Source organism: Panthera onca, chromosome C2 (genome assembly GCF_046562875.1).
Source record: "Panthera onca isolate mPanOnc1 chromosome C2, mPanOnc1 haplotype 2, whole genome shotgun sequence".
Taxonomy (NCBI): Eukaryota; Metazoa; Chordata; class Mammalia; order Carnivora; family Felidae; genus Panthera; species Panthera onca.
The window spans coordinates 128,288,784-128,860,432 of record NC_138347.1 but is presented as its reverse complement, the minus strand read 5'-3'; the positions used below and the strand labels follow the sequence as shown (position 1 = coordinate 128,860,432).

At 44.0% G+C, this 571,649-nt stretch overlaps 5 protein-coding genes, 4 long non-coding RNA genes and 1 pseudogene across 19 annotated transcripts; 2 read left to right on the top strand and 8 right to left on the bottom strand.

The window, feature by feature from the left end:
• Nucleotides 1-26,198: 26,198 nt before the first annotated feature.
• On the bottom strand, nucleotides 26,199-30,354 carry LOC132682704 (uncharacterized). The gene is made up of 3 exons (XR_009611820.2): nucleotides 30,109-30,354; nucleotides 28,027-28,137; nucleotides 26,199-26,335 (listed from the first exon to the last, which is right to left on the bottom strand). It is a non-coding gene; the product is annotated as an uncharacterized LOC132682704 (long non-coding RNA).
• Nucleotides 30,355-60,618: 30,264 nt separating this feature from the next.
• On the bottom strand, nucleotides 60,619-66,992 carry LOC132683107 (uncharacterized). The gene is made up of 3 exons (XR_009612047.2): nucleotides 66,906-66,992; nucleotides 65,668-65,790; nucleotides 60,619-60,700 (listed from the first exon to the last, which is right to left on the bottom strand). It is a non-coding gene; the product is annotated as an uncharacterized LOC132683107 (long non-coding RNA).
• A 32,423-nt stretch (nucleotides 66,993-99,415) lies between these two features.
• On the bottom strand, nucleotides 99,416-202,644 carry RYK (receptor like tyrosine kinase). Of its 3 annotated transcripts, none has more exons than XM_078432331.2 (15): nucleotides 202,201-202,643; nucleotides 167,062-167,183; nucleotides 153,359-153,458; nucleotides 151,067-151,201; nucleotides 148,847-148,900; nucleotides 143,401-143,545; nucleotides 139,335-139,435; nucleotides 134,998-135,132; nucleotides 133,326-133,412; nucleotides 127,091-127,160; nucleotides 121,091-121,223; nucleotides 119,726-119,835; nucleotides 119,412-119,571; nucleotides 100,774-100,910; nucleotides 99,416-99,851 (listed from the first exon to the last, which is right to left on the bottom strand). In XM_078432331.2, exons 1-15 carry the CDS (start codon nucleotides 202,427-202,429, stop codon nucleotides 99,740-99,742), a joined length of 1,830 nt encoding a protein of 609 aa, XP_078288457.1. In that variant the 5' UTR covers nucleotides 202,430-202,643; the 3' UTR covers nucleotides 99,416-99,739. The 3 variants fall into 3 exon arrangements, with proteins under 3 accessions (XP_078288457.1, XP_060494696.1, XP_078288458.1); XM_060638713.3 differs by having other exon boundaries at nucleotides 134,998-135,123; XM_078432332.2 differs by lacking the exons at nucleotides 148,847-148,900; nucleotides 151,067-151,201 and having other exon boundaries at nucleotides 202,201-202,644.
• Nucleotides 202,645-291,605: 88,961 nt separating this feature from the next.
• AMOTL2 (angiomotin like 2) lies at nucleotides 291,606-570,177 on the bottom strand. Of its 3 annotated transcripts, none has more exons than XM_078432330.2 (10): nucleotides 570,172-570,177; nucleotides 305,793-306,578; nucleotides 302,764-303,070; nucleotides 301,613-301,757; nucleotides 301,123-301,215; nucleotides 296,907-297,202; nucleotides 295,825-296,132; nucleotides 294,828-295,045; nucleotides 294,081-294,254; nucleotides 291,606-293,075 (listed from the first exon to the last, which is right to left on the bottom strand). In XM_078432330.2, the coding sequence occupies exons 2-10, from the start codon at nucleotides 306,524-306,526 to the stop codon at nucleotides 293,017-293,019; spliced, it is 2,334 nt and encodes a 777-aa protein (XP_078288456.2). In that variant the 5' UTR covers nucleotides 306,527-306,578; nucleotides 570,172-570,177; the 3' UTR covers nucleotides 291,606-293,016. The 3 variants fall into 3 exon arrangements, with proteins under 3 accessions (XP_078288456.2, XP_060494699.3, XP_060494700.3); XM_060638716.3 differs by lacking the exon at nucleotides 570,172-570,177 and adding an exon at nucleotides 308,533-308,931; XM_060638717.3 differs by lacking the exon at nucleotides 570,172-570,177 and adding an exon at nucleotides 308,533-308,931 and having other exon boundaries at nucleotides 294,081-294,251.
• LOC132683115 (uncharacterized) lies at nucleotides 309,699-326,066 on the top strand. The gene is made up of 3 exons (XR_009612049.2): nucleotides 309,699-310,123; nucleotides 311,854-311,938; nucleotides 323,301-326,066. It is a non-coding gene; the product is annotated as an uncharacterized LOC132683115 (long non-coding RNA).
• Nucleotides 370,984-371,771, bottom strand: LOC132683113 (large ribosomal subunit protein eL8 pseudogene; annotated as a pseudogene).
• ANAPC13 (anaphase promoting complex subunit 13) lies at nucleotides 390,765-398,299 on the bottom strand. Its single transcript, XM_060638719.3, has 3 exons — nucleotides 398,188-398,299; nucleotides 395,602-395,727; nucleotides 390,765-391,155 (listed from the first exon to the last, which is right to left on the bottom strand). The coding sequence occupies exons 2-3, from the start codon at nucleotides 395,698-395,700 to the stop codon at nucleotides 391,030-391,032; spliced, it is 225 nt and encodes a 74-aa protein (XP_060494702.1). The 5' UTR covers nucleotides 395,701-395,727; nucleotides 398,188-398,299; the 3' UTR covers nucleotides 390,765-391,029.
• On the top strand, nucleotides 398,175-461,083 carry CEP63 (centrosomal protein 63). 7 transcript variants are annotated; one of them, XM_078432324.2, is made up of 16 exons: nucleotides 398,621-398,725; nucleotides 400,939-400,976; nucleotides 407,710-407,778; nucleotides 408,702-408,879; nucleotides 419,754-419,849; nucleotides 420,815-420,937; nucleotides 425,045-425,158; nucleotides 439,404-439,637; nucleotides 440,076-440,215; nucleotides 441,035-441,172; nucleotides 442,925-443,039; nucleotides 443,902-444,099; nucleotides 452,944-453,030; nucleotides 457,240-457,445; nucleotides 458,212-458,491; nucleotides 460,692-461,083. In XM_078432324.2, the coding sequence occupies exons 2-16, from the start codon at nucleotides 400,948-400,950 to the stop codon at nucleotides 460,848-460,850; spliced, it is 2,166 nt and encodes a 721-aa protein (XP_078288450.2). In that variant the 5' UTR covers nucleotides 398,621-398,725; nucleotides 400,939-400,947; the 3' UTR covers nucleotides 460,851-461,083. The 7 variants fall into 7 exon arrangements, with proteins under 7 accessions (XP_078288452.2, XP_078288451.2, XP_078288449.2 ...); XM_078432326.2 differs by lacking the exons at nucleotides 398,621-398,725; nucleotides 400,939-400,976 and adding an exon at nucleotides 398,175-398,280; XM_078432325.2 differs by lacking the exons at nucleotides 398,621-398,725; nucleotides 400,939-400,976 and adding an exon at nucleotides 398,319-398,427.
• LOC144612785 (uncharacterized) lies at nucleotides 473,044-481,919 on the bottom strand. The gene is made up of 3 exons (XR_013549852.2): nucleotides 481,422-481,919; nucleotides 475,213-475,323; nucleotides 473,044-473,305 (listed from the first exon to the last, which is right to left on the bottom strand). It is a non-coding gene; the product is annotated as an uncharacterized LOC144612785 (long non-coding RNA).
• KY (kyphoscoliosis peptidase) lies at nucleotides 486,224-530,889 on the bottom strand. The gene is made up of 11 exons (XM_060638718.3): nucleotides 530,245-530,889; nucleotides 527,137-527,199; nucleotides 523,240-523,302; nucleotides 513,151-513,225; nucleotides 510,268-510,330; nucleotides 507,235-507,317; nucleotides 502,937-503,045; nucleotides 501,301-501,418; nucleotides 492,545-492,733; nucleotides 491,117-491,307; nucleotides 486,224-487,395 (listed from the first exon to the last, which is right to left on the bottom strand). The coding sequence occupies exons 1-11, from the start codon at nucleotides 530,378-530,380 to the stop codon at nucleotides 486,500-486,502; spliced, it is 1,986 nt and encodes a 661-aa protein (XP_060494701.2). The 5' UTR covers nucleotides 530,381-530,889; the 3' UTR covers nucleotides 486,224-486,499.
• Nucleotides 570,178-571,649: the final 1,472 nt, after the last annotated feature.

Below are 571,649 nucleotides of genomic sequence, written 5' to 3'. Positions count from 1 at the left end.
GGAGATTTACGGAGCGGGTCTCTGCTTGTTTGCACTTGCCGAAAACCTGGGCTCTCAGTTCCGGTGATGGCTCTGAGACTCGCTGAGGCTGTTTGTGTCGAGGACTGATTTATATTTAAACTGCTCTTTGCGCTGGAGAGGGGGCCGCCCGGGCAGGGCCCGAACTCTCTGGACCTGAGCCAAGGTAAACTGCGGGCGCTGTCAAGTGTCAGCATGGCTGGGTCTGGCCTGAAGTACTTCGGGCCAAGAGAGAGGACCCCCCGTGGACATACAGGACGCACCCCACTGGCCTCCTTCTCAGGGCTGGAATAGAACAGCAGCTTTATTTTTCCCCCAAGACTTTTTCCACTAGAATTCCTACTGCAGAGAAGAGAAAGAAGGTGAGACTTTTCAAGAGAAGGATAAGAAAGTTATGCCAAAAGCAGCTGCAGTAAGGAATCCAATTCTGGAAGTATTTTTCCAGCTCCCTAATCCCTGTAGTCTCCTGATGAGCCAACCTCTGGAAGCCCACCCTGTCTCCTGGAAAAGCATAAACCCACCTTCAATGCCCAGGAAACTTTGGCTAAGACAAAGACCCACAGGATGATGCCTTTCTGGGCCTGGTCTGGGCTTGTCCTCTGTCTGTGGGCTTCCCCTATGCACCTGTGGTCCAAGAACCCTGGACACAACAGCAGGCAGTGCCGGAAGAAAAGCCATTGGACAGTGGACCGCCTCTGCCCACTTCATTCACCCACAGAGTAAAGGGTATCTAGAGAGGCTTTCCAGAGCCCTGCAGCAGCCTCAGACCCCAGAACAGGCAGGAAACTCCAAGTCACTAGTCTGCCCTCTTAGAGAACTTGGAGCACAATGATGGCTGCCACCGAGAGCACCCAATGTATGCTGCAGTACTCACAGTGTATTGTGCCAGGCATTATGTTGGGTAGCCACACGCGTGATTCCATAGAACCCCAGGGTTAGCAACAATTATAGGTACGTATTACTATCTGGATTTTATAGATGATGATGCTAGAGAGGCCAACTAAAAAAAAAAAAAAAAAAGAGTGAAAGACAAACAGCTAGTAAGTGATAGAGCTGGAACCCAAGTCCAGCTTTGCCTGATTCCAAAGCCCAGACTTGAAGCACTATGCCCATTGAAAAGTTACCTATTCCAGCACACTCATTCCACAAGTAAACCAAGCAGAGAGCAGAGAAGGTCCAGGCCACAGGCACATTGCACCTGCGATAGCTAGAGTTTCTTCCTCAAACCCTGAGTGAGGCCTTGTCATGGTCCTCTGATAGAAACCCAGGGAGAGTCAGCTTCTCCAACCCTCATTTTATCCTCCTCCATGAACCTTACCCTCTTCTGGGTAAGGTTGTCAGGACCAGCATCATCTCCAAAGGAAAGGCATATTCAGAAATGCTCCCAGATGGTTATCTCTGCCTTTATCTGCTCTTACGAGGGGGGGTTAGCTAACTGTAATGGAGACCTAACCAAAGTGGCTTCAATGAGATTAATTTGCCTCTCATAATAAAAGCCTGCTAGTAGGCAGTCCAGGGGTCATGACCTAGGCCCGTAAGGATTCTTTAATGTGTGGCTGGCTCATTGTCACAAGATAGCTGCTTCACCTCCAGCCTCTTCTCTTAATTCCAAGAAGGAAGTGGAAGACAGGAAACAGGAAGGGGTTGTGCTCACATCAGGGAAGCAAATCTCTTCCATGCACGCTTAGCTACCAAGACTAGGTCACATGGCTACCCTCTGCAAAGGGGACTAAGAAATGTAGTTTACGCTCTTGCTACCTCCTGAACAAAATTGGGGTTCTATTAGGGAAGAGGGGAGAAAGGATATCGTGTATTAAACTTACAGTGTCTGCACAAAGAGTAACTGATTTCCTAAAAGCACCCCCAGGGTCTGTTTCCAAGACCCTTCCCAAATCCTTTGATTTCAGCAAATATTTCTTAACACTGTAGAAAAAATAAAGCACAAGGACAGTTCCTGACTTCAAAGACTCCATGGTCTCAGGGTGGGGAGCAAGAAAAGAAAGCATTATGCGTTGTAGAAAGAGAACATAGCTCTCTGTTGTGCACAGACGCTATGGGGGCACAGAAGGGGGCCCTAATTCATTTTGGGGCAGGAGGAAGGTTTCCTGGAGGAGGAAGGGATCCTCAAGCTGAGACCCAGGGACTAGAAAGTTTGGGACAATTAGGGTAAGATTCATCTAAATCTGCTCCATGATTTCAGTCTGGCTGGAGACCCAGGGACAATGGGAATGTGATGAAGAGGCTGGAACATTGAGTGGCATGCTAGGAAGTGTGGGCCTTATCCCAAACACAATAGGGAGCCAGTCTGACAGCTGGGTAGGAGAGCATTGGGGCTATCCGTGGAAGGAACCCCAGGAGCTATGATGAGGATGTATTCTGCAGCAGTTGGGGAGGGTGGTAGGGGAGAGAGAAAGATGTGAGAGACATTGGTAGGAGATGGCACCCAGGTGTTAGTGAGGGAGATGTTAGGGACAACTCCCAGGATCTGATTGTATTAGTGATGCCAACCCCTAGCAAATAGAACCCAGAAAGAGCAGCAGCTACTGGGGAGGGGGCATATGCAGGGAACCCCCCCCCCCGCCCCCCGCCGGGCTCATTTTGAGTTCAAACTACCTGGAAGTACATGCAGGTCTAGATGCCCAGCAGGGAGGTATAGGGGTTCAGTGCTCAGGGTGGGCACTGGACTAGAGATTGGGTCTTGGACATCCCACATGGAGGTAAGCCTCGGGAACAGATGGGTCTCCCAATAAGAATGTGTTGACAAGAAGTAGGTCCAGGACCGGCCATAGCAGTATTCAGAGGTGGCACAGATTATGGAGCCAGCAAAGCAGAGAGGAGAGCCCAGCAGGCAGGAAAGTAAACCAATAGAGAAGCGGTGCTTCAAAGAGAAGGTCAGGAAACACATCCAGGTTGTGGAGGAGGGAAGATAAGACCTAAGAATGGCCATTGGGCTGGCCACAGGCTGGCATTGAGGACCTTGGCAAGAGTGTTTCCAGTGGGCAGAGATCAGAGTATGGGAGTTGAGGAGGAACTGCAAAGGAGCTATCAGCAACTTTCCCAGAGTTGCAGAGGGAAGAAAGGGAGGGAAGAGCTTTGGGCTCTCCTCTCTGCCTGAATCTCCTGCTTTCTCAGGTTTCGTGCTGGACCAGCTGAAGGTTCACACCTCCCAGCTTTTGCTCATGCTGTTCCCCCTGCCTGCACTGCTTGCCTCATAGTACGTATTTGGCTTCTACCCTTCAAGAGCAGCTCCTGTTACTACCTGTTCTGGGCTTCTGTAACAAGAGTAGAAACATGCCTTGCATGGTGCAGACCTGTCACATACATTATCCCTGCTTTCTCAGAAAACTAGATGTCATTATCCTCATTTTACAGATGAATAAACTGTAAAGGCTCAGGGTTCTTCCCTAGTGCATACAACGTGTCTCTGCCTTTTTTATCACAGGTGACAGTGGAGACAATACATATGGTGGTTAAGGGCGCAGACCTTATAGTCAGACATAGATGCCGACCACCCTTCTCTTCAGCTGTGTTTGTTACCTTAGAGGGCCTGTTTAACCTTCCAGATACCCAGTGCCTTCTCTTTAAGATGGAGATATTAATGTGCACCTTCCGGGGCTGTTATAGTGTATAATGAGGTGTCAGTGCTGGTATCTGCTCTTGCTGTGATGGTTGGCAGTGTTGATGGTAATAAGTGTGCTCTATATCTCTTTTTCTTTTTTTTTTTTTTAATTTTCCTTTTAAAGTTTATTTATTTTTGAGAGAGAGAGAGAGACAGAGTACAAGCAGGGGAGGAGGGGCAGAGAGAGAGGGAGACACAGAATCTGAAGCAGGTTCCAGGCTCTGAGCTGTCAGCACAGAGCTTGATGTGGGCCTCAAACTCACAGACTGTGAGATCATGACCTGAGCCAAAGTTGGATGCTCAACCAAGTGAGCCACCCAGGCACCCCTATATCTCTTTTTTCTAACTCAGCTGTGAGCTCCTTGAGAGCTTCTCTGTTAATTCTCTTTGTGTCCCTTATTTGGCCCAGCATATCTTGTTGCTTAAAAATGTTTATTAAATGGAATTGAGCTTAACTGAACTCCAAAAAGACCCAGTGACTGGGAAAGGTTTCATTGTCCTGAGGCCTCCAAGCCACTGTCTCTGTCAAACCCCCATTGCCTGAAGCCATCCCTTCTGCCCACACCTCACCCCCAGGCTTCTTATTGTCAACCTTGTCCTCATTGATGGCTGGCATGGGTCCCTTGGTAAGTTAATCAGTACACAGGCCACACCCCCTACTCCTGCAGCAGCTGGTGAGGGTCTCCTGGCGATTTGGATACTCAAGTGTGATCATGAATTAACTCTGGCCACCTGGCTCCTTGCACATATACAGGCATGGAGGAGGATGTCCCCAGTGACTGTCCCCCCTGCCCCTGTGACAGGTAGAGGGCACATCTGCAGCCAACTGCTCTACCACTTTGTCACTGTCACCGGTGGGGCAGCCTGCTTCCCTTGTGGGCCACCTGGCCACTAGTTTATATTTTTAATTAACAAACACACAGTGTTGACTGTCCATGCCTGAGACCAATACAGTGTTGATTCATCTAATCCTTAAAACAACCCGATGAGAGGGATTACTTTTATTAGTGCCACTTTATATGTGGAGTGAAGTAAAATAACTTGCTTGGGGACACATAGCTAGTAAGTGGCAGAGCCAGGATCCAGACACTGGCAGCCCAGTGCAAAGCCCCAGCTCCTGGGGGTTCTTATTCACAGAGACTGAGTCATAGCAGGCAGGCAGGCCAAGTCCAACCCCCCACCCATATGATGGTCTTTTAGGGGTCTGAAGCCCATTTTGGTGTCTTGCCCATACTTGCCCCCTCAGAACCTCTGCTGCCAGCATCACTGGCCTGGAATGCTTTCCTCAAGTGAGGTCTGAACACAGGCTGGGGCCGCTGGGGCCCTCCTAGATCCTGCTCCAAGATGCCACTCCATTCTGCTCTTCCCCACTATGCACATCCCATTTCTGCAGCACGTACTGCGTGCCATTCTCTCTTCCATAGGGCCCACCCTGTACTCCTTCAGCCCCACATGTCCCTTTCAGGACCTGAGGCCAACCTTGCCCTCCCCTTCCTTGAGAAAATGCAGTGAGATGAGAGAAGGGCACTGCAGTGCCAGGATGTTCTGCCTCCTAGGACCCCAGCTTCTCAGCATATTACCTGGGGTATAGCAATCCTTGGCACAGGCAGGGGAACCGCAGTGGGTGGATTTCCATTTGCTTCCAGGAAAGACTTCTCAAGGCCTGGCTGTGCTCTTTCCTCTGAGTCTCACTCCGTGGAGGTCACTCTCTGCTTTGGCAGGAGGCACGGTAGGGGCAGGAAAAGGAGAAACCTAAATAGACCTCACCCTGCATCCCTCCCATGTCTGTTCCCTGTGCGTGAGGAGCCCAGCCTGGCCCAAGCCTCTGCACCCCACCCACCCCCATTCGGGTCATACCAGAGGGATACTTATCACAGTCTGTCATCCTGTGCTGGCTCATCACCATGCCTGTGTGATAATGAGCCATTCCTGGAGAGCTCAGACTTCACCTCTGCCTCTTGATCCTGCTGGGGTCCCACATAACACAGTCGGTGAACACCTACATCATCCTTGGCCCTGTTGCAGCCCAGAACTCAGTGGATCCTGTCATATGAATGTTACCAAGTAAACAGAAAACCAGGGCCTGGTCTCTGCCATGATGCTTGTTTTTTTTTTTTTTTTTAAACTTTGTTCATCTTTATACTTTTTCAAAAATAATTTAACTGCATCTTAACTCTACTAGGAGAGAGAAAAGATGTTTCATTCACCCATCATTCCATACTGCTATTTAAACTTTGCTGAATTTTCTATTTTTTCTAATTCTTCACAATGAGTATGTTTTTACTTAGAAAACTCACAGAATACCATTTGTGTCCTACTTTTTAACAATAAGTATTGTTCTGTGTTGAGAAGGGCTCATCATTCTTTAAATGGTAAGGAGGAGTTATTTATTTTATTTTTTTAAATTAAATTTTAATTAACATACAGTGCAATATTGGTTTCAGGAGTAGAATTCAGTGATTCATGACTTGCATACAACACCCAGTGCTCATCCCAACGAGTGCCCTCCTTAATGCCCATCACCCTTTTAGCCCATCCCCCACCCACCTCTCTCCATCAACCCACAGTTTGTTCTCTATCATTAAGAGTAATGAGGACTTATTTAAACCCTGCACTGGTGTTGAATGTTGGGGATGTCTCTAATTTTCATCTTTTACAAATAACAACTTGCATAACTTTTTGCAAAAAAAAAAAAAAAAGTTTGCCTTGGGACTGATTGCAAGCAGTGTAATTTGAACACATTTAGATATTTTCCTCTTCAATGTTCAAAATCAGTCCTCATGCTGCATTTCTACTACTTAGGTCCCTTCTTCCTCCCCAGTGATACCCCTCTCAGCCCCTGTAGAGGAAGACCAGCACCACTCTCTTCCAGCTGGAGAGTCTACCTAGGCACTGGGGACCCCAGGGTCTTCCTTATCCCCAGCAGCCCAGACAAAGGCCTGGAGCTCAAAGAGCCAACTCAGAAGCTGATCCAAGGGTGCTATGAGGTGTGGCTGCCTTGATCCAAAATCCTGTTCCCTACCCCTAGTTCTGTAAAAGGAACTCAGCACCCAGGACTATAGGTCAGAGGCCTTGTATGAGAACCTTCCTGGGGACTGCTGGATCCCTCATCTGTATAATCAGGGTATTGGACTTCATGGTCAAAAGGGGGGTTATCCTCTTATGCTTTCCTTGCTCTGTCAACTTGCTAGCTATGTGACCTATGGCAAGTCACTTAACCTCTCTCGGAGGCACTTGCCACTTAGAGGTGTGTGAAGAGTGAACCGGACTCACAAGCCCTCAGTAATGATCACTGTTATAATGTTGTTTTGTCCTAACTCAGCAGTGCTTCCCTCATGGGTCCCTGTTCCTGCTCAGCTGTCCCCCACTTTTCTCCTTAGGAGGGCCTACTTTCTGCATAACAACATCTTCCCAAAGGCTTCTGCTCAGTAGAACCTGGGAGACAATCCAACCCCCTAAGTGAGCTTGTCTGGAGCCCTGTTCTCACCTAACAGTGGGTCCAGGAAGAGACGCCAGGATTAGGTCTCCTCCCAGGCCCTGCTGTCTTCTCTCCTCCCCGAGACTTCTCCTCTGCATTCACATGGGAGAGTCTGGGAGTCCCAGTCCCAGCCCTGGCTTCCATGCCTCTTCCCTGGGAGCCCAAGTCCTGGGCTCTGTTGTGGCTGCAGTGTGGACAGACACACACACACACACACACACACACACACACACACACCCTCACACCCTCATGGACAGGCCTCCTTAAAGCCTTCTTGGCATTTCCTGGTTGGAGGCGCCCCTCCCTTCCTCACCTCTCCCTCACCTTGTCCACAGCAGGGGCAGTCCATGGAAGCGTTTGTGAGGGAAGTTCGTGAGGGAAGCATCTTTTCCATTCTGTAAATTTCCCGCACAGCCAGTAGGTAGTACTTTGGTAATCACTCTGGGCCACCTGTATCCGGCCCTGTGCCCTCTCCCTGGTTCTGAATCTAGGTCTGGGCACATGTTCCCACCTGACCCACCCTCGCTTCTGACGCTTCTGGAAGGAATCTTCTCCTTTTCCCTTTGTCTTGCTTCTTGTCCCTCCCCTTCTCCCTTTCCTTTATTTGTACAGGTCTGCAGCCTCTTCACTTACAGGAAAGGTCTCTGCTCTATTTCCTTCCCTTATGCACCTCTGCATGCCCTCCCTGCCTTCCCAGGTCCTGTTTCTCTCACTCGGGGAAAGGGAACAGGTGACCTGCCTTGCCAGGCCACACCCTCCCTACACTGTTTGGACTGACCCTATATCAGTGGATTGTGAGCCTTCGGGGCAGGGACCAAGTTCAAACACAAGTACAGATAGCAGGATGCCACACGCTGGAGACAGAGCAGGGACGACAGTCAGAAGAGCTTGCCTCTCCCCTCTCAGGCAGAAGGGACTGGTGGGGACATGCTTGTCACACACTTTATTTCCCAGTTGAACAATGCTTGGGATGAGGGTGGGTGCTGGCAGCCAATGACTGCTCTGATGATGACCTATTCTGCTGCTCTGTCCTTGCCCTTTGTCCCACTCCTAGCCTGGCTCTCCTAGGCAGCATCAACTGGTTTCTCAGCTGTAAAGTTCAGTGCCTGTAAAGTTCTGTGTGGCCCTGCACCTGGGCCTGGGGTCCCTAACACACCCTGGGCCTTGTTCGCTGTGCACTGAGTCACCTGATGAGGTCACTGGAAGTCAGGTCTCCTCCCTGGTCATGGGTCACAGGGAGGGAACACATTGCTGGGGATTCGGGAAGAGAATATTCATGGCTGCCTGTGCAGCCAGCAGGAGAGGAGGCTAAGGAGGGTGACTAGGGTGGGTTCTGATGTGAAGATGGGGAGACCACAGCTCTTTCACACTGGTGTTCAGGAACTAACCTTTGCAGGGGCTCCTGGCCTCACCTGCTCCAAGAACTTCCCTCTGGCCACAGTAGTAGGATGATGGCCAAGGAATGGACATCTGGTGTTGGCCCCTTCCAGAAAGTGTTCTGCTCCTGGTGGAAGCACTTGACATTCCTTTGGTAATGAGGCCTGGTGGGCTCTCAGCAGGGTGGGAGGGCATGGGGGCCAGGCCCAGACATTCTGGTCCTGTGTTGGACAGTCCCTCAGTCAGGACAGCATGCCCTCTCTCAAGGCTGCCAGAAGTAGGGGCATCTCCCTCAGTGTTGGGGTCTGGGGCACTCTAGGGAAGAGGAGTGAATGTGGGATGGAGGTCACTGAGGCCTGTAACCAAGTCCGTCATACTCTGGGTCCCACCAGGCCTCTGTATCTAGACTTTGCAGTTCTGTGAGCCAATAGATTCTCCTTATGGTTTAAGTTGTGCTGAGTTGGATTTCCTATTGCTGGCATCTGAAGTTTCTGATAAATCCAATAAGCCAAGGTTTGGACAATACCAGGCAATTCACAGAGTGACCTCAGGGCCAGGACCTTGCAGCTGCCATGTGAGATGGATCCAGTGGTTATTATCCTCATTTCAGAGAAGAGGAAGTAAGGCTTGGAGGTCAAGAGCTTGCTGATCCCTGTGAGAGGTCAGTGTGGCCTGGGTTCCAGGTCTTCTGCTGGGATCTTGTCCTTGTCCTTCTGCTGGGTCTCATGTAGGGGGAGCCACTTATGCTCTGCTGGAGTCAGGCCCTGGAGGCTGAGGATGCAAGGGCAGAGGAGACACCCTGGGGAGACAGCTGAGCTGCAAAGGGTTCTAAAAACATGTGGAGAAAAAGTGAACATGGCCACTGAGAACATGCTTATGAAGAACAGTGAGGAAAAAGCTTATGTCCTGATGGCAAAGAAAAAATAGGGAAAATCTATAGATTATACACACATACATTATATAAAATACTTTCAATTTATGTTTTTCAAAAAGCTGGTGCATGGAATTTTTTTAAGACTAAAAGAAAATAACGCAAAATGTTAATAGAGATGATCTTTCCACAGTGGGAATGTGAGGGTTTTTAAAAAATTTTGTTTTTTTTCTACGTCTTTCTGATTTTAATGATGAATATTACTTTATAAGAAAGTAAATAAGCTTTATAAAAAAACAAAAGAAGAGAAGAATCGCTTGGCCACAAAATAGTTTTCCACAAGCACCACTTTCAGAATTGAAACTAAATCTCCATCAACCCCTTGTCTAGATGCGTGTCAGGGAAGATACCTCGGTCTAGCCCTGCTTTGGCCTTGTGGTCTTAGGGGAGGGAGATTCACTGCTCCTCACTGTGTCTGCACAATGGGAGGGTATGTGGGTGGCTTCAAGGTGCTCCCAATGTTAATGTTCCACTCACTGACCTCTGTCAAAATTCACAGTCACACACCCTCATAGGAGAGCTCAACTGCTTTGAGCACTCACAGCAGACGAAAGTGCCCCCTCATCCTGACCCCAGACCCTGTGCTGCATGTTCCACCCTCACAACAGCCTGCAGGGGAGCTCTGGTCACTTGTGCCCCTTTCACTGGGGAAAACACTGAGATTCAGGGAGCCCAAGAACCTGCCCTTGGTGACAGGGCTAGTGAGGGACACAGCTGGAACTTGAACTGCAGCTCATCTGATTTCAAGCCACTGGCTGTGCTGTGATGCCACCTCTATTCCCAAACATTCCTGGGTGACTTGTTTATTTGCCCATTTCACACATATTTACCAAGCACCTGCTATGCAGATGACACTATTCTTGTTCACAAAGGAGACATGGAGGAAATATAAGACACCAGCATATCGCTCCGGCTCATAACACAGGTCTGTGATCTCAAAGGGGAGTGTATTGGGGGCATAGGACCATCCCAAGTGTAGTGGACAGAATATATCACAACTATTTATAGCTATTTCTGTCTCATAATTTTTAATTTCTATTTTTATGATTGATAATATGCATGATATCCTGATATAGTAACATCCACACAAACGTATGTGATAAATCTTTAGTTAGGGTGCAATCAGCGAAGATTCACCAATTGTATTTCTAAGTCTATAGCCGTGCAACTATAAAATAACCATTCAAGGTTATTTGAGGATTAAAATGAGTAAATAAAATGAGTTATTTGATTAAAATGAATGTGGTATGAGCTCAGAGGCCAAGGATGATTGGGACAGGCTTGTAGAGAAAGTAGGAGCTGCATTAGGGTTGGTAGGTTCTATCCAGGCAGAGAGAGAGGAAGGAGGGCATCAAAGCCAATAAGAGAACATCACCAACCGCAGCTGGATTTGGGAATGTGCCCAACATAACTCAGGGAATGTGATCACTGCCCCTCTGCCCCTGCCTCATCCCTCAGACTCAGAGCCTGAAGAACATCAGTCAGCTCTGGGCCTACCCAGGCCAGCAGGAAAGCCCCTGCCCTGGCATGGGGCATGGCGAAACCCTCAAGACCTTCAGATCTTGATCCTTTGCCTTCTCCATCCCCAGTCCCCCCTATGCTTCCTCCCAGACCTAACTGCTCCCACTGCCCTGCCCTTCTAGCTCCTCCCACCCCACCTTGAGCCCTGGATCCATGTTCTCCATCCCCCACCTCCTTAGCCTCTGCCCCACTCTGCTCCCTTTTCCTGCCTTTGGCTGGAACTGGCTTCCCACAAGAGCCTACTTGTGCTCTCCTGAGTGGAGCTGCCCGTTCTCCAACACCCAGAGCCACATGAGTGGCCGGAGGCTTTCTCCTGGGTCCCTGAGGCCACCTTTGTTTCTTGGGCCCTGCCTACCATGAGGTTCACATATCCAACCCAGCCCCCATCAGCCCCCTTCTTGTTTCTGTCATCCATTCCCCTGCAGGTCCCTCTCTTCAATCCTCAAGAGCTTTTCCTCTGGTTTCCATTCATACCACATGACCACCCTCCTGTCCCCACATCCTCCGTGCCTGACCTTCTCCAGGAGAGGGTGGCCTCTCCCTCTCAGCCACATCAGTCACCCGTGTCTGTCCACACCTGGGGGTTGCCTCCACCAGGAGTTGATCCACCTCTGGAACATCCACTTCTACTCTGGCCACATCTCAACCATAGCTGGCCTTGACTTCACAGAGACGCACAGTGCTTTAATGGCCTCAATCTCCCTTCTGTCTGTCCCCACCTATTTCCACTTCCTTCCAGCCCACAGCCTGGACAATTCCATGGAAGGGCTGTCCCTCTTCTTGACTGAGTGGCCAACCCCTTGGGCTGTGCTCTGGGTCCATTCCCTTCAGCTTTCTCAGGCAGATAAATTGTTCCTTCAATTTTCCTCCCTCTCCCTGCATCTTCCCCTGCACTCTTGCTCTCTTCTCTCTCTTCAGGAAATTTATTTATGCTCTCATGTTTCTCCACATTAATAACAGAACAACTCCTTGGCTTCCCCTTGCCACTGTCCTGTTTTTTGTTCTCCTTTATGGTCAGGCTTCCTGACATTGTCTCTATTTTTCTCACTTACCATTCACGGCTCAAACCCATACTAGCTGGCTTGGAGATTTCACCATCACAGTGGAGTCACCCTTGACAAGTTCAACAGGGGCTAGGCTCTGCTGTTGGTGGGCTCTCGGCAGCCTCGACCACTCTTTCCCTGCGTAGCCTACCCACTCTGCCCCTGCTGCCTTTCCCACCCTGACCCTATTTCTCAGGCTCCTCCACAGCACCCTCATGGTGCGCACACCTCTCACATGCCAGCACTCCAGTGCTCTGATCCTCTCCCCACTGTGATCCCCGTGACCTCAGCTGCCACCTGCTGCTGTTAGTCACTCACACCAGCGTTCTGTAACCTGGATCCTCTCCAACTTCCAAATCACCGGTGGTCCCTGCCTGCTCGTCTGGATAGCCCACAGATGTCTGGAACTCAGGTGAGTGCATCCATCTTTCCCCAAAACCTCCTTATCATCCTGCTCACCTGTTTCCCACCAACTCCAAGGCAGAAATCTCTGAGTCTTGCTAGACTTCTCTCTCACTCCTGATGGCCAAACAGTTATAATAGCAGCAAATAGGAAGGCTAAGGGTCATGGTATTGTGCATCCCAGACGGAGATAAATCACTTTCTGGAACCAGGCTAAAGTGCCAAGGGTATGGAGTCTCGGCACCCAGACAGTGAAGATGTCCCCACCATGCACATTATGTGACCACATGGGCTCCCTGCTCTGTACCTCATGCCACCCTCAATCACTCCCCTCCCTCGTTCTGTCTTTTAGAACTATTTCTATCTCCCTAAAGTTTCCATTTTCCTTCAGAAGTTAGCAACTTCCATGTTTTCATGCCCTTGTAAACTTCCACAGACTCTGCTGTGGGACGTGAGTCTTGGCCATTTTGTACAAAAAGCTTCCCTATGGTGGAGGGGGGGGAGTCATTTAGACTCACAGTGATGGTAGAGGGTGGAAAACTATAAGAATGTCCTCCACTCCAGCTGCAACTTGCTTCTCCCCACTTTGGTATGTCTGGAGACCTAAAACATTCAATGTAGCTCATGTGCCAAAGTTCATCCTTTGCTACTAATGTGAGACTCATTCCCTTAGCTAGCCTAACTGCTCTTGCTATGCAAGCAGGCCATCTGTCCCTTACGTAACCTCGGGTTACCTTGCAAAACACTTCTTCCACCTGTCTCTGAGAGAGTGTCACAGGCCATATGAAAGCATGGCCCATATGGTCTCTATGATAGCACATTTTGGGTTCCATTCACCTCTGATGCTCTGTCTTCCCCACCATTGAGGGCCTGTTGTGGAAGTTGAAGAGAGAAACCAGTGACAGCAGCAGGACACTGGGGAGTCCAGACCCTTGGGCCACTCAATGAGCAGTGGGATCTGGTGTTCTCACCTGTAGGTTAGGTGCCACAATACTTACCTGGCCTATGCAGATGTAAAGAAGATGAATGGAGGTGTTCCATGTAAAGCAGTGAGATTCTCATATTTGAGGGTGTATCAGAGACACAGATCACTGGGCCCTACCCTTGGAGCTTCCGATGCAATGGATCTGGGGTGGGGCCTGAGAACTGGCATTTCTAACAAGTTCCCAGGTAATTCTGCTGTAAGTGCAGCAACCTTATCCTGAATCCCTCATCAATACAGCAGGCTCATACAAATGCAGGCCACTCCCACCCAAACTGGAGGGATGGTCTGGCCCTGCACTTTGGCTCAGCTGACAGTCGTGCATCCCTTGACATCAGCTTGGTTCTGTGCCTGGACTCACTCTTGGCTCATTTCCTAACTTCCTCTGTGTCATTTTACTCTGTCTGGAGAGCAGAAAGAGGAATCAATCGCTGTTAATGGTGTGCCAGCCATAGGTAGGTGGTAGTGATGGCCATCAGAGGGTGCTCTGCCTGTTTTCAGGTTAGATTCAGATATTCCTTTCTAACTGTTGTGTTTTCTCTGTGCCCCAACCATGGGAGTTTTAAAAGGACACAAAGGGGGCGCCTGGGTGGCTTGGTCGGTTGAATGTCTGACTTCGGCTCAGGTCATGATCTCACAGTCCGTGGGTTCGAGCCCCGCTTCGGGCTCTGTGCTGACAGCTCAGAGCCTGGAGCCTGTTTCAGATTCTGTGTCTCCCTCTCTCTCTGCCCCTCCCCTGTTCATGCTCTGTCTCTCTCTGTCTCAAAAATAAATAAACGTTAAAAAAAAAATTAAAAAAATAAAAAATAAAAAAATAAAAGGACACAAAGCCATGCCTCTGCAAAGGTAGACAAATGTTATCAATTACATTTAGAATACTCTCTGTTTCCTCTGGCACTCTGAACTCCCTGACCAGTACCCACAGAAGGACTTTACACACAGGGCAGATGCCAGCCCTGGAAAGGAAATGGAATGAACACATTTGCTGAGGTCAGAGCATGAGCATAGCCTCAACCCAGGCCAGCACTGATCCCCAGGGGCAAAGCCTCAGAGTCTCCCCGGCTCCTTCCTCTCTGCCCTCTGTCTGCAGGAGGGACTACATAAACAGCTTTTACCTTGAGCCCCCAGCCAAATGTCTCCCCTGTTTCCCTCAGCCAGCAAGGGCTGATCATATCTGCACAGGAAGAAGGGGGCTCATTCTCAGAGGGCTGAGGTGTATGTGCTCAAGAACATACGAAGCTGCTGAGGCAGGGGTTGAGTTTCTCTGGATGAAGCCTCAAAGTATTTGATATTTTTTTTGGCAAATGCTATAATAAAACAGTACTCACTTCCTTACCAAGACCCAGATCTGATTTAAAACAGCCATGTTTTAATAACGCCGGTGGAGCAGTGCCTGGATCACTGCCTGCTGCTCAAAAGATGCTCAATAAATATTTGTTGAATGAATGAACGCATTTATTCCAGGATAATCTGTCCATTCTTGAAGATTTGACACGGTCCTGGCTACTCTCCTCTATAACTGAGTTTTTCCTGTTTCTTTTAATCCTTTCTTTCTTAAAGTTCTCAGATGGGGCATAAAACAAATCCTCTTCCATCCTGCAGCTGGCTGCTTGGGAACAATGGATTGGTCACTCAGCAGCTCACAAATGAAAGTCCCCTGGCCACAGGCTCCCTGTCCACCTGGCCAGCTTGGCTCTCCCCTCCATGGGTCCCACCCCAGAAGAAACCCTCAACTACCTTCTGATGGCCCCCCTACTGGAAGCAGCATCCATGGCTGCCTCCCATTCTCTGGAGATAAAAGATCCAGGAATCCACAAGGGCAGGGTGTCCTCTGATTGCTGTGAGGGCATCCCTTCCCTTGTAGATTCCTCATCAACTGATGCTCCCAATTCCCAGGCCTCAGATTTGGGACCTTGAAAGAGGACTAAAGAACAAAGAAGGGCCAGGGATGGGGCCAAGGGTCAATAAAAGGCAGAGGAAAGATTTTTTTAAAGAGTTGATTTGGTCACCAAATGTAAACAAACCTGTCTTGCCCAGAGCTGAGAGTTGGGAAGATCTGCTCACAGCTCGGCTTCTTTTCGTGCCTGGCTCACTTTGTTGAATGGACTCTCAGCCCAAACAAATTCAGGCATAGGTCTTCCCTTAGAGAAGTCAGTCTTGCTGGACAAAGCCACCTTACTGAACAAACTGAGGATTGATGGGGGGTGGGAGGGAGAGGAGGGTGGGTGATGGGTATTGAGGAGGGCACCTTTTGGGATGAGCACTGGGTGTTGTATGGAAACCAATTGGACAATAAATTTCATATATTGAAAAAAAAACAAAGCCACCTTACTTAAAATGGCTAAATAACGTGATGATGTGGCATAAGTTAAAGAAGTCAGCCTAGGGCACACCAGGGTATAATAAAATGATTACTGACTTTGATGTTTAGATTGAAATAATTCATAGCCATTTACAAAAATGCTAAAGTTTATGTACCGAACATCATTTCAAGCACCCCCATGGAATATGCTCCTTTCTTGGGCAGTGTTGCCCAGGCTCCTGGTCGGGGGAGAATCCCTTGCTCCAGTGGATGACTGTTGTCTCCCAGTCCAGCCAGGCAGGGCACAGCTCATGCTGGATTGGGGGTGGACAGCGTGGCCCATCTGGGTCACGTGATCCAAAGTCACAGCCCCAGGTTTCCTTCTCTGGGTTCAGAGGCCAAAATGACTTTTAGGAGCTCCTAAAAGCAGAGTGAGCAGGAAGCCTGCTCCTCAAGTCTACCAAGGCTGGGGTCTGCCTGCTGCCCCCCAGCTCGGCCCCTAGCCTGCACACACCAAAAGCCATGCAACTCCCCTCTTGTCTTGCTAATTCTTTCAACACTAGGTCCAGCTCGTGACCTGGCATCTGTAGGGAAACCACGATGAGAAGAAATATGAGGTTCTAGCAGGTTTTTGCCTCAACCTGCCAGTTATTTTAGCCAAGGCTGATGTAGAGGGTAACGTGGCTGCTGACCCGCCTAAATCTGGGGGCTGGGCAGGAGCCCAATCCATGACTCCCTCCCAAGGCCAACAGAGGTGTCAACACATCCCCAAAACACTGTGCAGGGAGGCGAAGCAGAGCACGCTCCAGACGTTGTGTTTAGGAGCAGTGTTCGTCCCAAAGCATTTCACAAGCATATGAGTAAACAAATTAGTCTAAAATGTGACACTTTACAGGATAAATGAACAAGACTGATCTGTTTTCAAATATCAAATATTTTGCAATAAATATTGATTTTGCTGGCATATCTCCAATCCACAAGTATTATTAATAGGGCTTGCAAGTGTTGTAGATGTCTAAGAATAAAGAAATCTTATTATTTATTTTACAAATGCATACAATGGTGTCGTTAACCTGGACAGTGTCATAGCAAATACCAGCTCTGCTCTTACGTGGGAATCACTCACAAAAATGTTCACTGCGTCATCCTCACCCAAGTGCAATGTCGAGGTGGGTGTCTTCGATCGGGCTTGCCTTTCTTCCTTTCTGAAAGCGTGTTTATGAGTGGACCTACGGGACATTACGTTAAGTGAAATGAGTCAGACAGAGAAAGACAAATATCATATAATTTCACTCATATGTGGAATCTAAAAACCAAAACAAATGAACAAACAAAACAACAAAAACAGACTCATAAGTAACAGAGAACAAACGGGTGGCAGCCAGAGGGGAAGGATGTGTGTGAGCATGTGGGGGGTGAAATAGGTGAAGGGGATTAGGAGATACAAACTTCCAGTCATAAAATAAATAAGCCAGGGGTGCCTGGATGGCTCAGTCAGTTAAGCGTCCAACTTTGGCTCAGGTCATGATCTTGCAGTTCATGGGTTCAAGCCCTGCGTCGGGTTCTGTGCTGACAGCTCAGAACCTGAAGCCTGCTTTGGATTCTGTGTCTCCCTCTCTCTCTGTCTCTCCCCCACTCATGCTCTGTGTGTGTGTCTCTGTCTCAAAAAATGAATAAACATTAAAAAAATTTAAAAAAATAAGCTACTCCCAAGTAAAGTACAGCATAGGGAATATAGTCCATAATATTGTGGTAACTTTGGTGAAAGATGGCTAACTAGACTTACATAATGCATATAAATGTCAAAACACTATGTTTTCTGTACACCTGGAGCTAACATTATAGTGTATGTCAACTACACCTCAATTTAAAGTGTATTTATTTATTTTGAGAAAGAGAGAGACACAAGGCATGAGCAGGGGAGGGACAAGAGAGAGAGGGAGAAAGAAAGAGAATCCCAAGCAGGTTCTGCACTGTCAGTGCAGAACCCAATGTGGGGCTTGAACCCACAAACGGTGAGATCATGATCTGAGCTGAAGTCAAGAGCTGGACACTTAACTGACTGAGCCACCCAGGTACTCCCAACTATACCTCAATTTTTTTTTAAGTATTCATGTGTATCTTAGTCCTTTGGGGCTGTTATGACAGAATAGCCTGGTTTAGAAACAACAGAAATTTATTTCTCACAGTTCTGAAGGCTGGAAGCCCAAGGCTGAAGCACTGGCAAATTCTGTATCTGGTGAGAACCTACTTCCTGGTTCACAGATAGCTGTCTATTCACTGTGTCCTCACAAAGTGGAAGGGGTGAGGGAGCTCTCTAGGGTCCCTTTTATAAGGACACTGATCCTGTTCTTGAAGGCTCCCCCTTCAGAACTTAATCTCTTTCCAAAGGTCTTACCTCCAAACACCATCATGGTGAGGATTAGGTCACAACATATGAGTTTTGGGGGGACACAAACAGTGTCTTTAGAATGGGAAAAGAAAGAAAACCCAAAGAGACCATTGAAGTATAAGCTCAGAGCACTGTGCAGATGGTAACTGCTATACAAGCTAATGCACTGATATGACTTCTGTGGGGCTAGGGACTGGGCATCAGTAAGACTGGCGAAAGGCTGCATGCACTTTGTGGGACCTGAGAAAGGGGCATGATGCCAGAGGAGGACAGAATCTGCCCTCATGTGTGGATCTTTGACAAACCTCAGTTCTTTACTACTAGTTACAAGTTCCTTGCAGAGTCTGATGTGGACAGCACACACCAGTGGATATAAGCACCAGGTCAGGGTTATCAGATAAAATGCTGGATGCCCAGTTCAATGTGAATTTCTGATTAAAAAAAAGATTGCATGGAACATACTTATACCAAAAAATTTGTAATTTATTGAAAATTCACATTGAAGTAGGCGCTTATATTTTTACTTGATAAATCTAGCAACGCTACACTAGGTGGCTGAGGGCCATTAGGGACTAAGTCCAGGGTGCTGGTGACAAGCATCCAGCCTGGCCAGGCCTCTCCAGACTATACAAGCTAATGCAGGTTGGAGGTGCCCACTGGTCAGGTGGCAGCAAAGCCACGTTTGAGTGACCTCCCAGAGAACAGGTTCATTTAATCCATTCTATAAGCATGTGTCCTTGTACTAGCATTTCATCTCAGACACACGAAGCATTTCAGTGAGATAAAAATAAGCAACAGCCACATTTAATGCGAAGATTGAGGGTGACAAACTGAATCTAGATACTTCATATGAAATGTGTTATTGTTTCTTTGTTTGAGGTCACAGATGTCAAAAGCTTAATGGGAGAAGGACTTAAAAGAGATCATTCTCACTGTTGACTTGCTCTGTGAGTTGGGAAAAGACTGTCATTATTTTATCTGAAATGCAGAACTGTGTATTCCTGAGGAATGTCAAGCATCCACCAAGACACATACAACACAGGTGGAGCCCCTGGCGGCAGGGGGGGGGGGGGGTGGGCAACAGGTGAAGGGACCAGGAGAGTAAGCCTCAGGCATAACTGGACCAGTTTACAGGGGCCATGAAAGGGAAGCAGGGCCAGCTGTGGGCAGACAAGCAGTGTGCTAACCGGGAAAGATGTTCCTAAGGATGCACGGTGTCTGGTCATGTGTGTGCATGTGCGTTGTTGCTGTTGGGGGCACTCTGGAGAATAGGGGCCCACAGTGGCTGTCCAGCAGAGCCCCAGGGCCTGGGAGGGCAATGGTCAAGGGCAAAGCAGGCATGACCCATGTGGGAGGGGACATGGGAAGCTGGGGGTTGGTAATCCAGAGAGAAAGCTAGGCCTGGTCATGGCCAGTCCCATGGGAGAGACCTGCTTGAAGAATAGGAGACTCAGGCTCAGAAGTCTTGGGGGGGACCCCAGGGTCTCTGGGGTGAGTGAGGCCTGAGTCGGAGTAGTCAGGGCCTGCCTGGCCTGCCACCAGATTGGGTAGGAGGAGACAGTGAGGGCCAGTCACCCCTTGTGACTTGGTGGCTTGGGTGGACAGAGGTATTGGAAGCCATGCTGTCTGGCACAGACTGTTAGGACGTGGGTCAGGAGTTTTGCTCCCGCCTTTCCTTGCTGTTGGCCAGTCAACCAGCAGTGCTCCACCAATCCTAGACCTGACAGCGGGTTCTCTGGTCCCAACTCTGGCACCAGTGCCTGCTTCTCTGTGGGCAACCACGCCTCCTCTCAGGAGCTGTTTTCTTAGCAGTACAAATAAGGAGGCCCAGACAGCTACAGTGGGTGTGCTCTGGGGGGTCACAGCACCTCTCTTCAGGTGGGCTGGGCTGGCGGATCGTGGCTCCTGAGCCCCAGTCTCTGTGCAGGATGGCCGTCTTGGCCAGGGCCTCTCATGAAGGCGCCTGAGCCGGCACACGTCATGTCATTGCTTCCCCACCTTTCTTGGTGTTTAATCAAGGGGATCTGAAAGTGAAAACAACTGGAAGAAAGTGAAACCTGACCTTTCCCCTTCTCTGGGGGAGACACCAGCCCAAGTGGTGGAGACAAAGGTCACTCTGTGCCTCTTGAAATGAAATGAAAACCCAGAGAAGCCTGTGGGATTTCCTCATTCCTCGTCCTCTGTCAGCAGGTCCCGGGACACAGCAGGCCCCATAAAAGCTGTCATTACAGTCCTGTCAGCCAGGTGGCCAGGCAGCCTGCCCCGCCCCATCCTGCACTAGGGCCAGCAGGGCTGCTGAAGACAGAAGGCGATTTCCTCACACACCCACCATGCAGAGAATCTCACACACACTTGGGCATGCACGGCCATTGTCCATACACAAAGCGCACTGTGACCCCGCACTCACCCGTACACGGGGCCACCCTCACACCTGAGCACGTCACCCATCCTCAGGTACACACACTCAGGACACCCCACCATAGTGCTCCCCAGGTACGAGACTGCAAACACATACCCCTCCCTGCAGCCCGCCTTCACACACATCCACCCCGGCAAACAGATGCATCAGTGGACATGGGACACGCTGCACTCTTGTCTATCCACCCATCCCTGTCCACACATACACCCACTTCACACACACATACCCTGGTGCATGGCCTCGTTGCTGAGGGACATCAAGCCCCTGGACAGACCTGGGACATCCTCTTCCTCCCTCCACACCAGTCTTGAAATGACCTTCACCACCTCTCCTCCATGAGCTAGGCTGTGCCCCATAACTGCATGTCATTGTGCACTGACCCAAAGGGCACTCAACACTTAGCCCTTTAAAGGCCAAGCCACCCCCCACAATCTGCGTTCCCCACATGTATAACCTGGAGTTACTGGATGAACTGGGCATCCTGGCCATCTGAGCTCTGGCGTATCGATACAGTTCTTATTTTCACATTAGAGAAGTTCTTCTAAGCTGCAAAAAACACAGACATGCTCAAGTTAGTGGGAGTGGTGGCTGTTTGCTGGAAAGGAAGAAACAGGACAGACAGAGAGATACTTGGGCTGGGCTCCAGCACCGTCTTATAGTCAGGACTCATGGTTTAGTATTAAGACAGCCTTAATAATGATGATAGTGAGCATTTACTGAGCACTTGGCCCACCTGGGTCCCAGACACAACACTAGATGCACCCATTATCATGTGATTCTCACAATAGCCTTGTAGAGTCCCATTACTGCCATTTGAGATGGATGTTAAGGCTTAGAGAGATTTCTGACTTGTCCAGAGTCCTACAGCTGGCATGTGCACGGCTGGGATGCAAACCCAAGCTGTCAGGATCCCAGCAATGTAGCACAGGAGAACCACTCTGCCAAGGTGACCCCCTGTCTTGATGCTCTCCTGCCCTGGTGGGTCTGCTATTCTCTCAAGATGACTTCCCCACACCTCTGCCTCTCTCCTTTCTCTCTTTCTCAATCTCTCTCTCCTCCTGAAAATCTTCCCCTGCTTCTTCTCTGCATGTCCTGACTCAAAGCTTCCGGAGAGAGGATCTTCAGGGTCAGCTGGGGTCCAGTCAGTGTGGAACCACTCTGAAAGCAAAGCACTTGCCGGGCCGGACCCACGCGCCAGACTCCTTTCCTTCTCACCAGGGAGCAGCTGCCTTCGGGTGGGAGACAGTCAGCTGTGGTCAGGGCAGCTGCTTATGGTCAGTCCACATCAGAACCCTGTGGGTGGAGTAGACACTCTACCAACCACAGATTGTCCACTGTGGCTTATTGGAAATCTTTACTGAACATATTTCTCATTTCCTGACTTTGTAAGATTCATCTAGTAGGCATAATTGAACTTTTAAAACAATTAGGGTTTTATGATTCCTGAGACATTATTCTGAATTCCAACTGGATCAGCCTGCAGAAGTAGGAGGTAGACAGCGCTCATGTATGGTGACAGCCAGGAAACTCCCTAAACATCTTTTAAAAATGCATTCCTGTTTGGTTATTTGCTTTCACCTCAATGTGGAGGCAACAATGGGAAGGAAATTCCCTGGCAGTGGGTTCCTGTGAAATCAGGCATCATGGTCTTAGCTGCAAATGCAGGCAGGCCCCGGGGGATGCAGCTTCCTCCTATGGATCTTCCAGCTCAGGCTGTTGAGGGGCCTCAGGGACTCCTCAGACATGTGGGGACCTGAGCCATCTCCTCAGTCATCTCCCTTCCCAGGAGCCTCCTCTGCTGACAGGACAGAGGTGGGGCTCTTGGGTCACTCTGGCCTCATAACACCCACAAGCACAGGCTGCTAATCCAGTCCTGGAACTGTCAAGAAAAGCCCATTTTAGTTTGATCCTTTGCACAAAGAGATTAGAGGCCACAGACCTTGACATCTGTGTGTTGTTGGCTTCTGTAAGAAAACATCCATATTTCTGGGGAAGCATGAAGGATGGAGCAAAAGTCCAAAACTCATCATTGAAAATACTTGAGGGGCGGCTGTGTGGCTCAGTCCGTTGAGCGTCTGACTTCCACTCAGGTCATAATCTCGTGGTTTGTGAGTTCGAGCCTCCATTGGGCTCTGTGCTGACAGCTTTGAGCCTGGAGCCTGCTTCAGGTTTTGTGTTTCCCTCTCTCTCTGCCCCTCCCCCACTGGAGCGCGCCCTCTCTCTCTCTCTCTCTCTCTCAAATAAAAACATTAAAACTAAAAAATACTTGATAGGGACTGAATATTCACACCCAAAGCTGCAGTGTGAATTCTGAACTCATCCAACGTCAGACAGGATTTCCCTGTGGATCTGAAACCCCGTATGCCAGCAGCTACCGTGGAGCCAATGCTTCTGCAGGACAGTCTGTTCCTTTGGGGCTTGACCCCCTGGCTGACCAAGGAGAGCTGAACTTGACTTTTCAACTCAGAGGCTACTGGGAGCAAGGCCTCAGGGCTGGAATTCAGAGCTTTCTCCCTGGAGGCCCCGGGGTGCGTCAGCCAGGGAGGGGCTGGGAGCTCCCATTTTCCTAAGCCAGGAGCCAGTCAAACGAGGAAATTGCCTCAGAGCACTTGCTGCAGTGCGACAGTTACATGACAACAGAGCAGCACTCACAGCTACACCAGGCGGGCCTAGATTTAAGGGGAGTGTGTGTGGGTGGCCCTGTGTTGCCGAGAAAACCCATGTTTTGTTTATTTTTTCCTGTTACTCTGCAGAAGAAATGAGACTTTCTACCAAGGTTTTAACAGGATTTCTACCCCAGCACCTGACTTGGAAACCCTTCCAAGAGGGTCAGTATTCACGGCACTGATATGTGGGTCTCATTCCTTTGACCTTTAGCCTGACTGTTGACCAAAGCAGTTGAAAGGGGATGCCTGGTCTGAAAGGGGGACAGGGTTAGGTGATTCTGGGGAAGGCCAGTGGATTATATCTCATGACTCAATAAGTCTAGTGCAGGACAGGAGAGGACAGGAGAGGAAAGGAGGGGAGAGGAGAGGAGAGGGTCATCTGACAGCAGCTTCCTGGAGCCCTGCTTTCTCATTGGGAGGATCGGAGACACCACAGCTCAGAGGCAACCATTTGACAAAAACAGATCTCCCAAACCTGGCAGCCCAGAATGGCCAGACAGGACCTCCGGAGCATGTGGAGGGACGAGGGGCTTTGGGCACAGGGCCCTGGATTTTCGCCCAGCCCTTTCCAGAGAACAGACTTTTCTCTCTTCTGCTAACAGGAAAAAGGAGAGAAGCTGCATTTTCCATTTCAGTCGATGGGACCAACACCCTTCCAGAAACCCCTCCTCGTGGAACCTCAACAGGGTACGTTCCTGAGGGTCTCCACCCAGAGATGGCCCCCATGGTACTGTCAGGACTCCTCTTGAGCTACTCTTCTGGGACCCAGGGAGGCAGGGGGTGGACCAAGGGGCCCTTGGGGGATTAAGGTTTGGGGCCAGTGTGTGTGTGTGTGTGTGTGTGTGTGTGTGTAGGAGAGGAACAGAGCAGCACCATTCTCTGGGCTTGCTAGCATTCAATGAATCCCACCCAGGCCCACTCTATTGGTTTCCCGGGGCTGTGTAACAAAGTAACACAGGCTGGGTGGCTGAAGCAGCACACATCTATTGTCTCACAGCTCTGGAGGCTAGAAGTCCAAGATCAAGGTGTCAGCAGGCTTGGTTTCTTCAGAGGCTTCTCTCCTTGGTTTTTAGATGGTCATCTTCTCTCTGTGTCTTCACATCATCTTCCCTCTGTGTGTGTCCATGTCCAAAATGCCTCTGCTTATAAGGCACCGGCCACATAGGATTAGAGCCCACCCTAATGACCTCACTTTAATTTAATTATTTCTTTAAAGACCCCCATCTCCAAATATCACATTCTGTGATATCCTGGGGGTGAGGACTTCAGCATATTAATTTGGGAGGGCACCATCCAGCCCATAACACCTTCTGGAAGCAGCAAGCACCTTATCCCATATGGGCAGTTATGCACCACACTCATAAAGGCAATCCTGCATTGCCCACAAAGCATGTTCACACATGATTTCTCCTTCAATCCCTTTACTTCCCCCCAAAGTCAGCAGAGAAGGCAATTTTGTCTTATTTAAAACTTTTTTTTAATGTTTATTTATTTTTGAGAGAGACAGAGTACTGTCAGAATCTGAAGGGGCCAGAATCTGAAGCAGGCTCCAGGCTCTGAGCTGTCAGCACAGAGCCCGACACGGGCCTCAAACTCATGAGCTATGAGATCATGACCTGAGCCCAAGTCGGAGGGACGCTTAACTAACTGAGCCACCCAGGTGCCTCATCTTGTCTTATTTTTATAAACGAGACACCTGAGAGGTGAAGCCAGGGGCCCTGAGTGCTTCTGCCAGCAAGTGAGTGAGCAGGGCTGAGTTCTCCTAGCTCACTGTCTGGGGCCAGAACACTTCCTGCCAAGGAGGGAAGAAAATATTTCCTCTGAGAAGAGTCTCACGCCCCAATCAAGTTCATGGGTGCTCACTCTACTTGTCCTATTCAATTTGCCAGAGCTTCATCTCATAACATTTATTTGTCACTTCTCCCTGCAGTTGGCTCTCTCACTCTGCTGGGCAACTCACGTGTATTACATCTCAAAATAAATCATAAGAAGATAAAAGTAAGCAGCTAGTCAGTGCTGGAGGAGTGCTCTGAACTCAGATAAAGGTAATTCAGAAGCCTATGCTGTTTACAGGATTGTGACCTTCAAAAAAATTTGTGTATTTATTAAGGGCCCACTTTATCCCAGGCACTGTTCAACGTGCTGTTCAGGATTCTTGGGATTCATCACAACACACACTCATCTCTGGCCGTATGGAGCTTACAGTCACCCAGAGGGAGACAAACAATAAATACAATGAGTAAGTAAATCATGTCATCCATTAGAAAGTGATAAGCTGTGGAAAAAAGAAAAGATGCAGGGTCAGGTGATCAGGAATGCTGGGGGTGGGGAGAGGGCAAGTTGCAGTATTAAATAGGTTGGTTTGGGAAAGCCTCATGGAGAGGGCGATGTTTAAACAAAGACTCTGAAGGAATGAATGAATTAAACGATGTGGATGTCTGGAGAAGAGTATTCCAAGCAGAGAGAACAAGTGCAAAGGTCCTGGGGCAGGAGTGTGTCTGATGTACTGCAGGAACAGAAAGGAGGCTGGGTGGCTGTGGAGAGGAAGAGAGTGCAAGAGATGAAATCAGTTGAGAATAGTGACCAGCTGTTGTAGAGCTCACAGACCACTGCCATGACTTGGGCTTTACTCTCAGAAATGGGACCACTGGAGGGTTCTGAGCAGAGGTGGGGCAGGGTGTGGTCCAACTTACCTTTCAGTAAGATCACTGCAGCTGCTGTGCTGAGAACTGACTGCAAGGGAACAAAAAGGAAGTAGAGACATCAGTTAAGACGCTTTTGAAATAGTCCAGACAGTGGCTTGGACAAGGTGGGCCTGGTGTGGAAAGTGACAGACTCTGCTGCCATTTGCTGCTGTTTCTCCTCCTCCTTCTTTCTGGAAAGTCTGTGGAATGGGGCCAACTGCATTCTAGCCCCGCTGGTGTGGGGATTTATTGGTGGTCCCAATAAGCAGTTCTGAGGCCAAAAAAGCTGTTTCAGTTCTCTGGATATCAGTTTTCTTGTTTAGAAAACAGGGCAAAGCAGGGTTAACAATGCCAACCTCACAAGGCTACTTGAGAATTACCTCTGACGATGGGTGTGAAGTGCTGAGTAACAGGTGCTCAGTTACAGATGGCTCTCTGCAGGCCCTCCAGACTCCAGGTCCTGAATCCTGTCTCAGATTAGGGCTCCAAGCCCTTGCCTTCCTGCTCCCCAAATGGAAGGAGGGACGGATCATTCTCTGAATCCTCCAGAATGGAAGGACTTCAGGGCACATGCCACTATGCAATCTTTCCCTCCTTTGGGGGGTAGTGCTCACAAATGGGTGCAACCCCCTGTGAGGCCCCAGAGGCAGAGCCCGAGGTCACAGGGGGAAGCAGCTTAGGGAGGCCCAGGGAACCACAGATGAACTTCATGTCTTCTGACTCTCAGGGGAGAGTCTGCAATGAGCACTAGATTAGGAGTCCAGCAACTTGCATCTCTCTTTTTGAGATATGGTTGATATATACCATTATATTAGTTTCAGGTGTGAACACAATGATTTGATATTTGTATATACTGTGAAATAATCACCACAAGAAGTCTAGTTAACAGCACCCTGTATTTCTATAACAACTCTGCCAGTTTCTAGTTCCGTATACTTGAAAAATGACTTTTCTCTGGGCCTCAGTTTCCCCATGCGACAAATGCAGATGTTGGCAAAATTTCTGTGCTTCTCTCCAGCTTTCTGGTGGTTTTCTGGGCTTGAAGAGGAGCCCAGGCAGTTGTGGAGTCATGGATTTACTCACTTCCTTGTTTTCCTACATGACTTGGCCCTATTCCCTGGCATCCACTTCTCCCCAGCTAAGCTCTTAACTTGGTCTGAGCCAATTCTACATGGAGGACGGGTGATCTGACGTGGGGTCAGAGAGTCCTGGGACAAACCTGGACCACACAGCCTTACTCTCTCCCCTCAAGGTGTGAGATGCTTCTAAGAGATGAGGGGGATGGTCACAGTGGCAGGAGGTTACATGGTCCAGCTGGAAGGTCCCTCAGAGACCCTCCTTTTACAGGTGGGAAAGCTGAGGCTATGAGAGGGAAGGGACTTGTCCAGGACTCACAGAGGTCACTGGAAACATCTGTTTTTTTTTTTTAAAAATAAACAACACGTTTATTAAGGTATAATAGGCATGCATTGAACTGCACATGAAGTGTACAATTTGGTGTGTTTTGACACTAAACTATCACCTCCAGAAACTTCCTTATCTCCCTCCCTCTGTCATCTCCCTCACCTCGCACTCCAGGCAACCACATTCTGCTTTCTATCACTGTCAATTAGTTTTTGCTCTACTTGAAGGCAGAGCTCCCAGGACTGGTTGGCAGATTGGGGGTGGGCTGTGGGAGAAAGAGAGGGTGACCAAGATTTTGGCCTCAGGACTAGAAGGCTGTAGTTGCCATAATTTGAGGTAAGGGTGGAGCAAAGCTGGAAAGAGCTTCCAGAGCTCAGCTTTGGACATGTGTTCGAGCTGTCGAGTGGTCCCCGGGTGGGAAAGGGTTGGTGGTGGTTGGCCATCCAAGTCTGGGGTTCCAGAGCATCTGGGCTGAGATACACAGAGAAGGACTGACAGCCAGGGACTGGACAGTTCCCCCAAGGAGTGTAGGTAACAACAAGGCCTTGGCTCTCGTACACTAACAGGTCATTAGGGCTCTCTAGAAAATGTACCCTGGCTCCCAAGTCTGCCCCTCATTCAGGGGTCAGGCCTCCCTTAGCCCTAGAGAGGGAGACTTTTGAGGGCAGAGCTATGTCATTCCATCTGAGTTTTCGCCTGGTGCCTGCACAGTGCCTGGTCCTTTATAAGAGCCTGGTACATGTTTGTTGAACAATGGGGCTGGGAAGGGCAAGAAAAACTCTCCCCACCTCTCCAAATTTGCAGGAATCCACTTCTGCTTTTTTCTCAGAGCCATGAATCACAGGAGCAGGACCGCTTCCAATAGACCTTCCCCTAACCCTCACCTCTGGCCCGTGATTCTGCAGACAAAGAAAAAGCAAAATGACGTTCAATTCACCTTTCCCTCAACTGACCTCCCAAGAATCCCATCGGCTAGGTCTTCTCATCCCACTCTACAGATGAGGAGAGTGGGGCTCCAGAGAGAGGGTGGGGAGATGTGAATGCATGGTCTCTGAATCCACTGCTGACCCCCCTCCCCCCACCCCACAAGGAGGAAGTTCTCTTGTAAGGTGGAGGGGCCCTTGGTGACATTGCATGAAGGCTTGACAGAATCTGCCTTTGGCTGTCCCCCACTGGGCACTGCCCCTTCCATAGGTCTTTCCTTCCTCTGTAAACCAGTGATAAGACAAGCCACTCCCCCTCAATCTTCTTGCCCAGCACCACCCTTTGGCACCCTATCCTCACCTGTGCTCTCCGTATGAGACCCGTAATGCCCCTTACTCTGTCCTAAAGAACCTTCTCTGGGCCATGCCTGCCTCCTCCCACTTCAGGTGTGTGCAGGCCCACGTGGCAGTACATTCTGATGCCCCCAATCCTGCTCAAACATTCACTTTGCCCAATAAACACAGCTGGGGTGCTCCCATTTTATCTGGTCTGGCACACAAGTGACAGGCACTATCTTAGCCCTCCTGTGGCTGGTGAGGGGAAGTCAAGGGCTCAATTTCAGGTCATTAACCATGACCATAAGGAGCACTCTGGAGGAAAAGTTCAGGTTATGGGATAGAGAGACCAGCCATCCCAGGGTCCATGAAGGTATCTGAAGATGTGAGGGGAAAAATGGAGCTGGTGGATGAGCATAAGTCAGCAAGGGGAAGACATGAGGAGAGAACATTCCTGGTGGGGGAGAAAGTGGGACAGAGCTGTGAGGGGCAGAGAAGGCCTGTGTGCCTCAAGAGGAGACCAGGTAGGGGACTTAGAAAGTCTGGAGAAGGGCTCCTGGGTGGCTCAGTAGGTTAAGCGTCCGACTTTGGCTCGGGTCATGATCTCACAGTTTGTGAGTTCAAGCCCTGCATCAGGCTCTGTGCTGACAGCTCAGAGCCTGGAGCCTGCTTCAGATTCTGTGTCTCCCTCTCTGTCTGCCTCTCCCCCACTTGTGCTCTCTCTCTCTCTCTCTCTCTCTCTCTCAAAAATAAATAAAATTCAAAAAGAAAAAGAAAAAGAAAGTCTGGAGAGAAAGTTAGGACTAGAATTGGTATGTCTTGTCTACCAGCAAAGAAATAGGCCCTTTCCTTAGCTGGATGAATGGCTGGGACCCAGCCATTGTGACCAGGCAGTGGTCCGGGATCCTGAACTACCCTTGGAAGGAAGGTTCCCAGGTCAGTCCTCACTCAGCAGAGACTAGCAGCTCCAAGATCTCTGCTGGCAGCGAAGAGGTTTCTAGTCCCCACACCCCGTGCATTGCAGGTTTCCAGTACAGCCTGGGAGGAGGCCCAGGCCTTCTGTGTGCCGGAGCTTTCTAAGGAGGAAAGGTGGAGCCCTGGAATGTGCTGACCTCTGCCTCCTGCAAGCCCCAGGGTTGAGACCCATTCTTTCCAGCACCAGAGCTCTGCTGTAGCCAAGGGTGGGTGCGGTCCAGTGCTAGCCAGGGCCACACAGGAGCATCCACTTCCCTTAGGATAGTTCCCAGAAGGGCTTTGGCTTCTCCCAAACCTCTGTCCTCCTCCCCAGCATCCTTCCCTAATGAGGAGAGGAAGGCCCCTGAGGCCAGGGTTAGCACAAGTACACAGCCCGGGGAAGTGCTGGCTCAATGCTTCCTGGGCAGGGCCTCCCGGCACCCTTGAAGCCAGTGGCCCCATAGCACTTTTCAGGAAACTTCACAGTTGGTTTTGGAAGCAGAGCACACATGGCCTTTGTCCAGAGGGAAGTCACAAGTGGCTGGAAGGGGTGGGGGCTCTGAGGAACCTACAGGGCAGGGCCCGGGTATGGGAAGGGCACCAACTTTGAAGGCCCTTAGAAGGCCACTCACCCTCTCCAAGCCTCAATGACCTCACCTATAAATGGAAACCATGGTTGCTCTGCTTAATGCCCCCAAAGAGGTTTGAGGTCGTAGTAAGGTGCTTCCCAAATGTGAGGTGAGACTCATCAGTGTCCAGTCACCCTGTGGAGAGATACTGAGGTAAACAAGTGACATCCCTCATGTGGAACACAGAAGTTGCCAAGCTTCCAAGAGCACAGCAGGACCCACAGAATGGGAGGTTAGGCGAAGTCTGAAGACTTTCTTTGCATCCTTGATTTTGAAGTACAGTGCCCTGAGGTGCTTTACCCCAGATAAACTGAGTTCTGCACTCCCCTGTCATACCGAGACTTGGGCAAGCATGGGGGCCAGTGGTTCTTCACTGGAGGCCTCTGAGAATCTGCCACGGGGGTGGGGGGATGCACACGTGAATATTCTAGAGGCTCAGAGAATTCCCAGGGCAGGGGATACATAAGAATCCTGGCTGCAGGACCCCTGGAGGTGGGTGTGTAGGAGTCAGGATTAGGCAGGGAACTGAGAACAAGGCAGGAGCCCACACAGCACTCTGAACTGCATTTTGTGTCTGCCCCCTTACCCCCGTAAGTCTTCCCTGTGGTCAGTGAGTTCTCAAGGATGTGGACTTCATCCTCCTAGAAGCCACAATGCGTGCCACTGAGCAGGGCCTCTGTAAGTTTGCTGGGAAAGGAGCAGAACAAACTTGGTAAACTCTCAACTCAAGCCTCCTGCATACAGCTGGTGCTCAATAAATGTCTGGCAGCTATTTATTTTCCAAATAAACCTGCCCCATGCTCAATATGCACCATTCGGCCTTTCCCGAACATGCCTCTTGTTTGCAGCACTATTCTTTCTGTGGGCTCTCTTTACCAGCTGACGTCGTGAGCATCCTTCATGGACCTCGTTTCTTGGGACACCTTCTCTGACCTGCCTGAGCTCAATTCAGCTCCGCCCCAGCAAAAAACCTCTAAGGACTCTCCTCAGTCCCACACAGACTGCCTGACTCCCAATGCCCACCCACACACCCCAGCCCCCAGCCCTTACCCTGATCCCAACCCTTAACGCAGTGTCCAGACAGACAGCAGTCAGCAACTTACAAACGTGTGTAGACATGTACATTCACTCCCTCAGTGGTGCTAGGAATACACACTGGTAAGTGTGCACACGTACATGTGCTCATTCCCACTCCCACTGTCTCTCAGGAGACACCAGGTTGGCTGAAAAAGCTGAGAGGATCTGGACAAGTCACTTTCCCCCATCAAAAAGCACTGAGCTGATGGTCAGGATGTCTGGGTGGGAGACCTTGGAAAAGTCACCCTGCTGAGCCTCAGATTCCCTGTCTGGGAAGTGAGGAGCTGGACCATGTCATCTCTCAGGTCTCTCTGTCAGCACCAAAATTCAAACATGTTGAAAGTGGTCAATCATATCACAAGAACAAAATTCCCCAAAGTGAAGGGTGCCCTGACTGGTGCCTCTGCACTCCAGGCTCCAGTGGGCTTGTCCTGGCAGCTGGGTCAGCCCCCTCTAAGAACACCACCAGAAATTGAGGACACAGCCGACGGGGTGGCTGTCGGTCCCCAGGCCAGGCCTTTGCCACATTTTGCCCTTCCTATTATCAATTCCCACAAGGGTGCCCTGTAGTCAGCTGTCCCACTTCATTTGAGGCAAATTTCTAAGGAGCGAGCCCTGAAATTGGCTTCTAATTTGGGAGGAGGGAGAAAAAGCAGATTCCAGTGAAGGACTATTTTTGCCGGAACATTAAAGCCAGCTGTTGTTCCTGCAGCCTGTGGGCCCCTACTGCGTCATCCCCAGGGTGGCTGGTGCCCTCATCCCTGGGAGCTGGGAGAGATGCTGTCCCCCAGCCTTTCATCTTACCACCGCCGCCTGCTCAGTTCCATCCAGCAGCACTTCTGCTTGGGTTTTCCACCTTGGACTTGCTCCTGAGAACTTGTGGAAGCATCGAGTTGTGGAAACAGATTGTTTTCATCATGATTATTCTGGGTTTAACCTCCTGGCCCTGCGTCACCAAATATATGGGGCTCTTTCTTAGAACTGTGGGAGGCCTCACCCCCTGAATCAGTCTTCATTTTTCTTCTCTTCAACTCTGGATTCTCTTTGGAGAGGCCCCCAGGCCCCTGCAAACCCTTTCTGCCTCCTCCAGGCATTGTCTGATAAGGTCTTGGGATCTCTGGGGCAGCAGAGGGGCATCATGACCCTGCCCTCCTGCTCAGTCATCAGATTCTGGCCTCTCCACAGCTGCTTCCTAATGTGAATCCAGCATCTCTGAACCTGCTCCCAAAGGGCTCAAGGGATGTGCCAACATTTGGTCTGAATGCTTTCATATGAAGATTTTCCTATTCTTCAAAACTGTAATAAAAACAACACACCCACACAAATGTGTTACATACAGATGTTAGTATATTGAAAACTACCAACACATTAACTTGGGCTGCTGCATTAACTTTTTGTTGTTGTTGTTGTAGAGACCTTAGAATAAAACTTCTATTTAATTAAATGTAGACAGCTGATTTTAAAAAAACCAAAAACACTCTTACCAAATATAAGTACTTCTCCATGTGAACAGGATTTTTTTGATATTACACAAACAGATGGCAGTGGTTCTCAAATGGGGTGATTTTGCCCCCCTGAGGGACACCTGACAATATCTGGAGACCCTTTTGGTTGTCACTACTGAGGGGAACATTACTACTTGCATCTACTAGGTGGAGGCTAGGCCTGGTGTTAAACATCCTACAATGCACAGGACAGGCCCCCACAATGAAATATCTAGTCAGAAATGTCAATAGTGCTGAGGTTGAGAAACCCTGATATGTCAGAAGGTGCTGGATGCCTAGGTTGGCATGATTCTGATTGATTTCTAGAACCCTGGATTTCAAGTGGTTATGTTGATCAAATTGCCTGATTGTTCTCAACAATAGACTTGATAAGTACACACAACAAATAGGAAAGCAATAAATAAAGTTATGCTTAGTAAAACACTGTTTACGTGGGGTTCCAGGTAAGATTCTTTAAAAAGAAATCTGTACCTAAGAAAGTCTGCAACCAGTTGGCCTGATTGCTGGTCATGATGCTTCTGACAGCCTGACTTTATATCTCTAGTCCATGCCACTTGGCCACCCTCTTGGCTTCAGGAGAGGCACAGACCCCTCCGAGAGAGCCTTCTCAATGTATGGGAAAGAGGGTTTATCATCCCAGTGGAGTGTGGGCTCCATAGGAGAAGAGGTTTTGGTCTGCTTTGTGCCTGGCACAAGGTAGGGGCTCATTAAATAATCACTGAATGAAAGCGAGACTTATTCCCAATGTCTTCAAGGGACTGAAGGTTCTTTCTGACACCTCTGAAGGGAAGGCAGGTATGCTGTCCTGGGAGCCCCTGCCCTGTGCTTCCATGCTGCTCTTGGCCTGGCTGGTTATTTCCCACCCGAGGAAGTCCTGGACATCCATTCACAGGAGACTGACTCCGTCAAAAGAGCCTCTGGACATCCCAGGCACACCTTCCTGGTCCAAATCCTCTGGTCAGGGAGTGACAATCTTGACCTGGCATGAAACGGTCCTCTACTCTTCCCATCCACCTTTGAAGCCTTCGCCCAGCCTCCCACACACTCCACAAAGAGCCTCACTCAGGCCGACTTGGGGCTGGTGCTCAGTGGCACACTCATCAATAGCTTCTAAGGCTAAAGAATATTTTCAAAGCACCATCCCTTCCTAGGGCACAGGATTGGACCCCGAGAAGTCATCAACTGAATCCACCTGCACCTTCTGGAGTCTCACCTGGGCAACCCAGGTGCCAGGGCTGCTGTGCTGATGGTGCAGCAGCCCCAGTCTTCAGTGATTCACTCTTTGTTCACTGGAGCCTTGCCAGGCATCTACAATGTGCCAAGCCCCATGATAGACCCACGAGCACAACAGACACTGGGCTCATGGTTCACCCCCACTGAAGTTCACCATTAACTATTGTAAGGAAGAGTGTTCTAATGTCTAAGCCCCCAAACACCAGTATCTCAGCTCAGTAACACCAGAAGAACAGGATTCTTTACTCTTGCCCATGAAGGGAACATTTTAAAACAATGACTGGGCCAGAGGCACTGGTCAGGGTGCTGGGCTTAGCTCAAGGTCTTTGCTCTACAAAGCCATGAGTTCCCTGAGGGCAGGAACTTTGTCTCATTCATTCTTGAACTCTCAAAGCAGGCTTGCATGTGTTTGCAAGGCCCTTACCTGTGGTGACTGGTGATGTCCCACCCACCATGAACTGGCACTCTCCGGCTCTGACCAAGAGCAGCCACCACCATGAAGGCTCTTGAATTGGGACATGTGGGCTTCCACTCTGGCCCCACCCCTCCCAGACTATATGATCCAGGCACCTTGCCTAATTTTGCCAAGCCTAGATTTCCCCAACTGTAAGATGGTAACAATAATATCACCCACCTCATTTGGCAATTGTGAGGGTCAGATGGTATAATCCATATCAAGTGCTTAGAACAGCGTCAGGGATAGAGTAAGCCCTCAATAAATGTTAGCCACCACCATCATTGTATTTCTGCAGTGTCCAGAAGCCTGCAGACTAGAATTGGCTGGAGGACACCTATTTGCCTCCTGGTTCATAGGCCAGAGCCCTGACATGGCTTCTTAAAGGAGGAACATGGAAGTGCCCCCACCATGCAGTGGACAGCCTTTTGGGAGGCACTGCTAAGTGGCCAGAACAAAGCCTCAAGCAACGATGTCCAGAAACTCAGACACTTGAGGATCTGCCCACTCCCCAAACTTACAGACCCAGAAAGACCCTCCCACATCTCACTGAAAGCCAGAGTCCTGCCTGGGAAGAACACAGGAACTCTAGGCTCAACCTTGACCTCAGATTTCGGAAGGGGAGTCTCCTTGTAGAAATTATTCAACTTGCAGAGACCCTGGTGGAGGGGAGAAGGGATGTCCCAATAGGAATATCCAATGGGAAAGGTGCTGTTTACATTTCAGCAGCCTCTATTGTTTCAAAAGACACAGAGAGGGCATTTCCCACAACAATGGTGGGATAGGGTCAGAATTCCTCATGTCTTATGGTTGAGGACTGCCTGGCTGGGCTATTTGCTTACAACAAAAGTCATCATTTAACCAAAGTAGCCATCTAGCAGAGTCTAGAAACTATCTTCTAGTATTGAATTAGAGGATTTGGTCCTGAATATGGCAAGTGAGTTTACCTGCTGCCTATGGTCTTCCTACAAAGACTGGGACAGGCTTCATCAGGCCGTTGGAGTGAAAGGAGCAGCCCCTGGACGCCCTACCTGCCAGAAGCCTTACGTAAGAGCTGCACTGCACGGTGGGCTCCAGAAGGGGAACAAGACTGGGTTTTCCTCAAGCCTACGTCCCTAACCACCAAGTATTAAGAAGAAATTGAAACCTGTTGTGGCAAAGGTTTGTGTTGCTGGGTCAGATGGTGACATTGAGAGGGTTTCTTAGGGTCTGTCCCTGTCAAGGGCATCTCAGCACCTGCCCTTCCCGTAGCTTTACCCACCCCACCTTCCAAGTGCTCAAGACAAAACCCCTGGGGTTCTATCAGTGCCTCTCTCACTCTCACGCTGCCCCCCACCCCCATCTCATCCATCACTGCTAGCTCTTCCTTCAGTTATCTGTCCAGACCAGAGCACCTCCCACTACCTCCACGGCTATCACCAGGCCCAAGCACCATCTTCTGCTTGGGTTACTGCCATGGCCTCCTTGCTAGTCTCCCTGCTTCTGCCTTCACCCCTCTATAATCTGTTCTCTCCACAGATGCAGCATGATCTTTTAAAATGTAAGGCTGATGTTGTCACTTTTCTAGAACATTCCAGAGCCCAGGGAACACTTCTGAGCTCGCTGGAGCAAAATTTAAAGTCCCTTCTGTGGCCTGTACAATCTGTTCCCTTATTTGTCTCAAGCTCCATCTTTCTCAGGAGTTTAAAGAAAAGAATAGGCAGGAGTTACCCAATGAGAGTTCCCAGCTGCAGAGACAATGGCTCACGTTTGAAGGAGGGCAGGTCCACAGATGAGACCCGAGGCTGTTGGGAACCCTCTGGTTCCAGGTGCCAATGGGAGCCTTCATGCCCTAGTGAAGTACTGTTCCACATGTATATTATGTTGCTGGTGTGAATGTTAGCATTGGGACTGCAGTAAAGGGTGAGGTTATTGTGTATGAGTGTTAGGGTTTGGGGAAATCCTTTGTGAGACTGAGGGATGCCTTCAGTGGCCTTTGGCTGGCCCAGCTGGTCAGGGAAAGTATTCCAGAGAAGGGTAACCAGGATGAGTGCTCACAACCTCAACAGGTGATGATAATGAACTCAGGAGGCTATTCCAGGTAGAAGAAATGAAATAGACCAAGAAACACAAAAGTTTCCCTGAGCAAGGACTGGGAAGCTGGAAAACAATGGCCCATCTTAGCTAAAGTATAGGAGTTAGCTGAGGGACCAGGAGGAGACAAGCAGATGTCTCTCAGGTACCCCTGGTGTACCAGGCCCTGTGCTTAGTGCTAGAAGACAAAAAAGGGCTGATTTTCCCCCACCCCATCGCACCCTGCACAAGGCAGTGGGCATTAGAAAGACACACGTAGCCAGCATCACACACACACATGCACACATACTCTCACACACACAAGGAGAAGATACACTGGGATGAGATAGCTCAATGGCCTTTGTCAAAAGTTTCTCCCAACAGAAAACAGGCAGTGGTGCTAAAAGATCCACAGGGCAACCTCGGCTGCACCCAGCTCCTGTCTAGTGGTCCCTGGAGCCAACCTCCAACTTTAAAACAAATCCGTTGGGTAGGTCCTCTTCCTTCCAACAAAGCACGCAGTTACTTCCTCCCATCAGAAATATTGAGACTCAGGGTGCCTAGCCAACTCTTGATTTTGGCTCAGGGCATGATCTTACACTCTGTGCTGACAGTACAGAGCCTGCTTGAAGTTCACTCTCTCCCTCTCTCTCTGACCCTCCCTGCTTGCACGCACTCTCTCTCTCACAACTAAGAAAGAAAGAAAGAAAGAAAGAAAGAAAGAAAGAAAGAAAGAAAGAAAGAAAAGGAAATGCTGAAACTCTAAGATATGCTGTTAGTGGAGAAAAGCAGGATATGGGACAGTATATAAATAGGTGGACTCTATCTGTGATGTTAAAAGTCACCATAGTAAAGGACGCTATGTTAGCTCTGGAAAGAAACAAAGACACTGGCAGGATGGGGTGGGGGGCAGGAGTGGGATAGGGACTTAGTTTTTATTGTGTTTTATTACACATTTTGAATTTTGTAACAGGCTTATGTATTAATCAAAATAAGGAATTAATTTAAAAAATTGTTTTTAATTCCAAGGCTCTAAGGAGCCAGATTGTTTCACAAGCAAGTCCCCAGGCATGGTGGCTCATAGGCCTTCCTCACCATCAGGTACCACCTAAGTGCTGTGGCCCCAGGCACACCACAGGCTCCAGCCTGTACACAGAGCACCCAGGCAGAAAGACACATGGGAGCCTGTAGAGGCTGGGGGCCTGGAAAGCCAGGTTGTGTCTGAGCCACTCCCAGAGCTGCAGCCCAAGTGGGTTCAAGTCCAGATGTGCACTCAGCCCTCACATAGCTCTGTTGGAGAGTCAAGGTCCCTAGAGAGGCAGTCCCCTTGACCAGTCCTTGGTCTGGTGCTCACCCTCGGCTACATCAGGGTGATAATGGGAAGAGCCTGGCACAGCCCACAGCGGGGAAGCTTAATTCACTTTACTGGGTGCTGCTAGGTGCCAGGCCACCACAACTGGCTGAACATTTCCTACAGGGATGATGGAACACGGTGCACTTGAAACTACAGGGTAAAAAAATGGTATGGTGAATGGTCAGATCAAAGGAAGCATCTGAGTAACTGCCATAGGAGATGGCATGCATTTCCTATTAACAGAAAGGAATCCTGGGTCTTGAAGAAGTGTGAAGCTATTCTGGACAAAAGTTACACTTTCAGAGGCAATTAACGGGATTTGGTTGCATGAGTCATGTTATACACCCGTTAGGGCTAAAGCCTCAGAGTGTCTGTAGTGCCACACCCTGAGGCTGTTCCTTGGCCCTTCGCAAGGACCAGAGAGCTCCCTGGGAAGCTTAGCAGTCCTAGAATGTCCGAGGTGGGCTGGCAGATACCAGCACATTCCTGGACTTTCTGGCTGAGTGGCCTACTTCTTGGTAATCTTGGGGCACCCTGAAATCTATGGAAGGACATTTTTCTTTCATGAAAATGTTGAAATAATTGGAGCTGAGTGACACAAATCTGGCATGAAAATTCCTGCCGTGAGTCCTGAAGCTCAGGCTGCCAAATACCAGTGTTCTTACTCGCTTGGGTCAGTATTCAACAATGACTTATTCCAGTGAATAGACAAGACTAAATATAGCTTCATAGGATTTCTTTTCATTACATTAAAATTCATACTTCAGAAAAGCTAATAGGCTAACTACACACCTCACTACTGTTATCAATAAAATATTAACTTCAACCATTCTGAGATAGGCAAGGGGGTTTTCAGTTACGGTTGATACCAAAAGGTCAAAGGCCTTACAAAAAACTATTCCCAGCCACAGACTAAGAGAAAGGAGCTGGGTACCCCTGATTTCCCCTGGTGGTTCAGCCTTTCGAGATGAGGTCCCCACTTTAACCTCAAAACAGATCTGGTTCCTTCTGTGAGTAGCTGGTTTTGTTCTGCCATGGGACTGAGAACAGAGGGGTGGAGCTGTCTCTCCCCTCTGGCGGAGGCCCCAGGGCCCCTCAATCCAGGCCTGTCTCCTCAAGAGGGTGACCAACTGTTCCAGTTTGCCCAAGACTGACGGAGTTCCCAGAGCATGGGACGGTCAAAGCTAAAACCAGAAAAGTCCAGGGCAAACTGGGACAAGTTGCTCAACTGACTCCCTGCCCATTCAGTCCTTTCACAGCTGCCCCCTCAAGGCAGATCCACAAGGAGAGGGAGGGGGAGTGTGGTCTTGGCAAGGACAGTTCAACTAATAATAATTTCTCCCACATGGTCATCCACCTACCCCAGGCACTGTGCCAAGGGCTTTTCATGCACTATCTCATCCCACGCTTTCCATAAATGTTTTCCCCACGAGTCCCAGACAGGTTAAGTGACTTGTGCAGGGTCACCCAGTCAATAGATGGAGAGGCAGGAATGGGGACATATGCCTCCTGTCAAAGGTACACTGAATACAACATGAATATAAACCAAGCAATCATTCTTCAGTTTACCATCTAGTCATTTAAAACTTTTCCTTAAGAAACCTTAAAATGTTTTGAAACACTGTACTCTCTCAAAATTTAACTCTATCTTATCATAAGTCTAAATTGCTCTAAATAATGCTGTAAATAATGTCTGATATACTGTAAGTTTTAAACAAAAATGCCACATCCTTCTTTAAAGTGTATGCAATGATGGGAATGCAAAATAGCACAAATCTTGTGGAGGGGAACTTAGTAATAACTAGTAAAATTATATAACTGTTTCCTCTTTACTCAGCAATCCTACTTCTAGAAATCTATCCCAAAGACACACTAGCAAAAACAAAATGACATTATTGTAGGACTATTCACTGAAGTACTGTTTATAACAGTAAAAGACTGGAGGGGCACCTGGCTTGTTCAGTTTGTAGAGCATGTGACTCTAAATCTCAGGGTTGTGAGTTCAAGCCTATACTGAGTGTAGAAATTACTTTAAAAAATATGTATGTATTTATGTATGCATGTGTGCATGTATGTGTATATATACATACATATATATACACACACATATATACATATCCGTATATGTATATGTACATATACATATATATTATAGATATTATATAATATTATAATATTATATATATATCTATAATACACACACACACACACACACACACACACACACATATATAACACCGAAAGACTGGAAATCCACATTTCTAGCTATCAGGGACTAGTTTAACAAGCCACACCATGTCAACACAATGGAGTTCTATGCAGGTATTAAAAAGGAAGAAGGAGAATTTCTGAATTTTTGGTAAAATCCATAGGGCATATATTGTTATATGAAAAAGCCAAGGTGTAGAATCATATGTATAATATACTACTTTTATGTGGACTTGGGGAATATAAATAAATAAAAACAAATAAATAAATTCATATTTGTCTACATTTCAAGACAAAGGCAACAACAGTTGGAGAGGAAATGAGCTTCCCACATGAGGAATGTAAAGGAGTTAGGGAAAGACAATAAAAGCTGAACTTCTCTGAATTTACCTTACTTTATAGTTTTGACTTTGGAATCATATAGATGCTTTAACTAAATAATTAAGTAAAATTAAAAATTCTTTAAAAATGAAAATATGAAGAATAATTGAAGAAAATTAGAACAAAAGAAGATATACATAAAAACTTAGAACAAAATAAAACAAATGAACCTAACTGGATATCAAATTGGTGGCTTACCAGAATTATTTTTCTTTATTTTTTTTAGATTTATTTTTTTTATTTTTAGAGAGAGAGAGTGAGCGTGCAAATGGGGGAGAGGGACAGAGGGATGGAGGGGGAGACAGAGGGAGAGAGAGGGGGAAGGAAGGGGGGTTAGAGAGAGAGAGAGAGAGAGAGAGAGAGAGAGAGGGAGAGAGAATATCCCAAGTAGGATCCACACTTAGCACGGATGCTGACATGGGGCTCAATCCCACAACCCTGGGGTTATGACTTGAGTCAAAATCAAGAGTTGGATACTCAACTGGCAGAGCCACCCAGATGCCCGCCCCCCCAGAATTATTAAAGTGACCTTAAAATACAGTATTTTGGCTGAACATTCCAAATAAGGCATATGCTAAATAAACTGCAAAGACATCTTAAATTGATTAGTTTCAGTAATCATTTTGTGGTCATAATATTAGTAAAGTTATTTTGAAAGTATTATATACAATATCATATCAGTAATTATGTATTAATAGGAATCAAAATTTTTGGTGTAAGAGAAATGAGATACAAATACAGAATTTTAAATTTAAATCAAATTCTGTAACCTTAAAGTTTAATCTTAAATAATATTGACTCATAATTTATTTTTATATTTTAAAACAAACATCTATTTGCTAGCTCTGTTCTCTGCAAAGACCTAGAAGCAGTGATCCATTCAGTAGCAATGAGCATGTCTAGCACTCAGATTATGGTCTCTAAATATGATCTCCCAATAAAGAGCTTCTTGGAGAAATGTCTGAAGGTCTGAAGCAGGAAACTTATAAGGTGAGCCTGCACTGCTTTGTCAAACTAGAAAGCAAGGATGCTACCCAAGAGAACTAGGGTCATGCCAAAAGATCACAGGAGTCAAGTACCACTGGCCAGAGATGGGACAATTTAAGCATCAAAAAGAATAATGACTGCAATGCAATGAAATAATCAAATATATTAAAAATAACTGAGAGGCTCCCGGGTGGCTCAGCTCCTAAGCATCTGACTTCAGCTCAGGTCGTGATCTCACAATTTGTGAGTTTGAGCCCCGTGTGGGGATCTGTGCTGACAGCTCAGAGCCTGGAGCCTGCTTCAGATTCTGTGTCTCCTTCTCTCTCTCTCTGTCCCTCCTACCCCCTCTCAAGAATAAACATTAAACAAATTAAAAAGACATAACTAAGTCTGTACATAATAATACAAAAACAAAAACACTGTCAGACACAGGCCATGGGCCCTGAACATCCCTGCATGATCTTGCTGGATAGGCAAAGAACACAAGTCCCTGATCATTCCATATCCAGGCCATTTTTCAGGGTTATATCAGCAGCAAGTAACCTCAGAAGGAAGAGTAATCGTCCCTGCAGGACAAAGTTGACTCCTTACTGTGATGCAACCCCAACTGCATGTACAGCATCAACATGGGTCACTCCATATCGTCCCATAGGACTTCGGAAAAGGGAACTACAGTAAACATGAAGTTCATGTTGCTTGCTGTGCCATGAGTAATAAAGTCCTTTGTCTCTGCTCCAGAGGTTACAGTCTTCAGCTGATATCCATGAGACTGCGGTGAGCTAACTTGGTGAGTTTTCATGAGATAAGATCCTAGACACCTATCTCACTGGTCACCTTTGGCAGTTATTAGGACACCAGCTCATTATTTTGAAAATGGGTGGAAAGCAAGTGTAATTCCTGCATAAGCCATATTCCAGGGTAAATAGTTGTTCTAGGGAAGTTCTTTATCAGAGAGTTTTAGCTGATAAATTCAGAAGAGGTGGCTAGAATTTGAAAAACGCTATTTTTCATGTCCTAATGTAATAATGAATTTAAGCAATGTAATGTTCATCAATGGCTGCCTTTTATTTATTTTTTAATTTTTAGGCAAGTTTCATTTATTTATTTTGAGAGAGCACATGTCGGGGAGGGGCAGAGAGAGAGGGAGAGAGAAAATCCCAAGCAGGCTCCACACTGTCAGCACGGAGAACCCGATGCAAAGCTCAATCTCATGAACCGAACCAAACTGTGAGATCATGACCTGAGCTGAAATCGAGTCGGATGCCAACTGACTGAGACACCCAGGGGATCCTAATGGCTGCCTTTTAAAACCACTAGCTAGAATGTTGATAGAAAACTCTACAGTGCATTGCTCTATAATGAATATCTCACAAAAACAGATAACAGACATCATGTGATTCCTGCTGTGATAAAGAAAGAAATTATACCACTTATGAAATGTTCTTATAGAAAATTGCCCATGAATCTGATTAAATCTTTGGACCTGGGGCACCTGGGTGGCTCAATTAGTGAAGCACAGAGCCTGCTTGGAATTCTCTCTCTGCCCCTTCGCTGCTCTCTCTCTCTCTCTCTCTCTCTCTCAAAATAAATAAATAAATAAACTTTAAAAAATTTGTATACAAAAAAATCTCCAGACCTAAATACCATTCACAAGAAATACAGGGAACAAAGAAACATGTTAATGATACCAAGAGAGTACAAACAACAAAGTTTAGAATATGGGAAACTCTATAGAACAGATTCCTTGGTTTCTCCAATAAATAAATGACTAGAAAAATAAAAAGAGAGATAGAACTGCTAGATATTGCAGGACTTTAGAGAAATGTCAACCAAATGCAATCAATGTGTGAATTTTGGGTGCTGATTTAAACAAACCATCTGTAAAAAGCCATTCAGGAGACAACTGGGGAATTAAAGAAGATGGGATATTTGAGGATATTATGTAATCGTTGTTAACTTCTAGGTGTTAGGAGTCCTTCTTAGATACTGAAGTATTCACAAATGAAATAATATGAGTCTGGAATTTACTTTAAAATAATCCAGTGGCCAGAGGCAGGGGAAAGAGGAGTAGGGGTTGGAGATGAAACAAGATTCCTCCTATGTTCATTATTAAAGCAGGTTACAGGTACATGAATTTGTTTTATTATTTTCTTTAGTTTTGTGACTGAAAATTTCCATAGAAAAAAAGTATTGTTAAGCAAAATGGTACTATTCCTGGGCTTCTTAAATAATGCAACTAATGAAATCCAGATACATAATAATTATGTATTTGACAGAATTAGGACAGTACATTGAATCTGAGAAGAAGGCATTAATCCTATTAAAACAAAGCTGCTTTTCTAAAAGTTGTGAGCACTCCATCCTCAACAGCATTCAGGAACATATTGTCCCAAGCCCACACTTAAGTAGGCAGTCTGGTTTAAATTTATTTTCTGGAAATTCTTAGGATAAAGAGAAAGTAAAAATACTGTCAATCATGTGAAAGACATCAGACTTTGGATATCAAAAGGGGGTCTATATACTTGGAAAGCTTGGAATCTACTGGAATGGGAATAGGCAGGAATATACCCTCTCAGATGTTCCAGCTTTCTCCACCCCAGCTTCCCATCCCAACCCTGAATCCACTAGGTACCCTTACTCTGCCTCTCAGGCTATGGCCTAAACCTGCCACTGGTCCCTCCTGGGCTCAGCTTGCTTGGGTTGGTCCTTCCCCATTCTCTGTTTGCCTATCTCTCTCCAGCTCCTGTGTCCAGACCTGCAGTCGTGGGCATGTGACATAGTATAGGAAGGGGGCAGGCCCCTGGCTCTAATGTAAATCTGCAAGAAGGCAGTCTTAGTCCTCCCAGAACACAGGGAAGGGCTGTGATCTTTGTCTCCCTCCTCCCCATGGATCCTCCCTTCCATCCTCACGCTTCTCCTCCTTTGAGCCCCCAGAAAGACCTTCCTTCAGCACCCCTATCCAAAAAGGCAGCCTCCTCTGTGTTCCTGAGGGCCCAGCAGCAAACCCACAATAGCTCCTATGACATGCTGGCCTCCTAAGGAAGTTGGCCAAGCTGAACCGCTGGAGCCTTTCCAGTCCTTTGCAGATTATGCTCTTGATGAAAAGAGAACAAAGACTTGCACAAGGAATGGGAAGAGACAGAGAGGAGGGTCAGCACAAAAGAACATGTGGTAGAAGGAGAATGATGGGCTTAAATGCCTTCTAGGAGGGCGTAGTCTGCAAGTACTCAAAGTAAAAGGTGAGTCCAGAAGACAATGAACAGATGGTCAGCAGGCCCTCACTCAGAGACTGTTACTGTGATAGAGCAGGGGTGGGGGGGGGGGCAGGGAGGTGGGGATCCTGGACTAATGAGGAGGAGAGACAACTTGGGGGAAGAGAGCCAGTCAACTACTAATTCATTATTCAGAAAGTGGATGTTGTGAGAGACACTGGCTGAGCTTCAGTGCCTAAGACATAGTCCTACAGCTAAAGCCTCCATATTTAAAATTTTATTTTTAACATTTATTTATTTTTGAGAGACAGAGAGAAACAGTGTATGAGCAGGGGAGGGGCAGAGAGAGGGAGACACAGAACTCGAAGTGGGCTCCAGGCTCTGAGCTGTCAGCACAGAGCCCAACGCAGGGCTCAAACTCACAAACTGTGAGATCATGACCTGAGTCAAAGTCAGATGCTTAGCTGACTGAGCCACCCAGGAACTCCTAAAGCCTCTGTATTTAGAAGATGTTACAGAGCTTGATGCCAGAGGGACCCTCATCAGGGCTCAGGGTGCGGGACCCAAATCAGAGGTCAGAGCTCCTCAGGGTTGGCCCCAAGAGCTCCATGGCTTGTAGGAAGGTACCTTTCGTGTTTTAGGGTTTCCAAACCTTGATAACAGGGCCATAGACCCCTCTCTGAGCACTCAAGCTTCTGTCCAGGAAAGCCTGGCTGGTAGTATAGTGATATCAGGCCAGGTGAGAAGAAATAAAGGACCTTCTCAGGAATCTTGCCTGTAGCAAACAGCTGGGCCAGTGTGCTCCCTCAGAGAGGAGGAGCCATCAAATAGGAAATCCCCCCAGGTGAGGGACTGATGAAAAAGTTGGCAGAGCTCCGCCCTGGAGAGGCTCTGATACTCTGACCCTCTCACACCCACCTCCAAAGTGGCAACACTCCCAAAGTGGTAATATAGTCAGGGAGGAGGAGACCTGGAGGAGCACGAGGTCCCAAAGAAAGAGCCCCTGTGAGTCCTGCTACCCCAACACATCTCGCTCAGGGACACTTAGAACTGCACATGAACTCCTAGTGTAACTCTGGCTCTCTCCTTACCTTCCACTCCTGGTTTCTCTAGGGCAGAGTGGGAACGTAGGGGATGAGTCAGATCCAAGAATGGGCTGGCCAAAAGCAGGAACATTTGGTCAGCCTGGCAAATGTGCACACCTGCCCCACCCTGGCCCTGCCACACCTGCCTCCTCCCACCTGCCCCACTGCATCCTGCACACACTCTCATGGCCACTCAGTGGTCTGTCACTCATGAGGGTGTGTCACTTTCGTCACTTTCCCCATCAGTTCCTTGACTCAGCAGCAGCGCCAGGTCTGTCACAGAGGCATGCATGACAGAAGTTGAATGACTAGAGGAAGAAGGGAACGGATAACGCTTGTTGCCTTTGGAGCCCTTGGGAAGTGCCCTGCTCATTTGGCCCTTGGCTTCATTACTGCAAAAGGAGACAGCTCTCAGCTAAGCCCAGAAGCCTGCAAAGCCAGACTTCTAAGGAAAAAAGTTCAAAGCATCAAAACTCCTCCATCCTATCAGGAGAGCTTAGCTAGGGACTGGGATCGGCTTTCCCAGGATATGCTGTCAGTCCTGATGTGTAAAGAGCAAGGGCCTCTGGTCTGCTTGGCTCTCCAGATGGCCCAGCAAGCCAGAGTGGGTACTAGAAGCCCACTTAGCAGAGGCCCCATGGCTCAGGCCCTTACATCACCACTAGATTCCAGTTTGGAACCTCCTGCTTGGGCAGGTAAGCCTGAGCTAGAGGGCAGATGGCAGCAGGAATTTGCACCATCCAAAGCAAGGAGCCTTACCCTAGGCTACAAATCAGGATAAGCTGAGGCAGGGGAGACTTTTAAACATAGTAATATTCTGGTCCCACCACAGACCAAGTGAATCAGAATCTCTGGGGTGGGACTCGGGTCAGGGGATCACAACATGAAGCTAGGACAGAGAACCCCAGGCTCAGTTATAATTGTCCCCAATTTCTGACACATAGTGTGAAGGTGGGTCTGGGAGGTGAACCTCTAGTCACAAGACATTTTGATGACCTAACTCTATGGTCATCTCTCCTGAACAATGCATTAATGTCCTGGTAACTGGTCCTTGTCTCCAAGATATAACACAGACTCTTTAGCCTGGCAGATGACAGAGTGTCCACTGTCCAGAGAAAAACCCTGAGTGGTACAGCATTTGTTCTGGGAGCACTGCTAGGTCTCCTGCTCCTAATGATGTAAGGGAAAGAGGATGGGCACAGTGTAGACTGCCCAGGTAAGAACACAGACTTTGGATCAGTTTGGTTTCAAATCAGATACTGACCTTGAAAAAAATAACTTAACCTCTCTGCCCCCTGTAAACTGCTGGTTCCATAAAATGGTGAAGTTTGGGAGAAGTTACAGAACCCACTGAGTCATAGCCCTGGCTTCTACAACACTTCCAATGCCTAGAACCTATGAGGGAGACACCATAAATGTGTCTTTCCTTGCTTGGGACTGTCAGAGGGCATGAGGTAAATCCTGAGTTCTGTGGGAACGACTCACACTTGTCTGTCTGCAAATCCAGACTTGGTCTCAGCTGCATGGCTGAGAAAAACTGAACCCCTCTGAGCCTCAGTTTGTTCATCTCTAAAATGGAAATAATGATACTGACCTCACAGGGCAGTGCTGCAAACAAGGGACTATGCACACAAAGTACCCAGCACAGCGTGGGGCATACGGTAGACGCTCATCAACCCATCAGGACCCCCTTCTATTCTCTTCTCCTGGGGATGAGACAATTACAACTCTGGACCAGTCTTCCAGCCAAGGATGCTGACTCACATAGGATGGCTGGTGACGTTGATACAGGTGTGGTAAGAAATGGGTGACCGTGCTTGCCATATCAGAACTGTTAGAAATAAAATCCTCTGAGTCTCCATTCCTAAAGAAATCAGTGGAGACTGGTACAACTTTTATTCCTGAGAAATTGGGTTGTGGCCTTCCCTGGAAGCCTTCCCTGACTGCCTGCCAGGCCCCCCAGGGTTATGTGGATATCCCTCCTCACAGTTCCTGCAGCTCCAGCGCTTGCCCCACCGGCAATTTGCATGTATGTCTCCCCTGCAGATGATAAGCGCTGTGAGGGCAGGGCTGGGTCTCATTATCACTGAATCACTGGCACCCAGCACAAGGGTCCCTCCATTGCTGCCTCTGGGCTCTAAACAAGAGTGAGAACATCCAAACATCAGGCTGGACCCTGTCCTCCAGATGGCACAGAGAGATATCCTTCCCTCTCAGAAGCCAAGAGACTGCAGCTAGACTACTCTGACTTCAAAACTGTCTAGACATGATACATGGCTCATTAAGAAATCAGCTAACTTGGGTAGCTGATCTTGCTGGGTCTCCCCAGCCTATCCAGCTCATTGGTCTAGGTTTTAAGATTGGCTTATGTGCAGTGGCAAGTCCCTGTTATCTCAGGGAGGAAACAGGAGTTGGGGCTGGGCAAGAACACACTTCCTGGAGGGCAGGGCAACCCCACAATGGGAGTGGGCAGCTACCCTTACCTGTTCCTAACAACTCATGCAACTTCCGGCTGAGCTACTATACTTCCCGTAGTCCACTCCCTAAAGAGGGGAGTGTCTGAACAGTGAGATGTGAGGTTTCCTTAAGCCTCCTCAGCCTGGACTAGCAGGCTATTGTAAGGTCTTTGACTTTGACTTTTACTCTGAATGAAATGGGACCCACTAGAGGGTTTTGAACTAGAGAGTGATATGCTCTGAATTATCTTTTAACAGGATCCATTTGGCTTCTATGTTGAAAACAGCCTGAAGAGGGGCCAGAGCTGAAAGTGTGAGATCACTTATGGAGCTACTTGATACTGACATTCAGTGTGCACTTCCCATGAACCAAGGCTTAAGCCTTATACAAAGAAACAAAGCAAAACAACAACAACAACAAACCAAACTATGAAGTAGGTATACTTATAATCATGCTGTTTAATCAAAAGTCTCCCAACAAATAAGAGTCCAGGACCAAAAGGCTTCCCTGGGGAATTCTACTAGACATTAAAATGTTTAAAAAATCTTTATTTATTTTGAGAGAGAGACAGAGTGTGAGCAGGGGAGGAGCTGAGAGAGAGGGTGACACAGAATCGGAAGCAGGCTCCAGGCCCTGAGCTGTCAGCACAGAGCCCGATGCGGGGCTCAAACTCACGAAACGTGAGATCATGACCTGAGCCAAAGTTGGACGCCTAACCCACTGAGCCACGCAGGTGCCACATTACCAAACATTTAAAGCAGAGATAAATATCTATCCTTCTCAAGTGGTTCCAAAAAATAGAAAGGGAAGGAAAACTTCCAGACTCATTCTATGAAGCCAGCATTACTCTGATTCCCAAACCAGACAGAGACCCAGCAAAAAAAGAGAACTACAGGCCAATATCCCCGATGAATATGGATGCAAAAATTCTCAACAAGATACTAGCAAATCAAATTCAACAGCATATAAAAAGAATTATTCACCATGATCAAGTGGGATTCATTCCTGGGCTGCACGGCTGGTTCAACATTTGCAAATCAATCAGTGTGATACATCACATTAATAAAAGAAAAGATAAGAACAATATGATCCTGTCCATCAATGCAGAGAAAGCATTTGACAAAATACAGCATCCTTTCTTAATAAAGACCCTTGAGAAAGTCGGGATAGAAGGAATATATTTAAACATCATAAAAGCCATTTATGAAAAGCACACAGCAAATATCATCCTAAATGGGGGAAAACTGAGAGCTTTACCCCTGAGATCAGGAATACGACAGGGATGTCCACTCTCACCGCTGTTGTTTAACATAGTGTTGGAAGTGCTAGCATCAGCAGACAACAAAAGGAAATCAAAAGCATCAAAATTGGCAAAGATGAAGTCAAGCTTTCACTTTTTGCAGATGACATGATACTATACATGGAAAACCCGACAGACTCCACCAAAAGTCTGCTAGAACTGATACATGAATTCAGCAAAGCCACAGGATACAAACTTAATGTACCGAAATCAGTTGCATTTTTATACACCAATAATGAAGTAACAGAAAGACAAATAAAGAAACTGATCCCATTCACAACTGCACCAAGAATCATAAAATACCTAGGAATAAACCTAACCAAAGATGTCAAAGATCTGTATGCTGAAAACTATAGAAAGCTTATGAAGGAAATTGAAGAAGATACAAAGAAATGGAAAAACATTCCATGCACATGGATTGGAAGAATAAACATTGTTAAAATGTCAATACTACCCAAAGCATCTACACAATGAATGCAATCCCAATCAAAATTGCACCAGCATTCTTCTCGAAGCTAGAACAAGCAATCCTAAAATTTGTATGGAACCACAAAAGACCCAGAATAGCCAAAGTAATATCGAAGAAGAAAACCAAAGCAGGAGGCATCACAACCCCAGACTTTAGCCTCTACTACAAAGCTGTAATCATCAAGACAGTATGGTATTGGCACAAAAATAGACACATAGACCAATGGAATAGAAGAGAGACTCCAGAATTGGACCCACAAATGTATGGCCAACTAATCTTTGACAAAGCAGGAAAGAATATCCAATGGAAAAAAGACAGTCCCTTTAACAAATGGTTCTGAGATAACTGGACAGCAACATGCAGAAGAAGAAACTAGACCACTTTCTTACACCATTACAAAAATAAACTCAAAATGGATGAAGGACCTGAGTGTGAGACAGGAAACCATCAAAACCCTAGAGGACAAAGCAGGAAAAAACCTCTCTGACCTCAGCCACAGCAATTTCTTACTCGACACATTTCCAAAGGCAAGGGAATTAAAAGCAAAAACAAACTATTGGAACCTCATCAAGATAAAAAGCTTCTGCACTGCAAAGGAAACAATCAACAAAACTAAAAGGTAACCAACGGAATGGGAAAAAGATATTTGCAAATAACATATTGGATAAAGGACTAGTATCCAAAATCTATAAAGAACTCACCAAACTCCACACCTGAAAAAAAAAAAAAATCCAGTGAAGAAATGGGCAGAAGACATGAATAGACACTTTTCTAAAGAAGACATCCAGATGGCCAACAGGCACATGAAAAGATGCTCAACATTACTCCTCACAAGGGAAATACAAATCAAAACCACACTGACGCTAGTCAGAGTGGCTAAAATGAACAAATTAGGAGACTCTAGATGCTGGAGAGGATGTGGAAAAACGGGAACCCTCTTGCTCTGTTAGTGGAAATGCTAACTGGTACAGCCACTCTGGAAAACAGTGTGGAGGTTCCTCAAAAAATTAAAAATAGTTCCTCAAAAAACTAGAAATAGAACTACCCTACGACCCAGCAATTGCACTACTAGACATTTATCCACGGGATACATGTGTGCTGTTTTGAAGGGACACATGCACCCCCATGTTTATAGAAGCACTATCAACAATAGCCAAAGTATGGAAAGAGCCCAAATGTCCATCGATAGATGAATGGATAAAGAAGATGTGGTATATATATACAATGGAATATTACTCGGCAATCAAAAGAATGAAATCTTGCCATTTGCAACTACATGGATGGAACTGGAGGGTATTATGTTAAGTGAAATTAGTCAATCAGAGAAAGACAAAAATCATATGACTTCACTCACATGAGGACTTTAAGAGACAAAACAGATGAACATAAGGGACGGGAAACAAAAATAATATAAAAACAGGGAGGGGGACAAAACAGAAGAGACTCATAAATATGGAGAACAAACTGAGGGTTACTGGAGGGGTTGTGGGAGGGGGGATGGGCTAAATGGGTAAGGGACACTAAGGAATCTACTCCTGAAATCATTGTTGCACTATATGCTAACTAATTTGGATGTAAATTTAAAAAAATAAAAAATAAAACAAGTTAATAAAAATTTAAAAAAATTAAAAATAGATCTACCTTATGACCCAGCAACAGTACTGCTAGGAATTTACCTAAGGGAAACAGGAGTGCTGATGCATAGGGGCACCTATACCCCAATATTTATAGCAGCATTTTAAACAATAGCTAAATTATGGAAAGAGCCTAAATGTCCATCAACTGATGAATGGATAAAGAAGACGTAGTTTATATATACAATGGAATACTACTTGGCAATGAGAAAGAATGAAATCTGGCCATTTGTAGCAATGTGGATGGAACTGGAGAGTATTATGCTAAGTAAAATAAGTCAGGCAGAGAAAGGCAGATACCATATGTTTTCACTCATACGTGGATCCTGAGAAACTTAACAGAAGACTAGGGGGGAGGGGAAGGGGGAAGTCACAGATAGGGAAGGAGGCAAACCACAAGAGACTCTTAAATACTGAGAACAAACTGAGGGTTGATGGAGGATGGGGGAGAGGGGAAAGTGGGTGATGGGCATTGAGGAGGGTACCTTTTGGGATGAGCACTGAGTGTTGTATGGAAACCAATTTGACAATAAATTATAAATATAAATATAAATAATCATGCTCTTTATATAAATCAGAAAACTGAAACAAAGAGGTTAAGTGACTGCCCAAATACACACAGCAAGTAGCTGGTAAAGTCGAGATTTGAATGTGGGCATTCTGGCTGTAGAGTCCACACATTTAACTAGCTCACTGTATAGAATATGTAAAAGGTCATCTGATTCTGGAAGTATTTCAAAGAAAGAATCATAAGATCTAACAATGGAATGATGTAGGAAATGAAGAAAGAAACCAAGAATGATCCTAAGATGTATTTCTTACCACTTCTATTCACCATAATATTGGAGGTACCAGCCTAGTCAATAAGGCAAGAAAAAGAAATAAAAGGATAAGGATTGTAAAGGAAGCAGTAAAAACTGTCTTTCTTTTGTAGACAACATGTTCATATATGTTAAAAATCTTAAGGAATTTACCAAAAGAAGTTACTAGAAGAAATAAGAGAATTTAGAAAGGTTGCAGGACACAAGATCAAAATACAAAAATCAATCTTATATACCAGCAACAAATTTAAAATGAAACTATAAAAAATACCAGTTATAATGGTATCAAAAATATGAAATACTTAGAGACAATTTTCACAAAGTATTAATATGTCTTGTTCACTAAAAATTACAAAATGTTATTAAGAGAAACTAAAGAAAACCTTAAAAAAACAAAGACACATACCATGTTCATGGGTTGGAAGACCCTACATTTTTAAGATGTCAATTCTTCCCCAATTTGAACTATAGACTCAATACTGTTCCAGTCAAAATTCTAGCAGTTGTTCTTACAGAAATAGAGAAACTGATATTACAATTTATATGGAAATACTAAGGATGTAAAATAGCCAAAGGAATCTTAAAGGAGATGAAAAACATTGGAGAACTTATACTATACTTGATTTTCAAATATATTAGAAAGCTACAGTAATCAAGAAAGTGTGGTATAGGTGTAAGATCAATGGAGCAGGTTAGACAGTCCAGAAATAAACTCATACATATATGGTCAATTGGTATGCCACAAAGGATATCATCTTTTAAACTAATGATGTTGGAACAACTGAAAATTTGTAAAGGAAAACAAACATCTCAATTCTTACATCATACAGAAAAATTAATTTGAACTCAAACATAGACCTAAATGTAAAAGCCAAACCTATAAATTTCTAGAATAAAACATAGGATTAAATCTTTGTGACCTATGGGCAGGCAAAGTTTCTTAAACAGGATACATAAAGCACTAACCATAAAAAAAAAAAAAGTGATCACTTAGAGTTCATCAAAATTAAAAACTGCTCCTCAACAGATACTACTGACAAAATGAAAAGACAAGCTAAAAACAAAGAGAAAACATTCATAATACATATATTAGAAAAAGGATTTGTATCTAGAATATATAAAGAACTCTTACAACTCAATAATCAGATGACACTATTTGCAGACGACATGATACTCTATATAGAAAACCCGGAAGACTCCACCAACAAAAATGTTAGAATACATGAATTCAGCAAAGTTGCAGGATATAGAAACAACATACAGAAATCTGTTGCATTTCTATACACCAATAATGAATCAGCAGAAAAAGAAATCAAAGAATCAATCCCATTTACAGTTGCACCAAAAACAATTAGGTACCTAGGAATAAACCAGAGGTAAGAAGATCTGTACACTGAAAACTATAGAACATTTATGAAAGAAACTGAGGAAGACAAAGAAATGGAAACGCATTCCATACTCATGGATTGGAAGAACAAACATTATTGTTTTTTTTTAACATTTATTTATTTTTGAGACAGAGAGAGACAGAGCATGAACGGGGGAGGGTCAGAGAGAGAGGGAGACACAGAATCTGAAAAAGGCTCCAGTCTCTGAGCTGTCAGCACAGAGCCTGATGCAGGGCTTGAACTCATGGACCGCGAGATCATGACCTGAGCCAAAGTCGGATGCTTAACCAACTGAGCCACCCAGGCACCCCAAACAAACATTGTTAAAATGTCTATCCTACCCAAAGCAATCAAAGCAATCTACACATTTCATACAATCTCCATCAAAATACCACCAGCATTTTTCACAGAGCTAGAACAAACAATCCTAAAATTTGTACGGAAATCACAAAGACCTTGAATATCCAAAGCAATCCTGAAAAACAAAAACAAAACAAAACTGGAGGCATCATAATTCTGGATTTCAAGGTATGTTATAAAGCCATAGTCAACAAGACAGTATGATACTGGCATAAAAACAGACACATAGATCAATGAAACAGAATAGAAAACCCAGAAATGGACCCACAACTATATGGTCAACTAATCTTTGACAAAGCAGGAAAGAATATCTAATGGGAAAAAGATAGACTTTTCAACAAATGGTATTGGAAAAACTGGACAGCAACGTGCAGAAGAATGAAACCAGACCATTTTCTTATACTATACACCAAAATAAATTCAAAATGGATGAAAGACCTACATGTGAGACAGGAAACCATCAAAATCCTAGAGGAGAACACAGGAAGTGACCTCTTTGACCTTGGCCATAGCAAATTCTTACTAGATACGTCACTAGAGGCAAGGGAAACAAAAGCAAAAATGAACTATTGGGACCTCATCAAGATAAAAAGCTTCTGTACAGCAAAGGAAACAATCCATAAAATTAAAAGGCAGCCTACAAAATTGGAGAAGACATTTGCAAATGACATAACTGATAAAAGGGTAGTATCCCAAATCTATAAAGAATTTATCAAACTCAACACCCAAAAAAACAAATAATCCAGTGAATAAATTGGCATAAGACTTGAATACTTTTCCAAAGAAGACCTCCAGATGGCTAAAAGATCCATGAAAAGATGCTCACCATCACTCATCATCAGGGAAATACAAATCAAAATCACAATGAGATACCACCTCACACCTGTTAGGATGGCTAAAATTAACAACACAAGAAACAACAAGTGTTGGCAAGGATGTGGAGAAAGAGGAACCCTCTTGCATTGCTGGTGGGAATGCAAACTTGTGCAGCTAAACTTTGGAGAACAGTATGGAGGTTCCTCAAATAAGTTAAAAATAGAACTACCCCATGATCCAACAATTGCACTACTAGGTATTTACCCAAAGTATACAAAACTACAGATTTGAAGGGATACATGCACCCTGATGTTTATAGCAGTATTATCAACAACAGTCAAACAATGGAGAGAGCACAAGTGTCCACCAATTGATGAATGGATAAAGAAGACATGGTATACACACACACATACACATATATATATGATGTGTATATATTATATGTGTGTGTGTGTGTGTGTGTGTGTGTATATATATATAATGAAATCTTACTCAGCCAACAAAAAGAATAAAATCTTGTCATTTGCAATGACGTGGATAGAGCTAGAGTGTATTATGATAAGCGAAATAAGTCAGTGAAGGACAAATACCATATGATTTCACTCATGTGGAATTTAAGAAACAAAACAGATAAACATATGGGAAGTAGGGCGGGGGAAGAAAAGAGAGGGAAACAAACCACAAGAGACTCTTAACAATAGAAAGCAAACTGTGGGTTGATGGAGGGAGGTGGTGGGGGATGGGCTAGATGGGTGATGGGTACTAAGGAGGCCATTGGTGTGATGAGCACTGGGTCCTATATGTAAGTGATGAATCACTGAATTCTATTCCTGAAAACAATATTGCACTGCATGTTAGCTAACTAGAATTTAAAAATTTGAAAAGAAAAAAAAAATTAGATGACAAACAACCTTAATTTTTTTAATGGGTAAAAGATTTAAACAGATACTTTATAAAAGAAAACTTATGAGTGACCAATAAACACATGAAAGGATGCTCAAGTCATTAGTAATCAGTGAATAATGGATTAAAACCACAATGAGAAACCACTATATATGCAATGATCCAAAAGAATGGTTAAAATCTAAAAACTGACAACACGAAATGCTGGTGAGAACGTGGAGCAACCAAGACTCTCACACATTGCTCATACATGCTGGGAATGTAAAATGGTAAAAACAGCTTTACAGTTTCTTATAAAGTAAAACACATACTTGCCATATGACCTAGCAACTTAGGTCAAAACCTTCCACTCCTAGGTTTTAAGAGAAATAAAAACATCTGTCCACAAAAAAATTTGTACACAAATTTCAGTGATGGCTGTATTATAGGCCCCAAACTGAAAACAACCCAGATATCCTCAACAGATAAATAGGTAAACAAATTGTAGTATATGCGCACCATGGGGTTTTACTCAGCAATAAAAATGGACCAAATCTCTAAAACATTATGCTGAACAAAAGAAGCTAGGCATAGAAGCATATATACTATACGATTTCATTATATGAAACCTTAGAAAAGGCAAAACTAATCTGTAATGACAGAAGGCAGATTCGTACTTGCCTGGGACTGGCTTGCAAAGGGACCGAAAGGAACTTTCTGGGGTCAATGCACATGTTCTACATGTTGATCTGGGTTGTGGTACCCAGGAGTAACCATCTGTGCATACACTTAGAAAGGGTACATTTTACTCTGTATAAATCTACAGTATCTAAAAAATACCCTAATAAAATTTATTTTTAAAAATTGAGAGAATAAGAGAACCAGAGACAGCAGAGTAGGGGGGAGTTTTCTGTGACTCACGCAAAGCCTATTGTATTGGTATACAATAAATTGTCAAGAATTCTTTTATTTAGAAAAAAAACAACAACCTTTTAATGTTTATTTTTGAGAGCGAGAGACACAGAGCATGAGTGGGAGAGGGTCAGAGAGAGGGAGACACAGAATCCAAAGCAGGCTCCAGGCTCTGAGCTGTCAGCACAGAGCCTGATATGGGGCTCAAACCCATGAACTGAGAGATCATGCCCTGAGATGAAGTCGGACACTTAACCAACTGAGCCACCCAGGCACCCCTCAAGAATTATTTTAATAAATTAAGAGGGGATGGAGAAGGAAAGTGTAGCAGGAAAGGATGAAGGGAAGAGAGAGGTTGCCCAGTGACACTGCCCAGGAAGGCCAGGTGGTAGTGCTGCTTCTCCAATAGCCCTTGGTTGGAGGCCCTCTTACCCTCACTAGCTCTCCTCTCTTCTCAAACCAATCTATGAAAGAGAGAATGCTGATAGGCTGACTTCAGGGGCTGAGATGAAGCTTGGGTGAGATCATTCATAGCAAGGCCTGAACACATCCCGGGCATCAATAATATTAGATGTTATACTTCCAACAGAGAAGCCCCACATAGCTCTGCTGGGCCCCCTCTCTGCTCTGGACATGACCTAGGGAGCACACACATGTCTCTGGCTTCTCTGCCTTCCTGCCCCGCTCTTTCTGACATTCTTGGGCCTCAGAAAGTGAGGGCAGTTATTAGTCCCCAAGTGAGGGTTTCCTAGCTGTCTCTCTGTGGCTGCCGAGGGGACAGGCATGGGAGATGTCTGTGTCTGGTGGGGCCTGAGGACAGGCTCCTGATGCAATCTCTGCTGCTATTCTTTTCAGAGAATGTCTGAGATTCTTTAGATGGGATTAAGTAACAAAGGGGACTTCCTCTTTGGATTATACTGTTTGTCCCTACATCAGAAGCCTCTTTGGACACAGGAGCTCCAGACCTCTGTCCCTTACTCTGTAAAACCACAATGATGATTTATTGGTCCACAGAGATAACAGCAGGGCAAAGAATAATGACTGTGAGGGTGTGCTCCCTGTCTAGGCCATGTTCCTGGAAAGGAGGAAGAGACAGAGGTCAGGGAAGCATGGAGCTGGGAGGAGCCATAGGATCTAGCCCTGCATTTTCCAAGTGTGATAGGATCATTGTACATAGTCTAGGACACACAGTTGTTCTAAATGTATGTATTAATTTTTATGGACACTTCCTATTTATGTTAGGTTTTCCATTCATCATGCCTTAGGTATGTAGGCATACCTGAAGTTGCCTTTTAAAATAACTGCACTTCAGGGGGCGCCTGGGTGGCGCAGTCGGTTAAGCGTCCGACTTCAGCCGGGTCACGATCTCGCGGTACATGAGTTCGAGCCCCGCGTCGGGCTCTGGGCTGATGGCTCGGAGCCGGGAGCCTGTTTCCGATTCTGTGTCTCCCTCTCTCTCTGCCCCTCCCCCGTTCATGCTCTGTCTCTCTCTGTCCCAAAAATAAATAAAAAACGTTGAAAAAAAAATTTAAAATAACTGCACTTCAGTTTTTTTTTTAAATAGGTCTTTTTAAAGAATAACGTTAAGCAAATAATGGAACAGATTCTATGCAAATATAGCCAAAAATACAGACAGTATGCAAATAAATGAAATTTAGAGAACACTAGTACCAACACTTGATCTGTCAGGTTAGGAAATAGTGACCTTCGGGGGTCACACAAAAGCTTTAATAGCAAGATTCTTAGTAGCAAAAACAGAGGCACCTAGGAACCCTGATCCATGGAGAAAGTAGGTAAAGAGGGCAAGAGAAGCAGTGCTGAGCTGGTCAAGCATCATAGGAGGGGCCCCAGACTCAGTCAGGTGCTGCCAACTTCAGAGATCCCTCCAAGACCCCCAGTGCATTTTCCAGGGCTATCCCTTGGCACCCCCCAGCTGTTCTCTAGTAAACATGCATTAGCCACAAAAGAAAAAGGTCTAACCCTCATGCTTCTGTCATTAGTTGCCAAACCTGGCATTGCTTAGTTAAACCTAGGCTGGCAGGAGCAAGGAGAGGAGCTGTTTGCCCTGTGCACCAAAAACCCACCGCTCACCTGGTATCAGGGCCCATGTGTTATTGTGTCAAAACCAGCAGGAGACCAGCAGTGCCCCCAGCTCTAGGCCAGGCCCCTACAGACACTTGCTCATTGGGTCCTCCTGACACCCCATGTGAGGTAGGCCCCATAACCATCCCTCTTCAGAGAGGAGGAAATCAAGTCTCAGAATCTTCAGAACTTGTACGAAGTGTGAGTACAGCCAGTAGGTGGCAGAGTAGGGAGCTGAACCCTGTGCTGTCTGAGGTTAAGGGCTGCCCTTCTCCAACCTCTTCTCACTGCATCTTGGAGCCCTGAGTTCCGCATAACCAGGGCCATTCCCTGTGAGATGCCAGCCACCCTCCTCAGCCTCTCACTGTTTTTCTTTAAGGGAGAAATGACCCAGCTTGCTGCACCTGCTCATCCAAGGGCTAGGAATTATACTTTCCTTTGACAAATAAAGAAACTGAAATTCAGAATGATGAAGGGATTAGCATATTTGGTGGGACCTGAGATTCAAAGTCAATATAGAAAGCTCTCACCCAATTTCCAGAGTCCCTAGGAGGAGGGGGACTCTTACTCAGAGTGGATCACAGACTGATGAGAGAAAGCAGTGCCCCCTTTGAGGTACCCACTCTCTGCTTCCAGAGTTTCTGAGACCTAGCACCATGGGGGACCGCTCCAGGTCAACCCCACTTTTTTGGACTTACCTTCTAAAGGATCTCAAGTCCTGAAAAAAAAAAAGCATCCCCAGGCAGAGGGCCTATGAAGATAGTAAGACCTCTTAAACTACTGCATGGTCCACCCAGAAAGTTGTTTCCATGAGACAATAAAAGGACTTGGGGTCACCCTGGCCTGGGTTTGAATTCCAGCTGAGACATTTGCCCACTGTGTGTCTGTAGCCATGTTAATTGATCTCTCTTTGCCAATATACCTACCAATGATACTGGGTTAATAACACCAACTTCGGAGGGTGGTTTCAAAATATGTAACACCTCTTTCCATACGTCCTGGTACACAGTAACTGCTCAATAAATCAAAAGTAATGGCAGTCATTGCAGTAATTGTACAAGGGTTAGTCATTCAACTTTTTTGCCTTCATAGCCTCCTGATCCTATACCCTCATTCGGTCCCTAACTGGTATCCTAATTGTCTCTGAACAATCATTTTTTCCCTATATATCTTTGTTTATGCTTTATCTTTTCCTGAAACACCACCCCCTTTTCTTTCTATGGGTCTACATTTTATCCATCCTTCATGGCAGAGCTCCTTGGGAAGAAACTGAGCTGAAATTAAGCAGTCATTAGTCAGGCAAGGTATGAGGAACCAAGAACCAGGGCCTCAAGCTCCAGAAGAATCTAAGACCTGGGGATAAATGTATGCACTCAATTACCTTCAACTTATCACTCACCCATCTGCCTACACCTACCCACCCAGCCATATATATCATACTCAATCATCTGCCTACTTATCCACCTATATTATTCAGGATAGGGTATCTGCTCTAAGAGTGCCAAATCTCAACTGCCCTTTGTTCTCTTTTCTCTCATTTTGGCCTACTTTTGGATCAATTTAGAATGTTTATCTCCTTCTCCTTTGTTGGGTTAGAAGCAATAACTATGATGTTTTAGTGGTTGCTTTAGAGTTTATAGCATACATATATAATATCCAATACTTGTCACAGTCTACTTTCAAATGATGCCATACCGTATCAAGATATTTTCACGAGGTAAAAAATTCTAGGGTGACAATTCTTATCTTTTAGTACTTTAAAGAGGTTATTAGATTATTTCTGGTTTACATTTATTGTAACAATACACGTCTTTTTTTCCCTCTAGCTACTTTTAAGATTTTTTATTTCCTGTTTTAAGCAATCTATGGAGTACCTTAGTGTAGTTTTCTTCACTTTTCTTCTGCATGGGGTTCACTGAGTTTCTTGAATATCTGGGTTCATTGTTTTTATCTAGTTTGGAAAATATATGGCCATCAATTTTTCAAACATTGCCAAAAAAAGCAGAGCTACCATATGATCCAGCAATCCCACTTCTGAGTACTTATTCACACACAATGGAGTATTATTCAGCCATGAGAAAGAAGGAAATCTTACCATTTGCAACAACATGGATGGACTTGAAGGCATTATGCTAAGTGAAATAAGTCAGGTAGAGAAAGACAAATACTGTATGATATGATCTTTCATAAGTGGCATCTAAAAAAGCCACAGTGGTGGTTACCAGAGGCTGTGGGTGAGGAAATGGGGAGATGTTGGTTGAAGGGTAGAAACTTATAGTTTTAAGACCTAGGGATCTAATGTACAGCATAGTGATTACAGTTGAAAATACTGTATTATATACTTGAAAGTTACTGAGAGAGTAGATCTTAAATGTTCTCACTACAAAAAAAGAAACGGTAATCATGTGATGTGATGGAGGTGTTAACCTATGGTGGTAATCATTTTGCAATAAATAAGTGTATGAAAAGAACACATTATAAATAACACATTAAAAGTATATAATGTTATATGTCAATTGTATTTCAATAAAGTTGGAAAAAATTTTTTTTCACCTCTTCTCTACCCTCTACTGTCCTCCAGGGACTCCAGTTACATGTGTATTAGGATGTTTCACATTGTCCCACAGTCCACTGATTCTTTGTCTGGAATATTTCTCCTCTTTGTGTTTCATTTTGGATTGTTTCAATTGCTGTTTTCAAACTCACTAATCTTCTCTTCCTGAATATTTGCCTTGTGCAACACCCAGTGTATTTTTTACATCTCAGGCATTGTAGTTTTCACAGCTGTTAAGTTCAATTTGGGTATTCTTTGTATCTTCCATGACTACTTAACACATTCAATCTTTCATGTCTTCCTGAACATATGGATCGTAGTTCTAATACCTGTGTCAAGATCCAACCTACTGATTGTATCATCTGTGTAATTCCTGGGTTAGTTTCTGTTGATTGATTTTTCTCTTCATTATGGATATCTTTCTGCTGCTTTGCAGACTGAGTAATCTTTGAGTGTATGCCAAACATTTTGAATTTTACCCTGTTGGGTGCTAGGTGTTTTTATATTCTTATAAGTTTTTTTGAGTCTTGTTACGGCATAATTAAGTTACTTGGAACCAGTTTAATTCTTTTAGGTCTTGCTTTCAGGCTTTGTTAGATGGGACCAGAGTAGTTTAGTCCAGGGCTACCTATTCCTACTACTGAGGCAAACTCTTGGGTATATTCCGTCTGATGCCTTGTGAATTATGAAATATTCCTCTCTGGGTGGTGGGAACAGGCATTATGTCTGTTCCTGTGTGAGCTACAGGGGTTTTCCTTCTGACCCTTTTTGGGTGATACTTTCCCTACCTTCTGAAATGTCCTCATACACGTACATGGCCAATACTCAGCTGAACACTCCAGGGACCTTCCGCAGGTTTCTAGAGTTCTCTGTGCAACGCTCCTTTCTGATGATCTGCCCTGTAAAGTCAAGCCACTTTGGCCTCCCAGCTCCCTCATCTTAACTTGAGACTGCTAAACTCTCCTTGGGTCTGCCCCTCCAGGCATTAGGCTGGGGCCATCATAGGGTACATCTCATTTGCTTTTTATCTTTCAGAGATCACCAGTCTTCATTGCCTGATATCCAATCACTTAATGACATTGTTTTATATACTTGTGTAATTATTTAGTTGTTTTGGGTGGAAGTAAATATGGTCTAGTAATCCACTTTGGTCAGAATCATAAGTTGCAAATATTTGCCTTTTGATATTGTAAATCTGAAATGTCTGTTAGTCATCTAACTTGTTCAGTCTGTTGTGTCCATTTCTTTGGAACCTGCAAATGGCTTTGGCTGCTGACAGATATGAGAAGATCCCAGGATGTTTGGTGTCTGGAGGAGGAACATGGGGTCCAGGCTTGCCTCCCACTGGACCACCACTGCTACTCTGACAATTGTTTAAGTCTTGAACAGTCAAAACTGGTTTTGGTCCAGGCCTGCTATAGTTTACAAAATTTAATTTCTCTAAACACTTACTGGGTTGCTAATCTTTATTTGCTTTCAATTCCATGTATTAATCATAACCTCGGTTCTTTCCTGGTCCTAGCACTCAAATCTCAAAGTGCTTTCTCACTCCCTCCCTTGCCTCTCTCTCAATGTAAAGGCAGCTACCAGCCTACAGGCTTGGACAAAAAGGCCAAAATTAAAATATTTGCCCTGAGTGCTTTATTCTACTAAGTTTCACTGAGCTTTTATTGGTCAAATCTTTTGAAAATCTTACTTCTTCCTATTTGGAGCTTCAAAATACTGGGCTTTCCCTTCCTTTAAGATGCCAAATTTCTGGAACTTCTCAAGTTTCCTTTCATTTCTACTTTTATACCAGCTGACCCTTTCCTGCACACACATCAGTTTTGCAATACTATGTCATCACAGCCAGTAACATCCACACAAACCAAGACTCTGCTCCCCATCCTTTGCTCTGGTACTGAGGAGTCATTAGGTATATGGTCTTCCTCTCACATTTCAAAAAGCCATCATTTTATCAAGTGGTTTTTCTCTAACAGTGTGGATCTCTATTTCTCCAGTGCTCAGTATAGCTTCCTCACTGTTTACCACCTACTCTAAGACAATGCCACAAACTGTAGGATTTTATTTCAGCAATACTCCACTTCCTTTCCCAATGTCCATATCTGTCAGGATGGACCAATAGCTTCAACAAACCTAATCTTGGTGGCTTAATAAAACAAAGGCTTCCCCTCCCCACACAAACATAAAAAAAAAGTGAATGTTCCTGGTTGCTGGTCCTTCCATCTTGTGGCTCCCTCCTCCCTGTGCAGGTCTCTGCTGGGTCTTCTGCATTCAGATGAGGCAGACAGATCTGCTTCATCGATAAGGAGAGCAGGTGAGGAGTTCACGAGAGATCCTAGGAGCTGGGCCAAAGAAGCGACATTCCATTGGCCAGAACTAACACACAGCCCCATCCAAAAGCAGGGAGCACAGGAAAATGCAGTCTTCCTGTGTGCTTATGAGGAAAACTAAATGTCTTGCTGCCTTCTCAACATTCCAAGTGCCTTTATACCCACTATCTACCTGCTTTCCCCTTCCCTACAACTATCTATTCACCCACTGGGTAGTGACCACCTCAAAGGATGGGATAGGGTGGTGGCCAGGTGTGCCCCAGGACTCTGACAAGGGTGGCTGTCCACCTTGGGAAAGGGAGCTTTCCTCTCCAAGGCTCTAGCTCTTTATGGTCCCCTCTCTCCTACCACTTGTACCACACATTCCTGCCCTGTGTTCCTCGTTCCTATGTATGTGCTTTTTCCCCACTTTACAGAAGAAAAATGAGGCTCACAGAAGGTGTGGCTTCTGAGTCACAAGTGGGGAGGTGTTTAGCTGAAGCAGGACCAAGCCTTTCAACCCCAGTTCTGTCTCTCAGGGCTAGACTTGGTCTGTTGCCAGGCCAGAGCACAGAGGAAGGCACAGAAGAGGGAAGTTGTTTAGACCCTGAGGGCAAAGAGGGAAGAGCCTTTGACTTTGGCCTCCCAGGTACCCACTCTAGTCTGAAACTGAGCTTCCCCTCCTCTGTGTAGAAGTCCATAGCCAGGCTTTTCCACGCAAGCAGGCCTCTGCCCACTGCATCCAGGGCAGCCCTGACTAGAACACTCTTGGACTTCTCTAGTTGTCACATTCACACTATTCTGAGAACTGACTGCCCTATTCCAGGCCTTCTGCTTCCTCACTTCATCCAGTACCAGTCAACAACATGCCAAGCCCTCCATCAGCACAGCATCTTGGGGGCTGCTACAGTCAGCTTCACGGTGCTTCTCCATCCTGCCAGGGCAATGTCAGCACTGTGGCACAGTCCTGTGGCTGACAACTTCTGTGTCCATCTCACTCTCCAGACTCTGAGACCCTTGGGGGCAGGGACAGGCCTTATTGTCTCTTTACCTCCAGCACCTAGCAGAGGGTCTGGCACAGGGTGCATGCTCAATAAATGAATGTTGATTGAAAAAACGGGTGACTCAATCAATGAATGAGGACACCCACACAGACAGGGCCTCAATTCCTTATCTGTGGAAGTTGCCTGTCTCCAACACTTAAAAGTTTGGAGAGAGCAGACATGTCTGAGTGATAGGAGACAATGTGGAAAAGGAAGGCGGCCCCCTAAGGCCAGGTCACGTGAGGCCGTGTATGAAGTGGGGGGTTTCAGCTGCCATTGAGAAAAGCCTCATGGGCCCTGCCCAAGCAGAAAGATCTGGAGGCAGAACTGCCTCTAATTAATACTTTTTCCCTTTGTGCTCTGGCATTTAGCTTTCTCTTAACCAGCAATTCCTTAACTACTAAACCGCTGTCAAATTTATCGAGCACCTACTGCATGCCAGGCACTTTGCTGGGCGCAGAGGATTCAACACAATCTGCACAGGCCCTACCCTCAATGGAACTTCCAGCTAATTGGCCAACAAGTAATTAACTGTCTACGTGTGGTAACCTGCACAGCCCTCTGTCCCAAGAATGCTTCATCTTCACCTTTATCTTGAGTGATGATGCAGAATTTTTAATGACAGGCAGGGCAAGGCTTTCCAGTTTCCTTTTCATTCCCTTCCTTGGGCAGGGGTCATACCTACTGGGACTCTGTCCAATGTAAACTAGGCTAATGAGATGATAGGAGGTATTCTTTTTTTTTTTTTTTTTTTTTTTTCAACGTTTTTTATTTATTTTTGGGACAGAGAGAGACAGAGCATGAACGGGGGAGGGTCAGAGAGAGAGGGAGACACAGAATCGGAAACAGGCTCCAGGCTCCGAGCCATCAGCCCAGAGCCTGACGCGGGGCTCGAACTCACGGACCGCGAGATCGTGACCTGGCTGAAGTCGGACGCTCAACCGACTGCGCCACCCAGGCGCCCCAGGAGGTATTCTTAAGGTAGGATAAAGGGAACAACAAAACATACCTGCTATTAATCAGTCTTGCTTGTCATCTCTTGTGTCATGTGGTTCATCGCCAGAGCTGCACCATGAGGGTGTCCCTCTCAGCAGGGGACAGAGTGGGGACCAGTTCAGGAGGAAGAATGCACCTGGGGGGTGCAGTGTGAAGATGAAACCTTGTTGTCTTATGGATGCATCTCTATGAAACTGGCCTAGGAAGGGATGGGCCCTTCATCTCCCCCTTCCATGTGCAAGACTATACCCCTCCCCAGTCCATCCCTTCATGAGCTCCATCAGGGGGAGGACCTGAAGGATCTGGTGGCCTGATGACTGGAGCAAATAGGAAATGAGAATAGCTGGGCCTGAGGGAAGCACAGAGGGGACTGTGGGAATGGTGAGAACACAGAGGGTATCAGAAATGCATCTTACACCCATCCATGATGAGCCTGGTGTAGGCTAACAGGCAACTCAGGAAAGATGAAAATTGTGTGGCATCATACTCTAGACTCCAAGTGTGTACTTATCATCCTGTACAGATGCCCAACAGAAATGCATTCTTCTCTAAGTTTTCCAATGTTAAGGGTACAGCCAAGGAGTCATCAGAGTAATTCTCTAGCGTTTGACCTGTAAGTCCCTCAGTACCACAATTAGATCGATCTGGAAACTTTTCACTGCTTGGGATATGTACAAGATGCCAAGAGCTCACAAGAACCACTTGAGGGCAAACTTCTTCAACTTAGGGGCCACCATCACAGGGATAGCTAATGCTCCCATCTTTCCTCTGGACTTGGAGCTATGGCTCTGGCGTGCTTGATCTAACAGATTTCCCCAGTAATACCCATGTGGTGTGGATGGTGATGGTGGAGGTGAAACTGATTTCAACACGATTCAGAGGGAGAAGGGGCTTTTGTAAGATAGATAAACCTTTGAACTTTGGGGTCTCCCTGAGAGGAGAATTTTATTACAGCTTTACTACCCTGATATGGTGGACACAAGTCAAAATCTCTTCAAGTTTCATGAGATGGCCTGGATTCTGGTTTCTGTCCCTTACATGGCACCCAAGCCCTGACCAAGGTCTTGAACAAGAGAAAAGAGTTGTCTTTGAAAAAGCTCCCCCCACCCCCACCCTGGGGTTTGGTGGGACTGTCCTCAGACTGAGGCCCAGGGTTACTTCTGGAGAAGCAGGTGGCAGCAGGGAGGCTGTCCATCCCTCTCACCCCTGGGACTATGGCCCTCTCCCCACAACCAGTGCTCCCCTACCCACCTCTGGCCTCTCAGCCTATTTCATTCTGGTGCAAGAATCAGTTGCTGCCCTCGAAGGCCTGCTTCAAAGTCTGATGCCCCTGAAAACACACATCTTCCTGCACACAAAGAGGAGATGATTGACTGTCTTAGCCTGCTGAGAAAAGATCCCCATGGGCAACCTGAGCTTAAAAAAAAAAAAGGCAAAACAAACCCAAACAAAAACAGGTCAGCATGCAGCAAAACCCAAAGGTCTTCCAAGGTAGTGCATTCTGCATTTTAATGTGCAGACAAATCACCTGAGGCTCTTGTTAAAACTCAGATTCTGAGCCTGAGTGGCTCAGTCAGCTTCGTCTGACTTCAGCTCAGGTCATGAGCTCATGGCTGGTGAGTTGGAGCCCTGTGTCGGGCTCTGTGCTGACAACTCAGAGCCTGGAGCCTGCTTCAGATTCTGTCTCCTCTCTCTGCCCCTCCCCCACTTATGCGCTCTCAAGCTCTCTCTCTCTTTCTCTCTCTCAAATACAAATAAACACAAAAATTTTTTTAAAATTCAGATTCTGATTCAGGAACTCTCAGGTCATGCTGATGCTGCCAAACTACAAATCACACTTTGAGTAACAAGCCTAAGAGATAGCAAAGCAGGCAGCTGGGAGCACAGCATGGCCTCCCTCCAAAGACAGGACTGCACAGGGCCTTCCCTGAGTTTAGCCAAATGCCACCGGTGGCCAACAGGGCCACAGCCAGGACAAAGAGGCCAAGGGTTCCCATTGCTAGAGGTGTTCTCTGGGGGGGGGGGGTGGCCCTGGTGCTTACAGAACCCAGATCTCTACTGATACCCACCCCTAAGCCTCTCTGGTCCAACTTCCCTTCTCTTAACATATTTTATTTTATTTTAAGTAGGTTCCGCATCCAACGTGGGGCTTGAACTCACGACCCCAAGATCAAGAGTCACACGTGCCACCTACTGAGCCAGCCAGGTGTCATCCCCTCAATCTCCCTTCTCTTAAATTCTGGTTGGGGAACTTTTCTGTTTTTATTTTAATCCTCTGCTTCCCCTTTGTAATTATTAGCTCCTCAAAAAGAGAGAAAGACTTATCATCCTGATTGGTTAGAACCCAGACTATTCATTGGCCTTCAAGGTCAGCTTTGGCTGAACTTACCCACTCCATTCCCTCATGCAAACCTGGGCACTTCTTCCTCTCAGGTGGGTCTGGCAACAACTTGCTTTCTGTTTCGCCTCTTCTACTCCTGTAGTAGGCTAGGGAGTTACCCGGGTCTGCTTTGCATGCCCAGACATCTTAGATTCACTTAGACCTTAAGGCCTAAGCCTCCTTCTCCATACAGTTATTCTCAAAATGCCTTGTACTAGAGGGTATCAGGTATTTGTCCAGAGGTTCCTCAGGGCTCTTTAGTAGTAAGGGACAAAAACAAAGGGAAAAAAACTGACTCATGGGGCTTAAATAATCCAAAGGACTTTATTATAAAACCACCCAAAATGTCAAGGGGCAGGACTGGCTCTAGAACTAGGGCAGAGCACTAAGACAGGGGGGAGGAGCATGGAAAGGAGGATGGAGATTGGGTGAAGAGTACACTTGGAATCTCTCTGAACATGCCTAATGACAGAGACCAACAGAGTGCACAGCGTATGGAAGGCACACAGGCCAAGGGAAAACTGACAGACACCCAGGCCTCCAGCACCAGTTGTAGCTCACCAGCTTGGTGACCTCAGTCTCTCTTTGCCTTGCCTCCCACCATTGCCTGTAAGCACCTGGATCCACCTCTGTTCCATCCCCCTTTGCCTAAAAACCTTCCTGCCCATCCCCCTTTTCTCCTGTGACATTATATCACCCTTTAAGGTACCACTCATAGTCTGCCTAAATCACTGACGGAGGGACTTGGGCTCAGTCAGCCTGCCCACACTCTTACCCTCCAACACCATCACCTAACTCTTGGCATCACCTGCCCTCTGTGTTAACCCTGATTGTTGCTGTAGACCTTTGACAGTCTGCCTCCTGGCTCCTCCAGACAGCCAGTTTGCTCAATTTATCTCTGAATACTAAGGCTTGGGACATAACCAGGCACACAGTAGGCATGCATAGTGAATGGACAAGGCGTGCATCCAGTCACAACAATTCTCTAATCAAAAAATTGATACAATGATATTTCCCTACTTCGCAGGGTTGTTTCAATAAGCAAGAGACAGTATTTGTGAGTACACAGTGTAGAAGGAAGGCATTTCTAATGATGACCGGATATGGGTGGGAGAGCTTAGTAAAGCCACTCCACATTGGTTTCCAGTCCAAGGCCCAGTCTCATCTCCCCCAAGGCCCCAAACTCTTTTTTTCATCCTGACTCTTGATTACCTAATAAAGGATGTTCCAAAGATCACAAGTCAAAGTGCTGGCTCTGTAACACATGAGATCTACAGCTGTAGAAGTAAAAGAAGATAGGAAAGAAAGTACAAATGGTACTGTTTTGATCCTAATTACACAGATTAATCAATCCAAGCATAAGAGTATGATGAAACCCATCTTGTTACAGGATCATCAACTAGCAAAAACAATCACAATAGGTGACGGCACTTATGACCATTCTTTATTTTCGCATTAGCAAAACTCTTGAAGTAGCTTTGCTCAACCCCCAGCCCCAGGCTCAGCGAGCAGTCATTGTTCTGGCCAGTAAATCTGGCTGAACTAAACATGGTAGAGTCAAGTCAAGTCAACTGTGTGTGTGTGTGTGTGTGTGTGTGTGTGTGTACCAGAGACTGAGAGACTGAGAGACACAGAGACAGAAACAGAGTTATGCAGGTAGAGACAAAGAAACTGAAACAGAGATCCAAGGTACTCAGGTAGCAAGACATACTTGGAGAATAGCGAGACAGCATGATTTGGGACAGAGACAGAAATAGGGACAGAGATCACACAGAAAGATACACACACACACACAGCACTTTACTAGGTTGATGTGAACCACCACCAGGAACATATTGCTAGTTGAACAAAGTTACTGGTCTCTTGCAACAAGAAGACCACACATGATAGGGGACTTGGAAGCACTGGCCTTACTGCAACAAGTACCAAAAAACACAACTTTGATCACAGAAGTGTTTTTGTTGCCGTTTGGCTGGTAGGAATCAATAACTGTGATAAGTTATCAATAATCATGATAAATCTAACAGGGATAAATTCACCTACTTTAAAAAGCCTCTCAGGTTATATTTTAAAAAAAAAGAAAACACACTCTTTAAAAAAATATAGCATACCAAAACAACGCAGGAAGTAGAATCAAGGGAAAAAATGTATCATGTAAATGCTAATAAAAAAAAAAGTACGTATACAGTATTAGTATTAGTATCAGTATTAGTCAAAACAGAATTCAAAGTAAAAATCACGAACTGGGACAGAGAAGGATATTTGATAAGAGGTATGATATGAGGCTTATATATCTTATTAAAGAAAAACCATGGCGGGGGGTGCCTGGGTGGCTCAATCAGTTAAGCATCCAACTTTGGCTCAAGGTATGATCTCATGGTTGGTGAGTTCAAGCCCTGCACTGGGCTCTCTATTGTCAGCGCAGAGCCTGCTTCAGATCCTCTGTCCACCCCCCCCACCTCTGTCCCTCTGCTACTCGCTCGCTCTCTCTCAAAAATAAACATCAAAAAAAAAAAAAAAAAAAAGAAAACATGGCAGTCATGAACTAAACTGTAAGCACTAAACAACATGTTTTGCAAAATATGAAATAAAACTGGTTGATATAAAAGGCCCAGAAATATTGGTTTCTCTCAAATTGGCAGATCATGTGGTTTAAAATAAAAAGCAATGACATAGATCAGAAAGAAAACAGAGAACTAGAAACACTCTACAGACCAATTAGACCTAACAGACATACACAGAACACTCCACCCAATAACAGAAAACATACACTCTTCTCAAATGCACACGGAACATGCTCCACAACAGACCACATATTAGGCCACAAAACAAGTCTTAAAAAATTTAAGATTGAAATTATACAAATATCTTTTCCAATCACAAACAGAATGAAACTAAAAATCAAGAGCACAAGGGAAACAGAAAACTTCAAAAATATGTGGAAATTAACACAGTTTTTAAACTTCCAAGGAGTAAGCCATAAGAGAAATTAGAAAATACCCTGAAATAAATAAAAATGCAAACACAACATAACAAAATGTAGAGGGTGCAGTGAAGGCAGTGCTAAGGGGGAAGTTTATAGTTGTAAATGTTAAATGTGTACATTAAAAAAGATCTCAATTCAACAACATAAATTTACACATGAAGAAAGTCAAAAAACAAAACTTCCCACAACTAAACCCAAAGCTGGCAGAAGCAAGGAAATAATACAGATTAGAGAAGAGATAAATGAAATAGAGAATAGAAAAATAATAGAAAAAAATCAGTGAAATTAAGAGTTGGTTTTTGAAAGATCAACAAAATTGGCAAAGTCTTAGCTGGATTAACTAAGAAAAAAAGAGAGAAGACTATATAACAAAAACAAGAAATGAAAAAGGGTATTACAAATGATGCCACATAAAAAGGATTATAAAAGTTCTATGAACAATCATATATCAAAGAATTGGATAATTTAGAAGAAATAGATTAATTCCTAGAAATATACAGCATACCATCTGAATCATGAAGAAACAGAAAATCTGAGCAGACCAGTAACAACTAAGGTTAAATCACTAATCAAAAACCTTTCCCAAAAGAAAAGCCAAGCACCAAATAGCTCACTGGAGAATTCTGCCAAATATTTATGGAAAACTTAACACCAATTCCCCTGAAACTCTTCCAAACAACTGAATAGGAGGGAATGCTTCCAAGTTCATTCTATGAAGCCAGCATTACCCTGAAACCAAAGCCAGACAAACACTTATAAGAAAAGTACACACCAATATCCCTGCTCAACAAAATACTAGCAAACTGAATTCAATAGCACATTAAGAGCATTATATACCACAACCAAATAGGACTTACGCCGTAAATGCAAGGATGGTTCAACATACAAAAATCAATCAATGTAATACACTGACAAAGTGAAGGACAAAAACAATGTGATATCTCAACTGATGCAGAAAAAAACATCTGACAAACTTCAATACCTTTTCATGATAAAAATATATATATACAACAAACTAGGAATAGAAAGAAAGTACTGCCACATAACAAAGGCCACTTATTATAAGCCTACAGCAAACACCATACTCAGCAGTGAAAAACTGAAAGCTTTTCCTCTAAGATCAGGAACAAAGCAAGCATGCCCATTCTCACCACATCTGTTCAACAAAGTATTGGAAGTCTTAGCCAGAGCGATTAGTCAAGAAAAAGAAATAAAAGGCATCCAAATTGGAAAGAAAGAAGTAAAATTATCTCTGTCCCCAGGAAATATATATGCTTTTATATGTAGAAACTCTAAACATTCCACACACCCCCAAAAGTTAGAATAAACAAATTCAGCAAAGCTGCAGAATATAAACCAACACACAAAAATCAGTTGCATTTCTATATACTAACAATGAGCAATCCCAAAAGATATTTAAAAAAAATTCCTTTTACAGTAGCACCAAAAAGAACAAAACACCTAGCAATAAACTTAACCAAGAAGGTGAAAGACTTGTACACTGTAAACTACAAAACGCTGCTGAAAAAATTAAAGATGGCATAAAAAAATGAAAACACATCTCATGTTCATGAATTAGAAAACTTAATATTCTTAAGATGTTCATATTACTCAAAGCAATCTACAAATTCAGTGTAATCCCTACCTACCAAAATACCAGCAGAATTTTTGGAGAAATAGAAAAATACACCCTAAAATTCATATACAGTCTCAACAGACCATGAATAGCCTAAAAATTCTGAAAAATAAAAACAAAGTTGGAGATCTCACACTTCCTGGTTTCAAAATATATTACAAAGCTACAGTAATCAAAACAGTGTGATGCTAGCGAGCATAAAGGCAGACCCATAAATCAATTAATAGAGATCCCAGAAATTAATGCTCATATATATGGTCAAATGATCTTAGACAGGGTGCCAAGACCACTCATGTGGGGAAAGGATGGTCTGTTCAACAAATGGTGGTGGAAAAATTGAGTATCCACATGCAAAAAAATAAAGTTGAACCTTTAACTTAGAGATACAAAAATTAACTAAAAATGGATTAAAGACCTCAATGTAAGACCTAAAACTATTAAAATCCTAGAAGGAAACATTAGGGAAACTTTCATGACATTGGATTTGGCAATGATTTCTTTTTTTTTTTTTTTTTTTTTTTTTTAATGTTTATTTACTTCTGAGACAGACAGAGACAGAGCATGAGTGGGGGAGGGGCAGAGAAGCAGGCTTCAGGCTCTGAACTGTTAGCACAGAGCCCGACAAAGGGCTTGAACCCACAAACCGTGAGACCATGACCCGAGCCAAAGTTGGTCGCTCAACCAACTGAGCCACCCTGGCACCCCAGCAATGATTTCTTAAACATGGCATCAAAAGAATAGGCAACAAAAGGAAAAACAGACACATGGGATTATCTCCAAGTTCAAAACTTTTGTGCATCAAAGGACATAATCAACAGAGTGAAGAGACAACCTAAAAAATAGAAGAAAATACTTGCAAGTCACATTATCTGATAAGGGTCTAGTTTCCAGAATACATAAAGAACTCCTATAATTCAACATGAAAAGAATCAAGGGGTGCCTGAGTGGCTCAGTCAGTTGAGTGTCTGACTTTGACTGTGGCCCAGGTCATGATCTCACAGTTTGTGGGTTCCAGCCCCATGTTGGGCTGTGTGTTGGCAATGCAGGGCCTGCTTGGGATTCTCTCTCTCTCCCTCTCTGTCCCTTCACTGCTTGCATGCTCTCTCTCAAAAATATATAAATAAACTTAAAAATTTTTTTAAAAATCAAATAACCCAATTAAAAAATGGGCAAAGCACTAAAACAGATATTTCTCCAAAGATGAAGCACAATGGCCAATAAGCATATGAAAAAATGTTCAACATCATGAATTATCAGAGAAATGCATTTCTTTTTTTTTTTTTTTTTTTTTTTTTCAATGTTTATTTATTTTTGGGACAGAGAGAGACAGAGCATGAACGGGGGAGGGACAGAGAGAGAGGGAGACACAGAATCGGAAACAGGCTCCAGGCTCTGAGCCATCAGCCCAGAGCCTGACGTGGGGCTCGAACTCACGGACCGTGAGATCGTGACCTGGCTGAAGTCGGACGCTTAACCGACTGCGCCACCCAGGCGCCCCGAGAAATGCATTTCAAAACCATAGTGAGATATCACCTCACAGTCATTAAAATGATGATTATCAAAAAAATAAAAAAGAACCCAGAAAATAACAAGTTATTGGTGAGGATGTGGGATAAAGAACCCCTACAACCCAACACCCCAAAAACAAATAATCCAATTAAAAATTAGGCAGAAGGCATGAATAGACATTTCTCCAAGTAAGACATACAGATGGCCAACAGTCACATGAAAAGATGCTCAACATCACTCATCAACAGGGTAATGCATATCAAAACCACAATGAGATATCACCTCACACCTGTCAAAATGGCTAAAATAAAAAATGTAAGTGTTGGCAAGGATGTGGAAAAAAAGGAACCCTCATGAACAGTTAGAAATGCAAACTGGTACAGCCACTATGGAAAACAGTATGAAAGTTCCTCAAAAAATTAAAAAGAGAATTACCATATGATCTGGTAAATACTGGTTATTTACCCAAAGAATATGAAAACACTAATTCAAAAAAGAGTAGGTACCCTGTGTTTATTGCAACATTATTTATAGTAGCCAAATTATGGAAACAGCCCAAGTGTCCAGTAATAGAGGAATAAAGAAGATATGGTGTGTGTGTGTGTGCGCGCGCGCGTGCGCGCGCGCGCGCGCACACACACACACACACACACACACACACACACACAATGGAATAGTATTCAGCCATAAAAAAGTACAAAATCTTGTCATTTGCAACAGCATGGACAGACCTAGAGAGTATAATGCTAAGCAAAATAAGCCAGAGAAAGAAAAATACCATATGATTTCACTCATATGTGGAATTTGAGAAGCAAAACAAATAAAAAAAAGACACAAACCAAAAAAAAACCCAAAACCCAACAGACTCTTAACTATAGAGAACAAAACTGACGGTTACCAAAGGGGAGGTTGGTGGGGGGATGGGTGAAATAGTTGAAGGAGATTAAGAGTACACTTATCATGATGAGCACTGAGTAATGTATAGAATTGACGAATCACTATATTGTACACCCGAAACTAATATTAATACTGTATGTTAACTATATTAGAATTAAAATTTTTTAAAATAAATAAAAATTAAAAAAATTAAGTAATGGCAAAAAAAAAAGACAATAACAAGGATGTGAAGAAACTGGAACCCTCACATATTGCTAGTGGGAATATAACATCATGGAGCCACTTCAGAAATCGTTTGAAAGTTTTCCAAAATGCTGAGCAAAGAGTTACTACATGACTCAGCAAGCCTACTCATTGGGTATACACCCAAGAGAAATAAAATGTCCACACAAAAACTTGTATACAAATGCTTGTAGTAACATAATTTATAATATCTAAAAGTGTAAATAACCCAATGTCCACCAAATGATGACTGTATAAATAAAATGTGGTATATCCATACAATGAAATATTATTCAGCTATAAAAAGGAAGGAAATACTGATACATAATACATGATACATCATGTATGAACCTTGAAAACATGTTGTTATGGAAGCCAGTCACAAAAGACCACATGTTGTATAATCTCATTTAGATAAATCTGTAGAGACAAAAGTTAATCAGTGGTTGCTTATGTGGGGGAAAGGGAGAATAGGAAATGACTCTTAAGGGTTCAAGGTTTCTTTTTGGGACTATGAACATGATCTAAAATTAGATTATGATAATGGCTGCAGAACCCTGTAAATACACAAAAATCACTGAACTGTTAGAATGTTGATTAAACAGATGAACATTATGTCATACAAATTCTCAGTAAAGTTGTTAAAAATCAGTATCTCCATATACCTGCAATAGTTACAAAATTAAATCTTAAGAGAAGATACATTTACAATAATATGAATACATATCAAGAACCTAGGAGTAAATCTAACAGAGTATTTGCAAGACCTCTCTACAGAAAATGATCAAACTTTGTTAAGAGAATATCAAAAGACCTAAAAAGAAATGTCATGATCACTGGCTAAAAACTTCTATTGGAAGGATGGACTTCCAGTTTCTGGTTTGGTGTGCAGAGAGTCTAGAAGTCATCATCCCTATTTCACACAAGAAAAATGTTGAACAAGCTGAAAATCAACAACTGTTCTTAGATCCACAGAGAACTGAGGTCATACAGTAAACTGCTGCCCTGAAAAACGAAGTGAATGCAGAATCAGAGCTTACCAGAAGAATCCTAGGAGCAAAAGTCTACAGCAGGAGCCAGCACTGGTAGGAACACCTAAAATATAATTGACAAATTTCTGTAAGCCCTGAACAGACAAGCTGGAGAGCTAAGAACTCTTGAGGGGGCAGTCTTGGGATCGCCAAACTTTTAGGAGTTTTACCTCCAGAAGCCCATCAGGTTCTCACTATGAAGACTGGAGAAGGGTCCCCTTTGTGCTTCTGGCAGTGGGGAAGGGGAAAAGTAACCATTCTGGAATATGCCCAGAGTCCTCTGTTCTCCTTAACATGGCTTGCCATCAAGGGAAACTATTTTACAAGAGCCTAATGACTTGAGTTTTGCCAAAGCCTAACAGACTTGGGGAAAGGGAAGTACCCAACACCAGTCCCACTACCTTTCCCGTCTCACTTAAGGTGTTAGGGAGCTATGATATACTTGTGAAGCCCAGGATCACAGACCCACTAAAAGACTGAGACCTAACCACGAGACTACAAAGTGTTTCCCCCCTTCCCCACACCTTACCACCACATCAACAGAACTCCTATACAATAAGGGGATTACAGCTAAAAGACTGCAAGCCTCAAATCCTCTTGAAGGAGTCTCTGGGGAAATCTAAAATCAACAGGGGAGACAAGAACACTAGAGGAAATTTTAGCCTCTGACACCACAGCTACAGCAAGCAGTAAATACAGCCAAACTCCTGGCCAGATAAATGAAACACCTCATACTAATGCCCTATCAGTTCCTTTTACACAATGCATCATGTCTGGCTTTCAACAAAAGATTCCAAGTCATGCTAAAAGGCAAAAAACAGTCTGAAAAGAAAGAAAACATCAGAACCAGCCTCAGATATGGCAGAGATTTTGATATTATCAGACTAGACATTTAAAATAATGATTAATATGCTGAGGGCTCTAATGGAAAAAAAAGGACATGTAGGAACAGATGGGTAATGTAAACAGAGAGATGGAAACTCTAAGATAGAATCAAAAGGAAATGAGAAATCAAATACACACTAACCGAAATGAAGAATGCCTTTGATGGGTTCATCAGTAGACTGGATATGACCAAGCAAAGAATCAGTGAGCATGAAAATAATTAATAGAAAGTTTCTAAACTGAAAATCAAAAAATAAAAAGAATGAAAAAAAGCAGTTTACAATATCCAAGAATTTTGGGACAATTACAAATTTCTTGGTAGAACTTGACAAACGAATTCTAAAATATACAGAGAAATACAAAGTTCTAAGAGCCAAGATCTCTTAAAGTAGAAAAGCTTGCCCTATCATAATTTAAAAAAAATTTTTTTTAATGTTTACTTATTTTTGAAGGAGAGAGAGACAAAGCGTGAGTGGGGGAGGAGCAGAGAGAGAGGAAGACACAGAATCTGAAGCAGGATCCAGGCTCCGAGCTGGCAGCACAGAGCCGCCTGTGGGGCTCCAACTCAAGAGCTGTGAGATCATGACCTGAGCCAAAATCGGAGGCTTAACTGACTGGACCACCCAGGCACCCCTTGTCCTATCAGAATTTAAGACACTGCAAAGCAATTTTAGCACAGACAGTGTATATACAGAGTCCATTAACGCATATAAGACAATGGTAGTCCTACAGAACAATGAAGAATGAATGTCCTTTTGATTAATTATTCTGGAACTATAAAATGCCCGTATGAAATACAAAAGAAACTGAACTCCTCTATCAAACCACGCACAAAAATCACTTTCAGGTGGATTATGAACCTAAATGTTGAACCTGAAACAATGAAGATTTTAGATTATATAGAAGAGTATCTTTTAACTGCAGGATAAAGATTTTTTTTTTTTTTAAGTAAGGCATACAAACCACTATCACAAAGGCAAAGATTGATAAATCTGACATTACGGAAAAGAATTTGTTCATCAAAAGATGCCGTCAAGCAGTGAAGAGGCAAGCACAGAGTATGAGAAACTATTTGTAAAATATATAACTGACAAAGGGCTATATATGTGATAGAGACATCACTATACTCCTCCCATCTGAATGGTTGAAATGTAAAAGTTTCACAAGATCAGTGAGATAGAAAGATCACCAGTGCACAACAGATTATGAAAAGCTGCAGAATGGAATACATACTAAACAAATAAACAGTGGTAACCGATGATGGGAAATATGAAGGCCATGCCGGAATAACTCATTGGCTTACAGCCAGTCTGCCTGCCTAACAACTGTAGAGAGCCAGTTATCCCACGTGAATGCAAATTCAGATGTAAACAGCACTTCAAGGAACTGGCCTAGTTCTTGGAAACAACATCTGAAGGCTAAGGTGGAAAGCTTGAAATTCCCTCCCATTGATTCAGCCCCATGAAGACTGTAGAAAGTTCCCCTGACATGGGCACCAGAGTTTTCTTCCTTTGCCCCAGGCAGTGAGATGGGCCTTTCACAGGGGAAGGTAGACAGGACAAGGTAGCCTTTTATTAGCTGTGAAAACCAGTTTATTTTCTGGGAAAGACTCCTGCTTGGTATGTGTGATGAATTAATGATTCTTGCTAAATGAAATATAAGAGAAAGGCTGGTTATGGTTCCTTTAGTTACACCAAGGCAATTTGTAAAGAAACCAATGGAACCAGTTGTTTTGCCTTTTAATCCAATCAAATAAGCGACGTGTCTTACATTTGGAACATTCTTATCTCTTCCTACAAGTTGGGGGAAACAAATACTCTGAGAGAGGTTTCCTACTTTTGAAAGCAAGGGACAAATATGGGCTTCCTGTCAGGGATTTAGACCATTAGAAGACACAGAAGTCTAGAATAGGTAAGAGGACAGAGAAATCCCAACTGAGGCATTGGTTAGAAAGGGCTTCCCACAGCATAGGATGTAATGAGCACTGAGTGGATGGTAGTGATAATGATGGTGGTGAGGGTGGTGAGGGTGGTGGTTGTGATGGTGCCAATGGCCCTGAGGATGGGGGTGGTGTGGTGGCTAGTGGTAGGAGAACTCATAATGGTGGTGCTTACCAGTGCTGGTGGGAGAGACAATGTTGATGACAAAGATGAAGAGTAGAGCAGGTTAGGAGAGTGCAGGCCAGTGAAAGTAGATGGTTGGTGATGGTGGTGGTAGTAGCACTGATGGTGATGAAAAGTCCTTGATCCTCCGGGGAAGGAATGCAGCTGGGTCCATCAAGGCTATGACAGCTAGCACAAACAGGCCCAGAAAGACCTACACCACCCTGCCAGAGCCAGGGAGCTGAGCGCAGGATGGAAAGTTTGGTTCCAAGTAAAGGCGCAAGTTGTACGCTGCAAAGTTAATTATTCTGATCAGGTCTTAAAAGAACATGAAAGTGGGAATAATGTGCAGTGTCCTCATGATTACTATGAAAACCCTCTAGGCAAGAGTGGATGGGCAAGAGAGGTTTCCCAACACTCACCCTCTTTCCTCCCTCATCCAATCCACCCCACATCCTGCAGATGCTCCCTCCTCAGGCCTTCCCTGTCTCACTTCAGGCTCCATCTCTGCTCACACTGGCATCTGGCTCCCTGTGGCATCCCATGGTCCAGTGCCTTCCAATTTGCAGTTTTCCACAGCTGGAAACCCAAATCTCTCAGCCAGGAGGCTTAAAGATCTAGAGAGGGAAAGGAAGTTTTTGCACTGACGTCATAAGGCACTTGCCTGGAGAGAAGAAACACGAATACCTCATACCTCCTCGATGTCCCACCATGAGTCACAGACCTCATAGCCCAAAGGGTCTGGGAGGAGCCAGGTAGAGATTCTAGGGTCTGACTGGGCCCTGCCCCACAAGGCCATTACCCCTCTGGGCAAGGATACCTTGTGCTAACTCAAATCAGCCTCCATGCACAGTTCCCAGGAATCTAGCTCAGACCTCCTAGGCCACAGAGCCAGCCTGCACCTCTCACATGAGCACACCACTGTAGCTGAAAGGAGCAGCCTGGGTTTGGTCCCAGGGCTTGATGACTGGGCAGATGTGACAACATTCCCATCACCAGCAAGTGGGACTGCCAGGTTGTTCTGCAGGCCCAGCACACGGAGGTGCCTCTGGGAGGGCTGGGAATCCTGGGTGGGCAGAAAAGATCTGCCCCATCCCTAAGGTCTGGCCATACCTCTCCAGGAAGCCTGATTCATCCATCTGGGCACCTGTTCCACTTTCTCAGAGAAGACCTGGTAAGTGTCTCACTCTCACATGTTCTCTCTTCTGGGTTGTATCAATAAACCAGTCAGCAACAGACATCTGGGGTTTCACGGCTTACCAAGGCTCTCCCATCACTCTGCCTCCTAGACTGAGCTGCCCACATCCCAGGATCCTGTGCCCCTTCCCCATCTGTGCTTAGGGAATTCTGACATGAATTTCTGCTCAAAGATTTGAGATGGGGCTAAGTTAAGTAATAAAACTTTTAAAAAATGTTAAGCACAGATGAAACATAAAGCAAAAGCAAGCTTCCTCGAATTTAGAGCAAAGACTGAGAATTCTCATGCTTGCTAGAGACCCTTAGGAGCATGCTTCCAGACACCCAGGGTTCACTCCACTGGGTGCCTAGGTGCTCCCCATGGAAGAGTGTGAGAGTATTGTTAGACGTCATCACATTGAACCTCGACTATGAGCCCCACTATACCCACTCTCCTGGGGCAGACACTTGGGGTGGTCATGGGATTTGCCCAAGGTCCCAGAGCTATCAGAAAACATGAGTGTGTGGCTCCCAGCACAGTGTCTTTCCAGCAGAGCAGATCCCAGGGCTACCCATGGTCAGGTCCCACATCTAGCTCATGAGCTGGCACATCCGCTCTTCTGGCACCTCCTCTCCAGGCCACGGATGGGCCATGGCAGTGCCAAAGGTATATAGAAGGCCTCAAGTTCCTCACCTCCACAAACCACCCCAATCCACTGCAACAGAGATAATCACATGAAATTGGAGGTTTTCTCAGGATTTTGTAAGGTATGAATCCAAAGGCCTTTAGAAAACTTGGCTATTTTGTGGACCTCTGAGATCACAGGAAGAAACGAGCACCTGCTATATGAACCTAGCTTCATGACAAGTGTCCCAGTTCCCTCTACCCAGAACACTGCCCCTAGACATTCTGGCACTGACATGGGTGGGGTCATTTCATTTTTTGTCCTCAGAGCACTGCACCCTTTTCAGTGGAATATATTACCCACTGTAATTAATTTCTCCTTTACTTTTAACAAGTGAGACTACAGAGAATTTAAGCAGGATTCACCTTATTCCTGCCCCTCCACGAAGCCTCCAACAGGACCCATGACTTTCTGACCACTCTTGAAAAACAGAAAGCTTTTAGTCTCAAGAATCTTGTAATTAATATGACCAATCTACTGAAGTAATCAAATTCTCTTTACTGTCAGCTTCTCCTGCATGGCCAGGCAAACAGTGCTCATGAAATGGATTCTCTGACCCTAAAACAGAGGTATTTCATGCTGTACTGCTTGTCTCACAGCAGTTGAGGTGTAAAGTGAGGACAGAGGCTCACAGTTTGTCACTTCCTGAATGTATGGTCCTGTAGTGTATCTCTAAACTCTGCATACAATGATCTCTCTGGCCTGACAACTTCCAAATCCCCTTCCCCTGACCAACTCTATTCTTCCTCAAAACTTAGCTTTTGGGAAGCCCTCTTGGCACCTTCATGCTGAATTTGGGGCCCATCCTTCCTGCTGCCCTCTCTTGGAGCTTGACCACACTGTGCTTGTGTGTTCTTATCATCTCCTGAGATCCACCATCACATTCTGCAGTGCTGTTAGTTGGAAAAAAAGAAAGAAAGGGAGGAATGTAATTGTCTTTATAAATGGCCATGAGAATTAGCAATGTGAGGTTGGCATTACCTGCAGTAAGTGAGAAAGGGGAGAGGCAAGGAATGCAAGCGTAAAATGGAAGAGGCAGGGTGGGAGAGAAAGGGACAGTGGAGATCCAGAAACAGAATGGTTTTATGGAGGACAGAAGGTGAAGGGCAAGTTCCCCAGATCCACAACCTTCCCATAAGAGGGTGCAAAGTGGCTGGGGGTCAGCTGCTTCCTGGGCCTCCTACTGACCAACAGGAGGAAAGAAGAGGGAATAGGGTTGGAGGGCTGGTCAGTTCCTCTTTTTCTCTGCTCCTCACTCTCCCTCTTGGGTACTGTGGCCCCAGCCCTTTTGGGGCTGGCCTGTAGACAAGTGAGAATAAGACTATCTCCAAAGAAACTCTCTCAAATGCTTGCTTGCTTGCTCTTCCCTCATATTCTTGAAATGGAACACTCCTTGGACATTTTCTTTATAAACTCCGCATGTGGTAGTCTGTCTTAGACTTGCTAGCAATCTGTGATTTCTCAGATTCGCTCAAGAATGAGACAAGTGTCTGATTACATTAGTTAAAAAATGGCAAAAGGAAATAAAAATTACAGCATTAAGCATGGAAGAGGGGGGCCACCAGTGGAGCTTGAAGAAAATCAGATGGAACTATCCTGACTGGCAAAGCAGAGCAGAGGAGGTGGCCATGGAGTCAGGTGCCTAGGAGGCGAGAACCACTGCTCTTGGGGGACCTGGGAAGACTGTGGTCAGAAAGTACAGATAGAGAGGGCAAGAGATGGTAGGGAGAAGAAATCAAGGTGAGCCCTAGGTGTAGAAAGAGTTGTGTCCAAGAGTACATCCACCATATGTCTTGTGTAGACAGAACAATAGGCCAAGATGGTATCTACCCCAGGCTGAACCAGAGGGTACCCTCTAAAAGACATTAGACAGGATCTCTGGGAAGGCTGGGGCTCCTAGGTCCTATGCTGGAATCACAAGAAAAGGCTTTCTCATTTACTGGGGCGGGGGGGTGGGGAGGGGAGGGGACGGGTGGATGGTGTCCCAACCATGGCCCTTAAATGGCATCCTGCTGGTTGACATACCTAAGGCTCCCACTTAGAGGAGAGGGTTGTCGAAGAAACAGATCCACAAGATGGTACAGAAGACCAGCACCAACCACCTGTGTTACACTACAAATCCTTCATCCACAGATATTAATGGATAGCCATGATTCTGAGATCTTTGAGTAAAACAGCTCACAAAGGAACCAAGGTAAGCAGAACAATAAATTCAGGAGAAATGGAGATAGTTTGGAGAGTAGGAAATAACTTAAAAAAATCTACTTAGTACTCTCCATGAGATTCTAGGAGATTTTTCTTCCATAGACAAAGAAGAAAAAAAGTAACTGGAAAAAAGAAAATAGAAAATTTTCTTGGAAATTAAAACATGTAACTCAAACTAAAAAATGCAAATATATGAAAAATACCTGAGAACTGTGACTCTCAAAATATGATCCCCACTAGCAGCATTAGTATCACCTGGGAACTTTTTTTTTTACGTTTACTTATTTATTATTGAGAGAGTAAGAGCATGAATGGGGAAGGGGCAGAGAGAGAGAGAGAGAGAGAGAGAGAGAGAGAGAGAGAGGGAGAGAGAATCCCAAGCAGGCAGTACAGAGCCTGATGTAGGGGTCGAACTCATGAACCAGGAGATCATGATCTGAGCTGAAATCAAGAGACACTTAACTGACTGAGCCAACCAGGTGCCCCACCTGGGAACTTTTTAAAATGAAAATTTGTGGGTTCCAGCCTGAACTTACTAAACCTTAAACTGGGGTGAAGGGGTAGCAATCTGTTTTTTCACAGCCTTTAAGAAGACTGGGATGCACCTCAAGAATGAGAATCACTGCCTAAAACATAAAACAGAAAGACAAAGAGGTGAGAAACCTGAGAGAAAACTGTAAAGACCTAGAGAATCAGCCAAGGAAGAGTTATGGAAAGGGAAGACAGAGACTTATGGGGAGTAAACTACCAAATACATAATTTCAGAAAATGTCCTTCAACTTAAGATACAAATCATTAGATTTAAGAGTCTTGAGTTTTATGCCCTCAGAATTGCTGGGAAGATTAGACCTAATGGATGTAAATAATCTATAACCTCTCACAGCACAAAGCAAGCACTCAGTAACTGTTATTACCCTTGTCTGTGTGTTTGGCATGTATCCTTCTGGACCTTTCTCTACACCTGTATAAATACAGTCTTGTCGTTTTTTTTTTTTTTTTATCAAGTTCATCTTACTGTACATAGTGTTTTGCAACTTAGTTTTTGTATTTAAGAGGAAGGTCCCCCTCCCACCATCATTTCTTCCAAATTTACTTTAATTACTACACAGTATCCATACTTTACCTGTCTTTTGTTGATGGGTTTGTTGTTTGGGGTTTTTTTACAATTATAAATAATGCCGTACTAAATTTCAGTCCTACCAAGTGTGTGAAGCTACCAATTTCCCTCATCAACACTTGATATTATGACTTTAATTCTTGATAAATGTTAGTAAAAATAAAAGATCCTTTTAGATGCATTTCACTGTATCTCTCTGACTTCGGCCTCTGTGTTTATTGACCATTTATATGTTCTCTTCTATAAGTTTTCTCTTCATATCCATGGGCATTTTGGTTATTATTAGCTTATTGGAAGGCTGGTGATTTTAGTAAGGTATTCTGTAGTAGGCCTCTTTCCTTTGTTTTTTGCTTATTTTTGCTTTTTTATTAATTCTAAGTTTGTCTACAAGTTTTATTAATTCTGATTGTCACTGAATCTCTTGTACTTTCTAGGTACATTATGAAATCATCTGTAAATAACTGTAATCTTGCTCCTCCAATATTATTTCTTGTTCATGTCTTACTATCCCATGGGATTTTGACAAAGAAGGCCAGGCAGAACATGAGGTCACAACCCAAACTTATGGACCACATGAGAAGAGAAGAAACAATAAATGAGGGCCAGAAAAAGCACTACCAGCTTTAGACTACCAAGAACTTCAAGAAATGGAGCTACCATTGACTGATGAATGGATTAAGATATGGTGCGTGTGTGTGTGTGTATATATATATATATATATATATATATATATATATATATATACATACAATGGAATATACTCAGTGATCAAAAAGAATGAAATCTTGCCATTTGCAAAATGTGGATGGAACTAGAGTGTATTATGCTAAGAGAAATAAATCAGTCAGAGAAAGACAAATATATGATTTCGCTCATAGGTGGAATTTAAGAAACAAAACAGATGAACATAGGGAAAGGGAAGGAAAAATAAGATAAAAACATAGAGGGAGGCAAACCATAAGAGACTCTTAAATACAGAGAACTGAGGGTTGCTGGAGGGGAGTTGGGTGGGGGGAGACGGGCTAAATGGGTGATGGGTATTAATGAGGGCACTTGTTGAGATGAGCGAGCACTGGGTGTCACATATAAGTGATGAATCACTGGGTTCTACTCTTGAAACCAATACTACACTGTATGTTAACTAACTTGAATTTAAATAAAAACTTAGAAGAAAAAAAAAAAGTTACCTTAAAAAAAAAAAAAAGTGGATCCAGACTTTTAAAAAGGCATGTGCACAATGGTTAAAGAAACAAAAGATACAATAATAAATATAAGGTACTACTTAGGTAAAAAGAGATATATTTTTATAAGAAAAAAGAAAGATTTTAGAAAAAAAATACATCCATTGAAATTTAAAACCCAAATCCATTAAGCAGTAGCACCACAACTAAAAAAACAGAATTAGTGAATCAGAAGGGAGGTTACAAAAAGTACCCAGAATATAGAGTACAGAAAGTTAAAATAAGGAAAAAAAGTAAAGTGAGATTAAGAGACATGGAAGATGGAACAAGGAGAGGCAACATTAGCCCTCAAAAAAGACTTTTTTTCTCCCTCTTATTTTAGGGTTTAATCAATACAACAAACTCTAGTCCTATGTCCATCACTGGGCATTTTCTCTCTGAAAACAGGAAGCTAATCAAATGCTTACTATATAGCAAGTACACTTGTTATAAAAATATATTTTCCTTAGATATGCAAAAACAATTTCGAGGCCACCTACTAGTATCCTGTGCCTAGATGAGAAAGTATACTTGTAACAAATTACTGTGCGCTTTCTAATTCTACTGCATAAAAATTAAAAAACAAAATATACAAAGGAACTGAATTCCTGGGGCAGGAAGGAGTAAGGGAAGGCCATTTGTCATGAAGTCACCATGGCAGTTGCCAGTGCCTCCCTTTCATGGTAGGTCAGCCAACAGTGTCAACTCTTCAGAATGAGATTCTAGGTGATGTTTGTGCTGGTGAATTAGAGCAAGGAGTTGGTGATGTCTAGGTAACGGGTCATTTCCTTAGTGGCTCATAGCACAGGCTGCAGCCCAACCCCAGTAGGCGCCCTGTGGTCTCATGTCTGGGTCTAGAGGTCAGGTCCATTGGGCCAAAGTTGTTACCACTGCTAAAAGCAACTCCAAGGACTTTAGCTGGATCATGCACATGCATAAATGTAGGTTGGGTGAATATACGAACATATGAGCTAGACAGGAAGCAACACCAAGGGGACATAGCTGTGGGAAAAGTACCCCATCAGTGAGGTTCATGTAGAAACTCCCTACACATAGCCATCTATCTTCCCCTAAGATCAACATTAACAATTAAGTCAGTCTCTCTGTGTTTCTTTCAGGAATGTGTGTCTTAGAAAGTAACCTTGTCTTTGGTCTCTGGTCTAGACCTTTTTGACCTTTAGACCAGATAAAGGCGTACCTTTATCAAGCCTTTTGGATACATTTAGGTTTTTTCTGCCAATAGGAACTCTTGGAATAATGATTTCCCTATGTGTATATTTCTCAGTGTGATGGAAGCCTTACCTTTATGTGGTTGGTAAAATTACTCTTTGTGCCAAGATATCATTATATTTAATAAACCCTAAATGCTAGAAGTTGCAGAAGAGGGAGTGGATTGGCCCTTCTTTGCTTGGGGGGCTTACAATGTAACAGATCAAAAAATATACATCTTTCATATTCACATGAAAGAAAACATTCCTCTTAACAATTTTTTGATGTTTGCAATAAATGCTTGAGTGATTTTCAAAAAAGAAAGAAGAAAGTATCTCTGGCAGCCAGGGTATCACTGGGAAGAAAATGGGGGCAGGAAGCCCAAACAGGATGTTACTGCCAAAGTCTGAGGGAGTGGGTAGAGGGGACAGGAGAGGCTGGCCCACCTACCCTGCAGACACAAGAGGATGGGGTGGTGGGGGGCGACTAGAGAAGCCTTGTCAGAAGCCTTCCCCTAGATAATCCCATAAGGATCACAACAGGAGGAGTGAAGGTGGCTCCCTGGGGAGGCCCTGGTAGAAGCTGAGAAGGGTGAGGATGAGTTTTGTGTCGGTTGTGTTGGAGATGAGATGGCTATGTGACATGCTGGTGGGGATATCCAGAAAGAGATATTCAAAAAGGTCTAGACCAGAGACCTATGTGTGTGGATGCTGGGCATAGAGCAGTTACCTCAGCATAGATGGAATCACTGAAGGGCAAGATGGAGAAAGAAGACTGGGATAGGAACCTCAAGAATGGGAGAGAGGTGGAAGCCTGTGTAGAAGGTAAGAGGAAGAAAAGGCCCAGGAGAGAAGTGTTGATAGAAGAGGCTTTCAAGGAGGGTGATAGGGTTGGGAGGGTCAGGAGAATGAGGACTCAGAAAAGACCACTGAATCTGGCAGGTCTGGGACTCTTAGGACCTGCAGAGGGAGCAGCCCCAGAAAGTAAATACACAAAGTACAGAAAGAACACTAATCCGAGGCTGGGAGGTACTGACACCCCAGGTAAGCCAAGAGATGGACCAGGGGTGGTTGAGTCATCAGCTTTTCCAGGCAGTGTGATAGCACCAGGCAGGTGAGAGACTGAATGGAGAGAGGAGGGAAGTCATGGTTCAGTACACAGACAGAGGAGGAAGCCACTAAAGATGGGAAAATCAGAGGCAATCAAAGGGCTGGGAGGATTCTCTGTCACAGGATGGTTCAGACAACTGTGAGAATGGACTGGGGAAGCTAGAGGGCAGCCCCATTAGGAAGAGGTCATGACAGTCCAGGAGGAGTGATGGAAGCCTAGACCAGAGGGGTGGTGATAGAGGAAAGAGCAGTGGGGAGTGCAGAGACACATTTAGAAGTAGTGGGTTGAGTGTGGGGGTGAGAGGAACAGAGGAACCAAAACTGGCCTCATACCGAGCAGCACTGAATGTTGTCATCTGAACAGCAGACTTCCAATTATACCATTTTCCTGAGAGTGGGTGGAGGGTGGGCAGGGCCTCTAGATGGGAGCATGGTAAGAGCACTTCTCATGGCTAGCATCTGCAGGGACTTCCCTCAAAGATGCAGGGCCAAAGTCTCTGAGCGAGCTCTGGGGAGGCAGTGGGAGGTCCAGCCTGGTAGGACCACCTCAGATCTGACCCCCAACCTCTCTAGGTCCTAGCCTGGATACAGTCATGGAAATCTAGGCCCAGAGGTCTGGTCAGACTCCTCTCACAATCCTGAGAACAGGAATCACCCTTTATGTAAAACGATATATGCTAACTAACTTAATAATATACATACATATACATATATACATATATATATACATACATATATATCTATATAACAATATAACATAAAATAAAAATAACATAACATAAAAAATAAAATGATGTAGCTTTCCACAAGATGGGCATTTTTAGTTTTTACCTCTGGGAAATGGAGTATTTGTTTTCTAAGAAACAGATTCTTGGGTAGAAAGAAGGTGTGTAGGGGAAGGACAGCCAGGGGCCAGATGATGAAGGGTACTGTGTGCTAAGATGGGGAGTCTGACCACTGTGCAGAGGACACCAAATATACTCTGTGATCACCTCAGTTCTAGAAACCTCCATCTCACCCCGGCTCTACCACAGGTCCTGTCATCTTCCAGAACGAAGCCACCTCTAGATCCAAACCCAGATCCCATTCTAATCAGACCATGAACTCCTTTTCCAAGCACTCTCTCCTTTAGTCTCGCCATCTATTCTACTACCTCCTAGACTCAAGGATTCCAGGCCCCCAATATCCTGGCTTACCTACCTTGCCCAGCTAGAACTCAAATGACCACCTGACCCACATCTTATCAACATCCTAAAGCTTCCCTCACTGCTGTTCCCCTTCCTGTTCAGAAAAACTCCAGTTCCCCTATCAACCTCACAGTCAGCCTTCTCTTCTGCTGCAGACTGCTATCTGGCCCCCTAAATATGTTCTCTTCTTCAACAATAACAGAGTTTTAGTTGGGCACTTGGCTGCCTAGCTAGACAGATCCATTTCCCAGACTTCCTTGCAGTGAGTGCCTAAGTTCTCACCCATAGAACGCTGAGCACAAGCAATGTGCCCAACTTCCCTCTCTCTTACCTAAAAAGAAATTATTGCTTTCCACTTCTGCTCTTAGCCCTTTTCAGGAGCTGGAAGTGGCAGAGACCCAGCTTTGGCGATGCAGCCATATTGGCACAGTCTACAGAATAAAGGAACAACACAGAGGGGATCTAGAACCCTGAGTGGTTCTAGGAAATGAGCCAGTCCACCAGCCTGGGCCACTTTCCTCTCTTTGGATTGTAATGTGAGATAGAAATAAATATTTATTTAATCCACTCCTTGTTACAGCAGGTTCTACTATAGTCAAGTATGTGGAGAAAAATGCCACCACCAATCGAGGCAGTACCACCATAAATACCTTGTGTCCAACCTCAGCTGAGTTCCACTTTCACTTGATGTTGGTCAGCTCCTTTGCAAATTCACCCACCCAGTAAAGGCTACAAAGTCTCAAGATATACTTATCAGGTCTCTGTCCAACCTCTTACTTTCAATCAAGAATGCTGTCTCTTATGACACTACAAATGCTGAAAGCATCAAACAAGGTCTCCCACTATGTCCCAGCCACCCCTACAATCCTCTCCTCTTATCCCAATGGTATAGATGTCCTTCCCTCTGTGCTCTGGTCAGACTCCCCGGATTACAATTACAGGAGTGTAATTGCAATTACAGCTCAACTAACTATATGTGCAAGCTAGCTCAGTCTCCCTTTCCTCAGCAGTAAAATGGAGATGATGACAATACTACTTGACAGGATTGTGAGAAGTAAAAGAAATAATGCATGTAAAGGAACTAGCACAATGCCTAGTATACAGTAAGCAATGGCTAGCTGCTACTAATATTGCTAAAACAAAGGTGACCACGTCACTACCTCATGGAAGCCCTTCATGGAATCTCCATCACCTATACGGCAAAATCCAAACCTCTCAGTGTTAGGCCCTTCATGCAACATCAGCCATCTACTCCTTGAATCTTCTCTCTTCCCCTCTCTGTCTTGAACAGTATGCTCCAATAATACCAAACTAACTACAGATCTAAAAAATCAATTCAATGTTTACTCATTTGACGTATACACATTAAAATGCCCACCTATGCAGTATTAACAATTACCCTAATAAATGAATTCCCCTTTCTGGAAAAGAATACCTACCTCCCTAAAAATCACCAATATGAGAAAGAGTCTATTTTCATCTTGAGTCTGGGAAATGATACTGAATTCAATTTGTTTCCTTCCTTGTAAAAATAATATAGTTAGGTTACCCTCTTTTTAGCTCTAAAATGTGATACTATCCTAAATGGCTGTGGGAAAAAAGCAATCTTTATATCTATTTTTAAACCTTATTATATTGTTTAAATGCACTTGAAATGTTGCATCCTGTGGAAAGGGAATGAGGCTCTTTTAAGAGGGACAGATGAAACATGAGCCAGATGGTGAGGCTGGTAACAAAGGGATGCTGAAAGTGGGAAGAGGTCCAATGTAGCCAGAAAGAAGAGTGGAGACAGAGGAAGGTCCTCAGGGAGGAGCCAGTCCCAGGTCCTGGCAGCACCAGGCTGCAGCCTCCTGTCTCTTCCTTTTCCTGCCTTCCCAGAAGAGGCAAGAAGAACCCTAGGGAGCCCTTATCACAAGACAAGAGTCTGCTTAGCTGACAAGAATGCCTGTCAGGTCAAATAAAGCTGCCCTTCTTTTGGCTAAGTCATCTGTGGGTATTTCTGGGGGAACAAAAAGAGCAAAGGCCAGAGGGACACTGCCTAGAGATTCCAACACAAAACTTAAAACACAAGTTTGTCAAGACATTGCATTTCCTGGTGAAGAGATTATGGTCAAGTCAAACCCATTCTCAGCAAAGTCAGAGTTAAAGGAACTTTATTCAAAATACTAACTCTGGTGGGGCTTCTGGGGGGCTCAGTCGGTTGAGTGTCCGACTTCGGCTCAGGTCATGATCTCATGGTCCGTGAGTTCGAGTTCCGCGTTGGGCTCTGTGCTGATAGCTCAGAGCCTGGAGCCTGCTTTGGATTCTGTGTACCCCCACCCCCGACCCTGTCACTCCCCAACTTGTGCTCTGTCCCTCAAAAAAAAATGAATGTTAAAAATAAAAATTAAGGGGCGCCTGGGTGGCTCGGTCGGTTAAGTGTCTGACTTCGGCTCAGGTCATGATCTCGCGGTCTGTGAGTTCGAGCCCCGCGTCGGGCTCTGTGCTGACAGCTCAGAGCCTGGAGCCTGTTTCGGATTCTCTGTCTCCCTCTCTCTCTGCCCCTCCCCTGTTCACACTCTGTCTCTCTCTGTCTCAAAAATAAATAAACGTTAAAAAAAAAAAATTAAAATAAATAAATAAATAAATAAAAATTTTAAAAAAATGCTAACTCTGGTGCTTTTCTGGAGCCAGGACCTATGTCCAATTCCTCCTCAAGTCCCCCAAAGTATCCAGAGTATCCTGTTCCCTGCGTTATACCGACAACTTCTAGGGCATTCTTTAGATGTATACTAAGTAACGGAGTGGGCAAACAGTTTAACTTCAAAAATTAACAAACCTTATATGGATGCAAATAGTCTAAATAAAGGCATATAAAATATAGTTCAATAAATTCATGTCATATAGCATTAAATAAATGTTTAAGCTCTTTAAAAAATTTTTCTTTAACGTTTATTCATTTTTGAGAGACAGAGACAGACCATGAGCAGGGAAGGGGCAGAGACAGAGGGAGACACAGAATCCAAAGCAGGCTCCAGTCTCTGAGCTGTCAGCACAGAGCCCGACGCAGGGCTCGAACTCACAAACTGCAAGATCATGACCTGAGCCGGAGTTGGACGCTCAACCAACTGAGCCACCCGGGTGACCCTGTTTAAGCTCTTTTAATAAGAATTTTTATGGAGACATATAGCCAATCTTTGACTTACTTCCAAAGGCACTAGGTAATTAGACCATGAAGCTAGAGGAAAGGCACTCAGTAGGAGATACTTCAGGGCAAATACTGAGGAGAAATAAATATCCTTGCAAGCTCAAGTCTATAAAGTGGTGGCAGAATCATAGCCCAGTGGAAAATAGGGCTAGAGACCAAAGTAACAGCAATCACAAGGGAACAGCAGATTTTGGGGACACAGACTTAGAGGCTGAAAGTTTAGGTAACAGTAATCCCTGCTGGCTTTCTCCTCAAATATGGCAGTATTCACGAACCTTAAAACAAGCCAACTGGGCATTCCCTCCATTCATTGAAACTTCACAATCACTGTACTTCCTCTCATACCTGACAGAACTTCTGAAGCATTAAATATATTGCTACAGGAGACCAGATTCTAGTCCATTACTCCATTTCTGCACAGAGACAGGCATTGCTAGCTTCCCGCCAGCAGCTACATGGTATTTCCTTACTAATACAAACCCAGTTTTGTTCAGGGTAAGAATGTGCTCAACTAAAAACACAATTTCCTCAAACAGGTATAAACTGATGAGTGAATAGTATATATCCGTATGATGATGAAGTGTATGTGTATGAGTGTATGTGCACACATACATACACCCATATGTATTCATACAATGGAATATTATTTGGCAATAAAAAAGAAATGAATTACTGATACATGCTTCAACATGAACCTCAAAAACATTATGCTAAGTAAAAGAAGCACATGGGGTGCCTGAGTGGCTCAGGTGATTAAGCATCTGACTCTTGATCTCAGCTCAGGTCTTGATTTGAGGGTGGTGAACTTAAGCCCTGCGTTTGGCTCCAGGCTGGGCATGGAGCCTACTTTAAAAAAAAAAAAAAAAGGAGCTACATGCAAAAGGCCATATATTTTATGATTCCATTTATATAAGAGGTTCAGAATAGGCAAATATAGAGACAAAGTAGATTAGTAGTTGCCTAGGGCTGGGAGTGGGAAATGCTGGTGGGTATGGGACTTCTTTTGAGAATGGTAAAAATGAATTTGATTGTGGTGATGGTTACACAACTATGTGAATATAGTGAAAATCATTAACTTGTACACTTTAAATGAGTGATATGTGAATTATATCTCAATAAAGCTATCGAAAAAAAGCCCCATAAATTCTAATTTCCCATAATGCATAAGAGCTAGGGGTGCCCATAGGCTACAGTTCTGGCCACTCTAAGATGCTGGTGGAAATATACTACGGGAAAGTTAACAGTCTCCTCATAAAAAGGACTCTGCTAACGCATGCCTTTTGCCTTTCATCCTTTCCCCATCTTCCCAGGTCTAGGCCCTTGGGGGTCCCTAAGAGCAAAAGCATGCTAAAGACGTCAGAGCAGCAAAAATGGAGGATACCAGGTAATAGATGATATCCTGGAATCACTACACCAGCCCTGGTTTACCTCTCTCTGGATTTGTTATGGGAGAGAAATAAACCTGTATTTAGTTAAGTGATTATAGATAGGTTTCTTTTTCTTTTATTTTTGAGAAAGAGAGCAGGGGGGCGTAGAGAGAGAGGGGGACAGAGGATCTGAAGCGGGCTCCTTGCTCTTAGCACAGAGCCTGATGAGTCACGAACTGTGAGATCATGACCTAAGCCGAAGTCAGACGCTCAATCGACTGAGCCGCCCATGTGTCCCTACAGTTAGATTTCTATCACTTGTAGTCAAATGCTATCTCTCATGATGCATGCCTATCTAACATCAGCCTATGCTTATTCTTGAAGCCAAGAAGACAAAAGGCAAAAAAGTAGACTCAGAAAGATACAAAAAAGTTGATTCCAAATGTAACATTCAGGCATCATGAAGTCAGCTTTGATTTCTCTCTCTTTTTTTTAAGGGTAAATAGTTATTTTATTTTCAAACTATACATGTTTTCTCCAATCTTGATATATCCCCATGGGAGTGCTTATCCCTCTCTAAAAATAAATCACTAAGAAATGCTTTAGTTTTGAAATATGGGATAAACCAAGTATGAACAAATGCCATATTATTATTTGCTCAAACAAATATCAATTCCCATTTCTTTTTTTTTTTTAAATAAGTTTCTAACATCTTAGAGAGCAGCACTCAGAGAGCAAACAGAGGCCTGCAGATTCAGTCTACTTATATATAAAAGTTATATATATAAAACACTTATAAGTGCACTCAATACACTTATGTAGGATGTTCATGTGTCCCAAAGAATGAAGTTCAATGTTATTCTAAAATATTAAGCACAAAAATAAAAGTAGAAATAAAATTAACTTAATAAGCAACTGTATTTTTCCTTTCTAGACCCATAAATTATATCACCTCCTTTTTATTATATGAGGTGGGGATGAGGGGTAGACCAGGAAAACAATCTATCACTAATGCCAATGAATTACTTCATTTGGGGTAATTATTTTCATGTGTAATGACAAAGTTGACTTTGTAAATGTGAAACAATCTGCCATTGGGCTAATTATTCCTGTGACCAGGGAATAATGAAGTGAAAAAGTCGCCAAGGGATTTGGGGGAGGGGGTGGTTTAAGCCACCACTGGGGTGGGATATAGTCTTCCCTACCAATCTGTCTCTTCTTATTTCATGCCATATTGGTTTATATTACATAAATCTTAAACTCTTCAAATTTGAATATAAATATCACACTGATAATAGAACACAGTATTTTAAATATGAGATAATGATTTTAAAAAATCAGCAGACTTTTTTTTAAGCCTAATTGCCCTCGTGCAAATAGATATTTTTACTCAATTCGTTAAATATTCAATCCTACCATGTGTCAAGCACTAATTAAGCAAATGAGATTCAGACGTGAGTGACATACAAATTCCTATCCTCAAGGGATGCACAGCCAAGTGGTAAAAATAAGCCCACATCTTACCTTTGTCACAGTGCAAACCCAGGAACAAGGCTGAAAAGCAACTACAAAGCCTGGAGGAGCAGGGTAAGGTGTCAGAGCAGTCTCCTGCACACCTGAGTGATCTGGAGTGGAGTGTGGCACTCTAAGAGGAGCAGCACATGCAAAGGAAAGGACACATGAAATGACACAATGCATGCAGGCAAGAGTAGTGAGCTGGAGAAGCAGTAGGTAAAACTGCAGGGTTCAGTGGAGACTGCGCACTTGGGAGTCCATAACCCTATCCTGAAGGCTTTGGGAAAGTGGTGAAGGGCTTAAGCAGGGACAGCAGCTCTGTTTTAGGAAGCATTACTCTGCCAGAGTTTGGGTGGGTGGGTTAAGGGTCAAGGCCAGTAGGAAGTTATGGAGGCAATGGAGCAAAAGATGATGGTGGTGAGCAAGACAACCATGTTGGGTCTGAAGTCCTAAGGAAGTGAACTCAACAGAGCCTGATTTTCATATAACAGAAAGTTATAAAGTTCTGTGGACCACCTCCCCTCCCCTTCACATTTTTTCCCCAATTAAAACATCACCTTTACCACAACCAAAGAGACTGGGGGCAGGAGTCGAGAGTCTTTCATGCTTATAGACCAAATGACATGAAAAAAGGTGTCCCATACCCTAAAGGGACTTCTTCCCCTTACTGGATCATTCCCATTAGCCTCTGGAACATTTTGTGGTACTGTATCTTCATCTGGAAAACAAACATGCTCTCCTCCCAGTCCCCCTGCCTGCACCCCCAAATACTTCTTTGATCTCCTGTAGTTAAATGCTCCATTCCCCTTCATAAGAAGAACTCTTCAACAGTGCTGACTACAGCAGCATCTCCGCCTACCCACTTCAGTCATACTTCAGCTTGCTCCAATCCCTCCTGCTTTTGTCAATAACCTCCATAATGCCAAATTCCATAGAGGCTTCTTTCCCCATGTTGAAATACTTACTTTACTGGGCTCCCATGACAACTCATTTTCTTGTTTCTGTTGTTGCTTTTTCCCATGAGAGTGGCTTCTTTTCAGTCCTCTTTTGCCATCTCTTCTTCCTTCACTAAAGTGTTAAATGTTGAGAGAGCATAGGACTCAGTCCTAAAACCTCTTTCCATCTAAACTCTCTCCAGAGGTAAGTTTATCCAATACCATGACTCTAAATATAGTCTATACGTTATATTCCTACATTAACATGTTCAATGAGACCTCTTCCCTGAGTTGCAGACTCTCATCTATCTACATAGATAACCAACTGGCATCTCAAACACGGCCTACAACAAATTACGGATTCCCTTCGCCAAAGCAAAATTCTATTCCTTTTCAAGTTTTTTTTTTCCATCTCAATATATAGTTTGGCCATACAACCAGATGCTCAAGCCCCAAACCAACTAGTCATCCTTGATTACTCTTTCATTCTCCACCCAACCTTCCAACATGCAAAAGATGTAGATGCTGTTACCTTCAAAACTTGTCTCTAATCTGCCCCTTCCAATCTCTCATACTACCCAAATTGGTCCCAAACCACTGTCCTTTATTTCCTAAACTATGCAACATTTCTTAATGAGTCTTATTACTTTCCCTCTTGCCTCCCTACAATTCAATCTTTACAAAAGACCTGGCATAGTATTTTTTAAATGGCAAATCAGATCATGTCACTGCCTTATTTAAAAAAAAAAAAATGCTTGAATGAAAAATTCCATTTTATTTAGAATAAAATATGTGCCCCATGGCTTACAAGGCCTTGCTGTTATCTGTTCTGTGTCTTTCAGACCTCATCTGGTACCCTCTTATCCCTAACTATATTACAGCCATGCTGGTCTGTGTCCTCATCTTCCAGCAGCAGCAGCTGGAAGATAAGCAGAAAAGGCCACGTCCAGAGGACAGTTTGTTCTGTTTTGAGGCCTCTGCAATTATGTCCCTTCAGCCTGGATCTTCTCATAGCTGGCCTGTCATTCAGATGTCAGTTCAAATGCCACCTGCTCACAGAAACCTGGCTAAATATTACACCTAAAGTTTTTCTCTATGATACCACTTTTTTTTTTCCACAGCACTTACCAAAATCTTACTTATGTCCATTATCTGCTTTTCCCAACCAGAATGTAAGACTTAGAAAGAGAGGAGCCCCATCTGTCCTATTCCCTGCCTATCTTGAGAGCCAGACATACAATGGACACTCAATAAATATACATGTATTGAATGAATAACCTAACCCTCCTTGCTTCTACAAATAAAATTTTCTTACAATGGGGGTGTTATAAGAAAGGACAGACTGTAATAGAGCGCTAGGTCTTTGGAGCCAACTTATAAAACCGTATCAGTGCTTTGTTAATTTGCTTCTTCCCTATAAAAAGTACCTTTTCTGCAAAATCTCTTCAGTAATATTCACACCCTACAACAAAACAATTAGAAGAAGACCAGCCATGGAAATCTTATAACTGCTCTTTTCATTGAAGTCAATGACTCCAAGTAGCTCAGCAAGAAAAATCTATTTAAACTCTTAAACCACCTACTGAAACAAAAACACATATATAACATAAAACAGCTTACAAACACAAAAAGATAAGGTTAAAGGCATCACACATCCCAGCAAACTGAGAGCACCTCCAAGAGCAACTGCTAACTTGGGATAGTAAGTCACATGTCAGCACTTTTTCTTTTAAACTGATCTTGTACATAATAGAACTGTGATTTCTAAACAATATATTTCTAAACAATAACCTGAACACAAAACAGAATGAAGTGAATGTTGGAAGGGATGCTAGAGTTGAACCATTCTATGTACATAATGCATATAAAGAACTAAATAAATATTTGTTGACTGAATGCCAAGATTACAGGTTGTGAACAAAATCATTTGTAACTTACAAACAGTTCAAAGAGCTTTTAAAAAACTGGGCATTCAGGGGGCTAAGTATTTCATAAAACCAAAGAACCACTGTTATTAAATAAATGGTACTCAGAAAAATCATACTCTTGGTCTGCTTTTGGAAGAGCATGTGCTGGGTGAGCTACTTTTCCAGATGTGCTGACTCATAAAACTTCTTTAAGAATGGCACAAGCCTCCAACTGCTACACATTCTCCCTAATAACCTGTAAGGATGGGAATAGAGGCAGGCACCTGCAGGCCTAGCTATTTAGGCAGCCCATTCAACTCTGCCTTAGGCCAACTACAACCAAGCATCAATACATAAATACCCCTCATTTAATGGCTCTGGATAAAAGTTTCAATGTTGTAATACTTCCTTGTAATAATAACCCCAACATCTTATTAGACTTTGGATGTTGAGTAGAGTCAGCTGTAACTGTGTTAGGGCTTCAGAGCCTGATTACACGGATGTCTAGCTGGTTGCTACATGTTCAAAGACTTATCAAACACAACCAATTGTTCATTATGAACAATATGTTCAATACTGTTGTAATATAAAACAAATCCTTTAATTTTTCAAGTGTTTTAAGAAATAACTTTATACTTAAGCCAGTCTTGAAGATTAGCACAAAATTTACCAGTTTACTTTCTTTTTTCTTCACTACCCAGAACAACTCAAGCACCCATTCTGTGCATAGCACTACCCTAGGTGCAATAAAAGGGATTCTTAATCTTAGAAACATGATTTCACTTTCTGGAACTGTATTATCTCTTTTCTCAGAGAGTAAAATAAATAAAATCGCCATCATTTACTACTGACCTGCCCCAAATCTACTTCCAGCTCACAGAAACACTAATTCCTGCCCAACTGAAGATGTTTCAATGAACTCAGCTTCTACTTTCCCCAAAATAAGAAAGCAGAAATAATTTCCATTAAAAAATTAAAAAAAGAACAGTTTCCCACAAAAGGACTTCTATTTCTAAATTTTTTTTCATTTTTTTCCCCGTAGCTTTCCCACAGTTTTCTTCCTCTAATATTGCCTTTTCCTGTACAAGGCAAACCAGACATCTTTTTATGCTGTTTTTCTTTTCCTAAGGAAAAAGTAATGTATCTTGAAGACAAACCATTCCCAAGACTAGTGATAAATATTAAAAAACAAAAAAAAACAAAAAAAAAATTTTAAAGGTGAATCACCTATATTACCTTGACGAAGTAAAAAAATAAAAAGCAGTTGGCACTAAGATAGCTATTTCAAATATCTGTGTTTAAACAATTTTTAAAACTGTTTATTTATTTTGTAAGAATGTACCCCTAGTCCAAAGTAACTATGTTTTAAAAAATTTGGGGCCAAAAAATTTACAAAAGGCTTTTCAGTTCAACCTAATAAAAATGATATCTAGAAAATATTCCACATTATTACGTCTGTCTTTAAAAGTTCAGATTCTAAAGCATTCCTAAGGCACGGTGTTCCGGAAGACATGTGCTTCTGCTGGTGTTGTATGATGTACGAAGCATCTATGACTGGTTCCAAGTGAGCCCCGACAGGCACAGTGCTCCTGATGCTGTGGGACTGTGAGAAGCGAGTCAGACATAAGCCCCCAGGGCTGCATGGAACTCCGTGAGACACTGTACCAGCTGCTGGAACTTGGGCCTCTCCTCTGGGTCTAAGGCCCAGCAACAGGCCATCACAGCAAATCTGCAGAGTGACACAAATGGAAAATTGGGTTAATGATAATACAGTACTCCTAATCTTCTGGTCAATTTGATGCCAGTTATGTTTTTTGTCTAAAGGTGGGCATGGAAAAAATGATATTAAAAACCAATGAATATTACTATATGTTGGCAGTTCTAAAATGAAAAGAAACTAAAACAAGTTACCTGGATTTTATGTGTGGATTTCCATTCTTCATGATGTCATATCAAAATACATCAGCAAATACAGAGATTTCATATAAATACCTAAAACCCATGTTTTCTGAGAGAAAGAACTTGAAGGAAGTAGAAAGTTTATCTAAGCTCTAAGCACCCTACATCTACAGTGAAATCAGTGCAAAAGCTGCCACCTCACCTTGGTGTATAAAGCTTCGGGGGATTCAGGAACTGAGACCAGAGTCACGTGTGCACCCAATCACCCCTGAATAGCCTCCTGCCCCCCTCAATCCCATAATTTATATGGGAAGTTACACGATGAAAGCAGGAAACAGGAACTATCTCAGTCACTAGCCTGGAGCAGTTTCCTTACATATCAGTTGACGCCAATTGACAAGGTAAGATGACAGTGAGAAAGGCTTTTTATAACTAAGGCTGTATAAATAAAAGTCAGATACTCACTCTACATAGAATAACTGACACAGTATTCAGTACTGTCTTACTATGTACATTATTAGTCTCTCAGATTAGACTTACAAATAGAAGAACAATAAAATGTTCTAATGACAAATGTATTAAAGAGTGAATGAGTCTGGTTTACTTTGCGATTCTCTATGAGTCTAATTCAAATCCAAAGAGTCATTATTCTCTAAAGGAAAGTCTCTGTATGAATACAGACACCGGCTCTTCTTTTATCCCAGTATCATAAATGGAGTGAAACCCATGTCTTCAAATTCAGAAACACTTACAGCTCATCAGGACAGTTGATTGGTTGGGCTATTCGGTAGCCATCTTTCAAGTACGCAGCCATCTCAAAGGGATCAATGTCCACATACGGTGTCTGTCCCAGAGTCATGAGCTCCCACAGTGTCACTCCAAAGGCCCACTAAGGAGAGGAGGAGAAACACGATGAGGCAACATTTACAACATGGGCAGACTGCTGCTGCCCATGACCAGGGATGAACCGAAAATAGCACCCAATCTTAAAGGAAGCAAAACATCTACCAAAAGAAGTCTATGATAGCTACTTAGTTTCTCTGAGACAGAAAAGAGCATTTTGGGGCGCCTGGGTGGCTCAGTTGGTTGAGCGTCCAACTTCAGCTCAGGTCATGATCTCACAGTTAGTGAATTTGAGCTCCGTGTCGGGTTCTGTGCTGACAGCTCGGAGCCTGGAACCTGCTTCGGATTCTGTGTCTCCCTCTCTCTCTGCCCCTAGCCTGCTTACACTCTCTTTTTCTCTCTCAAAAATAAACATTAAAAAAGAAAGAAAGAAAAAAGAAAAGAGCATTTTAATGAATGCACCCTTTAATGTGAATATCATTATTATATATTCTAAGGTAATTAGATCCCTTGGAATGAACTGTTTTTACTGTTGATTACAAGACTCACCACCCTAGGGGCGTCTGGGTGGCTCAGTCAGTTAAGCATCTGACTTCAGCTCAGGTCATGATCTTGCAGTTTGTGAGTTCAAGCCCCGCATCAGGCTCTGTGCTGACCACTCAGAACCTGGAGCCTGCTCTGGATTCTGTATCTTCCTCTCTCTCTACCCCTCCCCTGTTCACACTTTCTCTCTCTCAAAATAAATAAACATAAAAAAAAAAAAAAAAAAAAGACCCACCACCCACCACCATTAATTATATCTAAGATTTTCCTAAAATGAAAAATCTGTTACATTATATAACTATAGTTAGTGTCCACAACTGAAAAGTGGAAAATGAATAAAACTTAAGCCTAACTGCAGGAAGGGCATTCTGAATACATGAAATATGTAAACTATTTAAATATAAGATGTCATGGATTTTTACTATATTCAAATAATTTAAATTAATAAATGAAAGTATCTTGAAAAAACATCTTTGGACCTTGCTTGAGTAAAAGATCAGATTTATTTAAAATCAACATGTGAACTGTCAGTAAGAACAGAAATCATAAGCAGTGGCAACAGTGTTTATTCATGGTCCAAGCAGGACTCCCCATTTTGGCCCTGGCTCACAGGGATTGCTATCCTGGCTCACAGGGATTGTGCAGCAGGCAGGCAACACGTCTACACAGAGTTATTGCCATGTGGTCAGAAAGGGCTCAGAGCAGGAACTCCCACTGATCCACTGCCACTTGTGAACCCTGAGGTCAGAACAGCTGAAGCTGGATGAAGAGGAAGATATCTGTGTACCATGGTATCGTGTCTATGAGTCCCTTCTGTTCTAGACATTTTGAATCCTTTACGTTATCTAATTCTCACAAAAAACCTGTGAGAAGCACTGGTAGCCCAATTTTACAGGTAAGAAAAACTGAGGCCAGAGAAATAACTGGCCCCAAAAACCAAATTTTTTAAGTGAAGGAGAAAAAAAATTAAGAAAAAGAAAAACACACGAGTCAAAAATGAGTCTGTGTACAAAATCTGAGCATGGTGCATTAAATTTTAAGTAATTATTTTTCAATAACAAAATCGAGAAATACTCCCTAAAGTATACAAATTTAAAAAAACCCTTATATTAGTGAACAATAGCTTTATTTCTTATTATAATCTATGCAAAAAAAAAAAAAAAAGCAGTGGAAAGATATCTTTTAGGATATTTAAAAAACTATCAATGGAGAATTCTATACCAAGCCAAAATATACTTCAAAAATGAAGGCAAAAATACAGCATTTTTTAGACAAACAGAAGCTGAGATGGAAATTAGGATCTACACAAAAAAATGAATAATACTAAAAACATGAGTAACAACTAGATTTTTTTTATTTTAAAGTTTCTTTAATAGATTGTTTAAAGCAAAAACAGTAACAGTGTATTGTGGGGCTTATAATGTATATAGTAGTAAAATGTATGTCCACAGTAGCATAAAGGATGGAAGGAGATACTAAGTGGAAATATTATAAATGCTCTACCATTAAACATGAGTGGTAGAATATTATTTGAAAGTCGAAGGTGTACGCTGTAAACTCTAGGAGAGGGTTCTCAACCTCAGCACTATGTATATTGTGGGCTGCATAATTCTTTGCTGTGAGAGGCTATCCTGTATCTTGTGGGATCCTTAGCAATATCCTTGGCCTCTACCCACTAGATGCCCCAAGTGTGGTAACTGAAATTACCTCCAGATCTTACTCAATATCCCCTGGTGGGGAGGGTAAAAATGCCCCTAGCTGAAGGTGAAAACCACTAAGTTAGACTAATCAAAGAAAAGAAAGGACACACACTACTGATGCCAGGAATGAAAGAGCATCATTACATCAAAAAATATGAACTCAACTTTATGACAATAAATTCAATTAACTTAGATGAAATGAACAAATTCCTCAAAAGATGTCAATTATCAAAGTAGACATAAGAATAAACAGAAAATGTATGTAGCTTATATCTATTACAGAAATTGAATGCATAGTTAAAAATGTTTCCACAAAGAAAACTGCATCCAGTTTCACTGGGTGAATTCTACCAAATTTGAAAGAGAAAAAGACAAACCTTTATTAGTTTCCTAGGGCTGCCATAATGAAGTACCACAAACTGGGTGGCTTACACAACAGTATGTATTATCTCACAGTTCTAGAGTCTAGAAGCTTATTCTCAGCTTCTGGTGGCAGCCAGAAATCCTTGGTGTTCCTAGGCTTACAGCCGTGGCAACTCACTCTGCCTGTTTTCACTGACATTCTCCCTTCCCATGTCTGTGTCTCTTCTTATAAGGACACTAGTCATACTGGATTAAAGTACACCCTAATTGAGTATGACCTCATCTTAACACTATGTCTGCAATGACCCTATTTCCAATTAACGTCACATTCTAAGGTACTGTGGTTTAGGACCTCAACCTAGTTTTTAGGGGGGCACAATTCAACCTATAACACAATCCCATACAAATTCTTCTCAGAAAATGGAGGAAGGGAATATTTCCCAACTCATTTTGAGGCTAGCATACCCTTAAATACCAAAACCAAAGAGTTAATAAGCCTTTGGAACTCAGTATCCTTTTCATTAACAGATCATTAGGGTGGAGCAATGCCCATCCCTGAGGTCTAGGTTTTTGAAGGGGGATGGAGTGCAGGGGAGAGTGGAGCGAAAGGGACGACAGGTGGATGGAGTGCAGGGGAGAGTGGAGAGAAAGGGAGGACAGGTGGGGAGGGATGTATAATTTTAAAATCTCCATAGAGACAGCCTACTGGAATTTTCCTTAAAACTGCTGGTTTAAAAATGGAAAAATGATTTCAAATTAATAAAATTTAAAGGAAGGTGCCTGCATACATCTAGGTATTTATCTATCTTAAAGGCTCACTCTAGGTGAACTTTTAATAATGATAATAATTAGTAGTACATAATTTTAAAAATCATGTCCAATTTCCATATGGAAGGCAGTTCACCACCCTGATGCAATAGAGCCCAAAGAAGTAAAACTGGTTGGGTGTTCTCACCCTTTCTTCATGAGATGAGATGGGCCTGTTCTTACTCACTGGATTGTGGCAGCAGCTGTGGAAAAGGAATAATCCAAACTAGATTTTGGAGGAATAAACAATGGGAATTAGTAACAAGTGGATACTGCCATTTTGTACACAAGGAATAACCCCACCCACTGACAATGGAGGTACATTCTATCAATTTCTGACTGTAAGGGACTTTCACAGTAATGCTGCTGGTATCTGAGATCTGGACATACACGGGTATGAAAATAGTATAATGTGCATAAGCTGACTGTAAAAAAATTACTTCTTTTGCATTGTTCTGTTCACATTATTTTCACTAAGCTTCCACCTAAGGTTCTCATATTACATATTGCAACACTAATAAACACCAAAAAAAAAAAAAAAAAAGAACAATAAAGCCAAAGGGTACACTGCAGTTTCATTTCCTTAAAAGCCAACAAAAGTGATTAATTACATGTTGGCTCACCAACCTTTAAAAAAAAAAAAAAAAAAATCAAGACCAAACAGCACAAGGATGATTTGTGGAAAAATTGCTCTCTAAAGTCTTCCGATAACTAAGCCATTTAAAATTTAGACAGACTTATTCTATAATTTCCTTTTGTTTGACGTCGTTGGAAAGGGGGCAATAAGAAGGTCAAGCTGTTTTTTCCAGAGTTTTATGAAAGGCTATTGCTATATCCGTTTAAAGAACATTTAGAGAATAACAAGTGTTCTTTTATTCGTCATATTCTCTTCCCCCAACTTGTGTTATTTTATAGCTTAATATATAGGACATGAAACTTTTTTTTCACTAACAACATATACTGATGTGAGCTGTCAAAAGGTATACAAATAAGATTTTTTTTTTTTTTTTTTTTGCTTTTTAAATGTAATATTAACTAATGCTGGGTCTATTCAGAGATTTCCATTCTGTTACTTCAGGAATTTATAAGGCAAGGCTGACCTCAGTGTACTATATACTGTTGAGAAAAGAATTTTGTCCATTTCTAAAGGGTCTCAATAAAAGCAGGACAATCAGGTATTTTATGGCTGGCCTTTCTGTTAGTACTAGAAACCTAACAACCCCTTCTCACGTATGAAAATGGATTCAGATGACCAAAGTGCAATTAATTTAATCTGGGTCAAGTGTTTTCTAAGCTTGACTAATGAGAAGAATCATCTAGGGTGTCTGTGACAAGTACACATTCCCCAGTCCTATCCTAATCATTTTGAAGTCCGGAACTCACTCTTTCTCTCCATCCATTCATTTATTCATTTTAGAGAGAGAAAGAGAGAGAGAACAAGAACAGGGGAGAAGGGCAGAGGGGGGCAGAAAGAGAGAATCTTAAGCAAGATCCATGCTCAGTGCAGAGCCCCACATGGGGCTCAATCCCACAATCCTGCAATCATGACTTAAGCCAAAACCAAGAGTCAGACACTCAATGACGGAGCCACCCAGGCACCCTGGAACTCAGTATTATAAACAAGAGTCCTTGTTCAGTCTTAAGATCCAGCAAACTTAGGAATTAATTTTAAATGTGTTAGCAAATGGTGGTCAGGTAACAAAGATAGTTTTTATTTTTATTTTTATTGTAGTTTGGCTGACACTGAATAAACTGCACACGAAGTGCTCAATTTGGTAAGCTGATACATGTATATATTCCTGCAACCATTGCCACAATCAAGATAATGAACATATCCATCACCTCCAAAAGATTCTTTCTATTCTAATCCTTTCCCCCTGCCCCTCCCCACCACTACCCCTACCATCCCCAAGTAATCATTAATCTGCTTTCTGTCACTGGTTTGCATTTTCTAGAATTTTCTATAAATGGAATCATTCAAAGAGTACACTTTTTTGCCTAGCTTCTTTCACTTAGAGTAATGATTCTGGCACTCATCTAGGACACAGCATGTACTGACAGTTCATCCCTTTCATTGTTGAATAGTAGTCCATTATATGAATACAGCAGCTTGTTCATCCATTTACCTGTTGATGGACATTTGGATTATTTTCTGGTTTAGTTACTGAAAGCTGTTATAAACATCTGTGTACAAGTACTGGCAAGGATACATGCTTTCATCTATCTAGGGGCAAAATGACTGGATATGGTAGATACGTTTAACTTTTTAAGAAACTGCAAACTGTTTTCCAAAGCGAACGTACCATTATGTATTAGATTCCCACCAGTAGCAGAAGAACACTACACTTCTTCCATGTTCTTGTAAACACTTGTCTTTTCAATTTTAGTCATACAAATGGGTGTGTAATGCTATCTCGCTGTGGTTTTAACTTGCATTCTCCTAATAACTAATGAACTTGATATTTTCATGTGCTTATTTGCCATGCATCTTCATTGGTAAAGTGTCTCTTCAAATATTTTGCCTATTTTTGTTACTGAGGGTTTTTTTTTTGTTTATTTTTGAGAGAGAGACAGACAGAACGTGAGCAGGGGAGGGGCAGAGAGAGAGAGGGAGACACCGAATCCTAAGCAGGTTCCAGGCTCTGAGCTGTCAGCACATGGCCTGACATGGGGCTCGAACTCACGAACCACGAAATCATGACTTGAGCTGAAATCAGATGCCTGACTGAGCCACCCAGGTGCCCGTTACTGAGTTTTAAGAGTTCTTTATATATTCTGCATGTATTTCCTGTATCAGACATATGATTTGCAAATATTTTCTGAGTGTGACTTGCCTTTTCATTCTCCTAATACTTAGTGCCAGCATTACCTGGTCTTGATTACTGTAATTTGAAATCAGACTTCTAACTTTTTTTTTTTCAAAGCTCTTTTGGCTACTCTAGGTCCTCCACATTTCCATATCAATTTTAGAATCAATCTGTCAATTTCTACCAAAAAAATTAAAAGCCTGCAAAATTTTTGTTTGGGACTATGTTGAATCTATAGATAACTTGGAGAAAACATCTTAATATTGAGTCTTCTGATCAATAAACAAGGTATAACTCTCTGTTTATACAGGTCTTTAATTTCTATTAACAACGTTTTATAGCTTTCATTGTGTAGATATTTCATATTTTAGTTACATGTATTCCTAAGAATTTCGTGTTTTTTAATGCTTATATGTTTTTTAAAAACCTAGGTAGAGAAAACAATATGGAGGTTCCTCAAAAAATTAAAAATAGATCTGGATACAATCCAGTAACTCCACTTCTAGGTACAGCCAAAGGAAATGAAAACAGTATTTTCAACAGATAAATGCACCCCCATGTTTACTGTAGCATTATTCACAATAGCCAAGATATGGAAACAACCTAAATGCCCATCAACAGATGAATGCGTAACAAAGAGGTGGTATATATACAATGGAATATTAGCCATAAGAAAGGATACCCCGCCATTTATAACAGTATGGATGGACTTTGAATATATTATGCTAAGTGAGATAAGTCAGAGAAAGGTAAGTAATATACACTATCACTTATATGTGGAATCCAAAAAAGTCAAACTCATAAAAAATAGAGAGTAAAATGGTGGTTACCAGAGGATGACGGGTGAAGGATAAAACTGATGTTGTTTAAGGATACAAACTTGCAATGAGTGGTAAATAAGCCATAGTGATCTAATGCATAGTATAACAAGTATAGACTATAATACTGTAATTATATGATAAATATCACTGTAACAGCAATATTACAATATATAAATGTATCAAAGTAACATGTTATAACCTTACATTTACAATGTTATGTCAAATATATGCAATAAAATAAGAATGACCAAAACAACTTTTAATTCTGATTTTTCATTATTTGTATATAGAAATACAACTGATTTTTACACATTGATCTTGTATCCTAACATTTTTTAAACTTGATTATTAGTTCTAGTAACTATTTCGTATATCACACTGGATTTTCTTCATAGATGATCATGTTGTCCACAAATAATCACTTTTTCCTATCCAATCTTTCCTTGTGTTTTATTTCCTTTTCTTGCCTTAGTGCACTGGCTAGAACCTCAAGTACAACACTGAAGAGAAGTGATGGAGAGTAGGCATCCTTGTCTTGTTCCTGTTATTAGGTAAAAACAATTCAGTCTTTCAGCATTAAGTATTATGTTAGTTATAGGTGTTTTTGTTTTGGTAGATGTCCTTTATCAGATTGAGGAAGTTCTCTTCTATTCCTAGACTGTTGAGAATTTTTATTAGGAATGAATTGAGGATTTTTTTCCGTAATACTTCTTCTGCATCTATTGAGATGATCATATAGTTTTTCTTTTTTAGTATATTAATACAGTAAATTGCACTGCTTGATTTTCAAACGGTAAACAAACTTGTATACTCAGGCTAAAGCCAATGTGGTCATAAAGTGATTTTTTAAATATATTTTGGATTCTAGTTGCTAAATAAACTTTTGTTTAGAATTTTAACATCTATGATCATGAGAAATAATAATCTAGTATCTTTTCTTCTGATCTTTGGTGATGTTTCAAAGTAGTGCTGACCCTGTAGAATGAATTAGAAAGTATTCTCTCCTCAATTTTCTTGAAGAGAATGTATAGAATTTGTATTATTTCTTTCTTAAATGTCTAGAATACCAGTGCCCTAGAGTTCACTCTGGACCCAGAGTCTTCTCTTTCAGGAAGGTTTTTAACTAAACAATTTCTTTATAGGGCTACTCAGATCATCTACTTTTTGAGTGAGCTCTGAAAGTTATTTTCCAAAGTATTTGTCCACTTCACCTAAGTGTGTGAATTTACTGGGAAAAAGTTGTTCATAATATTCTTACTACTTAATACTTGCAAAGAACCTGTAATGCTGTCACCTTCCTCTATCATTATATTGTTAATGGGCAACTTATTTCTTTTTTCTTGATTAGTCTGGTGAGAGATTTATCATAAACGATATTCTCACAATTTCACAGTGAAAATCAATTTCACTAATTTTCTCTATTATTTTTCTATTTCATATTTCACTGACTTCTGTCTATAATATTATCTTTTTTCATCTACCTACTTGGGGTTTAAGTTGCTCTTTTTCTAGTTTGTTAAGATGAAAACTAAGATCACTAATTTGAGACTTTTCTTATCTAATATTGATGTTTAGTAGTGTATATATTCCTCCTTGAGTAGCATCCCTCAAGCTTTGAAATATATTTTTTCATTCAATTCTAAATATTTCATAATTTCCTTCTTTTAATAGTTTATTTGAGAGAGAACACACACACATATGCGAGTCAGGAAGGGGTAGAGAGGGAGAGAGAAACTCCCAATCAGGCTCTGGGCTGTCAGTGCAGAGCCCAACATGGGGCTTAATCTCAGAAACTGAGCCAAAATCAAGAGTCGGACGCTTAACTGACTGAGTCACCTAAGTGCCCCAAAATTTCTCTTTTGATTTCTTCTCTGACACATGGGTTATTTGGAATGTATTATTTAGTTTCTATATGTTTGGGAATTTTCTAGAGTCCTATTTTTGATTTCTAATTCAATTCCACTGTGTTCACAAAACTCTACTTTGCATAAATTCAATCTTTTTATATTTATTGATTTCTTTTATGGACTGGAATATGGTCTATCTCAGCAAATATTCCATGTACACTTGAAAAGAATATGGATTCTGCTGTTGTTGGGTAGAGTGTTTTGTAGTTGTCAATGAGATCCACGTTGGTGGACACTGTCATTCAAATCTATATCCTTACCAATTTTCTATTTTATCAATGAGAGAGGAACACTGAAATGTGTTCAATTATGTTTTAAAGAGAGTCAAATAGTAAGAAAAAATTTACATATTTATGCATATAGTTACCATTTCTGGTGCTCTCTGGTTCCTTTGTAAATTTTTTTTTAATGTTTATTTGTTCTTGAGAGACAGACAGAGAGAGCGTGAGCAGGGGAGGGGCAGAGAGAGAGGGAGACACAGAATCTGAAGCAGGCTCCAGGATCTGAGCTGTCAGCACAGAGCCAGACACAGAGCTCGAACTCACAAACCACAAGATCATGACCTGAGCCAAAGTCAGATGCTTAACTGACTGAGCCACCCAGGCGCCCCTCTGTCTCTGATTCCTTTGTATAAATCCATATTTCCATCTGGTATCATTGGTTCCTAAAGGGCTTCTTTTAATATTTTTTGTAATGTGGGTTTGCTCATGACAATTATTTCAGCTTTGGTATTTCTAAAAAGTCTTTCTTTCCCCTTCATTTTTGAAAGATATGTTCACTGGGTATAGAATTCTATATTCATAGGATTTTTTTCTTACAGTACTTTAAAAACATTGTTTAACTGTCTTCTCCCTTGCATTGCTTCTAGTAAGAAATTTGTTGCCATCCTTTTCCTATTTCCTTTGTATATTAATGTTTTTCTTCTGGCTGCTTTTAAGACTTTCTCTTTGCTACTAGTTCTGAGAACTTTGATTATAATGTACTGTGGTTTCATTTCTTCTTGCTTCTTGGGTTTGGGGTTTGCTCAGTTCTTAGATCTGTGGGTCTACAGTTTTCACCAAATTTGGAAACATTTGTCTTTATTTCTCATTCTTTCTGTCCCTCTCCTTCAATCTGTGGACACCAATTACACATATATTCAGCAACCTGAAGCTGTCCCACAGCTCAATGAGAGATCTTTCTTCAAGAACTTCCTGTATCTTCTCTCTCCTTCTACTTCTCACTTTACTCCCATCTCAGAAGAAAGGTATTCCTCCTCCCATGCCAAGACTACACCTTCACCTGGCCTCCTGGGCCCATTTCACCTATCATCTCTTGGGCTGCCCCTCCAAAAACCACACGTCAATCTCTTTATTTTCATGTTTCCCTGGCCTAAAAACCAAACCAAACAAACCCAATAAAAAACAAAACAAAAAAGTAACAAAACCTCTCTTAATTCTGCCATCCCATCAAGCTAAGATCACTTCATTCCTCTTAACAGCTGTACTTCTTCCAAGTGTAATCTACTTATTGCCACCCCCCCCCTCATCTCCCACAGACCCCACAACAATCACATATATCTTTAATGATTTACTAAACCCACTCGTTCAAATGTCCTCAATGATTTCCTAATCCTCTCTGACCACTGCAGGTATGTTTATAGACTAAAGTCTCCTTGAAACTATTTCCTTCCTTGGCTTCTGTGATGCAACATTCAATTTAATTCTTTATTCATCTTTCTTTTTTCACTAACTGATACTACATATTCCCTATATTCTTCCCTTGGTTTTCTTTTCTCTCTATTCACTACCTCTGGGATCAAATGCTCCTGTTCATTCAATCCTCACTTTAATGAAGCTTATGTCCAATTTCTAATATCTTGCTTCTGTGTTGTTCCAGAACTCCAGACCCACATTTGATCCATTAGTATCTTGAACTCAACATGCCCCATATATCAAATCAGTCATGTTTTCCCCCAAACCAGATATTCTACCTGTTGTCTTCAATTGTGTTATATCTTCACACTGACTTAAGATTTACCTCAACAGCAGAACTAAATAGTACAGAGCAAAGATTTCACTGAAGTTTTTGGAAATATGGGCCCCAAGTAGAAAGGCAGAATAAACATCTATGCAATAGATCTAATGGTTAAGAAGGAAGCCTCAGTGACAAAAGTCAATTAATAAATTTACTCATAAATAACAACTGTAGTCAAAACAGATGGAATCTCTGAAGTAAGGTCTGTGGGAGTAAGACAAGAAGAAATGTGAGATTCAGCATGGAAATAGAGAGGATAAGAGGTCAGTGTGAGCCATTCAGGATTCTTTTACACATTCAAGTACACAGCTCTCTTAAGGATAAGATTAACACAGTTGGCTGTGAATGTTCTTAAAATAATTGACCCAAAAAGGCATATCTATATATGTCAACTTCAATTCTGTAACTATGGAACATCTGCTAAAGGAAAGTAAGTAAAGCAGAGTTTCTACTACCCATTCTGGAAAGAATGACTTATGCATAAAAATATAATGCAGCATGTGGTAGGTGCCGTTAGACAGGTACAAGACTTTCTGGATATCCAAAGAAGACCAAATTAAAGAGCATAAAAGTACCTTGTGTATTTGGACTCAGCAGGAATTCAAGATTGGATGAAATGCGGACTATAAGGAAATGTACAACGGAAAATATAAAGCTAAAAATGGAAGATGAGGTAAGAAACAGAAGGGTCTGAAAACTAGGGGAAGGATCATGGATTTTTCTTTACCAACTCCCTGTGATCAAGAGTTCACTTTGAAGATCAAAATATCATGGAGGAATATTCCTAGCAGTGAAAGAAAGCTAGTGTTCACTTAACTTACTAACATTAATTGATTTTCACAAGTTTTCAAAACTGATATCCACTGTGCACAAGGTACAGATGTTATTATTATATACTCCTTCCTAAATATCCAATTTCTAAAGCTTTTATTATTCTATGAATTTTAGTTTTCAGACACATAGTTTCTAGGTCTTTTTCAATAACTGATATATATGTACAGGAGTAAATTACTTTTAAAAAGCTTAAATATTTAAAATTTAAGATATAACAAATTTATACAAGTCACCCTTAAAATGGACCTTTCAACAATTCTTCAAGGTTAATGGTCTACCTAAAAATCTTGACACTCTTCCAGATTTATCATTGTGGCAAGTATTTTTTTTATCCCAGCTAAACAAACCCAGATACACAATGACTGTATACAAAATGCACTGACTGCATCAGATATCAAATTTAGTACATGCTGCTAACTCAACTTCAAAAACTGGCAATCTTTAGGCACAGAGTGTCATACATGATTGAAAAGACATGACTTCTACTATGAAACTGCCCTAGGATCTGTGATTAAGAAAGACAGCAGAGCCAATATTGGATGCCTATCATGCCATTACACATATCTGCTATTTATGACACTTTACAGTACCAGCTGCTTAGACATTGCCCCATCAAAACACAGGCTATTTGAAGGGAATGTTAAATACAATGATAAGGACAAGGAAGGGAAAGGAAAGGGAAAGGGATGTTCACGAGACCTCCTGAAAAAAATAGCTATTCTTAGGGAAAGCCTAATACAGAAAATGTATCAAGGGCAATACTTGATCACAAGACAGCAACCAGTCACCTCTGAAAATAATAACTGTTCCTAAAGTAAATCCATTTATTCCTCTTTCCCAGGAAATACTACTAGGACTATTAAAATAATACTATTAAATACAACTAAGCAATATTTTAATATTAATAATATTAAGCTTTAAATCTTTATTTCCTAATGTCTGAATGATCCTTTCACCTCTCCAGTTTTTTCTTAATATCTTTATATCAATTCCTCTTAATGCTAATTTTTATTTAGTTATATTTATTGAAGTACAGTTGACACAAAATATCAAATTAGTTTCAGGTGTACAACATAGTGATTTGACAAGTCTATACGTTATGCTATGCTCACAAGTGTTAGCTACAATCTGTCACCATTCAATGCAACTCTATTCCTCTTAAAATGTGAATTTTATGTTTAAATCATGAGTCTAAGATTGTTGATGTGTAAAATCTGCAACTATAATGGAAATGAATAAATACTGGGAATCTACACATTATTCTAAAATTAGTAAGAAACAATATAAAATAGAAAGTTTTCCATACTTTTAAAAACATTAGGTATTATCCCAGTGAAGAAATAGGCAAAAGACATGAATAGACACTTCTCCAAAGAAGACATCCAGATGGCCAACCAACACATGAAAAAATGCTCAACATCACTCATCATCAGGGAAATACAAATCAAAACCACAATGAGATACCACCTCACACCTGTCAGAATGGCTAACCTTAACCACTCAGGAAACAACAGATGTTGGCAAGGATGCAGAGAAAGAGGATCTCTTTTTCACTGCTGGTGGGAATGCAAACTGGTGCAGCCACTCTGGAAAGCAGTATGGAGGTTCCTCAAAAAATTAAAAATAGAACTGCCCTATGACCCAGCAATTGCATTACTAGGTATTTATCCAAGGGATACAGGTGTGCTGTTTCGAAGGGACACATGCACCCCCATGTTTATAGCAGCACTATCAACATTAGACAAAGTATGGAAAGAGCCCAAATGTCCATTGATGAATGAATGGATAAAGAAGATGTGGTATATATATACAATGGAGTATTACTCAGCAATCAAAAAGAATGAAATCTTGCCATTTGCAACTACGTGCATGGAACTAGAGGATATAATGCTAAGCGAAATTAATCAGAAAAAGACAAATATCATATGACTCCATTCATATGAGGAATTTAAGAGACAAACAGATGAACATAAGGGAAGAGAAGCAAAAAAAAAAAAAAAAAACAGGGAGGGGGACAAAACATAAGAGACTCTTAAATATAGAGAACCATCAGAGGGTTGCTGGAGGGGTTGTGGGAGGGGGGATGGGCTAAACGGGAAAGGGGCATTAAGCAAATCTACTCCTGAAATCATTGTTGCACTATATGCTAACCTGGATATAAATTTAAAAATAAATTATAAAACTTTCAAATAAATAAAACAAAAACAAAAAACGTAGAAGCTATAGTTCTCAAACCCCTCCTCCCCCAAATACTACATATTCTCTGAAAACCGTACCTTTCTCTTTGATACCACAGTAGTTCAGAAGACCACTCTTCATGAGTGTATTACCAATGTGAATTTCTTCTGCTTAAGGCATGGGCAATGACTTTCCGTGACACTGGGCAAATGAGCAGTAAGAAGCACTCTGCTATAGATATAGTTATCTAGATACCTAGATCTAGATAACTAAATTTCCCTCCTTCTTCTAGGTCATCTTTAATGTTCACAAAATAAATACTGTAAAGGCACAAGAAACACATTTTAATTTACTCTGTACCCTAAAACTGTTCAAATACCTTAGAGTCTCCTCATTACAGTAAGTCATACTGATAAGATTAGCATGGAAATCATTTCCTTGACTTGTTTTTGCCAAGAAAATGTTTTTTAAAAACAATGTAATACTATAAAGACAAAAAAGTACTAAGAAAGAAACTCTTAATTGTGCATTCCTGATTGCATTTAGTCTCTTAATAGAAGGTAGTCTCTTAATAGCAGAATTATGTTAGCTACTATAATTACCTAAATAATTGAAAGAAGATATAAATCAAGAAATCTATTTTCAAATAAAGGAAAAGAAAGTCACACACAAAAATCCATGGTGGTATCTATATCTGATGAAAACAGAATAAAAACAATATCCAGAAATTCTTAAGAATGCCTAAGATGATGTCATATCTTGGAATAATAAAACAGATTTATAACCAGTCAAATCTAGTTGTGCATATTTCCTAAGTTCAACAGTTAAAAGCTGATATTAACATTATAAGAATATTGACATACTGAAATATTGAATCTTTTCAGTAAAAATTATGGAAACACAATCAAGAGATGCAATGTATTATTTTTAAGATAGAAAACATTAATGTATTTCCAAACAAATCACACAGAATTTTCAACTATAAAAAAAAAAGCAAAAATGTTAAGGCTCTTTTAAAGGACAAAGAAAATGCCCCCTCCAAGGCAGTTATATCATTTGTTAGGTGCTACATTTACACCTGAAATGTGTATTTTACATGTGTAGGACTCTGTTGGGAGTGGAGTTACGTTACTTATCTTGCATATGACTACACACAAAGCTTTTCAGCCCCAAACCAGCATTTCAAATGGAGCTTTTGAACCCCCAACTCCATCCATAATGGAAAAGTGGGAACAGAGAACAATGATTATGCATAAAGATTTTCAATACAAGTGTTAACAAGCAATCTTTAACATTTGTGTTTTAATGTAAGAATTCAAAAAGTATTTAATCCCACAAAACTGAATACACTAATAGTGAGTGTGACATCACAGTCCTAGGACACAGAAAAGTGTTCCTATTCCTTTTAATCTTAACTATCCAAGACAAAAGATATTTAAAGGGAAAATATATACACACACATATATTTTAAAAGAAATGAATTTCTAAGAATCTAAAGAAGAAAAATCTGAACATTTTAGGAGCTAACCATATTAAATGTAAATCCATGGGTTTTCTCACTATCACATTCTAAGTACAGCCAGAAGAATTTGGGGCACACAGAGATTTCAAGTAAGTTTATGCCAAGATACACTAAAAGTAATTATGATTTTAAAGTAAGTCTGCTGTTAAGTTGCTCACCATTAAGTTCGTGGAGATTTTTTAAAAATAAAGCTGTCAAGTGATCAAGCAGCAAGCAACAAGGTTATCTAGTACAACTACATTCTGATAGAAGACAGATTCTTACATAAAATATATGAACTCTTGCAAAATTTATAAAATACCATAACCATAAAAGTAACTAATTCTAAATATAATTTTGAAATGTTTGCTCAAGTAAACCATGTATCCTCAACTTGGGACTTGACCAGCTAATACAGGACAGTGTACTCGGCTGAAGAGATGTAGATCACATTGCTCAGGGATGTATTATTATTTTTTTAATGTTTATTTTTGAAGGTAAGAGATACAAAGCGGGAGCAGAGGAGGGACAAAGAAAGAGGGAGACACAGAATCCAAGCGGGCTGCAGACTATGAGTGGTCCACACAGAGCCCGACACGGGGCTTGAACCCATGAACCATGAGATCATGACCTGAGCCGAAGTCGGATGCTTAACCGACTGAGCCACCCAGGCACCCCACTTAGGGATGTATTATTAACTATAGTTTCATTGGTTGAAAGTGTATTATCTAATTTAACTTTCACTCAGGAGTTCCTGTGAAATATTTAATCATAAATGTTATAAAAAATAATTCCATTACTACTCAAACTTAGAGTGGAATACCTACGCAGCTAAATACATTAAATTAAGCAGTGCATTTTCTAGGGGCTTCCACTGTAAGAGCAAACAGCACTATTGGCCATCTTGTATATTCCCTTGAAATAGAAACTATCACTACTCCTTTTACTGAGAGATTAATCAAACAATCCCCAATCTCTTGAAGTTACATGGCATACTTGTTATTTAAGAAACATCTTCCATTTCCTGCCCATTAGACTAGTTTTGGGTTCACCCCAACTGCCCCTTCATTTCTGCTAAGGCAATTATGCTATATTTCAATGAGTAACAAAATCACAAATTTTAAAAATCAACCATGGAAAAAAATAGTAATATCCCAAAGAGATGAGTGACTTAATCTTTTAAATCAACAATAGAGTAAGAATTTTAAAAAGCTATATTGAACAAAGTTACTTTTCTTCACTCAAAAATGTTCAGATGTAGGCTTTTCTATTAAAGGGGTAGATCTGAAAACCATATAGTTCTAGTTTAACTGATATTATGTTTTAAGCTATGTGCTAAAAACGTTAAACTCATTTGCACTCCCATGAAAACAGCTTTGCTTAATGTAGAAGCTGGCAAAGAATTCCAGCTACAATTCAGAACTTCTAAATAAAGATCTGGCAACCTCCAAAACATATCAATAAGAGCATAATTTGTCCTTACTGATATTCATACAGGAGCTGTGTGCTAGACTAAAATCAAACTCTGCTTTCCCATTTTATATTATTTGAGAAAAATCGGTATCAAAACTGAAAATACAACCTTTCCCTCCCCCCCCCCCCAAAAAAAAAGCTTATCCTGGATTATATAGGTGGGTCCTAAATGCAATCATAAATATCTTTATAAGAGACAGGCAGAAGGAGTTTTAAGAGACAGACACACACAGAAGAGAAGGTGATAGGAACATGCAGCAGAGAGATGCAGCCATGAGCCAAGAAATCCCAACAGCCATCAGCAGCTGGAAAAAACAAGGAAAGTTTCCCCCTTAGGGGCTCTGGAGGGAGCATGGCCCTGCCTACACCTTCATATCAGACATCTGACCTCCAGAATTCAATTGTGAGAATAAACCTCTCTTGTTTTACCACCAAGGTTGCATAGTTTGTTACAGCATCCAGAGGACACTAATACAACTAAGGAAATGAGGGCATTAGAAGAGTAATCCTTAAAGCACACAAACTTAGAAGTAAAAGGGTAACCCTATATTATAAATAAAATCTATTGATGTAAACACAAGATACAAGGATATAGTAAGCCCAATTTTTACAGTTGAAACTTCAAAGCAAACAATTCTATAAGATTTTATATTTATTTATTTTTAAAAATTTATGTCAAGTTAGCCAATATATAGTGTATACAGTGTGCTCTTGGCTTTGGGGGTAGATTCCTGTGACTCATCGTTTACATACAATACCCAGTGCTCATCCCAACAAGTGCCCTCCTCAATGCCCATCACCCATTTCTCCCCTTCCCCAACCCCCATCAACCCTCAGTTTGCTCTCTGCATTCAAGTCTCTTATGGTTTTATATTTAATACTAATGTATCATTGAGTGGTCACAGAGGGCGAACCTATAAGCAAAAGTTTTACCTAATCTCTATTCAGCTACAGTAACAAACTGTACTGAGATAGAAAAATAAATCCATCTTTCAAATCAGACTAAAAAGTGAGAAATTAAAAGCAATTTAAAATGTCTACAAAATACCCACAAGTAAACGTGGCTACTGAAACTATTCATCACTAAGTATAAAGGATCCCACTATATGATCTTCTCTGGTGGGCAGAACTACTCAGAAACAGACAAAAGGGAAGAGAGTGGCATCTGGGGAATTACAAATAACACAGTTCATAATGTTAGAAGAGGATGTTTGAAAGGAACAATAAATCTTTATGATCTGGCAATCACTTGGTTCTTCTGAGACTTACATAAGAAAAAAAAAACCCAAATACTGAAATCTCTCTAAGCCTTAGTATCTACCTTTAAAACTGGGATATTCGTGTCTAGCTACTTCATAGTGTTAACAGCCCCCTCACAGGGTTACTCTGAGGATGAAACGTGATTACACACATTGATGGCCCATGGTCTGAGTCACAGCATCTTTCCATGAACTGGCTGACTGGAGCTAACTACACTTGCTTTCTCAATGAAACATTTCAGGGAACAGTTACTAAATTTAAAAAAATATATAGAAAAAAAATTAAAACATAAAGCCTCTTCACCATTCTATTGATATACAAGATTCCCAGCACTTACCACATCACTAGCACTGGAGAACTCATTATTGACGAGACTTTCCAGAGCCATCCACCGAACTGGCCTGTTTTCATTGTCCCCCAGACAGTGATAGTCCATGGGGAACAAGTCTCTGGAGAGGGCATTGTCTGTGATCTTAACTTGAAGTGTGTCATCAATCCTGAAAAGTAAAGACATGAGCATCAAATGCAATCAGACTGCTTAAAACATATGAATCAGGGTTACTCTTACAATTCCCACAGTAACTCCTGGAGAGAGCCCAAATCCAGGGAAAACTAAACATCAAAGGACAGTGACAAGCTCATGGCACCTACACACAGTTCCTAGCAGCCAGGTCTTTGTGGATGACTTCCCTTCTGGCCAGATAGCTCATTCCACAGGCAATCTGAATGGCCATGTGTACGAGGTCTTGTTGAGAAATTGCCTGTGGTTAAAAAAAAAAAAAAAAAAAAAGACACTGCTTGTAGTTAGCACAAAAATTATGATGGCAGCTACTTATTTTATTCCACAATCCTACTCCATCCCAAAATACTTCTTTACACCTACACTTGACTTTTAAAAAGCTACTTCTTGACCAAGAATATGTTCCCATTGCTCCCTAATATTTGTATCTACTAGTACTTATCATTCTGTAATGTAACTTACCATTTATTTCACACTGTCTCTCTCATCTGTTAGGTAGATCTCCCCAACAACTAGGACTTACAATAGGTGCCCAATAAATATCTGTTCCATGAATGCCGAATTCTCAAGATAATATTTCAAATGTTTATTATTTGATAACCTGTTCTTTAAAATCAAAAGTTTTTATTAGGAGATTATCTCTGGAGACCATTTTCAAACTAATATAAGTCATAGCTCTCACTACTGATATGCTCCTCTAGAGCCAGTATGCTAGTACTGTGGGCTAAGGAGTGAAATTCTTCCTCAGGTAATGTTGATGGGCCGCAGCCTCCAACAATTTTTGGGGAACCCTGGCTTTAATCCTGTCAATTTACAAAGCATATTGACTTATAGGTCACTCGATGCAGCATTTGAATCCACTTTCTCTGGGCAACTGTAGTAAGTACATCATTATAAACTCTAAAACAAACAATACAGCTACAAGTTACAGTAGGCAACAAAATACCAGCTAGGCTTTACTACCACTACCATCATAATGTGTCTGGAATATAACCAAATGCTTCACAGCCATGTGCACAAGCAGCAAAGAGAAGGAAACTCCTAAGTGATCGATATCTTATAGCCAAGCATATTAAAAACAGATCCATTATCCCCATAATCTAGACCTCCAGTCACGACCAGCTTTTGGTATAATATGGACCAAATGACTCTGTCAAGTGTGTTTCCATTCCTACAAGGGAGATCTAGTACCAGTGCCTTCAAAGAGTTATCACGAAAATGGCTGAGATGGTGTTAGAGAGGGTCTGAGGTGATTATAAATAAACACACAATGGATAAAAGGCAAAAGTTCAGCCATCAGTAGAGTGCAACCTTTAAGACAGGAATCATAAACCATCTTACTCTAAATCAACAGGGTATAAATATCTTCTAGTTCATTTTGAGTTTCTTTTTATAGGTTTTTAAACAGTTTATATATAGGAAGGTTAACATCTATTTTCAAAGATAATATCAGAAGTTCCCGGCAAATAATTAGTATTGGGGCAAATTTTTCTCACCTGAGGATTATTGGCCTCTACTAATTTGCACTGCCGTAAAAACAACTTAAGATTCCCCCAATTCATGTAAGGCAGTATCACCATGGGCTTTTCTCCTTCTTCTATACACACATGCGTAATAGGAAGAAGATTTCTACAAAATAATGAAATCAGGAGAAAGACAAGTGAAATCTAAAACCTCAAGGGCTTATTTTTAATAAAAAGCAATAAAGGTAACCTAAAACAAAACCAGAAAATCTCAAGCATACTTAAAAACATGATAACCATTAAAAATGTAATAATGTTATAAATGCCCCTTAAAACTAGACATCAGTGTTTCCCACATATACACTTGGTGGATAGATAGGGAAAAGCTGTAAACTCAAAGTTGTTTCCTGTGGACTGGATTCTCTGAAGACACTCTCTAGTCACACTAAAACTTTACTCTTATGGGGTAATCAGAGACATCTAAAAAATGACTTGATGTGTTTCTATAACATCCTCTTTAGTCCATCAACACATTAAAGAAAAGCAGACCCCATGCAGACTATGGACCAGAATATGCTATCAAGAAGGCCTCAGAGAGGCTGCAACTGCCACAAAAGCCAAGATGCCCTTAGCTGGTCCCATGGGACTTAGAATCTGATTTCCAAATCCTAAATTTACCATGTACTGTTTGTGCAACCATCTCTCCTGGCCTTAGTTTCCATACCTCTAACATGGCATCATACCAACCATAAAATGTTGTTATGATGTACAAGATAAAGCCAACCATGTAGTAAACAGTATTGTTTCTCTAAATTTCCATGGCACACATAAATACTTTCATCCTATTTCCTGACGACACCTCTTTCCATTGATACCTGGAAATAATTTAATTTTCTTCAAGGTTTGTAACTTTTTACATAATTATCTCATTTTCCCAACTATGCCAAAAAGGGAAAAAACATGAATTCTTATTTTTATGCCCAATGCTTTGTATTCTGTGCTATAGAAAATAAGCATTTAATAAATATTTGATAAATAACACAAGTATCACAGCCTTAAAAACGATCCTACTCCTTAACTTAGTAAATTCTGCCTCTAAGGATATTTAATAAAGAAATAATATCAAACATTAAAAAGCTACATGAACAAGGATAGTTAATGAAATATTAATAGCAAAAAGTTACAAACAACTAACAGCACACCCAAATAGCAGGATAGTACATAACAATTAAATGGTCACAAAGAGATGTTAAGAAGAGTAAAAGTTTATCTTATATGAAAGCAAGATACAAAATTTACATATGTGTGCAGGATAATTTCAAAGATGGGAGAATAATAAAACTCTGCACAGAAATATGACAAGAATTAAAAGTTGTTGTCTTTGAGTTGTGGGGCTTTAGATCATTTCTATCTTGCTTTTTCTGTTTTGTTTTTTTCTAAATTGTTTCAATTGAGCATGTGTCTCTCTTAAAACCACAGCCACACAACTCTGACCCAACGGCGCACAAGTGAAAGCTGCGGACTCCTCTACTGCTATGTAGGACTTACTAATAGGGAAAGCACTGACCCCTAAGCAGCAGAAAATGAGGACTCAAGAGATTAGTAGACCTGCACAAAAAAACCTCCTAGTACAGCTTCTGCTTGCCATTACAGCCTAAGAGTGGCAGTGATGATTAGTCCCACTCAGTTGAGTGAAGAAACCCATGCAAAGAGAGGTTAGGTTATCTGCCAAGCACAAACAACAAGTGCATGGAGAAGAAAATTCAAAACTTCATCCAGTTCCAAAACCCTTTGCTTTTCCCTGGCTCACTGGATATTCCCTCCCGGGAGAGCAAGAAGGAATGCATGGGAAGTAACACTGCCTCTTTTCTTACCAAGTCCCATGCACACTAAAATGAGTACAACAGGTTTGCATTCAGGTTTAACTGAGCACACAATGATTTTAGGTGTAATGTGAAGAGTTACCTGATCTAACATCCCCAAAATTATTTCTCTGCTCCTCTCCTCAGGTCTGAAATTCACTGAGCAGAGTTAAAGGTATTTTATCCAGGCACAGTAAGTTTGCTGTTTGAGATCAAATCATTTGCTCTATCACCAGGGGATTAAAAGCCCTCTAGGAGAGGTAACAAGTTGCATGAACATGTTTTTTTTTAATTTTTTAAATATTTTATTTATTTTTGAAAGACAGAGACAGAGCGCAAGCAGGGGAGGGGCAGAGACAGAGGGAGACACAGAATCTGAAGCAGGCTCCAGGCTCTGAGCTGTCAGCACAGAGCCCCACGTGGAGCGCGAACCCACGAACCGTGAGGCCACAATCTGAGCCAAAGTCAGACACTTAACCAACTAAACCACCTGGGCACCCCTGCATGAACATGTTTTAAAGTACAAATGGCTGGCCTTCATTCTATCCATTTTATAAAGAAAAGGAGAATAAAAAGGAAGATCCGGGACCTAGATGAAGAGCGGATGAGAGTAGATACTGGTGCTGTAGGCAAGAACAAGGTAGAAACAGGGAAGGTTCTGTGGGGACATGAGACAACTGCACGCAGTTCTCAGTCTTGCCAAGCGTGCCTGCAGAGTGAGGGCCGGGAGGCACTCAGTGTGAGGTCACCACCAGGCAACTTCAGGCCAATGGAGAGCCAAACTGCACACAGAAATAACTCAACAGTACTTTAATATGAAGCACTTCGGATGTAATTAAAATAAATTGGTATCTTTTTATTTATACAGGTATTTCAATTTACAGTAAATATTATTCTCATAAATTCCAGTAGAAAAAGGAATAAAAAGAATTTCAAAATACTTAAAATATATCAACACTTTACAATTCTTACTCTTGGAATGTTAAAACATGAAGTAAACATGCTTTGCATGTGGAATTGCGTGCCACAACCAGTTTTAAAAAGTTAAATTCTGAAATGAGGTGTCATTTCTTACTAAGTGTATTTTGTTGGCTTGATAAGTTGTACAATATGAACACTGAAGATCATTAGTTCATTTTTGTCCCTCAGGCCTAGCAGAGTTCCAAGTACAAAACTGGTGCTAAATGAATTAGAATAAGAGAATGAACAAATAAATGCACAGACGCACCCATGATACTCATTAAAAACTAGGAGTCCTGGTATTACTCTACAGCCAGGAAGAACAATTAGCCATGACCAAACTAGACAATCTGCCTTTAGAAGACTTTCCCCAACCGCTGAATGTCCAGTATGAGCCCTATTCAGCATGTGGCATTCCATCACCTAAGGTGTCCTGGGCTGCTAATTCATCCTGATAGGATGCTGGAAAACCGTACAGGCTAAAGCCACATGAGAAATGCTGCAAATACTTGCTCTGAACGTTATTCAGCCAAAGCACCTAGGCTACAGTGGATATAAAACTGCTTCTTGGGAAAATCTTGGCTTTGTCTACATTTATCCCTGTTTCCCACTTCTGTGAAGTGTACAGACCTTTTATCAGGGTAAGAATACTAGGTAGGTACCTAAATACTAGGTTACATTACATACTAGTATTAAACACTTTTGGCTCTTCCTCTCAGAGTCAGCAGAATAGAACATCAAGCACTTCCAGTCTGGTCAAGAAGGACATTTCTAAATGACCATTATCCAGTTCTTGTTTTGTTACTCAAAGGAAACAAAATGTATTTTTTATAAAATATAATCTCAGGAATGTTATCCATGCATTCCTCTGTAAATACGTTCTATACTTGGACTGAATCAGACCAATGGAAGGTAACATTCTTCAATCACTTGACTTTAACCCTTCAATGGGACATCCTCAGTCCGACCATTACTGTATGTTCAATTTTTTCAGACACCCTGGGCTTTTTTATGCTCAATGAAACTAAAAAGTGTATCTGTTCATTATATTAATCAATGCCCCAAGTATGATAAGCCTAATGTGACATCTACTTGAGAATTTGAAACTAGGAAAACTTTTTTCCTCCCCCAAAGAACATTTGTTTCTTTCCCTTCTAATACTGAGATTCATCAACTTTTAATGTTTCCCCAGAAACTAAAAGATGTTTTATGTTCAATCACAGCAAAAATATTTGTATCCTTATTGTTGGGTTATTTGTTTTCTCCTCCACCATCACAAAGCCATAAAACTCGACTTTCATTACCATTTTATTGCTCTCACTACTGCTGCCTTCTTTTTAGCTTCTCAAATTCTTTCAAATAGGAACCAAAGTATAAATGAAACTCAAAAATAAAACTCTGCATAGTCATCTTATTTTTTGGCAGAACTAAAGTAACTGCTCAAAGTACAAAGAAATTAAAATGCATGATGCCTTTTGCATGCATCACTTGTGTGTGTGTGTGTGTGTGTGTGTGTGTGTGTTTCCCCAGAAGTCCATAAATATCTTCCAACAGGGATGGTCACTGACCCATTTTTTTAAACATATGCAACCAAATCTGCAATAGGCATACAAATTAAGCTGACTCTATGTAGTTTTTTTTCTTTTTAAAAACCTTGCCCCAATACTGATACTGCAGCATGTTGAGATACGATATTTAAGTCCTTTTTGTTTCAGAAGATAGAGCTTTTGTTATAGCTCTGTAAGAGGACTGATATGAGTTTGTTTTTTTTTTTTAAAGTTCTTCATACAGAACTACAAGTATTTCTTAAAAACCATACTATGACCTAATGACAAGATCCTGGTCAACCATTCAATGAACTGCTCCAAATCTTTTTTAAATGTAGATATGAATTCATAGTTACTTATATAAAAAGTTAGATACATTGCTCTGTTATATTAAGAAGCCTGTTAACCTTGTTAAAGATAATAATGGTATTATGATTATATGAAAACATCTTCGGAGCACCTGGGTGGTTCAGTCATTAAGCATTTGACTCTTGATTTTCAGCTTGGGTCATCTCACGGTTCGTGAGGTTCAGCCCCACATTGGGTTCTGCGCTGACAGCGCAGAGCCTGCTTGGATTCTCCCTCCCTCTCTCTCTGCCCCTCCCCAACTTGTTCCCTCTCTCTCAATAAATAAATATTTTAAAAAAAAATCTTCATGGGGGGAGGGGAATTGCAGGCTGGAAATGAATTTAAGTGCTGAGATGTCTAGTTTACTTTAAAATATTTCTACACTCCTAAATATCTATGTATCACCTAGGTAGATAATAGACATTTATATACACCAAACAAAAGTGATAAAATGTTAACTTTCACTAAATTTAGGAGATGGGATTACTGGTGTTTATTATTCTTATCTCTGGTATTCTATGTTAAAGAATTTCATAGCAGGTATTTTTTAAATATTTTTTTAATATTTTTTTTCAAGTTTTTATTTATTTATTTTGAGAGACAGAGAATGAGCAAGAGAGGGAGAGAATCCCAAGCAGGTTCCGTACTGTCAGCTTGAAGCCCAATGTAGGGGCTTGAACTCACAAACTGTGAGAACCCATGAGGCAAAACCAATAGTTGGATGCTTGACCGACTGAGCCACCTAGGCACCCCTCATAGCAGATATTTAAAAAAAAATTTTTTTTAATGTTTATTTATTTTTGACAGAGAAAGAGACAGAGCATGAATGGAGGAGGGGAAGAGAGAGAGGGAGACACAGAATCTGAAGGAGGCTCCAGGCTTCGAGCTGTCATCACAGAGCTAGAAACAGGGCTCGAACTCACAGACCACGAGATCATGACCTGAGCCAAAGTTGTATGCTTAACCGACTGAGCCACCCTGGCGCCTTTTTTTTTTTAATTTTTTTAAATGTTTATTTATTTTTGACAGAGAGTATAGCAGATATATATCACTATCCTATTTTTTAAAGAATAATATGCACACAAATATGTAAAAACTCCCTTTCTCAAAAGTTTAGCTATGTTTTATCCAGCTATGTTTTCTTTTCTTCCTTAGAATCTATTGCATTTTTTAATTTTTTTCACTGATATTCTATTTAAAAAATAAGGGCATTCCAAAAAGCTTTCAATTCAGAACATATCACAACTTTCTTAAATATAAATGTAGCATACAATGTTACCATGCTTAACACTTAAATGCTGGGTAGTTTTCCTCACCTGTGATGAAGACCTCGTAGCTTACAACTTTCAGTGAGCATCATTGTCACCTGAATTTCAGAAGCTTGATCTATATAAAGAAAAGGACATTGTCGTGGATGTTAACACTATATATGTGACAAGACCTATTCTGCTATTAGCAAAAATTTATCTCAAACTATAGGATGAATTTTCATTATAAGATACAGGTAAATCTACATAGGTCTAGCCTATTTCTATTATCAAATTACAAAATATTACAAAATTCTATTGCAACAGGCAGTGTTTCATTTAATAGATGAACATTAACAGAAGCCATGAAGAATAAATTTGAGTATGTAAAAATTAGAAATTAAGTAAGGTTCCATAAAAAAAGTAATGAAAGTAGTAGCAGGCTGGAAAAATATACATAAAGGACTAATTTCATTTTTTCCCCTTCTTTAAAGAACTCCTACAAACCAATAAGAAAAAAATTTAAAGAGTCAAAAGATAAAAGCATACACTTTACTGAAAAAAAGCAACACAAATGACCAAAAAAATTACAAAATGACTTTTAGCCTCACCCTTCTGTAAAGACAAACAAACTAAATTAAGAGGTATCATTTTCTTGGTCAGAGTGGGACAAAAACAATCAGCTACCTGCCAGTTTGGGCAGGAGTGTGATGAAACAGGTTCATCAATAGCATCTTGGGAAAGTGAGGGAAGCAATACCCAGCAAAGTGCAAAAATACATATACTCTACATCATCAGCCCACTATTAAGAGCATAATCTACAGATATAGTCACAAAAGTTCATCTACATATAATGTAACAAGAATATTGTTCACTTGTAATAGCAAAAAATTCAAAACAACCCAAAGTGCCCATCAAAAGAGAATCAGTTAAATTAGCACACTGGGATACTATGCAATTACTTTTAAAAAATAAGATTTAAGTCTCTATGTATGACAGAAGATCTCCAAGATATATTAAATTTTAAAACCAAGGTGACAAATTGTTTGAGTGACCAGTTATGTTTTAAAAACAAATTATTTGAAAAATTAGATACATCTGGACACATTTTTTTTCTTACTCATGAAGAGAATAATAATAAATTGTTAATGATGGTTAGGTTTAGAGATGGGAGAATTTAAATTTTGCACCTTTCTCTTCAATTTACATGTTCAAACCTTAGAAACATAAAACTATAAAAAAAAAATGACCACAGGGGTTCTGAAGGGAGATTGTGGCCCTTTTATTTTCTTCTTACCTGTCTGAGTTAAAAGCTAGCGAACAAAAAGAACTGATATTAAATTAATAGAAAAAAATGTAATTATCATATAATACCCAAAACTAGTATGATTATTCCATTTTATTTTTAGCATCTGAACTTATGGTTTTTGGTCCAAAGTAACAGAACTATAATTGGCTTTTAGTTCAATGTTTTTGAAACACAAAACACAATAATGCAATTTACTAGTATCTTTAGTTTGTGCCTCCAAAGGAATTTTAAGTCAGCAAATATCTGCACAAATCTATAAGCATTCTTCATCTTACAGGGGCCACTACTTTAATAATGAGGATTTTCTCCACTATTTAAAAAGAACATTTCCATTAAGTGAATGGCATATTTTCATTATAAAATTGGAAATGAGTTTCAGTTTTTTAAAAACCAGCCTGAAGATGGGAATGCAAGCTGGTGCAGCCACTCTGGAAAACAGTATGGAGGTTCCTCAAAAAACTAAAAACAGAACTACCCTACAACCCAGCAATTGCACTACTAGGTATTTATCCAAGGGATACAGGTATGCCACTTCAAAGGGACACATGCACCCCCACGTTTATAGCAGCACTAGCGACAATAGCCAAAGTATGGAAAGAGCCGAAATGTCCACCCATGGATGAATGGATAAAGATGTGTTGTATATATACAACGGAATATTACTCAGCAATCAAAAGTGAAATCTTGCCATTTGCAACTACATGGATGGAACTGGAGGGTATTATGTTAAGCGAAATTAGTCAGAGAAAGACAAAAATCGTATGACTTCACCCATATGAGGACTTTAAGAGACAAAACAGATGAACATAAGGGAAGGGAAATAAAAATAATATAAAAACAGGGAGGGGGACAAAACAGAAGAGACTCATAAATATGGAGAACAAACTGAGGGTTACAGGAGGGGTTGTGGGAGAGGGGATGGGTTAAATGGGTAAGGGGCACTAAGGAATCTACTCCTGAAATCATTGTTGCACTATATGCTAACTAATTTGGATGTAAATTTTAAAAAATAAAAAATAAAATTAAAAAAAAACTGGCCTGTAGATATAAAAAAAAAATTATGAGTATAGTGTACCTTTTATTTACTTATTTATTTATTTATTTTTAATGTTTTTATTTTTGAGAGAGAGACAGAGCGAGTGGAAGAGGGGCAGAGACAGAGAAGGAGACACAGAATCCGAAGCAGGGTCCAGGCTCTGAGCTGTCAGAGCCCAACACGGGACTTGAACTCAAGAGCCATGAGATCATGACCTGAGCCAAAGTCGGACACTCAACCTACTGAGCCACCCAGGCACCTGGAGTATAGTGTATCTTTAAAAACACTCTCAAGGGCACCTGGGTGGCTTAATCGGTTGAGTGTCCAACTCTTGATTTCAGCTCAGGTCATGATCCCAGGGTCGTAGGATCGAGCCCTGCGTCAGGCTCCGTGCTGACCATGGAGCCTGCTTAGGATTCCCTCTCTCTTTCTGCATCTGCCCCTCTCCCCTGCTAGCACTCTCTAAAAATAATAACAACAACAACACTGATTTCAAAGAAACCAATAACTAATTTGTATGTCAAGAGTAAAAATAGTAGTAACTTGAAAAGCTTCTGATCAATGCAACAAGAGGGAGAAAAAGATACAAAGACTGGCAAAGCCAAGATTCACATCCCAGCCCTACATAGTAAAATGCCAAACCAAGAGTAAAATCCAGATCACTGAAGTCAAGTACTATGAGTGTGTGTCACATTTACTCCTTAAAAGTGCAACTGTCAAAGCTAAGCAATCACAAACTTCATTTTCTTCCAAGACTAACTAGTGGAATCACTCCCTCTTCAACAACTTGCTAGTAGTGTCCACTTTTCCAGACAGCTTCACTTAGTTTAAACCTTTGTAGGAATGTAAAATGGGCGGACGAAAAGCCAAGGGCTTGAAACACTTGGTACTTCTTTGGAAAACGTGCATCACACTGATGTCTGCCAGAATAAACTCTAGTTGTCTAAAAACTGCTCAAAATTTAGGATCATCTAGGAATGGCAGAATGTGCCTTTATTTCTTTTTCTGTAATCTAAATAAATTTTAATCAAATTACGACCAGGACGATTTGGGGACTGTCAGGGTCTTTTTCAGATTGAAATCTAGTAATATCTGGAAATCGGCACCCAGTTAATAAGTGGTGACCTTCCTGTCAACTGGCATGAAGATCCAAATAAAAGTCAATTTCAGGACATGTTATTTTATGCCTAATTTTCTTCAAATTATTAACTTTAATAAGCATACTCTATTAAGCAAGGGACACTTGAACTAGATGATGATCTAAGAACAGTTGGAGAAAAAATAATTTTATCCATTTAGTAAGAAAAAACCATTTTCCTGGATTCCCTTCCCAGTCTAGTCTAAGTCTTTTAGTTGTAAATACTGAAAGATCTATTTTAAGATGTGCACATTTGAAAAGAATACTGTAAAATATTTACAAGTTACAAGAAGAACAAATGCTTAAAAAAAACCACTTATTTCCAAATTGCAAAGTAGTAGCAACTATAAAACAAAATAAGAACCCAACACCAATAACCTCAAATTAATTAATTTACTTCATGGAATTCAATTTCACAATATTCACTGTATGAGATTCAGATTCTTTTTTTTTTTTCGTTTTTTATTTATTTTTGGGACAGAGAGAGACAGAGCATGAACGGGGGAGGGGCAGAGAGAGAGAGGGAGACACAGAATCGGAAACAGGCTCCAGGCTCCGAGCCATCAGCCCAGAGCCTGACGCGGGGCTCGAACTCACGGACCGCGAGATCGTGACCTGGCTGAAGTCGGACGCTTAACCGACTGCGCCACCCAGGCGCCCCAAGATTCAGATTCTTAATTTCAATCTCTGGAAATTTATCTCTTATACATTATACACACACACACACACACACACAACTTATGTTTTATATGTAATATACATATATAATAACATTATTGTTATTTTTAAGATTAGTACAACTTTTTAGAAACAACATAAATAATAGACTGGAATGTCTATTAAGTCTCTGTGCAAATTTACAAATTTTTTATGAAGCCAAATTCCAATTTCTTGCTTATGTCTAAAGGTAAAGGTCAATAATCTTTTAAAAAATTATTTTTTACATTTTAAGCTACATTTCTAATTGTGTGGCAAGTAACAAAGCATACAGATTTGTGAAAGAAATATGCCAGATTTTCATAGCTTCAATTAAAAAAAAATTCCAAAAAAATAAATCTCGAGATACCCAATCATATGGAGTTATCTAACAATTCTGCGCCAACGACTGTGGTCAATGCACTTCCTCTTTGTTTCTCATGTAAACCGTAACTATATCTTGGCTAAGGACTCACTGTGCTTTCTCTTGTTTCCATCTAGCTCAGAAGGAACATTACAATCACAGTGGTTAAGGCGTAGAAACAACCAATTGACTACAATTTCAAGCGTATCCGGAAGGAGAAATCTTATCTTGTGAAACAGTCCCAGAATCTGCATTGTGTTTTCTTATCACTATTATTTCCTTTTTTTCTCCTTTCCAACCCTAAGTCAACCCAATTATACATAGAAAGTTCTTTTGCTAATTCAAGATTCATTCAGAAGAAATTAGTGACAGCCTAGTTGTAAACTAACCGCAGATTTATAAACTCCAGAAGAAATATTAAAATCACAGAGAAATGTTTCCTTAAAAATGGGGGAAAATGTAACAAAAGTCAACAGTATTAAACTAAGGGTTCAAATTCTATATTTATAAACGGTAATATGTAAAATATCTTTCAAACCTAGTCAGAAAACCTAACGGACCAAACTTAAATATTAACCTTTAAAAATGCTTTGGGGCTAGGAGAGGTAGGTAGATAAAATATATACTGAACAGTATAATAAGTTAAACCGTTTAGAAAACAATGCGTGAATGGCAAGTGTGTGTTAAGCAAGCAATTTTGCTAAATTAAAAGAAATCAAATTACCCTTATTTTTAAGGTTAGTACAACTTTTTAGAAACAACATAAATCCTTCATACTTTTCCATCAATTCATTTAAGTAGATTTAGAAACATAAGTTCTTATAAATTAACTTTGAAAACTTCATAAAATGTCACCTCTTACATATAAAATGGAATTTAATTTTTTCCTCAATTTCTGCATCAAAATGCTATTATTTGTTTTTTCAAAATTAACATCTTGTCATCTCAGTCCATATCAGACACTGTCAGACATTAAACACCCTATAAATTACATTTTTCTTTTTCTTAAAATGATCAAATTTAACTAAGATTTAAGCTTTTACAAATATCAATTATAAAGTGAAAAATTAGGCATCATATTGCTCCAAAAGAATATGTGAAAATAGATATTCTGTTCATGATAACATTAACTAGTGTGATATACCCTTTAGAAAACAATCTGACAACATCTATCTAAATTTTAAATGCAAATACCTGTTGGGGCAACAATGTCAACTATGGCTATACCTATAAAACTAAGGATACATAAACACATGGATATTTTTTGCAGCATTACATATAACAGCAAAAAAAAAAAAAAGGCAGGGAAGTGGGAGGAAGATAAACAAGCCTATTCATGTAAGGTACTATGAGTCTGGGGTGGAGGAGGGGGGACAGGGTGTGTGTTTTTTATTCTTTGTAGACAGCAGTATTGGGAGTGGGGAGGAGGAAAAATAAGTAACAGTGTTTTTAAGAGGAAAGAAACAACTTTTACCTAAGAAAAACACAGTATTACATACAGCAACAATGAAGTCAAATTGATGTAATTTAACTACAAGCTCAAGTAATACCTAGTAAGTGTTTAACATCTTAAATTATTAGACCTTTTTTTCTATATCTTATGAAAACAAGCCAAATATCCTCAAAAGTTAGCCTCATATGAGCTAAACTCACATGAACTGACTTAAAGGTCTGGTGCAGACTCAGAATCGGAGACAGAATCTCACTGGCATGATCTACCTTAGGAAAACATTTTGGTAACAGTATGGAAAAAAACCCTACCTTTAACTGTTTTTACAAATGCTTGTTTTTCTTTATTTGGATCTTTTTCATCTACTAAAATCCCATGGAAAATACGCCCAAAAGTACCTAGAAGGAAAAATAATAATTAATGAGATTAACCTTCATAAAACTATAAGCACAAAACTTCCTGGCACAATATAACTTAAACATAACAAGGACATATGTGATCAGCAACATTATTCTCACCTAAATCTTTGGTTTTTTAATGACTATTAGAAATTCTTTGTAACTATGAAATATTTTAACTTGCTTTTGTTTTTTTTTAAGTTTATTTATTTTTTGAGAAAGAACGTGCGCACGCACACACACACACACACACACACACACACACACACACACACACATACAAGCAGGGAGGGACAGAGAGACAGGGAGAGAGAAAATCCCAAGCAGGCTCCGCACTGAGAGCACAGGGCTCTATCTCACAAACCATGAGATTATGACCTGAGCAGAAACCAAAAGTCAGACACTTAATCGAGTCACCCAGGCACCCTTTAACTTGCTTTTAGAAATACCATATTTAAACCAAGTATATGAGAATCCTTTCTGAATCATCCTAAATAAACTAATGATATAGCCAGGAACACTGGAACTCAGTAATGGGGTATCCATTAGAGGCATTTATGAGTTTCTAAGCTTAGCTTCAGAACAATAACAAAAGAGAACAATGGACGCCCCTCATACATTCAAAAACAGACCAAAAATTTTTGCTTCTTTTAATTACTACTTGTCACTGGGGACAGTTCAAACCTCTCTCTTAGCTGTGATTGACCTATAAGCATCTCAACCAAGAGATGAATTCAGAATGACTCATATGCATTCAAAACATTACAAACTGGATTGTGGAAGGGGGAAAAAGGTAATTCTCTCTTTAACAACTTGAGGCACTCAACTCAATGAAGTACTTTATTATTAATTTTGGTCCTCATTCAGCATCTCCTCAATCAATACCCTAAAATTCAAGAAAGAAAACAAGGACCAACAGGTGGGAAAGGGAAGGGTACTAAAATCTACCAAACATCTATTATGCGTAAGTTCATTTAATGTACATCATTTCATCTAATCTTCACTACTAGTCCAAGTGCAGACAATGCAGTGCAAATTTATAGAAAAGGAAACTGGACGTGGAAGACATTAAATGAGTTCTCCAAGGTCACACAGGTGACAAATCATGGGACTCCAAAGCCCATGCTTGTTCCATCTGCTCCATCCCCATACTATCTGTCACAGAGAAAATTACTTAGAATATTTGAAACAGGCTTGCTAGGTAGTGATGATCTTTAAACAAGAACAGAAAATATATTTAAAGGTAGTATTTAAATGCTAATATATACAAATACATATATTTCTATACATATTTAATACATAAGTACATTATGTCTTAATACATAATACATTTAATACATAAGTACATTAGTAAGTACATTAATGCTTTAATATACCGAAAAATCAAGAATTACACCAAAGCTGTATTACGGCAAATTAAAGATCTAAAGAAAGAGAAAATAAAAATCAGTTTTAGAAAGGAAATAAATTGTATACTTCTATCCTTAGACACAAAGACATGAAATTCTTACAATCTGAAATTAAAAAAATTTTATAGTGTTAACATTAAATCTTGCTTGAGAAACGATTTTAAGAAAATAAATACCTTCTTGGAGTACATCTTTTAAAGTTATCCTCTCCCTGGATATTGCTATATCCTTCACCTTAGCTTTGGCCTCCAAAAGAGTGACACTTCTCAGGTCGTTCTTCTCTATCCGCAAGGTAGGATAACCTGAGGAGCCAACAAAGCCAGACCAAGAAATATAAATACCCTTATTGTGCCATCAAGGTCAACTAATACAGTTCAAACCTCAGGACTCAAGTCACAGGAATGAATAAATGTAAGAATCACAAAATGGGGGTCGCCTGGGTGGCTAAGTCAGTTAAGCGTCCGACTTTGGCTCAGATCATGATCTCACGGTCCGTGAGTTCGAGCCCTGCATCAGGCTCTGTGCTGACGGCTCAGAGCCTGGAGCCTGTTTGAGATTCTGTGTCTCCCTTTCTCTCTCTGACCCTCCCCCATTCATGCTCTGTCTCAAAAAATAAATAAGCGTTAAAAAAAAAAAGGAGAAAGGCACACACATGAACAGGGAGAATTACTTATGAAGGTCACACAAAATTATTCTTCAATGTTTATATATTTTTGAGAAAGAAAGTGTGCGTGCGCGCACACAAAAGGGGGAGAGGCAGAGAGACAAGGAGACACAGAATCTGAAGCAGGCTCCAGGCTCTGAGTTGCCAGCACAGGGCCCGACGTGGGGCTTGAACCCATGAACTGTGAAATCACAGTGAGACACTCAACCAACTGAGCCACCCAGGTGCCGCAAGGCCACACAAAATTTTAAAGAAACACTTTCTACCTATCCCAAATCCTTAAAATGCATAATTAAGACAAGAAACACTAAAATGAGTATTACCATTATCACCACTTCAACTGCCTTTCACCCAAATGAAATAAGCTTTGACTAACAGAATGTTTATTTGTTTGTTTATAGTGTGCAGGGGAGGGGGAGAGGCACAGAAAGGAGAGAGAATCCCAAGCGGGCTTGTGCTGTCAGTGCACAGCCCATTGTGGGGCTCGATCTCACAAACCCTGAGATCATGACCTGAACCAAGATTTAGAGTTGGACATTTAACAGAGGCACCCTAGGCACCCCTTTTTTTATTTGTTTATTTTTATTTATTTCATTTGAGAGAGAAAGAGAGAGAGAGGGAGAGCGAGCACAAGTGGTAGAGAGGGGCAGAAGGAGAGAGAAAATCTTAAGCAGAATCTATGCTCGGCACGAATGTGGGGCTTGACGTGGGGCTTGATCTCACAACCCTAGGATCATGACCTGAGCCAAAATAAGAGTTGGATGCTCAACTGACTGATCCACCCAGGCACCCTTGACTCACAGAATTTAACTTATTCCCCTTTATGGACTGTTTTTTTCCCCAAAAGATTTTCTAATATAATCTCCTAACAAAACAACTTTTCAAATGAAAAGACTATCTTTTCGAATAAAACATCTGGTTGATTTAATCAATCTCATGCTTATACAGCCTAGTTGTATCATTGTGAGATACATCTGTTGTTCAGCTCCACTATTTTCCCACTCATTCTTACTGACAGCAAAAATAAAATTTCTAGCTATAACTTAAAATTTTCATTCCAAGAAAAAATGTTAGAATAGAAGGAAGATTCAGTGTTAGCAAGTAGAAACTGGAATGGCTTCTCTAAGATTTATGCGCTTTGGTAAACACATGGTAAGAAAACTCCCGGGAGAGATAAAAGACCTAGACAATGGTCATCAATGGTTGCTACAAGATCTAGACGAAAGGCTTGGGAGTTCTGTAACCAAAGGATTAGGCTGACAACACCTGATTCTACTGATCAGCAATTTGAACAGGATACACACAGGTGTGTGAGTATCTGTATTTGTATACGTTTAATCGTACCTGGAGTTCTCAGAGTTTCTTAGATCTATGGTCTGTTGTTTTGTTATTTTGGAAAATTCTTGGCCGTTGTGTCTTCAAATATTTTTTTTACTCCTCTCTTTGTCTTTCTTTTATTTATATACAAGTGGATTTCCACTGAATTTTTAAAAAAATGTTTGTTTTTGCCCTACATAATAAATGAATCATCTATCTCAAGATAATGTCCACAAAAATAAGTACATTTCTTATCAACAGTAACTAAAAATTTTTTTTTTTTTTAATTTTTTTTTTCAACGTTTTTTATTTATTTTTGGGACAGAGAGAGACAGAGCATGAACGGGGGAGGGTCAGAGAGAGAGGGAGACACAGAATCGGAAACAGGCTCCAGGCTCCGAGCCATCAGCCCAGAGCCTGACGCGGGGCTCGAACTCACGGACCGCGAGATCGTGACCTGGCTGAAGTCGGACGCTTAACCGACTGCGCCACCCAGGCGCCCCTAAAAATATTTTTAATAAGTAATTTCAAGTGACTTTTTTTTTAATGTTTTTATTTATTTTTGAGACAGAGAGAGACAGAGCATGAGCAGGGAAGGGTCAGAGAGAGAGGGAGACACAGAATCTGAAGCAAGCTCCAGGCTCTGAGCTGTCAGCACAGAGCCTGATGTGGGGCTCGAACTCACAGACCGTGAGATCATGACCTGAGCTGAAGTCGGACACTTAAACAACTGAGCCACCCAGGCGCCCCTCAAGTGACTTTTAAAAAGCATTTTGCTTTTAGCATATAATAATTGAATCTCTATCTCTTTAAGGTTATAGCCACAATCAAGAATTGACTCTACTGAGCAAATCTTAACATTTAAACATTAAAATCAATGTGTTTCTTCTGAATAGTCTGGACTACTTTCCTATCTATCATTGTGTTTTCTGAAGAGCATATAATTCTTTCATTGGTGGTGATGGTAACTACTGATGATTTCTTTAAAATTTCATTTAATCTTGAGCATTCCCTCTTTCCCCCTTTTCTTTTTCTTGCCACTCTTATTAAAGAAACCAGTTCTGTTATCCTGAAGAATGTTCAGCATCTGCTTCTTCAAGTATCATTTAACTTGTTCTTCGATCCCTGTATTTCTTGTAAACTGCCAATCAGTTCCACAGCCATAATTAGGTGCAAGTTACCTCTTAGGAGTGGGGAGGGGAGACAAAAAATACTCCATGGGTGGTATATCACATGTGGGAGTACAAAATATCTAGTTGTCCTACTTTCAGTGATGCAAAGTTTCATTAGAGGAGTCACACCATGACAGTCTGCTCCCTCAAATGATCCCATTTCCCTTTGTTCACAGGGTTTTAACACTGATGGTCTTTTTCTGAATCAATTATTTTAACAGAGGTTGTAATTATGATTTTCTAATTCTATCATTCCTTCCACATTTATTAGCTAGGATTCTTCTGTAAAGAAGCATTTTCCCTCATCAACCAGCACTATGTGCTTACTCTGAAATACAGTTCATATAGCCAGTCATCAGAAAGAGGGATTTTTGGTGCCTTACTTCTCATAATGATTAACTTCTTCAATAACTATCATCACAAACTCAAGGATTTTTACACATTCTGTTTCCATCCACTGCAGTCATTCTTTTTGATGCTCAAATGTCCCATTTCAACCTGCCCCAGGTTTATCTTGCCCATTCCTGACCTAGTCCTGAAATCCTCCATTTCCCCAAAGAATCCTGGTTCTTTTTAATGGGAAACAGTACTGGAAGACCACAACAGGGCACTGGATGAAGAACAGATAGTAAATGCCAGTCCAAGGAAGATACCAGCTAACTGCCTGTAAGACCTAATTAATCGATAGCACTACTGAGTTGAGCCCTGATTTATGGTCCACTGTTTATCCTGAGGACTATGTTGTTTTCTATTTGTGTGGAGACTCATTCCTCATTGTGTCTAAATTATATTCTAAGAATGATTATTTTCCCCCAACATCAACATGTTACAGTGTAAAAACTTTTATCAAAATCCTGTTAAAAAAAGGGGGGGGGGAATCAGATTTCATGTTCTCAATTCTAATGGCAGCTATTCTATAGGATAGGAAGTTATTCAATCATGATTAAAAAACAATGTAAAGTCCCTACCACTGCCCTTCAGATTATCACACAATTCATTAAAATCTAAGACTCATCTTCATACAGCTCAATGGCTTATTCTATCTAACTACCTGAAAATATTTCTTCTGAATTTCTACAGAAGTGATTCAGTATCCCTTTTAATGTAATTAACCTATGGAAATCTCCACAAAATTAATTCTAGCAACTGAAATTATATTTTTAGTATTCCAATTTTAGAATGTTTCACTCAATGCTCTAGAAAGCAGAAGTTGAAGATCAAGCCCAATTCTGCGCATGTTAGATACTATGTACACAGGATGGTACACATGCCCCACAAATAACCAAGCACACAGGAACCACTGGCAGACAGACCACAGACAGCAATAGTAAATCATCTTTAGAATTAAATTAACTCTTACTGGTGATAGGAGTTGCATTGTTGGGTGTGTCAGCTCTCAGATATTGAGTCGTCTGGGTAGATGGCTGAGACAGCCCTTGGGAACTACTGCTGGCACTGATGCTGCAAACAAGTTTTAAAAGAGAAATATTTGGTAAGTCAGCTTCAGTGAAAACCCTCCTTTTTCTATGTATGCAAAAACACATCCAACCCATATAACCAGCTTAAAATCCTGATGGCAATCACAATAATGCATGGATCTCCATCACAAACATGCCATATTGAAATTTTAATCTCATAATATAGAGCCACTTCTTCTTTCCTTTCTATCCTCACAATCATTAAGCACGTTCATCTTATCAATCATTCAGAAATGCAGGTATTAGTCCTTAGACACCATAGACAGCAGTCCTTAACCTCACACAGAGATATGATATGTTAGGGATCTATGGGTCATCTCTTAGAAAAAGAACCCATGTCATCCAATTAGATTGCTTTAAAAAAAAAAAAAAAAGAAAAAGAGGAGTAGAATGACAGGCCTCTTTTACTAGTGGTCCAAAATCAAATGGCCTAATAAAGAATATAAAAGCAAATCAAATATGCCAATATGCCCAAGGCTTTTTAAGGGGTATCATCTCTGGTTCAAATCAATCCCCCCTTTTTAGAATTTCTGGAACTTATTACAATTTTCTAGTATTTGAAGCATTCCATTATACCATATCCTTTAAATAATATAAGAGACCCAGAAAAGGACAGGCTCAAGTAACTGTTAACCCTATACTCACGATTTTACAAATTAATACCTCATTAAGTATGTGCTTTTGTCTTTTCTGTGGGTAAAAACCTTACCCCAGGTTACCCTTGGGCACATTTCAGTTTCACTACCTCAGCCCTTGAATTCTGTAGTAGACGGGTGAGGGATAGAAATTTAACATGAAAAGTGAACTCAGATGGCAGGAAGTCATACCAAACTGTCAGGATAGGCTTTTCATGCCTTCCTTAGCTATAGGATCAGCAGGGTCCAGAGGCTCCCAATTTTCCTAAATATGCAATATCTTTGAACTGACCAGGCCCCACACAATAGCTCTGTATTTTCAAAACCTGGTGATTGAAAAAAATAATGACAAAAAGTTGCTACTCAATCAGGGTGCCTGGGCGGCTCACTCGGTTAAGCATTCGACTTCAGCTCAGGTCATGATCTCACGGTCTGTGAGTTCAAGCCCTGCGTCGGGCTCTGTGCTGACAGCTCAGAGCCTGGAGCCTGCTTTGGATTCTGTGTCTCCCTCTCTCTCTCTGCCCCTACCCTGCTTCTGCTCTCTGTCTCAAAAATAAATAAAAATATTAAAAAATTTTTTTTAAAAAGTTGCTACTCAAGAACTGATCTCTATGAGTCTACACATGTAGTGGATATGGGGCAGTACAGTGAAGAGATGAAGACCATAAACCTTGGGTATGGGGGCAGTACAGTGAACATAAACCTTAAAATCAAAACTGCCAGCACCATTTACGAGCTGTATGATCTCAGGCAAACAAATGGTTCTGTAGCCTCGAATTCCTCATGTTTAGAATGAGTCTGATTCTACCTCCTGACAAGGTTGCTAAAAGGATTATATGAAAAATAAAGAAAGAAAGCTTTTAGGAGAGTGCCTTGTCCTCAAACATACACTTACAAATTATTAGAAATTATTATTATTACTAATATTATTAGTAATATTAGAATGATAAGGAACCACAGGACACCTGTTTTTGGAGTTCTGGGTACTACTCAAAGATCAGACTAAAAATCAGTGTTGTTGAAAGTCCAGGGGAGGGAATAGAAATGTTACCATCCCCAAAGAGTGGAAAATAAAGGACTTCAATTTACTTACCCATAAAATAGGATTAAGAAAACCTACCTCCCAGGAGTTTTTTGAGGCCCCAGTTGTATAATATATGTGAAACTATTACCTAACTATTACCTGCAACCAACATAGTTAAATAAGTGGCCAAACTCCAAATTATTTACTGGTCATTTGTTTCTCTCCAGTAACTGAACAGTAGGTGGCACTCTTGTACCACTTCAGAATTCTTGAAAAGCCTACAAAGAGTACATTACTAGCCATCAAGCTAGTAAGTAGAACAGCGAGAATTCAGAGATGCTTTGTTTGGCTCTTAACCACTAGGTTATGCTCTGAAAATAAGTGATAATATAAGTTGCTTTTATTCAGGCAATGTCTGGAAACCTTTGCCCAAAAATGGAAAGAACCAGAACACCTAACACATGAGTGTAACTGATTATTTTAGCAAGCTGAGGTATATGCTCCATTGAATCTGTAAGTTTTTGCACAATTTTGGCTTATGTGTGTTCACAGCCCTAGCACGCACATAAGCATTCAAGGAAAATGTGTGTATCAAGACTTTTAAATGCCAGGTTCCTCAGTGACTCCTTTAACTGTGCGTGTGTCCTCTCAAAGTCCTATCTAAATGTCCCTGTTACCTTACTTCCCACTCAGAGGCTTCCAAATGTCATTTCTTCCTCTATAAACCCCAATTCTAACTTTAACACCACCATATACACAAAACCTATTCTGAAACACATCTCCCATGTATTTCCCTTCCTATTCTTACCTTCTTCCTCTTCCTTCTCTACTCAGATAAACCAAGTAAAACAGAGGGGACAGAGAGTGCTTAGGGGCAGATACTGAATCCAACCAAGTTGTGTTGGTTGTTTATGCCACACATATGCTTACCCACTGTGTGTATAACACTGTGTAGGCCTGAGGATTCAGTAATCAATAAGACATATTGCTCCCTAGTTGGAAAAAGCTTATAGTCTAGCAGCAGAGACAAGTACACAAAAATGATTACTGGAGAAAAAAGTAGAATAAATGCCACCAAAGACAGAGAGACAGAGAGGGAGAAGCAGAAAGCAGGAGAGACAGAGGAGGGAGAAATGGGCAGTTGGGAAGCTTAGAAAAGACTTCATGTAAGAGATGGCAATGGAGTTGGAATCTGAAGAAAGAACAAGGTTTAGGAACCCTGTGGGCAAAAGGAAAGCATGAATTAAAGTCCTAAAGGGCAAATATAGGGCAAAACTGTGGAACAAGTAATCATCTGACTACAGCATAAGTAAGGGTACAGTAAGGGAAAAAGAGAAAGGTTCAACAAGTTTGGAAAATACCTCTCCACCGAAAGAAAGGCTTTGAAAGGCAAGTCATGAAGTTGGAAGTCTTTCAGTCAGCAAGTGGGAATCACTGAGGAGAAAAACAAGAATTGTGTACTGGGAAAATAAACCTAACATTCCATCTTTACCTCTTACCCTATCCTACCTATAAAGTCCTCCCTGTCATCTCTGACCCACCTAGGCTGGGACAAGTACCTTTTCTATTCTCACACTATACTACACATATCATAATCACCAGATTTATAAACTTCTATAATTATAGGTTGTCAAAGTAAATAAATACTTGAAGCTCCAAGGTATATCATTATTTTTTTTAATATTCCCAGCACTTAGCATATCTAACCCTGTGTATCTCCAAGGCTACACTTTAGAATCATCCAGGAAGCTTTAAGAAAAATACTGATCCCCTAACACCACCCCAAACCAATTACATCAGAATTTCTGGAAGGTAGGACCCATGTTTTATAAGCTTACCCATGACTATAATGTACAACCAGGTTGAGAACCAACGGTTTAAAGCACACACAGCAGGTTTTCAATAAATTTACTGGATGGATGGATGGAAGGATGGATAGATGGATGGAGATAATGACAATGATGGAGGGATGAACTAGGTAGAAGAAACAGGGCTATTTTAAAAAGGTACTAGGAGTGGAATAGAGTCATGTCAAAGGGGAAGGGAATAAAAGTGTGATCCCCACTTCTTACCCATAAACTAATAAACTATAATTTGTCTTCAAAATATCTTTTAAATAAAACCAGAGAAACATAAATACAATAATCACAAAGACAACAGTTGTTCTTTTGGCAAGACCTGATCACCCTCCCTCCTTTCCCTGTGCACCACTGTGCATGCTGTGTGGGCTCCCATGAAAATGCGGATAACCGCTTTAATTTTTTTCCTTTCCCAAAATAGGTATAATACCTGTCATCCAGTTCAATTCTTTTCATACTATGAAGGTGCAAAACAGCTAATATTATTGCTACAAGAAATATTACTGCACAGCAAACCCCCACGCTGATATAAAACACACGTGTAGAAGTGGTTGGAGCTGCATGTACAGGATCATCTGAAATAAAAATGAAAAAGCACATTAAGCTTCCTAAACAAATATTATCAATTGCTTTGTGACACAATGAGTATCCTGTTCTTTGTGAGAAAGATTTTCATTTCATGTGTCCATTCTTTGATAAGATCAGTCACCAATGGTGTGTTGATAGAAGTTCTCAAATTTTTTTAATGTTATTCAAGGAATTTTCAAAAATGGTTTTAAACAAAACTTTTCATGAATGAATATAAAAGTCACAAGTGCTAGACATATGATAAACCATCTGTAGCAGTGCTGTCCAACAGAACTTTCTGCAGTGATGGAAATGTTCTCTAGTGTGTTATCCAATACAGTAGCCACTGGCTGCCTGTGGCTATTAAGCCGTTGAAATGTAGCTAGTACTACTGAGGAACTGAAGTTTTCATTTTATTTCATTTAAATTAATTTCAAGTTTGGGGTGCCTGGGTGGCTCAGTCGGTTAAGCGTCCTACTTTGGCTCAGGTCATGATCTCGTGCATCATGAGTTCAAGCCTGCTTCGGATTCTGTGTCTCCCTCTCTCTCTGCCCATCTCCCATTGACACTCTATCTCTCAAAAATAAATACTAAAACATTTTTTTTTCCAATTAATTTCAAGTTAAATAGCCACATGTAGCTAGTGGTTACCATAGTGGACAACACACATGTACAGATCATTCATATTTGTTCAACAATGATATCTAGAGTGGAAAAGATCAGACATCTTTGTTACCAACCACTGATTCACAGAAGGAATATACAACACAGTGACCCCACACATTTTAAAAAAACAAACTTTTAGTCTTCTCTTATGAGAGTAACAGATTATTTTGCTTATTTTTTATTTTTTTATTTTTTTAAATTTACATCCAAATTAGTAAGCATATAGTGAAACAATGATTTCAGAAGTAGATTCGTCAATGCACCTTACCCATTTAGCCCATCCCCCTCCCACAACCCTTCCTGTAACCCTCAGTTTGTTCTCCATATTTATGAGTCTCTTCTGTTTTGCCCCCCCCAACCTGTTTTTATATTATTTTTGTTTCCCTTCCCTTATGTTCATCTGTTTTGTCTCTTAAAGTCTTCATATGAGTGAAGTCATAAGACTTTTGTCTTTCTCTGACTAATTTCACTTAGCATAATACCCTCCAGGTCCATCCACGTAGTTGCAAATGGCAAGATTTCATTCTTTTTGATTGCCGAGTACTACTCCATTGTATATACATACCACATCTTCTTTATCCATTCATCCATGGGTGGACATTTGGGCTCTTTCCATACTTTGGCTATTGTTGACAGTGCTGCTATAAACATGGGGGTGCACATGTCCCTTCAAAACAGCACACTTGTATCCCATGGATAGATGCCTAGTAGTGCAACTGCTGGGTCATAGGATAGTTCTATTTTTAGTTTTTTGAGGAATCTCCATACTGTTTTCCAGAGTGGCTGCACCAGCTTGCATTCCCACCAACAATGCAAAAGAGATTCTCTTTCTCCACATCCTCGCCAACATCTGTTGTTGCCTGAGTTGTTAATGTTAACCATTCTGACAGGTGTGAGGTGGTATCTCATTGTGGTTTTGATGTATTTCCCTGATGATGAGTGATGTGGAGCATTTTTTCATGTGTCGGTTGGCCATCTGGATGTCTTCTCTGGAGAAGTGTCTATTCATGTTTTTTGCCCATTTCTCCACTGGATTATTTGGTTTTTGGCTGTTGAGTTTGATAAATCCTTTATAGATTTTGGATACTAACCCTTTATCTGATATGTCGTTCACAAATATCTTCTCCCATTCAGTCGGTTGCTTTTTAGTTTTCCTGATTGTTTCCTTCGCTGTGCATAAGCTTTTTATTTTGATGAGGTCCCAATAGTTCATTTTTTATTTTGTTTCCCTTGCCTCTGGAGACGTGTTGAGTAAGAAGTTGCTGTGGCCAAGATCAAAGAGGTTTCTGCCTGCTTTCTCCTCGAGGATTTTGATGGCTTCCTGTCTTAACATTTAGTTCTTTCATCCATTTTGAGTTTATTTTTGTGTATGGTGTAACAAAGTGGTCCAGGTTCATTCTTCTGCATGTCGCTGTCCAGTTTTCCCAGCACCACTTGCTGAAGAGACTATCTTTATTTCATTGGATATTCTTTCCTGCTTTGTCAAAGATTAGTTGGCCATACGTTTGTGGGTCCATTTCTGGGTTCTGTATTCTGTTCCATTGATCTGAGTGTCTGTTCTTGTGCCATGCTTCTTTATTTTTAAAAATAAGAGCAGGATAACAAGACCCCACTCAGTAAACAGTATTCAATTTTCCATTATTCAAAACAGAGGGAAAGAGAAAGCAAGCCTTGGCGCTGGAGGAAGTAACTCAAAGACAGGCAGACAGACCGACACACACACACACACACACACACACACACACACACACACACCCTTACACACAGGCAAACTGAGGAAGAGATGCACGGAGACAGAGATACATACGTTCTAAGCGAGGACAGGTGAAGACAGAGAAATAGAAGCAGAACTGGTGTAACTGAAGCATCAAGTAAGTTTTGATAATGAGCACTCACATTATAATTCTACTGAATAAAACCTGAGAAATTTGGGTTCTATCCTAAATAAGACACGAAATCATTACTAAGCAAAGGAATGATATACACTATGACAGCTGAAAAAAAACAAAGCCAACTTCATGCTGTGCAAAGAATGCTATGAGTGTTGAGCAACAACAGGGAAAGGGAAGAAGTTAGAAGGTTACTGCAGTAGTCTAAAAAAGAGACAGCAGTGGTGTGGGCAAGAGTGTTATGGAAGATAAATTAATGGACCGGCGTATAGTTAACAGACCTTGCTTATGAATGATACTGGGGTAAAAAGAAAGAGAAGAATCAAAACTTTGGCTTAAAGAATTAGGTGGATGATGGTAACTTTACAAAGATTAAAAAAAAAGGCAAATTGAGGGAAAAGAGAAAAAATCAATAGTTTTGTTGTGACTAAGAGTACCCAGTACACATCTACATGGACATGTCAAGCTGACAAGAAATACAAGTGGAGTTCTGGGGATAGGTAAGGACAAAAGATAAAAGCTATAGCTTTGAAAAACTTGGGAATCAGGCTGCTTTCTAAAATTTAAACTTTGCTTTGAATCAACAAACAATAAATCAGAACAGATTAAAGCAAAGAAACCAAATGGCTTCTAGAGCAGCTACACTTTACTACAGACTGAACGAAGGCCTGACTTTCCTGAAGAATGCCACAGGCTAGTCAATCCTGGGAGGGGCAGAAAAGGAAGGTCGCCAAGGCTGGTGTTGGCAGTACCCATCCAAGCACACACCAGGGCAGAGAAGAGGAAAGACACTGCTCTGCCGGGCAGGTCCCCTGAATGTATCCCACTTGTTCACCCCCCAAATTCCAGGCTTGTGTATGCACTGCTCCTATTCCTTCACTTTGACATTTCACTTGCCACCACCTGGTCACCCTTCAAGTCTCAGATGAGATGCCACTTTCTCAGGAAGCTGTCCCTCACTCCGTCAGAGATGACATGCCCCTCCTCAGGGTTCCCAAAGCACCATAGCTTGCCACACTCTTGTTATTATCACTGCCTTATTGCCTTGTCCATCTCATCCTCTACATCATAAGCCCTTGAGGGCACGGACTGTTTTGCTCAGTTTGATCCTCTGCCTCCAATCATACCACCTGGCGTACCACACATCCTCAAAAAATGCTGGATAGATGGATAGAAAGGGAGGGAAGGAGAGAGGTATCAAGAAAAAGAGCCAGAGACCAAGAATATGCAATATTCTATTCTCTTTGTTAGAAATAACATCCTATTAACATAAAAGAAATGGGTAAAGTCACCAGAATTTTCAAAGTAAATTTGAGAAGCGGTGATATTTTTAAAATGGTTTTGTTTCTTCTCAGAGATAAATCCAATGAAATATTCTAAAAAAGTAGACAACATCTCATATTATTTTATCTTCAAAAAAGGCGTATGTTGGGATATCCAGATATTCTTTGCCTCCTGAGGTGAGAAAAAGATAAAACAGGAAGCACATACTACTATCTATGAACTACTCTTGCCAAGAGTTGGCCCTAAATCTAATCAAGTACAAAATCTAATACCAGTTTATAGGAGAAAGAAAAATATGTTAAATAATGCCACAAGGATGCAGAAGTGAGAAATTCTATGTGATAAATGATTCCATTTTGTCAACAAAAAAGTGATACGGGGGAGAGGGGTGATCTCTGATTAATATAAAATATTTGTCAACAAAACAGTGTGTGGGCTTCATTTGATCCCAATGTGGAAGACAAAGTATAAGATATTTTTGAGACAATCAGGTTAATGAGAACATGAACTAGCCACATAATTTATTAAGGAACTATTGTTAATTTTGTTAATTTTGTGATAAATCAAATATAAGTGAATAGGTGCTGGGTGTTTGTGGGTTGTTTTTTTAATTGCCTTTTTAAAAAGAAATCCATACTGGAATATTTATACATGAAATGATGCCTGGATCGTGCTTTAAAATACCCCAACACTCCCCACCCACTTACTCATCCAGGAAAGGAGGAGGAAATCAATGGAACAATACTGGCAAAACATTGATCATTACTGAAGGAGGGTAATGGTCACACAAATGAACAAAGGTTCATCAGTGCATTCTCTCAGCTTTTGCGTATTTGAAACTCTTCCCTTCCACAATTTTTTTTTAAAGTTTACTTTTATGAAGAGAATCTAGTATCCTTTTAAGATAGTGCTATTAAAACTCTCTCAGGAAGAATAGGACTCAATGTGTCCACATCAGAAAACTAAAAAAGAAGTCTAAGTTATACCATTTAAACACAACCATTACCAAAATAAAAATCTACTTTGAGTTTCTGCTCTGCAGGTTTAAGTAAGTATCTTTAAGTATCCTTAAGCTGCATTTTCACCTGGATGAAATTAGCTGAGGGTTAACCGGTCCAGGCCACAAATCAGATTTTCTAACCTTCTGCTATTGAGATGAGGATCTTACATACGTTTTCATGTTCATACTTTAATTATTACCATTTGAAATGATGTGATATAAATTCTTGCCTATAAAAAGTTTTTAGATCATTTGTTATAAAATATGTATGAATTTTACTTTACAAGTATTTCAATATTCTAACAGTTTCATCTGACTATATACCAATCAGTGAAATAAACAGCAAGGCCTCATGTATCTTTTGGCAAACTGGACACTACTAGGCCTCCAAGCCTCATACAATCATGTACATTTACAATCAGGCAGTTTTTATTCCTCATGATGGAGAAAGGTAATACATTAACACTTACAAATAGTTCTGCTAGTGTTTTTGTCCAGGGCTGAAGTTTTTACTTCTTCAAGTTCTGAATTTAAAAAAGATAAAAGATGCTTTTAGAAATTCCTTCTTTTCCATGAAAATCCTTAAATACTTTAAATACACTTTCTGAATTTTTCTCTAACATAGTTTTAGTTCTATTAGAACATTGCCTGAACTAATTAACAAGGTATTTGTTGCAAGATAATAAATCCTACATTACTATTCTGATCATCATCACTCTAATCACCAATCATTAGTCTATGGGTGTTGTTTATAGATGCTCAATGAAAAAGGATTTCTGTGGTCAAGAAGTTTGGGGAAAGCCAAGTATTATATCATCTGTGGGGATTCACAATTCACATTAGCAGAGTATAAAGGCTCTAAGGAATGCTTAAGTAATGAAACTTATCTGAGCCAGCAGTCCCCACTCTCACATAAAAAAGGAACATTTTCTTGCCAGTAACACCCATTAGCATTTGATATAGTACAGATATGTTTTCTGTTGCAGTTTTTTAAATGTAGTAGGTGGAAAACCACACAAACACATTAGGATCACATATTAAAGTAAGAGTCATAAATTGGATAACTGGGGTAGCCAGAAGTATGACAACAAAATGAAAAGGGTGGCACTATCTTAAACTTAAAACAGAATAGAAAATTATGCTGTTAATGTTAATTTTCATGTACACATTAAAGAAAATGGAGAAAGTATGAGATCATTCTGAATGTCATCTAACCATTAACCTCAGTGGATACTAACAGTGGTGGGCTCCACTGATCACACCATGTTTGGCCATCATTTTGCCTTTAGATATTAAGAGACGAAGCACCATGGTACAGTCAGAACACCCTCCCCCTAAGCATCAGGAACCAGGCTTCTACACTCCTGACTGGCTGTGCAAACTTAGGTGGCCTCTCCAGGGACAAGTCTCCTCACATCAATTATATAATGACTAGGTTGAACTAGTCTCTAAAGTCCTCTTTGGCTTTAAAATTGTGTGAAAGTACATACATAACTGAATATACTAGAACTATAAAATATATCAAAACAGTGAAAATAAAAGGTGCCTGCTAACTTTCCATTTAAAAAATGTCCACTCTAAGGCGGTACAGCTCTTTTATTGGCATCTATCTGGACATTAGCCATGATAACTCACTTGCTGGCCCCAAGTATTTTCCTAACCCTTAGCACTAACTTCAATTAGGAAATGTGTTAAGACAGAATTTAACAACAGAGCTAAGAGCACGAGTTTGCATGCAGCTGCACCTCTTAGCTGTCTGACCTTGGCAAGTTGGTCAGATTCTCTGAGCCTCAGTTTCCTCTTCAGAAAATGGAGATAATGGAGCAGCAGAAACTGCTGCTTAGAATTGTCGCAAGGACTAAATAGGTTCAATGCATGTAAAAGCACTTGTAACATAGTACAAATGCACAGTACGAGGCACTCAATTTTAGAGGGCTTTATTTTAGTTCCCTCCCCCCTACCCTACATCTTAGATAGTAACCATCTGTACATTAAGTGAAAGAAAGTGCAAATTCAGGTCACTTTACCTCTGTGCAACTTAAATTGAATGGATTGGACAATCTTTCAGGAAAACTCTCAAATTCTTTCATCTATTGCCCATGGGAATTCTCATAGCCACTGTCATTTCTTGAGTAACAGATTATTCAAACCCAAAGCTATTAACATTTATTAAGTACCCATACACAGTATTCTAAGATTTAGGTTTGATTCAATTAACCAAAAAGAAAATAAATAAGAACAACTTCTGAAACAGGTTATCACGCCCATTTTACAACTGAAAAAACTGAGACCTAGGTTAAACAACTTGTCCAAATATCCTGCCAAGTCTATCCAGCCCCAGGACAACTGAGCCATAGTATTGTTATAAGACAAACACAGTTAACACTGAGTTACTCAGGGGCCCCTATCAGAATTACTTGACTTCTTTACCTCTTTAATACTATTTCACATTCTTAATGGAATTAGCAATTCTGATAAAAGATTTTGAGAAAGCAGGGCCTGAGTGAGATTCCTGGCAACAAGGTAGCTATCAGGCGATTTTCTCAGAATTTCATTTGTTAGTGCTTTTTCTTTTCTCATTTGCTACGATAATCAAGATTTGGTCACAAATCTAGAAAAAGATGACAAAATGTATTTTTGACCTTATCACATCTATATAAAACACATACTTTGGTGAACAAATTCCTTACTTTTGTAGCACATTTTCCTTCGTTTAAAATTTAAGACTGTAAAGTTTTTTGAAGAATTTACTGTCAAGTTGAGCTGCATTAGTATCATAACCTCAGAATCTACTTTGCCAGTACAGGAAAGCTCGACCCGAAACACTGTTTAAAAAACAAAAAAGAAAAAATATTTTAATTTTCTAAAAAATCAACATTAATACCTAGTATTTTACAGTTCTTTATTTTTGTTGCATAAAACTAAAAGAATATGTACATAATACTAAAATTTTCAGAGAACTTATCTTCAGACTACATACCTTTAGACATCATTTATTATAGATATAAAAGTTAAGCATTAAAGAACAAGCCAAGACATAAAAGAAGAGATTATTATCTTCAACTTTTTCTCATGATTTTTAATAGATTACTTTGTCTCATAAGTCCTCTCATTATAATATAGTAAAGCTACTGAATAAGGCAAACCATGCTACCTTACCAGTCACATCAGCAACGATAACAAAAATTACTTGACAAAAAGGAAACACAATTTATCACCAAAATGCAATTATGTATTGCTCTTAACGAAGATTAAATATAAACCCATAAACTGATAACCTGATAAATCAGTCAACTGTGAATTTAAAAAATACAAAGCTTTCAAAACAAAACCTTTCTTTTTTTAATGTGTTATGTTTTTTTTTTTTAATTTATTTCTGAGAGTAAGAGAGACAGAGCACGAGCAGGGAAGGGGCAGAGAGAGAGAGGGAGACACAGAATCTGAAATAGGCTCCAGCCTCTGAGCTGTCAGCACAGAGTCCCACACGGGGCTCGAACTCACAGACCACGAGATCATGACCCAAGCCGAAGTCTGATGCTTAACCGTCTGAGCCACCCAAGCACCCCCCAAAAAACCTTTCTAAACAGAAACTGACTTTAATCAATTATTGTAGCAATGAGGTAACAGACTTCGGTGCACACCATTTTTTTCCAATCTTTCAGTTTAAGATTCTTTTCCTATAAATTTAGAGTATCATTCTTTTCTTCTTTTCAGAGAGAGAGAGGGAGAAAGCACACACTAAGCAGGGTAGAAGAAGAGGAAGAGAGAGAAAGGGAGAATCTCAAGCAGGCTCCACATTCAGCATGGAGCCCAATGCAGGGCTCAATCCCATGACCCTGGGATCATGACAGGAGCTGAAATCAAGAGTTGAATGCTCAACTGACTGAGCCACCTAGGTGCCCCTACAATATCATTCTATCTGTATAAGCATATGAAAAATATGGGCATTTCTGAACTTCTTTACTGACCCATAAAAATGAGTAAGCCTCCCTATGCTTTCCTAAAGCTTAATGCACGTCACCAATAACAATGAGTGACTGCCAGAAAAAGTTCCACAATATTGTGGAAAGTACATGGCTTACCCTTTCAAATTTTAAGAAGTTCACTGTTCTTAAAATCTCATATCTTTAGGAGCTTTTCTCAAAAGGCTGACTCAATAGTAGTTAAACTGGTATATATATGACACTTAAATCATTTAGTCAGATTATGTGACTATCCTGTGCAGATGCTGTGCCAGGCACCAATGCTAGATGGCTGAAAAAGAGAGCTCCTGTCCTCAGGTTAACCACAGGCCAGCAGGGAGAGACAAGCACAAAGAATTACAAGATAATGTAATCAGTTCAAAAACATTTAAATTACAAGATCCTGCAGGGTAGGAAGAACAAGATCCTGCAGGGTAGTATGAGTAGGAGTATATAAGCAGAAAAGAGGAAAAGGCAGTTCCAAATATACTGACGAGCATGTGCAAAGGCAAGGATGTCAAAACCGCATGTAGTATGGCACCACTGGAATGCTGGGGCAAATGCAGCAACACAGCTAGACAGGCAGGTAAGGGGACAGGATAAACATACAACACACTGGCTGGAGAGTCTGCAGTGGACTCAGCTGATGGGAGTAAGGGGCCCTGATGGGCTTGATGTCATTTGGTCAGATAGGAGTGTTCAGTGATCATCCAGGCCATGGTGTGGGAATTTGTCAAAAACGAACAAGACCAGACACAGAGATCCATGTGGAGGCCAGTGCCAGCAATGCAGAAAAAGGAGATAAGGAAGTGCTGAGTATAGACAGTTCTGGAAAGGATGGAAAAGAGGGAATGGTTTAAAACACAGTGCAAATAATCAGTATTTTCAAAAATTACTTTTCAAAGTACTTATACACCTATGCCTACCAAGTAGAATACACTATATGTCAATTGTTAAGCTGTTCTTTTTGGGATATGGGGGACACAATTGAAAACAGTATGTTCACTCTTTCAGACTCACCTGATAAAGTGCGTGGAACTTCCCCCTGAGCAGAAATGTTGACCTGGGGCATGTCCATAGCCACAAAATTGTCTACTTGGAATCCCAGCTTATATTCAACCTGTAAAATGTAGAAATAAAGAAACTGAATCTGTGGTAACAGAAAGGACACTAACAATTTGGCTTTACTGATTAACTCATTAACTAATAAATGCATGAGCATTTATTATTATGTACAAATCTAGCTCTAACAAAATCCAAATTGTCAGAAACAGTCCTAGGAGTTTTCAACTGGATAAAAACTCAACCCAGTAAAGCCACCCCTCTATTTCATGTCCAGAACAGTACCACCACTCTCCTATAAAATCTGCCAACTAGGATTCAGAAATCTTGCTGAAGACTACACTACCACTGACCGAAGAGCCCTGGAGAGACAGATACGAAAAGCCAAGTTGTTGAGATGTGTAATTTACAGACCACTGACTAGTCACCAATGTCTTCTCTAATTAATAAGTGCCAGGCTCTAAGGCTTTCCATGTAGCTGGTGGATGAAGGTCTACGCTATAGACCCACTCACTACACAAGATTACAAAGCACAGATTTCTCACAGAATATCTCTAGTCCAGCTTTCACCATGAAGAAAGTTTATGTTTGGACACCCATCTAATCTCTGAATCTATTTTTCAAGTGAGTCGGTATCCAGAAAGGAAAAGAGGTGACTATGAAGGCATCACTGGAACACCAATATTAACTATCGATACCTGGCCCACTTGGGGGCTTAACATAACCAGCCAGCCCCAATAATACAGCCCTACTGCTAGATTGATAGTCATGAAAGAAACAACTCAAACTGCAAAACAATAGCTGAAATTCAGAATAGCTGCCACCTTCAAGACCTTCAATGAGGCCTTATATTTCACATTACTCTTTGAACAGCCCACTGGGGTCTTGATGAGAACAGGTACTCCTCTCCCATTCACTGGTCACATGGGTAGTTTTGGTGGAGAGATAGAATTGGCAGAAGGCAAGGGACAGTGGATTGGGAAAAGAGTGATAGGAAAGAGGTTTATGAAACCATTCTTTAAGAAATTTAACTAGGAAAAATGGAACAAGGTTGGGAGTGGTGTGAGAAAGAGGTGACAGATTCTAAAGCTTTTCTTTCTTTTTTCAATGGGCAGTATTAAAATGTGTTCATATGCTAATGAAAAAAGCCAACGAAATGGGACATAATAAAGATGAAAGGAAATAGGAAGAGAGTACCATCCTAGCTTATAAGGAAAGGGGTGGACCTGGACATTGGCTGGGGCAAAGGGTGTTTATCAAAGGATAAGAAGGGTTCAAGCCAATGGATTTAACTCTCACTGTGGGTGTCTTTTCACACTTTCATACTTGAATGTCCCTAAACACTGTAGGGGTATAAATCATATTATTACCTTACAGTTAAGATACACAGACAAACAACTGTTAAAGGCTGTATTTGGGAAGTGCCATGTTCACAACAAAGAAAATGGTCTTGCTGCTGCCTGTCACTGACTTTGTGGTACCTCAGGCTAGTCAGTATTCACTCTTACCCTAGCACACCACATTTCTGTCACTGCCACCAGGGGGTGCTAGAGAGCTAGCTACACCGTTGTGTTTGGGCCAAGAAGGAGCAGACTTTCCAGCAACACTCGCTAACTATAACACTACAGAATGCATTGACTATATTCCTGTATCTATGCTGTCTTTGAATAGGACAATACATGAAGTGCAAGTGCACAAAAGAAATTAAGCATAATCAGTAAGAATTGGATAGGAACCATGAGACTGTGTGACCTTTAGGTATATTAACTTTCCTGAGTTTCAGTTTTTGTAAAATGAGGCTAACACATTATGAGGATCAAAGAGGATAATTAAGACAACACACCTGTCAGCTTGGCACAGGTCCCCTGACAAATGCATACCGCAGTGGCATCAGCTGTCATTCCAGAGTAGCTACCCCACTGCCCCATTGTGCTTCCCCTATAGGCACCAGCCTACTACTAACCCCAGAGATTGACAAAAGTAAGCCTTCCAGTGCTCTGCCAAGAACTTGCTGCAGTCCTTCTGTTTTGTCCTCCATCTTGGGACCCCCACTATTCTAAACAGCCCCCTACACTCTCAGCCTTTTCATAAATGTCTTCTCCACCTTCTCCTACAACCTGGCTTTCCTCAGATCTCTTCTCCCTGCCTATCATTCAGTTCTTACAACACCTAACCCTTAGGGTCTAGACAATAGGGTCTGCATTCTTTTAGGGTCATTAGGTCCTTTCTAGACATGCTTCCCTCATGAGAAATCCCCTATACCCTGAAGCTCACAAATTCTACTCAAGATGGCTATTTCTCATGCCATAAACATCAACAACAGACAAAAACTTTGCAGAGGCCTTGGCCCTTGGCTCACTTTGTCTCCTGTCACCTTCCCGGGTGGGCTTCAATATTACAGTATTCAGTAAACCTACATGACAAAGAATTACTCCAGAACCAAAACAAACACAAAAATCCCACCCTATCAAAGACCCCATCACTACCTCTGATTCCTATAAAACCAGTTTCTTTGTCTCCATCACTGATTCAGCCAACACTTATGAAACACATGTGTAAGCCAATGGCGGTGTACAGAACTGGGCTACAGTGGACAATTCAGCTATTTCCCTTCTCTCTGATCCAGCCAGTGGCCTGGTTTCACTTTCCTACAGACTATGCCCCGAAGACTACAAGGTTACTGACATGATAACTGGTTCATTCCCCTCCATACTCTTAGAGGGCCGCACCAGCACCCTAACCACCTCTCACTCATGTTGCCCAGCACAGATGGAGGAAATCCATTCCTGGAGAAAAGGGTGCTGCTACACAAGAATGACCCCTAAGCTCAAGACAGACCCATAATCCTATCAGCAAGCCCTTCATCACAGCCTCTTCTCTCTCCCTAGTCTACTCACTCCAAATGTCACAGGACCTCACCACTTCACTACCTGCTGCCCTCCCCACTTCCTCACTCTCAATGTTCTTATCTCCTTTAGCTAGCACACAAGGACCCCCCCCCCTTCTTTATTTCTTTTCAGCACCAGAGAGATCTGTTAGAGTACTCAACCTCTGCCCTCCAGCCTCAAGGAAAGACATATTCTCCTCTCCAAATAATAAACACTCCTCTCCTAGTATATTAGGTTCTAACCCGTTTCATCACTGATGGGATCTTGTATCATCCACTGGTCTCTCACTCTCCTATAACTTCAACCTCTCCCATAGGTGCAATTACCTACTAGACATATATGTCTAATAATCTTATAGGTCTCAAATCTAACAGATTCAAAGCCAAATGTATGTTTCCCCACATTTGCTATCTCTTTTATTCTAGGTCTCAGTTATCGTAAGCAGAGACACAGCTAACCAGAGACCAGAACTTCTAAGAAAGCAGAGAGCAGCAAATGGGGTCACAGGCCCTAACGGCAATGTGGAGGGTAGGGGGCAAGACTAACACCTAAGTATCTCAAGGAAGTAAGAGGGAAGGGAAATGAGCTTGTGAGTGGAGCTAGGGAGAGGTGGCAAAGGGACTGGGTAGCAAGTTTAAGAAGGCTGACCTCTGGCCAGAACAGCAGCCTGGAGGAACAAGGAGTATGAGAGCACAGAAGCCTGCCGTTTGCTGGCCCCCTTTCTGAGGGACTATCTACATATGTGAGGCATTCACAGGGCGGTTCTCTTCTCCCTCTGAAATCCTTAGGATATTAATTTTTAAACTGCAGTTTCTGGGGTCAGAGAACTGTAAATTTTCTCTACTTTGCCATGTATCGATCTACATGGAATCTCACTTTCCAGTGATCCTTGAAGAAACAGATCCATTCTAAAGCTAACACTCATAAACTAGTGGAACAAAGAAAATGTGAACAGCAGTTGTTTATCAGAAAAAAGAGGGAGCCAAAATATTTCAGAAAAGAAGCTAGAGAAAATATAAATATTTGAATAAGCTAAAAAATAAACATTTTTGGTAATCTTCCCTTACTTGGAAACAAACGGCAATTGCCAATAGGCAGCTGATGAGTAAAGCCATTTCTTTCTGGAACACAGTACAGATTTAAAGTGAATACATTTGCCTACAGCTGGATAGCCTTTTAATTTCTCTGAATTGACCAGAAGTGCTCCTTTTTCATAGAAATCCCACTCTGCAGGGGATACTGCTGGCTCTCCCTTGGGCTGCTGCAGGAACTCTGGACAAGTTCCCTACAAAACCTCCTGACAATGATGAAGAATTCCTGAAACCTGAGAAGAGATACAGAGTGGATGTGAGTTGGAGGAATATTCTGCTACATTTTGGTATATTTTTGCCTTCCAACTCTCTAAAATACCTACAGACACTTAATAGATGCAATGGAATGCTTTTTTTCCCCTAGATATCAGAGAATGTTCCAGAATACAGAAGAACCTAATTATTTGTTAAAACCACCTAGTAATCTTTGCATTCTTTTTTGATGACCACGTGGCCTTGTGAAAGAGAAGAAATTACCAGTGTTTTTATCCCACCTGGAATTGCAATTAACCAATGGTATTTAACAACCACTCACTAAAGCAATCTGACACAGATGTCAAGAATAAGATAAGCTTTAGCCTCTGAGAAGACCATAGTCTGTTTTGCAAGACAAAAGCCAAGTAAACACTGAAGAACAACACTATTAGCAAAAGCTCTGATGTGTGAAAACTAACGTTAAAGTATCTATGGTGTGAACGGACATATCAAGGAGAACCTTGAGATTTTTGGAAGTGAATATTTTACCTCCTGGCTCATCTTAAAAAGCAAGAACTGAGAAATTCTGATAAAGGGTTAGAGTGTAGGATCCACAGCCTTCCTCCAGAAAGTTCACGATCGCATCTCAGAGCCAACAAGATTAGGTGAAGAACCCTCTGTATCTCCCCAGGTGAAGAAGTCATGTCTCTCTTGCTCCCTTGTATGACTTTCCCACTTGAAGTCATCTCTACTTCCTGTGTCTTCTGCTTCCAATACTACCTTAAGCAAGTCTCCTTCCAAATCTAGGTCTTATTTTTTTTTTCATAGTAAGTGATCAATAAACCAAAGTGCAACCATTTAATGTATTTTTTTAGTGATTTGAAGGAAAAAAGTTCAAGTCTATATGCAGGGACAGAGAACCTTTATCAGAATATGTTGTTCAGTGCTCTGCAAACTGCAGAAAGTACGCAGTGTATAACTTGTTAAAAAAAAAAAATATATATATATATATATACATATTCACACACACACATACATATACACTTGTGCTTATCCATGCACAGACTATCCTTAGAATAGAAGACAGGAATCAGGTAACAGTGGTTGCCAATGGAAGGGAAACTCAGTGGCTGGATTGTTTGGGGATGGTACTAGGAAGGTGTAGAGGACTTAATTTTCACTGTTTACCCCTTCCCTTATGCCTTTTGAATTCTGTACCATATACATAAATTGAATACTCAAAAGACCAAATTTTAAAATAAGCAAAGTTAAATTAATTACCAAAGAGATTATAACCTAAAACTGGAATTAGGAGTTGCATTGGTGGCCAAAGCCTGAAACTGAATACAAATATATTCCTTAGTTTTTTATTATAAAACGTTATAAGATAGAAGATGATTACTTTCCCCTAAATTCTAAACCCTGTTACACATGAACTTGTGAAATTAGTTTTGCTATATATTCAATCTTTGAATTTCATCTATTCCTCCAAATTTACAACTTTATTCACAGTGAAATATGTGAAAAGTCCCAGATGGACAACTAGTGTCAAGTATACCCAGCTATGTTTCACACTTCTAGAAACAGGAAATTCACCACTCCGAAAGCAGTACATTCCAACTTTAAAAAGCTCTAAGTGCTCAGAAGATCCCCATTTGTTGAGCTGTGCCCTGTGGCTTCTATCTATGCATCTCTTCTGTAGTCAGTAAAAGAGGACCTGTAACCAAGCGTAAGTACCAAGTGCTATACACGGAACACAGAGAAAGACGAAAAGGAGTTCCTCACTTTGAAGTGTTTTGCATCTAGGAGGGAGACAGAAAAGAAAATCAACTACCACAACACTGTTAGATTATGCTAAGGGTTATGAGGGAGGAAAGAGAAAGGTGCCGTGGGTACAGAAAGCACCTGACACGGTTGAAGGAAAGGTGACACCAGTTCTGAGATTTATGAGACGAACAGGAGTTAGTGAGGTAAATAAAGAATGGAGAAAGGGAATTTCTTGCGATATAAACAGCAGCAACGTAACAGAGTCCAGGCCATTCAAAAAATTGCCAAACAAAATGGCACTAAATAACTAGCTGGAGAGGAAGGAGAAAAGAAAGGCAGGGACAAGATCATAAAGGCTTCCTAAAAAATCAGAACTTTATTCTGGTGGCAACTGGGAGCCCTAGAGTTGCTTCTGAGGGTGGGAGTAGGGGGTGAGGGTGGGGCAGGAGTGCAGCAACAAGTCAGTCCAGAGGCAAGGAAACTAGTCAGAAAACTATTTCCCATCTAGTTAAGAAACAAAAAAGGCCCAAACTACAGATGAGGCATTAAGTCCAGAGAGAGGTAGGAGATGAATTTAAGGTATAATTAATTATGAAAGACAATCAACTGGACCTGGCAGGTGCAGGAGAAGAAGTACTGGACCCCTTCTAGGCTTCTGTCCTAGATGTGTAAATAGGTGGCAATGCCCTCCAACAAGTCAGGGAACTTCTGCCCTCCCAGGAATATCATATCAGCAACAGTAGCCCAAATGTGCACTAATGATGGTATTTAAAACCTGCCACAGAAGTAGTTTAGAATTTATGAGTGAAGAATATGGAAGTACCATAAGAGCTATGCCAAGGCTCCTCCTGACCCAACATGTGCCCAGGCCAGTACTGTTTCAAATATATATATTCATCTGAACCCATACCTCTATCTACTCTCTTCCACTCCAACTTCCTTCTGCGACAGGCTTTAAAAGTCCTCAGACATCCACTATTAGCAATGTCAGATCCCTGAAACTCACTCCAGATAAAAAACATCTAATGTATGTGTATTTTTTAAAAAGAATGATTAAGAGAGTTTAATTCTCTTCACTTCTAACTGCCACATGGCACACTGCCAATTTTTATTTACAAGTCACTAACCATATACTTGCCCAGGTTAGATCATTATTTTTTCCTAAGTAGGCCCAGGAATAATCATACCCTATTCAACGGCAGTGGAGTACTAGAATAGATTCTCTACTATTTCATTCGATTTTTCGCTACTTTAAAATATATGTATTATTTGCTTTTATATTTACCAACATTAAAGGTAGGAAAAGTAACAAAGGATTTATTATCAATTTTTTGGAGAATATAAAAAGATTCTCTGCCTAAAAGATGTTCACAGAAACACTGGATCTCAGAGTTGCAAGGGAACTTAAAATTCAAGACCCACTGCTCCACAAATCCTTGAATTCCCTCTACAACACTCCCACGAAATAGTTACCCAGTATAGATCTGACCTCTTCCAGTGAGAGGAAACTTACTACTCATCAATAGCAATGGCTAAAAAGTGAAACCTAGTTCTAAACACAGATGCAAATACTAGTAGTTTAAAGGGTGATGAGGAATGGAATTTTTTAAATATAATTTCACAAAATCTCCCCACAATTACTTACTCATCCCAAAGGAGAACACTTTGGTAGAGAAACCTAGTGAACTGAGTGATCAGAGATCACCAGTAATAGGACAAGATGACATCATGTGTCTGTGAAGGACAGCATTTTTGTGGTGTTACTAGCAAAGACACGTTCCTGAATCTAATCATGAGGAAACCTCAGACAACTCAAATTGAAGGACATTCTACAAAATACTTGGCCTATTTATTTCAAAATCATCAAGGTCAAAGCACACAAAGAAAGGCCAAAGAAATGTTCCAGGTTAATAGAGGATTAAAGGTACCTTAATCAACTGCATGGATGATCCTGAATCAGGTGAAAAAAAGAGCTATAAAGAACATCATCATGATAATTGGTGAAATGTGAGTACTACAGATTAGATACTGGATAACAGTATTATATCCACATTTAGTTTCCTGATTTTGATCATTGTACTTAGGCTTTATAAAGAATGCCTTTATTCTCAGGCTCTTGGGTGGCTCAGTTGGTTGAGTGTCCAACTTCAGCTCAGGTCGTGCTCTCATGGATTATGAGTTCAAGCCCTGCATCAGGCTCTCTGCCGTCAGTGCAGAACCTGCTTCAGTTCCTCTGTCCCCCTCTCTCTCTCTGCACCTTACCCACTCTTTACAAAAAAAAAAAAAAAAAAAGAATGCCCTTATTCTTAGAAAATATACATTGATGTATTCAAGGCTAAATGGGCAGGATGCTTGCAATTCACTTTCATATAGTTCAAGAAGAAAGGGTGTGTGCATGAGAGTGGAAGGAAAGAAACAATGAATGATAAAGTAAGCAAACCAGTAATAATCAGTGAATGTGGGTAAAGGATATATGAGAATTATTTGTACTGTTCTTATAATTTTCCTTTATGTTTGAAATCATATCATAATTAAAAGTTACCCCCACCTCTAAATAATAAGGTCACATAATGTTATGTAAGAATACTGGAAAATGTGTTAGTCCAGTTTCCTTGAAGAGTCCAGATGCTTACTCCTTGAAAATGACACAGATCATATTAAAATATCTCAGGGTGGGGCACCTGGGTGGCTCAGCTGGTTAGGTGTCCAACTTCAGCTCAGGTCATGATCCCACAGTTCATGAGTTTGAGTCCTGTGTCGGGTTCTGTGCTGACAGAAGTCTGCTTTGGATTCTGTGTCTCCCTGCTTTGGACTCCATGTCTCCCTCTTTCTCTGCCCCTTCCCCACTTGTGCTCTGTCTCTCTCTCTCTCTCTTTCAAAAATAAATAAACATTAAAAAAATTTTAATGTCTCAGGTGAACCTTTTCTGAATTATCTGTACCATTTATTTTGGCAGTTCAGCATATCCAGGTTACCATTTACTACATGTTCTTAATTGTTTCGCATGACTTCTCTCTCTTGACCTGTTTTTGCAGTTTTCACCCTAAAGAGACCTATCTACTGCTAAAAAAGCAGCCCATGTTTGGATACCCCAAGGCAACAGTGTTGGACAGTTGAGGTGCTCCAACAAGGCACATATGTTTTACCCAGAATCCAAGCTAAGTCAACTTTAATCACATTACTGCAGTTTATATTTTAATGCCTGTATGTATATGTGTATATAATGTTTCTGTAACATGCTTGAGTATATATACAGCTGATCCTTGAACAATATGTGTTTGAACTGCACAAGCCCACTTATGTGGATTTTTTTTTTTTTTTTTAGGAGAGCACAAGTAGGGGAGAGGGGCAGAGAGAGAGACAGAATCCCCAAGCAGGCTCCACACTCAGCATGGAGCCCAATGTAGGGCTTAATCCCATGACTCGGGGATCATGACCTGAGACAAAATCAAGAGTGGGATATTCAAATGAATGAGCCACCCAGGCGTCCCACACAGATTTTTTTTTTATAGTATAGTACTATAAATGGATTTTCTCTTCCTTATGATTATTTTTAACATTTTCTTTCTCTAGCTTACTTTTTGTAAGAATTACAGTATATAATATCTATAACATATGGGGCACCTGGATGGCTCAGTCAGTTAAGCAACCAATTTCGGCTCAGGTCATGATCTTGTGGTCTGTGGGTTCAAGCCCCACATCAGGCTCTATGCTGGCAGCTCAGACCCTGGAGCCTGTTTCATATTCTCTCTCTCTCTCTCTCTCTCTCTCTCTCTCTCTCTCTCTGCCCCTCCCCCACTCATGCTATGTCTCTCTCAAAAATAAACATTTAAAAAAATTTTTTTAAATATCTATAACATTCAAAATATGTGACCATTAGTAGTTAAGTTTTGAAGCAATCAAAAGTTCTATGTGGATTTTCAACTGCAGGGGGAGCACATCAGTACCCTGTAACCCCCACGTTATTCAAGGGTCAACTGTAATAATAATAGGAATATATGGATAGTTATATAATCATTTTTACTCACTGATTAGCAAACAACTATACTTAAAATATTTAGTGTTAAGGAGTGAACTGAAGAAATAAATAAACACCCCTATTCATTTGGTAACGAACATTGGTTCATTGGTACCATCTTGGGAGAGGGAAGGAGAAATAATTTGGCAATGTTAATCAAAACTTTAAACACTCTGACCCTGCCATTTCACTACTTGGTGATAATTTACTATTCAAAAATTATGCCACAAGTGCACAAAATTTTTTGAACAAAGATGTTCTCAATGTATGCATGCACACACACACACACACACATATATATACACCCAAGTACACATTCACACACTTATTTTTTCTATGTTTCTATATTCAACAATAACAAAGGTAGAAACAGTAACAAAAGATGAACTACCAATTGTTTTCACTATCTCTGTACTATGGATTTTGCCTGACAGATGAAGGGAAGGAAACTATCTCTAACACAGAAAGTAAGCATTGTTTGAAACAGTGAAATGCTATTAAAAATACACGTGTCAATGAGGCACTTAAGAAATAATCATAGGGGCGCCTGGGTGGCTCAGTCGGTTGGGCGTCCGACTTCAGCTCAGGTCATGATCTTGCAGTCCGTGAGTTCGAGCCCCGCGTCGGGCTCTGTGCTGAGAGCTCAGAGCCTGGAGCCTGTTTCAGATTCTGTGTCTCCCTCTCTCTCTGACCCTCCCCCGTTCATGTTCTGTCTCTCTCTGTCTCAAAAATAAATAAACGTTAAAAAAAAAATTTTTTTTTTAAAAAAAAAGAAATAATCATACATTCAGGTGCCTGGGTGGCTCAGTTGGTTAAACATCTGACTCTTGATTTCAGCTCAGGTCATGATCTCACAGTCATGAAATCGAGTCCCACATCAGGCTCTGTGCTGAGTGTGGAGCCTGCTTAAGATTCTCACTGTCTCAGGACCACCATGAGATACTACTTCATGCCCACTATGATGGATATAATCAAAAACCCAGAAAATAACAAGTGTTGGTGAGGATGTAGAGAAATTGGAACCCTTGTACTTTGATGATGAGAATGTAAAATAGTGCAGCCATTTTGGAAGAAATGGCAGTTTCTTAAGAAATTAAACACAATTTTACTACACAACCCAGCAATTTCCAACCTTGGTAAATACCCAAGAGAAATGAAAACATAAGCCTACACAAAGACTTGTATACAAATGATCACAGCAGCATCATTCATAACTAGTCAAAAAGTAGACCCCCCCCCCAAAAAAAAACAGTAGAACAACCCAGATGTTCCTCAACTGGTGAATGGATAAACAAATTATGGTCTATCCATTAAAAAGAAATACTACTCGGGGCACCTGGGTGGCTCAGTCGGTTGAGCGTCCGACTTCGGCTCAGGAAATGATCTCGTGATCTGTGGGTTCGAGCCCCACGTCAGGCTCTGTGCTGACAGCTCAGGGCCTGGAGCCTGCTTCGGATTCTGTGTCTCCCTCTCTCTCTCTGCCCCTCCCCCGCTCATGCTCTGTCTCTGTCAAAAATAAGCATTAAAAAAATTTTTTTTAAAGAAATACTACTCAGTAATAAAAAGGAATGAAGTATTGATATCATGCTATAACGTGGACAAATTTTAGAAACATTTGCTAAGTGAAAGAAAACAGTCACAAAAGACCACACTTTCTATGACTCCAGTTATATGAAATGTCCAGAACAGGCAAATGCATAAGGACAGAGGTAGATGAGTAGTTGCCTGTGGTTGGGGGTAGGACTGAAGAGTGACTGCTAACAGGCACAAGGGACCCTATTGGAGTGATGGAAATGTTCAAAAATTGGATTGTGGTGATGGCTGCACAACTCTGGAAAACTCTGCACAAACTCAAAAAAATCACTGGACTATGTACTCAAAATGAGTGAATTTTATTGTACGTAAATCACACCTCAGTAAAGCTGTTAAAAGTAACTAGAATCTGACCATATTATGTTCTTTGCCACTATATCCAGTGTATAGATAATTGTCAAAGTTGTCTTTTACCTTTTCCTTTTTTGTACGTTGTTTTCCATTTTAGTGTTGAACAGCATTGTCACCAGAAATAAATAAGGAAAAGGAGATGAAAAATTTTTAAAATTTAAAAATATTCTCACTCAAAAATAAAAATAAACTAAAAAGAAATAATCATGCATCCATACAATATCATATTATAATAAGCCGTTATACAGAATGAGTTAAATCTGTAAGTAGTGAAATGGAAAGATGCCAAAAGACAGTATTAGGTAAGGGGGAAAATACTGTACAACATAGGTGTCATAAATCCCCTTTTTGTTTAAAAAGGTAAAAAAAAAAAGTGAGTTTGGCAGTGTGGGGGTGGCTCAGTGGGTTAAGCATCTGACTCTTGATTGGGCTCAGGTCATGATCTCACGGTTCATGGATTCGAACGCTACACTGGGTTCTGCACTGACAGCATGAGCCTGCTTAGGATTCTTTGTCTCCCTCTCTGTCTGCCCTTCCCCTGCTCACGTTCTCTTTCTCTCTCTCTTTCTCATTCTCTCTCTCAAAAATAAATAAACATTTTTAAAAAATGAGCTTGAAGTATACAAAACTATAAACAACAATAATTTCTGGGTATAGATCTACAAAGTCTTGATAGTTTTTTAAATAATTCTATTAATACTTGGTTTTCCTAGTACTCATTATTGTTTTCTAAGTAGATAAAAAGATCTATATTAAAGTCACCAAATTTAAATGACTTGCAACAAATATCAGGACAAATATCACTTTGTAATACTTAAAAAAAAAAACTCTGCTAGAGATTTTAGTAGCAAAACTATTTTTATTTCCCAAATAAAATCCTACTCAGTTCATATATAATGCTAATAAAGGAAATTAAAGTTGGTTGGAGGAGGTGGGCTCTTCCCTCAGCTTCCCACTTTTGACGTATGAAAAACCTTTTCATGTTCGTGGAGCTCAGTCAGTCAGAGAAAATGTGAAGAATTCAGCTACAAGTAAGCCAGGCAAGAGGTTCATTACAGTTAAAGGAGCTTGGCCACAGCACACGTGGGTGCCTGCATCTGCTGTACCCTACTTTTACCATTTCTCCATAAATGGCAGAACTATATCCATCACATCAAACACGCCTAAAACAACTTCCCCATCCTCCATTCCTATTGTTTCACAATAACAGCACAGTCAAGGGGAGCCTGGGTGGCTCAGTCGGTTAAGCAACTGACTTTGGCTCAGGTCATGATCTCACAGTTCATGGGTTCAAGCCCCACATCAGTCTCTGTGCTGACAGCTCAGAGCCTGAGCCTGCTTCAGATTCTGTGTCTCCCTCTCTGTTCCTCCCCTGCTTGTTCTCTGTCTCTGTCTCTCAAAAACAAATAAACACTTAAAAAAATTAAAAAATAAAAAGATAACAGAACATCAGCAAGTTCAACTGTTCCCTCTTCACATTAGATCTGCATCCCTGCTTGAAAAGCCTGAAAGGACATAAATGTTCTGTCATAAGCCTGACATAAATGGTGGCTACCTTCATTTTATAGGACTTGAGAAAGTCTAAAGGAATAGGCTAAAGACTTAAAATATAAATCTGAAAAGACTCAGTACTGCTACAGCCCACCACCTACTAGCCCTTTTGTATAGATGGCAGTCCATCCCTCAGATATAGGCCTTGCATTGGCATCTGGGCCCGAGTGGTCCTGTCTTGACATCTTTGGTTGACTACTCTCTTACCTTGGACTTTGCATGCCAAGTGAAGTGCAGGAAATTTGTCTCACTGGGTACTAACAGGTTAAAGGATAAGGCGTAGTGACTAATAAGGTCATTTCTCACATAATAAAGTTCTGCATCAAGACCTAGAAAAAAAAACAGAGAAAAAAGAATTAAACACCTAAAATTACAGTCAAAATCATTAACCATTAGGATTTCAAATACTAATAAGAATGAAAATAATATGGATATACAAGTGTATATCATGAATGTCTCTCACATATGCTGTCTAATGAAGCAGGTAGGACAATGAGTTTCATCATCATCAATAAAGATAAAGATGGGACTAAAAACAATTAGGTAGCTATCCAGCTAAACACAGGTGTGTTAGATCCAGAACTCCGGAAGCGAGGACCAATGTGACACTCCTTTTGGACCCGATCCTTCTCAGAGTAATGCCTACACACAAGAGCTTCTTCTCTCCGCAAAACTGATGTGGATTTAGGAAAAGAGATTCAAAATGGAAAAGAGAAAGGTACGTAGGTGAAAACATTAGTTTGAGCCAAAGCCTCAAGACCCCAGCCAGAGATGGCCTCCACTTCCTCATCCGCACAACGTCCTGGCCGCTCTGACAGCATTTACCATCATACACTCACATTAGCTGCCACATCAACACATGTCCTCTCCCATACCTAGACTACAAGGTGAACACCGTATTTCTCCTCCTATTCTCAGAACAGTTCTCTGAACAAAGCAGATGCTCAGTAAATACTTGTTAAACAAGTTAGTTCTGCAGATAAAGCAGAAATAACCAAGATGCCTGAGAAATGCTGGAGAAGCAACTCCCAAATCTCACTCACTCCCATATTACCTTTTCCATCAGGGCCACATCTAACCTCCCAACATATACCACATTCTCCAATTAGCATTTTTCTTTGAAATTGATTCAATTTTTTAAAACAAAAATTTTAAAGGAAAATTTAATCACTATCTTGAATGGAAAATTAGTAATTATTGTGAAAAAATACAAGGTAACAAAAAGAAATCACTGAAAAGGAAAACAAAACGGTATTACTAAATTCTAGCTAAATACTGGTGCCTAACGAGGCAGTGAGTGAGCTTAAGTCCAGTTCACTATTTACAAAAAAGTAAGGAGGGAGGTTATCAGCAAGTGTTTGACAAAAGTAAAGAATCAAACAGATGCTTTCTCTCATGATAACCCAAAAGAACTGAATGAATAAAAGCAGGGTAACTCAATTGATTTATGGTTATTTAAATTTCATCTAGGTGTCCCTCTAGTACTGCATGACATATATATTCCATATGCTAGAAGGAAAGGGTACAGGAGAGACCAATCAAAATGTAAATCTCATTTTTACTAAGTCTATACTGTGGGCCTAAAACCTTGATGCAGAGGTCAATATGGAGATCTCCACACCTTCTATGATATAGATACAGAAACCAATAACTCTGCTACAGGTATGTCTCCTGTAAAATTAGTTTTCTCATTTCTGAACTGAATCTAAAACAATCATTAATCCAGAAATGAGATTTGAAGCTTACATAGGGGAAAGGAGCACTGTCTGGGTAACACTGCTTTATTCAGTTATTCTGTAGAGATACCAAATGCAATGGGACAAAATTAGAGGTTTTCTGCAAAAGACCCTCACTGCTGGCAGGACAGGAACTGCCAGCAAACACTGGGAGGAGGAACTGGTGGTATTAGAGAAGGGGAAAAAGGAAGGTAAGAAGGTGAGAGAAAGGTTAAGGGGAAAATGCAACAAGAAAGCTGGGTACAAAGAAAACATCAGCAATCACAATAATTGTAAACGGCTTAAATGTGCTTGTTGTTTTTTGTTTTTTGTTTTTTAAAAAGGGGGGGATCGAGCCCCGTGTCGGGTTCTGTGCTAACAGCTCAGGGTCTGGAGCCTGCTTCGGATTCTGTGTCTCGCTCCTTCTCTGCTCCTCCCCTGTTCACACTCTGTCTCTCTCTCAAAAATAAATAAAGATTAAAAAAAAAATTTTTTTTTAAAGTCTATGTCTTATTCTAGTCTAGACTGATGCTGTTTACAAGAGGCACACCTGGAACGAAACTTTTAAAAATTAGAAAAACAGGGCACCTGGGTGGCTCAGTCAGTTAAGCATCCAACTTCAGCTCAGGTCATGATCTCAGGGTCTATGAGTTTGAGACCCACGTCCGACTCTGTGCTGACAGCTCAGAGCCTGGATGGAGCCTGCTTTGGAATCTGTGTCTCCCTCTCTCTCTGCTCCTTCCCCACTCACACTCTGTCTCTCCCTCTCTCTCAAAAATAAATAAACATTAAAAAAAATTTAGGGGTGCCTGGGTGGCTCAGTCAGTTAAGTGTCTTTGGCTCAGGTCATGATCTTGCAGTTCATGGGTTCGAGTCCTGCATTGGGCTCTGTGCTGCCAGCCCAAAGCCTGGAGCCTGCTTTGGATTCTGTATCTCCCTCTCTCTCTCTGCCCCTCCCCCGCTCTGCCCACATGCACTCTCTCTCTCTCTCTCAAAAATATTTTAAAAAATTGAAAGAAAAACAAAGTAGATGAGCAATATTGACATGAGACAAACTAGAACAAGGTAAAAAGATTTTATATTAGTAAGAAAAATTTCATACTAATAAAAGACATAGGAGCTAAGATAATGTAACTAATAAAAGCTTCAAAGAGCTTTCGGTAAAGCAAAAACGGATAGAAAAACATTAATAACAAAAAGACAAATCTACAATCACAGTTGGAGACTAATATTATTTCAGAAAACAAAAGATCAAAACATAAAAATTTAATGTGGATATTCTGTTAACCAGCTAGACTTCAACAACTAACCTTTTACTGCCCACCTGCATGTACCCACCAACCTTTGTTCCACCCTTTTTAAGCTCTTCTTCCCAGCTTACCTTTCAACTCAGGCAAAGAACCCCATGGGCACAGACAGCATCCCATAATGGAAACCAAAACTACCCCTCAAACAAAAAGGACTGCCCACACAAACCTCTGGTGGCTCCAGACCACCCAATTTGAGCTCAAATCCCAACTCACAACTGCATAGATGCCCCATGGGGTGAGTTACTTTTACTTGATTATAACACTAAAATCTTTGCCCCAGGAAGAGCATAAGCCTCATTAACATACAATGTATGTACAGACATGTTTCCTCAAGGTGCATGCATAACGTTATGCCTACCTCTACATACAATGACAAAGCCCCCTTTCTGAATATTCATCCTAACCCTAAATAATAGCAACCCATTCACCCTTGCATGACCTTATTTGCTGCAAATAGTTTCCTTTGTGTGACAACTCCACCTGGAGTAGTCTCTACCGGTAATTCACCAAGGTGGGAACTCCATGTTAGTTCATTACTTAAACAATGTATTTATGGGACAAGAAACAAGGGAGTTGTAGATGCTGCTTTTAGGCAACAGGCTTGAGCAATGGAAACTTGAGTAAGGCAAAAGGGCCCATAGGGACCACAGGGCTGAATGCAACCAGACTCATTAAGCAACCCACTTCAAAACAGCCATAGGTTCTAACTGACCAATTACAAACAGGCACAGTTCCTACGATTGCCAAAAAAGATAAAATTCCATATGTCCCATACTCCCTCACTCTGCCCTATAACTGTGGCCCCTCACCACCGACTGCCTTGTTGCAGACAGTGTCTCTTTTGCTGTCCTGCCCACCATTCCTTTACAGTAGATCCAATAAATCATATCTCTTCTGTTCTGCCTTGAATGAATTCTTTCACTGCCTGTGCTGCCAGCCTCCATCCAAGTGGGACCCCCCACAGTTGGTAGCTCCCCCATCCAACTGGAGTACCCCAGAGGGGTATTAATCATGAGTTAGACCATACACATTTTAAAAAATGGATTCTAACTAGAAATAATACAGGCTACCTTCTCGATCAAATGTTGTAATAAAGAAATTAACGGGGGTGCCTGAGTGGCTCAGTCAGTTGAGCATCCAACTTCCGCTCCAGTCACGATCTCACACTGTGTGAGTCCTGCGTCAGGCTTTGTGCCGACAGCTCAGAGCCTAAAGACTGCTTCGGATTTGGTGTCTCCCTCTCTCTTTGCCCCTTCCCCCACTCATGCTGTCTCTCTCTCTCCCTCTCCCTCTCTCTCTCTCAAAAATAAACAAATATTAAAAAAAAAAAAAAAAAAGAGGGGCGCCTGGGTGGCTCAGTGGGTTAAGCGTCCGACTTCGACTCAGGTCATGATCTCACAGTTCGTGAGTTCGAGCCCCGTGTCGGGCTCTGTGCTGACAGCTCAGAGCCTGGAGCCTGCTTCACATTCTGTGTCTCCCTCTCTCTCTCTGCCTCTTCCCTGCTCATACTGTGTGTCTCTCTCCCTCAAAAATAAATAAACATTTAAAAAAAAAAAAAAGAAATTAACTATAAGATAAAGATAAAGTCAAAAGATGATTATTTGACCAGATTAATGAAAGTTAAACTCTTTGCAAGATTAAGAAAAAAAAAGAGAAAACACTAATTATGAATATTAAGAATGAAGGGGGTTGGTGACTGAGTGGCTCAGTTGGTTGAGTATCTGACTCTCAGTTTCAGCTCGGGACATGATCTCAAGGTTCTAGAGATCGAGCTCCGTGACAGGCTCTGTGCTGACAGCAGGGAGCCTGCTTGGGATTCTCTCTCCCCCCCCCCCCTCTCTGCCACTCCCCCACTTGTTCAAGCTCTCTCGCAAAATAAATAAACATTAAAAAAAAAAAAAAGAATGAAGAGGGAACATTGCTACAAATCCTACAGATACTAAAAAGAATGTTAGTATGAACAACTTTATGACAATAAATTCAATAACAGATAAAATACAAAAACCCTTGAAAAACACAATTTACCAAAACTGACAAGAATAAGTTAAAAATCCAAATAATAAAAATTTCCCCCAAAGCTCTGGGTCCAGATGAATTCTATCAAATACTTAAGGAAGATATAATATCAATCTTGCATAAACTTTCAGGAAATAGTTAAAAAAAAAAAAAGGTTCCTAACTCACTGTATAAAGCCAGCATCACACTGATATTAAAACCTGACAAAAATATGAGAGGAAAAATACAGACTGATGTACCTCTTGAATAGAGACATAAAGTTCTCCCTAAAACATTAGCAAATGGAATTCAGCAATATACAAAAAGAATAATTACAGCATGATTAAGTGTATATGAGAGGCTAACCTTTAAAAATTACTAATTCATGAGGTGCCTGGGTGGCTCAGTTAAGTGTCTAACTCTTGATTTCAGCTCAGGTCATGATCTCATGGTTTGTGAGACTGAGCCCTGTGTCACCAGCATGGAGCCTGCTTGGGATTCTCTCTCTCCTTTCTCTCTCTGCCCCTCCCCTGCTCATGTGCTCTCTCTCTCTCAAAATTACCAAACATTTTTAAAAATTACTAACTCACTACTTTAATGAAATAGAAGATAATAACACAGATCATCTCAATAGATGCAGAAAAAGCACTTGGCAAAATTCAAAGCCTATTTTTAATGATAAAAACTGTCTACAAAGTAGGAATAGACATAAACTTTCTCAGTCTGGTAAAGAGCATCTATTAAAAACCCTAGGGCTAACATCATTCTCAATAGTGAATTATTAAATTCTTATTTCTAAGATCAGAAAAAAGGCAAGGACAAGACCACAACACATGGTCTACTTCCACCACTTCTTTTCAACCTTGAACTGGAGGTCCTAACCAATATGTGAAGACAAGAAAAAAAGGCTGGAGAGGATGAACTAAAATTCCCAGATGATAGGATTATGTGTTTAAAAAGGACTATGAGCTCTACTAAAATACTACTCAAACCAATTCATGAATTTAGCAAAGTCTCAGAACATAAAACTCCAATATAAAATAATCAATTGTAGGGACGCCTGGGAGGTTCAATCAGTTTAACATCCAACTTTGGCTCATGTCAGGATCTCACGGTTTGTGAATTCAAGCCCCATGTCAGACTCTGTGCTGACAGCTCAGAGCCTGGAACCTGCTTGGGATCTTGTGTCTCCCCTTCCCTCTGCTCCTTCTTTCTCTCTCTTTCTCTCTCTCTCTCTCTCTCTCTCTCTCTCTCTCTCTCTCAGGATTCTGTGTCTCCCTTTCTCTCTGCCCCTTCCCCACTCGTGTGCACGCTCTCTCTCAAAAACAAACATTAAAGGGGCGCCTGGGTGGCTCAGTTGGTTGAGCGTCCGACTTCAGCTCAGGTCATGATCTCACGGTCTGTGAGTTCGAGCCCCACGTCAGGCTCTGTGCTGACAGCTCAGAGCCTGGAGCCTGTTTCAGATTCTGTGTCTCCCTCTTTCTCTGACCCTCCCCAGTTCATGTTCTGTCTCTCTCTGTCTCAAAAATAAATAAACGTTAAGAGAAAAAAAAAATTTTTTTTAAATAAATAAATATTAAAAAAAGGGAAAAAAATTTTAATCATTTGTATTTCTATATATTTGCAACAACTGTAAAACAAAATTTAAAAATCAATACTGTAACATTAAAAAAAATACCAATAAGTAGAAATAAATCTAAGTAAAGATATGCAAGACCTCTACACTAACATCATTCTCAATAGTGAATTATTGAAAATAATAACTAAGAAAAATACAACTAAGAAAAATTAAAGATGACTTGGGGTGCCTGGGTGGCTCAGTTGGTTGAGCGTCCAACTTCGGCTCAGGTCATGATCTCACGGTTCATGGGTTCAAGCCCCGCATCAGGCTCTGTGCTGACAGCTCAGAGCCTGGAGCCTGCTTCAGATTCTGTGTCTCCCTCTCTCTCTGCCCCTCCCCCACTCACGCTGTGTCTCCCTCTGTCTCAAAAATAAACATTAAAAAAAAATTGTTTTTAAGAAAAATTAAAGATGACCTAAATAAGTGGAGAGACACCATTCTCTTAGATAAGCCTCAATATTTTTAAGATGCCAAGTTTCTTTTTTTAAATATTTATTTATTTTTGAGAGAGAGAGAGAGAGAGAGAGAGAGCGCGCGCATGTGCACAAGCAGGGTAGTGGTAGAGAAAGAGTGAGACAGAATCCGAAGCAGGCTCCTCAATGTCAGCATGGAAACCGACATGGGGCTCAACTCACCAACTGTGAGATCATGACCTGAGCCAAAGTAAGATGCTTAACCAAATGAGCCACCCAGGTGCCCCAGATGTCAAGTTTCTCAAACTGATCTACAGATATAAAGTAATCCTAGTCAAAATCCCAACAGATTTTTTTAAGAAACAAATTAATTCTAAAATGAAATTTAAATGCCAAAACAATCTTGAAAAAGAAATAATGCTGCAAGACTCCCTTTATCTGATTTTACAACATGATTAAGAATTATAGTAATCAAGACAGTGTGGTATTGACATAAAGACAGGCATACTAATGGAACAGAACAGAATCCAAAAAAAAACTTTCAAATACAGGGCCAATGGAATTTCAACAAAGGCACCAAGGCAACTGAGTTAAGGTGATGCTAATGCAACTGGATAAAAGTACAGGGGGAAAAGTCTTGACCACTATCTTATATATCAGACAAAAACTGATTTGGGATCAATTATAGACCTAAATGTAAAAGCTAAAACTATAAAGCTTCTCAAAGAAAATATAGGTGAGTATCTTCACAACCTAGCGTAAATAAAGATTTCTTGGAATCGTCACCCAAAACATGAATCAAAAGAGAAAAAAACATATGAACTGGTCATCATCAAAATTAAAAACTTCTGCTCCTCGAAAAACATTGTTAAGAAAATGACATTCAAGTCACAAACTGGGAGAAAATATTCACAACACATCTTTCTAAAAAAAAACAAAAACTTGGGGCACCTGAGTGACTCAGATGGTTGAATGTCGGAATTCAGCTCAGGTCATGATCTCATGGTTCATTAGTTCGAGCCCCCATGTTGGGCTTGCTGTTGTCAGCCTGTTAGCGTGGAGCCCACATCAGATCCTCTGTCCCTCTCTTTCTCTGCCCCTCCCCTGCTCATGTTCTCTCTCTCAGAAAATAAATAAAAACATTTTAAATAAATAAATAAGTAAATAAGTAAAAGACTTGCTTCTAGGATATACAAAGATCTCCTACAAACCAAAATATAGTCCCATTAAATAAACTGGATAAAAGATGTGAACATATATCCTTTAAGAAAATATATGAAAATGGACAATAAGTACATGAAAAGGTGCTACACATCATCAGTCATCAGAGAACTACAAATTAAAACAATGAGATGCCATTTCTAGCTATAAGAATTATGAAATGTTGGCAAGCATGTTGGAGCAACTGCATCTCTCCTACATCGCTGGGAGTATAAAAATGTTAAATTACTTCAGAAAACTGGCAGTTTTGTATAAAGTTAATATACATACTCTATGACCCAGTAATTCTACTCATAGGTAATTACCCGAAAGAAATGAAAACATATGTCCACAAAAAAATTTGTATGTGAATGTGGATAGCACTTTTTTCAGAAGAACCCAAACTGGAAATAACACAAATGTACACCAACATGATGAATAACCAACTGTGGTATATTCATAGGATAGAATACTACTCAGCAATGAAAATAAACTGTTGAGACTTTGTAACAAAAGGGATGAATCTCACAAACTACACAGAAGAAGCTACACAGACTACATACTATATAATTTCATTTATAGAAAATTCTAGAACAGGCGGAACTCATTTATGGTGACAGAAATCAGATCAGTGTGGTTGCCTGGGAAAGGGGGTGGGCGAGAAATTGGTGAACTGATTGCAATGGGGCACCAGGGAACTTCCTAGGGTAATAAAAATATTCTATATCTAATTGGAGTAGTGTTTATACAGCTATATGCATTTTTCAAAACTCAATCAACTGTACATTTAAAATTTGCACATTCATTATATGAAACATTTCCCTAAAATTTTCAAAAGAGGAAGAAAAAAGTCAATAGGTTTTATTTACCTCTCTTTTCTAATCTCAGAAAGCTTGCATACCATAGAATGCCACTAGCACTAACATACAAGTTGTAGAAAAAAATAATTAATCTTAAGTGATCAACAACTTCTGAATTTAAACTTAAAACATCTTTCATAGGGAGGGGCATCTGGGTGGCTCAGTTGGTCGAGCAACCGACTTCGGCTCAAGTCATGGTCTGGTGGTTTGTGGGTTCAAGCCCCGTGTCAGGCTCTCTGCTGCGTACAGCTGGCTTTGGATCCTCTGACCCTCCCCTGCTCATGTGCGTGAGGTTCTCACACTCTCTCTCTCAAAGATAAATAAACATTTGGCACAAAAACAGACACTCAGATCAGTGGAACAGAACAGAGAATCCAGAAATGGACCCACAAACATATGGCCAACTAATCTTTGACAGAGCAGGAAAGAATATCCGATGGCATAAAGACAGTCTCTTTAGCAAGTGGTGCTGGGAAAACTGGACAGCGACATGCAGAAAAACCTGAACCACTTTCTTATACCATACACAAAAATAAACTCAAAATGGATGAAAGACCCAAATGTAAGACAGGAAGCCATCAAAATCCTCGTGGAGAAAGCAGGCAAAAACCTCTTTAACCTTGGCCACAGCAGCATCTTACTCAACGCATCCCTGGAGGCAAGGAAAACAAAAGCCAAAATGAACTATTGGGACCTCATCAAAATAAAAAGCTTCTGCACAGTGAAGGAAACAGCAAAACTAAAAGGCAACCAAGGGAATGGGAGAAGATATCTGCAAACAACATATCAGATAAAGGGTTAGTATCCAAAATCTATAAAGAACTTACCTATCAAACTCAACACCCAAAAAACAAAAAATCCAGTGAGGAAATGAGCAAAAGACATGAATAGACACTTCTCCAAAACAGACACTTCTCCAAAGACCATCCAGATGGCCAACATCACTCATCATCAGGGAAATACAAATCAAAACCACAATGAGAAAACCCTCACATCTGTCAGAATGGCTAACATTAACTCAGGCAACAAGAGATGTTGGCGAGGATGCAGAGAAAGAGGATCTCTTGCACTCCTGGTGGGAATGCAAACTGGTGCAGCCACTCTGGAAAACAGTATGGAGGTTCCTCAAAAAATTAAAAATAGAACTACCCTACGACCCAGCAACTACACTACTAGGTATTTATCCAAGGGATACACGTGTGCTGTTTCGAAGGGACACATGCACCCCAATGTTTATAGCAGCACTATCAACAACAGCCAAAGTAAAGAGTCCAAATGTCCATCGATGGATGAATGGATAAAGATGTGGTAGAAGCGCCTGGGTGGCTCAGTCAGTTAAGCATCCGACTTCAGCTCAGGTCATGATCTCACAGTTTGTGAGTTCGAGCCCTGTGTCTGGCTCTGTGCTGACAGCACGGAGCCTGGAGCCTGCTTCAGATTCTGTGTCTCCCTCTCACTCTGCCCCTCCCCTGCTCATGCTCTGTCTCTCTGTCTCAAAAATAAATAAAACATTAAAAAAAATTATTTTAAAAAGATGTGGTATATATATGTGTGTGTGTGTGTGTGTGTGTATATATATATGTATATATGTGTGTGTGTGTGTGTGTGTGTGTGTGTGTGTGTGTGTGTGTGATGTAATATTAGCAATCAAAAAGAATGAAATCTTGCAACTTGCAACTACGTGGTTGGAACTAGAGGGTATTATGCTAAGTGAAATTAGTCAGAGAAAGACAAATATCATATGACTTCACTCATTCGAGGACTTTAAGATACAAAACAGATAAACATAAAGGAAGGGAAGCAAAAATAATATAAAAACAGGGAGGGGGACAAAACATAAGAGACTCTTAAATATAAAGAAAAAACAGGGTTATTGGAGGGGTTGTGGGTGGGGGTATGGGCTAAATGAGCATTAAGGAATCTATTCCTGAAATCATTGTTATACTATATGCTAACTGACTTGGATGTAAATTAAAAAAATAAATTAAATTTAATAAGATAAATAAACATTAAAAATTTAAAAAGAAATCCTTCATAGGGACATAAAGAACTCTGTTCCTAATAAATAACAGCTATAATGCTATTACTGGTAATAATAACAATAATGTATAAATGCTTACATTTTCTAGGTATAGTTCAAAGTATCAAAAACATCTAGGGGTTCCGTAAATTCAACTCCCTATAAAACCAGATGAAAAAGGGCTATAAAAGAAGAAAAGAAAGAATAAAAAAGCAAACACATCCGAGCCATGCATGCAGTCTTTAATAATTTGTGGTTTTAGTCCTATTAAAAATTCTGAGTTCTTACCTCTCATAAGATGAGACTGAGGGATATAGCCAATTCTCTTTCTAATATCCTAGCGGCATCTGTCCTCTCTCCAAATTGCTCAAGGTCTCTCCAGTTCTACCAATTCAAACTCTAGACAGAAACCAAGGTTCCTAACTAGAAAACGCCCTCTTTGAAAACACGAGAGCAATTTCTCCACAACATTCCAACAAAGGTTGAGCCAAGATTGGCCTCTGCTAACTTTATCAAGGTTCTAAAACCCATTTGGACCTCAATTTATGCTAGCATGATTACCCTGTTCATCCATCCATGACCCTCTCTCTTCAAGGACTCTTCTCTATACCCTAATACCACTGTGACTTCCACCAACCCACTCCCCTTGAAGCATACATAGCTGGCCCTGTAGACCTTGAAGGAACCATTCTCCCACCCTCAGTGGGCACTGCCCTGAATCTCTATAACCACTTCAGATGATTACTTGAAGTATCCTTATCAAAAGTCCTGTTTCCTTTTAGATATATACCATCACATCATAATTTTCCCAGTATCATAATTACCTCATTCATTGAGGACTCTGAAACCAATTTATATAATTTCTATACATCCTTATTCTGTAATTGTTATGGCAGGTTCCCAATGTCCTTGAGACCACTGTTCTCTCAATCTGTCCTTCAATGTTCCTTTTGTTCCTCAACTCCAACAATAACCTTCACATATACCAAAGCAACCCATTTCTATAGGCAGCAGCAATATATAAATTGCTCTACCTCCAAAATCTTGAACTGTAATATCTCAATAGCTAGTAGCTCTCCAGCTCTGTCCCCATTATTGTTACAATAGCTGTTTTTGGGGCTCATTCGATCTCTAGTGTCCAAAATTCTTGTTTCTTCCATTTTATACCAATCATTTCCTCATTTTCTTCTTGCTGGCTTTGACCCCAATTACTTCAGTTACTTTACTAGTACGCTCAACTTTCTCCCACCAGCCTAATTTGGACATGCTTACCCAACCCCAAAACAGCCAATCTTGAGCTGACTTGATTCCCCTACTCTCTGCCTTCTCTGGTGCTATAACTTAATGCTGCATATTCTTGGATGAAGCCATTCCCCAAAATGAGAGTCACTACAAAACCATGACTTCTATTCTCAACAAATAAATTAATATTTATAAGCTGCTGATAGTTTGGATCCCTGTGATCCATATCTATAAACACTTAATGGCCACCAAAATAAATTGGAAATTTGAAATTTACTACTCTAGATCAAGGTGTTTAAATTCTAATACAATTATTAAACAGAGTTGATGTTTTCTGACTACAGATTTTGAAAATATTTGTTTTGAAATAGACATTCTTTATGAACTAAGGTAATTATACCTAGTTTGAAAGGGTTTCAAATTTTCTGAAGAAACCATTAAAATGAGATTCAAATTGGGGCACCTAGGTGGCTCAGTTGGTTAAGCATCTGACTTTGGCTCAGGTCATGATGTCATGGTTCGTGAGTTCGAGTCCTGCATGGGGTTCTACACTAACAGTGAGGAACCTGTCTGGGATTTTCTCTTTCTCCCTCTCTGCCCCTCCTCCACTCATGCTTTCTCTCTCTCAAAATAAATACACTTTTTAAAAAATGAGATTCAAATTTTCACCTATCAAATAAGCAATAACAGTCTGTTTTGTCACAAGACAGTTTCCCATAACACCAATTAATTTATAAGTGGTTAGTAAATAAAATAACAATGCCAGTATAACACAGAAATTATGACTTACATTTGAATTTTCCCAGCCAAGGGGAACTGAAATAGGAGGTAAAGAATTGTAACTTTCTGTGGGAAAGGAAAAGACCCTCACTCAGGCTCAGCTACTGTCAGGCAGGAACCCTCTCTGCCCTATTTTTTTTTAATTAATTTATTTATTCTTGAGATAGATATAGAAAGAGAGAGAGAGAGAAGGAGGGAGGGAGAGGGAGAAAGAGAAAGAGAGAAGGACAGAAAGAATGAGTGAGGGAGGGGCAGGGAGGGAGAGAAAATCCCAAGCAGGCTCCACACTGTCAGTCAGCATGGAGCCCAACATGGGGCTGGAACCCACAAACCATGAAATCGTGACCTGAGCTGAAATAAAGAGTCCAATCTTAACTGACTGAGCCACCCAGGCACCCCCCTCTCTGCCCTATTTTAAGAAAACTAAAAATGAGCACCTGCAACCAGGGCTTCCTGCTCAGAGGAGCACCGCCAGCCTACACACGGTTCCTGGAACACAGCAAGCTGTACTTCCTCATATGCCCTCCTCTATGGCAGCTCCACTGGGTTAGAAATCTACTTACGTCTGTGCTATCTCAAGATCATGCAGGCCAGCGATTTCCATCTTATTACATTTTAATATCTTTAACTATCCTCTGAGGCAGCCTCAGCTGTGCTAAGTGGTTTGACTGGGCTGTCCAAGTTATCTCATAAGGTACCAATTATGCTTTTGTTAGTACTTGGTTTGAAAATTGCAGAGGTCTTGAGTGGTTTGCCCTTAACCTTATTTTTCCCATAAGTCCTATTATTTTTAGGGAACAGGCAATCTTGGAATGTTTTTTTTTAGGAATGCATTTGATGTTGCAACAGAAACGTTTATATTCTTTAAATATAATACTGAATGTTAGAGTATAGCAAGCAAACAACTTGTGAATATATATCAAAGTTTTACAAATATTTATACTCTTTGACTCCCTTCATTCCACTTCTAAAAATCCACCCTAAGGAAACCAAATATAGATACAAATTTATGTGTATAAGGATTTTAATCAAAATTATTTAAAATTGAAGACAAGAAACAAGATAAATGACCAGCAACAAAGCAGTAACCAATAAACCATAATACTGTACATCCATAACAGAGAACAATAGGTTTCAAGAATTTCTCTTTCTTTAGAGGACAGAGGTGGTATCCCAAGCCATTATACCCCTTCAATCAAATCTCTCCCTGTTCATCTATGTGATAGATTGAGGTTCACCTTTGAGGACAGGTTTTAATGATCAAAATGAACTTAAAAAGACTATGAAATCATGAACAGGAAGAACTCTTACAAATAAATTTAATAAATTGGGTTTTGCTTAGACTATAACATAAAAGCAGACAAGATACAAACCATATACAGTAAATTTTAACAATGTCTGACACCTAGAATACATCATGAATATAACAGGTGTTCAATAAATGTCCAGTGGACTAAAGTTAAATGTGTATGTATATGCATGATGTGTGCTCCATTTCTCAGAAAAGAAGGGAAATATTAAATATTAATAGTGGCTGTTTATAAATGGTGGATTACGGATTATTTTTTATTGCATGCTTTTATTCTTTTTCTTCTCTTAAATTTCCTACAAAAATTAACTGGAAAAAATTCATTTTCAAAAACATGTTTAAGGAAATATGCATAAAAGCTTCAGCAATTCACTAAATAAAAATCCAGTTACTGACTAAAGTAATCCACGAAGGCCTGTAAGAGCTAGAAAGAATGCCCTCAAGTAATGAAATTCAATAAAAATCACATTGGTAAAGATAGTATCTTTGATATACCAATATTAACACCAGTAATGATAACTTATTAGTGACTAAAACACCTTCCTCTAACCTTCCCTTAAAATACCCAGGTATACCAAAAAAGGTAAAATCTGGCAAAACACTAAGAACTGAAAAGACAACATCAAAGAATTTCCTCATGCCACATGCCACACTGACACTGGGGCTAAATGAGAAGAAAATTCTTGGACTATCCATGCTCACCATCTGAATGACAATAACACAGGAAACCCTGAAGATGACAGGGAATGCAATAAAGTGGTATTTTTCAGGGGAATAGCAAGCAGGCCAGGAATTGTATTCCCAAACTCATCATATGTAAAAACAATAGATTCTCAGGTCTCAGAAAATATACCAATTATGCATTCTTCCCCCAAAAAGTTACTTCAAAACATTCTGCGACATCAATAACACTTTTATTTTTAACAGAAGAAACCATTTTATACTGAAAAAAAGTATACTTCATGATGGAAGTATAATAATCTTCAATCTTGACAGCTCTAAATCAAAATGTAAAAAGTCCAAAAACCCCCAAATATTAGAAATACAAAGAGAACCCCATGGAAATACAATTTTCCCCAAATATTAGAAATATGGAGAGAACCCAATGTAAGTTATATAATCATGATACAAAACTATCAGTCTATGATTAATGCTAGCATGTAGAGGATATAATTTATATATATACATAGCCATAATTAATATGGTAGATAATCACACATCAAGATAGCATTCTATAAGAAAGTTAACTCTTTGAAAGCATCTATAAGAGATTTATCAAAAAGTGATCAGCCATTAGAAAAGCATAATCAGTTTCTTAAAGTAGAAAATGTACAGGCCACAATTTCACCACAGGGCAGTGGGAAGGAGGTGGGGAGGGAGGGAAAACTTAACACTACAGATTTTGAAGTATGATCTACCTCAAAAGTTACCTATTCATAAGAGTGCAACTACCTTAAAAAAAAAAAAAGTGAGAACATGGAAAAAATATTGGAAAGATATTTGCCAAAAATTATAAATGCATGATTAAATAATGTATTTTTTCTTCTTTATGGTCTTATACACTTTCCAAATAACCTAAAATAAGCATGTTTTTACCTTGATAATCAGAAAATAAAATAAAAAGAATTTTCAACAAGCTGATATTTTGAAAAAGATGAAATCTGTGGAAATATCATACTTTAGTTTTGAATATAATCTTTCTCTTCCCTTCCCCAACATATGCTCACAAAACAAAGATTTAAAGAAAAAGTAAAAGACAAATGAAGATGGGATCTAAATAATTTATTCTTTTCTAATTGCTACTAATTATTAGTGTTTCAAATATGACAATAGCAATTAAATGCAGCCTCAAAGCAAGGGTAGTAGATGGAAGGAGTGTTACCACTCCAAATCAGGTAGGCTCCAAAGAGGTGAAGTGGGCAATGAGGAATGGTTAGACAGGCAATAAGGGAGACAATCTATTCAGTAATGCTTTACTGAGCCACTCTGCAGCAAGCCAGGAAATAGGTAACTCTTTAGGAGACCAGGAAACAGAGACTGGTTTTGGTAGAGGACAGTGACTGAGAAAAAAGATTGGGGTGCCCTGGTGAGAAAAAGGAAGTTCCAAGGGCTAAGAAGAAGACCAAGTCTAAGTGGCCATTTCAATAAGTGCCTTATTTGGAAAAGAGACCTGGGAACTCGAACACCAGCATGATCAAAGGAGGGATTAAGGGAGGGAAATAATAAAAGCAAGTCAGGGTATGAAGTTGTGGAGGATCATCTTATAAAGGTCAGGTGATTACAACAACCCCAATAAGTCAAAGATAATGTAAGTAAATATCACAGATGTCAAAAGAGAAGAAGATGCTAAGTCACTGTCTTGGGGAAAAACAATCAAAATAGGAAAGGAAGGATGTCATGCATGATAAAAACTGGTCCCTTAATAACAATCCAAAAAGGAAATTAAGAAAACAATTCCATTTATGATAGCATCCAAAAGAATAAAGTACCTTACAATAAATTTAAACAAGGAAATTGAAGACTTAACAGTGAAAACTATAAAACATTGCTGAAAGAAAGTAAATTAGACTTATATAAGCGTTAAGTTATCCTATCTTCATGGATTGGAAGACTTACTATTGTTAAGGTGGCATTACTACCCAGAGGGATCTACCAGTACAAACTCTATCAAAATTCTAACTACTTTTTTTTTTTTTTTTAGATAAATGGAAAAGCAGATTCTCAAATTAGTATGGAATTGCAAAGAGTCCCCAATAGCCAAAACAACCTTGAAAAATAACACAGTTGAAGAATTCACAATTCCTAATTTCAAAACTCACCACAAAACTCACCACAGGAACCAAAACAGTGTGGTACCAATATAACAACAGACATGTAAACCCATGGACTAGAACTGAGAATCCAGAAACAAACCTATATATTTCTAGCCAACTGATTTCTGACAAGGATGCCAAAACCATTTAATGAGGAAAGAACAGCCTCTTCAACAAATTATGCTGGGACAACTAGATAACCACAAACAAAAGATTGAAATTAGACCCCTAGCTCATACCATATAAAAACAATTCAAAATAGATCAGCAACCTAAATATAAGACCCAAAACTATAAAACTCTTAAAAAAAAAAAAAGAATAAATCATTATGACCCTGGATTTATCAATGGATTCTTAGATATGTAACTAAAAGCATGAGCAATGGAAGTAGATAAACCAGACTTCATAAAAATTTAAAACTTCTGTGCATCAAAAGACATTATCAAGAAGCTGAAGATAACCTACAGAATGGAGGAAAATATTGCAAATTACGTGTCTGATAAAGGTCTTGTATCCATAATATATTAAGGACTCTTACAACTCAACAATGAAAAGACAAATCAGTTAAAAAATGGGTGTTGAGTAGACATTTCTTCAAAGAAGATACACAAATGGCCAAGAAACATAAAAAGATACTCAACATCATTAGTCATGAGATACAAATCAAAACCACTATGAGGTATCACTTCACACTCACTAGGATAGCTCTAAGCAAAAAAAAAAACAGAAATAGGAAATGTTAGCAAAGATGTGGAGAAATGGAATTTTTATACATTACTGGTGCAAAATGCAAAATGGTTCGGCCACTGTGAAAAACAGTTTGGTGGTTCCTCAAAAAGTTAAATATTGGGGCTCACGGTTGGTTCAGTCAGTAAAGTATGCAACTCTTGATCTCAGAGTTGTGGGTTCAAGCCCCACATTAGGCACAGAGCTTACTTAAAAAAAAAAAAAAAAGTTAACTACAAAATTACCCACAATACCATTTCTAGGTATACATCCAAAATTGAAGACACTCAGTCAAGCACATTTATCCGTGTTCACAGCATCATTATTCACAGTAGTAAAAACGTGAAAACAGCCCAGATGTCCATCAACAGATAAATGGATTAAAAAAAACTGATATATACATAGAATAGAATATTATTCAGCCATAGAAAGGAATGAAGTACTGATACATGCTATAATGTGGATGAACTTCCAAAACATTATGCTAAATAAAAGAAGCCAGACACAAAAGTCTCATATTATATGATTCCATTTATATGAAATATCCAGAATAAATAAATCCATAGGGATGGAATGCAAATTAGTGGCTGCCAGAGACTGCGGGGAGGGGGAGAAGAGTGTTTAATGGGTAAGGAGTTTTACTTTGGAGTAACAGAAATGTTTTTGGAATAAGAAGTGGTGGCTGCACATCATACACAACTAAATGTCGCTGAATTGCTCACTTTAAATAGTTTTATATTACATGAATTTCACCTCAACAAATTATTTTTAAGAAAGACGAGTGCCTGGGTGGCTCAGCTGGTTAAGCGCAGACCTTTGCTCAGGTCATGATCTCACGGTGCATCAGGCTCTGTGTGGACAGCTCAGAGCCTGGAGCCTGCTTCAGATTCTGTGTCTTCCTCTCTCTGTGCTCCCCCTCCCCCGGTCTCAAAAATAACATAAACATTAAACATTAAAAAAAAAAAAAGAAAGAAAAAGCTGGCCTCTGCCCTGTAAATGGGAAGGGACTGTAATAAAATTGGCTTTCAGTGACTAGAAAGAATTATGAGGAAATTATCACTTACAAGAGAAATCAAGTCTCAATTAAGCTAAAGAGATAAAGAGATTATGAAAACAGTCAAACAGTCAAGAGACCTCAAGACCGAACTGGAACTGGAATCCTGCAAGATAATGTGAAAAGGTCAGCAAAAAAGAGCACAGAGCAGGCAAAGCAGAGTGGGTAGAGGGGTTCTGCTGGAAGGTGGACAGGACCAAGAGTGGACAGCCACAGAGTGAAAAAAGGCAGCATTTTGTTATTCAAATGAGTATAATTTTCCTATTCTAACAAAGGATGTAAAACATTTCAGTTGTTCGACTACAAAAACCAGACTTAAATTCTTCACTGCCAATTCCAGCAAAGTAGGAATGTTGTTCTTATTAGAAAATATGACATTTGCTCATAATTTTATTTTTAAACAACCCAAATTCAAAGCTGAAAAACCAAAGTTGTTCCCCAAAACTCTCAACTCCCATCAAGAAAATTTCATTTTTCGCTATACAATCTTAAGTTGAAACTTTAATTCAAGGTCCGTGTCCTACATGTTTTGGCCTGTTTAGCTCAAGTTCAAATAATTCAATAGTTCAAAAATTTTTCCAGATGACTTTAAAAGTTAACTATTGGTTTCCCAAGGCCACAACAATGGTTGAACAGTGCCAATGAGCAAACCATCTCCCGTTATAAAAAGAGCCACCTTTATAGCACTTAAAACACATTCCAGGAAGCTGTTCACATGTCTGTCTTCCCCACCACAACGTACACCTCACAGCAGGGCTAGGGTCTTAGAATATTTGTAGCTATTCAAATGTTAGATGCATGAATGGCAGCCTGTTGGAAAAATCAACTACATCAAAGATGAATCTAAAGGGAAATGGTATTTTAAAGAAAGTGTCAGGAATCAGTTAAGGCAGAAAAACAAAAGTGATGTTGTGGAAACAGAACTAAAGCAGAGTTTTTGCTAATAAGTAACTGAGTGAACTTTGGCAATCAATTTTTTAACCATTTTCTCAAGGCATCAATTTTCTCAACTAATAAAACAAGAGAGTTAAACCAGATGATGTTAATGTCCTTCCCCAGCCACAAATTTCTACTAATTCTATGATATCATCTATGATTTCCAAATGTCAGCCAAACCTCTATTATATTCTATGATATCATCCAGAGTTTCTAAATGCTAGTCAAAACTTAAGTAAAAAATTTATTTAGTCAAGATAATCTTCCAGTTTCTTAGTACAGTGTAGTACATGAGCCAGGAGAAAAAAAAAGCCAACATCACTTATTATGTATAAAACCACAAATACTCCGTATTTTAATCCACACTGAAAATAAATAAATAAATAAATAAGAAGATCTTATTTCAAATATCCAAGTTTATGGAAACTAATAAGCTGAAATAGATACAATAAAATAATTTGTCCAGCAGGGGTCCTGGCTGGCTTAGTTGGTAGTGTGTGCAACTCTTAATTTCAGGGTTGTGAGTTTGAGCCCCACAATGGGTACAGAGATTGTTTAAAAGTAAAATATTAAAATAATAATAATAAGTCCATCAGAATCTAATAAATCTAGCTGTAGTCAAATTACAACTAGAAAATTAGCTGAGACCTGTTTAACTGCATTGTAAGACAAAGAATTTACAAATATTAGACTGTAGGAAAGAGGCATTCTTTCCTCATGATTAAAAAAGAAAAAGCACATAAATCTTCAATTCCTATAACTGTTCAAACAATAATCTTACAGAGTAAGTAAGATTTTTCATATAATCCTCTACCAATTCACCATTTTCCTCCAATCTTTCTCCTATAACCTTAAGCGTCTCCACAGAACTTAGCTGAGAGCATATACATGTATGCACAGAGAGTATAAAAAGAATAAAAGTGAGCTTTTAAGAGAAAAATGATATGCCTAATGGACAACAGAAGACAATATAAATATGCCCCTCTCCCTCCACCCCCTTCCTGGCCAGGCCGCCTCATCTCCTGCCCAAGACTGGCCTCTTCCAAGGAAAGGCAAGCGGGCCCACCTCAGAGGTCGCTAAGGAGTCAACTTCAAGGAAGGGAATCTCCTGATCCCCCTGAGGAAAAGCCAGGCATCTGTAATCACAAAGCACCTTTCCCCACTTTGCCACTTTAGGAAGAAAACAGGATAATATGGTCAAAATCAATAGTTCACTTAAAAACAATCCACTTGGGGCACCTGGTAGCTCAGTCAGTTAAGTGTCTGACTCTTGCTCTTAGCTCAGGTCAAGATCTCATGGTTTGAGAATTCAAGCCCCAAGTCAAGCAGAGAGAAGTCTGCTTGGGATTCTCTCTCTCCTTCTCTGCTCCTTCTCTGCTCACACCCACGCATGCTCTCTCTCTCTCTCAAAATAAGTAAACTTTTAAAAACTAAAAAGTAAAAAATAAAAAAAATCCATAAAAGAATTCTCCCAAAGATGTGACTTATGCCACATCTGCAGAGACAATAAAGGTACTTCACAAATCCTATCCAAGTATTAGTAAGTAACAAAAACAACCCATAATCTCCAGCATTATAACATAACATATGAAGCATGCCCTGCCATTGTGCTAGAATGTTCCAGTATCTGGCAAAAGATACTCTGGAAAATAACTTGTCATTGGTACCTGCCCTAGTTAAATAAGAAAACAATCTGACCAGTTCAAACATGGATTGCAGGTACATCTCTGTAATAGAGATGGAGTAAGTTACTGTTTGATTTGGTCACCATTTAACTTCTTCCATAGCCAACTCCCAATAGGAGTATGATCTCTGATCTCAGTCAGCCATGGAGGCCGTTAGTAACTTAGAGCTGACTGTTATGTCCAGTGGCTCAAAGCACAATGGAGAACTCACAAACATCCCTTTCCCTGCCAGCAACTTGCATTGCAAAGTGCTAACTTGAAATCCAGTTCCAAAACTATGTGAATTCTCTTCTTAGGCAAGTCATTCAGCTCTCTGCTAAAAGTCCCATGAAGGCAGGGATATTTATGTTTTACTCACCAAAATATATTAAGCCCCTAAAATAAGGCCTAGTAAACAATGAATAAATAACTGTTTGGAGAGTTGAAAGTGTTGCTACTAAAGGCAATCAATCAACCAGATGATATCTAAGTGACCTCTTTTCCAAACATTCTATCATTTTGGTTTTCCTTCCAAAACATGCAAATCCCTCACCAACAACTAAACTAAACAGTTTTGAGGATTATATAGCATTTTCATATACATTATAGTAACTGTGGTAACAGACATCCTGTTGTAGTTGAAAAGTATCTCATCTTATATATGAAAACCAACACTCAGAAACAGGAATTAAACACCTGTATCTTAAGATGGAATTTAAACTTAAATATGAAGATTTCAAATTTAGAATTGTCCCACACATTATCTACTATATTCCCACATGTGCTTGGGTTTTTGTTTTCAAATTTTTATTTAAATTCTAGTTAGTTAACATATAGTGTAATATTGGTTTCTAGAGTAGAATTTAGTGATTCATCACTTACATATAACACTCAGTGCTCATCATAACAAGTGGCCTCCTTAATGCCCATCACCTATTTAGCCCATCCCCCACCCCAGCCCTCCATCAACCCTCAGTTTGTTCTCTATTGTTAAGAATCTCATGGTTTACTTCCCTCTCTTTTTTTTCCTTCCCATATGTTCACCTGTTTTGTTTATTAATTTCCACATGAGTGAAATCATATGGTATTTGTCTTTCTCTGACTTATTTCGTTTAGCATAATACACTCTAGTTCCATTCATGTTGTTGCAAACAGCAAGGTTTCATTCTTTTCGATGGATGAGTAACATTCCATTGTATATATACACCACATCTTCTTTATTCATTCATCAGTCAATGGACACTTTGGCTCTTCCCAATGTTTAGCTATTGTTGATAATGCTGCTATAAACATCAGGGTTCATGTACCCCTTCAAATCTGTATTTTTGCATCCTTTGGGTAAATACCTAGTAGTGCAATTGCTAGGTCTGTAGGGTAGTTCTGTTTTTAGCTTTTTGAGGAACCTCCATATTGTTTATTCCCAAATTTGCGTACATGTGCATGCACACATATACAAACCTTAAAATATTTTCCTTTAAGTTGGACTAAATTCTCTCCTTTGACAAATAGTTTAAGTTAGAAAAGATGCAAAAAATAATAATCCTTGGCGAGGCACCTGGTTGGCTCAGTTGATTAAACGACCAATTCTTGATTTCGGCTCAGGTCACGATCTCCACAGTTCGTGAGATCTAGCCCCGCGTCAGACTCTGCACTGACTGTGGAGCCTGCTTGAGATTCTCTCTCTCCCTCTCCCCTGCTCTGTCTCCAATAAACTAAAAAATAATCATCATCATCCTTGGCTATTTCCACTTCTAGACAAGATAGAATAATAGGACCAGACTAACTCTCTTGTCTGAGATAGCCAAGAACCATACAAAATATGAGAGTTCAGAAAGACAAGGACAGCTAGAGCATGCAGGATGAAATAACAGAGAGGAGAAAGTTACACGGAAAACTTCCAAAATCTGCAGAGGGCTGCCCTCCAGTCTTCAGTTAAGTACTGATCAGAGGATGCATAAGGAAGTTGCATGAGAACAGAGAAAGGATAAAATGTACAATCTTACTTACATAGTAACTGGAATATCACCTACACCCACCAGCCAGACTGGAAAGCCTCATGATTCACACAGGTCACTGGAGAAAGTACACAAAAGAGTCTTTAACTCAGTAGTGGGGAATAATTAGCCTATACTGAGCACTGCTCCTGTCCTATCTAACAAGTCCTAAAAGCAAGATGTGGAGGATCAAACTGTTTCCAAGTACTTAACTGAGTCCAGAACAAAACCCAAGAATATTTATAGGAATACAAAAATATTCAGCACCCACCAGAGTAAAATTCCCAATGCCTCCCATCCAATCAAAAACTACTTGGCATGCAAAAACAAAACAAAAGCAAAATAAATAATTAAATAGATAGATGTTAGATAAACTAACTGAAACCAACCCAGAACCAGCAGAGATGTTAGAATTAGTAGAAAAAACATTTAAACAATTATTATAGCTGTACTTCATTGGTCAAAAGTTAAGAAATATGGAAGACATAAAAAAACCCAAATCAAATTTCTAGAAATAAAAACTACAATGCATGTGATTAAAAAATACACTGGACAGAATTAATAGAAGCTTAAGCATTTCAGAAGAAAAGATGAGAAATCGTATTTCCCAGTTTTTAACAACTGGAAAAGGCTTCTGCCAGAATCTCTTTCGAATACTTCACATCCTTCAACTGTAGTGCAGACCAACAGTCTGCGGAGAGACTGCCACATGTCAAGCCATGGGGTGGCCTTAGTGCAGTATATGGGAAAGACAGAATGTGATGGGTACAGTGATACTGATTTGTTTGTACAGAATGTAGAGCTATGGAAGCCAAGATGGGATATACTTAACCCAGAGAGTAGGGTACAAGGAACAGAAACTTGAGAAAATTAGGCAACCTCAAAGAAAATAAAGTATTAATAACCAATTTATTTAAACTCCCATCCATAAACATAAGTCCAGTCCAACTCCCTTTTTGGATAATAACTCAGCAGGCAATGGGAAATGATAAAGAGAATGATGACTCCCATAAGGCATAAGATGGTGAATCTCCTCTAAAAAGAAATCTGGTTTATTCATTCATTGAACTTTTACTGAACATCTACTACATGCCAGCTATTGTTTTAGGTGCTGGGGACATAGAGTGGAATGATATAAAAGGTCTTTAACCAAACAGAATTAACTTTTCTATAGAGGGAGACAAAAACGAGTATTAGATGCTTAAAATAGAACAGGATGATAAGAACAGAGTGGTACTTGGGGTCAAACGTAGGAAAGCAAGGCTGAGGCAGTGACTTTTTTTTTCTTGAGACACAGCTCACAAGCAGGGTACAGGCACAGAGGGAGAGAGAGAATCTGAAGCTTAGCGTGGAGCCCCAATGATTCCACGACCCTGGGATCATGACCTGAGCCTAAATCAAGAGTCAGGTGCTTAACTGAATGAGCCACCCAGGTGCCCCATAGGCAGTGACATTTTAAGTTGAGATCTGGAAGGCTCCAGCCTTGTGAAGATCTGGGGAAAGTATGTGAGGCAAAGCAACCATAAAAGGCAGACCCTAAGGTGAGAAAGAGCTTAGCACCAGAGGAACTAAGAACTAAACACATGGGGGGAGAGGGGATAAGAGAGGAAAGAAGTGGCAAGCAAGAGTCTTAATATAAACATTGACCTATAAATCAGAAAGATCTGAACAGCCTAGATGCTTGATATTTATGAATTGTTAATTTCTTGGGTGTGATAATGGTTATTATAAATTTTTAGGTTCCCTATCTTTTAGAGATACATATTAAAATTTTTTTTATAAAATTATGTTTGAGGGGTGCCTGGGTCAGTTAAGTGTCTGACTCTTGGTTTCAGCTCAGGTCATGATCTCACAGTTCATGGGTTCAAGCCTTATATCTTGGGATTCTCTCTCACTCCCACTCTCTCTACTCCTCCCTTGCTTGCTCGCTCTCTCAAAATAAAAAAATAAACTTAAAAAAAAATAATGTTTGAGTTTCCTTCAAATAATCCAAGTGGGGAATCAGGGAAGTAAGAGCAAAGGAGTAGACTGGGGAGTGGAGTGGTATATACCCAAAAAAACTGGCCATGAGTTGATAACTGTTGAAGCTGGATGATGGGTACACAGAGGTTTGTTATACTAGTGTACTTCTGAATGTCTAAACTTTTCCATAATAAATACATTTTTAAAAGCAAATTGATTTAAAATAAATTGGAATTTTGGGGGTGATAAAACTATTCTATACAATACTTTGGTGGATACATGATACTATGCATTTGTCAAAACCCATATAACTACAATAAAGTGAACTTTAACGCATGCAAATTAAAAAAAAAAAAAAATCATGTAGGAGGTCAAGGAATACCAGGGTCAAATACGACCCTTTCCAGAACCAGCTTTTGTGGGACCCAAATGCATCGATAAGCTTTCATCTATAAAGTACAAAGCCCCAAGGTCTAAGTCAGCACAGTATGCAAAATTTAATATGGGTGAGTATCCATCCCTTTGTCTAGGGAAAGGGCTGAAGACTTTCACAAAATAAGGCTGAGAATCCCTGATATTTCTTTTGCCAGCAACTTCTACGTGAAAACTGAATTACTATTGCTTGTAAACTTAATGGTAATATCTCACTGTCGTTTGCTTTCCTTGCAAGGAGATTACTACACAGCCATTACCATAAGCAAATAATAAATACCACCAGTAAATTTTACAACTCTGAAAGAAAGTTGGGACAGGTATCCCTCCTCCCCCCAAAAAAGGAAAGAAAGGTGGTCACCGTTTTACAATACCATATTTCATTTCATGTAAAGTGTACCATTATTTTTTTGTGGCACTAAGAAAGAAATAGAACTGTCAATTAACTGAATACTTACCATTGAGTATAAAATGGTTCCAATTTCAGAGATGTCCAAACATGGGAAAACTGTACATCATATAATGAATGAAACATGGCATTCAAAAAGTTCATGAGTTGGGCCCCATCTCAGATCTCCTAAACAAATTGCTCAGGATAGGTCTAGGAATTCATATTTTGTTTGAGTTTCTCAGATGATTCTGGTTAGATAAACACTAAGTAAACTGCTAGCCTTCAGAGGCAGCACAGAAAGAAAGCATGCACTCTGGAGTCACATAGCCCCAGACATCTCTGTGACCTCCAGCAAATTCTGTAATTTCCCAGAGCCTCAGCTTTATCTATTTAAAAAAAATGTCAATGCCACCACCTACTTTGTATGACTGACTAAAGGAGAACACATGTGAAGTACTTGGTTCACATGTGAACAAGAGGTATACTAAGAGGTATACTTGGTTCACATGTGAACAAGAGGTATAGCAAGAGGTATACTAAAACACACATATTTATAGAAGAATATATTTATTTATAAACAAGACATAACATTTATTTTATGAACAAACATGGGACCTAGAAACTACTTTTAAGAAATATTCTTGGGAATGCAAGCTGATGCAGCCACTCTGGAAAACAGTATGGAGGTTCCTCAAAAAACTAAAAATAGAACTACCCTACGACCCAGCAATTGAAGTACTAGGCATTTATCCACGGGATACAGGTGTGCTGTTTCAAAGGGACATGTGCACCCCCATGTTTATAGCAGCACTATCAACAATAGCCAAAGTATGGAAAGAGCCTAAATGTCCATCGATGGATGAATGGATAAAGAAAATGTGGTATATATATACAATGGAGTATTACTCGGCAATCAAAAAGAATGAAATCTTGCCATTTGCAACTACATGGATGGAACTGGAGGGTATTATGCTAAGTGAAATTAGTCAGTCAGAGAAAGACAAAAATCATAGGACTTCACTCATATGAGGACTTTAAGCGACAAAAGGGATGAACATAAGGGAAGGGAAACAAAAATAATATAAAAACAGGGAAGGGGACAAAACAGAAGAGACTCATAAATAAGGAGAACAAACTCTGGGTTACTGGAGGGGTTGTGGAAGGGGGGGATGGGCTAAATGGGTAAGGGGCATTAAGGAACCTACTCCTGAAATCATTGTTTCACTATATGCTAACTATTTTGGATATAAATTTTTAAAAATAAAAAATAAAATAAAAAAAAAGAAGAAGAAATATTCTACCACTCAGCAGTATCACTTGCTGGGCACAATACAAAGAATCATTCACTAAGTATATATTATGTAACTCAGCAATATACACACACATTTGTTTTGGCACATCACATTTTAAGGGGTCCCACAATAAATCAAAGTTGTTTAATAACATTTTGATCAGAAAATATTGTACTTGATTTGCATCAACAAGGGTAACACAAAAAAAGCATACGTTTTTAAGTGTAATACAATTTCAGAGTAGCCAAAGGCTCTGTTTCATGTCCAAGTTTTTGTTTTGTTTTGTTTTAGTATGTATAACTGGCAAGTTTTGTCACAACACTGGCATAAGTGCATTAAAACCACAAAAGTAATGCTATGGAATTTCTCAATTCAGGGTGCTCAAAGAAATACCCATGTTTCATTTGTTTCTAATGTGACCCTTAAAATCCAAACAGTATTTTAGGCAGCACCTCCAAAATTGAGTAGTCAACTCAGGATGTGACTCACAGGGGACAGGTTTAGCCATAATTGGATAGAGTTCTCCCACATGTGTAGCATGAAGAAGGGGGGGAAAAACTCAAAACCCACAATTGCACAATGTCTCAGCCTAACTCTCCCAATGAAGAACACAGGGACTCAAATTAATGCTGCATCGATGCCACCAACCACACCCAAAACACCCAGGTCTAAGAGTTTGCTTCAGGGTGCTAACTCAACTCCAATAACAATCACCCACACCTCCTCAGGTCATGCCAGACCCATCGGTAGGGAGGACACCCTCACTGCCCTCCCCGACCAAGCACTTGGCCTAAGGTTTAAGAGGAAAGAGAGGTGCTGGGAGGAGTGGAACACATGGCTCATCTCATTTTTCTTTCCATCAACCACCTCCCAAAAGAGAAGAGTCCCTCAGTTCAGCAGCCCAAATCTGAAACCTTAGCGTCCTCTGTGACTCCTCTCTTCTCTTTAGCCCTCAGGTCTCTCCCCACTACGTGGTTTTCCAAACTCCCTGCAAATTCCTCACCAATCTATCCCACTCCTTCAACTGCCCTAGTTGATCCCTCTTATCACCACAGGGCTGACTCTGTCCCATTTCCCAGATCCAGCTTATCTGTCTCGAAGCCCCTTTTCACCGGAGCCAGTCATCTTTTCTGTAACCCAGTCCTGTTTGTGCACTCTCCTTTCCTAAATTCAGCAGCTCCTCATTACCTACAAGATAAAATTCCTAATCCAATTTTAACCTAATTCCCAGCTTTATATTCTCCCTGGCTTTGCCAATTTTTCTCATTTTAGCCATATTAGATTTTTCCTACTTCCCGATTTCACACCCCTCTGCTTCTATACATCTATAGCTTTTTCAAGCTATCTTCTCTACCCGGCATGAACTGCTCCTCTTTTCTGCCTATAAAACCCATCCTGAAGATGAATTTCAAATGCCTCAGTTCCTGGAACACTTTCCCTAAAATCTCTAAGCCTCTCTCCTCTTCCCCTTCTAAAGTCAAAAGTAATCACTCCTACAATAAAAGTACCCACTCCTCCAATAAAAGTAATCACTTCTTACTTATGTCAATCAGCAGTATAACTCTTACCTCAGTGTTATAGTTATCAATATAATAGTCTCCCCAACAAAATTCCCAATTCTTCAAGAAAAGGAATTTAATAATTCTGAATCGCTATTTTCTCCCTCAATATATGGTACTTGGTTGAGCTTCAAAAATTCTGACTGGACTGATTTGGAGAGCACTGATCTCATCTTGTATTAAACTGATTTTAAATAAGATATGAACAATGCTTAATTCTTTCAGAGGGTATTTATTTAAAAGAAAAGCAAGTTACCCAAACTGAATTTCTAATTGGTGAAAGGCAGAATCTATTCTTAGAAGACCCCTGACCCTTACAAATCCCTATCACTACCATGACTGCTGCCATAACCAGTTTATACCATACTGCTTACCCCTCAGTATTTTATTCCCAAACCCTTAGCACTGCCCCAGTCACATGCCAGTTTCACAAGTCCTGGATTTCCAGGGAACTGAGTACTATTAGAATTATCAATTAGAGAACATGGGAGGATGCAGATAATAGTCAAGACCACAAACATGTGGCAGCGGGCTTTCAGATTCTACTTCTTGGGTATTTTTGGTTAATCACTGCTCCTCCAGAGCTCACAAGGAGGCAAGATGGATTCTGGATTCAGGCATGACGAAGTCAAGACCTGACCCTCTACCAAAGGGTCCCAAATCAAAGTCCTCAACAGTAAAAATGGGGAAATGGACATGGCAGCCTGTTAAGAGTAAATGAGAGCAATGAAACTAGGCCTGAGGAAACAGGGATGCCACCACATGGAGAGTAAAACCTCCTGAGGCTTTTGGAGTCTCTGTACACGTAGACCTCCATCAGGACTATACGCCTTACAATCAAGGAAGTGGGTTAGTTACATACTTCTGCCAAGCCTGTTTCCTCATCTATAAAATGGAAATAACAATATATATTTAAAACAGGAATTACCTTTGTGCCTGACAGAGGGAAAAGATTGCTACATGTCAGCAGCAATCTAAAAAGTGTCAACTACTAGTCTTCTAAATATTATTCCAAAAAAAAAAAAAGAAAAAGAAAGAAAGAAAAAAAAAAACAACCCTGTTATACATCAACAGCTCTTCAATAGTCAAAGCCCAATCCTGGGGCACCTGGGTGGCTTAGTTGGTTAAGCGTCCGACTTTGGCTCAGGTCATGATCTCGCGGCCCGTGAGTTCAAGCCCCGCGTTGGGCTCTGTGCTGACGGCTCAGAGCCTGGAGCCTGTTTCAGATTCTGTGTCTCCCTCTCTCTCTGACCCTCCCCCATTCATGCTCTGTCTCCCCCTGTCTCAAAAATGAATAAACGTTAGAAAAAAACATTAAAAAAAAAAAGCCCAATCCTGCCATTTACATATTGTGAAATGACCACTCACCTTTATCCCCATTTCTTCCCCAACTCCCTGAAAGGAAACTAATGAAATCACAAAGACATTAAACCACAAAGACAAACACAAAGGGGAAAAAGACAACAACACATCATAAATTTCAACAAACTTTTTCAGGAGGGGAGCCAGGTGAAGAAGTGGTCACTGCTCCTCAGGACCCCTCAGGCACCAAAGGCCAGCCTGAGGCTCAGGCTTGACAAAGAGGAGCTTCTATAAGGGGTGGGCTCCCAGATCCAGCAGGAGACCTTAAGTTTTTTCTGAAGAAACTGAACCACAGAGGCAGAAGAACAATAAAGAGAAGTCCAAATCTATACCGAAAATGGTGGCACCCTCCATCCCTCCTTAACCAGATAACCCAAACCCGGACAATCAGTGTATTGCCAAACACACCAGAGGCAGGCTACTGGAGATACCTTCTCTGCAGACACTAGTCCCAAGGAGGATGTGAAGGTACTGTTATGTGAGGTAGATGCCCCATAAAAAGTCTACCTGTACTCCAAGGGAAGTCGTGAGACCACCAGCACACACACTCTCCTGATCAACTTTCCAGCATCTCACTCTTAATTGTAGACAGCCAAGGACCACCAGATGTTCGTGATGTCAACAAACATAAAAAGAAATGAATAAGCACACTGGAGGAAGCAGAAGAAATATTAAAAACATATTAAACATATAGAAAAAATGAAAATCAAATAGACACATACCTCAAAGATAAAATATCCATAAAATAAGAATAAAATGGAAACAGAAAATGAAATTAAATGGAAATGAAACCAGAGAACAAAAACCTTCTGAAATTTAAAAACACCACCATTAAAATTTTTTAAATAAAAGCCTATAAAATTGAGAAGATCCCCTTGCTACTTTCCACATCCAAATACAAAGATATAAGTAACAGACAACATAAGTTAAGAGTATCTGAAGATCAATTCCAGGATATTCAATAATCAAACCAACACGTGTCTCAAAAAGAAAAAACAAAAAATAAAGGGTAGGAAATTATCAAAGTAATAGACATTCTCGAAAACTGAAAAAATATGAGTCTATAGGCCAAAGGGCCTATAAAATAAAATAGACAACAGGTGAGAAGAAGGACCCACACAAAAACTTACAAAATTTCAGAATGCTGGAGAAAAAGATGCTTACCTTCAATTAAAAAAAAAAAAAAAAAAGGAAAGAAAAGAAAAGAAAACAAAGAAAAATAAAAGGAATCAGATGGCTCTGGATTTTTCATCAGAAACCGTTAAAGCCAGGGGCACCTGGGTGGCTCAGCTGGTCCACTTCGGCTCAGGTCGTGAGTTCAAGCCTCACATCGGGCTCCACACTGACAGTGACAGCCTGCTTGGGATTCTCTTTCCCTCTCTCTCTGCCCCTTTGCTGCTCGCTCTTGCTCTCGCTCCCTCAAAATAAATAATAAACTTAAAAAAAAAAAAAAAAAAACCTTTATAAAGCCAGAAACTGTGAAAATGTCATCAAAATTATGGAAAAAAATATTTTCAGCCTACTATTCTAAATTTAGCCTAATCATCTATAAAGCATCTATAAATCATCTAGAAAGTATCTAGCGTAGACACCTTCAGACATGCAAGGCCTCAAATAATTTACCTACCATGGAAGCCACTGAGGGTACCCTTTAGCAAATGAGGCAAACCAAGAAAAAGAAAACAAGTGATCCAGGAAACAGGCTCCAAGGCAGAAGAGAAGGGAACAGAAATCACAGAAAAAAACAATACTACTGTCCAGACTGGAGCAAGAGAATGGAAGGCTCCTGAGCAAGGGAGTCTCTAAGAGGAAACCAAGTGGAACTGAGGGATGATTTGTGCTACCTGGAAAAAATATCAAAAGGCACTGAACATATTTCTTGGAGTGTTTGAGGAATGTAGCCATAGATACACAAAAAACTAATCAAAAACTTGAAGGCAATTATTTGCTCCAGGGAAAACAAAAAAAACAGAGAAAAACCCCCACATAATCTGGCATCACTATTTAACTCAGAAGTGAGCAATAAATTTTTACACAATAATGTAATTTCTGATGGTTGGTTTTACTAAAAATTGTTATGTAGCTATATTGAGGGACAGAGAGAGAACAGGGCAAGTGATCAATTATGATACTAGAAAGTCAAGTCCCTATTCTACATTAATTTCAAAATATGAAAGTAAAAACCAGGAAAATAAATGAACAGAACTATAACTGGTATGAGATGGTGGCTTCCAGTGTAAAATAGGACGTGGAGGATAAAGAGGCTAAGGGTAGAACACTGTTGTTTTATGTTAAGCCTTTTAGCACTATTTGATTTTTTAACTGTGTGCATATATTAATTGGATTAAAACAACAACCTATTCTCATATCAAGGGCAATTAGTTCAATTTATAAAGCTGTCATTATCAACTTCACTTACAAGTTTTTTATTTGGAATTCCAAACTCACTGTCTTAGATATATTACAAAATGATGGTTAGTTTCCCAAGTCAGCGTTCAGAGGCATTTAACCCATCATGATACAAAAATATGGTACAAACTATTATTTCAAGTAGTCTTAAACACCGTAAGAGTTTCTGTGAGAAACTGCAGTCTGAGAACTCAATATGCCTCGTACAGATCTGAACCCTACCCACTTGTTCTTCTGCCCTCAGGGGCAGCCAAGGAATACTTTAAAGGTAGAATGGATGAGGGAGATGGACATGGATCTGGCAAGAAGGAGAGTCAGACTCGCAGTTAACAGGTCCACTCTATTTGCATTAAAGAAAATACTACTGGAGGTCCCTCTTGCCCCAGAGGTTGGTCAGTGAGGCGATCTTCCCTCCCCTCCTCCCCACAGCCCATTCCTGGGCAGAACCTGGATGCTCATCAGTCGGGTGACAAATACATACACATCATTTCAAGTATTAATTAGCAATGATTTCTTTTCCACCATGCCATAATAAAACCTCTATACAAACAATATCTTCATTACACTTAATAAAACTTTGTGGCCTATGTCAACATTATGTTTAATTTTTTTTAATGATTATAAATTGTGTGACCTTGAAAAAGTTACTTAAAGCCTCACTTTTCTCAACTCTAAAATGGAAATAATGGTGTCTACTTAACTGGGTCATAAAAAAATTAGAGGAAATGATGTGTACAAAACATAAAGGGGCAGGTAAATGGCAGGCACTCAATCAATGTTAGCCTCTGGTTGTTCCCTGTCCTTCATCCCCAACCTGGCTGGTTTCTAACACGTATTCTTACATATAAACAAAGCCACAAATCATATGCAGTACATGCTTTTACCAAAAACAAAAACAAAAACCTTTAAAACCCATGCATAATGCATTAATTTTTAAAAATAATTATGTGATACGAGTCGATTTATAAGTATTTTTCCTAAATCTTAGTTTTATGTTCCAAGTACTAACCTAATTTGCAGTTTTAATTCATCTCAACTAAATTTAGCTTATTCAACTAGACTAAAAAGAGGATTAAGAAGGGCAGGACATTACAGAAACTCAGCATTCTTCTTTGATTAAAGACTACAAACCCATGTATGTAACAACGTGTAAACAGACTGCTGCAAGCAATACCATTTCAACTTTGAGTTGACTTCAAGAAAGTCTTATAAACTTAAAAAAAAAAAAAAGAATAAAACTGGCAGATAATGGATGATAAAAAAAAAAATCCTCCCCCCCCCCCCCCCCATCACACAGACACACCACAAACTCGAGATTAAACGAAGAGGGGGGAAATGTTATTCTGTGCTGCAACACACAAAAGAAAGTCTAACACACAAAGAAATGTCTAGGTATCTGCAACAACCAAAGACTTCCCATTCGGGGCCATTTCTCTCAGACCTTCCTCTAAGGCTCATTTCCAGAATCCACAGTCTCAGCACAAGAACACCATTATTTTTCAAATCAATTCCCCAAACGACAAAGCTAATTACGTACAACAGAACAACCAACTGGCCCAAAGCTAAGTTCTCCTTTCCCTACAAGGTATTCAAAGGAGAGAGGCCCTGAACAAACAGTCCACAGTCCAACACATCCAAGACAAGAACCAAAAAGATACTGGAGAAGTTAGCAGGTCTGCTACCGGAAGATTCGTTCACCATTTAAAATTATGCTTTTCGGTCACAAGATTTGGAGACTGCCACTAACGTGTAGTGCCCTTTCTCCCTTCCCCCCCTCCCGCCTCATTTAAAAAAAAAAAAAGTATGGGAACAAGAAAGTAAGAGCACAGTATTGTGGTCATCAAAACCACAGGCAAGAATTTGCAGGTTTGGTCTAAATAAACGTGGACTTGAGGTATCCAAAATCCAGGGCCCTAGAATGACACGCATCAGGAATGGTCAAAGAAACTTGGTGCGGCAGGGAAGAAAAGTTAGGGCGCTTGACTGCGGAATAGGGCCAAAGGCTGAAGGGGCTGTGAGGAGGAGGGAACGGGGTGGATCCCAGGTCTTTCGCGGCGGGGCAGCGAGGGCGAAGGGGGTAGGCCGGAAGGCTGACCTGGGGCGGGGGCCGGGCAGGGACCACACCTCCCGGCCAGCGAGGCAGGCAAAGGCCAAGGCCCGGGGACGACCCCGAGTACTGGGACGTGACCTGCTCGCGGTTCCCGGCCCGCGGACTGGGCCGCAGGCAGCCGGAAGCAGCCGGGGTCGGGCCCGACCTGCCCACCCCGGAGCAGGCGCCCCTACTCACCAATGAGCCGGCGCACCTCGTCCTCGCTCAGGTAGAGGCTCACGCTGGGCCCCGCGGCCGCCGGCGACAGCGCAGGAGGCCGCGGGGCCGGGGCGGCGGCGGCGCCGGGAGCGGGTAGCAGCGGCAGGACCGCGAACAGGAGCAGCAGCGGCGGCGGCGGGGCCCTCAGGCCGCGGGTCCCGGGGAGGCGGCCCCGGCCCCGCGGCCCCGATCGCGCCGTCCCGCGCATGGCCGCCGCCGCCGCCGCGGAGGAGCTTTGGCTTCCCGCCGCGCCGCCACCACCCACCCCCGGCTCCGAGCCCCTCACAGCCCCGAGCCGGGGGCGGTCGCCCAGCTCATCGCGCCGCCGGCCCGTGGCAGCCGGACGCCGCTTCAGACCGCCAGAGCGCGCCGCCGCCGCCGCCTCCTCGGCAGCATCGTCCACTGTGGAGGGCTGGCCGCGGAGGCGCGCCCGTGCGCGCCGCCGCCGCCCCCCGAGAGCGCGTACGCACGCACAGTCCGCTCTGTGCTGGCCGCGGCCGGGCTGGGAGCGCTTTGATTTTCAAGTGCAGCCGCGGGCTCGGGGCATTCTGGGCACCCTCTGAAAGGGAGCCTATCCCCACCTTATGTTGTCACCAGCCTGAGGTTTCCTTGCCTGTTGCCTGTAACACCCCCGCTTCCCCCTTCCGCCCCGACACAGAGTCCAGACAGGCAGGCAGGCAGGCCCCGGCCTCGTCTGCGGCTGAGTGGGGTCCCAACTCCAGGGAAATGCTTGATGCGGTCGCTCAGGTTTGCATAAGAGAAACCTGCTTTTTCTTAGAAAATGGAGAAAAATGGAAAGCACCTTTTATCCTACCATCGGAGGTAACATCAACATTTCTGTGTCAGTTTCCATGTATAAATATTATATGCTTTTATTCTCCAAAAAGATCCTGCTCAGCAAACTTTAGTAACCTTATTCTTAGACCTTACGAAGTTTTATTTTTCATGATCGTTGTGCGCCCCCGTTATCAACCCTATCTGGGGTTGTTAACCTGTGGTGCGCAGTAGTGTGTGTCTGTTTTTCTCTGAGTGTGCTTGAGCACACACAGAGAAGTGCTCTGTACGTTTCATCGTTTGTTCTAGCGAGACCCTGTCGCCCATAGAGGTTAAGAATCGGGAATACGCCTCTGCTTTTCGAAAGGCAGCCTAAGCAACCTGTGCTCGGACCTCCAGGTCTCGGGGTGCATTTATGTGAGCACCTACCATCGTGCTCAAACATGCTCCAAGCGCCCCCTCTCTCGGCTGAGAGTTCCAAGCGTCCTAGCCCGGCCGGGTCACCTCGCCCCTGCGGGCAGGTCCAAGCCCCGACCCGCGCCAGCTGCTCGAGGGGCAGGCGGGGTTTCTGAGCGCAGTTGCTGCTCCTGAAGAGAGGCCCTGGGAGGCGGCTATTTTTATCCTCTTGAGGGAAGCGGCGGGGGGGGGGGGGGGGGGGGTTGATGAGGCGGGAAGTCCTGGAACTTCATTTCTCTCGTTCTGTAGGGAGAGCCGTGGATTCCATTTAGAGATAAGCCAGCCTCGATTTGTCAAGCTTCAGCCCCCTGAGTTGTGCCTGTCATCCTACAGGACTGTCATCCTACAGGACGAGGCAGAGAAGAGGGTGAGAGTTGAAGAAACGTGCTCCACCAGACAAGCATAAAAAACACAAAGGTCAGCAAAAATCCTTAGGTTGGAGCAGCCACTGCTACCTATTAGAGCATCAGGGCTCTGTCAAGAAGAGCTTGAGGCTGGAGATGTGCTGTGTGAACAGGGCTCTCAATTCAGAAAGGAGTCATTTTTTTTTTTAAAGATGGCATATGCCCTGCATTTTTAAAAATAGTTCACAGTCCCCAAGTGAGGAAGCTCCTGTCTTCAAGGCAATCTCCTCTTAATCAGTGACTTCTTGAAGTAGTCTGTGCTGTAAACAGAGCAGGGCTTGTCAGTCAGGCCTGGCCCTGCTCTGGTTAATGGTGTAACCTCGGGAACATTAAACTCCCCAAGCTTCGGTTTCCTCATTCATAAAACAGGGGTGATAATGCCAGATTCACAGGGCTTTCACAGGATTTAATTGGAGATGTTGAGTAAAACACTGAGACCAACACTGGACTGGGTAAGTGTCACACCCATTATTACTGTTGTTATAATGAATCCCTTCCCTGTAATGACCATTTCCTGAAGAGTTTAATCACCAGTTACCTCCAAACCCTTCAAACCAGAGATCCTCAAAAACTTCATTCAATGCAGCACCATGCCTAGCCCAGAGCTGAGTTCAGTGCATTTGTGCCAGACATCATGCTTGGTCTTGAGACACAGGGGTAAGCAAGGTGCTTCCTTGAGAACATATGATAAACACATGTTCGTTGCACATTTTCATCAGTGCTGTGAAGAAAAAGTTGGTGGTTCTCAAAGTATGGTTCCCCAGACCAGCAGTACTATCTCACCTAGCAACTTGTAGAAATGTAAATTCCCTGGCCTTACCCCAGACTAATAAGTATCAACTTTGGAGGGAAGGAACACATAGAGAAGTGGTATAAACATGTCATTGTTTGCTCTAGAGTCCCTGTCCCCCAAAGAGCATCACAGGCCCTCCAGGTGATGCTGACCATTCTGTCAAGAAAACCTCAGCTCTACTACCTCTCCTTTGGACTGTTGTACTTGCTGCCTCACTGGCCTCCATGCTTTCTTTCCCCTTCCTCCTTTACCCCTTTAAGTCTGTTCTTAAAGCAGCAGCCAAAACTATCCTATTATATGCAACCAGATCTTGTTGCTACTTGATTCTTAGACAGCTAATGGCTCCCTAATTCATCTGGAATAAAAGACAAAGTCCTTAGAAGCTATCAAGACAGTTCTCACTCCACCTTCCTCCTTCCCCTTCTGATATTATGTCCTTCTACTCTCCCTTCCCACCCCCACTCACTTAGCTCCAGCCCAATGGCTTCTTTGTTGTGCTTCCAATACACCAGACACAATCCTACCTTAGGGCCTTTGCACTGCTCTTCCCTGTACCTAGAATGCTCTTCTTTCTGATATTCACGTGGCTTCATCTCTTACCTCTTCAAATTTACACTCAAATTTTTTTTAATTTTTTTTAATGTTTATTTTAAAGACAGAGTGCGAGGAGGGGAGGGGCAGAGAGAGAGGGAGACAGAATCTGAAACAGGCTCCAGGCTCTGAACCGTCGGCACAGAGCCCGAAGTGGGGCTCAAACCCACAAACTGCAATATCATGACCTGAGCTGAAGTCGAACACTTAACCAACTGAACCACCCAAGCACCCCTATACTCAAATGTTGACCTCTAAATAAAATTAAAATTGTGACCTTCCCAACACTTTAACTCCTCAGAGAACAAACAAATTCCCACATAACGATCCTCCCAAAAGCCCCATCCTATCCCTAGAGAAGGAATCATCCACCCCTCACCCTCACAATCCTCCACCAAGGTGTGGGTAAACTTTTGAATTTTCCCAATAAGTCTCAGAGTGAAAATGCTGGGAATCCCTGACCTCAGCTTCCTGAGGTTTCTCTGTCTGGAGGAAATGAAAGCCGAAATCATCACCATACTCTACACACTGCCCTCTTTCTTGGTTTTGCTTGTCACCGTGGTTGACCTTACCCTGCTGCTCCAGGAGACAAATTTCAGAAAGCCTGGAAAATACTATCATCAGGGCTTGTTTTGCTGTTCCTAAAAAAGGCCAGCCATGGGCTTGAGATGCAGCAGGGTGGGTGGATGGGAGCCCTGGGCCAGCAGGAACTGGGCACTGCTGGGTGGGGCCTCCCAGAAAATGGAAATGGCTGGGTGTTCATGTATGAGTCTGATGCTCCACTCGAGGATACATGCCTACACACAGAGCCTTGGAAACAACTCCTCACCCTGGCCTTGAGTTCACCCAGCTAGGGAAGGGCTCTAGAAAAGGGTGGCTCTAAGTTTTGGAAACGTCCACTTTATTTGCAAGGAGCAGTTGGGAATGCTGCTCTGTGTACTATAGAGCAGTTTGTTTGTTTGTTTGTTTAAATGTTTGTTTCTGAGAGAGAGAGAAGGAGGGACAGAGAGAGGGAGACAGAGGATCCGAAGCAGGTTCTGTGCTGTCAGCACGGAGCCTGATGTAGGGCTCGAACTCACGAGCCACAAGATCATGACCTGAGCCAAAGTCAGATGCAACTGTCCCTGAACCACCCAGCCACCCTGGGCCTGATTTGCTTTTTAAACGTTCTCCTTCCACAAGTAATATATTAACCCATTGTGTTGTGAAAGACTTGAGCAGCACAAAAGTTCAGAGAGTAAAATATGAACATCTTTCCTGATACAAACCATCATCCCTCTCCCCCTGTTCCCGGTTTGGTGTATGTTCTTATATATAAGCCCTTTCTCTCAATATTTACACACGCATACATGTATATGTGTATGTATTTAGACACACAATTGTGTGTTTATGCATGTTTTCAGTTTTATAGAAATGAAATTGTACAAAAGGTAATGGTCACATGATTTGATATTTTCACTGATCAAAATAAGTTGAGGTCTTGAGGATGCTTGCATGACAGAGCATGCAGAGGCATATCCATGGTGTTCTTTTGGTTGGAATGGACCATGATAGATTTCGTGGTTCTGATAGACCACACATCCTTGCACATGTATCTTCGTGCATATTGTATATATTTGGTAGGGTAGATTGTTAGAAGTGGAATTGCTGAATCAAAAGGAGTTACAAATGTTGATGGAATTGACCTCCTAAAAACTTTACCAGCATACACTTCCTCAGCTGGTCTTAGTTCTTTACCTGGTGGGGGTGACCAAATCTTCTTTCTTAAAGGGTCTGGCCATCACTAATCCTACCTGGACTGAATTGTCATAGTTTGCCATTAACCTTAATCACAGGGCATGATAAACTAAAAGACCCCCTAACAGATCTCATGTATTCCAGACATATTCTTCTGTCTTCTGGTTTTCATTATTTCCATTGGAAATTTAGTTGTAATTCTAAGTGCCACTTTGACACATTATCTGTCTATTCTCTATAGCTGTTTTAAGATTTTTTTTATGGTACTGTGCAGTTTCATTGGGATATATATGAGTGTGGATATCTTTCCATTTACTTTGCTTGAAATTTATTGAGAGTCCTGGATCTGATGTCTTTTAAAAATTCCAAGACATGAGGCACCTGAATGGCTCAGTCAGTTAAGCATCTGACTTCGGCTCAGGTCATGATCTCACGGCTCGTGAGGTTGAGCCCCACCTGGGGCTCTGTGCTGTCAGCTCAGAACCTGGAGCCTGCTTCGGATTCTGTGTGTGTGTGTCTCTCTCTCTGCCCCTCCCCTGCTCATGCCCTATCTTTCTCTCTCTCTCTTTCTCTCTCTCAAAAATAAATAAAAACATTAAAATTAATAATAATAATAATAATAAAAATTCCAAGACATTCTCAGGTAGGTAGGTAGATAGACAGACAGACAGATATGCATTTTTTTCTGAACCATTTGAGAATAGGTCAGAGACATTATACTCTGTTTCCCCCAAATACTTCCCAGTGCATTTCCTAAGAGCAAGGATTTTCTCTTTCATAACCGCAGTTCAATTTTCAAAATACAGACATTTAAAATTGATAAAAAAAAAAAACTGTTTTCTAATCCACAGTCCATATTTAAATTTCATCAGTTGTCTCAATAAAGTCTTTTATAACTGTTTTTTCCTAGTCCAGCATCCAATCCAGAATCACACATTGCATTTATTTCTCATGTCTTTTTAGGTCTTTTTTCCATCTCTTTTAAAAGTTCCTCAACCTTTCTTTTGCCTAAAGTTCTTGACCTTAACTAGTTTTTGTAAAATGTCCCTCAGTTGGTGTTGCTTGACATTTCCTCATGATTAGATTCAGGTTATGCAATTTTGACAGGAAAGCACTGAAGTGATGTCTTCTCAGTAGATTATGTCAAAAGGCACATGATGTCAGCCTGGCCTATTACTGGTGCTGTTATCTTTGACCAGTTGGTTAATGTGTTGTCTTATACATTTCCCTGCTATAAAGTTACTATTTTTTTTTTTTGTGATTAATAAGAAATCTGAGGGGGAGATACTTTGAAATGATGTGAATTTCTGGTTCCTCCTCAAACTTTTATCCACAAATTTGATCACCCACTGATGATTTTCTTACTACTATTCCTTTCATATTTAGTTGGATTCAACCATAGGGAGACTTTTTCCTTTTCTCCTATTTACTTTTTTCATTTATTTTTATCTGTGTAGATTCATGAATTCTTATTGTATTCAATGGATTACAATCTATTACTATCATTCATATGTTCATCCTCAAAATGTATTTGGAGGTATTTGAGATTTGGCCAGTGGGAGCTCCTTCCGCTGGTTCCTGTGTTCTTTTGATATGTCTCTAGCATTCATTGAGCATTTTCTTACTTTATGAAACAACAATATTCCTGTCTTCTCTTGTACATTTCTGTTGCAGCCTACAATCAGCCCTTTTTCTTAGGAACCCCTGTTCCTTTTAGTGGAGAATGGTATTTAGAAACCAAGATTTGGGAGCTAGTTGTGTTTATTGCTACTGTGATGTAATCGATTCTAGGCCCTCTCAGGAGACAGAGTAAGGAAATAAACATATTTATGTATGTATATGTCTGTGTACTTATGTGTGTGCAAATACACATACATTTGTAAAATCTATGAGTTCATATCAATACCTCTGATTCCAATCCCACACCATTCCTTCCTCATTACCTATTTGTAAATCCATTCCCTGACAGTAAGAAACCTAACTCCCATTATCCTGAATGCATCTGCTTATTTGCTCAGTCTTTCCATTGTTAAGCCAGCTCTTGGCCCTGCTTGCTGAAAGCTCAGCTCTAGACACACCAATCTCTACCCTAAATCCCCATTTTCAGCCATGCCAGCCAAAACTCTGCCTCCACACATGGTGAAGTGCAGTGAAGTTGAGGGCAGAATAGGAGGGGGTCTGGAGCAGCACAGAACAGTCCAGAGCTTGAGAGAATGTATTAGTCACCTCTGATCTTTACATGACAGCCCTACCCCACCACAGCCTAATTCTCTCCAGCCACCTGCTGAGATAGTGAGCTAGAATCTCCCCACCCCCAAGGCTTTCCTCAACTTTCTTTCCCTTCTAGATCCCTTCCAAACCTTTAATTCCAGTTTGTTTCCTCTGCAGAGGAGTTAAGCTATCTCTTTATTATATATTCTCAACTGTTCATCTTCTGCAGCCAAGTATGCAGGTATTTTACCAAACAGAGAGCCCTGTGCTCAGGAGGAATGCATGCTTTAGGGGGAGACGCAGCTGCAATCTGTTATGGTTTTAAATATTAGCTTTCCTCCTCAGACATGCATGTTAGATGTATCATTTTGGTGAAGATTTAGAGGATGGACTGGAGGAAAAAGGGCAAGACCTGGGAAACCAGGCAGCATGACTTTTCAGTACCTAAGTGAGAGAAGATTGAGACTGAACAGGAAGGGCAGGGCAGTGAGGATGGGAACAGGGAAACTAATATGAGAGATATTTATGGGATAGGATCAGTAGGCTTGATGATAGATTAAATATGGTTGGCTGACAGGCAGGGAGGTGGTGGTATGGGTGGGGAGGCAGGGGACTGGGATGGATCCCAAGTGTTTGGACTGGGAGCAGGTAGAAGTGGTGTCTAATGTTCCTCACCATCCTCCTTCTCCTTCTGCTACTACTAAAGATGGGGCCATTTGTTGAGCATGGACAGTATGTCAGACACTCTGGTGAATGCTGGACATACGTCATCAGACATAATGAGACCATTTAATCCTATAGGGAATGTATTATTATCCAGTTTTCCAGATGAGGATGTAGTAACTTCCCCAAGATTTCACAGATAGCAAAAGGTACTGTGTGCAAGTTTTGGTTCTGAAACAGTGATTTTAGCTTGGGGCACACTGAGTTTGAGGTTCCTGTGTAATATCCTGGCAGACATGTCCTGCCAGCAGGTGAAAATGCAGGTGCAAGCTCTGCAGAAAAACTGGAGTAGACATACATCCATCCACAATGAGGTGGCAAGAGACACCAGGTGGTTAGTGTGGGAGGAATGGGGGAAGCTTATGGAGAAGGAGAGGAAAGGAGGGCTGAGATGGAACGCTGGGCACATCAACATTAAAGGACAGGAAAGGAAGAGAAGCTCCAGAAGAGGAATGGCCAGAGAGTGGGGAGAACCAGATAAGTAGTGTAGTCCAAGGAAAGTGGTATGTCAGGAAGGTGGTGACCCGGCATGTTAAATACTGCTGAGTCAACCAAGCACGGAGGCATACCCAACACATCTGTCCACCAAAGTTGCATCAGTGAGGGAGAGCAGCAGGCAGAAGACTGAGTGCACAGGTCAAAGCAGTAAGGAGAGGCAAGGAAGTGGAGATAATGAGTACCAATGCCTTTGAGAAGCCTGGTGAAAGAGTAAGGAGAGAGAGAGAGAACATAATATCTAAAAGGGGATTGCATAGAATTTTTTTAAAGTGGAAAAATATAAGTTGCTTCTAACCTGAAAGGAATGTGCCAAAACAAGCGGGAGAGGTCAAAGATGCAAAGACTAGGAGGAGTTAAGTCTAAACGAGGCAGGAAGAGCTGGTTCTGAAAGCCACAGTGTGGTCAACACGGTGAGAGGGGCACCTCTGGCACCTTCAGAAGCAGAGCCTGCTACTGAGCGTGGAAAAGGGGGCCTGGGTGGGTTCAGACACAGATAACTTCATGGGGTAGACAAATAGGGGAAGGAAGTTGAGAAAATCCACATTTGGTTGCTTCTATTTTTTTTTTTTTTTAATCTGGAGGAGAGTCATTTCTGGATTAGAGCACCAAGAACTAGTGTAGAACTGGAGGTTTGATAAAAGGGTTGAATGTATGCAGTTGCTGGCGAGGTGGGTGGAAGATGGTATTGACCAGGGGTCTTTAAGTTCTTCTGAGCATTGTTGAGACTGAGGCTGAAACTGAGAAGTAAAGTGTCTGAGGTCATACTGATCTGTGTAGCGAGCACTCTGTTTGCAAGAGGAAAGAGGATGGCCTGTGGAATAATTCATATTTGGATGCAGATCCAGAGCAGTGGAAGGAAAAAGGAACAAAGTTGTAGAGGATATTTAAAGTGCTACATCATGGCATCTAGCTTGTATGGTTCCAAGTGAAACCAGAAAGAGCTAAAGTAGAATGAGACACTTCTGCTTGAAGATGGCAGATTGAACACCATTTTTATCTCTTTAGCCTCCCAAACCCTACTAACATGGCAGGAAAGGGATTTCTTTCTTAAGGGTATAAACCCAAATAACAAAGGGAAATGGCAGTAGAGACCACGGTAACTACATTTTGGAAGCTGAAAGCAGATGATCAGTGGCAATTGACTTAGCTAAAACCTAAGTCAGGAGTTGAGGCACCAGGTAGCTCTGAATGGGGGAATGCAGGATGGGCTAAGAATAGGAGGATTGATTGAGAAGCATTTAGATCCTGGGGTCTTCTCCCCAATATGAGCACAAAAGGAAACATTTATACAGAGGTCTTTGGACTGGAAGACATCAGGTACTGATGAGAGCTGCGATGCCATACTAAAAATAGGAACATAAAGTCAGATTCTGTATACTGATCAGAGTTTCGTCTCTAGTTCCCTTCCTACATTCAGCTCCCAGGATGCTGGGAACCCAGTGGGAGATTGGAGATTTTTCTGCAGGGAATCTGAGCAGCCCAGAAGAAACTATCAAAAGATACTGATAGAAAACACAAAAGACATTTGGTGCTCACTCCACCTTTATTACTCTAGGACAAGGTCACCAACCAACAATCAGATTTTTAGCCCTGTGCTCCTAAATAATAAAGGCAAAGCAAGGATCACTAGACATTTGTTCTACTTTCTAGGGTATTTCTTTGGCTTTTTATTTTAACTTTTATATTGGCTTATAATTTTTTTGTTGTCATAGTTTATTTTCAGAGTGCTCTTTGCTTTTTGACTTTTTTTTTTTAATTTTTTTTTTTAATGTTTATTTTTGAGACAGAGCATGAACGGGGCGGGGGGGGGGGGATGTGTAGAGAAAGGGAGACACAGAATCCGAAGCAGGCTCCAGGCTCCGAGCCATCAGCCCAGAGCCCGACGCGGGGCTCGAACTCACAGACCGTGAGATCGTGACCTGAGTTGAAGTCGGACTCTTAACCGACTGAGCCACCCAGGCGCCCCTTGACTTTTCTTTTTTAAAGTAACCCATTCTTATCTCACAGATTCTATGTTATTGTCTCTATTGATACAGATTCCTTTTTTTTTTTTTTTTTTCCCTGTTCATTTTGGTCTTTGCCTTTCAGGTTGAAGGGCTGCCTAGTGAGCTGCCAGAAGGTTAGGTAGAAGGGTCTGGGAGCAAAGTCCCCAAGGAGAGGACAGGAATTTAGACAGAAGGACACAGAGGAAGAGGCCACTTATTAGCTCCAGGGAAAACTAAAAGTTGTTTGAGAAAGGAAAGGCAATTAATTAAACTGTTTCATAGGGCTCACTGGTGACTAGCATTTACAGCATCAAAACAAAGTAAACCCGAAGTATTGATGGAGGGAGGGTAAGTTAAATATGTGTGGGAGTCTTTAACAGGTGTGATACATTCACCTCCCTCCTTGGAAATCCACAAATAATGCCTGTAAGTCAAGAAGTGGCAATGTGATCCCAATGTGAGCAATATAGAGGCAAATATCAGAAGAGACAGCTCAGGGACTAACATGAGAATGGAATGAAGGACAGCGGAGGAACCCAGGAGACTGCTGCTTTTCTAAAGTTCTAGAGAATTATATTTGACTTTTAAAATTATGTGTGTAACTTGTAAAAATTAAATTAAAAGAGTGGAATGGGAATTAGAAGGGCCAATGGGAGCATGATGAAGGGGGTTCTGCCCACTCCGTGAATTAAGCAGCCTAGTAGACCTCTTTGTGACTACATTAACCTGGTAAAAAGCCATGTCACTCAAGAGACAGGATACAACATGAAGTATTAATTTGTGGCAGACTGATAGCTGAGACATCAAATAGCATATTCACTCCTCTCAGCCACCACAAAAAAAAAAAAAAACAAAACAAAACCTGCGAACAGGGTTAGACTGTTAGCAGACTCCCTAGCATGTCATTTCAAAGAACTTCTGGTCTCTGGTGGATGGGAGACAAAACAGTCTGGAAAGTATGCGCAAACTCGAACTGCTTTTACTGTGTGTGTGTGTCTGTGTGTGTCTGTGTTTGCACACAAGCATAAGTCCTTTCCACCTATATATATATATATATTTTTTTTTTCCAAATGTCTATTTATTTTTGACTGGGGGGAGCGTGAGAGGGGGAGGGGCAGAGAGAGAGGGGAACAGAGGATCCGAAGCAGATTCCGTACTGACAGCAGTGAGGATCTGAAGTAGGGTCTGTGCTGACAGCAGTGAGCCTGATGCAAGGCTTGAACTCAGGAACCCTGAGATCATGACCTGAGCCAAAGTTGGACGCTTAACCGACTGAACCACCTAGGTGCCCCCCCTTCCACGTATGTGAAAGGAGATTTGTGCTGTGGAGAACAGAGATGGAGGGGCAGAACTAGAGAGGAAGAACCAGAGTAGTAAGTGGTCGGACATTCCTCTCAGCATGAGTTCTCTGGAGAGGAGAAAGGGAGAGGGAAGAAGGAGCAGTGCCCTTGAGGGAGAGGGATTGTAACAGGAAGGAGGACGTATGGGTTCAGTTTTCCCGCTGCAGTTGCTCAATTGGGTCTTGCCCCTTCTGATAATAGGAAGCAAGAGGGGTAATGGCATAGTCCATGTGGACACGAGTGGGCCCCAGTTCTTCACAAGACCAAGTATGGCTTGGAGAGCTTCTATGAGCTTGTACTGAGCCACAAGTTAGCTTAGAGTGCATGACAAGCTAGGCTGGCAGGGTGTGGGGAGTGAACTCGGCTCGTCCCAGGAGGTAAGAGGGACGGGCCTGATCCATGGGATGGAATTGAACGTGCCACCTCTGTCAGCGTTGTCATCTCTGAGAGAGCATCACAACCACACGATGTCAGTGTTGACAAAAGCATGGATCCCAGAATCATAGAGACCCAAAAAGGGACCCAGTTGTCCCTCTGCTTGGTGACTAGGCTGATGAGTTCTCAGATTATGCTGGAACAGGGAGGAATGCAGAGGAAGTTAAAATGGAGCTCTGAGCTCCAGTGTGGTAATTATCCCAAATGTGGTCAAGAAATCTTAGGATGGGACTGGCTGCACCAGGATCAGATTGTCCTCTGGAGGCTAGGACAGAGCCACAGCGTCAGAAATTCAAGCCAGGTCAAGAAATGAGTGAGGTTCCAATTTGCACACTTGAGTTTTGTTTTTTTTTAATTATTTTTAATGTTTATTTTTGAGAGAGAGACAGAACACGAGCGGGGAGGGGCAGAGAGAGGGAGACACAGAATCTGAAGCAGGCTCCAGGCTTTGAGCTGTCAGCACAGAGCCTGACGCGGGACTCGAAATCATGATCTGTGAGATCATGACCTGAGTGCAGTCGGTTGCCCAACCGAGCCACCCAGGCGCCCTGCACACTTGAGTTTTATTAACAGCCATAACTGGCTATTATTTCTGCTATACCTGTTAGTATCTTTTTATGTGAGAAGGCACAGAGGCCTGAAAACCTAGTTGTCCTAATAGTTGAAGAGCTGTTGTTTATTGAGTGCAGTGCTAAGGGCCAAGTGCTTTATACCCAGAACCTCATTAAATCGTCATACACCCAGGGATGTAGCCCCATTATAATCTCCATTTTACAGGTAAAGGAGCTGGGATTTAAATAGATAAAGTAATTTGAAACTACTATCAAAGTAGGTAGTAAATGGCAGAGCCAGAATTCAGACTCAGTCTGGACTAATTCCAAAACCTGTGCTGACACTGAAGAATAACATGTTTAAACGGCACTCAGCCACAGAGCCTGGTTTTCTAGAAAGGAGATAGTGTCTGGACATCAGTGAGTGAGTGCACACATTCACTTTCTGGGGGTCTGTTAGCACTCCAGGAAGGTATGGTTGATGATGTGGAATGGCTGCCAGGGGAAAGCCCTGATGTGCAGCTAGGTGCTCTAACCTGGTAACTGTAGCAGAGGCAAGTATTGAACAAGAACCCTGAAAGTCTTCAAGCCTCAGGCATGCTTTTTCCAAAAGTGATTTTGAAACAGTTGAGGAATTTCTTAAATTTGGAATGTGTTCAATAAATGTCTGTTAAGTGAGGCATTCAGTTCAAGTTCTTTAAACCTGTGCCAAAGAGCCATCAACTTAGATCACAAAAGATCATAACATTGAAAGCTCTCTGTTCTGGCAAGCTTCATCAAGCCCGTGCATTTCCCTAGTAAATGCTTCCACATCTGTCCTCTCTTTCTCAGGTCCCGGCACTGCCTTGTGCCTTTATCACATCCAACCTATGCCACTGCAATAGCTTCATCCGTTCAGCAGGTGTGGCTTGAACACTACTCTGGGTCAGGCAGCAGGTGCAGTGCTGAGGACCAGAGATGAGGAAAATGTGGTTCCTGCCCTCAAGAAGCTCCTAGACTCAGAGGAGGATGAGCATCTGTGGCACGGGCTGCCACTGCCCACCCTGAATCCCCTTCTTCCTTAATGATAGCACTACTATTCCATATGGCTGCCCAGCTGCACCATACTTCCCCAGCCCCCCTTGGGCTTAGGTGAGGTCATGTGACCAAGTTCTTGACAAAGACATGTGAAGAAAGTGATACATGCCACTTCTAGGTTGGGAATGTCAGGCCTGCCTCCTCTACCTCTCTTCCTTCTCCCAGACTTGCTGGAGCCTGAATTTGCAGGTGACCAAGTTTCTATCATGCAAGTTAGTGACATAGGGGAGAACAGAGCAATGACTTTGAAGGACCCGTGTCCTTGAATGACCATGAGGGGCAGACCTCCTCTGAAAACTGCTAACACGAGCAAGAAAAAGAAATATCCACATGATTTAAGCCACTGTATTTTGGGAACTCTTTGTTATAGACACTTACCTTTAGCCTAATCATAACAGGAGTATTAAAAAAAAGAGTCCAAAGAATTCCTGGTGCTATGACAAAAGTAGAAAAATCAGTTCAAGTAAGGCAGAAGGTAGGAAAATGGGAGAAAGCATAGGAGGTTTCCTGGGAGACAGCACCCTTGCCCTGAATCTTGAAAGGTGAGTGTTTTCAGCAAATCTACTCACATTTCCCATTTACCCTTCTTTCTTTTGATTTGCCATTTTGGTCCACATTACTTCTTTCAGATATATATTCTCTTTTATCCCTACTCTCCACCTGTTAAAAGCCTACACAGGATTCAAGACTCAGGTTAAATCTCATTTTCTCCAGGGAAGGCTTCCTTGATCAGCTCCCCACAAGTGATATCTTCCTCTTCCAAAATCCTGTAGCACTTAGTCTTTATTATTTATTGATCACACATTTTATATCTTCTCTACCAATATCTGACACTTTTCGGTAGCCCTCCCAGCATTTGTCACACTGCCTAGACTTGTTCTGGGTTCCCCAAGGGTATAGATATACCCTAAATTTCTATGGTTTTGTAACAAACCTACCTCTAAACTTAGTGGATTAAAACAACTATTTTTATTGCTTGCACTGCTTTAAGAGTTGGCTGGTCTCAGTTGAACGGTTCTCACTTATGGCCTTGAATCCTGTTGCATTCAGATAACAGCTGGGGTTGGAGTTAGCTGAAGGCCTGACTGGGCTAGATGTTCAGGATGGCTCACTCCTGTGGCTTGCAGCTGATGCTACCTGGGAACTCAGCAGGTCCTATTAACCAGAGCGCCTACATTTGGCTTCTCCACATGACACGGGCTTACATAATTATAGCTGGATTCCCAGAGAGTCATCAATTAAAAAGCTTGTGACTTAGCCACAAGAGACCTAGAATATCACTCTCATCACATTGTATTGGTAAAAGCAAGTCACTAAGGCTAGCCCAGGCAGGGGAATTAGACTCTACCTCTTGATGTGAGAAGCAGTAGGTACATTCAAGGAGATAGGGAATTAATGACAGTCATCTTCAGAGACTATCTTACCAAACCATGTAAACATGGAATCTGGAGTGATGGTCACTCCCACATCAAAACAAGTTGCCATCCTGCATTTCCTCATCTACAAACCAGAGCCCCAGGGTGACAGTGCTTCCCCTTCTCCGAGTCAGCCACTAGAATTCATTGTTAGTCTGGCATTAACCTGGGATGGGTGAGACATTCAAATGCCAAGATGTCCACCAAAATCTGGATGGCTCAGTGTTTGTGAGCCAAGAGGTTTCCAGGAGAGGATGGAAGAGGTCATGGAGAGAAAATGTCTCTGGATTAGAGATAAAATGTTTGTTTATTTGTGTTTCTTCTGAAAATCATTTGCCACCCATCTTTGCCCAACCACCCCTAATGTGGGGGTAAAGGACAAGGATTACAGCAGAGCTAAACTTGAGAAAGGGTTGCACGATGCTTACCTTGGAGAAAGACTTTTAGCTAAGCCCTTAGCCACCCACTTGAGTTGAATTTAGGGCCCAGCACAACCGCTTTCTTGTATAGCCTCTGGCTACAGGAGGAGGAGACCATTCTCTCACAAGCTACCACCAGCCACACTAGCCTTTGAACTTTGTGGTAGACAAACAATGGCCTCCCAAAAGTATCCATGTCCTTAATCCCCAGAAACTGTGAATATGTTATATTATATGGCAAAGGGGAAATAAATTTGCAGAGGGCAGATGCTCATCAGCTGACTTGAAGAGAGGAAGAATATCCTGGATGATCAGGGCAGGGCCAGTGTATTTAAAAGTCTCCTTAAATGTGGAAGAGAGAGGCAGCAGAACAGCCAGAGCCATATAAGGAGATACAGCAATGAAAGCAGAAGTTGGAGTGATGTGCTCACTGGCTCTGAAGGTGGCAGAGGGCCAAGAACCAAGGAATGTGGCAGCCTCTAGAAGCTAGAAAAGGCAAAAGCCAGATTCTCTTCTAGACCCTCTAGAAAGGGACACAGCCTTGCTGACACTCTGAGACCCATTTGGGACTTACGAACTACAGAAGTGAAGATAGTAAATTTGCGTTGTCATAAGCCACAAAGTTTGTGGTAAGTTGTTATAGCAACAATAGGAAACTAATACAAACTCAAAGGGCCTCAGTGATTAAAATGGGAGTCCTGTCACAGGGGACAGTGGGCCCATACACCACTTTGACTGATAATATTCAAGAGCAGCAAATCTCTGGTCAGGACCAGTCAGGACTGCTAGGATGAGGGGTGGAGAGGAAGGTGGCCAAAGCTGATAGCAGGCCTTCCTGAGAAAGTGAGGAAGAAGAGGGGGCAGTGAGGGTCCAGTGGCCAGAGGAGGCCATTTTATGAAAGAGACCACTTCTCTTCCCAAGAGGAGGGACTGGGAGAGATTGCTGTGTTGGGTGGCATAATTTCCCCTTCACTGCCCCTTTTGGAAGGACATTCAGTAAAAGCTGTCTCACCCTACAAGCTTTTGGAGATGGATTTGATTTGTGTGTGTTCTGGATGTACCTCTGAGTGAAGTGTGGTCACAGAGCAGCCGAAGTTGCTCATTAAATGAATATTGCATTTCCTTGTCTAAAGTACAGAAATTTATGCCAATCCGAGCAGTCCTTGCCCATAGTCTGAGAAGGAAACTTTTAAAGAGCCATCAGGGTACAACAAGCAGGAGCCAGAGAGGTGGTCATATTTTATAGTTCAGTTCTCTTGAAATGGGGAGCAAACTTCTCTCTAATCCTTCACCATCAAGAAGAACATACTATATAGTGTCTTGGGTTTGGAATTCAAAACTCAAAATAAGTTTCTTTACCTTTCAGGTCAGGCAGTTTCTCCCTCTAAGGTTAGTTAAAAATAAATAGATAAGATGGGAGTCTCTGTCTCTCTCTCTCTCTCTCTCAAAATAAATAAAAATAAACATTTAAAAAAATAAATGGATAAGAAAGATGAGGTCTGTGGCTTTTTAATAGGCGTTTATTGTCCCCTCCTCTCTGCACCTACCTTCACTGGAAAACAGGGATGGGCGGGGGAGATGCCACCTCTGCTGCTTCTGTTGGTGAGGGAAGCAGCCCCCCATGGGTGATTGGAGCTATCAGGGACAGTTCTGGCTTTACCCTTGTGAGAAGGTGAGGGGACAACGGTTGCACTGCTCATAAATTCTGAGGAGGAAAGTGCTGCTCAGGTTGCTCCATCTCAAGGCTGCTCTAAGGGTTTGTCCACTCAGGGCACTCACTGTGTGGGTGGTGGTAGCAAGATCCCCAGTGTCAGCTGGCAGATGTGCCCAGGGGAGGGTCTCAATTCCCCTCACCCCTCACAGTCCCTGAGATCCCTGCCTTAAGAAATGACTCTTGGGGCACCTGGGTGGCTCAGTTCGTTGAGCATCTGACTCATTTGACTCATTTGACTCTGAGCATTTGGCTCAAGTCATGATTCCAGGGTCATGGAATCAGGCCATGGAGCCCACTTAAGATTCTCTCTCTCCCTCAAAAAAAAAAAAAAAAAAAAGATTCTCTCTCTCCCTCTTACCCGTCTCTCCCGCTCTCACTTTCTCTCTTCAAAAACAAAGATTCTTGGCTTAAAAACTCAGCCCCTGATTTAGACTTAACATTTTTTGCTAATGTCCTCCTCTGCCGTTGTCACAGCTGGTTAAAAGATAATATATAAAAATACATGCAAAATGTAGAACAAATTACTTCCTTTTTACAGTCTTCTCACAAAATAATGAAATCAATCTCCACAGCTTCCTGAACCAGAGCTGTACTTAATACAAAATACCATAGGTAGATAGCAGAGCTGAGGGTTGTGGATTATGCCCCAACTTGATTCTTCCAAGCCTCTCTATTCTCCATCCTTCAAGAATTGCTCAAATGCATTATCAGATTCACTGTCTTCATTTCCTTGCCTCCCTCTCAAGCTCATTTGCCAATTCATTCCAATCTGGCTTTGGTCTCCCTACTCAATGGAAACTGCCCTCGTCTTGGTTGCCCATTACCACACCCAATGGGTTAGTTTTCTCAGTTTACTTCACTTGCCGGCAGCATTTCACACAGTTCTTCCTTAGGAAATGCTTTCTCTGCTTTCTTCCTACCTCACTAATGGCTACTTCTCAGGTTCATTTGCTGGCTCTCCCTTCTTACCTGACCTTTAAGTGTTGGTGGCCCCAAGAGCTCATATCTATGCCCACTCCAGTTTTCTTTTTACACAGTTTTCGTAAGTGATCTCATCCAAATTTGTATCTCTTGCTCATCTCTTTCCACCTGAGGTCCAGATTTATCTTTGTGAGTACCTTTTTCAGCTCTATTTGTGTCTTTAATATGCAGCTCACACTTAATATTGTTCAAAGCCAGACTTGGTTTCCCTTGAATGCTGTTCCTCCCCACTATTGTTCACCTCAGTTAAAGGTACCCTTGTTTACCGTTACTGAAGCTGAATCTGATCTCCTGCATTTCACTCCACACCTCTTTCAAAGCCGTTAGCAAGTCCCATCTTTTCCTTCTTGAAACATATCCTGAATTCCCTCTACTCTCCAGTTTCAGCAACTCCTTGGAAAGCTCCCTGACTCCCCACCCTGCTTCAACCATTTACCACTATCCACAAGCTCATACACACACACACTTTCTCCCGATCTCTCTCTCCTCACTCCCTAGTGATTCTCTACCACCCTTACCTTTATAGCGTTCATCCCATTCTGCTATTGCATTGCTTACCTCTTGACTGCTTTGTTTACATTCAGTCTGCCTCAGGGCCAGGACTAGTATGAACTGAGTGAGGGAGGCACTTGCCTTGGATCCAAAATTTAAGGAAAACTCCATAATCAAGATAAGTAATATTTTAATGCAATATTTTAGAAAATCAGAATGCAAAAGATTCATGAAGAGCAAAGCGAATCCCAGCATCACATAGTTTATAATTCCTTAATATCCTTTCATATCTGGTTCATGTTCCCTTTTCCTTGTTTGCCTTACAATGTCTTTTACAGATAGCTTGTTTGAATTGATTTCCAAATAGGGTTCATGTGATGGTTAATGTTGTGTATCAACTTGTTTGGGTTAGGGGATGCCCAGATGGCTGGTAAACATTATTTTTGGCTGCATCTGTGAGGTTGTCTCCAGAAGACATTAGCATTTAAATCAGTAGACTAAGAAGGTCACCACCCTCACCAATTCAGGGTGGGCATCATCCAATCCACTGAGGACTTGCATAGAACAAAAAGATAGAGGAGGGGCAAATTTGCTCTCTCTGCTTAGTCTGAGACTTCTGTCTTACCCTGCCCTCAGACAGTGTTGCTTATGGCTCTAGGGCATTCAGACTTTTACTGCAACTTACACCATTGGCCCCTCCCAATTCTCAGGCCTTTGGGCTCAGACTGAATTACATCACCAGTTTTCCTGGGTCTCCAAATGTCAGGCACAGATCATGGAACTTGTCAGTCTCCATAACCCTGTGAACCAGTGCCTATAATAAAACGTCTCTTATGTATATCCTATTGGTTCTGTTTCTCTGGAGAACGCTAATAGAGTCCACACATCTGTGGGGTTGATGTATCTCCTAATTTTATTTTTCCACTCCTTCAAACCATTTGTGTTTTGAAGAAATCAAGTCACCTATATGTAGAGTTTCCTACATATCCTCTGTATTTCCTGTAAACTTGTAGTTGGGACTTAATTTCAAGTTCAGGTCTTTTTCTTTTCCTTTTTTTTTTTTTTTTTTTGTTATTGTTGTTTTAGCAATAATAGTGTATAGACAATGTTGGAGATTTCTAATTGCATCACATCAAAAGACATGTAATGCCTCTCTTTTTGTGATGTTAAGATTAATCAGTGGATGGAAGCACCTGCCTAGCTCAGTCAGTGGAGCATGTGACTCTCGATCTCAGTTGTGAGTTCAAGCCTAGTGCTGGGTGTAGAGATTACTCAAAAATAAAAATCTTTAAAAAAAAAAAAGATCGAGGGGCGCCTGGGTGGCTCAGTCGGCTAAGCGTCCAACTTCAGCTCAGGTCACGATCTCACAGTCCGTGGGTTCGAGCCCCGCATCAGGCTCTGTGTGGACAGCTCAGAGCCTGGAGCCTGTTTCAGATTCTGTGGCTCCCTCTCTCTCTGACCCTCCCCGTTCATGCTCTATCTCTCTCTGTCTCAAAAATAAAATAAAAACGTTAAAAAAAAAAAAAAAAAAAAAAGATCGATCAGTGGATGAAATGTTGTGGTGTATGGGATTTACTTCAAAGTACCCAGTATGGTGATGGAGTGAAGGGACTTGGGTGCTGTTATGAATGAAACAGGATTGGCCATGAGCTGGTAATTGTTAATGACTGAGTGATGGGCATATGGAATTCAGTCTATTATTCTCTATACTTTTTATATGTTTAAAATTGTACATAATAAAAAAAGGAAGAAAAAGTTAATAAAGTTGTTTTTAAAAATTTGATTACTAAGTTCAGATATTATCATTGGTTATAAATTTCTCCCTTAGCTTTCCACTTTATGGTTTTAGCAGTTGATGAGCATTGGTCACAATCCAATTATTTCATTAGTACAAATCTGTGATATTCTAATTCTATCATCCCTTGTATTAGTTAACAGTTTCTGCATAACAAATCACTCCAAACTTTAGGAGCTTAAAACAATGAGCATTTATTATCTCATAGCTTCTGTGGGTCAGGAATCTGGATAATTCTGGTTCAGAGTCTCTCATGACACTGCAGTCAGTCTGCTAATTGAGCCTCCAGTCATCTGGGGCTGGAGGAGCTACCTCCCATTCACTCTCATGGTTGCTGGCAGGCCTTAATTCCTACTGGCTTTTAACTGGATAACTCGTTTCCTCACCTAATGAGGTTCTCCATAGACTACTTAAAGGTCTCACAATATGACAGCTGCCCCAGAGTGAGTAATGAGAGAGAGGGAGAAAGAAAGAGACAGAGAGAGAGAGAGGGAGAAAAGGAGAGAGATAAGTGAATGTGAGAACAAGATTGAAATCAAAGTCTTTTACAATCTAATCACAGAAATGACGAGCCATCATTTCTATGTGCTGTTGGTCAAACAGGTCAGCCCTAATACAATGTGGGAGGGGACTACACAGGGTCTGAATACCAGGAGGAGGGATCATTGGGGGCCATCTTGAAGGCTGGCTACCATATTCCTTTGCATGTGTTAGCTGGAAATCTATAATGCAGAACTCTCCTTCATCAACTACTTAGTTACTCTGAAATACAGTTTGTATAAAAGAAGCAAAATAAATTCTTTATTCTTTTCTTTTCCTTACCACTTTTCAAAATAATGTGTTGATACCCTAGCATCCACTTGCCCGACCAACAAATTATTTTTAATATCATTATGAACTCATGATTTTAATATGTTTACTCTGTTTTAATCAAGTATACATATATGTCATTATTATTTTATTTTTTGTTTGTTTATTTTTAATATTCAAATGGTTCCATCTTTGATTAGTGGACAGTCCTTCCTGTTGGCTGTTGTGTCCTTTTGGCACAGTAGTCTCTGATAGTAGTCTCTTGTTTTCTGGTACACAAGATCTTCCAGGCTTATCTTGTAATTTAGTACCCTAGCTGTTTCTCCAAAGAGCCCTGGTTCCTTTTAGTTTTTGGTTTATTCTTCCATTTTTTCCTTTTTAAAAAATACCATGTATATATGTGTGTATATATGTATATGTATATATATGTATATGTATGTATATATATAAACACACACACACATACACATATATATATATACCCATATTTATCCTGCCTCTTTCCTAAAGTAAAGGTAGAATACTATACATACTGTTCTACACATTGCTTTTTTTCACTTAACAATATATCCCAGAGATCACTTCATAACAATATATTTATATTTCTGATTACTTTTTTACAATTGCATAGTATTCCTTTGTGTGGATGTACCCAGTCCCCTATTGATGGACAGGTAACATATTTGTAAGCTTTGAAATGAAAACAAAAAAGAAAGAAAAAAAAGAAAAAGAGGAAACCACAAAGGAAAAGACTAATGACTTTGAATAAAAAAATGTTTAACTTCTGTACCACAACAAAAACAATGAAAATAAAATAACCAAAATAAAAAGGGAAATAGACCAGAACAGGCGTGGTGCGGTGGAGGCTCCAAGATGTAACTACCAAGGCCAGAAGACTAACATCTTTGTTATATGAAGAACTTATAAAAAATGTTTTGAATAAATAAATAAACCAACATCTGTGCTAACGAATCATACAAGTGAAAAAATTGCTAGAAACAAATGCAGCAAAAGATTAAAGCCTGTGGTATTCTCAGAAATGCAAATTAAAACCAGGAAAAAGTATGATTTTTGTCCATCACAGTGGTAAAATTTACAACAATGATTATTCCTAATCCTGGTGACAGTGCAAGGAACTGATATTACTGTGGATAGTGTTTGTCTACCATATAAATCTTGGAAGTAATTTGTCAACTTGAATTAAGAGCCATAAAAAGGATTTTAATACTTAGACCCAGTTATCCCACATCTGGGAATTTATCCTAGGGAAAGAATCTAAAAGAAGAAAGAAGCTCTTCTTGGTGATGTCAGCTGAGTGTTACCGACATCTGAGGGGGTTCTGCATGACCTGGCCCTGAGTCTATAATGCTACAGGTGGGTGGCATTAGGGGATAACCCTCTCCACAAGTATGTGTTTGTGTCAGTTGATGTCAGCTTTGGCATTTTGGTTGAAGAATGAGTAAGCATTCCCTAGGGAGACTAAAGATGAGGACTGTAGGGGATCAGAGGATTTGAGTCTCCACCACCATAAGACTGGCTGCCTCATTGGTTTTGAAGCTTTATGGGAGAAGTAGAAGGAGAAGAATTAACAAAGTACTGAGACTCCACGTCCAAGCAATGCAGCTTCGGGGCCTAAATGGTTGAAGGCTATACAGAGCAAGGAGAGGAATATCCTATGCTCTCTGCTCTGCCACAGACCAGCAGACTGTCAAGGAACAGAGTTCTTAGCAGTGTTCCACATGGCTCCTGGCAGCAAAGGTGGTATGTCCCCAGATGCATGTCAGGCATAGTGCCTCACATACAGCAAGTACTCAGTGTATATTCGTGAATGAGTAGAAGAATTTGAGTCACCCATCTGAAGACTCTGGGAAGGAGCTGGGGCTGATCTGATTGGGTGAGGATGAGAGCTGAGGTGGTGCATGAGTAGGTGGAGGCCCAGATCTGACAATATGGTGGTATCAGTGCCAACGGGGCCACAACTATGAGCATAGTGAAACTGAGAAGTTCCACTTATATTTATAATATTAAAACATTGGGAACAATCTAAATGTCTAATCCTAAATTATGGAACGTACAATTAATGAAAAGTTATGCAAACATAAAAGTTGAAAAGATGGCTCACCAGTACTCTCCATTTTCTTCTTCCTGGACACATGGAAAATGACATTTCCCAGGCCTCCCCACACTCTGCCTTGCCTTAAGATATGGCGTCACGATTAGCAAGCGATAAATGTTCTTCTGGGCTCAAGCCTTTAAGAGCCCATGCATGATTCTCCATCACAATCAAAGAGAAGACTGTGTGTTCAGATGGAGGTGCCTTCATATGTAAGTTACCACATGGCGGATAGCTGCATGAGTCACTAAGGTCCATAGGGGACATTGGGCAAATAAGGAATAAACCCTTACTGTATTAAGTTTATGAGATTTGGGGGTTGTCTGATACTGAAGCATAACCTGTCCTATACCTAAGAGGCAACATAGAAAATATTTCAAAACACAATATTTAGAGAATGCAAACTGACTTATAAGTATAGACAAAGCAAGATGTTTCAGTTACCATTCTGAGGTTGTGAGTATTTCTTTGCATTTTTTCTTTACTCCCAAACTTTTTTTTTAATTGTTGCTGTACTGCCTTTATAACTCAAAATACAATAGTGTGAGGGAAGGAGGAAAAGAGGGAGAAAGGAAAAGGAATTGGGATGCCCCTGCTCTCATTTCTTATGCTCTTGTTTCTGAGCCCCAGGGTCCTGCTGGCTTCCTCTGAACCATCCAGCAGCCCTAAACAGACAGCTTTTATACAATGACAGCTGTGTGGGAGCACCGTGAAAGCTCACATACATTATGCTCACACAAAAGTCTATAAAGTGGCCACTACAGTGATCATTTTACAGGTGTGGAAATTATGTAAGGCATTCAGTAAGTAAATTCAGCAAGGTTTTCGCTTGCTCAAGGTTACGTAGCAAGTTAGTGGCAGATCCAGAATTCAAACCCAGGGCAGCCTTCCTTGTAACCAGCCTGTTCAGCTCAACAACGTTTTGGAAGTTTCCTGTATCTTTCTGCTTTGAAAGTCCACTACACTTTTTTCCCTACCTCCCACGTGATAACATGCTATTTCCTGAGCAGAGCTAACTTTTACCTAATGTTTGTATCTTAGCCTGTTTATTAACAACAAAGAGGCAGCAGTAATGGTTTCCCATGTATGTGGTATGGTTGCAGAGACCCGTGTGGGACCGATTGTGTTCTTCCTCTTCCCCAGGCCCAGTCAAAGGAAGTGTGATGTGATGACGCACCAGGTAGAGGCAAACAGAGCTGCTGAAGTGTCAGTAATGCCTCTAATGAGCTCTGTGACCTTAGGCAATTCTCTTGACATTTCTGGGCCTCTGGTTTCTCCTTTATAAAAATGTCATAATCTCTGCCTACCTCTTGTGAAGTCCACATAGAAGGAAAAGCTCTTTAAAAAGTGTCAGTGCCAGAGAAATGAAAGATAATGTCATTATTTTCCATAGCAATTATGGGATCAGGACATGGAGAGGGAAGCACAGTTGGTGCCTGCATTAACTAGAAAACCGTCGTATTTCCTCACTGCTCTCTGGTCTGGTTCAGGTGCTTAGAGCTGGCTCAGATTTGATCTCTTCCTCTTGTATAGCCAGGGCTCTCCCTGAGCTCCGAGAGGTGAAGTGGATGGGGAGAGGAATATCTGTGTCTGAACAGACCCCTAACCCACTTATGCTTCTCTTCCCCTTCCCCAAGACTGTGCCTAGGAAGAAACAGCTACTTCTTACCAAATAGCTGTATGCTCTCACATATTTCTTAGCCCCCCCTGCAATTATGTGGAGCCATGTGACCAATTTCAGACAAAGGATTGTGGGTGGAAGCCCCCCACTTCTAAGCTGATACACTTAACCAGCATGTGTTCCTTCATCTCTTTCTTCTCCTGCTCTGAAGAGGGTGACCAGATGGCCCAGCTATAATTCAGAAGAGATTCCATTGGTCTGGTTCTCTGAGACTCAGTGTATAGTCGCTGCCAATTCATTGTGGACATGTGTTATGAGCAAGAGCATATAGACTAGAGAATGGGTGCTTCTCTGCAGAGAATCTGAGTATGGGAAAGGACACAAGAAAGAGGTTTCATGGCATTTGCTCTTGGCCATGAGAGCCTCTGAATCACTCCTCTTCACACTTGGCACACTAAGAAAATAAAGTGAGTTTTTAGAAATATTACTCATTCATTAAAAATATTAAAAACATAAGTGGCACAGAGACATAGAGAGAGAGGGAAGGAGCAGGGACAGAGAGTAAGAGAGGAAGCAAGGGTGAGCTGAGCCAATCAGATTATCCCAGTCTTTTGATGGTGCCCCTGAAAAGTCCTGATGAGATGTGGGAAGGCAGCCAAAGGGGGCCTTGAGCAAGATAAGTGAGTGGGGAAAGATTAGAGCAAGCCTGCAGAGAAAGAAAAACAAAACCCCTTTGTTTCTGGGCTTTCTTGGCTGTGCTTCCTGCCCTTGGTTTCATCATTGGTTCAACAAATATTTATTGATGTGCCAAGCAGGGTTCTGGGGTTGGATATTCAGCTTGAACAAAACACAATGCCTGCCCTCATGGGCCATATGTTTTATTGGGGAGCTGGAGAACAAAGCAACAAATATGTATATATGTGGAATGTTAAAGATGACACGTGTGATGGAGAAAAGGTTGGGAAAGGTGACAGAGGATAGGATGGCTCTGTTATTTATTTATGTATGTATGTATGTATGTATTATGTTTTTTTATTTATTTTTGAGAGAGAGAGTGGGGGGAGGGTTGGTATAGAGGATCCAAAGCAGGCTCTGGGCTGACAACAGCCAGCCAATGTGGGGCTCGAACTCATGAGCTGTGAGATCATGACCTAAGCCCAAATCGGCCGCTTAACTGACTGAGCCACCCAGGCGCCCCTCCAGTTTTTATTTTTTAAATGTTTATTTTAGTTTTGAGAGGGGGGAGGGGCATAGAGAGGGTTTCATAGGATCTGAAGTGGGCTCTGTGCTGACAACAGAAAGCCCAATACGGGGCTCAAACTTACAAGCCCTGAGATCATGACCTGAGCTGAAGTCAGACACTTAACAGACTGAGCCACCCAGCACCCCAGGATGGCTCCAGTTTTTAAAGGGAAGTCAGAGAAGGCTTCACTGGGAAAGTAATCCCATCTGAACAAAAACCTAAAGTGAAGGAGCTAGCAATGAGGCTATAGGAGAGAAGTGCAAGACATAGCAAGAAACCAGTGTGGCTGGATTGAGGAGATTCAAGGCGAGGAGATTCAAGAAGTACTGGGGAAGGCAGATCAAGGTAAGGACTTTGCTCAGAGATAAGAAGCTATTGGTGGATTTTGAGCAGATGGATGCTATGAGATAATTTACATTTTATTTTATTCATTTTAATTGCAGTATAGTTAATATACAGTGTAGTATTTGTTTCAGTTATACAATATAATGATTCAACACTTACATACAACACCCTGTGCTTATCACAAGTGCCCTCCTTAATACCCATCACCTATTTAACTCATCCTCCCACCCCTCTCTCCTCTGGTACCCATCAGTTTGTTCTCTATAGTTAAGAGTCTGTTTTTTTGGTTTGTCTCTCTCTCTCTCTCTCTCTCTCTTTTCCCTTTGCTCATTTGTTTTGTTTCTTGAATTCCACATATGAGTGAAATCATATAGTATTTCTCTTTCTCTGGCTTATTTCACTTAGCATTATACTCTCTCTAGATCCATCCTTGTTGTTGCAAATGGCAAGATGTCATTCTTTTTTTATGGCTGAATAACATTCCATTATATTATATGTGGAATATATGTATTCTATTACACACACACACACACACACACACACAAAACCACCTCTTCTTTATCCATTCATTTATTGATGGACACTTGAGCTGCTTTCATATCTTGGCTATTGTAAATATGCTTCTATAAATATAGAGTGCATGTGTCCCTTTGAATTAGTGTGTTTCTATTTTTTAAGTAAATACCCAGTAATGCAACTAGTGGGTCACAGGGTAGTTCTATTTTTAACTTTTTGGGGAACCTCCATACTGTTTTCCAGTGTGGCTGTACCACTTTGCATTCCCACCAACAGTACACAAGGGTTCCTTTTCCTCCACATCCTCACCAACACCTGTTGTTTCTTGTGTTTTTTTAGGTTAGCCGTTCTCACAGGTGTGAAGTGATATCTCCCTGATATCTCATTGTAGTTTTGATTTGCATTTCCCTGATGATGAGTGATGTTGAGCATCTTTTCATGTGTCTGTTGGCCATCTGAGTGTTTTCTTTGGAGAAACGTTTGTTCATGTCTTCTGCCCATTTTAAAATTGGATTATTTGTTTTTGGGTGTTGAGTTGATTCAGTTCTTAAATATTTTGGGTACTAACCCTTTATTGCATATGTCATTTGCAAATATCTTCTCCCATTCAGTAGATTGCCTTTTAGTTTTGTTTTGTTAATGGCTTACCTTGTTGTATAGAAGCTTTTTATTTTGATATAGTCCCAATAGTTTATTTTTACTTTTTAAAAAAATGTTTACTTATTTTGAGAGAGAGAGAGAGCACATGAGCAGGGTAGAGGCACAGAGAAAGGGAGAGAGAAAATCCAAGCAGGCTCCACACTCTCAGCATAGAGCCTGATGCGGGGCTCTATCTCACAAACCTTGAGATCATGACCTAAGCCAAAATCAAGAGTTGGACACTTACCAGACTGAAGCACCTGGGTGTCCCTGTTTATTTTTACTTTTATTTCTCTTGCCTGAGAAGACCTACCTAGAAAAATTTTGCTGTGGCCAATGCCAGAGAAATTACTGTCTGTGCTCTCTTCTAGGATTGAGCTAATTTACATTTTTAAAGGATGACTGTGGTTGGTATGTGGATAGAATTGCCAGATTTTGCAAATAAAACTTAATCATATCCAGTTAAGTTTGCATTTCAGATAAATGAATAATTTTTAGTAGAAATATATCCTATATAGTATCTGTGACATCTTTATACTAAAAAATGATTTGTTGTTTGTCTGAAATGCAAATTTAATAGAATGTCCTGTATTTTATCTGGCACTCCTATACATGGAGCAAGATTAGGGCAAGAAGTGAAAGCTGGATCAGCTAGGGTATTGCAATAAATAGGCGACAGGTGACAGTGGTTCAGACCACGGGGGGTGGTAAGAAGTTGTTGGTTGGATTCTAGTATATAGGGTCCCTTGTGTATTCTCTCTCTCTCTCTCTCTCTCTCTCTCTCTCTCTCTTCTCTCTCTCTCTCTCTCTCTCTCTCTCTCTCTCTCAGGCCTTTTCTGTGGACTAGTTTGATTCATTTTGCAACCAAAACTTGGGAGGAAAAGGGGTGGTGATCACTGGGAGGATGTGGGCGGAAGTCTTTTGGCATAGGGGAAGGATGTGGCTTTTACCACAAGTTTCATACAGTTTTAGAGAATCCATGAGAATGGAATTAGTCACTCAAAGGTAGAAAGGAGCCAAAGGTCAGTGACAGTCCTGAAAGAGCTCCTTCCCTCCCAGCTCAGGGACATGGTGGTCAGCCCCTGAGGAGGTGGGAAAACACATTGACATGACACTTCTTTTTTGGTTTCTTCACCTTAGCTTGGCTCCAACAGACACCTCTTGGCTGGAAGAAAAGTAGGAGATTGCTTATGGGGCAATGGTGACAGTAAGTGGATCTTTATATTCAGTATTTTTGTTCTGTACTCAGATCTCTTGTTATGAGCCAATATGCTGAGGACAGTCTTAGAGAGCAGGGCCAACTTCTGGATTGTTGCAGTTGGGGGCAGGGAGAGCCTTTGCAATGTGTGCTAAGTGCTAGATGTGTTACTCACAACAAGCCAATCCAGACATTATCACTTTCTTTTCATGGTGTGGAACTGGTGCAAAAAACTTTAGCCACCTCTCCACGGGTGCTTTGCAGGACTCCCTGATTTTCCATCATCATCACTGGTCGAGTTCAACAAAAATCACTTCAGTGCTAATGAACTGAGAGCCTGAGAGGAGAAGATAGAGCAGCTGTACAGTGTCTATTCCGTGAAAAGTTGAAGACCAAGTGTTTGGTCAACGGAGACCCACATAAATATAATCCCTACCAGCTGGCTTCCCTCCCTGCCTGCCTGCTGCTTCATTCCTTCAGTTGTTCAACAAAAGTACATTGAGCATTTTGTACATGCCAAGTTCTAGGCAAGGTCCAAGGATACGTTGGTGAACACAAACCCATCTGTGATGTTGAGGTTTGAAGGAAGAGGGTAGTGAATCAGGCCAGGGATGAGGGATGGGGAAGATGCTTCATGAGGAAAGCTAGTGCAAATGCTCTGTGGCAGGAGGAGTGTGGATAATACCAGGGGGAGAAAGAAGGCTGGAGGGGAGACACGCAGATGAAGGATAAATACTGTGTGAGAGTGTCTGGCAGGTCATGATTAAGGACTTCAGTTTTTATCCCAGAGCCAGGAGATGCCATGGAAGTGCTTTAAGCAGGACTCATGACATGATCAGGTTTGCATTTTGAAAAGATAAAGCCCAAATGTCTGTCACTAGAGAACTGGTTAGATCAGTCAGAATACATCCATAGGGGGAATACCAGGGATCTGTTCAAAAGAACGAATATAATAGTATGATCCCTAAAATTCTTGTTTAAAAATATGAGGTACAAGGGCACCTGGGTGGCTCAGTTGGGTAAGTGTCCAACTTCAGCTCAGATCATGATCTTGTGGTTCCTGAGTTCGAGCTCTGTATCAGGCCTATGCTGATGGCTCGGAGCCTGGAGCCTGCTTCAGATTCTGTGTCTCCTTCCCTCCCCGCCCCTCCCCTGCTCATGCTCTGTCTCTCTCTCTCTCTCTCTCTCTCTCTCTCTCTCTCTCTCTCAAAAATAAATAAATATTAAAAAATTAAATAAATAAATATATATGGTACAGAACACTGTGCATTGTATACTGTTATAATTGATTCAGTTGTAAACAGTTGATTCTTGTTATCCATGGTAGTTCTGTTCTATAAAGTCACTACAAACATTGAATTAGCAGATACTAAACTATTGCTCCCAGGGGAAATTCAGGGTTAGGTGCCTGCCAGCCTCAGTCACAATATTTTCATCAAGTGATCAATGTAAGTATAACCTTATTTTATATGTGTTTCCTTTCAAAGACATTTTATCTAATATATATTGCTGATTTATAAAGACTGAACTCATGGCCAACAGCACTATGACTCACGCCTGAATGGAGCTCATCTGGCACATGTATTTTCTCCATGAGACACATCAGAGCCTTCTTGCTCTTAGGAGGACTAGACAGCATGTTAGCAACATGACTGGAGGCCATTTTAAACAGTGAAATCATCAACAAAAAGCACAAAAATGTGAAAAACGTGGCCTTGAAGAGACTGCACAAAGGACAGTTATTTATAGTATGGGAGCCAAAACCAGAGGCAGAACACCACCCTGTTTGACCTCAGCTGGGAATATGCATATTGGGCAACTCAAATTTTTCACATCTCTGCACACATGTCTAGATGACTGTGGATGTGCTTGAGTGTTGTTGTTGGGGTTAAAGTTTAGCAAGTAGATGAATTTGCAAATACAGAGACTGCAGATATGAACATCAGCTTTTTAGGGACAGTAATCTCAAACTTAGGCATATATTGCAAAAATAAAAATAATACAAGAATATTCATCAACACTTGACCCAGATTCACTTATTGGTAACATTGTACCCCATTTGCTTTATCACGTGTGCCCTCTGTTGCCCTCTCATGTACAAACAAACATACACACACACACACACACACACACACACACACACACACTTATTTTTTCCTAAATCATATGACAGTAAATTATATACATAATGGCTCTTTCTTTCTAAGTATGGCAGTAGGTATTTTCTAATTAGGGATTCTCTTACATAGCCACTTTACACTTACTCCAACTTTGATCAATTTAACACAAATACAGTGCTTTTATCTAATCTACCATCCTTCTTTATTCTGGAACACATTGACAGCCTTTCTTTGTGATATTGATGCTTCATAACCACCACTTTTCAAAAAAAAAAACAGTATTTTGGGTGTATCTGATGCTTCCTTATAGTCTGGTTATGTATTCTTCCCCAGAATGCTGCATAGATGGTGACGTATAATGTATTTGCTCTAAAGCACATATGAGTATCTGTTGGGGGGAAGCTAAAGAAACTGGTGACAAGGTTTGTCTTTGGAGAAGACAGCTGGGAATCGAGGAGTGAATGGGGAAGGGGAGTGACTTTTCATTGTATACACTTACATACCTTTTGAATTGTGTACTGGGTGTACATGTAATATCTTTTCAAAAACCAGATTATAAAAATCCTAGGTCAGTGGGTCTAGTATTATAACCCCCATTTTCCATATGAAGAAACAGGCCCAAAAAGGGTACGTGAGAAGCAGGAAGCCTCCACTCCTGGCCTGTGGGCCCTACATCAGGTGCCATGCCTGCTCTCAAACTGCTCCTCTGAAACTAGGCACGTGCAGCTTGCAGTAAGTGCCCAGAGGAGAACAGAGTGAGAGCAGGTGTCAGGGAAGGCTTCCTGCAAGAGGAGACACCTGAGCTGAGTGCAGAGCGGTGAGAAGTTAGCCTGGTAACCAAGGGTCCCAGGACTAGGGGATGGAAAGAGGGAAGGGGAAGCAGGAAGGAAGTGTATTTCAGAGGGAAAGTACCTTGGATCCAGGGTAGCAGGCTTGCAAGTGTGCACACCCCATCAGATCTGCAAAGAAAATTGGGATCTTCCCTAGTAGGCCCGCCCTATTGTGTAGTGGGGAAGCCTGGGCTTCCCTTTTAACAATAGACTGAACAGTCTCTTTTCACTCTGAGCGTTCAGTCTACTTGGAGTTGAACTCCCTCATGTGGTGGTTTCCATAGTCTTGGAAAACTCACTCATTCACTCTTTTTTTTTTTTTTTTTTAATGTTTACTTATTTTGAGAGAGAGAGTATGGGGAAGGAGCAGAGAGAAAGGCAGAAAGAGAGACAGAATCCGGAAGTAGGCTCCATGCTGTCAGCACAGAACCCAACACAGGGCTCGATTCCCCAAACACCAGATCATGACCTAAGCTGATATCAAGAGTCGGATGCCTAACTGACCCACGCAGGTGCCCCCGAAAACTCACTCTTTCTGAACTCTGTCCCTTTTCCTTCTTCTCTTCAAGATGTCACCTGGGTATCTGGGTAAATAAGGACCCTTACCATATCCACTGAAGTGGGGGGGCCCTCAGTACACTCAGATCCTGTGGACCTCTGCTGCTTTCTGTCAGGAGAGGGGCTTCAGCTTCTGGCAGTTGACTTGAGAGATGAGACTGGTCCCATATGGCACCCTAGGGTAGTGTGCTGCCAGGGCCAGCTACATAATTGTCAAGATTCAGGGTAAAATAAAAATGCAAGATCCCCTTGTTCAAAAAGCAGGAAAAAAGTACTACCAAAGGTACTAAAATAGTAAAGTTTTTCTTTTTCTTCTGAGGCCTGGGTCTTTATTTGCCATGGTGTTTTTTTATTTGCTATGTAATGTTATCTAAAGCAAAATTAAAGTTTTATACCATTACTATGAACTTTACCATTCATCTTTATATTGTGCAATGCCAGTGTTAAATTAAAATTTTTAAAGCATGTAACTCATATGCAAAATCACAGGAATTATATAACTTATATTTTATAAATTGCACATGCATTTGTATTTTACTCATACCAAACAGTGGAAACATCACATGAAACCAGCACTTTAATTTTACCTCTTGATGTGCTCACACCGTACCAACATTCTCTATCTTCACCTTACTTATTAGTAGCTATCTTCACCTTACTGATTAGTAGCGAGGGGCTGAATGTCAGAAGGAACTGTGGGTTGCCCTACCTTTTATCTGTTGTCGTAAAAGATTGACTAATCAGGGCGCCTGGGTGGCGCAGTCGGTTAAGTGTCCGACTTCAGCCAGGTCACGATCTCGCGGTCCGTGAGTTCGAGCCCCGCGTCAGGCTCTGGGCTGATGGCTCGGAGCCTGGAGCCTGTTTCCGATTCTGTGTCTCCCTCTCTCTCTGCCCCTCCCCCATTCATGCTCTGTCTCTCTGTCCCAAAAATAAATTAAAAAAAAAAAATAAAAATAAAAAAAAAAGAAAGATTGACTAATCTAGGGAAGTAACACAAGTAAGATAGGATACAATGATCCTTGGTCATTTGTGTTTCTTAGAATGCCACTCCCTTCTTTCTGCATTTGAAACAGGTTCTGGCTCGAATGGAAAGCATGTCCTCTAGAGCTGTCAGCTCCTGCTTACTCAGACATGGACATAACATGCTTACCTTGTAGTTGCTTGGAGTCGTGCTAAAATCCCACACATTGTAGGTCCACTGGAAATCTGTGCTCCTGGTATATTGCAAACACTGTATGCATAGGAAATGGGTGGCAAGGAACAGGAGACACACATATTACACATCTTCCATTGTCCTACTGGACTTCACTTATAAAACACAAAGATAAAATTAAAAATTCAAAACAGGAATAGGAAAAAATTAAATTAATGCTTGGAGGCCCTTCTGATTGTGTGAATCTGAGCACATGATAAGCATTCTGTGGAAGCTGCATAGCAGGCATGACCTATGTTGTATTAGAACAGGGTCTGCAAGGACTGATGACACATGTACATGTTACACATACCTCCTCCGTTAATGTACACGCTCCATTGTTCCATTGGATTTCATTTACAAAATATGAGTTCAAAGATAACATTATTAAGAATTTCAAGGTGGGGTGCCTGGGTGGCTCAGTCGGTTAAGCGTCCCACTTCGGCTCAGGTCACAATCTCACTGTTCTTGAGTTCGAGCCCCACGTCGGGCTCTGTGCTTACTGCTCAGAACCTGGAGCCTGTTTCAGATTCTGTGTCTCCCTCTCTCTCTGACCCTCCCCCATTCATGCTCTGTCTCTCCCTGTCTCAAAAATAAATAAAACGTTAAAAAAAATTTTTTTTAATTAAAAAAAAAAATGAATTTCAAGATAGTGACAGTCCACCATTAAAATAAGCATGGGCTTTTCTGAGTGAGGGGCTTTATGAAATTGCACAGATTATATGTCCATGAAGCTGAGGGTGGGAAGGGCTGCCCACTTACATTTCCTGCCTGCTGGATGTGGTGGATAGAATGGTTCTGCTTCAGCAGCCACCTCGGACCACGTGGATGAGGGCCACATCTAGGAATAGCAGAGAGGAAAGATAGGACAGACCTGGGTCTCTCATGCTTTATCAGCCCTGGATAGCCAACCTGTAGGCTTTTACATGAGAGAGTAAATCTGCATGAGTGTGTGTGTGTGTGTGTGTGTGTGTGTGTGTGTTCCAAGCCATGATTAAATTGTGCGTTTTTAAGCTACTATAAAGCCAAACCCAATCCTATCTGATATAGCACCTTTGTGCTATATAACCCATATATATATATATATATATAGGTTATATATGGGTTATATATGTTATATGTATGTTATATGCTATATATATGTTATATATATATGTTATATATAAGGGTTATATAGCACAAAGGTGCTATATATATACATATATATATATATATATATATATATATGTATATATATAAGCATATAACCCTTCCCCTGGGACAAAGGAACTTCTGGATCCCTTGCAAGCCATTTGGAAGCCATGGGGAGTCAGAGATGGGACCTCTGGCTCAAATATCCTGCTATCCAGCTATCCAGCTAACTCCAACTGTGGCTGCTGAGCCATTTTCTGTGCCATATCTGAAGTGCACTCCTGGGGGGTTTGTCTTAGACAATGGGTTGGCAAACTATATGATTGGGCTATTTGCCTATCTTATAAATAGAAGTTTTACTGGAACACAACCACACTTATTCAGGTAGATATTGTCTATGGCTGCTCTTGGCTATAACAGCAGAGTTGAATAGTTTCAAGATAGTAGTTACTATTTGGCCTTGGAATGTTTCATTCTCTAAGAATACCACTGGTTCTCTCACAGCCCATCTAATCCTGAGGGTTTCACCACCTTCCTTCTGTTTTTCCTCTTAACAATCCTTCAGGCCAGAGACTCAGGCTTTCCCACAGGGCATGCTGGTCAATATTCAACCATGGGCTCTCTGGGAAGACCAAAAAAGAGCCCTCATGTCTAGAGTTTGACCATATCTGTGGTATAAGTATTCCCACTATGGCTAATTTCAAGCTAACAACACAATGGCAATGAGGGGTTGGAAAAAGAGGAAGACAATCAGCTCTAGGGAGCAGTTAGCTCCAATATATCACTGGAGCCACTTCCTTTACTTCTGGCCTGGGCTCTTACCCCAGTTTTGCATTTAATGGAGCCCTAAACTCTAATCAGCCAGGTCTGGCTTTTGCTATCCTAATTGCAGCTAAAGGAATTTAGAGAATTCAGTTCCCTGGCTTTAAGCAGGGTTTTCCCCTTTACTTTGTCAAGGTTTATAATATATACATTCTGTTCTATTCATGTCATTGCATGTTTTGTCTACAGATTGAGTCTAAGATATTAAACCCCACATAAATCACATTATTATAACATATAATTACAATGTTATAATTGTGTAAATATTATTTGCTACAGAATCAAGCAGTATGACTGGAGCTTTTAGGAACAAAACAGCTTTAGATTACTAAACATCTGTAGGTCAAAAGAGAATGTTCTAGGCATCAAAGTTCAAACTGGTATGGGTTCATTTTATCTCTATGTTTATATTTCTTCTTATACTCAGCTTCCACTTTTTAAAACAAATGTCACTTATTCTTTTTTGAATTACTTTGTTTTAGTGGGACTTCTTGGTTAATTTCTTCACACGCTGTGCACGAATGATAAATTTTCTGACTCCCTGGATTTCAGAATATGTCTTTATTGTGTCTTCATTTTGGGGAGTAATTTGGCTGGCTATAGAATTCCGGATTCAAAGTAATTTTCCTGCAAAATATGATGTCAGGCTGAATCTCATTTCTTCATGTGTTAGCTGCTTTTTTTAAAAAAAAAAAAAACATGTTTATTTATTATTGAGAGACAGAAAGAGACAGAGCATGAGCACGGGAGGGGCAGAGAGAAGAGGGAGACACAGAATCTGAAGCAGGCTCCCCGCTCTGGGCTGTCAGCACAGAGCCCGACGTGGGGCTCAAACTCACAAACCGTGAGATCATGACCTGAGCTGAAGTCAGATGCTTAACTGACTTAGCCACCCAGGCACTCCAAAGCTTCTTTTTCTTTCTGGAAGAGTATATCATTTTCTTTTCATGCTTGAAGTTCTGAAATTTTGTCCCAGTGTCCTTAAATGGGATATTTCTTTAGTATCCCCATTGGCACTCTGTGGGTCCCTTAAAACAACACAAAACCAAAATAAAACATGTATTTTGTTCAATGCCAAAATGTATTATGAGGAAAATAAAGGTGGCAATAATACCAGCACATGGATAATTCCAGTTAACATTTTTTAAAGCATAAAACAATACAATATCATACAAAGAGTGAAACAGTTCTGTACGGTGTAAAAATAAAAGGTACAACTCTCATTGGTCCTCAATGACAATCCCTCTCCCCCATTCTTGAGTCACTGGCTATCCTTCCATCCAGGAAAAATGTTTTTACTGGCAGATAATACTCGTTTCTTAAAAAGTACATTCCATGCACACTTAACACAGTCAGCTTTCCCTCATTGCACTCATGGCTTTACCATCATGGATCCAACCAGCTACTTGTTGATGGACATTTAGATCATCTCAGGTTTTGCATTGCCATAAACAATACTGCAGTAAATACCTTTGAATGATTACTGATATCTTGACATGCTTTAATGAGTATTTGCAAGGAATAAATTCCTAGTAGTGACATTGCTGGGATAGTGGGTAAGGACATTTTAAGGTCTGATCCTATTTTGCCAATTTGCCCCACAAAATGTTTGCACCATGCACATTCTCACTAACATAATCAGAGTGTCTCATTCTCCATTTACTTGCTAGTACTAGGTACTATGAAGCTTTCTAAGTATTGACAATTAGGATAGGTGAAAACATTAATGTTTTCCTATGTATTTCTTTAGCTGAATGTCTGGCTTAGTATTGTTTCCTGTGTTTATTGGCCATCTGAATTTTTCTTTTCTTTTTTTTTTTTAATTTTTGTTAAAGTTGATTTATTTTTGAGAGAGATAGAGCATGTGGTGGAGAGGATAGAGAAAAAGGGAGACACAGAATCCAGGCTCCAGGCTCTGAGCTGTCAGCATAGAGCCTGATACGGGTCTCGAACTCAGGAACCATGACATCATGACCTGAGCTGAAGACTGAATTTCTTTTTCCTAACTGCCATTCATGTTCATGGCCTCTGTGGATCCTTGCTCGGATGATCTGAGGGTTTCTTTGTGTCAGGAAAATGTCCTTTGGTGACTTCCTCTATTGTCTCCTCCCTCTATCTTCTCTTTCTCCTGCATCCAGACATCTAGATTTGTCCTTGTGTCATTTCATTTTTATCTCACATGTTCCATCTGTTGATCTTTTTACTCTGTGTTCAAAGAAATGTTTTCAACGTTATCTCTCCACATTCAGCTTGTGTTTACGAATTTTCCATTATTATTTTTCAAAAATCGGAGTAGTGTATGATGGTTATTTTATAAATAAAATATGGCTTTATGGTTTATAGATAGCACCGTCCTGCAATTTCTTACTCCTGATACCCTTTTCTAAACTTTTTAACTATTTTTTTCTGCTATGTACTTCTGTATTTCTCAACTCTAGACATTATCTTTTGACTTCCTGTTACAGAAGGTAAATGATTGGCCCTAATACCACCCCCATACCCCCACCACCATTCTCTCCATCCTGCTGTGATTGCTGTGACCAAACTTTATGTTACATTATTAGTTACTTTTGGGGAGATAAATATAGGAGTATAATTTAGCCAAAGAGTTCATGATGTTTATGTTTCCTTTGTCTCTTTTTTTCCTGTAGTTAATAATTACCTTAACAAATATTTGGCTTAGTTTTCGATGTATCTTTAACTAAAGCCTTCTAAACCCTCCAAAAGGAATTGTGAAAGACTTGAATTTGGAAGAGCCATTTTCCACAGATTGGCTCCTTCCTTTGTTTCTCTCCTCCTTGAGGTTTGAAGACAAAGCCAAGAAAGACAGGACCAGTGTGTCAGGGAGAGAAGAGAGGCAGGAAAGGCCGGGGGCCTGGGAAGGGAAAAACAGGTCCACGGCAATCCCGGACTTGGAGCCTTAGGATTCTGTTGTCTGGCCTCAGAATGTCTCTACAGGAACATTTTCAATGGTGCATGGTTCCCAGCCTGTCTCCCACACCAGCCCATCCCAGGCTGTCCTGGACCTTTGTGAGAGAGGTATAATTCTGTAGCAGTGTTACTTTTCAAACTAGCAAGAAAGTAGAAACATTGAAGCACCAACAATTTTGCATTTATCTTGAATGGTGATGCTGGGGGCAAAGAGAGCATGTAATGGTTGATGCTTGGTGAAGGCTGAAGTGGGCAGGCCCTCAATGCCTCTAGCAGAGCCAACGGGGTGAGATGGGTAGGAGAGAAAAAAGAGCCCAAGTCAAGAGAAGGGGAAGCTTCAGCCTGGGCAGGAGACTTCCTTAACCTCAGGACCCATCCTCCTCTACCCCTAATATTGTTAACCCTGTCCAGCACATAGTATGTGTTTAAGAATTACTTTAAGCAGTGAGTACTGTAAGCTCAGTGGGCCTCTCAAGGCTGTTAAGATGTCTATCCATAAATCAGAGGTAAGTTAGGGGCTGGGGGTGGAGCATAGGAACAAATGGTCCACGCCTTTTGATCTTTCAGTTCATCTGGACAAATGTGTAAATTCTTCCAGACTCTGGAAGGACTGAGAGTCCCATAGGGGTGCTACCAGGGGTTGGCAGATCCTGTGTACCTCTCTGGGCCACCAGTTTCTCTCTCCTCCATTTGCAAACCTAGGTGAGGCCCACGTCCCCTTTTGAAGGTAGTAAGGAGAAAGCTGGAGAACACTCAGAGGTTACTAGTTTTTCATAGAACTGGATGGGACATACAACTAAATGCAACATAGAACAGATGGATGGAATCCCAGTGATGGAGCAGGGTTTGAGAAAGTGCAGCTCATACATTTTTTCTGACTTATTCTGGACTATGCAGACCCAAGCACATTCCAAGGAGCTGAATGGTGACACACCTCTGGCAGGGCCACCTGAGTAGAGGGATACTTTACTCTGCCAGGGCCTGGCTTTGCACACTTGCAAGTATTCTTTCCTGGTGACAGGGAGGAATGCCATGATTAGTCTCCAGGCTACCAGAGTAGACTCACCCCCACCATCCCTACTGGGTAAGAACCAGCACTGGTCTCTATTTGAAAGCGTCTCGTGATGGGTGTTTGTTCAATTTTGTTAACTCTGCCCAGCACATAGTAGGTGATCAATAGGTAATTGTTGTTTGAGTTAATAAACTCTTACCCTCTCTCAGAGTTTGGTTCTGCAGTATAATACAAGAATAAGTGACACTGGCTTCCCCTTTGTCACCACTGCTCCCTTCTGGGATGTGCCCTGAGTATCTCCCACAGCTCTCTGCCTTTCTACTGTGATTGTGCTTGTGCACTTACATATACATCTGCGGACACACACACACAAGGCTCATGCTTCCCATGCCTATTTTGGACATGTTCACTGCTCATCCATATCTATTAGTGCAGAAACACATGAGTTCCTGCTTAGAATCTCACATTCTCCCTCCAGGGGTGTGTCTACAGATATTTTCCAGTGCTTTTCGATGTCTAGAGGCATCAGCATCAATCATCATGACTGCTGTCACAGCACAAGTTCTTACTAAGTGCTGGGCACCATGTACTAGTTTTCATTCATCATCTCATTTACTGCTAGCAATAGCTCTAAGAAGTAAGTCTGGTTATCCTATTTTAACATTGAGAACACTAAGACTCAGGCAAGTTAATTTGCCTAGGATCATGCAGATGAGCCCAGCTAGAAACCCTTGTCTGTGCAAATAACCATGCCATGGTACTTAACCATCAAGGTGAGGGTTTGGCAAGTCTTAAAGCAGGAGGGATGTTGAGGTTCTGAGGCATGGCATGTCCTAGCCACCAGGGGCTGCTGTTTCCCCATAGACCTCAAAAATGCAGTCCAAGCTTAGACCAAAGAGCCTAAGGGAGTCCCCCCAACTCGATGTGCCCACTCCCATTTACCATGGTCCTCAGCATAATCTTTATCCTGCCCAAACCACAGCCCAACAAAAGGGGGCATGAGGAGGTTGTCAATTACAGATGCCAAAATAGAAGTCTAAATTGGAACATGTGATTGTTCTGCCCCGTCCAAATTTCTTCCAGTTGTAGGGGTCTGCCTGCCTGATTTTCAGGGGCACGGCTAACTGCTAGGTCCCCTTCCTGAAAGAGGAAGCCTGGCTTCCAGGGATGTGCATCCCTGGGGTGGGAGGATCCAGTTAGGTCAGTGCTCTCCAACTTGAGGTATGGAAGATGATGGAGGTGCAGGAGGAAAATACTAGAACTTTTATTTACATATTTATATTTTTAATCTGAAAATAAGAATATAGTTTCACTAATATTTGATGTCCAGATTGGTGCTGGCTCCGTCATTGAATTGTATGTCCAGTAACCCTGTATTAGTAAAGTATGTATGGTGTCCTGAGGAAAGAGTGGGGGCACCGTCCAGGACCCAGTATGGTTTGTGAGTTCCTGGAGGAGTGCGCTTACAGAGTATACTATATAATTTAACTAAAGTAATCCTTTTGGCACAGACAAGTAGCTTTTACAGATTCCTACATAGAAACCAAGGTTCGAAGGTAAAACTAACAGCACCTGCACAAGTGAATGAGAGACAGATCGATGACTGAGCTGTCACTTCCTCTCCTTGTCTGAGCTCCTAGCTGCATGATGACATAAAAACAATGACAGTCTGAACAGATCTGACAAGATGTAAGTCTCCCAATTTCAAACCTGTCAAAACTATTTGAAATTATATCTATTATCATTTATGGTGAGGCTTGCTATGATATCAAAAATAGCTGCCTTATATTAATGGTAGCTAGTGATAGGAGTGCAAATATATGATATGTCGGAGTGAAAGCAAAAACAGGTTTGGAGGCTGAGGTGCAGATCAAAAGAGCTTGGTGGTAGCCAGTATGTGTGGCCACCAACAGTTCAGCGTCCCGGTACTGACAGTTCTTAGAGTTTGCTGTGGGCTCAGGTTCTTGGCATCGGGCTTGGTGAAGATTATTGCCAACACTGCACAGGTGCCAGGCACTGGAACTATGACCCTTTGAAATTTGGTTCAGGTTCCAATGGAGGCATTTTAAATCAGGTGTTTTTTGTTTGCCTTTGGTGTGCTTCATGTGTGTCCAATTCCTGCAATAGGAGGGAGAAGAGGTGGAGAGGGAGGTGCTAGCCCTCTGTTGCATGGCTTTCTTCCATGTTCACTGGCATATGTCATGTCTACTTTGCAGGACTCCCACGGGTCCACCCTGGTTTGCTGTACATGTCTGCATCCTGCACAAGGGAGGGGTGTCCCTTTCAGCCCCACTCCCTACTTTCTTCCTTTCAGGAGCAGAACATTTAAAAAAAAAAATGTCATGGGATTTGCTCAAACCTTGACAGTTTGTTCTAAGTGGACTTACTGAGAACAGATGTTAGGTCATCTGTATCTGTTCTTATCTCCAAACCAATGGCATCAGGATTCTTGAATTTTTAATGTGTATTTATTTTTGAGAGAGAGAGAGAGAGCAAGGTGGGAAGGGGCAGAGAGAGAAGGAAACACAGAATTGGAAGCAGGGTCCAGGCTCTGAGCTGTCAGCACAGAGCCTGATGTGGGGCTCAAACTCATGAATCACAAAATCATGACCTGAGCCAAGTTGGACGCTCAACCGACTGAGTCACCCAAGTGCCCCTGCTTAAGACAGTCTTAAACATGCAGATTCCTGGGCCCTATTTGAGCTCTCCTAACTCAGAATCTATGAGTAAGCTGAGGAAAATACATTTTAAACAAACCCTTGCCCTCCCTGATCCCACCAACCGGTGATTCTGAAACACTCACATTTAAGAAATACTACTCTATAAAATGATACTTTGGGAAACTATAGTATTTCGAAGAGTTTATCATTTCAACTCATTTTTCTTAAGATGGGATAGGTAGGGCCTGGTAGCTTTCAAGAATTTTAAGCACAAAAATGGAGTGAGACTCAGAGGGGGATCAGCCGTTCACCTAAGTGTACCCGAGCATCGACAGCAGACAGGAGCTTGCCCTCTATGCCCAGTTCTGCCACACATGCTGGACACATGGGTTTGGGGGAGCGAGACAACAGTCCACACATCGGTGAAGAGGAGCCTGGCTTGCAGCAACTCCATGGCAAGGGAGTACATTTCTGAAGCAAATTCATCCCTGAGACCAGCTCATTGCTTGGGCCCAGTGGAAATTACAGTCCCACTCATCTTTACCAGGTGACCTCGAAACTCAAGGCTTAAAGGCTAGCCAATCTAACCACATGACCAGCACAATCCAGGGGGGACTTTTTTTTAGCAAAAAATCAGCACAATGGCATGTAGGTCTCAGAATACTAAAGAGCACTCTCTAGTCAAGGCAGCAGTTACAGTTCCCGCTGCTGCTGGTCAGTCCCGGCTCCTTCAAGACTTGACTGGAGAATAGCCCCTTCCACAAGACCCAATCTGTTGACACTGTGCCCTAGCCTGGCACCCCACGTCAGTCGTCCCACAGCACCCTGGGTCTGCCTTCCCCCAGTGGAAAGTGACTCAGGGAAGGGAAGAGAAGGCCAGCCTGGGTTCAGTAACTGTCTGTAAAATGAATATGATCATCATTGGGGCTCCTCTTGCAGCTAACTTGAGTCATTATCACCTCAAGCACACTCTGACCCCACTGAGACAGAGCTCTGGCACTGCCGTTGGATGAACTGCCAGAGTGGTGTGAAATGTTTAGAATGTCCATTTTCTGTGTCATGGGGAAGAGGCAGACCTGTGGCCAGGGCTGCAACCTCAAACAATGGCCACTTGCCACCTTGTCACTCTGGGCCTATGTCTAAATGCTGTAGGTAGGAAGAGTGTTAGCCCTGGCAGGTTGGAAGGGCCACCGCATTTTCTTCCTCACACAGTCTGAGAAACCAACCAAGCCATATTAGCCAGCTGTCGTGCCTGGCCACCAGTCCAGCTCTCCTGACTCCCCACCCTTTCCTGCAGCTGAGACAAATGAGAGTTTGACTTCTGCTTTCCCACCTTTCCTGGCAACATTCACAACCCTCCCTGATGGTAAGCAATGCGAGTTCCAGGCATGCTTCATTGTTGGCTTCCCAGGCATCACTTTAACCACAGGGTCAGTCCCTAACTGGTGGTGGGATGATAAACATGCAGATTTCTACAGGCAGACAGTGTTAGGCTGCAGCTTCTTTGCCACTAAGAAAGATAACATGTCAACAAACTGAGACAATGGGTGAAAGCCCACACCTTCCCAGCACTACCCAGCATTCACAGTGAGCAGGTATCTGGGGAGACAAGTTACTTGTCCCCTCAAGCAGAAGGAAGTAAACAGTACACCCTCCTCTCCTTCATGTTCCTGGAGGGTGGAAGTGACTTAAATAGTACAGCCTAGTCCTGGTTTGGGGTAAAAGCATTTCTTTAGGTACTCATGTTCATGTCAGTGGTATTTTTTTTTTTATGTCAGTGGTATTTAATATTGGTGCAAAGTATGAATGCATGTGATATGAGTCGTTTCTGCACCGTGCTGGAGGCCATCATGGGGGGTGGGGGACTGGGGAGGGGCTTTCAACTTTCTTGGGCTTCAACTGCCATCAGTAGCAGTGACCCTTGCTAATAGACAATGCTGCTTTTTTTTCAATGGGGGCCAATGTGCAGACCTGCAGACCTACAGATCTACTTGGTCCATTTTTTCATAGTGTCCACCTAGAGCCATAGGGACTAGGGACGTGCCACACTTCCTTGCCTTAAGCCCACCTCGGAGCAGCTGGAAAAGATACTCTGTGGGACCTGGGTAACTGGACCAGGATGAGGCCTGCAGCTCCCTCATCTAGGTCTGTAGCCCCAAAGATGCCTGTGGGTAGGACGTGGCACGCAAGGGTGGGGGGTTCCTGCAGAGGTGCCAGACCATTGGAGAAGGTCAAGGCCAGCAACTTGGGTATAGGATGAAAAGCCAGGAGAGGAAGTAGCCTTGGAGTTGGGATTTTGATGTTAAGGCCCTGGAGAGCCACTGGTTTTCACCTGATTTGACTGGCAACAAGTAACAAAAAACAAAAACAATAGTGGAGAGAAGCTGTGTTGCTGAGATGGAAGCAACAAAAGTCGCGCTGGAGTCCTAATATAGTGCCCGGAAGTTGGAAGCTTCCCGGGGAGCAGGAAGGAGGAGATTCTCGGAGCCAAAGGGCAGGCAGCCTGCAGCAGGAGAGCGTAGGAGGAGGCGCGGAAGGCGGGAGCTCTGGGCCATGGGCTTCAAGTGCTGGGCCGGGTCGCCTCCGGTAGCCCCGCCGCCAGGGGGCGCCCGCTCGGGCTGGGGCCCCGCGCGCCGAAGGGCGAGGCCTGGGGGCGGGGCCTGGGGGCGGCACCGGGGGCGCGCGGGGTGGGGCGGGGGCCCTGGCTGCACTCCCGTAGCAGCGGGAGGAATGCGGCCTTTGGCTCATCCTCTGTCCGCATTCCGGCCGGCGCTGGAATGTGAACAGCGTGTTCACTGCGTGCCCTGAACGCGCAAGTGCGGTCCCCTCCCGTCGGGGAACGACAGGCAGCGGCTTGTGGGGAGAGGCCACCCCACAGAACCAGCAACACGACCCGACCAGGTGGAGGACCAGACCCTGCGGGCTGTCAGGCCAGCGGAGGACTCGGCACCAGGCCCGGGGCAGGGGTGCTTTGAGACCAAGTGTGGTTTAAGGAGGGAAACCAAAAGTAGTCAGTCTACTGAGGCACCAGGAGACAGGACTGACCTTCTCTACCACCAGCCTTAAGGGGCACAGATTTCAGGCTCTAAGATGTCTTTAGGGCATATTATGGATGGCAAGGTCTGGAGAGAGGAAGGGAAAAGCGGACGATTCAATCTGGGATTAGGTGCTCTCTGACCAGCCAGGAAGCGAAGGAATACCCAAGAGTAAGCATTTCGTTCATTAAACAAATAGTGAATCTCGGTTCTGTGCCAGTCCCTGAGCTAAATTCTGGGGACACAGAAATGAGCAAGGCATCCCCTGACCTTCAGGAATTGACCTGATCCTGGAGACAGTTGCTGAAACACCCAGAAGGAGCAAGGAAGCCCAGGAGAACACAGAGGAATAACCCAGACTGGTGGGGGAGATCCAGGAAGGCTTCTCAGGGGAAGCTGCAAAGGGACCTGAAAGGCCAATAGGAGTTAGCTCAAAAGAGGCTGAAGGGTGTTCTAGACAGAGGGAACCTTGCGTGTGAAGGCCCAGGGAATAGAGTGGCCCCCAAGCAGAGTCTGGGCTTGCCTTCCCTGAAAGTGCCTGCCAGATGGCCAGCTGAGTCAAGGATCAGGGTGTCCACCTAAGTCTACATGATTTTGGTTTGTTTATGGAGCCCCATTCTGCTAGAGGCCCAGGAGCTTGCCTGTGAGGAGTATAAAGAGGATTGGGACTCAGCATGCTGCCTTGGAGTATTATGGAGACTGAGAGATAAGGCCCCCTAAGACATCTGGCATGGAGCCTAGTACCTAGTAGGTGCTCAGTAAACCTTGGCTGTTTCTATCAACACATGGCCTGATTCACTGACTCCTTCTCTTCCCTTCAAGACAGCCATCTCTGCCTCTGAAAACGGCAGCTGTCCTCCACCCCTTCATCTCTGAGGAGGTGCCCGGTGGAGGGGTGGACGCTGTAGGGATGGTCAGGGAACGTTCTGTCTTCTTGTCTTTCCCTGGTTGAGGCGGGGGAGCATGCAGGAGATGAGACACGTGTGGCTGGCTGTGACAAAGGCCCTGGAATATATCTGGGGAACCTGGAGCTGCAGGTGCAGGTGGTTAGGAGCAGAGAAGGGCCTCCATTGGAGGTGCGGTGTGGGAGGGTGACCCTTGGCTGAGGATAGGATGAACAAAGCAAGGGGGGTCAGGGCCGTAAAGGATGGATGGACTTGGGCAGTAGTCCAGGAAAGCAGAGATAAAGCCTGATAAGAGCTGAAGCGGGGAGGATAGAAGGCAGTGCTGGGAGACAGAGACTGAGGAGGCCGATGAGACCAGTTGCTTGGCTGCGGGGTGGGGTCAGGGCTCCAAATCCACCGCTAGATCTGCTAGATCTTCCCCTGGGGTGGGTCAGTATGGATGTGCGTGCTGGTGGGAGGCCGCAGGAGATCATAGCTTCTATGTCTCAAATGTCCCTGAGTGATAGAACAGGAATGTTTACTTGCAGAAATTCCTTGTCGGGGCCCCCCTCCCAGGATTGCACTGGGACCTGAATTCTGTACAGAGGAAAAGTGCAGGCCTTGGAATGGCCTCTCCAGCATTGTTCCTTGGCAAACACAGGAAGATGGGTTTCCTTTAGCTTTGTGGCGCTGACATCTGAATCCGGACCCATCCCCCAGCCTTTGGGGTGGGGGCAGGGAAGTGGAGGACAAGGCAAGCCGTGGAAAATAAATAGCCACTTCTGCTCCTCTGACTTATTTCATGTTCTTAGAATTTCCTCTCTTGGATTCTGGCTTTGTTATTTTAAAATTCCACGCATTGGTTAGGGCTGGGAAAATCCCTGACTGCCGTTGCTGTGGAGAAGCAGCTCCACACTGGAGCACAGTCCTGGTGCCCCAAGAGAAGTGGCCCAGCCAGTAGGCCTGCAGCCCAGTGTCCAAGTACGCTCCTGAGTCAGCCTGTGTGCAGGAGGCTCTTGGGGCTGGGTGTGGGCGCTTCTGCGTGAGCATGTGCTAGCCCCACAGTGGGGACGTGGCAGTGTTTTGGTTCCAGCTGTCTGGGCCAGGGCCAGGGCCAGGCCAGAGTAGCAATGGCTCCATTGGGAAATGGTGGGGACTTCCAAAGGAGGCTCCAGGTGGGCCTGTGAGGTGCATACGCTGAAAGAACTTCTGTCCCACCAGAGAGCTGTTCTATGCCCACATGACTTGGGCTGCCTTCTCTCCTGGGCTCTGTGTGGTGGACACAGGGACTTCCTGCTCATCAGGGCTTGTACCTCTTGTCTTCCTCTCTTGACATTCCCCACAAGAACAATCATTGTGGTGTTTCCTTCCTTCACCAATTCATTCATTCACTTACTCCACAAATATATATTGAGTGCCAACCAGGTGTCTTGCACTATGCTTGGGTGCTGGAGATACAGACAAATAAATGGGAAAAAGTGGAACAATCTTAGGATCCCAACAATCAGTGATATAAAGTATGGACTGCTCATCATGTGACACAGGACTAGGACTACAGTGAAGACAGTGAGGTTCTTGCCTTGGGTGCAGAATGTAAGGGATGCCAAAAAACTCCATAGTTAAGAGACATAATATTTTAGCAAATAAAAATCAATCCATGGTGAGCAAAATAGCAACATTTTAAATAAAGATAGGATCAGGGGGTGTGGGTGGCTCAGTCAGTTGAGCAAATGACTCTTGATTTGGGCTCAGGTCATGATCTCACCGTTCGTAGGGTCGAGCCCCACATTGGGCTCTGTGCTGATGGCATGGAGCATGCTTGGGATTCTCTCTCTCTTCCTCTCCCTCTGCCCCTCCTACATACACACACACTCTCTCAAAATAAATGGATAAGCTTAAAAAAATATTTTAAGATAGGATCAATCACAGTTCTGCAGTAGGCCTGTTGGGACTGGAGTGGAAAGAAACATCAGTGGTACTGATCCTGTGTTGAGAATTGACTACAGCATTGGCAGAATAGCAGACAAGCATTAAAACATGTCATGGAAGTTTGCTTACTGGCACAGAAAGAAATTCATGACAATATTGTTGGGTAAAAAGTGGAAGACTACAGAACCATATATAAAAATATATTCTATTTTTTATATTAAAAAATATATTCCTATTAAAAATATATTCAGATACTAGAAATTGTAAGAGCATAACCTGAGATGTTAATAGCTCTCTTCTCTCTCTTATTGCCTTCTTTTTGTCTGTCTGTGTTCCCTGGTTATTTTAATAGCAAATCTATAATACTTGTATGATTTTCTTTTTTTTTTTTTAATTTTTTTTAATGTTTACTTATTGAGAGACAGAGAGACAGAGCATGAGCATGGGAGCGGCAGAGAGAAGGGGAGACACAGAATCTGAAGCAGGCTCCGGGCTCCGAGCTGTCAGCACAGAGCCCAACGCGGGGCTCAAACTCACGAACCGCCAGATCATGACCTGAGCCGAAGTCGGATGCTTAACCGACTGAGTCACCCAGGCGCCCCAATACTTGTATGATTTTCTTAAAGATATTTTTTAAAAACCCAAGGGAGTTGAAGCAAAGGATGCTAGTCTGTACAGCATAGCTGGTCATGGGCTTTATGACTTGTGAGAGGCTGGAGAACTCCCCACATCAACCCCTTCTCAAGGCTGGTGAGGGAGAAGGTTCAGGACTACCACTCCAACTTTATAGATGAGAAAGGCAAGGTCCAGCGAGGTGAGGGAGTTCAGAGAAGAGTATGCATCTGGGGTGAGGTGGAACCAGCTTTCGCCCCTAGGTCTGTCTGCTAGAATCCACATCACCCTTAGCATGGCATGCTGGATTCTTGCTTCCCAGCTTCTTTCAAGCTAAACATCTTGGTGTCTATTCTTTGTGGCCAACTACTCTCCACTGACCTACCTCTTCCATTGGTGCTTTTCTTTCTACAGAGCAGAACTATAGAAAGAAAACCTGCAAGAAATATCTGGGTAGATGTAACCGGCCCCTCTCTGGGCCCTCAGTGAATGACAAGTGGTCTTGTGAGTGACTGAGTGAAAGAATGAGAAAGTGTTTCCAATGTTATGTTTTTCTTTCTGGCAGACTCCTCCCCCTCACCCCCACCCCCCCAGACTGGCATGAATCATAAGTAATTCTCTAAAGTCTCCATCTGCCTGGAAGTGCCTCGTGGTGTTTCTCAGAGTTCACAGGCCATCAGCCCTGCATGCCAGTAGGCTTTGCTATTCCCCACCCAACCACAAGCCTATTGCCCATCCCCTGGGGAAGGCACTGAGAAGAGAACATTCCAGGCAGAGGTGTCACCTCTGGAAGCCATAGCCATCCTGGATGATGCTCACACGAGCCTCAGAACTGAGACCCTCCTGAATGTCTGTGACTTAGCAGGCCCACCATCTTAAGCATCATGCCTGTGGGGACCAAAATAGAGACATTTTCTCTCCTAAGAGTTGGGCTCCCAGGCTCCAACCCACCCTTAACAGTGTGTGGTCTCAGCTTGTCTGTTGAATGCTGCAAAGCAGGGGTGCCCTTCTTTCTAAGCATGGATATGGCAGATTGCATTTCTCAAAGACAACCCTGACAGTATTTTCCTTGCAGCCAGCTCTGGCTATGTAACCAAGTCATGGCCAATGATGTGTAAGTGGAATCATCATGTGGAAATTTCTGGAAAGTTTGTTTGAAAAGGAGGTGGAGTGCCCTTATTGTCCCTTTCTCCATCCTGCTGCCTATAATGCAGATGATGCCTAGAGCTCTAGCAGCCTTCTTGGACCATGAAGAGTTGGGATGGGGGAAAGCTCTGACAAATACTAGAAATCCAGATGCTATGAAAGAAAAGATGAATATTCTTAACTAGATTAAAATTTTAAACTTTTTGTGGCAAAAGATAGCACAAAGACAACAGATAAAGAGAAGTGGAAGCTCTATTTACAAATCAGGACAAAGGATGCAAAGAACTTCCACAAATTGGCAAGAAAAAGATCAACCACCCAAAAGAAACACTGGCAATTTATGGGAGAGCAGTTCTAAAGAGCCAAAAAAAAAAAAAAAAAAAAAAAAAAAAGAGGAATTGCTAGTAGTTAGTGAAATGCTTAGGTCAGCCAGAAAAAAAATGAAAAGAATTGGTAATATCTGTTGCTAGTGGGCCTGCAGAGAAAGAGATATTCACATACATTGGTGATAGAAATCTACATTTTTATAGGCCTTAAAAAATCAATCTGGCAACATCAATGAAAATTATTATATAAGATTAATAATTTTATATATTATAACTTGTATAAATTACATGTATAATAGTATATTTTGACCATCAATACCTTCTTGGTCATCTTTGTCATCTGTCCTCAAATATGTATACAAGATAATGATAATTATTACAGCATTGTCCATAGTGTCTAAACTTGGAATCAAAGTCGATGTCCATTTATAGGCAAATGGCTGAATAAGTTTTGGTGCATATTCCATACCTAGGAATATTAGACAGCCATTAAAAAGAATGAACCAGAGGGGTACATGGGTGGCTCAGTTGGTTGAATGTCAGACTCTTGATTTTAGCTCAGGTCATGATCTCATGGCCATGGGATTGAGCCCCACATCAGGCTCTGCACTGAGTGTGGAGCCTACCTAAGATTCTCTCTCTCTCTCTCTCTCTCTCTCTCTCTCTCTCTCTCTCCCCCTCTGCCCCTTTTCCCTGCTTATTCGCATGTGCTCTCTCTCTCTCTTTCTAGAAAATAAAAATAATAATAAAATTTTAAAAATCTAAAAAGAAGAATGAACCAGAGATATACCAGTGATAGTTTTTCTTTAGCTATTAATGAGTAAGAAAAGCATACACAGTATTTGGTTAAAACAATTATTTAAAAACCTATGTGTGCCTCTATATGTTTTGTTTGTTTGGGTCCTCCAAGAATCAGTCTCCAAAATTGGATTCGATTTGCAAGACCTTTCACTGGGAAAAACTTTATAGTAAACAATGGGGAGTTTGCTAGAGGAGGCTGGGAGGGCGTCAGGCTGTGAACCGCAGGGCAATTCTAAGAAAGGAGTCCTTGAGCACAAGTCTCAGGTTCTTAGAGTCCTGTGTCCTGGGAAGGCCTGCCTTCGTGTCCCTGCCCTGCTGGGTCACTGGCTGCGGAAGCCTGGCCTCAGTGCAAACACTACAGACAGAGATCGGAGAGATGCATATTCTGTGCTGCTCTGTATTCACACATGTGAGTGTGCTTGAATGTGTGTGTGTCTACATATGGAAGAATTATGTATGTGTATGTGTTTGTATGTGTGTGTATATAGGCATAGAGTCAAGTATGGAAGGATATGCACTAGGTTGTTACATGAGTTATGGGTGTTGGGAAGGGTCCTACACACACGCGTGCACGTGCAAGAAAAAATTGCACTAAATCCCCTAAAATTCCAGACTCCTATGTTCAGCTGCCCACACAACATCTGAAGAAGCATCTCAGTCTTAACACTTTTAAAGAATGACTGCCCAGGGCGCCTGGGTGGCTCAGTTGGTTGAGCGTCCGACTTCAGCTCAGGTCATGATCTCACGGTTCGTGGGTTCGAGCCCTGCGTCGGGCTCTGTGCTGACAGTTTGGGGCCTGGAGCCTGCTTCAGATTCTGCGTCTCCCTCTCTCTCTGTTCCTCCCCTGCTCTCACTCCGTGTCTCTCTCTCTCAAAAATAAATAAAGGTTGGGGCGCCTGGGTGGCTCTGTCGGTTGAGATTCCGACTTTGGCTCAGGTCAGATCTCAAGGTCTGTGAGTTCGGGCCCCGCCTCGGGCTCTGTGCTGACAGCTCAGAGCCTGGAGCCTGCTTCACATTCTGTGTCTCCCTCTCTCTCTGACCCTCCCCCCTTCATGCTCTGTCTCAAAAATAAATAAATGTTAAAAAAAAAATTAAAAAATAAATAAATAAAGGTTAATTTTTTTTTAAATAAAGAATGAATCCCCAAGTCTCCCCACCCTTGCACTGACCCAACCCCACTCTTCCACAGCCCTCCCCACTCTGATTCCCACTTATCTATAGATGCCCTGTTGTCTTCCCTCGGGAGCTCTTTAGGCCCATTTCTTCATGCCAGGTCTTCTGGAATCTGACCACCACTTACTTGTTTTGCCATGGATCTTTCCTCCTTTATTGTTCTAGGCACTCGACAGGCACTTAGCTGATGTCCTTTGGTCTGGGGACATTTTCCTGTGATATTTTTACATATAATTTCCCCCAGCCCCTTTCCTCTGTACTTTCTTTCCATGTTGGGCCTCGTGACCTAGCTTCCACATTTTTTTCTCATCTTTCCTTTCCTGTCCTTTCTCTTTTTATTCTTCTCTCTGGATGATTTTTCTCACTGCCGAGTCTTTCTCTTAAATCTTGTCTGTTTTTATTTTTGAATCATATTTTTAATTTCTAGGAAGTTTTTTTCCCCTCTGCCTTAAAAATACAATTCTGATCTGGTTTAATGGGAACCATTTTCTCACCTCTTTGAAGATATTATTGTTTTCTTGACATTTTCTTTTACTCTGTGTATTACCCTTTGTCTGCTTTTATTCTCTTTCTTTGTTGTGGCTTCTGTCTTTTGTGTTGGGAGTTTTCTCTGGTGATGGGTGATTGTTACATATCTGTTCATAATTCTAGAGGAGTGTTAAGAAAGTCTAGCTGGAGATTCTATGTGCTCAGGTAGAGCTGTGCTTCACTTCAACTCCAGGGGTTGGTTTGGGGGGTGGGGGTGTTTCCCTGGGTCTTTTCTCTGAGTCCATACAGTTTCTTCTGAGAATGGTGTCGTCCCCTGGTCCATGGTGTAGAGCAGCAGTGACTGGGTAGGTTGGAGGTGTACGGAAAAGGGGTTGGTAGGTTTGCCCGTCACATGTTGACTCTCACTCAATCCCATTTTCAGTGCTGAGTCGTCCACCTCCTCACCCTGCTGTGCCTGGTGCTCCTATACCCAACATCCCTTGGGGTTAACTTCTCTACAGGCTCCTCTGGGTGACCGAAATAAGCTATCCCACTGCCCAGCTAGGGAGGGAATCAGGGCAAAACTGCTCCTGCTTTCCCCTCCTACCCCTTCTAAGGTGCCTGGGTCCTGATTCCTAAGTCTCCTGGGCGTGACATGTGGGCTTCTCGTGGGCAGCCCCGCTGGATGGGCATTTGGCATTCAGCCTGCCCATCTGCTACTTACTTCTTGTCTTTTATTACACACAAATACCTTTCATCTTTTAGTTTCTCCTCCCTCCCCCTGCCAGCTAAGGTCCTTGTCAGATTGTATTTATATTTTTGCACTATATATATATACACATATATACTTCTGCACTTTGCTTTCTTCACTCAACACTAGGTCATGGGCATATTTTGTACCAGCACATTCAGGTCTATCCACTCCCTGAACTTATTTCACCATTCTCCTATCACTCTCACCTGGGGCTTGTTCTGAATTTTCACCCTTGCAAACAGGGTTGCTGGGAACTTCTTGTGCGTCCTCCAAGGGACTGACATTTCATGCACCCTGCTCACCACCCTGACCCTCAATCCATGCGGACCCTGCCACTCCTAGTGGGATCTGACACCCTCACATGGGATCTCTGCTGGGAGGTGTGCCCGAGGAAGTCTGGAGGGTGCCTCCCTCCCTTCCTAAAGGAAAGGTATGCAGGAAGATACCGGTGAGAGGACCTGGCTTCCCTGCCAATCGGCCCATCAGAGTGCCCATCACTGAGTCACTCTCATTATCTCCACTTTTGTAGGGAGGAGACCTCGCTACTGTGCCCAGGGCAGCACTGTGAGTCAGAGAGGAGGCTCTGATCCCACCTGCTCCCACCCTCAAGCCCTGGTTCCCAGGTCCAAATTCCCAGGCAGCCTGCCACAGAGATGCCAATAAGAGGGTGTTCAGGCTTTAAGATGACCTGGCAGCCTGGGCTGAAGAGGTCTTCCTGGTATTTAGTTATTTGTTGAATAAGTAAGATATCCAGACTCTTAGATTCAAATACAGTGAAATTGACACTCAACATTCCTGTGACACAACCAGGCAGCTCCTTTTATTAGAGGCAACTGACACTAAAGATACTTTAATGGGAAAAAAAAAAGATGAATAAAGGTCCATACTTCCTTAGTATGCCCTTGGGGGCAGTTGTTCTGGGGAATTGAGAACTCAAGGAATGTACAAAGGTAGTGCATGTGTATATTAGGTCAAACCCCAGCAGAGTCTGTAATAAAACATGCTAATATTTCTGCACCAGGTAGGTTAAATAAAGCCATAATCAGCCTCAAGTGAGTTCGGTTCAATTCAGGTTTTGCTACCAGGTGTGTTTGTGCCAAATTCATTTAAAAAAGAATCACTTCTGTTCTTTTTAGTGATTTTTGAATTTCATAATTGTGGATAAGGTAATGTGGACTTATGTTTATACTATTCCTTATTTAAAAACTTATAGTTGTATTCTGTACACACTGGATCAGTACTAAAGAGTGTTTTGGTTATTTTTTTGCATCCACATAGTATTGCATTATCCATATGAACCATAATGAATTTAGCCTGTGTATGGATATTTGGATTATTTCCAGTTTTCTCCCCACTTGCATCAATGCTGTGATGAATAATATGGTACACTCGTTTAGCACCTGTGGAAGTGTATCTGTAGGATAAATTCCTGGCAGTGGCATTGCTGGGTCAATTAATAATAATTATAATTAACATTTGCATGGCATTTACTAAGAGGTGGGAACTGCCATAAGTGCTTCACAATAATTAATGTATTTTAATCCTCGAAAGAATTGCCAGAGGTAGGTACTATTATCCCACATTACAGATGAGAAAAACTGAGACATGGAGACATTACATGACCTGGAAAGCTGGGATTTGGACCATGGTGCTTTGGCTCCAGTCTGTTCCCTTAACCAATTACCTTCTACTGCCTTTTGAAGGTCATGGGAATTTGTAACTGAGAGGGATATCGCTAAGTTGCCTTCCATCCAGCTTTTCCAATCCACATTCCCATCTGTGAGTGTGCTTGTTTCCCCGCCAACTGTGCTGAATCCAACTTTTTGATATTTGCCAATCTGATAGGTGAAAAATGGTATCTCTGTGTAGTCTTAACTTGAATTTCTTTTACAATGAGTCAGGTTGAGCATCCCTTCACCTAAGGGCCATTCATATTTCCTGTTCCATAAACCATCCATTCATACCATTTGCTCATTTTTCTGTTTGGTTACATCTGTGACTTATGTCAAGCTTTTCCTATCTTAGGAAGATGAGTCTTGGAGATTCAAGTTATACAGATCTTTTCCCAGGTAGTGGTGAGTTTGGGACAGAGTACTGTGAGGAGATAAATGAAGGGAAAGGCTTCAGTGTTGGGAAGTATAGGGAGGGAGAAGACAGACTGGATCCCTGGAGAGAGGTGCCATTTGTCCAATGAGTAAGGAGGAAAGGAAGGCGATGGATGGAGAGAGTGAAGGGGACCCCTTATGGACTTGAGGCGCAGGGTTCAAACACACCAGGTACGGGCCACTCAGACTGGAGGCTGGGAGAGGTGGGGCTCCATGGCAGACAGGAAGATTTCTCTCTAAGCAAGGACTGCCCAACTGCAAGACCATGGTTAGCTTATAGCCTACAGCTGTTGGGTCCTGCAGGCTCCACTTAATTTTCAGACAGTTTATGCTCTTCTTGGGGTGGTATTAGCCAATGGCTGAGCAAAGGCCCAGCTGTTTCCACATTTGCACCCCACACTGACTCCTCTAGCAGTCCCTGGTGGACTGGCAGAGAAATCAGGCTTCATTGCAGTCTCTAGACTCTAGTCTAGAGACTCTAGACTCTAGTCTCTAGACTCCAACCCAGTTCTGTTTTTCCCCTCTTCTTTAGCAGGGGTTACTTCCTGCCGCCATAAGTTAACTTGAATTCCTAACTCCATCTCAACACCAGCATCCTGGAAAACTCAAACAGCCCAGACTCCTAAAGTCTTTTGGTAAAAATTGACATTAAGGAGCCATTCCTCTGTTTTAATTTTTTTTTAATGTTTATTTATTTTTGACAGAGACAGAGCATGAATGGGGGAGGGGCAGAGGGAGACACAGAATCTGAAGCAGGCTTCAGGCTCTGAGCTGTCCACACAGAGCCTGACACGGGGACCGAACTCACAAACCATGAGATCGTGACCTGAGCCGAAGTCAGATGTTTAACTGACTTAGCCACCCAGGCGCCCCTACAATTCCTCTGTTTTAAAAATTCACTGAAATATATTTCTTATTGTTTGAGTCCAACTAAGGATTTGCTTGGGGGTGCCTAGGTGGCTCAGTCGGTTAAGCGTCCGACTTTGGCTCAGGTCATGATCTCACAGTCCGTGGGTTCGAGCCCCGCGTCGGGCTCTGTGCTGACAGCTCAGAGCCTGGAGCCTGTTTCAGATTCTGTGTCTCCCTCTTTCTCTGACCCTCCCTGTTCATGCTCTCTCTCTCTCTGTCTCAAAAATAAATAAATGTTAAAAAAAAAAAAAAAAAAAGGATTTGCTTGTTTGTTTTCTATTTAGTGGTGACTATGAATGCTCTTGGTCTTGGACATATGTAGAAATGTTGGCCTGGGAGTGAAGGCAGCTGAGGGTGGCCCTACCAACATCTGGGGGAATTCTGATCTCAGCTCAGAGGTGGGAGGAGCCATGTGGAGTGGCCAGTGTGAGTCTGAGGGTGATTGGCCTGGCAGGCGAGGACCTCTGGAAGGGTATGGTATGTGGGACCACCTCTGGCACTGGCCCCAACCCCATCTCAGTGCATGGGGCTCAGAAAGATCTCTGCTGGCAGCCACATGGGGACCTGACTGAGCCCTTGCCCACAGCCTCCCTTCGGCCCAGTCATCTGCTGTCATGCCCTGACTGATCTCCACCCTTACGTGTTACCAGAGTGACCCCATCATACCACCTCTCGGTCTTATGCTTTGAGTGGTAGATCCTGGAGTCCACTCCCCTAGCCTGTGATTAAGGTCCTTTATTCCTTGGCCCTGGTCCTCCTTTTCAGCCTCTTTTTATCCACTCTCACCCTTTACTCTCTTCCTTCCACATTCACAGGACCACTGGCCATTCTGAGAACCCAGTAGGCACTGTATCCTCTGCTCATCTGTCTGGCTGGAACACACTTCCTGTTTCTCTCTACTCCTCAAGGCCTAGATGGTATGTCAGTTCCTCAGATGTGATATACAGGGAAAGAGAGTCAGAGAGGAGATGTGAAAGTGTAGGTTAAGTTTGCCACTTCAAATTTCCTTAAGAAACCACAGTAAATATTCAAAGTGCTCTTAATTAGAAAGCATTCTGTCCTGGCCCACCACCCTGTGGAACTGCAGCGTCTTTGAAGATGCTCAGTGCAGAGACTGGGCCACGTAAGGGTTGGATAATATGTGTTACACGTACATTCCTGGAAGACAGCCGAACAGGCATTTTTTGGCCCTTCTTCCTGCAGCCATTCCCACCCCCTGCTGCCCACCATACTTACCTCCATGGCCACCATCGCTGATCAACATTAAAACCACTAATTTGTATCAGACATTCTTGCAATTCTCTCACCAAAATCTCCTGAAATGTTGAAATGCAATAGAATGTAAATCAGGCTGAAAATATGTATTAAACATCTAATACGGGCAATGAGTGGTGGTAGGTGATAGGTCAGTGGGTTACAAGGAAGCATAACATGCAACAGAGTACCTGCCCCCATGGGCACAGGTTACCTAATTTGTAAACAAGGCAAATCCTGGTCAACCAATGGCTATGCATGGTAAGTGACAGAAGTTCCTAGGGGACAGGGGACCTCAGAGGATGTGCTCACTGCAGCTGCCATGGCTGGAAGGACTTGCCTCAGGAGGTGGGGACTGGGGTGGGTATTGAAGAATGGCAGCAATTCGAGAGACTAGAGACCGAGGAGGGCCCCTAGGGAGAAGGCGGCTAGATGAATCACTCAGGAGGGGCCCTGTTTAGTTTGATGAGCCTGGGATGCATGAGACATCTCTTTCAAGCACTGGTTCTTGACCCTGGCTGAATATTTTAGTTAACCCAGAAGCTTAAAAAAAAATACTGCTACCTGAGTCCTACCTCCAAAAAGTTTGATTGACGTAGTCTGGAATACAGCCTGGGCACTGGGGATTTAAAAAGGTCTCCAGGTGATATGTGACATGTGGCCAGGGCTGAGAGGCTCTGCTTTACAGGAAGTGCAGGCAGCGTGAGAGCGTTCAGCCTGTCAGCCCTCAGGCACACACACCTGTTGGGCTCTGACACTTCTGAGGCATGCCTTTCATTCTCTCCTCTTGGACAGTGGCCACTCCAGGGAGGGGCCCCTGGCCTCTCTTAAATCCCACCCACACACTTGGCATCAGGCTCCCAGGACGATTTCTCTTCCAGGCTCATGTCAAGCAGTCACAGGGTGGTCAAACCAGGCCACACGCTGCTTGACCTTCCCTCTACCATCAATGCCTCTCTTCTGGTGTTTTCCCAAAGCTCTGAAGGAAGCAGTGAAAGTCGTGGCCATTCAAAGGGCCCATAAACCAGGACAGCGCCATTTGTAGTGGGCCTTGGGCCGAGCTTCCTGAGGACACATCTACATACTAGCTGGGCGGGGACCTGCAAGCAGGCCACTGAAGAGGTGGTGCCGGAAACCTGCGTTTCCTGGCAGGGAGCAGCGCCTGAATAAAGTCCAGTTTGCCTTTGAGGCCGTCCCCATTGAGTGGTCTCAGAAATGCTGTTCCTCCTCTCAGAGAATTCTGTAGGTGTGGCTGTTGGCCCATGGCCAGAGTACCCAGTGAGGAGTGTGCACCAGCCACAGGTTTGACCCAAGGAGCCTACTACCTCTGCCTCCCTTCTGCAGCATGGCAGGGTGCCCAAACAGCTGCAGGAGAGGGTAGATAGGGGTGGTTTTCTGACAAGAAAGATTACTACACCATGGGGCTTACAATCAAGACAAGAGATGAAATGCCCTGACTCTGAGGCCTTTTTAAAAATTAATTAATTAATTAATTAACTTATTTATTTATTTAAAAATAGCTTTATCGATTCTGTTTTAAAATGATACATGTTCTGCGGCATCTGGGTGGCTTGGTCAGTTGAGCTTCTGACTCTTGATTTTGGCTCGGGTCACAATCACCTGGTTGATGGGTTTGAACCCGGCATCGGGCTTCATGCTGGCAGTGAGGAGCCTGCTTTGGATTCTTTCTCTCTCTCTCTCTCTCTCTCTCTCTCTGCCCTCCATTCCAGCTCCCATTCTCTGTTGCAGAATAAATAAATAAACTTTAAAATTATACATGTTCTTTATTAAAAGGAAAAAAAATGCAAACAGTGGGGCGCCTGGGTGGCTCAGTTGGTTAAGCATCTGACTTCGGCTCAGGTCATGATCTCATGGTTCATGGGTTCATGGGTTTGAACCCCGCATTGGGCTCTGTGCTGTCAGTGCACAGCCTGCTTCAGATCCTCTATCTCCCTCTCTCTCCATCCCTCCCCTGCTCATTCTTGCTTTCTCGCTCACTCGCTCTCTCAAAATAAACATTAAAAAAATGCAAACAGCAACATACTCAGAAGAAACTTAAATTCCAATGGCTTAAGGAAGCCACTCTCACTAACACTTTCTGAACATCTTCTAAGGCCAATTCTGCAGGCACTGGGTGTGCTGAGCTGGGCAGGGGCATAGAGAACATGACCTCTGGAAGCACTCTCAGTCCTGGGTTTACATAAGTAATGTGATGATTCTCCTCCAAAGAGCCCCCCTAGAGACTTCCCACCACCCTGCCTTCTTGGAAGGAACGTCCAATGTGTCCCACACCAGAACCCGTCCAAGGAGAGAAGATACCGAGGCGATGGCTCATCTTCCTGGGTCGGGAGAGGCCTCTGAGCAGTCCTCTCTGTTGCCTCACAGCCCTCCAACTATGCTAAGAATTCCAGCCATTTCCCCTGGGACTGGCAACCGCGAAGCAATACTGAGCCCAACCTCCCCAAATATCTGCTTTACAAACAGATAAAGCAGAGAAGCATCCTGAAAATGTGATCTTCGGCCATTCACCTTAGGCAGTTGTGCATGTCTGCTTGCAAGAGTGTTTCTGCTTCTGGAATCTATCTTAGAACTGCTGGGAAGCTAGCCTGGGATGTGGCTGTGTTCCCTGAGAGGCAGAGAGCAGAGAACTCTCTGGAAGGAACATCTCAAGGGAACGGGGACCAAGCAATACCCCAGGCCCTTAGCAGGGGTCTGGCTCCTATCCCAGTGCTAAGATCATTGCTGGCCATTCTGGGGTCTTTGGGGCGCCTTTTGGCTCCTGAGATGTCTGGGCATGGGACTGCCTTCACCGGTAGCAATAATTCACTCTAATCAGCCTCTGCCCTCCCCCTTAGTCCACACCACCTCTCCCTCAGTCACTTGAGTGGGTGGCAAAGCCACACCAGGCTTGGCAAAGTGTCAGGGGTGGGCAAAGGACACAACTTTCTAAGATCTCACCTTCTGAGAGACAATAGAATGCTTTGCTGTGCCACTGCAGGTATGATCAGGCCCCAGTGACCTACATATCCTTCCAGACATAGGGCAGGAGGGAGCCCTGACTCATCCCAGGGGAGCCTGACTTGGGAAGGGTGGGGGTGGGGAGGATTTATAATCCTGAGATGTAGAAACTACCTAAATATTCAGTGATGGCTTAATGAATCATGATATGTGCATTGGGTGGAATAGTATGTAAAAGTGATTATTGTAAAGACTATTTAGCAACATTACAACTGTTTATGATATAGTGCTGGGTGAACAAAAGAAAGTATGCATAGTTTTGCACATGAGCAAGAGAAGACTGAATAGGGATTTTGAAAAATAACAGTTGTTATGCTACAGTGATTTGATTCTGGACCTTATCCTTTTAAAAGAAAGCGGTGGCTTTAAAATCAGACAGATCTGGACTAGTAGCTTAGTTGTATTTCTTACTAGAAATGATCTTGGCAGGTAGCTTAATGTCTCTGAGATTGGTTCCTCATCTATAAAATGGGTGCAACGATTCCTGTCTTACAAGATTCTTGTAAGGATAAATCAGATGATGCATTCCTTCTCGCCTTCCTGTCTTCCTCCTCTCTCTCCCTCCTCCTGCATATTTTTCACGAATACGGCACAAAGCAGTTGCCCACAAAGGATTCCACAACTGAATAATCCTTAGGTCTGCTTAAATCTCTCTCACTCTCAGGGAAGCCCCTTTGCCAGTTTGTGCTCCGAATTGAGCTGGAGCCCACATGAGTGAATGAGGAGGGGCGCTAATGACCATAGTCCACCGGCTACCACAGACAGGGGAGGCTTGTCTGGTCTTTATTTTCAGAGCAGCAACCATGGTGTGTGCCCTCCAGCCACCAAGCAAAATTGCGAAGGTCATAAAGGTTAAAGCAGAAGTTTGGGAAGCCAGCCTGGCTCAGGGGGAAGCCACGTGGGAAGCCACGGCCTAGCCTCAGGTCCTCTTACCTCTAGCAGGATCTCGAGCAGCAATGATGGCTATCAAAGCCCGAGGCAGGTGCCCCTGGTGGGCAAAGAGGTAATTTCCAGTGGCAAGTAGATGCACATTTTTCATCTTAAGAGTGTATCACTTACATATATGTTGGGGAAAAAATGAAGCAGTAGCTATAATGGCACAACAGAAGAGACATAAAGAGTTAAAGAATGAGCTAACATGAAAGGAAGTATTCCATAAATAATAGTTGGGGCTGGAAATGACTGAAGCTTGAGGGCCACTGCCCTACCCTCTTGCATCCATCTGCCAGCTCTGACCCAGCCTCTGTCTCTTCCTGTGTCTGCCCCCTGACTCCTCTTGCTACAGCCAGAGAGTTTCCTAAGAGGAAACCTTTCACTCTAGGGCAGTGCCCTTGGAGAATAGTCTAGACCTCTCCTTGCAAGGCTTCCAAGGCCTTCTAGAATAGGACTCTGCTGTCTTGAGAACTTCCCTGTCACCCTTGTCCTCTTTCCCCTTTAGACTCCTATACCCTGGCCTTCAAACCCAGCTTGCTAGCTGGGCCTCTGAGTCTTGGGATGTGCTGCTGTCTCCTCTACATTTGATGTCCTTTCCCCTTCGTCTGTTGAATAGACAGACATCTGTGCTCAATGCTAGTGAAAATACAGTAGTTATAGCTATTGTTTGTGAATTGTTCTCTGTGTATTATCTCACTTAATCCTTGCAGTCTGCCTAAGAGAAAGAAACTATTGACATACCCATCTTAGACACAAGGAAACTAGGGTGTTGAGACATAACTCATTTGCTGCACAGCTGATAATTAGCCGGGTCAGGATTCAAAGCCAGGCTGCCTGACTTTTGTGCTAGGCCCTTAGCTAACCACTACCCACTCTTCTGTAGGTCAGAATTGCTGCCTCAGTGGGGCAAACTGGGTGCTTGGGTTAGGGGATGGCTTCTGGCCACCAGGTGTGGCAGCAGCCTCAGACCTCTTGGAGCTGCTCTTTCAAGGTCAGAGGGTAGGGGCGAGAAAGCAAGAGGAAGGAGAAAATAGAGTTGAGTCAGAGCCTTGTGGAATTTCTGGCCTTTTTTGAATTCTGGGAAGAGAAAAAAAAATGGCCATACTTATTTCAAGTATGTCAAGATAATAAGGGGCTCTTTACTGTTTACATGCAAAAATCTCTGGCAGCTGACACCTGCAAGCAAGAGGCCAGGAATCTGTGAGGCCCAGACGCCCTGAGATGAGGCCCCAGGCTCCAGGGGGAGGCAGCTGACCACGATGGGGAGAAGCAAGAAGGGAAGGGGCGGACAGGACTGTCCTCATAGCCCCAGCATTTCCTGCAGGAAGAATCTGTGCCTGTCCCTGGAATGTGGGTGGACCCTTCGTATGTGGAAAGGGAAGTGAAGGTCTGCCTCTCCCCAAGCCTCTGCCAGGCCCTACACTCTGCTCCCCAGGCTCAGCACACTTTTCCTTTGAGAGCACGGGGCTGTCTAGTAAAGTTTCATTGCTCAGCAGCCCTCTCGGTAAAGGAGAGACCCCACCCGCTCCAAGCTCTGCAAAAACACTTTGGGTTATGAAAGTCAATCTGCTTTCAGAATCCCTGCGATCCTCTAAGGATAGGGCCAGCCATGCTCTCGGGATGTTAGGGCAGATCAAGTGGAAGCCAATGAAGGGGAAGAGACCCAGATAAGAAGTAGCAGTATGGCACGTTTTGGGGGCTGGTGGGGGAACAGCAGACAGCAATGGCCTTTGGCTTCTCCTTCTCTGGAAAGCTATTTATTTACATGATTCCAAACATCTGAGTTGAAAATGGAAAAGGGCAATTAATTAGCTCTCTTCATGCACTTAGACATCCATGAATTCAGTCAACAGAAATTTATTCATTCATTTAATGTGTGCCCTGGGGCTGGATATGATGCCAGGTGCTGAGTATTTGGAAGTATCTGGGAATGTCTACATTGATGTTTCTCACTTGGGGGTGGATTTTTGTGAGAATCACATACTCATGCTGGGCCCCACCCAACCTGGGAATCAGGATTTTGGGGAAAAACTTTGAAAAACTCCCTGAAGCATATGGACATGAATCTCTAGTCCAAATACAATGACCAGATTGGAAACATATTTTTCTAGAAGTATTCTCAGTACTATCTCTCTGGGAAGGTGTGGACATAATCTCTGTCTTGGATTCATTCATTCATTCATCCATTCATTCATTCATTCCATTGATATTTAGTACTTATTGGGCCCTTATCAGCTACCGTGCCCTGCCCCAGGCATGGAGTGCAGACTGACCCTGCCTTCCTGGGGCTCTTAGAGGTGTAAAGTCCCATCACGCACTACCCTCCTCTACAGTGCTCTGCATTTTATCCTCATAAAAACCAAAGTGCTAGGGCGCCTGGATGGCTCAGTCGGTTAAGGGTCTGACTCTTGATTTTGGCTCAGGTCATGATCTCACCATTTGTGGGTTCAAGCCCCACAGTGGGCTCTGAACTGGCAGGGTGAAGCCTCCCTCTCTCTGTGCCCCTCCCCTGCTCACTCGTGCTCGCTCTCTCTCTCTCTCTCTCTCTCTCTCTCAAAAATAAATAAATAAACACACACACACACACACACACACACACACACACACCCCACACACACACAAAACAACAAACCAAAGTCCATATAGTGAACCAGGCTGTACATGATCCCTTCCCCAGTACCTCCCTGACCTGATGTCCACACCCCTCCCCACTGCCCCTCTGCTCTAGCCAACTGGCCTCCTGCCTCTTCCTTCCATAGGTCCTCACCCTAGCTTCCCCTTCTACAGCTGTGCTCCCCCAGAGGCCCTTTCTGCTAATTCTGTTGAAAGCTACGATTTGCTCCCAGCCCAGCACTGCTTACCCTGCTCTTCTTCATCTGTTTTCCCCAGCACTTACACCTTCTGAAATTTTCTGTCATTTTATTTAATATGAATATCACTGACTGTTGTCTGTCTCTCCCTCTCTTCCCCTGGAGTATAGGCACCCAGAGGGCAGCGTCTTTGCTTTGTCACTGATGTAGCCCAAGTGTATCTAGAATAGTGCCTGGAATGTAGTGAGTGCTCAGTAAATATTTGTTGAGTGCATTAAGCAAATAATAACACAGATATGTGTAAAATTACTAATGTGGTAAGTGCTGGCTTGAGAGAATGAGCAAGATTATCTCTGGGCTCCTCCCAGCTCGTCAACCCTATAATTTTACTTTTGTTTTTCTTTGAAACACCATTCAGTGTTTACAATTATCCTACTTGGTCAAGACCGTTCCTTTCTAGTTTTGTTATCATTGTGTTTTTCCCATGGCCGGGGCCTCAGGAGGGGAGAGTATGTGGAAGACCCAGAAATCTCTTCCATTGCCCTCGGGCTCTCTGTCACACCTGTGAGTGAGGGCAGCGGGGGGACCTGTTGGTGACCAGTCATGTATTCAACCAGGATGAGTCACGGAGCCTGTTCAAAAGGCTGAGATAATGGGATTTTAGAACAATTGTAAAAATACCTAACATGCCAGCAGATTCAAGAGATTCTAAGGCTTCTGAACCTTCATGGGAGCCAAGAGAAAGAGAATCCCAAGGAAAGACTGCTCCAAGGCATCAGGTATTGGGTGTGTGTGTGTGTGAGCATGACTTGTGTAAAAGGAGTTGATGCCAGTGATTCTGTCCCCAGGATCCTAGTAGAGACTGGAAAAGCCACCTCTCTGAAATAGAAGGACACTACATCAAAGGAGTAACCCATGGAAGAAAAGATGTGTCAATCAGAGCCCTGGAGTCAGCCAGCCCTGTCCCAGTCCTGCCCCGAGGGCAGAGGGGACATCAGCCTTAGCCTAGCTATCCAGACCCTTAACCGTCCTAAGGATGGGGAGGGGCAGCCGGCCACTGCAGTCTGATGCCCCCAATCAGACCCCTCTCTTCTATCTCCACCCTCATCCCCCAGATGGCTTTTGACATCTGCCGATTGCAAGTGTCCAGAATCCTGAACAAGCTGACCACAAGGGCAAGTCTTTGGCCTGGTTGATGTGCCCCTTTTCCAGACAACCAGAGACAGGCTCCAGGAAAGCTGAGATGGAGATCAGGCTGGGCCGAGGAGAGAGTGTCATCCTGTATTGTCTGGAGCAGGGGGGCCATCACCAGCATTTTCTTGATGCCTAGACATTGCTTGGTACCCCAGAATCACTGTCCTTCTTGAAATGTGTTGGGGGGCAGTGTCTACTGAGCCAAGAGATGGTGGTTGCAGATGGCTCCCCTGAGGAGGCTGCACTGAAGGGAAGAATCTTGGGAGCAGCCTCGTGCAAGGTTCTCTGTTAGGGCAATGAGAGGCCATCTGCAGGGAACCAAGGGGAGATACCAGACCAAGGAGATGGCAGGGACGGAGGACGAGGTAAGAAGTGGCATGGGCTGGATCAGAGCTGGCACACTCCAGCAGGCGTGAGTTGGGAGCTCACAGGCAGTGACTGAGGTCATGTGATGGGGAGGGTGGGAGACAGGTCCTGGGAGCTCACAGGGAGGAAGAAATGATTGGGAATAATTCCAGGCTGCAATTATTTATGGATTGATCAACTCACTCCTCTTTCAAGTACCTTCTGTGGTTCCGATACTTCTAGGTTCAAGTCCAAATCCCTTTTGGATAGCTTTCAATGACTCTACCACCAGCACTAGCACCCTTTCCTGGCCTCTCCCAGCCTTGTTCCCAGTGGCCCTGGTGCTGCCCTTGTGACTTCTTCCCTTGTGCCTTTGCTCTTTTCCCACTCACCCCTCATGGATAAAATGTCACCACTTCCTGGAAGCATTCCCCAAACATGCTGGTGCCCTTGGTGACCTGGAATGGCTCTTTTGCCTGAGATTGTCCCTTCCTGAGCCATGGCGGGTTATCCAAGGCCACAGCCAACGTGCCAAGAGTGGAGAGGGCTCCTGTGAAGGCTGGGGTCTGGGAGCCTGGCCTCCCCATTCTGCTCTACCCAAGCTCATGTAAAACCCTAAGTGAATCAACCCTCCCAAATGCAAGGACCGCACTATGTGAGTGTACACAAAGTGTAAGCAGTGTAAGCAGGGAGGCTTCCAGAGTTGTCTCTGACTCTACCATCCAGACCAGCAGCCTTCTTGGTGGGATCCTTGGAGAGAACAGCTCCATCAGGGACAGAAGGATTCCATGGCCAAATGCTTTTGGAAATCTCTCCATGCTGTACATCTCCTATTACTGGTTAGTACATTAAAGACCCTGAAAAGTCCTGTAGGAAAGTCCTTGTTTGAGTTTAACCCAGCTTCCCAAGTTTACATGACCAGGGAACCTGTTGTGTATGTATGTGACATGAATGTGACACCTATTAATGTTGCCCGCAGCTCTGGCATTGGACAGGCTTGGAATGCCTCAATGCCTGATGTGCCCTGTAATGTCAGGCAAGTTCCTTGGATTTTCTGAACCTCAGGGGGCCTGTTTGCAAAATTAGTCCCTTATGTGGTCCAGGAAAGCAAATGCAGATTTGGCTGGGGGTCCCAGGAAGACGTAACAGGAGGCTCCTGTAGTATTAGCCTTGGAGTTATGGTCTCAGGCTCATGGACAGAAGCAGGAGTGAATACTCTGAAGGGCATGATCCTGGGGAGCACGGCTAAGAGCCCTAGCAGAAACCAGACACTCCCCAAACCATCTAATGGCCATCTGACCAAAGAGCCCCCTTCCAGGCAATAGGCATTTCCTGGGGTTCATGCTGTTCTAGCTTTTCTCTCTCCAGGCCCATCTTGTACCCCTTGGCCCTTCACTCTCTACCACATGAAATGTCTAGATCCTTCCCTGTGCCTTCCTTTCCCTGCCTTCACCCTGGCAATCCACCTTCCATTTTCACTCCCCTTCTTTAACTGGCCAGTCCAATCTGCAGGCCTAAGCTGAGATGCTTTTCCTCTGTGAGGTTTTCTGGCTCCTCCCAGGTCAGGGGTCCCTGCTCTTCCTACTTCAGAACCTCCTCTTCCTACTTCAGAAACACCTGTTCCACATACTGTGAGTTTTTTTATCATCTGTTTCCAGCCACACCATCCGTGCCCAGCTCAGTATTGGAGGATGTACCAAAAATGATGCTTGGCTGTGTGATTCCCTGTTCCCTCTCACTCTCTCCAGGCTCTTTCCCCTCCATTCCTCCCTTCCTCCCATCCTCCTGCAGGGAGCTGTAGACTATGTCATCCTTCTGCTGTTGAAAGTGATGAATCACCTGTTCCCACGTCAGCCCCACATGGTGAAAATCCCCTTCCCAGGAGCATGGAGGAAATGCCTCAGACTATGGCTCTGCCCTGTCATAGGGAGCAAGTGGGGTGGGGGTAGGGTGGGTGCCTGTACAAGGGGGAGAGGCTGGGGATCCTTCCAACACTGCCCCGAGCGTCTTCTTGGTTTCTGTCAGCTGGGACTGTGCAAAGGGGCAGTGGTATGGCCCTCAGCTGAGTTGGGTCCTGGGAACCTGGCATTCCCGGCAGATGCTGAGCAGTGGCAGAGATGGGGGAGAATAGAGCTCAGTAGCACAGCACAGCCCACATTGCTTGACAGGTGACGGGGTCAGGGAACCCTGGGTAGCTGGTGGGTAATTCAAGGCCCAGGTGTCCCCTTCTTAAGCCTGAGGTAGAAGGCAGGCAGCAGTATTGATGCAGGTACAGGTGAGGGCAGGGCCCAAAATGGGGCCCTGGGGCCTTCTAGCTTAGCCAGCCCAGCCCAATGGGAAACCAGGGCTGGGAGGGCCGGGCACCATGGGGATGGCTTGCAGACCAGGTCCAGTGCCTCGAGAAGCCAATGGGCTGCTAAAGGGGACTCCATTCTGGGTGAGGCCCATGGCCCATGGCCTGATGGTCATGCTTCCTCCCATGCCCCAGACTCTGGGTGAGTCTGGGCCTGATCCCACCATGGAATCTGCTGGGGTGGGTGCCCCCAGGGGTGGAGCTTCCCATGGGTGACTTGCCTTCCCAGGCCATGGCTACCACCCTCTGCCCTCCCCTAGATCACTGTTGGGAGGTTGAAGCAAGACTGCCTTAGAAGTACCATGGTGTATAGTGCTGTGGGGGGCTAATAGGCTGGGTCTCCAGCTCCTCCTAAAATGCACAACTGCCCTTGCCATGCCTGCTTCCAGTCCTTCCTTGGTGCTCTCCAGGAGAGCAGGACAGCATTGGTCTCTGGCCTTGGCCTGGGAGGCCCTCTGGGATTTGGTCCCAATCCCCTTTCTCCAGCCTCCCTTTCACTCTTCCATTCTGGTGAATCACTTTCTGTTTCTATCTGCTCCAGTGCTTGGTACTTGGAGGCCACCCAGCACCCAGTAAGTCCTGCTCATCCTCCACTTGCTGCTCCAGGAGCAGGGGTTCCTCATCTAGTTCCTTCCCACAGCCCCACCCTCCTGCCTCCCCCTCCCCCCACCAGCTCAGGGCACTGCTGAGTGGGCTCAGATGTCACACTGGTTTTTTTTTTAATGTTCATTTGAGAGAAAGAGAGAGAGAGGGACAGAACAAGTGGGGGGGGGGCAGAGAAAGGTGGACAGAGGATCTGAAGTGGGCTCTGCACTGACAGCAGAGAGCCCAATGTGAGGCTTGAACTCACAAAGTGAGATCATGACCTGGGCCAAAGTTGGACGCTCAACTGACTGAGCCACCCAGGCACCCCAAAGACGTCACACTCTTAACCAGGTCACTGAAGATCCCATGGTAACAGCCCCTCCCCACCAACTCCCTTGTCAGCCTGCAGGCTCCCGCAGTCATGCTCACCTGTCTGAGCATCAGGGCCACCTGGCTTGATAAGGAGTCAAGGAGTCAATGATTTCCCTGGCCTCTGTAAGTATGGGTTCCAGCCACCCCTGCTCCTGGGGTTTGCTTAGCACAGATGTGGGGCCTTGATCATCATGGATGTTAGGGAGATCCCTAACATGGGATGTTGGGATCCCTAACATCCCAACATGGGATGTTAGTCCCAGCCAGGACTGACATCTTTCATGTTGTCACATTAGGGCTCTTCTATGGGGGCCCAGGCCCCTGGGTCCCTATTTTCTGCCCTGAGCCCCCTCACCTGTGGATCCCCTCTGCCCTGGCAGGGCTTCATCCCACAGGATCACCTCCCTGCATCCCTGTCCTCCCTTCTCTGGGTGTCTTCTGATGGGACACTGCTGGGCATCATCCTGGCCTTGCTCAATACTTTCCCCCTTCCAGAGCTTGTCCCCATCAACCTCTTTGGGTCTGAATCCACTGCATGTTCTGTCTCTCTTGTCTGAGAACCTGCCCTCCAGTATCTGGGGCTGTGCTGGCCCAGCACCTGCTGCTAGTTCTAAGTTTCTTGTGAGAGCTTCCGAGGCATCCCTTACTCATTCAGAACTCCCGCTCTCCGCCTCTGCCCCATGCCAAACCTAGCTAGGTGAGAGCCGGGGCTGCAATATGAACAACAGGCCTGTCCTCAGGGCCTCCTGCTGGGCAACAACTTACAGAATCAGACATACGTGTTACTGCAGGATGCTGAATGGGGTGCTGCGGGAGCAGGGTGGCCAAACGGGGTCTGGTGTGGCAGAGGGTCAGAGGATGTGTGAGTCCTCGCAGGCTCTGGCCATTTGATCTATGAGCTCCACCTGCCCATACTATGTCCTCCTGATGATGTTCACTGATCTTTGATGACAACTTTGGGTGCACGTGTCCGGACAGTCCCATTGCATTGAGCTGACCACCTATTCTTGTGACACCATCATAGGCTCCACATGGGCTGACCTCCTGGATGCCCCTGGAGTGAAGGCTTTTTTGCTTGATATGCTGAGTTGCACTTAATGACTTCTTGGGCAAGGAAAGGCTCTGGTCCCCAGAAGAAGACCACCCCTCTGGTCCTGTGCAGCAGGGGCTCCTCCAGAAAGGTCCTCCCCTCTAGATTCTCTGCCTCCCTTCCATGTGAACCAAAGGGCTCACTTATTGTGATTGAGGTTGAGCAGATATGTTTGTTGCCAGGCAGTGTGCTCTAGGCTTCTGTGGGAGCAGAGGGCATGGTACCTACAGCAAAGCTAGCCCACCGTGATGTGACTGCTGGTCAATGCCTGCTGCTGTGTGGGGTAAGCATGTAAAGAGGGACTGGCCTGGGTCATCCTGGCAAGAGGGCCAGGCGTGAGAGTGCTGGAGGAGGCTGAGCTTGTCTGCACGGCTGAACTCCATTCTCACCTCCTGGCCACCTCCAGGCTGCAAGGTGGAGGCTGTAAGTGGAAACTGGGCAACCACTCTTAGACCCTGTGAGTAGTCCTGCCAGCCCCTGACCTCACCTGGTACATCTCACATCAGCTAAGGATGACCCTGGAGGCACCCAGTTCCTCAGCAACTGCCCACTCCTGTCATGCTCTCAAGCCTGGTCCACCAGGCCCTTCTCATCTGACCCTGCTTCCTTCTCTACCTGAACCCCAGTCCCAGGAAACACCTCTGTTTCCCAGTGTGTGTGTGTCGGGGGGGTGGGGGGGTGGGGCTGTGTTGATCCACTTCCTGTGTCTTTATACATACTGTTAAGGCTTTGTCTAAACTGTCCCCTATATTCTCCTCACCCTCCTCCATCACCAGGGAGACTCACCCACAGGCCTAAGGCCCAGGGTAGGCATCTCCTCCAAGCAAAATGGATCAGGCCTGCTCTGTGGCAGCCCCCATCACACAGCGTATTGTCTCCTGTACCCCCCAACTCCCAGACTGTGATCTCCCAGAGGAGAGGGTCCAGGTTTTCTCTGTTATATCTCCAGGGCTTGACAAATGGAATTGCTCAATAAACATTGGACAAATTAACTGTCTTAATCAAGATTCTTTTGGTTACAAGCTTAGACAAAAAGAAATCTTTTCAGGAAAATTCTCATAACTGTAGGAAGAGAAGGGTGTAGGTGGGCCTCAGAGAGAACTAGAAACCAACAATGGACACAGCTCCAGGATTTGCTTCATTTCCTGTCCCTCTTCTACTTCTTCCCTGTGATGCGGGACATGCCCAGCAATGACTCCAGAACTTTCTGACTCCAAACTTTTGGGGGAAGTAGGCCACCTCTACATTCTCACATTAACCCCCCCCGCCCCAGGGAAGAATGCTGAGTAGGTCAGCTTGAGACAGTCACCCATCCATGAGCCATCCTCTAGGAGAAGAGCATCTAGGAAGATGCACATTCAGAACACATGGTTGAAGAAAAGTGAAGAGCAGATCCTAGGAGGAGGGGGCCTCTCTGAGCAAACGAAACAAAGTTAAACATCGCATGAGAGAATGAATGAAGAAACGAGTGAGGCAAGAGCAACACATGTCCTTGTAGATGATGTACAGCTTCTGAGATATTTGTAAATCATTCTTATCCACTCTTACAAAACCCTTATCACCCATACACCACATTTCACAGATGAGGAAAGAGGCTCAAAGCCACTCGGTAAATAAAAGCAGCCAGGATTCCACCTCCATATGGCATATGATATGTGTGCCCCTGGAGGCTTTCCTCCCCCATAAATGTGGGCAGCTAGTCCTCTCCTGGGCAGTCTCTGGAGAAAAGGGCAAGTGTTTGCCTGTGAGGGAGGGAAGAGACGACTCTGCCAAGGCTCGATTCCAGGCCCATTTCTGCACCACCTCTCTTGCTGGACACTCTTCTCTGGCCTCTTGTCAGCATCGCACATAAGGACATATAGCTGCTGCTTTGGGGATCTGAGATCATACCTTGAGGTAGGGTTAGACTATGATTCCCAGGACTGATCATCTGAGGTTGTGATAAGCCATAGGACCCAGGGCGTGGGGGTCACTGTTCAGAAGCAGGAGAAGGTGAGAGGCCCTTGGCCTGGGATTTGGAGGGCAAGGGGGCTGCTCGGTTGTCACCTCCTACTCCCTCCCTGCACATGCATCAGGGGATGCTCTGCCTTTGTTCTAACACAGGGACTTTTTCCAGTGCGTTCTCATCAGGGTTACACTTGTTTCTTAAGGGCAAGGTCTGAATCTGTTCACCTTTTCTTCCCAGAACTTGGCACCTGTGGTAGGCTTTTTGAAAAATGGGTTCAGTAGCTCCTCCTGTCTCTCTATGCATGCCCCTTTGCAGTGCGACTCTGCTGCTTCTTCCACAAAGAGGTGAAGTTTATTTCCCCACCCCTGAACCTGGGCTTGCCTATGATGTGCTTTGACCACTAGGATGCAGCAGCCTAGACCTCAAGAGGTCCTCCAGCTTTTCATCTTGTCCTCTTAGAATCTGCCAAGCTGCATGTGAACATACTCAGTCTAGCCTGCCAGAGCACGAGAGACCACGTGAATAGATAAGTGCCATCCCCCTTGGGGTTCATTAGACTACTGCCAGCACCAAAAGCCAGCCATGAATAAGGTCATCTTGGACCTTCCAGCCCCATTAGAGCCACTAGAAGACTGTAGTCACACCAATGACTCAGGTGCAACTAGCGGAAGAATCTCCCCACTGAGCCTCGCCTAAATTGGTGACCCTCAGAACTGTGACCTGATGAAATTGTTGCTGTTTTAAGTGGCTGAGTTTTGAGGTAGTGTGTTGCACACTAATAGATAATGGGCACAGGGAAGTTCCTAGTTGAATTATGTGTCACAAAAAGGTATGTTCAAGTCTTAATTCCCCCGTCCTGTGAATGTGACCTTATTTGGAAATAGGGTCTTTGCTGGTACAATCAAGTTAAGGTGAGGTCATACTGGGTTAGAGTGGGCCCTAAATCCAGTGGCTGATGTCTTAATAAGAGAAAGAAGAGGGACATCTGGATATAGAGACACAGGGAAGAAGGCCATGTGATGACAGGGGTAGAGATTGGGGGTGGGGAGTGATACAGCTATAAACCAAGGAATGGCAAGGATTGCCAGGAGCCACCAGATGCTAAGAAGAAGCAAAAGAAGGATTTTCCCCTTCTGCCTTTGGAGGGAGCAGGGTGTGTCGACACCTTGATTTCACATTTCCAGCCTCCAGAACGAGAGAGTAAATGTCCGTGGTTGTAAGCCACCCGGTTTGTGGCAACTTATTACAGCAGCCCTAGGAAATTAATACACCAGGTCAGAAGTTTTGCTCAGAGAGGGTGGGCTGGAGGGATGGAGACACTGAGAAGCAGAGGGGAGTTAGCCCACCTTCTTGCACATCCTCGGCACTGCCTGCCCCATCCCGTGCTCAGATTTGTGCATCTTCTGCCCAGATCTTGAGGTCTGGCTCCAGGGCTGCCAGGCATGACGCTCAGGGCTTTCTTTGAAATGCAGATGTGGTTGTTATGTATGTGCACACACACATTTTTTTTTCTGCACATGAAAGTAGTTTGTGAACCTTTAAATATACTTAGAAAATATAACTAAGTGAAAAGAAGAAAAGAAACATCACCCATAACTTTATCTTCTGGATACAACTATAGTCAACATTGGTTTGTAACTCACTAGCCTCTTCATGTATATGAATGTTGACATAACTATATGTACTGTTTTGTGCCCTGTGTTTTCCACTCAGGAATTATACATTGGACTTTTCTATGTCAATAGCTACGGGTCTCTTTACTCAGTACGTGTTTACTGAATACTCATTGTGTGCCAGACATTTTACGGAGCCCCAGATGCAGTGATGAAAAGACAGTGCAGTCACACTCCCTGTCCCTGTGAAGTTTATAGCCTAGCAAGGGACACAGGCATCAAGCAAATAATTGCACAAGCACTTTTTTGATTTTCTATTTTGCAACCATCTTAGACTTACTGAGGAGTTGCAAAAATGACACAGAGTTCTCATATACCCTTCACCCAGCTCCCCCAGACATTAACATCTCCCACAACTGTATTACCATCCTAAAAATCAAGAAATTAACATTGGTGCAATACTACTCAGGACGGACTTCCTTTTCCACTTGTATACATATTTTTTTCTGTTCCAAGATATAATCTAGTGTCTCATATTACATGTAGTTGTCATGTTTCCCTAGTCTCCTCCAATCTGTGACAGTTTATCAGTCTTTCATGACCTTGAGAGTTTTTTTTTTAAATTTAAGTTTATTTATTTGTTTATTTTGAGAGAGAGAGAGAGAGCATGTACCAGTGCATGTGCAAGGGGAGCAAGGGGGAGGGGCAGAGAGAGAGGGAGAGAGAGAATCCCAAGCAGGCTTCCTGCTATCAGTGCAGAGCCTGACAGGGGGCCTGATCTCACAAACCACGAGATCATGACCTGAGCTGAAATCAAGTTGGACACTTAACTGACTAAGCCTCCCAGGTGCCCCAGACCTTGAGATTTTTTTAAGACTCTTGGTCAGTTACCTTACAGAAGATCCCCTAATTTGGGCTTGTCTGATGTTTTCTCACGATTAGTTTGAGGTTATGCGTTATCAGAAAGGATGCCACAGAGATGGCATGCCCTTCTCAGTGCATGATATCAGGAGACACGTGATGCCAATATGTTCTGTTACTGCAGGTGTTAATCTTGGTTACATAGCCTAAGATGAAATCTGCCAGATTTTGCTATTCTAAAGTTACTATTTTCCCTTTTGTCATTAATAAAAATTTGTTTTGGGGAGAATACTTTGAGACTGTGCAAATCTCATGTTTCCTTTTAAACTTTTGCTCACTAAGTTTAATATCTATGGGTGGATCTTGTCTGCAGAGATCTGGTGTTCTAATGGTCATTTTGTATTTCCTCATTACGTCTAAATTTATTAAGTGGAATTCTTCTGTAGGGGAGAGTAGGCACAACTACTTCTGTGACATCAGTGAAGAGTTTTACAAGGATGAACTGACAACATAAAACAGAGTCCCCTAACCCAGTCTGGGGTAGTCTGGGAAGTCTTCCCTGAAGAAGTGGCATTTAACATAATTCCTGCAGGATTAAAACCAATTAGCCTGGCAAAGGGTTAGGGTTATGGGGAGAATGTTTCAGGTATAGAGAATAGCATGAGCAAGTGATCTACACCCAAATCCGAGAGAGACTGTATGAAACTGCACAGTTGGCTTTCCCCAGGTAGAAACTTAACCACCTGCAGGGCTTCCTCATTTAAAGGGAGCGAGCAGCTGCTTCTTACTCTGGCCAGAGTTTTACCGAGTGGACATGAGGGCCTAGAATTGCCAGGGTTTCTGGTGCTCAAGAGAAGCTGAACATCTGGGTTTGTTTTTTTTTCCCATAAAATCTCTCCATCATTTACAAAATTTTTTTTAATGTTTATTTAGTTTTGAGTGACAGAGAGAGAGACAGAGCACTAGCAAAAGAAGGGCAGAGAGAGAGAGAGGGAGATACAGAATCTGAAGCAGGCTCCAGGCTCTGAGCTGTCAGCACAGAGCCCGACACGGGGCTCAAACACACAAACTGTGAGATTGTGACCCAAGCTGAAGTTGGACACCCAACCGACTGAGCCACCCAGGCACCCCAAAATCTCTCCATCTTTTTAACGTTGGCAAATAATCCCATTCTCCTTTAAAGCCAAACAAAACCTGTGAGCTGTCAGGGATTTTTTTTTAAGACTTTATTATTTTAGAGATGCCTTGGGTTCATAGCAAAATTGAGAAGAAAGTGTAGAGGTTGCCCGTAAACCTCCTGGCCCCACCCCCTGCATAATCCCCCTCTACAGGGGTACATAGGTTATAATTGGCGAACATATATTAACACATCACAAACACCCTAAGTTTACATTAGTGTTCAGTCTTGGTGATGTATATTCTGTGGGTTTTGATAAATGCATAATGACACATATCTACCATTACAGTATCATACAGAGTAGTTTCACTGCCCTGAACATCCTATGTATTCTGCCAATGGATCCCTCCCTTCCTCCCTTGCCTCTAACCCCCAGCTGTCAGTTTTTCACCTGTGCATGGCTGAATCATATTTATTTATCTATCTCCTGTGGCTGAACCTTGAACTTATTTTCAAGTATTCAGTGTTCTAAACAATGCTGTAAAGAACATTCTTGTACACACAACCTTGACACCTTCTCTAGCCACGAAAGTTTGCTCCAAATAGTCACTAGTGTCCTCCTCATCACCAGGCCCCTCTCTCCATCACCCTCCATGCCTCATGTCCCCTGATGCCTCAGTTCTCCCTCTATTTTTCCTACTGTTCATTTTCCATTTCCTTCAAAGTCTCAGTGAACTCTGGCCAAAACCACACTGCAACCCACACCATTAGTAGAGTTTGTGAGGTGGGCTGGAATGCAGTGCCACAGAAGGTATTCAGCTGCTCTCACCTAGGTTGAGGGGACACAGATGGTTCTTCTTGGGGGCATTTCAGCCAGATCCCTAGCCCAGCTTACTCGGCTGATCTGCTTCCTGGAAAAGAAGGGCCCGAGGCGGGCTCTGCAAGCACTCTGCTTGCCAAAAGGGCAGCAAATACATTCTTGGTAGATTCACTGAATTGCTCTGATAAGGCCAGTATGGAGCAGATAAGCAGCTCAGGCCTGATGCCAGAATCCAGAGAAGAATTCCCACCACATGGAGAAGGAAGAATCTGGAATCCACTCTTAGAGCGGGCAGGCAGGGGCTATGCCCCAGCTCTCTGGTCATGCCCAGCTTTCTTCCAATGGTGCCCTCTTGTGCCACTGCTTTTGTGTTGTGACTGGACTGTTCTTATGGTGGGAGTCAAAAGCCAGCATGACATATGGTGGTGGGGGGTAAAGGGGGCAAAAGGAAGGGCAGCTTTCCTTACTCCTGAAGCTCCTACCCGGGGAGACAAGGGGAAATGTTTCTGTTTCCCCCGAAGAAGCCCTCACCTGCGTCTAGGTGGGAGGTGAAGGTGGAGCCTTGATGGCTGCTCCTGGCGTGGGGGTGCTGGTTACCTCATGTTCTCTGGGTCTTGGATTTGTTCAAGTGGCACCTATTGGGATTTTTAAAGTTATGAATAAAATGATGCTGTAAGAGAATCTGGCTGGCAGCGGACTTCCTACTAGAATAAGTTTAAATACTTTTTTTTTTTTTTTTGAGAGAGACAGAGAGTACACAAGCAGGGTAGAGGGACAGAGTGAGAGACAGAATTTTAAGCAGGCTCCACACTCAATACGGAGCCCACCATGTGGCTTGATCCCACAACTCTGGGATCAGGACCTGAGCCGAAATGAAGAGTTGGACGCTCAACTGACTGAGCCACCCAGGCGCCCCATATTGGGGCTCACAGGTTTTGTTTGGCTTTAAAGGAGAATGAGATTATTTGCCAACATTAAAAAGATGAAGAGATTTTATGGGGAAAAAAAATCCAAATGTCCAGCTTCTTTTGAGCACCAGAAACCCTGGCAATTCTAGGCCCTCACGTCCACTCGGTAAAACTCTGGCCAGAGTAAGAAGCAGCTGCTTGCTCCCTTTAAATGAGGAAGCCTGGGTGGCTCAGTCAGTTAAACGTCTGACTCTTGATTACTGCTCAGGTTGTGATCCCAGAGTCGGGCTTGACACTGAGCATGGAGCCTGCTTAAAATTCTCTCTCCCTCTGCCCCTCTCCCCTGCTTGTGGCTAGTGCTCTGTCTTGCTCTCAAAATAGAAACTAGCTATCTAAATAATCTCTACACCCAACGTGGGTGAGGCTCTTCATACATTATCTCATTTAACCCTCATGCCAACTCCCATGGGTTCAGATTAATAGCCCTGGTTTCAGGATGAGCTTAAAAACCTACTCAGAAGATGTATGAATGGCAGGCCTATCAGTGAGGACAGGCTTGGCTGCCACAGTGTCCAGAAATCTGCCCCCACCCCCACCCCCCGGACCACAGGAGTCAAGACCTTGCTGTCTATGACACATGCACTTATCTGTCTCGTGTTTGCTCTCAGGATCCCTAGAGCACATGTCACCACCCTGAGACCTTGCAGTGTTTCCCAGCCTGGGGGGAACTGCATGTGGAAGGAAGACTCCAAATCCCCATAAGCTTCTCCCTCTGGAATCTGGGCCCCAGGCAAGATACCCTGGACTGTGTACCAAGCTGCCTAATGTCCCCTCACCTGGGAAGGGCTTCATTCTAAGTTTGGATTTTTCATAATCTCCTCTGCCTCTGTGGTGTACAAGGATCAGCACACTGAGACATTTGTGATAATGTAATGGTCACTATTTGTAAATGTGAGCTCTTTGGAAGCTATTTAGAGCCTGCGTTTTACAGATTCGCTTTTCCATTCATTTGTTAGGGCTTACTGAGTACTCACTGCACCCGGTGCTTCCACAGGGACTAAGAATCATGCAGTGAGCAGGATAGACATGGCCCCAGCCTTCCTGGGCTCATATTCTTGTGGGAAAATCTTCAATGAAGTACTAGAAGAATGAATCCATATAAAAAAGATTTTTTTTTTAATTTTTTTTTCAACGTTTTTTATTTATTTTTGGGACAGAGAGAGACAGAGCATGAACGGGGGAGGGGCAGAGAGAGAGGGAGACACAGAATCGGAAACAGGCTCCAGGCTCCGAGCCATCAGCCCAGAGCCCGACGTGGGGCTCGAACTCACAGACCGCGAGATCGTGACCTGGCCGAAGTCGGACGCTCAACCGACTGCACCACCCAGGCGCCCCTAAAAAAGATTTTATACCATGAGCAAGTGAGATTTATCCTAGGAATGCAAAAATAGTTCAGCACCTACAAATCAATGTAACTCTCCATTTTAATAAATTTAATGACAAAAACCACATGATCATTTTGATATTCGCAGAAAAAGCATTTGATAAAACCCAGGACTCTTTCATGATGTGAAAACAGCCAACAAACCAGGGGTAGAAGGGAACTTCCTCAACCTGATAAAGAGTACCTACAAAAACCCCACAGCCAACCTCATACTTAATGGTGAAAACCTGGATGCTTTCTCCCTAAGATCGGGACCAAGACAAGGATATCTGCTCTTACCACTTCCATTCAACATATGTACTTGAGTTGTAGCCAGAGCAATTAGGCAAGAAAATTAAATACAAGGCATCCAGATTGGAAAGGAAGAGTAAAACTATATTTGTAGATGGCAAAGTCTCGTATACAGAAAATCCTAAGGAACCCACTAAAAAAACTATTAGGACTAATGAACAAGTTCAGCAAGGTGGCAAGACACAAAATCAACATATAGCAATCAGTTTTATTTCTGTATGCTAACAATAAACAGCCCTAAAATAAAATCAAGAAAACAATTACATTTACAATAGTATCAAAAAGAATAAAATGTCTACAAATACATTTAACCATTAAAGTGCAAGATGTAGGGGCACCTGGGTGGCTCGGTCGGTTAAGTGTCCGACTTCGGCTCAGGTCATGATCTCACTGCCCGTGAGTTCGAGCCCCGCGTCGGGCTCTGTGCTGACCGCTCAGAGCCTGGAGCCTGTTTCAGATTCTGTGTCTCCCTGTCTCTCTGCCCCTCCCCTGTTCATGCTCTGTCTCTCTCTGTCTCAAAAATAAATAAATGTTGAAAAAAAAAATTAAAAAAAAAAAGTGCAAGATGTATACCTCGAAAGCTATATGCCAATGGAACGGTTGAGAAAATGAGGATATGGGCTTGGCCAGGCCACACTGCAAGGGGGGAGCAGGCAGACTCAGCAAGACCTCCCTGCATCAACCTCAGTGATTCCTGCCAGTTTGCAGAGCCCCAGAGTTCTGTGCCCTTCTGCCTAGCTCTGCCTGCCTGGAATGCCCTATTGTCCCATTTAGGAAGGGGATCCAGGTGGCCTTGGCCATAACAGCCCTGCAATTAATGTCTGTTTTTCAGGTGGTGCAGGTGATGGGAACTCAGTGTTACAAAGTCCAACATGGCCTTTTACTGGAAAGAGAGACAAGGGGGTCAAAACACTTTCCGGAGGCCCTGCTTCTTTTAGGCCTCGGGCACAGGCTGCACCTTGGAAGGTAAGTTATCTGTGGCCTCCTCCTTCTGGCAAGTAAAAAAAAATGTTTTTCTTTTGTAATCAACTTTTTATTTTAGGGCAGTTTTAAATTTACAGAATTATTATGAAGAAAATACAAAGAATTCCTGTGTACTTGCACCCAGTTTTCTCTGTTTTTAACATCCCAGTTAGCAGGGTATGTTTGTTACAATTGATGAACCAATATTGTTACATTATCATGAACTAAAGTCATCAGTTTTTCCCTGGAGTTATTTTTCTGTTCCAGGCTCCCATATAAGATACCATAATACATTTAGTTATGTCTCCTGAGGCTCCTCTTGCTTGTGACCATTTAAAGTGCAAATCTTGACTTCACCATGGAGATGTAGAAAGAATCTGAGCTTTGGAGTCAGACCTTGACTCAAATCCTAGTTCTTCCCTTTTTGGCTGGGGATCTGGAGTCATTTATTTAAGCTCTCTGAGCCTTAGTGTCCTCATCTGTGAAATGGAGGCAATAATATCTAATGTACAGGTCTGTATCTTGCAAAATAATCCATGAGAACACCCACACAGTGCCTCGCACACAGTAGCAGTCAATGTAACAACATTAGGGATATGTCCACCTGCCTCCCCCTTCTGTCCCATATTGCAGCCCCTCTGAAACCGTTGTCCACTTTCCCTCCATATACGTTGCACCCAGCAAGAGCGCTTGCCCTGGACACCTGTTCCCCATTGCTGCATAGACCTAACTGAAGACCTGCAATGAAAGGCAGCACCTATTTAACACCTGCTGCCTCGCAAGTACTGGGTTTTCACCAAGCCTTTTCCAATTGACCTTAGGTCTGACACGTAGGCCAGCACTTCTCGTCATGGTGACCTACTTGTCGGGAATGCACAAGGCTGTCTGCTCCCCGCCTTGAGTCAGCAGCCAGGAGCTCTGCCCGTCTCCTGCCCAAATCTGACCCCACCCCAGCCTTGCCCTCCCAAAGGCCTAGCGGTGAGGGGCCAAGCCTGCTGCTTGCTCCTTCATGGCTGTGTTGGCGGGGCCACCTGGATGCATAAGTGAACTTTGTCCCATCCATCTGTCACTCACTGTGGATGCTGTGTGTTTGTTCTAAGTAGAAACTCACTTGAAGGGGGTGTCTTAATGTGTGGGGAGCATGTGCACATTTCTGGGGTTTTGTGTTTGGTGGGTGTGGGTGTGGGCCCACAGGAGTGTGTGTGTGTCTGTGTGTGTGTGTAAGTGTGCATGGCCACTTTAGTGTACCTGAAGGTTTATGACGGATGTTTGTGGGAAGGTGTCATATGGCCAAGCCCGTGAGTATATTTTGAATCTGGGTGTGTGTTTGGTATGGAAATGTGTATATATGACTAGGTATATATTTACGGGTATGAAAGTGTGTTCAACAAGAGAAAGGAATCTCTACATGTTGCACATGCCCTGGGATGAGATACAGAAACAAATCAGATGGATGGAACTTTCCCTACAGTCTTGATCCTGTTCCTACTATGAGGACACAGGAACAGGGCTCAAACCCCTCCTGGGCTAGACGCGCCTCTTCTGTTCAAAGCTGGAGGTAGATGCATTGAGATTGGCAAAAAATGTCTTTTTTAAATGGCCTGTGTCTGGTATTCTGGGTGACCCTTGTATTAGGCATTGAGAGCTGGGTCATGAAAGAAGAAGGTTCTGAAAGGAGGGAAGAAACCAGGTTCAGGGAAACTGTGTGCCCATTCAGGATCACAGTGGCTCCACAGAGGCCCTGCTTGGGCCTGAGAGGCCTTGTGGATCTCTGTGGGTTTGTGGGTCACTCGAGGCCCACCCTGGGCACGGAAGCCACCTCAGGGAGCTTCAGCTTCTGCAGAATTCAGGGAGGTTGTCCTTGGGGACACCCCTGCCGATGGATCCCCATTTCAGCCCTCCCCTTACAATGCTCCTTCACTTCCTGTCCCTTGCCTATCAGTAAGGCTTCAACTAGTCAAAATCCACACTCATAAAGCTCTACTTTTTATTAACCCTTGGAATGTGCCTTCTTCGGACTCACATGTAGCATTCTCCCTTATCTTCAGATCTTTTGCTCAAACGTCACCTTCTCAATAACCACCCCTTAAAATTGCAACTCTCCTCCTAGCTCTGCCACCTTGCTTTAAACTCCTCATTTCTCCTGCCCTCCACTGCTATCCCCCAAAGCTCTTGTCACCTTCTCACACAGTGGTCACCAACACGGTAGGAGGATGTGAACGCAGACATTAGGAGCAAGCATTCAGGAACTTCTGTACTGAGGTATCTACAAATACTATAGAACCTATAGCAATTTGCATTGCCCGGAAATCCAAATGTAGATCAGAAAAAAATAAACTGTTTTTGTGCCACAATGGGTTTAAGAACCACTGTTCTAATACAGTCTGTAAAATGTATTCTGTTTCCCGGTTGTCTTCCCCCCGCCCCTCCCCCTGCCGCACCCCCCCCCCCCCGCACCCCCACCAACTACTGTTTGAATGCAGGTTCCAAAGGACAGAGATTCTGTCTGCTTTATGATCTCCTCAGCACCTTGAACAGTGTCTGGCACACAGTGGGTGCTTACTGGACATTTGTTGAATTAGCAAATGAAGAAGAGGTGGTCCATCAGCTGGACATGGTGTAGGAAGGTAGTGAATGTTCCCTGTCCCCATCCTAACCGGGCTGTGAGCACAGTGCTCTTGCTCTGAACCCTGGGACTCAAGTGCTATAAGGCATGCCTGGGAATAGTGTCCTGATAAAAAGTGTTCCACTCTGCCTCTACTTCTGTCCTGGCCTGTTCCAGAGGAAGCCCAGAGCTGGCAGAGCTGGGCAGGAGCGGATCTCTTGGAGGTGGAGGGAGTTTGGTTCCACCAGCGGTTCCCACGGCTGGGGCTGCCTGGGGCCCACGTGGTTGGCAGCGCTGGGACCTGCCTCATGGGCCAGCCATCCTGCAGGGCCGGTTTTGGGCTCACACACCTACAGCTGCCTGCTCAGCCCCTCCTTTCCACCTTGGCCCAAGCCCTTGGGCTCAGCTTCTCCTTCTCTGACCCCAATACTCCACCCACAGAGGCCCTTTCATCTTCCCCTACCTCCAATGAATGGTGTGGGTTTGGCCGAGAAGGAGGGGAGTGGGCCCTCCAGCCAAAACATACTAAGGGGCTGCTGTCCAGACAGTGTTCGGGGCCACTTGTGACCCTGGCACAGGGACAAGGGGTAACATCTGTATAATCAAAAAGGTCAGTTACGTCTTCTCATCTGCTCCCTGACAAGCAAGCAGAGCCACAGACTAACGTCTGCTCAGTCAGCAATTCTCCCCTCTCCTCCCCCTCATGGGCCTGGGGAACATAAAGGAATTTGGGAGGGGTGGCTGCCAGGAGGAAGTGATGCTCAAGCTGGATTTTGATGGATGAGTTTTAAGTTAAACAGACCAAGAGAGGAGATGAGAGATGAGAAAGCCTTTCCAGAGAAAAGGGGTGTCATGGGCAAAGGCCTGGAGGTAAGGCAGACAACAGTGCACGCAGAGCCATTTTTCCACCATTTGCATGGCTGGGTGCACACAAGATGGTGATGGAATCAGTGCCAGAAAAGTAGACAGGAGCCGGTTCTTGTCCAGAATATTCTTCTAGCCAACACTTATGAGCACCCCTGTGCTTGGTTCACATGGGGTATAAAGATAAAACAGATGGTAGGAACATAAAGTTGTTTGGACACACAATTTGCTTTAACCACCAGCATACTGCCGTGTCTGCTGCAGTGCTGGGAACATGGTGGGCACTCAATAAACATCTGTGACAGCAAAGAATGGATGAATGAGTGAATGAATGAATGAAGCCATGGCACCTACTTACAGAGAAAGAGGATGGAGTAAAGAAGAGTCAGTCTTGGAGCGGCTGGGTGGATCAGTCAGTTAAGTGTCTGACTTCGGGTCAGGTCACGATCTTGCTGTTTGTGAGTTCAAGCCCAGTGTCGGGCTCTGTGCTGACAGCCCAGAGCCTGGAGCCTGCTTCCGATTCTGTGTCTCCCTCTTCTCTCTGCCCCTCCCCCACTCACACTCTGTCTCACTCTCTCTAAAAAAATAAATAAACATTAAAAAAACTAAAAAAAAAAAAAAAAAGGAGGAGTCAGTCTTGCTGAGGCAGAGAACCCAAACCTTAGAGACAAGACTCTGGGAAGGAGGGCTGTTTTTCCTTCATGTTCAATGAAATAAACTTGCTGTAGTTTTCAGGGCAAACCTCAGCTGTGGCTTGTGCAGTTAGTCATTCTCTGGTTGAGATTTTGGCATTTTTGCCACTGACGCAACATGCTGAGATGATTTCCACAGCACATTTTGTTGAGCAAGTAAGGGCTGCAGAGGAGAGACTGGGCAGGGCCTCCTGGAGCTAGAGAAGAAGCCAAATTAATGCAAGAAGAGGCAAACCTGTGTAGGGTGGTGTCCACGTAGTTGCCCAACCACCTGGAATGTGGCCCTAGGTAGGAACCTTTGGATTTGCAAGAGGCATTTATCTGAGGACAGTTTGTGACATTTGGCAGGTCAGCATCGAAAGCTGGCAGGCCCTCAGAATAGGGAATGTGTAGAAAATGTCAGGGCCACCATTGAGTGGCATGGCTCCCCAGGCACCCAGAGAGCTGACTGACAGGTGTCTCCACCCTGCCAAACTCTGGCTAGGGGCTGGAGATGGTGTGGCAGGTGAGAGCAGGGTACAGACGTGGGCAAGCCACAGCTCTGGCCCTTGGCAAAATGATTAGCCCTATTATCCAGCTTCTGTGGTGATACCTCCCTGCTGGACTCAAGGCCACCTTGTGTGGGCACTGCTGCCCCTGGGAACAGGGTTAGGTTAAGGTGGGTGCCTAGAAGCACCACTCCATCTGTCCTAGGTGGGGAAAAACTGCAGCTTCATTGATCTCTGGCCCCGAGCCTCATCAGTGAGAGACAAGGTTGAGTCGGTCATGGGTGCCTTGCAGAGAATTTTTCCTTGGGGGAGACATAATACCCGTCCCTGGATGCAGATGTACTTGAAATCAATGGAGCTTAAGTCTTGAGATGCTTGCTTGAAAAAGCCCCTTCCACGACAGTGGACCTAGTTTTGCATTTGCCAGTTTGAATGCATTTTCTTAAAAAGGCTTCCCAAATCACATAAGGTTCAGGTCTCACAAAACTGAACCCATCCTTGCTAGTGCTCCTTGACTCTGGAAAATATTGAGTAGCCAGTGAGTGTCTGAGGGGTCAGGGCTCACAGGCTTCACAGGCCTCCTTCCCACGTTTCTGGCCAGGACCTCCAGCCTGGCAGCCGGGGGGTAAGATGGTGGAGGGCTCTAGCGCAGAGCAGACGGTGTCCTCTCTGTGGCCCAGAGGGCTGAGCTGGAGCTGCTGAGCTGGGCCAGGTGGAAGCAGATTGTCAGCTATAGAAAGGTCAAAGTGTCATCCTGAGAAATAGGAGACGACAAGTGTGAGTATGCCAGATCAAATAGCACTTCTAATTCTGTCCATATGGCCCACTGGTGGGGCATTTGCTGACGATCCATGTTTGACTGCTGGCTTAAAATGAATGCTGTGATATAAAATACCACAGAATGGTACACTTTAAAAGGGTGGATTTTAGGGGCGCCTGGGTGGCTCAGTCGGTTGAACGTCTGACTCTTTAAAAAATTTTTTTTAATGTTTATTTATTTGGAGCGCCTGGGTGGCTCAGTCAGTTAAGTATCTGACTTCGGCTCAGGTCATGATCTTGGGGTTCATGAGTTCAGGCCCTGCATCAGGCAAGCTTGTTGAGCCCTGCTTCGGACTCCTTGGGATTCTCTCCCTCTCCCTCTCTATGTGCCTCATAGGGTTCTCTCTTTCTCTCCCTCTCTCTCTGCTCCTTGCTCACTTGCACCCTCTCTCTCTCTCAAAAAAAAGTTTATTTATTTTTGAGGGAGAGAGAAAGAGAGAGAGAGAGGAGAGAGAGAATCCCAAGCAGGCTCTATGCTGTCATCACAGAGCCTGACTTGGTGCTCAAACCCACAAACTGTGAGATCATGACCTGATTCAAAATCAAGATTCAGACACTTAACCTACTGAGCCACCCAAGTGCCCCCAGAGTCTGACTCTTGATTTCAACTTAGGTCGTGATCTTAGGTTCTGTGCTGACAGCTTGGAGCCTGTTTAGGATTTTCTCTCTCCCTCTCTCTCAGCTCCTCCCCTGCTCGAGTGCATGTGCACGCTCTCTCTCTCTCTCTCTCTCTCTCATAATAAATAAACTTAAAAAAATAATAAAAAAATAAAGAGGTGGATTTTATGACATGTGAATTGTATCTCGAAAGAAAGAAAGAAAGAAAGAAAGAAAGAAAGAAAGAAAGAAAGAAAGACAAAGAAGGATCTGGAGAGCCTGGTGCCCCTCGTTGCCATGGTGCTTTTCTTTGATGTTGGATCCAGGCGTGGTGGGTGTGTCAAGGCACTACTTGGTGCCAAGGTTTCTGGGCTGCCTCCCGAGGTGTCAGTCACACACAGCAAGGGCTGTTCAGGGACTTCGGCTGTGTCCTGGCTGCATCCTTGCTGAATACAAAACAAAATGGTGGCACTGCAAACAAGTTTCCTGACCAGCTGGGGTCCCTGGGGGCAGTGGACTGGCTTCCTCCATTTCTGGGTGACTGGGCCCCAATTTACTGCCCCTATCTTGGCACGTTTTGCCAAGCCCTCTGAGCCTGACACATGCCTGGGGCCAGGGGAAGAGTTAACGATTAACCAGGAGCTAAGAGATGGCTGAGACAGGTGGCCTTCCAGCCCTCAAGGGCAGGCAGAATGGGGCCCCTCTGAGCCACACCCTCAGCCCTGTTAGTGGAGGCACTGAGTAGGGGCAGGGCAGGCAGAGCAGAGGAACTTTCTTTGTCCTTCGAAGAGGAACCTGGCTTCCCAAAGTCCCGGCAAAGCCCCCTGTGGGACCCAGGCCCCCTCAGTACAGGTGTCTGGGCACATGGGCAAACACTCCTGTCCCCAAGGGTCTGCCCAACCCCAGCACAGCCTGCAGCTCCACCAGTTCCAGAACTTTGTTAGGCTGAATTTCAAAGTGCACTGAGAAGCTTACTCAACCCTTTTCCTGAGAGGCAATGGCTCCCTAGACCCACTGGTGAGCCATTGCCCTGCAAGGGCACAAGCCAGAATATATTGGTGCCCTTCACATCTTTTTCTGTAACACATACTCAGGCACACATGTGCACAGACACATACACAAATACACATGCATGCACATATGCTGGGCATGAGGGATGGTTTCTTCATCCCCCCTGGTCTGTGTCAAGAAAATATTAAAATGACTCTTCCCAGACTAGCTCCCACAAAAGGCACAGGTGCTTTGAGAGTCCCTGGCCAAAGTTGCTGGGGATGGCATGGCACTCTTGTCAGGGGTTATTGACCTCAGGTCTGGGTGCCCTCGCAGAGCTATTTTGGGGCCAGGTGGAGGTAAACAGGAATTTTTTCATCAAGGGTATTCTTTGGAATGCCCTTACCAATGGCACCACCATTTTGTTTGGACACCACATCTTAGCAAATGTAGCTGTGGGCTGATGCGGTTGAGGGAAGAATTGTGGGAATAGGAGCTCTGTGGCCTGCATCCTCGGAGAGGAACCTATCCACACAGCAAACCCTAAGCCGGGGCCTGGTAGGAGGAAGACAGGCATTGATGCTGCCCAGGTGGTGGGAGGCAGGCTGGAGAGCGCTGTGGTGGGTATGTGGCTACAGGGTGGGGACGGTTTCATAGGCATTATGTTGGGTGGGGATCCTTCATGGAGCGCTCCCCTCTGCTGTGGCCCATCAAAGTTGGGGATGCAAAGTTGCTGGGAAAAGTCCTTGGATATTCCCAATCCTTCCACTTGTTTGGCTCCCTTTCTTGTAGGCAGGCAGGCTGACTCAGGAAGACATGTTCTCTAGGATACTACTGGGTTACTCAGTATGGCTGCTGAGTCCCTACACCTGCCCTGAAAATACTTCACCCACAGCCATGGCTAACTGTTCTCTTCAAGTGTCCACAACCCGTTTGGCTGCCTGCTGCTTCGTGGTCAGCCTGACTGCTCCTCACATCCTGATTGGGGACCTGTTATGCTGACTGGCCCATGGAGACAGGCACTTTGTTTCTGATATAACATCTGAGACTGAAGATGGTTTTCTATTTTATGGATTCAGTAATAAGCTTTCTTGGGCACAGGGAAAGGGTGGTGATACCACACTAAGGGAGGGAGGCAGGGCCCCAGAATGTGCCACACACACAAACACCCTCTGCTTGTGTCCAGGCAGAGGGCAAGCATGGCTCCTGGTCTCTTGGATGGTTCTGGGACTCCTTGTGCTGGGTGGAGCTGGCAGAAGGATTAAGCCACCTTTGGATACCCAATCCTACTGCGGAGTAACCACAGCATGTGGCTCAACAAAACTAGCTAGGACAAAGCTACCCATGGGGAGGCTGCCCATCTACCAGACCCTCCCAGCCTGAAGCATTCTCTGTTCAAGTGGAAAGGAAACCATGTCCTCATTCCAACTCTCTCCTTAAAGCAGCCTCACAAAATTCCCAGGACTTGTCATGGATCCTTGACGAGATACTAGGGATCATCCTAGCCTTGCAAAAAAGGATGGACCTGCCTTGTCCACTGGTATCCCAGTCTGAAAATGCAAACTACCCATCATTCCTTGTGTTCGAGAAACAGCAACAAGCCTGAGCTGCCATTTGTGGATATGGTCAAATATTTAAGAACCAAGACCCTCAGGAATATGGGGAGGGGGAGTAGCAGTGGGGGTTCTGTTCAGTGCCAAGAGTGCATGGGTGGCCCACCAAATCCTCAACCTTTTCCTTTCCCTCTTTCCGTCCCAATGTAGCCTCTCACTTGGGCTAAGACACCACTTTTAATTATTATTATTATTTTTTTATTAAAATACTGTTATACCCAGTGGAATGCAGCAGCAATCCTGGTACAGGGTGGCATAACAAAACAGCCATGTTTACATTTTAAATATTTACGATAACTTAAACATACAGACACACATCATGGTCTTTGGCAGAAAATGTTCACAGCACAAAAAATACTTTAAAAGAAATACCAAATATTAATCCAAAATATATTAAGTTGTTTTTTTTTTTTCTTTCACAATATTTTTTTGCCTTTTTTTCTCTTTTTTTCTTTTTGCTTTGTAAACAATGCACATGAACCAAATGTATTTTTCAGCTTTAAAGAAGGGTAGGGGGATGTAAAAAAATATGCAATTGTCCAGCAAATGCAAATGTTTAAAAAGGAAACTTGAGGAATCATGGGAATGAAAGGACACATACCGAACCTAAAAACAGTAAAGGAAAAAAACAGAGATTCAAGGAGAACTAAAAACAGTCAAGACAAACTACTAAAACCCACCAATGGGTCCTGGGGCTGAGCTAGGGGACTCTGTAAGACCAGAAGTCAAAGTCACTGCTGCTGGCAGGCTGTTACATGGATGCTTTGCTCTAATTCCAAAGCAATGGCCCTGCTTTTCAGGGCGCTGCTCACCGGTAGCTTGAGGAGCCAGCCTCACGACTGCCATTTTGTGATGGGGGCTCCATTCAGAAGACGATGTGAGTCGCATCTTGTAGCTCACTGACTAGTTTTCACCAGCATACTCCCACTCCCAATCCCTCCAGGTGGGAACAAAGACTGATGAGAACAAGGCAACTTCTCCAGTTTCCGTCAAGAGAATTAGAGCTGGGAAGGCCCCCACGGCTCATTTCATCTGGCTCAGGGTTCATAACCAAACTGACAGGACGTCCCAGGGACAGGAGCTGTGGAGCCATTTCAAGAGGCTGGTGACAGGGGTCCATGGGCATTTAAAACAGGGCTTAAGGTGGAAGAAAAGACAGCAATATCATGTGGATCAACCAGTATCAAAATCCATGGGCCAAGAACTTGAGAAGGGGAGAGAGCTGGGAGGCTGGTTGGCAATTACAGGAACCGTGGCAGCAGGGACAGGGGAACAGAGAGGGGACAGATCTGAAGCGGCACACTTCAATCTTCTGTTCCACAAGAAAGGGGAATATATACAATCTGCACAGCTTATCCCAGTCCACTTATACGGCCCCTCCCCACTCTGAGTGAGGGGGCAAGGCTGTAGCTTCTGCAGGATTAACACCCTCAATAGTCCCCAAAAGATGCCAAGTCTCCGTGATTTCAAGGAGGCAATGAGGAGCTGAGGAGCAGATGAGGTTGGCAGGGACCACACTCAGCCACAGGGGAACAGCAGAGCTGACCTATTACTGGTGTCCAGGGGCAACCAGCCCCTCACACCAAGATATCCCCTCCCTCCCTGCCTGAGTGCCAACTGGGGGTCCAGAGAGGGCTCAGCTCCCTTCTGGGCTTCCAGTTGCTACCCCAACAGTAAGCCTGGGAATCCTCATTCTGCATGGGCCCAGGAGGGATGTGGGGCTGAGAAGCAGGGTCTTCTGGGTGCAGGTGCTCTCACAGCTCCCCTCACCCCTACAGTATTCTTCCTAAGCCCCGGGCACCAGACGGTCAATGGGAATGAGTGCCTGGTTGGGGAAAGTGGGGCAGCAGCAGTTGGAGGGGCTGCTGGAATGGCTGACAGCGACAGAGGGCAGGAGACAGGGAATGGTTCGGAGTCCCCAGGCACGACCTCCTTCAGATCAGTATCTCCACCATGTCCGACAAGTCCTGGACTCTGGATGTAGCGACAGAGTCTGGAGAGAGACAAAAGCACAGGCAAACGCCAGTGAGCGTTATAAGATTGTTCTTTTAAATCCTGACCCATTTTTAAAATTATTTATTTATTTATTCATTCATTCATTCATTTTAATTTAATTTTATTTATTTTCAGACAGAGCCAGGGAGGGGCAAAGAGAGAAGGAGACACAGTATCCCAAGCAGGCTCCGCTGTTAGCACAGAGCCCGATGTGGGGCTCAAACTCACAAACCGTAAGATCATGACCTGAGCTGAAACCAAGTCAGATGCTTAATCGACTGAGCCATCCAGGCACCACTAAATCCTCACCCATTTTTAAGATAGGATCTTTCTTCACCAACTTTCCCCCCCTCAACTGCCCAGGTGCTTCTAACTTGGCCAACCAAACACAAGGCTCAGCCCCCACCCCCCACACCAGCTCTCCATCCAGACTATCAGTGTCCAATGACATTTGTTTCTAACTTTAAACTGCCTGGAGGCTCGGAGGGAGGGGGGCCCAGGGAAGGAGGCTGCAGCATTCTTTTTGTGCCTGTGGTTTTCTGAGATGGCAAGGCACAGGCAAGCATGCAAGGGCTAATGTGAAAGGGAAGCAAAAAATTGAAAAGGCATCTTCTCAAATGTCTGTGTCTTGGACTCTTTTTAAATAAACTCTTCTACACTGAGATTGTTGTCAGGTAACTCGCCAAGCTCCATGACCTTAGATATTTAGATTGGTAATGAAATATGTAAGGAAGACTACGAAAGAGGAGGCAAAGTGCCCCCCACACAGGCGCTTTCTTTCTGAACTCAGGATCTGTCTGTGATCAGGGTTTTTCAGTTCCTCTATTCACACATCCAACCAGCCCTCACATTCACCCTGCCGGCCTATCATTGTGCACTGCTCCCCCTGCAGAGTGGGCCATGAGCCCGAGGGGTCTGGGAAAAAAGGGCCTGGTGCTCCAGTTCACACCCCAGTGCGCCCTCAGCCCTGCCTGGCACAGAAGCCCAGGGAAGAGGGACTTACCCAGTGAGGCTGTCCTCTGGCCACCGCTGTACCCCAGGAGGCTGTCGGGCTCCAGGCAAGCGGCAGCACTGTCTGGGGGACCATCGGTCTGGGTACTCCCATCTCTGCTCCCGTGTTTGGCATGGGCAGGGAGGGGAGCTGCGGCTACTGGCTCCTCCTCAGGGGCCCTGTCTGCTGGAGAGGAAGGAGGTTGAGAGTTACTGCCTTGCCCACGAGTTGTAGCCCCATGAAGAACACCTGAAGTTAACTGTACCAACTGGGGGCGCGAGGTGGTATGGGTTGCTCTTGATTTGTTAAGAACTTCGATTAAGATTAAATGCTCCCGTTTCCAAATGGGGATAACTATCGGCTGCATTGGTTTCCAAACATTTTAAGTAGCAGAACCCTTCTTTGCAGATGAAATCTCAGAAGCATCAGGGACTCTTGAATTTCTGTGGCATCTGCTCAGATGAAGAAGTGGAAGAGCTGGCCTGGAAGGTACATCTGCACAGGAAGCCCTATTTTTGCTTAGATGGCAAGTGGCCAGGATCCACGGTGATGGAATTTATGGGGATGGGGACTACAGCATGCCTCTTCACACCAGCAGGATAGCTGTGGCCGTAGCTGTGGTTACTGGAGCCAGACGGTAAGCTGGCTCCCCTGGGCAAGGGGTCAGGAAACCCTGGCTCCTCTGAGCCTCAGTTCTGGGAGCAAAGGCCTGAAAGCAACCTACCCTTCTACCTGTGCTCCCCACCTGCTTCGTCTCACCTGTAGCCAGCCGGGCAGGGGCATCCACTTGCCGCTCACTAGAAGAGAGACCTTGCCAGCCCTGGTTCCCTGCCGCTGCAGCCACGAAGACAGATGGCACGGACTTGGCGGGCCTCAGGGAGCCCTGGGTGGCCTTTCCAGGGTCTTTCCTGGAGCGCTGCTGAAGGACCTTGATCACTGCATCCTTCTCCAGGATCTGGGCATGGAGCACCTTCAACCTGAGGGGTGAGAGGCCACATTCACATGGTCAGACCTACAGATCCAGCAGCCTCCACCTCATAAAAGTTGGACAAAAAGCCCTCCCCACTGAGGAGCCAGGATGTATTCTCTTGTCCTTGTAATAGGGACCAGGGGTGGGGGGTGGGGTTTAGAAATGCCATCACAGTTCTGAAATCTGAAGCCCTGAAAACCTCCAGCACATGAGACACTGGGCCCTTCCTATGCCAGCAAAGGCAGGTCAAGGGGTGGGTTGGATTCATCTGATGATAGCAATGGCACAATCCCTCTCCCGCAGGGCAATACCCCTGAGCTGCTGACCATCAAATGGGCTCAGTTGATGTGCTTGTGCTTTTGAGTCAGACATAGGTTGAACAGAAATCTTGTAGGGCCTCTGAGATCTTTTTTGGAGAGAAAATACTAGCTATCCCCAAGGCAGGGACCCAGTCCACATTCCTTCTGGGGTGGTACATGGTGTGGATTCACTTGGAAAGTCTTATTCTCTGATTTCCTGGGGGAGGGGGGAGCAGATAGAGGCCAGGGCCTTGGATAGCATCCAGTACCTCCACAGCCAAGGTCTCCCGGGCAGACCAAGGAGTCTCTGGGGAGAGAACATGTGTGTGGTGCCTGGTGAGCCAAACACACAGGAATCAGCCCAGAAGCATGAGAGACTGCTGAGCCTCATTCATGGGGAGAGGAGTGTTTATCAGGGATTAAGGGCATGGCAGGGGTTGGACAGGGCCACCCCCACCCCCACCCCCGGTGGCCTCCAAGACCCAACCTGCTTTCCATCTCCTGATGCCTGTGGCCGCCAGTGAGCAGGCCCTCGTTGAAGCTGCTGCTGGGCGAAGGCTGGGGGGAGTGTCGGATGAGAGTGGTGTCACGCTGGGCGGCAGCTGTGGCAGCCGCGTCCATGGCAAACTGCCTCATGGCGCGCTCCTCCAAATACTTCTGCTCCCACTTGGTCATATCAGCCTCCAGTGCCAGGATCTGCTCCTCTTTCTCCCGCAGTTGCTCCGACAGCCGCCGGGCACTGAGCTCCGGGGACCCACCACTGCCATTGCCACCTGTGGGGGTGCCTGCCTGTCTCTGCAGAGAAGGGAGCACTGTGGTCAAGGGCGGAGGCTGGGGCGTGGCAGCCACTGGTCCTTGCCCACAGGAGGACTCTCACCTATGCACAGGTTTGTTCTGCCCTTCCCGGCACACCCACCCCAGCACCCTGCTGCCACCAAAGATGAAGCAGGTGCTACGGTTCCCCACACCCCTGTGGCCAAGGGTATAGGAAAGATCAGGCCTGCCTTGCATAGGGGACCACGGAAAGTATCCTCCAAACTGGGAAATGGGTACTCTTAATAATTACACTGCGACAACTGGCGTAAATTAGGACCCACCTGGGCAGTCCTGGACATTTGGTCACCCTACCTCTGTGTGAAGGGTAAGGTTGGGAGTGGAGATAGAACTCTATCTGGTTTGTAAACACCAGGGTTAGTAACACAGCCCAAAGCGAGCATAAAGACTCAGGATCTGGGTCACCATCTGCCCTCTTCATCTTGGGGAGACATGTAAGAGCCGGCTAGTCTTCCACATCAAGGCTCCTGAGCTACTTTCTCTAGAGACCAAGGATGCCAACCCCTGCTGCTGTGGAGCCCGGAAGCCCAGGTCTTGAGTCCCCAAGACCGGCACCTGGCCAAGAGGTAAAGCCTCTGCTAAGGTGGCTGGCAGGAGCTGGGGCAAGGAACACAGATCATCCCCGCTTTCCAAGGAGGCCTCCACCTGGATCTCGGCAGGGGCTCCTGGGCCTTCAGAACCGGCCTCCTCAGATACTGCCCTCCCTCTGCCACCACCACAGGTCTCTAAGCTCACCTGCTGCGCACGCAGGGCCTTGAGTTCCTGCTCTAGGCGTGTCCGCAGACGTAGCTCCAGCAGCTCCCGCTTCTCACAGGCCGCCTGCAGCTGCCCCAGGGCCTGCTGCAGCCGCTCCACCTTCTCCACGTAGGCCTGCTTCTTGCGCAGCTCCTCCTCGGCTCGTGCGGCCCGGCCCTGCGCGTTGCTCAGAGCCTGCTCCAGCAGCTCTGCGCGCCGCCGCTGGTCCTCGATGGCGCCGCGCAGCAGGGCCATCTCCCGCTCCAGCTTCTCCTGCTCCTGCTGCTGCTCATAGCCTGCAGGGAGGTGTGGGGCTCAGTCTGTGATGGCAACCGCCCTAGCTCGTCCCACTGGGCGCCTACCACATGCTGGGCCTCAACGACCCTAGGAGTTAGGTGCCAGTATTTCCATTACCATTTTATGGAGGAGGAACAGGTTAAGTCACAAATAAATGACAGCACTGGACCAGGGCCCTTGCAGTAATAACTGGGCTGTGCTGCCTCTCTACTGGGACATGGGCAGCCCCAAACACTGTCCACTTGTGCCAGGTGTCACCATTTCCAAACCACATTCACAATTTTGCACAATGACGCTAGAGACTGGCCAGATAGGAAGTGTGATGCCTATTTCCAGATGAGAAGGCTCAGGTGGACTGTGACATGGCCATCATTCAAGTGAAAGAATGAAGGAACAGGGAAGAGAAGAAGCATCACTGGTTGCACCATGAGCCAGGTACTTACTTACACATCTTTGTATAATAGCCTTTCATAATGGTCCCTCGAGGTAGGATGTGTGACCCCCAACATATTGGGGAAGAAACACAGGTGAATGGTGCTGCGAAAGCGGGGACCCGAGTCAACCTGGCCTCCAAAGGACCAGGCTGCTCTGGCTGTGGTGGGGTGCCCCTCATATCCACAGGCCTCCCAGACTGAGCTCCAGGACACATTCTGCGGACCCAGGGCTCCCCAGAATAGTGCTGCATTTCCTTCCCTGGTCTGGGGGAACCACTGAGAGGGTAGGTGACCAGGCTTATAAAGAAATGCAACCTTTGTGGCACAATAAAAATGACTATGGTCCAAAGATTTGTGGCTGAAGTCCTAGCTAAGCTGATTTTTAAATCATCTTTGTTCCTTCCCCAAGAGAACTCTGCTCAGAGACCCACACCGCATTGCAGAGCCAAGCAAGGTCCAAGCCAGACCACGCAGTCTTCTAGCTGATACTCTAGGCTTAAATCTACCTTCCATGCACCTGCCCGTTGGGAGTCCAGGCTAGCCCCGCAAAGAGTGTGTGGGCTGCCTGCCTTACTGGAGAGTAGAAGGGGGTGGGCTCCAGGGCCTGCCTGATGAACTCAAAGGCACTGTCCCTAGAGCAGCACTATCACAGTACAGTGGAATTTTCTGCTGTAATAAACCTGTTCTATACTGTGCTAACCTGTACAGTCGTCACTAGATACTCATGGCTATTGAGCACTTGAAGTGTGGGGAAGGAACTGAAATTCTTCTTTTTATTCAATCTGAATTAGTTCTAATCTTTGGGCCACATGTGGCTAAATACCTATCACAAGGGACAATACAGGTTCTGGAATAGAAGAGTTAAGGCTGGGGACCTGGGTAGGCAGAGGGAGGATTCATTTACTCAGGGCCCTGAAGCAGGAGAAGGGCACAGTCAACCCAGGTCAGTTCTGACTCACTCCGGATTTTTGAAGGCTGGGCCCAGGCCGGCCTCACTCTTTGGTGTGGAGAAAAAAGATGAGGAAACTCAATAATACTGAAGTGGAGGCATCCACAGTGGGTTGACTGTTGACTTGGCATCTCATGAGTGTGGTGGAGGGGCTGGCAGAGAGAGGAGACTGGGGATTTGGGCCTAGAAACAATGACCCCCTCCTGCATGTGTTCACAGAGCCTACAGCTCACAGAGCTTGTGGGCAGCAGCCTCTCATCCAGTCTGACCATGGCTGCCCCATCTTAGAACCCCAGAACCCAAGTCTCTAGCAAGAAGCAAATGTCTAACAGGGACAGAACTCGGAAAGTGAGGCCTCAGGACTCAAAGCCAGATCCCCAGGGAGACACAGACCAGAGCAGCCAGATCTGTCTGTATGAAAAGCGGGTGGCATTGGTGACAATAATCACGCTTTCCTCCTAGTTGTTGACTGACCCCAGAAAAAAAGTGAGGTCAACTAGAGACATTTTCCCTGGAGTTTTGTGTTTTCTCCACAGGTATCAAGGAACAAGGAAAAGCTGCTTGGCTTTCCTCAGCCCTTGGGGTGGAGTGGGGGGACCTAGTCTTCTGTTTCTGGCAGCTTCCTGCTGCCTTGCACAACCTCTAAGGCCCTGGCAGGGGCTGAAGAGGCCTCAGCCTTGGCCATCCTCAGTCACCAGGATGAAACTGTTTGGGGAGGAGAGCCCCTGGGCCCGGGTGGAAGAGGAGTTGGGAGAATGGGAGGGTGCCAAGGGCGCGCAGGAAGGCAGAGCGAGCTGCGCAGTAGGGGTGGGGGGGGGGATGCGCCTTCAGCCCGGGAGAAAGCTATGGGCTTGGCCCCCACCGGCTTGGGCCTTCTCCCTTTGTCCCAGAGGGAGCGGCGGCGGGGGGGCGGGCCCAGAGCGGAACAGCCCGGCTCTGGAATGCCAGGCATCCAGGTCACCCGCGGCTGTGAGATTAATGGCTCCAGCGAGGAGCCAAGAACAGCCTGGCGCTTGCTCTCTGGGGAGCGGAAACGCCTCCGGGCCGGCCTCCCCCCTCCCCCCGCCCCCCGCCCCTCTTCTGCTGGCTCCCAGAAACCTGCCTGGCTACTTCCTTTCTGTGGCGCCGCGCCCCCAAAGCCTGCCCTCCTGCAGGAGGCCCCCATTCTGACAACAGCCAGCAACCCCTCCGCCCAAGCTCCCAAGGGCTACACGAAGGGCTGCTCCTTTCCCGCCCTCCCCCAGCATCATCACCTCCATTGCCACCTCAATCTGCTCAGTACAGCCTATCCTACTTCCTGCCCACCCCCACCCCCCAATCCGGTCAGTGTCGTGTTCTCCCATTCGCTGTCCAGGGCAGCCCCGGCCAGGGCTCTGAGCCTTCCTTGAGGAGGGAGGTGCTGCCAGCCAGAGCTCAGTCCTCAAGCCATTTCTCCATTTCTGGACACCCCCTACTATCCAGGCCATTCACACACACAGTAGGCTTCCTCAAAGCCACCCTCACCTGGGACACCAGCCACCCCCATTCCATTTCTCTGCAAATGCACAATAGCACAATAGGAACTTCGGATTGCTCGAGCTTCTTCCAGGTGTTCAGGGCTTCCTTTGTCTCTCCCACTCCAGGCACCTCCACCTGAGCCATTCCCGTGCCATTCCCAGAGCCTCTCTCTCAGGCCAGTGGAGACTTCTCAGTCTCTCTCTCAGGCCAGTGGAGACTTCTCAGTCACTAATCTCCAGGGCCACAGACACCCTTGTTCCCTTGAATCTGTGGTTAGAAGGCCCTGCTCCTTTCTCAAGCTCAACCCCTCTCTCTTGACTTTCCTGCCGCTGTACCTTCCAGGGCCTGCTCCCACCCTCTGCCAGATACATGATAGGTGCTTAGCATGGTTCTCCTAAAGAACAAATAAATCACTGATTGAAAAGGCTAGTCAATGGTGAACTCATCCACTCTCTTCAAGAAGCCTTCCACCACCCATTAGAGTAGCTTCCCAAACCCCTTCCTTAGACTGCACCTGCTGGTTAAGCTCGAGAAACCCATTTTTGGTCATCTGCAGGTACCTCCACTTGGACACCTTGTTATGGCCCAGTTGCATCATGCACCCCAGCTTCTCACATTCCAACCAGGCACCCCCAACCTTTCTGCTGTCTGGAACTTCCTGAGGAAACTCACATTCCTTCTCTCTCTTCTTACTTGCCTCCAGGGCGATCTGGCCTCCCCCCTGCTCCCTACACCTTCAATCCTGCAGGATACTGTACTGTACTGACACAGCACCACAGCTCAGCAAATCACTGCACCCCAGCTGTCCCTCTTGTATCCACTGATCTCTCCAATAAATATGGAACCAGATCTTATTCTTTGGAGGCCACCCCTCCCAGCCAGTCCAGTCCAGTGCTGGGTGCATAGTAGGCATCTAGTAATCCTATGCTCAAAGCATTGCTTTCATAAGCAGGAGGGCCAATCCTCCCTGTCCACAGTCACTGCTGTGGTCTCGCCACCCACACATCTGTCCAGGCATCTGCATGTGACCCCTACTCACTTTGAGCAAGCAGCTTGGCCACCATGTCCTGACTGCCTGCCTGGGCCTCCTGTGTCTTGGTCGCCAGGCGACGGTTTGCAGATTCCAATCTCTCTGTTTCAAATGAAGGAAAAAATATTTTCAGGAAAGATGTTTCAGTATCAGGTGAAACTACCTGCCCGGGTGTCCCTTGGGGTCCTGTCTGTGGGGCTGCGCTGTCCAAACTGGGGATGGGCTGACAGGGAAGCCCCCAGGCGTGCTGAGGGCCTAATGAGGAGAGAGCACTGAGCCACATAGATGGGGGCCCCCCAAGAGGCTCCAAGGCATAGAACAGAGACAAGCATCCTTCTGTCAAGGTGGCCCCCTACGAGTTGCAGCCTGGTTCCCTCCAAGCCAGTTTACACTTATTTTTGCAGACAGCAGAGATTCTGAATGTCTCCCTGGAACAGAGGGATCAAGCCCTCCAGAGACGCTCCCCACCCAGGTCCCTCACCTGGGTGACCTCCCTCACCTCTGAGATCCCTGTTGAAGTCCTGCAGCCTCCTCATTTCACTGTCCATTTTGTTCCGCATGGTCTTCTCCAGGGCCTCCCGCTTGGAAGAGGCTCTGGTCAGGCTCTCGTGGGCCTCAGAGAGCCGCTGGATTTCACTTTCCAGCTGCAAGAAAGAGGCAGACAGAAGAGGTGAAGGAAGGGGAGAGATCCCTGCGAGTGGGTAGCAATCAAGGTCCCCTCCACAGGCCCAGGCTGCTCTGCTACTCTCCATCAGGAAGGGTGAGAGAGGAGAGAATAAAAAGCAACAGCAAAATATCCAGGTGGCTATAGTGGGATGGTCAGAAGCTTGTGGCCTCCAGATATGAATCAGACTACAAGAACCAGCAAGCGAGGGTCCCATCAATTGTGCCAAGGTCCAGATGCTGAGTGAACCCAGGGCCAGGTATTCTGGAAGTGGCTGCCTCAAGTGACTTAACACAGCTTTCCTGCACCCAACACCCGGAAAGATGCATTTTACTTTTGTCCAGTTCCTACTGAGAATCTGAGCACAGTGGACCAGGAGGGGGCACAAAAAGACTCCAGCCATGTCCCGGGGTTTGAGCTACCTCGGACTCCACAGGACAGTCACAGGAGGCCTGAGGCCACCTGTCAAAGCTGAATGCACGGCTGGTAAACCTTCACTGAGGAACAGGGCACCAGACCCCAGCCTGAACTGCCTCTGCCTGGAGTATTTCCTCCTCTAGCCATCACCATCCACTGCAGAGGGCCAGCCTACCCCCACTGCCCCTCCCACTTGGCTGCTGGCAGGTTCTGCACGTGCTCTGAGCTGGCCTGTGATTCCAATAAGTAGCTCGTTTTTTCCAAGAGGAGGGGCTTTCTCTTCGGCCAGGGCCAGCCTAGAACAGACTTACTGTTGTGTGGGGGACACAAAGGGCTCTCTGTGGGAGGTGTCCGCAGGAGGGGGTGTGTGCAGGGGAAGGGTGTGCAGGGAGCTGGTGAATGGGCTCTTTCTAATCACTACTGGCCAGCAACTGCTCACACTCCAGGCCTGCTCTGCCAGCCTTGCGGCTGCTCCCCAGCTGTCTAGAGTTGGCGAGGGAGGGCATAGGAAGCATGAGGGGGTGGGGGCCAGCTCCCCCTTGCCCCTCTGAGGTCCCAGCAAGGCCTACCTTCTCAATGCGGCCAGCCTTCTCTGCTGAGCTCTCCAGCTCCCTCTGCAGCCTCTCGTTGTCCCTCTGCAGCCTGGCATTCTCCCTCAGCACAGTCTCCATCTGGGCCAGGTGGGCGCTGCCTGAGGTGGCTGAAGACGCCTGGCTGCTTGCTGGCCCCTCCACTTCAGGTGGACTGAGGGAGCCTAGGGCGCCATGGCTGAGAGCAGCTGGATGTGGTGGCAGGGGGTGCTCCTGGGCCGGCTGTAGGTACTGGTACTGCTGTTGTTGCTGGAGGAACACAGGGGGCACCTGGGCCTGCAGGATCCTGGGGAACAGAAGAGACAGTGTTCAGAGACTGTATAGACCCCCATGGTTCCCACCGCTGAGCAACCCCGAGTGGGCCCAGCCCTCCTGGCATAATGGAGGAGGCCTTTTCCACACAGTGTCTACTTAAGACCCTCAAGGGCCAAGGGAATGGGGCTAGAGGGGGTTAACATCAGGATGCTTATTTCATGCCCAGCCTTACTGTGGTCAAGGCCCTGGGGATCAGCCTGAGTAGTCCTGGTCCTCATAAGCAACCAGTACTTAAATAAGGCATCTTAAACAAGGCACACTTGACCTTTCTAATCCATACAAGGTTCTTTTTGGGTCTGGAGGCCACGTCAATCATGACTTGAGCACACAGTCTTCCAGGCCCCTGGGCCACTTGGTGGCTGAGCCTCAGCAGCTACCCCTCTGTCTGTTATAAGCCTCTTACACTAGCACCTGCCAGTGTAGCACATCCACATTTTCTCCCTCCTATTTTGGGTCCCATCACCCTTCACAGAAACATTTTTAGAATACTGTGGCTAAGGGCAGAGTGGTGAGATAGATGTCAGGGTAAGAGTCTGAGCTCCAAAGTCTGACAAAACAGGCATTCAAATCCCCAGGGTGCCAGCATGCCTCTGCTAAATCATGAGGGTGAGGATCTCCAGCCTCACGGGGCTCACCAGGCAACACAAAGCCTGGCAAGTGCTGGGCCTACAGCACATGATCCACAATGGTGGCACATCCTCTACCTCTCCTACTGACAACTGCAGCCTATCGTCTTCGTAGAGTAAATGTAACCCACGCACTAGATGGGGCCACCTCTGGACTACCGCAATACCCTGAGTTTAGGGACAATGTTTTACTGGCCTCTAGCAATGGTGCAACATTCTCCTCAGAACCCCGTGGAGGTGGGGGTGGAAGCTGGTCACAGAGACTTGCTGGGGCCTTGTGACTCCAGGTATAAAAGAACAGACTTCCTCAGTTACACCAGGAATTTTCCAGGCCCCAGAAGCTACATGAGAGCTGAATTCCACTTCTGGGTCCATCCCCTCAGCACTCATGCCCTTCCTCCCCGGCTCCTCTTAGGACCCTAGGCTGAAAGAAAAGTCCCTGCCCCTAGTTCCCAACGATTAAGCCTTCTCTGATCAGCTGAAACGAAAGGACGGGCAGATCTGCTTCTCTTACTGCCTAAGCTAGAGCTCCTAGTGAGAGCTGAGCAGAGGGTCTCCACTGGAATGTCCAAACTCTCCCTGCACTGCTAAATGTGGCATTCTCAGGGTTGCTTCACAAACTTTCTTCCCCCTGCACTGGGCTAGGCAGACACAACTGGCATTCTTTGAGGATGACTTAGCTCTGAGGAAGAATAGTCTCCTTTCCCTTCACACTTGCTCTCCGGCCCCCCCTCCCCGTGTTGCCCCTCCCCCTCCCTCCCTTTTTTGTTCTCCTGCGGTCTACTTCCTTTCCACGATATTATCTTTTCCTGACAGGGCTCAATAAGGCTGCTCCAAAACTAGAAACCCACGACTCAGCTTCCGAAACTCTCCCTGACCAAGCCCTGAGAAAGGAGATAAGATGGGGACGCGAGAGGTGGAGGCTGGAGAAAACCCATAGGGTTCCGTCCTCTACTTCCCCCATACCAACACCATGGCGTCACTCATTTCTCGAGAGCAAGGAAAGGCATCTATCCCAGGAAAAGACCAAGCGGTGGGAAAGTGGGTGACTAAATGAAGACTCAGCAAGAATAAAGAGAACAAGACTTCGACCTTGAGGCTCCAGAGGAAAGGAGTCTGCAGATTCAGGGGTTTCCTGGACCACCATCAGTGGGGGAGATGCAGAGTGTGTAACATGAAGGGTGTGTGTCAGCTTCTCAGAAGGTGCTGGGCCAAGTCAGAAGCCTGGGGCAGAGCCTCATTTCTAGGAACCAGTATTTCTGCAAGCTGGGCTTTCTGCCTCCTCCTGGTCTCCTGCTTCCATTCTTGCCCCTTAGAATCCATTCCCTACATGCAGCCTGAGGGGCCTTCTTAAAGAAGTAAGCCAAATCACATCCTCTAAAGGCTTCAGAATCAAGTTCTACATCCCCCAGCAGCCCTTTCCAAGGCTCCACAGAAAGGGGCTTGCCCGGACCCCATGTCCTCTCCTGCTACAGGCTCCAGCCACCTGGAGCATGTGGGAAAACATGAAAGGAAATGAATGGTAGTGACAGGGTGGCTCCTGCCCTGGTGTAGGACACAGAGAGGTCTTTAAGGAGGCCATCTGGTCCTTCCTGCCTCCAGTTAGGAATGCCCTCCATTAATCACAGAAAGCAAACTGTCCACTTGGTCTTAAGAGTCTCCAGAGAAGGAGGTCCCACTTTCTTGCCACTTAGCTTGGAAACAGTTTGGCGATGATTCCCAACCCTTGTCTTTAGCAAGTTCTTTTGAAAACCTAACCTTTAACCCCCTGCTGTAACTTGTACCCTCTGGGAACCTTAGTTATTTGACCGCTACAGCTAATTACACAATGGTATCCATCTCCAAATTAAAGCAAAAGATGCCACTAAGTTCTCATGTGACCTTGGCTAAGTCCTACTTTCCTCCAGGCATCAGCCCCTCCTTCTTGGAAAGGAGGCAGGTATCAACAGCCTTCCTCTGGGGCTGGCCAGCCCTGACACAAGGTGCTGCTGTCTGGAGGCTCTCCACCCTGGGGAGAACTACACTGGAAGAAGGTCAAGAGCTTGAAAGAGCAGGGTGGGCAGTTACCTGACTTCAGCATGCTGGAAGTGTGGGCTCCCGCGGGTGCGGTACCGTGGGTCGGTGACAGCAGTGGCGGTCTCATGAGCCAGCACAACGTGTGGGTACTGAGGCGGAGGTCCACGGGGCTCTGGGCCCTCGGCAGGAGGGCCTCTGGGTGGGGGCCCCTGCTGATTGCGGGCCAGCTGTGGGAAGCTGTGGGAGGAGCTCATGTGGCTGGGGGCCCGGGCACCATTCCTCTCCAGGGACAGCTGCAGGAGCCGTTCACTCAGGGAGCGCACGTGCCCGTGCCTCAGCTCCCGCAGCGCCTCATCCTGGCTCCGATTGCCTCCGGAGGCCCCTCGGGGATCCCGGTCCCCTACGTGTGGCCGGGGCCCTGCCTGCTGGGCCGCATAGTACTGCGAATGGGCTTTAGCTTCTTCATAGGTGGGTAGCTCCTCACCCTTGCTGGGCTGTGCGCACAGCCGGTAGAGGGTGTTCTCTGCCAGGTGGGTCTCACCGCCCTGGTGCTCCTGGCCCTGGGGCTCCTGCCTTGTGGCCTGCTGTAGCACCTGAGTGTCCTCGGGTGCCAAGAGCTCCACGGAGGCCTGGGGGCTCCCTGTGCTCCCAGCCCCAGCCCCACCCCGCAGGGCCTGCTGTTGGATGGCCAGCAGTGTGCGTGTCTCAGTCAGGTTGCCATAGCGCAGCTGCTCCTGGATGAGGCGGTGCAGGACTGTCCCCGAGGAGTCTTCCAGAGTCCTCATGCTTCCTTGGCTTGCACACCCCTGCCTGAACAGTGGCCGGTGGCACCTGGCCCTAGGGCACCCGAGAGAAGAGAAAGAAGAGCAATCAGTGGGAGTACCTGGGAGAGGAACAGGGAGACTTTCCATTACACTCTGGTCCAAAGCAGAATGGCAAAGAGCAAGGCTATGGAGGGTCACGCAAGGCTGGGTTCAACTGCCAATGCTGCCGCCTACTGATTAAGGCAGGTTGCCTAACCTCTGAGCCTCCGTTTCTCCATCAGAAAAATGTAAGGAATAATGCCTGCTCATGGAGTTGAAAATTAAATGAGGCAATGGCTGCTGAGCTCCTGGTGTGCTGTGAATCCTTAGCAAAGGGTTGCCATACCATCATATTCACACTTAGTATGGAGGCATAGCTGCATCTTTACTGTGTCTAAAGAAAAAGACACAGTAACCTAGTGGGTAATCAATCACCCAGGAACCCCAGCCTCCTGCAGTCTGCTTCCCATTGAAAAGGCTGATGAGAGACTCCAGAGCAGGGGTAGTTCAGCCATAACCACTGAGCAGGCCAGTCTAGGGATGGACAGGGGCCCAGTTTATTGGCAGGTGGTAAAGAACGAGTCCAGCCTAGTAAAAGCCTTGGGCAAACTGCCCCAAGCTCCCTCTAGAATGTTGCATGCTTAAGCCCTAGTCTTAGCAGTTAACTCGCCACCCTTTACCATGCTGAGCCCTCCCTGTCATGGGATGACCTTGGCAGTTACTCTGCAAGGTGAACAGGAGAAAGGAAAAAATGCTGGTTTGCTGAATATGTGATGAAAGAAGAGAAGCTACAGTAGGACCATGGTTTTGTGAACTGAGCCAAAAAGGTGCCACTCATCCAGGTGTGCGGGTAAGTCACACAGTCTGTGTGCTGACAGCAACCGCATGGATGCTCCAGGAAAAAGAAAGGGTAGCACCCTGTCTTTGATTTTATGACCGTCCCCCTTACACACAGACACACGCACTTGCTACATTGGAAAAGACCTCAACGGTCCTATGCCACATAGGGGATGGGCACTCAGCATTTTGATACCAGTAACACCCATTTGAGCCAATTGGAGACGTAAGCGAGCAAGGGAGAGGCTCTTGGTTGCAGGGACCTGGGGCTGGGGCCTGGAAGCCTCAAATGCAGGGAGATCCTATCTCCTGAGGAAGATATTCTCTTCTGAGCTTGGGCTCTCAGTGGCTCATGTCCTGGAAGACCGCCCACCTCACCTGGCTTCCTTCCCACAGCCTCCTCCAACACAAACCTCCAAACTAGATTCAGGGAAAACCAAACAAAACCATATCTCCATAGGTCCTTGTGTATGGGGGGAGGGGAGCAGGCAGAACGTGGCGCCTCCTCCGCCACAGAACTAGCCCCAGTGCCCTGCTGCTATTTGGGCTTGGTAGGTTGGCAGAGCAGCCATTCCCAATCCGCTCCTTCCTCCTGGCTGCCCAGAAATGAGGAGAGGGAGTGGAGTCTGGAAGGCATCTCTGTACCCATCCTTCTTGGCACCCAACCATGCGGCCCCTTCTCCCTACACACAGGAGGCTGGAGATGCAAGACTCCAGAGTTACCAGAGGCAAAACAAACTGGAATCAATTCGCCCCAAGGTTTCATCTGCGGGGCATTTCCTAAAGTAATCAGTCTGGGCTGAAACCTGCTGAGAAAGACCGGGGAATGCAGAGCTTTCTGGACAGATTCCTGGTCTCCTCTCCGCCAACGGTGTGCCTGGGAGCAGGGAACACTTCCGGGGCCTCTCATCCGAATCTGTCCCCGTCAGACGCCTCAGATGCACATCCCTTCAGCTGAGGCCTTACTAAAATCTGCGACCACGACCCGGGCCGTGCACCTTTGCTGCACCAGCGCTCCTGGTTCTCTGAACCCCCACCCCCTTCCTAAGTAAGCACGCAACTCCGGCTCCCTCCGGGGCTCACGCTCGCCTAAGGAACCCAAGCGACGGTCCCTAAGTCAGATTGCACCCCAGCCAGGGATCCCGCCCTACCCAGACTCCAAGCCGACCACGAACACCTGGAGGCCGCCGGTGCACCTAGAGCGAGCAGGGGAGGGTAGCCGGAGGCCCACGGAGTTCTTTAAGTGTCGCGGGTCCGCCTCCCTCCCAGCCTCCCGAGCCCTCTTTGTTTTCCAAATGCTCCAACGCTGACGTCACCGGGCTGGACGGCCGGCTGCATTCTTTCTAAGTGAGAGCCAGTCAGTGGCTCCAGAGAGGATTTTCCAAGGAAGACAAAGAGGAATTCTTGGACTAGTTGGGGGCAAAGACACCTGTAATCCCCACCTAACCAACCAGATCAGCCCCAGGGCCCAACTTGAACTCTAAGCGGCGTCTCCTGCCCTTTTCTGCGCCGCTGTCTTCAACCCACGGCCCAAAACACATGACAACGCTCTCCCCAGAGGCTGCCCCCTCTCCCAGCCCCAGGGGACCTCGCGCCAGCTAGAGCCCCCGACCCAGGCGCATTGCGGAGCGCCCTCAGCGAGGAATGGTCCCGGGTAGCCCCCGCGGCTTCCTGGAAAGGGCGCACTGCATCCCGAGGACGCTTAGAGCGCCGGGCTCCCGCTCCCAGAAAAGAGCGGGCTGCGCGGGGGCTCTGGCTTCGGCTGGACGCGTCTCTCCCGACCCGAGCGCTCCCCGAAGCGCCGAGCGGCCTTCCTTACCGCTGGCGGCCCCCGGGTGCTTGGCGCAGTCAGACCCGACGACCCGGCCCAGCTCCGCTCAGCTCAGCTCAGCTCGGCGGCGGAGGTGTGCACTAGGCGGTGGCGCCGACGCTCTGGCCGCTCGGGCCCCAGCGCGCAGCCCCAGGGTCGGCCCGCGCCGGAGGCGGCTGCTATGCCAGGAATGTGAGAGTTTCAGGTTCCCCCTCGGGATCAAAGCGAACCACAAATAACCTCTCAGCGCGCCGCCCCCCTCCGCCCTCCGCCTCCTCCGGCTCCCTCCTCCCGGCCCCCGCCTTCCTCCCGGGAGGCGGCGCTGCGGGCCAGGCGCCCGGCCCCAGAGCTCCGTTCCCGCGCGGCCCAGGGCCCTCCAGGACGCACTGCGCCTCTCCCCACGCCACAGCCACGCTTTGCCTTCAGGGCTGCGGGAGAAGAATTAATCCCCTCGGCCGTTACCGCCCCCCAACTGCGTCCGGCCTTCCACTCACTCCTTCTTCCCTGTCGGCGGGACGACGCCGGGAGATGGGCAATCGCGTGTCGCTGAGGGGTTCTGGGTGTTGCTGCGGGAGAGGGCTTGGGGGGTGATGCGCGCGCGCGCGTGCGTGTGTCTGTATGTGTGTATTCAAGGGAAGGAAGACCGCAAAGGTGTCCACACCTGCCTATCTTGGATCCTACCAGCCCCTCCTCCCCCGGCGAAGAGAAGACTGCTTCCCCTGGAGCCTCTTCCCTAACCCCCCACTGCTTTCACCGTCAGCGGCGACCTTTGAATTGCCCTGTTATTGTTTACAAACACCTTCGCCAGCTCTTTTAGGGCCTGTCTCCACAGGAAGTGTGAATCTGAGTTGAAAATCTTCTGGTTAATTTGATCCACCTAACCAACTGAATCACCCGCCGCCAGGCGCTCTGTCCAACTCTTCCGGAAAAAGGTAGTAATCAGCACCCCTAAATTTACGCAGTGCGCGCGGTGTGCCACCACCCGCTTTTCGCCTCGTCATCCCGGTCAGCCCTCCCAATCATCCTCCCGGGGAGTTCTGTTATCATCCCTGTGTCATAAGTGAGGAAACCAAGGCTCAGGGAGGTTAATTAGCTTGCCCCAGGGTCACAGAGAGCGTGAGCGATGAAGCCAGGCAACCTCTGGGCTGCTCAGTTTTTCTTTCTCAAAACCCTTCCGTTGCCACCGGAACCCGGGCTCCCTAGAGGTCCAAGAAAGACTCTGGGAGCCCTCCTCTCTCCATCTGCTCTGTTTCAGTCTCAGCTTCATTCCCTCCTATACCCCTGCCAGTCAGGGCCCTCCCTGGTGTCCACCCATCTTGGTCCTGCTATTCTTGACCTGGATGAAGTTCTTTCCTCTGCCCCTAGGATGCTCCCTCCCCCACTTTTCCTCTAGGCTGGTCCATCTGTGCTGGCCTACACCTCTTCTTCAGACACACCCTACCCACCTCTCCTTACCCTCTTCCCAGCCGCCTTTCTCCTCTACTCCCACAGTTCTGTGTGCCACTCCTGAGCCCTGACCACACTGGGCCTCCCAACATCTGCATGTGGGGGACTCGGGACCCTATCCCCTGGGAGAGTGAAGGCTGAGTCCTACCCCCAGTAAGGTCCTTTCCTCCCCTCACCATGGAGTTTACAAGCCCCGGATCTGCTGGAGAGACCAGGGACGAGAAAATGTTTTAAGTTCAAAGAGCTATTTACTAGCCAGGGACATTGTTAATTTTTAATGAAGTCCTCCCCAAAGATGTGTGTCTGTGTGTGTGATTTACTCAGAAGCCAAATATTGCGTTACAAATAATGATCGGCTCTGAGACAAATGAGAACATAAGTCTTTTGTGCCAAGCTAAGGGGTATTTGGCCATCCAAAGACCATCTCACAAAGAGAAGCTAAGGCCAATATGTCACTGTCCCAACTAGATACACTTGGTAAAAATTTTAGAACTAAAAAGGAAGGGAGAAGAAGAGGTCCCAGGTGGCTTTACCCCGTGGATGGAATTCTTCTTGGAGACACTTGGTGGAGGTATGAGAGTAGGCATGTGCCCTCTGGGATTGCAAAATCAGGGAAAAGGTCATATGGTAGAGTCCTATCTTTCAGGGACGTTTTGGGGGGGGGGGGTACCTGACAAAATGCTTGACAAACATTCTTGAGATGGTTACAGAAAGGGGCCCGCTCAAGGCCGCTAGAGTCAAGCAAGTACATCTTGGGAGTGGATAAACCTGCTGTAGACCTAAATGGGCCCCTGTGACTCCTCACCTCTGTGTCCCAGAGCAACAGGAAGGGGGAGGGATCCCAAAACCTGGAGGGGGCTGAAATGTACACACATTTCTTCTTTCTTTTCCTCTTTCTCTTCTCCTTCTCCTCTCTCCTCCTCTCTGTAAGAAGGTTAGAGGGCAGGGCCTCCCAGGCAAGGCAGAGCCAGAGGCCTCAGTGAAGCCTGCCTGAGCTGGTTGCCACACTGGCTGTGCGGGGTAGTTGGGTGAAAGATGTACCAGGGGCAGGTGTGCATAGGTGGGCACTGGGTTGGCTAGGCTGCTGGTACATAAATCTTCCCATATGGGAGGGGAAGAGAGGCTCTTCTAGTGAGTGAGCCAGTGCTTTCTTCCTCCCAGCTTTGTCCGTCTCCACCCATCTTTTCCCCTTCTCTCTTACCCTCTCCCCCTGCAGGTAATGATTCTTCTCAGGTGACAGCATGGCTGGCTGGGTCTGGAATCCTGCCCAGGAAAGATGCAGAGGTAACCCAATTCTCAGAGTAAGTCAGTTTTGATGTCTTTGCTCTGGAAAGTTCAGCTCCTAGGGGTGTGGCTACATCATAGGTGTGGACAGGGCTTAGCAAGGGATCCTCCTTAGCCTAGACCTGGACTTGGGGCTGGGTCTGTGCCTGTGATATGGCCTCAATCTGGCATTGTGTCCCACTGTACCAAATGGGAACATGAGGGGAAGAGAATGGTCTCCTCATTGCCCAAATGGTTGATTGGTAGAGGCGGGGCTCCAGGGCCCTGGTGGCAACATCAAAGGAAGGCTCTGTTAGTTGTGAAATTCTCCCTTCCAGCCTCCCCTGGACACTTCCTTTGACAGGTTATGGGAAACAGGAAGCCCACCAGAATCTGGAGCAGATAGTAAATTCACAGGAAGAACCTAGATGTTGGAATGGAGGTTCCAATGCTCCAGTTCCAAGAGCCAAGCTAAGGGCCTTCTTCTCTTTGTTCTGCACTCCCCCTTCTCCATGTCCTCCTCCATCCAGGTTTTCCCCCCAATCCTCTCCTACCACTCACTTGCCTTCCACTCCAGGTCCAGAATCTCCATCAGGCAGGGGTGCCTCACAGAGTGTTTGTGTTTGGGTGGTTAATTTCTCCAGAGAGGGAGTATCTTTGAAATTAAGTCCCACAATGGTTGAGGTTAAGAGAGTGCTGTCCTAAAAAATGAAGGAGCCCTGACTTTCCAGACTACACATACCACTTGGGCCCCTAGCCTTCCTCTGTGCCACTTCTGAGGTTCGTGCGGGCCCAAGGCTGGGATGATTTGTGCAGGCCGTAAGCTCCCATTTCTTCCCCCTACGTTGGGGGCTATAATCGCCCAGAACCTCCCAGTCCCCAGTCCTTCAAGGAAAATGTGTCTAGTGGATATGTGAGTAAATAGGTAAATTGCAGGAGTGTACCCTTCAGTTTATTCTTACCTGGGCAGCTGTCAGGCTGGGACTGGGGATCTAAGAACTGACACACTCAAGGCAGTAAAGAAAGGAAGGTCATTCTGAAATATCAATGTGCCCCCAAATACCTGCCTTTTCTGCAAAGCTACCTTGTACCGAGTGGATACTGTTTTAGTGGTTGTGCCACTGCTCCTTGGAAAGACCCTCTCTGTTATTGGCAAGAGACTGCAGAGCATGTGAAGAGGCCGGCCCCTCGGTTTGCAGGGTCCTTGTAGAAGACCCCAAGGTAGGCTTCTGTGGCCATTGGGGCAGGGCCAATATGATGAAAGAGTGCCCCCTAGTGATCCTCATCCCCAACTGCTTGAGTTAGCTACTCCCAGGGCTCCGGAGAGGAGTCTTGGATCCCAGAGGAGGGTCGAGGGGGGCGTGTTTGGGACAGGGTTTCATACAAGGGACAGATGTCTCTCAGGCTCCTCGAATGGATTAATGGCTCAGTTGTGTTTCTGAGCTTTCCTCCTATTTCAGCCTCTCCTGGGCTTTCACACAGTCTTTAAAGAGATATCATCTTTAACACAAACAACCTTAAAATAATTGATAATGGGAAAAGACTTGGCATTTACTCACCTATTCACGATTCATGCATTTCTTTTTGTATCTCATGTATTCACTGAACAAATATTTTCTGAGCAACTGCTCTGAGCCAGGCCCTCGAATGGAAGGTGTCCAACCTTGCAGACTCACAGGTCACTGAGTGCAGGGGAGAAAGAGGGTAGTACACTAGAGAGTGGAGAGTTCCATCTTTAAAGAAGGGAGTATGCACACAGGGAGGGTGTCATGGTAGGCATCCTGGAGGAGGTGCTTCTCAAGCTGAAGGCCAAGATGGACTGTGAGGTGTCTTCCCCATGCTGGCATATGAGGAACCTGCACTGGAAGCACAGACTCCTTGGTTCACTGAAACAGAAGCAGAAAACGTTGAGCCACTGACCTCCAGCCACCCATATGTCCTTCTCCAGGAGTGGTCCTGAGAGGGAGGGATTATAAAGGGACACTTTGTGGTGTGTGTGTGTGTGTGTGTGTGTGTGTGTGTGTGTGTATATAATATGTATATATATATGATATATGTACATGCCAAAACATCAAATTATGTACTTTATTTTTTTTAAGTTTATTTATTTATTTTGAGAGGGAGAGGTGGGGAGGGGCAGTGAGAGAGAATCCCAAGCAGATGGTGCACTGTCGATGCAGAGCCCGATGTGGACTCAAACTCACAAACTGTGAGATCATGACCTGAGTGGAAACCAAGAGTCAGACACTTAACCGACTGAGCCACCCAGTCCCTAGATTGTGTACTTTAAATAAGAGCAGTTTGTTATTGTAACTATACCTCAATAAGAAAGAAAAAAAGTTAAAAAGTCAGATAGCACTATAATGTAAAAATAGTGCCCTGTTCCACTTTTTCCTCATCAAGTTCCATTCCCAAGAGACAACCACTTTTAAGTCTTACATGTTCTATCATTTAAACTTAAATTTAAAAAAAAAATGGACTTCTTTATTTCTTGGTGTTTCTGTTTTAGGTATTATCTACCTATTTCCTACTACAAAAGGTTAGGATATAGCTCTCTTATGTACCACACACACACACACACACACACACACACACACGCACACACACACACACACTTCTCTTCCCTCATTCTCTTGATGTGTCTACATGCCACGTTTTGGTTAAATTACTATTCAGTGTTTATATTATTATGACTATGTATATGGTATTAATAGCTGAATCATATACTATGCCATGTTTCTTATTTAACTTTTGTTTTTATTGCAGTTAAATGTCTACCTCATTTTTCATCTTCTAGGTGTGCTGTATATTTAGCATTGACTTGTGCCCAAACGGACAGACAGAATCCTAAAATTCCATTCCGTGCGTGTCATAGGCCCACTGGTGTGCTATCAGGTCCAGTTTGATCTGTGGCATCCCTTCGGGGGAGTTGGGATGGGTTGTTGTCTGGTCGCACCAAACAGCTTTCATCTTGGGACCTCCCTTTGGCTCCATTGATGGTCCTTCCCCCACTTTGCTTCCCTGTTTCCCAGATTCCTTGTCTTTGTCTTCTGGTAGCTTCTTAGGAATGGATCTGTGGGAGGCAAAAAATCTTTCATGGCTTAATATCTCTTCATTGTACTCTTCTGCAGGACTGATACTTGGCTGGGTATAAAACCCTAGGTTACAAATAATTTAATAATTTTCTTCTGTATTTGAAAAGGTTGCCTCATTGCCTTCTTACTTCCATTGTTGCCGTGGAAAACAATGATGTGATTCTGATTGCTGATCCCTGGATTTAAAATGTTTTCTGTTTCTTTCTTTGAGGATTAAAGCTTTGAGGATTTTTTCAACACGTCTGATGTTCTGAAATCTCCCAGTGTTGTGCCTTGATATGATTTTGTCCTTTGTTTTGCGTGCTTTGTGGACCCATTGGTCTGGCACTTCATGTCCCTAAGTGCTGAGAAGTTTCCCATATGCATCTGTTGTTACTCTTCTCCAATTTAACTGTTCTCTTTTCCGAAACTCCAGTTATTTGGATGTTAGAGCTCCCAAAATGATTCTCTAAATTTTAAACAACTCCCCCCCACCACTGCCATTACCTTTTATTTTTCTGGGAAATTTCAACCCTTCTATATTTTTGTTATCAGTTTTAATTTCCAAGAGCTGGTTTTAATCCAGTGTTCCCTTTTATAACATCATCTTCTTGTTTCATGAATTATCTTCTTGTATCCCCCCCGGGAGTAGTAATTACAATGAAAATTGTTTTCTTATTCCAATCTCCACATTATCTCTGTTTCCTTGGAGTTCATTTTTTCTGTTTGTTTGTTTTGGTCTCTGTTTTTCGTAGTTAAGGCTTCCCCAAATGACTTTGATTCTTGGCTGTCTGGTCCTATTTAAGAAGGAGGCATTTAACAGCTGATGGAAGCCCCATGTGGATGCAGAGCTGGGCTTTTGGAGGGTCTCACAGAGAAACGATGGGATAAGGTTCTGGCTGTGATGATGGGGACTCCCAAATAGTAGAATATGTAGATCATTTCCCTTGGGCCACTCAGCTTCCCAGTGAAGGACCCTCCAAATCTCCTGCCTGGAGGCTGAAAGCCTGGCAGCCAGTGTTTGGACAGCAGAACAGGAAGCAGAGGGGGTTGGGAAAAGTGGGCTATGCCAGACCCCTCCCCTCTCAGTCTCTCCACTCTGGCAGCAGGGGTGGAGGGAGGAGAGTGGTACAGAATGAGGTGCTGATCTTCTCATGTGGCAAAGGAGGGGATCTCCTCTTCATAAAGCTGTCAGACAGCTCACCTGGTTTCAGCCTCACCCTTGCCCCTGTCTTGTGTGTCCAGTGGCTTCATTTGCTAAGATTGTTTGAGGCTCTGCTGAGGTTGCTTCTTCCCCCTCCCAGACACTCGGCTGTGGGGAGAAAGCTATAACCTCATCTGTCTGCATTCCATTTTCCAGAATTTTGTTGAGATCCCTCTCCTGCTTGCGCTCTCCTCTCCTGATTTCTTTTGCTGAGGGGTTAGGTTTTTTCCTTTCATCTCTTTCCCACCCAGTAGGCAGATTTGGGGCAGAAGCAGGAAAATGGTACTGCTCTCCCCTCCCCATTTGGTTGGACTCAGCCTCCTCTTGATTTTTCTCACTGAGGTGGCTCATTCCAGACCTTGTCAGGACTGGTGCGGGCACTTGGGGCAGGAAGCTGGCAAGCTCAGGGTTGTTCGGCTGGTTCTATGACTCCAGGGCCTGCTGTGCACTGGGTTCCCAAACATCCGCCAAGGATAAGCCAGGGATAGGGGTGCTTCTGTGACAGCTTGGATGACACGTGGGACTCTGCTACCTTGGTACCACACAGGGCTGCCACCAAGACTTGGCAAAGGGTGACTTGAGGCTTTTTAAACTTGAGGGGACTTAGAGGCCCAGAGGCTGAGCTGGGGTTCCAGGAGGCATGTGGTACTCCCTGTAGATGTCATTTTGCTTGGGGGTGCCTGGGTGGCTCAGCTGGTTAAGTGTCCGACTCTTGATCTCGGCTCACGTCATGATCTCACAGTTTGTGAGTTTGACCTCTGTTCTTGCAGTACGTTGGGCTCTGTTCTTACGGTACGGAGCCTGCTTGGGATTTTGTGTCTCCCTCTCTCTCTGCCCCTCCCCAGCTGGCTCTCTCTCTCTCACTCTCTCTCAAAATAAATAAATAAACTTAAAAAAAATAGTTGCCACCTTGCCTTCACCAAACCCAGGATCCAGGAGAAGGCTGGCCCACAGTTGTCCTTGCTTCCACTTTAAGAAAAAAATTTTTTAATGTTTATTTATTTTTAAGAGACAGAGAGATAGAGAGAGTGAGCAGGGGAGGAGCAGAGAGAGGGAGACACAGAATCCAAAGCAGGCTCCAGGGTCAACACAGAGCCTGATGCAGGGCTCACATTCACCGAGGGTGAGATCATGACCTGAGCCAAAGTCAGTTGCTTAACCGACTGAGCCACCCAGGCACCCCACTTGCTTCCACTCTCGCCCATTTCCTCTAGGTGCATTCATAGGAGAGGATGGCTGGGAGAACACTGCTGTTCCCAGGCCCACCTTGACTGCCTCCTAAGGGCAGAGCACTTGGCCTTTCAGCACCATTGAACTGTTGTGTTGTTTGACTGGGCAGGATACTGGAGTCACCTGGGACACATCATAATGTCTGCCTTATTTTGTGCAGAGGCTCTCAGGGTATGCTGTGTGCTGGCCTTGTGAAGTGTTCCTCAAACCCTGAGGTCAGATATGCTAGAGAGACTCCATAAACAGTGTTTCTTTCTTAGAGGTTCACAATGGTGTCAACCTATAGGAAGAGTCTAAAATCCCCTGCAGGAAAGAAACTGTATATTTTGTTTAAGGCACCCACATAAGTGAAGACAGGCTGAAAGAAAGTAGACTGATCTCAGGAGGTATCAGGTATGGGCAAATCACAGTGTAGAGTCTAACGTCCTAGTGGGGAATCTGAGAGCTCCAGAGTTGGAGACTGAGACAACGCATCCCACATTTAGGGGAGCCCTTGCCGAAAGTCTGTCGGAAGCCCAGTGGGTCTTGACCACCTGCCCTGCTTTTTCAGATTCTGTTTGGCAAACTCTTCCCAACCCCATCCCAGATCCAATGTGACTGGTGCTGGAAAAGACATGAAATCCAGCACTGGGACAAAGGAGTGACCCTAGAGAGGCACAAGAGGAGTTTCCTCTGAGGTCAGAGGAAACATTGGTACATTGGCTGCAGGGAGGAAAGGGTAGGAAGAGAGAGAGGCAGAGACCTCCCATAAATTCTCCCTAAGAGAGCTATGTACCCTGTACATTTCAGACCCTTCCCTTTGGGTCAAGGGTCCTGTAAAAGTGCTGCCAAGAAATCCACTTCATCTGCATGAGGAACAACTGGCCAAAGGGGGGAAGGTCCAGGGTAGTGGTAGGGATGGGGGAATGGGGTGGAGGGGTGGTGCTTCCCAATATGGTGGAGGTAAAGGCAGAGCCCTTTGTCTCTGCAGCTGTGAAGCCCTAATGCTGAGACTTGGCCAACGGTCCCTTGCACGCACCTATGCTGCCCCTGCCCCCAGGACCCATGAAACCCCTGTCAATGCCACAGTCAAGAGGACGAGGGACAGGCTCAGCCAGGCTCTCCAAGGTGGAAGGGGGAGGCAAGTCTTCCACACTATCTCTTTCCTTTCCTTCCACACTATCTTCAAGCCCTGATCTTCCTGCATGTCACCCTGATGGGCATTTCCTGGAGATCGAAGGGTGGGCCTGTGAGGTGCTGATGGCAGCAGCTCAAGAAGCCTCCCTCCATACCCACTGGCTTTACCACCTTGGGCAGAAAGATAAGCTTCCCTCTCCTTGTGTGTAAAATGAGCATCATAACAGAACCCACTTCATACAGAGGGCTGTTGGGAGCATGAATGGAACCTTCCTTCTAACGGCATCCAGGGCGTGCACGATAATTATCCTCTCTGCTGAGAAGTCTCTAAATTCTCACCTTACACCACTCAGCAGTGGGACCTCCCACAAGCCAGGTTCCCCCTTGCTAAGACTCAAAGGCAGTTCTTCAGCAAGCAACACCCTTGGCCAAAGCCATTCATGAGGACAAGTTATATCCTTCCCAACTCCTTCCTCTTACCTTTGCAAGAGCTGATTGAAACATTTTGCCTTGTCATTTATCGCCTACTCACTCCTTTGAGGTCTTTATCAAATATCATCTTCCAGTATGACCTCCCCTGATCATACTGAATAATCATTATTTAAATTGCAATCTACCCCATTCTCTGTTCTCTTCTTTCCACTTTTTTCCGCCATCAACTTTTTACCATTCTACATGCAATTTGTCTCACTTACGTATTTGCTTATTTTTTTTGTCTCCCTCACTAGCACGTAAACTGTGCTAGGCAGGGGAGTTCTGTATTTTGTTTCTTGCTGTCTCCCTGATGGCTAGAGCAATGTTCGGTGCATAGTGGGTGCTGTATAATTATTGTTGACTGAATAGAATAAACTCATGGACACTTGTTCTTGCCATGGCAAGACCCATATTGTTTTATAATTGTTGGCTGCCTACAAGAAACCCCCCTCCCAACCCATTTAAGTTGTTTATAAAGTATTATAGCAATATCCTTTTTGTTGTGAGATGGGCACTTAGTGGTATTTGTGTGACTGGGCCCAATCCATTAAACCCCCCTGAGGTCTAATTGGTCTAAGTGGGCTCTGCCCTTAGAGTGAGTCACACTGTGCTCTTTAGAGGTTTTACATGGTACACGATCCAGTGGGTTTAATTGGTTTAAGGTTAGTATCTGACACTGAGTGAGTTTGGCAGATGTAATGTCCTAAAACTTGTGTATCAGAGATTGTACTTAAGCATGAGTATTAGACACAACACAGAGTGACTCACAGTTAAGTTTATTTTATTTTATTTTTATTGAAGTATAGTTAAAATACAGTGTTACACTGATTTCAGGTATATGGCACTCACAGTGATATGACAGTTCTATGCTCACCATGGCAAGTGTAGTCACCATCTGTCACCACACAACATTGTTACAATATTATTGATTATATTCCCTATGCTGTGCTTTTCATCCATGTGGCTTATTTATTTTATAACTGGAGGTTTGTACCTCTTAGTCCCCTTCACCTATTTCACCTGTCCCTCCAACCTGTTCCCCTTTGGCAACCACCAGTCTGTTTTATGATATTGTTTCTGTTTTTTGCTTGTTTGTTTGTTTAGATCCCACATGTAAGTGGAATCATATGGTATTTGTCTTTCTCTGTCTGGCTTATTTCACTTAGCATAATACCCTCTAGGTCTGTCCATGTTGTCACAAATGACAAGATCTTATTCATTCTTATGGCTGTGTAATATTCCAGTGTGTGTGTGTGTGTGTGTGTGTGTGTGTGTGTGTGAGAGAGAGAGAGAGAGAGAGAGAGAGAGAGGGAGATATCTTTATCCACTCATCTATGGATGGATACTTGGGATGCTTCTACAACTTGGCTATTGTTAATAATGCTGCAATAAACATAGGGGTGCATAATATCTTTTCGAATTAGTGTTTTCGTTTTCTTTAGGGAAATACTCAATGGCGAAATTACTGGATCCCATGGTACTTTTCATTTTTTTGAGGAACCTCTCTACTGTTTTCCACAGTGACTGTGCCAATTTACATTCCCACCAACAAAGAGTGCATGAGGGTTCCCTTTCCTGCACAGAAACAGATACATCGATCAATTGAACAGAATAGAGACCCCAGAAATAGACTCATGCATATATGGTCAATTAATCTAATGCAAGGGAGGCAAGAATATGCAATGGAAAAAATAGTTTCTTCAACAAATGGTGTTGGGAAAACTGGACAACCACATGTAAAAGAATGAAACGGGACCACTATCTTATGCCATACACAAAAATAAACTCAAAATGGATTAAATACCTAAATATGAGACCTGAAACCATAAAACTTTTGGAAAAAAACATAGGTAGCAATTTCTTGGATATTGGCCTTAGCAGTATTTTTTCTAGGTATGTGTCCTTAGGCAAGGGAAACAAGAGCAAAAATAAGCTTTTGGAGCTACACCCAAGTAAGGGGGTTTGCACAGCAAAGGAAACCATTGACAAAATGCAAAGACAATCTACTGAATGGGAGAAGTTAGGGATTTACTTTTCTTTCACAAAGCATGAAATCTGGAGGTGGGTCACCTAGGGCTGGTATGGTAGCTCCCAGCATCTTCTGTGTCCCAGGCTCCTTTTAATCTTTCTGCTCCTTCATCCTTTGGCCACAGCTTCTGGGCTCAGCCTCATGGTTGCAGGATGACCACTGCAGCTCCAGCTATCAAGTCAATCTCCCAACTATTAAGAGGGTTAAGATTAAGAGGAGCAGGCAAGAGGGTGCATGCTGCCTGAGTCAGTCAGCCTTCCTTGAAACGAATCCAGGCTGACATCCTTTGATTTTAATTGGAACATTTAACCTATGTATATTTAATGAAATTACTAACATATTTGGGTTTAAATCCATCATGTCACTGTTTGTCTTTTGTTTCACTTGTTTTATATTCCCTTTTTCCTTTCTTACTTTATAAGTATTTGTTATTCTTCCATTCCATTTACCTTATTAGTTGTATAATCTTTTATTATTGTTTGCAGTGGTCACCCTAGAGATTACAAAATGTCCTCCTGACTTATTAAAGTTTAATATAAATTACTACTTTTACCACTTCCAGGACAATGCAAAGATTTTAGAACACGTTAACTCCATGACTCCCCTCCCATCTTTGTGCTCTTGTTGTCCTGAATTTTAATTCCACGTATATTTTAAACCTCACAAGACATTATTATTATTTTCTTATATGTCATCGATATTCATTTAGTTTTGCCCATAGCTTTACCCTTTTCATTGCTCTCCATTCCTTTCCTCATCTCCATGCATCCACGTGGGATCATTTTCCTCTTGCTCTAGAAGTGTTCCCTGAATGAGGGTTTGCTGGTAACAAGAGCTTCCCATTTTTATTGGTTAGAAATGTCTTTACGCCATCTTTCCTCTGTGTCTGGAGAAGCAGAGCACTGTTGGCTGCCCAGGGAAGGCCCATGTAAAGCCAGGCTGTCCTTTTGGATAACATGGGCCGGGTGGAAAGTTCACACCCCATTTCGTGGGTGTGAAAACGATCAAGTAAAGCCAGAATTTGACAGAAGTCAGAAGCAGTCATTCATTCAATCCTGACTTGGGCCAGAGGATCAGATCTGGACCTGATCAGATTTTGGAAGGAGAACTGCTCTTGGCATCCCCTCTGACAAATCAGCGTTGTCCATCAGGCAGCTTGGTGTCAAAGCTTCAGTGTCCAGACTGCCTCTGAGCAGGTGGTGGGGGAAGGGGAGACGCTGAGTCTACCCAAACCTCCACTTTCCCGCAAACAGAAGAACTTTATCAGGACTACTTTCTTCATAGGGCAGCTCAAAAAACGTTTTGTAAACTGCTCTCCCCATACATTCCTCAGATAAGCCTGAGTCCTGTGCAGATGCAAGAGAGTGGTCTTCAGTGCCCCCGGCTCCCACCAACTCTTGGCAGCAAGAGTGGCTCTGGCTGGATTTCTTAGACCTTGAGAGGGTCAGGCCCAAGGTGAATTGATGGCTCCAGGGAGCCCAGAGTGAATTGGGCAATTCAAGTCTTCTCCAGAGGGTGTCCCTCTGGGTTGAGGTCTCAGCTGCCCAGCCCCCACATCCTATACTCCACACCAAGCAGGAAAGCCACACAGAGGGGAGGACAGGGCAGAGAGGCATGACACGGTCTCCTTCCTCCCCTCAAAATCACAAAGTCCCACCTGCCAAGCTGAGTAACTGCCTCTATCAAGGACATAGGAAACAAACAAAACAGAAACACAGCTTACTTCTGTCTGGACTCTGAGTTCTCTCTCTCTGGAGCAGGAAGAAAGTTGGAATGCATTTCGGGTGGGCTGCCTATGTTTAGATATTTTTCTACAGGCTAAAAAGAGAAGCTGAAAGTTTCTCCTTCTCTAAATTTTATTTTGCCGAGCAAAACAAAAACTCATTCTAGACTGTTCCTCTGTCTGGAACACTTTTCCCCTGGATGCCCGGAGCTCATGCTCTCACCACAGGTCTCTGCTCAAATGCCACCTTCTCAGACCTCTCCAAACACCCATGTAAAAGGCTACAACCACTGACACCCCCACCTCACCAGCCACCTGAAAACCATTCCTCTTCACTGCTTTAGCTTTTTCTGTCACCATACTTTATTTATCATCTGCCTTCCCTCACTAGACTGTCACCTACATGCGGGCAAAGATGTTTTGTCCTTTCCTATGCTCCAGGGCCAACAAGAGTGCTTGGCACATAGTTGGTGTATGAATTATTTATTGCCTCATAACAAATTAGTCCAAAATGCAGAAGCTTGCAACAATAGCATTTATTATCTTGCAGTGACCGTCGGTCAGGAACATGGATGCAGGTGGCTGGATCCCCCACTCAGCCTCCATCACAAGACCGCTATGGTTGTGCTATCCTCTGAAGACTCAGTGGCAAGGACCGGCTTCAAGCCCACAGCATTGTTGACAGCCTTCAGTGTCTTGCAATCTGCTGACTGACCTCAGTTCCTCACCAGGCTGTTGGCCAAGGTCTGCCCTCCATTTCCTGGCACTCTAGCTCCTCATAGAGCGTCTCACCACGTGGCAGCTGACCTCATCATAGTGAGTAAACAAGAACGACAAAGAGACTGTGACCAAGACGGAAGTTACCGTCTTTTGTAAACTAATGTTGAATTTGATGTCCCATCACTTTGACTGTATTCTAGTCATTAGAAGCAAGTTATTAGGTCCAGTGCCTACTGAAGGGAAGGGGATTACACAAGAATATGAGCACCAGGAAGTGGGAACATGGGAGCCATTTTAGAAACTGCCAACCACATTTGACTTTCAATTAGTGTTTGTTGAATGGATGGATGGGTGAATTTGGATACATGCAGAGGGGGAGAATAGAGACAGGTAGGGGCATACTGCTGTTAAGAAATTGTTTCCTCAGTATGCTGGAAAGCCAAGGGACATGGGCATCAAAAGGCTTGCCTCTTTCCACTTGTCACGTGCTTTATTTTCAAGATTGGTTAACTTCTACTCTGATTCCAGCCTCCTCATTCACCCACAAATGCACATGTGCATGAGACATACAGACAGGAGGACAATTGAGTCTTCAGAGAGGTGAAGACGTTGGCAAGCTTACACATTGGGCTCAGAGGTTTGTAAGTTGCTTTCAGAGGAAAGGCTGGGGAATTTGTTAATTCGGGGAAAAGCACATTTTTTCCCACTTGCACAACTCAAATAAGGCTGAACACTCCCATGCTGGAATTTTCCAAACCATTTCCATTTCTCAGATGGAGAGGAGGAAATTTGGACAAAGCAAAGGCTTGTTTTTGAGGGAGGAATGAGTTATATCTGTGGCATACCTTTTGTATGCTCAGCATAATCTTGCATCTCAGGCCTAGAGAAGAAGTAAAGACACAAGAGGAACACCCAAGGTGGCTGCAGGGACCAAGCTAGCCTTAGGGAGATGACAGTGAGACAAAGGGACAACATTGCCTCAATGTGGTGTGCTGCTGGAGATCAAGAAGAGGGGATTCATAGGGCTGACAAAGGAAGGGAGAGGTTCTGGAAATAGGTTGGTTAGAGCTTCACCTTTGAGTATGAAAAGTGTTTGAATAGGAGGGCATTCTAGGCAAGGAGCAGCATAGGAAAAAGGCTCAGAAGTGGGAATTGGTGTGGTATGACCATGGGCAGACAAATAGGGCTGAATAAATGGAAGGTGTATGTACATGGTGACAACTAAGAAAATGATGAGAGTCTGAGGGGCAGGAGCTTCCTGCGTTTAGGAGGTGGGGTTAGTGAGAGTAGTCTTGGAAGAGAAATGAGGAAAGTACTAAAGTTCGGGGGGTAGTTGGCTCATCACTGGACCCAGGGCTGAATAGCCCCCAGGAACGATCTGTGGTGGGGCCGTCATCACGTCTTCCTCATGTCAGAGCTGCTGAGGAACACAAGTGGGTCTTGGTGACAGCTGCCAGGGGATCAACAAAGTTCACCTGGATTCTTTGTGGTCTGCTCTCAGGGAAAAAATCCACCACAGAGAGATAAGGTAGGGTCCCACTAGAACTTCTTGTGACTCCCCCCCTTCCTCGTCTAGTTCCACCCACATCCCCTTCCATTCTCCTTGTTCCCATTCTCTGCTTAATTTCTGTGCACTGCCTTTATAGCTGTCTGGCACTTTGTGTATTTACTTATTTGTCTTGCATATGGCCTGTTTTTCCCACCGCAATGTAAGCTCCACGAGGGCCGGGATTTCCAGGTGAGTGCTGGGCGTGTGGGAAAACACTCAGGGTCTGTTGAATGGAAGAGGCCTTGTTACAAAGTGATAAACCGTGCTTATAAAGAGCTCCATCTGGTTAGGAAGCCAGGATAATAGATTTGCTGCTTTGCCCACAGTCAGGGCCCCTACGTCTGTATATGTGTGCACCTTTACCTGCAGAGAAGAGCTCGTCCTTGCTGGGAACAGCCTCCACCTCAGTCTGGACACCAGGGAAAGCCGCAGGTGACACAGCCTCCCTCAGGGTCACACTGATGCCCCTGCTTTGACTCACCGGAACACCTCAACTCCCCCCGCCTCCGAGTTCAGGGCTCCTGCACCAGCCTGCCTCTATCCCCCCTGGATGCCTACAGGAGTTCCATCTTCTCCGTCCCCTTCTGCCAGCCTCTATGGGTGCCAGACTGCCTCTGTGTGAGACCCTGGCTGGGAAGGGCAGGCAGGACTGGGCTTTTCTCTCCTCCATATCCACTCCCAGCCCCAACAGGCACCAGGAAAAAGGGTTGTTGGTGGTGTTTCAGAGGCTCCATGACCCCATAAAATATGCTTCATTTTTCTCAGAAAATGAGCCATTTTTTCCCTCTTATGTTTTCATATGGTGCCCAGAAGTCCCTGGATTTCCTGGAATTTATATGAAGAATTCCAGCTATTCCAGCTGTAGTTTTCACACACAGAGCTCCTGCCAACAGACTTTGGCCATCTGGGGGCAGCCTGTGGCGATGGAGTGAGCTCTGCTCTTGAGCTCTAGCCACCTGGCAAGGGCTTCTCTGCTGACCCCCTACCATGCTTGTGGATATCAAAAAAAATAATTTTATTGAGTTATCATTGGCATATAATAAACTACACTGAACAATGTGTTAAGTTTTGACTTAATATATGCACCCATAAAACTGTCACCAGGATCAAAGTAATGAAGATGCCCATTACCTCCAGAGTTTCCTGTGCCCCTTTATAGCCCCTCTCTTCACCCCTCCCCCTCCCCCTCCCCAGATAACCACTGATTGGCTTTCTGTTCCTATAGATGAGTTTGCCTTTTCTAAACTTTTATAGAAATGGAATCATCCAGTAGGTATTCCTTTTATCTGGCTTCTTTCACTCAACAGAGTTCCTCTGAGATTCATCCATGCTGTTGTGTGTGTCAATAGTTCATTTGCTTTTATTCTAGGTAGTATTCCATTGTATGGATGTACCATAATTTGTTCATCTGTTCATCTTTTGATGGGCAGTTGATTTTTCCCCCCAGCTTTTGGCTATTATATTTTTTGTTTTTTAAAGTTTATTTATTTATTTTGAGAGAGAGAGAGAGGGAGAGAGAGAGAGAGAGAGAGAGAGAGAGAGAGAGAGAGATCCCAAGCAGATTCCATGTTCAGTGCAGAGCCCAATGTGGGGCTCAATCCCACAACTCTGGGATTATGACCTGAATTGAAACCAAGAGTCAGAAGTTCAACCAACTGAGTCACCCAGGCTCCTCACTTTTGACTATTATAAACAAAGCTGCTAGGTACAATGATTAACATAAAGTCATGAAGATTTACTCCTGTGTTTTCTGAGAGTTGTGTAGTTTGGGCTCTTATGTTAAGGATTATGATCCATTTTGAGTTAATTTTTATTAATGGTTCAAGGAGTGACTCCAGGTTCTCTCTCCACACCCCCTTTCTTCTTCCTTCGTAGTCTTTATTTTGCATGTACATATCCAGTTACTCCAGCACAATTTGTTATAAATGATATACTTCTCCACTGCATTACTTTTGTGTCTTTGTCAAAGACCAGTTGTTCTTTTTAACAAAATGTTTATTTATTTTTCAGAGAGAGAGAGAGAGTGAAGGAGGGAGGGTCAGAGAGAGGGGGAGCCAGAGGCTCCAAAGTGGGCTCTGCGCTGACAGCAGAGAGCCTGATTCAGGGTTCAAACTCATAAACCATGAGATCAGGACTTGAGATGAAGTTGGATACTTAACTGACCGAGCCACCCAAGCGCTCCAAAATCCTGTTGTTCTTATGTGCATGGGTTTATTTCTGGATTCTCTATTCTATCCTATTCTATTCTATTCTATTCTATTGGTTTATTTGTTTATCTTTGCACCAATACTATACTTTACTATTTACTATATACTTTACTATGCTTTACTTTACTATTTACTACACTATACTACTAATTCTTTCTTTCTTATCTTATCTTATCTTATCTCATCTTATCTTATCTCATCTTATGACAAGATGGACTTTATTTTTTTTTTAAGTTTTCATTTAAATTCCAGGATGGTTAAGAGTGTTATATTAGTTTCAAGTGTACAATACAGTGATTCAACAATTCCATATATCACTGGCTGCTCATCACAAGTGTTCTTAAAGTGTACTCCTTAACCCTCCTCACCCATTTCACCCATCCCCCACCACCTCCCCTCTAGCAACCACCAGTTCTCTGCAGTCAAGAGTCTGTTTTGTGTTTGCCCACCCCTCCCTTTCCCCCTTTGCTGGCTTGTTTTGCTTCTTAAATTCCACATTTAGGAGACATCATATGTATTTGTCTTTCTCTGACTAAGTTAATTCACTTAGCATAATCTTCTCTAGCTCCATCCATGTCATTGCAAATGGCAAGATTTCATTCTTATTTTATGGCTGAGTAATATTTCATTGTATTTATATATCACCTCTTCCTTATCCATTCATCAGTTGATGGACACTTGGGCTGTTTCCATAATTTGGCTATTGTAGATAATACTTCTATAAACATCAGGGTGCATATATCCCTTTGAATGAGTATTTTTGCATTCTTTGGGTAAATATCTAGTAGTGTGATTGCTGGATTGTAGGGTAGTTCTGTTTTTAACTTTTTGAGGAATCTCCATACTGTTTTCCACAATAACTGCACCAGTTTGCATTCCCACCAACAGTGTGAGAGGGTTCCCCATTCTCCGCATCCTTGCCAACACCTGTTGTTTCTTGTGTTGTTGATTTTAGCCATTCTGACAGGTATGGGGTAGTATCCCATCATGGTTTTGATTTGTGTATTTCCCTGATGATGAGTGATGTGGATCATTTTTACATGTGTCTATTGGGCATCTGTATGTCTTCTTTGGAGAAATGTCTGTTCATGTCTTCTGCCCATTTTTAAGTTGGATTATTTGTTTTTCTGGTGTTGAGTTGTATCAGTTCTTTATTTATTTTGGATACTAACCCTTTATCGGATATGTCATCTGCAAATATCTTCTCCCATACAATAGATTGCTTTTTAGGTTTGTTGAGTGTTTCCTTCATTGTGCAGAACTTTTTATTTAATACTAAGTTGTTTTTATTACTATAGCTTTATAACAATATAACAACTTCTGAAATCAGATCTTAGTCCTCCACTTTTAACCTCTTCTTCAGAGTTGTTTAGGATGTTCTAGGTCATTTGTATTTCCATATGAATTTTAGGATCAGTTTGTCAATTTACATTTTAAAAATGCCTGCCAAGCTTTTGATTGGGATTGCTTTGAATCTATAGTTTTTACATACTTTACTTCTTTCCTGAGCCTTAATTTCCTCTTCTTTAATGTGGAAATGATTCCTGCATTGCCAGTCAATTGGGAGGTCTATATGGGCCAGTACTGTAAAACTTCTGAAATAGGGCCTGAACCAGGATAGAAACTAAAAGACGTTAGTTCTTTTATACCTTGTCCTATGACAGAACTTTGCATGTTTTATCCCAAACCTTCCCTGTAGATTTCCCTCTGTCATTTTTGGAAATTTCACCATCAGAACCTGGCCTGCAGTGAATGTGATGCCCCACCCCCACCTCTTTTTGGCCTTCTGTCTTTTAAGTGGCCTCAAAGGCAGTGTCTTCAGGATCTGTTTAGTTTCAATCACCACAACAAAGTCTGGGCTCAAGTTCTGGTCATTATACTGCTGGACTTCCACAGTCAACCTCCCAACTGGATTCTTCCTCTAAAGGTTCAATTTTCTCCAAAGTTATCTGAGCTCCAGTCTCTTGGTTAAAAATGTGTTCAGTTGCAGGTTACAGTGAATTTGGCTAATGATGGCTTAAACAAAGAGGGGTTTATTTCACTCACATAACACAAAGACTAGAGGTAGGCAGTTGCTTGTGTTGGTTCAGATGGTTAACAATGAGACTAGAGTACCAAAGGACTTCCCTTTTTCTGATCTGCCATGCTTAACCTTATGGCTTTCACTCTTAGGCTTATTTTCTCATGGTCACAAGATAGCTGCCAGGGCTCCACACAGTATATCACTTTAAGGCAGGAAGAAGGATGTTGGAGAAATAAAGCTTTCTCAGAATACTTCCTCCCCCAGTAGACTCCTGCTTATTTCACATTATCCAGAATAGGCTTGCATGGCCACCCCTAGCTGCAAGGGAGTCTAGGAACGCAAGGAATAGAATTTTTGCAACCTGTCACCAGGCTTGGACACTTTATCACCCCACACAAAGCCGGGATTCTAGGAGCAAAGAACATGCAGAGAATGGGCATTAAGCAGGCAATGGACAGTGTCTTTTACACTTAGTTCTCTTACCTAAGACTGGAGATAATAATGAGGTTGTTGTGGGGTTAAATAAGGTGGTACACATAAGGGGCTTAGCACTGTGCCTGGCCCATGTTTAGTGCTGAATAAATGATATATATTATTTTTATTACAGTTAGTATCTTCCTTGACAAGGTTCAAAGAATTCCTTCATTGCTCAAAAAGCCCATTCAGGCTCCTGTGAAATTAAGTCCTTACTCTGGGCATGAAATCTTGCCACCTCTCTGCCCTCCTTTCCTGACCACAGAGCAGTGCTGGGGCAGATATTTAAGAGCATTTGGTGTGTTCCCGGCAGTGGTGCTGTGGTAGAGAGCAAGGCACACATAGCTCCTGCCCTTGTGGGCAACAGGTAGTAAACAAACAAATAAACAAGCAGGACCGATTGCAGTTAGTGATGAGCAGTGTGCAGGAAATAAACAGGGTGGAGAGTTAGAAGGTTGAGAGGATGCTCTTAGATAAGGCAGCCTGGGAAGGCTTTTCTGAGGACCCGTTTGAACTGAAACTTGAAGAGTCGAGCAGGAGCCTCCAAGGGAAATGTATTCCAGGCCAAGAAAATGAGCAAAGATCTAGAGGTATGGAAGGGTTGGTGTACTTGAGGAGGCTGGAAGGGGGTTAGACCACCCAGAGCCCAAGGGGAGTGTTGGAGAAGAAGGTACAAGAGGCTGCAGGCAAAAGCCAGCCTTGGCAGGCTCTGTAGCCATGGTAAGGACTTAAAAAAAATTTTTTTAATGTTTATTTGTTTTTGAGAGACACACAGTGAGAGTGGGGGAGGGGCAGAGAGAGAGAGGTAGACACAGAATCCTAAGCAAGCTCCAGGCTCCCAGCTGTCAGCACAGAGCCCAATGTAGGGCTTGAACTCACGAACCGTAGGATCATGACCTGAGCTGAAGTTGGACACTTAACTGACTGAGCCACCCAGGTGCCCCAATGGTAAGGAGTTTAGATTTTTGTTTTAAGTGCAATGAGGAGACATTGAAAAATTTTTAGCCTGGGAGAGATGTGATCTGATTAAAGTTTCAGATGATCACTCTGGCTGTTCATTCATTCATTCAGCCACTATTTATTGAGTGTCAGACAATGTGCTAGGCACCAGAAATAGAAGTAGTGAACAAAATAGAGAAAACCCCTGCCCTGTAGGTGACCTACATCCTTTTCCAAGGATTTTCTGGGACACAGTAATTTTAGTGCTAGAATAGGGAGAGACCTGGGCAAATTGAGATAGTCATCCTACGTGGAGCAGACATTATTTCCCACTAGAAATAGAAAATAAGCAAGACAAACAAGTAAATGGTATGATTGGTTCAGTAGTGATAAGGAAGAGGATCTGAACATTTGAGTAAAGGATGATGTTTTAGATCAGGTGACTAGGGGAAGTTTCCCTGGGAAGGTGAAGGAAGGGCACTAGCAATATTAAAGTTTTGGGGGAAGAGTTTTCCAGGTAGAAGGAACAGTAGATGCAAAGGCTCTGAGGCCACTGTCTGCCTGATGGTGTTTGCAGAGCAGTAAGAAGAGCAGTGTGGCTGGAACAGAAAGTATGAGGACCAGAGTGTTAGAGAGGTAGAGGAGGGAGGGCTTATGGTAGGGTTATGTAGGGCTTTGTAGAGCATTATCAGGACTTTGCTGTTCTCTGCGATGGGAACCATCAGGGGTAAGGAAGAGAAGATTGAGAGCTTATGAGTATCACTCTGGTTGCTGTGATAATAAGAGACTGAAGGGGCAAATCAGAGCAGGGGGCTCTGTTCCTGTGATGAAACTATGACAGTCATCCAAGTGAGAGCTGCTAGGGCTTTGGACCAGGGAGAGGTATATTGTGGAGGCAGCATCATATTGATGGGTTGAATCTGGTGGTGGGGGTAAGGGAGAAAGTGGGTGAAAGGTGATCTTTTGCGTCTTATTTGAACAGTGTGGGTGGGGTGGAATCAAGAGTTTTACGTGGAAAAGTGCATGGTATCTGCAAGTAGAGATATTAGGGGTGGGGAAAATGTTGTTTAGCCCTTAGGGGACAGCTGTGGACTGGAATGTAAGTTAGGGAATCCGTAGCAAATGCATGGTATTAAGGCTATGAGGATGGGTGTTATCTAGGAAGGAAATATAGAGAGAAGGAATTGAAAGATTGCTCCCAATTTTACGCTCCATGGTAATACATACCTTTGCCACTGTTTCATGCTGGGTAGAGTGAACCTTACTCCCTTGACTTTGGATTGACCATGTGACTTAGCTTGGCCAATAAGATGTTAGCAGATATTATGCTTGTGTAGTTTGGTTTGGTGCCTCATGCTTCTGTCATTGCTGGAAGAATATACCATAGGGAGCCGGACCCCTCAATCTAGCCCCTGAATAAGACACATGGCACAGAATTGCTCCAGCTACCCAACAAATTCACGACCTCAAGCAGAGTTGCAGCTGGCCCACAAATGCTAAACAAGAATAAAATGCTTATTGTCATATACAGTTTGTGGTTACTTGTTATGTGGCATGAACTGACTGACACACCTCCCTTCAGCCTCTTGTTCCCATTTTTTCTTAACTCCAGCTCTCCTGCACATTTTAACAGTCTAGAGTCTCCCAGCAGCCAAAGCTTTCCTCTTCTTATCCAAGACCTTCAAATCCTATCCCCTCAGATCTTGCTGGACCAGCTGAGGTGTGTTAGAACACAGCTTTGTTTCTAATAGTGATAACTCGGCAAGCACACAATGCTTCAGCAGGCCTAGAACACATTTCACACACTCTTGTTGGTCCTAGCAACCTCACGTGGTGAGTGTTCTTACCCTTGTCTTACCAAGGAGGCAGTGGAAGGTCAGAGAGGAGAGTCTTGTACAGATCCCACAGCTGGAGGAAAGTCAGAAGCCCAGAGGCTGAGTGGAAAGCCTAGTGTTCTTGGGGCCAAGCAGAAACAGAAAAGCAAACATGGGCATTCTGGGTACAGGGTGGAAGGGAAATTTGTCTCTCACCAAATAACCATTTGTTCCTTTTGAATTCTGTACCGTGTATTACCTACACACACACACGCGCGCGTGCACTTGCACACATACATACACAGCCCAGGAATCACGAGTAATATTAACACACTTAAAGAATCCATCTATGAGTTGAAGGACTGGGAAAGGGATTTACAGAGGTACATTTCTTCTGTTTCTAGTTCTGTCCAAGGGAGGAAGCCTGCAGAGCAATATCCCAGCAAGGCTTCTCCATTCCTAGTTCCAATTTCTCCCCACCAGGACTTTGGATGGATGGAGACTCATGAGCTGGAAGCACTGAAAGTTCTAGAGGAGGAGAGCCTGCTCTGCATGGGATCCTGCCCTGCATTGTGTGGTGAGCATGCTTCCTGGGGGTCAGAAACCTCTGGGGTACCAGTGCCCCCTTTTCCTGGCAGCAGGGTCCAGAGACAGACAGCTACTGACATGTCAGCCCGGAGAAACCCCAAATCGAACCCCCTTGAGCTCTGACACCCCTCTTTGAATGCACACGCCTTCTAGTAATAGTAGTCCCATTCAAGTGTGGGTGCTTTTTGTTTTAAAAACAGAGAGATAGGGGCGCCTGGGTGGCGCAGTCGGTTAAGCGTCCGACTTCAGCCAGGTCACAATCTCGCGGTCCGTGAGTTCGAGCCCCGCGTCAGGCTCTGGGCTGATGGCTCGGAGCCTGGAGCCTGTTTCCGATTCTGTGTCTCCCTCTCTCTCTGCCCCTCCCCCGTTCATGCTCTGTCTCTCTCTGTCCCAAAAATAAAAAACGTTGAAAAAAAAAATTAAAAAAAAATAAAATAAAAACAGAGAGATAAAGTCCACATCTGTCCACAGCCCCTCCAGTCTCTCCGCCTTTGATTTCCCATCTATAAAAAGAGGTGTTGTGTGGCGGGGTGGGGGTGGTGGGGTTGGGTGAGGAGAGGGTGAGCATCTCAGGCTGGGGCTGAGGAGGTACCTAGGAGGGAGGGAGGATTAGAATCTTGGGGGGACAAAAGCCGCCCTCTGAAAAGGCAAACTCACAATGACCACAATGAGCATAGCTTTATTTTGTTTTGTTTGTTTTCCTTTTGGTCCGTACATATCAAAGCATTTGAAACTTCCAGTGACATTAAAGGAAGATAGATGTGAGATATTAAACAAATGCGGGTGAAGAAAAGACTGCCAGGACAGCAGGCTGGCAGGTGGGACTTGAAAAGGCTGCATTTGCAGTTGCAGAAAAGAGAAACTCTTCTTTCAATCCAGTATCCCAAGAGGCCTGGACAATTGGGGTAAATTCGGAGGATCAGACGTGCAGACAAAACCAGCATCTGCATTTGAAACGGGCTCCCGGGGGCTCTTCAGGGAAGCTAGCGGCGGGATCTGCCCGCTGACGGGTTGGTCCTGTCCAGATAACATCCCAGAAAGCCTGCCGCTCTGATTGCCGACCCTGGATGTCCGGGTCCAGGAACGGCCCCGAAAGAAACCCTGCGCCAAAAGCTGGAGGGCGGCAGAACGGGCGGATGCCCCCGGGGCTTGGCTCTTTTGCTGAAGGTCACCTCCAAACGGGACTGGGAATAAACTCTCCTTGTTTGCCTCTCGCCCGGCCTAAGCCTCGGGTCCTCTTGGGTGTCGTCCAGGACGCCCGGCACGGCTGCTTACAATGGCGCTCAGACGACAGATGGCGGGCGGGGAGGGGAGGGGCGCGGGCAGGTGCGCGGGGGAGACGCGCCGCCGCAGCGCGAGACGCCGTCTGTCGGCTGAATGGATTGCCGCCCGTCGGCTGCAGCGGCGGCCGCCGGGCCCCGCGAACAATAACCGAATTCTCCGACCCCACCCCCACCCCCGCGCCGGGCTGGGCCACGCGCCAGCCGGGCGAGCGGACCATTGTGCTGCGCAGGCCGGGCTCGTCTATCCCGGTGCGCCGGAGCCTCGGGGCTGGGCCAGTGTGCGCCCGCGCACACGCACACGCACACGCACGCTCACACGCTCCCGCGGGGCTCGGGGCCAGTGAGTCCCTGAAAAGGTCATAGGTGTGGCGAGCCCCGTGCCGAGGACGCAGTGGCTTTCTTTGCTGGCACACAAGCCGACTAGAGAAAGCAGGGGCGTTTGCTTCGGACTGACAGTATCAGAAGCCAAGGGGCCACAGTGTCAGCCAGGGCAGCCACATCGAGAGCCCTGGATCGGAGTTGGAAGGGCTGCAACCTGGCCGTGGCACTGCCACGTGTTGGTGCCAAGTGGGTGCGCCCGCTGAGTACTTTTTCAAGAGCGCTCATTTTGCCTCGCTAGCCGGTAGGTCTTCGCAACTAGTGTTGTAGGCTAGGTCCCTTCCCCGTGCTTTATACTCCTTAAAATGAATCTGAACCCAGCAAGGCAGGAGACAGGACAGCAGCCCTTTCTGCCCATCCCCTTAGGCCTAAGCTTTTCTGAAGTCCGGAGGTACTTCTGTGAGTTTAGTGGAGTGTTCAGTCCTGAGGGCAGTGGAACAAATTGGGCGCATCCATTGCAAATGGAGGAAGTACCCCTTTGTTATTGAGGAGCTAATCGCAGCCGGGTGACCTGAGGCTGTGGATGTTTGCATGTTTAAGGTATGCGTGTGTGTGTGTGTGTGTGTGTGTGTGTGTGTGTGTGTGTGTGTGTGTGGCTTTGAGAGGGGGTATGTGTGCCCTCAGGGCTTCTAAGAAGTGCTTCAGTGACCTTCCCTCCCCCACTTCCCTACACTGTGTGGACAAGTGACAATGAACACTACACAACAAAGGAAACGTGAGGCTCTTGTTTTGAAAAAAATTATTCCCTGTAGTAAATGGAGGGGGTGCCCTGTGAGAGGAAGTCCCTTATAATGGCCACAATTCCTGTCCTGCCTTTCTCTAGTAGCGACAGGGTTCTGTGTCCTTGCTGCTATCACTCAACTGGATTATATGTAAAACATTATAATCCCTGCCTCCTTGCTTTCTTTAATTATTTGCTTCCATTTTGGGATCCGTGTATAATCCGTGTATAATATGATACATATGTATCATGCATACATGGTATACACATAAAAATATATATGTATATGTTTGTGTGTGTATATATATATATACACACACACACGTGTGTGTTTGTATACGGATATAGGGCTTGCGGGACCATGGAGAAGTCATTTTATTAGTTCAGTCTTGATTGTGATCTCTCCTTTTTTTTTTTTTTCCTTTAAAGCAATGCATACACCCTGTTAGAAGAACAGTCAGTAATTCTGCTTTACAAAGTAATAACACACCAGAAGGGAAATTCAACATTTTTCTGGTGCAGTATTTCTCAGGTTTTGTCATTCACATACCACCCTTGTGACTTTTGTCATATCATGTACCACCTATAACAGTATTTACTTAATATGTTTCTGTAAGTCCTCTTGCTTTTTCACTTAAATTTATTTTTAAAGGATGTTTTAGAGGTGACTCTGAGGACATGGTAACATGACTGTGGCTCCCTTTTCATCCGCTTCAAAATGAATCTCTCTCTCTCTTTCCTTCACTAAACAGTTGTAGGGACCCGTGAAAAGAATGAGGAATGGTTGTTCTCCCCCATCAGTTCATGAAATACTTGAAACAAGGTTGGAGAAGAGGTGGAGCCTGTGGAATTTGGGCCTGATCTGTGGCCCCTCAAGGGAAGGCTGACAATGGGCCAGATGAAGACACCTGTGCCTCATCCCAGCAGCTAAGAAGTTGTTGAGCCAGCAGGGTAAGTTCCCTTGTTCCTGGGGTTGGTGACTGCATGAAACCCAGACCGAGGAGGTATTTTCCAGATGCTTCTGTAGGAGATGGGCAGCATGACCACATCTAAGCTGCCTTGATTAGGATAGGGTCCTTTCCCCCTTTTTTCTGCCAACAGAATGTCCATCCCTTAGGGTGCTCCAGCACTTGGACCTGAGCCTCAGTGAACTGGCAGAGAGAGGAAGGACAAACAGAGCATACATCCAGTGACCTAGAACTGCTGAAAGAGGCAGATGACAACATGAGTTTTAAAAAAATAAGCACTACAGATATTTAAATATAGTAAAAAGAGACTGTGGAGCTAAAAATATGATTTCCCAATTAAATGGTTCAGTTGATGAGTTGAAGGAGAAAATGATCACTAATGAGATTTGGATATGCAGCCTGGTAAATCAAGGTCAGCAAATAGCTTAAAGTTCAGAACAAAAAATATAGAGATGGAAATTAGAGGGAAAAATGCTTTGGCAGGGCAGATCTAATGACCTAACATATAAATAACAGGACTTCCAGAAGAAGAAAATGGAATAGATGAAAGAAATGATAAATGTGATTGAAAAATATTGCCCTGAGCTGAAGGAAAACTTCAATCTGTAAGATTGAAAAGATTTCCTGGGGGCTCTCTGCAGGCTCAGTCGGTTGAGCGGCCTAATTTGGCTCAGGTCGTGATCTCATAGCTCGAAGGCTCATGAGTTCAAGCCCCCAATTGGGCTGTGTGCTGACAGCTCAGAGCCTGGAGCCTGCTTCAGATTCTGTGTGTGTGTGTGTCTCTCTCTCTGCCCTCCCCTGCTCACACTCTGTCTCTGTCTCTCTCTCAAAAAATAATAAAATAAACAACAACAGCAACAAAAAAGATTTCCTGAATTTCAGACTGAACTGACAAGAAAGTACCTAGGTCTATTTCTGAACCCTAAGGATAAAAGAGGAAAATGTTATAAGGTCCAGGCAATTACCTCAACTGACCTATAAAGAGAAAAGAACCAGATTGGCATTACACTTTTCATCTAGTACTAAAGCTAGAAGCTAATGAAATAGACTTTATAGGACTGTGCCTATTCAAGTTATCTACCTGTTAAGGAAAAACAAATATATCGAGGCTAATCATAAATGAACCAGGAGAGAATGGAATGCAAAAGTAGAATGGAACATTCAAATTAACAAGGGGGAAAATGGAAACCAGCAAAAATAAGAAAAAGTAAAAGAGAGAGGAAAATACTTACAGTCTGTTCTCTTTATTCTAGGATTCCATATCTGCAAATTTACCTACTTGCTAAACTTGCTTTGTAACCCCAAAATCAGTATTGCAAAATGCAATATGTACAGGGAATACAAGATATATGGCTACTTTGGAAAACAGTTTGGCAGTTTCTTACGAACTAAACTCTTACCATATGATCCTAATTGAACTCCTAAGTATTTAACCAAATGAGTTGAAAATTTATGTTCGCATAAAAGCTGCACATGGATGTTTATGGCAGTCTTATTTATAATTACCAAAACTTGGAAGCAACCACAATGTCCTTCAGTAAATGAATGGATAAAATTAACTGAAGTACATGAAGACAGTGAATATTATTCAGTGCTAAGAAGAAATGAATCATCGAGCCATGAAAAGATATGGAGGGGCCTTAAAGCATATTACTAAGTGAAAGAAGTGATCTGAAAAGGCTATGTACTGTATGATTCCAACTATATGGCATTCTGGGAAAGGCAAACTATGGAAGCAGTAAAAGATCAGTAGTTTCAATGTTAAAAAAAATTAAAAGAAAAAAAAGATCATTAGTTTCTAGGGGTTGAGAGGAGAGAGGGAGGAATGAATAGGTGGAGCTCAGAGGATTTTTAGGTCAGTGAAACTACTCTGTATGATACCAAAATGGTGGATACATCTCATCATACATTTGTCCAAACCCATACAATGTATAACACCAAGAGTGAACCCTAATGTCAAGCATGGATTTTGGGTGACAATGATGTGTCAATGTAGGTTTATGACTTGTAGCAAATATAGCACTCTGGTGTGGGATGTTGATAGTGGGGGAGGGAGTGGCCACGTGTGTAGGGACACAAAGGGTATGTAAAAACTTTTTGTATATTTTCCTTTGGTCTTTTCTAATATCTAGAAAACTTAATCCTGACAGGTGTACTTAAAGTACCTCCCTACCTCAAGCCCTGCTTCCCCCAACTGTGTTAAAATGGGAAGCCGTTTTTCAAAAAGCAAGAAAATAAAAACAAAAAAGGAAGCCATATTTTCACCATAATAGAAAAATAAGATATACTTAAAATAAGTAGAAGGTAGCCGAAAAAGTGAATATAATAAAATCAAAACGAAGTTATTAAATTCTAGCTGCTATTGCCAGCAGATGGCTCAGAGCTAAGGCCTGCTCAGTATGTTATAAAGGAAGATCACAGTCATTAGAGAAGTGTTAAAGGCCCGCCAGCACCAAATGGAGACCTTCTCTTCTACAGGATTAAGGAACTGAAAAGGGACTGCAAAGGACAGTGCTCCTTCAGTGCCTGCTTTGATATCATTTGAGGCTCTGCTCCTGTGTCACCTAAAATTCCTGGTGTCTGAGCTCCAGTCGTTGGGAAATGCTGATTTAGTCTAAACCTATAGCCAGCCCCTGGAAAGATGGGCACCTCACACAAGGTCAAACAGCTGGGTGGTAGTGTGTCCTACCACACCAGGCTGGCTCCTCCTGAAGAAACAGAATTCTCTCTAGATGTTTTAAAGAAGCAGCAAAATCAGGAGATGACATTCAGTTCTATTCTTTGCTGGTCGTGGAAAATAACTCCTTGCTCTTTTCCTTTCAGTCACTTAGACAAATAATCTCATTTATATGAAAATTAAAATAGATGTTCAAGGGGTGGCATGGAATATATAAAGCACGGAATATATCTAGGAGGAGAAAAATATTCATCAAGAAACCATTTAAAATGCTTTGTCTTGTTTCTCAGGGCGGGGAAGGAATTTAAGAATAGAACTCACGGAAGCAAGAGTTCCAAATGGAAGAGAGCAGTGGTGGGTAATTATAATGTGATGGGTAATTATGGTTTTCCAGGAAGTGCCTGAATTACAGAGCCGGTGTCATTTCCATGTTGCTTCCTTCTGAGAAAAATAATGCAAGCCAAAAAAAATTGACGTGTGGCCCGTAGGCATTTGAAACCTGTACACACCTTGTCCAAGGCAAGGCAGCTTTGTTTCAGGGGCTCACGACTGTCCCCGTCTTTCTTCCAGCTTGGGTCACCTGGCGTGAGGGGTAGCTGTCAGTGACTTCTCCACCTCCCCTGACCGCTCTCTATAGTGAAGGTGGCACTGTTCACCAGGCTCCTCCCTGGCTTCTCTGTGGCTCCAAGAGAGATGAAATGGCGAGAAAGTCAACACTGATGAGGTCATGGAGAATGGGCAGCCGTGAAATAGCAGATTCTGTTTCCCTTCTCTGTACAAAGGCAACCTTTCATTCCCTTGGAAAAATCCACCGTGGGCCCTCGTGAAGAAGTGGTCTTCCCCAGGACTCCTGTTTACTTAGCTCTCGCCTAGGAGGCCAGGACTGGCTGACACAAATGCCACCCTTTTTAAGGCATACTGACCTCAAATTGGCAGCGTGGAGAAATGAGAGTTTGTGTGTGGGGCCCACAGGGAAGGTCCATGGAATTTTCCTGCACCATTTTGACTGCAACAGGAGCAGCTGTTTTATGCAGTTGTTTTGATGCGGGGACATTTTGACTCAGCCTAAAACCCAACCGTTAAACTTTAGGCTTAAAAAAAAAAAAGGCCAAGTACACGCATTCCTATCGTATTCCTGAGCCTCACCTCCTTGGGTGGGGTAAGAATCAGAAATGGAATAGGGGTGATAAGATTCTTTTTGCAAATTGATGATTTTAAAACGTGTTTTACACTTTGACAAAACCAGTCAGAGCATCAAGAAGGTGGCATCAGAGTGGTAACGTTCAAACATCCAGCTGCTCATCTAGCCCCACTCTTGCCCCCCAATATGGCACCCTTTTTCTCATATTGTCTTCCGTGTTGATTCTTGTCACAGCCCCAACACACACTCTGTAGAGACAGGCACCCCTTCTTCTGAGCCTCTGACAGTAACAGCTGTTCAGTGCCTGCTTACTTGACTAATAGAATAAAATGTGCTTATATTCAGCTGGGACTTTCCCACATCTCTGAAAAGCAAAGATGATAAATGAAGAAAGATCTCTAGACCAGTGGTTTGGTTTCTTCAAACTCTTTGACCACAATCTGTAAGAACAAAAAAACTTTATATTGCAGCCCACTGTAGTATAATCGCGCGTGCGCGCGCGCGCACACACACACACACACACACACACACACACACACACACACCTGATACAAAAGTTTTATGAAATAAAACTTCCATTCACTTTGTTGTTTTCTATTCTAGGCTATTTTGTTCTCTATTTCATTTTTTAAAATGCTTGAAAATTCTGCATTCGGTTGATTTGATGAACACCTAATGAATGGTGACCCACGATATGAAAAAAACACTCCTGACACTTGCTGGACTGTTTCTGACACTCCTCACAGGACACCAGCCTCCTATGTCACCACTTCTCCCTAACTGGCCTCCCTGAAGGTACATGAGCAGGCATTGCACCACGGGGGGAGAGCTGCCTGCAGGGATGTGGAGAGAGTCTGAGAGAGGGCAGAAGGCCACTTTTGGCCACCCAGAGCCCTTCTGGCCAGCGCTCCGCTCTCCTGTCTGCAGCCCCTTCCTTCTTGTTATAATTCCTATGTGCTCTTGCCTCAGCACTCACCCTTGCCCCCTCTGTGGTCCCGCCTCTCAGTCCCTGATTTTCTTTGAAACACATGAGTGAGGTGTGATTGACACGTAAAAGGCTGTAGATATTTAATACGTACAACTCAGTGAGTCTGGGGACCAAGTTTATGCCTGTGAAACAATCACCACTGAGGCCATAGCCATGTCCATCACCTTCCAAAGTTTCCTCTTGCCCCTTTATTTATTATTATTGTTGTTGTTGTTGTTACTATTATGTGTGTGGTAAGAACACTTAACATAAAATCTGTCCACCTACAAAATTTTAAGCAATACAGTATTGTTAGCTATAGACACTATACAATAGATCTCCCCAATGTACTTATCTTGCATACCTGAAACTTTGTACTCTTTGACCATCACCTCCCCATTACCTCTGCCCCCCAACCCCTGGCAAACACCATTTTATTCTCTGCTTCTATGAGTTTGACTATTTTAGATTCTACCTAGAAGTGAGTTTATGCAGTATTTGTCTTTCTGTGTTTGGCTTATTTCAGTTGGAATAATGACCTCAAGTTCCATTGTATTAATCAGAGTTCTTCAGAGAAACAGAACCAACATGATACATATATACATTTATTATCGGGTTCCTGGGTGGCTCAGTCTGTTAAGGGTCTGACTTCAACTCAGGTCATGATCTCATGGTTCGTGAGCCTTGCATTGATTGGGCTCTCTGCAGTCAGCATAGAGCTCACTCCGGATCCTCTGTCCCCTTTTCCTCTGCTCCTCCCTCTCTCGTGCTCTCTCTCTCTCTCAAAAATAAATAAACATTAAAAAGAAAAAACAAAAACAAACCTTGCCATTAAAAAAAGAGGACATTTATTATAGGAACTGACTCATGCTGTTATGGAGGCTGAGATGTCCCACAGTCTGCCATCTGCAAGGCAGAGAACCAGGGAAGCCAGTGGCTGAGAACCAGGAGAGCACTGGTGTAAGCCTGGAGACCCAGGAGCTCCAATATGTGACGGCAGGAAAAGATGGATGTCTCAGCTCAAGAAGAGAGAGCATATTGGCCCTTCTTTCACCTTTTTGTTCCAACTGGGTCCTCAATGGATTGAATGATGTCTGCCCACATCGGTGAGGGTGGACCTCTTTACCCAGTTGACTGAATGAATCAAATGCTAATCTCTTCTGGAAACACCCTCACAGGCACATCCAGAGATAACGTGTTACCAGCCATCTGGGCATCCCTTAGCCCAGTCAAGTCGACACATAAAAGTAATCGTCACATCCATACATATTGTTGCAAATGACAGGATTTCCTCGTTTTTCTTTATTTTAAGGCTAAATAATATTCCATTGTATATGCCACAATTTCTTTGTGTATATGCCACATTTTCTTTATCCATTCATTTGTCAGTGGATATGAGGGTTGTTTCCATACCTCTACTATGGTGAGTCTCAGCCCCTGACTTAGCGTACCCAAGCACACCATGCCCCACTTGACAAAGGTCCTGATGAACTGATCTTTGGACCAGAAGATTCCTGCCACTGCATGCGGACAATTGGGGAAGATAGAATTTGGTGCCCAAGTCCTCCAGATAAGGTCCAAGTGTCACAAAGGAGACACTGTGTTAGTACCTCAGAACTAGAAGGGGTTTGAGCCATTACCTACACGAAGCCTTCCTTTTACAGACACGGTTGGGGCTCAGAGCCTCCCCCAGATCTTCACGCTCCATCAGAACATACCCGCCTAGCATGGCAGAGCTTCTCCCAGCCCCACGTGGGCTGGCCTGGCCACTAGCATTGAGTCCTGCCTGGGACACTTATACCACTGGTAGTGGTCTGATCTTGGGCAAAGCTCTTTGCCTCTGTGACCTCAGCATACTGATCTGTAAACATGGGGATAAAAGCCCCGTCAAAAACAGTTGTTACCATGATCATTTTATTCATTGAACAAACATTTGTTAAATTAGGAACTACTATATGCCAAGCTCTGTTCTAGATCCTAGGAATACAGCAATGAATAAGACAAACAATCTGTCATCATGGAATTTATATTCTACTGGGGGAGACAGTTAATAAGCAAATCAATAGGTGCATATATAAGCTAATATTCATAAGTGAAAAGGGCTATAAAAATGAGAGAGAGAGGAGAGATTTATGGAGGGAAAGCAATGTGGGAAGGCCTACAGGTCAAAGGTAAGTGGTGCTGCATTGCACCCAGTCTGGGCCACCTGCCCTGGCTGGGACACAGGGCCCTGTGCTGCTGGGTTCCCTCAGGCAGCTTTTTGGGAAGATCCAGCTGTGGGTTTCTGAAAGACTTTCCCAGTCAGAAAGGCCTGGGGTATGAGAATAGCATCTTGGGGATGTGAGGGTCTGAACACCCTCTCTGGCCTGTGGCCTGTGGTTGCCTCCCAGCCCCACTGAGCTGCTCCAGCGGACTTCTTTGTAGGCTGGTGGTTAAGTGGGCAGACACGTCTGGGTGCATAGCCCCTGCTGGTCCAGCCGCAGCCGTGAGCAAGTGTGTGTTGCACTGCCTGCCTCCTCAGACAGAGTGCCACATCCTGGCCTTTCTCACACCCTCTCCCAGTTTTTCCAAAATTCACTGGGGCAAATGAGACTCACTGTGAAGCTCAGACTATACTATGGAGGGGCTGGTGTGTCTCGTCTGGTGGGGTCCCCTGGCAGGGTCACTGGCAAGGACATCTCCTGGCTTCTAGCCCTGGAAGAGGGGCAGATCTGTCAGAGCAGGTAGAGTTAGTCTGGTTCCCTTCCTTCTTCTTCTGCCTCCCCTCTAGTCTACAGTTGCCTCCTTCCCGAAAGAGGTGACAAATGAGCCATCCTTGGTGAAGGAGAGAAAGGACAGCACACCAAGCTCCCTGTGACTGAGACAGTGGTGGTGACGGCCAGTCAGGGAGGGGCAGTGACCTCAGCCTGAGCATGTGCGGTGTCAGAGCCTGGGAGCCCAGCTGGCGTGGCCAGCAAGAGACGGCGGGAAGTCTGGCTGGAGTGTAGGCTGAGTCATCTCAGCGCGGCAGAGTCCGGGGTAGTCACGCCTGTGAGTGATGAGCACCTTGAGGAAAGACAACGTCACTGAAGTGTCTGGAAGGTGAATCAGGGAGCCACAGAATAGAGGGCTCTGCATTCCTGGGGATGGCTTCCTCTTACTGCCTTGTTCTGATAGGTTTTCTTCCCTGAGTGACCTCAAAGGAATTTTGAGCTTTGCAGTTGATGTTTCTATAGCAAAATGAGCTGGGGTGTCTCAGAGCGCCACAGGGTGAAATCTGTGGGGTTTCAGAGGTTGATAGCCATTCTTGTCTTCCTTCTTTCCCTTTTGGTTCCTCCTTTTTTCCTTCCTTTCTTGCTTCCTTCCTCCCTCCCTGCCTTCCTGCCTTTCTTCTTTCCTTCCTCCCTCTCTCCCTCCCTCCTTCCCTTCCTTCCTCCCTAACTTCCTGCCTGCTTTTCTTCTTTCATTCCTTTCTTTCTTCCTCTCCTCCCTCTTTCCTTCCTCCCTTCCTCCCTCCCTCCCTCCCTCCCTCCCTCCCTCCCTCCCTCCCTCCGTCACTCCTTCCCTCCCTGCCTTCCTACCCTCCTTCCAGCATGTCCATATTCATCTTACCAATATTTATTAAACAACAAGTGTGTGCCAAGCAGTATAGCCTGGGGACACAGAGGTGAATGAAATACAGATGGTCCCTGCTCTCACACATCCTGTAGTCTAGGGTGATAGAAATCATCACAAATAATTACCTGCAATTTGAACCTAGTCCAGGGGCTCTGAATGCACCTAACAGAGGTCTTGGCAGGAGCTGGAGGGCCAGGGAGGGCTTCCTTGAGGACAGTACTGTTAGGATGAGACAGGGAGGATGGGAAGTTCACCAGGGAAGAGCATTCCAAGCAGAGGTGTTGGAGAAAGTGGAGAGCTTGATGACTTTGAGAACAGGGTAGTTATTGTGGCCTGAGTGGGGGAGGGGAGAAGGAGTGAAGGGCCAAAGCAGGATTCAGGGCCAGCAGGGCCAGGGAGGCTGTGCTGAGGAGCCAGGGCTCTATCCTCAGAGCCCTTCTTCGGCAGGGGTGGGTGGAGGATGATCCACGTGAGCCCTGTAGGGACATGTGAGATTCTGCTCATGGAGTGTTCTGACCCCCCACCATCAGTCACACCGCATACAGTCAGGGAGAGGCTCTGGACCACGTGTCCTGTTCTAGGAGGCTGGCTTTTAGGCGTCATCCTGCCCAGATCCGCCGTGGGTGACTGTGGGCAGGGGCTTCTGTTCCCCTCACTGTCTCTAAGGATGAACAGTAGCAGTGGCTACAGGGAAGGCTTTTGCTTTTTTAAATGGACAGTCCAGGCCCAGAGGGAGGCTGCTGTCTCCCTTCAAGCCAGAAAACCCTGGGGTCATAGTTACATAGCAGCCTGTTCATTGTGCCCCAGTGCCTTACTCTAGGAACTGGGAAAGTCTCAAGGAAGAATCAAGTAGTTCACAGATACTTTGATATAGTAGAAGGAATACAGGCTTTGGAGCCAGAAAGATTTGGACTTGCATTCTGGATCTGCCACTAGCTGTGTGGCCTTGGATAGACCACTTAGCCCTCTGAGCCTCATGTGCTCATCTGTAGCTAGGGGACAATTGCAATAAGCTACCCTTATCCTGTCCTATCAAGGATTACTGATAGTGTTTGTAAGATGTTCAGCACAGTGGAGGGCAAAAGTAGCCCTTCAGTATTTGGTAGATGTAGGAAAAGTTTAAATCATCTTAGAGAGGTGGTTTTTCCCTTGTGCTCTGGAAAAAGAGAAGCCTCATCTGCCATGAATGCCCTCTAATAGTCCTTTGTGAGTCAAACTGTCACTGCTAGGACATCCTGCCTTTTGTCTCTCTGCATGGCAGCTGGAGCCCACCTCCCTCGGTCTGCCCAACGTCGAGCCTGGCAGTATCAGGGCACCACCTGTGGAGAGAAGCACCCAGGCCCCTGGCTACCTACAGGACCTCTCCTCATCTAGTTCCTACTGAAGAGCTCACAGATCACACAGAATACTCTGGTCTTGCTGAAGCAGCAGGTAAGCTGCTTGGGATAAATCACACACACACAAGCACAGGTGTCCCTCTCCCTGTCACTGTCCCTAGACCACACACCAAGACCTATCATTTCCGGCTCTAACCCTTCCCAGGACCAGGGCAGAAGAGACCAACCCTAAGGTGAGCAAGGGGACAGGACGGGGATACAGGGTTTCTGGGGCTACACACACACACACACACACACACACACACACACACACACGAACATGGATATAACACATAATTATGTAACACACACAGATGCATAGGGTGACCCCAAGACCAGAGACACCCAGATACTTAAGCACATGATAACATTGTTTAATTTTCCATTGGGTCTCTTATCTGTGAACAAGGATGATAGTAAAAGGGTAATGTTGTCAGGATTATACATAAGGTATGTGGAACACTGCCTGGCCCAGACTGAGCACTCAGTTTTTGCTTGCTATGATTTATTACAGCTAGAAACCCTCACAGGACACAGACAGATATGGGAATACAAAGATACCCAGGGCCAGCAGGATCAGATCACAAGCACACACATACCCCATGTCTGCCCCTAGACAGAACATGCAAATGCCTACCTATCCAAGGAAAGCCCACTGGTGGCCAGTCTGGTAGGGCTCACATGGCTTGGTCTTGGCCAAGTAAGGCCTGGTCTATCTCAGCCACAAAGCAGCAAAGGAAATGAACTTGTTCTGCACATTCAAATGAGCAGAGTTTTGAGATGGAGACTGGATGGAGGCCAGGGAGAGAGGGACCGTGTGAGGAGAGACAGGAAGCTGGGCCTGAGAGGTCAAAGCCTGTTTTAAAGAGGGCAGTGGTGTATTTTAAGCTGTCTGATGGCTTGTCCTGCAGTGTAGACCCCACCCACCTCTGACTTGTCAGTGGAAGATGCTTTGTTAACAGCATCTGACATGACAGGCGTTTGGGGATGATCAAAGAAAGGGGGTCGTGTCCCATATCTGAGGTAATGCACCACTGGCCACAATCAGAGGCAAGAGACAAAAGAGGTGTAATTGCATGGGAGCAGGAAATTAGAGTCAGCAGACCGGGAGAGAGGGGAGAGACCCAAGGCCAATGGAAGATATCATCATCAGATGGGTGTCAGAGCCATTACAATGGCTGAGAGTGCAGGACCCTCCAGGTGGCCAGCTTCTGGATTATAAGCTGCCAGAAATATGAGCACTTACGTCCAACTCTCTTTAAAACAATATCCCCACCTGCTAAGGGAGGCTGGAGGGAGGGGTGCGGGAATTGTGTGGGTTTAGTAAGAGAAAGCTCAGTGAGAGGTGGGGGTGGGGCAGAGGAAAAGCTGCGTTGTGGTCAACTTGAAAGCAGTGTGGGTTATATCTCGAGGCATGTCCTCTAGGAACTTTCTCTGCAATTTATCAAGAGATTTCCTGTGATCCCACACTGATTATATTTAAGAGGAGTCTGTGAGTGGCCCTCAGATGATTAGTCCCTATCATCTTTCTTTTGAGGAAGAAGCTACCCTTTAAACTCTGTGATTGACGCACATGGACTCTGGACGTCTGGGGAGTTTAAGGAGGAGATCAATTGCTTTTGAAGAAAAGGTGGCCATCTGGGTCGTGCAGGTGCAAGGTACCCGGGGCTGCAAGGTGGCAGATGGTTTGGTCCTCTGAAGACAAATTAGGGGACCCAGAAGATGACAGATGGGCAGATGTTGGGTCATTGTGAAAGGAGTTTGCCCAGGTAAAACAGATTTTTTTATTTGGGCTGAGCATAAGGATTTCATCACTATTTATTAACTGCCTTTCAAACTTTGCCCACAAACACAGTGGGAATCTCTTTGTGGCAGATTAGTTTGAAAAATATCTCCAGCAATAAAAAGAAGAGAAGGGAGAGTCCAGGCAGATCTATCATCCCTTACCTGCAATTCCAAAATGTAAAACAGCTCTGAAAACTTTTAAGTTTTTATTTTTTTTAAGATTTTATTTTTCAGTAATCTCTACACCCAACATGGGTCTTGATCTCACAACCCTGAGATCAAGAGTCACAGGCTCTACCGACTGAACCAGCCAGGAGCACCTGAAAACTCATTTGGGGGCACTTGGGTGGCTCAGTAGGGTAAGCATCCAACTTCAGCTCAGGTCATGATCTGGTGGTTTGCAGGTTCAGGCCCCACATTGGGCTCTGTGCTGACACCTCGGAGTCTGGAGCCTGCTTCAGGTTCTGTGTTTCCCCCTCTCTCTGCTCCTCCCCCACTCATACTCCCTCTGTCTCTCAAAAATAAAACATTACAAAAAATTTAAAAACTCACTTGGCAGCACAACCTGACCTGAGTTGATCTGAAGCTTTTTGTCATCTTTATCCCATGTAGTGGAACATTTGGTACAGAAATATTGATGCATTTGACTATTGAGTGCTGCCCCCAGACTCCACTGGGATTTTACATAACACAGATAATATGCACTAGATTATCTATCTAAAGTCCAAAGAGTTTTGGATTCTGAAATACATCGGGCCCCCAGTGTTTGTGGATGGGTCCCACCCACCTCCAGGGACAACTGAGAATGAATGCTCTTGGAAGGCTGCCTGGTGGCAGGTCTCTGGGCAGTCTAGGCTTAAGTAAGAGACCAGAGATGCTCCAAGGGAAAGCTGCAGCTTTTTGTGTGGGTACACCTGGCAGGGAGGAAGCATGATGGTATACCTAGGTGGGGGGAGGGGGCAGGGGTACACCTGTTGAGGGAGAGTGGGGTATACCTGGGGAGAGAGAGAGAGTGGGGATGCACCTGGGAGGGAGGGAACAGGGTACACCTGGGGAGGAGGGATCAGAGATTATAAATCCAGGCTGGTTCCACTGGACTTAGGATGTAAAATTAACAAAGAGGGAGAGAAGCCCTTAGGAAAGCCATTCTTTTGAATTAAATGATATGTTGAAATAGAGCTAATAAGGAAAGCTATTTTTGATGGCAATTTTTTTAAAGGACCCATTCAAGTAGGCCCACCTGGAAAGCCACTCCCCCTCTTTTCAAAACACATTTCAGATACCTGGGGTGTGACTTTGCTGTCACTTGACTCATTTTTCTTGTCTCCATCAGGTGAGTCCCAGTCCCATAGCCCCTGCAGTGGGCCGGAGCTGGAGGATCGACATACATAGATTCATAGTCCCCATTCTCACGGAGGCGCTCCTGAGTTTCCCAGACAGCTGCAGCAGCCGCACAGCCTCGGAAGTATTGGTGTCACCCAGGACGCAGCACCAGGTAAGGAAAGGGGTGGCTGCAAAGGAGGGGCCTTTGCAGTCAGAGGCCTCCGTTGGCTCAGACCCTCGGAGCAGCCTGATGAGCAAGGCTGCATAAGTAAGTGAAGAAACACACACCCACAGAGTTCTCATAATAAAGGAAGAAACATTTCTGGGGAAATTTTTAAAGACAGAGTTTAATTCGAAAAGAAATATCTTGTGTGTGGCTTAGGTAAAGAATCCTAAGTGACTTGCATCTTTAAAAAATGGTTTTTAAGTTTATTTATTTATTTTGAGAGAGAGAGCATCTGTACTCGAGAGCATGCACATGGGGAAGGGGCAGAGAGAGAGGGAGAGAGAGAATCCCATGCTGACAGTGCGAAGTCCTCCCCAGGGCTTAATCCCATGCATGAACTGAACCATTAGATTGTGACCTGGGCCAAAACCGAGGGTCTGACGCTTAACTGACTGAGCCACCCAAATGCCCCGACTTGCATCTTTAATAATGGTTTTGTCATGGGCACAGAGGATTTTTAATAAGTTTTTTGTGGATGTCACCAGCAATAGAAGACCTTAAATGAGGCTCCAGATAGTGATTCTGTGGGGGTGGGGCACTGTGAACATTCATTTGCAATACTTCCAATAACAAAGAATGCCAAAAGCAGGCCATGCTAGGGTCTCCCACATAGGGCAGTGCTTGTTAGGTAGGAGAGGCTGAGGCTCTGGGTGGGGGCCTGGAGTCCTCTTCACAGATATGAAGAACTTCCCAAAGGAGAAGGAATCAAGGAGCCGGGAGGAATGCGCGGAGTCCCCACCTTCTGTCTGACTCCATTAAAGAAAGAATGGCACCTGATGATGGAATGGGCTGTGCTGGAGAGTAGTGAGCTCCTCATCACTGAAGGTGCTTACGCAGAGGCCGGCTACTCCTTGACAGGCATGCTGCAGAGGGGGTTCACGCGTCAGATGGGGGATCAAAATAGACAAGTTATTCCCATCAGAAAAGACAGGAGAGAGAGGGTTTCCAAATCCCGGGGTGGAGGGGGTAGCAAATGACTGTTGTCTTTTGGAGCCGCTGATCTACCCTCCTCCCCCAAATCTCAGATGAGTGCAGCTGAAGCCAGTGGGCAAGCATGTCCCTCCAGCTGTTGGGGAGGACAGGTTGAGGACCTGATGCTCTCACCTGGGGTACTGGGAGCAACAACAAATATTTGGATGGTTGTAATGGACTAGAGAAATACTGGGCCAGAGCTTCCTGGGAGGATTTCAGCCCAGAAAGGCAAGCTGACCTCAAGTTTGCAAAAAAGCAGACCTTCCAAGGTGGCTATTCTTCTCTGTGCAAGCAGAACCCCCAAACCCCCTGAAACCACCTCACGTTGTTATGGGGAAGCTTCTGGTTTGTAGGTGATAGAACACAAAAGACTGTGGGGTGAGCAAGTATTTAAAACCAGGAGATTGGGTGCCTAGGTGGCTCAGTTGGTAAGCAGCCGGCTCTTGATTTCGGCTCAAGTCATGATCTCACTGACAGCACAGAGCCTGCTTGGGATCCTCTCTCTCCCTTTCTCTCTGCCCTTCCCTCGCTCATGTGTGCTCTCTCTCTCTATCAAAAATAAATAAACATTTGAAAAAATAAATAAAATCAGGAGAAATGTGGAACTATCTAATTTATGTCTATCTCTCCTTGCCTGTCTCCAATGCTCAGCACTACCCAACAGAACTTTCTGCAATGATGGAAATGTTCTTTGTTGTCCAATAAGATAGCCATGAGCCACAGGTGGCTATTAAACACTTGCAACATGGCTAGTGTGAATGAGGAACTGAATTCTTTCTTTTATTTAATTTTTAGTGATGTAATCTAAATAGCCACATGTAGCTAGAGTCCACTGTATTGTATAGAACGACAGTGGACTATTCTTTGAGAGCTGAAATTGAATTTTTAAAAATATTTGTATCTTCAGCCCCTTTTAGAATGCCCATAAGTAGATATTCAATAAATAATCAGTGAATGAAGATGAGGAAGTTCTGGGAGGTTTCTAGAGAGGGAGTGGTTGAAATCCAAAGTCGAAAGGGCTATTTTTAGTAGATTAATGGAGACAGAAAAGCACAGAGAATTGTCTGGATCGTCCGCAGTTTTGTTCTTCTCAATGGCCTTGGGAATTTCTGCCATTTTTACCCCAGTTCAAAGCATTTTGATGAATGCATACAAATGTGTAACCACCACCAAAATCGAGCTGTAGAACATTTTCATCACCACAAAAAGCCCCCTTGTACCTGGCGCTGGTTTTGTGGGTGTACAGCCTTGCTCTCACATGGGGCTTTGTGCTTGGTGGGGCCCCACGCTCGCTTTATTGCTCTGCTGCTACTGCCTTGAAATTCTTAATTTTTGTATGAGGGGCACCCTGTTTTCATTTTGCAGTGGGACCTGAACATTCTGTAGCCTGTCCGGCTAGTACTTCTTTCAACCATCCTGACCCCAGGCAGCCATGGATCTGCTTAGTTGCTGTAGGTTAAATATGTCCTTTTTAGAGTTTCATATAAAATGGACTCGTAAGTATGCGCTTCTTCGAGTCTGTTCTTTTAGTTAGAACAATGCTCTTGAGATTCAGTGTGTGTGTGTGTGTGTGTGTGTGTGTGTGTGTGTGTGTGTGTGGTTTGCAGTAGTTTGTCCCTTTTTTATTGTTGAGTAGTATTCTAGTGTGTATATACCACATAAGTTTATCCACTCATTTGTTGATGGACATTTAGGTTGTTTACAGTATTTATCTCTTATGAACAGAGGTATTATAAACTTGTGTGCACAAGTATTTGTGTGGACATAGATTTTCATTTCTCTTGGGTGAATACCTGGGGATGGGACTTCTGAATCATAGGATAAGTGTGTGACTAACTTTCAGAAACTCTCAAATTGTTTTCCAGAGTGTTTGTACCACTGGACATTCCTACCAGCAATGTATGAGTTCCAGACACTCTGTGTTTCTTTTAGCACCTTGTATTGTCCATTTCTTCATTTGAGCCACTCTAATTGGTAGGTTGTAGGTCTTATTATGGTTTTACTCTGCATTTCCCTGGTATAATGATGTTGAACATTATTTCATGTGTTTTTAACCATTTATATATCTTCTTTTGTGGTTTCTGTCCAAGCTTTTGCCCATATTTGTTTGTTTTTTTACTGCAGAGTTTTAAAATATATTCTGGATATAGGCATTTCGTCAGATGCACGTGTGTGTGTGTGTGTGTGTGTATTAATCAGATATATTTTCTCCTATTCCATGGATTGCCTTGTTATTTTCTTAATAGTGTCTTTTATTTTTTTATTATTTTAAAGTATGTATCTACATATGTATGTATGTGTTTATTTATTTAGAGACAGTGGGAGAATCCCAGGCAGGCTCTGCGCAGAGCCTGATGTGGGACTCAAACCCACGAACCGTGAGGTTATGACCTGAGCTGAAACCATGAGTCAGATGCTTAATCGACTGAGTCCCCCAGGTGCCCCCTTAATAGTGTCTTTTAAAAATAGAAGTATTTTTAACTTTGATGAAGTCTAATTTAATATCTTTATCTTTCATGGTTTGTGCTTTTGGTATCCTGAGAAATTTTGCTTACCCCAAGATTATAAAAATTTGCTATTAAGTTTTCTTTTAGAAGTTTTATTCTTTACCTTTAGGTCTATGATACTTTTTGAGTCAATTTTTTGTGTATTGTATGAGATAAGAGTAAAGGTTCTTTGCTCTTCCACCTTCTCTCTATTTCTCTCTCTCTTTCCTTACCATACCTGGTTGTTCCAGCACCATTCTTCCAAAATTCCCTTCCACCATTGAATCGCCTTTTCACTTCTGTCAAAAAACAATGGCCACATATGTGTGGATCCATTTCTGGATTCTCTGTTTGGAACACACTGATTTATGTGTTCAATCCTGATGCTAATACCACCTTGTCTTGATAATTATAATATTTAGTAAGTCTTGAAATCAGGTAGGGTAAATACCCCATATTTGTTGTTTATAAAAATTGTAACAATTTTAGGCCCTTAGCAGTCCCATATAAATTATAGAGTCTCACACTGACTATAGATCAATCTGGGGAGAATGGATTTCTTAACAGTACTGAGTCTTCCAATTCATATGCTCCTTCTTCATTTATTTGGATCTTCCTTCATTTTTGTCAGTAATGTTTTGTAGTTCTCAGTGCATGAGTCTTGCATATTTTTGTGGTTAAATTTATTTCTAAATATATAACACTTTTTTGATGGTATTGTAAATGGTATTATAAAATTTCTTTTCTAATTGTTCATGGCTGCTATATAGAAATAATAGGAATATTTGATTTTTGCATACTGACTTTGTATTATGTGATCTAGAACTTATTTCTATTAACATCTTTGTAGATTCACTGGGATTTTCTACACACACAATCCTGTTATCGGAGTATAAATACAGTTTTACTTCTAAAAATTTTTGTTAATTTTGTATTGTGGCAAACTATACATAACATAAAATTTACCATTTTAATCATTATTGCGCATACAGTTTTGTGGCATTAAGTGCATTCACATTGTTGTACAACCATCACCACCCATCATCTCCAGAACTTTTTAATCTTGCTCAGCTGAAACTCTATACACATTAAGCAATATAGTTTTACTTCTTACTTTCCAATCTGTATGCCTTTTATTTCTTTTGTCACTGGCTAGGATGTCCTGTACAATGCTGGACAGAAGTGGTGAGAGCTCACAAAAATGTGAGCTTGTCTCTGATCTTAGGTAGAAAGCAGTCCTTCTTTTACTGCAGGTTTTTCATTGATGCCAGTTGAGGCATTCCGCTCTGTTCCTAGTTGGTTGAGTGCTTTCACCACAAATAGGTGTGGAATTCCATCAGATGTTTTTGTTTGTTCTTTTTGTCCATTTGTTTTTCATTTCCTGAGATGATCATGTAGTTTTTCTCTTTTATGCCATTAATGTGGTGAATTGTATTGGTTGATTTTCAAATGTCAGTTTTCCATTCTTGAGAGAAACCCTACTTGTTCATAATTCATTATCCATTTTAAATATTGCTGAACTCTCTTTGCTAACATTTTGTTAGATTTTTGCGTCTGTAGTTTTCTTTTCTTATAATAGCTTTGCCTGGTTTGGGTAACAAGGTAACACTGCCCTCATAAAGCAAGTTGGGAAATGTTCCTTTTTCTCTTTTATGAAAGAATTTATGTAGTACTAGTATTATTTCTTTCTGAGATGTTCAAAAGAATTAGTGATGCCATTGAGGTGTTTTCTTTATGGGAAGAAGTTTTTTTACAAATTCAATCTCTTTAGTAAGCATATGGCTAGTCAGATGTTTTATTTCTTCTTTTTCAGTTTTGGTAAATTGTATTTTTCAAATAATTTGTCTATTTCATTGACGTTCTCAAATTTACTACCATTGGGTTGTTCATGATATTCCCTTTTATCTTTTAATATCTGTAACATCTGTAGTGATGTGCCCTGTTTCACTCCTGATAGTGGCCATTTGTGTCTTTTGTCTTTTCTTCTTGATCAATCTAGCTAACAATTCATTAATTTTATTGATCTTTTAAAAAAACTAGAGGTTTTAAAAAATTATGTTCTTATTGTTAGTCCATTTTTACTTATTTTCATTCTTTGTGCTTTAGGTTTAATTTTATCTTCATTTTTTAGCTTTTTAAAGGGAAGCTTCGATAATTGATTTTAAACTTTTCTTATTTTCTAATGTAAGTATATAAAACTCCTAATTGTTCTCTAAGTACTGCTCTAGCTGCATTGCACAAATTTTGATATGTTTTCATCCACTTCAAAATATCTTCATGATTCCTTCTTTGACCCATAGATTACTAAGAAATTTTTTCTTTAATTTCCAAATATTTGGGGGTTTTTTTTGGTGTCGATGTCTAATTTAATTTTGAGTGGGCAGAGCACATATAATTCAATATTTGTATATGTTGATACTTGTTTATGGCCCAGAATATGGTCTATCTTGGTGAATGTGCCCTGGAAAAGAGTATGTGTTCTGTCGTTTTAGGTGGAGTGTTCCATAAATGTTAATGAGATCATGTTGGTTGATTATTGTTCAAATCTCCTATATGTTAGCTGGCTTTCTGTCTACTTGCTGTATAAATTAATGAGAGGAGTGTTGGGATATCCAGCTATAATTGTGGATGAAGTCTATTTCTCTTTCCAGTTCTGTTGTTTCATGTTTCATGCATTTTGAAATTTTGTTGTTAGGTATACAAATGTCTAGGATTGTTATGTCCTCTTTGTGAATTGACTCTTTTGTCATTATGAAATGTTCATATTTATCTTTGGTAATATTTTTATAACTACAGTCTACTTCATCTAGTGTAGAACTGTGTTAGCCTTTTAATTAGTGTTTGCATGGTGTGTGCTTTTCTATAAAAGATCTTTTCACTTTTCACCTTTTCTGTGTCTTTATCATTAAAGTGGGTTTCTTAAAAATAGCATATAGTTGAGTCTGTTTTTTTAATTGAATTGATACTTTGTTTTATCTCCACTTTAGTTCTTAGCTATAGGTCTGTCTTATTTTTTAATGGTTACAATAGGATTTAGAATGTATATATATATACATTTCAATAATATATATCATTTCAGGTACAATATAGAACTTTATGACAACATACCTGAAGCCTCTAATCCTTTGTTCTATTGTTATCATACAGCTTCTGTTATAAATCCCCTAATATATTGTTACTATTTTTTTCTTTCAACAGTTAACTTTTGAATAAATTTCTTAAAGGAAAAAATCTTACATATGTATTCATTTATTTACTATTTCAGATACATTTCATTCCCTTATGTAGGCACAAGATTCCACAGAGACTTTTTCCTTTAGTCTGAAAAAGTTCTATTTATATTTCTAAAAATTTCCCATTTGTATTTTTAAGAAATATAATTTTGTACAATAGGTCTGTTTATAATAAATTATTTCAGCTTTTGTTGTCTGAAAACATCTTTACTACACTTTCAGTTTTGAAGCATATTTTCACTTCTTACAGAATTCTAGATTAATTTGGTTTTCCTTTCAGCATTTTAAAGATGCCGCTCCATTGTCTTCTTGGTTGCATTTTTTTTCTGATGATAAATCTATGATAATTCTCATTTTGTTTCCTTTATGTTGTATGTCTCTTTTTTTTTTTCTCTATCTGCCTTTAAGTTTTTCTCCTTATCTTTGGTTTCAGCAATATGCCCTCATGTAGTTTTATTTGTGTACACCCTTCTTGGGATTAGTTGAGTTTCTAATTAGATATGTGGTTTGAAAATGTTATCAAATTCAGAAACTTTTCAGATATTACTTCTGCAAATAATTTTCTGCTCCCCTTATGCATATGTTCAATTACTTAACATGTTTCCGTGGTTCACTCATGGTGTCCATGGTTCCAGGTTGTATTCATTTTTTTTCTCTATGTGTCAACTTACAGAATTTCTTTTGTTATATCTTCAAATTCATTTGCCTTTTCTTCTGTGGTGTATATTCTCCTGGTAATTCCATCCACTAAACTTTTCATATCAGATATTGTATATTTTTTTATCCCTAGAGTTTCTGTTTTCTTTTATATATTCTGTTTTTTTTCTCTGTATTTCTATTTATATTAACGTATTTATAATACTGTTTTAAGACACCTGTTTGCTTATTTCAAAATCTTTGTCATTTCTGGGTATGTTTCTATTGACTGATTTTTTTTCCTAGTTATGGATCATGTTTGCCTGCATCTTTGTATGTCTAGAAATTTTTTATTGGGTTCTAGGCATTGTGACAGTTACTTTTTTGAGGGGATGATTTTTGTTTTTCTCTTTAAAGAATATTGTACTTTGTTTTGGCATACACTTAAGGAATTTAAGCTCAATTTGTTGAAGGTTTGCTTTTAAGCTTTGTTAAAGCAGATCTAGAGTAGCTTTCACTTTGGGTATATTTTAGTGCTTCTACTAAGATGTAACACTTCTAGGTTACTGAGTGCTCCAGGTGTCCAATGAGATACTTCCTCTCTGGTTGGAGCTCTGCTATCTCACAGCTGTGTGTAAGCTTTAGAGGTTGTTCTGCACAGATTCCCAGTGCTTCTTTGCATAGCCTCTTGGAGTTTTACCCTGAGCATCCACAGAAGTTTTCAACAATAGACTCAATGAGACCTCTGTGTGGATTTCTGGAATTCTTTCTCTGCATAGTTCTTTCCTCTCCAGTACTCTGCCCCATGGATTCCAGCTGCTTCTGCCTCTCTGAACTCTAATCTTGGCTTAACTTGGCAAACTTGTAATGCTATGCTTGTGTTTTTTCTTTTGCACCACTGTCTGGAAAAGTGGCTCCTGGCAGAAAGCCAGGGCAATTGTAAGCCCTGATCATAGTCCTGTTTTGCTTATTGTCCAGTATTTGGAAACAGCTGTTTCATATATTTTGTCCAATTTTCTCATGTTTTATGGTGGGAAGACAAGTCTGGTACTGGTTACTTTATCATGACTAGAAGGGAAAGATTTTTTTTTTAAGATTACATTCTCAGCAGTGATGACTCTAAATATTTTTCATAGAGTCACATACCAAGAGACTTTGGGAACTGAAAAGAACTTCATAGACTCTGAGGTGTAGAGATCTAACAGTGGTAGCAGAAGTGGAAAAAAGACCCAGGAAAAGGATCTCAGCAGAAAATCTGACAGTTCAGGCTAGAACAATTATAATTTCTGGTGTGTGGGCTAAGAATAGGATGGGAAAATAACTTAAGCATTTTCTTTTTTTTATCTTTATTTATTTTCGAGAGACAGAGACAGAGTGTGAGCAGAGGAGCAGAGTGTGAGAGAGAGGGAGACACAGAATCTGAAGCAGGCTCCAGGCCCCAAGCTGTCAGCATAGAGCCTGACACGGGGCTCGAACTCCCAAACCATGAGATCATGACCTGAGCCGAAGTCAGAAGCTCAACTGACTGAGCCACCAGGTGCCCCTAAGCATTGTCGATTTAAACATTATTTGCTTCTTTCTGAAGCAGGGAACCCAATATGAGATGGACCAGGGCCTTTTCTTCTAAGAACTGGAACTTAACCTTGGCTACCTGTTAGACTATCAAGAGAGCTTTTACAAATGCTGACGCTTAGGCTGTACTGAAAAAATAAGTCAGTCTCTGGAGTGGGCCCAGACATCTGTATTTTTTAAAACTCCTTAGGTAATGGCAGTGTGTTGCCAAGGATGAAAATCATTGCTCCAAGGTTCTGCACAGCCAGCCTGGGGGCTGCAGATCTTTTTTCCTTGGGAAGTTGTATCAAGTGCTCTCACTGTATCGCTGTATCAGATGTGTATCTCACCTACTCATCACCATCTTGCTTTATTTTCCCAGGCATCTTCTCACCTTGCCCTTGTTCTACTCAGAATCTCTGGCAACTGTTCAAGGTCTTCTGCTTATACTTCCTGACAACAATCCTCCTTTGGGGTGATGAAAGAGGCCTGGGAAGTCCCTTCCTATTTACCGAGGAAGCATGGTCTTGTCTCCTGGGAACAGAATCCATAGCCTTTCTGTGATGGAAAGTGCCATGGGTCAGAGGTCCCACCGTGCCACCAACTCTCAGAGTGACAGGGGTCAGTTGCTTCTTTTGTATGCGCCCAATTTCCCCACCTGTAAAATTAAGGTACCGAGATGCATATTCCTCTGTCTCTGATAGTCTGGACAAGTGAAGGCAGCCTTGTGTTCCTTTGAGAAGGCTCCAAAACTAAGCTCTAGACTTCTCCTCAAAGATGCGTAATGTCTGGTTGGTGTTGCCTCTAACCTCCCCCTCCTGAGTGTGCTCAACTATGAGGAACAAGTTGGAAATGGAGAACTTTGGTGCTGAGAAGATGTCAGGTAGATTGTTAGATGTATAACAAAGTATGCAGTGGAATTAGACATTAGCAGGGCTTTTTCTTTTCCTTTAAAGCTGATAAAAATGACTACTTTGAAAGGGCCATGTTATGGGCAGACTAAATGTATATTTTGAAAGAGACCACTCAGTACTTCCACTGGTCATACGGGAAGAGAAAGACCTTCTCTCTCTAGGCTGAGGGTGTTGTGTTTCATGGAGTTTCCTGGAGATTGGGTCAGGTGAGGGTGGACAGCCAGATGAAGGATGCCCCAAGAGGACCCTATCTTTGGAAGATACCTGGGAACCAGGAGGAACGAGCATCACAAGGGATTCTGCAGAAAGGCTGAGCCTGGGAGCTCTCTGAGGAGATGTGTGGAGCAGCAGTGGAGGAGAGATTCCTGCTCATGGAAAAAGGGGCCGATGGGAGAGCCAGGTCTTCAGGCAGAGGACCCCACAGTAGTGCGCTGGCAGGGCTCAGCCCAGCCACCAGCAGAGAGATGCCCTCACAAAGACATTGGGCAGAAGAAGCAGCACTGCTGTGGCCGAAGACAAGTGAGGAGCCTGTCTCAAAGCTTGTCTGAAGCCTGGCTCCAGAGCCCATGAAGGATGGCACTTGGGAATACCCTACAGACATCAGGGAGCAGATCTTCAGAGACAGACCGGATTCCCTGCATTGAGAGGGCAAGGGCTGGGGTAGAACAGGAAGTGGTCCTTCCTTTACAACTAGAGGGCTGGCAAGACTGGAGTCGTGAGAGCTGCTCCTCATAGCATTTACTATGCAGCACACAGAGATACTGCGCAGAACAGGGCAAAGAGCCAATTACAAGAGCAAAATGTACAGGATCAGTACTTCTGGTATATTTACGGAACTGCTGCTGTGATTATCATCATTGCTAATGATCCATCAAGGGACTGTTTTCATGACCTGTGGCCCAATTTACATGGATCCTTTTATTGATTTCTGCTTCATAACTAGGATACCATTGTCCAGGCCTGTCTTTCACATTTGTTGGGCTCAGGCCAACAGTGCAAATGGAGGCCGACATACTTAAATATTATAAATTCAGCTAACAGCAGTGTGAATTATTTAATATTGCAAAATGCTCCTTAGCCACCATACATATGCAACTGGTATGAATGCAGCACTAATTAGTGACAGCACCTGGAACACACATGGGATCACAAAGAGAAGCAAAAAGTGGATGCTCAGCACTAGTGGGAAATTATATTCTGTTGTGCAAGAATCTATTGTATTCATGCTCTCTGAGAGCAAGGATTGGGTAAATCCATTGTGTTTCTTTATCTCAGCACACTGCCCACCTCCCAAGCTGCCTGCCTTTAGCCATCAGCAATCACCTTTGTTTTGAGACTACAGAACAAAGGGTTTGGAATTGTTTTTTGCGGGGGCAGGGGGCTCTCAGTGGTGCTCATCAAGAGGGTAGATGTTTACTTAGGTTTTGTGCTTGTAATGTGTAGGGTGCTCAAAAGCATGGAGTCACTTTGTTGGGTCAGCATTATTTTATTTCATTTTATTTCAGTTTTGACTTTAGATACAGAAATTTTAGTTCAGCATACTCCTCGGTTCATGGTACAACGCAAACTTCGGTGTGTCCAAGGGCCTCTTAATAGTGAATGTGAAATTCAGAGTTAGTTTTTCAGAGAACTATCAAATTACACTAAATGCACTGCTAAGATGATGGTTTGCATCTATTTAGAGAAATTCGACTTAAAATTAATTTAAGACAGATTCAGTTTAACTCTTAGATTTTTTTTTGTCGAAACAAGTTTCAGGTTTTTTCTTTACTATCAGATAATAAGTGATTGAGGATCAGAAGGATCAATACCACTGGATATAGATAAGTGTGTATAGAGGCAGGTGTCTAGGTCCCCGTGAGGAAAATACAGGGAACCAAGGAAAAGGTGCCAGACTTGTAGGCTGGGCTGCCTGTGTGTGCGGAGCATGTGGCACAGCTCATCCTTCATCTCCATCACTGGCTTGACCATTGTGGCTATCCTGGCAGTCAGCCACTTCTGGTCTCCCTGGCCAGCACGCATGAGCCTTCCAATCCCTGTGTTTCCTGCCCCCAGCTGTCCATTCAGCCATTGTAGCTAGGCACCATTTGAGCCTTGACAGGGTTTCTGGTATCCCCTCAAACCCCAGGGGCCTGCATGCCCTGTGTGCCCACCTCCCCATTCTTATCCCTACTGTCTTTCCTGGAGGCCAAGGCCCTGCTTGTGGAAGTTCTCCCTTGGCTGTCGACTGCAGCAGTGGAGAATGTCCCTACGAGTGAGAGCACTACCACAAGCTGGCCTTGGGTGGCAGCCATGGGAGTGTGCAGCTCACCTTCCCTTCAGGAGGGAGCCAGTCGATAGGAGCCTCCAGCTGTAGCGCCCTCCGGATCTGTGTCTGTGTTTGAACTGTGAAAGAACTGCCATACTTTCCCAGGCAGCAACAACCAATGACTATGTCCAGTGGAGGCACTAGGACCTGACAATATCTGTCCAGTGCAGGACTCCTCTAATGACCAATCTGTGTTCTAGAGCTCCCAATTAGGCTGGCCAAGATTATCCTGGAGCTGTACAGCTCTGAGGCTCTTCCTATTTAATTTTCCTTCCACTCATCTCCTTTCACAGTGATCAGAAATGCACTGTGGTCTGAAGGCTCTCCCTGCCAACTCCTGTTCATTCCTGCCTGTTCTCCTTCACAGTCATCTCCCCAAGTGAATCTCTTGCACTGCCAACTCCATCTCAACATCTGCTTCCTGGAGGATCTGAACAGACATAACTTGTGAGAAAGTCTGTGTTAGAGAAACCATATGTGGCTTTTCAGCTGTTGGCAGAGAAGGAGAAAAATGCTTTAAGGGAAGGGTGAGCCAACAGTGGCCTTGCCAGAACCACTTGCCTATAAGAACATGGCTTGAACAGAAAATAAAATGGAGAAAATGTGGGGGCCCCTTGATTTCTGTGCTTTCCTGGGTGTAGCCTCTTTTCTGTACAAAGTATAGGAAGTTTGGGATCCAGGTCTCGTACTCATCTCCTTCCTTTGCCATCATCCTCTTCCTCTCCATCCTCCCCACCACCTGCAAGGGCTTTCAACAGGTGGGGTGCAACAGGGAAGAAACTGGCACTGAGGCCCTCTTTTCATTTGGCCAACCTTCCTACATATAAATTTATATGTGTTGTTAATTTCTTGTGCAAATATCTCTTAATTGTCTGGCTTCCTCTTTAGAATGTAAGCCCTATAAGCAAAGGGACCCTGTCTATCCCATTTTCAGCATTGATTCCCTAGAACCAAAAAATAGTGTCTGAAACATAACAGCTACTCAGTAATATTGGTTGATGAATAAATGAGTGAGTGAATGGAGGGTGGACCATATTTTTGTGCTTCCAGCAGCTAAAAAAGCAAACCAAGAAATTAAATGTGTCCCAATAGTTTAGTATGCTAGCCAAAAATTAGATCTCCCATGGCCACCTTTCTAATGCATATGGTCCCTGGGGTGTATCTATTCATGCCCTTACTCCATCACTGAGCAATCTCTCTCCCCCAAATAGTGGCCCCACTGCTGGAGATGCCATTCTTGTATTCAAGATGCTTTAAAAAAATTCCTTGTAAGAAGCCTGTTCCCCAACCCCCTGTACTCAGACTTCCCCAGAATGCTAAAGCCAGTTCTGTCTGTGTTGGCCAACATGTTTAGGGTGCCCTGCAATTGCTCCCAACTCAGGAAAGCCTGTTAGATGACATTCCAGAGGGTGCTCCTCCCATCTTCTTTTATTTAAATAATTACAAGTCTCTTCTCCTGAAAGAAGTTCCCCATGGGGCAAAGTCCTTTGGAAGGTGATCCAAGCCTGGCTTTGCTGATGTGCACTCAGACTTTAAAAACCATCCTCTATCAATTATCTCAGGCACTGGAGATGCCAATAAGTAATTATTTATCTAAACCAAGAGGAAAAACAATAGACACACTCAAGAGTTGAGTTTCACTCAAGACTCACTGGGCTTTCAGAGTGGAGGAGGGAAGGCTCTGTGTATGCTTATCTTCCTTCACCAAGGACCAAAGGAGACAATGGGTTGAAAGGGCAGTGAATCCCAATGACTGCTGAGCAGTAGCTCCTTTTTTATTTTTATTATTATTTTTTTATGTTTGTTTACTTTTGAGAGAGAGAGAGACAGACAGACAGAGCATGAGTGGTGGAGGGGCAGAGAGAGAGAGGGAGACAGAATCAGAAGCTGGCTCCAGGCCCTGAGCTGTCAGCACGGATCCCATCATGGGGCTTGAACTCACAAACTGCGAGATCATGACCTGAGCTGAAGTCAGATGCTTAACCGACTGAACCACCCAGGTGCCCCACGAGTAGCTCCTTTTTTAAAAAATAAGGTTAGCTCACTCTTTCGAGTATATTAGACGTGCTCACGGAAGAGGCTGGGCTCTGGATAAAGTCCTGTATTCCCATCTGGTCACCACACTATAGTAAGCCAATTCAAGGGCAAGTTGCCATACCAGGGACAAGTCCTTTCAACAAGAGTCTCTGTCTACCCCTGTCATTCACTTACTCTGTCTTCCAGAAAACATTATATTATATAGAAGAAAATCTCTCCAAGATCAAGGTGACAATAAGTAGGTTTACTCAACTATTTTTTATTTATTCCAGAAACATTCATGACATGTGAACTGCATGCTAGGAATTGTTCTAGAAGCTGAGGATGTGTCAATGAACAAAACAGGCAAGGTCCCTGCTCTCACAGAGCTTATTCTTTAATGGAAAGGAAAGCTGCAAATAAATAAGAAGATAATTTCCAATAGTAATGAGTCCCAGGAAGACAATGAAAGAGATGATGTGATAGAGAGGATGGGTTCTCTCTGGATGAGGACATGTGTTTGGGGACAGAGTTGCTAATTTGGACTAGTGGTCAGGAAAGAACTCACAGAGGGTTTAACATTTGAGCTAAGACTTGAACAACCCCAAAAGTCAGCCATATAGAGACCTAGAGGTAGAGCTTTCTGGGTATATAGAAGAATAAGAAAAAGCCAAGGTTCTAAGATGGGATGAGCTAGGTGTGTTTCAGGAATCAAATGAAAGTCCAGATGGCTGAAGTGTAATGTATGGTAGAGGTCAGAGAAGTAGGCTATGTGATGAAAATAACCAACCTGCCATACTAATGAAAACTTTAATGGTCTGTGCCCATCTCAATCTCTGGGCACCTAAGACTAGGTGTGTGTTGGTGCAGGGATCACAGACTGGTAATGGGATGTGGGACCTGAGCTGACTTTAGTCATTTCCACAGTAACACATACATGCAGGTGTGTCTAGAATCCTTTGTTCCCACCAAACTTCTGGGCTGGCCTCTTCCATGTTTTACTCTCATGGCCAAATCAACAGAAGTGGCTTTGCAAACTCAGCATTCCAAACCAACTACAGAATTCCTATTTAAACAACTCGTGGTTTATGAGAGGGAAGTGGTCAGTTCTCAGTGCTTTCCAGTGATTTCTCTGACTTCCACATTAATTCTGTCACTATGCAGCATCAGGCTACAGACCAAATCCAATTCAAAGAGCACCAGAGCTTCTCACTGGTCAAAACTTTGCAGAGGTTTACAGCACCTTCACTCACTTTCCCTGGTTTCTGTTGACTATTAGAGCCAATTTCTGTTGACTATCTCAGTCATTTGAGAGTCACACTTCCCACCCAGTGAAGGAATCTCAGTGCTAACATCCTTGTCATCTATCCTTGACTGGATTGTTCCTCTAATGGAGGGTTCACCTCCATCTGAAGGAGTTGGTCCCTTTATTGGACAACTTTAGTAATTAGGAAGCTCATCTACTTATTGAGTGGGCATTTAATCTTCTGGAACATTTATGTAGGGGGTATTTGAAGAGAGTTATCTTGTAGTCTGAGTCTTCTGGTCTCAGAATTACATATCCAATTCCTTACCTCTCTCCCTGATGAAGTTTCTAGATTATTTTAAGCCCTCTGATCTATGTGTATGAGTTAGGACTCCTTTGGTAACAAATGACTGCAAATTCACATCAAATTGATTTAAACCAAAAAGATAATTTGTTGGTTTATGTAACTGAGAAGTCCAAGAAAAGCATCAGGACTGTCTTCATTTGGTGTCTGTTTTCTCCCTGTCTAGACCACAGGCTCAGCCTTCCTTTGTGTTGGGTTCATTCTAGAGCTCCGTGGGGGTAGTCCTTGGAACTCTAGGCTCACAGCAGTTTACAAGTGATGCCCTGACTGGCTGGTCCTGATTACATTCCCTGGTAAAGCAATGAATAGGGATCAGCAGCACTAGAAACAAATGTACTGAGCATGAGGAGAGGTGTTCTCCTAGAAGGGAAGTGTGGTATAGCTACCTAGAGGGAAAAAAAAGAATAGATGCTTGGGAGCAGAGCAATAGCACTCCACCTGAATCACAGATTTGAAAGTAACCAATATGTCCCACTTCATCTGCTTGGGGTACAATTAAGGTCATATCTCTTTTTGCAGTATTCTAATTATAGACCTCAAGCCTCAAATCTGAACTTATTTTTCTCTCTTCCTGGGGTCTACCCTTCTGGGATAAATGGACAAGTAAGCATCCAAGTTGTTAATTTGTGTTCACTTGTATGTTATCCTGCCTCATGGTGGGAGTAGAACTCAGACCTATCCCAGAAACCAGAAATCAGGCATCACAGTTGATGCCTCTGAGATCCCTTGAGACTTCTGTTCTGCTGCTGCTGTGGCCCTCACCACAAAAGGTGTCACCCTGCTGGTCACAGGTGAGAATCTGTGGCCAACTGGGACTGAGTCTCCTATTTAGGTACTGCTCTGGTAGAGGCAGGGGGTCCTCAGGCCCTGATGGAGGCTGACTTCCATGCTTCTCCCTTCCTATGTCCTGAGCTGTAGGCTTAGCCAACAGGGTCCTCAACAAAGTATGGCCTGGCTTCTGAGCATGTACGTAAGCAACTTTTTAATGTTTGAGGGCTTTTGAGGATGGAGAAGAATTAGTACTCCTGTACTTTGTTTAATGGTTCATTTGTCAATGTTCCAAATTTCTCAAATGATTAACATTCCATTAATTTTAAATGCACTGTATTTCTCTACATGTTCACACAACACTTACACAATTATAAATCAAAACTCATTGACTCACAAATTAAATTTCCCTAGTCATTTTCCCATTGATGGGAAATTATTTAATCTTCTAAACATTTATCATGTTTAGAAATCCCATTATTATAAATCCCATTCTAAAACAAATCCATTATATCAGACTTTCTTAAATACTTCAAATACTTTAAGAAATAAAAATACTCCAAATATCACAGTCATTATAAAACTGATTATTAGACTTTTATTAAAACCATTTACAAATGTGCTAGTACCTGGGTTTTTTTTATTATTTCTATTCTTATCCTCATTCTTACTTTTATTCTAATATTTCATGGAAGTTCTCTTCCTAAGGTTTATAAGGGAGAAAATAAAAACCATCTCTGTTTCTAGTTTTCTCTTTGTGGACTGCTTGCAACAAAGGATGCTTCAAGCAAATTTAGCTTTAAACACAGTGAAGTCTGACTTATTTCACAATGTTAATATAGGTTACACCTAGGGAGTGGCAGTGGGAGACAGAAAGGGAGAAACTTTAATTTTTCTTGTATATACTCGTGTATCATTGGAGTATTTTTTAATCAAGCATTTACTACCTTTGTGATGATTAATACAGTTTTCAGAGCTTTGAATGACAAAAACTAACCCACCTGTGGCCAACACTTCTAATACTTTTTTATTCCCTTCTAGTCGTTTTGTTTTTCCGCGGAGGCATCTCTATTTCTTTTTGCAAAATAAAAACCACAACCCATATTTATTTTTTCCCTCATGTCACAAGCACTTTCTCATGTTATCAGATTTTCTTGGGAAACATGGGGCCTGTAACAGCTGCATGATACTCTATCATGGGGACGAGCCACAATTCACTGAGTCATCTTTCTACCATTGGCAGAGAATTGCTTCAAATCTGGGAAGTACGTGAAAGATCATTTCATTTGAGTTTCTTATTTTCCAGATGAGAAAGCTGCATCCCCTGAAGCTAGCAATTTGTCCAAGCATGGCCAGCTGGTCAGAGGCTCGGCTGGGACCGGGCACTCCCAGGGCCTGGTCTCTGCTCTTGCTGGCGTCACATGCTGCCTCCTGGGCCTCTGCAAGGCACTTTTTGGAACCTAACTGTAGGGCACTGCCTACATTCTTTCTAAATTACATTTTGTAATTTGGGGCCCATTATTCCTGACTGTCAAGATCATTTTTTATCTTCTGTCATATAGCCATTAGCTAATGGGGGACACTGTAGCCAACACCAGAAATTGTGGTTTTCCTCTATCATGATGTGCTTCCTAAGTCATCTCTGTGCCAATGACGGGGAAATACTGTCATAACTTTTGTCAGATAATTCCAATAGTCACCAGAAATTATAGGGAAGGGTGTTAATTAGCATACTTCGGTCCATGTTTCTCAGGGATCCCTTGGGTTCTGACATTCTGGGATCAGCATTCCAGCGGATGCCTGGGCGCTGCCCAAGGGCCAGTCCAGTGCTCACAAGATGGAAGAGGAATAATTATTGGGTGGGGAAAACAAGGAGAGAAGGGAGCTAACATTGGTCACCAACTCTGGACTCAGCTCTGAGTACTGGGGTGCAGATGACAGAAAAACATTACAGGACGGGGAGCCTAGAGGATGAGATTGCTAAGGTTTGGGGGAAAGTAGGTGGATTGGGGGTATTTCCCTTTTACTCAAAGTGTCTCATCCTGCGGTTGTGTCATTAAACTCTACATGAAGGAATTCACCATGGTAGAAGAGATCACTCTTGGAGGACTGTGGCTTATTCTACTTTTTCCTTTACATTTTAAGAGGCACACTCTACCCAATGTGTACAACTGCTTCTTTAACATCAATGTCTTCCATCACTAGAGCCACTTTTTGGGTCATCTTATATAGATTTTTCCAGAATGCCATGTTCACTCTCACCTAAGTTATTTGAGATACAGCCCCTTCAGCATCTTTCTTTGGAAATGTTGTGGCCTGGGTTAACATTTTTATTGTATTGCTTTTGAGAAAATCCTTAATTCATATGAATGTCATTGGAAGGCACCACAGAATGTGATGGTTTCTATTTATGGTTAATGTTAATCCTTTGACCATATGGTAGTTTAAATTTCTGGTACAAATTCCTTTTGCATGGTGTTATAGCTCATTCCTGGGCTGCTATAGTTGTGTAATTTATTAATGTGAAAAATGGACTTTGAAATGTAATAGTCCAGAGCTAATATGGAGAGCAGCAAGGGAATTTAGTGTGCTTAGAGAAGAGCTGTTTCTATGGAAACTAATTCCTTTGAGTGAAGTCCTGGGGTCCCTGAGCTGCAGGGTGTTTCTGTGTCCAGGTGATGCAGCCTGGGTCCCAGGCTCAGCTCTGACATGAATCTCCAGGTTCCATGGGCAAGTCCCAAAATCTTTGGGACTTAACCTTCTCATCTGTGACTTGGAAGAGTCAGATGAGTTCAGTGTTTGCTAGACTAGATTTTGGAGTATTAGCGACCAGTAATATATTTATTTAAAGTTCTGATTTTGGAATAATTTTAGATTCACAGAGAAGTTGTGAAAGATAGCTAAGAGAGTTCCCATGTAACTTTTAACCAGTTTTCTCTAATGTTAACTCATTACATAGCCACAGCACTTTTGTCAAAACTAAGAAATTAACGTAGGTGTAATACTATGCACTAAGCTACAGATTTTATTTGGATTTCCCTAATTTTTTCACCAATATCCTTTTGTCTGTTCCAAGTATCCAATCCAGGCCACTACATGCATTTAAGCATGTCTCCTTAAAATCCTCCAATCTGTGACTATGATCTTGTCAGCTTTTAAGAATGCTGGCCAGGTATATTGTAGAATGTCTCAACTAGTAATATTTTTAAAAAGAAAAACAAAATTAGAGGATTAGTTTAGCTTTGGAAAAATTGCACAAGGTGTATGAATGAGGTCTCTGTGTTGTGAGTGACAGAAAATTCACCCTGAATTGTCCTCTCAAACAGGGAATTTTTTGGCTCATGTAACTAAAAAGGCCAAGGGCGTATGTGCCTTAAGAATGACATTCATCTCCAATTTTACCTGTTTCTTGGCTTGGTTCTTCTCTCTTCTGAATATTCAGGTCATTCTCAGCTATGTACTCACCACATAGTTACAAGATGGCTTCTAGCAGCCCACATGGCTATATCCATCCAGTGTGTGTGTGTGTGTGTGTGTGTGTGTGTGTGTGTGTGTGTGTGGTAAGAGGTATTCACCTCTGCTCCATGTTCACAACTAAGAAGATAATCAGTTTTCTGCTTCTGATGTGAGGATGTGTTGCACAGAGTTGTGGCCACTGTATTGTGATCATGAAGGGAGCAGGCTGACAGCTGAGGAGGACAAAAGAACCTTAAAGATAGATAAGAACCTGGGTTCTGGGTGATTTTATTTAGTTGTGGAATTAATCAGCTGTGGGTCTGGATTGGTTATATGAAATAATAAATTCCCTTGCTGCTTAAACTTCTGTTAGTTGAGTTTCATTTTACTTGCAACTGAAAGCATCCCAAATGATACAATGATATTGCAGGTTTCCTTGTTGGATACAGGATATTACCTGGATACAGATTTGCTTGTTGGGCTTCTCTATTTGACAGCATAATACAAATTGGAACCCAACGTTTTTTGGCTTGTAGTTTTCATTAGAATTATTGTTGAAAAGCCCAGCTTCACCTGGGCATTTTGACAAAAACAGAAGTGATACTCATCAGCTCACATAATATAGAGCATTTGAGTAATATTTCCAATATTTCTGGTTGCTTCTTCCCATGAAGGCTAGAAGCAAACCATAGGGACAGGGCAGGGAGGGGGCAGGAAGGGGTTTGCGGGGTGCACCTCACTCAGAGCATATCCAGTACAGAGGCTTCTGCTCATCCAGTGGGCACAGTCTGGAGTTGGTCAGAGAGGGACGCCTTGCCTGGGGAACACTTTCTCATGACAAACATTTGGGCACCTGGGCTGAGATGATCTTGTCTAAGGCCTTTCAACTCAGGCTAGCACTGTGTGATATAATGCTGTGGAGATCACCATGCCCACAGCGGGGGCCCTTTCTCTCAGTGTAATAATCACTGAAGTACTGAGCACCTGAGTAATGAAAGTTGTTTTTAACTTTTTTTAAATGTTTATTTATATTTGAGAGAGACAGAATATGAGTGGGGGAGGGGCAGAGGGAGATGGAGACAGCATCCAAAGGAGACGCCTGTCTCTGAGCTGTCAGCACAGATCTTGACACAGGGCTCGAACTCACAAGTCATGAGGTCATGACCTGAGCTGAATTTGGACATTCAACGGACTGAACCACCCAGGTGCCCCAATAAAGGTTTTTTAATAAAGATTTTTTATAAAAGGATAAAAGGTATTTTTTAATAAAAGGTTAAAAGTGATTTTTAAAAAGGTTTAAAGAGGTCTTTAAAAATCACTAAAATTAAAAAAAAAAAAGAGTGTAATTATTACCGAAAACACCAGCCCATGGTTTCTCATTGAAGACTAATGTTTTCAAGGGCTAAAGGAATAACAATTTGGAAATGCATTAGCTTCTCCCATCGTTATGCCCTATGCCTTCACTTTTTTTTTTTTTAAAGAGAACTTGTAATTACTTTAATGTACAGAAAACTCAACAGCATCCACTTACCCTAGTTTGGAAGCCAGTTCTTTGGCCTTTGTCTTTTCCAACTTGGCAATGCAAGCCACCAACTTTGGACTCAGGGCATTGCCTCCCCAGTGACAATGGATCTCATCATATCTGTCATTGTCATGGGTCCTGATGGCTTCTACCAGCTTAGCTCCTTTGTCTTCCAAGTTAACTTGTGTGAAGGTGAGAGTGGTGCAGGTCTTACTGTGGACCAGATGCCCCAGCCTGGCCTCCCTCTTGATGATGCAGGAGGAAACCCCATCTTACGACATAGGGCAGCCAAGAAGACAACCCCAGCTCAGTGGGATCCACAGCACATGTGATCACTACCAGCTGAGCCTTCTTGTTTTCCACTAAGGTGGTGACAGTATTAGCCCCAGCTTGAAGGACAGGTGGCCTCTTAATGGGGACATCCCCTTTGCTGGCAGCTTTCTTCTCAGCCTGGGCCAATGATCTCTGCTTCTTCTTTTGCTTTGTCTTGCTGTCTGTGGGCCAGCTTCAGCAGTTGAGTAGCTGTTTGGTGATCCAAGGCCTGGGTGGACTGGTTAATCACGGGAGGCACTTTTACACATTTATAGAGAACAGCCTTTCGCCGCTACAGCCCAACGTAATGGGGCCATTTGACCTAGTGGGTGAGGTCCCTTTTGGGCTGGATATCCTGTCCGATGCCAAAATTCTTGGGCTTTTTCTCAAATGGGATTGACAGCTTCTTGGCGTCCTGCTTCTTCACCACAGCAGGGGCCAGGGCCACCTTCTTCCCCTTAGCTTTTTTTCTTTTTGGCATCTTTGGTGGCTGGAGGAGAGAGCTATACTCACTTCTTTTAAAGAAGTATATGATGTATATGAATAGTTTTTGCTTGTCCCTCTAGCTTTTTAAAATGAAAACGGTTTGGGGGCACCTGGGTGGCTCAGTTGGTTAAGCGTCCGACTCTTGGTTTTGGCTCAGGTTATGATCTTGCTGTTCCTGGGATCAAGCCCACATTGGGCTCTATGCTGACAGTGCGGAGCCTGCTCCAGATTCTCTATCTCCCTCTCTCTCTGTCCCTCCTGCATGCATTCTCTCTCTCTTTCTCTCTCTCTCTCTCTCAAAATAAATGAGTAAAAACAGATAAAAAATAAAATTTCTAAAAAAATTTTTAAAAATATGGGTGCGTGGGTGGTTCAGTTGGTTAAGCGTCCGACTTTGGCTTAGGTCATGATCTCACGGTTCCTGGGTTTGAGGCCTGCATCCGGCTCTGTGCTGACAGCTCAGAGTCTGGAGCCTGCTTCAGATTCTCTGTCTCCCTCTCTCTCTGCCTCTCCCCTGCTCACGCTCTATGTCTATCTCTTAAAAAATGAATAAAAGTTAAAAAAATTTTTTTTAAATAAAATGAAAACAGTTTTACTCCTTCCCTCCCACACACACTTTCTCACGAGGAGATACATACTTACATGAATACTCTCAGACGTCGTGTGGATCCACATATTTTGGGCATGTATATAAAGCCATTTATAGGGATTTAATCCTTGAATCATAAACAGAAGATTCTCATTAGGAATGAGCAGTGGCCTCTTTAAGCTTGCATAGTGCTTATAGTATTTGAAGATGGAAAACTCTCAACGTTTTATAGGAGGCTTATAGATTCACAGTGGACTCTGCATTTTAATATTAAAAACTTAGAAATGGTAGTAAGTCCAAGAGGCAGTAATAATCTGATACGATAGCAGTGCTGTATTCAGGGCTTGGCATAGAGTAAGTTGTCAAAAACATTTGCTGAGAAAAAAATGACACTTTCTCTCCCATTTTTAATGACTGAAAAAGAGAAATAGAGGTTTTCAGGGTAAAAAGTGACAAAGCAGAGCTTTCGGGAAAATCAGTGACTTCAGGATAAAATAGTAGGTATTCCCAGATCGTTAAGCACTGAAGCAATTTTTAAGTTACTCTGTAAACTTCAACAGGGCTGTGGACAGCCTCATGCAGATTTGTTATCTTTCAGTGAATGAAATTTCTTTTTTAGTGTCAAACTGGCTCTGTTTCGTGAGCCCATTTTCTGGGACTGTAGGTGTTTTCAGCAACCCACACAAAGCCCTCAAGGGCCTGGGCACTCACTCCACTGCTGAGGCTTCCACTTTCTCCTCTTTTCTCTTCTTGCTCTCAAATTAGTGTGACTGAAACCCTATCTTTATGTGGGTCAGGGCTTCCTTTTTCCTTAAAATGTCTTTTTTTTTTTCACTTTAAAAACAAACAAACAAAACCACTCTTCTATTTCCAGAAATTCTTTGCACTTCTTTATTTCCTGTTGGCTTATTCAGAGGCATTTTTTGCTAATGAAGTTTCAAGATGATTTCTTGAAACTGTTATAAAGTTATGTAACTTTGCTGATTTAAAACTATCTTCTTTGCTAAATTCTTAACTGTTGAGTCTCTTTCTCTTTTCAGAGCAAAGTCTCCTTTTTTTTGTTTTTTTCTCGATCTGAATTAGAATTTCTTTATTTTTTATTTTTTTTAATTTACATCCAAATTAGCATATAGTGCAACACTGATTTCAGGAGGAGATTCCTTAGTGCCCCTTACCCATTTAGCCCATCCCCCCTCTCACAACCCCTCCTGTAACCCTCTGTTTGCTCTCCATATTTGAGTCTCTTCTGTTTTGTCCCACTACCTGTTTTTATATTATTTTTGTTTCCCTTCCCTTATGTTCATCTGTTTTGTCTCTTAAAGTCCTCATATGAGTGAAGTCATATGATTTTTGTCTTTCTCTGACTAATTTCACTTAGCATAATACCCTCCAGTTCCATCCACATGGTTGCAAATGGCGAGATTTCATTCTTTTTGATTGCCGAGTAATACTCCATTGTATATATAAACCTCATCTTCTTTATCCATTCATCCATCAATGGACACTTGGGTTCTTTCCAATACTTTGGCTATTGTTGATAGTGCTGCTATAAATATGGGGGTGCATGTGTCCCTTCGAGACAGCACACCTGTATCCCGTGGATAAATGCCTAGTAGTGCAATTGCTGGGTCGTGGGGTAGTTCTATTTTTAGTTTTTTGAGGAACCTCCATACTGTTTTCCAGAGTGGCTGCACCAGCTTGCATTCCCACCAACAATGCAAAAGAGATGAGCAGAGGCTCCTTCTTAACTAATGATGATAATAACAGCAAAACTTAAGTGGATTTTGCACTGTATGGATCTCGGTTTCTCAGGATGTCAATCCGTTAGGCATATTCCCCACCCTACTCGTCCCTGTACCCCCGAGTCTGATCCCAGATTTAATAATCCTCTGTTCTGCAACAATTGTTATTACCTCCTGTTTTAATCCTGCTGATTCATACCGTTTCGCCAAAACCTACCTGTGGACTCCGAGGGTCTACTATGGGCTTGTTTGGGGGCTCCCGGGACATGCTGTCAAGAAAAGAACCTTGTACTGGATGTGGGGCCCAGTGCCTGATTCTGCCTTGGTTTCCCCATCTGCAAAGCATGGAGCCTGGAGTGGATGTCTATGGTTCCTTTAGTCCCAGGCCCTGATCTGCCCAAGGCATGAGGCCAGCCATTCTATTTTTAAACACCTCAGAGAAGAAAATTCTAGAGTCCATGGTTCTTTAATTTTTCAGTCCAGTAATTGTAAAAAATTTCTTCCTTCCATCATAGAAATCTTTTCCCATTCAATCAAGGCCTGCTTCTGCAGCTACATGGTTAAGTGGCATTTGCACACCAATAGACGTAGGAGGGTTTCCTAGTCTTCTTCACAAATGCAGAATACAATTATTCATTTGTTTCCAGAATAAAGATTACAGGTACAATGGCATGGTGCAAGGAAGATGGGCTTGGGCTGGGGCAGAAAGCCCCTCTGTTTCTGGGAGATCTTGGCTCTCAGAATTTCATTTCCCCATCCGTGAGGTGGGGATCTGGCCATCCTGGCCGCAGGGCTGTTTTGAGGATGCATGGAGAGGATGCACCCAAATAAATCCCCACAGGAGGTGGCTATCCTCAAGGTATGGGATTATGCTGGAGTGAAGTCAGGGATCTGGCTGTGCACCGAGACCCCTCAGGAGCGGCTTTCACCCCACGGAGTCTTTGGTGGAATGCGGTGGGTTATAAACAAATGGAAAGAATAAAGTGGAAATAGAGCCTCCCAGAGAATCTGGCTCCCTGTGACTCAGTTGGGGGACTGCGCAGGGAGCCATTTATTTGGAACACTGTGGCTCCCTCCTGTGCCTTCCTCAATCCCGGGTTAAAAACAAAAGAAAACAAAAAAACAAAACAAAACAAAAAAACTTTCCCGAACTTTCCCATTCCTCTATGGCTTGGCTGCGAACTCTGAAATTCCATCCCGTATTTGTTGTCACCCGCGGGCCCGTTTCCATGGTTACCCAGATTCCAGGCGCTGGCCCAGGGCCCACCACAACCCATCCCTCAAAGTCTCCTTGGCTGAGGAGAAACATTCCTTCTCACTGCGCACTCCGTCCCTCCGCAGCCCTGTCGCAGCCCCGTTCCTGTGTGATGTGCATGTTCCAGTGTTCTAGGTGGTTCTGTTCAGCATTGGTTTGGGGGTAAGCGCAACATAACAATTTGCTCCGTGTCTCTTTTTCCTCATTTAAGCTGAGGAATCACTTTCTTGTACCAAACATTATACCCTTGGCAAACTCTCCAGATGGTTCTCATTAAAATTCCAGTTCCTTTTTTTGCAATTCCTTTTTTCCCCATTCTCCTCACACTGTTAGGTCAAAAATAAACACCAGGATGAGGACTGAATGGGAGGTCTTGAGTATAGCAGCTCAAATGAATGGAATCTTTTCAGAGCCCCCTGGTGTGGGCAAGAAGGAGCCCCCAGGTCCCCTTCTTACCAATGGCCACTTCCCCTTTCATGGGGCTTCATAAATATGCACTGGCGTGTGTGGGGGTATGTATTTGATATTAAAGGTGCCCTTGGCCATGAGCTCTGCAGGCCTCTAGAGAGCCAGCTAGGTCCCGGCTCCCCAGCAAGTCCTGGCCCTGACTGTGCCTGCGGAGGGTCTGGGCAGAGGCCTGCTGTCAATCCCAGTTCATGCACATGGAGGCCTCTGAAGGTTACTCAGGACAGTGTCTTCAAGAGTGAGGCACTCTTGCTCTAAGAAGTCAGTGGGAAGGATCGCCAATGCTGTTTTGCTTTTTAGCAGCTGTGCAAGGCACAGGCTTTGCCCCCACCTCTGAAAAAAATCTGCTTGCACAGAAAAAGCATGTGGGGGTCCAAGGACATGTATTTGATGTTTTTATTTCCAACTTTATATTATGAAAAAAGTTTCAAATCATGGAAAAGTTGAAAGAAGAGTGCAATGAATACCCATATCACTTCACCTAGATTCAGTGCATTACATTTTGTCATATTTGCTTTCTCCCTTTCTAGATAAATAGATGATAGGTGGATAGCTGGCAGATCAATCAATCTCTATATATCTTTTGCTTAGGCATTTGAAAGTTGGAAGCTTGCCCCTACAGTGTTTTATAACCTCTTAATTTATGTATTAATATAATTACATAATATATGACATTCTAATAGAATACATTCCTACTGTAAATTATTCAGACATTCAAATAGTGTAGATAGGAGGCACAAGTCCTGCCCAAGTCCCTCCTCCACCTGCGTCCCCCACCCCACAGAGTAGCTTGGTTTGTGTCCTTCTGACCTTTGGCTGTGTTTATACAGATATATGCATGTTTAAATAGAAACACATTTTGTTATATGTATTTTTAAACATAAATGAGATCATACTATACGTGCTGTTTTGCCATTTATTTTTCACTTGGAAGTATGTCTGGGATCTTTCCACATTAGTGCTTGGAGCCCAGCCTCATTCTTTAACTGCTGCAAAGCGTTCCAAAGAATGGCTGTGCAATAATTTTCTTAACTGTTCCCTCTTAATGGACAATCCAGCTAGTTGTTATTGTCTTTCCATTACTCACAATGATGCAGTTAATATCTGTGGAAAATGTGTTTTTGAGGACATGTAGCAGTACAGCTCTTCAGCCGATGCCTAGATGGCTGATGCCCCAGCTGGGTTAGATATGATGCTCACTTTATATTTGTGTAGATTCTGCCAAACTGCTCTTCAGAATGGTTGCAACAACATACACAAGCTCCAAAATAGAGCCCATTTCCCCTTACCCTCAGCAACACTGAATTTTATCTTTGTTTTTTGTTTTTTGTTTTTATTTTTGAGAGAGAGAGAGACAGAGTGTGAGAAGGGGAGGGGTAGAAAGAGAGGGAGACATAATCCAAAGCAAGGATCCAGACTCTGAGTTGTCAGCAGAGAGCCTGATGCGGGGCTTGAACCCACGAACTGTGAGATCATGACCTGACTGAAGTTGGATGCCTAACAAACTGAGCCACCCAGGTGCCCCTATCCAACTTTATAATCATTCACATTCTTTTTTTTTTTTAATTGTTAACGTTTATTTATTTTTGAAGTGGGGGGCAGAGAATGAGGGAGACACAGAATCTGAAGCAGGCTCCAGGCTCTGAGCTGTCAGCAGAGCCTGATGTGGGGCTCAAAATCACGATCTGTGAGATCATGACCTGAGCAGAAGTCAGATGCTTGACTGAGCCATCCAGACACCCCTATAATCATTCACATTCTGATCAATGAGAAATCATTTCACTGTGGGTTTAGTTTGCATTTCTTTGATTTTTAATAAGTCTGACCATTGTGTCAGAGTTCAGCTGCAGATGACAGCAGCCAGTCTGCTTAGTTTATGTAGAAAATCAGTAGAAAGAGAGTACGGGAACTGCTTGATTTAAAATATGGAATCAGATGCTTACAGTTTGTGAGATCAGATGAAAAAGTAGGACTGACCCCCAGAACTCCAGCTCAGAACCAACCTGCCAGAGGAGCCTCTACTTCTGCCATGACCAGGAAACTGGGATTCGGGAGGCTGTGCCCCAACTGCCGATTTGGTAATCTGGAAGCCTGGAGGCCTCAGACATACCTGGTATCCAGGACCACGCTGCCTCAGCTGTATTGTGGATACCTTACATCCTGTCCACAGTATCTATGGAGCTGGAGACTACATCTAGACAGTGAGATTGCTGCTCTGTTGATGCAGGGAAAAAAAAAGCAAACCAAGCAAAAAATAAGCACCTCCCTTAACCCCAAGTGTCACGAGAGTCAGTCTCTTGAGGGTATCTATGGCCAGGGGAAGCCTGATTACATTTAGAAGCTCAGCTCTAAGGGAGCCTGGGAATTGTAGGCATTAGCTTTTTAGGCTCCAGCATGCAGCAAGCTACAAGGTAGTAGGCATGGAGTTGAGTGAATCAATCTGAAATATTGGCCATAATCCTATTTTCATGTTTCATATCTTTTTTTTTCTGCGAATTGCCTGGTTATACCTAGTGCCCGTTTGTCATTTGGGGTTATCTTTTTCTCATTAATTTATACAAAGCCTAAGCTTGGTAGGCTATCTGGAAAAGAATCTTTTGTCTGTTATGTATGTTAAAACCAGCTTCTACTCTTTTACCTTTTTTGTTATGTAGAAATCTTGAGCTTCTCTATTTTGTACTTTATGGTTCTTCGGTTTTTACTTAGGAAGGCCTCCCCTGCCTCAAGTTTCCTAAAGTATTTAACCACATTTCCTCCTAACATCTTTAAAATTTTTTTAGGTTTAATTCTTTAAACCATCTTGAATATGTGGTTTGAGGTAGGGATCTATCTTAGTTTTGTTTTTGTTTACCCAGATTGTCCCAGCATAATTTGTTGAATAAATTTTTATCATACTTTAAATCTGGAGAACTTTGTAAAATATAGAATGAGCTCTTAGCTTTCTCTGATGCAGAACAAGGCAGTGTAAAGCTTTGAAAAAATTGACTTGTTATCATTTCACATTTTAGTTCTCTTTAAAAATAGGGGGTTGGCATTTCTAAAGCACAGATATGACAAGATCATTCCTCTGGTCAAAAACCTGATTGTGTCTCCTTTTCCTTGGGACCAAGGTCTAATCTCTGTTAAGAGGCTCTCGGTTCAGCAACCCCTATGGGCCTTTCCAGTATGTTTTCCCTGCTTCTTCCCTAGAAGGGAGGTCATATGATTTGATTTGGCCAAGAAAAACAGAAAACATGTGTAGATATCTTTGTCAGCACTTTCTTTGTGACACTGTAATAATTTCTTTATGATACTTCTCTTACTTACTGGTATTTCTCAATGTGATCACCATCAGTATCACAATTCTTTATTGCAATATATTTAACAGCCCTGGCCAACATACCACTAAATGCAGCAGTGTTCTCTGACACCCACTTCCCCATCATCCCGGTCATCGTGACTGCCAAGAAAACTCCCACCTGTTTCCAAACATACCAGCTCTACTCTCAGTGAGAAGGAAGGAAGAGAGGGAAAAAAACACTGGGATTGAAACAGAAATGACAGGATATCATTACCAAAAGGCCCTTTGCCAACTTTGCCTCTCATCTCTAGATGTCTAAATCTAGACTTTCAAAAGCTATCTTTTCCATAAAGCTTTACTAAATCCCCATAGCTCTAGATTATTCCTTTTCCTTTTTTAAAAATGTAATCCCTACCTAATGGGGGAGCTCAAACTCACAACCCCAAGATCAAGAGTCGAATGCTTCACTGACTGAGTCAGCCAGGAGCCCTGGTTATTCCTCTTCTGATTCCCCTCTTCCAAGGCATTTTTTCTATATCTATTTATCCATCCATCCATCCATCCATCCATCCATCTATCCAGTAGGTATTTAGTGAGCACTTATAGTGCACTAGGCACACTGACCACTTTTCTTCTTAGATTATTGCCCTTGGCATAAGTGTTTTATCTGGTCTACTATGTTGTAATCTCAGGTAGACTCCCACATCTGATCCACCTTGGCATCTCCTAGAGTGCTTTGCATAGAGCTGGCGCTCCTGCGGAATGTCAGCAGAATGAAAGTTACTGAATGCTGATGCAGGTTTTAACACACACCCGAGATGTACATTCAAAATCAGTGAGAATATTTTTTAAACAATGCTATTCTGATGTTCAAAGTATCTACATTATTAGTTTTTAAAAATTACCCATAATCTCACCACTTTTTCAGGAAGTAATGTTAGATATGACAGTTTCCTTCTTGGTCAGTCTGACCTTGTCCTTAGACACAATGACTGCCAATAATTGGCTGCCTTTCCTTCCAGACTTTAAAAAACATGTTTATGCAAATTCACATACAGATGTGCCCACATGCACATGTATTATATTTAAATTAGCATTAAGGGGTTGCATGAAACACGAGTTTGAGCCTCAGTTAAAAATTTACAGAGTAAATAAATTATGATATCTAACTTAACTATATATCGTTTTATAACTACACCGCAGTTTTGAGTACACTGTACTTATTTCACTCCCAACCCCTGGGATATAGGCTCAGAAAGGCTGCCACACAGGCTTCTGGTCACACGGTCAGTAAGTGGTGGAGCTAGAACTTGAATCTAGACCTTCTGCCTCCTAAGTCACTGCTGTTCCTACCATGCAAAAATTTTAATTCCCGAGGACTATTTTGGGAATGATTATTTACACAATAAAATTATTCTTTGCTTGACTTCAGAGTATCAATGTAGAATTCCTTTGAAATGCTTAAATGTTTTATTTTATTGAAAACCCACAATAGCTAATGTTTTCCAAGTGCTTACCATATGCCAGAAACTGTTCTGAGTGCTTTACTTGTGTTGGCTCATTTGGTACCCCAATAAGCCTATCATGCGAGCAGTATTGTCAACCCTATCTCTGATCCAAAAGCAGGCTCAGAAAGGTAAATGACTTGTTTGGGAACAAGTAGCTGGTGCATGCTATGCTGGGTTCTGAACCTATATTTTTCTGCCTCCAAAGTCTGTACTTTTAGCTGTTATATTTTGCAGCAGCCTGTATATGGTTTCCTTACACGTCATTTCAAGTAAGTAACTTATGTAAAATACACAAGGTGCAAGCCTGACATGTGTTCTACTTTAAAGGTATTTGTAGCATGAAAGAAGTCTAACGTGGAGGAAGATGTTTAGATAAGTGCTTAAATAAGAGCAAAAAAGCAAGAAGGAGAGGAAAGACACATGCACAGAGGAGTCTTGCCTGCTTGGTTGACTGAGAGAAAGCGGGAAACTGGGTGAGATGAGAGGCAGGTAGCAGTCCTTGGGCTCTGTGACCCAGACTGGGCTCATTTTTCTTGTGTATAACTGGAGCCACTGCTCCCTGTCCTCCTGGGCCGAGAACTCAGATTCGTGAGCGCCTCATCTCCCAGAGGACGGCCCTGGGTGAGCAGGAGCTGTGAGTGGAGGGGAAGGAGTAACTCTTAGCATCCACACAGCCCTGAGAGCTGAGAGCCAGAGAAGATGGGAGGAGAGCAGGGGGGAACACAAGAGCCAGAAAGATGGGACTGGAGAGAAGGGCCTCCCCAGGACAGCCCATGTTCCCATCTGTCTGGGCTGAGCTGGGGGAGGCCATATGGGGTCCTAGCTGATGATAGGAGTTAGGGCATCCCCACTGGCAGAGAAGCAGGGATGCTGCCTCCTCTCTTTTCCTCAAGAAGTCCCTCATAGTTAGATGGTGTGCCAGTGAGAGTGAGTACCAGTCCGCGTGCTTGGTGGTAGGGGCAGGGAGACTGCTTGAGACTAAGAGGACAGGGCAGGAAGCATGGGCAGAGATGCCAAGAGAGTGGAAGCAAGATCACGGAGTGGGTGGAGGAAAACCCCCTTTGCCCTTGGGTGGTGGCCCCAGGATAAAGGGGATCTGAGTCATCAGGGAAGGCATGGAGTAACTGGGATGGGTTTATACATCAACCACCCTCACTTCCTTTGGAGTCACTTGGTTGTTTTCAAATTCTCCACCCTTTGCCAGCTCCTGCCTCCCCTCATCATATCCAGTGTGTGTTGTGTGTGTGTATGTGTGCAACTGGCTCTAGGTAAGAATAAAATTAGCAAAACAAACCCCCAGGAAATTGTGCCTATTTTTGACCTATAAAAACAGCTTTTTAAAAAAGTTTATTTATTTTGAGAGAGGGTGGAGGGGCAGAGAGAGAGAGAGAGAGACAGAGACAGAGAGAATCCTAAGCAGGCTCTGTGCTGTCAGCATAGAGCCCAACATGGGACTCGATGTCACAAACTGTGAGATTATGACCCGAGCCAAAACCAAGAGTCAGCTGCTTAACCAACTGAGCCACCTAGGGTGCCCCCAAAACAGATTTTTTTTTGGTATGGTTCAACACAATAAGGTAAACTGAAATAAAAACCCAGGCAGAAGCCCTTCATGAACTCGTGTGTTGACCATTGTTCTCAGCTCTGTAATTGTGCTCTCATATCTTATTTCAGTCAGGGGCTCTATTCTGAGACAGCTAGGACAATGGAGTGTAAGTTCATATAGTATTTGGCCAAAAGCCAGATGAGATTTAGGCACAGACATGCCCTGGGATTGGGTGATAACCTTGCTTCAAGTTCTCTCAACTGTGTACAAAGCCTTTCTTATTGTACTTTGTACTGCTTCTTTATCTACCCTCTTACTCCATGGGTAGGATGGCAACAATGACAGAGGACTCAGTCAAGCTCAGGAAACAATTTCAGCAATAGGTCTATAGGTTTTCATGAGGAACAGGAACAGCTTTCAGGATGCCTGGAGGTCTGCCCCAGCTTTTCTCCCATTGCTTCTCCTGGATGAGCCTACTTTTCTGATAGCCCGAAGGCACACAGTTGGTTTCTTGAATTCCCATTTCCAATGTGAGGGCATTTTCTGGCTCCAGTTGGTCACTGTCCAACATGGAACCCCTATAGATGGCTGCCATAGTTTTAAGGACCATCATTGTCATTTATGGGGCCCCTTGTTCAATAATTGTTAAGAATCTCAAGACAGCCTCAACAGGCTGTTCTGAGTGTGAGCCCTGTGTTGCCACATGGGCTGTATGTCCATGACCTGGGTCCTGGTTGGCCAAGGTGCAGAGGCCAAGGCCACAAGATGTGAAGTCTCCTCAAGAGACCATCCAGTTGCCTTTCCATGCCAGCCACTTCCCCCCTTCCACTACTTTCTATAGGAGCTCACTGACAGGGTGTGGCACGACAAGGAACTGGGGAACAGATTTAACTGTGCATAAAACATGGCCAAATCAGGACAGGAACTTTGGAAAACAGTTTTTCTAGAGCCTAATGTATCATTCTAGAATGATGCCTAAATTCTCCAAATAATTTAACACAGAGAGCTGGGAAATAGCTTAATGAAAGTCCCCAGGCCTGACTATAAGTATGGGTTGGGGCCACAGGCTGGCACAATCCCTGATTCTGGCTACCTGTTTCTGTAATCAAAGTTCTGAACTGCCCTCACCTTCCGTGTGCCCTTATTTGGCTCCCCACAAAGCACAAGTGAGGAGCCCACTAAGTGAGCTGCCCAGTCCCAGGGTGGCCGCCCAGAATCCGAAGGGATTCACACAAACCCCTGCCCAGCATGCTGGGCAACCAAGACCTGCAGAACCACTTCCAAGCAAAACACCACATTTATGCAGTGTCTTCAGCCTGTTTTACCAAGACCTGCCTGCGATTCAGACTTTCTCAAAAGAATTGTGCGCCCCCTGCTGGGAAAATAGCACTGACATTAAGCTGTTCACTATGGTCGCCCCAAATCTGAAAGCACACCTTTAGGGAATTAACCTCGTATAAACCCGGAAACAACAGTATGACTCATAGTGATAAAGTCGTGAGTTATAGGAGTTATATAGGGGTGTGGCAATAAGTTGAATTTTTTAATGTTTTATGGCTCCTGGGTCCCTCACAATTTTTTTTTTTATTTCCATTATAGAAACAAGGTAAACATTTTGAAGTTCTAAGTGTCCCAATAGGATTTCCTGCCTATTTCAGAGAGGACTGGTCACAGAAGATTTCACAGGAGAGGCCACATGGTCCAGGGAGAGGACATGGGTTTGGAGATCAGCCAGCCTAGGTTGCAATTCATTTGCTACTCAAGTGGCTTCAACTTGAGACAAGTTGTTCAGTTTTGAGTTGCCATCTCATGATCATGAGTACAATAATATTCACCTTCAAAAGTGGATGTGAGGGCTAGAGATCTTGTGCCTGAAGCACTCAGAAGTGCTCAGTTTAACTGTGGCTGTCGTTGATTGTTACTCTATTGTTAAGAAGTGGGTCTAAGTGGGCTTCAAAGGATGGGCAGCTCCTGGACACAGATACTACCTTCCCAGGGGGTGGAGGCTGCATCTGGAGCCCTGTGTCTGGTTCAGAGGATTCACCCCTGGGTCATGATGCCAGTGCTCACACTGGGCACTCTAGTCTCTTTTGAACCCCACAACCATGCTTGGGGTGCTGGTGTCATGAAATACACCTTTCACTGGGCCCATCTGGACAGTTCTCCCTCTAAGAGATAACCCTGGTCTAATACCACCTCCACCTTGTTAGCTCAAGCCACTGTCATCTCGCTCTCAAGCCAATGCAAAGCTCTTCTGTCATTCCACCTGTGTTCTCACCTGCTCAAATCCAGAGTAAGTTCTTTTTTTTCTTTTCAAAGTTTTATTTAAATTCTAGTTAGTTAACATGTAGTGCAATATTAGCTTCAGGAGTAGACTTCAGTGATCCACCACTTTCATACAACACCCAGTGCTCATAACAAGTGCCCTCCTGAGCACCCATCACCCATCTAGCCCTTCTCCCACCACCTCCCTCCGTCAACTCTCTGTTCTCTGTATTTAAGAGTCTCTTGTTCTTTGTTTCCCTCTCTCTTCTCCCCCCCCCCCCATATGTTCATGTTTTGTTTCTTAAAATCCACAGATGAGTGAAATCATATGGTATTTGTCTTTCTTTGATGCATTTCTCTTAGCATAATACACTCTAGCTCCACCCACATGGTTGCAAATGGAAAGATATCATTCCTTTTAGTTACTGGGTAGTATTCCATTGTATATATATACCGCATCTTTATCCATTCATCAGTCGATGGACATTTGGTCTCTTTCCATACTTTGGCTATTGTTGACAATGCTGCTGTAAACATCAGGGGGCACATACCTCTTTGAATCAGTATTTTTGTATCCTTTGGGTAAATACTTAGTAGTGTAGTTGCTGTATCTAAGGCTAAGACTTATAAGACTTGTAAGTCTAAGACTTAGCCTTAGTAGTTCTATTTTCAGTTTTTTGAGGAACCTCCACAATTTTTTCCAGAGTGGCTGCACCAATTTGCATTGCCACCAGCAGTGCAAAAGTGTTCTCCTTTCTCCGCATCCTTGCCAACATCTGTTGTTTCCTGTGTTGTTAATTTTAGCCACTCTGACAGGTGTGAGGTGGTATCTCATTGTGGTTTTGATTTGTGTTTTCCTGATGATGAGTAATGTTGAGTATCTTTTCATGTGTCTGTTTGCCATCTGGATGTCTTCTTTGGAAAAGTGTCTATTCATGTCTTCTGCCCATTTCTTGACTGGATTATTTGTTTTTTGGGTGTTGAGTTTGATAAGTTCTTTATAGATTTTGGATATTAACCCTTTATCAGATATATCATTTGGAAACTATTCTCCCATTCTGTCAGTTGCCTTTTAGTTTTATTGTTTCCTTTGCTGTGCAAAAGCTTTTTATCTTGATGAGGTCTCAATAGTTCATTTTTGCTTTTGTTTCCCTTGCCTCCGGAGACATGTGTAGTAACAAGTTGCTGCGGTCGAGGTCAAAGAGGTTGCTGCCTGTGTTCTCTAAGATTTTGATGGTTTCCTGTTTCACATTTAGGTCTTTCATCCATTTTGAATTTATTATTGTGTATGGCATAAGAAATTGGCCTAGTTTCATTCTTCTGCATGTTGCTGTCCAGTGTTCCCAGCAACATGCAGAAGAGCAAAGAAGGAGACTTTCTTTTTTCCATTGGATATTCTTTCCTGCTTTGTCAAAGACTAGCTGACCATATAGTTGTGGGTCCATTTCTGGGTTTTCTATTCTGTTCCATTGATCTATGCGTCTGTTTTTGTGCCAATGCCATACTGTATTGATCACTAAAGCTTTATAATGTAGTTTGAAATCTGGAATTGTGATGCCTCCAGTTTTGGTTTCCTTTTTCAGGATTGCTTTGACTATTTGGGGTCTTTTCTGGTCCATTACAAATGTTAGGGTTGTTTGTTTTAGCTCTGTGAAAAATGCTGGTGGTATTTTGATGGGGATTGCATTAAATGTGTAGATTGCTTTTGGTAGGATAGACATTTTAACAATGTTTGTTCTTCCAATCCATGAGCCTGGAGTTCTTTTCCATTTTTTTGTGTCTTCTTCAATTTCTTTCATAATTTTCCTATAGTTTTCAGGGTACAGATCTTTTACTGCTTTGGTTAGGTTTATTCCTAGGTATTTTATTGTTTTTGGTGAAATTGTAAATGGGGTCAATTCCTTGATTTCTTTTTCTGCTGATTTGTTTTTAGTGTGTAGAAATGCAACAGATTTCTGTGCTGATTTTGTATCCTCAGTTTTGCTGAATTCCTGTATTCTAGCAATTTTTTGGTGGAGTCTTTCAGGTTTTCTCCTGAAATTGGCAAATAGTGAATGCTTGCCAATTAGGATGTCTTTTATTTCTTTGTGTTGTCTGATTGCTAAGGCTAAGACTTCCAGAACTGTGTTAAATAGTAATGGTGAGAGTGGCCTTCCCTGTCTTGTTCCTGCCTGTAGGGGAAAGGCTCTCAGTTTTTCCCTATTGAGAATGATATCAGCTGTGGGCCTTTCGTATATGGCCTTTATGATGTTGAGGTATGTTCCATCTATCCCTACTTTGTTGAGGGTCAAACCTAGAGTAACTTCTATTTGACAAAATAAGATGTAAGTGAGGCTGCTCTCCCAGCCCTTCCCCCAGCTTACCTGCCAGCCTTGATTGTTTTTTTGTTTTGTTTTGTTTGTTTTTTTTTGTTTTTTTTTTTGTTTTCAATATATGAAATTTATTGTCAAATTGGTTTCCATACAACACCCAGCGCTCATCCCAAAAGGTGCCCTCCTCAGTACCCATCACCCACCCCCCCTCCCTCCCTCCCACCCCCCATCAACCCTCAGTTTGTTCTGTTTTTATTTATTTATTTAAAAAAAATTTTTTTTAACGTTTATTTTTGAGACAGAGAGAGAGACAGAGCATGAACGGGGGAGGGGCAGAGAGAGAGGGAGACACGGAATCGGAAGCAGGCTCCAGGCTCTGGGCCATCAGCCCAGAGCCTGACGCGGGGCTCAAACTCACGGACCGCGAGATTGTGACCTGAGCTGAAGTCGGACGCTTAACCGACTGAGCCACCCAGGTGCCCCTGTTCTCAGGTTTTAAGAGTCTCTTATGCTTTGGTTCTCTCCCACTCTAACCTCTTTTTTTTTTCCTTCCCCTCCCCCATGGGTTTCTGTTAAGTTTCTCAGGATCCACATAAGAGTGAAAACATATGGTATCTGTCTTTCTCTGTATCTGCCAGCCTTGATTGTAATGCCAGTCTCGCCTTTGGGCTTTATGCAATTCACTCTCCCTGCCATAGCTCCTCATCCCTCAAATTCCACCCCCCGTCCTACTCTTTCCCACCCTTCAGGTCTTGGCTCTAAACTCAAGGTGGGTACACTAATCGCACACTTTCTTATTTTCTCCAGAGCAAATTGAGTCTTTTTGGTCTCATTCTGCTGTGCTACAGCAGAAATTACATCTGTGGTCACTAGGGTGTCCTTGTTTCCTTTTAAGGTCTCACAAGCATTTGGGATGTTCATGAATGACCTCAAAAGTGGGTGAGGACCTCTACTCTTAAGCCCATCTGGGTCACTGCTGCTATCCTCATAGCCAATTTTGAGGGGCCCTGGAAGGAGGTGGCTCCAGTGCTTGGGGTTTTGCCTAGGCTGGAAGACACCTCAAAACAATGAACCTCTGAAGTTCATCTCACTGGGTCCAACCAGTGACTGGGGCACAGCCTTCCTCCACTACTCTTGAGAGGCTCCTCCTCCCCCTCTCCCCTGCATCCGAAACTAGGGGTAGGGTTGTTTTTGAACACACCTGTCCTCTGTTTGAAACAGGAAGCACAAAGCAACCACTTACTTGGAGTAGGAAAAATTCATAAACAAAATTAATATTTGAAGTTACGTGCTATAAAAGCTACTTGTCACAATGTCACACTGTGATTATCTAATCTAAGTCAGGTCCCCCCAGTCCCACTCTCTATACCCTGTAGTAGTTGCTATTGGGGCCCAGATCCCCTTTCCCTGGTCTGTCTGTGCACCCATTCTCTGACTACTTGCTCTGTGTTGGATGCCAAGAGCTCATGGCAGCATGTACTCTGGAGAGCCTCGTCCCCCGGCAACGCCTGGGTTATGCCCTCCCTGGGGGATGGTGGGAGGGGCAAGACCAATGACTGCACACTGCCCATTGAATACAAAGGCCCAGCCCCTTGCCTCAAAGTGGGAAAACTCTTGGTGACATCACATTGCATAGCACCTGTGGAAACTGGCTGAGGCTAGACTTAAGTGTGAGGCTGTATCTTTGCTCAGCTTTTTCCTCTGCTCTATCCTGTTTCCCTCATGAGCCCCTCCTGATATCACAACCTCAGTAGATCCCCTATACAAGAAACTGTGCTTCAGGCTTTGCTTCTAGGTACCCAGCCTAAGTGACATCCTTTTCTCCCTTCCTAGCATGTCACAATTTAAAAGCATAGATTTGTAGAACTCTTGGTTTAATGCTTGTTTCCCCCAGTAAAAAAGGCAGGAGCCATACTTTTGTTCACTGCTGTATTCCCAGCACCACGTGAGGTCCCTTTTACAGAAGAGACAATGCACTGATTTGAACTGGAAAGCCACACGAACATAGCCTCTCAGGCCTTGCTCTGCAGACTTTCCTTTTTTTTTTTTTTAATTTTTTAATGCTTATTTATTATTTTTGAGGCAGAGACAGAGCATGAGCAGGGGAGGGGCAGAGAGAGAGGGAGACACAGAATCCGAAGCAGGCTCCAGGCTCTGAGCTGTCAGTAGAGTCCAGTGGGGGCTTGAATTCACGGACTGTGAGATCATGACCTGAGCTTAACCAACTGAGCCACCCAGGCACTCCCAGACTTTCCTGTTCAGGTGTTCTGGTACATTTGCTTGAAAAGCCAACCTACAGCAGCCACCTAGCATCTCTTGTGGCCATCTTCCTCAAGCCAGTCCTGGATAGGCAGATTCCAGAGTCGCAGGTGACAATCCGATGGGCTCTGGATTGGTCACCTAACTCCACACAATGACCTGTAGTTCTGGCACCACATCACAGATCAAACTTGGCAGACAGCTCTCAGGTGAGGGTAGAGGTCAAGCAGATAAATCAACAGCTCTCTATTTTACAGGCATCACAATCTGATTCAATGGAAATCAAGACAGCTTTCTTGTTTTACTGGCCTACCAGTATTCCCGGGAAAAGCTGGATTCCTATGAACATCCGCGGGGTTCCTAGATGGCAGTGTCTTCGGTATCACATACCTCAAGTAAAGTCATAGTATAACCCTTTTAATTAGAATCTGGAAGAACTGTGGCAGTCTAAGTACTTCCAAGTTTTTGAAAAACTTTTAGTATAAATTTTTTCTAAACATTATAATTCTCTTTTCTATGGGGTTGTCTTTCATTATTGATGGACCGATGACTTGGGGTCTTTATTCTGAGATGAAAGACTTCTAGGCAAGACACTGATGCACAGGGAATTAGCCTGGATGTATTTCAGTTACAGGAGAGTTGCTACAACTGTTTCTGATGGAAACTCTAGAGCCATTTCTGACATATTTCTTCCTAAAAGCTAGGTAAACAGAAAGACCCCATAAAAAAAGATGAGAGACTTTTTTTAAAACATTTATTTGTTTTTGAGAGACAGAGTGTAAGTGGGTGAGTGGCAGACAGAGACACATAGAATCCAAAGCAGGCTCTGGCTCTAAGCCATCAGCACAGAGCCCAGTGTGGGGCTTGAACCCATGAACTGTGAGATCATGACCTGTGCTGAAGTTGGACGTTTAACCAAGTGGGCCACCCAGGTGCCCCTAGTGTTTCTAGTTTTTTAAAGAGGGATACAGAAATATAAGCCAGGGGCTCTTTCTACAGTTCACAACCTGGGTAAGAAAATAAGAAACACCACTCAACAGAAGCATAATGACAGGTGATAAATGTCCATGGATATGTTTTTCACAACACGGGTTCTTATACAAAAGTGTAGCTGAACGTGGACTTTGTGGTGTTTCCATTGCATCTGAAAGGACTCTTAGAAAATATGAAATCTTGTTACTGGGTAACACTAGTGGTCCGGTTTGCCAAAGGTCCTTTCCAGTGGCACCAAGTTAACTAGTAGGGAAAGCAGAGATACCTGCCAGATAACCTTTAATCTGTAAACTTATCCAAAGTTTGAAAATGCCATGGGGAATCTTAGGAATCCCACCAATGAGCCAACAGGATCATCTAGACACGCGTTCCACCTGCAGGTGCTACAGGCCATTGCTCAGACTGGCTCTCAGAGGGAGGCACAGGACAAGTTAACGCTCTCCTTACATCTGGCTTCCTGTCTTTGCCCATCCCTCTTGTGTTTTTAATCACCTGTGTCACAGGACACGTGTAAGTAGTTGGCATGTGTTAAACTCCGAGTAGAGCAAAATCAGAGTTAAAGGCAAATGTTGAACCACTTACATTCAAACACAAGCTAGTGAATGAAGAACTTTCGGTTCAAGGGCCAAATATTCTGCATTCCTGAGAAATCTGTTTCTCATTCTGTTAAGTATTTTCACATTGCACTTTGCTTCCACAAACTAAGTGGGTGTACATTTTTGAGTGTAGCTTTATCACTTCAAGATCTGAATTAGGAGAATGAAAGAAAATATGTAGTTTTTAATTTTTTTAATTTTTATTTATTTTAGAGAGAGAGAGCGCACGTGCATGTGTGCACCTGGGGAAGAGGCAGAGAGAGAGGGAGAGAATCCCAAGCAGACTCCACACCGTTAGCATGGAGTCCGATACAAAGCTCTATCTCAAAAACGGTGAGATCATGACCTAAGCTGAAATCAAGAGTTGGATGTTTAACCACTGAGCTACCTTAGTGCCCCTACGTATTCTAAAAAAAATCCGTCCATGAAAAGGGAGCCAGGTGTTAGTTTCCTACAGGGGGAACATTCTCATGGAGGTACTGTAAGGCCAAGTCGGTCCACTTCATTTCTTGCTCTTTAACAGATTCTGTGGTGCCACCGTTGTCCTGTTCCGGTTCAGGAAGCTCATTCTGAAACGGTACAATGGACATTCAGAACACTGGTATATTCTGCATTAATAAGCCCCTTAAAACTCAAGAGTACTTAGAATTAAAACCTGTGAGTTCTTAGAAACAGGCAGCATAATTGACAGAAATGTATCGTAAAGAAAGAACTAGGATAAAAAAACGTGAGGAAATATCACATATATCGCTCACATGTGCCCTGATGTCTGTAGTAGGGAACAGTAGCACCACGACTCTGGCGGTTGTGCAAGAGGCAGTGGTGGCAGAAGGATGAGAGCACAGGCTTTTGGAAGCCACTGGGATCCAAGCCCACAATGCCACCCTTTGCTGGGTTACCTGGGCAAGGTATTCAAACTCCTGGAGCCTTTGTTTTCTCTTTGGCAATGGGAGGAAAAAGGAGCCATCACCTCATAGGACAGCTATGAAGACCAAATGAGATCAAGTAAATGAGATCAAGTGCTCACCACTGTGGGGGCCATCCAGTGCTCAAGAAATAGCTGCTGTTATTACTAGTGGCTAGGATCACTGAAAAGACCCCCTACTGACTCTTTTCTGGGGAGGCTGCTTTAATAGAATACCACATTTGCTGGAATATTCCTTAAGCACAAGAAATGTATTAAGATAAAACAAAACAAACTATCCTGTCCCCAACATGCTCAAATTATTATTAAGTGGCAAGCACTGAAAATGTAACATGATAGGTGAGACTTCCCTCTAGTGATGGAGCATAGCAACATAAATCCTGCAAATGACCAGTTCATATCCGGCCAGCAATTTTCTTAGAATGGTAAATCATGGGCCACACTTAGTATAGAATCTGACATATAGATTTTTCAGCATGAGATTTAATTTACATGTAACACTGTATAAGTTTGAGGTATATGACATGATGATGATACATGTATGTATTATGAAATGATTATTGCAATAAGGTTAGTTAACATATCCATTGCTTCACATAGTTAGTTAACCATATTTTTGTATGTGTTGAGAACTTTTGATAGTTTCCTTGGAGTTTAAATTTAAATTTAGTACTACCAGGATTTTGCTTTGTACCAGAGTTCACTGACACAAATATATGTCTTTTTAACTACCTGAATTTACACCTTTTGAGGGGGGCAGCAAAGTGTTACCCGATACTGAGACTTAGGATTTCCCACTGAATTCCATTTTGCAGTATATGAATATAGTAATGTTTTTATCCTTTAAAATTATTCAAAATAGTGGGGCCCCTGGGTGGCTCAGTCGGTTGAACACCCGACCAGCTCAGGTCATGGTCTCACCATCCATGAGTTTGAGCCCTGCGTTGGGCTCTGTGCTGACAGCTCAGAGCCTGGAACCTGCTTCAGATTCTGTGTCTCCCCCTCTCTCTGCCCCTCCCCTGCTCATGCTCTGTGTCTCTCTCTGTCTCAAAAATAAATAAAAACATTTTAAAAAATTTGTAAAAATAATTCAATATATAAAATGATTTACTTACAGTTTGTACGAGTATTATCTGAACCACATACATCTTGTTTTACAACATACAACATAATACTGAGATTCAAACACATCTGTACAAACTGCAAAGAACTATCATTTACTGTAACACAATGATACATTCAAACTTAAAGAGGAAGTTTGTTTTCAATAATTATTTATAGCTGACAAAGCATAAACAAGTCCTTTGCTAATGAATTATGTGATTGGCAGACAAGCAACTTTACTTAATTTCACCTTATCCGTGGTATATGTTCTGAAATAATGTCTTTCATTTGGTCACTACTGTCTCTTGCAATGAATGCCAAGGTTAAAAAAAAAAAAGCGTATGTGCTTGGAAAACAAACGCACAGTATCCTGCGGTATCATAAACCCAACCATCAATTATATGCTTTACTGCAAAATGGCCTCGATTCTTGGCAGCTACTCCTATGAAAAGGCAGAGTCCTCTTTCCCCAGTTTCAGGTTGGGACTGGCCAAGTGCCTTACTTTGGCTAACACAGAGCAGCTGCAGTGTCAGTGGGCTCGCTGTCAGCCTGAGCTCCAGGCAGCCTCACCGTTGGTCTCCCGCTGCTCTTGGAACCCCGAGACAGCCATGTGCAGTCTAGGCTAGTCTGCTGGATAATGAGACTTGGGCCTAAGCACCTCGCCATCCCAGCTGACGACCTGCTACCTACCAGATTATGTGACAAGTCCCCCGATGACCCAGCCTCCAGCTGGCCTGCTGGCTGACTGCAGAGCACAAGCAGATCCAGCAGGGATCAAGCTGGCAAGGACTGGAAGACCCTCTGAGCCCAGCCACAAAATCATGAGATAAACTGCTATTGTTTCAAGCCACTCTGTTTGGGGGAGATTTGTTAGGCAGCAACAAAAGCTAACCAGTACACACATTGCCTCAGAATCACAAGACACAGGAAAAGACACAGATTTGCAAGCAGGCTAGGCTACAGCCTGGATGTTAGCATGGAAATTTCTCTCCCTCAACCCCTTCCACAGCAATGGTCCCCAAATCCTGCCATGAGCCTGTCGAGAATTAACCAACTCCCCTCCAGTGTCGTGCCTTTGTTCAGGCCCTCCTCCCCTGCTGATACACTACTGCAATCACTTCCTTACTGGTCCCTCTGCCCAATCATTTGCCCTTTTCTCCATGTCACATATCCTCTAACAACACTGCTGAACTGATTTTCCAAAACTCAAATTTGAGCATGGCAGATTTCTATTTTGAAGACCACTCATTCCTAGCTATCCTCAGAATGAGGTTGAAGCATCGCATCAAATACTCCTCTCAAAATCTGGTCCAAGCCCATCTTTTCTGCCTACCTTAGATGACAAATATTTTCTCCATCCACAGTGAATGTCTCACCATCTCAAGCCTTCAAAACTCTGAGCCTTTGAACTTCTGTCCCCTCTGTTGGAGTGCCCTTGTCTATCCCCACTAAATTTCTGGCCCTCCCTTATGACCAGCCTAAATATTATATTCTCCCTAAAGCCCTTCCTGATGCCAAATGGGCAATCAGCCACTTCCTATCCTATGTAGCTGTTTACAACCCATTTATAACACTGTAATTATGTATGTTGCCTCTCTAGCACCCCAGGGGCAAGAACTATATCTGACGTTCACATAGTCTTATGGCATACAGTAGGCTTCAAAAAAATGCTTGTCGAATGAAAAAACAAGTTTACAAGACAGGATCTGCAGCCTTCACACAGACCTAGGTAGGAAGTCCCAACTTACCAGCTGTCGGGCTTTGGACAAGTTCCCCTCTCTGATCCTATTTCCTTACTGTAAAATAAGGATAACACTACTACTCTTGCAAGGGTGTTTCAAGGGCTAGAGATAACATACATGAAATCTCAACCTCGGTCCAAGGCATAAAACTGGTATTGAGTAAGTGACAGCTATAATTCTCATTATGCACTCTCTTTTGACTATTTTTCTAAACTTGAACTAAGCTGTGACTTATTATTTAATATGTGTATTATTCATTGAACATATTATCATCTCTTAACCTTAAATGAAAATGTAGGTGAGCTTAAGTTTATTTGTTGGTCAACAGCAGTAGCAGTCTACTTGTAAGCTGTATTTCATTAACAGCTCCTCTCAAGGCACTTGGCGTGCTCTACAGAAAAAGTTCCCAGAGCCTGTTCTCTTTGTTTTTTGTTAGGCCTCTATGACATACATAGGATTTTAAATAAACATTTATAAATGCAAAACTTTTATGTTTTATTTTTTAAAAATGTTTATTTGAGAGCAAGAGAGTGCTTGTGAGTGGAGGAGGGACAGAGTGCAAGGGAGAGAGAGAATCCCAACATGGGACTTGATTCTATGAACTGTGAGATCATGACCTGAACCAAAATCAAGAGTCGGACGCTTAATCAACTGAGCCATGCAGGCACCCTTACAAACGCAAAAACTTTTAGATCATTTATTATTACATGAGGTTCAACAAACTCCTTGCAGGACAGTTCTCCAGAGATCAGGAAAGAAAAGAGTATCGCAGGGCCCTTTTGGTCTAAATGCAAAAAAGCCAGGTGTCTTTCAAACATTTTCCAGGAAACCTAGGATAGGTGTGTATTTCAAGAGTGTGTCTCTAAAGATGTCAATTGATCAACTACAGGTAGACAAGTAGGAAATACACAGTAAATGCCACTGCTTCGTGTTCCACTCCATCTTGTGCATTAAGGTCTCATTATCTGGTTTACTAGCTTTGGTGCAGTGGACAGAATGTGGCTCAGAAGGCTTGGGTTCCAGTCCTGGTGTGACCCCTAACTGAACTCCTCATATCAGCTCTCTGAACCACATTTCTCTACAAATAAAAAGGTCAAGCTATCCAGGGTCTTCTAGAGTTAGAGGAGTCCACAGCTTTCATTTCTTTGCCCTACTGTTTTATTTGTCCATTGACATCCTACATCTACTAGCACACTCCAGATCATACGTCTAAGCCACCATCGCTGGCACAAATTATAGCCTACCAGTGGTATTGCAACATCTTCATACGGCAGCTTGTCTTCTCGCCAGGCATCGTCAATCAAATCCAAGATCCTTCCATCTCTCTGTACCTCACTGTCCATTCTCCTGCAGCTTTGATCTTGTCAGATCTATAAGCCAAAGAGGTGACTTCTTAAACATGAAGGCTGAAGGGATGATATAATCTAGCACTAGGACTCCCCAGGCTTTTTAGCCTGGATGTGTCTTTTGGTGTAACATCACCCTGGGAAATGGGAAAGACTCATCTTCTCATTTGGGTCAGGTGACAACTTATTTTTAAGATCACAGTCTCTCCGTTCTGCTTCCTGCCCCCGGCCCTCCCCGCTGCTGAAGGATGCTTTATAGCATATATAGGACAGAAATCAGATATAGCTCAGTTGACAGACCAGTGTGACAGTGTGACCTTGTGTACAAGGCCACGGTATATCTAGAATGTAGCTTTTCTCTCCTAATATGCATGTTCACCTTTCCCTGTTCGGGATGCCTTTGATGAATCCCTGATTCATAACCAAATCTCCTCTCTGTCCCCTTTAGCCTTTTCTTGAAATATTTCTACAAGTCTCCACCTGCCTTGGCTCTAATATTAGCATCCTTAGGCACAGGAGCTAAATGAACACACTGAGATACTGAACTGGGCCACACAAAGTAACCAACTACAGATCTGACAGAAATCCTCAGCTGAGTTTGTAAAGGAAAACTGCCTCCCTTCTTAAAACAGTGCCCAACCAGAGTTCTGAAAGGAGCACCTCCCAGTGAACAAGAGTAGCAGGACCCCATGCTGCCCATTTCTGCTTTCCTTTGGGGTTCCTTCCTGATTTTTTAATGCTGTACTCCCTTCAATGCCTGGACCAAGTGGTCAAGATGTTACTTAGCTCCTTGGCCATAGCTGATTCTCCATTTTTCTCCTAAACAGCTGCAGCCAGCATGGAGAAAACCTCTGGTTTCCCTGTTTCCAAGTTTGGGCTCTGCTTCTTCATTATTGGTTATCACCCTACTGTGCTTCCTGCCACAAAGTAGCCATCCTGATGGCCTGGAAGCCAATGGCAACAAAGGCACTTCCAGTCACTCCTAGTTTCTGAGGCTATGAACATTCACACAAGGAACAATCTTTCGGGGTGGACCCCAACTCTTCAGACAGGTCTGTGCTTGTCCCCAACAGCATGATTGCAAGATAGCCCTAATGCCTAGGTAGTAATTACACAAGTTAGGTGGGATAAGAGTTTTTGACCTCATGGTAAAGATCCAGGCAAAACTGAAGCAGAAGGTATCCAGCTAGTTCTGTCTTCAGTGAAACAGATGAAGCCTTGATGTTTCACTCAAGAATTAATTCAGTACTACCCAGTAGATAAAGCAAGTATAAGGATATTGACTTTAGGAAATTTACATACAGTTCGTTATATTTTTGGAATCCCTGTCCCTTAAAAGCCCCTTTTCCTGCTGCCATTCCTTTGTCCTTGCTGCTGTCCCCTGGGATACCCTCATTTCTCTAGTTGATCAGAACTAGTTAATTTTCCCAGTCACACATAGATTGTGTGACTTTCTGTGAAGTGTTTTTCAAATCACTCTACCTTTAGCAGGCATTCTGCCCTTGAACATTTCCTTCTTGTCCTTAGGATCCACCTAACAGGTTAGGTAGTCTTTCCAACAGTTTGTCAGGTATCCTTGTCTCCAATTAATATGTGTAAATTTTGCAGCAAGACTCAGCACATCTTTCCCAAATTTCGCCTCAATCTTTTTTTAGCCGTCCCTCTTGGAAACACCACTAACCCTGCCACACTTTCCAGACTTTGCACGTAAAAGCCTTTTTTCCCCATCACTAACGCCTACTTTTCCTTCCAAACTCAACACTGGGATCAGCTAATCTGGTCAACATCCCATTTCCAGAGTCAGACGCTAATGTGCCTTCACTCTTCAGGGGCTGGAAGAGTGGAAAGCATTGTAGACCCTCAATGTCCCACACAAGGCCCGCTGTCCCAAGCACTTGCCACACTCGACAGAACGAACCACTACTACCTTCCTGAGCAAACTTTTCTTACACATTTAACAGTCCCAATGCCTGGAACGCTCTTTACAATTCCTTTGTTTCCAGCTAACCCCTAGTCAGTCTAAAAAACTTGGCTCCCAGGTCGTGTCCCGCAGGAGCTTGTCACACTGCTCATTACATGGTTTTCCTAGACCCTCGGTGCGTCCGATCCCCGGAGCAGGGGCACGTTTTATCTCATCATTGCACTTTATCGCTCTGGGAACAGGTAATTAACAAGATCTAAGTGGGACGGCCTTTTCTCCCTTACTAGAAATGACCCTCGCAGGCCACCACCATCCGTAAAAGCGGGGGGCGGCTCAACAGTCCCGGCTTCCGGCTCCAAGATGGATACACCAAATGTGGAAGCGGGGGAGGCCCAGAACCGCCACGGAAGTGCCTTTGCACCCGACCACGGCGTGCACCGGGGAAAGTGATTGTGAGGATGAAGTGAAGCCATCGGCCTCCACCCACGGGAATGGGGAAAGGGCGACGCTGAGGAAGCAACGCGTCGGCGTCCCTCCAGACTAGGGGCGCAAGAAAGTCTTACCCGCGCGGGACCCAGCGCCGCACCCGCTTCTACCAGACCCCACCCTCAGCATCACGTGACCCAAGCCCTTTTCTCTCCGATTCCCGGATGTGGGTGAGCCCATTTGTTTGCGTGGAGGGGAGGTCTGGGAGGACGCAGCTTCGATTCAAAAGCGAGCGGGCAGTGGGCGGGACGAACGTGGAGACAACGGAGGCTGGACGTCGGGTTGGCGGAGACGCGCGTGCGCGCCCCCGGCCGGAGGTAACGGCGGGAAGTCTCGGGGGCGCGCTCGCGGCGGCCCGGTAACTGCTTGTGCGCTTGTACGACGGGCGAGGGGCGGGCGTGCCCTAGCCCGGAGGCAGCCCTGGCTGCGGTGGCGCCGCGGGCTGCGCGGCCGTATGGCCCGGGGCTGGCCTCCGCAGCAGCCCGCCGGCCACCAGCCCCGCCTTCGCCGGCCGGGGTCCGCTGCGGCGCCCCGCCCGTCCGCCTCGCTTCGTGTGCTGTGCGGACCCGCGAAGGCGAATATGGCCCTGCCCGGCACACCGTCCGGGCAAGCCAGGTTGTCAGCCCCTCCCCCGAGGCTGGGCCGGCTGGAGGGCGGCCGGGGGCGGGGGAGGCGAGCTGCCGCCGAGCCCTCGTTTTCCGTGGCGGAGCCAGCTGCGTGCCGCTCTTCCTCTGCAGAGGAGGAACCCCCCGGCACAGCCCTCCCGCCTAGGCTGCTGTACCTGGTTAGCTTCCCAGCATTGTTGTGACAGGCCCGTGACGGCACCTGATGCCGGTTCTCTAATGGGGGTGGGGGGTGGGGGGGGGAACTTAAGCAGTTTTTGAAGTAAGTTAATGTCAGTACAGGAGGTACGGAAATGTGACAGAAATCGTGAAGGACTGAAGTTACGGATTGCTCCAAACAAATCAGGGGTGGGAAATAATCATATCATAGAGTGAGGGTTTAAAAGGGACAGTTCCTTAGGAGCACTTCAATCTTGAAGATACTTGAAGACAGGAAATTCAAGCTCAATGTTTTTTTTACGTCCCTTAGAACATCAGAGAGTAAAAACGAGTCTGCTGGTAGTGACTAATCTTCATTTATAGTTAGAGTACCCTTATTTCCACAAAGTAGTTTTCGTTGAGCCTTACATCGGATTCATTAAATTGTTTTATTCCTTTAATAAAGCAGTACTGTAGGGTAGGTGCACTGCTGTTATAGTTACCCACATGGTTGCATTTCATTTTATAGCTATGGAGAGGAAGTCCTAGTAAGGATCATCAACTACATGCAACTTTCAGATACTTATATTTAAACTTATAGCTGTAGTTTAATAAAGTGTATTCTCTTATTTGAAATGCAGTACCGCCTTTAGATTTGTATCAGCTTCTTACCATTTATATCATTATCAGTGATCAGTAGAGTAAAAATGAAATTAAAATGGGTTAGAAAAAAATTAAAGTGAAATGAGTAGAGATTTATAAACATTTAGACACACCGTCCTTTAAAAATGTATGTAGATTCAGGTTTTACAAATTATTTTTAATAAATGTATCTTAATTGTACTGAGGCCATTTATCTCCCATTAGAAGGTGGACTTTTGCTTTGTCCTTCCCATTTTCATTTATGTAGTAGTGGTGGCCAGTTGAGACAGCATCAGTAATCCACTCTATTAGAGATCGCTACTTCAAAAAAAAAACAAGTCAACTTGATTTGAAATTCATCTGCAGCCAACATGAACAGTGGTTGCAGGGATTGAATTTATTTTTATGTTAGTTTTTTTTTTTTCCTCTGAAAGTTAAATTTGCTTTTTTGGTTTTATAAAACCACAATAGTGTCATCATACCTGTGAAAATTTATAAAAGTACCACGATGTCAATATTCAGTCTGGGTTGCTTTTTCCAACTGTCCCTTAAATGACTGTTTACAATTAGTTTGTTTGGATCAAAATCTCGTAGAGATCCACATGTTGCATTTGGTTGATACATCATTTAAATCTTTTTTAATAGAGCAGTTCCCTCATGTCCCTTTCTCCCCATAATAGTCTAGAGTTAACTGATTGTATCCGCATAACATCCTTTAACATGTACATCCCTTTATTTCCTTTAAACCAGTAGTTAGATTTAGAATCACACGGTCCAGTATAGTAGCCACCAGCCAGGTATTTAAATTAATTAAAATGAAATCAAATTAAAAATTCAGTTCCCTAGTTTCATTAGCCACATTTTAAATGCCCAATAGTCACAAGTGCCTGGTGGCTAACCTTGGAATGGCGTAAACATAAAATATTTCAATAATCACAGAAAATTCTGTTGAATAACACTAGAAGATTAGATTCAACCTTAATTTTTGTTTTTGTTTTTTGTTTTTTTTTGGGGGTCAGGGTGGTGGGGGCAAGAAGATTTCCTAGGTGGTGCAGTAGACAATCTATTGCATTAATTATCAGAGAGGCATGAAATGCCTGAGTTGTCTCTCTTGTGTTAAGATTGAGCAGTGTAATGCGTTCAGGTATTGTTAGCCCAATCCATCCATCGTGAAATTCCCTATGAGCTTTTCACTTAATGGGGAAATCTTTTCATGGATCTAGATTGCCTGTATCCATTATTGCATTAGGGATTGCAGAATGCTGATATTCTAATTCTCTCATTCCTTCAGTGTTTATTAGCTGGAAATCTTTTATGAAGAACAACTCTCCCCCACCAGCCATTTGACTACCATCAACTATTTGAAATGTAGTTTGTACAGGAAAGGCAAAAAAAAAATGCTTAATTCTTTCCCTCTATTTTCAGACTACAGTAATGAGTTGGTGGCCTAGCAACCTCCAAAGGTAACCATGAGGGTTTTTGCATTTTTTTAAAAAATCATCATGGACTTGAATATATTTAAACTGTTTCAACTTACTGCAATTTTGTTTTTTGTTTTTTAATACCCAAATTTTCCTACCTTTGGGTAGTGGCATCTCCTTTAAGTTGGCTCCTGTCCACCTTGATATGACTAGTAGCCTTTGATAATTCCCTTTTTTCTGGTAAAAGCATGTTCCTCTCTCATTTATACATTAATGGCCACCAAAAAGACCTGGTTCCTTTGAGTAGAAGATGGTATTTAGAGACCACAGCCTGGGTGTTCTTGCTGCTAGTTTGGTCAATGGCTCTAGGATTTACGATGGCCAGAGTTAGAAAATACACTTATTATCATTTATTATTTTTTAAATATGTATTTTTGAGAGAGGGAGAGCATGCGCGTGTGTGTGCGCGTGTGCACACACACACACGCGCGCGCACACACACACACACGTGAGGGAGGGGCAGAGAGAGAGGGAGAATCTGAAGGAGGCTCCTGTCAGCACAGAGCCCGATGCGGGGCTCAAACTCACGAACTGTGAGATCATGACCTGAGCTGAAGTCAGATGCTTAAATGACTGAGCACCCAGGCACCCCAGAAATACATTTTTTAAAACAAATATACAGAATTCACACTGATTATTTACATTTTAGGGTTTTTTTGTATTTGTTCTTATATGTGTGTCTTTTTGTCTTGCTGAAAATCTTAGAACCACATTAGGTTAACATAATTACTTTTTTTCCTTATCCTATATTCTACATATTGGTTTTAAGTTAATGATATCAATTTTATTATTAACCATATGATTCCTAATAGTGTTTAGGATTTCTTTGCAGTTCTTTTTTATCTTTAATATATATCCCACTTGGGCTATGTACAGTAAAACTTGCGTTTTAAAGGCATATGAAACAATTTGCTATATGGTTTGTTTGCCAACTTGATATCTAGTTGATACTTGTTTCATTTTGTTTCCAATTTTTAATACTCCTTTTTTAATTTGGATTTTTTTATATATGTAACAAATTAGCATAGTTCTCAAAACAAGTATCTGTAAAACAGAGATATCCAGACAAGTTTAGCTTTCATTCCTCTTTTCTCCACCCTGTTTCCCTTTGTTATAGGTATCATGTTTACTGGCTTTGGATTTATCCTTTGATAAAAACAAATGCATTATCTACTTGCTTTCCCCGTCTGGTAATATATGCCTTGTAGATCCTTCCATAGGAGTATGTTGTCCCTTTTGACAGCTTCATAACATTCCATTGGTGGATGAATATTCAACTAGTCTCTCTCTCGATAGGCTTTTGTGCTATGTCCTACTGTTGCACATTGTGCTGCACCGTGTGTCCTTGTGCATGTGTGACTTTGTATTTTTGCCAATGTGTCTTTGGGACAGTTTCCTAGAAGTGGCATTGTTGGGTCAAAGGGTAAATGCATATTTCTCAGTTGCTAGGTATTGCCAAAATCTCTACAGAAGTTATACCATTCTGTGTTCCAAATTTGCCTACCATGTATGTGAGTGCCTGTTTTTCCATAGCCGTATCAGAGTATATTGTTAAACGTTTGAGCTTTTGTTAATCTAAATATAACTTTCTGTATTTTAAATTTGTATTTCTCTTACTTGTGAGACATCTTTTCATGTTTTGTTTTAACTTAATTAAGTTTTTATTTTCATTTCAGTTAGCATACAGTGTTACATTAATTTCAGGTGTACACCTTAGTGATCGGTACTTCCATACAACACCTGGTGCTCATCACAGCAAGTGCCCTCCTTAATCCCCATCACCTATTTCACCCACCCCTCCACCCATGTCCCCTCTGGTAACCATCAGTTTGTTCTGTATAGTTAAGAGTGTTTCTTGTTCTCTCTCTCTCTCTCTCTCTCTTTCTTTCTCTTTCTTATCCCTATGCTCATTTGTTTTATTTCTGAAACATGGGAGTGAAATCATATGGTATTTATCTTTCTCTGACTTATTTTGCTTTGTATTATACTCTCCATCTCCATCCATGTTGTTGCAAATAGCAAGATTTCATTATTTTTTTATGGCTGAATATTCCATTGCATGTACATACCACATCTTCTTTATCAATTGTTGGACACTTGGGCTTCTTCCTTATCTTGGCTATTTAAAATAATGCTGATATTTTCATATGTTTAAGGTCATTTGCATTTCTTTTTGTGTGAACTGCTTGTTCATATCTTCTGCCCATATTCTATAGATTCCTCCCCCTGTCTGGTTTTTATTTATTTATTTATTATTTTTTCCCCTCAACTTTTAGGAAATTTTTATATATTGGATAATTTACCCCTTGTGATAAAACTTTCAAATACTGTTATTTATCTTTTGACTTTGCTTATTGGCATTTTCCCTATGTACAAGTGTATCTTTATCTACTCTGATTTCTCGGTCTTTCTTCTTATTCTTTCTGGACTTTGAGTGATAGTTTGGTCAATGTTTTAAAATTTCATTTTTATTTTGGAAAATTTCTTTGATACTTTGTGTTTTTTCCCTTAAGTTTAAGTAGGAACCTTTCTGAGGAATGATAAGTTATATTGATTGCTTATTGGAACAGCCAGTTTATCAGCCATAGTAAATCTGACAGAACCATATGTCTTTGTAATCATAGTAACACCAAGACAGGTAAGGGACAGAGCATTGTTACCCTCCTTTAAATGAGACGTGATGGGTAGGCATAACCCTTTTATTAGTACATATCAATTCATAATTCTATCTGGAGTTTTATTTTCTTACTGTGTCCCATTTTGTGAGTAATTTGATCTTGGGCATATACTCTGAATATTTTTCCTGAATTGTAAAATGAAGAGGTTAAGTAAGAGGCCTTCAGATCCTTTCTAGCTCTTAAATTTCAATATACTAATGAATTTCAAAGCTGTGCCTGTTATTAGCTATCCTATGTGGATTCTTTTTCCCCTAAGACTTTAAGTGTCTTTTCTCTGTTTCCCACCCTGCATTTCCTTTAACTCTCCTATTCTAGATTTCACCACTTTAAAACAGCCTTTATTCCAAAGAAAAGTTGTAATTAATAACTTAAAAAGAGTTAACCATTAATAGCTTATGTCTGTTGATGTCTTGGTCTAACTGCAGAAATGACCATTGTAGAGCTACACCGTTTCCATTTAACCACATTTAGCATTTTATGTTAGTGGCAAGGAGTAGCAGATGATCAAACAGTAATTAAATTGGTATTTAATTTTATGAACCAAGAATATCTAACTTTATATCATTATCACATGGCACAGGCAAAGAAGAAAGCAAAGTGACATAGTACCTAGAGTTGAATGAAGCTCAGTTTGGCTAGCAAGGAATCAGTGATCTAGCCATGAGAAACTCAAATTAGAAAAGTCCATAGAAAATCTGGGTCCTTGCTGTTTACCTGATCCCAAGAAATGAGAACTGATGGTGTTTGGCAGCTATTCAAATAGATGGTGAAGGTATTGGTAAAGAAACACACTAGTAAGATTATTTTCCACAGAGAAGGTTGATGGTTCCCCCACTCCACCATCATCCATTTTTTAAAAACAGAAATGTCTTGGGGCGCCTGGGTGGCGCAGTCGGTTAAGCGTCCGACTTCAGCCAGGTCACGATCTCGCGGTCCGTGAGTTCGAGCCCCGCGTCAGGCTCTGGGCTGATGGCTCGGAGCCGGGAGCCTGTTTCCGATTCTGTGTCTCCCTCTCTCTCTGCCCCTCCCCCGTTCATGCTCTGTCTCTCTCTGTCCCAAAAATAAATAAAAAACGTTGAAAAAAGAAAATTTTTAAAAACAGAAATGTCTTTGTTTTAGTCTTAAACCATTTTTACTTCTGAAATGGCAGTTTTCCCAGATGTGGACTATTTTCATTATTGTGTTACTGCCATCTGGTGTCCATGGTGTTGAGTTTGCATTTTTCCTGTATTCAGACTTTTTCGTGTGGCTTCATTTATTGCCAGTAAGACACTATTAAAGCAAAAGAAGATATGAGGGTATTTTTAGATCTGAAACTGTAAAATATATAAACATTGCACATTGGTTGCGACTTGGGAGTCGCACTGCCTAGGTTTGATCCTAGGACTATAATTTGTAGTTTACTGTAGTCAAGATAGCCTCAGTTTCCTCAAAGTAGTGGTATCTTTTATGAGCATGTGAAGAATGAATTTGACTGTATATACAACGCAGAACAATTGAGCATTCAATGGCTGTTACCTTCTGTTATAAATATTGTTAGTTATTAATAATATCCAGAAAATGTTAATGTATATTAGTAAATGTGTATTATTAATACATTAATGTTTAAGAATTATGTGACCTAAAAAAGTATAATTTTACTGATCATAATTTTGAATAACTGTAGTAGCACTGTCCTTAGGAATAGCTGTTTCATTCTTTTCCTTTTTTTAAATTTTTTTATGTTTAGTTTTGAGAAAGAGAGAGAGCCCATGAGCGAGCAGGGGAGGGGTAGAGAGAGAGGGAAACACAGAATCTGAACAGACTCCAGGCTCTGAGCAGTCAGCACAGACCCTAGTGCGAGGCTCAAACTCACAAACTGTGAGATCACGACCTGAGTTGAAGTCAGACACTTAACTGACTGAGCCACCCAGGCTCCCCAGGAATAGCTCTTTCTTACAGATTTAATAAATACCCATGTACGGTAGTCAAGAGCATGCTACTTACAGTGCACATTTGATGGGCTATTAGAATCCCATGAAACCTTGGAGATGATAGTTCATACCCCCTCATTTTACAGATGCAAAAACTGAAGTCCAAGGACACAAAGCTGCCTAGTTGCAGAGCAGGGCTATATCTTGGGTTTTCATCTACATGGTGCTATGTGAACTATGCACTGCCTCTCAGCTCCCCAGAGGGGAATAAAACATGGAATGTAGTTATACTGTAATTAACCATATGATGGTTTGAAAGAAAGTGGATTAGAACATGACATTCTTTTTCTTTAGGTTTTTATTTTATTTAATGTTGGTGTAATATAATGGGAAAACCAACTGGAGAAAAACCCTCTGTGCCATATTTGTGCACAAACAGTTTAATACTCCTGTTAGTAACTTTAGAAATAAATGCAAATAACATGCAGTAGTTGTATTTTCCAATCTTTCATTCCTCTCTGTGTCTCCAGGACACCCTGTTCTCGCCTCTGTCGGTACATTTGTCACATGGGGGGAACATTTTGGGTTTAATTTTTTCTTTCTCAAACTGGACTATTAATTCCTTGAAAAGGACCATTTCTTTCATCATTATGTACCTGTGGTTAGTACAACACTGAATTCTGTGTTAAATGAAGGAATCCCCTTCTCTTGTCTTTATAATAGATGAGGCGTTAGTACAAAGGGGCAGAACCTCCCACCACAGCCTTTGAGAATTCCTTAAAGACTAATTCAGGGTTGAGCCTTTGAAGGGTTAAGGAAAAAAAGTAGTTCCTCAGGAATGAGGAGTGGTTTGACATTGGTTAATAGTTTTGTAGAGGGGAAGAAACCTACAACAGGTACTTCTTATTGGCAGGCACTTCCAAATTTAAGGGTAATCTTTCCCCTGTCCTTCTCACCTTCCTTTCTTTATGGTGCATCTTTACCTTTCTATGGCAGTCTGTTCTGTCTCCTTCCGTTCTTCTCTGCTAGACTCTCCTCTGCAGTTCTCCAGCTATGACCAGGTTGCACAGAGGGATAGGGAAAAGGGAGGAGAGTTGTGATAAGTTCAGCCAGAAGCATCTAGCATTTGCCATCTGAAATGCTGCACTAAGCTCTGGAGCTGCAGAGGTGAATAAAATTAAGTTTCTGCCCTTAAGGGTTAAATAGTAAGGAAAAAGTGTGCAAAAACCTCATTCCCTGTGTAGTGTAACTCCTATGAAAGAGCTCTTAAGGACTCGCAGTGGGGGAAGCACAGAGGAGGGAGGACCCGTAGGGCTGCCTTTGAGGGAAGGGAAGGTGTTCTGGGAAGCCTCACAGGCCTGCCATTTCAAGGGTGGGTAGGATCTCTCGTGATGGACCAAGGAGTTCAAGCTCAGGGCATTTAACCTTTTTATAGTATTAGTCTCTTTTTTAAAGGGCAGCGATCTTTACCTCTTCTTTTTTTTCTTTAAGTCTTTTCATTTATTTTGAGAGAGAGAGAGTGTGCCCGCATAAAAGGAGGGCTAGAGAGGGAAGGAGAGAGAGAGAGAGGGAGAATCCCAAGCAGGCTCTGTACTGTCAGCTCAGAACCTGATGCAGGGCTCAAATTCACAAACCCCGAGATCATGACCTGAGCTGAAACCGAGAGTCAGATGCTTAACTGGCTGAGCCACCCAGGTACGCCAATATCACCTTTTTATAATATCTCTTTTTTTTAAAAAATAAAGGTATACTTTTCCTCTGATGTGTGTGGCCCCTGATTACTTCCTCTCATTTTGTGAGGGGCTTTGTTGTTAGTGTCCTTCTGGGACACAGAACTGGTTCACAGGAATGCAACAATAAGGTATGATTTCTATCATGTGGGAAGGCTGTCAGTAGCATTCAGATCATTGTAAGTCATTTTCTTGTAGTCTGAAATGTATTTGGTCCTAATATTTCTTGAAGGGATATTCCTGGACTGCTTCTACACCCATCCTAAGAAGTGGCTGCATTTTCTCATTGTTATTTGTTATTGTATGTTTTCATTCACATTCTTAGGTTTGTAAGTTGGAATGTTAGAACTTGAAAAATGAATTTTCTCCTGACTGATTGTTTTTGCTTTCCCAGTTGCCAAGACAAAGGGGATTTGGCGATGGAGGCTTTGTTGGAAGGAATGCAAAATCAGGGACATGAAGGGTAAGATTGCTTTTGACCTTAAGCTCCTCACTGAGTTTAAAAAGCGTATCCAAGTTATCCCTCTATTTTGTGCTTTGGCTACAGAAGCAAATGTGCTCAGCAAAAGCCCAGTTGATCCGTGTCATGTTTGTGGACGGCATCTCTCTTTGGGGTGTTGGCCTCATCTCAGTAGTGTGAAGCTGGCTACTTGTTTTCATCCCCCTCTAAATTTTCTCCTCCCCAGAAGCAAACGTAGAAGTTCAGCAGTTTTGTACACTAAGAACAAATGCTTAAAAAAGTGTTTGAGCCTTAGTGATGATAGCTGTCTGTGGCCATTCCTGGACACCTGTTTGAACCCAGTGCACCTATCTATGTTTACTTCTTTTTCTGCCTCTGTAATATCCGGCACCTCCTATAACTGTGAAGGATGTCAACAAGTTTACAATAATAAGGTCGGCTGCAGGAAGTTTCTAATAATAAGGCGGGAAGAAATCGTTGAAATAAACCTGGCTCAATGATGAGTTTCTTGAAACAGCTCTTAAAATTGTATTATCACCTTCCCACTAGCCTACTCACTTCCAAGGCTTTTTATTTTGGTTAGCTAAGAATGTGACAAGCTCGCCTGGATTCTTCCTGATAGCTCTCCTAAAACATTACAGAAGAGCTACTTGTTGGTCGTGGAAGCCCCGCTCACAAGCCAGACTTAAACATCATCTCGTGTTTGAACAAACGATTTAGGCTTTAGGGTTGGCTATGAGAGGAAGACAGAACATGCAGTGGAATAAGTAATCATCTTAATATGAACATTAAAAGGAAAAGCTCGGAAGTCCTTTTCTTTGCTTCTAATAATTTCTTTACTGACACTGTTCCACCTCAGGTGGGTTTATGTCTGCTACGTTTTTACATGCGAAGGATAAGTCATGGGCATATGATCTTATTTACAGGGGATTTTTGACATCCTGTGAAGCAGAACTACAAGAGCTCATGAAACAGATTGACATAATGGTGGCTCATAAAAAATCTGAATGGGAAGGGCAGACACATGCTCTTGAAACTTGCTTGGGCATCCGTGAACAAGAACTGAAGGCTCTTAGGGGTCAGTTGGATATGAAACACAATGAGGTAAAGCCGTTGATTCACTCCTCTTTTTGATATTTTGACCTTGGCTTTTGTATTAAATATGTTTCTAAAATATTTGTTGAAGAAAGCATTTGTGTGTTGTTTCTGAATTACTTCAGTGGTTTCTTTTAGAAGAAAAATTAATTGTGAAAACATGTAAGAATATTAATATTTATTTCAAGGATCATGTTACTTTGGTCACATAGAGCATATAACCTCTTAAAGAATGTGCAAAGGGTGTTACACGATCTTTGTATAACTGTCATCCTATTACATGTTTGTATTACCATTCACCGAGTTTAGCGAACGTTGTTTTTGGCCTCATTGTATGACTAGTGTAAAAAAGTTAAGCCCAGAATTCAATAATTTGCCTCTCTGGGTTCCATTTAAAATAAAATCCAGAAAAACTTAAAGGTTTTTTTTCTCTGCCCTTGTTGAAAATTAGGGGAAAAGAAAGGAAAGAGGAAAATAAAAATTCCTTGCAATCCCACCACCACTAGTTATTGGTGATTTGGGGGGAAAGTTTTATAATGTTTGTTGATTGACTTCCATAGTTTAGCTGGTACAGTAAAAAGAAGAACATTAAATATTAGAAAGGAAGCAGAAAGCACTTCTAAGCCCAAGAAATGCCTGTAATGTCTCGCATGAGTGTCAATCTGAGAAGGATTGCAAAAGTTGTAGGAAGGGCCTGGCCCCAACCCTGACTCTGATGAATTTTCCCACCAGCAGGATCACCCACGTATGAGTGCTGTTACTCAGTTTATTCAGGAACACTCCCGTGAGGGTATACACTGAGATTGTGATGCTTTTTTTTTTTTTTTAATGTTTGTTTATTTTGAGAGAGAGAGAGAGCATGCATGTGAGTGGGGAAGGAGCAGAGAGAGAGGGGGAGAGAGAATCCCAAGCAGACTCCATGCTGTCAGCACAGACCCCCAATGTGGGGCTGAACCCCATGAACTGCAAGATTGCAACCTGAGCTGAAATCCAGAGTTGGATACTCAACCACCTGAGCCACCCAGGTGCTCCAAGATTATGATTCTTTTGATGACAATTATCAAAAGTATTTTAGAAATGTTTCACATAACAAGGAAAGAATTAGGCTTGATATAAAGTGGTTTATGCTTGTCAAGGGAGTCTGTCAGTGCCGTTTGCACTTTGGGTCAGAGCGGTACAGAGTAATATTGGCCGTGTCAAATTCAGTTTTCTGTGAAAGCCATTTGCTAAGCTGGAATGTATTTTAAAATTTTGTAGAACTTTGAGAATGTATTTTAAAATTACACTTAATGCAAACACGAAGGTGGTGAAAAAGTATATGAGATGGTAATTGTATTTGATTTTTTTAAACACTGTAATTTAGGTAGGGTCAATGCTCCTTGTCTGGTAAGCTACTTTAGCTACCATGTCTTTATTTCTCCTAGGGCAAAACAAAAGTAGTTTTGTTTAGTAAGTTAAATTGATTGTGGTTTCCTAGCTAAGAAAATCACCGTATGTACACATAGGTATCTAAGTTGTTTATTTTGTGAGAAACCCATTAAGGAAATTCCTATGTGTGTGATTTTGAGAATATTTAGTCACTATGAGGCTGTTTAAACTTATTCCTGTAGCTTAGTTTTGATGTCAAGGGCATTATTGCCGTTACTTAGTACCTCAAAAAGAAATTAAAGGGATTGAATGGATAGGTTCCATGGTAAGGATTTGAAGATTACAATTCTGGCCTGGGGACATAAAAGAAATTTAGAATTGTAGCTGTCTGGTCAATTTACTGCTTCATTGACTGGGCTGCTGAAAGTTGATTAAGTTTCTAGAAGTAAAGCGCTTTTACCAAATGCTAGTAATGAGAATCTATCCCATAGAGTTCGTCTGTGAAATTGTGTTGGTATTAACGTGTTTATAATCTGCTTTGATATAAGAGTTAGAAAATAGGACTTTAAGTTTTTGTCATTCTTATTTGTTTGAAAGTTACAGGCTTAGAAGCAGCCCTATGGTATGAACAAGTGCTACCCAAATGACAGGTGCGTGGTGAGATACAAAACTTTCACCAGAATGGACATCAGCACGTTGCATCATTTACTTCTTAGAACGTTTTGCTACATAAAAAATGCGAGTTACACTAAACAGTGTGTTTGGTGACATAATTGCTTCACATTCTGCCTCAAGCTCCTTATCTTGTGCTGGATTGCTGTAGCGACCAGCTCCAGCCTGTGTGCGCATGCGTGGTACTTGGAGGAATACTAGTATAAACAATTCATTTTGTAAGTGAGTGCTTTATGTGTTTTCTGATTACACTGTTGGGATTGGGTTGTTCGTTTTTTAAAATTTATTTATTTTTATTATTTTTATTTTTATTTAAGACAGAGTGTGGGCAAGCTGGGGAGGGGGCAGAGGGAGACAGAATCTTAAGCAGACTCCACACTCAGTGTGGAACCTGATGTGGGGCTCAATCCCATGAACCTGGAATCATGACCTGAGCTGAAATCAAGAGTTGGACGCTCAACTGACTGAGCCACCCAGGTGTCCTGGGATTGGGTTGCTGTTTTGGTTTGGGTTTTGGTTTTTAATTTTATTTAAATCCAAGTTAGTTAATATATAGCATAATAATGGTTTCAGGAGTAGAATTTAGTGATTTATCCCTTACATATAACATCCAGTGTTCATCCCAACAAGTGCCTTCCTTAATGCCCAACACCCATTTAGTATATCCCCCCACCCACCAACCCTCCAGCAACCCTCAATTCTCTATAGTTAAGAGTCTCTTATGGTTTGCCTCCCTCCCTCTCTGTTTGTAACTATTTTTTCCCCTTCCCTTCCCCCATGGTCTTCTGTTAAGTTTCTCAAGTTCCACATATGAGTGAAAACATATGATATCTGTCTCTCTGACTGACTTATTTCACTCAGCATAATACCCTCCAGTTCCATCCATGTTGCTGCAAATGGCAGGATTTCATTCTTTCTCATTGCCAAGTAGTATTCCATTGTATATATAAACCACATCTTCTTTATTTATTCATTAGTCAATGGACATTTGGGTTCTTTCCATAATTTGGCTATTGTTGATAATACTGCTGTAAACATCAGGGTGCATGTGCCCCGTCAAATCACCATTTTTTTATCGTTTGGATAAATGCCTATTGCAATTGCTGGGTTGTAGGGTAGCTCTATGTTTAATTTTTTGAGGAACCTCCATAGTGTTTTCCAGAGTGGCAGCACCAGTTTGCATTCTCAACAGCAGTGCAAAAGTGTTCCCCTTTCTCTGCATCCTTGCCAACACCTGTTTCCTGAGTTGTTAATTTTAGCCATTCTGACAGGTGTAAGGTGGTGTCTCATCGTGGTTTTGATTTGTATTTCCCTGATGATGAGTGACGTTGAGCATCTTTTCATGTCTCTGTTAGCCATCTGGATGTCTTTGGAAAAGTATCTGTTCATGTCTTTTGCCCATTTCTTGACTGGATTATTTGATTTTTGGGTGTTGAGTTTGATAAGTTCTTTATAGATTTTAGAAAATAACCCTTTATCAGATTTGTCATTTGCAAATATCTTCTCCCATTCCATCTGTTGCCTTTTAGTTTTGTTGATTGTTTCCTTTGCTGTGCAGAAGCTTTTTATCTTGATCAGGTCCCGATAGTTCATTTTTGCTTTTATTTCCCTTGACTCTGGAGACATGTGTAGTAATAAGTTGCTACAGCTGAAATCAAAGAAGTTGTTGCCTGTATTCTTCTCTAGGACTTTGATGGTTTCCTGTCTCACATTTAGGTCTTTCATTCATTTTGAGTTTATTTTTGTGTATGGTATAAGAAGGTGGTCCAGGTTCATTTTTCTGCATGTCGCTGTCCAGTTTTCCCAACATCACTTGCTGAAGAGATTGTCTTTTTTCCATTGTATAATCTTTCCTTCTCTGTCAAAGATTAGTTGGCCATACATTTGTGGGTCCATTTCTGGGTTGTTTATTCTGTTCCATTGATCTATGTGTCTGTTTTTGTGCCAGTCCCATACTGTCTTGATGATTTCAGCTTTGTAATACAGCTTGAAGTCTGGAATTGTGATGCCTTTGGCTATTTGGGGTCTTTTGTGGTTCCATACAAATTTTAGATTGTTCTAGCTCTGTGAAGAATGCTGGTGATATTTTGATAGGGGTTGCATTGAATGTGTAGATTGCTTTGGGTCGTATAGACATTTTAACAATATTTGTTCTTTTGATCCATGAGCATGGAATGTTTTTCCATTCCATTGTTTCTTCTTCAATTTCTTTCATAAGCTTTCTATAATTTTCAGTGTACAGATCTTTTACTTCTTTGATTAGGTTTGTTCCTAGATATTTCATAGTTTTTGGTGCAATTGTAAATGGGATTGATTCCTTGATTTCTTTTTCTGCTGCTTCATTATTGGTGTATAAAAATGTAACTGATTTCTATATGTTGATTTTATATCCTGTGACTTTTCTTAATTCATGTATCAGTTCTAGCAGTTTTTTGGTGGAATCTTTCAGATTTTCCATGTAGAATATCATATTGTCTGTGAAGAGTGAAAGTTTAACTTCTTCCTTGCTGACTTGGATGCCTTTTATTTCTTTTTGTTGTCTAATTGCTGAGGCTAGGACTTCCAACACTATGTTGAACAACAGTGGTGAGAGTGGACATCCCTGTCACGTTCTTGACCTTAGGAGGAAAGCTCTTAGTTTTTCCCCACTGAGGACGATATTAGCTGTGGGTCTTTTGTATATGGCCTTTATGATCTTGAGGTATGATCCTTCTATCCCTACTTTCTTGAGGGTTTTTATGAAGAAATGATGCTAAATGCAAATACATGCAAAATGATGTATTTTGTCAGATGGTTTTTCTGCATCCGTTGAAAGGATCATGTGGTTCTTTTTCTTTTATTAATGTGATGTATTATGTTGATTGATTTGCAGATATTGAACCATCCCTGCATCCCAGGGATAAATCCTACTTGATTTTAATATGTTGTTGGATCCAGTTTGCTAGTATCTTGTTGAGAGTTTTTGCATCCATGTTCATCAGGGAAATTGGTCTGTAATTTTCCTTTTTAGTGGGGTCTTTGTCTGGTTTTGGAATCAAGGTAATGCTGGTCTCATAGAATGTGTTTGGAAATTTTTATTCCATTTCTGTTTTTTGGACCAGCTTCAGAAGAATAGGTATTAAAACTCTTCTTTACATGTTTGGTAGAATTCCCCTGGGAAGCCATCTGAATATATCTGTTAAGTTCATCTGATCCATTGTGTCATTCAAAGTCATTGCTTCCTTGTTGATTTTGCTTAGATGATCTGCCCATTGTTGTAAATGGGATGTTAAAGTCCCCTACTATTATGGTATTATTATCAAAGAGTTTCTTTATGTTTGTGATTAATTGATTTATGTATGTGGGTGCTTTCAAGTTGGAGGCATAAATATTTACAGTTGTTAGATCTTCTTGGTGGACAGATCCCTTAATTATGATATAATGCCCTTCTTCATCCTTTTTTTACATCTTTGTTTTAAAATCTAGTTTGTCTGATATATGTATGACTACTCTGGCTTTCTTTTGACATCCATCAGCATGATAGATGGCTACTTTCAACCTGCAGTGTCTTTAGGTCTAAAATGAGTCTCTTTTAGGCTGTCTTTTTTTTTTTTTTTAATGTTTATTTATTTTGAGAGAGCATGAGTAGGGGAGAGAGAAGAGATTGAGAGAATGAGAGAATCCCAGCGCAGAGCCTGACATGGTGCTCAATTCCACAGACCATGAGATCATGACCTAAACCAAAATCAGGAGTCAGACGCACAGCCAACTGAGCCACTGAGGCCTGTGGATTGGTTTTAATGGCCATTTCTGCTAGTGTTACCTCCTGACACCATGCAGTGCAGGTTGACTTAATGAAACAAACAAGTAAGGAATTTGGAGTCCTGGCTGTGCCTCTTTCCAGCTGATTGGCCTTGGACAAATATTCTAACTTCTCTGAGCCTGTTTAATCATGTGTAAAATTGGAACGTAATGCTTATGTCCCAGGGTTGTTGTGAAGAGTGAGTTACTATTTAAGAATTCTCTTTGAAAACTTCCAATTGTATCTAAAACGATCCGTTATTTCAGTTTTTTCTTCTGTCATCCATAGTGACAGTTTCAAACCTTGGCTCCCGTTTCTCTGCCTAATGCCATCCCTTCTCAGCATTTAACCTCTTTTTTTCCTCTAAGAAATTGAAATATTGTTGAGTGCCCATTATGAACAAGACCCCTGATACATAAATAAAAGTAAACAGTCTTTTCTTCACATTTAGTATTTATGCTTGCCACATGTAGTAAGTAAAAAGAAAAATGGTTCTGCAAGGTTGGTAAGAAAAAACAGTAATCACCTGGCTTACCCCTCTGAAGCTGGAATTCTGGCTGCTTGGAAGCACTCATTTCAATGCCTTTAAGTCTTTTGGTATTCTCCCCATGTTTCTAAGTAACATTTGATACTGATTTTTTTTTTTAATTTTCAGTTTTAGCTATTTATCTAATGACTTGTTACTATGAAAGATAAGGGTTTTACTCTTTTACATACAATTTTCATCCCCTCATCCTGCCAGGATTGTATATCTTAATTTTTGGTTAGATCAGTATTTCATATTTACATCATTAAGATGGTAGATATTATTCACATCTGAGACAGATAGTCTAATGGTAAGCATATTTCTTACATAATTTTTTGTTTTCCTGGGAATTAATAATTATCTCATTTTCATTTACTTTTTAAAAATGTACCTACCACTGATTCTTCCCAAACTCTCTGACCCAAGTGTAAGTCTTCTCTGTGTGTTCGGACATATCAGGTAATTTATTTATTTTTTTTCTTTTTTGTGAAGATGTCTTTAGTGGAACTTGTCATTCTCGAATAAGGATAAGCAACGCTGTAGGCTAGCTGGAGAGCTGTGATTTTGGGAACTCCCTTCACCAGTATTCTAGAGTTTCTTATGCTTTTCTCCTTTTTGTCTTTGTATTCTGTCATATTCTTTATTAGTTTATTTCTTCGTTTTTGGTAGAACATACTTTTGAGATCTTCTATGTCTAAAATAACCGTAGTCTCTTTTTATGTCAGATTGAGAGTTTTATCAGCTGTAGAATTCTGCTTTCAAAGTAAATTTTATACAGGATGTTTTTAGTTAAATACGAATCTTTTAGGCTTTAGCATCTGATAATGATAGACTGGTTAAATTTGACCAGCCCACCCACTGAGAATAACTAGGTAAGTTAGATTAAAAAAAAAAAAAAAGTCTGCTTGAAGTAGAGTGCTAAACAAGCTGGTGAAGAATTTACCAGGCCAGGATCTGGGCTAAACGAGAGGTTGAGGCAGGAGCCCAGGGTTGGGGAAGTTATTAGCTGAACCTAAAGAAGGTAGCTCAGAGGATAGAGACTGAATGGGGTTTTTGATAACTTCAAGGAGCTAAGAGAATAAAAGATTTGGTGTCCAAAGCAGCTGTGAACCCCTCCTTACTGTGGGTTGGGACCTCAAAAGGCAGCACTCTAGGAAGAAGGATGGGCTGGATATAAAACAGGCCCTCTTGAAATTGTCACTCAGCCACAGACATTTGGATCTTGAAACAGTTTAAGGTGACCCTAGAGTGCTGCTGTCCCTAGGCATCTCCAAAGTTCTAAGCCTTCCAGGAACCTGGAAGAAGCAAACTTAATTTTTTTCCAGAGGGAAAAAAACCCCACTGTTCTGGGGCTTGAATTATTTCTTCAAATAATTTTTGCAAATACAGTGCCTGATACCCACTCAGAAAGTGACCCCTGACACACAAGAAGATAAGCAACAAAAATGCGAAAAAGCAGAAGCGACAGAAGTTAGACACAGATACATGGCAAATCTAGATATTGGGCAAATACCATGCTCCAACTTTGCAATAGCTGTGTTCACTATGGTCAGGGAGGTAAAAGATAAGATTGAGCACTTCAAGAAAAAATTGAAAACTATATAAAAAATGAAATGAGGGGGAATTATAATATTGAAAAGTAAAATAACTCAAATTAAGGCCTTAAAGATTAAGAGATAATTAAGAGAGCTTGGATATAGGACAGAAGAAAATGTTTAGAATAAAGCACGGGCAAATGATGGAAAATATAGAGGGAAGATAAGAGAAAGAGGATGCAGTGAGAAAGTTTAATATGAGTGTTTTTGGAATCCCTGGAGGAGAAGAAAAGAGTATGAATGAGCAGAAGCAATATTTGAAGATAAATTAACCAAATGTGAGGAAGGCCATGTATTTTTGAAGTCAGAGAATCTCAAGCAAGATAATAAAAAGGTTAGTAAAAAGAAATATTTACCTATGTTGAAAGCTAAAGACAAAGAGGAAGTCTGAAAGCAATCAGAGAAAAAAAAGATTATTTAACAAGAAAAAAAGATTATCTATAAACAGCTCTGAACAGCTGACTTGTCAGCTAAAACAGTGGAAGCCGGAAGCCAATAGAGTGATCCTTACAAAGAAATGACTGTTCTCCCTTGCCAAACCAAAATCTATATCCAGAGTAAAGATGACATAAAGATATTTCAAATCAGTAAAAATTGAGAGAATTTGTCATTGACAGACCAGCGCCAAGGAAATACTAAATGTTCTTCAGGCAGATGGAAAATGATCTCAGTTGGAGTTGAGCAGATAAGGAAGAAATGTAAGACAACAGTAAATATGTGGGTAAATCTAAATGAACAGTGACTGTATGTAACAACAGTAGCCTTTTCAGTTTTACATATATGTGTAATTATGATGGCATTTAAGTCTGGTTGGGGTATAAATGGAATTAAAATATTTTTGTAGTCCTTGGGTTGCCTGGGCATTGGTAAAATGACTAACACTGGATTTGTTAAGTTGCAGACCTATGTTTTAATCTCGAGAGAACTATTAAAAGTATATATTGATATATTAATAGAGTATATATTTTCCAAGCTACTAGAGAGAGAATAATGAAATGATCAGAAGTTACCATTTCCAAAGAAGGCAGGAAAGGAGAGAAAAAGGATCTTAGTGCTTATTAAGTACACATTGTACTTAATAAATGACAGATTTAAGGTTTCCTCTGCTATCTGAAGGTTCACCTTACACCACTTCTGCTTTTCAAAAGACTTAAGTTAGTACCTGTCTTTGCTAACTGAAAAAGCTGAAGAGGATTTTTACTTTTATGAAGTGATCATTGCTTCTTTGCTTCATGCCATCTTGGCTTGTAAACACAGGTTTCATGGGAAGGCTTTCAGATAGTGGGGGGATCCTTGCAGGTCCATTAAATGTAATTGCATAAAATGGCCTAATTAAAAGATACAAATTGTCCAACTGGATACAAATAATTAAACTCAATCATTTGGTGTTTATAAAGATGCACCAAAATTGAATTGTTCTTAAAAGAATTTTGTTTCTGTTTTTTCTAATTAAGATAAAACATTATGTTGATTTCAGGTGTACAATGTAACGATTCAGTAGTTATGTATATTCTGAAGTGATCAGATCAATAAGTCTAGCTAACATGTGTCACCATACATGCTTACAAAATTTTTGTGTTTGTGATGAGAACTTTTTTCCCCCAAAGCTTTAGATGCCTCTATTTTCTCCTTTATTGATACTGCCTATTAGGATATGAATCTCTGAGGTATTTGGTGATCAGTATTTTTATCTTATTTTATTTTAAATTAATACATACAATATTATATTAGTTGTAGGTATACAACATAACAATCTACATGTTACAAAATGCTCACCATGATAAGTGTAGTTACCATCTGTCACCATACAAAGTTATTATAGTATTATTGACTTTATTCTCTATGCTGTACTTTTCATCCTTCTGGTTTATTTTATAATTGTAAATTTGTAGCTCTTAATTCCCTTTGCCTATTTTGCCCATCCCCCTGCCTTCCTCACCTGGCAACTACCAGTTCTCTGTATTTATGAATTTGTTTCTGTTTGTTTTGTTTAGTTTTTTAGATTCCACATATAAATGGGTGATGAGAACTTTTAAGATGTAATTGTCTTGTTTGCTTTTTTTTTTTGAATGTTTATTTATTTTTGAGAGAGGGAGAGAGAGAAAAAGCACAAGTGGGGTAGGGGCAGAGAAAGGGAGAGAGAATCCCAAGCAGGCTCTGTGCTTTCAGCGTGGAGCCCGATGTGGGGCTCAGACCCACGAACCGCGAGAACATGATCTGAGCTGAAGTTGGATGCTTAACCAACTAAGCCACCCAGGCGCCCCTGTTTACTTTGTTTTTTAACTTACTACATTGTGATTATTACCTCCTGTTCCCCATTCTCCCTCTCCCTCCTCACTTATTAATAGATGAAATTCTAACTGGTTATGGAGAGATGTAGAGAGAGACTGATGGGTATTGATGGAAGTGAGGGCTGATAACTAGCTGTGGCTGGTATCAAGCCATTGAAAAATGGTTGGGATAATGCCCTTACTCTGGTTGCTGGAACTGATTTCTTTGAAGTGGGGTAAATGGTAAAGCAGGTTCAAGCCTCCTACTGTCTTTCCATCTAACATGACTATTCTGCACTTTGATTTCTATAACTTTTTCTTGAAGTCTTACTGATTTTTGTTCAATATTCTTAGTTTCCAAGGTTTTTACAACCTTGTATCTCTTAATTTTTTCATGAGTTTTTTTAAATAAAAAATGTTGGGGAGAATAAGTCAAACAGCAAGTTTTCATGTAAATCTAGAAATTTTAGAAATGTTCTGTTTTCCATTTTTTGTCAGTGTTATGGATTTTTAGGTAATTAGATGTTTGATTTCCTGAGAAGTGGGGTATTACCATATACAGTTGAGAACTTGTTTTTACGGGTAAGTGCAAAGGTTATTTCCTATTTCAAGGTTTCAAGGATATTGTTTCAATGCCAATAATGAAAAATACTACACCTTTTGGCTTCTAGGTTATTATGTTGCGTCAACAAGTAGAAGAACATGAAAAAGTTAAACAAGAGATGGCCATGGACTATAAGCAGGAGTTAAAGAAACTACATGAAGAAGTAAGATTTTAATTATGTGTTGCATAATTCTCTCTTTAACCCTTAGAATTTTGTTAACGGGCCTGTTTGGACTTCATAAAACGAGAAGTGTATATATTCTCTGGGAGGTATAGGGTTAGAAATTTATTTCTTTGTTTTTAAATTCAGGCAGAGTCTTGTCTAATTATATGTTTGATGCTATCTAAACAGGGATTCTAGAATGTGTTTCTCAGCTGACTACCTGAAAGAAATAAAGCCGTTTTTGTATAATACTATAAAATATTGATACCAAGAACTTACGTAAAAAAATTTAATGTTTGAGTTAAATCAGCTAGATTTTAAATAATGGAGAATCCAGAGTTTTCAAAAACATTTTGGGATAAATAAGAAAAGTAAAAATTGTAGCAACTCAATGTTGCTAATTAACTGAATGTTGAGTTAAATCAGCTAGATTTTAAATAATGAAGAATCCAAAGTTTTCAAAAGCATTTTGGGATAAATAACAAAAGTAAAAATTGTAGCAACTCAATGTTATTCTCCAGATTAGGAAAAAACAACAACCTGCTCTTATTTTTATTTAATTCCAAAGCATTCCTCTCCTGCTTACTGAATATCAGTGTTCCACAGGAGAATGACTCAAGAACCACAGGTCTAGAGAAAAGAAAAAAGAATTTTTATTTACTGCTTTTATCATGGGTGTGGTTTATGGGGTCCTTAAGTGCAAGGCTATTGTAATAAAAATTAAAGTTTTGTTTAAAAAATATTTTTCCCTTGATTTTTTTCTTTGATGCAATATCTTTCTGTTCTAGTGTTTATTTTTTATATGCAAGTTTGAATCGTTTGTATTTAATTTGCAAATCTAACACGCTCAGTCTATTTTCAATAGTCCTGTTTAGCACTGCTCTTGCTTTCATAATACCAATTTGCTCCACCATGACTGTTTACAAATTCTTAAATTTTAAGTCTAGAAATAACTGTGTCTACAGTTAGGCAGACTGAAAAGAAGCTATGAAAGACTACAGAAAAAGCATATAAGGGACTTCAGAGGAAACACCAAAAATCACAGGGAAGATCGATCTGAAATTGAGAGGTTAACTGGAAAAATAGAGGTATGTTCATGGTAATAATTTCTTCATAGTGGTTGGCAGACTTCCTGTAGGAAGGTGCTCTTTCTAGAAATGGTACTAGTTCTGAACCTGGTTTTCTGCCGTCTCCAGGACTGGCGTGGAGCTATTTCAGAGGTACATCCTGTCATCACCTGGTCTCCTGTGGTTAATGGGGTTATTACCTATCAGTAGTTTCCAGTGGGGCACTACCACCCTTTGAGGGCATTTGGAAATGTACGGACACATTACTTTAGTTGTCCAAATGACTGGGAGTGAAACTAGTGTTTAGGGACAGGGACTAGGGATTCTAAACATGCCCAGGGCCACACTACACAGGAAGGGTTACTGTCCCCAAAATGCCAATATTGAGAAACATTGACCACCAGTCACTACCAGTCCTCCATGGGCAGTGTCCTTGTCTTATTTACCACCTAATAGAATAGGGGTTAGTAAATGTTGAAACTACTTGGCTTTTTGTACAGAGTACTGTGCATATCAGATTGCTTATCCTCAGTTCCCATTTAGATGTAGTAAGCCATTTACTCCCTTCTTTGCTAACTTTCTTTTTATTAAGGCAGAGTAACTCTGGTTATTGTGTATGTTGATTCCCAGAGGACCTAAGGGAGGTGGTGAGTTAACACTGCCAAGAGTGAAGGAAGAAACAGCATGAGGCTGTCACTCTTTTCCCTGGTATCTGCCTCTCCCCTCCTCTGTCTATGCCATTGGTCCTCCAGTGTACCAAGAATCACCAGAGTCCTCTTTAGGCTGTCAGAGATTCTGCTCCAGTAGTATGATGTGGGGCCTAGGAATCTGCATTTTATCTAGCTCCCCTGGGTGTTTGTAATTTGAGAAGTATTGTTCAACATCTCTCTATGATTAGATACAATTTTCTCAGAGCATCTGTCACCCACAAATACCATTATTACTATTTAGAATTGTAATTTCTATAGTTAGTGTTCTTTTACATCATACTATTTTTATACATTCGAAGAGCCTAGACTCAGAGGACTATGCAGATACTGCTTCCTTTCCAGGCACCTTCAGCGATACCTGAGGTTTTCTCCCCAGACTCCTCATCTTCCTCTTGTTCCTCATTACCACTTCTTGGCCATTCTCTTTTCTACCTTAAGACCCCATCTTTGATCTTCATGTCTTCAGCCTGTATCCCCTACCAATATACATACAACCAAAGTCGTCATCTTCTGATCCTTGGGTTATTTCCCTTAGAGGTTTCAGCTTCCAGGACACTGTCACTGTCTCCAACAATACACTTACCATAATTCTTAAAGATTTCAGTATCTACAAGGATGATACTTATATGACTCTGGTCTTTGAATTCCTTGTTGTTCTTTCCTCCATGGGCATATTGATCTCCTCCTTATCTCATCCACCCATTCCCGCTACTGTTCCTTAGGTGTCGTCATGACCAAACTTGCAACCCTCCTGGAATCACATTTTTAAGCATTTCATTCTTTGACTACCATCCTTCTCTTTTTAGCTCACTTCCTCTAGTCCCTTGACTCTCAATAGTCACTTGATCCCATCCCCAAGTGATTGAATTCTGCCACCTTTTCACTGCTGCATACCTATCACATGCCTTCATGTGTCAGTCATTACCCAGCTTCAATTCCATGGTAACATTCCTTATATTCCCCTTCAGCTCCTGTGTCCCTCTCTTACTTCATCATATTTGCTTGGCAAAACCATAACTGTAGTTAAATCCAGCTTTCTGCCCAGTCTCTACTTGCCATGTGTGGTAGACCGTGGCTGGAGAAAAACATAATTATGCTGACTGGCCTCATTTTAAATTCATGGTCACTTCCTCAAATAAGTCCTAATGCTACCCAGAAACATACTATATTTCCCTTCACTCTGCTACTTTCCATAATGACTATTTCATACTTTCTCTTTTCTCAAATTTCGACACTTTTTTCCACATTCTTATATTTGGGTGATGATCTTGCTTTCCATTTCATTGAGAAAATAGAAGCAATAAGAAGAGATTTTCACAGACTTCTGACACTGTATCTTCCCACCTATTTGCATCTGTGCCCATATACTTTGCCTTCTTGCTGGTGGAACTGCCCATACTCTCCCCGATCCTTACCCAAGACATGGCTCCACCGATTCTTCTCTCTTCTGCATCCTCCCTTCTTTCATACTGGATATTTCCACCACCATCCAGATTTCTCCCCTCTTAAATCCTCTTTTGACCTCTCTTTCTCTGGATGCTGCCCCATTTTTTTCTTCATTTTTAAAAAATGTTTATTTGTTTTTGAGAGAGAGGGCAAGCAGGGTAGGGGCAGAGACAGAGGGAGACACAGAATCTGAAGCACAGAGCCCAACGTGGGGCTCGAACTTTTGGAATCATGCATGACCTGAGCTGAAGTCGGATGCTTAACTGGCTGAGCCACCCAGGCACCCATTTTCCTTTGTTTTATAACTAAACTACTTTAGGCATCTGTACTGGTCTCCAATTCCTCATTGTCCATTTTTCTTGCACCCACTCAATAAGGCTTTTGCCCCCTCAACTCTGCAGAAGCTATTTACTTGGAGGTCACCAATGACTTGTACCTGAAAATAGTTCCTTGATTTGACTTAGAGAACAGCCATACTTTCCTGGGCTTTCTCCTACCTTGTTAACCAGTCCTCTCAATCTCTTTTGATCCCCAGCCTTTTACCTTTGGAATACCCTAGGGTAGTGTCATTGGACCTCTTCTTTTTTCTATCCGTGCTCCCTCCCTTGGTGATATCATCCAGTCTTGTAGTTTTTAGCACTGTATATATGTTGATAATTCCCACTTTTATGTATCCAGCCTTGACCTGTCCTTTTTGCTACAGAATAATTTTTCCAACTGCCTGTTTCAGCTGTTTCACATCTCCACCTTGATGTCTAAAGCTGTGTCACACTTCATACTGGTTTTCTCTTCCCCATCTACCAACACCATTCCTGTTTTAGTTAATGGCAACTCCATTCCTCAACTTTTCAAGCCTAAAACCTTGGAGTCACCCTCGGCTTCTCTTTTCTCCACACAGCAGCCAGAATGATTCTGTTGTAATTATGTCAAACTCCCAACTCTGAGCACTGTGTGCTCCATTTTCTCTAAAATAGGTATTATCATGTAATGTATTATACAGTGAATGTGTTGTCTATTGCCAATTGAATGGGGCTAGGATTTTGTTTGTTTTTGTTAACTGTTGTATCCCCAATCCCTAAAAGAGCCCCTGGCATATATAGGAGAATGAATGAATGAATGAATGAATGATTATCAGAAAGCTGGTTAACTGTGATTACCCCCAAGTTAGCATGAGACTTCTGGAGTTGAGGGTCCTAGAGAACAGTGATAGAAATCCCTTTGATTTTCATAACTCATAATTTCATATTTTATATGATCATAAATCATATTTTCATAATCATATTTTCATAAATATTGGGCTCATCTTCTTTGTTGCTCATGCAACTTGTAGTGACCCATCATTAATTTTGACTGTTCCACTTTGGGTTACAAATACCTGTTAAAATTTAGTACAGATCTCCCATTATTATTCAAGTTCTTGCAGTTGTTCTGTTGAGATGGTAAAAATCTGGATATCAAAGGGTATTCTGCTTTAGGAATCTATTTGGTTCCTGAATTTCAGATACTGAGAAGAATTGGGCTACGGAGGGACTTACCTGAAAATTTATTTGATCTGTTCAGTTTCTGTGTTTGGATATCAAGAATTGGTAGCAGGATCTCCTCATAATCATATTTTGAAATTTTAGTTCTCTTCAGATCAGTTTTCTGAAGAACATCACAAAAAATGATAACAACCTTTAGGTGGCAGCAAATCTGTGAAAACCATCGTGGACCCAGTATTCAGCATCTGTGCTTCATACTCTTCACCATTAGGGTGTTAAATTTAGAGAGACAGATCTCCAGAGGCTCAGTATGTCAGGAATTTAGTGTTGCTCTCCAGTTCTATCAGCTAAGTGAGTAATGGAGCTCCTGCTGGGGAGTAAGGTGTGTGTATACCCAGGGACGAGGGGAAAAATTAAAGTAAGAATGAATCTGGGAAGCATGACAGTAAGGAGAAGCACTTAGAAGTTAAGTACCTTAATTGCCTCTTCAGGAATTTCGTCAGAAATCACTGGACTGGGAGAAGCAACGCCTGATTTATCAGCAACAGGTATCTTCTCTGGAAGCACAGAGGAAGGCTTTGGCAGAACAATCAGAGATAATTCAGGTAGGTTTAAGCCATTTTAAAAAAAGAGGCGGAGAAGTCTTGATGACATTGGCACTAGCTGAACGCAGTACAAGGGTGCTCTCTCATATCTGCTCACGTCTTTGTGCCACATGCTCCTTTGCCTGCTCCCTCCCTCCCTTGTGTTCTCTTGCCCTCTCACTCTGTGGCTGTCTGGTTCTCCTGATCACTACATGCTCACGTTCACGTCATTCTCCTAATCTTGGTCTTCCCTTTTTCTCCCCCTCTGTCCTTCCCCTTCTCCCTCTCTCTACCTCTGTTGTTTCTCTGTTTTCTTTTCCATTTCTTTAGTGTTTGGCTGTTTCTGGCTCTTGCCTTGGCTCCACTTCTGTGTCTCGCTCTGTTTCTGATAGCTGGGGTACCTTGGCTGAGATGCCTCCTCCAGGGAGCCTCAGATCGGCTGCTGTTTGCATACAGATACTAAGAGATTCATACTGCACTGATGTGCATACTAACTAAAAGTATCTTTGTGGTGACAGATACTTTTTAGAACTGTAGTAAAAACCTTTTTTTAAATGAACTGGTGGCTTAATTGCTACCTAATTTGGGGATATTGCTTCTTAGAATACACTCATTTTGTATGCTTTTCCAATTAAAAACCAAGAACATAAAAGGAAATGAACATAGAGGGGAGTAAATATTTGTGACCATTCATTGTGTGCCAGACGCAGTCTCAGTGCTTCTTCTAGAAGCAGTTATCTGGAATATATTGTTCTGTGTTATCTCTTTCATTTGATAATCTGTCAAGGTTGGTAGTTACCTCCGTCTTACAGAATAAGGGAATTACTGGAGAAATTACAAGAGCTGAAGGAAAACCTTAAAAAAATATATTAAAAAAAAAGTCTGCATTATTTTCTGCTTTAAGTCTCAGTAATGTTTTGGCTTTTAATCATTCCCCTGAAATAACAGCTGGCTGATAAAGTACCATGAATGCTGTGCTGTGAGTAACTCTGGTCAGGTGGCACGAGGGGCCTCCAGCATCCTCAAGGAGGAAAATTATTTACTAGGCTGCAGCAAGCTATGCAGTCAGAGTGGGCCAATAAAATCCTGGATGTCTAGACCAGAGTTTTTTTTTTACCTGAATGCTAAAGCACTGTGCAAACATAAATAGTTATAAGATATTGTTAAATTCTTTTTTTTTTTAATGTTTATTTATTTTTGAGGGAGACAGAGCTCCTCCAGGGGAGGAGCAGAGAGATAGGGAGACACAGAATCAGAAGAGGCTCCAGGCTCCGAGCTGGCAGCACAGAGCCTGACACAGGGCTCGAACCCACAAACTGCGAGCTCATGACCTGAGCTGAAGTTGGACATTTAACCGACTGAGCCACCCAGGTGCCCCTATTATATTCTAATTGTAACCTTCAGGTTGGAAAAAAAAAAAAGGAATCACATCCTACTTTTTAGTTCTCAATTACTCATCTGTGGAGTGTGCTTACTATTGATTGCAAATCCTTTTTTCAAATTACTATTGTGATTACTCTGCATAATTAAACCTCATTGTTGGTAAAAGTGAGATTTTTATTTACCATAATTCAGCTAGGCTAGAAGAAGCAGCCTTTAAAAAGCCAGCACTTGTTTTCCCTACTAAGGGTGTTTGAATTATTCTTCTGATACTCTGCCTGCTTAACTCAAAAAATGTTACTGATAATATATTTCTCTTTCTTCCTTAGCAAACTAAACAAAATTAAATCTTCATGTGATTCAGTATGTGGCAGTGCTGTGTGAGCGTCATTAAAAAAAAAGAAAAAAACTTTTAAATGAATTTCTGTATAGTTGTTACCCAACATTAGATGGTTACCATCATTTTGCCAGTCTTTTTTTTTTTTAATTGTGGTAGAAAACACTTTAAAATTTACCATGTTAATGATTTTAAAGGGTATGGTATAGTAATGTTAACTATATGCATAGAGTTGTGTAACAGGTCTCTAAAACTTTTCTCACTTGCAAAACTAGGCTCTGTACCCATTGAACAACAGCTCATTTTGCTAGTCTTATTTCATCCTTCTCCACTTTTTTATCTTTGGCTGGAATATTGCAAAGCAAATTACAGAAATTGTCATATTTCCCCACAGATAAGGACTTTAAAAAATTATAATATACTAGTACTACATTAACAGAATAAATGATCTATTAACATAATTTAATGCTTACTCTATTCGGACTTCCCCAGTTGTCTGAAGTTACGTCTTTTTACAGTTGGATGTTTAAATTGGAATCCAGTCAAGGTTGACACATTACATTTTGGCGATATGTGAATCACCATTGAATAATAAAGGCAGAAAATCTGGGTGATTGGATAAATGGATATCACATCTACACTTCCCCAAGTTTTTAAAAACTCTTGATGTAGACTTTTTTCTTATCCATTTTTTAACATTTAAAAGTGGAGTTCATAGTAACTTCTCAATCTTTGAGTCATTTATTTGTTCAAGTTCTTTCTTCTGGTCAGCTATTAAAGTTACATAATACATGTTCATTTTAGAAAAATGAGAAAATGTGGATGACATGAGAAGTAAATAAAATAACCCATAATTCTGTCCTTTAGAGAGTTAGTTACCATGATTTACATGTTGGTATAAATTTCTTCCAACTTTTACTATGCTTATCTGCAGTTATATACTGCAGTCATGTACCTATAGTAGGAAAACATTGTTATGTGTGTGTGGGAATATGTATCCTTGGTTTTTAGATTCCACATATAAGTGAAATCATACAGTTTTTGTCTTTCTGTCTGACTTATTTCACTTAGCATAATGGCCTCTAGGTCCATTCATGTTGTCACAGTGGCCAGATTTCATTTTTTTTATGACAGAGTAATATTCCATTATAATAGAATATGAATATATATGCACACACCCCACATCTTCTTTACCTGTTTATTTATTAATGGACACTTAGGTTGTTTCCATGTCTTGGCTGTTACAAGCAGTGCTGCAGTGAACATAAGGGTACATACATCTCTTTGAGTTGATATTTTTGTTTTCTTCAGCTAAAGACCCAGGAGTGGAATTACTGGATCATATGGCAATTCTATTTTTAATTTTTTGAGGAGCCCTCAGACTTTTTTCTGTAGTGGCTGTACCAATTTATATTCCCACCAGCATTGTATAATGTCTCCCTTTTCTCCACTCAGTAATACTTGTCTTTTTGATACTAGCCACTCTGACAGGTGTAATGTGATACTTCATTATGATTTTGATTTGCATTTCTCTGATGATGAGTGATGTGTAGCATCTTTTCATGTGCCTGTTGGCCATCTGTATGTCTTTGGAAAAATGACTATTCGTTTTTATTTTACTTTATTTTATTTTATTTTATTTTATTTTATTTTATTTTATTTTCCTCTGCCCATTTTAAAATCAGGTTTGGTTTTTTGATATTAAGTTGTGTAAGTTATTTATATATTTTGGATTTTAACTCCTTATCATATGTATGACTTGCAAGTATCTTCTCCCATTCAGCAGATTGCCTGTTTGTTTTGTTTATGGTTTCTTTTATTGTGGAAAATGTTTCTAGCTTGATGTAATTCCATTTGTATATTTTAGCTTTAGTTGCCCTTGCCACAGGAGACTGGTCCAAAAAAATATTGCTAAGACTGATGTCAGAGCTTACTGCCTGTGTTTTCTTCGAGGAGTTTTGTGGTTTCACTTTTTATGTACAAGTCTTTAATCTATTTTGAATTTTTGTATGCAGTGTAAGATAGTGGTCCAGTTTCATTCTTGTGCACGTAGCTGTCTAGTTTTCCCATCATTTATTGAAGAGACTGTTTTTCCCCTTTGTATGTTCTTGTCTCCTTTGTCATAGATTAATTGACCATATAAGCATGGGTTTGCTTCTGGTTTCTATTCTGTTCCATTGATATATGTGTCTGTTTTCATACTGGTATCTTACTGCATTAGTTACTATAGCTTCGTAGTATAGTTTGAAATTAGGGGGCATGATACCTCCTGCTTTGTTCTTCTTTCCTTTTTTTTTTTTTCTTTAAAAAAAATTTTTTTTTTTTAACGTTTATTTATTTTTGAGACAGAGAGAGACAGAGCATGAACAGGGGAGGGGCAGAGAGAGGGAGACACAGAATCTGAAACGGGCTCCAGGCTCTGAGCTGTCAGCACAGAGCCCGACGCGGGGCTTGAACTCACAGACCGTGAGATCATGACCTGAGCCGAAGTCGGACGCTTAACCGACTGAGCCACCCAGGCGCCCCTGTTCTTCTTTCTTAAGATTGCTTTGGCTACTTGGCATTTTTTGTAGTTCCATAGAAATATTACGATTCTTTGTTATAGTTCTGTGAAAAATGCCATTGATATTTTGATGGGGATTGCATTGAATTTATAGATTGCTTTGTGTAGTATAGACATTTTAATTCTTTTAATTTATGAGCATGGAATATATCTTTCTATTTATGTTGTTTTCAGTTTCTTTCATCAATGTCTTATGGTTTTCAGTGTACAGATCTTTCACCTTATTGATCAAATTTATTCCTAGGTGTTTTATTCTTTTTGATGCAATTGTAATTGCAATTATTTTTGCAGTGGCATTTTTCTGATAGTTCATTATTAGTGTGCACAAATACACTACTATGTTAGTATGTTAATTTTGTATCCTACAGCTTTACTGAATTCATTTATTAGTTCTAGCAGTTTTTTCTGTAGTCTTTAGGGCTTTCTTTATGTAGTGTCATGCTATCTGCAAATTGTGACAGTTTTACTTTTTCCTTTCCAATTTTGATGGCCTTTTATTTCTTTTTCTTGCCTAGTCACTGTGGCTAGGACTTCTAACACTATGTTGAATAAAAGTGGTGAGAGTGGGCATCCTTGTCTTACTCCTGATCTTAGAGGAAAAGCTTTCAGCTTTTTACTGTTGAGTAAGTAGGTTAGCTGTGGATTTGTCATTTATGCCCTTTATTATGTTGAGATATGTTTCCTGTATATCCACTTTATTAGGAGTTTTTATCATAATGGATATTGAATTATCAAATGCTTTTTCTGCAACTATTGAGATGATCCTGTGATTTTTATCTTTCATTTTGTGGTGTCTCACATTGATTGGTTTGTGGATATTGAACCATCCTTATGTTCCTGGAATAAATCCCATTTGATCATGATATATGATCCTTTTAATGTATTGTTGAATTCAGTTTGCTAATATTCTATTGAGGATTTTTGCATCTGTGTTCATCAGGGATGTTGACTTGTAAATTTCTCTTTTTTTGTGGTGTCTTTGGTTTTGATATTAGGGTAATTAATGCTGGCCTCATAAAATGAATTTGGAAGCATTCCTTACTCTTCAGTATTTTGGAATAATTTGAAAAGGGTAGATACTAACTCTTGTTTAAATGTTTTGTAGAATTCACCTATAAAGCCGTCTAGTTTTGGACTTTTGTATTTTGGGAGTTTTAAAATTACTGGTTCAATTTCATTACTTGTAGTTGGTCTATCCACATTTTCTATTTATGTGTGACTTAATCTTGGAAGGTTGTGTGTTTCTAGGAATTTATCCATTCTAGGTTTTCCAGTTTGTTGGCATGTAATTGTTTGTGGTATCCTTTTATGATCCTTTGTATTTTCTGTGGTGTCATTTGTAACTCTTTTATTTATTTTGTCCTTCTCTCTCTTTTGTTTTCATATTCTTATGAATATGGCTGGAGGTTTATCAGTTTTATTTATCTTTTCAAAGAACCAGTTTTTAGTTTCATTGCTCCTTTCTGTTTTATTTAAGTTTCTATTTCATTTATTTCCTCTGACCTTTATTATTTCTTCCTTCTACTAACTTTAGGCTTTGTTCTTCTTTTCCTAGTTCCTTTATGTGTAAAGTTAGATTGTTCATTTGAGATTTTTGTTTCTTGACTTAGGCCTCTATCTTTAAGAACTTCCCTCTTAAAGCTACTTTTGATACATTGTTTCCATTTTCATTTGTTTCAAGGTATTTTTTTCTTTCAATTTTGTTGTTGTTGTTGTTGACCTATTAGTTGTTTATAGCGTGTTGTTTAGTCTCCAGGTGTTTGTGTTTTTTCCAATTTTCTTCTTGCAGTCAATTTCTATTTTCATATTATTGGGGTTAGAAAAGATGCTTCATATGATTTCAATCTTATTGAATTTATTGTGGTTTGTTTTGTGGTTTAGCATGTGGTCTGTCCTGGAGAATGTTCCATGTACACTCGAGAGGAGTGTATTTTGCAGTTTTTGGATGACATGTTTCGTTTATGTCTGTTAAATCCATCTGGTCTAATGTGTCCTTTAAAGCCAGTGTTTACTTACTGGTTTTCTGTCTGGCTAGTCTATTCATTCAGGTAAGGTGTTAAAGTCATCTACTATTTATTATATTACTGTCAGTTCTCTCTTTATGTCATTTAATCTTTTCCTTATTATGTAGGTGCACTAAGCATTTTATAATACAATATTTTATTTAACTTTCACGCTTAAGATTTTCCTTTTTAAATATGACAAATCAACAAATGTATAGTAATAATGATTGCAAAGGTGTCCAGTCTACTATTAAATGTACCATAATTTACGTAACCAATCCCTAATTATAGAACATGTAGTTTTTTTACTTTTTCACTCTTGTAAATAGTGCTTGGTTGAATGTCTTTATATAAACATCTAGGAGAATATGTCCATTTATATTCTTCAGAAATGGCCCTAGAAGTGAAATTGCTGCATCCGTGTAGTTGTCTTAAAGATTTTAATATATATTGGCAAAGCACTCTCAAAAGTTTTGTTGATACAGACTTTCACCAGCAGTGTTTGAGATTGTCCATTTCCTCACGCTTTACCAATGTTGGGCACTATTATTTCTTTTAATTTCCCCTACTTCTAGACTTGTCTTTGCCAATCTTATAGGTGAAAAAATACAATATCTGATTATTTGTTTTTAATTTGCATTTCTTTAATTATGAATTAGGTTGAGCATTTTTTCATGTACTTGTAGGCATTTCCAGTTTTTGTAAATGTTTTATGTCCTCTGCCCATTTTTCTTTTAGTATATTTATATTTTACTATTTTGAAATAGCTCTTCATACATTACCTATATTATTAGCCCTTAGCCGTTTTGTTGCAATTGTGGATATTTTCCTATTTGACCTTAATTTTTGCCTAATAGTTTTTTTTGGAAATACAATTGTTTCATAAACAATTATTTAGAATTGCTTAGTTCTATTAATTTTTTCTTTAGGGTTTCTGTCTTTGATGTCATACTATAAAGCCTTATCTAAGCCAAGATTTCTTCTGCTTTATAATTTCTTTTTTATATATTTGATCTGAAAATTATTTTGTGACATGGTATTTGATACGCTAATCTTTTTTTTTTCTAAATGGTTATCCACATAATTTATTGACTGTTAGATTTTGAGAACTTGACAGAATGAATCTAAAATTGATGTGGAAAAATAAATGAATGGTACTAGGCAACATTTTTTAAAAAGAGGGTGATGTTCTATCAAATATTAAAAAATACAGTTGCTAAACAACATGACATTAGATACAGTGATAGAATGATGGTTACATTTGCATAGGAAAGGATCCATTTAGTCACTGAAACATAAGGTTATTTCTGTGTGGAAGGCAAGCAATCACCGGCTGCTTTCTCTCTTGCCCATATACAAGTGTTGAAAGGAGATATTAAGGGAAATCTTAGAGAACATTAATAACATTAAAAAAATTAAAATATTAAACCAGCACAGAGTATAAAATATTTAGCCCATAAATGGTATGGGAGAAAAATAGAGGCTGCATTAAATATATATGTTTTCCTTTTGAAATATTTAGATGAGCTGTATGATATTGTACGAGTCAGTTCTAAATCCACTTTTCAATTATGTATGTGTGAGTATAAATGTAATATTTTTTAAAGCATCATATTTCTCTCACAACTTACAAAGAAAAGATGATCCTAACTCAAATGTTAATCCGTTGTCTAGGGAGAATTATCCGAGTTAATTAAATTGGCTCAGACCTACTGTTTTAAAGTTTGTGGTGACATAGACACGACAGTGATAAGAAGGTGTTACTGGGAGCGGTTCTCTTAATGGGCTCGTCAAGCTGCTACTTGGTGGAAATGCTGCAAGGCTGTGGCTGCGCTGACACATTTGGAGTTGACACTGATGGGGAGGTTGGTGAAGATGGATCCCGCCGTGGCCATAGCTTCATACTGGGATCCTTTGGAAAATAAAAGGCCCTTGTTTCACATGACACTGTTCTCAGGAATCTTGGCGGTCTGGGAGAGCCACACCCTTGAAGCACCAGGATTATAGACCTCAACCCAGCGAAGGATTTGACTGCAACCCTGGTTCCTAGCCCCTTCCTTACTCTTACACTTCAGCTGCACACCATCGGCTTTTATTTCCATCTCCCTGACAGAAATGGTCTTTTTAATTGTTTCTTTACCTTGAACACCTCTGCTGTGAGCTCTGTTGTTGAAATAATCCCACTCATTCCAATAGAATAGTTAGGATGCCACATGTTAGATTAATAAGAGGAAGTTCTGGATTCTAGTTCAAAAACTTAATGGCAGTGGTTAGTGCAAAAAAAAAAAAAAAACAGTTCAGAAATATATCGCCTTCAGATACCTCTAACACTAGATATTTGAGAGAAATAGTCATTACTTTAGAAGTGATTTATATGATTGCTTCTGACTGTTGGTATTGGAAGAGGTATTTTTGAGATATTCTAGTGTAGTTCTGTTCAGTGGAAATGTAATGAGAATTACATCTGTAACTTCAGATTTTCTTGGCAGTCACATTTAAAAAGTGAACAGAAAGAGGTGAAATTCATATATTTAAGTCGGCATACCAAAAAATATCATTGAAGCATTTACATTTTTTTTGTTGACTGAGTCTTTGAAATCCAGGATGTAGTTTACGGTTTGTGTACGTCTCCTTTCAGACTACAGTCCAGGTGCTCAGTGGCCACACATGACTGGTGACTGCCATATTGGACTGCACAGGCCAAGTGTGTTAACTCTAGTTAATGAAAATTGAGACTTCGTACTGGAATGATTAGGTACTTCTTACTGTGCTTAAACACTGTACTTGTGTGTGACTGAAATAGTGAATCAACAAAAGAAGGTGGGTCCTTGATTCCTTACAACTAAGAAATTGGTGAGTTTTTAAGTATCAGATCTAGACTCACTGGTTAAAATATAACTTAGTTAAATTGTGACTCCAGCCTTGAGTTTAAGAACTCAGATTTGAACTAAATAGTATTAAATAGCTATTGCAGTGTTAAAAAGACAGTGTTAGTGTTTTGCAATTATGAATTCTTTCATCCTGAGAGGCCATTTGGGCAGAGGTTTTCTAGCTGTGTTCTGCCAAGGCCAGGGGCTGCCGTGCAGTTTAAGATGGGCTTGGGGAGGTTCGGCCATCTCAGCAAGTTGGGCCCCCTCACTTTCCTCCTCACCCTCATGGCCCAGTCTCTTCAATTATTTATTCTGCACAAGATTCTGTAGAAGAGTTTCCCTTGAGGAAAAAAAAAAAGTTTATATTGTATTTTAAAAGTTTGGAAACTGTTGCATGCTTGGCAGTTGTTTTTACAGATCTAAAAATTCTTTGATATCCTTCTTTCACACTATTTTATGAATCTGGCAGAAAAAGGTTTTGGTTCTTTATGCTGGAATCTTGATCTATAATTTACACAAATACTATTTGTCTGTCTCTTTGCCTTTCTCCTTCCAGCCTTTCTCTGGCTTATGAGCATTATTGAGCATGTACTTGTGTGACCACAGTATAGGATTTTGGCCCTGTACAGTATACAATAAAATCTTTCATCTGTAGCATATTGATTTCTCAGAGACATTTCAGCTTAAATTAAAAAACATTTTTTTAATGTTTATTTTTGAGAGAGAGAGAGAGAGAGAGAGAGCGAGCATGAGCGGGGGAGGGGCAGAGAGAGAGGGAGAGACAGAATCTGAAGCAGGCTCCAAGCTCCGAGCTGAGCTGTCAGCACAGAGCCCGACGCGGGGCTTGAACCCACGAACTGTGAGATCATGACCTGAGCTGAAGTCGGACACTTAACCACTGAGCTACCCAGGTGTCCCATCAGCTTAAATTTTTAAAATAAAATTGGATACCTTTACCTTTTAAAAATACTTACAATTAGGGAAGTTTGACTTACACAGATGAATTATGTCCATCTTCGGTATGTAGAGGAAGTACCTATCTGGATGCAGGGTTAACACTTGTGAAAACTAGAAAGTTGGGAATTAAAAACTAGTATAGCTGGGATACATAGCCTAGGAATTACCTAAGTCTGCAGGAACTTTATACTGCAGGTCTGTGAGACAGTCACTAAAGTGGCGTTATTTGTATGTACCTCAGTAGATAAATCACTAGAAGAAACTAATTTGAGTGCAGTATGTTTAGTGAAGTCTTTTAGCTCAGGGAATGTCTAAAAATTGGTGACAGAACCAGTCCTTTCTCTCCTCCAAGCACAGCACCTTTTTCCTCGAGGAACAAAATTCCCCAGTTCCCTCTACCCCAAATTTAAACATTTTGTGGTCAGTTTGAATCATCTGAATATGCATGTTTGTAATGTATCTGAAAATACAGAATAATTAACTACATGCAGCATGTTCTAGGGTGGGGAGAGAGGAGAATTTGATCTGGAAATTTAAGATGTTTAGTGATTAAAAAAATGTTTATGAGCTTCCATAAGAAATAAAATAATGCATTATAGTTTCTATTTCCTATGTTGTAAAGAGGAGAGAAATCCTGTTTTCGTATATGATGACTCGTAGATGCAGTTAAACTTCTGTGCAATGGGTAGAGTAATGCAGCTGTCTTTGCAGTAAATGGGTAGCATCTCTTCTCCTGAGGAATCCCTTTACTTTCTCAATTTTTTATTACCCCTTCTTCTCAAGATATTTATTATATAATTATTAAGACTTTATTTTTTTAATGATTTAAAAAAAATTTTTTTTTAATGTTTATTCATTTTTTGAGAAAGAGATGGAGACAGAGCGCGAGGGCAGGAGGGGCAGAGATAGAGAGAGACACAGAATCTGAAGCAGCTCCAGGCTCTGAGCTGTCAGCACAGAGCCTGATGTGGGGCTCAAACCCACGGGCTGAGAGATCGTGACCTGAGCCAAAGTCGGATGTTTAACCGACTGAGCGCCTCCCCTCTGCCCCAGGCGCCCCAAGACTTTATTTTTTTAAAAGCAGTTTTAGATTTACAACAACATTAAGAGGGAGGTACAGAGATTTCCTGTATCGCCGCCTCCATTACCAACATCACTCAAAAGCATGCTACATTTGTTACTAAGGATGAACTTACATTCACACATCCTGGTCACCCAAAGTCCATAGTTTACTTCAGGGTTTATTCTTGATGTGTATGGCCTATGGGTTTGTACAAATGTGTAATGACATATACCGTCATTGTAATAGCATACAGAGTATTTTCACTGCCATAAAAATCCCTCTGTGCTCTGCCTATTCATCTCTCCCCTCCCTCCACATCTCCATAATCACTGATTTTATTGTCTATATAGTTCTGCTTTTTCAAGAATGTCATATAGTTGGAATCATATAGTATGTAGCCTTTTGAGACTGGCTTCTTTTACTTAGTAATGTGCATTTAAAGTTCCTTCATGTCTTTTCATGTCTTGGTAGCTCATGTTTTTAGTGCTGAATAATATTCTATTCTTTGGATATACCAAAGTTTATTTATCCACTCATCTACTGAAGGACATTTTGGTTGCTTCCAAGTTTGGGCATTTATAAATAAAACTGCTGTGAACATACATGTGCAGTTTGTTGTGAAAACAATGTTTTCAGCTTCTTTGGGTAGATGCCAAGAAATACAATTGTTGGATTGTGTGGTAAGAGTATATTAAATTTTGTAAGAAAACACTAAGTTGCCTTCCAAAAAGTCTGTAACATTTTGCATTCATACCAGCAGTGTATGAGAGGTCCTGGTGCTCTACATCCTCACCAGATTTTGGTATCATCAGTGTTCCAGATTTTGGTCATTCCAGTAGATGTATAATTATTGTATTAATATGCATTTCCCTGATGACATCTAATGTAGATCACCATTTCATATGTTTATTTGCCTCTGTATATCTTTTTTGGTGAGATGCCTTTTCAGGTCTTTGGCCCATTTTTTAACAGGGTTGTTTGTTTCCTTATTCATAAGTTTTAAGAATTCTTACTCTAATTTCTCCCGGTCTATGGCTTGTCTTCTCATTCTCTTGATATTGTCTTTCACTGAGTGGAAGTATTCAGTTTTAATCAAGTTCACCTTATCAGTTCTTTCTTTCAGGGCTCATATCTTTAGTGTTGTATTTAAAAAAACATTCCTATACCCAAAGTTATCTAGGTTTTCTTCTATGCTATCTCCTAGGAGTTTTATAGTTTTGCATTTTACATTCACATCTTTGATCCATTTTGAGTTGATTTTTGTGACAGGTAGAAGGTCTTGTCTAAATTTATTTTTTTGCTTGTGGATGTCCAGTTGTCCCAGCACCATTTATTGAAGAAACTGTCTTTGTTCCATTGTATTGCCTTTGTTCCTTTGTCAAAGTTCAGTGGACTGTATTTATGGGGGTCCATTTCTGGACTCTGTATTCTGTTCCATTAAACTTTTTGTCTGTTTTTTCACTAGTACTATACTCTCTTGATAACCATAACTTTATAGTAAATCTCGAAGTCAGGTAGCATCAGTCCTCCAACTCTTTTCTTTTTCTTCAATATTGTTTTGGCTTGTCTGAGTCTTTTGCGTCTCCATATAAACTTTGGAATCAGTTTGTCAATATTCATAAATAATTTGCTTGGATTTTGATTGTGATTGTGTTGAATCCATAGATCACATTGGGAAGAACTGACATCTTGACAATATTGAGCCCTCCTATCCATGAATATGGAATATCTCCCCGTTTATTTAGTTCTTCTTTGATTTAATTCATCAGAGTTTTGTAGTTTCCCTTATACAAATCTTGTGCTTATTTTGTTATATTCATACTTTAATTTTTTCAAATGTTAATGTAAATAATGTTGTGTTTTTAATTTAAATTTCACATGTTCATTGTTGGTACGTAGAAAAGTGACTGACTTTTGTGTATTAACCTTCTATCCTGTAACCTTGCTATAATTGCTTATTAATTCCAGGAAGGTTTTTTTTTTCTTTTTTCTTTAAGTTTTTATTTTAATTCCAGTTGGTTAACGTACAGTGTTATATTAGTTTCAAGTGTACAACACAGTGATTCAACAATTCTGTGTATCACCTTGTGCTCCTCGTGACAAGTGCACTCCTTAATTCCCATCACATATTTAAGCCATCCCCCATCTTTCTCCCCTCTGTTAACCATCAGTTTTTATCTATAATTAACAGTCTGTTTCTTGCTTTGTCTCTCTTTTTTCCCTTTGCTCATTTGTTTTGTTTCTTAAATTCCACATATGAGTGAAATTATATGATATTTGTCTTTCTCCGACTGACTTATTTCTCTTAGCATTATACTCTCTAGCTGCATCCACATCATTGTAAATGGCAAGATTTCATTCTTTTTTATGGCTGAGTACTATTCCATGGTGTGTGTGTGTGTGTGTGTGTGTGTGTGTGTACACACCACATGTTCTTTATCCATTTATCAATCAGTGGATACTTGGGTTGCTTCCGTATCTTGGCTATTGTAAATAATGCTGCTAGAAACGTAGGGGTGCATGTATCCCTTTGAATTGGTATTTTTGTATTCTTTGGGTGAATATCCAGTAGTGTGATAACTGGATTGTAGGCCAGTTGTATTTTTAACTTTTTGAGGAATCTCCCAGGGGGTTTTTTGTTGTTGTCTATTCTTTCATATTTTCTACATAGATGACCATGTTATCCTTGAGCAAAGACAGCTTTATATCTTCCGTCCCAATCTGTATACCTTTTATTAACTTTTCTTGCCTTATTGCAAGGATATCCAGTTGGTGTTGAAAAGGAGTAGTAAGAGGGGATATCCTTGCCTTGTATCTGATGTTAGTGAGAAGGCTTTGAGTTTCTCACTATTAAGTATGATGTTAGCTGTACAGTTTTTGTAGATAGTCTTTATCAAATTGAGAAGGTTCCCCTCTATTCCCAGTTTTTATCATGAGAGATTTTTGTTTTTTTGGGTCACGAATGGGTTATTATAATTGAACTATTATTTTATGTTTTTATGCAAGTACAACTGGGTTTTATTTTAGTCTTCCTTATTCATCAATTATTCTTTTATTGTTTCACTTTTATCTATTGGTAATCTGTGTTTCTAGGCTCAGCTTGCCAATCGGAAACAGAAATTAGAGTCTGTGGAGCTGTCCAGCCAGTCGGAAATTCAGCATTTGAGCAGTAAGCTGGAACGGGCCAATGACACTATCTGTGCCAATGAGTTGGAAATAGAGCGCCTCACCATGAGGATCAATGACTTAGTGGGAACCAATATGAATGTTATACAAGAGCAGCGGCAAAAGGAAGAAAAATTAAGGGAATCTGAAAAACTGTTAGAGGTGTGTTTTAAAATTACTTCCATTGCGGGGGGAGCACCTGGGTGGCTCAGTCTGTTAAGCATCTGAATCTTGGTATCAGCCCTGGTCAGGATCTCACAGTTTTGTGAGTTCGAACTCTGCTTTGGGCTCTATGCTGACAGTGTGGAGCCTATTTGGGATTATTTCTCTCCCTCTCTGTGTCCTTCCCTTGCTCAATGCTTTCTCACTATCTCTCAAAAGAAATAAATAAAATGTGTGTATGCATGTTTTTAAGAGAAAATAATTAACCTCGAACTAGGTTCCAGAATCCATGGTTTCTTTCTTACTCTGCTGCCAGCGGATCAGACATTGATAGCTTTATTAATATGGTACCTGTTATAGTCTGACTCCCTGGCTTCCTTTCCTCATGAAATAGAAAAATTGTAATAACACCTGATTTTTTTCCTGAGCATTTTTCAGATTCTCCAGGAAGAAAAGAGGGAACTGAAGGCAGTTCTTCAGTCTCAAGAAAATTTCATCCATGAGGAAAGAATGCAGAAGGAGAAGCTACAAGCAAAATTAAAGCCAACTGACAGTCAACACACAGTACAGGCCGTGAGGTATATTTAATCCTAAATATTAATTGTAGCCATTTGGTTGTTTGGCATTCAGCACCAGTTTTAATACTGCATATTCATAATTTTGTGTTTGATCACATTATGGTTTTTCCTATTCAGTTTTAATTTCTGAGTTAAGTTTTTATGGTGTTATAAAATTTTGTGTGGTTAGTTTTTTTCTGCCTCCAGTTTGGGTCCTTAACCAAAAGACTGTAATGTTTAGAAAGTTAGAAAGTGCTTGGTCAATCTGTAGCCTTGGTGAAACTCCAAATGTGAAAGGAATTAGAGTCCACGTCCCCTGGGAAGCCTCCGTTCTTGGTAAAATAGGTCATGATTTGTAGCTGCTTATCAACACCATTAATAAGCCAGCTATTGAGATAGCCCTTCTTAAAAAAAATCCTAAAACTCATTTCTATATATGAATTATTGCCATGAGGTTTGTAACAGAAAGTAATACAGGAACTATGCTCCTGATTTAAGTCTGGTACACATTTCTACTCTTTACAGAACTTTCCTGTAACTTTTTAGTTTCTTTGGCTCAACGTATCAAGTGGAAACCAAATTTTTGGTTTTTTTGTCTTTTTCCCTTGAAAAGCAGGCCAAATCCCAGTTGAGAAAGGAGTAAACTGCTGCCGACTTCTTTGAGAAGCATCATCTCTTGCTTCTTTACTCTCCCAAATGTTCTTTTTGTAAAGCAGGAATCAAGCTGAAGAGTTCTAAAGAGTTTCATTCCCAAAAACAGTTGAGAAATATGAACTGATTGTGCATTGTTTATTTGCAAAGATCAGAAACCTTGAACAGTCCTCTTGTGTCCTTCGTTAGGTCACCACACGAGCCACAGGCAGAAAGGAGGTACACCTCGCAAGGGCAGGAGGACTTGGGCAACGTGCTGTCTCAGCTGGATCTCACCCACAATAGTGAAGAACTTCTGCAGGCAGAAGTGACTCGTTTGGAAGGCAGGTAGATAATTACATACCCTTTCAAGAATGTTCACGTTGTTAAAAATGATTTTTGATCATCATATTGAGAAACTAATATAACAGTCTTATTGAAAAAATAAGGTTTTTTTCTCTAGTTTTCACAAATAAGCTAACTTCTTATTTCAGTGAGAAAACAGAAGTAAGAAAAGGAGGGATTCTTGATTTTTCTCCCACCAAATCTACCAGTCTGCCTGCATCTGTGCCCTTAGTCTGTTAGAGTGGATGAGTGGATGGATGACATGTCTGTCCCCTACCACTTCACTTGTGTCCTGTTCTTCTCTCTTTTACATCGTCAAACTCTTCCTCTCTGCTCAATCATTCCCATGGGTATAAAGTAGGCTTAGTATTTCCTGTGTTGGGAGAAAATGGAAACCCTTCTTGAATCCTGTATCCCTGTCAAGTTGTTTCCATATTTCTCTGTTCTCCTTCAGAGTCAGATCTGTCAGAAGAGTTGTCTGTACCGACGCACTGATCTTGATCTTGCGTTTCTCCCCGTAGAATGCCTTCAGTTAGGCTCTACTGTCGAGTGGCCATCTCGCTGGAGCTGCTCTCAGCGAGGCACCCTGGGCACGTGGCGCTCCTTCCTCCTATTCAGAAGAGCCCTTGGGTTGTTTCCTGGGTGCTGGTTGAATCCTGATCTGTGCTGTAGCATGCCCATGCTTGCTTTGTTGTCATGCTTGTGAACTGTTTTTGTTTGTCATACCTCTAAACTTTGTGACTGGGAAGAGTTTCATATTTTGTGTGAAACATGAATCATGATCATTTGTACATGAGCACTTTCTGTATGTAAAAGATTTTAAACTGTACAAACTATTAGCCTTTAGGCAAAAAAACAACAAAAATATTGCCATTTTACCCTTTTAAGTAATACATTTTTTTGTGTTTACTTTTATTTCTTTGGTTTTTGGAAACCACCAAGTATTTTCTTATTAAATATCATGTGTGCACATATGTATGTGTGCACACACATACACATAGTTTATGCTTTATTTATTTTGCACCTTGGAATACTTAACATATTCTTGGTTATCATTATTGCGGTGTATGTGTATACTTTAGATTGAATAAAATAAACGTTATTATTCTTTTTGACATTGGAACTAAAATTTACCTTCCTATCATAGATTTTCCATCGATGCACTTTTTAGTATTTTAGGTATGTTTTACCGTGCTCCCACAGGCTCTAAAGTCTTACCTCATGTTTCTGACTTGCAGTGTGACCTTGGACCTGTAGCCTCTTTAAGCCCCCGTTTTCCCATCTCTAGCTAAGACAAGAGTATCTGTGATTCTTCTCTCTTTGCCTCAGTGTTTGACACACTGTACTTACATACGAGTACCAAATAAACAAGCATTCTACCACATTTAGAAGTAGGTAAACTTGAAATAAATGGACACAAACACCAGTGTTCAGTAATAAACAATGCCTTTAAAAATATTTTCTCTATCAAAGGCAAATTGAAAAAGGGACCCTTTTTTAGACAGTTTATTTATGTCATTCAGTTTGAACAAAATATTCCCTGAGAAAGGAGCAGAAGGATGTTTTTAGCAGAAATGAGTGGTGAGATAACAGAGGTGTGGTGCCCTGAGGTTCTCATATCTGGTGAGGGATTGATTCTTAAGTAAGGGTGACAGGTTGGAAACTGTTTAAAGAAGAGTATTTTTTAGGTAATCAATATGTGGGTTTCAGGATTTTTGTGTTACGTCTGTGATCATATTTTTGTCATGCACACAGCTTGGAATCTGTGAGTGCAACATGTAAACAGCTGAGCCAAGAACTAATGGAAAAATATGAAGAACTGAAGAAGATGGAAGTATATAACAACGAGTACAGGGCAGAGATTAAGAAGGTAAAAATCTGCCTGCGTTCGCAAAGTTGTGTTTATAGACTGAGCTGGGAGTTGGGAGGTCATCAGAGTTATTTTTAATGAGAGAAAAATGCAGTACAAAGAGCCACTTGATATTCAGGAGTAGCTATGCACCTGGAATGTGCTTTGGTAACGTCTTCGTCATCCTCAGGGATGCCGTAGAAATGTTTTTGAGATAATTGAAGCCTGTCCTTTTTGAATGCTATACTTTATTTTAAACGTGTTTTGATGAAAAGCTTTCTAAAAGTTATACACTTTTTTGCTTGCTAAAAGATACTATATGAACTAACATTTAATATTTTCTTACTGACTGGAGCTGGTTATGGCTGATTTTCCCATGCTGTGTGGTGTGGTTTTAATACCCTCACTGGCTGTTGAGGTATCAGAGCTGACTGTTTCTACACTGATGGGCCTTAGCTGTTACGTTTGTTGACTCGTATTTTTTATTACTTATTTGAGATTACTTCTAGTTTCTTCCTCTTCCATTTCTATTGTCTTCTGTGGACAAGGAAGCCTTATAAACAAAGTTTTTAGTTTTGCAACTAAAGAGAATCACAGGTGTTGTCCTCTAAATAATGTGTGCATGGACTTTGACACTGGCTTTCAGCATTTGACTAACACATCTCTCCCTGATTTGCGATTAATAAATTATCATGGGTAGAGCCATTAGACCTTCGGTGTAGACATACAACTTGGTAAATTGCTAATTTTTTGCAGACTTAAGGTAAAAATTCATGTCTTGAGGTAAGGTAAAAATTACCTTATTATTTTAACTATTAACATATCTGTCTATCTAATGTGCTTTGTCTTCATTTTTTATGCTTTCCTTTCTGTTTCTTTGTAGTTGAAAGAACAGATTCTACAGGCTGAACAGAGTTACAGTTCTGCATTAGAAGGAATGAAGATGGAAATCTCTCAGCTGACTCGGGAGTTACACCAGCGAGACATCACTATTGCCTCCACTAAAAGCTCCTCCTCTGATATGGAAAAGCGACTCAAAGCAGAGATACAAAAGGCAGAAGAAAAAGCAGTAGAACATAAGGTGAAGCTTGAACAAAAACTCTCTTCATTTGAAGTGTTTCTGAAGACTGAATTGAGTACAGAGATAATTTCCATAGTATTTTTTTTTAATGTTTTAATGTTTATTTATTATTGACAAAGAGACAGAGCATGAGTGGGGGAGGGGCAGAGAGAGAGGGAGACACAGAATCTGAAACAGGCTCCAGGCTCTGAGCTATCAGCACAGAGCCCGTCGTGGGGCTCAAACTCACAGACAGCGAGATCATGACCTGAGCCAAAGTCGGACGCTCAACCAACTGAGCCACCCAGGCACCCCCTGCATAGTATTTTTTTTAAAAAATGTTTATTTACCTTGAGAGAAAGAGTGTGAGCGGGGGAGGGGCAGAGAGAGAGAGAGAAAAGTGAGAATCCCAAGCACGAGTATGGGAGCATTGAACCTTGAGCCCGACTCGGGGCTTGTTCCCACGACCTGTGAGATCATGACCTGAGCCTATATTAAGAGTTGGACACTTGGGGTACCTGGGAGGCTCCGTTGGTTGAGCATCCAACTCTTGATTTCGGCTCAGGTCATGATCTTATGGTTCATGAGTTCAAGTTCTGCATCAGGCTCTGTGCTGACAGTGTGGAGCCTGCTTGGGATTCTTTGTCTCCCTGTCTCTCTCTCTCTCTCTCTCTCTCTCTCTCTCTCTCTGTCTCTGCCCCTCCCCTGCCCTCTCTCTCTCTCTAACTAAATAAATAAACTTAAAAAAATTGTTTAAAAAGTAGTCAGACACTTAACTGACTGAGCCACCTAGGTGCCTCTCCATAGTATTTAATTCAGCAAATTTGTATTAGACTCCTGCTTTGGGCTGAGGGTCTGCTGGTTAACAAGCATTCTGTGAGGATCAGTGGGGAGGTGAGAGTGACTAGAGTAGAGAGGCTGTGTCCCTTGTATCTGGTGAGAGTGCGATGTGTCTGCGCTGACAGACTAGAGTACACAAGGGATGGGACTGGGAAGCAGGAACTCCTGAAGGGCCCTGCCAGCTTGTGAAAGGTTTTAGTGTTCTCTTGAGGCCACTAGACAATGGCTGTAAGCAGGCGTCAAGGGTCTCTATGGTTGTCATATGGAGAGTGAGCGAGGAGGTAAAGAGACCACTATGGATACAGGAGTGACATGGTGGCCTGAGCAGTGGGCAGGGAAGGTAGAAGGAAATGGAGGAATTCTGAGGTACGTGGCTGGTAAAATCAACTGGGCTTTGTAGTTGCTTGGACCCAGAGGGCAAGTTAGAGTTAAGGGAGGATGTCACTCAGGATTGCAACACGGGCAATTGAGTAAAAGTGATGCTTCTTAGTGAAATAAAAGATGGGAGCAGATTGGGGCTGATACTGCATTTGTATGAAAGTTACACAAAATAGGGAAGCTGGTAGAGGGAACTGGTTTGAGATAAAAGCTGGACTTTCATATGGAAATATCTAATAGATGATTCCACAGAAGGCTGGAGTTCAAGATTAAAATCGAGGTGAGGCATTTGTCTGTGGAAATCTCTGCATGGAGTTGGCCTTTGAAACACCCTGAGAGACTGAGAAATTATGGGAAGAAAGCATAGAGGTAAAGAGCTGAGACTGAACCAAACTTAGGAAACTACTCATTTAGGGTAAAAAGGTTTTAGAATAGAGCTGAGAAAAGAAGGGGATAAGGAGGGAAATGAGATAGTTTTCACAAAGGAAGCAGGAAACCAAGGAAGGCAGGAGTCTTTTCAAGTTGGAATGGCCAAGCACACAACTTGAGAATGAGGACTGAAGGTAGGTTACAGGCATGCCTCCTCTTTTTGCACTTTGGTTTGAGCCCTGTGATGAGCAAATCTCTTGGTGCCATCTTTCCAACAGTATTTGCTCGTGTTTCTGTGTTACCTTTTGGTAATTCTTGGAATATTTCGTAAATGTTCTCATTATTATTATGTTTGTATGGTAATCTGTGATCAGTAATTATAACTTGCCAGAAGTTCAGGTGATGGTTAGCATCTTCTAGCAAAAAAAAATATTTTATTTTCATTTTTAAAAATAATTTATTTTTGAGAGAGAAAGCACACACAGCAGGGGAGGGGCAGAGAGAGAGAGAGGGAGAGAGAGAATCCCAAGCAGGTTCCACGCTGTCAGCACAGAGGCAGATGTGGGGCTTGATCCTGTGAACCGATCCCATGAACTGTGAGATCATGACCTGAGCTGAAATCAAGAGTCAGAAGCTTGGGATTCCAAGAGGAGGGAAGATGGTGGCATAGGAGGACGCTGGGCTCACCGCGCGTCCTGCTGATCACTTAGATTCCACCCACACCTGCCTAAATAACTCAGAAAACCACCAGAAGACAAGCAGAATGGAGTCTCCGGAGCTAAGCGCAGATGAGAGGCCCACGGAAGAGGGTAGGAAGGGCGGCGAGGCGGTGCACACTACACGGACTGGCGGGAGGGAGCCGTGGCGGAGGGGCAGCCCGCTGGCCAAGCAGAGCCCCCGAGTCTGGCTTGCAAAAGCAGAGGGGCTGGACGGAGTGTGTTTGAACAGCAATCAGGACTTAACATTTGGAAGCTTATAAGCTAACAGCTCTGCTCCGAGAGCGGGATGGCTGGAGGGCAACGGGAGAGAGAGTTGTTGAGCCCCGGACGACAGAGCTCAGCTTGGCAGGGAACAAAGGCGCTCGCCAGCGCCATCTCCCTCGCCCATCGCCCAGCCAAAATCCCAAAGGGAACCAGTTCCTGCTAGGGAACTTGCTGGCACCACGCAAACACCCAACGCTGTGTTTCTGCGGATCCATCCCTCTGGCAGCGGGTCTGACTCCCTCCCGGTGCCGCAGGGCCCCTCCTGAAGCGGATCTCCAAAGGAAAAGCGAGCTGAGCCTGCCCCTCCCGCCCCCATGCACCTTGCCGATCCACCCCAGCTAATTCGCTAGATCCCCAGCACCACAAGCCTGGCAGTGTGCAAGTAGCCCAGACGGGCCACGCCACCGCACAGTGAATTCTGCTCTTAGGAGAGGGGAAGAGAAGGTACACACCAGTCTGACTGTGGCCCCAGCGGGGGGGCTGGGGGCAGACATCAGGTCTGACTGCGGCCCCGCCCACCAATGCAAGTTATTCAAGACAGCACAGGGGAAGTGCCCTGCAGTTCCGCACCACTCCAGGGGCTATCCAAAATGACGAAACGGAAGAATTCCCCTCAAAAGAATCTCCAGGAAACAACGACAGCTAACGAACTGATCAAAAAGGATTTAAACGATGTAACAGAAAGTGAATTTAGAATAATAGTCATAAAATTAATCACTGGGCTTGAAAACAGTATAGAGGACAGCAGAGAATCTATTGCTACAGAGATCAAGGGACTAAGGAACAGCCAGGAGGAGCTAAAAAATGCTATAAATAAGCTGCAAAATAAAATGGAGACAACCACGGCTCAGATTGAAGAGGCAGAAGAGAGAATAGGGGATTGAGAAGATAAAATTATGGAAAAAGAGGAAGCTGAGAAAAAGATAAAAAAATCCAGGAGTATGAGGGGAAAATTAGAGAACTAAGTGATGCACTAAAGAGAAATAATATACGCATAATTGGTATTCCAGAGGAGGAAGAGAGAGGGAAAGGTGCTGAAGGTGTATTTGAAGAAATCAAAGCTGAGAACTTCCCTAATCTGGGGAAGGAAAAAAGCATTGAAATCCGAGGCACAGAGAACTCCCTTCAGACGTAACTTGAATCGATCTTCTGCACAACATATCATAGTGAAACTGGCAAAATACAAGGATAAGGAGAAAATTCTGAAAGCAGCTAGGGATAAACGTGCTCTAACATATAAAGGGAGACCGATAAGACTTGTGACTGATCTCTCTACTGAAACTTTGCAGACCAGAAAGGAATGGCAGGAAATCTTCAATGTGATGAACAGAAAAAAATATGCAGCCGAGAATCCTTTATCCAGCAAATCTGTCCTTTAGAATAGAAGGAGAGATAAAGGTCTTCCCAAACAAACAAAAACTGAAGGAATTCATCACCACTAAACCAGCCCTACAAGAGATCCTAAGGGGGATCCTGTGAGACAAAGTACCAGAGACATCACTACAAGCATGAAACCTACAGACATCACAATGACTCTAAACCCATCTCTTTCTATAATAACACTGAATGTAAATGACTAAATGCGCCAACCATAAGACATAGGGTATCAGAATGGATAAAAAAACAAGACCCATCTATTTGCTGTCTACAAGAGACTCATTTTAGACCTGAGGACACCTTCAGATTGAAAGTGAGAGAGGAGAACTATTTATCATGCTACTGGAAGTCAAAAGAGAGCTGGAGTAGCCATACTTATATCAAACTAGACTTTAAATTAAAGCTGTAACAAGAGATGAAGAAGGGCATTATATAATAATTACAGGGTTTATCCATCAGGAAGAGCTAACAATTGTAAATGTCTATGTGCCGAATACGGGAGCCCCCAAATATATAAAACAATTACTCACAAACATAAGCAACCTTATTGATAAGAATGTGGTAATTGCAGAGGACTTTAACACCCCACTCACAGCAATGGATAGATCATCTAGACACACGGTCAATAAAGAAACAAGGGCCCTGAATGATACATTGGATCAGATGGACTTGACAGATACATTTAGAACTCTGCATCCCAAAGCAACAGAATATACTTTCTTCTGGAGTGCACATGGAACATTCTCCAAGATCGATCACATACTGGGTCACAAAACAGCCCTTCATAAGTATACAAGAATTGAGATCACACCATGCATACTTTCAGACCACAATGCTATGAAGCTTGAAATCAACCACAGAAAACGTCTGGAAAACCTCCAAAAACATGGAGGTTAAAGAACACCCTACTAAAGAATGAATGGGTCAACCAGGCAATTAGAGCAGAAATTTAAAAATATATGGAAACAAACGAAAATGAAAATACAACAATCCAAATGCTTTTGGATGCAGCGAAGCCAGTCCTGAGAGGAAAATACATTGCAATCCAGGCCTATCTCAAGAAACAAGAAAAATCCCAAATACAAAATCTAACAGCACACCTAAAAGAAATAGAAGCAGAACAGCAAAGACACCCTAAACCCAGCAGAAGAAGAGAAATAATAAGGATCAGAGCAGAAATAAACAATATAGAATCGAAAAAAACTGTAGAGCAGATCAATGAAACCAAGAGTTGGTTTTTTGAAAAAATAAAATTGATAAATGTCTAGCCAGGCTTCTCAAAAATAAAAGGGAGATGACCCAAATAGATAAAATCATGAATGAAAATGGAATTATTACAACCAATCCCTCAGAAACACAAGCAATTATCAGGGAATACTATGAAAAACTATATGCCAACAAACTGGACAACCTCAAGAAATGGACAAATTCCTAAACACCCACACACTTCCAAAACTCAATCAGGAGGAAATAGAAAGCTTGAACAGACCCATAAGCAGGGAAGAAATTGAATAAGTTATCAAAAATCTCCCAACAAATAAGAGTCCAGGACCAGATGGCTTCCCAGGGGAGTTCTACCAGACATTTAAAGCAGAGATAATACCTGTCCTTCTCAAGCTATTCCAAAAAATAGAAAGGGAAGGAAAACTTCCAGACTCATTCTATGAAGCCAGTATTACTTTAATTCCCAAACCAGACAGAGACCCAGTAAAAAAAGAGAACTACAGGCCAATATCCCTGATGAATATGGATGCACAAATTCTCAATAAGATACTAGCAAATCGAATTCAACAGCATATAAAAAGAATTATTCACCATGATCAAGTGGGATTCATTCCTGGGATGCAGGGCTGGTTCAATATTCGCACATCAATCAACATGATACATCACATTAATAAAAGAAAAGATAAGAACTATATGATCCTGTCAATCGATGCAGAAAAAGCATTTGACAAAATTCAGCATCCTTTCTTAATAAAAACCCTCGAGAAAGTCGGGATAGAAGGAACATACTTAAACATCATAAAAGCCATTTATGAAAAGCCCACAGCTAACATCCTCAATGGGGAAAAACTGAGAGCTTTTTCCCTGAGATCAGGAACATGACAGGGATGTCCACTCTCACCGCTGTTGTTTAACATAGTGTTGGAAGTTCTAGCATCAGCAATCAGACAACAAAAGGAAATCAAAGGCATCAAAATTGGCAAAGATGAAGTTATGCTTTCACTTTTTGCAGATGGCATGATATTATACATGGAAAATCCGATAGACTCCACCAAAAGTCTGCTAGAACTGATACATGAATTCAGTAAAGTTGCAGGATACAAAATCAATGTACAGAAATCAATTGCATTCTTATACACTAATAATGAAGCAACAGAAAGACAAATAAACAAACTGATTCCATTCACAATTGTACCAAGAAGCATAAAATACCTAGGAATAAATGTAACCAAAGATGTCAAAGATCTGTATGCTGAAAACTATAGAAAGCTTATGAAGGAAATTGAAGAAGATATAAAGAAATGGAAAAACATTCCATGCTCATGGGTTGGAAGAATAAATATTGTCAAAATGTCAATACTACCCAAAGCTATCTACACATTCAATGCAATCCCAATCAAAATTGCACCAGCATTCTTCTCGAAGCTAGAATAAGCAATCCTGAAATTCATATGGAACCACAAAAGGCCCCGAATAGCCAAAGTAATTTTGAAGAAGAAGACCAAAGTGGGAGGCATCACAATCCCAGACTTTAGCCTCTACTACAAAGCTGTAATCATCAAGACAGCATGGTATTGGCACAAAAACAGACACATAGACCAATGGAATAGAATAGAAACCCCAGAACTAGACTCATAAAAGTATGGCCAACTAATCTTTGACAAAGCAGGAAAGAATATCCAATGGAAAAAAGTCTCTTTAACAAATGGTGCTGGGAGAACTGGACAGCAACATGCAGAAGGTTGAAACTAGACCACTTTCTCACACCATTCACAAAAATAAACTCAGAATGGATAAAGGACCTGAATGTGAGACAGGAAACCATCAAAACCCTAGAGGAGAAAGCAGGAAAGACCTCTCTGACCTCAGCCACAGCAATTTCTAACTTGACACGTCCCCGAAGGCAAGGGAATTAAAAGCAAAAATGAACTATTGGGACCTCATGAAGGTAAAAATCTTCTGCACAGCAAAGGAAACAATCAACAAAACTAAAAGGCAACCAACGGAATGGGAAAAGATATTTGCAAATGACATATTGGACAAAGGGCTAGTATCCAAAATCTATAAAGAGCTCACCAAACTCCACACCCGAAAAACAAAGAATCCAGTGAAGAAATTGGGCAGAAAACATGAATAGACACTTCTCTAAAGAAGACATTTGGATGGCCAACAGGCACATGAAAAGATGCTCGACATCGCTCCTCATCAGGGAAATACAAATCAAAACCACAGTCAGATATCACCTCACGCCAGTCAGAGTGGCCAAAACGAACAAATCAGGAGACTATGGATGCTGGAGAGGATGTGGAGAAACGGGAACCCTCTTGCACTGTTGGCGGGAATGCAAACTGGTGCAGCCACTCTGGAAAACAGTGTGGAGGTTCCTCAGAAAATTAAAAATAGACCTACCCTATGACCCAGCAGTAGCACTGCTAGGAATTTACCCAAGAGATATAGGAGTACTGATGCATAGGGGCACTTGTACTCCAATGTTTATAGCAACACTCTCAACAATAGCCAAATTATGGAAAGAGCCTAAATGTCCATCAACTGATGAATGGATAAAGAAATTGTGGTTTATATACACAATAGAGTACTACGTGGCAATGAGAAAGAATGAAATATGGCCCTTTGTGGCAATGTGGATGGAACTGGAGAGTGTTATGCTAAGTGAAATAAGCCATACAGAGAAAGACAGATACCATATGTTTTCACTCTTATGTGAATCCTGAGAAACTTAACAAGAACCCATGGGGAGGGGAAGAAAAAAAAAAGAGGTTAGAGTGGGAAAGAGCCAAAGCATAAGAGACTCTTAAAAAATGAGAATAAACTCAGGGTTGGTGGAGGGTGGGAGGGTGGGGAGGGTGGGTGATGGGTATTGAAGAGTTGGGATGAGCACTGGGTGTTGTATGGGAACCAATTTGACAATAAATTTCATATATTTAAAAAAAAAAGTCAGAAGCTTAACCAGCTGGGCCACCCAGGTGCCCCAAAAAAGTATTTTTAAATTAAAGTGTGTAAATTATATGCCCTGGGAAACTGGAATATTCATTTGACTCATTTTATTATGGTACTTGCTTTCTTGTGGTGCTCTGGAACTGAACCTGCAGTATCCCTGAGGTGTGCCTATATTCTCTTGTGTACGGAGCACAGTCCATGTGACGTGGGAGGTAGAAGCCACATGAGAGGAGGCTGATGCTAGAGAGCGGGAGGGATTTACCAGTGAACTCGTTCATTTTTTTTTTTTTTTTAACATTGATTCATTTTTGAGAGCCAGAGTGTGAGCGGGGGAGGGGCAGAGAAAGAGGGAGACAAAGAATCTGAAACAGGCTCCAGGCTCTGAGCTCTCAGCACAGAGCCTGACGCAGGGCTCAAACTCATGGACCGGGTGATCATGACCTGAGCTGAAGTCGGACACTTAACTGACTGAGCCACCCAGGTGCCCCTTCTTAGAATATATTAAATGCATGTATGTTAATTCATCTTGACACACCTTTTTAAACAATTTTTTTAGGAAGATATTTATATACGTGTGTGTGTTTGTGTGTGTGTGTGTGTGTGTGTGTGTGTGTGTGTGCGCGCGCGTACGAATGGAAAATGCGTCTTTACCTGATGAAAATTATGTATGGAAAACTTTTGTAGATGCATTTGATTTATTTGTTATGTTTGTTTTTTTCTGCTTTTCCCTTCTCAGGAGATTTTGGATCAGATGGAGTCACTCAAGTTAGAAAATCATCATCTTTCTGAAATGGTGATGAAATTGGAATTGGGTTTACATGAGGTACATAAATAGAAACTTAAGTCTTTTTCTGTTACCCAAGCCTTTTAAAGAAGTAGCTTTAAATATTGATGTTGTAAAGACAGAGTTAAGATCAAACAATGGAATGCTCCTTCTGCAGAAACATTCTCAAAGAAGTCAAGACAATGATGGAAATGAGCAAAATATCACTCTCCACTTCAGCAATTGGAAGATTTTTTTTTCATTATGCATATGACAAAATATATGTATAGTCTGTGTTCTTAATAGGGAGCGTGTATATAAAGTGCTCAGCATAGTGTCTGGAATGTAGTAAGTATGCAGTAAATGTTACGTACTATTATTACTGTTGTAGGTACTATGTTCATAATATCTTGTCCTTATAAAGTATATCACCTTTTACATAATTTGGTTTTAATTATACTTCTATAAGGTATAATTAATTTAGTCAAATATTCTAGAATCTTTTACATTCAAAGTATTTTGGTAGACAGTGTAACAGACACAAGGATGGCTGAGGATTCTTGCCTTAGGAGAGTGAAAGTAAACCAGTAAGGAGGGTAAGAAGTGTGTACCAGCTCCTGTGAAGCGGGCAGAATATGCTTACTTAACAGTGAGTTATAAACCCTGTGGATGTCCTTTTAGCTATTTTTTAATAAAATTCTTGTAATTTGCAAAATGACCCATCTGTTCTGACCCATCTCTTCTTGATGTTGGTCAGATGCCCGAAGATTGTAGAAATTCTTTTTTTCTGCACTTCCAGAGAGTGTGTGCCTTCAGAGATGTATGGTTACACAGCCCCTATTTGCTATTAAGTAGTTTTAATTTCATAATCATGGTTTATGGAGGCTGGGGTGGGAGAAAGTGCAAAATACAAAATACTAAATGAATACTTTATTTCAAGTAAAAGAAAATATTGGGGACTATCTTTATAATCTTTTGGGACAGTAAGATTCTCTTAGCATCATGAATGCATAAAGAATTTTACAGCATAAACAATTTTACAACATAAAAATGTAAAATTTGTGGATGGCATAAGACCCCATAAAATAAGACTAATAGAGTTGGGGAAAACAATTTGTACATAGTCAAAAGGTTAATATAAAATATTAATATGGGGCACCTGGGTGGCTCAGTTGGTCAAACGTCCAACTTCAGCCCAGGTCATGATCTCACGGTTTGTGGGTTTGAGCCCTGTGTCAGGCTCTGTGCTGACTCTCACAGTCTGGAACCTGCTTTGGATTCTGTGTCTCCCTCTTCCCTTCCCCTGCTCATTCTCTGTCTCTCTCTCTCTCTCTCTCTCTCTCAAAAACAAACTTTAAAAAAATTTTTTTAATTAAAAATATTAATGTAAGGATTTCCTGCAAAGGTAATAAAAAGATCGGATTCCAGTAGAAAAGTGGACAAAGAACAGATAATTCATAGAAGTAATGCAAAAATCTAGTGACCAAGAAAAGCTTATTTAACCTCCCTATATAACCAAAACAAAATAAATATTTTTTTGCTAACTGGCTTGACAGTTACTCATTTTTAAAAATGAGTATAATCAGTATTGGCAAGGATATAGGGCAATAGACTCTTAAGCTCTGTTAACGAGAAAGTGAATAGATATGGCCTTTCTAGAGGACAATTTAGCAATGTCCATTAAACTTGTAAATATAGATAGCCTATAAAGTCCTGGATCATCTGCATTTCTGATTTTGATAGTCATTGCAGAATAGTTCTCCAGAAAGGTCATACCAGTTTGCATTTCCAAAGAACCCATCTTATAGGAGCAAATGTGCAGAAATGGTCATTTTGATGCTATTTTCAATGTCTAAAAATTTGAAATAAGCTAAATGTTAACCTATAGAGGGATGGTTCATCTGTGCCTATCTATACCATGAAATATTACGTCACCATTTAAGGTGGCAGATGAAAATAATGCATCTCATTTTGCTCCCTCCCAAATCCCTCTAAAACTGTAATGAATGGATTTTTCTTAATTTTAGTAATTTTTTTAAGAGTTTACTTATTTTGAGAGAGAGAAGAGTGAGTGAGAGTGTGTGCAAGCGGGGGAGGGGCACAGAGAGGGGGAGAGAGAATCCTAAGCAGGCTCCACGCTGTCAGACCCTGATGTGGGGGCTCCATCTCACGAACTGTGAGATCATGACCTAAGCTGAAATCAAGAGTTGGATGCTTAACTGACTGAGCCACCCAGGTGTCCCATGAAAGGATTTTTTTAAGTGCAAGCCTACAAGGATAGGAAAAAGGGGAGAGGAGACAGCAGCTAAATTGTAAGGGGGAAGTTGGACTCATGGTGGGGGGGGGGGGTGCCAGGAGAGGGAGGGAGGAAGGAAGGAAGGAAGGAAGGGAGGGAGGAAGGAAGATAGTTGATTTTTGTTTGCCCTGATAAAGCCAATACTAAGCTAGTAGTGGAGAAAGTCAAGATCCAGCCTCATTTACACCACAGAATCTTCAAAAGACTCAGGATTTAGTAGTACTTGATTGAGAGAATCTTATCTTATGCAGTGATTGCCTATTCATATTTAAGAGTTGGGAACTGTCAGGGGTGCTTAAACCAGACTATGACCAGAGATTCTGTTGAGTTTAATTTCTCCTGAAACCCCATCTAACAGTGGTAGTCTTGTCCTTTCTTTACAAATAGCTGGGCATGTGTGTGGCATGCAGTTTTTATATTACCTTTCACATTCACTTATCTGAATTGTTGCTAATAAACTAATAAATTTGAGAAAACTTCAAAAGATGCCTGGCAAAAGCAAGCACTATCTTTTTAAAAAAAGTATATTTAATGACATCAAACAGACTCTGGTTGGTCAAAATCCCATCAAGTCATTTAAACTTCCTCTGGTTTTGAAGTTACACACAGTGTGAACATGTTGTATGTATTAAGAATAATTATTAGAAGGTTCCTGTTCGTGTTTTATCACCTAGGAAGGTGGAATTACTTTTACAAATGAATGTTTGGATTAAATAACTATTGTAACAAAATTAATTATGGGGGCGCCTGGATGGCGCAGTCGGTTAAGCCTCCGACTTCAGCCAGGTCACGATCTCGCGGTCCGTGAGTTCGAGCCCCGCGTCAGGCTCTGGGCCGATGGCTCGGAGCCTGGAGCCTGTTTCCGATTCTGTGTCTCCCTCTCTCTCTGCCCATCCCCCGTTCATGCTCTGTCTCTCTCTGTCCCAAAAATAAATAAAAAACGTTGAAAAAAAAAAAAAAATTTAAAAAAATTAATTATGAAAATTTATTACTGCTTAATAATGAAAGCAGTAACTCTGATAAAATAAATTATATGCCACACTTAAAAAATCGACAGTAGTTTGTAGTTTAACTCCTGTATCCTGCAGTTGTTTTTTTTTTAAGATTTTATCTGGCATTGGCAACTTATTGACAAATTTTGTAACTTACATCACTGTTGGTACACAGATAATTGGATGCTGCATCTTAAAGTTTATATTTTAAATTCTGTTTGTTAAACTACTTTTGACCAGCTTATTTCTAGAAAATTCTTTACAGAAAAGACCAAGCTAAACATCATATTAAATTCCAAACAAGATTGCCATAATTTTTCAAAATGTTACTGAAAGATTTTGTCATTAGAAAAAAAAAAACAAAAACGGTCCAGACTACTGTTTTTTCAGGTACTGTTTTACCAGCAGACACCTAGATAGAAAAGCAATAAAATGAATGATCTTAGAACCTATACCAGATCAGAGTAGGAATCTCCACCTTATACTTGCATGCAGCTTTACCACGTAGTTCATATTGATTTCACGTCCCAGAATAGGTGCCGATGTTATGTAAAAGTCCTGAAGAGCAGAGTACTTTTCAGAACCTTCTGCTCAAATGCCTTTCTTTGAACTAGGTCTCTCGGTCTTCTTTTGTAGATACTCTGGAAGAACCCATGGCTGCTATTTTCTTTCTTTTCTTTGTTTCTGACTCTACTTGTAGCTTTCCTCCATCTGAGTTCCAGCCTTCCTCTAGCTCCGTAGGTATTCCTTGGCTCATCAGGGAAGCCCATTGTGCTCCTAATTCCCCCCACCCCCCCATTTACTGTAAGAGACAACACTTTTTTTTCTCATAGGGGGCCAAACACAAGTATTCACTTTTTCCAAAGTAAAGCTACAGATGAACTAGTTATAACTGAAAGAAATGTAATTTCCCACCAGCAGTCTCCCAGATCACAAATATTCTTCTACAAATTAAGTAACTCTAGCATTCTCTTTTATTAGGCAAAAGAGATTTCACTAGCAGACCTCCAGGAGAATTATATTGAGGCCTTAAATAAATTAGTGTCTGAAAATCAACAACTGCAGAAAGAGTTGATGGATACTAAATCTAAGCTGGAGATTTCTACTCAGATATGCAAAAAAAACCATGAGAGAATCTTTAAACCGGCACACAGCAGAGTACCTGAGTTCAAGAATACGGAGTCCAAGTAAAATTTCTTCAGTTTACTTAAAATGTGTACTATTGGAACTCTCGTTTGAGCACGATTTCAGACTACAGAAATTAAATCTTCCTCAAACGACTCTATGTCTGATTCTGAAGTACAGTGTGGACAAGTAAAGCTGCCATGAGGATAAAATGCGGCGGGTGGTTGTATGGCCCTTCCTTCAAGCTTTAGTTTCAGACACTCTGGACGCATGCATAAACAACGTCCTTCCTCCCCTGAGCCTTTCCATGCTGCCTCCCCCCTCTGTAGCCCCACTTGTACCTTAAAAGTAGAAATTGGCTTTTCACATAAAGCTTCCTTTGTATTGTTGGTCAATTAATTATAAGCTCTTACCATAAGAAGTCAGCATTCAGTGAAAACCCACCTGGCTTCAGCTCTTACTCTACAGCTGACGTGTTTCCTACCTACCAAAGCCTCTGCCGACCCCTCTCCTCCACTGCCACCTCGACCCCAGATGATGTCAGGCACCCTGCTCATGCGCACAGTACTTGCCTCTGTCCTAGCACCAAACACACTATGGCAGTTTGTCTCCGCGTGAGGGCTGAGGCCTGGTGGCGGGGGTTGGATGTTTGGGGCCTGACTGGATAGAAAGAGCATGTAGTCCGAGTGGGCTGCTCTTTTAGTAAATTACAGCCTTACTGGTTAGGCTATTCCTTTGTTTTTAAGTGAACTTCCTGCAGCGGTTCTGTGTTGAAAGAGAAAAGTTACTACAATGTATATTTGTTTTGTTTTCTAATCTGCTATCCAGGCCAACCCGTGGCCCGTACAGACACGATGGAGTAAAGACTGAGCACTGCAAAACAGGTCTTCATTCTCCAAGACGACAGGCGTTGGATAGTATAGAGCCCATGTCCAGAGTCCTCAGCCCCCTGAGCTCTCAGATCAGCCCTTGCAGTTCCACCATCTCTTTGCCTTCTAACTTTCTGTGTAAAACTAGCTCTTTGCCTTCAGCGCTAGATACAAATGATGCCAGTTTTTCTGACACTGTCTCTGAGAGTATAAATGACCAGGAAGAGTTTATGTCTTCGGTATGGAAACGTTCTGATCTTATTAGTTTATTAAGTCTATTTAGTTTGATTTTATTTTTTATTTTAAGGGTAAAGCAGGGTGATGGTTTTCTGTTTTGTTTTGGTTTTGTTTTGGTTTTGTTTTTCCTTACTGGTTCTCTACCTTAAGTACTCTTTATTATGTTCACGTATTTCTGTCTTGCAGTTTTACTCATGAAGACACATTTCAGCCATGATTACTTTTCAAAATACATCTTAGTTTTGAAAATTAACATAACCATTCATTTGTATCTTTTTTTTTTTTGGTTTGTTTATTTATTTTGAGAGAGAGAGAGAGAGAGAACCAGTGAATGCAGGGGTGGGACAGAGAGAAGGAGACAGAGATTCCCAAGCAGGCTTCCTGCTGTCAGCACAGACCCCGATGGTGGGGTTCGAACTCACCAGGATCATGACCTGAGCAGAAACCAAGAGTCGAAGTCTTACCCAACTGAGCCACCCAGGCACCCCCATTCATTTGTTTTTAACCCTAATTGGAAATTCCTTTCCTGCCTTTTTCAGAGAGGGTCAATTTTGTATTTCAGAGAGGGTCAATTTGTAGAGGGTCAAGGAATATCTCTGGATGCCAAGATGGTCGTGAGGCCTAGCCAGTGAAGAAGAAAGGAAGCAACTTGGGAAAGGGAGAAAGCGGGTGGGTTGAGGCGGAGGAAGGAACTGCGCCTGACGTGTCCAGACGTGGACTGGGTACCCCAGTGCGACACTCGCTGCTCCGTGTTCCTGCAGCCACTGTGCAGACTCCACCATTTGTCTGCGTTCTCTACCGAAGCCCTTGCCTCTGGCCAGATTTTCATTACCGTCACCAGTTACATGGTCCTATCCCTGTGAAAATGCAGTATTTTTGACCTTTGCATATGCCAACAGGTTCATGGAAGAGTTTTCTTTTCATTGTTAAAAGAAGTGTCCGCTTCACTTACATGTAATTCTGAGACCTAAAAACATCCTGAAAACTTTCTTCCTAAGTTTGGCAGCAAAACCTTTTTGGCACTAAAACCTGACCTGAACTGAACTGATGTGCTAATATGTATAGACTCTTTATCCCACTTAGTATTTTGCTTCAGAAATATCAGTGTATTTGATTATGAGACGTTACCTCAGACTCCACTAAGGTAATACAGTTGATCCTTATTCGTCACGGATTCTGTATTTGCGAATTCTCCTACTCGCTTAACTATTTAACACCCTGTTCAATACTTGAGGGACTCCCACAGTCATTCGTGGTCCTGTGAGGAGCTGTGAAAAGGTTGGATCCCCGCTTACACGTTCCCAGCTGAGATTGGTTGAGGTGGTGCTTTGCCCTCCTGTCCAGCTGTCACACAGAGGTGACCAGAGTGGGGACGACGTGGGGACAGCACAGTGTAGCACAGGGAGCTCGGGCTCTGGGGCCTGGTAAACAGGGTTGGAACCCCAACTCTGGCACCCGTTAGTGGGGTGGCCTCTGGCAAGTCACTTCACACTTTTGCACCTCGTTTTCTCTTATGTAAAATAAAGAAAATGGATTCTACCAGGAGGAGTTGTTTTTAGGATGATAGTCTGTGTGAGATTGTGTGTGTGTATATTTCCCCAAGGAGCAATGATTCTTTATTCACTAACTCAGTGTTTGAGGGGACTGTATATAGAAAATAACGACTGCACGTGAGAATGGACTGTATGTGGTACATGTCCTATATTACCTTTTTAAAATCTGGATTCTGAAATACCGTGGCCCTAGGAGTTTCAGATGAGGGAGTGTGGACTGAAATTTTGGATGAGGGAAAGTGTTGATTTCACTTGCTGTCTAATCTGTTGTCGGTAGATTTTCTGTGCTTTAAAATCAAAGTAACATATTCAGATTTTAAAAGTGAATTTAAAATAACAGGCTTTAGGTATATTCTCTTCTGAGGGTATTAAAGGATATATAAGTCTGAACTGAGATATTCTTTAGGCCCATAACTAACATATTTATGTGACACTTTACATTTATACAACTTGTGTCAGAAAGGAAGAAGTCTTATGTTAACGTTTATGGAATAGCTGCTTTTTTACTAGTCCTATCATTAGGATAAAAACAAATTATCTCTTTGGAAGAAAAAGTATTTTAAGTCACCTTTTAATATTTCTCGTTAGAAAATGTATCTGAGAAATCTACTGTTCAACTTACATATGTCCAAATTTGTTTCTCCTTCAGTGTCCCTTGCCTGTGTCTCCTCTTGGTTCAGTAGCTACCAGATTTTTGGAAGAGGAGGAACTGCGGTCCCATCATATTCTAGAGCGCCTGGATGCCCATATTGAAGAACTTAAAAGAGAGAGTGAAAAGACAGTGAAACAGTTCACCACCCTAAAGTAGCCTTTTTAAAAAATCACAAACTTGGAAATAAAAATGAACCCTGAAGAGTTGCTGTCACCCGACGAAGCAGCTTGTCAAAACACGAACATGTAAAAATAGTGAAGATGAGACATCCTAACACTGTTGGGAAGAAATCTGAAAACCTGATGCTTCTCTAAGGCATTTTCACTGCACTGGTTTGTTTGAAGAACTTTCTCCAGCAATAACTTGTAAGAATAAACCACTTTGCTAGACTTCTTTTTTTTCTCACATTACTCTTTATTATTAAGTGGTATTTTCTCTTAATGACTTCATTGTGAATAGCTGTAGACTAATTAAAATAAGGATTTTATGATACAAGTTGAAGAGAAAGTAACTATAGAAGTGGGTAATGCAAGTATGGATTTCAGAGTCAGACTGATCCAGATTGATGTACCAGTGTTGTTGCTTCTGGCCGGTTGGGTTGGGAGAGTTTATAGGGGTGAAAGAATTGTGACAGAAAGCCCTGTCTTGCTCCAAACAAAGTATAAGAGAGAGGTGGAGGGAGAGGACAGGCTGGTTTTAGGCATGCGTGCCTGTGGAATGTCAGATGGAAATGCTTGGCATGTGCATTTCTGAGATGTTTAAAGCGGAGACAAAGATCTCAGGGTGCAGAAGGTGTTTAAAACCATGGAGCGCTGATATGATCTACCAAGGAGGATGTGTAGGGAGAGGAGAGCAGTACGCAGGGCTGGGGGCCCTGAAGGATGCCAGCATCTGAGGATCCCAGGAAATGGATCAGTGGAGGAGCTAGAATGGGCAGCTGGAGACATCAGAAGGCACCGGCTGAGGGAAGGGACAGGGCTTCTGCGACTCTCCCCTCCCCAGTGTCCCTTTCCTCTCAGCATACAAACATCCTGTCATTTCCCCTTTCTTTAAAGCAAAACAAAACCTCAGTTCCCTGTGCCTTTCTGTCTCATACTCTGTATATTTCCTTTCTTTCACCCAAACATTTCTGGCAAGAGTTGTCTGCAGTGATGTTTCTGGTTCCTCACCTCCCTCTTAACCTCCTCCAACCCCACCTCCATCCCTACCATGAAACTGCTTTCTTGCTCTCGAGGTCACCAGTGATCTAATTAGTCCCTGAGCATCATTTCACACATTAGCCAATCCCTCTTCCTCTCTTGGCTTCTATGACCTGTCACTCCTGGTTTCTCTCCTACCTTACTGGCCCCTCCATCTCACCTGCTCTTCTGGCTTTTTCTCTTCCGAAGCCTCTCCTCTCCCTTCACCCCCACCCCGGGGCTTTGACATGGGTTTTCTCACTCAACTTCCCCAGAATATTCCATTCACTTTTTAAGCTTTTAAGAGCATCTATAGGCCAGTGACCCCTGCATTCAAAGCTCATGTTGACTTCTCTCCAGAGATGCTGTCTTAGATACCTGACTCCCAGAGCTGCTTTACTCGAATGTCTGGTGAGCATCCTATGTTGAATTTTCACAAGAGAGAACTCTTGGTTCTCCCTCCTCCTAAGATTGCATGTCAGGACAGCTTCATGTCTGCCATTTGCTAGGAGTTCCCCTTATTTCCTTCTTCACCCACACCTCCAGGTCCAAGCCATTGGGAGGTCCTATCAGTTCTGCTTCCCAAATCTCTCTTAGATGCAGCCATTTCTCTCCCTGGTGCCACTACCCTGGTCCAGACTAACGCATACTCCCTTCATACTACTCACCACTCTGAACTCATTTTGTTACTTGATTTACATTTTTATTATCTGTCTACCCTTAGAATTGTGCTTCTTGAGGGCAAGGACTTTGCCAGTCTGGTTCGTCGTGGGGGCGTCATCACCCAGCACAAGCCCAGCACTGTGGAAGTGCTCAGATTGTTTGAACCAACAGATAAATGTCCTTCCTTAGATGCACCACGTTTTCCCTTTGTGCCTGTGGACGTGCTGTCCCTTAGGTCAGCCTCCTCTTCCCAAACTCTTTCACATGCCCCTATTATCTTGCCTGGCAAAGACTTCCCACAGCCCCCGATCAGACTCAGGGAGAGCTGCTCATTTCTTACAGTGCCTTGTGTGTGCCCTTCTCAAAGCACTGACCATACTGTGCTGTCTAATTTCTGTCTCTCCCACTAAATTGGAAACTCCTTAAAGGAGGGACAAGGTCCTGCCTCTATCCAGTATGCTGTCTTACACATAGCAGATACTAAGTGAATACTAGGTGGATAAAAATGGCTACTATTCTGGGCTTCATTGTACTCACCTGTAAAATGGGGATGGTACGTCATGGAGTTGAGAGGATTTACCGAAAATACATTTCTGAAAGGGCTTTGCAGACTCTAAAACTGTGATGCCCATCTGGATTGGTATGAGGGGATTTTTGAATGTCAGACTGTCCCATGCTTCCACTTAAAATATGTAGGGTGCAACCCCAAGTTTCTATGGTACATGTTGACTAGGAGGAGCAAGGACAGACTCTAGTCACTGGAGATGCATAAGGAATCATGAGGTACTATGTACACCCTTAAACTTATACTGCATTGTTGGTTGAAGTAAACTGTCTAAATTTGTCAAAATGTTTGATTGCAATTTAATCTCTCAACTTCATTTTTCAAGAAGATATGCCAAATATTAAAATGTGTCAACTAAATTTGAGCTAGTTTCCTAACCCACACTTTACAAAATCTTTCTAGGATCAGGATGCTCACAGGAGATGAAAAGGTAAGGGTGCTCTCATCTACTTTTGGTGTTTACGGATGACGTTGTGTTGGGTGAGTTACCTCATTCCACTTGGCCGGCATTCCCAGTAAAGTTTGGTCTGGATTTCTATGCAGGTTTTAGCTGAAGAGGACAAAGTGGAGTTCTCACTGTGGGGAGGATGCTGCCTTTCAGTGGAGCCTCCTTTGATTTCAATGAGCCGAGGATACAGTGGGTGTCATTGTTCCCACGTGATTTATGTGGCTTACCCAGGGTCCCAGAGCCAGGCTCTCTTTAGCAGAGGCCAGGGGTAGAGAGTGCAGACTCTGCAGGCTGGCGACCCTGTTCCTAATCCTGGCTCTACCGCTAACTGGCTTTGTGACCTTGCACAAGTTAATTAACTGCTCCATACCTCAGCTTTCTCATCTGTAAAACGGGAAGCAATAATCATGCCTCCCTCATAGGGTTTTTGTGAAGATTAGTATTTGTAAAGTACATAGAACAGTGCCTAGCCTAGTAAGCACCATGAAAGTATCTTGTCAAGTAGAAAAAAAACACAACACTGTCTCTGTTATGTCTTCTCAACTTAAAAAAAAAATTTCTACCTTCCTTCTCCTACCTAGACACATATTGCTTGGTAAACTGGGGTGATGGTAATCTGTTTGCAAAACACCCTTGAGTCCAGAAACTAAAAGTTACGGGTGAGAAAAATAACTATAAAATAAGTTCTGTCATTAAGAACATGCATAAACAAACAGGTGTCATGAATGGCAGTCAAGGGCAGAAAGGTAAGGTTAGAAAAAGAGATTTGTTGACTTGTTCTAGAAACAGTTTGAGATCGCATGTAAAACATATCAAAAAGAAACAGTGGAATCAGGGCAAAGGGAAAATGAAGGCCATCAATGTCCATTCACAAATTAACAGAATATCTAGTTCAGTTGCTGGGGACAGGCAGCAACTTTACCTCTGAGGTTTTTGTTTGTTTGTTTGTTTTTTTAATGTTTATTTCTGAGAGAGAGACAGAGCATGAGTGGGGGTGGGGGTGGGGGAACAGAGGGAGACACACAATCCAAAGCAGCTGTCAGCACAGAGCCCGACATGGGGCTCAAACCCACGAACTGTGAGATCATGACCTGAGCCAAAGTCAAATGCTAAACCAACTGAGCCACCCAGACACCTGAGTTGTTGTTGTTTTTTTTTTTTTTTTTTTTTAAGTTTATTATTTATTTTGAGAGAGAGCACATAAGTGGGGGAGAGACAGAGACAAGGAGAGACAGAATCCCAAGTAGGCTCTGTGCCATCAGTGCAGAGTTGGACATGGGGCCCGAACTCGCAAACTGTGAGATCATGACCTGAGCCAAGATCAAGAGTCAGATGCTTAATTGACTGCACCGCTCAGGTGCCCCTTACTTCTGAGTTTCTTAAGGGCAAAAGTGGGGAAGGAAACATTATGTAACAGCTTTATGGTGCTGACGAGATCAAAACAGACCATGGGTTGAAGAGAAGCACATCTTTTTTGAATGCGTGTATGAGCCTTAGGAGAGGTCCTACAACATTTTTGTAACTGATAGTAATAGAATCTGCACAGTTTCCTTACACAGCTGCACAGCTTTCATTGTGGGCTGATGGCAAAGGCTGAAGTGCAATCAGAGACCAGTTCTAAGACAATCTCAGATGTGATGGTGTAAAGCTCTCATGGTCTGGCCTGATCACGGGATAATTTGGAGAAATGATGGACTGCAGGCCTTCAAAGCAATCTTCTATAAAAGCTGTTTCTTTACAGTGTGATTTCGATAATCTCACAGCCAGTTCACTCTTTTTTCCTCTGTGGGAACCTAGAATTTGGGCATTTTATGTCGTCCATTAAGGCCAAGTTCAAATCATTTGACAATACAATCATTAGAAATAAGTGTACACTCTTCTTATGAAAAGAAAGAACCTTACTAAGGCAATGCTTGAATGGTGGAAGGTCCAGGAACTCCCTGATACTAAATGCAAAATAGACAAATTTGCGTATGTACATTTTTCTCTCAGAGACTGTCCATCAGACTCTCAAGGATATCTGTGAACTGGGGGGGGGGGGGGGGGGGGGGGGATCAAGAACCACAACTTCAGGGACTGGAATTTTCCCAGAATGATGTTATCTGGGAAGAGACACAAAATTTGCAGGAGCCCATCCCATTCCTGTTAGGGCTGGGGCTGAGTTTTAAAGTGCAGCTGGATAGTCATTAAAAACTCAAGCTTTTCTGACAAAATTATGAAATTTAGAAGTTTTGAGTTCGAGAGCGAATGGCTAAGCAAGAATTCTTGAGATGTTTTTAGTGCAAAAGTTGATTGTATTATAGCACGGGGACAGGCCCCATGCACAGAAAGAGCTGCACCAGGATTGTGAGGGGTGACTACGTGCTTTTTAATTAGTGAGGTTAGGGATAGCGTAAGCCTCTAAGGAATTTGGAAGCAAGGCTTTCAGGACCTTGAGGGGCTAGCTGCTGTTAAGGTTACTTTTAGTCTTTAATAAAACATAAACATTAGGGCACTAAGGCAGCCATGAAGGTCATGCTGTGCGTGGTTCAGGTGTCAGTGGGTTGCAAGCTAGAAGGAGACTTAATTTTGGCTCCATTTCTCTTGCCTTTGTTCTCATCATTTTCAATAATAAAAGGACAGGTAACCCAATTTTAAAGTGGGCGAAGGATCCGAATAGACATTTCTCTGAAGAATATATACAAATGGCCGAAAGCACATGAAAAGATGCTCTGCATCACTAGTCTTCAGGAGAATGCAGCTTCAGGAGAATGCAATGCTATGTGAGATAACCACTTCATAGCCGCGATGGTACAAGAGATGGACAATAAACAAGTGTTGATGAGGATGTGGAGAAATTGGAACGCTTCTGTGTTGCTGATAGGAATGCAAAATGGTGCAGCCATTCTGGAAAAGTTCGACAGTTCCTGAAAAAGAGTCACCGTTTACCCAGCAGTGCCAATCCTAGGCACGTGTCCAAGCTCACGAGAACACAGGTCCACACGGAAAGTGACACATGCATGTTCACAGCAGCGTTACTCATGGTGGCCAAAAGTTAGAAACAACCTGAATGTCCCTCAACCGATGAGCCGATAAACAAAATGTGCTGTATCCAGACAGTGGAATATGTTTGGGCGTAAAAAGGGATGAAGCATTGCTGTCACAACACTGATGAACCTTGGGAACATTCTGCTACGTGACAGAAGCCTGTCACAAAAGACCACATATGTATCATTTCATTTATATGAAGTGTCTATGATGGGCAAATCTGGAGAGCCAGACAGTAGGTTGGTGGTTGCTAGGGGTGGCGGGGAGGGGGGGAAGGTGGGGGAGGTTGAAGACTAAAGAGTAAGGGGTGTCTTTTGGAGGTTATGAGAGTGTTCTACAATTGATTGTTGCACAAGTCTGAATGTAACAACCAAAAAACTATTGAATTATATGCTCTAAATGGGTGAATTGTATGGTATGTGGGTTATATCTTAATAAAGGTGTTACCCAAAAAAAGCCTTCCTGATGCATAGCAATGCCTAAAAAATTCAAGTTTATATTCAGAACACATCACAGCACAATGCATGCCAAAGTTTCATGTTTTCTGCTCTGCGCGCCCATTCAGGAGTAACAGTGGTAGCCTTCTTCAGAGAACGGGTGACCAAGCTCTGTCTGCATGATTGCTTGTGAGTGGAGGCAGTTCCTCACCTCCAAGATGATGTGAGTAAGGGCTTTGCCGCAAGCTGGGCATGCTGTAAGCCTCCTGCTCTCCCTCCAGGGCGTGGTCTTACGCTGCCTGTGAGGGGAGCAGTTTCCAGGATTACTGAGGGTCCCGGCAGCAAAGTCCATAATAATCAGCCAGGCAGCACTTTTTGGCTAAGTATCTTGTATGGAGGGGCTACAGGAATGCTTGGCACGAACCTCAGTGGTGAGGAGGACTGCGTCCAGAACGTTTCAGAGAGCGCTACAGACCAATGATGGGGAAGTGTGTGAATATGGGACATGTGCACTAAGACTGCTTGGCAAATCCTCCAATAGCTCTCCAAGCATGACTGGGAAAAACAGAGAAAGGAAAGCCAGATCCATTACATAAACCTCTTCATTGCTTCAGCTCTGGAACACAGATCAGCTAAGACCGTTTGACACTAGTTTGCCCAGTGCTTTTGTGGAACAACCACTCCTTTGGGAGGCATCTGGTGTGGCTGAGCTAATTGCCAGTTCCCAGAGCTGTCCTAATTCCCATGGCACTGGCTTTGGGAGGCAACGAGGACCTCTCGGGATTCCATCTCTTGGATTTGTCTTACCCCTGTTGGATAACATGCCAGTCCCCGAATCTTTCTGCAATCTAGAACACATGTTTCAGGTCCTCAGCCCAAAATTAAATGCTACAAACAAGGCAAGAAGTGTTTTCTACCAATTAATTTCAACTGTGATGGAGGATATAGCCTGCTCCCAGCAGGAGCATGTACTCCAACTGTGCAGGTCCCCATATAACCCAACAGAGTGGTGGCTGGGCAGGAGCCCAGTGGTTTCCCCAGTGATCCCCCTCCTGGCTGACAGCCCAGCGTGGAATCCTGACCTGTTCATATTAACAAGTCCTGGACCGTGAGTGAAGGATAGGAAAGATTCTAGGTAGCTGGTATGTTCAGCGGGCTACCTCCTGCAAAAACTTCCATTTGTATAGTGAGAAGGCATCACCTGATCTTTTTTATTTTGCTCCAAAAGGTCTTAATACTATCACTTTTTAATTTTTTATTTTTTTGGATTTGAGGTACACAAATGTGTTCTCTTTTTTTAGTGATTTTTTTATTAACTTGTTTTATTTTTTATTTTTTTTAATTTACATCCAAATTAGCATATAATGCAACACTGGTTTCAGGAGGAGATTCCTTAGTGCCCCTTACCCATTTAGCCCATCCCCACTCCCACGACCCCTCCAATAACCCTCAGTTTGTTCTCCATATTTATGAGTCTCTTCTGTTTTGTCCCCCTCCCTATTTTTATATGATTTTTGTTTCCCTTCCCTTATGTTCATCTGTTTTGTCTCTTAAAGTCCTCATATGAGTGAAGTCATATGATGTTTGTCTTTCTCTGACTAATTTCACTTAGCTTAATGCCTTCCAGGTCCATCCACTTAATTGCAAATGGCAAGATTTCATTCTTTTTGATTGCTGAGTAATACTCCATTGTAGATATATACCACATCGTCTTTATCCATTTATCCATCAATGGACATTTGGGCTCTTGCCATACTTTGGCTATTGTTGATAGTGCTGCTGTAAACATGGGGGTGCATGTGTCACTTCGAAACAGCACACCTGTATCCCGTGGATAAATGCCTAGTAGTGCAATTGCTGGGTCGTAGGGTAGTTCTGTTTTTAGTTTTTTGAGGAACCTCCATACTGTTTTCCAGAGTGGCTGCACCAGCTTGCATTCCTGATTACTATCACTTTTTTAAAGAACCCCAAGCAATTCCAGTGTCTTCTCAGGCTAAGCCATTCCCTAAATCCATATATTTCAAGCCGTTTTCCAGAGATCTGAAATTTTTCAGTGTTAATACATGTTCCGTAGAAATATGCCCAAGCGGAATGAGAAATGCTGCATATCGTATCCCCTAGGGCCAGTATAGAATTGGGAGAACTCTTCCCTTCACTGGCCAAGATCCTTCCAGCCCTCCAGCTCTCTCCCAGTGCCTCCTCTATTGCCTCCCAAAGCACTGGGAGCTGGTGACCTTAGGCACTTACAGTTCTCGACCTTTTGTGTGCCAGGGACTCCTGTGACAGAGTGGTGAAGCCTATGGACACCTCAAAATCATGACTACGTGCATAAAATAAAATACCTAGTGTTAAAAGGAAAGCCAATTATTTTGACGTTCTGTTATCAAAACCTGAGACAAAACAGATTTGTAACACAGTATTCTGTATACTTCTTTATTAACTCATTAAATAACAAGATTGAGTGGCGGGTCTGGCTCCTACTATGCTTTCAAAGCAGTGACTCATGAAAATCATGTTTTGAGATGTCTACAACAAGTGTAATGAGATATAAAAATATCTGTGATTTCTACTGGAATAAAGCTCCAGGTACTGGTAGCTGCTGTGGTTTATGGTCTATATTCTTAATGGAATAAAAACTAAATTTCAGTTAGAGCTTACTGAGAATTAGGATGTCAATTTTTCCCATCCAAGTTCATGGACTCCTAAATTCCATCCTTTTTTTAAAAAAAATTTTTTTTAACATTTATTTATTTTTGAGACAGAGACACAGCATGAACGGGGGAGGGGCAGAGAGAGAGGGAAACACAGAATCGGAAGCAGGCTCCAGGCTCTGAGCCATCAGCCCAGAGCCCGACGCGGGGCTCGAACTCGCAGACCGCGTGATCATGACCTGAGCCGAAGTCGGACGCTTAACCGACTGAGCCACCCAGGCGCCCATGAATTCCATCCTTAAGCACCTTGGTAGGGGGTCTGTGAACTCCAGGTTAAGAATGGAGGGGCTTAGGGGCACCAGGTGGCTCAGTCGGTTAAGCGTCTGACTTTGGATCAGGTCATGACCTCATAGTTTGTGGGTTCAGGCCCCACGTCGGGCTCTGTGCTTACAGCTCAGAGCCTGGAGCCTGCTTCGGATTCTGTGTTTCCCTTTCTCTCTGCCCCTCCCCAGCTCATGCTCTGTCTCTCTCTCAAAAAATAAACAAACATTAAAAAAAAAGAGAGAGAATATAGAGGCTTAGAACTTTATAAGGTTTACCTCACACCTGGTCAGTCTTGTTCTCTGTGAACACACACTTGGGTAGAGGGGGTACTATTTGTACTTAGTATCCCTGACTTACACAAGGAAACTTTTTTTTTTTTTTTAATTCATGGCATACCTTTAGGCATCTTGGAGAACAAGTGTTGTTCATTGGCAGGCCAGAGCATCACACCTGGATTATTGGGGTGCCTGGAGTCTTGGGAGCCCTCAGCATTTGGGGCAGCCAGGTCAAGTCTGGGATGGGCAGAGCTCCTGGCCTGGGGCTCCTCAGAGGAGAGCTAGGTTTGGCCATACAGCCGATAGTCCGTAGAGGTGACAAGCCCAATGAGTGATGTGTGGAATCTTGGGCTTGCTGGATGTGACCAGGGAGAAGCTGGACCACTTGAACATCTTTGACAGAGCCGCAGAGGGTGCCACTGTCTTCTGTAGACAAGGTGCTAAAGGCAATTTTAGGCTAAAGGCAAAAGGGAATTTTGCATCCCAAGTGGAGCCACCTGGGGACTGCGGGGCAAGAGACAGGTGAGGGGTGGTTGACGTAGGGGTGCCTGGTGGTGTTCTCGTGGGTGCAACCCTGCAAGCAGTCTCAAATCTCTGTCTTCACAAAACAATCCAATAGTCTGAATCTTTCTGGAATCTCAAGACCTGTATCTTGGACTCTTGCCCTAACAAGACTCTTGTCTGCCTGCAAACAAGGCAATTATTTTCCAGCAATGGTCTGATAGTTGTAGCTGTCTACCGGTGTACCCTGTCACTTCTTATCACAAGCTAAGCTACAGGTTGACGGCTCCAACGAGAAACAGAAGTTGTCCAAATTAGCATTTCACGTTGTTAACACTGGATCTAAAAGTGTTTGATTGGATTCAAGTCTATCCATAATATTACTAGAAACTTCAACGTTAAATTTGTCAAGAAAGGAATTACACTTAGAGTCTTGAAATACAATCTGTATTGTTGTAATCTTCAAATTGTTGTTGTAAAGAGCATTATCACTACTTGGCAAAGTTCCTTGTCAAGGTCTGTATGAAGAATTTAAAGACATTGTTAATTCAAAATGCCTTGATCAGGAATTGTGCATAATGGTTTCAAGCGTAAGTCCTTATATAGAAAGTTAAAGTCACAAAAGAAAGCTCAGGGTTTTCATTAAAAATTTTTTAAAAAGACTATATTAAGTCATACTAGATCATATAAATCATATAAATTCAATGTCTTCTAATATTTGCATTTTATCTTTATCATCATAATTACATATTTCAGAGAAAATCGATGAATTTTGTCCCACATAGACACCTTTAAATCCTCTCTTGTTTACCCCAGAGGGTTGTACAAATATTACTGTCTATGCTTTTTATGTGAAGTCTTCTTCAAAATGTTCAGTCATGAGATGAGAGGGCCTTATGGCGGAGCCTGCCATGAGTTCTGGCACGTCATGGGCCTGCCCCTCCTCCTCTTCCTTTATATGCCTCAGCTAAAATATTTCTGCAGTTAAAATCTATTTTGATTAATGGTTAAATATACGTGAGCTACTCAGATGACAGCTCATCCATTTATTAGTTCATTCGTCAAACATTTAATCAAGCAAACCCCTCAACTAGGAGCCTGAGCACCTGCTACTCCCTGCAGGTGCCAGCGCAGGTGACACAGACCCCAACTCCCTTCACACTCGCAGAACCTGACAGGTGTGCCTGGCGGCCTAGTAACACACCTGCGCCCTGAGCACTTTGTATCTTAAAAAGTGCTTAAAGATAGCCCCAGTGCCCAGGGCGATGGGGCCCAGAGAATGGAGTCTCAGAGCAGGGAGGAGCACCTCAAAGCCAGCTCACCACTTAGCAGCTGTACGCCCTTGGGCATTTTCCTCATATGCAGAGAGTGGACTCTGATCCTTACTCAGCAAGGCTGTCAGGAGACCAGGTGAGAGGCTGAGTAGGGAAGAGGATGGAAAAGCTGTAGATGGAGCCTTGTAGGTAACACCAAAGAGGGCAGCTGTAGGAAGGCATCCACTCAGGCATCTGACCCTGGCCTCAGGGTCTGGGAGTCAGAGGGGCAGGTGTGATGCAACCCAGACAGCCAGCTCATCCAAAGGAGGGGTGGGGGCTGCATTGCAATGCAGATGCTCACAGGCTTCTGGAGAAATGCTGGCCAGATTTCGGTGTGATTTTCCTGATTTTTAAATGTTGGCACTGATTAACTTTTTTTTTTTTTTAAATACTGCATGCTGAGCAGTAGTTTTCAACCTCTGCCCACACCAGTATTGGGGTGATAAGGATGACCTGGTACCAGGCTCCATTATCCCTGGCAAGGCCCCTCAGGGGGTAGCAAGGCAGCAGGAGGAAGGGTCATCTTTCTTGCCTGCAGGGCTCCCCGGGAAACTGATGCCACAGAAGGTGGCTGCCCGCCATGTGTTCTATCCTCAATGGAGAATGGGGCTCATCTTGCAATAGAGTGGACTTCTTTAAGAGTTAAACCAGGAGCACCTGGGTGGCTCAGTCGGTTAAGCATCCGACTTCGGCTCAGGTCATGATCTCATGGCTTGGCTTGTGAGCTTAAGCCCCATGTCGGGCTCTGTGCTGACAGCCTGGAGCCTGGAGGCTGCTTCAGATCCTGTCTCCCTCTCTCTCTGCTCCTCCTCCAGTTGCATTCTGTCTGTCTCTCTCTCAAATATAAATAAACTTTTAAAACAATAAAAAAAAGAGCTAAAACCATAAAACTTGTAGAAGAAAACAAAATCTTTGAGACCCTGGTTTAGGCAAAGATTATTATTTTTTTTAATGGTGGCACGGATGATTTCTTTGCCCCTGAATTTAATGAATGCCAACATTTCAACATACATTCTTCAAAATTACATAGAATAAAAGACTACTGAAAATGTCTTAGTTTTGGTCTAATTCCATGCCTTTCTTCTGTCTCCAAGAAGCAAGTGCTGTCCTAGTGATGGTGTTAACATCTCACAACTATATTTTTGTATTTGTTATAGCTATATTTTTGCTCACCCACAAAGAATGCACAGCATGACTTCATGTAGTATAATCTGTATGTCCATATGCTAGAAACAATTAGAAAATGTACTTTAAAATTTATGCCATTTACCACATCATGAAAATACACCTGTAAATACCTAAAAATATATCTAACAAAAGACATTACTGAACACAAAATCTACTAAACATTACTACTGAGAGAAAGGAAGAATTTCCTACCTCAGCCTCAAAATTGGAAGATGGAAAAGATGGGCAGGGCTAGAATGGCAGGAGATATCCAAACACAGTGTCTAATGCAAATCAGTACTTGACCTTTACATATTATGACCCTGTAAGTACCCACATATAATATATACCATGATTAATATGACTTTTTTGTACAATATTTCTTCATGAAATTAGTATTTGCTTTGTTTTCATCATAGCTTTCACCAAATAGTCCTGCAAACTCCTCAATGTCACTGTAAAATAGCCCCAGTACCTCGGGTAACTAATTTAGTGGTCCCATTTTATTTTTTCCTGTGATATGCCTCCTGGACTGGTCTGCCCTCTTCCTTTCTAGACCGTGTCCATCCTCATTGTCATGCAGCTGTTCCCCAGATTTGTCCATTACCATCCTCCTGAGTACCCGCCTTGTCTTCCCTTTCTGTAGGAGCTTCCTGGTCCCAGTGCACACTGTTCTTGGCTTACAGGAGGAAGTGGTAATGCCTTATATGTCGTAATCTTGAACATCACACACTGTTATTTCTGTCACATTCTAATTGTTAGAAGAGAGTCACTAAGTGTAACTCCCACTTAAGGGGATGCAGATTAGGCTCTACCTTAGGAAGGGAGGAGTACCAACGAATCTGTAAAAGTATTTTAAAACCACCACAGGGGCACCTGGGTGGCTAAGTCAGTTGAGCATCTGACTCTTGATTTCAGCTCAGGTCATGATCTCAGGGGCATGAGACTGAGCCCCACATTAGGCTCCACACTGGGCATGGAGCCTGCTTAAGATTCTCTCCTCTGCTCCTCGAATGTACCTCACTCTCTCAAAAAATAATATAAAATAAAATAGTAAAAAAATAAAGTAAAACCACCATAGATGCCATTTGCAAACTCTGTGTGTGAGTTGCGTGTGTGTGTGCATGCATGTGTGTGTATATGTGTGTGTATGTGCATATGAATACCTGCATGTGAGTGTGTGTGTGTGTGTGTGTGTGTGTGTGTGTGTGTGTGTGTTTGTGTGTGCACGCATGGGGAGGGATCCTAGAGGAATCCCTAGAGGTCTAATAGGGTCCTGGTCCTGTCACTGGAGACCTTGGATTGGTTAGTTTTCTCAAAGAAGAAATGTTTGGAGGGTATAAGGCAGCCAGGGGCATTATGTGGGATAAGGGCTTGGGGTGGTCTCACCATACAGTATGCAAATCGTATATATTTTCTAACCATTACTTTTCTTCATGTGGTTTCAGATGCACTGGCAGGCTCTCTTGAGTGGGAGATTTTCCTTTTCTTTACCTGTCTTTGGACTCTCCTTCCTTGTCTAGGTAGATTACAGCTGTTCCAGCCAACTCCCAGAAACCCTGGATGAGCTGAGTTTTGTACCGGTGGCTCAGGATGCCTGTCATCTAGTGATCTTGGAAAATTCTAGGTATGTTCATGGACCAGGGGGTGGATTGGCTCAACTGCTTGAATTTAAGGCAGTTACCTAGAGGGAAGATCTTTTAACAGAGCTGTTTAGGAAGGGAATAGCTGTTTCATGGACAGATGAGCTCCTGGTCTCTGGAAGATTCTAGGAGAGGTAGGTGGCCAAGTGGTGGAGACAGGATTTCTGCTCTTAGAGGCTAGAATCAGTGATGACTAGGATTTCAGGAGGAGCCTGGGATGTTTGGATTCAACACTGCACTGGGAACAACACATGGCCCTTTAATATCATCCTCATAATGCTGAGGACACCCATGGTGTGGCAGTGATGACAGCTGACACTCACCAAGCAGGAACTATGTGTCAGGGGCTCTTCTGTTCACTGTATTCATGTTACCTCATTCAGTCCCCATAAGAAACTTGCATGCTGAGCGCTTTGATTATCCCTAGTTCACCGCTGAGGAAACCAAGACAGGGAGGATCAGTAACTTGCCGAAAGCAGAGGGAAGTGGCCGAGCTAAGACGGGACCCAGGGGGTTGTGTTCCTGTTATGCCAGCCTGACGTTGGCAGACAGGGTCTGAGCTACAGGCCTTCCCTGGCCTTGGGCCGGCCAGAGCTCAGTGAGAAGGGCTGTTCAGCTAGCTGCAGAGCTTCCCCAAGTTGAACCAATATTTACAGAAAGAAACCATGGCTTCGATCATACATTAATGGCTCCTGATGGCGCAAGACAGCTTTCAGTCAAACGGGACCAGCAGCTAAGAGGACATCTTTCCAGAAAGAGGCCCATTCTCTTCTTTTTAAAATGGACTTTTAACACTCTTGCTGAGCTTTAAAAATTTCAAGTGAAGCTTTTACTGACAGAGTGTATTTCCTCCCGCAATCAGGTTAACGTGTTCTCTTCACTGTGTTTCTCCTGGGAGGTGGGGAAGGAGATCCGCTGCTGAAGAAATGGAGGCCAGAGGGTTCATGGTGCCCACGTTTGCCCAAGTCCCAAGGGCGGAACCATCACAAAGGATATGGGCAGGGGAGGGGACAGCCTCTAAATGCCTCAGGCGTCTTGGCTACACCTAATTTTGTAGTATAATAAATGTTAACTTTCCCATCCCCTTGGTTTCATGTACATACACATACAGCAGCCAGTGTTCAGGGAGCAATTTGTAATCCTGCAGTTGTTTCGATTTAAATAAACATCCCCCCGTTTTCCCCTGTCACCATTCTTTGTCCATGTGGGAGCTGCCGGGGCCCTTACATCTGTACTTCATTAATCATGTGGCCCAATTGTTCTTGGCTGTTCAGGGCTGTGGCTGCTCCTGTGCCCTCATGCCCCAAGCATCTCCACAGTCCTGTCTGCCACCCGGGGCAGGGCGCCACGGCCTCCGTCCCTGCACAGCCGGGGTGCAGTGATGTCTGATTCCTTGTGTCAGAGAGGCAGTCAGCCATCCCTCCTGATGGAAACAAAGCAATCTCAGCGCAAGCTGAGGGCCATGTGTTCCTTGAGAAGAAGGGTACTCCTCTGATCGATCTGGTGCCCTGATGGCTTCCTGGTGGCAAACAGTGCGAGTGCTCCCGGCTGGTGGCAGTTTCTGTCTTCCTGTAAACATACATTTCCCACAAGGCAGAGAAACTTGCTGCTGGGCATGTATTTTGTACTCAGATGAGAAAAAGAGGGAAATGACTGCTCTGGATGTTGTAACTCAACAGCCTTTTTGGTCAACAGCCCTGGAAATAAATCCAGTGATCTAGGAATTCTCTTTTGAAATGACAAATTGATGTTTACTTCAGAAACTTACTGATCATTTATTCCAAATGCAGGTGTCATTTAATCATGACATGAGATGAAACAGCAGGAACGTCCAGCCTGGGCTCCTTCTTCCTGGGGTGGTGTATACCTGCGTGCACTTGTGAGCTCCAAGTGGGTATGTTGGGTGGCATCTCCCTGGAGCCCAGAGGCATTGGGAGGCCTCCAGACCATCCTTGGACCTACAGTTGGGCAGCTGACTGGTTGTTAGTGGGCTAGTTTGCTCTGTTGGGATTGGTGTGGGGAGGGCTGCAGATGCCTTGAGCTATATTTATGTGCTACTAAACAGAAGCACTGAGCTTAGGCTATAGAATCTCCTTTAAATAGGGTCCTGGAAGGGGAAATCTGGGCCAGGATCCATAATTAGGGAGAGGAAAGGCAATTCCATGAAGCTATTCATGGACAAAGAGTCCTGACCACCCCCTGCCACCCACATTCACACACAGGGTGACCATTTTTCTCTTGTCAAGCTGATGCCCTTTGTTTGAGTCCTGTTCTGTGGAATATGCATGTGTTCTCTTTAGAGCCTCAGAAGTAAGTGTGGGCTGCTGGTCTTGGTAAAAAGTTCACCCACTTCTTTAAAGACCACCATGAACTACCTCCCCCACCATCCCTAGGGTGGTCATTCCAGTATCTCCCCTGCCTCAGGTTCCCAGCCCTTCCTGGGGTGTGGCCCTCCCTGAGAGCATCTTAGATTCTCCTCAAGTTCAGGCTGTGGTGTCCAGAGCTGGGCAAAAGGCATGGGGCCAGTCTTGGTGAATTGGAAACATTTCAACAAATGTCAGTGAATTGGTTACTGGACTGCTGAGTTACGTTACTTTGCTGGTCCTGTCTTCATCTTTCCTCTCTGTTTTCCCAATGAAACACTTGCCCAGCATTTACCAAACCACTATTTTGTGCCATGGAGAAAAACCAAAGTATCTGTGTTCAAACAATTCATGACTAAGTGTGTGGAACCTCCAACAACCCCCACAATCACATAAATCATGTAGAAAGTACCTGGTTAACAGATGAGCTGACAAAGTGCTAAGTGGAACAGGGAAGGTGGGCAGATAATTCCACATGAGATTGGTTAGTGGGAAGGCTAAGGAAGGGCTGACAAAAGATCTGGGGTTGGTTTGGATCCCTGAAGACCAGGCAGGGCTTCTCCAGAGAGAGGGGGAGGGAGGGGATTTCCAGTGAGAAAGAACAGCATGTGTAAAAAGTATGGGGGAGGGGGGCGGGCATGCAGTGCCTGGGTGGCTCAGTCGGTTGAGCATCTGACTCTTGATTTCGGCTCAGGTCATGATCCCAGAGTTGTGGGATCACGCCTGCCCACTGAGCCTGGAGCCTGCTTAAGATTCTCTCTCTCTCTCTCTCTCTCTCTCTCTCTCTCTCTCTCTCTCTCTCTCCCTCTGCCCCTCTCCCCCATTTGTGCCCTCTGTCTCTCTTAAAAAACAAAACAAAACATGGTGGTATGAGGGTCCATGGCCTGCCTGGTGTTGTGTAGTTAATTTTTGCAAGAAGCATCTCATGGAATCTCTAGCTAAAGTAGAGAAAACATTGTGAAGCCAGAGTGCGTGCTATAGATTGAATGTTTGTACCCCTCCCCCAAATTCATGGTTGAGACCAAATCCCCAAGATGATAGTGTTTCAAGATGAGGCCTTTGGAAGGTGATTGGGTCATAAGGGTGGAACCCTCATGAATGGTATTAGTGTCCTTATAAAGAGACTCCAGAGAGCTCCCTTGCCCCTTCTACCATGTGAGGACACGAGGAGAAGAGAACCATCAGGAAGTGTGTTCTCACCAAACACCAAATCTGTGAATGAGTTGATCTCAGATTTCCTCCAGAACTGTAAGCAATGAATTTGGATTGTGTTTTTTTTTTTTTTTTTTTTTTTTTTTTTTAAGAGAGACAGAGAGAGAGAGAGAGAGAGCGGAGAGGGGCAGAGAGAGGTGGGGACATAGGATCCGAAGTGGGCTCTGCACTGTCAGCAGCTAGCCTGATGTGAGGCTCAAATTCCTGAACTGCAAGATCATGACCTGAGCCAAAGTCAGATGCTCAACCAGTTGAACCACCCAGGTGCCCATAAGCAATGAATTTCTGTTGTTGATTAGCCACCCAATCTGTGGTATCCATTATAGGAGCCAGAACAGAATAAGACAATGGGGAACTGAATCTTATCCCTTAGACAATGGGGAGTCGTCAGCAGGTTTTAAGTAAGAGTATAATATGAGCAGATCCTTCTGGCTTTAGTGTTGAGGTTGTCCTGGTTGACAGGATCCAGGAGGCCAAGGAGGAGAGGGAAGGAAGAAGCTGCCTTCTATCAAATTGGTCCACAGCACCTTGAAGGTGGCTCTTGGGGAATGCATTCCTCCTGGGCAGAGACAGCCAGACATGGAGCCCGCCCCTTTGACAAACCCTTTGGTGGCATTTCACCAATGATCGCTGGATCCCAGATGGCTTTGGAATCTTCTGCCCCCCTCCTAGAACCTCCACCCATTCTTATCTGAATCCTCCGTGGCAGACACAGAGGGGTGCTGCTCAGATTTCCCTTCAAGAGAGAACTTGCTGATTATCTGCAAGGCGTGTATTGTATCAGATAGTTTAGAGCTTCCAGTTGGCAGCATCTTCAGTGTCGGCCTTAGCTTTTAGACATTGTTGGATTCAAGTTGCTGATTTGGGGGGAAGATTTTTTATATCTGTGTTGATGAGAGATATTAATGTGTTGTTTTCTTATAACGTCTTTGGTTTTGGTCTTATGATAATGCTGGCCTCAGATGAGTTAGGAAGTAAGCCCTCTGCTTCTATCTTCTGAAAGAGATTGTAATAAATTGGTATACCCTCTTTCTTAAATGTTTGGTAGAATTCGCCAGTGCACCTATATCTGGCCATGGAGCTTTCTTTGTAGAGGGTTATTGATTATTGACTCAATTTCTTTAATAGATTATAGGCCTATTCAGATCACTTATTTCTTCTTGTGAATTTTGGAAGATTGTGTCTTGCAAGGAACTGGACCATTTGCTAGCCTAAGCTATCAAATTTGTGGGCCTAGAGTTATTCATGGTATTCCTTTATTATACTTTTAATGTGCATGGGATCTGTAGTGATACTCCCTCTTCCACTTCTGATATTGGTAATTGTATCCTTTTTTCTTAGCTAGCCTGGCTAGATGATTATAGATATTATTGATCTTTGCAAAGAACCAAGCTTTTGACTTTGCTGATTTTCTCTGTTGATTTCTTGTTTTCCATTTATTGATTTTCATTCTTTTAAAATTATTTCCTTTCTTCTGCTTCTGTTGCTCTTGTTTTTCTAGTTTCCTAATGTGGAAGCTAATGTAAATTGATTTTAAGAGTTTTTTTCTTTTCTAATATGTGCCTTCAATGCTCTAAATTTCCTACTAAAAAGAGCTTTTGCCGCATTTCTCAAGTTTTGAAAAGTTTTGTTTTCATTGTCATGTAGTTCAAAATATTTTAAAATTTCCCTGGAGATTTCTTCTTTGACCCATTAGCTATTTAGAAGTGTGTTGTTTAATCTGAAAAAAAATTGAAGTTTTCCAGTTATCTTTCTGTTAATGATGTCCAGTTTAATTCCACTGTGGTCTGAGAGCAGACAGCACATGATTTCTGTTCTTTTAAATTGGTTGAGGTGTGCTTTATGGCCCAGAATGTGGTCTCTCTTGGTGAATATTCCATGTGAGCTTGGAAATAAGGTGTAATATGCTGTTGTTGGGTGAAGTAGTCTATCGGTGTCAATTATATCCAGTAGTTTGTGGGTGGTGTTGAGTTCTACTATGTCTTTACTGATTTTCTGCCTGTGGATGGGGTCCATTCTCTCACTCCAGATACAGGAGGGGATTTTTCTCTGATATGCCTGGTGGGACCCAGTGGAGATCTGGGAGATAAAACTCAAAAAAATATGGGGGCCCTGATGATTGGGTCCCTGGAGAGTTTTCAACTCTCAAAGTTGTCCACATGGAGCCCCAGCAATTTGTCAATTACAATTCAGGTTGTCCCACCCAGACCATGCTTCCCATGGAGGTTTCTGCTCTGGTGGGTTCTGATTCTCTGTACCACCTGTCAGTCTCTCCAGTTTACCTTGTGACGTGACCTCACTTGTCCTACAGACATAAGAAGGGCCGTTGATTTTTCAGTTTGTCAGCTTTTTACCTGTTAGGAGGGAGTGATGGCTTCGAAGCTTCTTACATGCTGGATCAGAAATCATATGTCTGCCTTCGCTTTTGAACTGAGGCCGAGCTCTTTCTGAGCAGCCCCCAGCCAGTGACTGAGCAGACTAGGGTCTGGCCTGGCCGTTTCTGCACAACAAGGGACTCTTCTGTTGTGTTGTCTGAGACTTGGACCACTGCCTGAAGTTCTCCCTGCCTGATCCTGCTTCCTCCATTTTTATCTTTTGCAGGTATTACCCTCTGATACCCTGTGTGCATTCCTAACTCTGTCTCAGAAACTGCTTGCCAGGGAATCCAAGGGGTAAATTTGAACATACGCTCGATACTGTTGTTGGTTCCAGGAGGAGAACAAGGAAATCTATGAGCCACAGGATATGGATAATCTGATTTACAAAGTGTAGCTTGCTAACCTTCGGGCTAGGCTCCACCACTTACGGTCACACATCCCCATTTGGCTGTGGTGCTATGAGCCATCCTCCACAGTACTGCCCAGGAGTGAAGACCTCAGCACCTGGCCTCTTCAGAGTCCAGAAAAAGGAGGAGTTTCTGCCCCTCTGTTAAAACCAGTTTTTGTTTGAACACCTACCTTTTCTACCTGCACCTGACACAAATTATGCTTTCTCCTGAGATGGTGAAGTTCTTCTGGGAGGCTTTCAAGGAAACCTTGGCTTAATACACCAATAGTCCTGGTGTTCTTACAAGAGGAAACATGGGGAGTCATGGATCAGGTGGTGGGGGGGGGCCTCGGGTCATCATGGAAAGCAATCACCACAGCATGGCTGAGAGATGGCAAAGGCCTGAATTAGGGCAAAGCTGTGGGAGTGCAGTGGATGTGGGGGTGGGAGAGTGGGTCACAATGGACGAGATTTCATCATTGAGGGGAATGAAGGAGTCACTAGTGACCATCATAAGTCTGACTTAGGTACCTGGGGGGTGGGGATGTATTTACTGTGTTGGGGACCCAGGAGGAGTTGGAGGTAATTTGGGGGAGAAAAGTGACTTCAGTATCTTTTGACTTGGGGATGCCTGCGGGACATCCAAGGGAGAGCATCCCAATTGCTCCCTGACTTTTAGTTTTCTTTCGTTCTGCTTGCAAAATCAGAGAGAAGCAGCATCCTGTCAGGCGCTGTTGCTTTCCCTTTGGTCCCGCTGCTGGGTTTTCTCCAGCCCCATGCCCTCAGGCAAGAGAGGAGCTGGCAGCGCAGTCTGCTGGGGGCTGCAGGGCAGGCTCTTAACACAGCAGGGCCCTTCAGATGTTCCGAAACTGACAATCTCAGGTCTACCACCTGCCAGCATTTGTTCACAGAGACACAGCATCACAAACTCTCCGGACTGGAAGGGACGTTAGAGGTCATCCGTTCCAGCCTCGGGGTTGGCATTTCCAGACTGTTCTAATAATTTAAGAGTTCCTCCTCCTATTAATGTGGGAGACTTTCTTCTAACTTCCCCTTCATATGCTATTAAAGACATGGCCCTACCCGTCCGTGGGCCTTCTTCCTTGGGAGAAGTGTGCTGGGGCTCATGTTTGTGGATCTAGCAGGGAGGGACACGACGAGGCCAGGTTTGGGAACACAAGTTCTTTTTGTCCTTCACACTACAGCTACGAGGATGGTCTCCATGGTTACGGCAGCTTTTCAGAGGTCTACATTTTCATTTTCTCTATTTCCCTAAATGTCTAATTTATGAATAGTCTGTTTAGGTAACCTACTGGAAGTTTCTGTATGGATATGAAAATCAAGAAATATATATAGTGAAAACAACAAAACAAGCAGGCTGGTAGGCATTTTGGGTACTTTTTTTTCTCCTCCTGATAACAGAAATTAGGATTGACTTTAAAATTTTCAAGTTAAACAAGATTCAGTGAAAGAAACACTGCCTTCATGTTCTTCAAAGGCATGTGAGCCAGAGAGGGGCTGGAGCTAACCCAATTATGTTTTCTTTAACGTGAAATAGCTATTTGCCTGACATTGCATTTGCACCTCACCGATGGGACATTGATTTCCACCCCACCCCCCCGCCCCCGCCCCCGCCTGGGCTCCCTTTGAACATGAAAGTGTTTTTTCCTATTTACCCCCTTGTGAGAGCAGTGATAAGAACAGATCGATAATTACATTGTTGGATAAAAATGAATATAAATTTTATTGAAAAACAACACCAGCAACAATGTGGGGAAAGCATACGCAACAGCCACTGGCCCCCACAACTCAACACACACGTTATGAAAAGTAATCACCTCTTAAGATTTCCAGCTACTTATTCCAAATGAAAAGAAATGATAGACCCCAGATAAACTGATGTGGGACACAGACGCACACCCCCTTTGAACACACTGCTAACAGCAAAGGATGCAGCAGCCTCGCTCACCTTGTGTTTGCTGCGGGCCACTTAGTGTATTTCAAGGATTCACTGGTTTAGAGAGAATTTAGTCCTTCCAGTTAGCATGGCATCTAAAACCCAGACCACTGGGAAAACTTTTCAAGTCCTTTGAGAAGAGGATTTCACAAACTTTCTTGGCAACTTGTCTCTCCTGCTTAAAAACAGGAAGTAGTTCTTTATGTCTAGCCTAAATCCTTCATGCTTCAGTTAATCTATTTATTTCCTTTTAGTCTCAGCAGGCTGTGAGGAGTTTGTCTTGGTGGGACAGTGTAGCATATGGGGAACTCACAATGATCATAATCAGATTGAAACGGGAGTCCAGCTGTGCTGCTGGCGTTTCTGAAACCAGCGAAAAGAAGGTAATTGCAGTTGTGGTTGTAGCCCATTTGCCTCCCACTGCCCGACCCTCCCCAGCCTTCTGGACCCTTCTGCCTGTGGCCTGAGGTCTGCCACCCTAGGACGTGCCAGCCAAAGCTCTGAGATTGATCAGTTTCAATCCTTCACTGGCAAAGTAATGAGTGCGGTGAAAGCTGTCCCTTCTAGTCCCATATCCAGGGTTTGCATTTCACGTTGTGATTTCCGGGCAAACCACTCCCCAATATTATATTCCGAGTCTTATCACCCTGCCAGGCAGTCCCCAAGCTCACCTCACAGCTTGTACGTAGCAAAGATGTGCTCCGTGTGCACACAAGGAAGCGGCGAGATTCCACGAGAAAGCACCCAGTGGATTTAACACAAACATCTCAGCAGCATATTTCAGATTCTGCGTAAAAACCCTGGTGATAGACTCAGCCTCACAGTTTTCCTCACCGGCAGCTCCACACATTGGGCACCAGGGAGCGCCCGTGTCATTCCACCAGGCGCTGGGACCCCACCGCCAGGAGACAAAGATGGGGATTTGAATAAAAGATTTCAAAATGCAACCCCGAATTCTACCCTGAGCAGCATGCGTATAAAAATTCATGAAGATTGGATTTCATTTCATGTATTTTTACTTCAGTGGAAAGAAATACAGGTGATTTTTTACTGTACCTACAGCTGTCTTTACAAAGGTGGGGGGGCACGTGGTTGCTCTGCAGACACTTTGAGAGGCTGGGCCTTGTCTTGGTTCCTGGGGCAGCTCCTGTTTTGCTGGGTGGCATTCTCTGCATGCTCCAGAAGGTATTAATTATATTATTTTAAAAAAGATACATGCCGTTCTCATCAGGACTAGCCATGGCTCTGGGTCCAGTGAGTGACATGAATCACAGAAGGCACTTACTATTTTGACAAAACACAGCACATTTCTTTCAGCCCATAAAATCAAAGGTGTGAAAAGAGGCTGTTTTCAGGGTGTAAAAACTCCCCTTGTTTTCCTGTCTTAGTGCATAGCAGTTCCGCCTCTGGGGCCTTTGTGCATTTTCCAGGCATGAGTGATGCAGTGCCAAATGCCTGGGTGGCGGAGCCTGCCAGAGGACTGGACATAGGCCAGGGCAGAGCTCAGACCCTCGTGGTGTACTCCCTTCATTTCCAGGACCCCCAGCCTGGTAGGGGACGGGCTTCCCTGTAACGTGGCCATGGGCCAGGTCCAAGCTGGGTGGCAGCGGGGATCTTCAGGGAGATGATGGCCTGAAGTGTTGGGATGGAGCTTTAGACAGGCCTGTGCAGGGGAGGCTGCTGCTGCTCACCCTGAGCTCTGAGATGGCAGGGGCAGGGGCCCCTTGGTCCTGCCCGTAACCCCAGCATCTAGCACAGTGCCTGGTGCATATTAAGTGCCCCGTGAACATTTGCTGAAGACACAAATGTGCGGATGAAGGCACAAGCATCGGGCTGGCCCTGGCTGTGGCTGAGCCTGAGGACATTTAGAATGGTGGGGGGTGGGGGCAGTGCTGGCCAGTGCCAGCTCTCAGGGTGGGGGTGCTGGGTTAGGCAGGGGCCACAGAGCTGAGAGGCCAGGAAGCAGGGAGCACCTGCAGGGCCTCCAGGAGCCAGGATGGTGTTGTAGTGACCACGCAAGGCCTCTCCATCCCTCCCTCTCGCGCTGCCCTTGCAGGAGCCAGCCTCTTGGTTGTTGCCATGGCAACACCGGCCTGAGGTGCTGCTGAGGGCTGGTGGGCAGCTGAGGCTCCCAGGGCTGAGCAAGCGTGGAAGGCAGGACCCCAGGGTCTCTCGTGTCAGAGAAAGGAAGGAAGGGAGCTGGAATATGGACGAGCACAGAAACTGCTCTCAGAGCAGGTGGAGGTCCCCCCACCCAACCCCAGCCAGGCTTTGCTGGTAGGGACCACTGGGGGCCGGCATAATCCTGTTTTTACATGAGTCTGCTTGGCACTACGGTATTTGCACTACTTCCTGCCTGGCCTCCCTGCCCAGGTCTTTGTTTAGGGTTACCAACAAGGCCCCCTCGAGGCTCTAGCAGCCTCTTGTGGCTTCTTATGAAAGCTGCAGGCCAGGGCCTGCGGTCAGGCTCTGAGAGGGCCTGGAGGGCCACCAACTAACTAGACTGAACTGACCCTCAGATTCCTCTGGGAGCACAGAGTAGGAGGTCTCTCACCCTTAGACTCAGGTGGCAGGGCTAATGTGGCATCTTTTCACCCCTGGGCCCTCTACCCCCGACACCCAAGGGTGGGCACCGGGAGTCCCCTTGTAACTTTTCTGTTGCCACATCACAGGTATGCACAGGGATTGTGGAGCCTCCAGCCCATCGTGGGCCGGCCAGCTCCCTCTTCACACCTTCTTTTTTCTAAGGCTCTTGAGGAGCGAGAGGCAGCAGGAATGCTGAAGACGGTCAGGTCTGGGAAAAAAACAGCAGTGCAACCCTCCCGGGGGTCCAGGAATTGGTGAGAAACACTGATGCTGCCTGCAAGGGGCTCTGTGATTCAGAATAACTCAGCCTTGCAGATCAGGTCCCTCTTGGGCACAGAGGAGAACTCTCTCACCATCATGTGAAAAGCTTTCTGCCTGAGCCATGTCCCTGCTTTCCCACATCAGCCCTATAAAAACAACAACAGCATTAACACGAGAAGGGGGCATCTGGGCAGTGGTGTACAGTTTACAATACCTTGGATTTACATAGCACCTTTTTCTTCTAAAGGGCCTTTGCCTCAGTCCCCTCGGCCACCGCCACAACCGAGTGCAGCCATCAGAACAGAAGCGTCACAGCTCCCGCGGCAGAGCGGAGAGACTGGGGCAGAGGCCTAGAAGTGACTTCATGCAGACTCGGTGTCCAGGGCTCTCTGCACTTCCCGTTGGGCCCTCCCTGGGCAAGTGTGGCCTCGGCCCTCTGGGAGGGTGTGGCCGGGGTGCCGGCCCTCACTGGGCGTTCACTTTGTATTTCAGGATGTAGGAGTAGAAGTTGTGGTTGGCATTCTCCAGCACCATGACATAGACTTCCTGGCAGCCAGCCGTGTTGCAGCTGCCCTCCCAGTAGCCCTCCTGATTCAGGGTCAGGGGCCACGTGTCCTGCCCCTTCACCAGGGCTTTGGCGATGCCATGTAGCTTCAGTTTGAACGGGACGTTCCGGTTGGCAGGAAGCACGCCCGACAGAGGCTCCAGCAGCTCATTGTCCTGCCCCCAGTTGCCAAAGCTCTCGGGAAACATGGGCCAGTTCACCTTGGTGTTGGTGCAGCACAGGAGATAATTGAAGACGAAGACATAGTTGCCCGGCTCCAGCCTCTTCTTGACAAAGATCTTGAGGGCAAACTTGCCGGCCTGGGGCAACTGGACTTTGAGCTCTGCCCGCTTCTCCCGCTGCATCTGGAAGATGTAGCGCCGCTGCGTCTCCTCGGTGATGGGGCCTTCGTCCCCGTGCAGGGAAGCCAGGACGCTGGTGCTCTCCTCCACGCCGAAGCTGACAGAGCAGCGCCCGTCGCTGGTGTGGATGATGGGGTCGGGGTGGGAGGGCTTCATGATGCCCATCTGCTCTGAGAACCAGCTGGGGCCCACGGGCTGGTGCAGCTCAGCTGGCAGCCGGACGCCGATGTCCACGTAGTTGCACTTGAGCGTGTACTCCAGCACCGAGCTGTAGATGTCAGACTTGCCTTTGGCAAAGATCTGCAGCTTGTGGGTGCCCACGGTTGGAGGGTATATGTCCAGCTTCATCCCGTTCTTCCTGAGGCTCAGCAGCCCATGCTCCTGCTTGCCATTGAGCATAAACATGAAGAGCGTGGGGGCGCAGCTCTCAACGGTGACGGTGGCCTTCCCGTTCACTGTGGAGAGAGAACCAGGGTCAGGTGGGATGGGCCCAGTATGTGCTGATTTGCTGGTAAATGTTTAGCAGCTGGCTCTCTGGGCGAGGGGTGGGGGTGGGGGAAGCCCTAATTTCTAGTGGCTGCCCACTTCCATGGTGTAAATACTTTCAGCACGATGGATTTTAAGCAATCGAAGTGATGTCACCGACCACGATGTGAGCCAGCTGCGGCACACCGCTGGAAGGGCTCCCCGCCGAGCTGCGGGTGGTTCTCTTAGAGTGAGCTGAAAGCTGAGGGTCTCCAAAGAAAATCTGCCCCGGCTGGATGTGCTTGCCCCACCCAGGTGATTCACATTAGATGAAAGTTGCATGGAGGCTTAGTCTGGTTCTTGGAGCAGGGGAGAGGGTCCATGACCAGTTGGAGAGCACCCTTTGTCTCCTTCCAGTCTCGAGTCTTGACTCACACCTCCCCCTCCTGGCATCTGTTCTTTACAGTGTCAGCAGCTCTCAGGTGAACGCAGGACCTTAAAACCTGGCTGGAATGGTTCACCACCGAAGGCTGCGCTCAAGGGGTGGGGCTGCCTCCTAGCTCCTGGAGCCCCCACCCAGGCCTCCCACAGGGAAGTGGCTCGGTGTGTCTCTGGAAAGGTCAAAGGTGAAGGGGAGGGCCTTTTGCATCCACCCACCTTCTGCCTCTCCCTGTGCCTTCCAGTTTTGTCTTCCTCTGTCCTCGTCACTTTTTCAGGGACAGGTGGCCAGTTCTCTGGCTTTATAGCCCGTGAGCATTCCCCTACGTGGTTCTCCCTGCCTCATGGGACCATGGGGAGGGGCGGTGGCTCCTTTCAGAGCCTCACCCACCTTCCTCCATGCGGAAACCTTTCCCTACCTTCCACTGCCAACCCATTCCCCCACTGCAGTTCCCCTCCACCCATGTAACTCTCTTCTGGCCCCTGACCCCACTCTCCAAAGACTTCAGTCACTTACTCCTAGAGTCTGGGCTGCTGGCATGCCCTCCTGGCAGTGCTCTTCTCCCTTTTCACCCACCATGCTCTCTAGCCTAGCCCTCTTCCCAGCCCGCTGACCACCGCCCCATCTTTGCTGCCATCCCTTTCCTTTCTGGTATATCAATTGTGGAGTGTTTTGTGCTTTGGTGCTATTTTCTTTGTCTACTTTCTTTCTCTTGGTTGAATCTCTACTCTCTCTTTGCTTCCTCTTCTAAGCCAATTCAGTGGGCAGAAGCTGTCTCAGCCTTCAACTGCTCACGGACCCAGTCTGTTCCATCTTGCATGAGAGTTGGCTGTGAGATCCTGTGGAATTCATGTCTGATGTGGAGTGCCAACCAGCACCTCCACATGGCTGCCCGAGGACCCCGAGGAAAATACCTGGTCACTCTTGGGCTCACTTGTGTGGGTCACCATCAAACTGGAGACCAGTGAGAGACCTGTCCCTCCTGCCTGGCCTGAGTCAGGACCCTCCTTTTGGGGACCACAGGGCATTCTCTCACATCCTCCAGGGCACACCTCCTCACATCCAGTAGCCTTCACAGTCTTCTTCCCTCCACTGCTTTCCTCCAAACCAGGTAAGACCTTAGTATAATGTCTGACTGCAAAGAATGCAAAAAAAAAAAAAAAAAAAAAAAAAAAAAAGCCTTTTTCCAAGCCCTCAAGTGACGTTGAGCTCCCAGGAAGCCTCTCTTGTAGCTCCGCATCTCCTTCAGGAAACTTAGCACCAGTGCAATGAATTAGTTCTCTGCAATGTCTGTCTTCCCTGCAGGGGTGGGGCTGTGGGGAACTGCACTCCTGCCTCCTTTCCTGACTGTCCAGGGAAAGGACCAGGGTGCCTGGCCCAGCAGATTCTAGGCAAAGGTGAGCTGAATGGCTGGAAGACTTGAAATAAGGGCTGGTGACTTCAGGGACTCTGCAGGAGCCTGTGACCCACCCCTGCATCCCTTTTCCCTCCACCTCCCCTCATCCGTCTCAGTGGTATTCCACCCCCTACATCCTGTGTCCTCTTCCTTCCCTGCTTTTGCCCACCTGTTTCCCTCTTCTGCTTTCTTCCCGTCCCCACTCTTAACAAAACTAGCTCCAACAAAGAAAAATTCTTTAAATATGCATCATGAATATGGAATCAAATTTGAGATTACTGTATATTAAGAAACCCAGTGTTTACAGTTCTGTTTCTCTTGTAAAGGCAAGTTCTACTCCGCTATTAATTTGATGTTGCTGTAGCCTGGTCCATTCTTCCCTGTGGTTCCATGGGCCACAACAGACCGACCAGGCTCCCCATCGGATATAAGCACCGAAATGCATTCTCAAAGACAGCAACCTCATGCTGTTATTTTAACAGCAGGAGCCTCCAGGTATTTGTAGTTTTAAAAAAGTAGCCCAGAGCTCAGCAGACTGGTTACGGCAACCATTGTGAGGTGGAAGGGACAAATCAGTTGGAAGGAGTGTGGGGACACCTGTGCTCCCTGCACCCCGATCACTGTGCAGTGTGGGGTGGGGCTCACCCACAGACCCGCGCACAGACCTCTCTGTGCTAACAGCCAGTGTGAGCTCAGGCCTTCCCAGGCCCCATGCAGCAGAGATGGTGCTGACCAGCAGTCCTTTGCTAAAGTGTGTGGTGGGTGGGTGGCTGGGTGGGGGCAGGTGCATTGACAGGGTTGTGCTGGGCCCTGTAGTGTGTCCAGGTTATGTTCCCAGCCCCAGACCAGGCACGAGGGCCTTGAACACACATAAGACAAAGTCCTCTGGAGTCAGCCCTGTGAGGCTTGTGACCACAGTTCTGTGGCCTCCCCTCCCCTCAACATACAGGTGGCCCCTGTAAACCTCAGAGTGCACAAACACACCAGGCTGGGTGCCCGAGGCCGCTGTGGGGATCCGGGGAGCAAAGGTCAGTCCAGGTCAGCCATGGGACAGCTCAGCTGGGTGTCCTGCACTGCCTACTCCCAGGGAAGTTGGCTGGGAAAGGCTGGACTCTGCCTCCAGGAGGGAAGCAGAGCCAAGGGGCATTTGGGCTAGAGAGGGAAGGGCGCCGAGGAAGCCAGGCTGTTCCTCTGGAGCCAGCCCTAGCCTAGGGGTGCTGGAGGGCTTGCTGTGTCCTGCTAGTGCATGTCTGTCCCTGTGTACTGTGATGCCTGCTCTCTTCCAGCTCCTAAGACCCCGCTCAGCAGCCACTCCCCGTAACAAAACCTCCCCCAGTTCTCTGTCCTGGGAGACCCCCATTGCTCCCCCACTAGCCGGTTAGACCACTGATACACAGATCCCAGCTTGGCTGGGCCAACACGTCCTCTTTTCCAGGAGGTCGGAACAACAGAGCAGGCTAGTGAGCTTCTGTCGAGGACCTGAACTGGGAGGTGGGTACAGCCAGGCCTGAGGCAGTCCTTTCCCTGCTGTGGGCACTGGGAGAGACTCACCTAGCTACGGACCCTTCAGTCCTGACTTGCTGACAGGTTGGGATGTGAGTGTGGCCCTCAGGGGCTAGGGAAACCCAAGGACTTCCTACGCAAGGATGCGTAGGTGTGCTCAGGCATCTGTCCCTGCAAATGTGACCTATGGCTGCATCCTGCCCTGATACCCTGATGGCCTTGGCTGCCTTAGTAGCACCTGCACATACATACAGCTTACAGCAAGCTCACAGGCCCTGGCAGGGAAGTCCCCTGGGGGTCTGGATGCCTTGAGGTACAGAGCAGGCTGCTCTGTCCCTGCTGCTACCTCACTGGCCACCTGCTTTGGGCTTACCTGTTTTGATCACCGAAGTCTCTGGGTGGGCACTCAGCATCCCTTTGTTGTAGAATTCACTCTTGTGGTACATGTTGTTCTCAAACTGCTTCAGAGATTGAGGAGGTTTGAGCAGTTGCCAGTTCTTGTTGTCTGGGAAATGGTCCTCGATGAACAGTGCAGGATGGGTGAGGAAGTAGAATTCATTGTAGCTAGAGGTTGGGGGAGGGTGAAGCTGGTCAGTAGCCATGTGGGGTGATAGGCCTCAGCTCTGTGGAGAAGGAGGCGGGGGCTCGCAAGGGGATCTCTTGGGCCTTCTTTTGCCTAGTGCATCCACAGTAGGGGTCCTGCCAACAACCCAGTGGAAGGGCCACTATCTCCAGTCTTAACACGAGCACTGCAGATGGCCCCTCAGTGGCTGTTTCCAGAAATAGGAGCCATGGCAGGATCTGAGGCCCCTTTTAAGAGAAGGCCATAGTCCATTGGGGCTGTCTAGGTGGGGAATGGGCTCCTGCTAGTCTCAAAGCCAAACAGAGATTTGAGGGAGCAAAGGCATAACCAATGGATCAGGTGCAGCTAGTGGGGCAGAGGGCCGGCAGGCAGGGAAGGTCTTGGGTGGGCAGCCCTCCTCTGGTCCCTGGGGCCAATGAGACATGGCTCTCTAGAGGTTAGTGATAGGGATCAAGAGAAGAATTGGGAGGTTCATCTGAGATGGGGATGCTTCACTCTTAGCTTATATTTGGTCTGTGTGCAGAACTGTAGAGATTTAAACTGCAAAAATCAGAGACAGTGCTCTCATTTATGATCCAGGATGAATGTCACGGCCTTAGGTTAAAACCACAGTTGGTCAAAGCCTTGGAGAACAGACATGCTCCAGCGCCCTGCACCCTGCCCCACCGTGTCTCGCGGTGACTCTGTGCACCCACAGCACCCCTTCCTACAAGCCATAACCCCTTCCGCACAGATATGATGTGGCTGCATTCAGCCCAGAGAGGAGGGGGAGGAACCCTGGTGTCTGGTGGTAGCAGACACCAGGAAGAGAATTCTGGCATCCCAGTGAGAGCTGTAATACGGTCAATGGGCCAAAGGCCTCAATGGGCCAAAGGCCTGAAGGGAATCTACAGACTGCTAAAGAAGCTTCTCAGCCCCGCCTTTCGTCTCCCATATGGCCTGTGGGCAAATGCTGGGCTTTTAGAACTTGGGTGGAGGGTGCTACCGGGAGCCAGAGGAGGGATTTTTGCCGGTGGAGGGTGAGGTGACAGAAATGTCTGGACCCTTACTGTCGGCTTGGAGCTGGCTCATCTCAGAGCTGGAGGAAGGGCGGGAGTGGCCAGCAGCAAGCAGAGCCCACCTTCCCCACCCACCTGGCTTGTCTACCCGCTGCTTCAACCTGGCACCTCCCCCATGTCCACCAAGCAGACAGGCAACAGAACTGAGATTTATACTTACAGGAAGGTGAATTTGGAGGTGGCAGAGTCCACCAGGCCGCTGCCCCAGGTGCTGTCCAGCAGGTGCCATCTCCCCTCCAGGTACACAGCATTCCAGGCATGGTCAAACTCCCCGGAGAAGCTCTGTCCTGTCTGGTAGCCAAAGCCCTTGGAGTAGCCAGGCACGGTCATGCACTGCACTCCAGCGATCCTGAGGGTGGGACAGGGGGTCTGAGAGGTGGGCTCCTGCTGGCGCTGCCCCTCCCCCACAAGTCTGTCTGTCCACAGCCCCAGGCCTCAGACATATCTGCTGTCCGTCAGTTCCCTGCCCCGCCCCCTTCCTTTTCCCTGCCTTTCACAAGCCACATACAGATGGCCTGAGGGCTTTTATTTCCAGGGCTGGGGGATAGGGGGACACAGGGTCGGTGGGTCCTACCTGCACAGACTGGCTTTAGTCCCTACTGCCTGCGCATCCCTAAAGACTCCTGAAACATCCTTCCCTGGACTGAACCTGCCTGGTGCTTCACCTGCAGCTCTTCCGGAGGATGGTGGGTGCAATGGTGAGGGTCACCCCAAGAACATGGAAACCCAGGAAATGACGATGTTCTTGAAGAACCAGAGCAGCTCTAAACAGGTGACTGAGGAGCTGGTCTAGGTGACCAGTATCAGGGAGGGGTGCTGGATGTGAGGGTACAGAAGAAAGTGGACACTGCCCTAGGACACCTGTGTGGGGACACCTGGGGCGGGGCAGCCAGTGTCTCCAGCCCTGACTGGGAGAGGACCGGCCCGTTGCTAAGATTACTCAGGGCTGACTGCCAGGGCCACTGCGGTGCATTAAGCTCATTTGATGACTGATTGCCCTGGCCACAGTTTCAGAGTCCCCTGTGGAAGTCCTTTGGGGGTGAAAATGTTGACCACTCACTCAACCTGAGCTTTCCACCCTCCCGAGAATGTGTTCCCCCAGAGCTCACAACCTAGGTGGCACCACTTTTTGTGGCCTGGACAGTGGGGGGATGGATGCTGGTCACCTGTGGGGACCACAGAAATCATGCAAGCTACAACCTGGGCATTTACAGCTGAAACCCTGAGGCACCACCCCAAGGCCAAAGCAAGAGCCCTGAGAGTCCCTCCATGACCAGCTGGACTTCCTCTTCAGTGGCCCTGCCCACTGCATGGCAGTTACCAGTGTAGACCGCTACTCTGACCCCCGGGGACACCCTGTGCTAGCTCTCCTGGGGGCCTTTGTGTGAATTAGAGAAAGGTGCTCCTTCTTCATGACCCTTTTCCTTCACTTGTGGCAGATGGGTATAATAAACACACAGTGCATGCTATCCAGGACGTTCATGGTGGCCCCTCAAATGTAGCTCCTTTGAGTATCATTCAAGGTACCCGCTGAGTCTGCACTTCCCTCATATGAAGCAATTCTGTACTGTGGGTGTGGATCAGGCCCAGTGGTCCCTGGTGGCCAGGGCCAGGGTCCTTCTGCGGACCAGGCCTGCAGGCTCAGGGGCCTTCCAAAAGAGGGCCACGCAGCCTCTCCAGGTAACCAGCAGGGGGAATGGTTCTGCATTCATCACAGGAACGGGAAATTTTCCCTCTAAAAATATATGTTTGATTAGCAATTCGAATATTGGGGGCACCTGCGTGGCTCAGCTGGTTAAGCGCGGAGTCTTGGTTTCGGCTCAGGTCATGATCTCGGGGTTTGTGAGTCTGAGCCCAGCATCAGGCTCTGTGCTGACAGTGGGGAGCCTGCTTGGGATTTTTTTCTCTCTCCCTCTCTCTCTCTGCCCCTGCCCTGCTCATGTTCTCTCTCTCTCTCTAAAAAAAAAAAAAAAAACAACAAAAAACAAAAAACAACAACAACAAAAAAACCCCAAAAAACCCCACATCAGAATATTGGATGAAATATTATGTATCTAAATATTACTTGTCATTTGTTGAGAAAGTCTGTGAAGCCGACCTGGGGAGCCTGCGCGTTTCCACCTCCCACCCTGCCAAGGTGCTGCTTCGCCTGCACATGACAACCGCTGCTCCCATGTCTGCTTGAGCTTTCCTCCTCTGCAGGGGGTAGGCCTGCCCTTCTGCCTGCGTCCTCACAGAAGCGGGTCCAGGCCTCCCAGGCTGTCTAAGAAATGCCACACGAGCAGAGCAGCGAAGCCCTCTGGGAAGGGTTTCAGGAGCACTTGGGGAATGGGGGCAGGGAGCAAGAGGGACTGGATCCTGATGTCAGGTTTTCCTGCTGGTAAAAGCCAAAACCCACTCCTGGAGCAAAAGGGTGACCCTGGGGTAGGAGGCACAGGAGGCAGCTGCGGGTGGAGGAGGAGTGGAGGAGCCCCCAGGAGGAGAGAAAGTGCTTCTGGAGAGCCCCCTGCCTCCTTAGCTGAGGGGGAGAAGGGGGGGTGCCTCTCTGGGGTGGGGGGATCTGAACATGTTTAAGGTCTTAGAAAAAATGCGCAGCACAGAGGGGGTGGGGGGGAAACCAAGGCCAGAGTGTGGGATGGAGGTGCGCATTGGCGGGGGGAGGGGGTGCTTTCCTAGAGGGTGGTGTTCCATCTATTCAGAGAGAGTGCGAAAAGTGAGGGAAGACACGCCCCAGACGATGTTAATTGATAAAGGTCTATAAAACTCTGCCGTCAGCCCAAGGCCTGAGCGTGCGCGTGTGCACGTGTGGGTGCGTGTGCGTGCGTGTGTAGGGGGAGAAGCGGAGGAGGCGGCAGAGCGAGCCGCGGCTGTCTTTACCTGGTCTCCTAGTAATGCGATTAGGGGTGATTGTAATTTTCTATTTCAAACTTCTCTATATCTACTAAATTTTCAGTAATGATTATGTGTTACTTTTAGAATTGGAAAAAATCCATAAATACTACTTGAAATTACATTCTTCAGTGAGTTATTTTCCTTTCTTGCCCAGAAATGTCCGTGCGCGCTCACTTGCAGGAAGGAGCATGTGGAGGGATACGTGGAGCCCTGGGAATAGTCCTTCGGAGGGGTAAGTTGACTGAGGCGGGCTGTACACTCTGGACAAGCCACCCACTGGGGCCCCGTCTCGCCCCAGAGCCCCCTGCAGTCCAGGAGGGAAGCTGAGCACTGAACGTCCACACGGCCCCCAGGTGTTACAGGGCAACGGCCCAGGTGCCGCTGCGGGCAGTGTGGCCCACTGGAATTCAGCCTGAATGCCCTCCCGGGAGAAGCGTGTCCCAGGCAGTGGACCTGCGGGTACCCTCCCACTGAGGGGTGGAGATAGGATTTGAGAACCAAGTGGGGGAGGAGGAGTGGGCTCAGTCCCAAGCCTGCGAAGGGCGGAAGGAGGCAGAACTGGGTGGCAGGATGGGTGGGCTCTGGGCTGAGCCAGGGGATCAGGGCTCCGTCTCAGCTGTACAGTCGCCTCCAGTATGACCTTGCCAGGCCCATCACGGGCAAAAAGAAAGGTTGGCATGAACTGATCTCTAGGGGCTAATTCTCCTGTGACAGGCTGAACAGAAACTGGGAAGGCCATGGGGAATGCCTGGGGCAGAACAAAGAGGAAAAAATAAACTCAGCTGTAGGCTTATGCCATGCTTGACTATGATAGGAGGATATTTTGTTACCTGGCAGCAATATGCAAGATGAATTGGACAAAGAAGTCATAAGGCATTACTGTTAATAATCCATAATTCTCATGCAAAATAGTGGAATTAGTCATTCCAGCTGCTGGGTGCTAGTCAGGATGACCCACGGCCATTTCATGTTACCAGAAGATCACTGGCTGTGTACACTATGTGAAAAGCACTGTACCAGGCACTAGGGAATAATATCATATCTCATAGCATGATAAATACTATAGCATAATAAAATATTGTAAAAGTAAAGTTCACTGGCTGCCCGAGATGCACTCATAGTTGTAAGGGGAGCAGATATGTGCACCATCACTAAAATGCCAGTGATGAACACAGCCCTTTTAGGGGACCAAAGGAAGAGGAATTCGCTAGAAAGATCTAGAAGAGCATTGAAGAAGGGACAGAAATGTTTCCACCTCCTACTGAGATCTGACCAGCCATCTTAGAGACCAAAATAGCATCCCACGACATCTACCTAATAACCTCAGGCTGCAGAATCTTGGGTTTTCCTTTTGACCGTTAAAAAATTTTTTTTTTAATGTTTATTTATTTCTGAGACAGAGACAGAGCATGAGTGGGGGAGGGGCAGAGAGAGAGGGAGACACAGAATCCGAAGCGGGCTCCAGGCTCTGAGCTGACAGCACAGAGCCCAACGCGGGGCTCAAACTCACAAACCGTGAGATCATGACCTGAGCCAAAGTCGGTCGCTCAACCGAGCCACCCAGGCGCCCCTTGACCGTTTTTAAAACACCAACACTAGTGGTATCAATTGAGGATGTGGTAGAACCAGCCTGTGACTGTTATTTTATACAGACATGGTCAGGGTCCTGCCATGAAAACCATAAATGCTGTGTTAGCCACACCACTGCCAGGCCCCCAGCAGGGTGGCCGCACTGTCTGGGGTGGGCAATGTGCCCTGTGGGCATCAGGCTCTGACCATAGCAGACTCCCCGAACTCTGATCACCTCTCTAGGGTGTGTGAATCATGTGGAAAATAAGAAAGGGAGGGAGGGAGGGATGTTGCCAAGGGAGAGGTAATGAAGCATACTTTCTTTTTTGTATCTTGATGAAAATATCATGATTTTTAATGTTAATTTTTTATTGGAAATGTAGTTTCACTAACCTTAAGCCTAATGGTCACTTCAAGTGGACAAGCATATGCGAATTAGAAGTTTTAGGCCCTTGTTGTCCCTGAAACATTGGTCCTCAAGAAAGTTAATATTGATGCAATCAAGGTAGTTTAGAATCTACCAAAAACAGTTTGTGATTTCTCTCCTGCAGCAGGACAATCATAACCATGGCTTATGTTTCACAGTTTATATAGTTGATTTCTTGTAAATTCAACAGTGTCTCTATTTCTACAATACGGTCCCCTTTGCCTTTTCTGGCACCAGCCTTTATGGTGAGGTCAGTAACTATAACCATAGTAATAAGTCTCATGCTGAGACCCTGCGAAGGGCCTTGTGGGGTGTGATCTCAGGGGCCTCCTCTCTGACAGGTGAGGAGTCAGCAGAACAGAGAAGGAAGCTGACTTGCCTGGGGACACACAGCCAACTAGTGGCCAGAGCCGCACCAGGACTCAGTTGTCCTGCTGCACATAGTTCCGGAGGCTTTGTATTGTACTAGCCGTTTTGATTGCCAAGGTTTGTTTTAATTTATAAATGTATGGTTGGGGCACTGAGCAAAATTAAAGGATGGTTTGTTCTGGTGATGTCATCCATGTCTGCGAATGGTATCCTTTGGCGTATCTATAAGGCTGAGGGAATTCAGATGTCCCTTTCAGAGGCTTTTTATGACAAAGTCAGATCTGGGGATAACTTAACGTTATGCAGGGTATCTGCCTCTTCTAGGAGGCTAAGATGGTCCATCCCCAGCCTTTCAGGGCCTTTGGAACCAAGTGTTGTGCTGGGATCGTCTGGGACATTGTGCTGAGCAGAAGTGTGCCTCTGCTCTTGTTCTCAGGGAACAGCTGAAGGATGGATGCAAAACAGGCTGACATCTGATTGGTGACAATCAGTCTCCACAATATCAAAGCCTCAAATTGTAATAGGCTCCTTGCTTTACCAAAAGTCTCTAGAAAATCTGCTATAGCTGGTGGCGCTAGAGCCGTGATAACAAGGGGAGGGGCTGTACTGGAGGCTGACTTGGTGACAGGAATCTGGGGAATTGAGCTTGGCCCCTGCAAGGAAGTTAAGCAGAATTCATGAAGGCTGTGGGGAATTGAAGCAGAAGAAAGGACATTAATGCTGGATGATGGGAAATCAGAAAGAAACCAGACCAGCAGTTACAAGCGATAGCACTAACAAAAAAACCCCAAAAAACAACTCCCATCAGTTACTCAGGAAAGACGATGAGGAAGTGAAGGATGTTGCAAAAATATCTGAGTTCCCCACCAAATTACTTTATTAAATCAGTCTTTAATGAGGCTGTTGCAGGGAGGCAGAATGGACTGGCAGAAGTAATGATGGCTGCGTGGGTACTACTCTTGCTAAGAGGCCACCCTGACAACTGAGCCGGGATAAATCAGCAAGTGTGGATTACATGTCTTCTGTTATTAAGGACTCCGCTAATGAATTTACCAAACCTTCGGCAATTATTTGGAAGGTCGGGGAATTAGGAAAGTGATGCATGGCCGAGGTTACTGATCTTTAAAGCAAAAGTTAAAGGGATCCAGGGAACCGTGAGCTACGATTAAACGTCTGAGCAATGTGCAGAGTTTTCCACATGCTAACTGCCAGGCTGGAACTTAGCTTTAAATGCTGTAAAATGTTGGGATGTTTTAATGAGCAGCTGCAGGCCAGAATAGGGCCATTGTTAAGCATCCAGACCAGGCCAAAAAGCTGACAGGTTCACTCAAGGCAAGTGTCAATTTTCTGAGTCTATGTGTGTCTGTAAGAAAGTTCCACAGAGCAACAACACTCCCATACTCAAGAAAGACAGGCAAGGTTGAAAAAACAACCCGTATGTCAGGTGAGCAAACTCTAAAATGCGTGTTCTCATCTAGCCCTACAGAACTGCCAATAGGCAATACAGTCCCCATGTACAGATGAGAAAATTGAGGCTCTGAGAGGTTCAGTGCCTTTCCAAAAAACACAGAACTAACAAGTGGTAAATCCAGAACTGGAAATTAAGGACTGGTAAACTGAGGACTGCAAAAGTCTTTCTGGCTTTAAATCTGGCACCCTTTCTGTACCATGCTGGAAAGCTTGTGGTGGATAAAGAAGGATATACTATATGACTTAAAAGTCCTGAGTGCTTTCAAGTTGGCAAACTAAGATGAAAATTACACTCTGAAAGATGCCAGGCACAAATAGAGCTGAAAACAGTCTAAGGGCTATTCCATTATTTAAAAAGAGAATAAGGCCCATTTCATACAACTGCACTCGGAATATCTTGTCATTTCCTGTCATTGAGGACCTACGGTGTGAAGGATTCTGAGTGGGTGTTCATAGGGGAAGCAGAAATAGAGAGCAGCTAAAGACACATAAAAGATGTATTAGACCTATAAGACATATAAGAAAAGATGAGCACAGGGAACACATCTGTGCTAGAACAAAGTCTGGAAAGGAATGTGGCAATGTGAAGTGTTCTCTCTAAATGGTCAGAGTAACTGAATTTTCTTCTTTTTTCTTTGCATTTTAAAAGTCATCTATCATTAACAAGTATTTTTTTTTTTTAATTTGGAAAAATTACTAAATAGAAGCATAAGGCAAGACGGGAGCTTGTGTATAAGGTGTGCTGATGACATCAAGGGAGGGAAAAGGAGGGGGCCATCCTGGAAGGAGCATGAGAGACGGGAGCAGAGCGAGCTTGAGGACACAGAAGTGCAGGCAGTGTCACAGGTGCAGGGCTGGAAGGGTGCCGGAGGTCAGATTTTAGAGGACTTTACAGGACAGCATGAGTCGGTAGTCCTGTTCGGAAAGTCAGGGCCTAGGGAGTCTGGGCAGAGGGTCAGTGAGGGTCCCGGTTCCTGGAGGGGCCCGCTGGCATGTTAGGGTGTCCGGGTCTGGAGTGGGGGCAAAAATGTGAGGGGTGGGAAGGACCGGTCCGGTGGACTGGATGGGCTGCAGAGGGGTTGCATCCTCTGCACCGGGACCTGCCCTGGCTGCCTCTGGGACTGTGGTCTCAGGGGCAGGGCTTGGAGGTGGGGGGAGTGAAGAGTGGGGAACAGGCAGGAGGCCTGGAGCCACACGGGGGCAGGCACATGTCTATGCCTGGTGGTGATGTTGCAGGGTGGGAACCCGACAGCTGGGTGCTAGGCCGGGAATGGGCTGTGTGTGCAGCGAGGACAGAATACAAATGCCCACCTGTGGACTCTTAAGTGTCTGTTGCTGCGCTTGGTTTGATGATGAATTGCCACCTGAGTCCTGGTGGGCTGATATCTGGGTGCCCGAGGGGCCCCTCTCCGCAGAGGCCTGTGGAGACGGTGGGCAGAGCCTGTCCATCTCCCTGGGGAGGAGGCCAGGGCTGACTGATTGTGTCCTGTGGAACACCGCAGACCTTGGAGACTGGGCACAGGAGGCTGTGGGGTCGGCGGGGCTCCCCCAGCCTGGAGCCTGTCTCGAGGTCACCTAGAAGCAGCAACGGTATCTCCAAACACAAGTGGTTTCCTTACCAGCTACTCGCCTGCTGTCACCCACCTGGGCAGCGTGACCAGGTGCGTGTTCCCAGAGCAATGAAAGTGGAGCCCAAAGGCTCCAGGAGAAAAGCTGCTTCCTAGTTATTCAGCTTCTCCAACTGACAGATCTTTTCAGGTAGGAGCTCTTTTGTTTTCCCCAAGAGAGGGCCCCTGTGCCAGCCCTGAGGACAGCTTTCACAGTCCCCTTGGCGTCAGCAGCCATTGTCCTCCTGTTCCCGGACCTGCCATTCTTCTAACCTTCAGCTGAACAGAGATCGGAGAAGGTGGGAAAAGGGCCTTTTATAACCAAATTATCTCAGTGCATTCATCTGCCATTATGTTAATGCATCGTGAAGCCCGGCAGATGGTACAAAGTCAATTATGCTGGTGTTAAAAAGGGAGAAATTGACCTTTTCAGGACTCACTTGGATTCCAGAGCAGAGTTTGCAAACTCAGGTTTCAGGCCTGGCATGTGGGTGAAGGTGCTTGGTGCTTCGGAAGGGGAGAAGGGATGGGTCAGGGTGGTCAGCCCAGGGCTCCCTGCCTTTTGCTGGACCCCTCTCGTACCTGCACATCTTCTCAAAGAGTCCAGCGTAGCCGTCACAGTTGGTCTTCTGGGTCCGCAGGATGTCGGTGGGCTTGAAGGCCTGGCGGTCCTTCTCCTGGGCAGCCTCAATGTCGTACTCTGGAGGGCAGAGGAGGCTGTGAGAAACAGGTCCTGGGAGGCAACCAAGGTTGGTGCAGAGGAGAAGGGGGCGGGGAGTCCATGGCTTGCGGCCCCACCCTCACCCTCGGCTGTGCTTTTGGCACCATTTGGGTGGGCCTCTCTCAGGTCGGGGAGAAACTGCTGTGGGCTGAAGGGAACCCAAGTCCAGCCAGGGCCAACTCTCAGAAACCTCACTGTGGCGAGAAATGTGCAGTGGCGAGAGGAAGAACAAGGCATTGGCAGAAGAGGCTGCTGACTGGTTCCTTCGGCCTCCAAGGAGAGGCTGGGAGGGAAGGAGACCAAGATAGCACTAGAGGTGGGGGCTCTGCCCTCCCTTCCCACCCCCACCATGCAGGTCTGCAAGCAGTTTATCCCTGTTGCAGCCACCCCCCCCCCCCCCAGGGCCTCACACTGACCCACAGGGGGCACCCCTAGCTACCGCCAAACAGCTTGTCATTCACTAACAGCCTAAGGCCAGCGGTGAGGCCCTGAGGCAGGAATCATTGTGGCCACTAAGGGCACAAAGGGAACATATGTAAGGGTGGCAGGCAGTAAATGAAGTCCTACCTAATGTTCTGTTTCTGATTCTGCCCTCTCAAGACCCAGGCTGAACTGAGCTGCTGGGCTTGGGGTGGGAGGAAATGGCCTCTCAGGCCCTATGGTCAAGATATCCTACCTGTGTAAAGTGAGTTCATGCTGTAAGCTGTATCCCTCACTGCTGCTCTGGGAGGACAAAGGAAAGACCCAATGGCAGCAGATCAGGAGAGCCCCGCTTGTTATGTCACAAGGAAAACACTGGAAGTCCACCCCACCACCTGGCTCTTCCATCGACTGCAAGGGGCTGCATCCAGCATCCCCCTAGCAACCACCTGTGAGGCTTGGCTTGAGCTGGTCAGACCCCCACGGCTGTCCTGTGCAGAGCTGGGGACAGCTGCACAGGCCCAGGTGCCCTGAGCTTGCCTGGAGGTGGGGTGAGGACTGGTGGCTGAGGTCACCTGTGTGAGATCAGTGAGCAGGGGGAGGAGAGCCTACTTTTCCTGGCACTGGTACTTGAAGAAACCTTTGGTGTGGCAATAACTTCTCCAACAGCTATGAATCTGCCCCATCCTTCTTGGAGATGACCTTCTGTCCTGGGTTCTCAGGTCTGTGGAGCAGGTGTACCGGGAAGCCAGGACTGAGGGAATACTGCCGCTGAGTGAAGGGGCCTTAGCTCTGGTCACGGGCTGTGGGCAGATGACCACGTGGGACACCCCCCCCCCCCCCCCCCCACTAAACAATGCTTCATGGAGACCATTAGCACATGTTGAGTTTTACCCTCCTTCATTAGTCTTTGGTGGTTCAACCTAGCCATCTGGGAACCCTTCTCCTCCACCGTCCATCTCTTTCCCTACACACTGCTGGTCAAGGGAATCCCAGAGAGGTTCCCTTGCAAACAGGGTCCTTCAGGAAGTGGTGTCAAAGGAGTCCTAGAGCCAGTGGCACCACAGGTGGGCCTACCTATGTGGTGGCAGATCCAGATCCAGATCACGCGGACCCTCTCCAGGTCACTGTGGGCCTCCTGGAGTAGGTCGCTCACCAGCTCGTCCAGGCCACTCTTGACTGTCACCTGGGGAGTGGGAGGGGCATGCTATGTCATATGTCAGACCCTGGATGAGGGCTGTGAGAGCCCAGTGCCCTGACACCTTCAGCTGGTGTTGCTTTTCTTCCAGGCAGAGGAGGAGGAAAGGGCCGGAAGCACAAAGGCTAGGCTGAGGGCAACCCTTGGTAGGGGGCTGGACATATCAGGTAGGGCTGACCAGCTGAGTCACTGGCCCTACAGCTACATATCTTTTCACTGCAGACCCTGAGGCCAGCCAGGTGGGCAGACATCTGGGCAGCTGTAGCAGCCCCTACTCATGATCTATACCACCCAAAGCAATCTGCAGACTTAACACAATCCCTATAAAATTCCAAAGGTCTTTTTTGCAGAAATGGAAAAGCCCATCCTCAAATTCATATGGAATTGCAAGGGACCCAGAATAGTCAAAACAATTTTGAAAAAAAAAAAAACAAAGTTGGAGGACTCATATTCCTGGATTTCAAAATTTACTACAAAACTACAGTAATCAAAATAGTGTGATACTGACATAAGGATCATATAGGCCAATGGCATAGAATTGAAAGTCTAGAAATTAATTCATACACCTATGGCTAACTGACTTTTCTGACAAGGATGCCAAGTCCATTCAGTGGGGAAAGAATAGTCTCCTTAACAAATGGTGCTTGACAACTGGATATCCACATGCAAAAGGATGAAGTTGGCTCCCTACTTCATACCGTATATAAAAATTAACTCAAAAAAGATCAATGACTTAAAAGAAATTAAATGATAAAACTCTTAGAAGTAAACACAGGAGACGGGCGCCTGGGTGGTTCAGTCGGTTGAGCATCCGACTTTGGCTCGGGTCATGATCTCATGGTTTGTGAGTTCGAGCCCCATGTCAGGCCCTGTGCTGACAGCTCAGAGCCTGGAGCCTGCTTTGGATTCTGTGCCTCCCTCTCTCTCTGCCCCTCCCTTGCACATGCTCTGTCTCTCTCTGTCTCAAAAATAAATAAAACATTAAAAAAAGTAAACACAGGAGTAAATCATCATGACTTTGGATTTGGCAACAGATTCTTAGGTATGATACCAAAGACACAAGGTAAAAAAGAAAAAATAGATTAATTGGGTTTCATAACAATAAAAATCTTGTGGGCATCAAAGGACATTATTAAGACAGTGAAAAGACAACTGACAGAATGGGAGGAAGTATTCGCAAATCATGTATCTGATAAGGGTGTAGAATCCAGAATATGTAAGAGAACTTCCACAACTCGACAACAAAAAGACAACCTAATTTTAAAATGGGTAGACTGGAATACACACTTCTCCAAAGATACGTAAACGGCCGATGAAAAGCTGCTCCACATCATTAGCCACCAGGGCAATGCAGATCACAACCACAGGACACCACAGCCACTAGGATGGCTGTTGTCATCAAAAAGATCTCCGAGATGTGGAGAAATCAGAATCCTTGTGCATGGCTCATGGGAATGTACAACAGTGCAGCTGCTGTGGAGGACGGTTTGGGGGGGTTCCTCAATAAGCTAAACAGAATTAATCATACGATCCAGTAATTCTACTCCGAGGTATACACCCCAAAGAACTGGAGACAGATACTCAGATACTTGTTCAAACTCCGTTCATGACTGCATTATTCACAACAGACAAAAGGTAGAAACAATCCAAGTGTCCATCACAGATGAATGGGTAAACAAATGTGGCATATATCTGTACCATGAAATATTATTCATCCATCAAAAGCAGTGAAGTTCTGACACCTGCTACAGTGTGGACGGGCCTTGAAAACGACATGTACGTATGATTCCACTTAAATGGAATAGAGAGTGCAAAAGTTCATAGAGACAGTAAGTGCTTTAGAAGTTACGAGGGAGAATGGGGAGGGATTGCTTCATGGGTACAGAGTTTTTGTTTGGGTGATTCGGGAACAGATGGTGGTGATAGTTGTACAATACTGTGAATGCAATCAATGCTGCTGAGTTGTACACTTAAAAATGATTAAAAGGGCAAATTTTATTATATTACCACAATTGAAAAAAAAAAAAAAAGAACAAATTAGGTCAAGGTTTAGAGTTGTGGGAAAGGCAGCCCTGACTATGTACAGTCTTTATAGAGAAGCTGGGGCAACCCAGTGCTTAATTCTACAATAGCTGCCCACACCTCTGCCAGCCCCCATCTTAAGCTCTCTGAGCGCCTGGATCCTTTTCGCCACTCACATCCGAACCCCAGGATCCACTGTCTGACGACAAGGAGACCTCTGGATCCCTCTTCTGCCTCCCACCTGCCCAGCTGCTGCCCACCTCCTTTTGTTCGATGTCCAGCTCCAACTCCACAGTCCTGGTCTCTGTTGCTCTCCCCGGGCCAAGGACAGCACTGGACACATTGCAGGGCCTGCACACGAGCCTGGCTGATTCCTGACTTAAAACCCTGTGGCTTCTGGTCCTTTGGTCTCCTCTACCTGGGCCCGGCTGGCTCTGGACACTCACTGCTCTGTGGCTGAGTCTCTGGCCTCAGCTGCGCTCCTGGCACTGCTCTCCAAGCAGGACCGGCAGCCTGTCCCATCCCTCCGGGTGGCCATTACCACACAGCCCACCCTCCTCAGACTCTGGCACTGCACCCCCTTCTCTCCTCAGAGACAGCCTGGCCTCAGACTCGACAAGGCCCAGGCAGGACTTCTGCATAATGAGCCCTCCCCCTGCTCAGCCATGCCTCCTGTCTTTGCGGGGCTTGCTCTTCCTCGGGCAGTGCCCCTGCTCACCTGTGTCCTCACCTTCTCCCTTCCAGTCCTGGCTGCCCTATCCCCTCCTGTCTGTACCCCTCCCTATATCTCTTTCTCAGGACTGCCTACACCTAGCCTTCCCCTCTTTGCCAGGCTCCTGTGGGGTCTTCACCCCCCCCAAACCTCCGCTTTGCTCCTTGGCCTGCCAACTGAGCCTGCCAGAACATTGATCCTTCTTGATCTTGCCTTGGCCTCAGGTGGCTCCGGGCCCTTTGGACCTCCTGCCCTGTCCTCCCCAAGATGACAGCCTGTGGCTTCAGCTCTTAGCTAAATCTGATGGTTCCTGAATCAGTGTTTCTGGCCCGGACCTCCTCTCCAGGCTGGATACAGCTCCACGCTTGGACACCCAGCCACCTCCACTGGCTGTCCCACAGATACTGGAGCCCACTGCCCCTAAACGATCTCATCATCCCCTGAGACTGCTTCTTGTAGTGAGGAGCTGGCTGTCCCATTCTCCCTCCGTCACCCAGTCTGCAGCCTGTGAGCCCCCTGCCTTCTCCCTCCCTCACACACATCCACTGCCTTGCACACACTGGGATAGAGTCCTCCCTCTGTCCCCAGCTCAGTGTTGACCTTTCTGCTCCTCTCTGTTCTCAGTGTTCCCACTTAATCCAGGTCACGCCTGCTCCTGCTGGGACAGCTGATGGCTCCCCACTGATGGCCCTGCCTCTAACCTGACTCTGGATCCATGCCCCTATCCATCTACTCATTGGTTAGCAAACAAGGTTCCTGAGTACCTGCTATGTGCCAGCCACAGGGGGGTCTTTTTAGGCTGTAGATGATCTCCCTGCTTACTGGCCTATGATGGCTTACTTCTGACATCAGCAATGGGTCCAGCTCCTTGGCCATTCCAATCAGGCAGCACCTGGCTCCCAGGACTCTAGTTGTCTCTAGTGCTTCTGCTTTTGTAGCTGCCCCTCCCAACCCCACCCCAGAAGAGCCTAGACCCAGATGTGTGAGAGCTTGGCAGCCTGTGTGCTCCAGGGGTGAGCAAGGCTGTGGTTGCAGTGGGTGCTGGCCAGCTGCACCCATGGCCCTCCCTCATCCTCTTGCCACCTTTCTTCATGGGGCCGGGTGTGGCCTGGCTCAGCAGCAGCAATGCCCAAATGGGCAATGGCAGGCGGTCAGCATAGGGCCGGCCAGAGGGGCCTGGCAATGGGGTGCCTGCGGGGTGTGCGGCCTGGGGTGGGAGCATCAGGACAGTGGGTGGCATTGGGGGGAATAGAATGGTCTTCCATCCTGAGCAGGGGCCTGGTGACTCGGCCTTCTTCTCTCCATCCATGTGATGTGAGAAGGCACTCTGGGCCATCTATCCAAGGGACTCTGGATGCATTTAGGAGGGGCCTGAGCAGAGACTTCATTACTCTGACTCGGGAAACTCCGACCCACCTTATGCAGAGAGGCTTGCTCTCTTACCTGTGAGGCATACGTGTCCAGTTTCTCAAACTCCTGCAGGTCCAGGGGCATGGATTTCAGGCTGGACCGATCCCAGGGGTAAACTGGAAACATAGGGAAGCTCAGTTAGCCACTGAGGCCTGCTGGTGAGTGCTGCTCGGCCCAGGCCTCTCTGTCGTTTTGAAGTGCTGTGATTGCCTGACCTTCAGCATGATTCCCAGAACCTGGAAAACTGCTCCCAAGAGCTATATCTCCTAGAGGAGTTCCTTGGTCAAATTGGTTTGTGAACTATGGCAACTTCTCTAGTTCGTCTGGAGAGTCACGGGGAACATGAGCCTATTTGCAGACCCTGGGAAGTCAGCAGTAAAGAGACTGGTTTCACCTCAATGAACTCAGCAGTGCCCAGGCAGATTAATGATGGAGTCCCCTTCTCCCCACCGTTTAGTTTTCTGCAGATTTCTGCTAACTTTTCCAGGAATGAGTGCTCTGTGGGAAGTGTCCAGGCAATGCGGCCAGCCCCTGACAGGCTCAAGAAAGGAGGGTCTGTACTCCAGTTATGACGCCCAGAGTGAAGGGCACTCTGGGTATGGGAGGAGGGTGTGCCAGAGCCAGGCTCTGTAGGCTTCTGTAGGGTGAGGCGTGTTTGGCACTCAGACAGGCTTCCTCCCTTGCCCACAGTCAGCCATAGACTGGAGCACCCCAAGAAAGCCAAGTGTGTTGTAGCAACAGGTGCCCCAGGTATTGCGGGGAGGGGGGGCTCTGAGGGAGGCTGGGCCCCAGAATCACTCCTTTGTGCCAGCCTTTCTTATAGGAAGCCGGGCACACCAGTCGTCAGACTAGCCACGGATGGGCAGCAAATCCCTGTCTCAGCCCAAAAGAGAGCCTGGCCTACGGCAAGGTCCTCCCATTATTCAAGGCTGACCAAGTCAGGCAAGCTGGGTGGGAGGCCAGGGGTTAGGTGAGGAGGGTGGGGCCAAAGGGGCACTGATCCCCTAACTCAGTGATAACCCCACTCTCCTGTGGGGGTGCTGGTGGGGCCCCAGGGCACGGCAGCCAGCCTGGGAAGAGCAGAGTGACATGGGGAAGCAGCCGATGGGGGCTGCATGAAGCCTAGGTTCTAGTGGGGGCCTGACCTTCACGACTTCCACCGTGCTAGGGGTTGCTGGACTCAGCCGCCAGGCATGAGGTGCACATCTATGGGGCAGCTGGGAGAGTGAACGAGACGGTGGATCACGCTGTAAGGTCAGTGCCGCTTTGCTCCCTGGGAGGGTGTAGGGTGGGGGTCCTCTGTGGGCAAATACAAGGGTAGAGGTGTGAAGCGTCTGTGCCCGGTGTGGGGGCTGCAGCTGCGTTTGCCCAGACATCCCTCGAGGTCTGTGAGAGACCCAGGCCTTGGTGCTACAGACCCAAGAGATGTGGCGAGAGAGTGAGAGTAGGGAGGGGGCGGCCCACCAGCTCCGGCCTGAGCTCCTGCGAGATCCTCTCTGGGCCAGCATTGGCTGAGACACAGTGGCAGCTGGTTAGGGAGCTGACCAATTTCCAGCCACAGAGGAGATCCCAGCCTCTAGTCAGCGGTCAGGCGCAGGCCATGTGGGTCCATCCTCATTTCCCCACCACTCCAACATCCCTTCCTTTTGAGAACGAGGCCTTCTTTCTTTGCAGCCCAACTGGGTCTGGCACGTTCCCCAAGGCCACTTTGTTCTGCTTTCTTGCTTCTTGAGGACACTCTGCAGCAGCCCCTAGAGGGGTTTGGTCCCTTTGACCCTAGGCCTCTGACTGGGTCCTCACCACATCCCGTGCTATGACACATCCAGGACCTGAGGACTGTTCCTCTCTGAAGAGGAGGCAGACCGTGTGGGGGGCAGGCAGGCTATGTAAACCCTACCCCAAGGCTGTGGTGTCACCACCAACCTAGTATTTTCTTTCTTCATTTTTCTACTTCTTTTATAAGGACCAAGATATTTCCTGGACCCTCCATAATCCTTGTGTCCTGTACAGTCTTACACTGGGGCTCCCTGAAAGCCCAGCACCACTCTGGGTCACTCCTCTGGTGCTGGCACTGGGATCTCTTGTCTCTCATCACTTAGATCCCTGTCAGCCCCTGTCCTGTGTGGTCTGAGCGCAGCCCTTGTCCAGCCAGCCTCTCAGAAGGGGGTGGGGACCCGCAGCAGGTCCTCAGTGCCTTTTCCCTCTGCGGAATCTGGCTCTTGCCATTCTCTGACAAGGGCTAGCAGGGTGACCTAAGTGGATATGAAGTGAACTTACATTTAACAAATTTCTGCTTGGTATAACTGCAGAGTTATACCAAATGAGGTCTCCCCCGCCCCCATTGAGAAGAAGGATGACATTTCTAAAATGGGACTGAAAACCCTATTACTAGTTTTACCCTTTCTTGGTTCCATTTTACAATATCTCAACATTAAAAATACCCACAATGATTTATGCCTCATTACATTTACCTTCTGAAGAGATTATATAAGATCTAAATATGATTTTGCATAAATACATTTAAAATACCAGTGGCATTAACTAAATTATTCTAACTTTAAAGCAAAACAATGGGAAGAAGTGCCAAGCTCTCCCAAACCTTAGATGCCATCTGGTCTATGGAGAAGAAAACTGAGGCCCCAGGAAGGTGAGGGAGGGACAAAAATAGGACTCAAAGTCAGGCCATCGATCACCCCATTCAGGGTTCTACCCTCTGTCCCATTCTACTACTACCTTACACAGGTTTGGCATTCCATTTAAAGTTAACACAGTTCTGAATTCTGTGTTAATTCTGTTTAATATGTTTTCTGTAATGGGCTGCCTTGTTATTGGGGTTTATGCTTTAGCTTTGGGCTCATATGGTGTGTGAGCTTTTCATTACTCTGCCTATGTCCATGGCAGACCTTGCTAATCAATCATGATACTCCTCCCCACCCTGAGCCCAGAGGTAGCCCCAGACTCTCATAGGACCCAGAGAGCCATTTCCAATTGCCTGGAGACTGGCCCATGGGGCTAAACCAGTTCACCATCTCACAGAACGGCCCTGGAGAAGGACCTGCAACTTACCATGGGCATCTTTTGCTCCAGGCTGCCGGGGTCTTGTGTTTCCATTTTTATCACCTTGCAAACCTGCAATATCCCAAAGGTCAGAAGTTGAGACACCTGAGAAGTCAAAATGCAAGCACAGACGATTCTTTTTGTGGTGGTCCTGGCTTCTGACCCCTCCTCTTCTATGTCTGTGCCCCGCCTTCTTGCTCCCATATTCACCCACCATCTATTACTGCTGGAATTGTCCTGGACTTCCTGCTGAGGTGGAGGAAGGACTGACAACCAGGGAGGGAATGACAAGAAAGAGAACTGCAGTCTGTAAGCAAAGGCAGAATTTACCCCGACATCAAAACTTTGTGTTCCTCAGTGGGTCCACCTACAGCCTAGAGCTCTTGCCTTCCTCTGGATTCCCCTGCCATCTTGGAACACAGCTGGAGATGCCAACAGCACCAGTGAATTCATTGCCACATAAGAACTGACCATGGGAAGAAATGAATGTGGGCGAGGGAAAGGCAGTTTCTTTCTTTTTTTTTTTTCCCCCCCAATATATGAAATTTATTGTCAAATTGGTTTCCATACAACACCCAGTGCTCATCCCAAAAGGTGCCCTCTCGATACCCATCACCCACCCTCCCCTCCCTCCCACCCCCCATCAACCCTCAGTTTGTTCTCAGTTTTTAAAGTCTCTTATGCTTTGGCTCTCTCCCACTCTAACCTCTTTTTTTTTTTTTTTTTTTCCTTCCCCTCGCCCATGGGTTTCTGTTAAGTTTCTCAGGATCCACATAAGAGTGAAAACATGGTATCTGTCTTTCTCTGTATGGCTTATTTCACTTAGCATCACACTGTCCAGTTCCATCCACGTTGCTACAAAGGGCCATATTTCGTTCTTTCTCCTTGCCACGTAGTACTCCATTGTGTATATAAACCACAATTTCTTTATCCATTCATCAGTTGATGGACATTTAGGCTCTTTCCCTAATTTGGCTATTATTGAGAGTGCTGCTATAAACATTGGAATACAAGTGCCCCTATGCATCAGTACTCCTGTATCCTTTGGGTAAATTCCTAGCAGTGCTATTGCTGGGTCATAGGGTAGGTCTATTTTTAATTTTCTGAGGAACCTCCACACTGTTTTCCAGAGTGGCTGCACCAATTTGCATTCCCACCAACAGTGCAAGAGGGTTCCCATTTCTCCACATCCTCTCTAGCATCTAGTCTCCTGATTTGTTCATTTTAGCCACTCTGACTGGAGTGAGGTGGTAGATCTGAGTGTCGTTTTGATTTGTATTTCCCTGATAAGGAGCGATGTTGAGCATCTTTTCATGTGCCTGTTGGCCATCCGGATGTCTTCTTTAGAGAAGTGTCTATTCATGTCTTCTGCCCATTTCTTCACTGGGTTGTTTGTTTTTCGGGTGTGGATTTTGGTGAGCTCTTTATAGATTTTGGATACTAGCCCTTTGTCCGATATATCATTTGCAAATATCTTTTCCCATTCTGTTGGTTGCCTTTTAGTTTTGTTGGTTGTTTCCTTTGCTGTGCAGAAGCTTTTTATCTTCATAAGGTCCCAATAGTTCATTTTTGCTTTTAATTCCCTTGGGGAAAGGCAGTTTCTATGGAGCCGAAGCCCAGAAAAGTCAAGCAATTATTAAATTATTCCTCAGGAAGGTTCAAGGGCAACCAAATCCTATCAATCCAGGACCCGTTAATGCAGAATGGTTACCAATAGTTATTAGACTCCTGGGAAACAGGAAAGGAGCTGCTGATTTGAAACCAGGTCAGGAAGATATGGGTCCCTGATGGAGCCAGGGGGAGCTGAGGAGGCAGGTTGTTTTATGCCCTTGAAGCCCACCAAAGGCTGTAAATATAACAATGGAAGGTTGCAAATGTATAGAGGCTCTGAGAAAGAGTTGTCCTTGTGTTTCTTGCACCTACATTTTATTTCCATCTCCATTCTTTGATAGGGTAATGAGGGTTCAACATAGTAGCTAGCATTTATTGTGCACTTACTATGCCTGCCTTGTGCTTTATATTGACAGTCTCATTTAACTTCACAACAGTCCTATGAAGGAAGCTGAATTATTTTCCTCTTCTTATAGATGAGGAATTTGACTCCACAAGAGAGGTTAAGCTACTTGCCCAAGGTAAGAGCTGAGATCTGAACCCAGCCTGTCCGCTCTATACCTGACTGCCCTTCTGAGACCCTGACCTCTGAGGGCTACAGGACAAGGCAGGTGGGAGGGCCTGCCTTGCTCAGGCATGGACACAGAGAGAACCTGAGCTCTGGATGCTCTGTAGACTTCATTCCTTGGCCAGCATTTCCCCAGGCCCCTGTAGCTATAAGGTAGACAGATGCCCAGAGAGGACCAAGAAGGGAGTGGAAAAGACATCATGGGTCTGACCCCATGCACCTTGCACTGAAGGCAGCCAAACATGGTGGCTAAGAGCACAGGTCTCAGTCAGACCTGGTTTTGACCCACTTCCTAGCTAGTCCCTTCACAGTTATTTCACCTCTCTGGGTCTCACTTTGGTGATTTAAAAAGTGAGGCATCTATCAAAGGGTTAAAAAGTTAATGAATGTAAAATGCTTACCACTGTGTATGCCACTTTTTAGGCAGACAATAAATGGTATCTAAGAACAACACTCTTGTGATGAAATTCATCTTTAGCGAAGTGCTTTGTGTTACCCACACCTAAGTGCACAGACACAAGAACAGTGGGTGTTAGATATGGAGAAGGGAGTCCCTAGAATGAAGCTGTCATGCCTCTGCCTCTTTCCAGTGTGTAGGCCTAGGTTACTCCTCTCGTGCCCCCACAAGATGCCCAGGTTGGACTCTGGCCCATTAAGTGACTGTCACTCCTCCCTCCAGCCCTCCACACACGAGCAGCCCTGTACGTACGTACGTTTAGCCAAGGAGAACTTCTTGAGCAGCTGGGGCATGGCATCTCGAGGGTGGACCTCCACAGTCAGCTGTGTCCCTGCAAAGGAATGGGAGGTGACATTCTCAGCCAGATGCTGCTAGCAAAGGGTGCAATGTCCCATGACAGATGTTTGAACAACAAAACACGATTGGTTTTAAGCTTTCTTCTGAATATACAAGTAATTCTTGTTTAAAGAAATGAAAAACAAAATACAAGCAGACAGTTTCCAAACCCAGGCAAGATGAAATAAGAACACTACCTTGTCTTTTCCAGTGAATACAACTATAAACCTTGGAAAGAAAGCACGGAGCAACTATTTGAGGATTCTGTAGTCCTCTGTAAATCATAGAAGGCAAGTCAGGGAATAAGATTAGCATTTAAAGCATCACTAAATTTTCAGTGAGTTTACTATTCCCTTTCCCATATGGTATTACTTAGACTTGACTCACAGGCAGCCCCAAACCCAGAAGTGCACAGTGGGTACAGGGAAATGGTGCTCCAAGAGAAGCTCTTTCTTCCAGCTTGTGGAGTAAGAAGGGAAACCTCTAAGAGTCAGAGAGCATGGGGGAAATCCCCTGTTGGACCTCCCCCATCCCTTTTTTCTATTATCTCCCCATTCAGCCTCTAGGAAAGTCTGTTGGTAGGGGTGTAGCAGTGAGTTTGTTGGTCAGCCCAAACCTTAAGCACTCGAGTCTTCGAGGGAAGCTATGATTCCCTAGAGTGTGGGAGCAAATACTCACTGTTTTTTCTCTCTCTCTGTTCCCCACTGATTGTCTCTAGATGTAGACAGAGTTGTGAGAAGTGCCTGGCAGAGTGGGGAAATTAGAGTCCAGCTTTTGTGCTGGAGAGTTGAGAAGCGGGTTGTGAAGGGGTGGGAGCTCAAGAAAGCAAATCCATACAGTTATGGATGAACTCTTGTGGTCCCCTCCGAGCTGAGCACACATGGATCTCATCCTAAACATTATACCACAGTCTTGGAGAACTAAACTACGGTGTAGACCAATGCCTAGACTGGCTACTGGGGGTGCATGTTCTGAGAAGATCTATAGAGTATTGCAAAGGCTACAATCCAAAACTATACAGTGTAGGAAGAACGAGGAGTATCTCTACCTGAAAGGAAAAGATAATCAACAGATGCTAACCTCGGGATGATAAAGATTTTGGAATTATCAGACTTTCAAATAGCCATGGAAACCATGCTCTAACAAATAAGGGCAAATAGTCTTGAAATAAATGGAAAGATACCAAGAATCAGCAAAACATCAGAAGATACAAAGAAGAAACATAAAATTTTAGAGGAAAAAAATATAACAGTTTGAAAAACTATCTGGATATGCTAAATAATAAAAATAGAGATGACAGAAGAGTCAGTGAACTTGAAGAAAGATAATATAAGAAACAGAGCAGAATGAATTGAACTTCAGAGACCTGTAGGATAATACTTTAAGGTCTAACATTCATGTTACTGAGATCCCAGGAGGAGAGGAGAAACAGTGTGGTAAAAAAAAAAAAAAAAAAACCAATTAAAGAAATGATGAGAAAGTAATCAATGAAACCAAAAGCTGATTCCTAGGAAAGATCAGCAAAATTGATAAGCCTGTAACCAGATTGACCAAAAAGAAAAAGAGGTAAGACACAAATCAGAAATTAAGACACCAATATCAGAAATGAAACAGATGAGAACACTACAGATCTTGTATGTATTAAAAGAATAATAAGGGAATACTACCAACAACCCAATGCACATAATTCTACAACTTAGATGAAATGGATCAATTCCTTGAAAGCTACAAACTACTAAAACTCACCCAAATAGAAAACCTCAATATCTCTACATCTATTTTGAAAACTAATTGTAGTTCAAAATCTTCCAGGAACAAACAAAGGCCAGGTCCAGTTGGTTTCACCAATAAATTCTAACAAACGTTTAAAAAGAAATAAGATCAATTTTTAAATAAGATCTTTCAGAAAACAGAATAGTAAATATTTCATTGCCCATTATATGAGGCCAGCATTAATCTGATACCAAAACCAGGCAAAAACAGTATAAGAAAAGAATATTACAGATGAATCTTTCTTATGAACACAAAAATTCTCAAAAAATATTAGAAAATTAAATCCAGCAATATAGTAAAAGAATACCATGGCACTGCAAAGCTCATTCAATATCTGAAAACCAGTTAATGCAATTTGCCATATTTGCAGGCCAAAGAAGAAAAACCACATGATCATTTCAATGGGTGCAGAAAGTACATTTGACAAATTTAACATCTATTCATGATGAAACTTCTCAATAAACTAGGAATAGAAGGGAACTTCCTTAATCTGAAAAAGAGTGTCTAACAAAAATCTACAGCTAACAGCATATTTAATGGTCAAAAATGAAATGCTTTCCCCTTATGACTGGAACAAGGCATGGATGTCCACTCTCACTGTTCCTAACAAACATTGCACTGGAAGTTCTACCCAGTGAAATAAAACAAGAAAAAGAATAAGAAATAAGAAAAGAAGAAAAGAAAAAAAGAAAAATAAATAAAAGTCCTATAGATTAGAAATAAATAAAACTCTCCTTATTCACAGATGACATATCTATGTGTGTAGAAAATACCAAGTAATCTACAAAGAAAGCTCCTAGAACTAGTAAGTTTAGCATGGTCACAGGATACAAGGTCAGATACAAAATCTATTCTATTTATAGTCACAATAAATGATTGGAAATTGAATTTAAAAATCAATATTTCCCATAGCTCCAAAAATTGAAATACTTAAATATAAATCTAAAAAAAAAGTGCAAGAGCTGTATGTTGAAAACCATAAACTATGATCAAACAAATTAAAGAAGACTTGAATAAGTGGGAAGACATACCATGCTCATGAATTGAAAGACTCAATATTGTTGTCAATTCTCCCTAAATTGATCTATAGATTTAATGCAACTTCATTCAGACTCCTTACAGGAATTTTATAGATGTTAGATATAGGCAAGATAATTCTAAAATTTAGATGGAAAGATACAGCAACTACAGTGGCCAAACCAATTTTGAAAAAAAAAAAAAAGTTGGAAGAACCAGCTATTTGATTTTAAGATGTGCTATAAAGCTACAGTCATTACACAGTGTTATACTGGCAAAGGGACAGATATATAGATCAATGGAGCATAATAAATAGTTAAGAAATAGACCCACACAAATATGGCAAAGTGATTTTTTACAAAAGTGCAAAGACATTTCAATTAGAAAATGGGTAAAAGAAGAGATTACAGATGGCATATAAGCGCGTCAAATGATGTTCAATATGATTAGCCATTAGGAAAATGCAAATTAAAACCACAATGAGATATCATACCTATTAGAAGAGAAGTCATAAAAAATAGTGATAATACTCTACGTTGACAAGGTTGTGGATAAATCAGACCTCTCAGACATCGCTGGTGGGACTGTGAAGTGATACAGCAACTCTGAAAACAGTCTGTCAGGTTGTTATAAAACAAAACATACACTGAACATCTGACCCAACCACTGCACTCTTGAACATTTATCCCAGAGATATAAACACTTACATTTGTTCATACAAAAACCTATACACAAATGTTTATAGAAGCTCTATTCATAATCACCCCAAACTGGAAACAGCTTAAATGTCCTTCAATGAGTGAATGGATAAACACCCTATGGTACATCCATATCAAGGAATACTTCTCAACAATACAAAGAAACTCTTAGGAGAGACAGGAGGATGTAACCACTGACATTCTGCACAAGAGGATTTTGGGGTGACAGAACTGCCCTGTATTCTGACTGTAGTAGTCAGAATATGAGCATGCGTTCTGTATGCGTTAAAACCCATGCAAGTATATGCCAGACAATTCAATTTTAGTAATTTAAAATAAAACAAAAATAAATATAAGTACCAGTTGAGCAAACAAGCCTGAGAAGAATTAAAACAAGAACTGGATGATCCAGAATGATACAAAATGGAAATTCAAAGTCCAGAGCAGGATTATAGTAAACACCTGCTTCCTTCTCGAGTCTTCACACGTCAGTGAATCTGGTCCTATGTCATCGTTTTAAGTGAGCTGGATAGTACTCTATTCTGCACATCGTTTATAATCCATATAAGCAATCCCTTTTGGTTGGATAGTTAACTTCTCCCAAATATTTTGCTATTAGAATCAGTGATGCATGAACATTCTTATACACATCTCTTTACACACTTTTCAAATCAGTCTCTTTGAATACATTTTTAAATATGGATCTTTTGCTGTATTTTGGCAAACTTCCCATGAATGATTTTATCAGTTGATCACACCAACAGCACAAGGGAGTGTCCATTTTGCTCATTCTTACTGTGTTTGATTGCAAAATTCATCACAAAACTTCGTACTTCCAACGAGAGGTCTTTTGTTCTGTCCCTTGAATTTGGGCTATCTATAGGACTTGGTTTGTCTAGTTAGCATGGGATGTTAACAGAAGGGGTCCTGGGGAAGCTCTGAGCGTAGGTCTCAAGGAATTTTGCAGCCTCCACTCTCATTCTTGGGATTCTAGCCACAACTGCCGTGTGAATGAGCCCAGGCTAGCCTGCTGGGGGTGGAGAGACCACGTGGAACAGAGCAGAGGCATCTCAGGTGAGGCCACCCTACCCTACCTGGTCTCCAGCCAACTTACCAGCTGACCACAAATACATGAGCAAGCCGAGCCAAGACCCGTGATGAACTGGGCGTATCTCAGGCGGGAACACACAGCCAACCTGTGAGCTGGTAAATGCTTATTATTTTAAGCCCCTGAGTTTTGGGGTGGTTTGCAATGTAAAAATAGATCACTGATATACTCACTGACGTGTGATTTTATCAATCTCTGAGATTTTTATTAATGAACAATGGCATCTCATTTTTGTGCATTTAATTTTTAATGTATTTTCATATAGTTATTTGCCATTTGAAATTCTTATTTTGTGAATTGCCTATTTTCCTAGTTGTATTATTTTTTCCTTATTAGTTTTGTAAGAGCTCTTTTTACTAACCCTTTCCCTGCTAAATGTATTGCGATGATTTTCACAGAATGACAATACTGACTATCTTGTATAGCTCAGAAACTTGCTCTGCATGCCAAAGAGGGTAATTCTCAAACAACTTAATAAGATACAATGTGACCTTCCCAGGTATTACTTTGAAGGGGTTAACCTTCACTTTGAGGGTAGTTTCTAGTACATTCACTGTCAAAGAAAATCAGTGTGTGACTTTATAATTAAGACTTTAAGCATTTCAGAGTTTAAAGCATAATTCAGTTCTGGTTATAGGATCGAGTGTCAATGCTAAGAGCAAACACTTCCTGTGTGTCTTCCCATGCTGCGTGAAGCACAGGTCTATTCTCCTTTGCCTTTTTACTTTTCCCATCTGAAACACTTTCGGGTGTTTTTCAAAGTGGGTGCCAAGCTGTACTTGGCTACAAGATGCTTTACAAGAAAAGGATTTGAGAAACATGCCCACTGTCTCCCTTTTTGTGGGTCGTAATGTGTAATGCTCTGAGAAGTCCTGCAGAGAAGAAGCTAGTTTGACCCAGTACTGTTTTGTGAAACACAATTTGGAAAACGCTGGACTGCAACAACCTCCAGAAGCTTAAAGAAGGTGCAGAACTGAACAACTTGGTTTAGTCAACAGCAAACCTCTTCCCCCAACTTCTCACATCTAACATACAGGCGCTTCCAACCACCCCCAATTCAGCCCTGGCTCTTTGTCCAAGAATGAGTGATGTGAGAAACTAGGTACTGGTAAAGCGGTGGTAAAGGTGGACATTGAGGTATTCTCACACCCGGATGTGGTCCTGTTCTGCAACCTCCACCTAGCACCATTTCCAATCCCTTCTCTCTTTCCTGAACTTCCTCTTCCCTCCCCCTTCTTGGACAGGGGCCCAATTTCCAATATCCTCCTGAGCCCCACTTCCTGACTCTCCCCCAAAGAGGTGCTGCTCATCAGCCCCCTGCTGAGGAAAACACAGCTCCTTAGCCTTCCTGATCTGTGGGAGTGTGATACCCACTCTTGTCACACACAGGTGTGTGAGGGCATTTTCGGAGGCCTCTCTGCCCCAGAAACTGGGCCTGGGTGTGCTGTCACAGGTGAGCAGCAGTCACTGGAGAGCCCTGTGCTCCCTAAAGGAGTGAAATGGTAAGATTTTGCAGTCTACTATATTCCCGTATCACATCAACTCTTAATCTAAGAAGAAAATTAATTTGACCAATTTCCAATGAATGAGAGTGGAACATCATTTGGAGCAAAATTTAAAATAAGATCTAAAACCTAACTATAGTCAGATACCATTGCACCAATTTTAACAGTCACGACCAAACCCACAGGAGGTCCTTCCCGGGACTTCAGGTCACCTGGCTGGCTCTCTCATGGCGTCCCTCCCTGGTTCTACCAGTTGTCACCGAAATACCACTCCTGAGGCTGCAGCCCTGGCTGTCTTAGTAGCAGCATATCAGCAGTTGCTTGAGAAGTGCCTCCCAGGCCCCTGCCCCAGGTGCCACCAGCTCCATGTCCTTTCCTCTTAAGCCCTCAGATCCAGAGATGCATCAGGAAGTCCCAGAACGTCCCTGCCCGTGGCCCTACTGCCTTGGGTCTGCCTTTTACCTGGTCGGGAGAGTTCTCCCTCCAGTGGGTTCTCCCCAGGTCTCTGCAGGTCTGAATCAGGATTTGTCTAAAGCCCTAATTTGCTCAGAATATCTAATGCAGAGATGGCAAACAGATTTCGTGTTGTTCATTAACTCTGACTGGCTGCAAGTAGCTGCCTGGAGTGTTGATCAATTAGCAAAGACTGTCAGGCACGTGTGTGTGTTATGAATGTGAGTGTGTGTGAGCGTGCACACATGGGGGGGTGGTGTCTGTGTGCCTAGGGCTGCAGGATTCAGGTCAGATACTTGCTATCCTTGACTTAAGGTGCTCACTAACGTTTTCTGTACCTGGAACCCGGGTTAATAACCGTACCCAGGTTAGTAGCCGGGTTCCTTGCCTTGGAATGTTCCTCTGCAGTAGCTGAGAGTCAGGAAGCCTCAGCTAAAGCATCTGTAATTTAAAAACGCCCTTAAAGGGGCGCCTGGGTGGCTCAGTCGGTTAAGCGTCCAACTTCGGCTCAGGTCATGGTCTCGCGGTCCGTGAGTTCAAGCCCCGCGTCGGGCTCTGTGCTGACAGCTCAGAGCCTGGAGCCTGTTTCAGATTCTGTGTCTCCCTCTCTCTCTGACCCTCCCCCGTTCATGCTCTGTCTCTCTCTGTCTCAAAAATAAATAAACGTTAAAAAAAATTAAAAAAAAATGAAATAAAAACGCCCTTAAAGAGCCCCAGGGTAGGTGTTCAGCAGGGTTGTGCGTGGTTTCAGCCCAGTAGTCCGCTTCAGTGCAGGAAGCCTAGTGCTCTGACAGCCCAAGAGCAGCATGCTGGATGATGACAGGGACAGTCTAACTCTGCAGAACCCTCGCCAGGCTACACTGGACGCAGCGTGAAAGGCCCACTCAGCAGCCCGAGTCACCAGGTGACAACCTGACAGCTGAGTGGGCTGAGACGGCTGGGACACCAGCCAGGGGGTGATGAAGGGTGTCTCTCGCAGCCCTGACCGACCCCGGCTTTCACCGGGCTCTTGAAAACACGGGGCCATTCATGATCCCTTCTGCAGCACGGAGCTCCACAGGAGCATCCCATATCTGGAAACATGGCCGTTTGACCCCAGTGCCTGCGTGACCAAAGAAGGAATGGAGTGTCTGCTTGGGGACAAGGGTGCATGACCGGCAAGAAAGGAAGCCTCAAAAGAAAACTGGCTCCTCAGGAACCACTTTTGGGGCCCCAAGTCACAGGGGCTCCAGCAACCACCCTCCTGTCTCCTCCCTCACACACCCATTACAGATTAATCTTCTGAAGCACCCTTCCGCATGGAGATCCGAGACTCCACTGATCTGTTTGTCAGCTGTTGCATAAAATTTATCATACCTGGTGCTCCCTCTCCTGGATGCTCTTTCCCAGATGCCCACATGGCTTGCTCCCTCACCTCCTCCCTTATTCAAATGTCACCTTCTCAACTACTCTGTTTTAAATTGTACCCATGTGGTAGGCTGCATAACGGCCCTTAAAGATATCCATGCCTTAATTCCAGGAACCTGTGAATGCTCCCTTATATAGGAAAGGGGACTTTGTAGATGTGATTAAGTTAAGGATCTTGAGATAGGAAGATCATCCTGGATTATCTGGCAGGCCCTAAGTAATCACAAGGATTCTCATAAAACAGAGTCAAGAGATTAAACTACTAATGTGGAGAAAAGGCCATGTGACAATGGGCCAGAGAATGGAGTGGTGCAGGTGTACAAGTCAAGAAGTGCCAGCAGCCTCTAGAAACTGGAGGAGTCAAGGACCAGATTGTCCCCTAGAGCAGGTGGGTGGAATGTGAGTGGCCCATGAGAGCCAGGGTGTGGTGTGCCAAGTGGGGCTCTGGTGTCTGGTGGGCCCCATACCACTCCTGTCTGTCTGGGACACTGTGGGGACAGTGCAGTGTGGAGGTCTGGCAGGTGTGCCTGACTCGGGGACCACAGTACCCCATCTCAGTTTTCTTGTGCACAAATGGGGATAACACCATGGCCCTATCAGGGGGCGTAGCCAGAACTAAGCAAGATTGGCGGTGGCTAATCCACTTTCCTTTTAGTGAGGTATTGCTTATTTTTGTTTTGTGGTGAGCTGTGTGCTGCTAGTTCACTTCAGGGAAGCAGGGGGGCCTGGGTTTGTCTTTGCAGGGCTCAGGGCAGGGGGCAGGTTGTGGTGGGCCCACTGAGGGGGGCCTGCTGTGGAGCCATATTCCCCGGAGTTCTGCCGTAAGATACACTGGTCGGTGTCGTGCTGGTAACCCATCTTGACAGGCCCTTCCTCACCGCCTGCCAGTGCCTTTCTGTGGTGATGGTGGGTTAGTCTGTGATTCTGAGAGCGATTCCGTGAGAGACTCCGAGTCCTCCAGGGACTCCTACTTTGCCACTGCTCCCTGAACACGAGCAGATAATTTCTTTACAAGTTAGGACATCAGTGCTGAGAGCAATAGGGGTGAAATCTTAGGGCTGAGTCTATGAGAGCTCTCAGATAGATACCAGGCCCTGAGTCTTTAATGCAGAGCAGGAGGCCAAGGTGGGAGGTTATTGGTGGGGAGGGGGAGAGGAGGGGGCTGAGTAGGGGGTGGGAGTCTCTATTTAACCTGGCCTCCCCTCCAGCCGGAGCTGTAAAGTCCTCCCGTCTCTATCACTGTAGCCTCACCACCCCACATACCCTGTGTTCTCAGATATGGTCAACTGCAGAGTCAGCATGGTGATGCCCTTGCCTGTCCTCCCAGAGCCCCGGAACCCATCCCAGCAAAGTGAGGATTCTCAGGGAAGAGCTCTCTCAGGGAAGGGCCCTCTCACTTCCCCTTGCCGAGTTAAACTCATCCCTTGTGGGGAGGGCCCTGGAAGACTCAGACTCCGGTGTGACTCAGGAGGAGGGAAGGCTTGGAGAGTGGGTAGGCAGTGCGGAGGCCGGTTTCCAGAGTCGTTGTGGAAGCAGGGCTGTGTGAGGGTTAACAGCTGAGGCCTTGGTGGTGGCTGTAGCGGGGTGGGCAGGTTCCCCCAGCTCTGACTCTCACCAGCCATGTGCTCTCGAACATATGACAACTTTTCCAAGCCTCAGTTTACTCATCTGTAAATTGAGGACAGTTAAGAGGGCCTATCAGATAGGTAAGCTTCATTTACATGAGAATAATTATGTAAATGAACCGGCAGGGTGCCTCGCACTCGGTTAGCACTCATAAATGTTGGCTATAGTGAAGGCAGCAAGGGTGAAGAGGACAGCTGTGAGTTCTGTGGCCCAAGGACTTTATCACTCTATCCCATGCAGCCTCTCACTGTTTCCCATGGGACACGGGGAGAGGGAGAAGAAAAAGGTGCTCCAATGTCCACAGGGCAGAGGGGATCCTGCTCCCCACAGTCTGTGCTCTGCACTTGCTGTCTCTGGCCTGGGCAGCGGATCCAGCCACACAGGAGCTGGAGGAGAGGTCACGGGTAGCAGTGAATCCTTACCTTGGTTGTCGTAGGAAGTGATGACCTGGGTCTGCTGAGGGTGTTGTTTCTCCGCCAGGTTTCCTGTAGATGCAAGACAGAGGGACCTGCAGTGGCCGCAGGGACCGTGGAGGAGTTTGCCCCAGGCAAAGCAAGGAGCAAGGAGCAAGGAGCTGTGTGCGTCCGCCAGAAAGGTGAGCTGGTGGGGGTCAAGCTCACCCCAGGCCTGGCTTAACCATGCGCACACCCACGAGCACATCCCCATGGTGTACACACGTGGGAATAGGCACAGTTCCACACATGAATGCAGAGGCAAATGACTATGAACCCGTGTGCACACACCCTCACACCTCTCAGCAGGTGCCAGCAGAGGCTGGGTTTCTTCTCCATAAGGTGGGGACAGCTCCAGTGGGCTGAGTAACCATAACTCCCAACTTTAGTGTCACCAGGCTCAGTTGCCAAAATACAAAAAGATGCCTCGCTGATCATCATGCCTTTCTATCCCCATTTTACAGCGGATGAGCCTGCTGCCTGGAGGCTTAACTTCTGGCCAAAGACCCTCCTGCCAGGGTAGGTCAGACTGGGATCTGAACCCCAAGTCTCCTGATTCCTAGCTCAACCTCCTCCTCTGAGAAAAGTGGGGGCAGCCTTCCTAGCTTAGGAGTTGGGGTGATTGCCGCATGGGTCAGTTTTAGAGACATTTGCAGGGCATCCGCTATGTGATAGCTCTCTCCATGCACGAAGGGTATTTATGTCCTGGAACACAGAGCTGTCCTCAGAGCCTAGTGGGGTCAGCTTGCTGTGGAGAAATGCCCAGTTCCTGCCACAGGCCATGAAGGAGGAACCCACAGGCTTACCTGCCCCTCCTATGGGATGCAACACCTTCTGCTACATCTTTCCCTTAACAGCTGCTGTGGTGGCCTGGTCTTGCTGAGGCTGCTTCAGAGGGATCAAGGGAGGGGCTGGAAGAGGGCCAGGGTTGTGGCAGCAGGGGGTTCCCCCACTGTTACCACCCTCACCTGCCACCTTCTCCCCTGGCCTCACACTGGTCTGCAGAAACGGTGTCGAGCCTGACATTGGAAGTAGCCACTGGGACCATTGCCTGGGCCTGGAAATAAGCATGCCTCTGGGGCACTGGCCTAAGCAGGTTCCATTCAGATGACTTCCCTGGACCTGATCAGATCTGCCACTCAGTGCTTCCCACACCTTGGCCTAGGTAGAAGCCAGTCAAGGTGGGTAGGCAGGTCACTGAGCTGGGCTGGACTTGTGATCCAGCTGGCAGGGTCTTGCCCTGGAGAACCTGCCTGCTCCAGCCTTCTCCTATGAGCAGGCCCAGCCAGGACCCTCACCCCATGGGCTGAGGTTGGTGGGTTGGCCAAGGGCTAGGAGCACTGTGTGTGCCAATCCAGGGTGATGCTGGTCTGGAGCTCTAGGCCAGACTTAGGCGAGGACAGGGAGGCCACCTCCTTCAGGCACAGCTGGCTACTTCTCTGCTGGGCTGGCCGATGAAAGAAACAGGATCTGGGAGGGAATCCTCAAGGAGGACGATTGGCTGGCATAGCTGTTGTGGGTATTTATAGTCAGGGCTGCACAATTGGTTTCCCTGTGGCTGTGGGGTGTCAGTCCCTGTGCTGCTAGGCAGACTTCAGCCAGGACCAAGGAAAGCAGCCAATCACAGTAGGGGAAGCCCGTTGCTGGGCAAGCTAGTGGGGTTGGCTGGGCCCAAACACCTGCTGCTCGGAAAAGTTTGGAGCAGTCCAGGCTCCCCCCACCCTGCCAACGCCCCAGCCCAAGGAGTGCACAGGGCAGCAAGAGGGGGAACATGTGCCTTTTTGGATCAGCTCCATGTTCAGCCACATTTGTGCACACTCCACCAGCATAAGCCGTCAGCTGCCTCCTTTGCAGATGAAAGCCGTCCAGTTTCCAGGGCTGGGTGCCTTGGGCACCAGCAAGGCAAGTATGTACCCAGAATCTTGCCATTAGAAAACAAAGAAAAAAAGCTGTAATTTTAACTTCTGCATGCATGCAAACGTGCAATTTGAAAAATAAATAAAAATAAAACTTTACTTTAAATTACATGTATCAGTGGAGTGGTGCAGCCATCATTTTTTCCAAGCTCAAGGCCTCTGTAGAACCTCTCTCCAGCCCTCCATTTACCTGAAACTCTCCATTCTCGGGTAGTTCTGCAAGAACTACTTTAGTGATCTTCTTTATTTAATTATTTTTTAAAAAATATTTTTATGTTTTTTTAAAGTAATCTCTACACCCATCATAGGGTTCAAACCCACAACCCTGAGATCAAGAGCCACATGCTTCACCAACTGAGCCAGCCAGGTGCCCCATGATCCTATTTATTTTGTTGTATTTTTCCACTAAATTTCCCTCAAACCAGGGATGCTAAAGATGGTAAAAATAGGATAAATTTACTATATTTCAATCTTCTAATGTAAGAACGTGGCCAAGAAGCCATAAGATGAATTTCAGACAACTCAAGGTGAGAGAGCTGTAACAAACGAAGATGCCTTGTCTCTTTCCTCCCACTGCAACCCACTTGCCCACTTACCCACTTGTACACAGGCCAAGCAGTGCATATCTGTACCAGCTGCTGTGCATTTCTGCAGCTGACAGGTTTCTGGTGGTCTGATTCTTATAATTCTCATGAGCCTGAAGCATAGTTTTGCTAACTTTGGCATTTGCTTCAGTACAGCCAGAGTTGATGCATCTATCGCCCTATGGCCTCGTAACAAAGTTAAAGAAGCCATCCCACCATGTATGCCCATTAGCCAGGACCCTGAGGGGTGGTCCTCAGGGCAGGGGTATGTCTTAAGGACAACGTGTCCCCATGCACAGGGCAGGGAACACAGGAAAGCTCTTCACTTCCAGGGAGTTGAGACTCTATTGCAGTGAAAAGCATCATGATTATAACCATCAATGTGGTGCCATGAGGGCAGCGTTCCTGACTATCTTCATCTCAACAACTGGATCCCTGCCTGGCACAAAGTAAGCCCTGTAGAGCTTTATTAAGGGAATGAGTGAATGAATTTACTTTCAGAATTTCATCCTTCCCTTTTGTTACTGTCAGGATGCAGAGCATAGCTGTTTGGTCTTAGGCAATTGGGGTCCTGATTCCCCATCTGCAGAGGGTCATGGGGGGGTGGTATCTTCACATTGGCATTTGATGGGCCCAGGTCTGACTGAGCCCCCTGATGGAGCTCTGGGAGTGCAGGTCTAATTCTTAGTAGAATTCTCATGTGCCTACAGTGAAGTTTCACTGATGTTTGTTCTGGAAGCTGGGCTAATGAATCTGTGAAAGGTACAGAATAAGGCCTAGTATAGTCAGTCCATGCATGGCACTCCCAGAGATGTCCTGGGCCTGTTCCCTGCAGGGCAACAGATGCCTGGCACCAGAGAAAGGAGGCTTTGGAAACTGACTTCTCTGAGCTTATTGTATTCTGGGTCCCAGGCCATCCAGGAACCATAGAACCCATCTCCCTAGGCCTGGAGCAATAATGTCCCAAAGCAGGCCACTGTCCTCTCCATTTGGAAAAAATTTCAAAGATGGTTGCCCTGCATGACATAAGCAGCCCCACCCCCAGTGGGAACACACTCAAACCTCACCGTGCCAGATGATGCTAAGTCCTTCCCTATATATAGCCAGTGAACAAGTGGGTGCTCAACCTTATGGAATTGCTCCCCTCCCTTCACAGCGTCCAGGAAACTGGGGGACCTGATCTCAGGGAAAACTTTCTAGAGTCACAGCAGCCCCAGAGCTTTGCTGAGTCATGAGCAGCTACTTCCTGAGTGGTTAGATGTCTAGAGCCAGTTTTCGAACATGTGAAATCTAATGCTTCCAGTCATTTTTCAATGTGTTGAATTACAGAGATTGAAAGGAAAACAAAATGAAAAGAGAGAATTTACCATGCACGTCATTTCCTTCGAATTTCTGCCATCTCCGGATTCCATTTCCGACACCCTGGAGTCCTGTGGGATAACAAGGTCTGGAGTGAGGTTCTCAGTGGCCGGGAGACCCAGGCCAGCGAGTGACAGGTCAGTTGCAAATGTATCTGGGGTGAAGTGGGGCTGGTGGAACTTGGCTCTCTCAGGATTCAAGGGGGACTGCCTGTGAATGAGATGCACTTTAAAATATTAAAACAGTGGTTTCCAAGGATGGTGGGGTTGGTTATCAGCATCATCCAGGGAGAATTTTCACGGTGCAGATGCCTATTCTTCACTCCACATCTCTACCTCTTAAATATGGAAGTATTATTGTAGAAGATGTTTGCCATTGATTTTGCCTTTCTCTTCCTGTATGTGGTGAATCTCCCACTGTTAGGGTCATGATGTGAGGTGGGGGATGGGCAAAGATGGTCCATCCCTGTGGGAACTGCAAGTGATTGTTGCCTACTCTCCCAGCCTCCCTTGCAGCTAGAGCATGGATGTATGTGGCTTAGGCACAGCCAGTCAGATGCACCTGCGTCTGGTTCCATCTTGGGACCTGGTGATGCAAGAGGGAAGGGAATGGAAGTGCATGCGCACTCTCTCTCTGGTCCTGGCTGAAAGTGGTGGCTGCAAGGTCGAGTTCCTGGCACAGAAATGGCGTATGTTCTGGCAATGGGAGCAGCTGCAATAAAATCAAGTTCCTGGTGAGGACGGAGTATCTAGGGCTCCTTGGTGGCAACAGAGGTTTCCTCACCAGACCAGCCCTGCTGTGCAGCTTATGGCACTCTTCCTGGAAGCTGTGCCTCTAGCCTGGTTCTCCAGCCCTTTCAACCACTCCTCAAGTCCCTCTGTCCCTTCCTGATGCTCTTCTATTCTGCAGAGCTCTCCGCAGGCAAGATCTGGGGCTTGTGGCTCAGAACCCTCGCTGACACACATGTAGAGTAGAATACACACATCACACTGACTTTGGGGATGAAACCTGACTTGGGGCAGGGGACTTTAGGCCACCTCCTCCATGGCTAGGGGGTATATGACAGGAAGTGAGGGCACCCAGGCATATTTTTGAGAAGCACTGCACAATGGAAAATGCTAGGGCCATAGAGGGAAAGAGCAGAGAGCATCTGTTGGCAGCCCAGATCCCTGGCACATGCTGCCTTTGCCTCCTTTCCCTCTGACTCTTTTCTGCCACAAGGACAGAGCAGAAAGCCACCCAGTCCTCTGCACCGTGACAGTAATGGAGCTCAGGCCCTCCTTTGCAGAGCCAAGGACCTGGGCTGGGGGCAGTGGGGGGACAGGAGGAGATGCCTGGAAGAGGTGTGGGGGCGTTTTGGATCTTGTGCACCAACAGGAGGCCTTGGAACAAGCTTGTCTAGTTCAGTGTTTCCCTGCCTTAGGCTGTGTGGGCCCGTAGGCTGGCTTAGCCAGGGGTCTCCTGGACATCACCATTGCCCAGCAGGCCTCAGAGGCTGTGCATTCTCACTCTTCTATACTCTGGTACAGAACTGTCTGATTGTAAATAAGTGACACTGGTCTCTGCACTGCCATAGTGTCTGGGAAAAAACCTCCGTCAGGAAAGTTGTGGAGGAAACTAGCAGAAAGGGCTTGGCAAGCAGGGCCTTCTTGCCTTGCATCATGGTCGAGTGTGAAATGCATTGGTCTGGAGTCCTGTAGGGTTAGTGCTAGGGGTCAGACACCTCTGAACCAGTCCTGATCCCTGGCATTTCCGAGGCTTCCCTGTGTTGTTGAAAGGCCCTCTCTTTCTAGTGTTGGAGCCTTTAGGAGAGATGAGATCAGAGGGGGCGGGGGAGGGAGGGACTCACAGGCTGGCCTGGAGCCAGGCCTTGTGGGGGTCCTCTGGCCTTGCCACGCATAGGGGGAGGCCTTCAGACTGCAGTGTCCAGAGTAGAAGCAGCCTCTTTTCTATCAAGGGGCAGAGGGCCTCTGCCAATTTCCTCATTACAAATACGCGGGGTGGGGGGCATTTCCGCCTCTCCTGGGAGCAGCTCTGGGAATGGAAGAACCAACTAACCCAAACAACTGGCCTCAAATCCCGCGGGAGATCGGACTACCTATCAACATTCTCAGCTCTCCAGAATCTATTTCTTTCCCTGCCTTCCTCCCCAAGAGGTCACAAGGAACCATGGGGCAGGTCCAGCCTATGTGACTGGTGGGGGCAAAGCCATTCAAGGCACCATTGCTTCAGTGTGGCAGGTGGCAGGTGGATGTGCAATGCACCAAGGGCTATTAAAACATCAGTCCCAAAGCACTGGCCCTCCGTCAACCTAGCACAAACCTCACACCAGCCCCCGTGAAGGCTCGGGATGGCCTCATCATACACCTAGGACTTCTGAGGGGCTTTAACATCCCCTATTCTCCATCTGTATTCTCTTCAGTGTGCCCTTTCCTCTGGGATTACAGAGGCCTGAGTGCTGCTTTCCACAATTGCTCTATAAAGAGTCACTTTATTTTTCCAGTCTACCCTTTCTCAGAAAGTCTACAGGAGGAGTAAAATGAATAGATCTGTGAGAGCGGAGAGAGCAGATTTTCAGCTTACTCTAGCAAGCCTTTTACACCACCCTTATGCCTTCTACTGTAGGGGGCTGAGAGAGGCTTCAAGAAAGGGGAAACTGAGGCCATGAGTCGTGCAAGGACACCAAGGGAGCTCCCCGTCTCAAAGTCTGATTCAGCACACAGATTCCCTTGGGTCCCCTGAGCTCTACAAAGTGCCATGTGAGGAGCAGGCCTCGGTCACCCAGGGGTCAGGACTGAGGTTCTGGCCCCCTTCCTCCCAGGCATCTTCCAACCCTGTCGTGCACCCTTCAGAGAGTGGCTGGGAGGAAGCTGGCTCCCGGGGGGTGACGGAAGCACAGGGAGTCAACCCGGGGCAATCACGGGGCTGCGCGTTGCCACGGGACGGGACGGGACGCCAGTGCTTGCAGAGGAGCAAGAGGAGCAGGCAGCGGTGGGGAGAGAGGGTCGGTCTCCCTGGCCTCTTTCGGGGGCGCGTGGGGCGCCCCCCGGCGGGCGGGCCCCAGGCGAGGAGGCCGAGGTGCCGGGGTCTGGGGGCCCGGGCCGGGCGCTCGTTACCTCCTCTGCGCTGCGGCAGCGCGCCCGGGTCCGCCTGCCGGTCCGAGTGCGTGCCGTGCGCTGCGCGCCGTTTCTCCGAGTGCACGATCAACAGCATGTCGATGGACACGGCGTTGCTGTCCTTCTTCAGCTCCATGGTGCCGCCTCGCTCCCCGCCGTTGCGCCGCGGCCGCTCTCGAGGCTGCCTGCGCTGCAAATGGCCCCGTGCGCGCCGCTGGCCGGCGCGGGAGACCGCGAGGGCGCGGGAGAGGGCGCTCCCCCGCCGCCGAGCCGCTGGGCGCCGCGTTTCGCTGACTCTGCCAAACACGCCATTAGGGCCCGCCCGGGAGGGCGCTACCCTAATGAAGCCGCTCTAAGTCACCTTTGAAAGGAAATCCCGGGCCGAGCCCTGACCTGCACGCAGGCCGCGGGCGGCGTAGCCTCAGGCTCTAGCGCCTCCTACCCCGTGCGCTTGGAGCGCTCGTCCCGGGCTCCAGAGCCCTTCTCCCGCTGGCCGGGCGCTGCCTGGTCTCCGCAGCTGGTCCCGGGATTCCCAGGAGGGCCCGAGGTAGACCTTCTCCGGAGCCTTCGGCGAACGCAGAAATCTCACGGTGCTGTCAACAGTGAGAGTAAATTCGGGAAAAGGAAAAGCAGCACGGTGTGGCCCCACTCCTTCCCTTCCCCGGGTGGGTTTTGGAGGTTGATGGCTTCCTCTATAAGAGAGAGATGGGTAGGGTGTTGGGGTCCGGACCTCTGCGATTATGGCTGCACCAGAACTTGGAACATGACCACTGGGCATCAACTTAACAGTTCTTTCTGGCTTGTGGTGAAAGTCTTAACATCTCTGTTCCTTCTAGAAGCCTGGCTCGTGCTCCGTGGGGAAGGGGGGAGGGGCAGAGGAGGAGGCTGGTGCAGGGAGCAGCCTGCCTGCTGTGCTCAGGGAGCTGGACCTGAGAACCCATCTATTTTTAGTGGGGCCCGGCCTGCCCAGCCACCAGCAGCAACAGGCCCTTTGGCTCTGGGTCTCAGGAGTGTTTACAGCGGCATCTGCCTGCTAGCCCTTGGCACGGTGGGCCCACCCAACCTGGGCCAGTCCCCTAACTTAAGTTTCCACCATTAATAAATGTCGTGCACCCGGAAGCCTTTGCTCTGGGCCCCTTCCTATTGGAGTGTGATGACCCTACCTTGCAGTGTGGTTCCTGAGAGCCCCTGCCTCCCCCTCGGAGGCAGACTCTACTGTGCAGGCCTAGGTTCCAGTCTCAGCTTGGCCACTCACTGCCGGCGTGACTGTGGACAAGCCATTTCCTTCCATTTCCCCGCCTCTATCGTGGCATGATACGAGTTCTCACAGGGCTGTTGTGAGAACGTGTACTTGAGGTGCCTGGCGCGCCGCAAGTGGTCCCCAAATGGTAGCTGTCATTCATACTTCATTTTAAGGGGGGAGGAAAAGGACAGGTGAAGTGACAAGTCATTGGGGGGGGACACACAGATCTACCCTCAGATTCTGAAGATCTTTGTCCGCGGACTGTGACTCACAGTTTGTCTGCCAGTAAAGGCCAGTGCCTTGCTGCGTCACCACTACCCCTCGCCCACTGGGCATCTGAGGAAGGAGATGTCACTGGTTTCTGACAGTGTTGAATTGCAGTCCCAAGAGAGCTGAGCTGCGGGACTGGTGTAGGTGGGTGGCTCCCAAAGCATGTTTCCTCATGTAGTGAGTCCTGTCCCTTGCTGTCCTGCCTGCATGTGTGCATATGCACACACACACACACACACACACACACACACACACACACACCTGGGAGGCTGGCTGAGGCTTGTTCTCTAGATGGCTAGGGAAGTGAGAACAATGGATTCTTCAGAGTTCCTGGAGTCTTAGAGATTGCCCAGGCGGCATCCCCCATCTGACCTGAGAAAGCACCGTGTACCTCCTTCAGGGGTGTTGGTCCCAACAGAAGCTTCTGTGCAGCATATCTCATTACTCAATGGGGCCGAGTGGGAAGGGCAAGGAAGCTGAAGCCCCCTTGCCTGAAATTTGCATTCCCATCCTTGTTCCTTACTCCCCAGCTGGAGAGCATCACTGTGAGGAGCTTGCTCACATGACATCCCATTCCAGAGCTGCCTCTGAAGCAGGAGATGATGGGGGGTTGTATCACCCAGAGGTCCAGGAAGCTGGTCTGGGGGCCTCCTGCCCCTCCAGGATGTCTGAAGACAGATCCTTTAGAGAGGAGCCTCTCATCCATGGCACTATGGACATTTGGGGCCATAGAGTTCCTTGTTGTTGAGGGAGGGGTGGTCCTGTGCATTGGACGATTCTTAGCAGCATCCCTGTGATCTACCTACTAGATGCCAGTAGCACCCACTTCCCTGTTGTAAGAACCCAGAGCATGTCCAGATGTTGATAATGTTTCCTGAGTGACAAAAATGCAGTGAAAACTGCTTTGGAACCAACCCATGACATAGGGGCTGTGTTACCTTGACTTCTCTGGAAAATGCTGTTGCTCCTGGATCCTGATGCTGCCTAGAACCTGGACCCACTCTCCACATGTTCCCACCCATGGCTCTCAGTCCAGTAGCTGGTGTCTTGGGCCTGCACAGATGCTCCCTGCCAGCAGCATGGGCAGAAAGATGAGATGCTCTCCTCACTCTTCATGTTCCCCTCAGCCCTGGACTCTGTCGACCCATCCTCTCATCTACACTACTTGTTTTGGCTGAGAGGAGGATGCCACAGGAAGGCATTTTGGATGTATCTGGAAAGCGGAGGGGAAGCAGGAGAGAAGGAGGCTATGAGGTATTATTCAGAGGGTCTATGCCTTCTGCTCAAACCCCCCCTCAACCGATGGGACACAGAACAGACCCTCAGCCTGTGATTTACACCCTGGGTCCAGCCTCCTTCTATAGACTCACCTCTTCTACTTTCCCTGCCAACCTACACATGCTGTAGCCATCGCCATGCCCACTACTCCCCAAACACATCTATCTGACCTTTCTGCTTCTAGGCTTTCCTTAACATGCTGGCCTCTCCATCCTGCCACCGTCTTGAATAACATGGAATTCAGGGACTTCCACATTCTGACCTAATGAAGTCATCTGCATCCTTGTCTTAGGATCTGACAAATCAGGGGATGTCTCCGTTCTTGGGCAGACCTTTAATAATTTTCATCACAATGACTTGGAAACTTCAGGAGACCAAAAGACAAAGAGCAGTCAAAATGGTTGTATTTTTGCCGTTATCCTCCATTATCCACACTGCTTCCACACCTTTGCTTGAAGATGGGATTCCTCAGTTGTCCGGATGGTTCTGAGCCCTGAGCTGTCTTGGAGATGGTGAGTGGCTGGCAGGGAGAGGCTTGCTTCTGGCAGATGAGGCTTTCACCAGAAAGGGTGTGTTCTGACTCACATTTTCATTTTTCCAAAGGCTTAGTGGTTCTTCGGGGGATCACCAGTCATAACTTTTTCACCCCTCTAGAAATCCCGGGAGGTAAGTTTTTCTCTTCTCTATACAAAACCAGTACATGAAAGGCTTTTAGCAGGCAGTTTGTAGACATGACATGCTTTTCTCCATTGGTGCAGTGGGGAAGGGGCACAAAGAGAGTGGGGCACATTGGTAAAGAGCACAGACCACATCCCAGCCTCTTCACACCTTGGCTTCTGCTGATATGGGCAAACTGTTACATGGGGGACCAGACAGACGCCTTTCCCGCAAACCTTTTTGAAAGCTGGTATAGGCTTCCTGTGGTGTCTTGACCAGCCTGACTTGGCTCACTCCCACTTCTGAGTTTGTTACTGTTGTCACTTCTTCCCGAAAACCTGTTTGGACATTCCTGGCAAGTACAGTCTAGTCATCCTTTGAAGTCTGACACCAGCCCTCACCTCCACCCTGAAGCCTGCCTGATTACCCCAGTTCTTGGAGATCCTAGAGAATGCCAGCTCTCTGTGGTGCTTTTTAGCCGTCCTCATTTTCTTTTTCCTGCTGGAATGGCACAGACATTTAAAGGTTTAAAAAAAAAAATACTCTCCCAAACTACGGCAGGTCTTTCCTATTTCATAGCAAAGTGTATGATGAAGTCATTTCCTGGCCTTAGACCATGTTAAGCTCTTTGAGGGCCAGGTCATGGTCTTCCTCATTCTTGAGTCCCTCCCATGTTCCTCTACCAGACTTGAGCCTCCTGTGTGTATTGCACACAGGAGGTGCTCAATAAATGTTTGAATCAAATCAGACAGAACGAACCCTCCCAGTCAGCCAAGATTTCTCCCTTTAGCCCAGAGGTGTGCCAGCCTCCTGTAGATTTGTAGCGTTTGCTCTGCTGTGCCTTTCTCTCTGACCATCACGAGATGGAAGAGAAGGAGGTTAAGTGAGGACAAGCAGCTCTAAAGGCACCTTCTCCCACTGCTGACAGAGCCATCTGGAGCATGAATTTGGGGGAGTGCTTGGTTCTAACAGCCCTGCTCAGTCCCATGCAGCCGCCTCCACCCCGCCCCAATCAGGAGCCATAAGCTGTGACTTTTCTGTTAAACACAATTCCCTTTCTCAGCCTTTTTGGCATGTCTCTCCCTGATCGGCCTGTCAGCCTGTTTCAGTATTTCTATCCGTGACACCTTCATTGATTTTCCCTATTTTTCTGTCTGTAGCTTATTACAATCCCATCTTCTTGCACATAACGATGTGTAAACATGGGGAGCCCTACCTCCCAAATTCCAGGTCATTTGAGTTTTGGAGTCTTTATACACTATGGCATTCTTGGCCTTTTCCTGTGGATGGAGATGATGAAAATCAATTTGTCTCTCATCACCTCTTCCAAAATATCTCAGGCTATGCCAACAGAGGTATCCAGTGGCACATGAAAGCCCATGGAGAGATTACCTCTTCAGCTTCCCCAAGTGTTTATTGCCGAGCTATTGAAATGCCCCTCGCATATTCCTCGATCCGCCTCCCTGATGGAAACGAAAGGTCCTCTGAAGTGGACTTGACGCTTCAGAGTTTGTCCCTTGGTAGTCAGCTACTTCTGTACAGAAGTCTGCATTTTTCTTCCATGAACTCATGTAGCCCTCACAGTGCCCTGGGGCTGGGCTGATGCCTTTACACCCATTTTATTGATGCTGAAACAGGATCAAGAAGTGAATTCGTGCAGTTTTCTCAGTGAGCCATCAATGGCTTCTACGTGGGCCCAGGGCTCACGCCAAACCTAACACGCTTGCTGTTCTGCATGTGTTAGTGAAAAGGGGCACAGATGTCGTTTCTACTGGCAGGCTGAGGTTTGGGCCAGCCACTTTTGCAGGGCCCCAGCCAGTGCTCTGACATGTGCCCCCTGGGAGAGAGCCCTCACACCTGGGTGGTGGGAGGTTGTCTAATGAGGTGGTGAGGAGGGTCACAGGAGACAGCTCTGGAATGTCTGAACAAAAACGCAAATGAAGTCAGAACAGCCTTTTGATCACCCCTGAAGACCCCTGGGGACTGTCGGAATGAGGTTGGTGCCCATCTGCCTCAAACGGGACAGGTGCCGTGGCCTGGATCCCAGGGGGCACAAGGGAATGAGTTTCTAGTGTCAGTTCGGACTCCAGCCTTGCCTGTCCCTGGGGCAGAGCCTCTAATAGGAGCCACGGGTATTTTTAGTCTCACGTGTGCAGGCACAGGACAAGGAGAGCTGGATAGGAACAGCTAATAAGCCATGGTCTTTATTAAGTTGGGAAGGGTGAAATGAGGGGGAGGACAGGGAGCCTAGTGGAACTTTTGCACATGCCTCATTTTCTGAGAACTCTTTTTCCATAATTCACCAAGAAAGATTGAGGTCAGGGTGATTATGCATAGCCCCAGTTAGAGAAGCCGGAAAGTGGAACATGCTTACCTCCTGCAGCCTGCACGTCCCCTCCCAAAACGTCCTGCTCTGCCCTCTGGGTGACCAGGTGGGGCAGGAGGGATTCAGCTTTGGGGCTTGGCTATCAAGCCTCCCCAGTGGGGGTGACCCGGAAGGACCAGATGAGAAGCCCATTCCCGAAGGAAAACTTGCAACCTCAGAAGAGAGTTGAGCAGGTGTCCACTACTATCCTGATTTCACAGAGGAGGAAATGCGGGTTCAGAGAGGTGCAGATATTTGTGCAAGGCCACATGGGTGGGAAGTAGGGGAGCTGGGCTTCAAGCTCAGCATCCTAGATCAAGGTCTACCACTGTTTTGTATTACATTGGTCTTTTCCCAAATGATAGTCAGTCGTGTCTAAGATTTATTATCCATTTTATTTAACCACATTTTTTTCTATGCCAACTCTGTGTCAGGAGCTCTATCACTGGGATGAGGCAGTGAAGGTGATACAGTTGCTCTCAAGATCTCTGGGCTTAGTGAGGGCAGCATAGAAGCCACTTCCAGCCAAACCTCAGCGTGGGCCAGTGTGCAAGTTTGTGCTGGGGGAGAGGCAGACTGGGAAGTGAAACTGGCAAGTTTCCAGCCTTTGGTATCGAGCATGAGGACACTCAAAGCTCTGCTCACACAGTCAGTCCCCTTCTGTGCAGCATCTTCTGGGGTGGGTGAGACTGGCGGCAGTGGCCAGGGAGGGGCAAGGGTGTCCTCAGCCTTTCTCCAGTCCTGTGGCTCTGAGCACCACGATGCCTGTGGCCTGGGGCAGGACTCAGTGAGTGAGTGCTTGGCAAAGCTGCCATGAAGATAGTATCTGGCTCCTGCTGCTGTCAGCCACTCCTTTCCTTCCCTACCACATCTTTAGGGTTCGAGAGCAGAAGGAGACAGTGAAAACATTGATTTGGGATGAAAAGCATCAGAGTGAGTTCTTTGTACCTCTCTGTCTCAGTCTAGAGCCAGCCATGGCATGTGCTTCTGTCCATCCATTTATCCACCCCAAATCCATGCTTTCACAGGGTCTTTCATATCTGTCCATCCATTCCATCTCTCCACCCATCCAGTCACTCTCTCATCCATCCGTCTCACTTAGCTATTTGTTTACCCATGCCTCCGTCTCTACCTGAACATCACCCCTCAGTCTCTCCGCCACCCCCATTCTTCTATCCCTTCCGTCTAACTTGTTCCACCCATCCACTCATTCATCTGTTCACCCGTTTGTGCCCCCACTCCATCCATTACCAATTTTTTCGTACCATCTGGAACCAGACACTGTGCTCCAGGCCTTGTGTCTGGTGTTGTGGGGACACAGAGATGAATGGGTCTCTCTCATAGTTGACCCGGGAAACAGTGTACGGATCCACTTATGAAGGGAGAAGTGGAACCAAGATGGTCCTGAGAGGCTGAAAGAGAAGAGAAGGGGCTGTAGGAGGATCAACCAAGATACTTAGACTCTGCATTTTGGGAGGATAATAATGGAAAGAGAGAGAGAGAGAGAACTGGGTGGAGGACAAGGAAGACAGGAAAGGAGAAAGGAAGGAAGGGAGAGAAGGAGTAAGGGTGGGATGGAGGGAAGGAAGGAAGGAAAGAAGGAAGGAAGGATAAATGTGTGTTGGGCACCTACTCTGTGCTGGACCCTGTGCTAGGTGTTTTCACTAGTCTTACTTACTTATCCCAGCAACTTTTTGAGGTGATTCCCTGCATTTTAGAGATGAGGAACTAGGACTCAGTGCACCATGTGAATAAAACCTGAAGAGCAGGGCTAGGTTGAAAGTGCTTGCTAACACTGAGCATCAGAATGGGAGCCTGAAGCAAACAGGTCCGGGACAATTGAAAAGCATGCCATTTGACAGTTAACTTCTGGACTGTTGCCTGAAAGTGTGTTTGGGTAGGAACCACTCCTATGGTGACCAGTTAGAAGGAGGTGCAGGGCCATGCACAGTTGTTGGAGTTAGATGCCAGGTTGTACCTGTATGACGTGGAATTGGAGCATGCCTTGGTGATTCTGCCAGGTCCAGGGTCCTTCTGGAAGATTCCTGGCTCTGGATTCTTTCTGTCAGGACACACCAAGCACCTTAGGCAGGGCTGTAGGCATTTGTACACCAGTCTAGTGTCCAGCTTTGCTTTACTTTTCCAGTTGGAGCTCTCCTCCTGGGGAGACTCAGCATAGCCCTAGGCAGGAGAGCTCAGCTTCACCACCCATCTGCTAGGGCTGCAGCCAGGAGTCTATGAGCCCTAGCCCCAGGCCCCTCTGGCACCCAGGATGTACGGTTTCCCACTGACATATCGCTCCTGACACTTTCTGGATCCATACCCAGTTCTTGTTGTTTGATGCCACCAAATTGTTCCCTGACCACCTGATGAGTAACTGTAAGTGTTGACAACCGCTGTCCCAAGGCCGGAGTATTTCCAGATGGTTAGGTAGGTGGCCCAAGCAATCACGGGCTCTAGCGACAACTCAGGGAGAGGGGTTTGGGCGGGGTGAAGTGGCCCTGCAGTTTACCAGACAGAGGCTCTCTAACCCCTGCAGAGTTTGTGGAGGGGGGGGGGGGTTGTCGGTGGCTGGGTGAGGGGCACTGCAAATTAGAGATTCTAGAATTACACAGGCCTCATTCACGTGAGCCCCTCTGTGTCTTACGGACTTGTAGGTCTTCATTTCTCTGAAGTCAGGCTGTCTGTCTGCCCTTGCCTACCCTGGAGAGCAGAGTTTGGGGGAAGGGAATGCAGACACCCAGGTATCGGTGCTGGGCCTCGGGGCCCCACAGTGGCTTGAAAGGGGGATGTGTGAGGAGAGTGGCTGCTCGAGGCCCCAGTTACCTCAGCCGTCCTTCTTCCCCAGCTTTCCCCCTCGGCATGACCAGGCCACCCCCCTGCCAGCTCAGCTGTCCTCCCTCCTCACCATGTAATCCCTGCCAGGAAGAGAGGGGGGAAACATGAGCCAGCCTTCTCCCACTGCATCCTGCCTTCCTGTTCTCCGTCCAGCCAGGAGGGATGAAGGGAGGGGGCTGGGGACAGGGAAGGGCAGGCTCTGGGGAAGGCTCCCAGGCTCAGTGGCCTCCTAGATGCACGAAAACTACAAAACTCAGGCCTTCCCCCTAAGCCCACATGTGCAGGGCCTGCCCTCGGCTCTGCTAGCATCTGGACACCTGTGAGGCCAGTTTAGTCCAGCAGAGCCTCTCCTGCCTCCCCTTGGCTTTGCCTTCCCCTTCACCTCCCTGGGTCTAAGGTGGGGAGGCCCTGCTGGCTGTTTTTACTTTCCTCCTAAAAAGGTCACCTATGAACGAGGGAGTTCAAGTCCCAGCATTGCAAGGCAAGTCAGAGCCTCAGTCTCCTGATTTGTAACCTGGCAGCAATCATGCCCGCTGCCCAGGGCAGAAGACAAAGAGAGGTGGTGCAGAGTGTGGCCCAGCACGTGGCCGGCATGTGACCATGACGGTCCATAAACAGAGCCAGTCTGGTCCCCGAACCTGGCACACAACCTCAGATAGGCAACCACTCACCTCATTATCAGGGCACCTCTGGGACTCTGGATGGGAGGAGCAAGGACAGAAACAGCCCCCGTACGTGCACCTCTTGGGATCTCAGGAACATCAGGTGGTGGTGTGCGTACCATGTATTTGTGCGCGGGGACTCTGCTGTCAAGACCATGCCATTCATCTGCGTTCTCCTAGAGCCCCGCAGCGGGTGTTCCCTTAAAGCAACTCCAGTTGTGCGTGCATGTGTGTAACAAAGCCACTTTGGGTCCCCCACAGATGCTGTGGGGCCCTGGAAGAGTCGTGTCCCTTCTCTGGGACAATGGGTGTGTTGATTCCTGCCTGACACAGCTGTTCTGGGGTCAGCAGCTGGCCTCCTGCATGGCACACGCGGTAACGAGGGATCCCGTGACATCCATTCCCTTTCTCCCTATCCGGTGCTGAGGTTTTCCCCTGGTTGCCTTGGGGTCTGCTCCAGGAAAGAAGGGACCCCTCCCTTCTTGGCCAGAACAGGGGCGTGGGGAGCCCTGGCTTCTCAGGAGACACTGATGCAGACTGAGGTGGGGCAGGGCTGGCCTAAGGTCGGCAGCACAAGGTCACTTCTGGCCCCACCCTGCTGGTCTGGGAGAAATAAGGTGGGGGGCTTTAGGGCACTCCAACCAGCCTAGGTTCTTCTCCCCCAGCTCCTGGTAGGAAATGCAGAGCAGGGTGGAGGCCTTAACCATATCTCTCAGTGAGAGAGGTCAGGGCTGGCCTGTGTCCACAGAGGACCCCTAGCTCCCAGTGCTGCAACTGGGACAAGCCTACTGGTGCAAGGCTTTCCTCCTCCCCCTGCCCTTTCCTTGAGGCGGGGAGTCTGGCCCCTGGAGTGGCTATTGAGCAAGCGGGAGTAGGGAGCTTGCCTTCTCTCACAGGGTTACCTGAGGCAGGCTGGGCTGGGGGCTGGGCCAGGCCCTGGAGCACAGTGATGACAGGGACCTGTTGGTGGCAGGACAGTTTGCACTCCCCAGGTGGTGGCTGAAAGGCTGCCACTGGGGGAGGAGCCTGTGATGACATATGCCTCTGGCCAAGGCCTGACAGCCATCTGTTTCCAGCCACCAGCCGCGAGGCCTCCAGGGAGGGAGAAGACAGGGAAAGAAATAGAAAGAGAAGCAGGGGACAGAGAGAGACAGAGACAGGGACACAGAGGCAGAGATAGGGACACAGAGGCAGAGAGAGACAAATAGGGAGACACAGAGACAGAGGGACAGAGATAAGAGGAAAAACCCATAAAAGCAAGAGAGAGAGAAAGAGGCAGAGAAATAGAGGGACTGAGAGACAGAGACAGGTAAAGAGAGACAGAAGGGGAGAACAATAGGAGCAGAGGAGCAAAGAGAGTGAGAGAGAGGGGTGGTGGGGGGAATGAGAGGGGTATGGGAGAGAGGGAGAAGTAGAGAGACAGGGGAAGATGGACATGGGGAGAGACACAGGGAGAGAGGCAGAGAGAGACAAAGAAATTCTGGAGACATAAACAGGGGAGTGCATGCTGGGGTAGCTGGGGTTGGAGAGGGGAGAGAGACCAAGGCTTCTGATCAGGCTCCCGGTGGAAGAACCCTCATAAACCAAGGTCGTTTTAGCTCAGCACATGGAGAGGAAGAAGTTGCACTTGACCCTGGGCTCCTGGCTTCAGGGTCCTGACGGTGGATCTCAGGTGTTAGTAGGCAGCAGAATCACTGGGGGCACATTCAAGTTCAGGTGCCAGGCCCAACCCCAGAATCTGATTCTCTGGTCAAAGTGAGGCCAGGAATCTGCATTTCCATCAGATTCTATTGTGGGGTCACACTAATCACAGAGATACTGCACCAGGAGGAGTCAGAAGTCGGTCCCCTTGTCCCCTCCCTGCGTCCCCCCACTCGCTGTGGGCCCTGGATGGGCAGCTACCAGGGCTCCGAGGGAACTCCCTCCACAGACTTGGAGGCTTCCCACATCCCTTGTTTCACCAGCCAGTGATCCTAGGAAGGGTTGGGGCCCTCTGTCTCCCCCTGGATGGTCAGGCAGAGAGGCACCTTGGAGATCATGATTCAGTTCCAGCCACTCTGTGCAGGTGAGGAAACTCAGCGGCTAGGCCAAGGCAATAAAGGTGACATGACACATTAATTTCTCAAACTCCTGCTATGGCCCAGGCTCTGTGCTGAATATTCTTTCAACTTATGGCTTAAACAGGGGAAAGGTCTTCACTGTCTCCACCTTAAAGGTGAGGAAATGAAGCCCAGAGATACAAGTAACCTTCCTAAGGGCACACAGCTAGTAAATGGCAGAACCTGGACCAGACTCCACATCTGTCTTACCCGAAAACCCATGCTCAAGTCCCAGCTTCTTCCCTATTTCTATTAATGGCTCTACTGCCTCTCAGGCTGAGATCCCAAACACAGCTATCTTGGTTCCTCCCCTGACCCCATCCAATCATTGTCATGGGCCTGCCTGGGCCAGCTCACGGCAATCTTCAGTCACTACAGTTTCCCACTGTAATATCTCGTCCCCAGTTCAGCCTTTGTATCTTTAGCGCAGAACCAGGCGGTACTCTTCCAACTCAATTTTCCCCCAGACTTGTTACCTATATCCCTGGAAGTGAGGAGGAAGACAGACAGGTAGCTGTCTTTCCAGGCTAGGAAACAGAGCCTGGGGCTGACTTTCGTGCTAACACTTTGTGAGAGCGAGGTGGGGTTGGGCTGCAATTCCAAGGCAGCAAGAGTGAGCGAGATAGCGAAGGACGATTCAGGAAGCGGTGCTGCTCGGCTGGCCACAGTCCCAGGAAATAGAGCCCGTTTGTTCAGGCACTGGGTTGGGTCCAGAAAAAAATTAGTGGGATGTCATCCCTTGAAATGGTGTATTTCAGCAGCTCATAGAACCCAGGACACAGTTTACTTACTATTGCTGATTTATTACAAAGGATATTTTATAAACTTTTTTTTTCTAACGTTTATTTTTTATTTTTGAGACAGAGAGAGACAGAGCATGAACGGGGGAGGGTCAGAGAGAGAGAGGGAGACACAGAATCCGAAACAGGCTCCAGGCTCCGAGCTGTCAGCACAGAGCCCGACGCGGGGCTTGAACTCATGGACCGCGAGATCATGACCTGAGCCGAAGTCGGACACTTAACCGACTGAGCCACCCAGGCGCCCCTACAAAGGATATTTTAAAGGATAGGAGTGAACAACTGGGTAAAGAGATTACATACGGTGAGGACTAGGGGCGCCTCTGTGGCTCAGTTGGTTGAGCGTCCGACTTCGACTCAGGTCATGATCTCATGGTTTGTGGGTTCAAGCCCTGCATTGAGCTCTGTGCTGACAGCTCAGAGCCTGGAGTCTGCTTTGGATTCTGTGTCTCCCTTTCTCTGCCCCTCCCCTGCTTGTGCTCTGTCTCTGTCTCTCAAAAAGAGATAAAAATGTTTAAAAAAAAAAGATTAAAAATGTATATAGGGTGAGGACTTGGAAGGGTCCCAAATGCAGGAGCTTCTGTCTCTATGAAGTTGGGGTGCACCATCCTCCTGGCACATAGATGTATTCACTGACCTGGAAACTCTCCAAACCCCATGCTTCTGGGCTTTTTATGGAGGCTTCATCACATAGTCATGATTGATTATTAACCCGTTTCCTTGCTCCATTCCCCTCTCTGGAGGATGGCGGCTGGGGCTTAAGCTTCTAATCATGGCTTGGATTTTCTGGTGACTAGCCCCCACCCAGGAGTCCACCAAGCGTCACCTCCTCCTAGCCTCCTATCACCCAGGAAATTACAAGGTTTTGAGGAGCTCTGTGTTGGGAACTGGGCTCAAAGACCAAATATGAGCAGACACTGGAGGCAGAAACTAATATATGTATTTCAGGATTTCACAGCCTGGAAGTATGAAAAACCCAGTGGGACACCCATGGGTCTGCTTCACAGACCTATCTGACTAGTGACACATCCTGGAAGGGGACTGACTCTCTGGCTCCAAAGGTGGCAGCTGGCAGACTTTGTGCTCTAGCTACTGAGGAAGGATTTGCAGGGAGCTGTCATACATCAGATCACGGGACTCCGCTCAGACCCTCCTGATGGAAGTGCAGGACCTGGAAGTATGGGGCTCTGGTGTGCTCTGGGGCTGCACTGTGGGGCTGCTCTAGACAGAGGACCTTGGGGCCTGTAAAAGTGTCTGTGCTTTCAAACTGTTGGGGTGCTCTGACATGACCTGGCTGGGTCATGGATGGAGGAAGCCATGAAGCCCATGACCATGGGACTCCCTGTCGGCCCAGCTGTCCACCTCAGTGTGAGGAGGAAGTTGAGGACTGAGAAAGGCTGTCCCGGTGTGAGCCAACCAGGAGGGGAGCTTCCGGGTGGCTCTTGGCTCCCGGGAGATGAGTCCAGCCAGAGCAGGGAGAAGCGGAGGTGGCATTGTCTTGACCTTCAAGACAAGGCAAGAACACATTCTGGATCTGCTTTTAGCAAAGCGGGCCTTCCCATCTCCTGAATGGCTTTCTCTCTGACTGGTATCCAGTTAACTCCCATCATAAAATCATTTGTTTCTTCACTGAACTCAACTGCTCTTCAGGTAGACTGCCGAGTACTCATATCTGATAGATTTCCACAGAGGTGAGTGCACTCTCTACTTTCCCCTTGGACTTGTTCCTTCTTAGCAAAGCACATCTTATTGCTACATGTCTATCAAGAGGTCATCACCTCCACCACTGTCACCATTTTCCCCTCCACCTCCAGTACCATCACCATCTCCACCACCATCCCCATCACCGTCACCATCACTCATCCACCACCATCACCAGTACTACCAACACCAACCTCACCACCATCACCCCCTCCATCGCCATCACCATCGCACCTCCATTTCTACCACCGACATCACCTCCACCACCTTCACTCTTACCCTCACTACCAAAAGAATTTGTCTTACGTCTCAGAGACCATCAATCTTCAAAGTTGCAGGTAATGAAAGAGGCGGCTGTATAGTAGCCAGAGGAGCACAGACCATGGATTCAGAGCAACAGCCCTTTTCCTCCTCTTCATGTGCTTCTTCTTGGGGGTTCTGGTCAGACACTGTGCTGGGGTGATAGCCTAGCCTCTCCCTCTACCCACTCCTCCAGCCCTGATGCTTGTCACTCACATGATTCAGGTGTCAGGGAGTGCAGTAGCTCTTGGGCTCTGGGGCCCAGCTCCCTCTCTGGCCGGTTTGCAGGGTGTGGGTCCACCAGGCTGTTGACAGCTGCTATCTGTTCTGATTGCTCAGCTCCTGTGCGGTGTGGATCATTAAGTATTTTACATAACACCGATGCTGCCCTAGGCTAATCGTGCCTCAGTTCTTGTTACTTATTGATGAGGCTGATAGTGATTTCAGTCATGGGAAAGCTCTTTAGTCACTATTCCATGGCTTCTGGAGGACTGAAATGCCTGGGTAAGTGGGTCAAAGATCTTAAGTAAAAATAGAGCCAGTGCATGTTAAAAAGATGGAATTTGGGGACTGGAAAATAAGTTCTGAGCACAAGAAGAGGTTTTTAACTACTGCCGACTAGATCAGGTATGATTTTTCAGGCTCTCTGTGCTATTTTCACAAAAAGTTTTGCAACTTATTTGCCTCTAACGTGAACACACTCCTCCCCAAACCGCACACAGCCTCTCCGCCAGGGGCCAGGAGTAGGGGGAAATGGGGAGTGCTAATGGGTACAGGGTTTTGGTGTGTGTGTGTGTGTGTGTGTGGGGGGGGGGTGATGGCAATATTCTGGAATCAGATAGCAGTGATTGTCAATATATTAAAAATAATTGTAAAGTTTCACTGTACACTTTAAAAGGGTGACTTTTAGAAGTGAGTTATATCTGTTTTCAAAAAGAAGAATTAAAAAAGGTGCATCTGTTTGAGAATGGGGTCGCCAGTGAGGAATCAGAGACAGGAGAGAGAGGGAGAGGAGCCAGATCCTGTGATCCCGCTTGAGCCCCGATATCCGGTTGTGCCAGAAGTCAGACTACCTTGGAATGTTTCAGTTACATGAGCCAACAGATTCTCTGTTTCTTAGGTCAGGGTAGATCAGGTTTTCCGTCACTTACCCCCAAAGGATCCCGGGCCGGCACACATGCCCTCTGCCCTCCTGGGGGCCGGGCCCTGCAGGCAGCACTTTTTTCTCCCGTCCCCCACCTCTGCCCCTGCTGGTCCTCGTTCAGGCTTCTCCCGTTTAAAAAACAGTTCTCCCCTCATTCTACTTTACACCTTTTTCTCTTCCCCATTTCACTCACACCTCCCAAAGGGTGGTCCACATGTGCTATTCTGCTTCCTGGCGGTCCCTTTTCCCTCCTCACCCTCTGCCTCTCTGGCCTGCCTTCGGTGGGCACTCTACTGCCCTCCTGTGGCCAAGCCTCACCACATCCTCCCTCCACCAGGGTGGGCTCTGACCTCTGCTCCTCTGCTTCCTGGAGGTCCCTTCAATGATTACTCATCCCCGGATGCTTGTGCCTTCCCCGACTCTGGGCTGGGCCTCTGCCCTGATCTTCTCCCTCTCCCTGGGCTGCTGCCTCCATGCTCAGGACTTAAAACTACACGTTACAGACTTATAACTGCATGTCAGACTCGTCCTCCTCCAAACCCCTTCTCCTTCTGAGGCACCCTCATGGGCCAGCACCCTTTCCTCCTCTTCATGTAGTCCCCCAGTCACATCATGCCATGTCCTTTTTAAGTATTCCTGGTGTCCTTGCTCTCTCTGCATCCCCACCGCCGTGGCCCCTTGTCCTGCTCGCTGGTCACTTTGTGTTCTCCCCTCTACTGTTCTTCCCTCCACCTTGACCTCTTGATGTGCTCAGGCTTAAAACACAAATCTAAATATGCTACTCCCTGCTCAAACTCACATGGGATCAAGTCCAAGCCCATGGCAGGATACCTGAGCCACCAGGCACTGGCTTCCACCTGCTTCTCAGATGTATTCTTGGTCGTCTCTACTTGGGCTTAGGCTTCCCCAACCCAGAACTGATGTTTTGTTGCTGTGGGGACCCCACTGCCCCCACATCTCTCTGCACGTGGTGCCCTCCTTCCCTCAGCCCCCTCTGAAGGTATTACTACTCCTCAAGACTGGACCAGGTGATACCTTCTTGGGGATGCTTTTCTGGACTTACCATCCCATGTCTGTTCTCTCTCCACTTCCACTCAGGCCAGGCCACGTGCTCTTCCTGGTTTCCATAAATGGTTGGGCTTATCTCTGAGAGAGTGTTTGTCAGTTGTTCAAGTGTTTTTCACATTTATGTGTACCGCGTGCTTCTGGAGGGCAAGGCTGTGTGCCTAGTATGGTGCCGGGCACAAACCAGCAGCTTAACCGAGTTTAATGAAAGAACAAGGTGAACCATAACAGCTAATGCTCCCTGGCCGCCCACCATGTGCCAGGTACTGCTCTAAGACCGCATCATATATGACTCATTGAAACCCCACAACAACCCTATAGAGTGGGCACCACTCCATGAAAAGTTCCCATTTCACAGATGCGGATAGTGAGGCACAATGAGGCTAAGAGCCTTGCCCAAAGATGTGCAGCTAGATTCAAACCTGGCTCCAGGGGCTGGCCTGTACCCACCACACTGTGCTGGTTCTGCAAATCACTGACTTCTGCCCTGATCCTCTCCACTCGGAATGCCAGTGCCCACTCACGTCCTCCACGTTGCCGAGGACCCAGCTCAGGCCCCACTCTACCTCTGCACAAGCAGTGCTCAGCCACCTGGAGCTCCCTGGCACAGCAGGAAGGAACCCTTTACATATACCATTCATTGGAACAAGTCTCAGCACCCCCAGAGCTCATTCAGGCTCCAGCCCAAGTAGGGCTGGTGACATATGGACCCATCAGACACCGGCTGTGAAGAAGCACCGCCAATGACAGCCATGCCTTTGGAAATGTCATCTTTTTGTGGGTGACATGTTAGTTTACTCACAAGGAAGAAGTAACATAAGTTTTAATAACTTTCCCTTATTTGGTATGATTACAGTTCAAAATATGCTGCCATTTGTTTGCTTTATCTTATTTGATCTTCCCTGCTCTCCTGTGAAGTGCTCAGGACAGGTTAGCCCCATTTGACTGGAAAGACAGCTCAGTGTCAGCAATACTGAGTCACTTGCCCAAGGCACCAGAGCTCATTGGGACCCAGGGTTATTGGTTCTACGCTTGCACGTGTTCCTTGCTTGATGTAAGCATCTAAACACTATCTGGCCACACGCCAGCATGTAGGAAAACATCATTCAGCTAGCGGGTGCCAGAGGAAGTCTTGCACTTAGGTGTCTCAGCACAGTCCAGGGGCCTGTCCCTGTGGATTAGGACTTCAGTATATTTGTGTGTGTGTGTGTGTGTGTGTGTGTGTGTGTGTGTGTGTGTGTTTGTGTGTATGTGTGTGTGTGTGTATGTGTGTGTGTGTGACACAGTTCAGCCTCTAGCAATGTTTATGTTCTGAAAAGAGAAAACTACGGACAGGGCTGTTCAGCCTGTACTGAAGTCCTGACACTAATGCCTCAGAATGTGACTGTATTTGGTGATAGGGTGTTAAAATTTTTTTTAATGTTTATTTGTTTTTGAGAGAGAGAGAGAGAGAGAGAGAGAGAGAGAGAACATGAGCAGGGAAGGGGCAGAGAGAGAGGGAGACACAGAATCCGAAGCAGGCTCCAGGCTCCGAGTTGTCAGCACAGAGCCCAATGAGAGGCTCCAACTCATGAACTATGAGACTATGACCTGAGCTGAAGTCTGACGCCTAACTGACTGAGCCACCCAGGTGCCCCTGGAGATAGGGTCTTTAAAAGAGGTAATTAAGGTAAAATGAGGCCATTGTGGTGGCCCTAATCCAATGGTACTGGTGTCCATTTAACAAGAGGAAGAGACACCAGCTGGTGCGAGCCCAGACATAGAGTCACGGGAAGGACACAGCCGAAAGGTGGCCCCCTGGAAGCCTTAGGGGAAACCACCCTTGTGGACAGACAGCATGATTTCAGACCTCTAGCCTCCAGAACGGTGACAAAATAAATGTCTGTTGTTTCAGCTCCCCAGTCTGTGGGATTCTGTTATGACAGCCTGAGCGGACCAAGACGCATACCCATTTTAAGGCTCTGTGTGACCATTTGTTCATGTTCAGTGTTTGATAGCCCTAGCCCTGTCCATGTCGTGAAGTCTCCCACAACACTGGCTATTGAGGAACAGGCTCAGTGACTCCTGTTACGTCACCCTCTGAGCAGCATTCAGATGAGGCAAGGATTCTGCACCACCATGAGCGTGTCCAGCTCAGCCACTCCCTCCCAAGAGGTCTGGGCAAACAAGTAGACTTTACTGAGCCTCAGTTTCCTCATCTGCTAGATGAGCATGGGGAGGCATGTGACTAAGTCCCCTTCCAGCTCAAGATTGTCATCATTCCCTGGCAGGAGAGGGTAGAGAATTTCTGGCTTAATGATGCTATGAGACGTTCACATTTCAGATTGGGAGGGCCCAAAGCCCCTCACCAGTCTCTCTCTACTGAGAGGCTTAAATACAAAAGGCCCTTTGCTTTCTTGGCAGGACGGTAGCTGGTGGCTCAGTGAGGAGGTGGCTCAGAGATCTAAAAGAGCCTGGGACTGCCAGCTCATAGAAGAGGCGACAGGAGTTTTATGAGGACTTCAGCGAAAGCCTTTGAAACTTCCTGCTATTCAAGTCTGTTTAGAGCCTGCTTCTGAAGCCTGCTATCTTTCAACTCTGGTATCTTAATTCTTCCTCCTGCCCTGGTGACAGAGCCCAGAGGAGCTTTGCAGGACAGCGGCACTTGTCAGTGAAGTGCAGGGACAGGTGGCTCTCAGGACCGGAGCCTGGAAACACGCAGGGGTGGGCCTCAGAGTGGGAGGAGGCTCAGGATGGGGAGAGCTGGAGGGAGGTGGGTGGTGGGCTCTCTGTAGGCCCAGTTCCTGGGAGGGGCCTTTGATTTTCAGGAGAGAGCTGGGAAAGCGTGCCTTTTGAGGCAGACACCACACAGAGGGGGCTGAGGAGGAGTGGAATTAGCCTTTTGTGACCATCCAAGTGAGAATATGTCCCTTTGTAAATGTGAAGTGAGGGCCTGTTCACCACCCCACCCCCCACCTTTGGGGGTGAGCTGAGAGCACGTGGGTAACAGGAACACTGGCCAAGCACCAAGCAAGGCCAGAAGCTGCTGAAGGTCAGCTAAGGCAGGGGATCTTAACCTTGGGGTGCTGTGTTCCTAGAGGGCATGTGAAGAGGCTTCATGGAGTCTGTAAGCCTGTGGAAATCATGGGCAAACGTGTGGGTATTTTACAGGGAGCACTGCCATGAAGCTATGTAGGAGATGGTAGAATCTGGGGACAGGAGGTGAGCATGAAAACCATTTGGAGTCTATGCATCACTATGAGGGGGAGTGAGTGGATCCAGGGGCTGATGTTGGCTGCCGGCACAGAAATATTTCCCAAGAGAAGGAAGGACATTCAAAACAACGGAGATGTACCATTTATTGATGTAGCACGTCTTTTACATGTATGATCTCGGTTCTCACAGCTACTTCGTGGGGTGAGTATCATGGTCCCTCTTTGCATTGGGAGAAACCGGGGCTCAGAGAAGTTAGGAATTTGCCCAAAGTCACCCAGCTAACAAATCTTGGGAGAGTAACAACCCAATTCTGCAGGTCCTCGGCCTGTTCTCATTTTGCTCTGTATGCTATTTGGAGGGTTTACGCCTCCAGATCGGCCGGCCCACTTTGTTCTGCAGCCAGTGAGCAGCCTTTTGGGTGCTTAGAGGGTGAGTCTCTCGGGAGAGAACTCTCTAAGCGACAACCAGGGACTGGGGCTCTGGTCTAATCTGTTTCCTCTTACTCTCAGTACATGGTCTTTCTGACTGACCAGATGTTTCATTTAAGAACGGGTTAGGAGAATTAGTTCCCAAATCCTGTTACTTCCAGGTGCCCCAGGGAATCGAGGTCTGGGGTCATCTGGTCACTCTGGGTATCTTTCAGCCTAAAGAGACAGAATTGAGAAATGAGTCTGCAGTTGTCTTGGGAGGAGTTCATATTAGGGACTAAGAAGAGCAAATTTACGCCAAGATCTGCAAATCATCATTAACTAGACATCCTAGGCCCTGCAAGCCAGTAGCAAAAGCTCTAAACAGAAAGGATTTGTTGGGGACCCGGGAGTGGGCAGAAATGGCAGGAAGGGGAGCAGGCTGTGTGATTTGTTCCTTCTGAATTGCCGCTTTTATGTCTCTAGAACACCATTGTTCATAAGTATTTACCAATAACCTATGGGACGTGAAATATTTCTGAGTACTTGATGCTTTTCACATGTTTGTTCACCTACCCGCTCAAGCAAACACCCGTGGGCACTGAGGAGTCCTTCAGGGATAATGACGTTGGAGATGAGAGTGAACACTCATGCGGTCCTCAGTGCATGCTGGGTGCTGTTCTGGGGATGTTACTCATTTAGTATTCATGGCAACACTGGGAGGAAGGTACCATCTCGCCTTACAGATGAGGATACGGAGGCCCCAAGAGATTAAGTGATGCACGGAGGATGCTCGAGAAGGCAGGAGTAGGAGAAGGGATTGGAGCCTGTGTACAGACATCTGACCTGGCATCTGGGTGACAGAGTGTCGCTGAGGGGCTTTGAGAAGGGACCTGAGATTCTACGGACAAAGCAACCACAGTCTTGTTTTTAAACCTGTCTGAAGATTGTTAAGCTGTTATGCTTACCCCATCCCCAAATGGCAAAATGGGATAGACTGGCTAAGGCCACACCTGGAAATTCCTCAGGAGAAGGGGCGAGAGAGGGGGTGGCGGGGAGGGAGTTTTCAGGCACCAGAAACTAGCAGGTGACACATCCGTGCCATGTGGCTCTATGCTTTGCAAAAAGAAAGAGGCCTTGTGTGGTTTTCATCATCTGACATTTGATTTAAACTTTTTCAAGTTTTATTTTAATGTTTTGAATCCGCTCTCTTGAAGAAAATAGTTTTGTATCTAATTCTGAGCGTGAAGGTTGCTAAGAGACTATTCATAGAAGTGTACAATTTCAGAGCTGGAAGGAACTGGGGAGATAGGGCCCAATGCCCTCATTTTACTGTTGAGGGCACACGGATAGGACTTGTTCAAGGTCAGACAGCAAGCATTTGATGACATTAGGAATAACCTAAGCCTTTTATGTAGGACTAAGAATTAAATAGTAAGAGAGAAGGAAAATCATTCTCTTCTAACGTTGAAATTTGTTAACCCAAACTCCATCACTTACGAGTGACAGAAAAACCAACTTAAGCGATTATGCAAAAGTAGAAAATAGATCATTCGCTCATGTCAGTTAAAAGTCCAGGACACTGGCTTTAGACATGGCACTTAGATGATATAATCAGGACTCAGTCTGTCTCTTGGTCTGCTTCTCTCTTTCCACGTTTGCTTCATTTTCAGGCAGATTCTTCTCATAAGCTACCTAGCAGCTCCAAGGTAGCCAGCACCTTTATAGGCTCAGCAGATAAAGAACACTCTTCCCCACTTACCACCACGACCAGCTCCATCTCATTAGCTCAGATTGGCTGGGGTGGGGCCACCTGCCCACACTGGAAGCAATTACTGTTGGCTGGGAGGTGCAGTGCTCTCACTGGCTGGACCTTGCACCCGGGGTGGGGTCAAATGCACTGCAAACCACACTGCCTCAGGGCAAGATGGGGTGCTGTCAACAGACCCAGGAGAAATGGGTGTAAGGCAGGCAAAACAACAGATGTGCACTATAAGGTTTCATGAGAGCAAGTTGCTGTAAGACAGTTTTCGTTCTCATTTGGCTTTTGCCGTGGAAGGAAATGTAGTGTTGACTGAGGCCTGGAGAACAGTTAAGATCTTCTTTTGGACTGGGAGAAAAGGAAAAAGAACTCTCTTGTATATCAGGGGCTGGAAGGAAGCCCCTGGCAGATGATACTAGCTGTCTACAAGGGCTTTAAGTTCAAACTGGCGCAGAGACGCTAGAAAGGTGCCCACATCCCGGGAACGTGGTTGCCGATTGCGCGTCCCCTCTGTGCCCTCTCCCACGGGGCTCACTGTCTCTCCCCTCCTCCCTTACTTCTTCCCTGAAAAATGGGGAGCCAGCTGTTTGGGGCTGATTGTGTGGTTCCACCTACAGGAAACTTCTCTCCACTTTGACCGTCCTTCTCCCTCGGGGGCTGGGGCTCGAGTCTGGCCCTCCTTTCATCTTCTCTTGCGATTCTCCAATCAAATAAGTTTATGCAGGGAAATGTCGTTATTGCTTAAGCGAAGGCTCCTTCATGAACACTTTACCTTCTTCCACTACTGCCTTCAGTTTTGCCTAGTTATCTCAAGAGTCCCTTCCCTTCCATTATCTCCAGGCCTATCTCCAGCACAAGGATGCTTTCCTGCTGCAAGTTGTGGAAAATCCCCTCCAGTTCAGCAGAGGAGTTCACCATCCTGCCAACTAGGAAGTCCAGAGGTGCGGCACAGTGAGGCCCGGGCAAGGAGCCCTGTCCTCCACCCACAGGATGAAGGAATGTTCTTTCACATCCCTCACATCCCTCCCTGGACCCATGACAGTTGCCAAAGGGATGCCAGGTGCTGATTGGATTCTTGAACACAACACTGGTAAGAGATGTGCTTATCTAACCAGGACCTTCCCGGGAGCCGGGGCTGGGCTAGGGGCCTCGGCGTCATGTGGCTTGAGTGGAGGGGGAAAGGGCTGGGTCTGGGTAGACATTTCATGTTTGATTGGGCGGTACATGTTTAATATGGTCTAATGTAAATGTATTTTCACTAAAAGACATGGCATTGCTTACATATTATGGTTTAAACAGACCCTTATGGGTTTAAACTTCTAAACGTCATGTATAAAATTGTTGTCATGAAGAAAATAATAACCTCATGACAAACGTCTTCTTGATAAATACATTTATCCCAGCTTAAGCTATGTTGAAATGAAGCAATAATCAGAATAATTAAGACTTTGGGGAATTGTGGTCACTTGGACCCTTTGTAGAGCTTTGGGTACACTTTGACCCATGGCATCTGAGTGAGCACATACACAGACACACACAGAGGGCTTCTCTCTGAAGACGGTCACCATACCCTTTGAATGACGATTCTCATCTGCTTTTATCCTTTGCCCTTGGTCCCAGGGGCATGGACATGTGGTCTGCGGCTTTCTGTGTATTGGGAAGAGTCAGTGTTTGGAACAAGATAATTTGGGATTTCTTCTCTGTGTACTCATCTTTAGTGCTTTCTGAAGAACGTTCTGGATTTTGGGGCAGGAAGATTTGGGAACGTTCTAGATTTGGGGCAGGAAGAAGATTTGGACAAGAAGAAGCCATCCATGCCCCTCCCCGCCCCCCCCCCCCCCATCTTAGCTGGTGCTTTCTATCTCTTTCTGGCTGGAATCCTGAATCCAGTGATTTTCTTCTCTCTCTTCTGTTCACTAGCAGAGTTACCGGACTTGGGGAAACAACCCAGACGTGCCAGAGAGTACATAGTGGGTAAGAGCATGAGCTTGTCAGACCGCTTCAGGTTCTGCCTGAATGGGCTTCAGTGTCCTTGCACTTAGAGTGGGGAGACTGCTGCCGTGTCTTGAGGGTTTACTCTGTGCCCGGCTCTGGGTTACCAATATTTTCTACATTACTTCAGCTCATTCTCAAAAGCCATATGAGGTAGGTATGATCAGCTGTATCTTACACATGAGGAAACTGAGGCTCCACAAGGCTAATTTGACTTGCTCAAGGTCAAACAGTTGGCCTGTGACAGAGCTGAGGCGCAAGCCTCCTCTTTGTGACTCTGGGAACTCTGCTTCTATCAGTCACTCTCCGCGTAGGGCTGTAGAGAGGAAGAAATGGGAGACAGCACGGAAAGAACCCGGGGCAGTGCCGGCAACCACGGGCTGCTCAACAAATGGTGCTGGTTGCTGCCGCCGTTGTTGTTATGAGAAGCAAAGGTCCTGGATAATCCCCAAACTGACAGCCGGCCCTGCAGAATCTTGAGCTGGCCATAGTCTCCCTGAAAAGTTGTTTATTGGCCTTGTGGTTGTCTGAAGAAAGAGCTGTCTGTCCTCTCTCAATTGCTTGGGCCCTCAGAAGGTAGGCTCGAGTTACTGAGCACATACACCTGCTGTTCTGGGCCGGGAGGGGTTGGGGAGCTCAGGCGACTAAGCGCACATCTGACCTGGGGTGGGGTCAGCAGTGTCCTTGGCACACTGAGGTGCCGGCTGGCCAAGGGCCTTCCAGCAGGGGCTGCTGCGGGTTCTCATAGCCAGAGGCCTGGCAGGGGCAGTGGGGGCTGCTCTGGATCCCGCAGTCTTCCTTCCTGTCATCCTGGTACCCCACTGTTCACCCCAGATATAGCAAGTCTCTTCCTGGAGGCAGCTCCCCATCAGCAGCCCTAAGGGCAGCTCCCGACCCAGGGAAAGGTCAGAAAAATGCAAGTGAATAGCAGCTACAAAATCAGCAAATGCTGGCAAGTGCTGCTTTCTGTTCACTGTCTCACAGCACACCTGCTGAGCAGGGCATTATCATGAGCATCATTGTAGGGGTGGGGGAACAGGCTAATGAGATGAGGTAACTTGTCCGACTACACACGGCAGGCACAGTATGGCTTGCAGTAGACACATCTAACATGGAAGTTCATCTTCTTAATTGCGATGCCCAAACATCTCCCCCAAAGCAAAGGATTAGGGCAGGGTCATTTTATTTTACTTCCCTTCAGTAAACTTTGACCTACCAAGAAAGCTGGGGAAAGCATCATCCATGTGCTGGGGTGCTGCCCTCATCCCCAAGCCTCACAACAGTTCTGCAAACTATAGCTCAGAGAGGTTGGATGACTCACCCCAGGACACACAGCTCTCTATGCTTTCATAGAACCAACTGTGGTCCCCCAGGAAAAATGCACCATGCAGAAGTTCTCAGAGTGCACCAGGACTCACATTTTCTGACACCCACCAAGTGTGCCTCCATCTTCATTCAATTTCTCAAAGGCTACAGGCTCTTCTCGCCACTTTATGTGCTCCTCCAGGAGAAACTCTGACGTAACTCAGCTGAGCCTGCAGCAGGTCCAGAGAGGGGAGTTGCAGACTGGACACAGGAGCTGTTTGTCACCCCATGTGCCCAGAAGGCTGAGAGATGGCTCCTTCCTCCTTGTTGCTGCAGGGGTTTCCCCAGTGATCGTCTCCATTAAGAATAAATCTTGACCCCATGCTGCCTGCTGGGCTCAGGCAAACCTTTGGCATTTTGGCTGCAACTGGGGTCAGGAACGCGAGGCTGTAGGAAGTACACAGTTTAAATGGGTGCTGTTGCGAGTGACAGAACCCCACTCAACTCAACTTTTTAAAAGCCACTTCAGAAGAACATGGGGGTTATATCTAGACTCCCAAGAGAGTAGACTATCAGGCGTCAAAAAAGACAGGAATCCAGGCTGCCTGCGTCCTGCAGCAGGATGAAGGGCAGCGTCCTTGATACGTGGCTCTCGGGATGGGCCAGTCATGGCCTGCCCTCACCTGACTGTGTTTAAGTCACTGTTTTTCAGATTTCTGTTGCCAAACACAACCTTTAAACAGTGCAAGGTATTTTTTTCTTTATTGAATAGAAAGATTCTTTATATAAAATGGCAGGGAACTCTTGACATCTTCTCAATGTTAATGGGATTGGCGTGGGCTCCGTGCCGCTGGCAGGCAGGTGCTGTGACCCCATTCACTACACTGCGTCTGCACCCCCGCCCTCCTGGTCCAGGAGCAGGGTGTAAGCATCATGTAGCTGGTGCCTTCCCCTCCGAGTCACCAGACCAGGCTCCGCATCTGGCTGCAGAAGACCTGGCTCCTCTTAGTTTACATTCTGCACAACACACACACACACTTTGTTGTTCTTCAAGCCCTGCCTGAAGTAAAGTAAAACAGCACCCAGATCTCTGAGCAGAAGCTAGCCACCCTGATCCTCTTGATTCTTCCTTCTTTACATCATCAGCATACATTTCCTGAGCACTTGCCTTTCCTGGACCCGTGCTGGGGGTGAGGGACATAGATGTGTGGTCACCCTCCAGGGCTTCCAGGATAGGACAGGAGACACACACAAGCCAGCCATGATGCTGCTGCCACGCTATTTCCCACCGAACCTTCTTCAAGGACTCGTTCTTGAGTGTGGTCTCATTTTACCCTTCCTTTGAGTCTGTAGGCCCCATGTCCATTTCCTTCACTGGATTCTACAACCCAGTGGTATCCTGAAACCTAGACAATGCACAATTCTTCTGTCTTATTGACAATTAGAACTTCCCTGTGATTGTTTATCACAGGCAGAGAAGCAAGCATTCACTGTGTGTGTGCACACACACATGTGTGTCCATGTGCATTTCAGGTGTTCTGTCACATTCTGCAGAGGAAGAAGGCTGGACTAGAACATGGGCTAGAGGGACAATGATGTGAGGAGGGACTGCATAGCAGGTTCTTGCCAAGATGAGTTAGCCATGCTCCTCGACAGACAGCACAGGGCTCTAAAATATCAGGAAGCCCCAGGTCAGTCAGCCAGGACCTCCCTACACCGTGGGGGTGGGAAGTAGGAGGTGGGAGAGGCTGGGCACCCTGTGCTCCAGGTGTCCCTGCAAAGTCAAAAGCCACTAATGGAAATAACCACCAGGGCATGATTTTTCATGCCCTGATTCCAATCACAGACCTGTCATCCAAGAAGAATATTGAAGGGGAAATTCCATTTCCTTTTAAACCAAATGTTCCCCACACAAGCCAAAGGCTTGTGGGAACAATCCTGATTGGAAAGGCTTGAGCATATATTGTTCTGGCTTCTCGAGTGAGATGTGACAACACTCATCATTTATTGAGAGATGAGTTTACAGAGAGAGGGGGCCTGCCCACACACGGCAGTGACCTTTCTTGCTTCCTTGGACCAGATAGTCAACTCACAGGAGGAGATTGGGGCCCATCTGGTCTTTGTGAACAGATGGATGTGGATCCTGGCAGGTGGGGAAGCTGGGCATGAGGCACTGCACAGCAGAGGCACCACGCTAGGGCCCTGCGGAGTCCCCAAGGGGAGGAAGGGGCTGTGCACCACTCCCAGAGAAAAGCTCAGAGCCCGCTCTGCACGCACTTCTGCTTCTGCAGTTCATCTACACAGAGGGAATTTATTAAAGGACAGAGAGAGAGAGGACTATAGGCCCAATGGCCTAAGCAATTGATGTGGGGCCAGGCAGCCAAGGTCCCTTCCCTGGTCTGCCACATGTAACCTGTGAACACCAATGGCTGATAGTTTCTGTTTTATGTGTTTGGAAGAATTGAACTCAGTGAATCCTCACAACCACCGGGGTATGCAGTCCTAGTATCATCTCCATTTCATACTGGTAGAAGCTAAGGTTCAGAGAGGTTGAGTAACTTGCCTAAGGTCACACAGCTAGTAAGTGCTTCTGGGCTTTTCACCACTTCACTGAATTCCTCCCGTGTCCTCCTGGCATTACTTTCCCCTCTGTCCATATGTAAGAGACAACCACCTGGATGGGCTCTTTCAGAGTTTCATGGGGACTTACAACATAGGTGAAATCTGCCCTTGTGGCCACCCTTCGTCTGTGATAATGACCCGGTAAGATCTGGTCCCAAGGGGAATACGTGCAAGGCAGGCCTGTTACTGTGGGCAGTATTTTATTTATTCCCCAAGTATGACTTACTCTTGAATCATCACCTCCTGTCTTCTGCTGCGTGTGCATTCTCTGTCTGGGACAAGACTTGCCCCGGGCAAAAACATGTCCCATGGTGTCACCAGCAGGGGTACTGGGTAAGGGCAGCTCCTGCAAAGCACCTCAGGGCAGTTGGCTGACAACGAGTGTGTGCTTATCAGGCTTCAGGACAAGGGAGGCAAGGACACAGCACAGGGAGAGTGACCCACACCCTGTGCTGTTCAGACAATACGAGGGCCCTGTGTCCAGTTCTGTTTTATTTCATTAAAAAATTTTTTTATGTTTTTTTATTTTAGAAAGAGAGAGAGAGGGAGAGGTGGGGGAGGGGCAGAGAGAGAGGGAGACACAGAATCAGAAGCAGGCTCCAGGCTCTGAGCTATCAGCACAGAGCCTGACCTGGGGCTTGAACCCACAGACCGTGAGATCATGACCTGAGCCGAAGTCGGACGCTTAACCAACCACCCAGGTGCTCCCAGTTCTATTTTAAACAATAACTTTTCTAGTTGCAAATGAGAAGTAGTAGATGCTCATAGTTGAATATTTGAGAAATACAGACAGAATGCAAGAGAATCCTCACCCAGAATGCCACCGATACATATTCCCACTGCTCACATTTAAGGGTGTGCCTTCCTGTTTCATGTGCATGCCCCCGTGTGCACGAGTACATGTGAGTGTGCCATGTGGGTGTGCGTCTGTGTGATACTGAGTATGTAATTACGTATATTGCTTTTTTCCATATTCCCCCCAAAAATAGGATTGCATGGTTGTCGCACACTGTGTCATTATGTGGACATGCCATAATTTACTCGCCCACCTTATTGTATATTATTCCATAATGAAGGCCAGCAGTGCGAGGGAAGAGCTGTAAGAACAACACTTGGCTATGTATGCGATCTTTTCTTTAGGATGGATTTCCAGAAGTAGATTCTGGAAATAAAAGCTAGGAACATCGTCAAGTTCCTTGATATCCATTGCAAAGCTCCAGTCCACCTTTGAGGGGCTTTCACACGGAAGAATATGTCCAGGGCCAAGAGATTGGTCTGATGTGGATACCAGCTCCTTGGAGGGATTATTGAGAAGATGAGAACCCTTTCACTTTGAAAAGGGAGGAGGTGTGAACAGAGCAGCTGCCTTGAAATGTTTGAAGGGACACCCTGTGAGAAGGGGAGTGAATTCTCACGATGACTCCATAAGGTGAAACTGGCACCACGGGGAGATGCGGAGAACAAGTAGCATCTTGGCTGAATGTAGGAAGAATCGAAGGAAGAGAAAACCTCAGTGTTCCGTGGAGGCTTTGCCTCACACCGCAGGATGGAACTCACCGGGGTTGGGGGTTGGGATGCTGAGGCACATGCTGCCTGCTGGGGCAGAGGTAGCCTGGCTCTGGGCATGCGCCTTCCTGGAAGCGTCCACAGAGGTGGGGTGAGGACAGGTCATTGAGTCGAATCTCATGTTAAAAATGGAGCTGGGGGAGAGGAGAGAGTTCCAGGGGGTAAGCACTGAGGCCATTCCTACGAGACTTAGTCTTTCAAAATGTATGTTCCGGCACCTTAATATTTTTGAATTTGTTCTTCGTTCCAATCACACACACACACACACACACACACACACACACACACACACACACTGCTGATTGGTGAGCCTCAACTCAGAGCTACAGGTTTGTTTTTTCCGGTAATGCCTGCAGGTTCCCACCTTCACGTTGACTGTGTTGAGCTTTTGAGACCTGTTCTAATCAATATTAGCACTTTGAAATGAACTATTAAACTAATGGGAAAATCAACACGGATGAAGCTGATGGGGCTGTGAGAGAAGGGCCAGCTGGCTGCCAGGTGGGACCACAGAGCGGGATGGGGGCTTTGCCCTGAAGCATACGGGTCCCCACATTCAGACAGGGTGTTGGGTGGACAGCATGGTGGTGCGGGTCGTTTGTCCAGATGTGGAAGATTATCTGCGTGGGGGCTGTGATGCAATGGTGGGGATCGGGGAAGATGCCTGGCAGCCGGACACCCTGGGAGAGGGCATGGGTGGCATACTTTCCAGCTTACCTTCGGGAGGCAGCCCTGAATAGGATTTGCCTTAAAACCAACAAGCTGTGTATCTATGTGGTCATGTGTAGAGGTTCCCAAAGCAGCTCTAGGCTGGGATGATGATATACGTGCTTGGACAGTTGACTCTGGAAAGTTATACAAGGCTGGCTGAAGTAAGAGCTGAACAGTCCCTTGGCTGAGCCACGAATCAGTAAACGGGTTCCTTTCATCTGCTAGCTAGAGTCAGGCAGTCTAGTTTCTCTGGCTTCTAAGTGAAGGGGTTTTGAGGTGGCACAAAGCCTGGGGCTGCCCTTCCCACCCTCTGTGTCCAGGGTCAGTTTCCATAAGAGGTCTGGAATACCCACCTCCATTCCACACCCCCAGCCCAGGAATACAGTCTCTTGTTGGGAGTTTTCAGTTGCTGCGTGTCAGGCTGAGATTGTTGAGAGGTTGCTCCAAGCTCCAAACTGCTGCTACAGCCACATGTTCTGGAGAATGGGATACTGGGCTAGTTCCAGGACCTAGCCGGAGCATCAGACTGCAGATGGAATAAGCAATGGGTTCATGGCCTCAGCCTGGGCTTGGGGGGTCCCATGGGAGTGGAGATGTCTGGGCTTCCCTCGTCCATGCTTTCCTTGTCTCTAGGCAGATTGACTTTGCACACCCCTCCCGCAGGCAACCTTCATCAGTGTCTGCCATGCAAAGATCCCTTATGTATTTGTTTTTGTTGTTGCAAAAGATCATTTGAATTGAAATCAGGGTGGGCACTTCATTTATTCATCCACCATTCCATGCACGACCATGTGCCAGGCACTGTACTAGGATCTGGGCTGAATGGGCACATACTTTGGCTTATCCTAGGCATGCCTTTCCCCAAAGTGGATTGGTCTGTGTTCCAATGAGGCCACACCTCGTGAAAAGGGAAATGTTTAGGCCCCTCGCCATCCCATGGAGGCTCACTGGGGCTTCTGGTAGGTTTGGCCAGGGGGCTTGGAGCCAGAATACAGACTCGGGCAGGTGAAGAGTTTTATCTGAAAGGGCACAGGGCAGAGAGTTTCATGGCAGACAAGAGTCTTTCAGGGTAACTACTTTGTCCTAATTACTTTTGTCTTCACTGTGCCCAGCACCATAGCTGGCACACTAGGTTCTTCATAAACAGTTGTTGAATGAATGACTGAAGTCCAGTCCTTAGAAAGCAAAGGTCAAGACAAGAGGCGTCTGAAGTCCTGGGGAATGGATAGGCCACAGACTGCAGGGAAAGGCATGACCTGGAAGCTGGGAGGAAGCAGAATGACAGGCCATACCACAGGTGGAGGAAAGCTGGGTTATCTGAAGTCCTAGGTGGACATATGGAGGCTGGCCGTGGGCAAGATGGGGGACACAAGCATTTCGTCTTCTTTTTTTTAAGTGTTTATTTATTTTGAGGGGGGGAAGGGAGGGGCAGAGAGACAGGGAGAAAGAGAGACAGAGAGAGAGAGAGAGAGAGAGAGAGAGAGAATGAGAAAATCCTAAGTAGGCTCTGCACTGACAGTGCGAGACTTGATCTCATGAATCATGAGGTCATGATCTGAGTCGAAATCAAGAGTCAGACACTCAACTGAGCCATCCAGGCGCCTCATGCATTTTATCTTCTTCACAGGATAATCTCCGTAAGGGGTTGGGCTGTGAAGCATTCGGGATGGTCTCCTCTGCAAAGGCTTTCTTCTTGGCTTTGGAACAGCAGCCTCTCCCAGTTTCCTTCCTACTTCTCTGGCTGCTCCTTCACCCTTTTCATTCCTTTCCTCTTCATTGTTACAGGTTGGAATATCTCTCCTCTGGTCCCTCCTTTACTCTTCATACCCACTCTCTCTGGGTTATCCAGTCTTGACCCATGACTTTCAGGATAATCTCTATGCTGAGACATTTGAATTTCCATCTCCAACCTGGCTATACCCCTGAGCTGCAGACTTGTACAGCTTGACAACTCATGACTTGTCCAAACTCAAACTTTTATCACTCTCTGTCCTCCCTTGTGACTTGTACTTTTCCCACTCATTTGCCCATCTCAGTAAACAGCACTAGAATCTTCCAAGTCAAGGTTGGAACTAGAGTGAGGTGAGCACAGCAGTTCAGGAGACCCTCACCCTCAGGTGCCCACCTGGACCTAGGTGGCCCTGGGAGCAAGGCCTCCTTGAATGCTGTGCCCTAGGCATTCACTTCTCCACTGTGACCCAAGCACCTCCAACCAGATGCCTAGAAATTAAATTTGATTCCTGTTACTTTTGAACACCTGTAGTCAGTCTTTCAGGAAGTCATGTAGACTCTGTCGTGAACTTAGCAAATGTGGCCAGTTATCTCCACTTCTGTTCCTGCCACGCTGGCCCCGTCCCTACCACCTCTCCCCGGACTACTTACGGGGTTTCCCTCGTTCCCTTCTTGCCTTCTCCAGTCTATTCTCCACACTGCAGCCAGAAATTCAGTTTTCATTTTTACAAAAGGGCTATACGGACATAGTTTAAAAGACGGCTAGTTCTATAATGCTTATTAAGGAGAACGGGCTCCTGTCCCATCCCTCCTCCGTCACATCTCATGGTTCCCACAGGTGAGCACTTTCCACTCTCAGCAGTTGCCACCCTCCTAATACTGCTAGCATGCGAGCTTCAGGTTTTCCTTGTTTACTGCTGAATTCCAAACATGGAATACGTCTTCTCTCTCTTATCCCCTCCCTATCTCGCAGACATGTCCTAATAACATCTTTCTTTTCTTTTCTCTTCTTTTCTTTGTATAAAACTTACTTTGAGAGAGAGAGCAAGCATGAGCAGAGTAGGAACAGAGAGAGAGAGAGAGAGAGAGAGAGAGAGAGAGAACCCCAAGCAGGCTCCTCACTGTTAGCACAGAGCCCCACGCAGTGCTCAGTCTCGCAAACCATGAGATCATGACCTGAGTGAAAATCAAGAGCTGGACGCTTAATTGATTGAGCCACCCCAACGCCCTACTGATAACATCTTTCTAAAGTAGCTACATCACAAGTTATGTGAAGTTAGCAGTCCGTGTGTGGTTGCTGTCCGTGGGGTGGGAGGGGGTGTGGGGTTCCCGCTGTCTCTCACACGGATCATCAGTCCATCCTCTTGTGCTCAGCCCCACCTGTCAGAACAGCCTCCTTCTTCTGGTTCTAGATGCTTCAGCAGGAACCAGCTTCCTTCCTGGCTTCCCTCCCTTCGGACAAGCACAGTTCTCCCTTGCCACACGTGTGGCTGCCTCTGTCCACCTGCTTTCCATATTAGTCCTTGTACATGCATCTGGTCTGCTGTCACCTCCCTCTTGTTCTTTTTGTCTTTATGGGTTCATTCTGCCTTTTTTGTTGGGATCTAGGGAGGATGCATGTATTCAATTCATCATGTTCAACTTGGAGGCCAAGGTAGTGCATTTGTGGTCAGCATACACTGCTCAAACTGGTTTTTTTTTTTCTTTTCAAAAACCTTTTCTGGAATGATTGAGTGACATGCTGTGGATATAAATATTGTCACATATAATGATTTTCATGTCCTATGCTGATCTAGGGCAGAGCGTAAAAATTTCAAAATTATCAATACATTCAACAATGTTTATTCAGAAATACTAATTGAGCATTGACTATATGCTAAACGCTTCTTCAGGGGTTTGGCGTAAAGAGAACAAAATAGACATGATGCATACCCTCACAGAAATTCATCCACATTGGCGGACAGACCAGATGATAATCAATTACCATAATAAATAGGTAAATTGTACAGTGTTTTAGAAGGTGGGAAGACCACACACACACACACCACACACACACACACACACACACACACACACACACACACACACAAAAGAGCATTAAAGCTGTGTAAGGAGGGTACAGAGTGCCAGGATGGGGACAGTTTGCTTCACTTAACAGTGTAGACAAGCAGGGCTCTGCTGAGGGGTAGCCTTTGACCCAACATTTGCTGGAGGAGGGGGTACATTGTGGGCTATCCAGGGAAAGGGTGTTTGGGACAGAGGGAACTGCAAAGGCCCCAGGGGTAGAGCATTGTGGTGGCAGGGAGGCCAGGGACCTGGGGATGGAGTGAGTGAGGGGCAGTGGGAGGTGGTGAGGGGAGAGAAGTGATGAGGAGCAGATACCCTAGAGACCTGATAAGTGTGTATAAGAACTTCAGATTTTACCTGGAGTGAGATGGGAACCAAGGAGGCTCTCAGAGCATGGGAGTGGTATAAACTGGTATGCTTGGCTATTTAAGGGGCTCGCTCTGGGTGGCGCCTTGGTGGTTCAATCGGTTGAGCATCCGACTTCGCCTCAGGTCACGATCTCACGGTTCATGATTTTGAGCCCTGCGTCAGGCTCTCAGATGTCAGTGCAGAGCCCACTCTGGGTCCTCTGTCTCTCTCTCTCTGCCCCTCCCCTACTCTTTCTCTCTCAAAAATAAGTAAACATTTAAAAAAAGGCTATCACATGAACATTGCTGATAGCCATTTAAAAAAAAAAGAGGAAAAAGTTTTAATCACCCAGGTGTGGGATGACAGTGGCTTATGTGGGGTACAGCAGAGGGGTTGGTGAGAAGTATCGGGTACTGACATACACCAAAGGTAAACCCCACAGAATTTTCTCAGGGTTTCAAGAAAGAGGAGTCGGGGTGACTCCAGGATTTTTGGCCTGAGCCAAAGGCCTGACAAAGGCTGAGGGGTAGAAGAATTTGGGGAGAGATTCATTAATAACTGGACGATCAGAACCATGAGATCAAGCCGAAGCAGGAAACAATGCAGAGGGCTCTTCTATGTAGTTTCAATCCCTGATGACTTTCCATCGCACATAAAATCAAGCTCTGTGTCATAATGATTAAGAAATTATATAACTGGCTTCTTCCCACCTTTTCTACCGTTTTTTTTTTTAAGTTTATTTATTTTGAGAGAGAGCACAAGTGTGAGGGAGGGGCAGAGAAAGAGAGGGAAACCCAAGCAGGCTCCATACATTTCAGTGTAGAGCCTAATGTGGGGCTCAGTCTCATGAACTGTGAGATCATGATCTTAGCAGAGATCAAGAGTCGGATGCTTAACCACCTGAGCCACCCAGGTACCCCCGACATTTCCTACCTTACTCTTTCTTTCTCTCCCCAGCACCCACTATTCTCCAGCTACACTAGCCTTTAGGACATTTGTCCTAGCTCCTTCCTCTGCTTGAAATGATCTTTTTTTTGGTGTGTGTGTGTGTGTGTGTGTGTGTGTGTCTGTGTGTGTCTGTGTGTGTAGGGGGGTGGGGTTGGTGAGGGAGCTTAAAAGGTTCCTAACTCAGGTTTCCACATGGCTGGCTCCTTCTTGTCATTCAGATCCTAGTCTAAATATCACCAACTCAGAGAAGACTTCCCTGGCCAGCCAAATTACCATTTTATATTACTACATCATGCCTTTTTAATTTCATCGTAACACTTTTCACAAACTGATAATTTCTTGCTTATGTATTTATTTACTGTATAAACCGATTAAAGTGCCTGAGATACAGTCAAGTAGCCTTGCCTATCTTGTTTCCTGCTGTGTTCTCAGGCCTAGACCTATGCCTGGCACATAATAGAGGTTTCACATTGCTGAACGAATGAGCATCACATAGAGCTTTCCCCCTGAAGGGAGTTTTCCTGCCCACTTCCCCACCTTTACCCCCAGCTCGCTATTTCATTTTAACATGGACTGATTTTCTGCCAGGACCTGGATTGGCTGCACTTCACAACTTCTGATCAGCTGGAAGCTTATGGTTTTCCAGGAGGGTTGGTAGTGGTGCAGAGTCTCCACTAACATTCTGGGAAACAGTCAGTGATGAGATAGTCAGCAGGCTGGTTTGGAGCCTGGAATGTTTCTCTCTCTCTGCCCAAGGAAGAGCCAGGGAATTCGGAGAATCTTAAGGTTTTCTTCCTCCTCTCTTCCTCCAGTCTCAGCCAAGCTAGAAATACAATTATCATAAGGAAAAAAAGAGACCTAGTTTGACCCGAAGATGGGGATGCTTCTCTGAGAGACCTCTGATTTTATTTGCTTTCAGTTGAGTAAGGCTATGGCAGGGTGGGCAGTGTTTTGAATAAGATCCTTTTTCCTTAAGGAGGGAGAGAAGAAGGCTTTGGGTGCTATTTGCTCCTCATCCTGGCTGCTTTTAGAGGATTTGAAAAAGCAAATCTCTACTCATCTCCTCAAAGGATTTTGACTTCAATTTTTGTCCCCAGCAATCCATCCTATACTATACCCTGCAGCCAGGGTCTTTCTTTCAGATAAAGCTCTCTGTGCTTTACTTTGGATATCTTCTATTGACTTGTCTTTGGATTCACTAATCCTCTGTTTAGCTGTGTCAACTTTCTTTAATATACTATTATAGCTATTTTAAAAGTGCTCTAACTTATTTCTATTATTTGTTTTTTCTCCTTATCATCACATTTTCTTGTCCCTTTGCATATCTAGTAATTTTTCATTACATATTGGTCATTGTGTATAACAGAATTATAGAGGCTTTGGGTAATATCCTCAACCAGCAAGGATTCCTTCTTTGTTAGGTAGATAGGATAAAGAGACTACCAGCTCAATCCAGCCAGAGATTGAGCTGGGCTGGAAATGGATTGCAGTTTTAGTAAGACTCAGCTTATCTTCAGTTTGTCCTTGTTCCATCGGTGAAATCTTTCTGAAGTTTTGATTTACAGCCTGCTGGCACTCTACCTCTTCAGCCCTAAAAGTTCTTCCCCTTTAAAGGGTGTATCACAGGGCCAACAAAGTATGGCTTACCTGTCATATCTTGCCACCACCTGGTTTTGTATGACCCACAAGCTAAGAATGGTTTTTAGAGATAAGAATTTGTAATCTATTTGGTGATGGGGAGCATTAACTCTGAATCCCTCCCTATTAAGTGAAAAGCTATCATGTCCAAAAGAATTCTGTTCCTCTTATAAGCAGACCTGTATTACCAAAAAAATATTCCTCTTCAAATTATTTTTACTGCATTTTGAATTTAGTCAAAAAATTTATGGAACTCAATTTTCTCTTTTGTTATATAAGTACCTCTATTTTTTATATTTTCAAGTGTATTTATTTATTTTGAGAGAGAGAGCAAGTGAGAGAGCACGCATGTGAGTATGGGAGGGGCAGAGAAAGAGGGAGAGATAACATCCCAAGCAGGCTCTGCACTGTCAACACTGAGCCTGATGCAGGGCTTGATGTCACAACCGTGATGTCAGGATCTGAACCAAAATCAAGAGTCAGATGCTCAACCAAATGAGCCATTATAAAGATATAAGTATCTTTATAATATCCTCATTTTTGCCTCTTGATCCGTAAGACATGTATAAAAATATTTATGACATAAATCTATATTATTTATAAATAATAATGATAATAGCTTTTATTAAATAAAATGTTTACATAAGAAGTTTGGTGGCCTCTGTTGTGTCAGAGTTTGATCAGAGTAGCAGAACCAGTCTGAACGACATGGAATAGTGATTATATGAATTAGACTTTATGTGGTTATGGGAGGGGGTTGTGGGGGAGTCTGTGGAAGGCTGCTGTGTTTGTGTCCAGGGGTGGGCCCTGCAGTTGCTGTAGATCAGCAGAGGACTGTTGCCTCAATCCACTTTCCAAATCTCCAATTTATCTTGTGATCACCCATAATCTGGTACCAAACAAGGAAAAGGATTCTGGGAAAGGCACTTCCAATTTAGCTAAGTTAACACAGTTAACACCACTGATATTTTGAGCTCAGATCTTTATCTTTCCACTCTGGGTGGGTTCAAAATCTGGCAAGTATCCTAAAAGAGACTGGAATGTTTGCGACAGCCCCCCTCCTTCTGATGATGGGGGGAGACTTCATTCCTTTTCCAGCCCTGGTGCCCAGCCTCTAAGCACTGTCCTAGGTCAAAACCAGCTTTGCCTTCGGGACTCCTCTTATTTCCAATCCATCGGCCAGCCTGTATGACCTTGAAGACTTTGCTTGTTCCTCTTTCCTTGGTAAGTTTCCTTTGGCTGGGCCAAGTCCCGTCACGAGCCTGTGTCCTGAACTGGCGAGAGTCTCCAAGGGAGAACACAGCCAAAATTCATCAGCTCACCTAGGAAAGGCTTTTCCTTTGCTGAAATTTAGTTCATCTGGACTTCATTGCCTCTATAGTACTCTTAGATCTTAAAAAAAAGATATAATAAAAGATCTTTAAATTTTTCCCAATTTATCTTTTTTTTCCCCCTAGTCACTGCAGCAGGAGCATTGGCCTGCCATGCTCTTCCATATCTGGCCCGAGTGCAGAATTCTCTCTCAGGTAAATCCAGTGAGGCCACTTCCTGCTGGTCTCAGGATAAAATCCTATCTTAGCACACACTGTTCTCCATGCTCTCTACTTACCTGTTCAGTCTCCCCACCTACACTTCCTCTGCTAACAGACTCTGGCAACACCTTGTTGCCTGCACTTTCCCAAATACCACATATTCTCTCAGGCCTGGGTACTTTCACCCATGACAACATCTTTGCCTGAAACATCCTTACCTGATTGTCACTTAAACATCAATTAATCCTTTAAATGCCAACTCAAATGACAAATTCTCTGTAGCAGTTGCCCTTTTCCCTGTACTCTGTACTGCCATGTACTTCCGTGCATGTAGATTTATGATCTCCCTTTCTAGCCTGAGAGCTCCCAGAAGAGGGATTGGGCTTTGTTCATCTCTGCATCCCCAGCACCCAGGGCCACACCTGACATCCAGTAGATGTCTACACTTGTACAAAGAGAGAATGGAAGCTAAAGGAGAAAAGAAAGAAAAAGAGATAAAGAATTAGGTAAAGAACAGAAAAGACAAAGAGAAAGAGAAAATGATGGAAGGCCATCTTACAAGGGCATTCCAGTTGAATCTAGTGATCATTGTATTAAAAAAAATTTTTTTAAGCTTATTTATTTATTTGAGGGAGACAGAGATAGCTTGGGGGGGGAGGGGCAAAAAGAGAGGGAGAGAGAGAGAGAGAGAGAGAGAGAGAGAGAGAGAGAATCCCAAGCAAGCTCTGTGCTGCCAGCGCAGAGGCTGACACAGAGGCCCAACTCACGAAAATGTGAGATCATGAGCTGAGCTGAAATCAAGAGTTGGATGCTTAACAAACTGAGCCACCCAAGCGCCCCCAGAGATCACTGTATTAAGAGTCATTCCAACCCCAAAGCTGCCATCGGAAGATGCTTATGGGTCTCTCTCCTCTGGAGTCAGGGTCAGCTCATGCTTGCTATTTGCGGGAGTCTGTTCCCAGTGTACCTACCTCTCCGATGAGCCAATCTGCCATCATGGTCCCTATGTGCTTTATTTGGACTAACTGGGCAAGCTGGGACTTGTCCATGGGCTGGAAACTTCTGCAAATAGTGTGTGGATCCCAGAATGGAAGGGCCATGGCTTGCTGGAGAGGTGGGGCCTGGCATGAGTTTGTGAACTCTCCTTGGAGGGAGACAGCTCAGGGTCTGCCAGCCCCACAGAAGCAGACAGAATGGGCTTTGTTGTCTTACTTCTACTTGCTTCTCCTCTTACTTCACACACCCAGGTTCCAGAAATCACGGGTTCCACACAACGTCCCCAGGAACTTCCTACCTTTTCGGAGCCCTTTATATTTACTATTTCAGCAAGAGCATAAGCAGCCCTGGAAAAATAATAAAATTTAAAAAAATAACCTGGTGGCTAAGGATCCCTCATCCCACTGTGAGGCCTCAGTGCACCCAGGGTTTCTTTACAAGATTGATCCACTTTCTCTTCGTGTCGGTAAGTGCCTGATCAGATTCCAACCCTCTTTCCTGGGACCTGAGTCCCCAGAACAGGTGGTGGTTGCTCACTGGTACCTGGGTCCAACCACCAATGGGCAGATCACACTGACCCCCACGTGGATGGTTGTCACCACCCTGGAGGGTACAGGTTAATGATGTTCATTGTGATTAACTGGAATTGATGGCTGCTCAGCCCTTATCTCGCCCTGGGCTGGAGCACGGCTGCGGCCCCTCTGAGATGCTACTGATTGAGCTCAGGTTTTCCTGGAGCGTGGAAAAGGCTGTCCTAAGAGGGCCGGTGGGGTCCCCCTGCTCCACCTACCTCCTCATGGGCTCAAGGTCTTTCCCTGTCTAGAATAAGACTTGCTTCTCCCAAGGGCCATGCCCAAGAGAGAGGCACAGGTTAACCTAGGGCAGCCGCTAATGCTAGGATGGCAGACAAGCAGCACCTGTGATGGCATTGTCCCTGGAGGGCTGGGGGCAGACAGCCCGCATCGATCCCAGCACTCTTGCTGTGCTAAGCTCCGGCCGCAGTCTTCAGATGAGCACTTCAGGTTGCCCTACCAATCAATCATGGCAGGCTGCAGAAATGAAATCCATTTGCCGTCCTTACATTAATCTTTTATCAGAGATTAATTTGTCTGATTGGTTAGGGATTTCCAACAACAATAAAACTTTGCCTAGCAGAGGCCAGGGCCCTGAGGAAATAGGGAGGATTTTCATTATCTTGATGGGTCGTTGAGGGAATGATCAAGAAGTCTGGAAGTTTAGAGGCTCAATGTGATTGCAGTGGTCATTGAGAGCCCCATCAGTGAGGCCCCTCCAGGCTTGGGATGGCCCTCCTATTTCCCTTGTTCTGAAGTGTCTAAATGGTTGAGAAGTGTGTGCCTTTTATCCCATCATAGCACAAACACAGTTCTGGCAATATCTCCCATTTTGGACAACTTATTCTCAGACTACCAGGTTTTATGTTCTATTACATAACCATCAATCACTAGATACTTGTATCTCCTGAAATTTCGGGACATTGTCCTGAAATGTGTGGAGGACACATGCCCTTCTGCAGCCTTCTGTACCCAAATGATACGGTGTAAGTTTGTTGGGCCTTGACCATGGGAGAATGACCAGGCAGGAGAGTCAGGATGGGCAGGGGGACAGTCACGCACCAGGGGACGGCTGTGTGTGTGTGCAGGTGTGTGCAACTGCATGCGTGCCTGAACATGTGTGTGGACTGGGGCGTCAGCCCGCCATAGGCCCTGAGCCATGACAGTGTGTGTCTGGAAGATGAGATGGGAATGGACTATATTTATGAGGGATTGAGGAGCTTCTTGGGAAGAGGGAGGCAGGCAGGAGTTAGGCTCAGGAGTAAAACCTTTGTCTTTAGAAGGGCTGTTACTTGGATTTGTCCCCAACTCAATGTCCTATGGACACAGATGAAACTCAAGGTTCAGACGGAAGGAGATTTTTTCAGTGGAGGCCTTGAAAGATGTTGGGTGCAGGAGCTCCCTCGCTTTGGCCCCAGGTGACAGAGCTTCCCTTCAGGCACAGAAGGCAAAGTGGCTCCAGATGCTACGGCCACATTCTGGGGGCTTCAGGACTCCAGAGCTTTCTTGCTGTGGTGGTAGAGGAGGTACATGGTGAGGGTGGCTGCACCGTGGCGCTGGGGTGCTTGGAGATGGCCGAGGCCTCAGCAGCAGA

Excerpts from the sequence above, each read along its gene's own strand:
- AMOTL2 (XM_078432330.2), bottom strand. The coding sequence starts at position 306,526 with ATGAGGACTCTGGAAGACTCCTCGGGGACAGTCCTGCACCGCCTCATC. Across the intron at positions 297,203-301,122 it reads GGCCAAGCTGCTTGCTCAAA|GCTATGAGCAGCAGCAGGAG; the intron begins GTGAGTAGGGGT and ends ACCTCCCTGCAG. Across the intron at positions 294,255-294,827 it reads CCCTGCCCGGCTGGCTACAG|CAGACAGGGCCCCTGAGGAG; the intron begins GTGAGACGAAGC and ends CTTCCTCTCCAG.
- ANAPC13 (XM_060638719.3), bottom strand. The coding sequence starts at position 395,700 with ATGGACAGTGAGGTACAGAGAGATGGAAGGATCTTGGATTTGATTGAC. Across the intron at positions 391,156-395,601 it reads AAGATGTTGCAATACCACTG|AATGAGCTTCCTGAACCGGA; the intron begins GTAGGCTATAAT and ends GTACCGTTTCAG.
- RYK (XM_078432331.2), bottom strand. The coding sequence starts at position 202,429 with ATGCGCGGGACGGCGCGATCGGGGCCGCGGGGCCGGGGCCGCCTCCCC. Across the intron at positions 119,572-119,725 it reads CTGGCTGCTAGGAACTGTGT|GATTGATGACACACTTCAAG; the intron begins GTAGGTGCCATG and ends TTTACTTTTCAG. Across the intron at positions 99,852-100,773 it reads ATCAACTGTCCTGATGAGCT|ATTTGCTGTGATGGCCTGTT; the intron begins GTAAGTGTTTCT and ends GTCACTCTGCAG.
- KY (XM_060638718.3), bottom strand. The coding sequence starts at position 530,380 with ATGGAGCTGAAGAAGGACAGCAACGCCGTGTCCATCGACATGCTGTTG. Across the intron at positions 523,303-527,136 it reads CGAAGGAAATGACGTGCATG|GAAACCTGGCGGAGAAACAA; the intron begins GTAAATTCTCTC and ends TTGCATCTACAG. Across the intron at positions 503,046-507,234 it reads TGGACACGTATGCCTCACAG|GTGACAGTCAAGAGTGGCCT; the intron begins GTAAGAGAGCAA and ends CCCACTCCCCAG.
- CEP63 (XM_078432323.2), top strand. The coding sequence starts at position 398,565 with ATGGCCCGGGGCTGGCCTCCGCAGCAGCCCGCCGGCCACCAGCCCCGC. Across the intron at positions 441,173-442,924 it reads GTGACTCGTTTGGAAGGCAG|CTTGGAATCTGTGAGTGCAA; the intron begins GTAGATAATTAC and ends TCATGCACACAG. Across the intron at positions 444,100-452,943 it reads AAAAAGCAGTAGAACATAAG|GAGATTTTGGATCAGATGGA; the intron begins GTGAAGCTTGAA and ends TTCCCTTCTCAG.